Raw genomic sequence first — 570,000 nt, forward strand, 5'->3', positions numbered from 1 at the left:
TGACAGTCAGAAATATTATAATTCAGATCAGTACATTTACATATTTTTGTATCTATAAAAAGGAAGCTGACACACGCAAGACTTTATCAAAGGTGTGAGCGTCACAGCAGAGGCCTTTGTGTCAAAGTAGCTGAAGATAAAACACAGAAAAACATGAAGGTGATTTTCCTGGCCTGGGATTTTATAAAAATATTCTGCAGTACATCAAAAAACGAAAGAAAACCATTAATCAACATATGAACATTACCTCTGAAGTTACAGCGGTAAGCGTTTTGCATTTTGCATAATTTTAAAAAAGTTTACATTTGTTCAGTATTGAACGGCAGAAATTAGGTTTTCTTTTCGGAACAGCCAACAGGAGTCGTGAAGTTTCTTTAACAGGCAGATTTGCATCGTCGTTAATGTGAAATGTCACCCACTGCCTTTGTGATAATAATAATAATTTAGATTTTCATAGCATCTTTCAAGAAAGAAAATTAATAAACGGGGGTTTAATGGACAAATGTTACTCCGGTTGCATTCTACATGATGGAAGTAGTAACCTGTTTATAAAAAAGGACTTGATAACTACAATGTGCATCACAATTCTGACTTTTATTAGCTTAATGTTGTTCTTCTTGAAACTCTAATTATTGTTTGATTTCCATTGTGTGTGTGTGTGTGTGTGTGTGTGTGTCTGTACGGGTTCTTACTATACTGGTGGGGACCAGAATCCAGGCCTGCACAGGGTTGAAGACATTTTTCACATTTTTCACATTCAAAATGTGAACAAGCAGCTGGGAAAGCATTATGTCATTGGGATGTCCCCACGAGGATAGCAAACCAGACATCTGTGTGTGTGTGATCTTTGTGTGTGCCAGATATCTGTTTCACTCGCAACCTTCTGCACCTGCTTGTAACTTATCTGACCGTCCACTACCACAGACCAGGTGGCGTGTCAACTCTCACCTTCCATCTCCTCCCAGGTGTCATTCAGTCCTCCTTTCTCTCTTTTCAGTCGCAGCTCCCTTTTCACTCGTTGGACGCCTCTCGTTATGATCATAATCTGGGTCATATATTCATTTTTTGAGGTTCCTGTTATAGAAATTTCCTGGAGAAAACAACCTGTTTTAGTAAAGCAACCACAAAGTCATCTGAGGAGCAAGAACTCTCAAATAGTAATCATCTGTTCTCTTCAGCAGCATTTCATTTGAAATGTCAAAAGCACTGCTTGTTTTATTGTTCCCACTGTGAATATTTATATTTAGGCACAGTTGGTGTGGAGCACCTGCAAATTCATTGTACATGTACAATGACAATAAAGAGCTATTTTATTCTAACCTTGCAAAATAACACAGCATTTGTGATGTGACACAGGAGGAAATTCAGCTATTGCTAACAGGAAGTTCTTGCAAATTCAAGGTTAGAAAGACAGTGTTGTTAATCTTCATTTTAACTTCTGTTTTCAAGATGAATGTGAGGCACACAACAACAACCACACAGTCTGTCAGGAACGTGGTAGTGTTTACCATATTCTCTGGTTACGTTTATGTCACTCAGAGACACAATTGTTGCACCGACAGTCATCATACCAACTTACTCTAATAGCATATCTTCACTCAACTACTCATAATCAAGGCATAATTATATAATGAACTTTCTATTTTAATGTGTTTTATACATTTCTCATGAGGTGAGTGATATCTTGTAAATTTGCATTTAAGATACATTAGTATTGTATTAGATATACATTCACTGGCCACTTTGTACACTTTTACAGCCTTCAGAAAACCTTAATTCTTTGTAGCATCTCATATGGAAAAGAAATAGTAAAAACATATATGATTTACTCATGAAAGTGGCCACTTTCTCATTACTTTCATATATTTCTTTAGTAAGTATACAAAACATACAAGTTTCATTATATAATTTTTCAAGGGATCTTATATGTGTTTTCACTCTTGTATGCTTTTCATACAAGTTTCATGCAAGACAGATACAAACTTTATAAGATTTATATATATCTTTTCCATATGGGTGAGGTGCTGGGAATATTCCTCAGTGATTTTGGTCCATATTCAGATGATGGCATCATACAGATGCCACAGATGTGGTGAATGAACACCCATGATGGGAATTTCCCATTAAATCCCATCGCAAAGGTAATCTACTGGATTGAGATCTGATGACTGTGCAGGTCATGAGTACAGAGAACTCATCATGTTCAAGAAACCAGTTTGAGATGATGTGAGCTTTGAGACATGGAGTATTATCCTGCTTTAAGCAGCTTCATGGACACACTCTGGTCATAAAGAGATGGACACGGCCAGCAACAATATTCAGGTGCAAGCTGGCATTTAAACAATTCTCAGTTTGTTCTAAGCCACACCAATATATCACCAGCAGCAGCAGCCTGAGCTGTTCATGCCACACAGGGTGCTCTCACGGTGTTTAACTAAATTTGACTCGACCAACACGAGGATATCAGATCGTCCATATTTTCTTTGGTTTGGTTTTGGTCAGCACGTCCAGATTGTCGTCTCAGTTAACTGTTGGTCGTCCTGTGCTGCCTATTTAAACTTCAAGAGGTCACGATCAGTGCACGTTGCTATTATGTTATGTTGCAGCAATTCTGGAATATTGGGTCTGCAATCATTAACATCATAAAATCTGCAAAAGTAGAAACTTTTAATCACACATGATTGTGGTGTCAGTGTGTGTTTGTATCGCTGTTGTTGCTGTTCACCTTTGCACCCTGTTAAGTATCTTTTCCTTTGATGAGCACTATCATGAGGATTCATGAAATTGTGCTGATAAGTGAAATTTATTTAAAATTAATTTTATTATACAGACACAATATTTTGTATTATTGTTTGCTAGATCTGGATCCAAAAATACCAACACGGTTAAAAAAAAAGACTATATGGCACCAGTGCTGATAACTATATTGCAAGTGGGCACAATAGACTATTTCACTGAGTCCACATTTAGGCCTACACCTAATGTGCAGAACAGTTCAGATGATGTACTTTATTGTACTGCTTTATTTCACTGAGATGAGGCGTTACATCTACAGAGAACAGTATCAGGTGAAGCTATCTAGCAACATAAGATAGCAGAGACTGGCATCCTGTTGGTATCTCACAGACTGCCAGTGTTTGTGTGTGTATGGCACTAGCATTACAGTGAAAGCAGAGACTGCTTAATGAAAGTCATGACGAAATCTTATTGGGGATTTTCTTACCTGAAGGGGGAACACGGAGGGAATACAAGAAAGTTCACTCCTCTCTGTCGCCTTGTGTGTCTTTCACAAAACAAGCACACCTATGTATCTCCATCCACACAAGCACAACTTTCTATAAACACAGCAGTGCATATAAAACATGAGAAGAAACATTTAAAATCCCAGGATGTATTACGTCTTCATTACAGTAAATCGTATGTTTTCATACATATAAATACAGTGTAAAGGTCTTCGTGATGAAATAAACTCTGGCTTATTGTTTTCACGAGTGGGCTGTTATCATTTAAGGACAGTTTACCAGCTGAACAAGTGATTACCTGTATCAACAAAAACGAGCATCAACCCATACAGTTAGTTATCATTATGACCACAAAGCTGATTGTCAAACACACAAAGTAACACGTAGTGACAGAAAAAGAAGTGAATTGCTTGGATTCACATTTACGTGAAATTAGAATATGGGTCGATCTTCAGGTTATCTTTCCACTATTATTATTATTATTACTGCTACACAATATGATGCAAAATGTGAACCCTTGTGCTTATAAAATTAGCAAACATGTAAGTCTCAGTCATACAGAGCGATCGGTGCAAGGGGCAACATTTTCCCAGCAATCTGTGGTTGCCAGGGAGGTCAATGACCAGTCTAGACCTGCGTGACTTCAGGAATCGATTTCACAATGATAGCCAACAACGTCCACTTGCCAGGTGGTTGGAGAGTACACATTTTTCCCGGTGATTTCAGTTGAGTTACCAGACTGTTGCTGAGCTGTCTCTAGCCTGTGCAAGTGGTGCCTAATCCAGCAAAGCTCCATCTAAGGTGCAACATTTTTATTTAAAGTTGGCATGTACACCAAGCTACATATATACATTACTGACACTTACTGTCAATAATGTGAGAGTCTGTGTCTGTAGGCCTATTATAAGCCAGTCATCATCAATTTCTAATTAATGAAAGTATCCTATATTGCCAGGATAGTTCCCACCTGATAAAAGTGAACAAACAAGGGAACAAGTAAATCTAAGCAAAGCCCAATAAAGATCCTGATGCATGAGTACAGTTTAGCAATAAGCTAATTGTGTAAAAACCTTCAAAGATCACATTGTGTAGAAAACCAAGTAATTCTGATGGGCTCACTTGTTCTATAATCTCATTGTCATCATATGCTCAACCACCACACTCTAAAGTGTGTCCAAAGTTGGATGTTATGTATTTTGAGGCAAAAATCACATCCTTGGATCCAGATTATCTCAATTTTTCTTTCCAGAGTTTATTTTTATAAGCCACTTTTCAAAGCCACACCTCTATATTACGTTGCAGAAGCACAGTTTTTGAGTTATGGGATAGCAGTTCCCTTTATTTACCTTTATAAGCAATTATCTTTGGCTTCCTTCATCTCTCATTCATATTTTCTTTGGAAACAGGAATTCTCTATAACTGAAGTTTCTTTGTCTACAATAAGACAGTGAATGAAAGGAAAAAAGGATGAAATCCAAATTTGGGAGAACTGATGTGACCCCATGAAGAGTGTAGATCCATTACACTTCACATAACTTCTTTCAAGATTCAGATCCAGAATATTATGTTGGACACGCCTTTTTTTAAAAAATAACACACAAATGCATGAAAGGGACAAAATGGTTATAACCTTTATAACACCAGTCAAATATGAAACCAAAAATACTGAGCATATATGTGTGACAGACAGAGGTATTACAGTGGAATTATATATGGCATATTCAACAGTGTCCCAACATTGCATGATTTAAGGCACTCCATTACAATACAACAAATAAAAACAACAACTATATGAAGTGGAATCAGTCTGACTGTGAGTTGTGGAGAATCCGTACTTGGTCAACCCAGTGAGAATGAATGAATACTTCACAATTATGATTCACGTTTTCTGTAAATAAATAAATAAATAAATAAATAAATAAATAAATATGTGATGGCTCTAATCTAGACAATAAGCACAACACAAATTAGTCTTTGAAGACACTTAGAGGAAAGGAGTGACCTTTGTTTGTTCAGAACTGGCCAGCAATTCAATCAGTTTTGCAGAGTTGCAATTTTAATCGGAAAATATAGAAGATTTCAGTTAAGCCGTGAGATGAAAAGTGGGCCGTGTGAGGCAGACACTGTAAATATTATATATAAGCATCAGTTTTTGAGCAGGAGAGAATTTATTCCAATAGGATGAAATGTTGAATTATTACAGATTAATAAAATACATTAACAATGTGAACGTTAAGAATTTTCTTTACTGTAGATGAACTTTAAATGGTTTAATACTTTATGGCCCATTAAAATGCTGTTGGAAAGCTGCGTTAAACATCGTCGAGGACAAAATCACAACATGTTGTAAACATTAGGATTACTGGCCAATGAACAGAAGGTTTCCTTTAGAAGGATCTGTTAAACACACGAGAATGAAGAACGTTTCTCGGGTCTGTGCAACCTAAACACCTACCATGAAACATAATAACATTAATATGGGGAACTCATTTTCAAAATGTCATTTCCATATTGGACAAAAAGAGGTAAATGTGGTACAACCAGTTTATAATTAAAAAACATATTTTTCACAAGGTGCAGTGCAGATGTAATGACGCCAACTGGCCACTCTTAACAGTGACTATTTAATATTTACTGCTTAGTGGCAAAGTTTCCTATTGAACAGTGCTCTTCTGACGTCACTTCCCTTTGCCACTCTGCCAGAGCCCGTTGGCTTTATTGAGCGAGGTGTTGCTACCCTGTGTGGTATCCTTTATGGCTTTCTCAACAGCATCAGCCAAGGGCAACTTGTCCTCTGCTTCTGCCTCTCTATGGTAGAAATAGTTGAAGTTGGAAACAATGACGGGAACAGGCAAGGCAATAGTCAGCACACCTGCAATGGCACACAAGGTGCCCACCATCTTACCCCCCATGGTAATGGGACACATGTCTCCGTAGCCTACAGTGGTCATGGTAACAACAGCCCACCAGAAGCCATCGGGTATGCTGACAAACACCGTATTTGGCTCGTCTACCTCAGCAAAGTAGATAGCGCTGGAGAAAAGGATAACTCCAATAAAGAGGAAGAAGATGAGCAGCCCGAGCTCACGCATGCTGGCCTTCAGAGTCTGTCCCAGGATCTGGAGCCCTTTAGAGTGACGAGACAGTTTGAATATACGAAACACCCGCACCAAGCGGATGATACGTAGAATGGCCAAAGACATGTTCTGCCCTGAGCTTTCTGCTGGAGTTGTGGCCAATTCTGTAATCACAGTGACAAAATAAGGGATGATCGATATGATGTCAATAATGTTCATGAGGTTGTGGAAAAACTCTCTTTTGCTAGGGCAGACCAAAAATCGCACACACAGCTCAAAGAAAAACCAACCAATGCAGGCAGTTTCAATGATGAAGAAAGGATCAGAGAACGTTGTGGGCTTGACACCAGGCGGACCCGCAGAGCCCTGCGATTGGTTAAAAGGTTGCACTGCTGTGGGCACAACTGGGTCCATCTCATCTCTGAATTCTGGTAGTGTTTCCATGCAGAAAATAATAATGGATATGACAATGACGAGGACGGACACCAGCGCTACACCTCGTGCTGCATTGGAGCTCTCTGGGTACTCGAACAGCAGCCAGAATTGTCTGTACACATCGTTGCTAGGAAGAGGAATCTCAACGTCTTTTAAGAATCCTTCTTCTTCTCTGAACTGCTCCATAGCCTCGTTTCCAAGCTCATAGAACTGAATTTCATCTGCAAACACATCAAGGGGAACGTTAGCTGGTCGCCTAACTTTACCTCCTGACTGGTAGTAATATAAAATTCCATCAAAGCTCGGTCTGTTCCGATCAAAGAAGTACTCGTTCCTCATCGGATCAAAGTACTCCATCCTCTTCAAAGGGTCCCCTAGAAGTGTCTCAGGAAACTGGTCCAGTGTTTTAAGCTGCGTCTCAAAACGAAGACCGGCAATGTTGATGATGACTTTCTGATCTCCATCATCCAAGCCTCGTTTATCAACAAAGAGATCCTCACAGCACTCCTTAGCAAGCCGGTTGAAGATCATCTCACTTTCCTTGCTGCCCTCACTGCTTAGCAGCAGTTTAAAGTTTGAGATCATGCTAGCACAGCTGCTACGCCCCTTTCTAGTTGGAGTTGGCATCGTCGGGGACTGTGGTACTCTAAGTGTCTGCGGGATGGGTGAAGATGAGGTCGATTCCCAAATGTATGGGGGTATAGGGCTGCAGTGGGAAGGTGTAGATGTTAGGTCTGTGGCTCTTAGATGGTAGTTGCTGGTTGGGCTGCTGTGCTCTGGGGGCATGTCCACTGTGAGAGCTGTGGTCTCATCAGCATAGGTGTCCACCTCATCTCCAAGGTTGCCAGCAAGGTCATCCAGGCTCTCAAAGTCTACCAAGGCCACCTCCATGGCTTTGGTTCAGCCAGTGCAACACACAGACTGACAGATGGGAGGTTCACACACCAGAGTCAGCAGCACCAGCAGCGTAGCAGAGCATTCAGGCTACAGTGTGACTGACGTAAATACAAAAACTCCTTCGACTTGTTTTTTAAACATCCAGTTCCTGTAGAGTTAAAGAGGAGAGACAAAGATTATCAGTGTGTTTCTGTTAGCTGTGCAGAGCTCACCAAGACAAGCATCAGGTCATTAGAATAAACACAAATGCTAGTTTCTTGGAGAATTATTTGGAAACAGAAAGTGAGAGACATAGTTTAAACTGGGAACAAGCAACGCTATCTACCAGCAATACAGCTGGAACAAGGAGGAGAGAAAGAACAAAAACTAGTAAATTCTTTGCTGGTTCTTTCTTTTGCCTGCTGTGGCAGTGGCACTGCGATGTTATGTAACTTTGAAAACAGCAGACATTAAATAGGAGAGCAACAGTAGGGCCTGACCCTTACATGTTCACATATCTCTGATCAATCATTATCAAATTGTTGACATAAACTTTACTACTATTCCTTTAAATAAGTAATACTAGTTAGTAGGGATGCAACGATACCAGTTTTTTCAAACCGATACGATACCGATACTTGGATCTGAGTACTTGCCGATACTGAGTACAAAAACCGATACTTCTACCACACACACACACACACACAAATGCAATGAATTGGAAGACAGGTTTTATTTTATTCTCTGCCGATAAAAAATAAAATCTTAATAAAAATGACCACAAAAAAATTTCAAGTGAAAAATAAGCACTTCTGTTAAATTATAGTCTCCACATTGTAATTTTACAAAATATCACTGAACTATACACTGAACTTTCAGAATAATAAATAAACACTTCTGTTTATTTATTATATTTCATATCGCAATCCTATGTTTTCCACACTGGCATTGGCTGGTCATCCAGAGCGATAAAATGAGTCAGAGCCTCTGTTATTTAAACTGTCCGTGGATTTTCTCTTGACATTTTTCTTCGCTTTTCCAAAACCTGAGTTAAAGTTGGCTGTTCCACACTGCTGACATTTTGTTTAGCCTAGCTACAGCAGCCTCCAGTTTTTTTAGTCTCTCTCGTCTAACCCTGTGCCTGTTTAGCGTGGGATGTCCCCCTAGTGGCCAATCTAAAAAACTACAACAGAAATGACAAGCCACCCTCTGATTAATGAAATAAGTTGGTATCAGTTAACTTTTACAAGTATGAGAACACACACATTTTACAGTATCGGCCCCGATACCCGATACCAGTATCAGTATCGGTGCATCCCTACTAGTTAGCAATACATATTAACCAGTGCATATACTGGACACTGAAGTTATTTTAAAAAACAAACTGAAATGATCACAAAAATAGCTCCTGCTCAAAGAAAAGAGCTGCACAACCTGTCATGACCCCGAGGGTTGTAGGAAAGGAGGACAGTCTGAGGTAACTGGGACTCTGCATACATTAGTGCATAATTAACTGTGCAGTGATAGCATGAGCCTAGTTTCTACCAGACGCCAAGGCTCACATTTAAACTGCACTGTGCCATATATTTAGTCTTAGCTGTAAAAATAAGCACTGTTCCAGCTTTGCTCTTTGTATTTGTATTTGCCTGTGTGTGTTTTCATCAGCATTCACATAGAATGAAATAGTGAGGTTGTGTGAAAGGTGTATTTGTGCCTGTCGGTGTGTGTGCCTGTGTGGGGTTGTACTATATAGGTGTGCGTGTGTAAATGGTAAATGGCCTGCATTTGTAAAGCGCTTTTCTAGTCCTTAAGGACCCCAAAGCGCTTTACACTACATTCAGTCATTCACCCATTCACACACTGGCGATGGCAGCTACATTGTAGCCACAGCTGCCCTGGGGCGCACTGACAGAGGCGAGGCTGCCGGACACAGGCGCCACTGGGCCCCCTGACCACCACCAGTAGGCAAATATGGGGTTAGTATCTTGCCCAAGGATATTTGGCATGCAGCCAGGAGGCAGCCTGGGATCGAACCACCGACCTTCTGATTAGTGGCTGACCTGCTCTGCCACCTGAGCTACAGCCACCCTAACTAGTGTAACTGTGTGAATGGGTGCTAAAGCCTGCAGATGTTTAATTAAAGACTCCAGAGATGAGTCACCACCTAAAACCAGAGCCAGTGATACCAATCCTGCTGGGAGACAGAGAGAGAGCGAGAATAACGAGGATGATATGAAAATTATTGGGGAAACGGATGTGGGTGGATGGGATGAGGACAGCATTGCAAAAAAAGGGAATGTGTCAATGAGACAGACTGGGACTTGATAGGTGGGTGGATGGATAGTCAGGATGATGAGAGAGTCTGATCGATCAAAATCAGGCAGAAAAAAATGGGACACAGAAAACCATAATGGTGACTACTGTCTTTCACAGAATAAAATATGAAACAACGAGGCCTAAATAATTCTGTAGTATTGCAAAATGTTAAAATCATGTGCTGAATCATACGATATGAAAAACGCAAACTGGTAAATCATACAATGGAAGTCTCATTTCCTCCTGAGACCTCCTGACTGGAACAAGGTCAGTTTCCTCATTTGGGACTTTCTAATGATCTTGAAACAGAATCTGAAAATCAGGCTCAACTGTCAACTTAATACTCAGAAATCATTGACATAGACCTGCCAAACCAATTTATCAACAAACTAAATGTACTCATAGTGTTCATTTTCATTATTACAAACTAAATTATTAAATGACTGATTCACAAATTCTGCTTATTCCTAAACCAGAGTAGAATCTAAAGGAAGACATATGATATACAGTTAAATATGTTTCAACCACTCTCAAGTCAAATCTGCTTCCCGGATCCTTTAATGTTGAGGAATGAACAAAGTAATCAATAGCAACAATATTCCCAAACAGACTCACACAAAGCATATCAAGCAAGCAACAAACACTTTACCTTCCTTTGCAAGAGGTTTTTATACCATCGGCATCAAAGAACAAAAACAAGAGTAGGAGAAAAAGGGTCCTCCACAAGTCCAACAAGTCCAGCCGCTTTACCTACTTTTCACTTGGGATCAGAATGGTCAGCCTGTCATGGACTACTTATGGTAACCTTATGCTTGAGTAGAAACTAGAGCTGTGGCAAAGGGTACACACACACACACACACACACACACACACAAAAGCAAGCATGCTCACAGGCCACAGAAGTCAGCAGTGGAAAGCAAACTCATTCTCAAGATTGTTAATTTTGCGTGTGTGTGTGCTTGTGTGTGTGTGTGTTTGTGTGTGCATGCATAAGTTAGATTGTTTCTCAAACCATGCATATCATAAGATGTCTGTCAGGAATCTGAGTGAGGTACTCAAAGCTTTCTAGAGTGGAACATTGCAATTAGATCCTCAGATTTCTCCATGCTTGACTTGGGCCACACAGACACACACACACGTCTGTTGTTGCTATCCTCGTGGGGACATCTCATTGATATAACGCTTTCCCTATCCACTTACCCTAACCATCCAAATTGCATGCCAAACTCTAACCCTTTCCCTAAACCTAACCATAACCCAATTTAAGTAAGTTTTAAGTAAAATTTCAGATTGTGGTCCCCACTAAGATAGGAAAACCGGTACACACACACACACACACACAGGTCGTATCCATATCTGAGTTACTTACACTATCACAATCAATAATTGATTTTTAGCAACTCTCACATGTTCGACATCAGAGGAGTAGAAAGAGTGATGACAGAGTGACAAGAGAAACCAAAGCCTCCGTTCTCAACCAACACAGCCTTCCAGCTTCCCCTGCCAGCTCTGCAAAGCTCACTGCTTCAATACTAATGTAACTATTTTTCCACTCTAGCATTCTGTATTATATATCCCAGCATTCGTGAAAAAATAGGACATAAATACTTCAAATATACAGAACAGTGAAAACAAAATATCTTGTGTCCCTGACTATGACAGGACATCGTAAAACAAAGGTTTCATATGGGTCAATGTTAATGCATGGTGGGTAGCTATTTTTGCCATGCTATTAATATTCAGGATATCATATTGAGAAAAACTCATAAGTCCTTGTTACATATGATCCTTTAATGTTCACTGGAAAGCCCAGCACACAACAGAGAGAGAGAGACAGCACAGGGATCTACATCCAAGCTATGGCAATGTTGCAATGAGCAGCAACTTTAAGTAAGCTATCCCTCGTGACTTTATCACATGTGTGTAAACATGAACAGATGTCAAGGCCGATCTGGCTTAATTGCAACCCAATCCTTTGCTGGTCAGATGAAAAAACATGTAAATTTATGTCCAACATTTAACTTCATGAGCTGCGTTCATTTGGTGAAATGTTTCTGTTTTAATAAAGATGAGTGTACGCTATACGAGCCACAGTCACTGAACATGTGTGAGACACATGCAGTGTTTCCACAAAATATCAACTTACTCAGAAAAACTGAAGCAACATGTAACCTTTACACATGCACAGCGTGACAAGTCATGGAGGCTCTCTCAAACGTACTCGCCAACTCATTTCCAGCAAATTCACTGTTTTAACAGTGAATCCAGCTTTGTCTAAATCTAAACATCGGAATAAAATAATATGTAGTAAAAACTATTAAAACAAAATGAAAGATTTACACTTTGTCTGTTAAATTTGTTTTAATTCCACTTAATTCCTGTAAACTAATTGAAATGGATCTCCTCTAAATGATGCATTGTAGTCTTTGACACAAACTGCGCTTTACTGAAGAATATTTGTGATCACAAGAATAAATTTACAGCTGAGCACAGATGTTTGCTCACCAGTGTGCACTAATTCCTGTTAACTTCTCTTTGTGTGTAAAGAACTTAAAGCACTCTCTTCCTTTAAGGCCCAGTAAGTACAGTATGGTTGACCTTGCATGATGGGACCCTGTGTTATGCTCCTGGGATGAGGTCGGTGGGGTGGTCTCTGGCTGTGTGAAGGCATTAGATGATATTTTTGGATCATAGTTTTGACCCTATTAAGAAGATTAATGCAGGCTGAGCAGCTCAGTGCTATAAGCCGAGGGATCTTTTCCGTCAGATTAACACAGATAACAGTGAGTTCACACACACACACACACACACACACGCGCCCCTGGAGTCACCTATTCTAAATTCACATTTCCTTATCGCTCAGAAAACTGAATAAATTCTGTATGAATGGTGTCTTAAGAATCTCCAAAAATGTTGTGATTCTGTAAATAAAAACATGATGCAATCATTTTATTCACAATAGAAAAGATATCAATTTGTTAAATTGAGAAAATTTATATTTTCTCTTTAGCAACTACATCGGCTCCAGAATGCTACGACTAAGTTCCCTTTCTGTTACTTTCTGTTACTTTCTGTTACTTTCTGTTACTTTCTGTTACTTTCTGTTACTGCTGTACTTGGTTGTAGAGTTTTATTTCCAAAGGTGGCAAAAGTACGGATACTTGTGTTAAAAAAATACTCCACTTCTTTACTCAAGTAACTTTTACTCAAGTAAAAGAGATACTCAAATGGCTCAAAGTAAAAAAGTAAAAAGCAGCTCTTTAAAGAACATTTCTACCAGCTACTTTTTGTGCAAAAGAAACTGAACCTTGTGCTACATTAATTTAAAAATAAAAGATTGTTGTAGTGGTGCAGCACCCCCCACCCCCCGGAAAGTTCTAGTAATTTCTCTTGTGAGCTCCAGTGGATTTTCTTTATGTACAGACTGTGATCAGCTGAGCTGTGCAGTTGCTGCTTCTATGAGGTTTATTGATCTTCATGGATTTAAACAACTCAGTTCATCCACCTGTAAGTTGTTGTTACTTGATCTTGTCTGATTTCCACCTCTGTGCTGCACAGTGTACAGTCTATATTGTCTTTATAATAGAGAGCATAAAGTTAATGTAAAGGTGGAATTCAGTGAAGGAATCTAAGCAACATCAGCTAAAATTTCAATGAATCTCTTTACTGACCATGAACGCCAGAGCTTCTGTGCTAACATAGTAGCTTCTGTGCTAACATAGTAGCTTCTGTGCTAGCATAGTAGCTTCTGTGCTAGCATAGTGCGTTACCACAAACTAACCTGTTCCCACAGATACTTTGTGTGAGAAACTGCACAGCAACTGATATTTGTTGATCAGTTTGAAAAGTTGCATTTGCAATTACCTGCCACTTAAAAAATGTATTCCCTTTATGCTTCCTCCTCTTTTGTTAACTATATGCTGCCCACAACTTATGGACAACAAAAGCACCATTCAGCCCACTTTAAAACCTGAGTGCGTGTTATTATTCCTTTTATTTAGATTAAAATAAGTTTGATATCCCAAAAGCAAAACTTTTTCAGCATTCAGTCTATGAATAACATCACTCCTTTTGGCCAGTGCCCTATAGGTTTTTTGCACAATGACTGAAACCAGCACCACTGAATGACCAATGAGCTGTGAGGTCAGTTCCTTGATAATTAAATATGCAAATTGTCATGACTATTGTCCAACCACGTTTTGTCATAACAACCCTTCTTGTACTCTATTTTAATTGTACTATATTGTGCTGTTATCTTATACATGTTTTTGAACATTAAACATTGTATCAGCCTTTGTTAGAAAAACAATTCACACAAACTACACCAGTGTCCATTTGGTCAAACAGTTTTTATAACCTGAGCCAAATGCAGCCTTTCATTAGTGTAGTTAAAAATAGATGCTCAGTCTCTGTCTATACAGTATTTACTGTTCCTGAGGTCATGTGTATGCTGTGTGTACTTTAGCAGTATGCATTTGAACCTGAACCTTTGATGTAAGAAGGCGTGTCCAGTTCAATAAATGAACATGTCAGAAATATGAAGTCCCAAACAAACACACAGTAATATTACTAGAAAACTTTATTAATTAATGAAAAAAATAATTATATAATAAATTAATGAATAAATTAATAAATTGTGTAATAAATTGTGACTAAAGCATAAGAGTATTTTTGTTTTCTTTTATCTTAACTATTAAAACCTATTTTGCATCAGTTATTTATATTTAGTTGCTTATATTTAGCCACATAGACTGTGGTGGCTAAATGATGCTGATTATTATGATTATTATTTATTAAGTACATAATAATAATAATAATAATAGTGTTTACATCATAGTTATTTATAGTATAATGTTGTGCAATGTAGCAGTTCGTGGGTCTTATGTTGTGAGTTTATCATGTTGTGATAGATTTAAGAAGATTATCCAAAGAGAAACTATGGTTTGGTTATCAGCTACAGTTTAAGACCTGTCCATATGAGCTAGAGGATGTATAACATCTGGAGACAGTTGCATAACCCTCTGTGTAGAGGGTCATGTAACTGTGTGTGCACAGAGAAAAAGATGTGCATCCTCTAATGTAATCCTCAGTCATTGGGAAGTTGTAGACAATTAGACAAGTCTTACTTCCACACGTATCTTTAGCAGTGGATGCAGACTGCCCTTTAATCAACCACTTCAGTGTGAAATTCTGTTTGCACCTGACGTTTTTAATCTTGGGTAGAACAATATCACCAAATGTGAAATTGGTATTTGCATTATGGACATCAGGAAAAAAATGAGAGCAAAGGAGAAGAAAAAGTAATGAATTGAAAAAGAAAAATAGAATATCAAGTGTGTCATAAAAGCAAAGGAACAATTAACAACAAAAACAACAATAATAATAACAGTAATAATAATATTAAATTACAGAATTTAGAGCATTTAAAGCTTTTTATAGAAAAATCATCCAAACAAAATAAAAAATAATAATAATAGGCAATTATCTCCAAAGCATTTGTACATATTAATACACATACACAAATAAGTATTAATAGTGTGAAAACTTACTTTTAAAGGAATAGTACTGCATTTTTTATATATTCATTTTCAGAGGTTAGTATAAATAAATACATTTGTTACTGTAAGTAGAATTTTAAGGTATGTGTATTTTACTTGAGTATTTATTTTTCATTTATTTACGTTTTACGTTTACGCCCCACATTTCAACACAGATACTTACATTTTCAAAACAGGCTCGTTATTGTAGGTTCAACTGTATGATTGATAGAGCTTATACTCTGGAGTTACAGTGGGCCAGAACAAGTGCAGGTATGTTGTAGTCAGCTTCAAGCTAGCGCTACAGAAGAGGAACGTGCATAAAGGGAGAAATATTTCAACATGACAATTTTCTACAACATTTTTATGAGCTAAACACACAAACTCTTCGTGTGCACTTTGTCACGCAGTATGTTGTCAGCTAAAGGTCCAGCTGCTGTATTTCCAGGGAGAGCTAACTTCACTCAGAGATGGAGAAAGATGGGATGTACTTATTGCTCTAACTCGTTCTGTGGAGCACTTTGGCATACCTGTGGTTTTTTAAATGTGCTATATAAATAAAATTGTATTGTATTGTACATCTGATAAAAACACAGATTTAGGGATTACATGGAATGTCATAATTTTTAATATTGATCTGTCAATTAATCAGATTTCATTTACATTTATACTAATGATGCTTAGATTCGCTGGCTGAATTCAATAATCGTACCAGCTTTATATTTCTACTGCAAAGACAATGTATAGAATACTGTTAGTGTAGGAAACTGAACTCAGCGGTGAAACATCTGCTTGCGTCTTGTTGATTTGTGTAAATCCACAAAGAGCAGCAGGCCAGATGATCACAACCTGTCCACTAAGAAAATCTAATGAAACTCACATTAGAAATTATTGTGAGCTGTTGGTATTTTCCCCACACTGAGACAACAGACTTTAGTGTTCCTCCACCTGCTGAATCACACTTGAAACCCCAGACTGTTCTCATTTTCTGTTTAGGCAAAGTAACCCCTATTTATTGTTTCTCCTTTACTGCTTGTGTCCTAAATAACAGATTAAAGACAAGTACATTCATTAGAATTAATGAATAATTAATGAATAATTAATTTAATTAATAATTTTTAAAAAATGAATACATTTGTATTTTCAGATACTAATATTTTGTATTACATTAATATAGGAGAAGGTGTAGCTACCTGTGCATAAAACAGATTGTAGAATTGTCCTTCAGGGAGCAACTTTTGTACTTTTTTCTGTACTTTTTGCACCTTCGTTCATTTTGATTTGTTCTGTCTAAACATACTTTAAGACGTCTGGAGTAAAATTCAGATGTAGGTAACTTGACAGATGCTTACTTGGAGTGGATAATGGATAATAGGTACTGATTTGAAAACAACTGGACATGGATAACTTGAGTTTTTTGTGTAATATTACTAATTAGGCAGCTCATTATCTTTCTCTTGACAACAATTTTAAGATTTAACATTTTGGGTCGACCTTAAAGAAAGATAGAAATGTAACAGTGACAAATGCAGCTGAATTTTAAGCAAAGTTTAAAAAAAAAAAAGACATTTTATCTTTCACAACATGATGTCAATGCCAACAATGGCAGTAAAAACATATCTAGCTCTACATAGCATTATTATCAATTTGACCTTCAGATCCATCTATTGACCCTGAAGGAGAGGTCAGTGGTCAGATGGGACATTATATTTTTTAATCCTTATGCAGTAATTTCTATATGTTGACAATAAACACTGCATAGTTTTCAAGTTATGGGACTTTTTGTGTATTTTTAACCAATAAACCATTAAGTAGACCTTAAAGACACTGGTAGATGTTAGCCAAATTTTCATACATCCCAACAATGTTTTATCAGAATTCATTCAAAACTTTTAGAGCTACTGTGTTGCGTTTACAGACAGAATGAAGGCAGGCAGGCATGTGCTGCATGCCAACTGCTTTTGTAGAAGTAATATTACAATGATAAGAAGGAACACAAACTGTACATATTTGTTGTCTCGTCCATGTCAGGCTTTCCTAGCTCTCAAAAACACGAGTAAATATGGTCTAAGGTATGTGTGAGATATTAATTAATTCTTCTGTTTAAAAAAAACATTTTTTAATAGGGTCAACATATGCCAGTGTATTTGTGGAAAAGGGGTTTGGGTTTTATTTGTCCATACAAATTGGTTAAAACTCTTTACAGAGACATAATTCTAAACAACAAGCCATCATTTGAAAGAAACACACTGATCTGCAACACGACATCAAAATATTCCCATATTAAGATTTCCTACTCCATGTGTTTGCCTGGAGCAGGTTGATAATTTAAGTGCAGTCTCCGTGAGGCATTTATAAGACGTAAGCTGTTGATGCTGACATGGGTGTGTCTGCAGGCTGCAGGCCAGTCTCAGTGCACAACAGCTGGGACTAAAATCCTCCCTTGGCATTTAGACAAGACACACATATAACAACAGCAACAGCCAAAATGAATTCCTAGTAAATTAAAAACTTCCTGTGGAGCATCTTAATGCAAAATAGTAGGCACAGTATCTATGGAGGCAATTACACGAGTCTAACAGTGCACACTGTTGACATTCATTCAGATGAACAGATTCAAATGACAAAGATGTTTAACTGTGATATATCACAGATCATTTACAGTCTCAAACACTAAGAAGTATAACAGCAATTCACATTTTGTGGCCAATCTACACAATAAAATCAGCAGAATTAAATAATAGGAATCCGAGCATAACAAAGGAAACAACAAGCAACCACCAGCAACAATAAAAACAAACTTATACTATGTGGGGTTCTTCCTGCTAAAGCTATTTTAAGATGTCCCAAAGACAATACAGATCCTTTCTCAACCAATACAGAAAAGCGTGTGGCCCCTCTTCCATGAGCGATGTTGAGCCAAGGCTGCAAAAGCTCATAAAGACCCTTTCAAAAGTTAAATGTTTCTCAAGCTTATGTTTTAATGCCCCCCTGTTATCCTCATGACCTACCTACCTCCTGCCTTCCCCGTGGCCTGGCACTTTTCCTCCACTGTGTGGATTAAGCCTGTTTCAGTTACAGAAATATTGAATTATTTTTCAGAAGCTTTTTTTGTGGCAAATCCAGACAGAGAAAATATGGCCATCTGGTCTGACTCTATTACATACCACTAATCTCAGGTGGCATACAAACAAGCAACACACATCCACATGCAGGCTTAAACACATACGCACACATACAAAATGCACTGTGCATGTTTTCACCTGTATTTCTGAAATTACCATATGACACTGTACAATTTTTCATCCATGGAGACTCTTTTCAAGCAACGAGAGACTAAGTTCATGTATGCATTGTTTCTACAATCTCTTATATATGAGCTCAAGTGGAACATAATTCCACATAGTTTCCTTGAGGATTACTAAAGTATGTTGATTCTGATTAATCGAGTAAATAATATCATTTTGTTGACATTCAGAAGAAAGTGTTAAGGACACCTGTGCAGAGCTCATGGCTTTAGCTTTAGCCACTAGTTGAAAGTTTCAAAAACACAGATGCTAAATATGGGGAGACATAAATCAATATAATATTGATAATTAATAAAATTATTAATACAAGAGTGACTTTAATGGTGCTAAAAATCACATTCCTTGGCGGGGGGGGGGCATTAAATGGCCTGTATTTCTTTGTCTCCATCCAATGTAGCTGGGTCCCTAAGGACATTGGATGGGGACCAAGGACATCCCTAAGGACCAAGCTACATTGCAGCCACAGCCACCCTGGGGCGCACTGACAGAGGCGAGGCTGCCGGACACTGGCGCCAACGGGCCCTCTGACCACCACCAGTAGGCAACGGGTGAGGTGTCTTGCCCAAGGACACAACGACCGAGACTGTCCGAGCCGGGGCTCGAACCGGTAACCTTCCGATTACAAGACGAACTCCCAACTCTTGAGCCACGATCGTCCCGATCAATGCACCAATAAATGTAACTAATGGATCTAAATCATCTACAAATTCAAGTTATTTCTTACTTTTTGTTTTTAAGAAGCAGGCTTTTAGCTCTGTGGCTGCAAAAATAAAAGACTCTAAATAGCATCTCTAAATATGGGGAAACTATAATGTCACGTCATAGGACGTGAGTCGCTCAGTCTTGACGTAATGTGAGCCACTGTTTTAAAGTTTCTTCCGTTTCCCTCCTTAACCACAATAAAATAAAAACCAACCATTTTCCCAGTTGCAGCAGGACCATCGTTCAGCACTTTAACCGTGAAACAGATGGTAAGCTGAAGGAAGCTGTGCAACTTTAGGAAAGTTGCCTACCTTGATTGCCGTGACGATCGCGCAAACTTCCGGGCGTTGTTGGCGAAAGTTTGATGCGCCGGGCCGTGCAGTGCCGATGGCATGATGGATGTCAGCTGGACCGACTTAAAACCACAATGCGCTTTCTGTCAGCCCCCATGCTGACCGCGCCGACAGCACGTACGGCCGAGGTGCCCCGGCCAATTATCCAGGGGCCAGATGCGAGAGTGATATAACAACAGCATGATTCCGTTTAATTTGGGCAATTCCCTAAAAATCCTTGTTTTTCTGCGTCCTCCGACCAAATCTGTCTCTTTATCTCAGAAGGGGAGGAGAGAGGGAGAGAGAGGGGGAGAGAGCGAGACTGAGAGGCAGATTAAAGCCCCAACCTCTGCCCATCTATGTTCTGCTCTCTTGGCTGCAACATCACGACAACTTTCTATTTTCGTTTCTAATTACATTGCTGAAGGAAGAAGTCTGATTTTGTCGTCATATGTTATTGCTTTTAAAATGGATTCGATTTTTTGTGAAATCTTTGAAAAAGAGTAGGCTACTCCACAAATTAAGCAGTGTGTTAAATTACAATCTTAAGATAAATAATTCAAATTATGTTGTAGGCCAGTAATTAACGCACTGTTGAGAATAGTACAAGTCTTTTGACAGGTTCACTGACTGGCGATCATACCACTTGATGGCTAAATTACTTATAATACTTATACTTATTATACTTATAATTACTTATAATATTATAATACTGTTTCCTTTCTTGCCTGGCAGGTAAGGAAGGAAACAGAATGAGTCTGAGTAATTTAGGCATCCCTATAAAAGCAGCAGGCAGAGAGGGAACAAGGAAACCTGCTGGAGCTCAGTGCAGGGTTGGTTAGGATACAATAATAACATTTGCAGACAAACAACTCCAACATTTAGAGACATATGGCATGCAGCGGTTTCTTGGAGTATTAACCTCAAGTGGTCAAAGCCACTGTGAGTTTCTGCATGCTGTCTTTTCTGTAATACCATAATAGGCGCCCACATACACTCACTGGCGACTTTATCTGTACACTTTTTCAACTTGATGCTTTTAGGTGTGTTGACATGGTTAAGATCAAATGCTCAAACTGAGGTTGAGCATCAAAATAGGGAAGAAAAGTGACTGAGTATTTTAGAAAGTGCTGATCTGCTGGTTTAGGTTTTTCAGGTATTGGTAAATAAAAAAAGCGAGAGAATATTCAGTGAGCGACAATTCTCTGGGCAAAAATGCCTTGTTGATGTCGGAGGTCAGAGGAGAATAGACAGACTGCTCCAATAGGAAGGTAATGATAACACCAGTCCTGTTGCCAGTTCTGTGAGCTAAGGAGAGGAAACTGAGGCTATAATTCACACAAACCCACCAAAAATGAACAGTAAAAGCTTAGACAAAGGCTGCATGATTTGATTAGTCTCCATCTCTGCCTTAGATTTGAGATTGTAGATTTGAGATGGTAGAGTCAGAATTTGGTGTAAACAACATGAAAGAACACATTCAACCTGCCTTGTGTCTGCAGTTCAGGCTGACAATGGTGTTATAATGGTGTGTGGGATATTTTCTTGTCACACTTTGGGCCGGGGATTTCACCCTAGGAAAATTTCACTAGAAATTTTGGCATGAGGGTGCCATGAATATCAAATTTAGTGGCAAAATGAAAGCCACGTTTTTACACATATGCTGGTGTTACATGCTGTAATATGCAAGAAGGTCCTGAGTTCAATTCCCCCATCAGTTTGCATGCTCTCCCCGGGTACTCCGGGTACCTCCCACAGTCCAAAGACATGCAGTTAGTGGGGATAGGTTAATTGATCAATCTAAATTGCCCATAGGCGTGAATGTGAGTGTGAATGGTTGTCTGTCTTTGTGTGTTAGCCCTGCGATGGCTGGCGACCTGTCTAGGGTGTACATGACAGCTGGGATAGGCTCCAGCACCCCCCACCACCCTGAAAAGGATAAGTGGAAGTGAATGGAAAGTTAAAATACACCAAATGCAGTAAAATGGTAAATGGCCTGTATTTGTATTTGTAATCCCCAAAGCGCTTTACACATTCAGTCATCCCCCAATTAACACACACATTCACACACTGATGATGGCAGCTACATTGTAGCCACAGCCACCCAGTAAGTATACACATGTGACATATAATACATACACTCTTTTTTTATCAGAAATAATTAAATTGTTGCTTAAAGTTACACAAAATGCCAGAAATCTGCACTTTCATGAAACACTTTTCACCAAAAATTGAAAACTGTTTTTTTTCATGATTTATTGGGTCAAGTTACAGCTTTTACTGTAATAAACACAAACATGTTCACTCAATTATTTTCATAACTTGAAATGCAAGTTGTAGAAATTATATTGAATGTTAATTGAAGCTAGGCTCAAAGTGTTAATGCTAGCTTATTTTAATAAACAACATTGTCATATGCAAAACTAGTGTAGCACTAGAGATTATTTTAGGTGGCACATGCCACCCCATGCCACCCCTGTAGATCCGCCCCTGACTTTGGGCTCCTTAGTCCCAGCAGCTTTTTTGTTCAAACAACAAAGCCTCGAACAAGATAACATGCTATGTAACAAAGTTTAAATCATCTCAAACTGCCTTTTTGAGCATGGCAGAGAGTTCACTTTACTCAGATGACATCAACAGTCACCAGATCTCAACCCAATGAATGAAAGGCTTTATTGGCCACATGCAGGTTGCCCCGCAGTGGAATAGAACGACTTACACACACAACATAGACATCACATGGGAATACAGGTCGGAGATCGGCAGCGTTACTGAAAAACACTGAAAAAGTACACAACAATGGGAAAGTACAAGAGGAAAAAGAGACCTCTACTCATGCTGGGCACCTATGGGAGGACAGCATGGGAACAGGAAACAAAAAAAACTCCTCTGCACAGAGAGCACATAAATGTCCACAGTACAACATTGGAGCACGTGACAAGCCACAAGGTTGGGTAGGGGGTGAGGAGTAATCCGAAGGAAACACAGCAGCCATCCTGCACAGCGCTACCATTCCAGCATGGCACAAAGACCCGCCGTCTTCCCCCACAGGAAACAAGCATCGAAGGCGTTTGGAAAGGGAGGGGGATGAGTGCGTGCTTATCAGTGTAAGTGTATGTGCGTGTCCAGCTCAGCTGAGACAGTGTCCTCCGCCCTATCAGGCTAAGTAAACAGTCTGCCAGCCAAGCCAGGTGGCCAACCCAATAGATCACCTTTGAGACGTGATGTGCTTCCAGCACCTTGGTTCTGGCAAGCTGTACCTAAAAAGGTGGCCGGTGAGTATTCATATTTCCTGAGGTGTCTCTTCCTGCCAGTTCAAATTGTCTTGAGCGGACTGTTGTACTGAAATAACACTTAACAAATAAAATAAATCAGACATTGAATTAAATATGTGAGTAATTTTTTAAGGTGGAATTCCCACTTACTTACTCTGACTTCCTTTTATTTCCGGGAACCCTTTTTACAGACAATAAAAGGATAAAGCAGGTGTTACTAATTAAACCAATGAACATTCTGCTCCATTTAGATGCAGACCCCAGATTAATGTGAAGCACCTGGGTTTATGTGGGTTTTCATTGGAAAACAGTTCTACTGCACATTCACTGAAGCCCCATCTTGAATGAGCCACTCAGGTCAAAAAGATACTCCTGCTGATTGAATAAGATCTACTGACTGCAGAGCTGAATCCTAATGTCTAATCATCAGGGTTTAAGTAGATGTGGCTGGCACAGATACTTTCACAGGCTGACCTCTGGACCAGCGAGCAGCCTCAGGCTGGGGAGGGGAAGCCACTGTCTGGGATCAACACAGTCACATGAGGTTGATATCCCTGTAAGGATGAAGGCTGCCCCCTGTAGGCTACTAGTGGGACTGCTCTTTGGGAAACAGTCTACACATTTATTTGTATATAACAGCAGTTTAACCTGTTACGACACCATTCACACAGTATATTTATTCATGATGATGTCATTTTGATCACAGCAGCATAAATTTTGACACATTTCCCACCATACATGTGTCCGTTTGCTTCTCCCCTACACTAGTTTCTTATCTGTTTATTTAAGAAAAGAAATGAAAAGTTGTTTCAGAGTCATTTATGAATAAAATGTATGTTTGTAATAGATTGTATGCTTTTATTTTATTGTAATTTCCCCACTTTGAATGATTTTGTAATCTTTTTCAGTGTCTCCCAGACCTAGAGTGCAGAAGCCTAAAGTGATAAAGAAAACAGACAGCTGGGCTGCCTCCCCTTTGGATATAAACCATTGAAAACCACAGTTAATTAGGACATTTAAGGAAACAGTACAAATATGATAAACCCAAACAGAAACATTACAACCCCAAATTCGTCATTTAAGTTGCCAAAAATAGCTTCTCCTGATCCTTCCCCAAAGATAGACCCTGTCTATTTCCCCATAGGCATTGCTGAGTCAGTGGCCTATGCATTCTTTTGCTAAATGGACGTAGATTAGCAGACTGGCCACCGTTAGGTTATGTAACGATCTCATCTACATCTTTCTAAATCTGAAGTGAAGAGAGCAGAAATCCATTTTGACTATTCACTAAGTGTAATCTTGTCCTAATTTCAGTGTTATGTAGCCTACATTTTCAAATACTTAGGATATGCCCTCAGATTTATGCTGCATCATTCAGCAATGTATAATTTCCCTCACTACTCTGTTTGAAGACTGGACTTACTCCAACATATAAACATGTATCTCATAGTTTTCTTACTGCTATCCAGACAGCACAGGCACACATCCATCTGTCCATTTTCTTAACTTTTGTTTTTAGTTATTATTATTCAAAGCCATATGGGACTTGGAGGCTATCCCAATTATCATAAGGAAAGATGTAGGTTACCCCCTGGACAGGTTGCCTGTCGATCATGGGGCCATTTCTGGATAAGTCTGTTTTAACAATCTCAGTTCATACTCATGAGCATCGCGCTCTTCTTATGGGAATCCTACGCTACATGTCTCAGCAGGCCTGAGCTACTGGGCTTCTCTCTTTCATTCACACTTCTATTTCCCTCCCAAAGCTCTTACTATCAACTCTTATTTCATTCGTGTGACAAAAATAACTCAGACAAAGCAGGGCAAGCCAACTACCAAGACAACACTTATGAGATAATGGGATGTGATAGGAAAACAGGGAAAAAGAGGATTTCATGTCTGTTGTATCTAATATTATTAAAAGAGTTTATCATGGGATGAATAAGTTGCTGTTTGACACCCTTTTAAAAGGCTAACTGATATCTTCAATGTGCTATATCCTTAAACGATGAGGTTTAAAGTCCTTATTTTCTGTTTGAGGCAGATTAGTGATGGACAAATTACTCAGATATTAGTTGATTGATGCAAAAATGTGCATAAAGAACAAAGGAGCACTAACCTCACACATGACATCAGCAGGTCAAACCAAGTGGAGGGCTTTCTTTTTCCATAGAGATGCTTCCTTTTGTTTGTGTTAAGGTTTAAAGGGATTTTTTTTTAAATGTTTTTCCTTTCGTTAATACGCCATTTAGTTGTGTAAATGTGCATGTGAGAAGTGTGTAGAGGTTTTGTGTTTTTCGATCATCTGTGTAGAGTTTTAGATCCCTCAGTTGAGTGAGTGGTACTGGCTGGGCAATTGGAGGGAAATTGATGGCCCTATTTAAAGCCAGTCTCTACCAGATTCAGGGGAGAGAGGAGAGCTGAGCTGTGTTACCAGATCCATGTTATGTTGAGTTTTGTTAATTGAATTGAATTGAATTGAATTGAATTGAATTGAATTGAATTGAATTGAATTGAATTGAATTGAATTGAGTTGAGTTGGGGGGACGTTTTGTTAAGTTATACATTAAATTAAGTTCACTGTAAATAAATTGCTCACCTCTGGAAATCTGAAATGTCTGCGTAGTCTGCTTCTCTACCACCTTCCTTGACGTTTGTGTCTGACTACTTCACATGCATATCTGAAATTTTCTGTTTGCAGTGTTGTAAGAGTGGAATGGAACAAAAGATACAGACAGAAAATAATTTATTCACTGACACAAAGTTGAATCTGTGAGAAGGTTGAAAAAAGCTGCAGAAAGACAGAAAGAAAAGAACAAGAAAGAAAAAGAAGTCCAGAAAGGGGACAGGACATGATTGTTGAGCTTAGGAATTATTAATGGAAGTAGGATATATTAAGACTCTAATACTGTGCTGAATCTCAAATGTGAGCAATGACTGGGTGGAGGACAAGAGGAAGTAGATATAATTTGCTCCCCCGACTTACTGGCAGATACACAAAACCAAAAAAAGCAGGAAACATTTCTCAAATTGACATAAGTACTAAAAAAATATGTGTATGTATGTAAGTATCAGAAAAGACTAGTTTCTTAGTTTCTTGGTACTGCATTATTATTATTATTATTATTATTAGTAGTAGTAGTAGTAGTAGTAGTAGTAGTAGTCGTATTTCTGATCTTATTTTCTGCTGCTGGTGCTTTTTCCTTCTTAAAGCGATACAAGCTGCTCCAACCTCCTATTTTTCACATTAGTTTTGGGAAATGTTTGTCTTCTATGCATTAACCTAAAACAGAGAAAGTAATAAAATCATTCCATCAAATAAATAAAATAAAATATTGGTTCAGTTAACGCTGTCATGTCACCTTGTCGACACCAGGGGGCAGATGAAACTAACGCATGAAGGAGGCATAAGGTTAAGCAGCCCATTGGAGTCTGCCAGACACACTAATAGAAAGCCGCACAGCTGATGGATGAAAGGCTCTTCAGTCGGGTTCAGTTTATGTATCAAACCCAAGAATGTTGAAACTTTGAAACAATCTCACTGCCTGCAAATTTCACACTTGAGGAAACCATGAAAACAGCAGGATTTGCAGATGCCATGTTCTATTAGTCAAACAAGGTTAAAAAGGAAATTTATCATTTATCAATTTGTTGCCTGAAGTAGTGACCAGTCTCACTGTGTTCCTATTATGTGGAAATATGACATAATGGAACATGAAGCCCTGAGTGAACATGTCTTTCATCCCTGAATGCTCGATCATCATATCAGCGTTTTGTGTCCTGGATTAAATTAGTCGTAGATATCTGAGTGTGTTCTCAGTGGTTGTGTTTTATTGGTGTGTGGGTGGAAAAATGTGGATGGAGAACTGAAAGAAAGATCAAAACCACCACCTGAGGGATTACACACAGTATTAATGTAACAAGGTTTGTATGTGTGTGTCTATAAATAAAGATATAAAGATAAACTAAACAATGACCTTATAATCGAGCTCTGGCTGGAGAGGTAGTGGAGCAGTTTTTCGCTAAGAATTCAACACCACAGATGGACAGAAAGACAGACGGAGCTCAGTAAGACAGGAAGTTAGAACATTAGCAGTTGCGTCTTTGTTTCGCTGCAATCACGTGTCTCTGTTTTATTAATGGGTGTCAAAGCGAGTCAGCTGCAACAATTAAAGAGAATACTGAAGATTAACAGGTCACTGGAAGCAAAGGTGAAAGCTGGCTATAGATTTATGTCAGAGCTATAAATAACATCAGGTCATCTAAAGCACAGTCAACCATCCACCGTCTAATATCTGGCATATTAATTAACCTTTTTATAGGTTTATGTATTTATCTTTGTCTTCCTTACCCAACATGATTATGAAGTGTACACATAACACAGACTCTAGCTGTTTAAATCATAAACCTGTGAACAGAAAAAAGAAAACCTAGTGTTATTAAAATGGGGTCTTTCATCATCCATACAGGACTGATGAAAAAGGAAACTCCCCTCCTCCACACACATGAATGTAAAGATGCACTCAGGCTATTAACTCGGGCTGCGTGTTCGGGTATAAATCAGCTCACAGTACATCAGGGAAATATGTCCTGCCTCTTGGCCTAATAGATATTACCTCATACAGCATAAAAGCACTTATGTCAATCAAAACGACTAGCTATACGAAAACATATCGGTAATATTGTGAATGAATGTCACGACTTTCAAGGCCACTAAATCAAGAGTAATTAAAATTGCCCCAAAGCGTCACTAAAGACAAGAGACAATAACCCTGCAGGCAGGAGGAACCACTAGTGGGCAATATGACTGGAATATTGGTTATATGGGTGAGTTGATGTTTAATACAATCAGTGGGAAAACACCATCAGTTCCTCTCACTGCTGTCCTTGGCTGACTGAACCCAGCCTACTGAGACGTCCAGAGAGAAAATTAGACTGATATATGTCTGGGGCATCAAATCATCCACTGTGCATCATTTAGTGTTTCGAGCGCTGCAGAGAGGGAGACCGATGAACTCACGAGGAAAATGTGTAAGAAATAAAAGTCAAGAGGGCCAAATAATGAAGAGGGGAAGGCAGCAAAGTGAGCAAGGCGACGTGAGGAGAAACAAACCAGGTACAAGGGCTAAATGGTTCTGATCCAGAGAAATGTTTGTACTTGTCCCACTCTCTGATGAATTACAAGTCGAGGCCTTTTGCTCTCTCGCTCTCTCCTCCTTGCTGGTTTTATAAATAGGCCACTTTGCTTTCTCAGTAATCCACAGAGAGCACAAGATTCACTTAAGGAGAAAAACGGGACACGAAGCCATTTAGGTGGTGAGGGTTGATGCACCTTATGTAATGGACATGAGAGCAGATGCTCGATGTATACGCTCTGTCACAGGTTTTTCCTTTTTGTTTTGTTTTCTTCACACAGAATGATGTCACAGCTGATTTCACGATCGTTTCTGTGACAGCTGGTTAAAGGACACACGGTGTGAATCCACATGAGAAAAACACAACAGTAGCTGCATGTTAGCATAAATATATTCTTGATATTATCAATGAGAGCAGTGTAATTCATAATAACTTTATAATATGCATTTATTTAAATAAGGAAAGTATCTCTGAATAGATATTTTCTGTTTTTAGTTTATGTTCATAGGACATGTTAAGGACAGACATTCAAATCCAGATTTCTTTGGGTGTAATAATATACAGCTTGATTCTTAGTTCCTTCTTTTGCATACGATAGCAGATAAAACAATCAATATAGTGAGCACACAGCTGTAAGTATAGACAACAATACAGTCACTGAGCTGATTATCTTATATTTCATTCACACATGTTTTGCCTGTCAAACAGTTGAAGAAGAGCAGAGCGAGTGGTTTTCTGAGAGTAACTAGAGACAGGATTTATTTGACCAAAGTCTGCACGTGTTTGCATCAAACCTCTGAGACTCAAAGCAGCTAATTCTGACATTCAAATACAAAACAGAGTGAAAAACAACAGGATTTGATCATTTCTGACAAAACAAATTAGTTTCATGGATTTTCTCTTACGCAGGAACCTACACATGGCAGAGTCTGGTTCTAAAGCTTTAGGTACTTGACGACATAATTAAAGCAGCTCCAACTCTTAGATACATTTACATGGCTACAGTTGTGTAAACCCCAAAATCGGCAGGTTTAGGTCTGTTGTGGCAGCGAAGTCTGTCACAGAAATGCGTCTGCCACACATGTCATAAGATTACGTCTCACAGTAACACTGTGTACACTGTTTTAAAATGCCCAGTGTTTGTATGAATGTGTGTCTGTGTACAAGTCCACTCGTGTTGTGCAGTACAGCAAAGACGTGTTATCCATGACTTAGATCCTGATGTGCCGCGCTGTTGGTTTCTCTGAGTTTGTTGTGTGGACAAAGTGTCATTGCAGGTGTTGTATGCTTGTTGCGTCCAGCCTAAGCCTAAAGTGACACATATACGTAGGAGTTCCTGTACACAGGAGCAGCTCATAGTGATGCAAATACACATAAGAAAAATACAAGGGAGAAAATTGCGGCAGTGTTGTCTCACTTGAATGATCATACTTCCTTATATTTTAAGTCTTCAGTAACTTGCCTTTGCAGACACTGTAGCTTATCGCACTTGTGGACATCATCACAACGGAGTGTTTCCTTTCAGTTTGCTTTGTTTAATATACTATGTGCATGTGTTTAATATATGCAGCACATAGGCTGTAAACACCGTGCTAACACTGAGCACCAGTGTCTGAGTCTATTTCTCTCTCATAAGCTCTCTCACCCACAAAATATTACACACCGAGGTTGATGGACCTACATGTTAGAGATGGCAGCACTTAGACAGATCCTTGGAGCATTACAAATACACTTGGGTGAGCAAAACCTCTGACTGATCAGCTGTGAATCTCAGTGCAGCCACTGAGCTGGCAGCAGACGGTGTGCTTTCATGATACATAGATACCAGGTCGTGACTGCAACAGACTATAACAAATAGAAAAGTGAAGAGTTTAGGATGTTGTTAGCATCCACAGGGTGGATCATAGTTTGATGTCACTTTCATCTCCTATACAGGAGGTAGCTAAGCTGCCACATGAACACACTAGCCTCTTCTATGTATGTAATTAAGTAAGTTTTCCTTTGTTTATTGTCAAATATGATTTATATTAATGCATGCAACAATGATTACTTTTGAGGACATGCAGCTTTGCAAAATCAGAACTGCAAAAGTTTTGGTTAGTTAAATATGTCGGGCCAGGGGAAGGATTTCTGAAATGGGTGCAGAAATGGAAAAACAAAATTGATGTCTTTTACAAACCAGGATACAATTTAGCAGGTGGTGGCACTTAACAACTTTCAGAGGAAAACAAATGTTCCCTTTTCATGTCTGCCTTAGAGGATGGAGGCCATTAAAGGCTAACGCCGTGAAGCAGCTTGATTAGATCAGATTACTCTGTTTTAACCGCTAAAGACGTCGTAAGCAGACTTGCAGTAAACTCAAACGCTGGCACTAAAGCTGCAGCTTAAAAATGACATATATACATTTCAGTTGTTCATGAGACCTAAGCTGTGTTGATATATGCAACAGAATGTCAGCAATTTGCCCACAAAATCATTGTATCTATTCCTACACATGGAATGCTTTGAAGTCAAGAACAGCAACGTTTATTCTGGGCAGTGATGTCAAGCTGAACACGTTTAACTGCTAAAGTTACAGCAAAGAGGCTGGAAACTCACTCAGAACACTGAAAGACTATTTCATTCAACATTAAGGCCAAGAAAATATATGTAATAAGACCACGTTGATCATAAATTAATTATATTAAAAACACTCATTAGTAGAATACGTTAACACATTCACTCTGTTCAGTGTTCTGCTGTTCACCTGCTAATCTGCTCTAATTAGAGGCAAGAAAAGGCTTCGAGTGGAGAGAGTCATGCACCCTGCATAGACATCATTTTGAACTTCATCAAGAAGAAATGGCAGGAAAAGAAAGTGTTGTGCTATAGCAGTACAGAATTACAGCAAAGCACTTGTTTAGGCTGTTGGTATCTACCTGTCTCTGCTAGCTTGTACTAGACAAGATGTAGCAAGTGAACATGGCCACCAGCATATTGGTGCTGCGCTCTGGTTCTTTGTTTCTTAACTCGGTGTTCCCTTGAGAGAACAGCTGTGATCTGGTTGGTGTATCTGGACCTTGGCAGTTAGAGCAGCAGATTAAAGCTGCCCATGAATGGCCTGTTTTATAAGTTATGACACGTCTGTAATATTGTTGGAATATTGTTATCATGCATCCTTTGTGCAGCAATTAGAGAAAGAAGATAAAAAAAAATTAGTGGTCCTTTTATATTGTTATTATTGATTATTATGTTTAGGCTACAATTTTGCTACTGTTGGAGGCAGGATAACTACGTTCACAGGTAAGACTAACTCCATGCAAACACTAACAATGTCGTGAATACGACAGCTGACAGTTCTATAGTATGAACATGATACGGACCCTTTCTCCACGTTAACCTCACTGATCTGCTCTGTACTCCTGTACTGGGCCCCATACATTCATCAGTATGCAGACCTTTATTCCCACTACAGTTATTGTAGATCCCAGCAGAAGTAAATCATCCGAGCTCGCATTATACATCTGTGCGCATCTTGGTGATGTTTACATAGTTAGTGTTGGCCAGGGTGCAGTTTCCTGTTTTCCTGGCCTCTGATCTGAAGTCCTCCATACTGTGGTTCACTGCCTCTTGGATTTCCACATAGTCAGACTTACTGAGAGTGGATCCGCTGGCGCTCCGACCGCTCTTCTTCAGCTCGTCAGCTGAGCTGGCTTTAGGCACACTTGGGATATTCAGATACTGCGCCTGCTCCTCACCTTCTGTCTCTCGGTGGTAGAAGTAGTTGAAGTTTGATACAATGACAGGTACAGGCAGTGCAATAGTCAGCACACCGGCAATTGCACAGAGAGACCCCACGATCTTCCCCCCAATAGTTGTTGGGACCATGTCTCCGTAGCCTACGGTTGTCATGGAAACCACTGCCCACCAAAAGGCCTCGGGGATGCTGCTGAACTGAGAAGCTTGCTCGTCTGCTTCTGCAAAGTAGACCGCACTAGAGAAGAGGATGACACCAATGAACAGGAAGAAGATGAGGAGGCCCAGCTCACGCATGCTGGCCTTCAGTGTCTGCCCTAAGATCTGGAGTCCTTTGGAATGACGCGAGAGTTTGAAGATACGAAACACCCTAACTAGACGGATGACGCGGAGAATAGCCAAAGACATGGCTTGCTGGCCTGCCTGGCCATCCTCTGGCCGCTCTGCTAGTTCTGTGCCGAGGGTGATGAAGTACGGGATGATTGCTACAATATCAATGATGTTCATGATGTTGCCAAAAAATCCAGTTTTGCTGGGACAGGCGAAGAACCTAACTAGGAACTCAAAAGAGAACCAGATGATGCAAAGCGTCTCAACAATGAAGAAAGGATCTGTGAAATAAAAGCTTGCAGATGGCGTGGTGGTGTTGTATGAAGACTGGAGTGAGTTATACATCTCATCTTCGTTTCGGTTAAGTGGCAGTGTCTCCAGACAGAAACTGACAATAGAGATAAGAATCACCATGACAGAGATTATGGCAATGATGCGAGCTGGTCCGGAGCTCTCTGGATATTCAAACAGAAGCCACACTTGTCTCTGGAACTCGTTTTCTGGCAGAGGCCGCTCTTCTTCCCTTATAAAACCTTCATCCTCCCTGAAGATTTCCATAGCCTCTTCACCCAATTCATAAAACCGGATCTCCTCAGAAAAAATGTCGAGAGTCACGTTAACAGGCCGGCGCAGTCTCCCTCCAGACTGGTAATAATACAGAATAGCGTCAAAACTCGGTCGATTCCGGTCAAAGAAGTATTCATTCCGGAGCGGATCAAAATACCGCATCCTCTTTTTAGGATCACCTAGCAGCGTCTCTGGAAACTGGGAAAGTGTCTTCAGCTGTGTCTCAAAGCGCAAGCCTGAGATGTTGATGACAACCCTCTCGCAGCATTCATGATCCGGATCCGAGTCGTAACGGTCATGAGGCTGACCTGGATGTGCTGCTGCTTCATCCGCAGGGTCGCTGGTAGCGACCGTCATGATGGAAGAAGATGGGACCTGCAGCTTTCAGACCGGGCGGGGCCACGCTGGGCCACCAGTAGGTAAAGGCTCCACACACTTGTACAGTCAGGCAGATTTGCCTGCTAAAAGGAACAGACAGAAAGCAGAGGTAGCTTTAATATTCATGTGATCAGCACATGCTTCACGCTCTACTTTTTATGGGACTTTAAACGAATAACTTGTTCAGAAACTTGTATTCACTGGCAAACATTTATGATCCACTTATTTTGTTAATTTTTAAACCAAACATTTTTCAGCTGCTGTTATTTCCCAGAAATGCCAGAAATGTTATTTCAAAGCCTTGAAAGCAGAGCATTTGAACATAACAAGTTGGTGGGGGCTGAACCATTTGCACTGGCTCCATTGTGTCTGTGTATTAGGTTATGAGTTCTCCCTCATATGAGCACACTGCAGGATCAATATGCAGGCCAGTAATACAGCATCCACTCTCACAGGGTGCAATTACAACCAACAAATCTGATTATGAGCTCAGTGCTCTACAGTCTCTGAGATGAGTTTCCTCTATAGATCTGGTGTTACCAGCATTTCCTACCAATGCTGAAAAAAATCTTACTTAAATTAATAAACTTCGTAGTTTTTTCAGGAGAGAAGATTTTGGGAGATTTGTCAGTTCAAGTGTTTGACATAACACACTTCACATCTGTTCATTAGCAGCTGCACAAAAGCAACGGTGGTGGTGCACAAGATACAAAAACAAAACTTTTTTCAGCTTTTGATTTTTAAAATAAGGTCTGAAAAAATAAATCAATCTAAAGCCCCTACCTGCTATTCACAGGCACGTATTGGGCTTGTTTACAGTCCTCTGTCCTCTGCTGGTAAATCTTAAGCAGTCCAGGAGTGCCCGGTCCTGAGTCACTCCCCTCGGTCCAAGCAGCTCCTTCCTGTCGCTCATATATCATCCGAAGCTCTGGCGCTGCAGCAGGGCGGCAGTGGGAATGGGAGAGGGGACAAGGTGTGAGGATGCAGGAGTTACCTCCATCGCTTCAGTGACCAGCGGGCACATGCCGAGATGCAGCTACAGGCTGAAGCTGGTCGGGGACGACGGTGGGGGCAAGTGGTTTGCACTTAAACACACTTAAAATCCTGACATTAGTTAAATTTAACAAGACACTCGCCCAAAACAAAAACAACCACAGTCTTGTTGCCTGGCATCAGTGGACTTACTGAAGAAAAGATACTGTGAAAGAAATAACGCGGAATCACCTGTTTGATTCCTAAGTTGTTTAAAAAATGTTACTTTTTAATCAACATCAACGTAAATATCTCCATCTTTTTTTCCGGATGGGGAATATCCGTATGACTACACCAGTGAGGCACATCACTAAGAAACAGAATCACAACTCCATGAATGAAACCAACCCTCTGATGGCGAAATAAACTATTGCTAATAAATTTGAGTCCAAGCAGCCAAGTTCATGCATTTCAGACATTAAATGGAAATGTTGTAGTTGACTGCAAGCGCGAGTTAGTTTGGAGGGGCAGGTGCCAGACATGCTCAAGCCATTTGCAGCCCTATCCTGTGCGGATCATGGAAATCCACAACAGTCTCCATGCACTAAACAAAGCAGCACAGCATTATCTGTCCGAGTACAGCCAGCATGATTTCAGATAGGCTAATGGCATGCAGGAATTCACCGCGATTGTCTTGTTGTTGTGCAGACGCATGTAGCCTATTATTGTTTTGTTAAATCCAGTTTTTCTCTTCTCAAAAGGTCCTGAGGTCGTTCGTCTATGTCTTCATATGTGCCCTTCTTCCCCTATTTGACTAATCAGTCCAGCGGCTGTGTCATCTCATCACGTCTAACTGTTTTTGAGCTGCCGGCTCTTCCCGTGTTTCTCATATTTCACCATAATTCACCATAGTTGAGATGCGTGGGCTGCAGTTAGGCATTGCAGCGCATACTAAAAGCTTCTTGTGCGCCTCGCCCCATCCCTTTGCGCTCCCCACCCCCCGACACTCCTGTCCTCACTCTTCCACATTAAAGAGGAAGCATCGCACACTAGAGAGTGGAAGCGTTTCTAAGCAAAACACGCGCTGCTCAGAAGAGATTAAGGGGAAGAAGAAGAAGAAACCTTAGAGGCAGAGAATGTCCGAAAAAATTGAGCGATAAAATGTTGTTAATAACTTTGCTTCTGTTGTGTTTCTGTTGTGGATCCACATAACAAATTAGAATTGGGCTAAAGAGGCACAAAATAAATATAAAGAATCCAAACACCGTGAACAACAGTGAGGGAGATACACGTGTATACACGTTTAAACAGCTCATGCACAAAACAACAAAATCCAAAGTTAAGCAAAGGTGTTCAAAGTTATTTTTGACAGTCTTGAATAGTTTTGTCTCTCTAATGATTATAATAGAGTTCTTTATATGTATGACATAGAAACACCCCTGTCCTGATCGCTTTGTGTGTGTGTGTTTGTGTGTGTGTGTGTGTGTATTGACACAATTCGATGTTCAAGAGCAAGAAAAAAAAAGCTTAGATTAGAGAAAGATTGCATTTTTAAAAATTATTCTATTTGTTAAGGAAAAAACCTGCAAACCTGACTGGCCCTATTTAAAATAGTAATTGCCGACCTCGTTATCAACTGTGATTAAGCTCATTTGTTGAAAAGTTGAGTTCAAATTCACTTACCATATCCAGGCCTGATTACTGCCAGACCTGCACAATCGAGAAATCACTTACATACAACATGTCTGACAAAGTGAAAGAGGCTAAAAGATCTCAGATTGAATCACCACAATCACAATCTAAAGAAACTCAGGAACAGATGAGAAACAAAGTCACTGACATCGATCACTTTGGATGGGTTACAAAGCCATTTCCAAGGCTTTGAGGCTCCAGTAAACCACTGGTGAGAGCCATTACCCACAAATGGAGATATCCTGGAACCTTCCCAGGAGTGGCCAGCACACCAAAGTTACTCCAAGAGTAAATCAATGACCTGGAGGTCACCAAAGAACTGAGAACAACATCTAAAAAAAACTGCAGGCTTCACTTGCATGAGTTAAGGACAGCCTCATGTTTAAAAAATTGGACAGGAACGGGGCAAAAGTGGCATCCATGGGAGAGCTACATAAAACCACTGCTGTAGAAAAAGAACACCAAGGCTCGTTATGAACCCCAAGACTTTTGGTGAAATATTTTGTGAACTGACAAGACAAGAGTTGAACTTTTTGGAAGGTTTGAGTCCCAAAACCAACCCAGCATTTCATAAGAACAACATCATACCAACAGTCAGACATGGTGGTGGTAGTACGATGATCTGGGGCTCCTTTGCTGCTTCAGGACCTGGACGACTTGCTCTAAATGATGTAACCATGAATTCTGCTCTATCAGAAGATCCTGAAGGAGAATGTCCAGGCATCAGTTAATGCCACGAGGCTCAAGCTGACTTTATGACTGGTTTATACAGTTTGGATTTAAACAGCACAGCTCAGTTTGGCCAATGAAATAATAATTTTAATAACATCTGCAAACTGCATTTATCTAAATTTATTTGATGATCTGAAGCATGATGAAGCAAGTGTGATAAATACAAAACATAAGACATCAGGAAGGGAACAAATACTTTTTTACAGTACTGCACTGTATTTGCTGCTCTGGTGTTATCAGGTTCTGATAAATGCCCTGGAACTGCAGGAGCAAGCCCAGCTTCCAATATCCCGCGCTGGGTGTCAGTAGAACAATGATTCATCTTCCACCACCAGGTTGAAAGCAATTATCTCAACACAGTTTCCCTCACGGGATGAGGAAGAGTGCACTTAGAGCATGTTATAGAATATGGGATTCAGAAGGGGTGGGTCATAGTGACGTGAGGGTTATTTAATTCTTGCAGCTGTTTTGTGTTTTTGTTTTAAGATCCAACATCAGTTTTTCATGTTAGAATTCACTGTTCTAAACCATAAATACTTTTTTTTTATTTCTTTAACCAAATAAAAAAATCATCAGCAAACTGAAGTCTTATTGGAATCCCACTATTAACTACTGTTGTATATATATCTGTATACGTTACAACAGTCAGGGCAGGGATGAGTCATCTTTTATCTCAGGTTGGAAACCTACTACACAATGATTCAGGATTTTTTTAGGGCATACTGCAGATATTTAAAGCGCTGACGAAGCAGTCTGACACACTGAACACACTGAACTGTCAACTCTGTCAAAACTCAACACGGGCGATATACACACTAGGGCAGGGGTGTCAAACTCAAATACACAGTGGGCCAAAATTCAAAACTGGAACAAAGTCGCGGGCTAACATTAATATTTATTGAAAAAAAAATCTTCCTCCAGATATAAGAATGAATCTTTTCTTATGGACTCAAACAAGTTTGGCTGAAAAACTGAATATGGAACAAGAAAAGCTTAATACTAAACAATATATATATTAGCTGTATAATACCAGCAGGCCAGCTCTGATAGTAATTTGGTATGGCTTTGCCAGAGTTTGACACCTATGCACTAGGGGGGCTCTGCTTCTTCTCCCATCGCAGGACGACTTTATTCTCGCAAGCAACTTCAGACATGCATCAGCTGTAACATTCAGTCACTGCTGATCTCTGGAACTGTGGATGAGGGAGAGTTTATTAATGTGTTATTGCATGTGACTAATCTGCACATGTGTGGATGGAAACATCGTGTTCATATATATATATATATATATATATATATATATATATATATATATATATATATATATATATATATATATATATATATATATATATAAATATATATATATATATATATATATATATATATATATATATATACAAGAAACAAAAAATGCAGTGGTAACTAAAGTTTGTAAAGTTGGGTATTTCCTAACTGGCACAGAGCTGGACTTTGAATGCCCATACACATATAAAGTATAAACCGTTTTATATCAATGCCACACAGTTTACCCAGTTTGGCAGATCCCAAACCCCTTCCAAGACTTTAGATCCATCTCCAGTTCTCTTACCTTCAGGTTGTGCCAAGTCTGAACCTAACAGGAGCATTGATTCTGTTTTATGTTTAGCCAAGCAGGCCAGATAAAACCTGAAAGGGAAACGTTAGATTGCTTCCCAACTATTGACCCCACATGACTGCAATAACAATGCAAACATTATTTTTCACTGTATTAAATATGTAGCATGTTGTGATAGCCAGTGGATTTATTGGAGCTTATGGCACTCTGTTTTTAGTTTGTTTTTTCTTTCTTTCTTTCTTTGAAGATGGATTAGAGGAAGTAAATATGATGAATACAGTCTTAATACTCGGGATAACATCTAAGTGCAGAGGTTACGCAGAGCCCATTATTCCTGAAAGAGAAGGGCATACGAATATTTTGAAATGGCACGACTAGGATATGTGTGTGTCTGACACGCACACCTAAAATCTCCAGCCTCTCTCCTGCAGAAGAACATTTAGAGGTGACTGGGCGAGGTGAAGAGCGAGAACGAGTGAGGGAGAGAGGTTGTTTACCTAAGTTATGACAGATGACTGCAGGGAGGAGCTTTGTCCTGTGTGACCTCTGCTGGTGCTGCAGCAGGTGATGTCGTACTAATGCAACACTCACACATGCAGTGATGAGCTGTTGTTATCGGTACATTCCTTAACATACTGACTCCAGCCCACAAAAATCCAAGTGCAAACACACACATGTCTTTATACATGTATAAATGAATATGTTTCTGAATTTACACCTAATGAAACTGCACTTAATGTAAATGGAGACAAAAATAAATGAATCTTTGTTGCAGAACTCGGCTCCTGTATGACACACCAAGGATATCATCAGCTTATTCTGGCTACTCATCACTCTTTTCCCCCTCATTTTCTCCACCCACTCTTCACGTTCTCTGCATGCCCCCCCCTGGGCTCTCTCTCTATATTTAGAAAATGACCTTGCAAGTTCTATACCTGTCTGTTGAAAGCAACCGGTTTTCACGATGAGATATGTCCTTACCTTCAGAGCAGAGTGCTCCAGTATTGATTCTAGATGTGGTTTCACTTTCTGTTGTTTTCTCCACCTTAGAAAACAAGAGAAAATCAATGATCTTGCTGATCTGGAGGGTGTGGTTTAGCAGAGAGAGGAGCATACAAATGGCATGTATTCTGCATTAGATATGTGCTGCTGAATCTATAAGCAACATATTAAAAACATCACCTTTGCAGGCTCTTGGTGGCCCGACACGTCCACCGAACATTCATTTTCACTAAGGAATTTCTGAAACTGTGGGCAGCAGTTAAGTGCTCTCTGTCTGGACGATTCAGCTAAATGAACAGTTAATGTATACAAACCATAGTCTGTCAGCCACAAGCATCAAGCACCAGTCTGCCTGTAGTCTGTCTGTGTATATTTGTATTATATTACTAAGAGTTGTGGAAAAACAACTATTGGGAAAGACACCAGAGAAATGGTGGAAATTGTGTCAGGAAGAGTTTATATTTATGGATCAGAAGACAGTAGATTAGGGAGGATGGAAGAAAAGGCATCAGGAAATGCAGAAATGAGGGATGCAGAAAATGAAAACGAAGGGGAGGGATGGAAGAACGGAGGTGGAGAGGGCAGCAGATAAAGGTCACAGTGACAGTGATGAGTCATCCAGCAGAATGCAGGAGCGTCTTTGTGTCTTTGTGTTAAACTGTCAGCCTTTGTCTCTTTGTTTTGGCAGTAAAAGATTATTAATCTAAATCTTCTTGCATGTGTCAGACTGTGTATATTTGTATTTCTAAGATATTTTTTCTTTGCAGTTGTATACAGAACTGGACAGGAAGTCCTGTGTTCTCTGCTACGCCTGCGGCTGAAAGCTGGTACTGATCAGCCAATCAGCAGTGAGAAATAATCTGATTTTAGTGGAAGCACTAGCAACAGCATCATCATCCTTAGCAACCATCGTTTCCTGCAGTGCCAAGACTGTGGCTCCTCAAGCGAACATGGAAATATCACAACTGGGAGTCACTAGAGGAAAAAACAACAAGAGGCGTGTGAGCTGTGTCACACGACCAGGGCATAAAAGGCTTTGTTATACTTTATATTAAGAAAGTCGTGAGTTTATTGTGAAAGTTCTTTTATGAAGAATCTTGAAGCTGAAATCAGTCGACACCTTCCTTTATAACATTATTGTGTTCACTCTAATCTGGACTCTGATTTTAAGACAAAATCTAATTATGATTAAAATAATAATTAGCTGTTGGTACTGTTAGAAGATGTCAAGCAGCCAATAAATGGTTTAAAATTAACATAAAATTAAAAATTTAATCATCAACAAACTGATCTCGCGTTGGGTCTAAAGCGTAAGCATAAATTTTAGAGAATAACATTCAAATATACCAAAGTATGTAATGGGAATGATTGAAAAAGCTTACCCATGTGATGATAATTGATGAGTCCTGGCGTTCTGTGGACATAGAATTTTATTCTGTGGAGTTATTTGATTATATTTGTACAGCTTGGAACTTTCCGCTCATGTGTTAAACTCACGCTGTTTCTCAAAAACAACAGACGAAAATTGAAAATTCAAATTATGAAAATCAAATGAAGTGAGAAAGATGATGTGTGAAGGATTTACTTGTAATGAGGACTCTGTAGACTTTCTGGCTCACTGTTTACCTGCCTGGGCCTCAGCTTCTCTACTCCCGTCCCTGATAGCATTGGTTTGGCCCATAGTGTGCAGCTGTTTCAGTTGCTTCATATTTATTAAGCGAGGAGCATTTTGCAGCTAATGATCCAGACTTTCCCCTAAAGTGTTAGTAATTAGAAGCCAAAAAAAGACTCAAAAGGAAACAAATTATGGATTAAAATTTGCTCCAAAGTGCAGTGTCTCTTGTGATAATATTAACCTTAGAAAATTTAAGTAAATCTTGTGTCTACGACTTCTTTCCTCTGATCACAGGTGACCAGAAACATTCAAAGGGACAAACTCATCATCTCCCTTCAAGATCTGTTGGCATTTTGATTGTAAAGGTTTTATACGATGTGTGCTGGGATGATGTTGGCTCACAATATTGAAATTGTTTCAACTTAAACTTGCTGTTCACATCAAATCCCTGCATGGTGAGACCCAGCCTACACAGTGTACAATTCTAATAAACACACTGATACACAGAATTAGTCTTTGCTAGCCTCTACCTCTGTGCACAGTTACAGTAACACCAACAGCTCAAGAGATTCGCTCTGAAACACACCTGCAGAGGCTGAATCTGCCACCAGCAACCCTCCCTTGTTACTATGGAGAGTTGCTGTGCATTAGCCCTGTGGCTAGTGTGAGGTCTGATGACATCATTTTTGTGATCGACTGCCACATTGTGCCTTTCCCTCTGTTTGATACTGAAGGAATAGACAAGCAAAAGAATGGAAACAGACACAAATAGACTGTGGGGGGGGGGGGGGGGGGGGGGGGGGGGGGGGATTTGCTGCGCATGTAAGAGGAGACAACCAAAGATATGGTGGTTTGATTCTTTCAGCCACACTTTTGGGGGGAGATGGCAGAGTGGTTAGTGAACTGTTAGTGAGCTCGTCGCAGCAATAAAACACACTTTCTCATACACAGCCTGACGGCACGATTGCTGTAAACCTTTGTTACAATGTTAATATTTACCTCTTCGCCTGGGAGATGACATGAAGTTTTCCACTGCGCTCTAACACAGCTCAGTGCTCTTTAAGGTGCAACCAGACAGACCAGGGGGCATCCAAACGTAGAATTCAATTTAGGAATCACCAAATGTTTCTTTCTAAATCTGTCAGAGAGACGGCTCTTTTATTTTTAATATTGCCCTTCTAGTTCATTGATGGAGTACTCCGTCATAAGCTTCCTGTCTGGTCCTGCTGCTACAGAGAGTTTGTGTGTTTTCCTGTAACAAAGGACTCTGGGCCAGCACTGTTTTTCACTATTAAAAGACTGTCACGTTGCAAGGCTCTTCACGGGAAACACTTGTTAAACAGTGGCACATCCTGTGTGCCAACAGCATTTATGCACACAGCAGAATCCAGAAAACCCATGAAATGATTGAATATTGCAGTACTGAAGGATTAAACCATTTTATGTCATGTACTTAATTGCATTATATGTTGCACAGGTGAGGCAGTCACTAATTCTTTGCCCAGCTATAAAACATTTCATGTATTTTCATTCTATTAACGCTTAACTGCAAATTTAATAGGTTTCTTTTACTGAACAATTTAGAGAAAGGCGAAGGGATACTAAACACAGGTTGTTAGTCTCCCTTCTAGTTAACTTAACTGGAAATGTACTTTGGAAATGTATTGAATCCAGACATCCCTCAGGACGTAGCTGCAGGAAAGTTTGTCTATATTTCTACCTAAAAGCTTAAACAGACGAACAAAAAGTATAAAACTTGTTCACTGATTTATTGAGGAAAATGATCCAACATTATATATCAGTAAGTGGCACTAAAACTTTGCCTTGCAACTGTAAATGACAGTTTGGCTACTTTCAGACTCTCTCTACATGGGTCATGTTTAAGACAGCACAAAAATAACACAGAACAAACAACATTTTGCCCTTTCCCATAAATCAGAGTGCACTCTGGGAAGGAGAAAGCCGTCCAAAGGCATGTGTATGTGCTGCATGTGTCTGTGTCTGCATAAATGCCTTTGTATTTTCCTCCACGTACAGTATATGTCAGTGGAATAGCAGCGACCAGCACATGTACATATGCGTTTGTCTCACATATTACAAATACACAACACATAGAACTAACAAAGGCAAATGACTAACAGTCGTTGAATTTGTATCACAGTTTTATAGCAGTAAATTGTGGATGGCCTTGGTTTTTGCCACGTCTGTCTTAATGTTGGTCAGCTGTTGTCCACGATGAACATCTCTTCCCAGAAAGGTGAAGACAGAATGCAAAAATCTTTGTATATTCCAGTAACGAGAAAGTGCTCTGCAAAATTGCTGTCTTGTTTTCTGCATCTATCCTTCTGAAGTTTATATAGAAAGCATGTGGTGAAAAAATCCATTGCAGCTGAATTCTGTCTCAACAACGTCTGATCCTGTGATGGTTCCATTCACGGTGCTTTAGCCTCAGCGCAGAAGCAGCTACAAATCTGGATGTTGAGTGTCCATTATAAGCTTTTCAAAACTGCATGTTGTCGCATTTTGGAATGAGCTGTGGTTCGTTGGAGGGCGTGGCAGGGTGATTAATAGGCACAACTTGTTAATTCAGGTTCAAGGGCACCAGCATGAGCAAGAAGGCAGGGCGGGAGAAATTAATCCAGAGAGATTTCTGTCTCGATTGCTAACTTGGCCAATCTGGCCCAACAGGAAGACCGGAGTCGCATCGCCCCTAAATGGAAAAATAAGGTCACTGCAGGTTAATGGCTAATCTGAATGCCTTCAAAATGACTCAGCTTTTCTAAGTAATTAGCACCTGTATCAAATCAATTTAGTTTGTTTACCTAAATGAGAGGCAGTCTAACTGGTTTCGATGGGGGTTCCAGGAGGTCTGAGCAGAGAAAGAGTTCACCTAAGAGAGAAAAAGACAAAATGGGGAAGGAAACGTAAAACTATTAGTTTTGTGGTCTCTGCAAAAGCAAAGCTACTTCTCTTCCTTCTTTTGTCTCATTAGCAGTCGGGCCATAACTGTGTAACTCTGAATAACGTCTTAGTGAGGAGAGCGTTAAGGACAGGAAATGAAAGTCTGACAGACATGATTGTAACTCTCGAGTGACCTGAGTCGACTTGAAATTAGCAGAAGTGAACAAAAATTGAAAGGATGAGGTCACTGCAGTGTGCAATGTCTCTAACAAGGTTTTGTGTGGATTATCAGAGGCGCGGGAAATAAAGGCTTCCACACTGGCCAATCCAGTTTCCATTTCTGCTTATTCACCTTCTGATCTATTAGTGTTTTCCTTTGCTAGAGATTTGATGTAACATGAGAAATGAGCAGGCTTTCAACTGATGATCAATATGGAGCTCACCACTGAAAAAATATAAAACTGCCAGGGATCAAATTGAAAACTTAGAATCAATCAACGAAAAGGTTTAATCTGAGGCACCTCCCACTTTGCCTTTTAGGGTATTGCTCCAAATGAAGCTACCATGATTATCGCTAATCCCTAACTGGAAAGGTACACAAAAGATGTAATTTTGTGTAATCATTTAATTGTGTAGTCAATAGTTTAAGAATAATTCTATTTATTCTTAAAGTTTTATATCTGCCTCACTCTCGTCTCTGCTTTCAGTTAAGTGACCAGAGTCAGGGAGGACACTGGGCGTAAACAGACATAAATCTGGAGGATCATCAGTGCAACGGTATCAAAGATAGGACTGTGTTACATGAAAACGCACTTTTAAGACTTTTAAGACCAAGCAAACAACAGAAAACCCCCATTACAGATTCCATTTCTTACTTTTTAAATAATTACAATGTATCCAGTTATTACAAGTACAAGCCTTCTTTTTTTCTCTTGCTTTCTAATATCACATCCCCTTCATATCCATGAGAAATGACAAAGGTCACAAAGCAGGGCACCTGTTCAATTAGGAGATTACGGCCACCAGGGGGCAGCACAGTACACAGCCTGTATGAGCACGCTGTCGGGGTTCTTACCCATTTCTTAGACAGCGTCAGCTGAAGGTGAAAGACACGAGGATCACAAATCCTACACAAACACTGACGGAGGTCTAAACATTAAAACACATGCATGACATCACTACACTGCTCGATGAAGGACGAAAGCCAAAAACCTTCTTACAATACGCCGTTACAATAACTATATAGACTGACTGCCCTTTAACCTGAGTGCAGGTTCATTTGCGTCTCGTGATGATAACTTGTTAGATTGAAATGACCTGCCTGAACTTTCCACTCAGTAAATTGTAAATCTCCAACAAAGTGATCGTTCAGAATGAGACGAGCACCACAGTGCTTAAACTTACCGGTTGTTTTAGTGGGAGAACAGCAGCCTCTGCTGAACGCCGACAGCAGCGCACTCAGGGCAGCCAGACAATGCGCTCCCAGTCCATTCAAGATTTCCTCACATGTCTCTTCTTCGGCCTCTCTTTTTGGAGCTATCTGTGTCGAGCCTGTGCTGTTTTGAAGGGCCGTTGTAATTAACAACCTCCTTGGTGGGATTTGTTTTTGTGTCGTTGTTCTGGTCACTGGGGGGGCTTGCAGATTAGTGTTAGTGGGTGTGTTTGCACGGCGCCCCAACATCCTTCATACAGACCGAAGACAACCCATTAAGATAAAAATCTTCAATATTGCTTCCAAGCAATCTGGGAGGTTACTGTGGAAACAAAGGTGCCATGGTAACGGTGACTGGGGGGGTTACCGAGGTAACGACCGTCGCCATGGAGACTGCATCACAGTGGGCTATATTCGAGGCATCCGAAAAGAGACACGCTCCATCTTTGATCACTGTTTGTGTGCGCAAAAAAAAGCTCAGTGTTTCTTCGCTGCACGTGTGTCTTGCATCGATAATGAGAACTGGAGTCGGCTGGCCCCCGTGTTTACATGTCGCCGTTTAACCATTAAAATAGCCAAACAGGAGAATGCATACAAAGAAATTGTTGGGAATTCTTATATATATATTTTTTTTAAAGAGAATAGCATTTGGACTAGACTTTAACGCACAATAAAGGCATCGCACAAAACGCTCTAATTGAGATATTATATGCTGAACTGTGTTTTTCAGACGTCACATGTGTTTAAACACGCACACACAAACATATTTAAACGATTCTGGATATTATACATAGCCGATGATTGACGGATCACGACCCATAACGTTAATACAATGTGAGCGCCCTTCAAGTATTATACATCTGTGCACATCTGTCACAGTTACACAGCTTCTATGTCTACCTGTTGTGAAACATATACTCACTATTGCCCGACTCACAACAGGTCACCCCCCTCACTCAGAGAAGAATGGTGGGTCTAAAACTTTATAAGGAGCTCTTCGTCTTCTTACAAGCGCGAATGGAACCGCACAGAATTATGAATTCATACCACTGAAATGAAAAATCCCGATTCTTTGAATGGACAGCAAAGCAGCATCTCTGAACACACAGGTTTCCTTCTTTCGCTTCTTTTTTCTGTTTTTTTTTTCTTCTTTCTTTCTGATCCACAGCTGCTTCCACGCGCTCGTGCGCAACGGCAGAACCAGCTGTGTGTTGATTCGTCACCACGTCCTGTGTTCAGTGTTATGGCTCTAAAAGAATGGCTACACGTCGGTGAAAATCTTTTTGTTTATATTCACACAATTCTGCGAGTTGTTCTGAGCGCTAGTGGGGAAGTTGGGCTGCTGTTTGAACGTGCTGTTTATCCCGTGCTCTTCTATCACCATGTACTCGCTCTTGCTGAGTGAAGAAGAAGAGCGAGTCTTCCTCAGCTCCTCGGTGTCTGCTAAAGGCTGACAGCTGCCCACGTGCAAGTACTGTGCCTGCTCCTCGCCCTCCGTTTCTCTGTGGTAGAAATAATTAAAATTGGAGACGATGACAGGTACAGGCAGGGCAATAGTCAGCACGCCAGCAATTGCGCACAAAGACCCCACAATCTTTCCCCCAATTGTCACGGGGTGCATGTCTCCGTAGCCCACTGTGGTCATGGTGACAACAGCCCACCAGAATGCGTCTGGGATGCTGTTGAAACCCGATTCTGGGTCGTCTGCCTCAGCAAAGTAGACAGCACTGGAGAAGAGGATGACACCGATGAATAAGAAGAAGATGAGCAGGCCCAGCTCGCGCATACTGGCCTTTAGAGTCTGTCCTAAAATCTGAAGCCCCTTAGAGTGACGCGACAGTTTGAAGATACGAAACACCCGAACGAGCCTAATTACGCGCAGAATGGCTAAAGACATGGCCTGCTGCCCGTTCCCTTGTCTCTCTGCCAGCTCTGTGCCCAGTGTGATGAAATAGGGAACAATGGCCACAATGTCTATAATGTTCATGATATTTTTGGAGAACGTGGCCTTACTCGGGCATGCAAAGAAGCGCACTAGCAGCTCGAATGAGAACCAGATTATACACAACGTCTCCACGACAAAGAAGGGGTCCGAGAACGGGCTGATGAAATAGGGGAGTGTGCCATTTATCACAGGCGCAATGGTGATTGGATCCCTGTTCTCATCCCTGAACTCCGGCAATGTCTCCAAGCAGAAAATGACAATGGAGATGAGAATGACCAAGACGGAGACTATTGCGATTCCCCGGGCGGGACCAGAGCTCTCTGGGTACTCAAAAAGCAGCCACACCTGTCTTTGAAATTCATTCTCAGGCAACGGTCGCTCCTCCTCCTTTATGAAACCCTCATCCTCCCTGAACTTCTCCATAGCCTCCTCGCCCAGCTCGTAGAAGCGTATCTCCTCAGAAAAAATGTCAATGGGCACATTCACAGGTCTTCTTATGCGTCCGCCAGACTGGTAGTAATAGAGGATGGCATCAAAGCTGGGTCTGTTCCGATCGAAAAAGTATTCATTCCTGAGGGGATCAAAGTACCTCATCCTCTTCTTGGGGTCACCCAGCAGCGTCTCTGGAAACTGCGAGAGAGTCTTTAGCTGCGTTTCAAATCGTAGCCCTGAGATGTTGATGACCACCCTCTCGCAGCATTCGTGATCCGGTTCGTAACGGTCCAGAGAGTGGTGGCCCGGGAGAGCCGCTGACTCTTCCAGCATGTTGTCACAAGCCACAACAGTCATCACGTCGGCTTCTGTCTCGGTGTATCCGTGGTTCACCAGGTTGTCGCCCCGGGTTTTGGTTGCGCTTGGCGGGGGTGATTGAAGGAGGCTGAGGTGGTCGTCCATGCGCGGTTGAAGACGCATACAGGGGCGGCCGCCTCGCCCCCTCCGCGGACCCCGGTCAACCACAGCCGTCGCCACCACAGCCTTGTCTCCTCTACGTCTCTCTCACTTTCTTCTCTCGCTTCACTTTCACTCCCCACTGTTGCTCTTCCCGCCCACGAGGAAAGATCTGGGTTTATAAACAGCCCTTCCACCCGCCCACGACGCGCCAGCGCTGGGTAACTTCACCCTCCTCCTCCAATCGTTGGACGCTCCAACATACAGAAAAAGCAACAGACGGGCGTCACTCAGCACATCGCTTGGGCGTGCCCACCTTCTTCTACCCCTCTCCCCGTCTTCTAGACGCGCGCTGACACACACAGACTCACACACACACTTGGCGAGTACAAACAGTCTCCTTTTAAACAAGGTCATTGCCCACAGATGGGATATTTTCAAATAGGCTGCTCATGAATATATCACAGCTTCATTTCCACGCGAAAGTATCATAAAAGATGCACCAGCACCAGAAATAAATTAGGGTGTGTCCTGGTAAAGTATTGCACCTACTTCTGCAGGCGATAAAATTATTTAATTAGGCTCAAGGAAAATGGTTAACGATTGATATCCCGTCTGAAATCTGAAAGATAATTAATGCCGAGTCCCAACGGTACGTGTTAAAGTGATGATCAGCGAGCGCGGGGATGAGGAAGAGAGGAGGTAGTTCAGTCAGGTCGATGTGTGATGAATACATAACAGCAGCAGCATAAAATTAAATTAAATGTTTGGTGAAAAGCTTAAAAAGAAGCAAGTGCCAAAGAAATTAATAAGACATTAAGAGACACGCAGATCCCACCCCTCAGCTCATATGATACAAGGTCAGGTGACCTTAATAATGATGAATGTCAAAAGGACAGGTACAGTACACAGCACTGTCCTGGGATAGGTCTGGTTATATATTGTCTGAAATGTGATTTTTTTTCCCCACTGCTATAAAACTGACCACATATGGGAAACTTCTAGTGAGGGGATGTGTGTGACTGACAGGCTCATATGTTATCATTATCCAGTATGGCAGGAAAACGACAAGCAAATAGAAATTATAACATTTTTTATTACTTCAGACAGTGTTGTATAATTTCAGCGTACAGTGGAGTTTCCAGATGTCACTTGAATGGTTGCTGTCCGAGGTACTGAAAGGGGGGGGGGGGGTGACTATTCAAACTATTCATTTATATTATTGTGTGTTTGTTTTTAACTCAAGTGTGTCTGAGGCAGAACTTTAAACACATTTAAACTCACTCTTTGGTTGAATCAGCATCAAACAGTCCTTTGACACAGCTGCTAAAACTGATCATGAATTACTCAAAGTGCAGCTTCTCTTATCTATTTGTTCATGTTGTCATTTTGAACTACGTTGAGATAAACATTTACATTGGCTTCATTTGTTAATGTTTAACATTTAAAGGGGTACAGCCTACTACTGAGTCAGATATGTCAACCTTCACGTTACCACGCAAACATGTTATAAGTACCTTTAAATGCTAAACTAAACTGATAAATTAACTAAATAAACAACAAAGGTTTCATTTGGGCCACTGTAACATTTACCTCAAATAAAGTGACTACACCCAAAATACCTTACAGACAATTTCACTACAAAAGCTTTGAAAAGACACAAAATGACCATAAAATAACTGTCATATCTAACAAAGCAAAAGACCTTACAAAAAACACCATTATTATTATTATTATTGTTATTATTACTATTATTATTATTATTACTATTATTATTATTATTATTATTATTATTACTATTATTATTACTATTATTGTTATTATTATTATTATTATTGTTATTATTATTATTATTATTATTATTATTATTATTATTATTATGTGAAAACACAATCTAAAGGACACATACAGCAATCAGGCTCAACCATGCCATACACAACATAAACGATACATAAGTATCAATTTTATTCTACATATGGTCTCAATAAGTGTCAGAAGTAAATGAACCAATATTGACTTCATGTTTTTCTGATGTGCAGAAAACATTCAACCCCAGGTTATCAGATATTCTGCTGAATCAACTTAGCCCAGATTTTTTTCTTTGGCACACACTCGTTTTCATATCTTAGTGAGGACATCTGATTGACATATTGCTTTCCCTACCCTAACCCTAACCATCAAAAATAAATACTTAACCCTAACCCTCAAATTTTGAGCTTAAAAAATGCCTTTAAAATCATGGGACAGGCATTTTGTCCCCATAAGTGACTGTTGGGCCCCACAAATATACATCAGCCACATCAGTTTTTTGGTTCTCACAAAGATGTCTAAACACACACACACACACACACACACACACACACACACACTTACAGTAATATTTAGTGAAAAACATTAAGAAATTGTAGATTTTCCGAGCAGTTTCCCAGCAGGGCGACGTGATGATGGTTATCACTTTCATCTCCTGGCTCCGGTGTTTCTCTTTTGGATTTGCAGACTTTCCCTCTGCCTTTCCCTGCACTCCTGCTTCCTTTCACATTCCATACCTTGGCTCTCATTCAGTGCAGATAAACTAGGAAAGCTTCAAAAACACATTTTCATTATTTGGAGATTTGTCACGCTGCTTTTTGCTGTCCATTTTTAAATAAGGGTAATGAAGATGAATGTCCACTTAGGTTACACGTGGCCTGCTTATATATTTATAGCTGTTACCAAATATTTGCTTGACCATCTATAAGGTGCAGGTACAGCAGAGAAAGGCTTGGGATTGGAGAGAATTTCACTTTGTCATTGGAAAGATCAAAGACCGTGAAAAGGTTACAAGAAATGAGGACAGTCCCTGAAGCGGAGGACATTGTGCTGTTTCACACTTCTGCAAAGAGCTGCTCTGGATTTGGGATAAATGTAGAAATAAGAGAACACTTGTGCAAACATCACTGTGCACGTATGTGCCTGTATACTCGTGTACGTGCGTCTTTGTTATGTGGGTGTGGGTGGGTGTTGGTGGATGTGCTGAAAATAAAATATGATGAATGCATGAAAGCTGCCTGCTTTAGCAAACTGTCTCTGAGAACAGAAGAAACAGCAGATACACACAGTGTCATTAAGATTTTAAGAGCTCTCTTTGAACACCTTGGGAATGCTAAAGATGTTTTTGTGCCCCCACTCCCTGAACATCTTAGCCTCAGACAACATTTCAACAAGTGGAAGGAAGAAAGAAACCAAAGGGAGGAAAGAGACCTAATTGTAAGCTATGCAGCTGTGAAGGATGGTAGTGCTTGGTGCTCATGAACACCTGCTTCCTCCAGATTAAATGAGCATTAGATATGTGGACTAATCTGAAATCTGTAGAAACACACACCCAGATCCTCACATTTGCACTGAACTTTTCTGGAAGCATGGACTATTTTTACATCCATTTACATAACACTTATTTGAAACAGACCTACCTTAAATATAACGACTAATCATATAGTAAAAACAACCAATGGTGTCTTTTGTTACCACTCTGAGGGCCTAAGTGGATTTCAAATAAATAAACTGTGAAACTTGCAGAGACTAACCTTTCCATAGAAGAAGTGAGGTAGCAGGGAGAGAGACAGAGAGCACGGCAGTAAAACCTGACGCTCATAACTCCCCCTCCCTTCTCTCCGAGGCAGAAACCTTCTGCTTTCAGGTTCCTCTTCTGTGGAACCAGCTCTCAGTTTGGATTGGGGAGACAAACCCACTCTACTCTTAAGATTAAGTTTAAACTTTCCTTTTTGACAAAGCATACTCTTATAGGGCCAGATCAGGTGACCCTGAATCCTCCCTTAGTTACTTTGCAGTAGGCTTAGGCTGCCTGGGATTCCCATGATGCACTGAGTGCTTCTTATTCACTTACTTTGTGCTCATACACGACTCTGCATTTAATCATTAGGTATCATTCATCTTTGGCTGTACGTAACTGGCCTTAGCTCAGTTTCTACCTGTTAAAAGGGAGTTTTTTTTTCATCTGATTGTTTTCTCTGTATTACAGTAAAGTCTTTACCTTCAGTGTAAGGCAGCTTCAGGTGACTGATTTGTGATTATATAAATAAAACTGAATATATTTTAGACCTATACATTAGAAGAGGAAATTACTGTGACAGACACTTTTATTAGTGTAGATATTTAATCAATTAAGTATTTAAAGTTAATAAATTTAAAGTTAATAAATTTAAAGTTAATAAATTAAGGAAAAAACACATTTTTGCAGATTAAGCTGCCTAACAACTGATAACTCCTTGAGTCAGGTGACATTTATTTATTTTTATGCAATTATAGTCCAATAAAGACATTATAATGAACCATAACGTATTTCTGACTGGGGCCATTGCTTCACTATAAACACAACGACGTCTGTTTTGTTGATTATATTCTTAAAGTTAAAAGTAATATTTTTAATAGAAGAATGTTTCGGCATGGTAGTATAGACTCATGTAGTAACGGATCTGAGTTGTTGTTTTTATTTATTTCTCATTATTATTTTCTAGAAGCCCAACTTTAAATTGACTGATTTAATACAGACAAATTTCTGCAAATGTTAAATGTTATATTTTGACACGTATGCATGACAATAACTGAAATGTGTTTAATGAGCGTAATGCAAACCTATTAGATAGGATGTCGACTCTGTCTTCTTATTGAGGCCACATTGAAGCTGTCTCGTATTAAAAAGGCCAGTCAGTCCACAGAGAAAAAGCTCAGGGACCACCGAAGGGCTTTCTAATGTGGTTTCCACTCCCCATGTTAAATATAGGACCACCCCAACTCCCATATCAACCTACGAAATTAGGCTACCTTGCGAATTGCACTTGAATTCTTCGAACTGGACTGAAAGGCGAGGAAACAAGAGCAAAGAGCAAGTGAGAGAGAACTGGGTCGGTTTGCATGAAGAACAGGTTTGCTGCTTGAGGTCGTGGAAATCTTTCCCATGTTGCTGTCTGTGTGTTGATATCTGTGCATTCCTGTATTATCCTTCTGTGTTGCACATTTCAATGTTTTTTTTTCCTCGCTACCTAGCCTGACCTGTCTCCCCAATGTGATGTTTGTATTGTATGTACAGTCGGCAAGGTCTGTCATCTCGGTTGTGGGCAAAAGACCTGCAACTGACAAATGAAGGCTCATCTCATCATCTCATCTCATCATCTCATCTCATCTGGTTACATTTGAGTATTTGCTCTATTTGGTTCTTCTATAAGGCATGCACAGCAGCCACCTTTCATGCAGCTTCTGGGGAAAATAGTGAATTTAATATTTTACTTAAAATTAAATTAAAAAGTGTGACACGTCTCATATCTGGCAAGATTTTCATCTCTGATCTCATGATCATGATCTCATCTTGTGGTTTCTCTTATCCTCAGGAAATGTTTTTATTTGCCTGATTACCAACAACACCAGTGCCATTGTTGCTGCAGTGTTGTCTCCCTGGAACTGTAGAAAAAGTTTGGTTTTTAGATATAAATCTCAGGAGAGTTAGTCAAGCTACGCAGGATTTATGTACAAATTATACATTTTTATGACCTTTACTATTTTTCTCTTGTAAACATTTTTCAGATTACTACATTTTTAAATCAGCCTTGAATATCCTAATTAAAGCAACCATTGTGTTTTTAACCCTTTGAATCGACTAGTATCTACATTATAAATGAGAAACAGATTCTGTGGACATTTACAAGCAGTGCCTTCCCGTTACTCACCCAGTGACATGTCCACCACAATCCCACATCCTTTTCCTATACACATGCACATAAACTGTAAAAGCACTCCAGGGCACTGTAAATAGATGTTTACCAATGAAGAGGAGGCCCATATGGAAAAAGGACTTTTATGTGTGCACTAATTAATCAACTGTTCATATTTGCATAACGACAGATATCGGCGCTGAAGTGCAGCTGCACATGACGGAGACCAAGAGGAGATCGACAGGAGGAGGAACGAGGAGGCCAGGGCCATCTGTGGAACAAAGGCTGACTGGAAAGGAGCCACATCAGGTCCTGCTGTAACCCCAGCAACGGAGAGAGGGATGTGGGGGGGGGGAGGGTCGGTACAGAGGGAGGAGCACAGCTGAATCTCGGCTGGCTGTGACACTTTGTGTTGTTTTAAACCTGATGATTGCCTTCTCTCAGCGTGCAGAAACAAAGAGATAAACAAACATGGACACTGGGATAAAGGATGGATGTGGACTTCCACACATGACTGCACTCATTTCTTTTAAAAAGGAAACACACATGTTTAAACACACTTTGGTTCCATCTGAAAACTGACTTTCCTGCTAAATGAATCTGCTTTTTTGAGAGTTCAAACATGACTGGAGCATCATAAATATGAAGATGTAGCGGCAGGCGATGTGTATGCATAATAGATGCAGTCCTACCAGAGCATATCAGCTGTACCACTAAGAGAGAAGGGTTCCCTGCTTCACACGTCAGCCGTCAGTCCTATTTACACAAAATGAGGACAGAAAATGACAAAAAAACTTTGTAGGAAAAAGTACAGCAAGAATGAAGTTTAAACTAAACCGAGGGCTCTGGTGTGTTACCCATTTAAAGAGATCACAAAGGACTGAATTATAAAACCTTGTAATTATCTATTAATTAGTGTTTGTCTTTTTGTAGTACTGTTTTGTAGGAAGGTTCAGAGGAGGTTGGAGATTGTTACCATCATGGGCTCATCAGGATGAGAATAACAGTCAGAAATCACTTGCAGGGTTTTTCGTTCGCTCGCCTCAGCTGCCGCCCCATGTGGGAGTGAAGAAAGAGGGAGCTGTAGGTGAGTGCAGTCCTTATATAACCAGTGACAGGTGAGTGCAATTAAAGGAAAGCACCACACCCAATAAAAGGTGAGGAAAAGAAACAAGGTGAAGTGAATGTGCTGAAAGGTTAGGAAACACGTTTTTGTTAGCCTGGCTCTAAGAAAAGATAAACAGTTGATCCATAATTGTAACATGTGCCATTTATTTCATGGGAACAAGGAAAAAATGTGAGAAACGTGAGAAATGTGAGAAACGTCACTCCCACCCTCCTCCTCATCCACATGTTGACACTTCTTACATTAAACTTTTCACATCATCTGTGTCCACATGCCTGTCTCTTTTCATAAATAATCTGCTATCATCTCCACTTTCAGCTCATTATTTCCCCACTACAGTCTGGATGTGGTACGTTTTTACATTCTCTTTGATGTCACGTTTTACAATATTTTGTGTTTAGCCAGTTATTTGTATTATTTTCATTTACTGGTTCTGGTTTTTATACGTTCTTTTATATTTTATATTTCAGATATATATTTGTGTTTACACTTTATCGCTGTTTAACATATTCCTCTCTGGTCTCTCCACTGCTCAGGAAAGCCACAGAGTCCCTATTGGTCCAGATGGTGTCTGGTACATACAGTGAAACATGCAGTCTTCCACTTTACAGAGTAAAGGCCCTCTGTCACCACATGAAATATTTTTAGACAAATTAATAAAACATTGCTTGAAAATATTTTGATTATCAACAGTGGATTTTGTTGAGTGCATTTACAACGTACAGTCGTCTGGTTATGTGTTAAAACAGAAAAATGCACATATTTATTTAAGAAACGTGAGTAAAACTGAGTCTTTACCCAGTAAGAGAAATCTAGGGTTAGCATGAAGAGCAACTGAAACATTTAGCGAGAGCTTAAAGTTATGTCACATCAAAAGACTGAACATACTGCAAGCCGGAGCATCATACAGGGCTAACATTTGTTTTTCAATAAAAGTACTTTATTTATTAAATTTTTTATTGTTTTGGCGGTACTGCTACTTAACTGAATGTCACATACAGCTATGTAGCAGTATCTACATTAACACATGGACCAGTCAGACTCTAATGGTAAATTAAAATGATAAATGGCGACTGTAACAAAGCAGTATTTATCTGAACAAACCATGCAGACCATCTGATGGATGGAGAAGAAACATGGATAAAATCCACTGTACTGTGTTATTGGGATTAATAGATTACTCTGTGCGTCGACTTCTTTCAGATCCACTAATTTGGAGCAACCCCTGGTAGAATGAACAGGTTCTGTGTGTGCTCTTAAACAAGTAAATTGTTAGTAGATGACTTGCAGAACTGTCCACTCCCATCAGTCTATTTTTATTGTGGTCTTACAACAGCTTTCCCATCCATCCATTTTCTACTTCCTGTCAAGGGAGCAGCAGTCTGAGCAGAAAAGACCAGACTTCCTTCATTAACTATCAACCATCTCTTCCAGGGGCAGACCGAGTTGTTCTCTCCCCCAGGGAGTCCTGGGTGCGCCCAGGGGCTTCCTCCCGCTAGGACATGCCCAAAATACCTCACCTAGGAGGCATCCATGAGGCATCCTAGTCAGATGGCTGAACCACCTCAACTGGCCACTTAAGGCCAATTAAGCACAGCTGCTGACCTGAAAAAACTCTAATCTAAAAAATGTATAATGTTAATTATAATTATAATTATCATTGCATTTAAAATCTGATAACACCGACAAAAATGGTGCTGGTTCTGTATGTAGACCTAGACCAACATTAAACAGACAATAGAGGAAAATACTACAATTCACTGCATTTTGACTGATAGCGTACAAGTATGTCTGTGCCAACTTAATAATTCAGTGTGGAACAAATTATTTGTGTTTAATTATTTTTAATCAATGAAAGGAAAATGGAGAACTGGGCCACCCATCAGGCTGTTTCAATATTTCTATTCTGTGGCTTTTTCCCATTAAGTTTTACCATGGGAGGTCCAGTACTTTTTCAGAAAGAAGAAGTCATTTTGTAACAAAACTCACCTCCCAGTGTGCACATACACATACACACATACGCACATTATTAAGACATTTTCTGAAGTGAAAGAGTCTGAAATTCTGAGTCTAAAACACGGATTTGCGACAGGAAAATACAGAAAGTTTCAAACATGCCAGAAGTCATCTGAGCTCTAACAGCAGCGTGCTGCAGCAACTGTAGCATCCTGCTACACATGGATTGAAACACAATAGTCTCACAAATGTCAGCTGTTTATTATCATTATGTTTCTTTGACTGTTTGCAAACATCTCAGAGAGAGGAGATGCCAGCAGGCTTACACAGATTCAAACCAGTGACCTGCAGGTCACAAGGTGACCTCCAGTTTTCTCTTCACTCAAGTTGACCATCACCCAAACATCATGCGGGAACAGGCCCCGAGCCTCTGCAGGGTTACTTTACTTCTCTTTGGTTATCTCAATGTGGTATACCAAGATATATTTTCTTTACTAAACAATGAAACAGACCCCAAAAAGTAATATTTCTGGTAGTGTCCATTTATCAATGACACCTCATGTTGCTAGGCCATGTGGAACTTAACAGTACTGTTTTAGAAAGGCATCACGTGGCTGACTCACTACCCTTATGGGCAATCTGGTGCAATTTGGCCTGTAAGGCAGGGTTAGGAGAGGTGTGCTCACATGTTGGTGCAACACTCGACGCCCTTCTGGCTGCTGTAAATAAATCTCAATTGCTGCATCCAACAGCACAGCAACTATCTGGCATTACTGGAAGTCTAGCAGGTACTTCCCCAGGAAAAAGGAGGAAAACAGGAGGCAGGAAGTGAGGCAGGAAGTGACTGAAAATGTAAAGAAGGAATTGTTAGAAGCTCAGAAAACACTGGGAGAGGAAAAAAGTAAAATGCACAAAGCAAAGAAGGAAGTGAAATGTAAAGAATCTGTTTATTTATTTATTTATTTATATTTATACCTATATCTCTATGTTTATCTATTTATCTTAATATTTATCTCTGTTTCTACACTGTGTTTGTTGTACATTTGCTGCTATGGCAACTCAATTTCCCTTTGAGGTTAATAAAGTTTCTCTAATTCTGATTTAGAGCCACAGTTTAAAATCTGAATCTTAAAGATCAGCTCGTCACACGACCACTTTCCCTGTGCACATGACATTTAAGAATGAGAGAAAGGTGATGCTGGAAAAGGGCAATATACCTTTCCCTCAACACACACACACACACACACACACACACACACACACACACACACACACACACACACACACACACACACACACACACACACACACACACACACACACACACACACAACAAAGCACGTTGGAGCTCCTTGGCCTCTTTGTAACTCGTCTCCTATCCTGGTCAAGTTGACCAGTATGTCTTTGCCAATGGTATGAATGAGAACTTACTTCAGTTGTAATCACATAGTTCACTTCTGACTTCTTATATTAATATTTGTTAATGTAATTTTATTGTAAACTTCCGTTCCTGAATTATCAGGCAAACTGAAATGCATGCAAGAGTACAGAGGTCATGTAAGTTATTTTATCTGTGCACCAAACATAATAATTTATATGATATATAATAGAAAAATAATATTGGTCACCCATTTTCAGAGTCCCGTGTATAATTGGTCAAACTGTTACATTAAATACTAATATTGATATGATGATGATGCCTCATGCTGAGTATAATGCCGTTCTCTTCAGCTGCTGTTTTTCTTTTGTTTAGTCTTCAGCTCGTTAAACGCAGCTTAGTTGTTCTGAGAACAGGCAGCACAACCAGAACATTCAGCCTACTGACCTTTGAAAGCTCCTGGGCTGCTCTTGCATGATCTGTGCCCATATTCTCTATGATTTTTCATCCACCTTAACTGTATTACGCTGAAGCTTTACCTCAGAGTTTTTCCAGCTGCATCTGTTACACCATGAATAAAAACTAAGCACACACTGCTTCTTGCTTGTTTAAAAATGTTTGCAGAGTGGTGTGGAGGTAAGAGTGGATGTTCTAAATGGTCAAAATGAATCATTTTAAGAAAAAGAAGATAATTTTGAATGTGGTGACAGTAACATATGTTGAGACAGGGCCATGTTACCTGCCGTGTAGCATCTTCTGTTAACAACAGTCCATAAACGTCTGTAAACTGAGGAGACCAGCTGCTGGACTTAATGTTCCTGCTCCCTTTTCAGGCCTGGAATACTTTTTTTTTCCAAAAAAAGAATTCCACATTTAGGTTCATCTGACTGAAGTTTTCCACTTTGCCTCAGTCCATTATAAACGAGCTTTGACTCTAGAAGACGGCAGCATTTACAAATCCTGTTCACATATGGCCTCTTCTGTGCACGATCGAGCTGTAACCTGCGTTTGGATGGCACAATGACCCGTGTACACAGACAGTAAATTTTGGAAGTGATCCTGAACCCGTGCAGTTATTTCAATGCTTGGGTTTAATACAGCATCACCTGAGTGCCTGAAAATTACAGGTAACAAATATTGATTTTCAGCCCTTCTCCTGATTCCCACAATGGTTTGGCAATATTATGATGAGATATTCATCCAGTTTTTGCAACTTTGCATTTGTAAAAATCATTTTGAAACTGTTCCACAATTTGTAGCAGTTCTGTTACAGACGGGTGACCCTCTGGTCATCTTTATCCATTTATTGTATATTGCCAAACTCACAAGTCCATTCCTTTGGAGGGGTTTTAAGAATACACAGACCTGTTCATTTTGTTTATATTCCCACTACCCTGTAATGTGTTTATATTTGCAGCCTAAAGTCTGGCTTGCTTGCATTAACATCGACTTTGACTACGTGTTGTAAATTCAGGGAAACAGCTTCCAAATGTAAATGCAAAACTTGGAATCAGCTCAAGACCTTTTACCTCCTCTAACACTCACTGCTTTGGAGAGAGCGTGTTCATACATTTTCCATCGTTTGACAGGCTTCGGATGTTGGCGTGCTGAGCCTGGAGCAGATGACCATAAAAAGCAACTTATGACAACATGACAGAAGTAAAAACAAAAACATTGGAAAGCTTGCAGTTAGAGCAGCGTAATGCCTGAGCTCCATGTTTACAGGGATTCCTTTAGCATAAATATACCTCAGTATTCGAAACCACATTAAACATTCAATTAACATCCAACTTTGTAACGTTATAAAGGGTTTTCTCCTACTAGTAAAGGTAAAGATCCTATAATATTCAGGAAAACCCTCTTAAAATCAGTTGACTTATACCAGCAAGCACTTTGCAATGGTTGGAAGGACAATTCCCTTTTAACAAGAAGAAACCTCAGGAGGAACCTCAGGAGGAACCTCAGGAGGAACCTAAGGAGGAACCTAAGGAGGAACCTAAGGAGGAACACTCATCTGCCACAGCTGGTTGCAGGTGAGGGGAAAAGAAAAGAAAAGAAACAAAAAGAAAAAGAAAAGAAAAGAAAAGAAAAGAAAAGAAAGGCAGACTGGATGAAAACAGAGTAAAGAGAGAGAAGACAAAAATGTAATGACATGCTGCAGTGATATATAAACACATGGAAAGTATCAGGAGGAGAAACCGAGCTAAGTGCATCACATGAAGTCTTGCAGGAGTGTGAGCTTATAGTAGCACAATTAAGAGATGGTTCAAGGTCACCTGATCCAGCCCGAATTATAAGCTTCATCAAGAAGGAAAGTTCTGAGTCTAATCTTAAAAATAGAGAGGGCGTCTGTCTCCTGAATCCAAACTTGGAATTTGTTCCACAGGAGACTGAAAGTCTCGACTTCTACTTTTAGAAACTCTAGGAACCATAACTAAGCCTGCAGTTTGAAAGAAATGTGCTCTGTTAGGATTATATGGTATTATGAGATAAAATACGATGTGATGAAGATATGATTATTCAAGAGTTTGTATGTGAGAGGAGGACTTTCAGTTAAATGATTGATTTAACAGGGAACCAATAAAGAGAAGCTAATAAAAGAGAAATATGATTTATCTGAACTGACAGAGTGCGCCCCAGGGCAGCTGTGGCTACAATGTAGCTACAATGTAGCTGCCATCACCAGTGTGTGAATGTGTGTGTGAATGTGTGTGTGACTGAATGTAGTGTAAAGTGCTTTGGGGTCCTTACGGACTGAGTAAAGTGCTATACAAATACAGGCCATTTACCATTTTAGAATAACCTGATGAAGTACAATAGTTGACTAATTACTTCACAAAGTTTTTCAGCATTACTTTGAGCATATTTTAATTTTAGATATATACCCAGATAAATAAAAGAAGTTTGTTTGTTTAATGTGTTGACTGCAGTACAAAGATTTCTCACAGTGTTTCTGAAAGCCACGGTAATGTTGCCATGTTCTGTTGAACACCCTCTTCCTAAGACTTTAGTTTAGTAGTTCTGTTTGTATTTAGAGACAAAGAAAACTACAGGGCATCCGAACCCTTGTAGCATAAAGACAATTTATTTATTTATTTTTTGTGTCCCGTTTGGATCTTTAGCCGTCCGAATTGTTGTCTGAAGGCCAAAAAAGATGCCAAACAAATTTACTTTACTAAGTGGATCATCATGGCCTTGCCATATTGGTCCATGTGATTGACCTTTATTGTAATTATGTATTTGTTTTATTTTATTTTTAGTTGTTACAGACAGGGGGACAGGACAGGGAGAAAGAAAGAATGAAAGAAAGAGAGAGAGAGAAAGTGCAAATAAAGGAGAGAAGAGACGGTGAGAAAGGAGGGAAAGAAAAAAGAAAAGAAAAGCAAACAAACAAACAAACAATGAAGAAAAAAAAACACCTGGATCACCTGTTGAGAAAAGAAAAAAACAGAAGAGAAAACAAACAAAAAAGAGCAACATAATAAATACAACACCATCACAATAAACTAGCTAACAGTAGATAACAGTAGATACTAAATAGTAAATGTTATTGTGCAGCACGCAATATGACAACGCACAATGTGCTTTGAGGTAGCAGCCAAGAAAGGTGTAATTTGTGTCTGTGCACACGGGTGTGCACACCTGTGTGTACAAATATAAATAAAATATTATAATAGCACACCTGTATTATCTGCTAGGGAGTGTGGGGAGCCATAGCCCCGTCCCCCAGGGCATGAAGCAGGTATGGAGGAGATCCAGGCCCCAGACATCCAAAGGGCCCAGAGTACGATGACCCAAGGAGAACCACCAATGGGGCAACCATGCAAGCACCCAGGAGGAGAGCTCCCAGGCTCTCCTCCTGGGTGCTGAGGAGAGCCCCAGACGAGGGGTCACCCAGCAGCCACGGAGCAGAGGCCAGAGGGGGTTGCAGTGACGTGCCTGCAGGCTCTGCTGGCAGCCAGCTGTGCCAGAGAGGACCGAGCCCCAGGCCCAGAGGCCTGAGGGCGCCCCAGCCCCCGGAAGGGGCCCAGCCGGGCCACAGGCACCAGGCCCCACCAAGCGGCCACCAGGAGTGAGCCGGTACATACATGAGCGCCCAGCCCCAGACACCAAGAACCACCAATGCACCGATGTCTGAGGGCATCAGCCACCGGCAGGGAGTGTGGTGTGGAGATGGGCCTTGGTACCTCAGAGAGCCTGAGATGTTCCCAGAGAGGTGGAGTCTAAGACCTGACAGATAGACACAGATGAACAGGCGCATGCAGACACAAACGTGCATCCCCACCCCCATATACACATAAGCAAACATTCGGCACTCACCCAACGTGGAGACAGACAGAAATAGACACTGTACACACAATCATACTCCCCACACATGCTCTATATCCCAGGTCCAGACACTCGCCCCCAGAGGGGCAAACCATACCTAGACCCAGGAGATGTTACCCTGTTCCCTGGGGTGGAGGCAAGTAGACCGCCACCTTATCTGCGGTAGCAGGGAGGCCCCGCATCCCAGACCCCAATCTGATGGCCATCACCTTCTCCCAGCCCCCCAGCCCCGACGGTTAACAGAGAACGAGGTGAGTGAAGACCCCAAGAGACAATTCTGCAATTTAAGTTAAAGTGATTTCTGTCATGCTGGTGTCTACATAGCTATGAAAAATCATGCAGTGTTTTCTAATCATTCTGTAAATTGTGTTGGTTCCTCAGTGGAACCTCATGACTAAACTGTTTCGTAACCACACTGGAGACATAAATATGATTCACATTTCCTTTAATAACAAAAACTTTATCAGGACATGGACACAGTTGAGTCTACTATCACTCATAACTTTGATTAGTGCTGTTTCACCTGCTTCACACCATGACTCTGAATCCTGATTGGATCTCTTCACATAGATTATTCTATGCAAATGAGGGAGATTGGAAATCAGCCTAGATCAAGTAATGGTTCAATTACAGCCACAATAAAAGTCTGTGGTTTGTCTCCTGCTGATAAAGATAAACTGATCATATTTAAAATGTAGTTTTACATATTTAAAACATTTTAAAACAGTTTAGTAGTAATAGAGTCTAATATACACCTTGTTGACTTCAAGAAGACGGTTAACTCGGATAAATCAACAGGAGAGAATCTGAGTCTGAGAGGCAGAATAAATGTCTGCTGTTATTAGAGTTTTGGTACTTAACGATGCGTTTGTGGGACAACAGTAAAAAAACAAAACCCAATCCACTAAACTTGTATTTGTGAAGAAATGTATGAAGTTGTGACTAATTAAAGGGCTACAGTATGAAAAGAAATCTGGGCTTGTTCCTATTTTCGTTGGTCAGCAATGAATAGTAAGATGTTCGAGCTTTATGGAGGTTTTTTAAATAGAGCAATAAATAATTTCCCATGCCAACAAAGATCTCTTGGATGGATCATTTACAGCATTAACACATTTTCTCCCCAACTTACAAGTTATATCTGCTTTAGGGATCACATTTATGAGTCATACCAGAAAGTCAAAGTGCTCATATTTATTGCTCTTTTCAGAGGCACCACATTATCCAGCATTAGACAAATCAAATATTTAGGACTATTAACAAGATAATAATGTTTTGGCAACTTTCTGCATTATGTTAGAACATGTGGTTGAGTTACATAACAAAGAAGACAGCACTTTACATTTTGTTTTGCACTTTCAGAAAGCATTTCATTGTTTCATGTTGTTACAAAGTAGTCAGAAAACAGACAGACTGTTGTTAAATAATCAGTCTCTGTATGTCAAGACAAGACACAGATATGATTAAAATGGTTGTGGTGCCATTTAAATGAGAAAAAGTCATTGAGTTGATGCAGGCTGTTATTGTTTAACATCTTCTGTACATGAAGGGTTCAATCGCCCACTGCAGTGATTGCTCAGTTTAAATTGCAGTATTTAAACTGAGCAAAACTTCTAAGAAATTGGATAGAAACGCTTAACAAGGGCCAGATGGGTAATAGACAACAACAAATAAAACTGGTCTTTATGTTTACCAGTCAGGGTAAACATAAAGACCAGGCTCTTAGTGAAGGCTAAGAGTAAGGCTTTCAAATTAATTAAAACTCTCTGTAGTTTGTTGGTTTATTACTAAGCTAGTGTGAATAATTGCAGCCACTCCTCCTCAGCCTGTGCTTTGAGGTTAGTATGACTTCATTTAAACTGATGTTTTTATCCTGATGCTGCCAGATTTCTACGTAGCAAAATAAATCAATATTTTGATCAATTATTAAGTCATATACTAATAGAGACTTGGAGGTTAGTGACCTAATGTTTACAAGTCCACATTTAACTGTTTTGCTCTTTGGTACAATTAAACAGTTGTGTTGTTGTCTAAGAGCAGACACAGTCACCAGGGGTTTGGAGGGTTTTTGCACTTATTCTGTTGGAATAAATATTATAGTCTGTATAAAAATGAGTTGTGAACTGCCCGGGAAATGTGGCAGAGAGGACATTTACAGAATTGATGAGGATTTTTTTTTTATCTTGGCCAATTGCTCTTTGCTTGAATTGTAACACCAGTAAACGTGAGCGTGTGTCACTCTCCTGTTTGCCTCGGATCCAGCTGCACTGACAGAGAGACCAATGTGTGCCACAAAAACTGTCACACTTGATGTTTTATCAGCATGTAGTTGTCTTGTTTCACCTCCTTTGTTTTACTTATCAGTACAAGGTCACGCAGCATATATTGCTACCACAGTTTTTCAGTGAAACTAAATCATATTAGGATCATTTCTAGCCCCTTAATGTATAATTATGTGATTGTGCTGATCATAGTCTACCTATTACACAAGCTTCATAGGGGTTGTAAATATCAGTTTACATCTTGCTGAATTCACAAAGGGCAGTGCATATCAGATCGCTCAAAGCCTGCACACTGTGAGAAAAAAGAGTTCACAGAACTAGTTATTGAATGACTTATGTCTAAGTAGTTACTTTTTCCCAGGCTGCACTGCTGAATGCAATCTTAGGTTTGCCACAGATGCCAAACTCAACTTTAACCTCTTCATGAAAACTTTATTCTTGTCTACAGTAATTTTCTCAGTGTAATTTATGCTAAATACTTATGCAAATATTAAAGCTACATCTCAGATGATCTCAATATGCATAATGCAGTTTAAATGTATTAGATACTGAAAACAACAAAAGAGGAATCCTTTTATTTATTGCTTTCACAATTTACTATCTTCAAATTAGAACGATAACCCGAATAAATACAGAAGCCTTTCAAAATGATTAACATGCATCTTAGGATTGACTCAGAAGCCACTAAAGACATCCAAGCTCTGCTCTGGGGCACTGCACACAATGCATTTGCAATCGCATACACACATTTGCACAAATGCAGATGTACAGATGTCTTCCCTCTTGTGTGCATAGTGTTAAATGCTGCAGCCACAGATCATCGTCTCGTTTCCATCTTCATCCTTCACCACTGGCCTCTCTGAAAGGTGTTGCCTTGATAAATTATTCAGTTTTAGCATTTAGAAACCTCTGCCCTTTTGAACAGACAACATTTAAATGTGAGTCATATAAACTCTGCCCTCAGTATGTGGGACACCGTGTCCCCACTGCTACAGTTCTTTGATTTATAAATATATATGTATTAAAAAACAGAAGTGCAAAAATTATCTACAAACTGAAAGTTGACCAACAGAACTTTCACTTTTATATTGCATCAAATGCATATATATATTTATAAGTGCGTAAATTCATGCAAACATCAGATGTGTATAATCGGGCTCCTGAATTAGAGCCCAAAACAGTACAGAGATACCACTGAAGGAAAGAATATTAAAACAGGAAAAACATTTACCAGCTTGCAGCAGCCCAATCTGTGAGCAGTTTAATTGATATGGAATAACTGAGTTTTCCTGCCAAATATCAAATAATTTCCAGAAAGGAACATAAACATCTTCTTTTTTAGCAAGAGACCGAATCACAGTAAAAACAGAGGAACATCTAAGTTTAATAGGAAGTAAAGGTCTGGCACTAATTACAGTAAAGGAGGAATACTGAAGGAAATTGTTTATCAAATTGAACTATTAAAAGGGGGAAGTAATGATGTCTAATACCCACCTCACATTCTTTTCATCCAGCCTCATTTTTATTGCTTTTTTCTCCCTGCTGTGTTACAACAGGCATATCAACAGATTTCCTACCTGTTATTTTCAAAGACAAATAAAGCTTCTAAGAAAAATAAAATAAAAAGATTTTTTTTAATTCTCTTGTCACTGCTCTCTTAAAAAAAAACAATTTCATTTGGTACGTTGTGTTCCTTTGATTCTGTTCTCGTTAATTAGACGCACACGTCTTTCTGTTCCCTGTTGTGACAGTACAATGTGATGAAAGAAGTAACCCAGTTTCTTACTTCCATAATAAGCTTCTGATATGAATTTCTCAACCACATATACACACAGACGCACACATGACACAAAGTATGGCTACAAAAACAAAGCATAATAATGGCAACTTTAAATAATCGAGGGTTGAACACGTCTGTAAAACTAAAAAGTTTCAAAACTGTCTTGAATGGTGCTGAATGACGATGAGTTTAGGATTCTGATTTAGTGGCATCATTTAGAGATTACAAAGTCACTACATCTGTGTTTCTCAGTCACCTCTGTACTGGGACTCATTGCTATTTCTACAGAAGAGAAGAAGAGAAGAGAAGAGAAGAGAAGAGAAGAGAAGAAGAGAAGAAGAGAAGAAGAGAAGAGAAGACAAGAAGAGAAGACAAGAGAAGAGAAGAGAAGAGAAGAGAAGAGGAGAAGAAGAGAAGAGAAGAGGAGAGGAGAGAAGAGAAGAGAAGAAGAGAAGAGAAGAAGAGAAGAGGAGAGAAGAGAAGAAGAGAAGAAGAGAAGAGGAGAAGAGAAGAGAAGAAGAGAAGAAGAGAAGAGAAGAGGAGAAGAGAAGAAGAGAAGAAGAGAAGAGAAGAGAAGAGAAGAGAAGAGAAGAAGAGAAGAGAAGAGAAGAGAAGAAGAGAAGAAGAGAAGAAGAGAAGAGAAGAAGAGAAAAAGAGAAGAGAAGAGAAGAAGAGAAGAGGAGAAGAGAAGAAGAGAAGAAGAGAAGAGAAGAAGAGAAGAGAAGAAGAGAAGAAGAGAAGAGAAGAAGAGAAGAGAAGAAGAGAAGAAGAGAAGAGAAGAGAAGAAGAGAAGAGAAGAAGAGAAGAAGAGAAGAGAAGAGAAGAGAAGAGAAGAAGAGAAGAGAAGAGAAGAAGAGAAGAGAAGAGAAGAGAAGAAGAGAAGAGAAGAGAAGAGAAGAAGAGAAGAGAAGAGAAGAAGAGAAGAGAAGAGAAGAGGAGCTGTTGGAGGTGCTATATTAGGTACATGAGGTGTTGTGTTCGGTCTTCCTCTTCAGAGCAGGGCAAAGGGCTAATGGCACTGAGACTCTGAGAGGCATAAAAAAAGCAACCTAGAGACACACATGGACATTCACACAGACACACCACTCTCTGCAGAAGTCCCCAGCTACACACTTTGACAGATGACTTCCTCTGGCATCGAGCGGATGTGAGACAGTGTGAATTGAATTTGAGGAAAAAAAGAAACACACACAAACACGCACACAGACACACTCCTTTAGCGCACGTCACCACGAGGCCCACACACAGAATGACATTGGCACCGTTAAATCTCAATTACATTGCAGGTATGGTGGCCTCAATCTCTATAAGAGCCAGCATCATTTTGTCCTCCATTGTCCCTCGCCAACCTCTCTCTATTTTTAACTCTTTGTCTTTCAATTTACTCACAAGTTCACCGAGTCTTAGTCTGGATTCACTCTGTTCATTCAGTAACCGTGTATGTTTTTTCCAACATGTTCTTTGTTTTGTTTGCATTCATAAATCTTCAAATAGATATTTATCCAGAGATAAAACTAGGGTTTGAATTTTTGTTTTTAAGAGAAAAATCTGAGGCACGGCGAACTGAAGCTGCAGGAGTCGTGATTGTTCTTGAGGAAGTAATTTCAGACACATGTGGTGGAACAGGGGCTAAGACTTATTGTTGCCTGATTTCATTCACATAACTCTGCCACGGCTGCAGGGCTGCAGGGCTGAACACATGGGTTATAAGGTGGGGACGTATACCTGTAAGAAAAAAGCCCATGAGATTTACAACATCATGTGTCATGCCAACAGAAACAAATCTACATAAGACAGTCTGCAGTAGTGTCAAAAAGTGTTTGCCCCCTTCATGATTCCCTATTTTTGTGTGTTTGTCACACTTGAATGCTCTAAACTAATTAAAATATTACACAAAGATAACACAAGTAAAAAAAAATGCAGTTTCTAAATGAAGGTGTTTATCGCCCACTGTATGGTCCTCTATGAAACAGTGATCACCCCTTAAAGCTAATAACTGGTTGGGCCACCGTTAAGCCATTCAGTGAACTTGCTCGTGTGTTTTGGATCATTGTTCTGCTCCAAAACGGCTTCAGACCAACACGTTACCACAACCATATTTTACTGTTGGCATGATGATCCTTTTCTGTAGTGCTGTGTTACTTTTATGCCAGATGTAATGCTACAGACACCTTCCAAAATGTTCATCTTTTGTCTTGTCAGTCCATGGAGTAGTTTACCAAAAGTTTTGGGGGTCATCAAGATGGTTTCTGGAAAAACTGACAAAAGCCTTTACGAGCCTTTATGTATGAGCACCTTCGGTATTACAGGGATTCAATTCAATTCAATTCACTTCAATTTTATTTATATAGCGCCAAATCACAACAAAAGTCGCCTCAAGGCGCTTCATAGATACAGAGAAAAACCCAACAATCATATGACCCCCTATGACCAAGCACTTTGGCGACAGTGGGAAGGAAAAACTCCCTTTTAACAGGAAGAAACCTCCGGCAGAACCAGGCTCAGGGAGGGGCGGGGCCATCTGCTGTGATTGGTTGGGGTGAGAGAAGGAAGACAGGATAAAGACATGCTGTGGAAGAGAGACAGAGGTTAATAACAGATATGATTCAATGCAGAGAGGTCTGTTAACACATAGTGAGCGGGATGATACTTAGAAGAAAATCCTCGGGTCCAGAATCCACGGACATCGCCCAACTTTGTACTTCCTCCCCGAAGATGCAGTGCAAGGCCACCTGTTGGGCTTGCAGTATGTTTTGGTAATCCATTTGACCTGATTATGTTGTCTCTTCAGTTTTGCATTTAGCTGAATCTGAGAAGATCGTATAGACCTGTACACTTCAGGTCCTGCTTTTGGCAGGCACATTATCAGTAAACATCAGTGATCCAGTTCTACTAGCAACCATACAGGCCAGTGCCATAACTTTACCTTTAGTTTGACAGATTTGGGATGGAAATTTGGTACACGTCACCCCATAAGATCTATCTCACCATCATTCTGGTAGAAGTTAATCTTGGTTTCATTTCATTTCTTGTTCTTTCACCAATGTTCAAGCTCTTGTAAGATGTTTTTAACAGTCATCTGCCTTGTTGTAAACCCTTTTTTTGTCCATTTGTGAAGCCTCGTTCCTAAAGAGTTCTCGACTTGATCACATGTGAAATTATTTTTCTTAGCCAAAGGAGCTTGCAAAGAAGAGGCTTCTTCAGAACTGAAGAAGCTTCTCGGATGAAGGTGAAACGTCTTCAAGTAACTTAAAGAAGTCCAGACGCTTTTCTTTGCAAGCTCCTTTGACTACGATGACCTGGATGACTGAGAACCTTCACAGACATATTTTTCTTAGTCATGGAAATACTTCTGTCATCGTGCACTTTAGCTGACTTTTTTTTTTTTGAGCAAGCCAGTGCATTCTCTGTTTTTTTAAGAATGCAGCAGATTATTGATTTGGCTACTCCTGAAGTTTTGTCATAGACTAATTTGGGTTTTACAGCATAACGATGGCCTCCTACAACATCTCTTAGGTCATTAGGACCGTTTTTAAGCACAAATGTATTTTTAACATGTACAATTGACTCCAGATATTTCATCTTAGCTTAGTCTAACTTAAACTTGAAAAGATCAAATATAATTTTTCTCACAGGCTTACTTGACCAGACTGGCCACCAAAGGTACAACAGAAATACTATTGTCTCTATTAATGTAACCCTCAAACTAATCAAAGACTCATCATAACTTACCCAATACTAATTTGATCACACATCTGTGACAACCAAACCTAAGAAGGAAAGAATAAGAGCTGGAGAAATGAGAGCAGAAAGAGATTAAATGTGTGCTTTTGGGGGATGGTCATTCCATTAAACTGCTGACACTTCTCTGGCCTGTGATGGCCTTTCCCATAGCAACAATCCCCAATAGAGCTGCGTTAATAATGTAACAGACGAGAAAATAAAGCTGCCAATCAAAGAGCTTCAGTCCCCACAGCACTGAGTGAATTATTCACCACAGGCACTGATTAGTACAGGCCGAGAGAACAAGAGAACGAGACTGACAAAGGTGTAGTGAGTGTGACAGAGGTGATGTAACGGGAATGAGAGAATGAAAGGAAACACAGGAGAAGGAATGAAGGCATTAACTTGGTATGCAATCAAAAACGTTGAAAGCATAGTTGTTATGGTAAACAGGTCAAGTTAAATATGTCTTCTTAATAATTACAACCTCATTTTACAATTCTGCATCAACATGCTGCACTGACCTTTGATGTCTCTGTGTGTATTTTTCTGCTAAAGATGCTTTCGTTTTGTAAACTGAGGAGCTACTCCCATCTGTAGATCAGATTTCCTTTTGTTTCTGATGTGTTTCATGTTCAGAACAAATAAGTCATGCACATTCACAAAAAAGGGAGCGTTTGGAAACATGTTTTATCTTTTAACCGTGTGTATTTGTGTTCTTAAAGAAATCTAAAAGATGATCCAGCGCTTTTCCTTTGATTCAGTCACAGACTCCATGAGATTTTCCTTCCTGTTCACGTCTCTATTTGTGTTCCTCCTTTAGACATAACATCACTTCCTGCCTTTTTAATTTGCAGTGCTAGAAGCATACCGCTTCCTGGCAAACATTTAGTCATTAGCAAGCAATTAGTTACCTAAACACGTTGAGCTCATGTTTAAATTTAGCCTTTATATGAGCACTTCATGCTAACAAAAGCAATACAGGCACAGAAAGATGCTTCTGAATTAGAAGCTTGTGACGGGAAATGTGCCACATAATCTGTACACATGCATGCGTGCAAGACTGATGTCCAGGTACACAAATACTCGCAACATTTTCCATAGAGAGGTTGATTTATTCTCATCAGGTTCTTTTGCTGTCAAAATCAAGTCTTTAACATTTAAAATCTGTTTATTTGGGGTTATTTACAGGGTTTTGTGTTTATGCTTATTTACTTCAGATGTAATTCAGTTTGTGTTTATTCCTTTTTATCACTTGTTTAATAGAAGCCAGCCAGCTACCTTGTCCATTCTTGTTAGCTGTCATGTTTAAAATGTTCTTGTTAGAGTCAAACTGTATATCTAACAGCAGCATCTACATATGTTGCAGTGGTTAACCAACACCAGCCTTCCCTTCATGACCCAGTTTACTGTTTTTCCAGGACTGTGGGTAACCCTCCATGATGGAGCGCACTTGGATGAAACAATCTTTCCATTCACCAGTTGTGTGTGTGTGTGTGTGTGTGTGTGTGTACTTGTATTACTTATGTTATGAGGACATTGCATAGATTCTTTCCTTTTGAGGACAAAAACAGTTCCTTATTAATCTTAACATTTGTGGATGAAGACTTGCATGAATGTCAATGTACATTTAAGTTTAGGTTAAGGTTAGGATTCGAGTTTGATAAACACTTGCAATAAGCATACGTCCCCAGGAAATGAATATAAATCAATGCAAAGTTCTCTGAAGTCATGGAAACAGGACTGTGTGTGTTTTGCACATGTATGTGTGTTTGTTGAGAGTGGAAAGACGTTATTCCACCATGATTACACATGGTTACACATGGTGGAATAACGCTTCAGGCGACCAGATGGAGTCTCTCTGTGAGAGAGCCACATAATCAAATTCATCTCTCCACGCCACCACTTATCCACTATGTAAGGTTCAACATACTGCAGTGAAAGTGATTAAGCAGTGTTCTCTTAACAAGTAGTCTTATTAAACAGGATGCATGAAAATTCTGACCCTAAAATTTGATGAATAGGTAGACAAAATAGTTTCGTTTATGCTAGTGACCCGATGAAATACCACATTGTGCTTTCATATATTTATTAATATAAATGCAAAATATGCCTTGAACCATAACCTCAGTGTAATTGTGTTACATTTCAAGAATGCTTTTTACAGCATTTACTAATTATTTTTATCTTGAATATGTAAACTTGGTTATGGGAAGTTGTTCTTGTTGCATTGTTAGAAGCAACACCAGCAATAAAACAGAAATATAGTCCACAAAACAATACTGAGGTAAGACCTCCAATAACTGCTCCACATTTGAGAAGTATACTCAGCAAAGCTGTGTGGACAGTTTAAGGTATAACATCAACTTCACAATAAAACCTTCATAACTAAGAACAGCGTTTAAATTCAGATATAAACAAAATAATGAGTTTTTGATGAAGAAAAGTTACAAAACATGTGTATACAGACGAGATACATGTCCCAACTCTTGCACAGTTAGCAAGACATAAAGAGAGACTCTAACTAAGCTACTAGTGAAGTATAATCTATAATGATATAGAACTCTTTAAACCATAACACATACGAGGGTGAATAAATACGAGTGAAAACCATCTGCAAGTTATCAACAGGAATTCTAATAAATATATCTGGCAGATCACATGTGGCGTAGTACATTATGGCTAAACATGGTTTCAGAAGTGTGTGGTTCAGATGCAACATTGCACACTTAAAGGCCTTTGCTCTTTTCACACACTAGGAAGCAGTATGCACTCTGCAAAAAACATTTGTGTTGCTCTCTGCCCAACCCAATATCACGACTTTACTTACTGATTGTTTTAGTTACTGTTTCAATAACTACTTTAGTATGTCGATACACTGGTTACATCACAGCAGTGCAACTCTGGATTCTGCCAGTTGGGGCCTTTCTGGCTCGAGTTTGAATGTTCAGTTCAATTCAGTTTTATTTATACGGCACCAAATCACAACAACAGTCGCCTCAAGGTGCTTTATATTGTGAGGTAGACCCTACAATAATACATACAGAGAAAATGATCCCCTATGAGCAGCACTTTGGCGACAGTGGGAAGGAAAAACTCCCTTTTAACAGGAAGAAACCTCCAGCAGAACCAGGCTCAGGGAGGAAACTGCGACCGGTTGGGGTGAGAGAAGGAAGACCGGATGTTCTTCCCATAGTTTTTTTCTGGGCTCTCTGGTTGATCCCACCATCTAAAGGCATGCATGTTAAGTTAACATGGTGAGCGCAAATAGTTTTCTGTCTCTCTGTGATAGATTGGTGAACTGTCCAGGGTGTGCCCCCAGACCAAAGACAGTTGGAATAGGATCCAAATAAACCACAACCTTGTACAGTCAAGGTTATGTATAGTGGCTGACAGAGGTATACCCAGTATAGTCATGTATATGACCTGTGGGTGGTTTCCCAAAAGATCAGATTGTTCACTGGATTGTTATTCAGCCACTCACATCGTGCGTTTAGGTGGTGTTGTATAAAAATGTAATTCCTAAACATATAATGAAAAATTGTTTGTATAATTATACATCCAAACAGATCATATAAAACCATTTGAGCAATTACAGCACGGTTCAAAACAGACTCAGGCTCGAAAATAATTTGCTGACCGAGCAAAGTAATTGTGATCCTTGTGGTTTATGGAGTTGGATCAGGGGGTTTATAAAAAGTAGATCTCAGTCTGACACTGAGATGAATTGTTGCCAATTTTTTTGTTCCACCACTTTCCACAGAGATCAACATGACAACCACTGCTGCTCTCCAGTGGTGTGTACGGGGAATTGAAGAAGGCATAGTTTACCAAAAGCAAAGTTATCAGGAGTATAATGTTGTACAAATTCAGAATCCCAAAAGTAAAGACAAAATGTTATGTTAAATAAAATATTGTTTAACGTAACAAACTTTTGACATCGCCATCGGTGTGAAAAAATGTAAGGAGAGCAAAGTAAGTAGATCTAAAGAAAAACAACAACAAAAGAAAAGAGATGTAGAGAGAGAGACAGCCCGCCTTTTGTCCCCCACAACAAAAGAGCAGACAAAGAACCGTGGACACCTGATCACCAGAGCCTTGGACCAGAGAGGCAGTCTGCAGGAGGAAAAAGAGAGACGGACGAGGGCATGAGGTGCATTTGGGAACATGTGTGTGTCTGTGCAAATGTGTGTGTGTTATCTGGGGAGGGAGTGAAAGCCTGCAAACAGGTCCCCATTGTGCAGCAGGGAGTAATGAGGGAGGTAATGAGGGTTTGGGTTTCCAGAGCTGCCCATTACAAGTGCACCGTGTCTGGGCCCAAGGGAAGCAGGGGACTGAGAGAGGAGAAAGGGGTGGTGGGTATCAATGAAGATAGCGGAGCTCAATCAAGATAGCAGTGAATGGCTGTCAGTGTGAAACTACCACACAGAGATCAGAGAGTCAAAGTCGACTTTTAACTTCAGATTCAAAATCTACATCTGAAGTTATTAATTATTACTTATTATTACTTTACTTACATTACTTATATTTGATGGCCCCTCTAGGGACAAACAGCAGGCTAATGTTTTTATTGTCCCTGTAGAATTATTACTGACCATGTGGGGGCAGCAAAGAACACCAGTGCTACACTGTAACAATGTAGTCAGAATTATCAGGTTAAAAAAACTGCCATTAAAGATATACACATCCTCCTGTACCAGCAGAGCCCCGAGCCCTAACAACAGTCTTAGTACTTTACTTTCCAGTTTTTTAAATATTTTAATACTGTTAAACTAGGAAAATGTACTCATGATAAAGTGGCAAAATTAGCTATGCTTTTATATAACTCTTGTTCGTGCTATCTATCTATTAATATATGTTATTAAGACTTTCATTAATGTGGATTTTATGTGTTTGTAGCCTTCTATTGCAGCTGATTTAGATTTTGACCATACTACTTTTTTTTTTTAAATGTAGCCTTAACAACAGAGAAGTTTTGGAAGTAATTTTAACTGCAGAAGATAATTTCTTCCTGAAATGTATTTCCACAGATGTATAAAGCACTCAGCTGAAGAATTGGCACATGAATTGCCTTGTGGAACATGCATTTGAGCAAATATTTCTATCTGAACTTGAGTTAATCCATTCTCCAGTTCTCAGTTTAACTATGTCTGAACCTCAAACAGTCTGAAATTGACACTTATCCAGAGAAAGAAGCATTTTCACTGTGACACATATGACTTGCCCTGATTAAACGGAAAAAGATGAAAGGTTGTAACTGGTGAATAAGTAATACAAACACATGCATGTAAGACAAAGCTGTAACTTCCGCTCCCAATTTAATAGCTAAACAAGCCCCCATCATGCAAACACTACATTTTTCCTGTTATGTGACAGACTGAAAGGCAGCGATGGAAAAAAGGTCACATTAATAGCTAGGTGAGGAGCGATTTACTGCACATGTGTACTTTCTGTATGTATACACAGTAAGTTATAGATCTGTCATCTTTATGAAACAAGTGTGTAAGCAGCGGGCCTGCTACCGCGGAAATAATAAAAGATTCAACAGCAACAAGCACAGGTTGCTTAAAGAGGTTAAATTGATCTTTAGCAAAATCAGCCCAGCCGTGTGAACTCTGTACGGACTCTTTGTATTACAGCCTCATCTCTGTTCTTCTCTTTGTGAGAGCTTTACTGTTCCAGCTTTACAAGTGTTTCTTTAGAAACATGGCGCATCTGTGTGATCCGTGTGTGCTTTGTGTTTGCATCAGAGCTGTAAAGCCGTGGATGTCACCTTGTCATCCTCGTGCAGGGCTGTCTGACTGTGTAAACTCAGAGACTGACACGGTACTGGGGCAAGGCAAGCTCACAAGTGGAATGTAAGCATTTGGGAAATGTGAGAACTTGTCTGCGACTTGCACTCTGTGTGCAATCCAAAGCACTATTATGCTCTGTGGTTGTGTGGATGTGCGTGTGAGCGGCCTCAGACCTCAAGGTTTAGCTTTTGTTTGTTTGTTTGTTTGTCTCTCTTGTTGATCAAGTGAATTTAAGACAAGCGAGGTCACAGAAATTATCAGCTCACTACACTTTGGAGGTGCCAGTTTAAAGGAAAGTCTGTTATGCAAAGAGAAGGAAAAGCAACCACACAGGAAGGAAACAACACAAATGTGAGCAGCATGAGAGACGAGTGTGTAAAAGGTAACACCTTTAGGTTATTTGGCATCTCGCCATTATACTTCTAAGAAACATGTATGTGTATGTGCAAATCATTACACTGTGGGCTCAGAAGCTGTGGACACTTGCTTACCACATGAGGACACAAGTACCAATTCGAATGAATTTTAAATGACTTGGAGAGAAGCTCATCGAACTGCACATGTTTTATATTAGTGATGTCTGATGAGCACTTGTTGAATATTTTAGAGGCTTTAAAATTCTTCAATTTATTTTCTTTGTTCTTCCCGATGTCTGCATGGGTTCTCTCCGGGTGCTCCAGCTTGCTCCCACAGTGAAAATGATTTAGTTAACTGGTTAACTGGTGATTGACCATTTTGTCTCTCCTATACAAATGTGTAGAATAGACAAAGTAGTCAAATTTTCTCATTATTTCCCACAAACAACTTTCATGAATGAATGAATAACACATATTACCTGCAAACCTTGTTTTCACATAGTCAGCAATAACTAAAAGAAGAAAGTCTGATGTTTTTTATTAAATAAGGCTGCTAGGACAACACAGGACAACTTTTATTTCACAACAACTAAACACAACCAAAATAAGATCTCTTTGTATCTCTTCATCTTTCCATTGCTGTAACCTACAATGCAACATGCCACTTATGATTGACCACAAAACAATAACTGAATTGCATCGTAGACAAGCAGAACAGTCAGTTCAGCAGAAATTGAAAAAGTCCAGAACACTAAAACCTGAAAACAATTACTAAGGCCAGCCACGAGACGACAACAGAAACATGCATTCCAATATATGGTTATTTGGCCCTTTGGCCAGTATCCATACCACCCATATTCCTCTGATGGATTGCATTTATGTAACTCCAACCCAAAATAAACCAGTGTGGTTTGAGCTATTAGTCTGCTAGCTAGACAAAGGCTTTTGTTGGGTTTGTGATAGAAGCGATAATTTGAGCTGAAGAAATGCGTGTATTTATTTTAGGAAAACTCTCAGAATTCATTGGTTTGGGCTTTTTTAATTTAGTATTCCTCTTAACTTTAAAATGTATCATTAGCAATACACTCAAAATGTGTGTCTGCAAGATGAGATTTGTCGCAGCTCGCTAAAAAGAGTCCACAAGTATCCCTGTCACACCTCTGTCAGCCAATAAGTACCAAAGTTTATGCTGAAAGCACAGAGCAGCCACTGCAAAGCACCACATTGCAATTTCTCTTCTGCGCTTCCATTCTGTGACTCTCTTCTTCACACACACAATTTGGCCTCGCTTTCATTCATGCTACTCCTCCATTAAGGGTCCTGGTGGTGGCAGTGGGGCTGCCCTATCAAACGCCTGAGCCCTGTTTGATCTCATTCTAGATTTCAAAGAGGGACACCTGATCCCCGCCCTGGGTGAGGTTGGTGGGGTTGAAGGGGATGGGTGTGGGGAAGGATCATGGGCAGTGAGTTCAGTGTTTGCAAAAGATTGGTCTGGGCCGGTCCCCTCTTTCTGCCTTTCCCCCTTGTCTGCCTCTCTTTACCACGGATTCTGTTTCAATAGACAGGTAAAGACGGACAGGTAGGGAGGCCGGGGTGGAGTCAGGGATCATCTCATATGACGAATCCTCATCAATTGCCACTTGTGCTTGAAAATGTAGATTATAAACAACCACTACACAGTTTGTGAAAGACGAATGTGATTTTGTGTAAAGTGATTCCAGAATCCCAAACAGAAACCTGCAAACATATAATCGGATAATCAAGTAGCAGCTGTCAGATAATTGGATTAAAACATTCACCAGTACCACAGACAGCCAAGAGCTTCGATTTAGTGATTTGAATTGTCTTAAAGAAGGACACCAGTAATGATACCTTAAAGCAGTAATAATGTGTCCAGGAACACCAGCTACACATTGGTTTACTTTTTCTGACAATGAAAGGTTGACACTTTTGTCCTACATTTTGAACATTTAGTGTAAAATGAGACTTGCCTGTAAAATACTGCAGCTATTTCTTTAAACAGGGCATTTTACAAGCCTTTCTCTGTGCATATACAAGCAGTTCAATGTAAAATGTTTACAGTCTTAATAGAAACTGCTCACACAGCTTTTTGGCATATATTCTGTGTAAGAATGAACTGTTCTGGCCATTAAGCTTCTATAAATATTAAGTCTGGAAGGAAACTTGTTGTTTTCTAGTGAAACGTTTGCTTTCTCGGTCCTGCAAAAACACTTTTTTATTTTTGTGTTAAAAAGGCTCATTTTTTACTTATTTTTCATTGCGTGTATGAAGTGTTTTTAATGAAACTCTTGAGTTAGTGCAAAGTCTGATCGGGCGTGTTATAAACCTGGACCCAAGCGGCCTAGTGTGTTCTGCAGCCATAACAGGAATCTTCACTGTTTAAACAATCGCCTTCCAAGCAGGTGGATTTCCTGCCAGTGGATGCGGATGTTTTGAACTTAAAGTTTATGATTCTTAAAAGACGACCTTGGAGCTGATTGTTGACCAAAGGCAGGCAGATGTTCACATCATCTATCAAACATGTAAACAGATGATTACTTGTTTGTTCAGACACAAACAAACAGTGTGTGCAATCATACAGAATACACAGTATGTTATCCTTTACTATACACATCAGAGACGTTCTTACACTGTTTAGAAAGATTTGAGTCACAGAACGGAGAAACAGAATCATAGCTTCAAAGCTAAAAGGAAATTGTGAAATTCAAATCAAAATGTTTCCGCTGGAAAACGACAACTTATTTATGTTAGAAACACCATTAAATACATCTGTAGCTCCACCAAACCCCTAAATCATAACCAAGGCTTGTCTTTCCCTTCCTTATAAAGCACAAACCTGGTCACACAGTGCAACACTGAAGACCTGAACTTACAGGGCCACACATTACATCACAAATGGTCTGTTAAAGACTGAAGCAACTCCTCAAATGATTACAGGAACCCCCACATCATTAAACAACTTAAATGTACGCTCTCGAGTACACACACCATAGCTGAATTATTCTTGTTGATGTGCAAAGAGACTCAAGGGATCTGAGGTGCAATGACTTCTCCAGACCCTTAAATCACCCGTGCGTCAGTACATGTCAAGAGAAATCAAGCTGAAACCTCTGATGTAAGATTCTGCGTTCACATGTGTGCTGGTGTGAGTGCATGCATGTGCAAAATGTGATTCATGCAACTTGCCCCAGAGGTGTCTCTGGGGCAAGTTGCACCACAATGTCACAGAGTCAGAGATGCCAAACATGCACCTGTGTCTGGAAGAGTGTCTGTAATTTGACCCCAGCTGTCGCGTTAGGAGAGTACTGAGAACTATGTCCAGTGCTGGAAATAGTGAAAGAAACGTTTAGCAGCTAATTTTATCGATATTCTTGTGTGGCACAGGAATAATTGCATACTTGTAGTTTTTCAAAGAGCAGTTACTAACTAACAGTGTTGGTCAAGTTACTTGAAAAAAGTAATCAGTAACTAATTACTGATTACTTCCCCAAAAAGTAATCCCGTTACTTTACTTATTACTTATTTTCAAAAGTAATTAATTACTTAGTTACTTAGTTACTTTTTAAAAACACGATTTACAACCTGAATAGGTGATAAAGTGATAGATCTTTCAGCCCAATTCTACTTTTTCTACATAATCATCATACAAAATGTAATCAAAAAGTCTCTTTTTAAAACTTGTTTTATTAGTTTTAATCTTTTAACTTTATGCATCAAGCAAAAATTTAATTATATGCAACATTCTCTGACTGGAAGAAATTTGTTTAATATTTAAACCTATTTTCTGCACATTCCAGCAGATAATATATATATATATATATATAAATATATATATATATATATATATATAAATATATATATATATATATATATATATATATATATATATATATATATATATTTGTGTTTACACTAAGTCTTTCAAATAGATGCAAGTAAAACACAGCAGAAAATAAATAAAGTCAAAGACTAGCGGTCCTGTTGCTCTATTTTCACCTGTAAAGCAGGAGTGGGGTAGGCGGAGGGTTACCCTGGTGCAGGTGTGCAGCGGTCAGTGGAAGAATCCGCGAGTTTCTCTGTGAGTTTCCCATTACGTTGTAGCTACTCGGTGCTTGCTCTGAAGTTTAGGGTTTTTTTCGCTGTAAAAAGAAGTTTTCTTCCCACGCACAACGGACACTAATGTTTTTGTCACTTTTTCTGGAATCAAACTCAAAGTAAGGTCAGTACTTCCACGCTTTAAACGCTGCACGCTCATACTCTCTCTGCACTCGATATATGATCCATTGTTGATCTGCACACAGCTGTTGTCACGAACGTCGCACTCGCTTACGTCACTGTCATGAGACATTCTCGCAAAAAATCACGGTTTTAGTAACGCAGTAACGCAGCGTTCCTACGGGTAAGTAAGGGTAATCTAATTACCGTTTTTGCGATAGTAATCCCTTACTTTACTCGTTACTAGTTAAAAGTAATCGGATTACAGTAACGCGTTACAAGTAACGCTTTACGGCCCATCTCTGCTAACTAATGACACAGACTAAAAGTTATTGGAGGGGTTTATTCGTATATTTATTCATATAGCAGCAGTATTGGATCTGTGCTGATCTTTCCTTTTGTTTCTAATGAGGTGATTTAATGAAACATAGACTTTGTAATGGGAACCTTGTATTGTGCATTATTGCTCTTTTACATGCTTGAAGACTTGCAGTCGTCCCACTATGCGCACACACACACACACAGACACACACACATTATTGCATGTCTCAGTGAAAGGTTGGATAATTATATGTGATTAAGTAGTGAGAAATTTCACACTGCATCAATTAACCTGGACTCCCACCCAGCAATTACAGCATTTCCATTTCGACTAATTACATTAGCATCACAGTCATTTCCAATGAGCTCAGGCGTTGTGGTTTTAGTGGTAGGTCTCCACTGCAGAATTCCTGTATGGAGTTCCCACAAACTCATGAAGTTTTGTGCAGTTTCACTGGTTTAGATAAATAAAGACTTCTTATTATGACTAAGCAGCCAAATGCCTTAACTTTATGAGATTCTCTTCCATGTCATTAGCATTGCAGTATACTGTAGTGCATCACTATCAGTCAAGCCTGAAAGTGTTATAGTAAGAGTGTGGCAGCTTGCACATTAATTACAACGGTGTTGGACCTATTTGAACTATTTGAAGCGAAAGTTTACAAAGATATGATCATCTGTGGGACAAAGAGACCTGTCTCTCTGTGGGGTTTTATGGTCCTGCATATTTAAGCGTTGTAAACAGTTTATTCATCCAATTAAAGCTAATGATCCACGATGAACAAAGAGCAAGGTGGGGCAGCGTTTCCAAAGCTAACTCCATAATTTGTCATTATGGACAATGTTTATGTTCACTTTCGCCTCACGAGCCCTCACCGTCTCCCCTTCGTCTCCAGCCACATTCCTCCAGATGGGACGGGGTGTGTTGAGTCTGGTCTCCAAGCTCTTGTGCAACTTGAGCACATCACCTGGCATATCAAAAGCCAAGACTTGCTTTTTCATGTTATTGTGCACTGGAGTCAAACGGCCTATCTGGATAAATTATAAAGTCCCTGGTTAGACAAAAATCTGCAGTGACAAAATTTCATGTGATTTAGATTAGCTGGGAAAACTGCAACCACCCCCACGAAACACACACACACACACACCAGCCCTCAGCTCTGACCTGTGTTATGGTTTCCAAATTGAAACTCAAGCCCACAGAATGTCATACAGCAGTACAATGCAGTGCGCTGCCCATGCTGTGCTCAGCATATGTGGGCAGGATTGGTTTACTAAGGTCCAATGTTTTATTTAGCATGTGTCAAAGTGGTTGTGTGTGTGTGTGTGTGTGTGTGTGTGTGTGTGTGTGTGTGTGTGTGCTTGTCATTAGGGCATGTACCCCATGTTTAAAGGAGCGTCAGGGAATACTAATCAACAGTCTATTACAAATGTGATTGATGCATTTTGGCAGACTGCATCTTGCATCGCTTCTGTGTGTGTGTGTGTGTGTGTGTGTGTGTGTGTGTGCATGCACATGTCTCCATATGTGGATAATATTTTATTCAGCAGATGTCACTGCCCCTGGTCACACTCATCTGAACATGAAGACACTCAGATGCAACCTGAAGCCACAGGCTTGTAATAACCCTGAAAACATTAAAAATAAAGGGGAACATGACAATTACCACCTATTAGAGTCTGCCTTGCTCAGCTGCACACGGTGTACCCATGACATGTGGCTCTTCTCGCATGATTTATTTGTTCAGTAAATATCAAAATCGTTTTGATTAATTAAAAGCTTTTAAAACTGATTGTAGCTCCTCACAAAGACATAAATGAAATTAATTCAAGCTGTAGCCCTCCCGTAAAAGGCTTTTACAAGCATATTCTTCACCAGCATGTTAACCACCATAATCACAGCAGCAGCCCTCCAATGAGCCAGTTTGAGAGGAGAGAGGAAGTCATTTGTGCAAAGTAGTGATCTTTAGCCAAAACGATACTTAGAAAAGAATATCTGGGTTACATTAGCTCCCATCATCATTTATCTCTCCGTCAGCTTCTAAACTGGCTCTAATGGATGTCTTTCCCCAAGTTTTGCTCTCTTTTGGCTTTTTAGTCTTTTACTTTATCTTTACTTCTTTTTTTTTTCGGTTGCTCTTTTTGAACAAAAACCCTTCACTCAAATATCCACTTCCTTTGTTTTGGTTGCCTTAACTTTAACTCTCACAGTCCAATTTCTTTGAGCAAGCTTGAGATTTTTGCAGTCAGATTATGAAATTGCTGCTGGGAATCCATTCAACGCAGCCTCCCTAAGAGTCTTTTTCACATGTAAGCACTTTAAATTGCTCCATGTTTATTTCCTAACGGTAGTACTGTTTGACAGCACGTAAACTTTGGTCCAGGCAGAGTTTCTAACAGCTCACTTCCAAAGAAATGGTCCTTAGAGATGGACTGTAATCAAAAGGAGCCATGCGAGATTTTATGTTAATGGTGTGTTAGTTCACTTGAATTCCACTTAATGGACTAATTCTTTATATGCTGAGTTCTTTTACAAGACTTGCCTGGTATTCTGACATAGGTGGCCATGACAACTGCTACGTTGAAACCAATTAGTCTCACAGTCTGCTGGTACAGAGGGAGACTTCTGTATCGCCTGCCAGATGGCAGGAAGGTGGACAGGCTGTGTCTGGGGTGAGCATTATCTTTTAGTACTCACCAATGTTAATCATGCTACAGATGGGTGACGGCAACATACTTGGTGATTTTAATCCCCCACTGCAGAGCCTTCGAGCCCGTACACATCCCATACCTTGTTGTGATTTTTCCAGTTTTATACCGCTTGTGTTTTGCCCTCTTGAGTTTCTTCAAACAACTCTGTCACTCAGTCAGTCAGTCAGGGAACACGCCTGCTAAATCTGTGTTGGCATTGATCGATTATTTCATTTCATCTGTCTGGTTAAATGGTAACAGTCCTGATTGCAGTATTGTTACCCACTCAAGATGTATGACAGCATGTATTAGGCTGTTTAATTAATCGCCTCTGAGAACATTGCGATTGATTTTCCATGTCCACACCGCCACAGACGCAAGAATAGGCCTCCATTCTTGTGTGAGTGCGAGACGAAGCTATAAACACATGTTAATGTCCACGGACACCTGTGAATACTTCACTCTAGGCCCCTTGGCTCTCTTTCTCTATTCTCAAACACACACTCACACAGACGCACACACATTGATGTGTCTTTCCTGCAAGCTTCCCAAATAGCGTCTGCATCTGTCAGTGGGTGTATGTAGTGAAAGTTCCTGGTTTTCCCTGTTTTATTCTTTTTATTCTTTGTGAGTCATCTCCATATGTGTGCAGGCTCACACACATGCAGAATCCCTCCTGCAGACTAGCAATTGAGACCACCTGGTCACAATCAGTCAGGGCCAGGGGTTAAAATCATAGTGTCTTTAGTGTGGTGGAAAAGCGTCATGGGGAGATTGACAAAGCTGGAGGCAGGACTGAGTTGGATTTGACAAAGTGTGATGTAACCACACTTACAGAGCCTGAACACCTTCAAAATGCATTCATCTGTCTGTCGGATCTACCTCTGAAAATTGCCAGGCCCTCAACCGTGACGGATGTGGTTACTGTGTCATGCAGACTTCAGCACAAAAGATTTCTGCAAATACTCTAAAGCCACACATTTAAGCATTTTCAGAGGCATAGTTCCAATTACACAGCTCTGATGTGTTACAAAGGAAATTTAATGGCTCAAAGTCTGATAGACCGCACATGTCAAAGAACTAAATCCTTCCTGTGAGAGGTATTGAGCCATGAGCAAAGGTTAACTGGGCCCCATGCCGTTTGATGCCTACTTTTCAAACCTCTGACTTATTACATCAGAACTTTAGTGCAGGAAGTAATGCTAATGTCAAAGGCTGGGCTATCTGCTGACTTTACATACCGTTAAGTCAACGTAATCATCCACAGATGTCCACAAACTCACACAGATAGAAACATTTGGGGTTCTGTAAGAATTGTTTTTACCCGACGATTCTGAGAGTGCACCAACAGATTAACACTGACAGGAGCTGACGGAGAAGCAAAAGATGGCAACCGTGGGTTTGATCAAAACAGGCAAGCGATTTCCTGCCAACTCTGACCCATTACTGAAACTCAGCATTTGCTACATTGTATCAGTCCCCAGGTAAAATCTGGGGCAAGTCAAAGACAAAGAAAAACAAAGAAGGTCTTAAGTAACGTGTTTTCCTTTTTGCTGCAATGTGATACTTTGCTTGTAAGGTCGAACAAATGCTGTGGAAGTCCATACTCTACTGTAGAGAGTCATATGCTTCAGACAGTGTGTGTCCCTCACCACTACCATCCAGTATGGCAACTTTCTTGTCTCAGATTGTGTGTATGTAGGTACTCAAATGATATAATGTTTTTAAAGACTTTGAAAGTTTAGAGTCATGACTTTGTTTGGGTTTTCCCACTTCCCTTCAGCATTAAGTATTTTTTCAAATGTAGCTGGAAGTTGGCTTAAAATAAGATGCAATCAGCCCTCGTGTTTCATCCTGCACTTACATACTCCTCTGTGCAAGTCAGGGACTCAGCGTCATCTCTGTTGTGTAGAAATCAGTCAGCTGGTTTTAATGGCTGCCTTGTCTCTGTGCCATATCATTCTTTCCAGAAGTGTTTCTCTTTTTTTCTCACTCTCTCTCTCTGTCTATATTTCTTTTTCTTTCTCTTCTAACTCCTTTTTTCAGGCAAGATGTAAACCAGAGATGCTCCCGATGGCAACACACATACAAAAGTTGTTGCTACAATAAGCATCTCATAACAAACAAAGAAATAAATGTGTGAAGGCAGAGGCTGTTCGCTGTAGCCCTTCAACAAGGGTTCGACACTCTGCAGGCCTCCGTGTTGCAGCAGGAACATCTGACACTGTTAAAGTCAGTGGAGATAATGTGAACAGGACAAAGTGCCAGTTGGATATGAGATAAAGTACATTCACAATTTTCTTTCTGTTGGGAATGATACATTGCTTTCTCCATATATATATATATATATATATATATATATATATATATATATATATATATGAACTGTTTACAAATCAGTTTGATTCTAATACACAGCTGTTACTTTTTATCTTGCTGCTACTAAATTTGTGCATCTCTTTACAACTGATGTTGGTTCTGTTGGACTTATAGCCAAACATGTGACCCTTTTTCAAAACAATAAAAGAAATACTTCAGTAATTTCATTGCCCTTTGTGCATTGTGTTTATTACTTACAGGAACCACTTAAACGTGAATGACTATCCCACGAAGCACATAACGTCTGTGCCGATGTTGAGGTTGAGTTACTATGGTTTCTAAACAAACCTACTTTGCAATAATGTTACTTACACTTCATTGTGGAGTACGTAGGAGATAAGAGCTTTCACAAACTGACTGGTTGCAATCGTGGCATCATTTTACAGGACCATGCTCAAATTCAGTGAGCTCTTTAAAATAGTGTACCAAAGGAAATTATGTCTTAAAACATGTTAGTTGTTTGTATTTACATGCTGAGTGTTTTAAATCCATCTCTTTTCTGAAAGACATTAGGGATTAGACAAATCAAAGCTAGCTTGCACGAGGTAAAACAGAAATGTTAACTGTCCCCAACAATGTCACAGAAGTATTTTATCATACTTTTTTTTCCCTCTCTTCTAATTTCCTCCTTATACCTTTTGGGTTCCTCAGGTTTTTGGTCATCTAAACAATATTATCAGTTCTGTATCATTTGTCTATATTTATGCTCCAAAAAAGCCTCAGTGGGGTATCATATAAACACTCCTACCACCCATACATTATTTATCAAGTTACTTCCTAGTTACATCCCTACTTTTTTAGTCTGTACATATACATACGGACTTGGACATGGGCATCTTTAAATCACAGTAACAAAGCAGGTCGAACATGGCTCACCACACCAACACGACAGTGTTGGAGTCTTTGGTATTTGTATGAATAAATGTTTGTTTACAGTGAAATTCCTGTGCTGTCAAAGGCAGAAACACATTCCCTTGCAGGAGTGTTAGGCGTGAGGTCCGTGCCTTACATGTGGTTTGGTTTACTGTTATTGTTATGTTTTTTTCCAAACACAGAGTCTTGCATATGGAGATAAAAGCTGGTCCCAAGCTGTAAATCTTGTGCACATACACAACGGCTTCATTCTAAGATTACACGAATAACCATGAAGTGTTTCCCAGGTTCTCTTTTTATTCTCTGCTCTTCAGCCAACCTCAAGCAGCCGCTGCCTGCAATGATGAAATCATGGTGCACATATATCCCAAAACCATTCAGGCACTTTCATCCCATTTTCCCTGCATTGTTGTGAAGCTGGTATTCGAGAAACTTTGTGTTCACAGTGGAGATTTTTGTTTGTTTGATTGTTTTTGTTTTTAGATACCAGCTACTTCCCCCATGATGTCCTGCAACAGACCCTCTGCACTGTGCAGCGACACAAAAGCAACTGGATGACTGGGATACTGTACATCCATGAAGGGAAATGTAAAGCAGCTACAGTTACAGTTAATGTGTGATTCTGAGGCATTGTGTCTTACACATCCACCCACTTTTATGGAAAAATGCCACATTGGTTAAGATATCTTCTGGGATCTCTTTTCTTTGGGGGGAGTCATGGTTCATACCAAAGGCGTGATTATAATGGCGTCATTTTTAGTTTTTTAATGGTTTGAGAAGTGTAACGTTGTGCAGTGAATGATCTCAGGATTGCTGAATAAGCACTAAACAAAAGTGCCTTTCTATGTTCATCACAGTTTAGTTTTACCTTCTTTAGCACATCTGTCAAAGTCGGTACAGCCAAGTGTTAAAGCTTTAAAGTAGGTGTAGGATTGGCGACAGCGAGAAGTAAGGTTTGGCATGGCGTGGTCGAAGGATAATTGAAAAATTGGTCTTGTGCAGTCCCAGTGGGTTAGCAGTGAGTTAGACGCAGGTTTATGAATGGAGTGCAGGAGACATCTTTATGGCTCTGAGGCCCCCCCTCACTGTTAGACAACACTAAACACAAGGATATCTAAGTTCAGCAGACCGCTGGGAGCCAAGAACATGACGTGCATGGATTTAAATGTGGTGCACCCATGCTGTCTCTTCCCTAGTTTCCACATGCAGCTCCTCAGAATTTGACAAGAATACTTTTTGAAAAGGAAGCCGGTGCTTGGGGGATAAAGTGAGAGTGCATAGATAAAAACATATCCCAGAGTCGAGCATGTTTTCTATGGGAAAATCAATGGAAAAACACGGCACCAATTACAGTGAAAGTTAGACTTGGCCATAAACACAGGCTGGGAATGCTTACTGAAACATTTTGTGTAACACGGTAAGCAGCTCCACCTTCATCGCATAGACACAGGATATTGAAATCTCTTTGGGGTCCATAATGAAATGATTATGAAACAGCCCCCATGGTTGAAATGTTGGAACCCTGTGCTGAATCGAGGGTGAAGCCACCACATCTTTTACCAGTTAAGGCGGCTTAGAGAGCAGCCATCTTGCTCCAGTGACCTGCGTTGATTGGAGAAGTGTCTGGCACAGAGGCGGGCTGTGTTTGCCAAGCTCTAACCACCCAAGATCAGCACTGCACACACACACGCTCCTCATATCCACACTTTCCCATAATCACACATACGTAGACACAATGAAACGAGAATTTATTTTATTATTATTATTATTTTTTAATATACACAAGTTGTAGCTGGCTTCCGAAAAACATAACTGCTCAATTTTGGGAATTCATACCCAAAATGTCAGCTGTGGGTCAGAGTGAGTCTGGGTTGCTCATCATTTCCAGTCATTTAGGATCAATTAGTTGCTTCATTCCTTTCCGCTGATGCTTCCTTTGCTCTTCATGGGATTCAATGGGGTGAGAACTGTGGAATACTGTAATGGGAATGACTTGGGAGTTAATCAGTATTGTCTGCAGAGTTATACAGGCTGTGTGAAATATTCCACCAGTCAGTCCAACTGAGCTTCTGCTTGGACGATAGTTATATCTAAAATCAGACATGATCCCAAACCACAAAGCCGGGATGATTGCTGAAGGACATCTCGCTCGTAATCCTTCATCTTTTCCATTTCTTGTGTCACTCGTCGTTTCACCGTGGTTTTCTCTGCCACCCCGCCCTCAATAGTATTTAGCGCACAGAAACATTGCGAGTGTTTGACCGTGCCTTTTGCACCCAAGAGAGCCACATTAAACAGCTCAAATGAAAAGCAGGCAGATGTGCGCTTAAAGGGAACATCTGTCCGGACCTATCCTCATGTCAAATGAGGTATCAAGAACTATGAAACTCAAAACAGGTTTTTTTCATAAAGATTTGGAAAGAAAGCAGCAGAAAAACGTTTAGTTATCATTTGGCTTTGTTTACATGAGGAGGTGTCTCACTAGACAATTAAAACTCCATTTCCACTCGAAAGTTTCTTGCTTTTTGGCCTTTGGATGCTGTTTAACTTTTGGCTGGACGTGCAAACATGATCCCAAAGCCATCGTTTCAGAGATTTGAGCAGCAGTTTGGATTTTGAGTGATGGCTCAGGGGACAACGTTTCAACATTTTCTTCAAAGATTAGTTTTTAGAAATTGTTATGTCCTGAAAACATCACACTTGAGCACAGCTGGTGTTTAAAGGCTGATTTCCAATTATTACTTCTTAGCTCTTATTTAATTGTTTTCTAACTCACTGTGGTAACTGATGAAATCTGGGAACATGTTCGGATGTTGCAACAATGAAGTCCAGCAGGCCAAGAAAGGCAAGTGGCCAGATGATCAGAGGTTTAGCAAACAAGCCAAACAGAGAGATTGCAGACAATATTCCAGGATTTGTGTATCATTGCACAGGGAAATTGTCAAATATGTTAAACTAAGTAGGCTAAACTTTTTATGTTAATAATTTGACCATTCTAATTAGGTTTGGATGACCTGGTTCATGTATCCTATATCACTTGCAGATTCTTCTTGCCCTGTCAAACCTACAACGTGTTACATTCTCAGCAATTAACTTCTTAGTAATGTGGTTAACAAGGGTCGTGGCAGGACTGGAGCTTAATCCCAAGTCATGGGTATGAGGTGGAGTACAGGACAGGTCATCAACCCATCACAGTTCAGCCATCAAAAGCTTTAATGCTCACATGCACAGCTACACCTAGAATCACAACTTAATAACACGCATGTCTTTAGACTGCAGGAGGAACATGAGAAACAGGAAAGTGCTTCTAAAACATAAAGTGGTGTGCATAACCTAAAAGAGGCAGCTTTAGAGTCCAGCCTGATGTTGTTAACCAGCAAATTATTGGATTGCTTACAAAAAAAGGTTCAGTGAACCATCAATTTTATGAAATGCAATTTGGTAAGCAAAGTAGAAAAATTTCATCAGGAACCATTGCACTATATTTTATTCAATGCAAGGTCCAATTATATGAGAAATTCATAGACTGAAAATTACTCATCATGTTAATTCAGTGGCAGAGATGGAGGCCGTAAGAACCACAGTAGTTGTTAAGATCTTCAGACAGGAGCACGAGAACCTTTTTGTTTTGCTTGACTGGCACAAATAATATTCTGTAAGAATGTTTTAGATTGTTTTTGGCTTTAAGGCCACTCGATGTGGTTTATTAATTAACTAATTAATTCATCAGCAACAGTTTTGGCTGCGTCACGATTTGTGTTCAAGCCTTTACGATCCAAGATTTTCTCCAAGCTTTAACTTCTGTCAAAGCCAGCTGTGGAGTTGTGAAGGAAAAGACCCTGAACTCTACAAAACTTGTGTCATGATGCTCCACAGCACCAGACAAATTACATCTGCCTTCAGTCTGATCCAATACACGCTACATTTTCAGCAGCTGATGTTTTATGGTTTGGAGATTCCTGTGTCCCTTTGTGAAAAGCCTTCCCCATCCCTCGCTTACTTACTCCTTACTATTTCTTTTCCTGCTCCACTTCTTCTCATTCTGGACACCCTAATTGCTTTAGCAGATGCTAGCTTAAAATTGCAGATAGTGGCTACTGTGTGGCAGCAGATGTGCCCGTATTCTGGGATGTTTATAACTATAACTAAGCTCTGCAAGCCAGTACCAGCCCTGCTGTCCGTCAGACAGCAGCAGCGAGCCACCACACACGGAGGAGCTGACGAGTTTAAAGGACAATAGGAGTATTTGTGCACCATCAGCCGAGCTGATCCTGGGCGCCTGTTGTGTATTAGTGACCTTGCTTTTTGAAATCATGCAAGTGCCCGTGTCAAATTTAAATGTTTTCTCACCTTCCCATTCATTCAGTTTGGGATATTCATGCAGACACACAGTATGTGCATATAAACCTGATGTTTTAAAGTAACTGAATATCTGCCCACTTCAATGTGAAGCTCTACAAAATAGATTAAAATGACATTGTGTATTTGTGGACTTCAGAACGACCTTAATTCTTTCTGGCAGAGATTAGGCAAAGTACTGGAAACATTCCTCAAGGTCCATGGTGACAGATAGCATCACAGTTGGTGCAGATATGTGACCAGAATCTCCTGGTCCATCCCAAAGGTCCTGATTGAGATCTGGTGACTGTGGAGAACATTAGAGTGAACTCACTGTCGTGTTCAAGAAACTAGTTTGAGATGATTTGAGCTTTTTGGTATGGCACATTATCCTGCTGGAAGCACTTGTCCAAAGACAGGTACACTGTGTTCATAAAGGGATGAATATGGTCACCAACAATACTCTGGTAGACTGTGGAGTTAAAGAGGCCCAAAGTGTGCCAAGAACATATCACACATCATTACAACAGAAGCATCCTGAACTGTTGATAAAAAGTAGGATGTTTTCATGCTTCCATGTTGTTTACAACAAATCCATACCATCCAAATTTGCAGCAGAAATTAAGACTCATCAGACCAGGTAACGTTTTTCAGATCTTCTTGTCACGGTCTGGCTGGCAGACCGTGGGGGTGCAGGGAAGGAGGACCCAGGCGCGGTGCTCTGTGTGTAAACAGTGCGTTTATTTACAGTGTATGGAACTAAACAACAATAAATCCCGGTGTCGTGTCTTCTCCCAGTGTTTGTGCTCTCCGCTCCGGGTCTCAGCACTCCCCGTGCTGGCTGCTGGCTGGCGCTCCACACCTGGGGACACAATAGAAGCAGCCGCCAGGACACATACAACCGCATACACACACTAACTCAGCTCAACTGGGTGACTAACGTGGAGCCTCACGCAATGATCCCACGTCGGTGGGAGCTCCAAGACTCTCCTAAGCAGCTCCCCCGACGAGGCCTGATCAGCAGCAGGTGTGTGGCTTCGGGTGTGGCCAGTCCGCCAGCAGGGCCACGCCCACCAGGCCTGAAGGCGCCCTCAGAAACACATATACACACACACACGCGCAAACAGGGAGAAGGACAGCAACACCAAATATACATACAATAATAATATAATTCATAACCGCTCAGGGATCCTGGGTCTGACACTTCTATTGTCAAACTGTGGGAAGCTCTTTCTAATTGTAGCGGACTGGAGTGACACCAGGTGAGCTCTTCTGCTGCTGTGGCTCGTCTGCTTTAAGGCTTTTATAGATGTTCTTTTACATATCTCTGTTGTAATGAGCTGTTGCTTTCATTTTAGCAGGCTGCCAAATTCTTTGCTGACTTCTTGCATCAACAAAGCATTTCGCCCAGGGAACTCTATTTTCTATAAACCCGAGATGATTGTTTGGGAAAATCCCAGCAGATCAGCAGTTTCTGAAACACTCAGACCAACAAATCTGGTGCCAAGAACCGTGCCACATTCAAAGTCACTTATATCACCTTTCCTCTCCGTTATGTCTGCATGCCTAAATGCAAAAGAGTTGCTGCCACGTGATTGGCTGATTAGATATTTACATTTCACAGTGAAATACTAATGAAGTGCATTCATATTGTGATCAATACTATAAAATGTGTGATATGTCAAACTTTCTATCAGCGTGTTACCCCAAAGAAATTAAGGAAAGTAACTACAAAGATACACTCTTATCAAGAAAATGCTTTTTGATTGATTGATTGATTGATTGATTGATAAGAGTAGGAGGAGTCCTGAGCGTTGGTGGATGTGCTAAAGCTTTTGTTCAAACAGCTGATTCTGAAGGGTTTGTATACAGATTTCTCAGGTTATGACCCTGAACTTTATTCTGCTCATTGCTCTGAAGCATCTAAGAGATATTTGAAGTGCATGTTTCTAAAGCAGAAGCGTCACATGGAAGTAAATTCTCAATAATACTGATGCTGTTGTTTATATCAGTAATTCACTACATGCAGGGCCTTTCCAGTAAACTCTTTGCTTTAGTCAGATCTAAACACACGACAAAAATGGTCTCGAAGACTCACACAAACGTCACTACCTTCGATGTGCTGTGGCCCTCTGAGTAGTATATATCTTTGTATGTTGTGTACATGCCACAGTTCATCTCTGACCCTCGGTGGCGCCGGAAAATCTTGTAAATTCCTCTGTATTAAATGTCGTGTGATATTCTGGTATTTAGCTTTCTGCTCCCTGCGCCGACTCATATTGACATGATCTTTTATTTGAAGTACATGAAGAACAGCTCAGCACAAAGGAATGACCCTAAAAGCTCATAAACCTTTAGAATGAACAAACATTTTTCTGTTTTTGAGCGAGTGCTGAAAGCCTTTCTTGGTCTTCATGTGTAGCTCTGGTTTCAAAGGCTTCAAAGTCTCATCAGTTAATGCAACAAACCACTGCTCACCTTTACATCTATATGTCATCATCCTAGACGTATGTTAAACCTGCACTGCTTTTATTGACCAGCAGGGGCTAGCTTTATCAGTAGTTTCTAATATGACGTCACATGACATCTTACTGCTTGAGATTTGTCTGCAAAATTGAACGTGATGCAACATGTTGCTAGGGAAAACTGACAAACTATGTGTTCCTTGATATTGCTCTCATGTTAGGTGAAATCAGTTTCAGAGAAGGTGCTGCAACAATGGCTGTGTCCCAATTCAGGGTCTGCAGCCTTAAAGTACGCAGCCTCAACGAGCCTCAAGGGCCGCGTACTCAAAGACCGCTAAGGCCGGAAGTGTGAGGCTTGTGAAATGGGACGGTCTAGCCTCCGTCGCGCTGCCCAGGTTGCCTAGCAACCATGATACTAACAGCTGGAAATGTTTCATACAGCTTTGTTTGACAGAAATTAAGGAGAAAATCTTTTGTTCATTTGTTTGTTTCTACATGAGCTTTGATCATTCTCTGATTAAGCTCAGCTATTGAACGGCGTATATTTTAAAGTAAAGGCTTTAAAACCAAGTTAGTACAAACGTCACTAATGTCACATGACTTTGCCGACATGTGGCCAACAGGAATGTTTTAATGTTCTTCGTTATTAAACATTTGCACATAAATAAGTGACATAATATTCAGTACTTACTTAAAGTTTACTCTTCGGCGCCCCTCATCCGCCGTTTTTTTTTTCGGCAAAATTATCCACACCCCCGCCGCGCTATGCATTCTGGGATATGTTGGGCCATGAAGTCTACACCGCCACGTCCTTAAAATTCAGGGAAATGAAGGACGCATTTGAGGGCCGCATGTCGAGCAGCCTTCGAATTGGGACAGCCTTCGTCGCGTCGCGGTGACGTAATCGGCCTTAAAATGCGGCCTTTAAGGCTGCAGACCCTGATACAGCCTATGACTACTTGGTTACTGCTTTGGTTGTTCGCAGATTCCCACAGTGGCCTGTAGTTTATCATGTTTGTCTGAAAACACTTAACTATAAGTATAAGTTGAGAAAGGCCAAAGCACACTGGGAATGGAGAAGGCTCACCTTTAAACTTGGACCTCAGAGCTGAAGACAACATGTTTCAAAAGCCACAACTTTTAGTCTGAAGCTGTGTTTCAGCGCAGAGTTTCTTAGATAAGTTGTATTTGTAGTTAAGTTCTTCATTTTCATGCAAACTGTGGGTGACTGTAGCAATAACAAAGAGGCTTTAGCTAAATAGCTGAAGAAGATAAAAGTTTCTCTAGTAGAAATGGGGGTCAGTGACCGGTCTCCAGGCCTGTGTGACTGGGGCTTTAGTAATTATTTTCCCAGGGACTGCAATCAGCCTCCAACAACCACTCATTTTCCCTCACGATGGGTGGTTGCCAGATGGCCACTGACCAGTATCTAAGCCTATGTGACTGGGGACTTTTCACTTGATCCCACATTGTCACAAGTCCAAAACGTCCACTGAGTTAATGTCACGTGGTTAGCACATATTCAAATGTTTGCAAAACCTCAATAGATGTCTGATCGACTACAACTCTGTGGGAAAATAACTCGTCTACTTCTTTGATCGATGAACTCAGTAATACTTTCTTGATGAGGTCATCGTCATCAGAAGTGAGTTTATGATCAGTGGGTTTCACAATTTCATAGAGTGGAATTGTTTAGAGCAGCCCTGTGATTGACAAATCACTGCTGTTTTTATTGAAACATCATAAAATACTTTCTCAGCTGATTCCTTTGTGGTTACAGAAAGCCCTTACTGCATGTCATGTTGAATGCTTTGACCTGGAAAGATGTCTTGACACATATGAAGCTTTTCCAGTTCTGCTGCTGTCTGCACACATGAGAAAACAGCACCGTTACAGTTAGCGAGCCCACTGAGTTTACAGTGGGCGTGTCTCTCCCATAGACCAGCACTGTATTGAATGTTAGAGGTAGGAGGGTTGCATCTAAAGTTTTGTGGGGGTAGTTAATCGAGCTTTTCCTGAGAAGTATAATCTAGGTACACCGCTGGGTTTCTCCTGTGCATTCCAGTATAGTAATCCCACTCAGGTTCTTACATGGGTTTCATCCTTTACCTGCTCTTGTAAAGAACATTTACACACCCAAACTGTACAGTTTAGTTAATATTAGAATCACCAGGATCACGTTAGTCTCACAAGGACGTCACAAGTTAGTTATATTTGTTGGATATGAGCAGATTTCTTAATCTGTTTTCCTTCCTTGCAACAGATGACCCATCTTTATGTAACATGTTATCACTTCATGAAGCCCACATCATACAACGGACCTCCATCAATATGAAAGAGAGGAAACCCAGAAAAAATGAAGAGTCTCTGTGTACACATGGCACTTAAACTTAAACTATTTTTAATTTTAACAAAAGGAAACACATTTTCTCACCACACAGATGTTGTGTTTTGCGCTCGTATGAATGAATCCCTGTGTATTCGGTGTTTCTGAAGGTGTGCAGTTATGTACATGTAAACAATGTTTAACCTTTTAAAAGCTTCCTGTGTGGGACTTTTGAAACACGAGCGGCGTTCTTTGTCTACTTGCTACCTACTCTGCCCCTCATCCCCCCCATGTTTCCTCCCATCCTATAGTTTTCACCCCTTTACTCTTGTTATCTGAAGTCTTAAATTCGCTTTGACACCTCAGTGTTTCAGCAATAATCCCTGAACCGTGATCGAGCCATTTCCATATACAAACATTACATTTACATCTGTGATTGGGGACAGGAAGACCATAACCATGTGCTTCCATAACAAGATCTTTCCAACACTGCTTACATCAGCCTGAAATTCCTTCCACACTGTGCACACATTGTCCCTGAATCCAGGATATCTGGATCCACATTAGATTCTTAAAAGCATCGACAGCATGTCTCACATTTTTTCATATTTCAGTTTTATATGTATTTTATTTGATATGACACAAAATGTTTGACATCCAACCCCTGACGTCAGTTCTCATATGGGTGAAACCGGATCCCTGGTAAATATTTTACATAAATCTATGTTAAAATTGGGAGTTTAATCCTGCTAACAGACACAGAGAAGCAAACAAACAGAGAAATCAAATGCTTTGTGACCCATGCAGGGAAGTCCTATGTAGACATATAAGCTACAGGAAAACAGGGCTCAAGTAAATAAGGAATTTCTGTTTGTTTGTTTCTGCTTGTTTCCTCATCCCGTGGGTTGAACATATGCTAGAATTTAAAAGTGAGTTGCTAACTACTCATCAAGCATGAAACTGTGAACAGTGTGACACAAAGCAGAAATATTCACCTTCAAAGTAAAAGTAGAAAGGCTCAACTTTGAAGGTGAACAGACTCCATTTCCAGTTTCCACTTTCTCAAGTTTCACTGCTGCTCAGTGGTTGGTCAGATCTGTGTCACCCATACAAATAACCTGCAGCAATCTGCCAGTGAGCAAAGCAATCACAAGGAGGATTTTGGTGCGACTGGTTTCACCCAGTGTCAGACAGCAACCTTCAGGAACCACTCGCCAACTAATCTGTGGATAAATGTGTTTCCATAAGGAAAAGTTGTTTAAGCCAAGTAACCTTTAGCTACTGAAACTTATCTCAAGCAGGTTTTCTGCCTAATTTCTTTCCACTCTTCATACTTCATCTTTACTTTATGGCAAATAAAAGTTTCGAGTTTGTGGATTTAATTATTTAATGAATTAATTATGAATTACTCAAACCAAATGTAAACATTAATATATTTTTGATGAATGGATTAAGTAAGGCCAAGCATTGATTTATGACACTGAATAGAAAATGGGATGATGATGTCAAGTGCCAAATACCTGCTCGAGCTTGCTCATCTCTAGGTTTCGTAGTGTTGATGACGACGGTTATGGAGTGAAAGTGAATGACTAAAGCTCTTTGAGTAATTCTGAGAAAAAAGAAGTCAGGGAATGCCTTCTGATGAGTGCTGAACTAGGATGTGAGTCACAGCTGGTTTGACTCCCGGTGGATGCCGAGAGGATTTTTTGGTCTTGTGTGTCATATCTATGGAATTCATTTGAAAGGGCAACAAAGTGGTTCAGTGGTTGCGACCGTTGCATCATGGCAAAGGACTCCTGGGTTCAAACCCCGACGTCAATGAGCAGTTTGCACGTTAACCCTGCACTTCTGGACCTCTGGAAATTCCAGTCGTTAAAAAAAAAACATGCTACGTCAACCCTCCGTATCCAGGTCCAGGGCAGTTTTGTAAAAGATATTCCAGACTATATTTCCTGGTAATGCTTTAAAAAAAAAAGGAGTGTGTGTGTCTTTGATGGGATGATGGGAACAGTCTTCTTAGCAGAAATGGGTGAAAACTGGATTCTGTCAAAGAGAATGTTTAAGTTTCTTTGTGCTATTTTGGGTATTAAAGTGGAAAAATTGGTGGAAAGTTACCACGAAACAGACTTTGATATCTGAGTGAACAGGAGCCAAGTGATTTCCTGCTCATAGCTGGTTCGTTTTTTTCTTTTTCTGCATTTCTCAACATGAGTGATAACATCTCCTGTCAGACACACTGCACGCTGTATCTTAAGTCTGCTCTGCCATTTCTATTGTATGTGATATACGTGCATACCGAAAGGATTTAGAACCACAGTGTGTTTAGAGGCGGAGAGATAAACATATTTATGCTTTGTGAGCTGTGAAGCAAGAGACCCAGATATAGCAGCTCATATACAGGACATGATGCCCTCTGTGTTTGTGGGACATGCAGTCAGTATAGAAGTTTATAGAGACAGTCACAGAAATATCATATTCAAAAAATAGCTGATTTTCTAATATAGACAATGCAGTCAAATCTGAAATTAGTTGGTATGTTTGTGTTTCATTTACACTATATTTACACATTTTAAAAATTAATCTGGAACATCAATTTATATATATTTGTTTTCCTTGATTGGTAAATCCATTAAATCAATTCTCAGAAATGAATGTGAAAGTGCAAGAGTCCTGTGACAAGACGTGAGCAGTGGTGTCTCTACAGGGATGATGGCTCTCATCCTTTGACTTTGGCAAAGACCCAGAAGTGAAATTAACACAAGATGTTGGTAACGTGATTTTGCCAAAATCTCTGGGAATGGGTTTCAGTAGCAGTGAGCCATGTTGCAGAAACAATGGTGAGAGAGGCTAAAGGTTAATACACTTACTTATCCAGTATGCAGAACCACAGTAACACACACAGGCACACATAAACACACACGGGGACTTGGGGTTTAATGAAGTGCTTGGTTTCCATTGAGAGCAGATTAGGGTTGGAGGGCAAACTGTGGGAAAAACTGGAAAACTATTCAGTTCAGGAAAAACGTCATAATATTTTCATGCAAGCAGATGGACATTTTGGAGTTTTTTCTGTATGTTCAGGTATGCTTTGCTGTCACTCTGCATCCATCGTTGTGTGTATGGTGCATAGTATGCATTAGTTTGAGCCTGGCTGTTTGCGGGCCTGTGTTCTATGCAGACTGTCCTTGGGGGACAATGGCAGGATTCTGCATAGCGGAGCCGTGGGAGGAAGGGGACAGAAGAGTCAATGAGTGAAGAGGCTTCTGGATGCGTCAGCACAAGGCCATGATGAGGGTGTAGGAGGACGGGTCCTCTAACGCAACAATGCATCGAGGAACATCCATTCAGTTGCCTCACAGGACAACACGCAGGCGATATAACATTGGGTACACATCGCTAACAAAGGTGCAGGTGAAATGAAGCCATCCATCTCTTTGACATATGGATGACTGGGACAGGAAGTGTCAGTGGCTGATTATTTTGTGTAGATTTCCACTAGTCATCAAGAAATAGATCAAAAGGATGCTGGGAAATGTCCTCATTGCTCAGTCGGTTTAAGTATAAAAAAGCAGGAATAAAAATGGATGTCAGAGATCGTTTGCATTAGGATATGATGGATCTCATTACAGTTAGACGATAGATGATTGTTTATGCATCCACCGGGAACATTTTGCTCAGATGACATCTTTTCAAGATTGATGTGTAGCTCATCATTTTTTGCAATAGTGCAAAAGTTAAAACATGAATTATGTGATCAGAATAAAATTAATATATGTTCTTTGAAAAGGCAACAACACAAAACTAAGTATTCTTCTATTTTTTTCATTAAAATGCAATATTATGCTAATTGAGAAGTGCTGATTTATTTATAAATAAAATACTGCAGTGTAATGTAGTGAAATACTTTAAATGTTGACGTCTTTTTAAAGAGTAATCACACAATTATAACATCTATTATTACCTTTTCCGTTAAGTTTGACACAGTTACATACACCAACAATTTATCTGAGTAAATGTTACAAGTGCCACGGCCTTATTTATGACAAATCAATACAACAATATTCAAAACAGACATAAAATATCTCAGTGACTTCACTCATGGAGCTGTTAATGTTAAAGTTCAAATACTCAATTAACAAGGATTGTAATCTTTTCAGTTAAATTGCTTGTTTGTTACCAGTGTTTCTGTGGCCAAGTGAAAAAGAGACACCGTGAGACTGTTTCAATGTAACTAAAATGTAAAATGTAACAAAGCACTTCCCAACATCAGTTTACAGTCACAGATTCCAACAGTAATTAAACAGAAATCAGCTGTTTAAACATCATTGTGTGAAAATCCATTAAAATAGCATCAACAATCATTGCTCTGGCAAACGTGTGCTGGTGTGTGGATGACTAATAAATGCTTAACAACAGTATGGAAAAGTCGGAAGTATATTACATCATTCTTGCAACAACTGACATGAATGAAGATGTTTACGCCTACCTGTGTGGGCGTACACACGTCTGTAACTCAACGGTATCTTTGAGCGTGGAGAAACCTGCCCGACTGCTTCCTGCTGGTATTACTGGGAGCATGGCTGTTGATCAGCCTGTCATTAAGTGCTTGGATGAAAACGGTGAGAAAATTGGGTTTATACATGGATTTATTGTGGGTTCACTGCACTAGATTGATGTTGTAGCATATCAGAAAGAAATGTACTCATGTTTTGTTTTGTGTTTTTTCTGTTTAGTTGTTTTTTTGTTTTGTTTGGTTTGGTTTGGTTTGGTTTGGTTTGGTTGGTTTGGTTTGGTTTGGTTTGGTTTGGTTTTGTGAATAAAAATTAAGAAATTAAAATAGAAAAAATAGGGGAAAGAATATTTAAAAAGATGGAGGATGAAAGAACTTTTTTGACGTTCTGTCGAGCAACATGCGATCGTGTTAGTCGGAGGCTAAATGTGCTTCTCTAGCCAACAACAGAAGGTGGGGCAGGTTATTCGTAATACAGGAGGTTTGACAAGATCCACTTTTCTGATTGTCCATCTCCACCCGTTTCCATCTCATTAAGCTTTTTATTATTGTTATTAAGCCTGGTATAAGCTTAGTTTAAGCCTATGATTATTACCACCTTATTGTAGGAAATAATGGTGGATTTTAGTCTTTAAGCTTTATAAAGCTTTATAAAACAATGTCTATATATGTGTGTCCCCTTTAATAAGTATACAAGAGGAGAGAAATGTTGCCTCCTTTTGACTAGGTGGTGGCTTATCTTCATCAGATGTTATGATACCATGAGGTTGTTTGGTGGCATCATAACATCTGGTAGAAATAAGAAACCTCAAGAGCCGAGGATGCATCTGTGTGCCAAGTTTGGCTGCTAAACGCTTGAGTTCAGCTCCTGATTGACACAAACAAGCACATTGGCAGAGAATTTGGGTTTTATAGCAAAGCTGTGTAGACGCTGTAAGGAGTTTGCTCGCTCTGCATCACTTTGAAGTCACCTGTTGCCAAGGTGACCGTAATATATTTAATACCAGTTCATACATAAATCAGCTGGATTGTTCACTCTCATTGGTAGTCACTTCTGTTGTTCACCTGAAAGATGAGAAAAGTTTATCATCATGTCCTGTTACCAGCAGTTATGCCTTTACACCATTCACATTATTCCCTTTCTGCGATCTCCACTCACCAAAGTGCTTCCAGCCTTGAGGGAGCTCACCTACATTAGGCCCACTGTCTTTATCAAAACCAGACACACAAGTGGTTTGGTCCAAACAGCAACACAAAAGAATCATTTCACTGCTTACATTACAAAGTTTATATTTCCCTTCATGGAACAGCAAAGTCTTTTACCATCAGCCGAGCTTTGCGTTGGGTTCTGTTAAGAAAAACCCTTCAAGGATTTGCTGAGTGAGAGCATGAAAAAATAAACTCATGCTGTCTTCTTTAGGAAAGGCAAACAAATCTAACAATGGGCAAATTTTCCAAGTCGGATCACACAGGAGATCGCACTGATGTACTCACCGTTACAGCTGATGACCATTTTAAGGGCTTCGCCTCTCTTCGATATATCCAAGAGTAAAAAAAGAATCTCAATAAGGCTTACCTATGAAGAAGAAGAAAAACAACAGCCACGTGCCTCGTTATTGGACTTTTAAATTGTATGAAAGCATAATAGGTATACTTAAAATAGTTTAAATCATGTAAACCTAAGGTTTAAACTCTTATATGGAGGCACTGTTAGCAGCCATAGTCACCCCTCCTTAGCATTTTTCACACCAACCCCAGAGTGGGGCGTAGTTCAATCGTTTGCTGTCTGGAGTCTCCCCCTTTAGCGTCTCGATAACCACGGCTCAGGCAGTTTCGACAGTTACAAAAACCTTCACACATACACAACTTACAAAAAGCTCAAAAAGAGCTTTGCCACCTTTGGGGAAATGCCCACTTGGGCCTGAACTCAACAGTAGGGGGTCAAAATTCTTGAGCAGAGCGAGACCCTTCTCAAATTTTCACCTGTGTTTTTTCTTCTAGGCCCCATTTGCAACCAATATAGATTTCTCATTAACACTAAAATAGCACCGGCTTTTCTTCTGAAACTAAAGGAATTTCATTTTCCCAAGAGGAAGAAAAAGAAATAACACTGACACACAATCCTTCAGTTCCCTCGTTTCTCCTCTCCAGGTCTGTCAGGAGATGGGTAGGATGTCTTTCTGCTCAGTGCCAGGGGCTCTGACAATGATATGGTTCAGGTCAGAGAAGCTGTGAAAAAGAAAAATCACGTACAACCAGATAGAGGCCAAGAAGGGAAAACCATAAAATGGGAAAACAAATATGGATAAACTAGGAAAGACCAGAAATATCAAATAGACTGTTGTGATACAGGAGCCTGGAGGGGCCTGATGAATGCAGGGCGTGGCTGACGGGACCGTGTGTTGAGTTTTACGCTGCCGTATTTCGACTGAAAAGTAACAGACATGAATTCCTTGTTGCAACAGACCATCAAAGTTTTATAAGTATTAGTCCATGAATTTCACTGAGCTGTGCACATTTTCTGGGGTTGGACAGCAGAAGCGTGCGACTGTTTGCGCAGTCAGCTTTTAAAGACAGCGATTTTACAACATCCCTAAAAGAGTTAATGAGTTATTTACCCTAGCTGGCCTCCATAACTATGCTGCACTACTAATGATAGATTTTAGAGTCTGTGCAGCTAGAAGTAGCTTTAAATGACTCATATAGTGGAACAATAACGGCAATCAATGGCCCTCCTGACCTTACGTATGACTCCAACTCTCACATGAACTGTCTGAATGAGGCTTTTTCCACTGTTTTATACGCACATGGATGAATGAAGAAAAGAAAAAATGAATGACACTATTGAACATTTATTAAAAGTGCCACTTTTTTTCTGTCGCAGACGCACGTGGATCGGGTAGGCACTAGGACCTGCTGTGAGCCAAGCAGGGAGGAGAAGCTTTGGGACTAAACTTTTAGAGCAGTCCATTTCCCAAAGAGTGTGGGAGGGAGACAGACAGAAGTGGATGGCCCAAGACCTGGATTCACAGCTTTAAAAGTAGGAGCGGGATTTTGAGTTTGGGACAATTCTTCCCCAGGCCTGGAGAGAGTGAGGTGGAATATAGCAGACTTTCTGTGGAAGTTTTTACTCAGTGGGGAGAAAGAAAAAGGAGCATTAAAGGGTGGTGAGTCCTACCTTACTTTTTTTTTTTTTGCTTTGTTTTTCTTTTTATTAAACACTAAATATGTGGGACGTGTATCCACACATGGCACAGAAGCAGAGTCTATAACAGAAACTCTGAGAGCATGTTGTTAAATGTAAGTCGAGCCTCTAAATTGAGATTGAGAACAGCAGCAGCCACTTTTCTATAGAGAGGGGGGATTTCAGCTGCAACATACATGAGGCACTATTAAAAGTTTACCGAGATAATGTTGCTGATGATTGCATTTCTGCGTCATTTTAATGTTGTGAGCCGGGTACAGAGGTTTTTCAGGTATTTGCAGATGCAAAGATCAAACGGAGGAGGACGGGGTGTAGAAAGAAGGAGAGAATAGAGGTGAGGAGTAGAAAAAAAGGGGGTTCTTCAAACTTCAATGGGAACCCGTTTACTGTTCAGAAAACTCCTGGGACATCAGGTTACCTTTTCTTTTTCTCCCTCTCTTTCTCTCCCCCTCTTTTTTCTATCTGTCGTTCTCTCCACTCATGTTACACAATTCTCAAAAGACTTGCAGATTCTGATGAGCTCCAGTGTCCGATATGAAGCATGTCGAGGGTATCCTCACACCTGGGTGGGGCTTGTTGTTTATAAGGTGTGCTACTAATCATTTTTAAACTCTTTAAACTAAATTTTTTAAATTGTGCTGTGTGTGCGTGCATGTGTGTGTGTATGCAAGCAAGTGTGGGTGCTAAACACAGACCTCACGCCTGCCACTCCTACGAGGGAATTCCTTTCGGGGTTTGACAGGAGAGGAATGTCACAGTGAGCCAATGATTCCACAAACAAACATGAAACAAATCAACAGTGTCACTAAAGGCTTCACCTTTGTCACATACGTGTGGCTCTCTGTGAAAAACATACTTTCATTTGTTCTAATATAATGTGCCGAGGATGCTGTTTGGTTGTGGTCCATAAAATGACCAAATCTCAACATTGATATATCAATATAGATGTGATATAGATATCAATATAGATATCATATAGATAGGTGTCGTGTTTCGTCACCCACCAACTTACCTGTATTATCTGCTTCAGCAGCAGTGTGCTGTGTTTATGCACCTTTGTGTTAGATAAGAAAAGAAAAACAGCTGAGGTTACTGCAGATTGGAAAGAGTAAAGAAGTAAAGTTTCTTTAAAAACAGTAAAGTTATAAGTAAATGGAGGGGATGTGATTGGCTTCATCGCCTCTCTGTTGGCCCTCTGTTGGCAAAGTGCTGCAGCAACCTGACTATATATCCTACATGCTCTTCTTTATGGTTAACGCAGGAGGAGTCAGCCAAGGTTTAGTTAAAATGAATGTTTTGTAAGTTAAAAATAAAAATAAGATGGGCCGTATTCAAACTTCAGGTCTAAAATGTGTTTTCTCAAGCAAACAGGTTCTTTTTCTGAAAGGGAAATCACAGTAACTGTTATTACTGATTATATCTAGTGTGCCTTGTTGACTTAGCTGCCTGTCTGCCATCTACGTAGACCGACCTGGACACTTGCTAAATTTGTAAAAGTCCAATTTATGACATATCTCTCTTTTTTGCTTTTACCTTTTTTTTCTCTAATAATTAGAAAACAAAAGGTTTTCCTGTGTGTAACTTTGTTTCCAATGGAAACACAAATGGTTTTACCCTGTAAATCTTTCAAACCAAGCAATGCATCCAATGCCAATGCTAAAAACAACTTAAGCCATATGAACTAGCGTTCGTATATATGTATGGAGGGCAGATGGACAGTGCTGTTTTCCCCCGCAGACAAAGATGTCTGTGATTATTCATGACCCTCTCAGGTTTCCCTTTGAAGCTGAGTTACAGCTTTCCCTATGTTAGCACCAGTGTGTGCAGTTGTGTATGTGTGCATTAGTGTGTGTGTGTGTGGGAGAGCGTAATAGAGTAACTCTTCACAAACGAACAAGTATTAAACTACTTAAACAGTGAAGAGGAACATATTCATGTAAAGCAAAGAATGGCCATAAGGAAACATACCAGAGTGTTTTTATGTCACAGCTTTTTACCCAGAAAACAAAATAACCGTATTGACCTTTTTAAAGTTACAGACCAGCGTAATACATTTATCCCTTCTTGTTCTACATGCTGTATTTTTATCATGTTGTCAGTTTAAGACTCACACCACCGACAGCTTGTTGCTCTGCTTGCTATGTGGACAAGTGACATAATCTGAATCTGCAGTCACTCGGATTTTGACAAGAACAGGATCCACCCCTGAAACACATAAAGGAGGGAATGATGTGGGCTGTCTAGACTGAATGGTTGTATAGGACACCTGGGCAAGGGAGAGGCTGTGACAGCACACCTGTACTGGCAGTTTAACCTTTACTCTTTAACCCGAGGCCAGCGACAAACAGCTCTTAAAGTGACTCTGGGTTTGCAAACACCATAAAATAAACATATTTTAGTTTCAATGAACAATGAAAATTTGTCTTTATTATCTCTTTCATGGACAACTTTAGTTAAAATATCAGTTGCACTTTGATTCTTAATGTGACTAAACTGTGTGCCAAGCATTAGGATTATTCATGCAGTAATCTGCAGGCTAATATAGGATGGGAGTCATGTGACGTAATTTAGGGGACGTTTTAAAACCCGCAGCTTCATGCTACTCCAGTAAAAATACCAGATTACACTCAAGTACTACTTGCAGTACTAGAAAAAACGGCACGGTGCCAGTTGGCAACAGAATAATTAAAGGTTTCTTCACACTGAATGATAATGTCTTATCAGACATCAGACCACAAAAGCTGGAGGCAGAATAATCACAATCCTTAATAATCCTCAGTGGTTAATTGCCCAATTAGTGACAGGTAGAGATTTTCAAACACCTGCTTTTACACCTGCCCACAAGCGTTATCTGCACACCTGATCAGCCTCTGAAATGCTTTGCAAGACTTTTCCATGCTTCACGATTCTTCATGCATCCTTTAGAGTAACACTTTTCGTAGCATTACACAATAAAAGCTGCCAAAAACAATTTTAAACTTGGACCAAGAAATCAATTTGCTTACCTAAAGCAGTAATATTGTGCGTATTCTAAATCCTTATGTGCTACAGTGTGGTCAAAATATATCATTGGTGATGTGAAGATGGGATTTCTCGATATAAAGGGTTATTTGATTATTTTACCATTATTTTATTTAATTTAGTAAACTAGCAGTTTTAAGGTGTAGGTTTTGTTAAAACTGTTTAAGTCAAACTTTGACTTTAAAAAATTAATCTAATAACTAAAATTTATTAGGTGAAGGAATCTCGTTTCTTTCTCTATGAGTAATGGTTATGCTCGATAAAGCAGAAGGAAGCATCCCTCTTTCTCGATAATTCATGGGTCAGAATGTAAACCCAGGGCGCTGGTTATCTGTTGGGTCAATACACAGAGTCGGGTGAGAACATCTGGCGTAAAGTAAACTAGTTGAAGGGTCTGTCTGAAATCAGTGGGAAAGGTAAAAGGTCAGAGTTGGAGCTCGAGGTTATACCTCTGTGCTTGTGTAGGAAAAGCGGGATCTGGAGGCCACTGCAGGTCAGAATCCCGAAGGAGCTCTGAGCAGAACAGACAAAAAATATATATGTAAAATATGGGAAATGTAACATCAGCTTTCTGCTGTAATTCTTGTTGACATCTCTTTTACAAACATCTTCTCACAATGTTTGGAAGGAGACGTATTCAACAGAAATCTCAGCTAACATTGTTTGACATTTGTAACTTACTGGATTTGAACAGGGCTCTTGTCAAACGTGCAGGATTCTTTATATGGACCTGGTTTTCTGCCCCTTTGCGCTGCACACAAACACGCTTCTGTGATCGATGAAAACTGAATCCAGTTGCAATTCTGTGTTGGAGATCTGATTTTGACAGGTGCTGCATCAAAGGGTTATGTCTGTGTGCTCTGCATTTTTTTCCTGATCTTATTTCTATACGTGTGAATGTGTGCATAGTACTATATATGCCAACAAAAAATACATCTAAATGTACTGACATGCCTGCTCATTCCACATAAATGCCTCTGTGACTTTTAGCTATGGCTCACTCTGGTTTCATGCATGTGCACGCAGCACAAACACAGTAGCTGACATCGGCAGATTACGCCGGCCTTTCTTACAGCTATAATAACAGTGTTGTGGTCTTAATCTGTTGACTTTGTGCTTGTCTGATGTTGTGAATTGTTTCACTGCAACTCCTCGTTAGATGTGTGTGTACATTTGGATTAGCGTGATGACACTGTCTCACTCTCACTTTCCTTTGCCTTTAACCCAATTGGTAGTTTAACTATAGCTTGTCTGGACATGAAACTTGCTCTTGTTGCCATCAACAGAACAAAATACTTGGTCTCCTCAAATATTTAGATTCAGTACAAAAGCCTCATGAAAATAGCCTGAAATGTCCTTTTTTTTGTAACAATGTCCTTTTTTTGTAACAATGTTCCTTTTTTTGTAACAATGTTCCTTTTTTTTGTAACAATGTTTTTTAACCTACACAAACATCTCTTCTTATAAATTTTAAAGATATACAATTTTCTCACCTGGCTATCAGAAGCTATCACAGAGTGTAATAGTAACTAATACCAAGCCCAGCAGTGGGAGAATGGGGTTTGTCAATGAGTATTCACAAAGCGCATGTGTGTACATGTGTATGTATACATGTTTGTGTTGGATACCCTTCAAACACATAGACACGCCTTAGCCCCAAGGGTACAAGCGAAGCCTCTCATTATGCACTCATTTTGATTCTGCCGATTTCAGAATGCACAGAATGCATGAGGATGAGCCACTGGCTAGTCGTAACAGATTAGCCTCCTGCACAGCCAGCAGGAGTTAACAAGGTGTTGTTCTACATATAGTTGTTCCAGCCAGACAGGATCCTGCAAAATACCAATACATCAAGGACTTTACAAGCAATTTTCTCTCCTCCAAACTATCCATTTTGTCTGTCATCGAGTTTTGTTGCAGTTAAAACTCACGGATTAATGGTGAGTCCTCAGGACTTTTGGGGAGTATGACGCTGCAGGCAGCAATTTCTCTCTGCTAGATTCTCTTTTAAGCCTTGTATTAAGCTCCATAGTAAATATTCATTTATCTAAACTCCTGTTCCAAGTCACTTACATGCAAAAAAAACATACACGTACACACACATAGAGCTGTGCTGGAAAGTAGCCACTTACTCTTTCACCAGAGCTCTGCTCACACAGTGAACATGGCATGCTGCTAACAGACAGAGGATGGGCCTGGGAGGTCCCATGCAGACAGGTGTTAGACATCAGCCAGAGGGGAAAAGAGTGGGAGGGTCAGGAAAGGAGGGAGATATGAAAAGGGAGATAGGGAGAGTGAGAGACATAGAAGCAGAGAGAGAGAGTGATGACAGAACGATGTGGAGACCACACAGAATAGAAAATGGTTCGGTCAAATCTTTAGTAAGAGGTGTCAGAGTACAATCAAACAAACACCGGGAGGGACAAGAACAAGACTCTTTGTACAATCTTGAGCAGATTCAGTGCACTTCTGACAAGCCTGTCTATAAGAGTGCAACAACATGGACTGCAGTAATCAGATTTGTTTGGTTAACTAGAAACGAAGCTGGGTATCCTGGCTTTCATAAAGCTGGTAAAGTTCAGCCTCAAATTTGACTTTTTTTTGATGCATTAACAATATACAGCACTTATGCCTCCTTCAGACATCCACTATCAGTCTGACTTAATGTGAAAGTATCTGTTTCATGTATGATTGTGCATCATAAACACGTTTAAAAGTTGCAACCTTACTAGATAAGAATAAGAAACATTAGAAACATCCACAGATTCCTTTTAAAACCGGCCCAGTCTGAGTGCCTGCCATTACAGCAGACAGGAATGTGCTTTTTAACAATTTTAGCATTTTAGCACAAACACTAGAGCACACATGGATGCTAGTTCTCATGCTTCCAAAAATCACCTAGTTTCCCTAATTGCCCCACAATGTTACATAAATCACAGACTGAGATGTTAATACGATTATTAAAGATTGAATCAGGAACTAACAGCACTGTGTTTTTCATTTCAGGCAGTGAGTGAACTTTTATGAGCTGCTGTTCACTGGCTGTCTGTTCCACTGGACCAGGCGTACAGCAGTTATCGGTTAAGAATAAAACCATAGCTCCCAAATTTAAAAAAAAACAACCTAATGCATATTTACCAAACCCAGAGTGAGCGCTGCTTTCAAAATAGTGGGGCCAGTTTTTTCCTTATTATTACATTATTGCTGTCTTTTGAGGTGAGTTGGGTTGTGAACTTTCTGCCATTATAACCACAAAGTTTTTTATTAAGAGTCACCAGTCAACAACCCTCTGGCAACTTCTTGAGAATAACCTGTATTTCTTGACTGTTTGGCGTGTGGTTGCTGGGGGTTGCTGGGTGAAATTAGTCTCAAAGAGAGTGTTTTTGACTGCTTTGCTAACAGTTCACATGGAGGTTTTTGTTCCATATACCACTTTGGGAACAATTTCACCTGCAGACTACAAGCAACCTCCCACAAACGCTCTCCAGTGAGTCAGAAAATATACATTTAGGTGTATATGGGGCTTAGCAGCTGATTTCACAGTGACAGGAACCATTCACAAATGATGAGGGAATTTCCCTAGCAACTGGTGGTTGCCAAGCACTTGCCAACCAGTCTCTAGGCCTGTGTGACTGGGACCTAAATTGTTTCAATGTTGCCTTTTTATTAAAATCTATAAAATATAACATTAGGGTAATTAATATAGCTTATTAGCCTTATCTGTAACAGTCCTTACAAACTGGTAGAACTAAAGATGGTTAAAAAGTAAAAAGAACATTTATTTTCTCTAATCAAATTAGACAGATTCATCTGTTCATATGTTCTCTAATTACATTAAATCAATCACCTGTGAACCCCACAGAGGCAGGACTGTGAGTGCAGAATATTCCATTGGTTGTGAATGTAGCTTTGCATTCAGCATTGCTCTGGGTAAAGATTGCTGCCAATGCCAATTGTGTTATTTTCAGTTTGATAGTTACAATCTCTAGTGGATAATATTATTACAATGTAGTTCATCCTCCTGCTTCTACTGTGGCTAAACAACTTACTCAATAAATCAACATTAGGATAAACTGTTTGAAATAAAGATGGCGCCCACTGCAGCTAGACACCCTCCATGCATGTGAATCTTTTTTGCATATTTTGCTTCTTTAGCGTCATGGAGCAATATTGGTTAACACTTCGCCCTAGACCCCAAAAACAAAAGCAATTAATCAGTTAAATCTAAAAAGTATTATGAGAAAGAAGAGGAAGGTAAAACTATTCAGCCAGCCTTTCAGACTGTTTCCTCTGTATTTGTTGACTATGTTTTAAAATTAATTTGAAGTCATTTGAAGCTTCATGAAGGGATGTAACCAGAACTACTTTCCATGTATTAAAGTTTCTGTCAAACGTGAGAACTAGTTATGTTTCCTGTGGCGTATATGCTACCATTACCAAATTCAATTAAGAATATTTAGAGAAAATCTTGCGTGCATATCTTAATGTTTGACTTACGTGACCACGCCCGTGCTCATGGCGACAGACAGACCGCAACATAAACGGTGCGTAATGGAAAGTTTTAGTCTCTTAGCACATCTGTCTATTTACGCCCATGTTTCACTTTACGTTACACTGAAATTTACCTGGATGACTCACTCGGGGGTTGCTCAGCTGCTGATTTGTTTACAATACCATGAGGTGGCAAAATTACACACAGATACTGCTGTTAAAAATACTCTGCTAAAGGTATAAGCACTAACATTCAACTTCTTTACTCAAGTAGAAGTGTTAAAGTACAGGCTCTGGAGTGTAATCAAGCTCTGGAGGACATTGCTACCAGCTCACTGAATCTAATGTCATAATAGTATCATACAAAAATAATATTAATATAAAGGAATACACAATTTATTTAAACTTAAATACCAATTCTAATGAATATACTCACCTTGAACATAATGTTATGAAGGACACAAGTAAAGACAATCAAAGGAAATCTAATAAATGACTCTATGGATGATTTTACTTCTTCACCTAAAACAAAAAGTAAGTATAGCCAGGGGTTAAAGTGGGAGGTGATGTTGGTTGAAGTGGTAGAGCATGGGAAAATGAAAAACTTACACATTTTGTGTACATTTTGTGAGCAGCTGACCTGTGCTGGTGTTTTACGTTGTGATCGGCCAAATGAATTATTAAGATATTAGCAGATCTTATAAGAGCTACCGTCGCTGATTCTCCAGCTTTGACAGCATCGATCGAGTATAAAGGCAGAATTCAGTGAGTTAATCTAATCAAAAACATCACCTTAAATTTAATTTGATTTGTGCTACCTTGATGTAACATAACACTGTCCATGAACATCACAGCTGCTCCGCAGCAATATTTATGCAGCGCATTTTGTTATTTCCCACCTCTGACATCACAACACATCATAGTCGTCATAACCAGTGCCTTGAAATTTTTTTCCCCTTCTTGATTTCTTACTCTTTTTCATATTTGTCACATTTAAATGTTTCAATTCATCAACAGTAAAGATAAATGATGATTTCATTTATTGAAGGAAAAACAGCTACACCTACATGGCCCCATGTGAAAACATAATTGCCCCATAAAGCTAATAACTAGTTGTGCCACCCTTGGCAGCAAGAACAGCATTTAAGCATATGTGATAACTGGCTTTTACATCACGGTGGAGGAATTTTGGCCCACTTCTGTGCACAGTTGTTTTAATTCCATCACATTAGAGGGTTTTCAACTATACAGACGTGAATTTACTGGTGTGTTTCGAATCATTATCCTGCAGCATAAGAATAGAATAGAATAGAATAGAATTCAACTTTATTGCCATTGCACAATAAGCAAAGTGCACTTAAACTTTAGGGCATGAACTGATGGATGTTCTCCTTCAAGATTTACTGGAAGAGTTCATGGTTCCATCATTAATGGTCATTCAGGTCTACACCACCATGTCTGACGGTGTATGATGTTCTTTTTATGAAATGCTGCGTTAGTTTCACACCAGACCGAAATAGTGAGAAAAGTTCAAATTTTGAGTTTGCAGGTCCACAGAAAAGACGGACCTCCAAATATTTTTCTTTGTTCTTCTTATTCATAAATCATTAACACTAACTGTGAGTGCTGTTCACCACTGTTCCACATTTTCTCCAATTATAGATAATGGCGCTCACCGCGTTTCACTGGAGTGCCAAAGCCTTCGAAATGACTTTGTAACCTTTTCTCAGCTGCTCTTGAGTTTCTTTAGATCTTTGGATTTTAGTCTAGTTAACTCAAATATAGTGAACACATATGTAACAAAGCAAAAATCAGAAAAGGGACAAATACATCTTCACAACGGTGCATGTGTTTGTATTGATATTACAAATATTCATATTGGAAGATGGATCAAGTCAGAGAATTTTTTAATCCTAAACCACTGTTTGCCATTTTGATTAGATAATACACGTTCCCCAACATGACTAGTAACAACATGATGAAACTCTGCATGGACAACATGAATGGTGTTTAAGTTTTACTCTAACACAAGCCTGAAACCGCTGGTTTCTGTTAAAGCTGTTGAGAGAAGAGACAAAGTGATGAAACTCCAAGTTCTCCTTTCTTTTGAATGCTTTGTAACTCCCCATTGCCTTTACTTCCTCCCTCTGACCCCGTCCTTGAACTCTTCTTTGTCTCAGTGTCTGTTCCACTATAAACTTGTCCTTCCTTACTTTGCTTCTCACATGCTCCTTTATGTGTGTAATTCTCTAGATATCTTATTGCCCATATGCATCCCGCCCTCCAATATTGCTGCCTCTCCCTATCCCTTGATGTATCTGATTCCTTCCTCTCCATCCTCCTGTCTTCATCGCTGTCCGTGGCCAGACAGGCATTCTTGCCTCTGGCCCTCCTCACGTCTCTGTGCTGCTGTGGGATTTTTAGATGCTCACCAGGAAGGGGGAGTTATTACCAGAGCCGAGCCAAAAGATTAAACACTTGTCACGAGAAGATTGTTGAATGTCAAGGTCATAAAAACGAGGGTTCTGGAAAACATGTTAATCATTGTGTTCATCCTGACTTCAAGGCTTGGAGGATCAGCCTCCCACGTCCACTGGTCCAGTGCAGAGAGAGGGTGGGTTGATTGGGGATGGGCCCATTATGTGGAGAGAAAGGCTTTCACTAACAAAACTGTGATGCTCTGACATCTGACAACTGTGAGGTTTTGAGCGACTTCCAAAAAACTGTCATGTCTTGAACTCGGCTGGAATCGAACAACCTAAATTTTTAGTAAGATGATAGAATGAAGAAGTTGAGCAGTTTGGTCAGAAACAAACTTATAAAACTTGCTTTATACATCTCAGCGACAGCTGAGAGAGTGCGTGAGCCAAGATTTTAAATCTTATTGAACACATTCAAAGCTGTCTGGTACTTTTTATTGTGAGTTATTGTGAATTGTAATAAATAATACAATACAGTGATTCTCAGCGGCTGTGGTCTGAGAACACTTCGGCTTCATATTTTGCTCTCAGAAGAAGGTCCAGCAGAGTTTGGCGATTGCACATTAAGTTGACTCTAGCAATAAAAAACAACACAAACAAACACAACAGGGGAAGAGACAGACAGCAAGCCACACACACTGGCGCCACTGTGACTTAAGTGTTCGCTTAAGTGAAGATGATCATATATTACTAATTGCTAAATGAACTTAAGTGACGAGGCCACTCTCCCTCCCATCGATCACTGGTCCGTGCCCATATACGCCATCATCCATTTGATGAAACCACTTCCACTCTTTTTAGTTCGTCCCAGTAATCACTTCATGTTTCTCAGGGGTTTTTTCACTGTGTGCTGGTCCCCGTGATCGGCCATCAGCTCAAAGACCTCCTGGCAAACTTCTCGTTTCGGGCTGCTCCCTCTGAATACTACCATCAGCCACTAAACACAAAAACATCTGCATCTCATGACGTCTGGTGATGTCATATTTTCATATGAACTCAGCTTACAGGAGCAGGTACTGAAAAAGTTTCACCTAATGGAAACCGAGTGGAGTCGAGCCAGCCTAGAAGGTGGAGGAGGGCTGTTGGTGTTCTTGCTCTGTATCAGAGGCGAATCACTCATGTTGTTCTTTAATAAACAGTTTTGTTGCATCGCTGACATTAATCTGATATTTTCATTGACAGTGGAATAAATTTGTTTCATTTTGAAGCTTCGATTTGCTACGTTTGCTTCCAAATTACTGCTGAATGAAAGTATTGTTTATATTTTAGGTTCCTGTCACGAACACCACAATGATTCAGTCTTTCTATTATGATGAATCAGTGTTCGACTTACTGTAAGACATCATGTGACAACAGTGGAACGGTTGACGTCGCACTGCAGCCACGTCTTTGCTTTGTCTCAGGTTTACCCGTAAATAAAACATGACTGTGGAACAAATGTTGTCAAGAGATGAAATTGAATGTGCGGCTGCACGAAGTTTCGGCAACAAAGACTTTCAGGTCCAACAGTATGAGGCCTGGGATTCTGAACTGTTGTTCAGTATTGTGGTCGCCCTTAAACTCCCCGGTTTGTAACAATGTAACAATGCTTTGTTACATTGTGGAAAGCTGTGACTTAAAGTCAACATAAGTATGTTATTGCGTCTATATTCTGTCAGCTTTTATTTGTATGTATTCGTATTTGTATCCTCTTGACACAACACTTTGACATCTACTTCTCTTGAGTAGTTTAATAAAAGTGTAAAAGTGAAGCCATATGCGAACACAAAGCCCAGTTATTCCAGTTCCAAGAAAAGTTCATTCCACAGGAAATGCTAATAGAAATCCAGTTGTCCTTGTGTTTGGTGAATATAAAAAAGTCAATCACTTGAAGGCTTCTGAAGCAGAAGCCAATATATATATTATTTTATCCCATAACGAAACATTTATGTACGCTCTGACTTCGGTGAAAGTTGGAAAGAAGAAAGACGCTCTCCAGTCTGTGGGTTTTATCAGAAAATGGTTGCGTAATTTTCCCCAAAGACGAGGAGATAATGGTCTGATCCTGTGCTTTGCACCTGCAAAGATGCTCTACAGTGCTCAGATCTGCTTGCTGTTAGGCACAGAAACAGCCATGTACTCAGGAAGTGACCTCTGGATTTTAACTGTGAGAGCAAAGATGAACATTAGGTCAAATTCCAGCAGCAAAAAAAATAAAAAATGGAGAGACAGATAAATGAGAGACAGACGGAGAGAAACAGAAACCCAGAAAGCACGAAACAGCAGGATGAAGATGCTGGCTCGTTGCCAGTTTGTTCCCTTTAGTTTCAACGCCATGGCTCCTCTTCCCTGATATTCTCAAGATGCCCTCGGCAGACATACAGAAGCTTTTATTTCACAACAGCTGATGGCAAAAACAGCTGTGCAAAATAGAGCACATTCATAAAGAATCATTTAGGTGCTGTCCTGTGGATGGTTACTTATCAATTACCATTCCCTACTGCATAACGCCGATGTCATTTACAGTCCTCTAACACTGCAGGCAAATGTAACTGAAATGTTTGCAGAAAGCCCAAAGCTGTGGTTTATTTAAGATGTTTTTGAACTCCGGAGCCAAATGTTCAGCTGGTGTGATTGCCAGCATGCCTCTCTACGGCTGCCAGGACCATTTAACTGAACGCTCAGGCTTTTGATAGCTGCTCATTTGCAGAGAAATACATTTTAAAGTTGTATTTGCTGCTACCTGTGCATAGTTAAATCCTTATATTTTATTGTTGGACATATTAAACCGATCGAGTGAATTCAAGTTCATGTCGAGACCTCATACTTTGTTTTTCCACGCTGTAGCATTTGCCAGCTCCACATTTTGTACACCAAACGTTATTTTGTTCTCCATATCTCGCATCATTTGTCATCCCTGTGACGAGTAAAGTACTTTAGCAGGTTATGTGCGCCTGCAAGTTTGACACTACCTGTCTCGTTCTCTCAGTGTCCTGTGGCTAAAGCAGCAAAGTTTGGTGTTTGAAGTTTGTCTGATTTACAGCAGGTGCTGTTGTTGTCCATGTAAATGTCTTTTTAACATAAAGACCAGAGAGGAGCAAAGGTGCAGAACAGCACGCCACACAGGCTTAAAAAATGGCAACATCATAGTAAATATAATCTAATATAGTTTTGTTTTTGTTTCTGTTGGTGGTGGCGGTTAAAATATATATTTTTAAGTTAAACAATTAAATTCACTTGAGAAAAATGCCCCTAAAAATGGATTGAAATTTAGAAACCTTGATGGCTCTAAGGTTAAATGGCTTTATGCAGACAATTTGAATTACAAATTGGCAAAACGAATGCTTAGTTAAGACAACTTATAAGGTAAATAATAATAATTAAGAAGGTCTAAACTGGAGGACTGACGGTGCCAAAGAAAGCAGCAGTTTGGACTTGATAAAGTGAGGAACAGCAGCGAGGATCACATCTGGATCAAGAATCACCAGATACAACCTGACAAACCAGGAGAGTGACAGAAAAAAGTGTGACAAACTGGGAACAAGTAATAAACAATTAATAAATAAGATAATATGGTTACACTGGTAACCATATTACCATTTTAGCATTAAAAGTTTTAATGCTAAAACTTTTAGCATGATGATAATCTTAAATTAGCAGCAACTGAAATCAGGAAAAGCTCGAATGCCACAGAGAAAACAGAAAGAAGAAGTCAGCTGATCGAGGGTGAAATAACTCATAACGATGCTTTGGCTGAAATATGGAAGAAATCCACATTTTTAATGCGTAAAAGAGTCCAAACATTCTTTTAATTTTGGTGACTGCTGCATGTTTGCTGTGCCAAAAAACAGGAGTTTTAACGTGTTTCCAAGACGAGACTCAGCCATCCAAGAACCTTTGGGGTAATTTAATTGTTATTTTAACATAACATGCTGCATGACATCATTTTACGTGACAACAACTCGTGGCAGGTTGTTGTATTGGTTTCACATGGCAGCTAATCGAAACTGTGACACGTGATTTTCCTTCTGTAGCTGAAACATCGTGAATGGAAGCAGCGTGAGGATTATTTCAGAGCGTTATGTTATCGGCGAGTCGCTGTGAGGAGAAAAGTTCAAACTCTCGTACAACAGTGAGTTGTGACAAAAAGACTTTCATTTCAAACTTTCTCCAAAAAGCAAAACTTGTTTAGATTGAACACAAACTAATTTTTTAAACACTGATAACATTTTTAGAGGAAATAAATATATCTTCAACATTTGGATGTGTTAAAGGAGAGAGCACGTTGACCTGGCGCTCGTCCTGCCTGATATTTATTTCCAGTGGTTGACAGCAGGAGGAACTGAGCTCCACTGGGTTGATGAAAGACACAGAAAAGCTGTTTACCTTTCTCTGTTTTGCTTTTCTCTCCTCCTCCCTCTGTCTCTGCCGCTGTCAGTCTCTCTTTCTCACCCCCTCATAATCTATCGCCGCTGTCATCGCTCTGAGAGAGCGCCGTGTGTTTGTTTGACACGCTGCTCCTGCATATCTTTTAACAAGGACGTGTCACTAATAACTAATGTATCACACAGACAGGAAGACACCCTCGCTAACTGTAAACTAACCCCCGAGTGATGGCAGGCGATGCTCTCGTGCCTTGTTGTTTCACACGAGTGTGTAATGCTGTAAACTGCAGTCTGATCATTAGATCATCTTGTGGACTAGCAGACTAAAAGAAGTCAGTACCAGTAACTGCGTGGCTGGTTTCCACTGTCTTTGGCTACATATGTGGTCTCTACAGTCTTTTTTTCCTTCCTGTTGTCCAATGATTAGTTTTCTAGGTCACAACCCGGCAGCTGTGTGACTAATGTCATCTTTTCCACTTGCTTTCATCAACTTTGGCAGTCTGGTTCGAGCAGGTAGTGCCATGTGGTGCGTGGAAGCCCAGCATGTGAAAGTGATGGATGACTCAAGAGAAAATGGTCTTGATTTACAAAGCTGGCCAATCAGCGTGAAAAAAGGGAAGCTCCTTATATTGATGGATGAATCATAAAAGAATATTGAACAACGGTTTTGTTTATCCACCAGTGTATTAATACAGCATGTGTAGTGTCTGGAAATATGAACCATACAGAGTCTGTCCTTTCTCCGGTTTGTGGTTTAACGGTCTTGGGATGCCTCTGTCATTACTCGGCCACAGCACTGTCTCCTTCTAGCTTTGTGCTCTTCAAGGGACAACATTTTACTTTTTATCACTACTGCAATGCTCTTCCTTCTCCGGTGTTTGATAGTGTTGGTATCAGGGTGCTGGTACCTAAATCCTAAATCTAGGATTCTTCAGGCTCAATGTGGGCGATGTTTTTAAACTCCAGTGTAAAGCGCAGTAGTGCTTACACAGAATCGTAAAACAAACAGTTTAGGGAGGAGATGTAAATCCCGCTCAACGTTCAGGAGAAACACTCGCTTGTGTGTTTGTTTTTCTGTGTGTTTGTGCGAGAAGGTCAGAAGGACAGTCGGGCCGATTCTGATGCAGCGCTGGAGTGATTCTGTAAGTCCGAGGTGTTCTGCTCTGACCTGTGCGCTCGTGCTCTGCAGTGTTTACGCTCCACCAGCATTAAGCATGAGCCACATAGTTTTACCAGGAGGATCCTTCACCATAGGCCGTGCAAATAGTGAGCGGCACATCAGCCTGGATCAATCAGCTCGCTGCCTGTTTGGTCCATGTGTGCAGGGTGTGGGTGTTTAAGTGTGTGGTTGTGTTTATTGAAGCGAAAATACAAAACCAGTAGGTATGTTTTATAAAACTAGAGCTGTTTCCATCATCGTGATTACTTGATTGTTTTACTGATCAGCTGCCAAACTCACTTTTTGGCAGAGTTTGAATAAGTATTAACAGAAGACGTCGTAACAATAGCACGGCGTAAAAGTATTGGATGCTTGTTAAACGCTGCATTAAAAGATTTACACAAGTACAAGGCGTGGATTCTACTTTCAAAAGCTAACATTAACAAAAACAAGAGTATATGAAAAGCTTTGTCCAACAGCAGGAGAGCTGTAGCGTTAATATTTGAGTAAAGAGCAGCTCCATAAAACTGCACTGAATACAGTACTCGAGTACTGCATCTTTACCTTTTACAAACCCAACAGCAGGAAACATGTTTAAAGAACATTAAAAGGACTTTAACATTCTCAGCTTGTGGGAAAATACCTGAAGAGTGATTTAAACCTCTTTTAGCTGAGCTGATGTTTCTAATGGGAGCAGAGCCAGTGACATTTTGATCTTTTTCAGCTGTTTGAAAGGTGGACGCTGGTCTGTTCAGACGCAACACTGACCTCTGCTGGTTATAAGTGCTACACTGCAAGGATTACAGCAAAACTGTAAAATATCACAGGGAAAAATCATGTTTCTTTTTTGTTGTTGTTGTTTGTGATATATTATCATATATCACTAATTGCTTTTTCTAATTTCCTCGTTTCTATAATCTCCTTTCAAAAGGCTCCGCCTCCCACACCAAAGCAGTAAAACATGTTAAGTTAAATATTTACAACACTAATAAACTTGTGTTCCAGCACGAAGCAAGCAAAGTGAAACACCGACACAAGTTTAAAAAATAACAGTAATGCTGTCACACCAGCTTCCACTGACCTCTGTGACCTACGGGGTGTTTGTCTGGAAGGAAGTGGGTGTTTTCACACACAACTCGACGCCATGAAAACGATCCATAAAAACAGCATCATGTGCATGGACACATACAGACGCATGGCACTATTTTTAGTGCATAGGTTCACTATGTGACGAGTAACACTGGACGAGGTGTTAAATGCCTCACATTCCAGTGCACGGAAAACACAAGCTCTTAAAGTTAAACATGGCGAGTGTGTGTGCGTGGCGTGAGATGAGGTTAGGTAATGATAAACTGTGTATGTTGGTAAAAAAACGGGTGGCAGGTTTGCGAGGCTGTCTAAATAAACGAAAGCGCTCTGTTAAGCATGTTTACATTCCTGATTGCTCTCACTCTGAATGGCTTTTATTTAGGTCTGCCCATCGTGTCCCTTTGCACTTAAACACAATCTCCTTTTGAGTCGCAGGTTTGCCTTTAACATTACTTTTCCTTTGATTTGGTTTGATCTGAAAAACGATAGCTCCAGATGTATTTCTGAAAATGTCAGCGCGTATTATATCTGACTAAAATAACATTTGCACGAGTATTTAGTGTGTATTTGTGTGTCTTTTGCAGAGCTGTAGTTCACGGGGTCCAGATGGCAGGCATGAGGGGCCCGACCTGCATTGGAGTCTGGCTCTAGAGTCCACGGGGGCTCACACTTCAACTGGACACATTCCACAGGTACACTTAACACTCACCAAGAGTAACACGTCAAAACGAGACATAGTTGAGCAAAGAAGTTCTCAGTGAATCAGAGCAATAACAGAACGAATGCCCCCTTAATGACAACATCAATGATGCTGTACTGCTACCAGTAAAGGTAAAGTGTTACATTTTCCAAGTGGATTGCTCACTTAGAAACAATGTATCAATCCTTTCATACATTTTAAGTGCATTTCAATTAAAAAACGTGTGAAACTTTTCACTTTAGACAGTCATGTGACATCATCTCAATTGCGTGTTTGTGTTCGGTTTAGGACGTGTGCCCATGAGGTCGTCATCACTGGTCCTGCTCCTCCTGATCGGCGTCCAGGCTGTACTGAACATGGGAGGTGGATTGGCCCGGAGTGCCGGGGCACCCAACCACAAAGTAGGACAGCAGACGGCAGCCAATCACAGAGCAAGACAACAGCACACAGTAGCCAGGGACCATCTTACTGAAGAGCACACTTCCAAGCAGCATCATAGGACCAGCCACCACAGGACCAAGAGGCCTCATCGGGCAGCTTTAAATGCAAAGGGTAGGAGCCCTCTCGTTGGGCGCTCTGCGTTGGATTCCCTCCCTGACCCCTCCATCCCAGTGGTGGATCCCAAGCTCTTCTCCAAGAGACGTTACCGTTTCTCACCTCGTGTCGTCTTCAGTGAGGTTCCACCATCACATGACGCCCTAGAAGGCGAGGGCTATGAAATCGATGGAGTTAGAGGGGTGAGGGTGAGGCGCCGAGCAGGATCCCGCACCATGCACCGAGGAGAGTACTCGGTATGTGACAGCATGAATACCTGGGTGAGCAACCTGACAAAAGCCACAGACATGTACGGAAACGAAGTGGAAGTGCTGCCCAATGTTACAATCAACAACGTGGTGAAGAAACAGTACTTCTATGAGACCACCTGTCGATCCCCGACTCAAAGGGGTTCTGGGAACGCGAAGCCGGGGGGCTGGGGTGGAAAACAAGGCTCCAAATCAGGCAACTCGGGCTGTCTTGGCATCGACAGTCGCCACTGGAACTCCTACTGCACCAACTCACATATTTTTGTAAGTGCCCTCACCACCTTCAATGAACAGACAGCCTGGCGTTACATCCGCATCAACGCCGCCTGTGTGTGCGTCCTCAGCCGCAAGTCTTGGGGAGGAAGACGGGGGCACTGACTGAGGCCGACCCCCGACCAGCAGACTATGAACCGAGCACAAACATTTCTCATTAACAGCCACTGCAGCTTTATTGCCAATACTGTAATCCTTCCCCACACATCCAGACAAACACCCCCACTGACCAAAGCATCCAAACAACACACGGACTTAATGCAAACACACACGAACATCTGTCCAGCCCCTCGGCCCCCCGACCCTACCTCAGTCAAAGAAGTCCTGGTTGTTTTAAATTATGAGGACTGCATGTCATATTTATGGTTTATACAGTCAAATATAAAATTATATACAGTATGTGTACATATACAAAATGAATTCAAGCTTTTAATGTTGATGTTATTGTTGTTTTTGTGTTGTTCATGCTGTTATTTATTAAACACCTCAGTACTTGCCCGGTTTGTTGTGTCTGTTTGAGATGCTGAGCGTCACACATCTGTAGGTCTGTTTTTAACATCTTTAGCTCATCGCTTTACGATTTTAGTTTCATTGTCATCTTCTTCAAAATCCAAGCAGCCATCATAAACAGGTTCGATAAACTTGAGCGTTTAGCTGATGATAAATCCAAAAGCAGTGACCTTCAGGGAAACAAACAAGACACTAAACTTTATTTGATCTACTTATGTTTTCTTTCTTTATGATCTTTGCTTATATTAAATATTGTAAGCATATTCACGTATACCAGTTAAAGTCTGGAAGAGAAATCTCAACATGTGCAGTAACACAGGGTTTCTAACTGTCGTGTTTAAATGATTCCCACGTGCAAAAGCTAAAAGTCACAAGCCCAGACACTGAGTCACCTTAAATATTTTCCAAATATTGTTACCACACAATTATTATTATTATTCTATTTTCTTTTTTCTACTTTTTTTAATTCCCAAATTTCTGGTGACTCATGTCTGTGCATTAAGATATTCCAGGAGAGAGAACAGCACCCAAAAGCACAGGAGGCAGCAGAAAGACTTGTATGTGAACATGAAGGAATGTGATTCACTCCATGCAGGCACGAGAGACATGCTTTGCATTTTATACACACAGATTTATTAGCTGTGATGTTCCCAGTGTTCCCAGCAGTAGTGGTGGCTTCTCGTCAGCTTGGCTGGTGTAAACACTACAGGAAGTCTCTGTGCATTTGTACTTGGAAGGAATGAATATTGCATAGAGACAGATTCACAACTAGAGAAAAGATAGCAAACTGTATCTTAGCGAGGCACCGGGGCCACAATGAGTCACTACAACAGCTTGAATGTTTCTGATCTTAGAAAGTTTGGACACTGGTGGGAAAAACATGCACATTTTTTCACGAGATAAGCTAAATAAGCTAAATGCAACATCTAATACATTATTTCAATACCTTGTTTGGCCTTAATCAGATTATTAGGACTTGTACTGCAAGTCAACTAATGCTTCTATAGCATGATCTATTTCAAACGTTTTGATAGCGCTCAGCAAGTGTGGCTGTGGAAATGTGAAGCTTACAAAGCCATGAAAGACTCTTTAATCATATCAAGTCAAACATGAACACCTCCAAGGTAAAATATCAATCATCTGAAATGTCAGGAAATGGAAATCAAAGGGAAAAAGAACTAATATGAAACATGTCTGCTCGGCTGGGAGGCTGCACAAAAACCTCATTGTGACTATAAAGAAAGTCGTTTAAGGAAGTATCCTTGACTTGTTTACAGCAAAGGTGTAACCCTCCAAGCTCATCAAAAAATCAACTCAAAATGATAAAACAATTCAGCTTTGGAGGAATGTTTGGTCAAAGATATGAGATGCATTTGATTGTTAAACATAGACTAGAAATGTGCTTTTGATTATGTGACATAGGTGCTGATACAACAGGTCAATATTTCAAGCAGCCAAGAATCCACCACAACCTAAAGCACTTTATTTTGTCCTCACCGTTCTCTCCCACACGACAATGACTGTCCGGCTGCATTTTCAGTTTTCTATGGGGCACGATTAGTGTTGAAGCTGTTGACTAAGGGATACAATGTATTGATTATATTTGAGCTAAAGGCCCCTTGTGATGCATGAACTTCAGTCACCATGTTGCATATTCCTGTGTTGTTTCTTTTTTATTTAGGAAAATATATTTATCACATTCCCTCTACAAGACATGTAATCATAACAATAATTCATGGGCAACAGTGAGACTTTGTCATTTGACTTGATGTTGTGTTTTGATAAGATCTGTGACATGCTAATTAAATACACTAACCACAACACACACCTATCACTGAAATATGAGGTCTTACTGAGGGCAAAGTGCTACGGAGCCCCGCAAGGGACATGGGAGAAAAAATATTTAAGACGCACTTTTGCGAGATCCCATGCACTCGCGCATTCATGGCTAAAGCCTCTGTTTAGGTGAGGATCTGCTACCCTCTTGTGGTCACATAGAGAACTGTACTTAACAGTCAGATGAATAGCGGAGAACTTCTCTCACATAACTCTATTTCTTCCAAACAGCAGTTAATTCTGCACCTCTTTTCACATCCTTGCCAGGTACCTGGCTGCACTCTCACCTGCACTAACCCTGCGGGTTCACAGGTCGTACGCGGTGCTTTTGAGCTCTGATCGTGTTGCCAGGAAACCTCATCACAGCAAGGCTGTCTGATCAAAGGGGGCTTATGTTAAAATGGTGACCTCAAAATACCTTTCAGTTTGGAAAGAGCTGCTAACAGGCGGTGAGGTCTGCTAACCCTGACATATTTTCCTGCAGTTGCTGTGAAGTTATACAAGACACTTGAAGCTTAAATCAGTGTCTCAAAGGAGAAGCAAAAAGTCGCTTTGCGCATTATTTTCTTTGATGAATCTCCTTTATGTGCACTTTTCTGAAATAGACTGAGGTCATGGAGGTGAGCACGACTCAAAACAGCGACTCCATTACATTTCCATCACTGCACACATGCTATCAAAGAGTCTTTGAACGAAGCCCATTTATTCGCAGCATTTGGCAGCGTGCAAACTGAGTGAAGCCACAGAAAATTATTTTTGGTGTGACCAGTAGATGGCGCTACGCTGCCAGGGATAGACAGTCTGTTTAAACGTGCCTCCAAGTTTGGTGCTATGAGAGTGTTGAACGTATGTAACAGGGCGGCCCTTAGCGGCTGGAAACACAGTGAGATGGACCAAGGCAAGTGTAGTGGAACAAAAGTATTTATTTCCTATACAGCTCTCCTTACAACAATTACCTCGTCGAGCTTCTTCACAGCACAAAATCCACCTCTAATGACAACTGGCAGCCTTAAATATGTTCAGCTGTCACAGACTAACCCATTCTTCCACTCTCAGGTATATTATTAAATCCCAACCTTCCACCACAATATATCAATAAACATAAATAAATACATAAATACATTTCACATTTTCATATTAATAAATATTTCACACTTTAATTTTACACCAAACCCAATATTATAAAAACCCAGAAACCCAAGCACAACAAGATTCACCACACTCTCTTTACCAATGGTCTCTCCCAGAACCTTTAAATGGTGTCTGGACCCCCGGGGAAACATTTGCCCAAACACCTTGAAGAGGACACAGACAAGAAAGGTGAGTAATCATTATCTTACACTTATTTGCACCACTTTCATCCCTAGATTTCACACACACATTTGCATTAGTTTTCCTTACTGGTAAACCTTAATCACAATCATCATTCTTCTCTCCTGACAGACAACCACCACATTCCTTGATGAGGAGCAGCTGTGCAGGATCTGAAACAATGCTACCAACTGATTTTAAAATTCCCAATAAATATTTAAACTTCTTGTGTGCAAATCCATGCTTAAAGTGCAATGCTAAATAAAGTACTTGATAAGGTGCTGTTAATAAAGTGAAAGGTGTGCTCTCAAGTGCTATACAGATAATATATTATAAATAAATATAGTAAGGGAGTCCTCTTCCTTACAACGTCTCTTCATTAATATGAAATATAAAATAAATTACAATTTTGCGTGAGGCTGCATGGAGTTTACAGCTGGCAGGGTGAAGGCCTTCATCCAGACATGATGAAACAATGGGCAAACATCTGTTCTTAATGATCCCACACATTCAAGAAACAAAAGTATGACCTGCTTACAATAGAACGCCAATAACAGTGATGACAACATGCTTCCAAAAAGACTCGACTACACGTCGCCTTCCAAGTAAAGTCAAACCTATCAGTCATCTGGAAATACCAGAGCCATCGTAGATCAACTCAATGATCGACCCTTTAAGTATCTCGTTGAGCTATAAATGATCCAGCTGGTCATTTGTTATCTATTTTAGTGGAGGCTATGACCTGCACATACTTTTCATGTTCACATGTTTGGAACTGCATAGCAACTGAGCCACTAACAGCCAACAACAGCGAGCAAGCTGGGACTGAGTGGTCTTATCAGCCGTTCCACTTTTGGAGCTGCTCTGAAAAGTGTCCAGTGTGTGCTTTGTTGTGGTTTCTTCATCTTCCACAGTTCCTCTAATGGGTCTCAGAACACAAATAGGGGTTTTTAACTGATTCCGTTCTGAGACAGACGCACATGCGAATGACTGGAAACAGTTGCATGTTTTCTCTAAAATCTCTACCATGATTCTGCTTTCCCTTCAGCTTGGCAGACCACTTTGTTTCCAATATGAGGACATTTTTTGACCAGTGTCTGACTGCCACTGATAAAAAAAAGACATAAATCATTTTCTTTGGCTGGTCTCGCTGCTTCCAATAGCTGTATGGAAAATATGTTGAATATGGTGCTCTGCAGTTCTTACATGTCATCGAGCTGCTCTTTCCATGTCATTACCTGCACATATACGTCTGTTAATTACACAGTAATGGTTCTTTTGACCCGGTGATCCAGCTGCAATATAAAAATAAGAACACTAACAACCTGAACTGGTTACCTAACTTAGGAATTTCCATTATTATATATTATTTTGCTATAAATTATATTGTACGTAATATATTGTTTGAAAAGTGTCTTCACTTAATTATTTAAAGAGATTTTAGTGACATCAATATGTTGACATATTTTATGTGAGTAGGAAGAAAATGAACTTGTATGAACTCATCCCACCAGGATTAGATGAAGCACCACAGGCAGCTAAGGATAGAGACTGTCTGTTAGCCTCAGGCTAAGTTAGAAACAGTAACTTAGCAACGAATAAATAATAAACTTGTCAATATATTATCAGACAATTATTTTTATTTTATGTTTTTTACCCATCTCTTTCTACACCAGGCCTAAACTGGTACATTTCTGGGTTTACAGGAAGTGTTTGCCTCAGTGATTGCTGATAGGAAATGGCCCAACACTGTCGAACCTGTTGCTGAAATTTTGAGTAAATCTTGTTTTCTGTCGTGATTACAACAATAAACTGATGAAACATGCTTTTAATGGCTGCGGAGACATACTTCCTTTGTTTGCTTGCTTTTCCCCATACTTCATGTGTGCATAACAAAGCTTTTGATAAGCCTAAGGTGTTAAGAATAGGAATTAATGCAAACAACATAAAATTCATGTCATCAAAAACATGTTTTAAGAACTGTTGAATTTCTGAGTTTCAGAAAGCACAGCTAACTGCAAGAGAGGCAGGAATGTGCTTACACACCACTCTTTATCATTAGTTATTATTCACCTCTGGCTCTCTTCCACAGTGTATTCTTTCTCTTGTCTTCCTCCCATCACTCCCAACGGTCTTGGCAGATGGCTGACCCACCCCGAACATGACTCTGCCAGGAGGTTCTTCCTGTTAGAAAGGAGTTTTTCCTTCCCACTGTCACCAAGTGTTCCATCAAAGGGGATCGTTTGAATGTTGGGGTTTTCTCTCTGTCATTGTCTTTACCTTACAAATTAAATATAAGTGCCTTGAGGCAACTCCAGGTTTGACTTAAGGCTGAACATACATTTTGAGTAATTAACACCCATTTCTAATCACCAACCAGTTAATTGTTTTTATCTTTATCTGGGACTTTATTGTATATTTTACTTTCCACACTGAAGGTAGGCTGCCATTATGTTGCGATACATTTCAAACAAAAAACAGCAAATAAATATACAAAGCCAAAAAGAAACATAAAAACATTAAAAATTTTGATAAAAAATAGTCGCATAATTCCGTTTGTGGGAAACTGATGTCTCCGTTTACAGGCAAATAAAAAAACAACATGTCCCCATTGAGCAGTCTCGACCCCCCTTCTGCCACCCTCTGCATTATTGAAAGGGGCGGTCTGGAAAGAGTCTAAGCGGATCCTGCAGTGTGTGTGTGTGTGTGTGTGTGTGTGTGTGTGTGGTAGAGAGAGAGAGAGAGAGGCTACCGTGACAGCGTCTCTTGATGCTGAAGTGCTGTCGCAGTGGGCTGCACCGCTGTTTCCTCTTTGTTCCGTCCGGGTGACCGTCTGAGTGTTTTACGGAGATAAACAGAACAAAGTGTCATTGAGTCGCGATGGGGAAGGTGGAGGGAGGAATGAAATGCGTCAAGTACCTGCTGTTCGTCTTCAACTTCATATTCTGGGTAAGTGGATGTTTTCGGTTCCGGTGCTGATGAGATGCAAGTTGCGCGTAAATAAACGACGAGCAAGTGCAGCAGTGCGGAGAACCAACTCTCACTGCGCGCGGCAGACTTTCGCGTCCACGTGGTGTTTCAGCGGTGATGCAAAGGCGCTTTGCGGTTTTCACCCACGAATATCTGCTTTGTTTAGTTGCTCTCCAGCACGGCTTTAGGCTGTTCTGCGTGGCGCTGAAAGGGTGACAGCTAGAGGTTTTTTACTTTTGGCTCTCCGGTCTCAAATCAGATTTTCCACAGAGGAAAATCCCGCCCCCCTTCTTCTTCCCGGGGAAGCGTGTTTTTGAAAGGAAGGCTGAATGAAAAGGCAGAAAGGGGCAGAGATTGAGACACAGCAGCGTGGAAAACAGGCTGAGCTCTGCGCCCTGTGCTGTATTTCCTCATCAACACAAACTAACTGACTTGTAATCAAGAAAAGCTCCCACTTCTGTTTTCTTTACAAGCGGCACTCAGAGATAAACTCACGCTACTCCAGACAAACAGTCAGGTGGCTGCCAACGATGCATATACGTCGGTGTGTTATTTTGTCTTGTGCACACGTGAATAAACCACAGGTTTGGCTATTCATTCCTTACAGATTCTTTGTGTGTGAGTGTGAGTGTTGGGCTGCACTTTGCCTTTATTCATGCCGCTGTTCACACTCACCGCTCATGGGCAAGTTTCTTTGTGTGTGCGTATCTTTGCGCGTGTGAAAGAGACTTTTCCAACAAGCATCTGTGGAGTGGATCAGGCGCTGAGCGCCCTGTGAATGGATCTATTGTGACAGTGGGACAATGGCATAATTTCAGGCTGCTGCTCGAGCCCTGGCTGCTCCTGCCCGGCTAAGCAGCAAAGCTTGCATGAGTCCCACTTCTCCTACAGTTGACTGGTCCCACCACTGCCAAACTCCACTGTCCCTGGCTTGATGGCACCTGTGAGTGGACGCTTCCATGCCGAGGGTTAAAAATGAGAGATATGACAGAGTGAGACAGAGTTAGCCGTCTGATAGGCAAGAGTTAAAGATTTAGAGATGGAGGATGTACAGTGAGGCACACAGTGAATGTGACAGAAGAGAAAAGGGTCACTGGGAGATTGTGAGGGATAGTGTGTGCGCTCACATGGTGTAAGAGGGACAGTTGGCTTGAATTTGACCCAGATAAAGACAGAAAACAGATCAGTATGAGCGTGTTGGAGTGCTCTGTGGATGAACGCCGACTGCTCGTGTTACAAATGACAAAAAACAGAAACTATTCTTCATTTGCAGGTTTTAGTCTGCTTGATTACCCACCACTCGTAATCATTGCACGCCAATTCCCGCTGGGCCGCAGTCCTCTGTGTTGTTTGTGGAGTGAGTGATGAAGAGAACGATGAAGGCAAACAGGATTTCTTTGAAATCCCTTCCTGAGCCCCAGTTGACGGTTGAACACTAATACTCTGACTGACCGTTAAACAGAAAATAAATAGTTTTTTTACCTCAAGTATATAAAGAGTGATATGACTGTAGTTATACACATGAAACACACACAGACACACACTCCATCGCCCACCATTCGGGTGAGATTCCCGCAGAACCCTGTTAAAGAAAAGGCCACTGATTAAACGCAGGCCCAGCTGTTGTGTATATTTCACCATATTTCTTCTGTAAACAGACCATCAGCACCTCGCTGCCTCGTCTGCTCTGTGTTCTTTGCCCTATTTAGTAAAAAATTAAGCTACAAGGCAAACACTGTCTCAGAGTGCTGTGCACAAAAGGTGCAGTAGGCAGCGTTAGTTTACCAACAGAAAATAATGTCCTTGTTCTTGTGCAGAGATTATCATCTTAGAAAGGTCACACATGTGCTTGTGATTTTTTCTTCCACCGTTTCTCAATTTGTTACAAATGATGCATTTATCTGATGCACAAACTGCAACGTTTTTACTTATGAGTCAGCTAATGAGCTGGTGACACTGGTATCACATCGAGGGAAAGTTTTGTTCTCCTGTTTTTACATCTAAAGAGCATCCGATGCAATTTCTAAATAGAGTAGGATCTAAGTATGCTCCAGCTGCTTTTCACAGATCAAACATTTTAATCTGCATTCTGTAAATCGTGGTATAAATTAGTATAAAAATATATTTTTCCCACAATAAATTAGAAAGGAAGATTTACTTTCTTTCTAATTGAAAATGAAAGCGCCTGCTGGGGAGAGTACCACGTTTTTCACAGAAATGAAATGACCTTATCCACAGCAAGTGAAAGTCAAGATGTAAGAGTACAAAGAGAACTGAAACAGAACTGGAAAACCCTCCATGAATGTTTATACAGTATTTAATGCAACCAAACCAACCAACTAAAAGACAAACAAAACAGAGCACTGGGGTTAACTTTAAACACGCATGCAGCAGAACAGAGTAAGAGTAAGCTAAAGGGACATCACTTCAGGAAACATTCAAATGGAAGCTGGGATAGTTTACAACGCTTCAAGCCACCTTAATCTCAAACTGCTGACGTGATTAAGAAAATTGTTGGATGGGTGGAAAGTAACCTAAAGGACACAAGATCAAGAAAAACTAGTCTGCCGTGTTGACACGTTGAGCAATTAATTCCCTTGTAAATGTCAGAGTCCACGGGCTGTAGCATCACAGTCCAGCTTACATCATTCTTGTTTGACATCATGTTATTTGACATTGTTTGCTTTCCTGCTGCCACATCAGCTGGAGCAGGTTACTCATACGTTGACCAGTGTCTGGATACATTTAGACGTTGTTTTGAAGATTTCTGGTAAAAAGCCTAAAAAAACACTTTTTGTAGATGTGTTTCAGGACACTTCACCAGTCCCGCCTGTGGCTGAGTACAATAGCATTTACTCCACCCATAATTATGTCGCTCCTATTTACACTTTGCTGCTGCCCATCATTTTTAATGTGCCCTTGCTTCAGTTTTTTCCTAAACACGTAGTAGACAAAAGACTATTTTAAAAAGCTTAACCAATTACTGCTGGATTTATTGTTACTTTTATAAACTATTTTTGGTTTAATATACAGTAAAGCTCTTTTTTGTCTGAAAGTGGATAATGCCACAGACTGTCTCTGACCACAGCCCTGTGTCAGCTCAGCCCCTGTTTTCATGGAAACTCCCCTCACAAAAACACTTTGTAACGCACGTTTTAAAAAGCAGGCCTCAAACTGTAAAAGGACCTCAATAAAGCTGCAATACTACGATTTCCATCCGTTCCTGCAAATATCCAGACATAAAAGGCTTTGGTACTGAAGGGGGGACACGGGGAAAACTGGTGTTTTTGAGACTTTTGAGATTTTAATATCTGCCTCTGAACAAAATGTGCATGCAAGCAGAGGAGTCGTCTAATGACCCACTCCCTCCTCTTCTCTCTCCCATCCCTGTTCCCGTCTCTCTTTCATTGTGTCTGTCAGTTTCCATCCTATTGTGCACTAATGTAGTCACAGGGAGACAGTCAGTCTTTGTCCTTTGGTGAGATTGGGAGGGCGAGGCTGCGATGAGGTGGGGTTAAAGAAGGGGGGCTACATGGGGATAATCAGGGGGCGGTAGCAGAAAACAAGGGAGGGGTGTGGCGGGGGAGTTGGGGGGAGGGGGGGTAAACCAGGGGGAATGAAAGCAGAGAGGGTATTAATGGGACCTTTGGGATGGTCCGGCTCATGATGGGAATGCATTTAGCGTGGCAGCTACTGACTGCAGTGTTTTGAATGTGATTTTGAGAAAGGCTTTTAAATGCAACCGCAGCAGTGATGAGCACAAACCTCAGAACCACCTGCTCTTCAAAACAGCCGCAGCACATCTACAGCAGCCCGAGACGGCCTCGCTCTTCCACTGTGCGCATATCCACAAGCTTCAGCAGGAAGCAGTCATCGCTTCACATTTTGCACCATCGCACCAGGTGTGCTGACAAATACCACGTTAAACAGATCCAGAGCGCCTCTCCACGCTAATCCAGCCTGGTTCAGTACGTCTGCAGATCTACAGCCTTTACTTCGCTGTGCTTTATCACTTTGGACCTGCTAATCCCGAAACCCCAAGAGCTCAGCTGTCCCATACATCACCACGCATCACACTAAATCCTCGATTCGGGGGGAAACCGGCTTCCCAGCACCTGTCCCATTCTGATGCTTTACAGCTGAGCTGCTGGCTTCACTTTAAACCAACACTGTAAAATACTACCTGTGGAAAGAAGGAGGCACAGGAGTCAGCAGAATAAGGGGAACGATTAGATACACAAAGAAATAAAAGAAATGTTTCAGTCGTGGAAAAGCAAAGTAAACAAAAGCAGCATTAAGATGGAGCCGTTTGTTTTTGTCTGAATTTGGCAGCAGAGCTTCTTTCTCCAAATAAATCCACCTAACAGAGCTCGAGGACACACAAACAGACACACAAACATCGGTCTACCTAAAATCTAGAACTAGGATGCCAAGAAACCATGTGACTCCTAAATACTCACAATTTAGACAAGTCGTTTTATTTCTCTGTGCACACACACACACACACACGTATCTGTGCTGTTGTTTTGAAGCTCAACATGAAGGTTTTTAGACTGGATTATCCTCAGGGGGCCTCAGGGGGCTGAGCGATCATTAAAACCTCTCTACTGATCTGTAAGTGGAGCATCCACAGTGACGCCTGCTACTCACATCTCTGTAAAAAGGGAAAAATACATGGAGTTGAAGGTCTTTACAGCACTTACAGAACACGTTCTTGCTCCCTGAAAGGAAGAGGCTTGAGCATGATTTGGTTTAATACGTAGTAACAGAGGTTTAGATGAAGGAAAATATGAGCGACATGTAACCACATTTCCAAACAAACAGGAGAGCCTGTTTAAGCTCAAGGTGCCACAGTGCTGCACGCAGCCAAGCTGGTCATTTTCTCCCCACTGGGAAGCCAGCGGTCGTTAAAGGGTGTTTCCGTGTTACGTAAGATGGATTTGCTCTGCTCCAGGCTGAATGATGATGATCCACCCTTAATGTGGACGGACGTTTTCACACAGAAGTGTGACACGTTCGCCTGTCTCCTTTAAACTGAGTCTATAAAGAGGGTGCAGGGATTGTTGTGTTTTTCAGGAACACCGGGAGGAGGAAGGAGAAAGCCGGTTTGCAAATGGAAAAAAAAAGTGCTCGGAAAAAGCAGCGGTGTTGTGATCCTGGCTGAAAACAGTGACACTGGATCAAGAGAAAAGATCGTATTTGTATGAAAACATAGTTCAGTGTAAAATGTTTCCAAGATTCTGCTTATTTTTGCAACTCAGTGCATTAAATGCATCTGGTGTTTTTGAGGGTTTGGTTACTATTGAAGCAGCACATCAGCTATTTTTTTATCATTTATTTATACAGATAGTTTGTCTCCTCGTTCTTTCTCCCTCCAGCTGATGGGCTCCTTCGTCCTGGCCGTGGGACTGTGGCTCCGTTTCGACCCAGAAACTGTTTCTCTGCTCAGCGGCGAGAAGGCACCAGACACCTTCTTCATCGGTGAGCACCACAGCGCACCTTCATCTTTACAGCCAAGTGTGGCACGTTATAAACGTGTAACAATACGCTGAAGCACATCCAGCACAGTGCTGTTGATTTAACACACGTGTGGGTTAATTCACCACAGCTTCTGGTAAAAGCTCTGTAAAATGCTTGTTGTCAACTGAATGTGATGAATTGTGTTTTCGTCACCACTGGGAGTTGTTTTTCTAGTAAAGTCCGGTTTGGGTTTTAGAGAACGCAGCTGGGAAATCACTTTAAATGGGTCAAGGGAAGGCCTGCTGCTTCTGTTAACGATTAAGCTGAATATTAGAAATAGAGATGGAGAAGTGAGGCAGGAATTTTGCCAACTGAGTGCCCTTGTTTGATAAATGTGCATTAAAGCATCAAATGTTCTCTCACACTTTTTAATTTAGCAAACTTTCATGAGTGGGAATAACAGGAAGTGACTGTGGTGCAGTGTGAATACATTAGTGGACTCGCACGGGTGTGCACCACCTTTTAATCGGTCAATCTGCCCAGATGGAAACAAAGAGGAGGAGGGGAGAAATATATGGACAATTAAAGAGAGTTACATCATGCAAATGGAAAAGCTTTGAAGCAAAGATTGGACATAGCATAATAATAAAGTGCTGAATGTTGAAGGGGAGGAGAGGATTTCATGTGCTGAACGCATAGTTTGTGTCATACTTGAGATGTTGGTGGTTTCTTTTTAGGAAAACGATGCTTCTACTCTTCACTCCTATTTAGTTTTCCTCTCCCAGTCCAGCTAAGCTGCTCTGGAGGACGACATGGTGTAGTGGTAGACTACCTCTGGGAGAAATATTTGCTTACAGAATCCTAAAACACTGTTAAGGCATTTCAGCACTTCTGCCAGAGTGCCTGTGAGCTGAAGTCAGACGTCCACTTGATTTAACTGAGTGGGTGGCCCCTGTCGGGTCCTCTGAGCGTCTAGTGCCACACATGGGTTTGACAGCGAGCGCTGCGCCCACAGCTGAGCACCCTCAACAGTTGCTAAGGCTTGTTTCCATAGCATCAAACAAAACTTTCTTTTTAGTTGAAAATTATTTTTAAGATGGAAGATAAACTTGGGACACAGAGGAAAAAAGGAAAATCTGATTTTCTCTCTTTCTTTCTTTTCCAAACAACCGTTGTGTTTAGCTCGTGGCGCAGTGCGAGCAGCAACATCACTTGTCACCAGATGGAAGAAGTTAAAAGCTAATTAGCCATCCTTAACTGACAGCACATTTAACACCTCCTGCTGTCAAACTCTTTACAGGCAACTAAAGAAAAACCTGCAGGGTTACTGTGTTGCACTCTGAGAAACCAGACCTCTCAGTCTCACTCTGACCCCATATAACACGAGAGCAGCCTCCTTAAACCAGCCTCTGTGGAGCTGTTGCCTCACAACAGACCCCACTTACATGAGCTTATGGAGCGGATCTGTTGAGTTGCTCCCCACAGACCAGCCCATGATGTGTGTTTCCTAATGAGACACTGAACGGTTAGCCGAGGGCATGACACGAAGCATCCACCTCCCTCTAAGTCAGGCTTTTGCTGTTAAGGGTATTTACTGAGGACGCCATTAAAGGGCACAACAAGAAGGGCTACTCTTAAAAAGGGGTGTGGCCAAGCACCAATTTACAAAGCACACAGTCCAATCAGAAATGATAATGCCTCTGTTTGTTTTCCTTGGCACTACCGACTAACTCAGGTTACAACCCTAGACAATGCTGCCCCCTTTTGGTGACTCTGTAACATAACATAAGAACAAGATGTGGGGAAGCTGAGCATGTTGACATGAACACAAGACATTTTTTGTAACCATTCCTGTTCATGTTAACAGGAACCTTTTATGTTCCTCCAGGTGTGTACATACTGATTGGTGCCGGCGGGCTGGTGATGCTGGTCGGTTTCTTTGGCTGCTGTGGAGCCGTTAGAGAATCACAGTGCCTGCTGGGTTCAGTGAGTAAAGATGCACACGAATCATGAGCAAAACTCCAACTGGAATGCACTTTTGGCATTTTATACTTCCGAGTAGTAAACGCTTCATCCCTTTTTCCAGTTCTTTGCCTGTCTGCTGATCATCTTTGGGTCTGAGGTGGCAGCAGGAGTGTTTGGGTTCTTAAACAAAGATAAGGTCTGTGAAGGTTCTCAGTCATCCAGGTCATCGTAGTCAAAGGAGCTTGCAAAGAAAAGCGTCTGGACTTCTTTAAGTTGCTTGAAGACGTTTCATCTTCATCCGAGAAGCTTCTTCAGTTCTAAGGTCAAATGGTGGAGAGTCCCAGATTTAAACCTAGTGGGAGTTTCCCCCCACAGAGGGACAAAAGGACCCCCTGATGATCCTCTAATCGTCTGAGCCAAGGTGTGAAACTGGGTGTGGGTCCCAATCAGGCAGAGTTTCAGGTGACCTCATTGTGAAACCTGGCCCCACCTTATCATGTGATTTCCTGAGGTCAGATGGTCCAGGATGTGAGTGGGCGTTAAGGCGTCTGGGGAGGGAACTCAAAACTGGATTATAGATGGCAGAGAGTTGGTGTCGTAAACCACCGCCTCTGTTCAAAGATGGTCGTCACAGTGGACATAGATGCTTCTTTCACTCCTCTTTCAAACCATCTGTCCTCTCTGTCCAAAATGTGAACATTGGCATCCTCGAAAGAGTGACCTTTGACCTTTAGATGCAGATGGACAGCTGAGTTGTGTCCTGTGGAGGTGGCTCTTCTGTGTTGTGCCATGCGCTTGTGAAGTGGCTGAAGAAGCTTCTCGGATGAAGGTGAAACGTCTTCAAGTAACTTAAAGAAGTCCAGACGCTTTTCTTTGCAAGCTCCTTTGACCAAAGACAAGGTTCATTCATTTTTTCACTGTTTTTGAAAACTGCAAGCAGTACGAATAGTCCAGATTCACCTTTCTTGTCTTACACAGATAATTGAAGATGTCCAGAACTTCTACGCAAAAACCTACAATGAAAACAGCAACGGCACTTTGGTCCTCTCTTACCAGAAAGTGGTACATACAGAAAAAAACAATTATGATCAACTACATATATAAGGAATCTTTTTTTTTAATGCTCCCTATAACATCCGTCGTCTTCTCATATTTTTTCTCCCATTTTAAGCTGAGCTGTTGTGGAACTATAGAAAACCGATGCCCCGATGCTGAAAAGGACACCAGGGTAAGACTTCGAGCAGCTCGATACAATCAGCAGAAATTAAATTGGTTGATATCAAATGAATGAGTCTGGTGTCTTACGAAACATCTCCTCTGCAGGACTGCGAGACGGGCATCAAAGACTTCTTCAACAGTAAACTCTTCATCGTCGGATACGTGGGCATAGGAATCGCTGGTGTCATGGTGAGCAGGGAGAAGAGAAAAGTCAGGAATGCACATACGTACGCGATGACTGATAATAAGATGTTTTTGTTTGCTGCTCTACAGATCATTGGGATGATTTTCAGCATGGTGCTCTGCTGTGCCATTCGCAACAGCAGGGAGGTCATCTAAGACGGCTCCTCGGCCTCTGCTCTGACCTGCTTCTGTATCCCGTAAAGACTGTACAGCAATTCGTATTAAATGTCATCTCCTGTCTGTCAACCACCTGGGGAGCCAGGAAGTAGAACATGCTTAAAAAATTCCTTCCCACTACAGTGCTCATGCCCTCCCTCGTGCAATGATCTTTTGGTTTGTTCTGTCGCTTATTTATTTCCAGTCCAAAGCACCACCGTCGACCTTTCACAGCACTCTGGGAAGACTTTCACATATCAAGCGGGAACAGTACAAATTCTATTGCGGAGCAGACAACCTGTCAAATAGCTTTTCCTAATGGCCATTTTGGACACCACAGATGTTGAACCCACATACTATCACAGCAGTGTGGAAGCTTTTTCACACAGCCTTCACACTGACCCCTGCGCTGTGGGAAACTTAAGCCTGAGAAAGCAATCTGAGGTGAAAGCTGCTGAGTTTGCTTATCTGTGCACACACACACACACACACACAGACACGCAAATACAGCTATGTTGTGCTACGTGAGCCCACGATCTTAAAAAAGATTTCTGCATCTCAGAGACTGTTTTGATTGGTTGAATCGGTGTGGAGCGTTACTCATGCACGCTGTATTTTGATCCGGCAGGCGTCCATTGGGATGGGATGTCCCATCACAGTGTGAGCGGACACTCAAACCACACAGGTTACACTAAGTGACCAAAATCCAATGATCTTATTAAAGAAAGTTAATATTTAGGGAAATCCAAATATTTGATTTATTTTTAGAGTTAAGTGAACAGATTGAGGCCCAATAAACATACATTATAGCCAGTGGCCAGTTAGCTTAACTTAAGACAGTAAACATGTCGTCTCGTAGAAGAAGGAAACATGAAAAATGTGTTCACACTTTTTTTGTTTCCTTTGGAAGGATTCAGTTTTTTCCATGTGTTCAGTATTTACTCTCAAACACTTAAGTTGTGGATGTAACTTCCTGTTTAACAAATATGAAAGCAGCATTCATCCTGTCGTGAGCGTATTTCTCAGAACTCTCATATCTTTGCAGAACTAGGTTACTTTGCATCATAATGTACATATACCAGCATGTGTTGTCTAATTTAAGTACTACATTCCCAAGCTGGTGTGTGCTGATGAGTTCACCAAACTCCTCCAAATTCCTCTATTGAGCAGAAATGAGCATGCAGGCCACCCTAAGAGTTACACAAATGTGCTTTTGCAAATCCAGAAGAATATATATGAACTTCATTTAAAAGCATCTTGTGTGGTCCAATGAAAATAATCTGTTATGTAATAAAGCGTCCCATCAGACTCTGTATAGAAGACCCAGATCCAGCGGTCGTGTTTACAGGCTAAACTATCCAGTCAGCTGAGACAGGTGGTGGTTAAATGTGCTCATCTAAGCCAGGCCTCTGATGTCTCCTCAGTTTTCTCTCGGTGCCTTAAAATTACACCACCCTCAAAAAGAAGCAGCAGAATAGTCTCTATATTTGACTCAGTTCATTAACCTCAGCGTGTAGGAGGGAAGGATGGACGACTCCACCTGTTTCCACCTCCAGGTTAAATCAGGCCATTGTTTATTCTATAGGACGTTTCCCAGCAGGCAGGACAGTAGGATGTAAATATGTTTCTTTTTCTATTGTACATTATTTGTGCTAAATGTGATAGTTACTATTTAACATGCTGTGTTTAGACAGATGTTGGCAGCAGCTGTGCAGTGTAATAGTGACGGGATTGTTTGTAAAGGTCAAATCCACGCAGCTCGAACAGCGTCTTATTGATGTGCCTTTCTTTAAGCCAGTCGTGAGCTGAGCGTAGGGAATAAATGTAGCAGCAGCACGTTTGTAGACTTGGACTGCAGTTAGCTGTCAAATGTATTCGACGAGTAGCAGACGGGGCTCGACTCGCCATTTTATGGCGTGTTTCACAGTGTTGCGTTCAACTCGAGCTCAGCCAAGGAAGCTGACGTGGTGCGAGCAACGACTTTCCTGCCAAATATTTCAAAAGGCTTTTGGTACCAAGGAATTCTGTAACGAGGACTCAAAACAATCATTTTAATGCTGATTAAGTTCCAACAATCAAGCTGCGTCAGACATAAGTGCTGGTCAATATTACTATTCTTTGTTTTTGTTGTTTTTCCATTGCATTGTAACGTGGCACAAGCGATGAGACGTGATAACCACTTCAGGCTGCCAGTAGGCAGTGTTTACTCTGCAGACTGAAGTAGCACAGGACTATCACCAGACTGTCACTTCAGAGGCAGCTTCCTGCCACCAAAGCCACCAATCTGTTGCTGTCTTCCTCGTTTCTATTTGTTAGAGCAAATCTGGAGATGTAACACACTGTGCACCTCAAAACAACAACTCTGTACACAGTCAAGCCTTTCATAGACGATTGTGTGTTAATTTATTTTGATACCATTCCAGGCCTCTCAGGAAAATAGGTGTTTGAAGTTTAATAAAGCTTTTTGAAGGTTTTGTAGAGCTTCACGTGTCCTTCAATTGTTGCATCACAGACATTTGCACAAGTCCACACAGGGAGCTGGTCTTTATTGGCCTTTTGAAAAAGTGTTCAGTGGTAGATTTACAAATGTATGTGGATGATTAAAGCAGATACAAGTTTATATATAAACTCTAAAAGCATTGACGCTTCTTTTTGCACACACACTTTAAATGTTGCCAGATAGATTTAAAGTGTGAGATTGTTGTTTAATATCCTGGGATTGGTCCACACGTTCACGCAGGATGTCAGTGACACGCTTGCGGCACACTTCTAGCAATTTCCGTTAATGAAATCCATCTGCAGCCTTTTCCTGGATGCGCTCTAAATGTAAATATTTTACCTCACATCATGAGAAGTGCTGACAGCAGCAAAATAAAATGCAAATCATTTAGTAGTTTCTAAATGTAGCACTGAAGCATTGGTGATCCCCAGGAAAACCAGTGATCTCCAGTGATTAAGCAGGTTTCCAGATTTAGTTGCATGAGTTTCATGTCAGAGGTTCATGTTTCTGCACTTGATCTTTAAGGACAGCTGGATATTAAGTTAAAGGTATAGTTATGTGTGCAATCCAGCTGGCTCAAGGACTGGCCGGGTGAAATTACCTCAGCACTGCAGCACGAGCACTTTTACTGCCAAACTCTGAACCACGCTTGTGGTGCGTGTGTGAAGGAGCAGGGCAGCACCTTTCAGGCTTACATAAAAACAAAATATTAAATTATCTGAAGTTAATGTGCTGCCTGTTTCCCAGCGAGTGATTATAGACTGTAAAGTTCAACACTTCAAGCCACACACACTCAACACAAACAGAAATAAACGCTGCATTTACAGACATTTATTCAGCATTTATGTATTTACACGTATGATTCTAAAATGAACACGAAAAATAAACTTTTCCCACGTGGCTCAAATTAAAAACTGCTCTAATTTAGCTCCACTTTGCACAGTTTGAGAAAACTGAAAAAAACTGCATATTTACATTGGCAGAACAGTTTAAATGAGTTTAACCCATGAAAAGGTCGAGCAGGCAGAGAGTGCAGTCTATCATTACACCGTTTACTGCCTCTGAATGCCTAACATGTCATTTGTGTGTGTGAGCTAGAAATCAGACAGACACAACAGACTAAGAGAACACGGCTACATGTAGGTCATGTAGCGCCTTTTTTCTTCCACAACTTTGGTCCCAAATGCCAAATGAATCCATCAATAAAGTCTTTACCACAAAAATGTGGCTCTCTAAAGTCAGCTGCAGGTGGCCTCGTTGGGCTTTATTTGCAGAGTTAAAAAACACAAACAAAAAAATACACAAAGTTGTGTAGAAGAGATTCACAGTGCGCTCAAAACACAAACTCACTTTAGATCAATCACAGTTGTGTATGTGGTGCGAGAATGGGGAACAGGAGACCTCTTAACCAAACATTTCTTCTTCATCTTTTCCAAACCATCATCTCTAGACGACAGAATCTGGGACGAGGTTATGCCCTTTTTATTTATCCTCTTAAAACAGGACGGAAGTGAAGTAAAAATATTCTACCACTATTGTTTTATGCTAATAGGCACAGTTATGTCTCTTCATAACATTAAATACCATCACCTCATAGTTGCCGAGATAGAGCAGTTAGATGGGAAACCAGATTGTGATGGAGTAAAGCTGAGAAAGCAGTGAATAGTCTGGTGCCCCTGAAGAAAGATCCTCTGAAGCACAGACGGGTCAACTTCAACCTCAGTCTCTTAAAAAAAGAGATCTTCATGCTAAAGGCATGTTTAGACCATTTTAAAATGAATGGCATATCTGTGATCCATTTAGCATTTTACTGGAAACCTCCAATAATAAAGAAGGTACACAAAGAGCTGGCTCCATCGCTACGCTCAGGGCATAGCTGCTGTAATTTAATAAACCAGCAAAGGTTGGAAACAGCTTTTTTATGCAGAGCAGATGTTGTAGGGTGTGTACCCCAGCAGGAACTCTCCAACACCCACAAAGTACACAACCTGTGCAATGCCAAAGAGCGGGGCTATGACAAGGGCCCGGCAAGTAGCTCCCTTGAGGAACGCTCCAGGACCCTCTTTTCTCAGGATCTTCCTGCAATGAACAAGACAAGATTTATGGCATCGAGGCCGAGCCAAGCAGAAAGTTTGTTGGTGATGCTGAGAATCCAGAGCTATGATTTAAGCGATGTTTACCTGATACAGTCCACCACGCCGCTGTACGTTTCTTCATTAGTTCCTTTTCTGAGTGACTGGAGCCTTGTTTTGACAACTGCATGAGACAGAAAATTATAAATTATGCAAAATGATGTTTTTCCTCCTACTTCCTCGTGCACCAAATTAGTCTCTCACCATCACAAGGACTGACAGCCACAGCGGCGATGCATCCAGCCAAGCAGCCAGACAGAAAGGACCAATAGAAAGGGACGGATGGGTCGTCAGACGAATGCTGGCCAAGCTGGTGCACATGTGCAAAAAGAGGAAAGTACACAACAGAGAACGGGATGTCCCTGAAAAGATAAAATACAAACAAACATGTTTTACAGAAAGATGTAAAACTGGTTGATTGAGCATATGTGATATGGCAATATGCACATCTCACCTCATCAACGTGGCCCCAAGACCCCTGTACAGTCCTGTAACACCCTTGGTCCTCAGCAGCTCTCTGGTGATCTGTATGGCAGACGTTCGCATGGCTTGAGGCCCCGGGATGGTGTTATAGGAACGGCTAAGAACTGCGCTGGTCCTGCCCATCTTCAGCGTTGTTACAACAGTGGGCATCACTCTCTGCTGGGCAGCTGGCAGAAACAGGAAATCTAAGTGTTTGTTTTAGAGCTGAAACACCCAAACACCAGTTTTGTTTGGGGGGTGTTTGCAAATGATTTGCAGATGTAGATGGTTTTACCTATCCTGCCTGCATCCTGCAGCTGGATCTTGAGCATCTCCATGGGTGTGGTGACAATGACCTGGCACATGCCCGCACAGCATCCCGCCAACATCTCCTTGAACACTGTCAACTTACCACTAAGGACCAAAACACGTAGATTAGATAATAAATAAATAAATAAGAATGACACTGGATGTTAATATGTTCTTAATTAAGTGCTACTCACCCATCTTTGCTCAACGTGTGGCGAAAGAAATCATTAGCAGCTAGTTTGATGGCTTTCTCTGGGGTTACCAGGGTTAGGTTTACTGCAGCACCTGCAACAACAAACCTGCTTGTGACAAACTTCCTCCTAATGAAGCAAAAGTGCAGACTTGCTGAAACATTAACTCATCAGTCTAACGGCACATTTTCCAGTGCAGGAAAACAGGAGAATAAAAACTATCCTGACTGTAGGAAAGTGCAAAGCAAAACGGAAATGTTTAGCAACAGAACAAAGTTGCCACTAAGCTACTGTGACACACAACTGACTGCATTTTTCGCTGCCTTGCACTAAACCATTAATGGGCCAGTTTACTCAGCTTTGATCCAACACTGAGTGTGACTCAGCAACTGTGCGTCTTATTAAATGACTATTAAATTACCCAGTCTGGTTGTATTGGTTCCACTAATTTCAAATAAGGTCAGGCAATTAAAATATGTCATAGATCTCTTTGCTTTTACATATATCTGCTAATGTAAGTAATGTTGCAAAACTAGATAAAGGACTTTGGGGCAAACAATCACTTATAAAAATTGCAAGTATGGGCAAGTATTACCTCTGTACATGCCGAAGTAGCCTTCAGATTTAACTGTCTTCACCAGGCAGTCCATCCTGGTGAGAAACAAAGACAAACATGAGATTCACAGTGAAGGTTGTTATCATTCAGTGTAGCAGAATGGTGTCATTACAACATAAGTGTCACTGAAACATGATGATGACACAGCAACAAGAACTTGCATAGTAGAAACAATAATGTATTAATGTGCATTTTTAAGAAGAAGAATCACTGGATTGTGAAGATACAAATCATACTAGTGTTGTCTCAAACTATCAGTGAGTTTACATTTGCAGGTGCCGCTCTTACATGTTCTTGTAGATTTGCTGCCCGCTGCGCTGGTTCTGCAGGCGCGTCTTGGCCAAGTCGATTGGGAACACACAGGTGACTCCTACCATGCCTGCAATCCCTCCATTGATCAGTTTGGCTGGTAGACTGTACAAAGTCAAGTCGCACCAGACAAAAACATAACAATCATTCTTTTTCCCACCATTTCTGCAGTTACACAAAGAAGGGCGTCGACAGGCGAGAAAACCTGCTCAAACTCAGCTGAAGTAATATGAAAGCAGCTCATTATGCTTCTTGGTGTGTGACCCATACTAGTGTATCTCTCTGTAGAAGCTATAGAAAATAACTTGTTGACAGAGTAAAGCAAACAACTCACATATAACGGTGATAAAGTGCTTCACATCGACACAAGAGCAAAAAACAGGAGGCAAAGTCTGTGTTTATTGTATAAAACTATTGGATTGACAAAAAAACAACTAGAACATGCCTCGTTCCTATTATCTCATCGAACGTGGTGCACAGGTCCATACCTTATCTGTTGTTGCTGGGCCATGGTTCTTGACTTTGGTGAGTGCAGAGGGAGAGCAGGCGGAGAGTCCCTGAGAGACACTGAGCAAGGCAAGAGCAGAAATAATCTCAAGGTGATATATATAGAGGAACGTCCGGCCCTGCAGATACAAGGATACATTTGACTCTCCACCCACTGCATTAGCAGCCAAGTTAAAATCAGGGTCAGTTACGCACCAACATCAAAGCACAATCCTAATATCCAAATCAAGGCAAGCACACACCCATCTGCAGCGTGTAACTTCAGATGAATCCAGCTCCTTGTCTCAGGCGTCTTGATTGCAAACATGCACTCATACAATGGATAAAATCATAAATAAAAAAACAAACAGCGTCTGATAATAACGTGTGATCTGAATGAGAAAGTTAACCACATCTGCTCTGAATAATTTCAAAAGCTTTACAGTTTTTTGCTTTTTGGTTGTTTTTTTTAACCCGCCCTGCAACTTTTTCCCGGGTTGTTAAATTTATTTAGATGTGAAAGATCTAGTAAAACATCGGAGCTGTTTTCGAAAGAATCACGGTTACTTACAGAAAAGCGCTGGGACAGCACGCCTTAAAATAAAGGTAAAGACTTTAACGCTGCTTCACATCCACCGGTCATCGTTAATAAATTAATGAATGAGTAGGAAGAGGAAGGAGACGCGCTACAGCTAGGTGCGCCTCAGGCCTGACTTGGGAACCAATAAAAATTGATTCTCTAAAAACTGGGCGGGACAAACAGACCATGATGCAACATTTATAACCGTTTCTCTCAGCCGAGTAATCCTGATATCTCTGACGTGGTTCGTGCTGGCTCAGAGCAGGAATTTCCTGGAACCTGGAACCAGCAAGAACAATAGTTCTTGCTATTGTTAGGTATTGTACCGGGTCTGTTCATGGTCCATTTCATTTACGTCCCAAATGATCGCCACCCAACCCCCTAAGCGAAGCAAATCAGTAACCAAATCAGCCTTTTTTTAATTTAATTTGTTTTTATTTGTTTATTTCAATGTATTTATTGTAATTTCACACTTTTAGTCATACATGCTAAGACAAAAAATCACAACTGTATTGCATGCCCAACAGACTGTTTATTGCAATATCATAATAAACTAGAGAACAGAACATGCGATGCACTACAATAACATCAACACACAAACACGTAGTCGTTTTCATTAATAGCTGAATCACTTCCGTGCAAGCGCGCTGCTGCTCGTATTGGAATATTGTGAGATTTCCACAGCAGACTGGTTCTGGTTCCTCACACCGTCAAGTGTCGTGAAGCACTGATCATAAGGGACACGGCTGGTCCGGACGCAACGTTGTGTGCGTGTGTCACAGCGCCTACAGCTGCAGCAGTGGGCTGCGGGATAATACAGCTGTGGGTTGACATCCTTGGGACAACCAGGAATATGAGCAGCCCGGTACACCAAGGAAAGAGGAACACAGCTGCGCTGGATCAAGAAAGTCCGCCCAAATCGTCCCTTCAAATTAGTGTCCTGGAAATGAGGAAACGAGGCTGATGACAACAATATTCAATGAGGACAGAACAAGATGCCATTAAGATTTTTATATGATTAATATCCGCAGAATGTGTTACAGTTTGATATGTCATCATTACCTTCATCACATTTATTGTCTCAAATGTTCTCATAATGTCCGTCATACAGTTTGCTTACATCATAGAGTTTCCATGAAAAGTGTAACTGTGTGCAGAAGTTGTCACCTGCGTGTAACAGTAGCCACTGCAGATGGTAGTGTTGATGGCCACGCACTGGGTGCAGTCTTGCTTCTCAATCCATAAAGTGTAATTCTTCAGCATACAGGTATACACCGCACCAACCATCAGCACACACAACAGCAAGGCTTTCAATGCAAACAGAGGCATGCTAAATCTGTAAACACATATGAATGTACGGACAATTAAAGATACATGCAAGAAAACAAAATCAACAGATGCAATCAGAACACTATCAGAGCAACGTTTGCTTAGTTTCACGCAAACCTAAACTGAAGAGAAACAAACTGTGACGTATAACCTTAGTGATATCTTGAAACTCCAGAAGTGTCAGATCATTGCAGAATCTGTTACGATGAGACGAGTTTGGTTCCCTCCTGTTCCCCTGGAAGCATCTGAAACTATAAAGGATGCCCATCCGCTTTTATGGAAACCTTAATCCACCCTGAGTGCCCCAGTAGACTTTAGTATACATCATTATTCCAACAATCGTGTCAATATCACTGCAGGTTGAAAATGCTGCCACAACATCTGTGCAAACCACAAACAACAAGTTATGCAACTCCAGCCCGACCCTCAAACGGCTGAGCAGAACTGATCCATGTGACTGATTCCACACGTTTTAGGTCGTGAGACGCGAAAGAGTCAAAGAATATTCCTCAAACTCAGTCTCCGTTTAAACGTGAATTCAAACTTGTGTCAGTAAAACACATGTAAGCTCCTCATTTAGCAGAGTGAACGCTCACTCGTACTTAATGATGATGAGCAAACAAATCGTTTATAAAATGTGGAACTAGAGAAACAGATTCCTCTGTCTTTATGTTAAAAACAATTAAAGAAAAGTATAAAAGTTCCAAATAATAATCAAATGGAGACAAAATCAGAAATAATCTCATTTTACATCATCAGTGGAGATCATTTTACTTTCTGCTGTAAGTGTAACTGCTAATATTGGTCTGGCTGATGCTGGGTCAGCCTGTGTCCTACAAGTAAGGTAAAAAGGTTATAGCCTCTTTAGCTAAGCCTCCCATCTGTTCTTAATAGAGGTGGCCATGTGCCCTCAGATTTTTCCCACTAAATGTTGTAAATAAACACGTTCAGCCAACAGAGAGGCCTTTAACTCTGCAGGCATGTTAAAGAACTGCACATGTAGAAATTTCAAAATTCAAACTTCATTAATTTTATTCAAGACTCAACTTTACATAATAACCGAGATATAAAATTTAAATGAAAAATATGCAATTTTGTGTATAATTATAAATATCATAGAAACTCCCAAATGCAGCTTCTTTTTCTTATAGGTTAAATCTCTCAACAGTAAATGTATTTCTGACTTTGATTAAGCTTCCATTTCTCTGATGATAAACCATAAAATTCATCCTGAAATACATTAACTACGGTTTTATTAAATTATTCATCTTACACTCACCATGCAGTCTGACAATTAAAACGTCTTTATTCTTGCGACCTGATGTTGTCACTTTGTTTTCGCTCTACATTTAACACGACGGTCGCAGTTATATACTGCAGCCATCAGATAATTACAGCAAACTGGGTCGTGGGCAGTTCACCAATTATCTGTGCTGACGCACATCCCGCTTTTTGAGACCAGCGGATTATTATTTGTATGAGGTACGAGAGAAGAGAACAATCAAACTGATTCATATCTCTCTCCAGACATTACTGTGTCAGTTTAATACTGCACGGCAATATTAATTACATAAATATTTACATTTTTGACTACTTGCAATAATCCTTCCATAGTATGTGGAACTGGCACACAAAGCTACTATTTCATTTAGAAAAAAAAAAACAGGTTTGCACACTTTCAAGTAGCACGTTAAACAATTTAAAATATTTGATACTTACAGGTTACCCTGTAGGTTACAATGGGAATCTTAAACATGTTTTGAGATTTAGCCGATGCTGCTGGGCTGGTTTGCTGTTCTGTGGTTAACTGCAGTAGTCAGTCACACAGAAGGATCCAGAACTCATCTTGGAGTAGGCCAACTCAATAGACATCATTTCATTTGCCTCCCGTTCAACCCACTCTGTGAATGTGTTATCACCATGGCATCACCAGATGATGTTCTGGGTTCAACTCTGTGGCTCTGTGTTTCAAGATCGTGCGGGCAACACTTCGTGTTCCAATAAGGCTAAAAAGTGGGGCAGAAATATGAACTGGTTTTGTTTGGGGGCAAAACTGAAGCTGTGCACCAAAGACAGTAGGACACAATATGACCAAGGAGTTGTTTTCTGAAAGTTTAGGTAAGTGGTTACATGTTAAACAAAAAAGCAGCATTAAATAAAGATCCACAGTAAACTCTTTACATACAGGTGCATCATCCGTAAAGACACACGTGTTCCATTTGAAAATGCATTTATTTTTGTATGATAACTTGCACATGTCAGCAGTATTTGAGAATGCAGACGTTACGATGTGCAGCTGTGAGGGGTCATAAAAACAGGTTCTTGGCACTTCAGGTGTCTCACCAATGTCATATGCACAAACTGCATGTGAATACAGGCCAATGCAAGACCAAACAAGCGTATTAAGAAACATTAGCATCCATCGTTCTTAACATACAAATGCTTTCAGTGTCTAAATCCAGAAGCATTTCCTTTTTAACCTTGTGTTTACATCGCCCTCTCACAGACAGATGTGAATATTTTGAATATTTCCTACAACTCTGCATTTTTATGATTTGCATTCACAATGTTGTCTCATGCTTGTGCCACAGTCCAGAAACGTCTACTGTCATCAAGAGGACGTAAATGACCGTGAAGTCACATGATCCTTGATGGTTCAATATTTGTGCAAAACGTGGGGGGAGAGTAGTCTGAATTAGGTTGTGGAGACCTGCTCCAACTCATCCATCGCACTCAGTCGCCAGCCGCGAGCGCTTCCAAGTCATCAGAGAGGCGCATCCACCGCGCCGACCGGCTTCTCCTGCTACACCTGCTCTCATTGACCCATGCTTTCTGTTCACTCGCTCACCCGCTTCCAGGTGATGCCCTGCAAGGGCAACGATTGGCTCTTCTCTCAGACCTTCCCCAAGGTGATTGGTAGAGTGACAAGCACTCGGCACGTGACCTCTTCAATGAGCTTCCTCCCACGGACTAGCACGCGCTGCACACCAGGTATAACTGCGGTCAAAAAGGCGCGCGGAGTCTTCATCACGGTTTATTTGTTGCTTTAACGAGTATTTTGGGAGGGTTAGAATTTGAACTATCCCAGAGGGAAAACATAATTCACAAATATGTTTAGATTGTTTTTAATTTTATTTTAATTTAAATAAAAGAAAGTACTGAACGCCCCGTTGCATTCTGGGCCGTTCAGTACACGCCTTTCACTGCGATCAAGAAGACTTTTTAAAATGTATTTTATAGCGCAGAGAAAAAATTATATCTTTCTCCCCTTTCTTTTCCCCAGTCAAGTCTGTCCCGTGTTTAACAAGTGAAAATAAAATAAAATAAACAATAAAAGGTGAATCAAATAGACCATTAGGTTGGGATGGTCCATTTGGTAAAGTAAATCCGTTGGGCATCTTTCTTCGCCTTTAGACAATAATTCTGATGCAAAAGAACCAAACGGGACAGGCAAAAAAAATATATATAAGCAGGAATCCTCGACTGAAAACTTCCGCTAATGTGTGAGTACAACCTGTTGGTTGTTTTTAGTGTTGTTAGTGACTTTATAGGAAACCTTTGTCAAGATAAGGAATTTAACAAATAACATTTCAGCCACTGCTTTCAGAAGATCTACATCAAACTCATGTTTGCTGCATTATGAAGTTGTTTCAATCACGACTACATCGCTGACTATAGATCTGACTACAATAGAAGACGAGCAGCCAAACCCAGACGCGCATATAAAGCTGTGATTGTATCCAAACACTAGATGGCAGACAAACACAGTATCAGATCTGTCTTCTCAGCTGTGAGGGAACTCGTGTGTTCCTGCATCTTGTGATTTTATCAGCTTGTTTAACTCTCCCCCACAGGCAGCTGTAAGGTGAAGAGTATAATTCACACAAGCAGAAATGTTTTATGAAGCTCCCAGACCCCAAGGAGATATAATTAACTCAATGCTCAGAGGAACAGGTGTAAAATGAATATGGCCAGATCACAGATGGCATGCAGGGAAATTTGGTTCTGAGCCCACAGAAAAGGTATTTATTGTGTTTTCGTACGAAGGAAATGAGGCTGAGTCGCTGTTAAACGGCATAGCTTTCCTAAACACGTGCACAGAGAAAGCTCCGTAGGCGGCAGTGAACATCCTGCTTCCTCAGTCATATAATAAATGGTCAAGGCAAGGTCCTCTTCACACAGAGAGACAGCCACAAATAAAGAGTGGATGCACATCTTGATGGGGGGACAGTCCAGATTTCCAATGAATGAAATCAGAAAATACAGCATCACCAAGGACAACATGTAATAATCTGTTTTCTGGGGCTATAAACGATTCTTTTCTCACCAGCTGCTAACACCTTTGAATTTCCACCCAATATGGAAAAGAAAGGTGCCGTAACGCTGATTTTAGAACGATTTGTGTTTTCTGAGAATATCAAACAGCTCAATATGTTCTGTCATCTGAGGCTTTTGCTCCCTACACTCAGCCTAAGTTGGGTAACAGAGAGATTTTTAGTACTGGGGCCATTTTTGGAAGGAAGAAGAGAAATTTGACCCAAATCATCTCTGGTGTCCTTGAAGACTCTTATTAAGAACCTTGGGAATCTGGAGAACACCTCTAGACAGCTCCTCTCCACTTCTCCTCTACTCTCCTTTGTGATCTTCCCTGTCCTAACTTTTATTCCACCTTCCCTTTTTGTCTGTGTGCACCTTCACTTTCACTCACACAGACCCACAAGGCTCCCACAGGGGCTCAAAATCAATCTCACGGTGCTTAAAATAATCAACCTAGTTGAGGCAGAGGGCTTACCAGTAACATGTACAGTAGCTCACTTCCTCACTCCTTATTTTTACTTCCACCCCACCTCCCTGATTGTGAGTGACTGGCAGCCATCTCAGGATTTATTTAGCTTTCTTTTCATTTTAATATTTACCCAGGCTGCAATCGTTTCATTTGGAGTTCCGTTTTTTTGTCATATAGTTCATATAAATGATTGTATGTCTTTGCTCTGTACTACATCTCTTGTCGAGTGACAGCTGGGGAAGGCTCTTGCTCCTTACCATCATGAACTGGATTAGCACTGGTCTGATGACTGGATGGATAGATAGGTGGCTGGATGGGTGAAGTCATATATGGGCAGGAATTCTTATTTTTAGATCTGATTCCAAATGAGTACCAATTATTTTATTTTTCTTTTTTATAATCTTGTAATGTAACTGCTGTAATTTTCATCATAATTTAAATAAATATTTGCGGTCAACAGTTTACATGCACTCATCATGGGCATGAAAGTCGTGGTAATTTGGGGCTTTTAATGATTTATTTTTCTGGGATGAAAATAAATAATTAATTCATCTTTAATGACTGAAAGAATATTACTTGTGTGCTCAAGTTTGAATTTAGTTTGGATTTTCTCTCTTCCACACGAGGTCAAAAGTATATACACAACATTAAAACAGTATATTGAGTTTATGCATCCCACTAATATTTTTGGTAACCATCAACAAGCTTCTGTCATAGTTTGTCTGATACTTTTGGGGAAAAGCCCAATGTCACCTGCTTTATCTGTTGCAAAAGCAGTTTTGATGCATGTTTGACATAAATTTCCTGTTGGACACCCGCACCTCACCTCTGTCAGTGCGCCCCAGAGCAGCTGTGGCTACAATGTAGCTTCATCACCAGTGTGTGAATGGGTGGATGACTGGATGTGTAAAGCGCTTTGGGGTCCTTAGGGACTAGTAAAGCGCTATACAAATGCAGGCCATTTTACCCAATCATGTCAAACCATCCAGCTGTTTATTTGAGCTGAAGTTGAAGAATTTCACTTTTCCATGCATTTTCTGCGATGTACCAGTGCCACAGGCAACAAAACAGCCCCAGAGCATGACGCTACCACCATCATGCTTGACAGTTGGTGCACTGTTCTTAGGTTTGAAAGCCTCACCTTTCTTTCTTTGGCCCATTTGACCATAAAACCGTCTCCAGAGACATTTATCTTTATTGTGTCCAGGTGGGCAGCTCAAAATTTCAGTTGAGTTTGAGTTGAGCTGAAGCTTCTTTCTTGGTCAACACCCTCTCAATCTGTGACAATGTAAAACTCACCTCACTGTGGACATTGACACTGGTGTTCCAGCAATTTCCATATCATGGCAAACACTGAGCCTTGGTGGTTCCCGGGGTGTTACTGAACATCCTAACCAACCGCTCATCTTTCAGATCTTGTCAAAGTAGAGATGCATCTAAAAAAAACAACCTTATACTTAATATACGATTGTTTGGTCAGTCCAACGAGTGCTGTCATGCAAATCCTTTTTATGCTGCAAAGAGAAACTCGCAGTTTGCATCAATCAGTATCACTAATGATAATTAAATAGGCTTAAAAAGGCTCTGTAAATCCTTCAGCACCACCACTAAAAGACGTGACTGCATGTATGTATGTTATTATAGCCTCTGTGGATTAGAAATCCTAAATAAATTTAAGATTGTGCACCCAAGTGTTCTTTTTGAAAGTAATTAAAGATAAATGCTGTGCAGTCAAAAAAGAACAGATTAAAGAAACGAACGGCCCCAAATTACCAAGACATTCATGCTCATGATGAGGATGTAAACTTCTGACCACAACTGTGTGCGTATGTATGAATTTAAGTAATTCACACCATCAATGTGTGGGTGCAAGATGACACTTACTGTACATGTGTGTGAGAACCTGCCTTTTTACTGAGAAAACAAGGGAGATGAAGGTTGCCGGCGCCACCTAATTGGTGGCACCTGTCACAGTAAGTTTTGACCCCAGAGAAATATCATCGATCACCCGGGACAAAAATAGCATCTGGAGCCGAGCTTCCAGCCAACAATGAAACTTTCTGCTCCTCACTAGTTCTGGTAATTAACAAAATCATTCACACAGATGAATCTAGCTGACGATCTTCAAACAATACTTATTCATACCTGTTACAACCTTTAACTAATGAGCTCTTCTTCTGTTTAAGCTGCTACTTTGAGGGAAACATTTGAAAACTGCAGCATGGCCCAGGTCGGATCCAAGAGACACGTGCAGTGAAAACATTCATCCTTTGTTTTCCTTTTTCTTTTCTTGTCTCATATTATTGATTTTTAAAGATATGCAAATTTGTCCCAACACAGTAAGTCAGGAGGCAATGCCCGCCCTACATCACAACTCAAATATAGCTACACCAATTAAGGCCACTTCTTGTATGCTACACTGGGCATGTGGAAGAAATCATTCTCCATTACTGCATTATAAGTCTCTTGATGTCTGATTGTGCAGCAACTCAGTGGATGAAAAAGACAGATAACTTTGGGGAGGAGTAGCACGCTTAATTGGATTCTGCGTTGTTGTGAACAGGACTGCAGAGATGACAGAAATGCTTCAGAATCAGTCGTTAGTGGGCAAAATAAATAGATCAGGGTGTTAAGTTTAGCCCTAATTATTCTGTTTATCTTTTTTGTTTAGTCCCTTTATCTCCCTTCCTTGCTTCACTACAGCTGTCAGAGTAGGAGTAAAGTAATTGCAACCTGTCTCTGGTCTACACTGGCCATCAGCCCAACATAGAGAGCCAGAGGAGGGCCACAAAAAGAAAAGAAGTGGGAAAAAAAGATGTGTTAACAAATAAACTGAAGGGGGAGGGTGGGGTGAGGAGACAATGTAGAATCTATAACAGCGAGAAATGGAAAATATAAAGGAGAGTGACCAAGTGAACAATGCTGATGAAGATGAGAAGGAGAGGAGAGAGGGCAGGCGATGGAGGATGGAGGCTGAGCAGAACGGCAGAGGGAGAGAGGGAGGGTAAGCTTCCGACAAAAGGAAGTGGGAGATGTTCCAGTAAGGCACATGGTGTGTGTGTGTGTGTGTGTGTGTGTGTGTGTGTGTGTGTGTGTGTGTGTGTGTGTGTGTGTGTGTGTGTGTGTGCGTTGGTGTGCGTTGGTTTGAGCACCAACATGGTACAGGAGTGCAAGCAGTAGCTGGTCACAGCCCCTAATAGCATTATATTACTTGGTGCCAAATCTGAAAGGCTAGATTGCAGGCTGTTAGGGATTTAATTCTAAATTAAGCCTGTAAGGAGAATGTTTGCATGTAAATCCATGTACCAAACCATTACTCTGTGTGTGAACACAACAGCTAGAAACATGAAATTAGAGTCCTGAGAGAATGCTGAGCTTGGCTCATAAAGCTGTGCACGCATATGGACGTGTGCTCAGGTGAGGCTAATAATTACTGAGATGCTAAATGCACATTTTTCAACCTTTCATTCGAGCCTGTGAAGTTTATATCAGCTGTTAAGCCTCCAAACTGACACACATGCAAACATTCACGTTCAAAAACGATTGGAGTGCAGCTAAAGCGTGAGGAGTGGAACAAAGGGAAGCAGAATGTGACAAAGCGAGTGAAGAAAGGCCAGAGCGCTGAACTCTCCTTCTCCATGGCTGCTGGCCTTGAAGCCTGCTGACTCCGAATGGCACGTTTGGCAAAGGAATGTTTACTGTGAGTCCTCAGAGCTATGATGCATTTTAATCTAAATATAAGGAATTTGTTTTATTGTTTGCTTTGATTCGGCTCAGCTCTTCTCCCTTTTCAAACATGTTTTTGTCCAAAAGAGGCAGATCTTTAAAGTGATGGTTTGAATCAGTGTTGATGCACTTATCGAGGTGAAGGTCAGTGCTCATCATAATCCTATGACTCAAAATGATGGTTCGTAATAAAGCATCACATCAGACATCTGCACCAACAATTACAAATCCTACTCCTGTGCCCTCTTAACCATACGATATTTATTAGAACGCACAGCAGTGTCATTGAACAGCATCTTTTTGAGCCGACCTGCTTATTTTGTGATCACATATATTATTTGAACTTGTGGAAAATGTTCACTTATTCATACATCTCAGCACGAAGCCTACTTAAAAGATGGTGTGCTTGAAAAAAACCACAAGGTCACTTATTTATTCAACAAAATATCAAGCTGTAATTTTATCCTATTGAAAAAACATAATATCAAAGTCGGCATCATCGGCTACAGTGTCCCCTTTAGCAACAATAACTTTATTGAAACATATGCAAACATACAGTGGGGCAAAAAAGTATTTAGTCAGCCACCGATTGTGCAAGTTCCCCCACTTAAAATGATGACAGAGGTCAGTAATTTGCACCAGAGGTACACTTCAACTGTGAGAGACAGAATGTGAAAAAAAAATCCATGAATTCACATGGTAGGATTTGTAAAGAATTTATTCGTAAATCAGGGTGGAAAATAAGTATTTGGTCCCCTCAAACAAGGAAAATCCCTGGCTCTCACAGACCTGTAACGTCTTCTGTAAGAAGCTTTTCTGTCCCCCACTCGTTACCTGTATGAATGGCACCTGTTTGACCTCATCATCTGTATAAAAGACACCTGTCCACAGCCTCAACCAGTCAGACTCCAAACTCCGCCATGGCCGAGACCAAAGAGCTTTCGAAGGACACCAGGAAAAGAATTGTAGACCTGCACCAGACTGGGAAGAGTGAATCTACAATAGGCAAGCAGCTTGGTGTGAAAAAAATCAACTGTGGGAGCAATCATCAGAAAATGGAAGACATACAAGACCACTGATAATCTCCCTCGATCTGGGGCTCCACGCAAGATCTCATCCCGTGGGGTCAAAATGATCATGAGAACGGTGAGCAAAGATCCCAGAACCACACGGGGGGACCTGGTGAATGACCTGCAGAGAGCTGGGACCAAAGTAACAAAGGTCACCATCAGTAACACACTACAACGGCAGGGAATCAAATCCCGCAGTGCCAGACGTGTTCCGCTGCTGAAGCCAGTGCATGTCCAGGCCCGTCTGAAGTTTGCCAGAGAGCACATGGATGATACAGCAGAGGATTGGGAGAATGTCATGTGGTCAGATGAAACCAAAGTAGAACTTTTTGGTATAAACTCAACTCGTCGTGTTTGGAGGAAGAAGAATACTGAGTTGCATCCCAAGAACACCATACCTACTGTGAAGCATGGGGGTGGAAACATCATGCTATGGGGCTGTTTTTCTGCCAAGGGGACAGGACGACTGATCCGTGTTAAGGACAGAATGAATGGGGCCAAGTATCGTGAGATTTTGAGCCAAAACCTCCTTCCATCAGTGAGAACTTTGAAGATGAAACGAGGCTGGGTCTTCCAACATGACAATGATCCAAAACACACCGCCCGGGCAACAAAGGAGTGGCTCCGTAAGAAGCATTTGAAAGTCCTGGAGTGGCCTAGCCAGTCTCCAGACCTCAACCCCATAGAAAATCTGTGGCGGGAGTTGAAAGTCCGTGTTGCTCGGCGACAGCCCCAAAACATCACTGCTCTTGAGAAGATCTGCATGGAGGAATGGGCCAAAATACCAGCTACTGTGTGTGCAAACCTGGTAAAGACCTATAGTAAACGTTTGACCTCTGTTATTGCCAACAAAGGTTATGTTACAAAGTATTGAGTTGTATTTTTGTTATTGACCAAATACTTATTTTCCACCCTGATTTACGAATAAATTCTTTACAAATCCTACCATGTGAATTCATGGATTTTTTTTTCACATTCTGTCTCTCACAGTTGAAGTGTACCTCTGGTGCAAATTACTGACCTCTGTCATCATTTTAAGTGGGGGAACTTGCACAATCGGTGGCTGACTAAATACTTTTTTGCCCCACTGTACATGGAAATCCAGTATAAAGGGCAAAAAATGAATTCGTATGAATTTGAAAGGCAATAGCTGACATGACCTCCTTTATTCTTAAGCACAGACTGAATCCTCTTAGACAAACTTGTAATTTCTTGAAGTAGTCTTCAGAAAAAGTTCTCCAGGCTTCTTGAAGGATATTCAAAGCTCTTCTTTGGACGTTGGCTGCCTTTTGTTGTGTTGTCTGTGAAGATGATCCCACACTGCTTCAATGATGTTGAGGTCGTGGCTCTGAGGAGGCCGGTCCCCAGAGCTCGTACCTGTGATGGTGACTGATGAGTCTATTGTGTGTGTTTCTATCCAGGGAGGATTTCCCTGCAGTGGCCGTGTGTGTTTGAGGATGCCATGCTGACAAATGAAGCGTTTGGCACTCAGGTGCTTTCCAGTAGGTCAAAATGTGACAGTACTTTTCCTTAAACCAAAACCAACAGAAATGCACGGCCCCATCACGCCTCCATCGTCTTTTACTGACGGCTGCAGACACTCACTGTTGTAGCTCTCCTGACCTCGGTGATCTGAACCAGAAATTAGACATTTGGATGGATTCATCGCTCCATAAGAGATATCGCCCCTCTGTTTCAGCCCAGTTCTTGTGTGATTTGGCAAACCCCACCCTTTTCTGCCTGTTTCACCATTTGTTGAGGCTTCAATAACAGTGGATGGATCAACTGAAGATCCGGCTACAGAAAACCAGGAGAACTGTTGCTCAAGGCCACTTTAAAAATACACAAAGCAAACTGTAAAGAAACGAGAGGTGGCTCAAATATGTTGCACAGGGCTGTGTTTTGATGTAACAATATTCAGTCTTTGACATCACCTTGCTGGCTTCCTGTAGCACCCCTTGTGCAGAAGAGAGCGTCTGAAAGTAGCTTCTACCTCCTGCTTTAAATTCCTTCACTGCATCGCTATCATTCTATTACTCCCACCATTTTTCTTTTTGTAAGGTCCAATTCAACTTCAATTTTAAGCCAGTTGTCCTCACATTGTCTTCAAGCACTGTTTGATTTGATGTAGAACTCATAGTTGAGTCAATGACTGCAAGCTGCCCCTGAGGCAGCGAAGAAACCGAGAAACTTCCCACCACTGAGTTTGTGCAGCTCACTGATGTGACTGTATGCTTACATTTCTCCTGTTCCTTGAGATTTGACTGTATCTCTCTGTGTGTACGTGTGTGTGTGTGTGTGTGTGTGTGTGTACGTGTGTGTGTGTTACACAAACACACCTATACACTCCTTTGTATGTCTGTATTCACAGCAAATGGAAGCAGCAGCAGACTCAAGGTCTCTTGTGAAAAAAAAGACTGCAAACACCTGGACAAAAAAACCAAAAGCATAATGCCACACACAGGTGTGTGTGTGTGTGTGTGTGTGTGTGTGTGTGTGTGTGTGAAGGCTGCAGGAACAAAAAAGGAGATATCTGTTGCGTCTGCATCGAGCTCGACTTGCTAACTCTTTCTCCTTCACACACATGCAGTTCTTTCTTTTCCTTTTCCCCCTCAAACACACACATGCACAAACATGCACAAACACACACATGCACACACACATGCACACACACACATGCACACAAACACACACACATGCACACACACACACACGTGCACAAACACACATATACGAGCAGGCAGGCGACCTCACAGACGCATAGAAACACAGTATTTAGTTCCTGCGTCATTACAGTAGCCATCTGTCAGTATGCAGGCACACATACACGGACTTGGCTGTGTGTATGCATCCACTACTCACTCACTCACACACACACACACACACACACACACACTAGCCAGAGGAATACACTCACCCCAGGAATACCTCACCCTGCTGACCCTTTGTGCCCCGCACGCCCCGTTGCTTTGATTGATTTTCTATAAAGCTTCATATTCTTGGCTCAATCTGAGAGGTGAAAGGCTTTCTTTCCCTAGTTTTCTCATCCATTGTTCTGTTTTTCTCCTTTCCCTTGTCTTTCTCTCCATCCCTACCCACGTGAATCTGTTTGTTTGAGTCTGCCAAAGGCTGATGTCATTGTCCACCAGCGTACTTCCAGTGCGTGAGATGAAATGAATGTTAGATATAATCCCACGGTTTTAATCCCGGCCACTCCCAATCCGCTGCCTGCACACACCGGACAACCGGAGAAAAATCTTGTGATCAGCACAGTTTTGTTTAACCGTGAAAGCACGCAGCGTTTGGAGAGGAGTGCGGGACACACAGTTGGGCCTCGAGCAGCCTTTAAAAATGATCTCACATTATTCAAAGATGCCCACCTGCTGTGCTCATAGAGAGAGAGAGAGAGGGAGAGAGAGAGAGATGAAAGATTATTTATTTCTCATGGGTGGGAGACAGTGAGTGAGCGAGCGAGCGAGTGGGAGGGAGGGCGGCAGTCAGAAGCAAGCAAACTAATTCTCAGACAGTCGTGCCAGAGCAGGAGCTGCAGTTCACCTCGCTGACTCTGTTGGTTTAAAAGACATTTTAAGTGTTATTCAACCATTAATTTATTCCCAAGTAACAAGTAGGACGATACTTTCCATTTTGGACAGGGGGCTTCAAACGCGCACCCGCACTTCTTCCGAGCCGCGACAACTCAAGGTAAGGCTTCAAACTTCAAATGACAAACGCGAATTAATTTCATGTCTCCGTGTTGTATCCTGCGTGGCTGCTAGAAAGCAGTAATTAAATAAAAGATGAGATAAAAGAGACGTTTTTTCCTTTTCTCCTGGCGCGCGCGCTGCTTCTTCGGTTACCGCCGATGTGCGCGGTGCAGCCAGCGTGCGTAAAGCAGCTGCAGCGATAATCTCCAAAGTGGCAACCAGCAGGACTCATGAAGTGTTACTGGCTTCTTCTCGTGTCACAATGAAAACAGAAGGAACAGATTACATCTAACAAGTAACGACTTTTTTAAGAGTAATAACAAACGACCGTGTTGGACGTTTGTAACTTGCTGCATTAAGTTTTCGTCCTCATGCTACTGCACCTTAAGCAGTTCTACAACAAAAGTCTGGAAAATACGCTTAAGGAAAAGTGAAAGCGTTCAGAGCTGCAGCTCATCCTCTTCACGCACAGCAGCTGTGTTCGTTTTGAGTAAAATTAAGAGAAAAACAACCTAAAACCTTCACATATTCATCCGCACATCCTTTCTCTCTCTCTCTCTGCTAAACCGTATGCAGCTTTAGGTTTACCAGGTTTTTCTGTTTTTCTAATCGTGCATTTCCTACACTTACTAAGTCAGCATTATGAGTTTTACGCTGAATCAAGGCGGCTGATACGTTTAAAGTGGGCTTTTGAAATAAGTGATTATGCTCAAATGCTTTGAGTGACTGCAGAAATCTTCACATTTAATGCAGTGGCCAGTTACAGCCTACAGAGCACCTTTTTATAAAAGGGGCAGCAAATGCAAATGTACTGTTTGAATAATTTTATTCAAATATATTGAAACTGATAAAGAGTTTATTAAAGATGCAATGGATAGTACATCATTTTTAATTTTTTTTATGAGGCCACCCCCTGCTGGCCTCATTAGCTTCATTAATGTGAGCTCCTGCAGTTTGATCAAGTGGGCTGGCAGAGTGGAGAAAACATGAGAGAAATTCATGTATATGCTGCTACACTACTGCACCCCAGAGAGACAGAGAGTAAAAGCTGAGCTGAGAAAGCAAACACAGTGGCCAAGGGAAAAAATGTGGATGTTTACATATTCATCTCATTTGACTTGTAAGGGCTGCTGTGTTTCCCAACACAGTTTCTTTTACTCTGTAGATTTAGCTTTGATTTTATGTAACAAGGCAAAAATAACGTTTCCAGCACCACAGCTCACACAGTTCACACCTGCATGCTGAGCTGTCAGCTCCACAATGTGCACTGTCGGTATAGTTATATATATAGTTATAGTTATATATAGTTATAGTTATTTCTTTATTCATTCATCCTTCCAAGTCTTCATTTCGCTGCTCTTTCATTTGTGGCCACTGTCCCTTAAACCTGTAAATTTTTTAATGCATCTCTTGAGACCTCGTTTAGAGTTTGTAGAGAGAAGCTCCAGCCTAAAGCACAAAAGGTTTCACATCACTTGTGAGTTTTGTCTTTGTATTGTTCATCACGAAAAGGCAGCCGTGCTTGGATTGAGCTGGACAAGCCAAAAAGCTGACAAGCCAACACTTCACGTTCCCAACCAAACAAAGGTGGTTTCACTGATACACAGGATGTGTGTAATCAGGTGTATCTGTGTGCATTTGTTGTTTTTTGTCAGTCACCAACCTGCTTTTTTGATAATGGAAGCTGCGGCTCAGGTTGTGCCGTGCATCCTGCCTTTTAAAAGTCAGGTTTCATTTTGAAGCTTTTCATCCGGCTGACCGTCAGAAATGTTTGCAGAACCAAGTACGTATAAATCAGCTTACTGCAACATAAAAACTGATATAACATTCAGTCATGTGCAGTTTATGTGGCCTGTAACTGTCGGTGACACAGTTTAAATCTGAGTGCTGACCTGCTTTACCTCCACTGAGCCTTTTATAATTTGATCACGTTCGTTTGGCTGTGTGCCAGTGAGCTTCGTTTTTATCTTCAGAATATATGAAAACGAGTTTTTTTATGTTGTTTTTAAAATATTTTAATCAATGAGAAACTGATTATTTAAAATTGGTGCACTTTGCTGGTGGGTTATAAACAGTGTTACACAACACACACTGTATGTTTCACTTCCTCTGCTTTACCTTAAACCAGAAGAAAGGATTGCTTGAAATACCAACACTGGTGGTGCCCATCAGCCCAAGTGTTTCTTTATGAAGCAAAAGGTTAAAGGAAATGTGCAACTAAAAAGGAAAATCCTTAAATATAGAAAAGGTAAATGTTGTTTATTAATAAGGATGGAGGATGTTGGGGAGAGAGCGCCGCATATCCGGTTTTATCTGCCCCTGCAGGCAATTTTACAGCTTTATGATTTCATCAATAGCTGACCTAATAGGTAGATGCTGGTGTATTGTGGGCATCAATATCCCATTATAATGTAATGGTATGCCATAATAGCAGCTGATAACTGTGGATGCTGTAAACACCCTCTGATTCTGGTTGGTTCTGAATGTTTCCCTCTGAGTCTGCCGCTCAGAGTAGAGTCGCAGACTGTGGTGCAATCTGTAACGCCATGTCCACGACCACAGAGCTTTTCATCACAGCAGCCCTCACAGATTATATATGGTGGTTGCAGGAGATCCGTCAACATAACTTTAAGGACCCTTCGTGTTCTCTCTGTCACTATATTTGGTAGGCAGTAATGATCCTCTGGGACTTGTTGTCATCAAGAATTTGGCAGCGTTCGTGGCAAACACCGGGCTACCGGAAAGTTGAATAGATAGAAAAAAGTCTGACAGCAAATACAGAAGTGCCAAAAGTCAAATCAAAAACTAGTTTTTTCTTCCTGCACACATGCTACCTATGTTACATAAGCACGAGCTTCAGGATAAACTGCACACACAGCATATGCTTATGTTTTTTCTCCTTTACTGAGTTTGGTGCCAGAGGTTTCTAATGTCCTGCCATCCTGCTCTCTCATACTCCCGTGTCATCTGCTCTCTGAGTCTGCAGCTGCGCCTTCTGTCCCTTGCTGAACTCTAAATGTCTGTCTGTCTAGTTATATATATATAGCATTACTCACATATGATAACGGTGTCAAAAGTACATATTATAATTTATGGCTAATGCAGCAGAATACAGGACTGAAAAATGAACCAGAAAAAAGCTTTTGGCCATTATGGAAAGTTACCTCTGAAAATTTTATAACTTATCCTGGAGTTTTACTGGTCAGTGTGAAGTTCGAGGTCAGGCAGCCTTGATTGACGGGTTTGCAGACACAGAGCTCTAGGGTGAGAGAGACTCTGTGCAAGGAACAAGTTTTGTTGCACTTGGCTGAAGAAAAAGATGCCAATTTGCTAAATATTTTCTATTTAATAAAATATGCAGCAGCAAAAATAAAAAACTACTATAAAAGTGGTCTGTGGATACAGAAACATGGTATCAGTAGTAGCAGTTGTAGCCAGTAGCCTAGCTTACTTTAGCCTCAAACAGGTCACCAAGCTGGAGCGCTCTTCTGCATTTGTCGCCTTTTAGAACAGTTTCAATGGGATTAGCTGACATATGCATATAACATGCACAATGTTACTTCATGCTAATTAGCCCGTGCAATGTGCCCATGCGGTTTATAGATGTGGTTTGCTAACCAAGCTTGCCAGGTTCAACTAATAACCTAACACCTCACCTTTTTATCCAGATATGGTAACTTAAGCCTGCAGTTTCAGAATGGCCAATGTCTGATGCCATGGTGCAACCTGATATCACGGCAAAGCGTTTAATAGACACACCAGTCCACACATGTCCATTTCACACTTTGCCTCTCCCAAACATGAAATGTGCACACGTGCAGACGAGACATTTTATTTCAAGCCAACATGAAAATAATCACAGGAAAATGTTTAAACAGACATTATTAACACATTTACATATATTGACATATTAGCCGACTAGCTTGTTCATTTCTCACAATTACCATGGCATGTACTTAATATGTTTTTAGCTCACTACCAGCTTCGTGGCTTTGCATATATCATCTCTCCTTGCTGGAAATACATCTTCTCCATGTTTTGACAAAGTGTGAAATGGACATGGTGGACGGTGTTTCTGTTACACGTTTTGATACTGGGCTGCACGGTGGCTGCATATTCTGGTCTTACATTCATTCGTTAATGTACAGCTAACGCAGGTGATCCAAATGAAATGCTGATGTTTCATCAGATTCCCCTTGTGAGATTAATATTCTCGTTATTGTGCATGACAGTTAATAAACTGATGCTCAAATAGACCAGACCACAAATTTCACCTGAATTTAAGTTCAATTCATAAAAATGTAGTATATGCTGTACTAAAGTATATACAGTATTATATGATATAATATGGCGCTGTCTATTCTAAAATCACAGATGTCAACTGGATTGGAAGGCTGAACATTTCTCAAAATATTTGTCCTTAACAGAGAAAGGCTTAACATTAATATTCCAACCTGTTGTTAACAAGTGCTTACGCTCCAGGCTGACAAATAAAGCCATTGTAGAAGTGCCAAAATCAGCTATTTTAATGGCCACTCGAGAGTGACTCAAATGACCCGTATCTGTAATGCCAAACTTCCACGCAGCATTTTTACAGCCAGGTGCAAAAAATAGACTCATCTCTGTAGTTAATTTCCCCTTTAATAACAACTCCCTGTTGTTAATATTTTCTATAACCGATCCTGTGCAATGCTTAAAATGTGGTTTTGATTGACAGGTGTGCTGACACTGGCAGCTGTAGCTGAGCTGGACCTGTCAGCTGTGTTTGTGCTGCTGGCACCGTATGGAGGGTTTTTATTTAAAAGAATTATCTCATAAATAATATGGTCTGCTATGAGATAACGCCAGCCTTTTATTTGGACTCCAGTGTCTGTGAGGGAGATTCCAGTATTTTCTCAAAGCGTTTTCACATCTACAGGTTGTTTACTCTGGACCAAATCAGTCAACGAGTTTGTAAACTTATAGCTTATACCTTTGCACATCTATAGTACTTTGCACATCCCAGAATGCAAAGCATACGTGGCTATGGGATGTCCTTTATCTCAGACTTGCAGCATACACCTTGCAGTTAGTAGTCAAGGTCAGATCACATTCACACCATAAACTTAGTAATTCTGGAGTTTATTTGCAGTTGTTTTGGGCCACATCCTTGTGTGATCACTGTGTTCATATCTGCACAAATGAACCTCAGCAAGGAGGAAAACAAACCACAGTTTTAGAACTTTAATTATCAGCTAGAATATCTCTGCCTGTGTGACACACCATGCAGTTTATGGATGTCACGTCTGTATCTTATATGTAATGACTGTCAATTGATATGGCTGCTGTAAGTTGGAAAGGGAAGTGCTTAAAGTGGGAAGTGAGAAGCAGCTTCACCCAAACTTGCTGTCCGCCACATTGAATGGCAATGAGATGTTTTTCTTGAAATCTAATTCCTTCCTGGCCAATAAAAGGGGGCCGTTATAAACAGCAGAACCGGAGATGTCGTTCTCAAAGAAACAAGCAAACAAGTTGCTAACCTGCAAGTGGAAGAAGCTGAGGAACTTTCTCTCCTGCTTTCTCTTCTTTCGGCCGCTCCCTTCAGGGCTCACCAGAGCGGATCATATGCCTCCATCTTCATCCTCTTCTGTTACACCAACTCTCTGCATTTTCCCTTTTTCCTTCCTGCCTGGGAGTGCATTACTCAATATCCTCTGTCCAGTACCTTCTATCCCTCTGTGTATGTCCAAACCATCTCAGCCTTGCCTCAGCTCTGATATTCTCATGTTTAATGCCGTCCTTCATCCTCACTCCCAGTGGAGCTGAGAAACACATTGAATAGTTTTCAGTAGTCTGCTTGATCTTACTTAATAAATACTGAATAATAAAGTGCCTGCTGTATAGATTGTCATGCTGCGCATTTGTAAATCAAACCCTGCAAAAAAACAAAAAAAAAAGTGGATAAACTGCAGCCAAAACCAAATCCTTGGCCCAGCAATGTGTTCGCCAAATCTGAGCCAAATTCCTCTGGAAATATCTGAAATGTAGATTCAGAGATAATAAAAGAGTTTCAGCACATTTTACCGATCCAAACCTCCAAGGAAGGAACAGCTGTCTTTCCCACATAAACAGACGCACCTACACACACACCATAGATGTGTTTTCCTCTCTGCAGTGGTAAAAATCATCAGAAAAACAGAGACACAACATTTTAAACTCTGACTAAAAGAATCAATAAAATTCGACCAATGCGTCTGATACCTCCTGTCAACCTGTGCCAGCGTAACGCTGCAAAATCCTCCCTGACTCATCAGAACGAGATGCATCAGCTCTCGTAAATGTGACTCCAATTTACTGTAAGATGAGCCGCGTTGTGCTGATTCAGTCAAAGGTTTACTTACAGAGAGGGTTAAACAGAGGAAGTGTATCTTTCTTCCTGAAATGTTACACAATAACACTGTAAATATGCTTTCTCATTACTCTGGTGTTTTATGCATGCTGTTGTTTTATGGCTTATATATGACTTCATTTCATTTTAATAAAGTCTATTCATTTTACCCAAGGCGATAGCAGCACATCTAACTTACACTGCTTTCCTGTCAGTGTTTCAAAAGTTCGCTGAGAATTACCCTCAGTAAGAAAACAGCACGTTTGCTGACCTTTCAAAGATATCTGACTTCTGCACTAAAATATACCAACTTTAAAAGACAAGCGAGACCCTCTCAAGGCTGGATGTTTGCAGGCAGCTTAATCATACAGATAAAAGATGGTTTTTCTTCACTTTGTTGTGGGATACTTAATTAACCAGTATCCAAGGCCTTGTAATATATGGAGGGAAACGATGAATTAGTAATGAGTTACCCAGTCCCCGGTGCGCTCCAGTGTTGGAGGGAAAAGAGAGAGAGGGATTTGAAGTGACAGGAAAAAAGGGGACATGGAAAGAAAAAGATAGATTAGAGCGAAGGGTGATACAGACAGAGAGAGTACTTCATTAGAGCGGCTTTCATTACAGATCCTGTGTATATTGTCCTCTCTGTCTTCATCTGTCATTTTTCCATCTCCTCTTCCCCTCATTTGTTTTCATTTCGCGTTTCCTAATATTTCATTTCTCAGCTTCTCCTCGATCATCTTTCTCTCCAACCTCAGGCCTGCTCTCACTTTCCTCTGTCTTATATTTCCTCCACTTCTTCATATTTATCTATGTCATTACACGGATGTGAGAAGAACTGCACTGGTCTTTTGGGACGAAGTGGGGCGACAATGAAACTCGTGTAGTTTTCCCTCCACCAAACAGCCCTCTGGAGGCCAAGCAGCAATCTCTAACATACATCATGTGGCCCAATTTCGCCTTATCCGAGCCCACTCACCTGTTCATCGGGGTTTTACTCGTGCAAGTGAAGCCTGAACAGAGCTAAAACCGGGGCCCAACATTTTCTTTGAGTTCAGCAAAAAAAGAGTGAAAACTGGGCTAGAATCTGGGCCAGCGAACAGGCACAGATCAGAAAATGACACAAAGGGTGCAAATGGAAAACAAAAAGTTCCCCACCTCACCGTTGTAAAGATGAGACTATAAAGAAAGAAGTACAATCAAACTTGCCCATAAGTGTCATTTACTTCCTCGCCATCATAAGGAACACTATATTTGGGATTCATCACCAGCCCTGTCTGCATCACCCCTTATGTAACACCCCGAGCTGTCGTAACGACGGCTCCAACGAGCCACCGCATCATCAGGCCTTCAACTGTTGCTCCCCATCTGATCGTAATGATGGCTGCCAGTGCTACCACCCCTCACATTCTGCTAACTGTCCCCCTGAATAGCACTATAGCTCGAGCAGGCTAAGGACAGCTGCAGCACAGCACATTTTAATTGAAAACAATTATGTTAGGGACTTTGAACCAGAGGGAACGGTTCGCGTAGAGGGAGACAGATGCAGGCAATTAAGCATGCTGGGAAAATAAGGTAAATTTGAAGTGCTGATTTCATTACACCAGAGGGGACACACTGAGTCTCCACTTTCTCCACTGTGGCTGCATGGATGCATGTAATGTGTAGTGTTCAAGGCAGCTTCAAGAAGAACTACAAATACAGAAATTAGGAATCGCTTTTGGATCGTTCAGCAGCCGACAGACAACTACGGGTGCGGTGGGACGGTGGGGGAGTTCAGAACTGATCCAGATTTATTGGCTCAGCTGGCCATAAAAGAGGGTTTATCCTCACATTGCATTACGCAAGCCAAAGTCTCTGCTAGCTACAGGTGAAAGATGACTGCTCGGCAGTATCTCGCTCCGCCTCCCTCCTCTCCTTTCTCTATATTGCCCTCTCTTAGGATGGATGAGTTTAATACTGAGGTGGTTGGAAACAAAGGCAGATTTCCTCAGTGAAGTTCATTCTTTATATTCTGAATGACTCGTGGAATGAAAATCAAGCCTTCTCCTCATCCTCGTGTCACCCAACCATATCTCCTTCCTTTCCTTACCCTTTGGCTTTTACTTTTTCTCGGCTTCCCCTCTTTGTTGTCTGTGCTGCTGCTACGCTCTCTCACTCTGCTCCATCACAGAGGCTCCCCAGTGATTACTTTAATGCATCTAGCCTTCAGTAAGAGACACTCAGATTTTGAAAGGTATTGATGGTAACAGATATGCCTGGCCTTAAAATCTTCTACTCATTCCTTTCACATATTCAGTCACTTTAAGCAGGTGCATCAACATGATTTACAATCCAAGCTTGGAAGTATTTTTCTATCCTCCACAGGATAGAAAAATACTTATAAAATTGTTGTTTTTGTAATTATTATGTTGGAAAATCCAGTTTAAAGTGTGAAATCGAGCTAGAATTTGTTGCACATTGGTGCTTTGTGTGTGCCAATGATGCACAAACCAAGCTCATCAAAGAAAATGTCGTTTATATTAATGATACATTGGCAAGATCCTGCTTCCAGCTATTTATCTCCACTCTGTCCTCCATGGAGAGAAACACTGTTAGTGCTCTCGTTATGTACAAAGGAAAACAAGAGAAAAGTGTATATCGTCTAATGGCTGAATAATCGAACATATCAGTATGCATGCTGCATAATCCATTCACAAAATTGAAAACCCTCACAAATATTGACAAGTGGTCTCTTGCTTGCCTTTAAAGAGACATGGCACTGAGCGCAGAAACAAGTAGCTGCGGGGGAGCAGCAGATAACATTTGCAGTCTGGCTTATCAAAAACAGCAACAGCAAGAAAAATGGTGAGAAAGCAGCTAAATTGGAGAAAAGCTGGAGCATACTCTGCCTTTGCTCTGACCTGGTTCCAGTTAATCCGCCTACTTTACAAGATGAACATTACCTCCTCACTGTATTTATAGAGCCTGTGTGTGTCTGTGTGTGTTTAAGCTGTGGGTATGTGAATGTGGTTTTTGTTTAGGTGTGTCCATGAATGTAAAGTAAATGAATTCACTCTACATTCATGGAAAGTCTGTTTGATTTTGGGGCAGCAGGTCTGACAGGGGAAAGACCCACTGTGAAGTCACTGCTCGCTTCCTTAGTGCTGAGTCCTGCAGTCAAAGAACCACGTCAGGCTTTTTCTGTGGTTGTTAAATAATCCTCCAACTAATTTCTTTAATTAACAGAATTAAAGTTTCTGTTAAAATGCAATGTGAGAAACTAACACTGGCTGAAGACCCTTCCTGGGCCTTCTTATACAACAGCTCATTTGTTCTCCTTTCTCATAAAAAAGGTAGAACTTGGTGGAACAATCGAACTTGATTCTGAAGCAGCCTGACGGTCTTTCCAGGTAAAGCCAAGGAGATGGTTCAGTCAGCACGTGGTTCTTTCTTCCTTCTCATCCATGTCACATGTTTGCGTTGCAGATGTCAATAAAGGTGCAGTCATGGTGCTTATATACAATGTGGGAAGGTTACTTTTAAAATGTATTCCATTACAGATGACAGATTACATGCCCCAAAATGTATTCTGTAACATATTCCGTTACGTTACTCAATGAGAGTAACGTATTCTGAATACTTTGGATTACTTAATATATTATCATGCTGTTTACAACTACATGAATGTACTATTGCTGTGATTTATTACTGTTACTGAAGGTCCGCGGCTCCGAACCGTAGTAAAGGGACCTCTGGCTAATACGGTGGGTTCTGTGTCGGCTCGTAGCTGAAAACTAGCTTTACCTTGTTGTCTGGGTCAACTTTGCTAGCAGAGACAGAGAGAGGCGTTGAAAGGCTGCTCCAACAGAACTTATTGTTTCAGAGGAAAACACGAACACGGTGTACAGTCGAGTCTTAATAGCTTACTTACAGCTGGGCTCGTCAGGCTCTCTTCTTGGCTGCAGTGGTTATTATTATATTTACATGCTTCCAGCTCCCGTTTCTGCTCGATGACAGCTCGTACTTTTCCTTTTTCTCCCTCCCTCGCTCACAGACACATAACGTGTATGGCAGTCCATTCTCCCTGCAGCACGGACTACACTGCCCATGATGCTACATTCTTTAGAGCTATACCTGTAGCATTCTGCCTGTTAGCTTAGCACAACAACAACAAAAAGGCCTCTCTCACCCAGGAAACACGCAGAGAGAGAGCGTCACCCTGTAACCATGGCAACCGTAACGCTGCCGCCTGGAAAACAGAACGTAGCTGTCAAACAAAACCCAAACAGTCCTGACCCGCCACAATATGAAACAGGGAAGTACTGCCGTGTAATCCATTTATTTCAACAAAGTAACTGTATTCTAAATACCACCTTTTTAAACGGTAACTGTAACGGAATACAGTTACTCATATTTTGTATTTTAAATACGTAACGGCGGTACATGTATTCTGTTACTCCCCAACACTGTATATATATATAGTTATCTCTGATGAGGAGGATCAAGGGTATTTGTTTGGTAAAATATGGCAATGCACGAGTGCCAGCTAAAGACAGACTTGGTGTATTTCCCAGGAAAAAGAAGTTATAAGTTCATTTTCTAGCTATAAGCAAGAAAGTACAGGCGAGGAGGAAGAGATCCAGTGTATTCAGGGGTGAGGACAGGAAGTGCTATTCAATAAACGGAAAAGGTACATTCATGTTAGGCTATTATTATGTGTCTTATTCCCATGCAGTACCTCCCTCGAGCAGAATATATGATTCACACACCTGTCAAATTCCACTTTAACTTTTAGCTCCCATAATAACCACTGTTAGCCACAGAAGTTGTTAGTTTTTCTGTTAGCTTTAAACAAAAGGATCTGTAAAGAGGGAAGGAACGCTCTTAGACTTGATGGCTTGATTTCCATCATGTGTGTACTTTACATCTAGTTTTAAAGCCATGACACCTTACCTGACAAACTGAGCCTCTTCTCAAACCATCAGCTGGATAAAGGTGCTATCACAGTATTAGCAAAAGCCCTCACTGAAAGACAACTCACAAAACTGGATCGTAGTAAAAGGATCCAAATACTAGCAGTGTCGTCATCACAGGTAGGCTATTTTCATTCTTTGGTCCAAATGTTTTGCTTGCCGGCGAGTGCCAGGCTGTCACCGTGGCCTTCACGAGGTGTTATGATTTTATTTTCAGTTTGTTTGTACTGCTGCCTGTAAGAGTGAATTAATGTAATGGTAATCGTTGCCAATTTCAGCAAAATAATACAGTACCTAAGTCTTTATGCCACCACAATGTTTCTGGCTACGCTACAGCTGGCAAACCAAGCATGACGCTTTCAAAGCTCAGTTTTGGCAACTTAAAGCTCTTCGTTTAGATGGATCATGAAATTATTATTGTTCTGAAACAACATAAGTTACAGCTTACGCTGATGACAATTACATTCATTTTTTTGTCCAGACCAATTTATTGACTCTACCGTGCCAAGAGTTAGATTATTTGAATTGAATTCAGCTGTTTTCAGTCCCGTTGCCACATGTGTATGAAATTAAACACCAAGCCATGCAGGCTGCTTTTACAAACATGTTTGTTATAGGATGACTTGCTCTGAGAAGCTCACAGAGTTTGAGTTTGGTTTTGTAATACGATCCCACTTTTGCAGCCAGTCAGTTTGTGAAATGTCTTTTAGATACTTCGTGATCTGTAAGCAGTAAAAAAGTGGAAATGTTTAGGAACCACAGCAGCTCAGCAGGTGGCAGTTTGTGTGAGTCTGCAGGGCTGCCAACTGCAGTGTTACAAACCTCCTCTGGCATTAACATCAGCACAGAAACTGTGCACAGAGAGCGTCGTAGCATGGTTGCTCATGGCTAAGCAGCTCCTGTGTGTGTGTTTTTGTCCTTATAGTGCACATTGCACGTGTATCTTACTCAAATCCCAAAACAAGACATGTTGCTTTTATAACGCTTTCATAATTATATATAATATATTCACAAAAAAAGGGATGGCAGTGACCTTGACCTTTGAACACCAAAAATCATTTTGTTCATATCAATGTTTGTGTCCAAAATACTTTATTTACTAACTGCATCCATGAGAAGGAGACTTTCTGAGAGATGGATGGACTGACACTACAGAGCTTTCAGCCATGGCTGCTGCAATCACAGAGACTTGCCAATAAACCTGATCCAAAAAGCAATTCCTCTGACATATTCGACCAAACACATTTATAATTCCCAGTTTCCTAAAGCTGTGTGTTGAGACAAGAAACCTCAGTGTGTGAGCTGTGGTTGTGTTTGCACTTTTGTCTCCCTGTGAACACACACATTCATTATTATGTGACAACTGGAAGTTGTTTTCTCCACAAAAACTATCATCTAGCAGCAAATTTCTACATGAAATTACCTTCAGCGAGCTCGACAGGTATACTGGAGGCTATAAGGTGTGAGCAGGATACCCACTCACTGTTTAAAAATAGAGAAGGCCCTGACAGTCCTACACAAAGCTTCACAGCCGAGACCTCTGTTGAAATGGTCTCCAGCCTTATGACTCTTATCCAAAGCTTCAATCACTGCTCCCTTCTCCTCCTCCCCTTTCTTCCTCTCCTTTCTCTCTCTCGGGGAGGGGATTTTGCTTCTATAAGTCTTTTATCGCACTGAATATTTCACAAAAGTGTTTTTCTTTTTTCCTCCTTGCACACATACGCACGTTCCCGACTTTCTCACGGAAGAGTTCTCACTTTGATTCCCTCACACTTTTCACATCTGTCATCTTCCATGTTCGCCTCCATCCTTCATTCTTCCTTTTTCCTGTCATCTTCATCACAATCGTGTTTTATCCCCCGAATGCTCGTGTAGCACGAATATTTATTCTGTTTTCCCACTAGAGTTGTTTCCTTCTCGCTTCCTTTCGCACTCGATTAACCCTCTTTGCTTCTTCCTCCCTCATTTCAACAAACGTCTCCTTCACGTAACATCTTTTCTGACTATTCCAGGAATGCATTTGAATATATGGGCCTTAAAAGGATTTAGGTTGTGGTCAATACATTCTTCTGTTTGGCATCTATATCAGCTTCCTGCTTCATTTATTCATAACGTGTGCCTCCATGGATAAAGCGAATAGTGCATCTGGTTGAGTTAATTCAGTTCTACGCTGGAAATGAGCTGCAATATGTTTGGCTAAACTTGAATTATTAATTCCCCAGTTCAAAAGAATCCTTTTAAACAGGATTGGTTGCGTACGTCACTGCTACAGGAAACCAGCAGCCAGCTTCATTTGGTCTCCACACCGGGACCATTTTACTCTGGTAACTTGTACAGCACTTTACACCTTTGCACTTTGTTGAATGCACTTTAACTAGAACTTTAATTAGCACCGCACTTTAAGCATAGATTTGCACACCTATAACCATTTGCACACAACAAGTTCAATTATTTATTGGATATTTATTATTTTAATCATTAGCAGGTAGCCTTTTGTTCCAGGACCTGCAGAGCTGCTCCTCATTAAGAAGTGTGGTGGTTCCTCGTGAGGAGAAAAGAATCGTTACCGGGAGCAAATAAAGTCTGCTGTTTTCTCTCGGGGAAATATTTATGTGTAAAGAAGTTTCTTGTTGAGATGTGATTACTCACCTGTCTTTTTGGTATCCTGTCCAGGCTGTTCGACCAAATGAAACCTTTTAAAGGTTTCAGAGAGGCCATGAGTTAAGAGAGTGTGGGGAACGTCTGCACATGGGTTTTTGGTGTTTTTGGTGTAAGGTTAACAAATAAAATATGTAATTGTTAATAAATAGTAGTAAAATATATATGTTTATTTAAGAGAGTGCTTGTTGTATATAGATGGTATAATGTTGGAATTTGGTAAACTCACCTGTGAGTAAATAATGGTTTAGTCCTTTAATAGCTGGCTGCCATTTGTCATTAGACAGAATGTGGTTTGTGCTGCTGTTGGAAGGCTCGAGCTGTCATTAATAGTCCATGGAGTTGTGTCATATGTGGACAAATAACCCTCTATTGCCTCCGTTCAATTCAACTTTATTTATACAGCACCAAATCACAACAACAGTCACTTCAAGATGCTTTATATTGTAAGGTAGACTCTACAATAATACCTACAGAGAAAACCCAGCAATCATATGACCCCCTATGAGCAGCACTTTGGCAACAGTGGGAAGGAAAAACTCCCTTTAAACAGGAAGAAACCTCCGGCAGAACCAGGCTCAGGGAGGGGCGGGGCCATCTGCTGTGATTGGTTGGGATGAGAGAAGGAAGACAGGATAAAGACATGCTGTGGAAGAGAGACAGAGATTAATAACAGATATGATTCAATGCAGAGAGGTCTGTTAACACATAGTGAGTGAGAAAGGTGACTGAAGAAGAAATGCTCAATGCATCATGGGAATCCCCGAGCAGTCTACACCTATTGCAGCATGACTAAGTGAGGATTCAGGGTCACCTGAATCCTCAGCCTCAGCCTTCATCTACACTGTACATCTAACCACAAAAGACCGCCTTGTGACAGGTCTGCAGAATTACTCTATTTTACACCATTTGTGTTTGTTTGTCTCGTCAATTCAGGCCTCATTGTTTTGTGTGCTTGTTCTGTCTTGAAAATAAGAAATTAAAGCTTATGAATAATTTCAGTAAAGGCTCTTATCCAATACCAGAGTACAATCCCTTCTCAAAATTTTCCAAAATTAATTTGGAGGCATCTCAAGTAGATCGCTGTCATTCTGACCACAATAGCCCGCCTCCCATTTCCCTCTCTATCTTTTCTTTCCCATTCATCGTCATCCACTTCTGATTGTGGTGACAAGCGTACAAGTCAGACATTATTTTGAATACAATGTATATCCAGATTTTCAAATGAAATCCCATTAGAGGATGTGGTTAATATGTCATACAGATGCACAAAGCTAAGAATGTACATGAGCCTGCATTAGCCTCAAGCTAATTCTACCAGTCGTCACTTACTGTGAATCCTATGAACAAGTTGAAGCTTAAAAAGTACAATAAAAGTCTTCCAGCCTGAGAGACACCACTTTTTAAAAAATCTATTTCACTCTATTATATCCTTACATGACTTGGGAAGATATGCAGTAACAGAAGGAAAAATGTGCCAGGCATCAACACAATACAAAACAAAATGAATGTAAGACATTTACAGACAAATTCTGTAGAACTTTTTTATTATGTATGTGTGTGTGTGTGTGTGTGTGTGTGTGTGTGTGTGTGTGTGTGTGTGTATATATATATAGAGAGAGAGAGATATAGATATAGATATAGATATCTATATCTATATCTATATCTATCTATATCTATATCGATATCGATATCGATATCGATATAGATATAGATATCTATATCTATATCTATATCTATATCGATATAGATATATCGATATCTATATATCTATATCTCTATATATAGAGAGAGAGAGAGTAAGAGAGAGAGAGAGAGAGAGAGAGTAAGAGAGAGAGAGAGAGAGAGTAAGAGAGAGAGAGAGAGTAAGATAGATAGATAGATAGATAGATAGATAGATAGATAGATAGATAGATAGATAGATAGATAGATAGATAGATAGATAGATATGGCTGATGTGGTTTAACTATGAGTGCAATACAAGTACAAAAGTGCTGGTTCTCTGACCTGTGTCTGTGTGTGTGGGGAGGAGCCATCTGTGTGTAGTTACGTATCTGTCCTGAATATATGCCCAAGCTGGATCATGCCATATATCATCCTCATCATCCTCTCCCTTGCTGCCTGTTATTTCTCTTTTTTTCCCATCTTGATTATCTTTTTTTATCCCGTCGCTTAACCCCTGTCTCACCCACTCAAACCTTGAGACCAAGCAACACAAGTCTGCTTGTCCAACTCACACACAGACATGCACACGTGCAAGTGGTTGTGCATTTGCATTCAGATGGTACATAATAGATGCCTCTATTATAGCAAAAGTATGGTGTTTCTGCTTAAACCCATTTCTGATATAATATTTTCATATCATCACATCACAAATCGGCTATCACCATTTCCATTTGCAAAAAAAATTTAAAAAAATGTTTAAATGTAACAGCTGCATCCTTTGTCCTTTTAATTATAAATGCCCCTTGTTTAGAATTCAATTACGTAGCTATGCGTGTTTGTGTGAGGGATAAGCCTTCGGGATGCAGATTACTGCAGAAATGTTACGGCCACCTCGCACAAACTAAGAATCTGAAAACTCACAGACAACCCATGAGAAGATATTGAGAAGCCGAATTTGGCTGAGAGGAAAAGCTGAACAGATTGTTTCAGGTTAACATGCACTGGAATATTCAGAAATGTGAGGCGTAACCTACCATCAACTGTATTATTTAGCAAAAAATAAATAAATAAAAGGCTGTAATGAAAGTAAGCTCCCATCTACAGCCACAAGATGTTTTGTTCCTGTTTAATAACTGATGAAATGAAGTCAGCATAATAGAGCACTGCTGGGAACCTTTTTAAAAAAACATCTTGCAGTCGATCCAGGAGTTACAGCTCACGACAGGCTGTATTTTATATTCGCTGCTGAAGTTTTTATTGATCGACGTTTGGTTCAAAACAGTCAAGAAGGATCTTTGTATAACTGTATGAGACACACGGGCTATTTGATGGACAACAGCAAAGTGACCTTCTGTTCTTGGTCGTACAGGCACATTTACTTCAATCTATCACTATCTGGCATCATAGTCAGTAGACATGCAACACGTGATGTAAACAGAGGAGGAGAAAGCGAGGCGAGCGAGAAAAAGGAGTGAGCTGATGAAAATTAGCAGCAGCAAGAAATGTTTGTTTTTTCATTCGATTTTGTGCACATCTCTTTTACTGTGTCTTGGTTTGTTTACTGTATGTGTGCATTGTGTGTGGGTGTGTATGTGCCTGCAAAGCGAGGTGTGGATTGAGCCTCTCATTTGAAGTCCAGCTTTTTGGAGAGGCACTCTGTGCGGTGCGTCCAAAGGCCATGTTTGGTCACAAAAGGAATGAATTAATGCCGTCGTGATCAATGGAGATACCTACAAAAACATTAACGTCCGCATTGACACACACACACCGATGGATGCTTGGAAAGAAGGTTTTGCAGTTTAATTTATTCACCTGAGAATAATAACAAGTCCAGTGGCAAAGTACGTGCACATGTGTATTTCTTTTGTGTGTCTGAGTGCGTGTAGGTGGTGTTTGGGTAGGTACGTTTGTGTTGTCGAAGACTAAAGAGGGATTTGTGTGTGTGTGTGTGTGCACACACATCTGCACACATGTGTACGACAGCTCTCTCTCCACATAAGCATCTCTTGAGCATCTGAAAGTGGATTAAGTGTAACCAAAAGATAAAAGTTGCATCAGCTCGTGGCCCCAGAGGCAGCTGCGTTTTGAGGCGCTGACACATTGTGTATTTTTTAGAGGAAAACCACTCGACAGAAATTGTTACTCCTCCCTGGTGACCCAGTCACAAACACTCATGTACAGTACACACTTGCACACTGCCTAAAAGATCGTCACGTAAGCTTCCTGCACGTCTTCCTGTGAGTATTACAGCATCCCTTCATGATCCCAAACTCGTGAAACATATCCTCTCTCTGTCCTTTTGGCTTGATCGAGCATTTCATGTCGACACGGTGTGATCGGGGTGAGGCGCTGACAGGCGACGTTTAATTCTTGGTTCTGTGTTTGACACTGGAGCATTTTGCAAATGTTTCCTAGCAGGGAAGCATGAACATTAGTGTGTGATTCCACACTGGCATGCATTACTGAAACCCTTAATAAAACATTTTGGCTTCTTGTTGATTTTTCATTTCTGTAATTGCTGTTCTGAGGCTCAGACAAAGATACAGACACAGCACAATCAAGAGGAAGCGTTGCATAGTAGCTCCAATTAATAACACACTTGAAGAATGTGTCACACACTTTTATTGTTACATTGTAAGCTCTGATTAATGCTGGAAAACACAGAAGTGAACTTCAACCAGCCATTTGGTCTCAACAGAGACTCTGACTCTAATTTAGTTTTGTGTCGATGCGTTTTAGTGAGTGTACAAATGTAATAAACTGATGATAAAATGCTTGATGCCCCAAGAGTACTGCCGGCCGAGCTTTGGTAATGGTTGATGTTTTTCATTTGTACAGCTGTCCTATTGTAGAATCAGAAAATTTACTGACAAAATAAGAGCAGACAAATGGAGCCCACAGCTTCTAAACATTGCTTGTAATGCTCTTGTGTTAATGTCAGGCTGACAGAATTACAATTACAAATCAGTGTTGTCTGAAAGGTCCTTTTCCCTGTGCTCATTATAGTGTAAGGCTGGCAATTTCCAAGCACTAATCCCCACATGGCTGAGCATTTTTAGACATCTCGACTTCCTGGGAAAGAAATATGAGATTAGTGGGAAAACAAGGCCAAAATTCTCAGAAAAATAATTAAACATTTGACTTTGATTTGATACAACCAACACCTGCCCCTGGAAAGAAGGCTATTGCATTTCACTTCTGGTGATGAGTCAGATTGTAACCGATTATTTGGGAAAGTCAAGAATTTCAGTCCGTTATAATACCGATTAAATATACGCCGGTTTAAGCAGCCAAGAAATAGATCTACATTGAGGTGGCTCAGGCATATGACTAGGATGCCTCCTGGGCAGGAGGTTCATGGGCAGAACCAGGAGACACTGGAGAGGTTCATTCTTTCAGTTTGCTTGGGAACACCTCACCTCCGTGTTTCCCTGGAATGGCTGGTGGAGGTAATTCTGCCTTAGCAGAAAAAGATGGATGGATGGATAAAATGGTACTATAATGTACACCTATTACAACACACAGTTTAATGTTCACATATAACTTATACTCTACATCCTTATCAATGACACAAGACCTGAGGTGAACCCTTTAATGGTAAATGGTCTGTATTTATATAGCGCTTTTCTAGTCCCTAAGGACCCCAAAGCGCTTCACACATCCAGTCATCCACCCATTCACACACTGCTGATGGCAGCTACATTGTAGCCACAGCTACCCTGGGCCGCACTGGCGCCACCGGGCCCTCTGACCACCACCAGTAGGCAACGGGTGAAGAGTCTTGCCCAAGGACACAACAACCGAGACTGTCGGAGCCGGGGCTCGAACCGGCAACCGACCGATTACAAGACGAACTCCCAACTCTTGAGCCACGATCGCCCCAATAAAGGGGCGGGCAACTCCAGGCCTCAAGGGCCGGTGTCCTGCAGGTTTTAGAGCTTGAGGGCGATCGTGGCTCAAGAGTTGGGAGTTCGTCTTGTAATCAGAAGGTTGCCGGTTCGAGCCCCGGCTCCGACAGTCTCGGTTGTTGTGTCCTAGGGCGAGACTCTTCACCCTTTGCCTACTGGTGGTGGTCAGAGGGCCCGGTGGCGCCAGTGCGGCCCAGGGTGGCTGTGACTACAATGTAGCTGCCATCACCAGTGTGTGAATGGGTGGATGACTGGATGTGTAAAGCGCTTTGGGGTCCTTAGGGACTAGTAAAGCGCTGTACAAATACAGACCATTTACCAGGTGTTGTGTGTTGATGTGTCACCCTGGGTCAGCACACCTGAATCAAATGATTCGCTCATTACCAGGCCTCTGGAGAACTTCAAGGCTACGTCCACACGTACTCGGGTATTTTTGAAAACGCAGATTTTTCTATGCGTTTGCAGCTTTCGTCCACACGTAAACGGCGTTTTTTGTCACTGAAAACTGAGATTTTTAAGAACTCCGGCCAGGGTGGGTGGAGATTTTTGAAAACTCAGTTTTTGCGTTTATGTGTGGACAAGAAAAACGCAGAAAACGCCGAAAGCGCAGCGTCAAAGGTGTGCGCCTTTTTTGACGTCACACTGTGCGCCACATTATTGTTTCGGTGAAATGAATTTCTACAATACTGTTACTGTTAATTGTCTCTGCAGTGTTTAAATGCTTACATATACACACACAGTTACTGTCCCTCCACACATACGACTCCGTTCTGCTTCTATGCCCCAGCTTTGTTTACTATTTCCCACCGAGGCGTCTAGACTTCTGATTGGCCAACATTTCTGCACAGTTAGGAATATAGCGCCACCTGCTGCTTTGGCGTGTTCCTAGCAGCGTTTTCCTTCATTTCTGCCTTTACGTGTGGACGGGATTATTTTTTAAAACGAAAACGGAAAATCTCCGTTTTCAAAAATACCCGTGTGCGTGTGGACGTAGCCCAAGACATGGTGAGGAGGTCATTTAGCCATTTGAATCAGCTGTGTTGGATCAAGGACACGTCTAAAACCTGCAGGACACCGGCCCTGGAGGCCTGGAGTTGCCCACTTTGCTTTAATATTTTGAAATCAACTGCATCAAAACCACAGATGAATTTGTCATATCTGCATCTTTGCGAAACAGTATCCAAAGATTAAACACGTAGGATTTTTTGAATGTAGCATTTGTTTCGACCTCATTGCCGGTGGTCACAGCAAACAGCTGAGCAATCGATTAGGGTAACCAAAGTCAAGCAAAGTACAAGATGCACCATCAAGTTGTTTTCCTGCTAAACTAACAGTTGGTCTGTCAGCTGGTTATGTTTCAACAGCTATCGATGTCCATGAGATCTTTTACAGACATTTGCAGTTCAGAAAAACTGACTCATGCACATAATGTAAATGTTATAAAATCCGTAGAAAACACGTCACCACAGCGTTTATGCATTCAGCTCAAATCTAGACACATTACCTTTAAACTTTGTTTATTTCTGATCAACAGTGATTTTATTAACTCCAGCTCCCAGTTTTCTCGTTACCATCAGGCCTTCGGGTTTTCTTTAACAAGATTAGCAACGTTCTTGCATTGTAATAAGAAGAAGGCATTAAAACAGACAAGGCAACACAACATGAATAAAACCACAATTTGGAGTGAATGAATAGAGGGCGAGGGAGAGAGAATGGGAGGTGGGGGCTCAGGCTTTTGTTGATATAAATGTATTTTTTACAGTTGCTCTTTTATGAGAGAGAAGAAACTATAAACGTGTAAATGCACCAACATGTTTTATGCAATAGATTTGCATAATATATTCATGAAGTCTACTTTTTCACTTGCTTATGATCCTCTGCTCACCTCCCTTTTACTCTGTCTCGCTCTCGCTTACTGTCATGTGGAGCTCTGTTGTGATTTTCCATTCCGCTCTAGAGGAAGTGCTTGCTCCTCGTCTGTGTGTGATTTCGTATGCCACAGTATGTGTCCGACTCATGGACGAAGTCAGCTTTTGTCAGGAAGTTACACAAACACACACACACTCAGAAAAAGCTATCACTAACCATCATTCGGTCTGACAGTTGTATAGTTGTATAGTTGTATAGGCACAGTGTGTGTGTGTGTGTGTGTGTGTCTGTGTGTGTGTGTGTGTGTGTGTGTGTGTGTGTGCGTGTGTCTGTGTGTGTCTGTGCCTCTGTGTGTGTGTGTGTGTGTGTGTGTGTATGCCTGCAGGTCCTGCCTCAGGCTGCTCTGGTGTCAGAAAGAACAAGCCTGTCAGCCAGGTATTGCATCATTCTGTGTAAGCTACACACAGACACACACACACACACATACAGACACACACACAGAGGCACAGACACACACACACACACACACACTTTTGTCAAAAGGTACTCTGTGGCCTCTCCCTGAGGATGCACTTACTGTGCAAGACCTGCACAGATCCACTCATCCACTCTCTTAATGAGGGGACAGAAAACAGAGGACAGACAGGGGGGAGGGGGTTGAGGGGGGAGGGGGTTGAAGCTGACAGTATTACTGACAGAGTCGTAAAACGTTTAGAAACACACAATGTCATATATATATATATATATACATATATGTGTATATATATATTATACTATCAGAGGGAAGATATTTAGGAGAGAAAGAACATTTCGGCTCATCTGTTCTCATCTGTTCACATTTCAAGTGTCAGGTTAGAATCAGGTTCAGGTTTGAGGAAAGTCTGTGATAGTAAAGCTTAAGAGCAAGAGCCCAACAAATGCATTATGTCAGCAAATGTCTTTACAGAAATAGCAGGAAAAGCGACTGTGAGCAGCAACATGAATTTGGCTAAATTTCCTGTGTCTGCGTTTGGAAAGAGGTTCCTGCCTCCATCTCTCTCTGGGCCGATGTGATGAATTTTCATCAGTGTGTTTCCTTATTAAGCCTGTTTCTGCCTCGCAGTCACACAAACACATTAACTGTCTCTCTCCCTCACACACAGACATCGATACACACACACACACATAGACAGGCCTTAGATGAGAGCCACTCTATGAGAAATGAGGGAATTAGTGCTTATAACAAGCTTGAAGAAGACCCCTGACTGGGAGCGCCGTGGAAGAAACAAATGTAATAGATCTTGATGCGACACAGAATCATATCCATGCATAACAGCCATTATGTCACATTCAGACACACATAACTCTTCATATTATAAGTTTACTGTCCAAATGTGTGTGTGAGTGTGTGTGTGTGCGTGTACGTATGTGTGTGTGTCCATATTTCAAATGATACTCCATTCGTCTGCTATTCATGTTTGTGTACAAGTAAATGTACTACATTAGATTTTTATCAAGCACAGTAATGATCTGATAACTGGCCCTTCATCTGCTCCTCTTCCTCACACCTCTCATCCTCCTCTCCTGTGTACTCTGTCATGTCCTCACAACTCTTTTATTTGTCCCACTTTCATGTTGCAGCATCCTGATAAGGTCTGGGACCAGCCTCTGCTGTGTGCTCTGCTCAATATGGGGCACACACTTGTCTGCTCAGGCGATGAGCCTTGTAGGAATTGGTGGACTAATTTCTGCTTAATGGCATTAGATTCTTACTGGGAATGTGTTTTGTGGACCGAAATGACATAAATGGCGATATGAAAGGGCTTATTTCCTAATTGCACCTGATGCAATTCTTACATAATGTTGTGGACTTGATGTGAAGGATTTTTAAACGTCCAAGCGTTCCATGATGAAAAGTCCATTTCAGCCTTTTCTTCTCTCTGTGTTAAGTCAAGTAAACAACAGGAGCTCTTGACTGATCAATAAGGAACAGGCTGCAGCCGTCATGTCTTGTTATACATGGATGAAGAGGCACACGCTGATTTGCACACAAAAACAAGCACATGAATATCAAGGTGAGGGCAGAAAAAACAAAGATATGGTTATTATTTTTAATCGTGTTAAACGTATGAAACACGGAGCTAATGATTTGCTTAATAACCCTCTCAAGGCCTTTTAGGACGTCAGAAAATGACCTCCTGTCACATAATAGGTTTGTTTGTACACTTTAAATATATTTAATCGTCTTACTCACACACACCAGTTTGCTCCATGCTGTGGTCACACGCTCATCTACAAAGCAAAAGATCCCCAGTTTGGTCCTGAGGGAGACATGAATCCTTTTGGGGGCACCTGGTGCAAAAATCTGTCACATCAAATATGTGGTCTACCTTCAGCGGTGACCCCTGAACAGGATAGATTTCTTTTCTTTCTCCAGATTCTTCCTGCATATCAGTATCAGTATTAACCTCCGATGTCGCCTCTCCCTGTCCCGGCTGAAATGATCACCTTCACAGGTTTACTAAGTCAAGGATTTGGAAACATTAATGACACAGAAGCTTTCAGACAAGTGAAAGACTGCGAGAAGGAAGCAGGAGAGGCAGGGAAAGTGAAAACATGCTATTCCTGGGGAAGACGCGCCTGTGTTGATGCTGTGAGGTAGGCAGAGTGCATGTCTAACACTAACGAGGGGCCGATATATTCAGCGTGCTGCTCTGCCAAGGACAGAAGCTCTGAAAAATATACCGTCTCTGCGCATGGAGGCATATGCAAGCTGACACGCGAGGCCTGTCATGTTTCGTTCAAGTAAATCTGCTGCTCTCATCCTTCTCCGGAGGCAAACATCGACATACTTGTTAATATTTGTTCTTCACAAACACACACACATGCAGACACACACACTTTGGTGCCGTTTATCTTATTATACTGTGCGTCTCGAGTCACCTCTTAACAAAGGCAGTGCAGCATGACTTAATCGAATTGTGTGGATATCAGGATTTGCATTGTGGTGATGAAGATAATGACAATGTTGTCGACAGTGACGAGGACATACTGACACAACTAAGCACTTGACTGACAACACAAAAAGCAGCTTCACACAGCAGTGGGTGAAATATTTACATAACATCCATTTGCAATTATTCTCAGCTTTCTAAAACTGGAAGCACATCCAAAGGAAAAGTAGACATAGCGCCTTGTCGCACACAGCGCATGCCTACTGCGTCTCTTCGTTATGTTGTCCTGTTTGTGTTTAGCCCTGAGACAGCGCCGATTTGCCGATAAGAAAGAGACTGTTTCTTTTTTTCCAGAGAGGCCGACTGAGCCTGTGCCAAGTGGGACAGAATGGCTGAAGACATGAGTGGCGTTAAATAGCAGAATCATAACCTTGACGCCAAGAACCTCTGAAACACTTCCTGTGTGAGCCGATAAAAAGCTATTCTGTTTTTTTTAGCCTAAACACAGCACTTGTGAACAGACACCCACAAACGCAGAGCTGTGCACCGGCAATTTGATTTAGGGGTGCCGAAGATGAAGTGTGATGTCTCGGATAGCTCGGTGCGGCTTCACACCTAAGTGTGCGTGTGTGTGTTAATGGGTGTGCATTTTATAAGAATATAAGGAGCAAACTCTGCAGTTGTTCCTTTTTTGTTGCCTGAATTCTACATTATTAAGTAATGTCGATGGACTCTTATTTAAATTTTCAAAAGTTCAACTGAAGTGAGTTAAGATCCATGTAAATCATGTTATTCCCATTTGTGTTACAGTTTTGTTTAATTATAGGAGACTCAGTGCTTATTTGGACCACGTTTGACAGTGAGTCTCCTGAGCTCTGCGCTTGTTACGTTTTGTGGTCTAATTAGAGCCAGTATGAAGGGACAGTTAGTTCCTCATCCCTCAGAAAGACCGACTTATTTTGTAAGTACTGAAATCATACATTAGTTAATCGCTTCTTATTGAAATGAAAAATATAAAAAACATTTTCCCACCTGTAGGTGCTCAGTCATGTCTCCACTAGGGGTGGGGGGGAAATGGATACTGTGTAGCATGGTGATACTTTGTTTGCTAATAATGTATGGATACAGGGACAGCAGAAATCGATACTTTGTTACAAAAAGGTTTTTGTGCTCTGACTTCAGAGCATGTTGATCCTTTTTCTGAGCAAGAATCCTGACATTCCTTCACTGTCCAAATGTGTTTAATAAACATGACAGTTTACTTATTTTAATTTAAGACATGTTTTATTTTAATTAAGTTTAAAACTTTTTTATTTAATGTAAAATTATATTTTGTTTTAATTTCCTTTCAAATTCTTCAGTTGCTGAAGGGGCTGCATAGTTTTCATAAACTGCATAGTTCAGAATAGCTATAATTGTACCAGATGGTTGATTCAGTTAAGTTGGACTAGACTGTAATACAAACCGTTCAGTTTGTCAACAATCAAACTGAAATGAGAGAAAGACTGAGTGTGAGACTTTGATATTAGAGAAAATGATGATTGATAAAGTTTACCTTTATGTACAGAATCTGAATATCGCAAAATATTTTTAAAAATTGCAATAATATCGTATCGTGTGTTAAGTATTGTGATAATATCGTATCGTGCGTTAAGTATTGTGATAATATCGTATCGTGGGATGTATGGTGATTCCCACCTCTAGTCTCCACATAGCAAGTTTGAACCACAGCATGACTGAAAAATTCTGAAAATGTTAAAAGGAAACATTTTTGTGAGACTCCCACATCGTGCAGCAGTCAGACCTACTGATTCAAAGTCGAACCTGCTACTGAGAGATCAGTGATGGCATCACTTAGAAAGGCCGGAACGTTGCACTGCACTTCAATTCTTTCATTTCATCCCTGACATCGTGCTACCTGCAAATCTGTGGCACATATTCAGGCTGGTGGCTGTAAATGTTTCGTACAGAGAGGTTGCCCTGTCATGCCTTCAAGAGCTTTCTGACTCCGGGGACATCCTTTCGTACCAAACACAGTGAGTCTAACAAAGCCTGTTAACATATACACACATACAGCCACGTGTGCCCACACACAAAGAAACACACTCACCTGTGCAAACGTTTGCACACAGATAGCTGTGAAGCTGTGAGGTTGATAGGTACTCTCAATCTGCCTCTGCAGTGTTTCACACTTTGTTCTGTTCTCATGTACACTATTTTCTCCATCCACCTTTCCACTTAGTCACAGTGCACTTTTCACTTTGCTTTTCTGTTCCCATTATTTCTCACCTTTTCCCTCGTTCCATCTTTTCCAGTCCTTCCCTCTCATCTCCATTCTCCTCACATCCTCCATATATCTCCTCCTACTCCTCGTCAACTTCAAGGCTCGTACTGACTCAGTATTCTGCAGGTACGGTGTTTTCGTGGCAGTCTGAGAAACTATTGGCACAAGGAGAGAAAAGGTGAAATACACTGTAACTGAAAGAAAGCACCCTAGACTGATTACATCCCTCCAAATCGAAAGCACGGACAGTTATTTAGTGTTCTTTTTAAGGCCATCCGCATTTCAAACCCTCGGGAATTTGTACTTCACACAAAGAAGTGAAGTTTCAACTAAACCGACACCAACTGTTAAACAAACTGGAGGAAAAGTTTTTAAAAACGTTAATGCCGGTTTAAAGGCAGAAACAGATTTATTTTAATAGTGTGTATGGTGTCTGCAGATGGGGACAGAGCAAGAAAGCGATGGGCTGAAAACGTAGTATCTCAAAGTTCTCGGCAGACCCATTTCCTGACCCTTCTGAAGAATGATATTTGGGGCTTGGCGGCCTTTATTTCAGCGGGTACACTTTGTTCCCAGAGGGATGGATGTGCTCCGCTCATGCCAGCTTCACCTTCACCGTCCTGGACCTTGTCATGGGATTGTTGTTGCGCTTACATAATCTTCTGGCAGTACTATGCATTTTCACCACTAAATACCTCCCATCTCACCGGGGCGTTACACGCACACGAGGATGGACATATGGATGCATACGTACACACAGGCACGCACACTCCTGCTCAAACCTCTCTCTGTACTTGCGACTTACCCGCATCAGCCTTTATACTTGCTCAGGCTCACACACACACACATTGTATCCCAGCACTCTGGATTAGGGGTACAGATTAAAGATTACGGCCAGCACTGGGATTACACAGTACTTTCCTGCCCCTCCTCCATCACAGGACAGACCCACCTCTGGCCCTATCATCTACACTGGTGATGTCATGCACACAAAGAGAAGAGAGAGGATTTCATGTCACTGATATTCATTCCTTCATCCTAAATTAGCACCCACAAAATGCCAAATCTGCTAACGATTGTCTTTCTCTTCTGTTATCTGGCTATCCCTCCCTCTCTGTTACACAATAAACAATGAAGTCATCTTTACATTACTGGCTCTCTCAATGCAATTACTCACATTAATCAAAGCTCCTTCTCAAATGTCCCATTCCCTCCCTATTGCATCATTTCCTAACTCAATTGAAGAGACTCGTCGATAGAAACAATAGAAATCATATGACAAATGGAAATGGGTTCGATATTACGGCTCAGGTAACAGTGATGGAGGAGAAGCACCTTGAGGATGGATGAGTGAAGTTTCCAGGGAATCTGTCTCCTACAGTAGATGGTGTGCTTAAAAGATGTGGGTGAGGACTGCCTGAGGACGGTGGTGAGATGGTATATCGATTGCTGATTCACTATCTAGATCCTTCATATTCTACCTGGGCGTTTGGAACCTCCTGTGGGGTCACGAGCTATTTTAAGGTAGACGTGATAAGAAGATTTTATATATAAATATACAGTATTACATACAGTATGTGCAGTGTTAACAGTATGAGTTACTATCAGGTGAAAAGACCAGTATTATATACAGTATATGAGAGGCTTGAGATAAAAAGGAAGTATTAAAAGTCATTCTGTGTCATATTGAGACTGACAGACTGTGAACAGAAGAAATTATGTCATTAAAATCTAGCTGCGTCAGTGTTACTCGGTAGTCCAGCGATTGGTGAAGAAAGCAGCTGCTTCAGGGATGCAGGGACGCTGGCCTTTAGAAATAAAGTTTAACTTGAACTTGACAGACGTTGCACTGAATCTGCAGACTTTAGCAGAGTAAAGAGAAGCTTAGTGGGTAGCTTAGTGCCTGTTGACAAGGCTGGCATAACCCAGGCTGCCAAAGCATCGGCATTCACGGTCGTATCTGTGGCGCTCCATCACGCTGTGTATTTTAAAGACTAATAGTGATGACGCTCCTTCAGTCTCCTCTGACTTCAACAACTGGGAAGCTTTCACAGTGTTTCATCAGTAACTCTGTTCCTCTTTAACACGCTTGTTTTTGCCTCGCCGTTTCCTTTTATCTGTCTGTCACCTGAAGGTATCGTCAAAATAATTTATTTGACCCCGATAGTGAAGTGACTCAAAGACCTTTCTCTTCATTTTTCATTTTTGTTTCTTTTCAGGTGAATGCCGTCATGCCATTTGGGTGCCTTGCCCTGCGAGATGGGCGAACGTACGACACGATATCTGATGTCACAGACAAGTATGAGTTCGGACAAGTCCTGCGAGCGTAAGTGCCATAAAGCTTTAAGCACGGATTTCTTTCCCTCCTCTCCATTGTAAACATTTCACAGGCACAAGGTTTTTATTCACCTCATTAGTTATTTTCTGAACTGAACAGTTCTCACCACAGACTTGGTTTGGCATATCAGAAGGTTTCACTGCAGGAATGACAGAAGGTAACAGGCTGGTGTGTAACAGACAAATGTGACAAATTTGTCCGTTTTAGCCGATTGTCTCAATATTTTTGATTGTAAAAGTTGTTCGAAGTTTGTTGTTTATTCACTGGATCTATTATTTATTCAAAAAATATTCAGACATATCACATAAGACCTCTGAAAATCAGTTTGCTGCTCAACTGGAGCATTTTCTTCTGCGCAGAAACACGAACTCACACACACACGCAGGCATGCGAACCATACACACAAATACCAATCAGTGTAAAAGGCCATATGGCAACATCAGCATCTGGCCTCAGAGATTTCTGCTCATCTTTTATATAACACACACACGCGTGCACGTACACACACACAAACTTAAAAACACATTAAGTCAGAATTAAGTGCAAAGCTTTTGCTGTAGGCCTGTACATGTGCTTCTTAAAATTGTGTTTATCGCTTTTTCTTTTTCATTCTCATTGTGAAACATTGCAGTTTCATTTTCCATCTCGAAGCTTCCCTGAATGCCCCGAAGGCTCAAAGCCTAATGCCGCCCAGCTGATGGTGGCTGTAAGACCCATTTCAACCCTTCTATCCAAAGCTTCACCTCCTAATTAAATTATTTCACTGTGTTTCACCGAAGCAGCCAGTGTACTCTTTGTGCCCCTAATTTGAATATTATTCCGTCTCTCCTGGACCGCGCTCATGCAAAAAATATCAGAAACTTTCATCCTTCTTCCAGCATTTGCTCTTTCTGCTGTTCTCAGTCTGTCTGTCTTTCTGTCCTTTTTCTTATCGCGTAGGAAGGAGTTCTGCGAGCTGTGCCTGGCAAAGGACAGACAAACAGACAAGGTGTTTGTCTGCAAGAAATTCCTCAAGAAAGATGGCAGGAAAGTCCGCAAGGCTGCCAAGAACGAAATCATGATTCTGAAACTGTACGCAATCAGTTTGTGAACAGATGGATGTATGATTGAGCAACGGAGAAAGGCGGAGAGGAGGAGAAGGAGAGAATGTTTGGAAAGTGAAATAAATTGTGCAATAATTCTGGTTGATATGCTGAGATGTGAATTATGCTTTTTACTTTCTTTGAGCTATTCAGTCACCTGACAGACTCCTTACGTTTGCACGTAGCGTCCTGCAGTCTGTGACTTCTTCTGCCTCTTCCAGGGTAAACCATCCAAACATCCTGCAGCTGATAGACACGTTTGAGACTCGGAAGGAGTATTTCATCATCCAGGAGCTGTGAGCATTTCTTTGAACTTTTCCACCGATTGTCTTTCTCGCGTTAACATCATTGTCAGTATCTGTTTGAGTGTCGTTTTTTATGCGTGTGCCGTAACACAAATCCAGCAGCTCGAGGGTAGGAGTTGAGTCTCTCCTCTTATTACTGTGTGCTCTGTTGTTCCCCTCAGACACAGGGGAAGGTGTTAGATTTGATGAGATATTTGCTCTTAGTAACACTCAACATTACTCAGAGCTCCTGAAGCACTGCTCTGCTACGAGAGAGTCTCTGTGGAGAGCTTGGGATCGATACACAGGAACTCACCTAATCCACATCACTTGTGACTTGTGCATTTTGATATTTGCAGCTTTATTTGAAAGCAATAATAATGAGTGGAGCAGTGGACACATTATTTATGCCGTGTTACTGAAACAGAGAAAGACAAACTGCACTGAAAGCGATTGCAGTCGTTTGTGTGTACATCGGGCTATTTATGTGTAGCTCACACATTAGCCCAGGCACCAGACCTCCAGCTGGAAGCATTACATGATAATCATTGTCATCATTCATCTCAAAATGTAACTAAGTATGTTAGAGTAATGACTAATAGGATCGTTTTTAGATGCTCAGCAGTGCTGGCTCCAGCCTGGTGGAGAAGGTTGTTTATCCTCAGTAAATAAAAGGAAACTGTGAAAAGACTTAAAGTGGTTTACAGTGTTTCTAAATAGCATTTTACGTGTGTGTGTGTGTGTGTGTGTGTGTGTGTGTGTGTGCACGCAGTGCCACAGGAGGAGATGTTTTTGACTGGATTCTGGACCAAGGGAACTACACAGAGAGAGATGCTTCCAATGTCATCAGACAAGTCCTGGAGGCTGTGGCATACTTACACTCCCTCAACATAGTTCACAGGAACCTGAAGGTACATGCTGTGTGTGTGTGTGTGTGTGTGTGTGTGTGTGTGTGTGTGTGTGTGTGTGTGTGTGTGTGTGTGTGTGTCACAACCATAAAAAGACAAAAATAGATTAGTGACTAACTAACTTTGTCGAGTGAGCGCCGTCACACTCCAGAAAGCAATATTAAGTATTTAGTCAGCACAGAATCTTTGGAGACACATAAGAACGTACTTCTGCCATCCCGGTAATGACTGAACATTTGATAACATTTTTACCACGGGAGTAAACACTGTCTTTATGGCTCGAAACAATCTCTAGTGGCAGACACACATGCAGAGAGATTCATATCTTTAGCGGACATCATTAGGAATGAGCTCCAGCATCTCGTGGCTTCAGACTCCCTCTACTGGTAAAACATGACATTTTATTTTGCTTAAACTCAGGGCCAGAAATCAGATTATAAACCAATCAAACCAAATCAAAATCGAATAAAAGTGAAATTGAAATAAATGCAGGACTAGAAATTACTTCTTACAGGGAAACCAGTATGCTTACTTTACTTGTGTTAGTGTGTTTGGGTTTGGCTTCATTATTTATTTATTAACCTTTATTTAACCAGGAAGATCCCATTGAGATTAAAAACCTCTTTTTCAAGGGAGACCTGGCCAAGATAGGCAGCAGCAGGTGTGTCACAGTTACAGAAATGACTCAAACACAGGCAGCAACAACACACATGCAACAATAAGTGAAAGAATACAAATAAAATAAAATAAAATTCAATAAAATTCAAATAAAAATAAAAAAGTCAGTCAAAATGACAATCAATCTAATTGAAACAGTTGCATGTTATGGACTTGACCTCAAGGATTTGTAGTTTAGATTTAAAAGCACTTAATGAAATGAATTCATCAGGGTCCAGGAACACAATGATCATTTGTATTCCAGCTACATTGCTAAATCTGCTGGTTCATTACATCTTAATTCTGCTTGTCTTGCTAACAGGTTGACTTATCAGTGTCATTGTTCTGATTTAAGCATGCCTGATGTGAAAAAAACTAAATTGCCTTTTAATCTGGCCTAATCCCTCTAATGTGATCATAACACAAATAGAGCAGCGTTGCTGTGAACTTTGTTCATCTTAGTTAATGTCTTTGTGATGACTGCTCAGTGCTAGTGCTGTTAGCTACATTTGGCAGAGTCAACTACTTTACTTTGCTGGACCATCTTGAAACCTAGATTGGGATTAAGGGATCGGCTTTACGTTGTTTTCATTCTTTCTTATTTAATAAAACTGTGGCCAAAGCCAATACTTGATCCTGTGCAGACCATTTTAATTAGTGTCCCTCGTGGCTCAACACTAGAACCACTTTTGTCTTCTATATGCATGCTGCCTCGAGACAGATCCCTCACAGCCCCATCACAGCTATTTAGATGACACACAGTTTTTGTCTCTTTGCAATCAAAGGTCTACACACCTCTATAAGTGACAACAAATGATGGAAGGCTGCCAGTTTTGCCTTGATTAGCCTACTAATGACTTTTAAGTAAATGGCCTTGAGCTATATGACATCAAGGACTTATTAGCCCCTTATGTGTTGTTATTACCTTACTGGAACTGTTTTTGACATATCAGGGTAACATTTAATGCTACAGTTCCTACAAAATAAAAGTTAAGTAGATTAAAATCATCACCTTTTGGATTGTTAAGAATTTTCACCACTGTTTTGTCCGAAGGTCTTTTAGTTGTGAGATGTTTGAGGGCTCTCTTGCATGCACTGCATGTTTCACATCCCTCCCGTCTGAATAGATTTTTCTCCTGAAAAGCTTTCTTTGGTCTACACAAACACATTGTTCCTAAAGGCATCTACCTTCACTGGCAAACTAGTTTTGCTCCAGTTCTCATTTTCGACAGGAGAGATTTGTTTTCTGAGCTGCTGCTGTTACCTGCAGTCATAGTTTCTTGCATGCATGAAGTTTTGTAGTCTCACCTCTTTGAACTTGAATATACTGGAGTTTATGCAGCTCTTAAATTATTTTTAGATCCATTTTTGCAGAAATGTGAAAGCCAACAGTTTTCATGAGACTCACTAAGTTTATTACCTCTTTGTGCATGAATGTACATTTACCATCGTTCAATAGTCCAATAGTTCAGAGCATAAAGACTGACAGTTCCTTGGATTTGCACAAGTACAAGAGTTGTTTTGACAAATTTGATGGACGTTCACTTGGTCCTGATCTGAGCTCATCTGTTAAAATACCCACCATCCGATGTTTAAGCCAGTAGCCTGTTTCCTTGACTCCAGGTTGTCGTTCGTACGTGTGAAATTGTGTAGGAATGTTATTTCGTTTCTCATTCTCTTTAGCTGGAAAACCTGATGTACTACACAGAAAACAACCACAACAAAGTAGTTTTGCGAGATTTCTACCTGTCCAGATTTGAGAACGGACCAATCACGGAGCCATGTGGAACACCAGAATACCTGGGTAAGTAACTCTGGATATCACTTTACAGTGTGTGGCTTTGTTTTGGAACCAAATTTGCTTTTCAGTTTTTCTCCATCTATCATCCTGTTTTGTTTTCTTTGTTTTCTTCTGTTGTGTAAATATGAGTGAGGACTTGTGCTACAGTCCAACCCCAACAACCAGCCGGTACACCGACAGAAAACATGAGCAGAATTGCAAACAATCAAACTCTTCTATTCTATTCATCTCATTTCATGTGCGCCGTCTCGCCTCTCTGTGTCACTGAGATTTATGTGAGGGCAGCTTGAAGTACACGACTGGGCCTTGGCCTGATTCTCTCAACTGAAATGCCAGGACAGTTATTCATAATGCTGAACTGAGTAATTACACTAATAAATAAGGGAAGCGAATAGTGGCCCTGGTGGGAAAATGATGCAAAAAAATAAAAAGAGGGAATTAAAACTGGAGATAGCCTTCGGAGGTAAGTTCCTGTGCAGCTCAGAGGTATAAATATGGTGTGAAGGCTTGTAAATAAAATCCTTGGACATTTCTCTGCCTCTGACACACATTCTGTATCTGCTTCATTCATTGCTGTTTCTCAGCTCCTGAAGTGGTGGCTCGTCACCGATATGGCCGTCCTGTGGACTGCTGGGCTGTGGGTGTCATCATGTTCATACTGTGAGTCTCACTGCTCATTACAAACACTGTGATGTAACACTCCCTAGGCTTTAACAGGATTACTTTGTTTGATTGATATATATATATATATATATATATATATATATATATATATATATATATATATATATACAGTGTTGGGAATACATTTACTTTTAAAATGTATTCCATTACAGATTACAGATTACATGCCCCAAAATGTATTCTGTAACGTATTCCGTTACGTTACTCAATGAGAGTAACGTATTCTGAATACTTTGGATTACTTAATATATTATCATGCTGTTTACAACTACATGAATGTACTATTGCTGTGATTTATTACTGTTACTGAAGGTCCGCGGCTCCGAACCGTAGTAAAGGGACCTCTGGCTAATACGGTGGGTTCTGTGTCGGCTCGTAGCTGAAAACTAGCTTTACTTTGTTGTCTGGGTCAACTTTGCTAGCAGAGACAGAGAGAGGCGTTGAAAGGCTTCTCCAACAGAACTTATTGTTTCGGAGGAAAACACGAACACGGTGTACAGTCGAGTCTTAATAGCTTACTTACAGCTGGGCTCGTCAGGCTCTCTTCTTGGCTGCAGTGGTTATTATTATATTTACATGCTTCCAGCTCCCGTTTCTGCTCGATGACAGCTCGTACTTTTCCTTTTTCTCCCTCCCTCGCTCACAGACACATAACGTGTATGGCAGTCCATTCTCCCTGCAGCACGGACTACACTGCCCATGATGCTACATTCTTTAGAGCTATACCTGTAGCATTCTGCCTGTTAGCTTAGCACAACAACAACAACAGGCGCTCTCTCACCCAGGAAACACGCAGAGAGAGAGAGCGTCACCCTGTAACCATGGCAACTGTAACGCTGCCTGGAACAACAGAACGTAGCTGTCAAACAAAACCCAAACAGTCCTGACCCGCCACAATATGAAACAGGGAAGTACCGCCATGTAATCCATTTATTTCAACAAAGTAACTGTATTCTAAATACCACCTTTTTAAACGGTAACTGTAACGGAATACAGTTACTCATATTTTGTATTTTAAATACGTAACGGCGGTACATGTATTCCGTTACTCCCCAACACTGTATATATATATATATATATATATATATATATATATATTTATATATATATTTATATATATCTATATATAAGGTCTGTACATGGGATAGTTACACTTCTTCTTTCTCTTTCTGTGTGTGTGTTTTGTTGTTTTTTTGTCTTTTTGCAGCTTATCGGGTAACCCTCCCTTTTACGATGAAACCGAGGAAGAAAACACAGATCTGCATAATCGCATCATTTTCTGCCGGATTGTTGCTGGGGATTTTGAGTTTGATTCTCCTTATTGGGACGACATTTCACCTGCAGGTATAAAACTCCACCACATGGTGGCAGTGGATACTTCACTTTCTTTCTTAATAGACAGTTTATCAGTAAACTTAATTTAGAGCATCAGTAGGTAAAACATTTTGTGGCACTTTGTCATTTTTATCAAAATTGCCATTGTCAGAAAATATTTTGCAGAGCAAAACTGAAAACAGCACAGAATGTTTTAATGTTTTCGCCTTTTAAAGACTGCATATATGATTTCTTAAGATGCCTCGTTTGCCTGTTCCTTGCTCTCTCTCTTTCAGCTAAGGAGCTTGTCTGTCGCCTGATGGAAGTGGACCAGATGCTGAGAATCACAGCGCAAGATGCGCTTTTCCATGAGTGGTAATCATGTGTACATGCTGACAATAGCCACAGAAATCGTGGCACACAGCTACATTTACTTGTATGTTGTGTCTCAGGATTGCAGGGAACGGCGCATCAGAAAAGAACCTGAAGGACGGCGTGTGCGCCCAGTTTGAAAAGAACTTTGCAAAGGCCAAATGGCGGGTATGTATTCACTCCTGCTCTGTAAATGTGAGATTACATGAAGTTGGAAATAATAGCAGCTGAGGCATATTGGAGGAGAAACCAGGTGAAGACCAGGGTGTTAATGTGCTTTTAGCTCCTAACACAACTCAGCAGAGGTATGTTTAAAGTCTGTGAATGACATGGTGGAACTGATAAGGCGATCCAGGGATGAGACTGGTGAAGACACAGAAGGAAAATGGTGGCAATGCTAACCTAACAGCTTAAGTAACAGCAACAATCCTCTTCTCTCTTTCTCCATGTGGTTCCCAGGAATTAAAGGTATTGTTTTTCATTCTGAAGGACAGTGGAAGGGCAGAGCATGGGGAGAAGCTCACATTTAGTCCAGAATGACTCATGATAGCCAAATATGCTTTTAAATTAAAAATAGGTTTTTATCAGAAACTATCTCTATAAAAATCCGTTTGGAAAAAATGTTATATTAAATGTTAAACCCAAGTCAGCTTTGAGATGTATTGATCATGTCAGAGGCCGTTGAAAGTCTTCCCAAGCTCTGTTCCTGCCCACTGTCACTCTGCCTGTCCCAGAAGAGATCCATCCACTCTGCCCCACTTTTGTCATTGGATTACACCCAGATGTTCAAAGTGGCCTGCTCTACTCCTTTCCTTCTCCTCATCTGCACTGGTTTATGAATCCAGATCTATAAATGTGAGACAAGCAGCAGAGAAGCAAGTTTTTTTTTTCTTCACTACTTTTGTAGTATTTAAATGAGTGTAGATAAGGAGAGGGTTAAATGGAAAGGACATAAGGGCTCTTAGCCACTGTGAACTTATGAACTGCCGTGATTTCTACTGTAAGGCCCTCTGGCATTCCTCTTACGTGAATCCTGGCCCATTGTCCCATACTGTTGTTACATTTAAATCATTTTTGAAGCAATACAAAAAAATCTCAGTTAAGAGATGTTGTTCTCAGTAGCATTTTTGTGTCCTAGTGGCTTTTCACTTCCAGAGAATTCAAGGGAATTCGTTTCCCTGGTTTATTAGCAGTTATTAAGCTCACACATTCCCCCCCGACTCCTTCAGTGTTTGTAGAGCAGAAGGAATCAGATCGTGTAACATTTTTAAGAACTGGATTTATACGCATTTGCTTGATTACTTTTTCCAGTCAGCAAGCACTCAAGGAGTTTCTTGGGGAGGGTGAGACTTGAGATTGATTTAAACCAGGGCACAATATGTCATAGCCTTCTGGAAGTAAACAACTGGCACTAATCTTCCTTCATGTCACACAAATCATATCTCAGCTCTTAGTACAAAGTTGCAAAAATCATGGTGTGTTGACAGGCTTTTTTCTCAAATGCTTGTACTTGAAGCTTATTTTTAAGCTTTTCCATAACTATGTTATCAAAGTATTTTTTTTATCAGCAGGGGGGGGAAGAGGAAGTATATTTTAACGAAAATGAAATGTGCTGCAAATCGAATTCTTTTCATCCTAACCATCCGTCTCGTGTTTTTCTTCTACTTCTGTCTGTTTCGCAGAAAGCGATCCGTGTCACCACCTTCATGCAACGCCTGAAGAATTCAGAAGCATTGATTGATAGCTCTGCTGAGGTTCAGGGCAGTGAGGAGGCAGGGGATGGTGAAGGGGGTGCTTCGCAGGGAACAAGTGATGAGGGAGAGAAAGGGATGAGTGATGGTGGGGTAACATCAAGTAGCGTGTCTTTAGAAGTTACTATTGAGAGTATGCCCTCTGGTATGGAGCCAGAGTAAAGAGACAGTTAAGGCTGGAGAAAAACAAGAGGAGGTAAAGATGCATATAGGCCCATCTGTAGGAACTTCGCCTTCAGGTGTAGAGGACCTTTCCTGTCAACCAAATGCAGTCCCCAACTGTGCCCAGGAACAGCCTGACAAGGTTGGTGCAAAGAAAGGCGCAGGTGATGGAACCAGGAAAATGGCTGCAAATCTGGGCCAAAATAAAGTTGTTCCAGAATTCAAACAGACGCCTGCGGTGAGCCCTGAGGCCTCAAAGCTATTAGACAGCACTCCGGGCATTGATCGTGACAAAAAACACATATCGTCCTCCCCCGATCCCAGCAGCAAACGTAAAATGGCTGCAACACTTCATGCACCTTCACACACAGCATCCGCTGCAGCATCAGCCTCACCGCTGAAGAGACCAGTCACACAAAGCGAGCAAAAGGATGAGACTGACGGAAGTTGGTGTCAGACACAAGTACCTGAAGCGGTGGCAGAGAAGTCTGTGGTGGCGCCAGTTACTCCAGCAGTGGGGCCAGGTACAGGGGTGGATGGAGGACTAGAAGTTAGGCTCAGGGGCGATGAGAGTCCAGTAGATAGGCAGGACAGGAATGCCAGAAGAACAGATAGATACAGCGCTGAGTTTAGTTTACCAAGAGCAGCAGGTGCTACACCGGGACAGGCTTGCTATGCAGTTGGAAGCTCTGCTAGTTTGGGCCGTCATGCCACACCATACAATCCAGAGGTTGGGGCTATGGGGATGGGGATGGCTGGGAGCTATGGGAGCCCATACAGTTCCCTGTATACGAGTGGAGGAGGTGTAGGGAGGTATGGGACTGGGCTACAGCACAGTGGGGGGAGCAGCACTTCAAGCGATTGGCAAATGGACAGTGTGATCGAGCAGATAGAAAAGCAAATGGCTGCAGTGCTGGAGAAGATCGAGGGAGACATGCCATCGCTCCTAGAGCAAATCAGTGACTGTCCTGCTGAGCAACCTCGAGCTCGGAGCACACACGCCTCTCCCGCCACCTCTCGTGCACGCCCCTCACAGCGGTCCACATCTGCAACCACCGGCACCCCACCACCGCTTCCTACCTCTCCCAGACCTGTGCTGCCATCTCTTCCTCACATTAGCATTCCTCCTCCTGCCTATCCCCCACCATCTCCACCCACAGAAGCCTCGCCCCAGGCGCTGGGAGAGCAGGAAGACAGAGACGGACAGGCGGCTCCTGCTCATTCCAGCCAGTCACCAAGACCTGGGATAGGCAGGGGACTATGAGGCAGGTGTGCATGATGCAATACACAAAGGCAAAAATACCTGGAACACTGTATTCATAGTTAAACTTAAGGATTTATTGACTGTCTCACCCAGAAGGACTGCCTAATTGTGCGCAAAAAGAGAAGTTATTACACTGTTGTTTGGTTTGGCTGCATATACCAGATGACCCTACCCCCCTCTGACATTCAACACTTTCGTCACTGGAGTCTAGAGGGATTAGAGTACAATATATCTCTGTATGACAGCTTCACAGATCACAGATCTTAAAGGTTTGTTATGCTAAATCCAGATTGTGTGCCTAAATGTTTACCACACAACCACCTCATATGGAAATCCAAGCACTCAACAAATTTGCAAATTATGAAGCTGCACAAATACGAATGGCAAAATCCTCAACTAACAGTGAAAGAAAAGCTCTAAATAAAGTATTATCCCCTAAAAACTGTAAATAAACAGAATCAAACTAGGTTCCTAAGTCATATTTTTCTTCCATGGTGTGAACTTCCTCATATCCAAAGTGACATTTACTTTTTTTTTCTTTTTGTTCAAAGCAGATTGTCCCATGATTTTTTTTCAGTTACTATGTATTTATGTGGCTAGTTATTCTGTTGTGATGGTTGGTGTCACAAAGTTGTACAGAAATATGTGAAACTGATCTGATAAAGCCATTCCCCTGGTTGCAGGAAATTATAATTTGTTTTATTAAACGGTATATTTAAACTTAAACTGTCACTTAGACTTATGAGTTGTTCCACATCTGTCAGAGAGCTGGAATATACTGTATAAAGGCTTTGCAAAAACACAGTAACACTTACATTTTCTCTCCTTTTTCCCCAAACATTTCCAGATAGTTTGTTTTCATTTGCTACAGTTTTGTCAGCACATTCATTTGGTACCTTTAACTGGACAGTCCTGCCTATTTTATCCTTTTCATCATAAAACTGTTCTGACTTTTGTTCTGCTATTGGGTGTATGTAATACCAGATTCTGTGCTTTTCTCCTGAACAAGTCTAGATCTCCACTATTCTGTCCCTATGTAAAATGTGCACTGTTTGCAAGTCTTTCAATAAAAGTAAGTCAGTAAATACATGCATATATATTGAGTTGTTTAAAATCATTTGATCACTCTTCAAAAAAAAAAAAACATTTTAGAATTACAGTCGAGTTTTGTTTTGTTTACGTGCTTAATCAACATTTATCCAAAAGGCAGATTTCTGACAGGCGTTATCCTATATGCCTACAAGTCCCATAAGGGACTGCGTGAACTTCGGTTTAGTCCATGCTTGTAAGAGTACGGGGATGACAAAAGTATTCTTGTTTCTAAATATACAACTAAACCACAAAGCAGTGTAATATTCAGTACGCTTTATCTTCTAGATGGGATATGTGAGCGTTAACGATTAATTAAAAGACAGAGCAGACACAAACCAATCATATTCATTTTCAATTAACCCCAAGACCCAGAATGATGGTTGTGCCTGTAACGTGCACATGTTGCTGCTTTGCTTTGCTTTCAACTGAAATAGAGTGAGGGGAAACGGTTTGGGAACAGCCGGACAGGCAGCCGTCCAGCGGAAAAAACTCACACAGAGCCCGCCACCGTGACACACTTTTCACTTTGCAGTCAGTGGCGGTGTTGAATTGTCACCTTGGTTGTTGTTTTTCTTTGCTTAAGCAGAAGCCGATTTTTAATACTCCAGATCAGGCCGAGTAAATATCGGATGTGGTAAGTTCTGCACACTTGTGTAAGCTCTCGTCCTGGTTATGTTAGCCTCAGCTAGTTTGCTAATGTTAGCTAGTTAGCTAACATAGCGGCACAAGAAGGGGAAAAAGTCGCTGGGTGGCTAGATAGCTCGAAAGCTAGCCGCACACAAGCTAACAACTACGCAGTCTTTTGATGTGCGTTATCGGTAGTCGTTAATGTTAGTTGCAGACGGCTGAGCGAACCATTTAAGCTCCTTGCTCCGCTAACGGTAGCTAACAAGGCACTGACACGTAACTGTTAACGGCAAATTAGCATTTGCACGTTTTTATGTGCACGGGGTTGCTGTTTTAATTAATGTTAGGCGATAAATAACGTTAATGGTAGCTAGAAGGCTAGTTGCTTCAAACATTTGATGGATACTACGTTGAAAGACAGACACGAGCTAACTGGCATCACGAGCGTACATGCTGGCACTGTTTTTTTCCTCGTATATCCGTTTGTATATGTAGGGTTCCCGTTTCGATAGCACGTTTATCGGCGTTATCACAGTAACCCAACACTGGCTAGTCTCTCTGTTTAGCTTGTCAAGTTAAGCAGCCTATTATTCGGGCACCATTGATATTCGTATGCTTCAGTTCAAAGCATTTTCTAGTTGAAAGATGAAAATGGGGGATCACCTCGACATGTGTACCCGACTATATGCGGCCCACTCTTTTTTTTTTTTTCCTGGGCCTTTGTCATTTACTAGGCACCCCCTCCCCCAATACTCTTCTGCAAGGAATGCTCACCCCTAACCTCAGTGTGACTAAAAGGCCCAGACGCTCAGCATCACTAGCTAATACATACATACACTATCCGACTTGAGTAGTGATGATAATTGCTGAATTCATAAAATAGTCAAAACAATCGGTGTGTTAAGTGGAATGTAGCAAATTGTGCTCCAGTGAGAGTATATCTAATAGGCTTTAACTGTGAAATGTGTTCTTTCTGATGGTGCATTGTTGCAAGTTTGGTGTTCAGCTTTGTTTATGGAGTTCACATGAAGATGACTGGTCCTTGCTAATCTGCCTGTGAAACAAAGGTGTTGTTACTGATGAGTTACATTCAGCTCCGTTAAGGGGGAATCCTTTCATGCAATGGTCTCAGACATACCCGCAATTATTTTTCTCATTAAGTGATGTTTTTTTCGCTAGATTATTGTAGATCCTACTGTTCATTGTACAGTAAGATACTTGGCATGCATCCTCTCGTAGCGAGGGCGGGATCAACGCGCTTTAGCTTCTGCTTGAAGAGCCAATGAGCCGAGGACCTGGATGAGCAGCGTGCTTGCAGCCACCCTTTCCTGTTGAATATTTCAGCCCCTGCGTCACAGCTCCTCCGCCCCTTTCTCCCCATCTGCCATTTTGGTTTTGTTCCTGTCTGCAGTCGCAAAGCCAGCAGCGCAATTACATAGGAGAGACTATCGGCACAACGACATAGTGACTCGACAATATAGTGCAGACCACCCCAATCCCGCATCGCGTTTCTTTTCTCTGTACAAATCGTCGAATATACAATCAGCGTTTTTACTGACAGCTACACACAGCAGGAGAGGAGCGGGTTCGCATTGGGAAGGGACCGAGAAGGATTATTGGTAAGGAAAGGGAAATCAATGGAGCACGAGTGTAGTGGCTTGGCTTGAATTCGCGGTGTTTATGTTAAGTGACAAAGTTAAATTGTCTTTTTGTTAGATGCCTAGACATTTACCCATATCCATATAGGAGCTGTGGTAGACTACTGTCAAATCCGTCTCCAGTGCGAGGTCGGTTGGAGTGTAGCCACAGCTGCTAGCTTGTAAAATTGTGTTCCGCACTGAGGGTAACGCAGGCCTAGGCCGAGCTGCTAATGGATAAGCTGACAAGCTGGTGTTTTCTTCCCTCTAAGTTATTAATGTTTAGACTCTGTCCACTTGCCAAATCACTTAACCGATTAGTTGCTCGGAACCTACTTAGTTTTCTATCGGTGCTGTTATCTGACAGTTGATTCATATTTGTCCACACGTTGAGATCTTTAAATCGACTGCTACCCGCTAACGTTTTCTAGTAGGATTGGCAAACTACAGTAACAGCCGGGCGGCTTTGCTGTATCATGCCGGACGCCTTCATTTTCGGTTTTGACAAGCGCGACCGTTCAGCTAACGGTGATATGAAGGCTATTTTAGGCTGGTTGCAGTCGTATGAAAATTTGCCCAGGCCTCGTCATAATTTAAAGTCGTAGAGAGGGTTATAAACTGATACGTGTGCCTTGGGAAACGCACGGAAGTTGGCGCCGCATTGGATGCGGAAATTGTGCCCGACCTTTTTTTTTTTTTTTTTTTTTGTGCACCTAGAATGTATTTGAAAACCACTGCGGCCCTCCGAGTGCAGAGGTTTACCGCGACTACTGCGTTAATCAGAAATCTAAATACATAAGTAAATACATTGCTATTAAATGTTGCCGTTTAGAGCTTTCTTGTAACGTCGCCATCTACAACTTAGTTGCAGCACAGTATGGTCCTTGTGTCCGCACCTGCCAGCCATTGTGTGGTGTTGCTCAGTTTACCGCAGTGAACTTTTAATGATTCAGCTCTTTTCCGTGAAACATGTTGGGTGTGATAAATACCAGGAAAAAAACAATAGAAGTATCTAAACAAACCTGTGCTTTCTGTGTGTATGAAAGAACCGTAATGCTATTCATGTCTCTTCCCAGCCTCAGTTCGTTTTCTAGCAGATTTGTGTTTGGCCTGAAGCCAGCCCAGCTGCTCTCTAGGCTAAAAATCCTCTCTTCAAATGAGGGGGACTGGTTAGCCTTTGGTTTAGCTACTTTATTATAATGGAACCATAGCAATGAATTATAAAATTACTGAAGTTTATATGAATTGGAATCAGTTGGCTTCTGAGAACATTCAGGAAACCCAAGCTTGTTGATAGTGTGCTGTCTTTCTCTTTTTTCTTAATGATGTAAAATTGTCTTTCTTTTATTCTGGATTTATTACAAACTACCAAAAGTGTTATAGGGCAGTTGTTAACTGGTAACATTCGTGTGCTTGAATGACAACTTAATTTATGATGGTGGTTAATGCACAGATGTCCAGCTCGCCGCTGTCCAAGAAGCGTCGCTTGTCAGGAACAGAGACGAAGACGGGATCCCACTGCTCCTCCTCTAACTCTGTCAGAACTGATCTGTCCCACACACCTGCCAACGTGAGTGCAAACACCTTTACTCTATAGAGTGAGTAGAACTTGTAACGTAAACTGATTGCGCTTCCTGTTGTTTTCCCAGGGTATGGCTAAGAATGGCAATGATGCTGAGATCGATGAAGGCCTGTACTCAAGACAGCTGTAAGCTTCTTCTTTTTCCTTTTTGTGATGTTGGACTTTATCGTTATTGGGCTTGACATCTACCAATACATAATGTTGCCAATGGTTCTTTGTCATTATTTAGTTACGTGCTGGGCCATGAAGCTATGAAGCGCATGCAGAACTCCAATGTCCTCGTCTCTGGTATGAGAGGCCTTGGAGTTGAGATTGCCAAGAACGTGATCCTGGGAGGAGTTAGAAGTGTCACTATACATGACGAAGGAGTTGCAGAATGGAGAGACCTCTCTTCCCAGGTGTGTGAAAGCACAGATGTTTTAATTTAAAATTTTTGCAGTAGTTTATTTTTCCCGATTAAGTTACACAAGGGAATTGCAGCTTGTGGACTCACCTGTTGTCTGAGCACGATTCCAAAGTGCACTGTGGATTTATCTATTGAGTTATGTGTTGTTGTGTATTGCTAACATCCAGAAAGGGTACTAAAGCCACTCCCACCCTTGCTAACCATGAGCTGACCCAGATTTACCAGTGGGTGGCCTCTTCCCAGGTTCATGATCGTAGTACAGCCAGTCTATTAAAGGACATAATTTCAGCAGAGTAGATTGATTTTATTTGTCTGTTAAATCCTGTTATATCTCATCAAACTGCAAACATGTATGAACAGATTCCTTGGGTGGTAACTTGAGGCATTTTTCTGGTGTTGTTGCTACAGAAGTGTCATCGTGGTTAGACACAGATTTTAAGACTCTCTTGGGAACGTGGTCATTTTATACGAATGATGTTGCAATGTGACATTTTTTTCATTTAAAAAGATATACTGGTGTTGTGGCTTATATTATAAGACACAGACCTAATTTATTTACAGGGCAGCTTAAGTGTATTGCATTTGCATTGTACATTTGTGTTCAATTATGTGATTCGGTCCTAATAACAGAAATATGGAAAAAGAAATGGTTAACCTGTAGTTTAAGAAAGCTCTTATTGTTGATGTACTTTAGGAGCTCAAATAATGGTTTGAAGTTTTGAGACCAAATTTTACATTTAGTCTATATTTCATTTTACCTTAAATAAACTTGGTTTTCTCTGGGCTGACAGTCCAAACTGGTTTAGGGCAAATGAACCAGCCAAGACCACTTAACAATATGTTAGTCCACTTCCAAATGGAGTTGGGTGGGATTTCTTCTCTTTTCAGCAAATCGCTGCTTAGCTTTCATAAATATAACAGCATAACTACGAATAAAACTCATCTGCTCTTGATAACCATTTTAATGTTATGGACTTAAGCATGAGAATGCAGGGAGAGTATACTGTGATCAGTCAAGCTGTTTAAGTGGTAGTCTGTCATTTTTATCCTCTTTGACACATTCTGAAGTCCTTTCAAAAGAAAAGGCGGACCCACAGAAGAATGTGGCTAAACACACTGAGTCAATGTTATTCACTAGAATATTCCTTAATGTCATGTTTGGCTGTAGTATTGGCAGTTATTGTTTAATGACAGCATCAGTATTTCTGTATGGCTAGTTTTACCTTCGGGAGGAGGACCTGGGCAAGAACAGGGCAGAAGTGAGTCAGGCCCGCCTGGCTGAACTGAACAGCTATGTTCCTGTGACTGGTTACACTGGACCACTGACTGAAGACTACTTGACCAAGTTCCAGGTATAAATTTAGCATAAGAAAACTCCCCAGTCGTTTTACCATTTTGGAAAGAGTTTTTAATTTTGTCTTATTTTGAAATCTAGGCGGTAGTGCTGACTAACTCAACTCTGGATGAGCAGCAGAATCTAGGAGAGTTCTGCCACAGCAAGGGGATCAAGCTGATTGTTGCAGACACTCGTGGTCTGTTTGGGTAAGATTAAGACTGTTTAGTGTTCACATGTGTTCACCATCAGCGTCTAATGTTTTTGTGCTCTAATTTCTCTTTTGTAGTCAACTTTTCTGTGACTTTGGAGAAGAGATGATTGTGTATGACACCAATGGAGAGCAGCCATTAAGTGCTATGATTTCCATGATCACAAAGGTTAGTCTTGGTCCTTTTATCCCCCCTGACGATGCTGATTTTTCTTTTTTTAACTACTACCTGCTTTTTAGGAGTAAATTAAAGCTTCATGGCAGCTGTGCCTGAAAAGTTGCACATTTTGGTTTCCCCAGGACAATGCAGGGGTCGTGACATGTCTGGATGAAGCTCGTCATGGCTTCGAGAGTGGAGATTATGTTACGTTTACTGAGATTCAGGGTATGACTGAGCTCAATGGTTGCAAGCCGGTCGAAATTAAAGTTCTTGGTAAGAACACACTTTTTCTTTTTCTTGAATTGAATACATTTGGTCACTCTGTTATGAGTTTACAAGTTCATGCAATGTCCTGTATTTTACTAGGTCCATACACCTTCAGCATCTGTGACACAAGTGGCTTCACAGATTACATAAGAGGAGGAATAGTTTCCCAGGTTAAAATGCCCAAGAAGATCAGTTTTGTAAGTAGCTGCCACTTTGCACATGAAACTAGCATTATCTCATTTCCACAGATGGTGTCGTGTGAATTCTCATGATAATACCAATATGACCTTACCGTCTGGCATTGCTGTCACCAGTGGAAAAGCCCAGCTTCACTACCTTGCGTTTCTTTCCCTGTTCAGAAATCTGTCTCCTCATCGCTGGCCGAGCCCGAGTTCCTGATGACAGACTTTGCCAAGATGGAGTTTCCAGGACAGATGCACCTAGGCTTCCAGGCTATCCATGCCTTCCAGAAAAAACACGGCCATCTTCCAGCACCTTGGAGCCAGGTACATATCACTCGTGATGGTGGGAATATTCTGTTATTTGAGAAATCGGTTGCTTCAATTTACCTTTCCCTTTTTTTTTTTTTTTTTTCTTTTTTTTTTTAAAGTGGGATCTTCTTGGAAAGGGAACCACTTTGATTAAATGCTTGTGCTAAAAGCACAAGCATTTTAGCACAAAACTTACGCCGTGTCGCAAGTTTTGTGAGGTGCTTTTTTTGATATTTAATGGATCGGATTACATTTTTTATTTCTCTCTGATATCCGATCCAGTAATTTACATCAGTATCGGACCAATGCGTAATATCGGATCGGTCCATCTCTAATTTTTACATGCCCTTAATGCGATTTTTGGGAGCATTTCAAGTTGCTATACATCAATATGACCATTATATCCCAAATGTTAATAATATCTATGCATTAAGTCCATAGTAACTACATAAAGTGCAAAAAAACTGCAATAAAATACAAAAAAATTTAAATCGTTTTTGTTTTGTTTTTTACACATATTTCTAGTTAGAGAAATTTTCTGCATAAAAAGTGCAGAACAACAGCAAAAATAAAGTCTGTTTATAGTTAATATTTTGTAATTTACCGTGAACTGTGTGCACTCCAGGCGGATGGTGAAGAGCTCTTGGCATTGGCCAAAGACGTGAACTCTGCTCAGACTGGCTCGGCCAAAGTGGAACAGCTGAACGAATCTCTTATCAAAAAGATGTCGTATGTTGCTGCTGGTGACCTGGCCCCTGTCAATGCCTTCATTGGAGGGCTGGCTGCACAGGAAGTGATGAAGGTCAGTGGAAAGCTGTATGCAAATTGAAGATGAAAGCTTTACAGTATTAACTGTAGTTGTTCTTTATATTAAAGACAAATCTATTTTAATCAACAGGCACTGATAAGCCCGTTCTTATCAATGCTTGTGAAGAGTCATTTTACGTTGGGTATGATTAGACGTGTTTTCCTGTATTTCATGTGCTGTTTGATGTTTTAGGCATGCACGGGAAAATTTATGCCGATAATGCAATGGCTGTACTTTGATGCCCTGGAGTGCTTGGCTGAAGAGGAGGGATTCAGTCTCACAGAGGAAGAGTGTGCCCCTGTAGGTGTTCAAAGCATGTTCAAAATGCAAGTACTGAATGTAGTTGCAGTAAATGATGGTGCTAAATTTGTTACGTCTTTTTCTCCAAGAAAAACTGCCGATATGATGGACAGATCGCAGTGTTTGGCACCAAAATGCAGGATTTGCTTGCCAAACAGCGTTACTTCTTGGTGAGTGTCAGTGTAAAAGTTCTGCTACCGTCTTCAATTTCCTGTTACTAGGAAGTTTTTAAAAATACGTTTGCCAGAAAAATGTTGTGCAAAAGACAAAAACTTAAATACCTTTATCCCACTATAAAATACTACGAGCTAAAATCTGATGAAGAATATTTCTTGGTGCTGTTCTCAGGATGCTACGGGAAATAGATCTCATGAGATCTTTAGTGGTAGTGTTTATCTTTTTGCTCTTGTGCCTAAAATTGTCCAACAGAAAGTTCATTCTTGTTTGAATGCTCAGTTGAGTTTTTTGTTTATTTATAATTTGATTTATTTGCACGGTGACAAAGAACACTGTCAGGTCTTCATTCATGGGCAGTTATTTACTATTTGAGTGTGAGTGAGATGGTGGCAGCTGCATCTAAGCCAAAATATATCAGCTGTTAGTTCTTTGTCTCATAATTGGCACAATAGTGTATTGACACTGCCATGTTAATTGAGGGCCACCCTCTTTTCCCACTAACCATAAGCATTCCTCTGACATTGAGTGACACGTGTAAATGGAAGGTTCATGTATGACGAACCGTTATAGCTTTATTCACAAATTTCTAATCCTTCCAGGTTGGGGCTGGTGCCATTGGTTGTGAGCTGCTGAAAAACTTTGCCATGATTGGACTGGCTACTGGGGAGGGAGAGGTCATCGTGACCGACATGGACACCATAGAAAAATCGAACCTCAACAGGCAGTTCCTCTTCAGACCATGGGATGTTACGGTCTGTATCCTCTTAACTCGTTTGATGAACTCTATTGATCGATGTTTCCACACAGCACTCTTTATGGCTTTCCTGTAACACCGAAGTGCACTTATAGATTATGTTTTGTATGTTGATAGAGGCAATTTAAAATTCATTGTGTGTGTGTGTGTGTTCGTTCGTGTTCTTACAGTTTAAAAAGTCAAAGCAAATTTACCAGCTCCTAACAAACTGAGACTTGACAGCAGCTTTGTACCTGTAGTATCACTGGACTACTAAATGCTAGTAAGCACTATCAGTTAATCTGAGGTTATCTGATGCCCAAAAGAAACTGATAGGAGGAACCCTCACCTGACGTAAGCTGTTGGACACCAATATTTTTAAAGGAGTGCACATTTTGTTGTGTCCCTGGAAAAGAAAGCGTTGATGTGGACAGCAGTGACCTCTGTACAGAATGTCTCTGATCTTTGTTCTTGTGGTCACCTATGATAATGTTATTAGTGAGTTGACTGTTTAGTGTGTGTGTTAACAGAAAATGAAGAGTGACACGGCTGCTGCTGCAGTGAAACTGATGAACCCGGCAATCAAGATCACAGGTCACCAGAACAGAGTGGGCCCTGACACAGAAAGGATCTACGATGACGACTTCTTTGAAAGCCTCGATGGAGTTGCCAATGCACTGGACAACGTTGATGCACGTAAGAGATGATGAGACATTAAGAATAACTGCTTAATAACCAGGGGGAAATGGATTCAGTAAAAAATGTGCGTTTTCCTCTAATGTTCAGGGATGTATATGGATCGGAGGTGTGTGTACTATCGTAAACCCTTACTGGAATCAGGCACTCTGGGTACCAAAGGCAATGTCCAGGTTGTGATCCCTTTCCTCACCGAGTCCTACAGCTCCAGTCAAGATCCACCTGAGAAGTCCATCCCCATCTGCACCCTCAAAAACTTCCCAAATGCCATTGAACACACGCTGCAGGTTAGTATACACAGAGAGAGTCTCAGAGTGAGATTTGCCAGGCAGGATCAAATCTGACGCTTGGAGTCAGCGAAGCCCACAAAATAGTATTGAACAGCCGTACAGAAACCTTTGTGTCAATCGTTACTTAAAAGGCTCCACCTGGTGCACCAACTACACAATGCACAAGTGTAATAGATGAGTTAATCACTTCAGCACTAAATGCTTCAGAGAATTTTATTGCATTACCTGTTTCTTCATATACTTTTTATCTTCATATAGGTTTTTGTTTTTTAAATAGCACTGTGTGTGTGGTTAGTGTGTCACAGTGTGGAAATATTGTAGGTTTACCAAATATTTTGTACTTCTGTTATTGAACTGCTGTGGTTCCTTCTGTGCAGTGGGCCCGCGACGAGTTTGAGGGACTATTCAAACAACCCCCAGAAAATGCCATGCAGTACCTCACGTATGTCGCTTTTCCTTGTCATTCTATCACCTGTCAGCATTATACTGATTTATATGCTGGGCTCCTTTCATCATAGAAATTCTTCATTGATAAAATTACCTTTCATTAGTGGACAAATTTCCTTATAATTTAGTCTTTAGTGTTTGTGGATTGTTGGTAATTCAGTATTTATAAACTTGTATAACTTGCCTTTCAACTAAGAATCAATCTTGTAAATGTCACCGCCCCCTCTTGGTTCTCGTGGCGCCGTTGAGCTGTCTTCTTGTAACATCTAACCCAAACCTGATGCTCAAAATAATTTATAAAATCAGCCTGCAGAGTAAATGGTTAAAAAAAAAAAAAAAAAAAAGATGACGGCTCTTCACATCGTGGAAACGAGTCAATGAGGTTTATAATTTCCGTTCCTGCAGAGATCCCAAGTTCATGGAGCGTACTCTGAAGCTTCCAGGAGCTCAGCCTGCGGAGGTGCTGGAGGCTCTTTATAAGAGTATTGTCACAGATTGCCCCCAAAACTGGGCTGACTGCGTAGCTTGGGCTCGCAACCACTGGCAGTGTCAATACAGCAACAACATCCGCCAGCTACTGCACAACTTCCCACCAGATCAGGTACAAAGTGAAGGCGCTACGAGATGAATATCAGTTTGATCTGTTTCACCCGTCTTACCAGCTGTTTGCAGCTATAGTTGCATTGGTGGTATTCATTTCAGCAACAAGACAAGTGTCATTTTTCATACAGTATCAGAATATTTTAACTTATTCAACAGATTACATGAAAATGTAACTTCTGCAGTGGCCACACGTTGTGTCTGCAAACCTTCTGTTTTTGAGCTCGCAGGTCGGCTCAGTGACACCAAATGTAGCGAGAGATGCTGCTGTGTGTTACAGCATGTGTTAGCACAGAGTAGCATAGCAGCTGATAATCTGATTTTAGCTTATAGCATGAAGGTTGTCACAAACATGGTAAACCATACTCGGACCGTGATATTGGTTTTGAACATTTCTAAAATCGTTTGATGGCAGATAAATGATTTTAGTAAGTCACAAAAACATTGTCATGATTAAGAGACTTTTTATATAAAAGTAAACTACTTTACACTCTTGTGTAAAGACAGTTTGGGGCTTCCTGTGTACTTATTCATGCCAGTTTGTACATCTCATTTCCCCTGAAAAGCCATTTATAGATGGTGGGCATACATTAGAAACAGCAGAAATTACAAACGGCAGTTTGAGGTGCTGCGTATCTATTGCACGAAAGGCTGCCTAGTGGCTCCGTCAGCAGCACTGACGCTGAACCACAAAACCCTAGTTTGCATCTGTAGTTTCTCACCCCCTTCCTGTCATTTATCCACGGTTTCCTGTTTAATAAATATGCAATTGACACAAAAATGACAAAATGGACATGAAAAGTTTCCATTATAGCACTAACACATTTATCATCTGTCCTTTAGCTCACTAGTTCCGGTGCTCCCTTCTGGTCTGGTCCAAAGCGATGTCCTCACCCATTAGAATTCAGCACTAGCAATGTAAGTATGCCGCTGTCATTTAAAGGTTAATATTACCTGAGTCTAGTCCAGCCAGGCTCAAACTAGTGAATGTTCTTGTTTTCAGGAGCTGCATATGGACTATGTTGTGGCAGCAGCCAACCTGTTTGCTCAAACGTACGGCCTGCAGGGCAGCACCGATCGTGCAGGTGTGATCAAGATCTTGCAGGATGTCAAGGTGCCCCCTTTCACCCCACGTTCAGGAGTTAAAATCCACGTCTCTGATCAGGAACTGCAGAATAACAATTCCTCTATTGGTATGTTCACATGTGGTTGTGCAATAAAGCATATTTTGGGGGGGAAGTTACATCAGCTAAGAGTTGTTTGTGAATCATGACTGAGTCATGTGTCATTGTGGATGCTTTGACAGTAATGCAACCATTGATCTTGTGATTATGCAGATGATACCAAACTGGAAGAGCTGAAAGCCATGTTGCCTTCACCAGAGTCCTTCCAGTTCAAACTCACCTCCATTGACTTTGAAAAGGTAAGGCGTCTCCTTTTGTCAGCTTTAATGAAGATAAATAACATTTTAAATTTATTACAGTTGCCAGTAGCAAAGCTGGTCAGTGGCATTGAGGACTTTGTTCTTTTTATCTGAAACATTCAATAAAACACAGCATCTGGCTTTGCAGTGAGGCCAAACCTAGTCTGTTAATAATAATGAGAGTAAGAAAGTATTGTTTCCATAGCTTTCAACACTAACTCTGCTTAGATGCCTTTAAGTGGTGCACTGCCAAAACATTGTAACCCTCACGCTAGAATTTCAACCTAACCTTCGGTTGCGCCTATTAATATACTTTATACTGGTACTTTTGGTTTGTAATGGCCGTGGCCTGTATGTTAACAGGATGATGACACCAACTTTCACATGGACTTCATCGTGGCAGCCTCCAACCTGAGAGCAGAGAACTATGACATCCCTCCCACAGACAGGCACAAGGTAAGACAACGGACGTAGCTGCTGTCACACTGGTATTACTGGAAAATGTGCCTGCTAATGGTATTCGTTTTGTAATAGTAATGAAAAACATTTGAGAGTGCGAAAAACAAACAACTTCAACTCAACCTCAGAAATTTACTTTTATTTTTCTCTCTATGTATAAATAAAGTTTGGGATGTTTTTGTTGTTGTTGTTTTTTGTTGTTGTTGTTTTCCTTCATCACTGTCCTTTTAATCACCAAACAGAGCAAACTGATAGCTGGTAAGATCATCCCTGCTATCGCCACTACCACAGCAGCAGTTGTCGGCCTGGTGTGCTTGGAGCTCTTCAAGATTATCAAAGGACACAAGAAGCTGGAGTCCTACAAAAATGGCTTCATGAACTTGGCCCTGCCTTTCTTTGCCTTCTCTGAACCCATTGCTGCTCCGAAACACAAGGTAAGCAAATACGTTATCACTTGCTGAGATTTTAAAAAGATGTGCGCGATGTCTGCGTTGTAGAGAAATGTTTAACTCCAGTATAATAAACTCCTGTGATGATTCAGCCATGCTAATACTGATGCACCAGTCAGATGCTTTCTGCACTGCCTGGGTGTAAGTGAGTTCAGCTCGTCTTCTCACGCTGATGGCATCAGTGTGTGCTGAGGAGAAATTTTAATGTAATAACTGGTTATTTTATTGAGCTTATAATTAATATTTCTTAAATAAATGTGTATATACTTAAAATACATTGTTGCTGTTTTCACAGTACTATGAAATTGACTGGACGCTGTGGGATCGCTTTGAGGTCACAGGACTGCAGCCCAATGGGGAAGAAATGACACTCCGACAGTTTCTGGATTACTTTAAAGTATGTTGAGCTCCTGGTTTGTTTTTGTTTTTCTCCACACTGACATGTTCTTGGCATTCAATGAACCACTATCTGTTTCTGTTCTGTGTTAGAACGAGCATAAGTTGGAGATCACCATGCTTTCTCAGGGAGTGTCCATGTTGTATTCGTTTTTCATGCCTGCTGCCAAACTTAAAGAGAGACTGGACCTACCGTGAGTGCACGTGCAGACACCTGCTTCCTCGTTTGCATGCTGGAGTTTTAAAGTTTGTGTTCACTGGTTTTCTTTGTGTCCTGCAGTATGACGGAGATTGTGACAAAGGTGTCCAAAAAGAAGCTGGGCAAACACGTGAAAGCCCTGGTGTTTGAGCTATGCTGTAACGACCTTTCGGACGAGGACGTGGAAGTGCCCTATGTCAGATACACCATCCGCTGAGCTCCGCACTGAGCCCACCCGCAGGAGGGTGGGAGTTACAGGGGGGAGATGGGGATGGGGGTGTTCTAAGTGAGGAGCTAAAATGGGGATGGGGGTGCGTGGGTTGATCCAGGTCGGCTGTATTGGATCAATCAGTATTTTTTTAGGCCTGTGGTTTGTGTAAACCTGTGCCTGAGTGTACATAGCCCCAGTAAGCTGAATTAAGAATAACTGTATATGTTAAGAATCCAGTTGGTTCTTGGCTGTGGGAACAGGGGTGTCACTGGAGGAAGGGAGCACGTACACTGGACATCCTGATGTTTCTCAAAAGCAAAATTGATAAGCCTTAGTGGTCTCTTGGTACTCCATATCCAACCAGTGTCCCTAAAAACATCTCTTATTGGCCTTCAGCAGTAATGGAGGTTTTTGTTTTTTAATCGAATCTTCCCTCCACTGTACTTGCTCTCTCCCTCTTCCAGCCTCTGTCTCATAGACACAGTCCCACATTAGTTTCTTTTGTTTTGTTTTTTCTTAACATATGCACCTAATTAATATGTAAAAGGTCAGCCCAGGAGACACCAATAAGCCCAAGCCTTTCCTGACTGGATATCTGACCATCTCACACCACCTGAATACCCCTGCCAGTGTGAGGTACCCCTACACCCTCATTAAACCCACTCTGTGGCTTTGGGAGGGGTTCATGCACATGACATTGGTTTTCTCTTTCTCTTTATATTTTATGTGTTTTGTTATTTTCTATTTTATTTTTTGGGGTGGTTGGACAGAGTTTTGGCGCACACACGTGGTAGATCCTAAACTGTCTTTCTACTTTGTTAACTCCAAATGACTTAACTGTAAGAACAGAGCAACGAGATGTATCTTGAAATGGGAGCACTTAGTGTGATAGTGAATAAAGATGTAAAAACATACTGAAGATTGTGTGGTTATTTTTGTGACACACACACACACACACACACACACTGACCGTTTCCAACTGACTCAGTTTGACATGTGGTTAAATTTCAGCGTCATTCAACTATGTTAAAGTTAATGTTAAAGTGTCAGAGGTTTGTTTTTCCTGTCTGACCTGTTTCGTGTTAATGAGAAGTTTCATTATTAAACACATCCGGGAAATGCTGCCTGAATACCAAGATACCAAACGACAGTGAAGAGTAATCAGATTTCTTTTTTTCTTCCCCTTTTACTCCGGCGTTAAAGTAAATCATCTGTGATGATGTTTTGAATTTATAAATGTAGGCAAAGGATACATTTATTTATTTTTTACTAATCTCACACAGGAGGAACTATGTCGTTTGGTACTTTAAGTGCTCTTAGTTTAAATACACGTTTGATAAGTTTTGCGTAAGGTTTTGAACGCTCCTCCCTGACGAGCGGATACGTGAATGTGTGCAACTCTAAAGGATGTGGTCGACTGTGAGATGAGGAAGAAAGTGAGGAGGAAGGAGTACACTGAACTCTCAACACGCTTCCTGCAAACAACTCGCTGTAAACGACCCAAACAAAGACAGGACGGGTGTAAATTTGGATTATTTGACCGTTTGTGATTTTGAGAACGTGTCATGATTCGGTAAAGATGCACTGAAGAGAGAAACGATGGAAGTGGAGGAGACTGGTGACAAAAGGACTTCCTGGTACGATACCTTTTGCATTTATTTTGCTTCCACCTTCGGCTGCTCTGTTTTAAATTGGTGCTGAAAAATATGCGTGTTGATTAATCGTACTTCAGGTTCTAAGTGTAAATTTTCTGTTTGTCACCAGCACGATTACAAAACTCGTTACATATTTGTGCGACGTTGTGGAACAAAAACTCATTTTAATGTACTTTGCTAGAGCGCGGCGCATAAACAAGTCGTTTGAATGTAAACTGCCTACTTAAGTGTTATTTTGAATGTATCACACAATAAGATAATTCCCTGTACGAGTGTTTAATTTGTGCCCAGTAAGAGCGTTTCTTCTCTTCAGGTCCGGCGTGCCAGCAGAGGGACACTCGGTCCTCTGTGATCATGCAGGGGTAAGCTGCCGCTTTGGTTCTTGCACCTTTTTCCTGCATTAAAAACTAATGTTTAAAAAATTAATAATTGTCCTAAAAACAAGCCCAAGAAACTGACTTTCATACACTGCTGTGTTTAGAAGAAGAGAAAACAAGACCCTGAACCTGTGATCAGAATCTCAGAGGTGAGTCTGAGACGCATCGATGCTGCTTCATGTTCGTTTCTCTGTTTCTCTGTAACGAGCGGAAGTTAGTCAACCTTACCTTTGTGACCACAATGCTGAGTGCAGAACTGACTGATGTGAGCGTTCGGCTTTGCAAACATGGACGTTTCTGCGAGTCTATAAATCGAGTTTGTCTCATTTTCTTAAATTCCAGCTTATGTCGGTTTATTTTCACCTTTCAGGTATTTTTTATTTTTTTGCCAGCTGTACATCACAACATCCATGTAATCCGAGGCTTTTTATTCACGCTGTTAAAGCGTTGCTTGAAATTAATGCACAGCTGATGTGGTTAGTGTGGCACAAAGAAAGAGGCAGACATCTTGTTATTTCACTATAGAGGCACACTTTCAACCTTCTTCCTCTTTGAAAGACACACAGGAAATGAGAGATCTGCACCATGCAACATCTCGCCTCTCACCATCTTTGTCTTTCCACTTTCCTGAACTCTCGTGTACCTCGAGTTGAGTTTTAACTTTTTAACATGTTTCAGGACGAGGAGGGCGAGGATGAGTGTGAGATGACGTCCGACCTGAAGGAATCGGAGGTGAGGTGTTCTTCTGTTCAGTTAGGTTTGAATGAATGAACCGCAGCTTGTGGACTATTTTGTGCAGATCTTAAAAATGTTTTTTGCTCACTTCAGGAGCCCAGTAACAAGAGGGTGAAACCTGTGGCAAAGTCCAACAGCCTGACCGGCGTCTTAAACCCTGTGAAGACGCCTGCTCTGAAGCGCATCGGCCAGTCTATTTCGGTAACAAACACTCGCAGTCACACAAAGTGACCGGTGAATGAGTTTTGGGGTTTCTGTATAACGGTCAGCTGCTCCTCTGTTCACAGCGGTCTATTAGTTTTCGTACAGAAGCTCGACCTTTGCCCACAGCCCCCCTGCGTTCACGGACAAAGGCCTCCTCGTTTCCACGTCGCCGCAACAGCCAGTGTTGGAGTGACACCGTGGAAAGTCACGATCTGACTGCAAAGGAAATCAAACGGCAAGAGGTGCTAAACAAAAACCTGTTATTAAAATACCTCGTTACTGTAGCAGAATATGTTCGGGGGGCCTGTATATGGGTCAAGTTGTGTGGCTGTGGTTGCAGTGTGGGCGGAGTCACTTGTACCTACTCTTCGTTTCTGTGAAGCTGCTCTTCACGGGTATTATGAAAGAGGATGTGAGCTGGCACTGAAGGCTCAACTTCCTTTATTGAACAATCAGCTGTGAGAGCTGGTGTTGTCTATTTAACTGACTTCTTATGCAACTCAACACACTGTGTGTGTGTGTGTGTGTGTGTGTGTGTGTGTGCTGATATCTTTGTTATCACACCGGCAATAACGTGCGCATTCGTTAACTGTTTTAAACGCCCTGCAGGTCATATACGAGCTCACCCAGGGAGAGAGACAGCTCATAGAGGACCTCAGTTTGGTTAAGAAGGTATCTGCTCAACAAAGTCTTTAATCTGCTCACATGCAGGCTTTTAAATGCTAAACGCCCCGCGTCTATTCCCAGGTGTACTATGAGCCCATGCTGAAGTTGGACATAATGACAGAGAGTGAGCTTGGGCAGATCTTCGGGACTCTGGACTCACTCATCCCCCTCCATCAAGGTAACTTTGTTTTTGTGCAGCTTGTGCTGCTATCTCGAGCTGCACTCATGCATCAGCACACCGGCTCATTTCCTGAATGTGAAGCAATGAGGTGAAGTGTTGATAACGTGTAGGTTGTTGCAGTTCAGTGTGATTACATCACAATCTGAAACAGTTACAAGTAAACAGGAGCAGGTAAAGTAGTTTTACAGCACCATGTATTAACTGTTATCTGGGTATAATTTGAATTAAAGGCTCTTTATAAATAAATAAATAAAAACGTCTACGCTGCCCTGAAAAGAAACGTCATAAAATGGGAAGTTGTATTTATTTATTTATTTTTAGAAGTGCTGTATTTTTATGCACACTACTTGTTTTTGAGCTGTAGTAATAGTGAAATAATGTCGGCACAACTTGAGTATCCTGTTTTCTTTGAATTCATATCAGATCTGCTGACTCGTCTTGAGCGCCTGAGAGGATCAGAGAAAACGGTTGGAGAGGTGGGGCCGACTTTAATGAACTGGGTGAGTCTCTGAAGAAAGATCAACCTTCAGCTTCTCTGGTTTTCCTTCTTAATCTTAACATCATCTAAGCTCTGTCTTCATGTTTTCATCTTTCTTCCCCCTGACTTCACCTTCTCACTGCTGCGCACTCGTCCCATGTTTCTCTGCAGTTTCCTTGCCTCGAGGCGTACGTTACATACTGCTGTAACCAGGTGGGAGCCAAAGCTTTGCTGGACCAGAAGAAGCACGAGAAAAGAGTGGAGCACTTTCTGCGTCTGTGTCAGGAGTCCTCGTTCAGCAGGAAACTGGACCTGTGGAACTTCCTGGATCTCCCTCGGAGCCGTTTGGTCAAGTACCCTCTGCTGTTGAAGGAGATTCAGAAGTGCACTCCGCCAGACCACCCCGATGAAGACACGCTGCCGGACGCTGTGAGTTGGGCTCCTGCACAATCATTTACATCTGCAAGCATGTGAGAGAAATCACAGTTTAATCAGTGCCAGGTCTGCAGCTGCAAGATACTGATCTCCACGTTATCAGGATGGTTGTAAGGTGTTGCTTTTAAATATAAAGCCTCTTTTTTGTTGCATCACATGCTGTAAATCCAAATTAATAGGTTGCATATTCACACATTTCTATCAGTCTTCAAGTTAAAATACAGTATTTCCTTTTCTGCGTTGCACAGCAGCGCCTCCAGAGGGAAACAGGGCAATTATTAATGTTTACCAGTATATTCACTAATCTGGCTCATCACTTTCACATTTACAGTTTGCAAAAGCAAATAAACACATGACTCAGTTCAGCAGTTAGTTCTGCATTTAAGATGCCTGCAGACTCTTTAAGGTTTCCTTTGATGGTGTTTGATGGAGGATACTGTTGACTGAACAAATGATGACACCAAACCACTTAAAACTCATTTAAATATGTTCTAAATATTCATAGTCAGACTCTTTTGGCTCCAGCCCAGAATTGTAGCCCTACAAGAAGGCAACAGGAGGGAAAGGACCCTGTGTTGATGACATGTTAAAACGTCTTGGTTGTGTTCAGTTGGAGTTGATCCAGAGCATCGTGGCGGAGGTGAATAAGAAGACGGGGGAAGCAGAGTGTCAGTTCTACAGGCGCGGCCTTTCCTACCTCGAAGAGGGCCAGAGAGTGCCAGAGATCCAGCAGTCCCGCTTCCTGTACTGCCACGGAGAACTCAAGAACAATAAGGGCCAGGTAGATGTTGTTTATTGGTCTTCACACTAATTCAAATGAAGAGGCTAGAGTCGTTTAAGAAGGGCAGGAGATGTTGGCTATTCAGATTAAAGTGCTCGAAAGTTTGCTCCTCTGCCTCAGAAACTGTGTCAGCTGTTTGCACATTTCTCCTGATCACTTGTCTCTGTCAGCGGCTGCATGTGTTCCTGTTCGAGCTGGTGTTGGTGCTGACGAGACCAGGAGAGGACAAGGACGGTGGTCAGGTGTTTAATGTGTACCGGCAGCCTCTGCCCAACGCCCTGATAAACCTGGAGGAGATCCCAGACGGCGAGGCTGCTGGAGGGGGCACCTTCAGAGGAGCCTTCACAGGGGGAAACGATAAAGGTACGATCGCATAATCTGCAGACTTTGTTTCGTATTTGCTGGTGAATGCTGTGACACAAATACATGTCAGTAAGCCGTCGTCTGTTTTAGCTGAAGTGAAACTTTCCACTCTCCTTCTCTTCTTTCCATCTTCTAGTGAAGAATTGTTTCCGCGTGAGCAGCAGAGGGCGCGCCAAAGCTCACTCGTACAGCCTGCAGGCCAACGACTCCTTCAGCAAGCAGCAGTGGATCACCTGTCTGCGCCAAGCCATCGTCCAGTCACGTGACAGGACGGCCCACACCAGCCAGTCACAGCTGTCCCCTCACCACGATCCCGCCCTGTATCACATAGCCGAGCTCAGCCTCAGCTCGGACACAGAAATGGCGGACCACACCAGCCGCTGACTGCCAGACTGAGCAGCACGTGTACATTGACTGTCTGCGAATGATGAATGTGTTTAGATATTTTCAACGATATTAATGTTCTTGTTTTATTTTTTCTGTCTGCAACTGCAGTGATCGCTGTATGACGTGAGAACAGAACTGAATGTGAATTTACCAAAGAAAAAATTTGTTTTGGAGTTTGTATAATTAATAAACTGACACGTAAAAGATTGTTGAGGCACTCGTGGGAAAGTACACAAAGACCAGTCTAAGTATAGCCGACAAGATCTACAGAGAAAAGATTAGAGCTGATTATCCTCCCTCCCTCACACTCTCCCTCCTCTCACTGACACCGGTGACAGGACAGAGGTAGACTTTCAGCTCGAGCCAACAGCCACACGCTGAAACAGTAGACGTCCCCTTATGCATTTTTAACAGCTCAGCAGAAGATGGGAACAGTTGGGTTGGGACAGTTTGTCCACAGATAGAGTGACCGAGTGATCAGGTGAGTCCGCTCTGTTTGTTAGTCCTGCTACGTTTGACCGCCATCGTTTGCAAATTTACTTTGTTTGCAAATAAAGTGTTTGCTGGTTACCTCAAAGTCAGTAACGTTTGCGTTGCTTAGATCTCCGGAGATCCTCGTGTGTGTGACTGTGTGTTATTGATTACATAACCAAGTGTTTTAATGTGTTGAGCTGAATCCAGCTCGAGTGATGTTTCCAAAAATGCTTTTAAAATGTGTAAAAACGTGACGTGTTCGTGTGTGGATGCAAACTTTCTGTGCTCTCCTGCGCGCCGTAGTAACGAGACAGTTGTGTAATGGATCAACTTCTATTTAAGAGACGGGTGTAGCGTCAGAGACGTCATTGTTCTTTTTTTCTTCCCTTCAGCTGTAAATGACATTTTTCTGAAAAGGAAAAAGTTCTCCATCATACTTCACTCACCACAGAGGTGGATTACACGTGAGACAGATTAGGCCTGTGTGAGACCACCGCGTCCGGCTCACCTCTGAGTCTGAATGTCAAATAAATTAGGAAGAACAACTTTCCCCATCTCAGGCGCAAACCATCTGGCTAGGATTTCTTTGGGAAGACCACCTTTCTATCTCAGGACCCGTCCTGTTAGCGACTTTAGCCGCTTACTCGTATAAAGGATGCCTGGAGCCAGCAGCGTCAGTGGGGAGGGCTCTTGTGAAGCTCTGTGTCGGACCCTGGTGTCTCAGAACGGCCTCCAGAGAGAGACGACCGACATCTCCCAGTCTGTCCTCTACACATCGCTGATGGGCCTGCTGCTGGTCGCTGACAATGAGGTGTGGACAACAGGAGAAATATGGCTTTAATATATCCTCAAACATTCACGTTTTAAAAGCTCTTAAAGTGAAGTTTTACCTGAGAAAAATACAAACAGACAGAGAAAGGTGTGAAGTTGTTAAGGGAGAGTACACACCAACACATGTTTAAACACCTGTCAGCCCTCGTGGTCTCTAATAGGATGAACTCTCCAGGCTGACCTCCTTTTAGTCTCTGCTATGCTAATGAGATAAGAAAGCTAAATCTGTCCTGCCAAAGTTAAACACACACTGACATGGGGGGGTCGAGGCAGTCACATGGAGTACCAGCACATCCAGAGGTCACGTAGTAGGACACACGCTGAGTTTATAATAAATTAACAGTGTCTGTGTGGTCATCGACTTCCTTTTGTTTTTTAAATTTCAGAAGGAGCAGCTCACCTTAGGAAGAGGCAGGACTGGCCTCAGAAACATAGGAAACACCGTAAGTAACGATCACAGATGAAACTCTTAAAAGTGCTCTGAAATGAACATTATTTGACATCACTTTCCTTTTTTTCTTTTGTTTTGGACGCAGTGTTTTCTAAATGCAGTTGTCCAGTGTTTGTCTCACACATGTGGCCTACGAGGCTACTGCCTGCTCAGATCTTACAAGCACGAGAAGTTCTCCAACGAGGAAGCTAAACTCATGGAAGGTGCATTTCCTCTCCTTCCTGCTCTCTCTTCACTGTCTCTCCTCCCTGTTAGATTTTCACGTTTTCTTCTTGTTTCTGTTTTTCCTGCCATGCCAGCTTTCTCTAAGGTGCTGTCGGGCCTTTGGGATGTAAATGAAGGAGACAAAGTTGTAAATCCCAGACAGTTTTACAATGTGTTCACAGAAGCAGTGCCTTACTTCAATGGTTACAGGTGAGGATATGGATTTGTTTGTTTCCTCGAGGTTAACAACTTTTTTACCACTTATGTGTAAACTGTTAAACTTCTCTTGTTCCACTGATTTTTGATTCTTGTGAAGAACTAGTTGCTTGAAAAAGTGAATAATTGTTTTCTGTGTTCACCACAGTCAACAGGATGCTCAGGAGTTCCTCAGGTTCCTACTCGACAAGCTGCACACCGAAATAAATCGCAGACCATACGTGAGACGAGCCGGGAAGGAGCCTGAACAGAAATTTGCTAGGTTTCGGTGCGTATGTTAAAATGAATGAATCTGTCTGTCTGCATGTGAGCACATTCTGATCGTTTTCTTATCCTGCCTTAGAATATCTGAGGAGGCGGCTGTCATGTGGAAGAAGCACTTGGAGAGAGATGACAGCATAATTGTTGGTGAGGAGCCGGTCCACTCAAATTCATCCATTATTTTTATCCCCGTTAAAGCAGACGGCTGATGATTCTGGTGCCCCCTCCCTACAGATCTGTTCTCGGGCCAGCTGCGGAGCTCGCTGCACTGCTCCGTCTGCTCTCACTACTCCAACACGTTCGATGTGTTCTGCGATTTGTCACTGCCCATCCCCAAGAGGAGTTCCACTGGGGAGGTCACGCTCAGGGAGTGTCTGGACCTCTTCTCCCAGGAGGAGAAACTGGACAAGGAGAATTCGCCAGTAAGTTAAAGCGATGATTGTCGAATCTCAGCAACTGTCCGGATCAGCAGTAGTGTGATTAAAACATGTCGACACAGACGCTGTAAGCAAGGAGATGATTTAACAGTTTTGATCCATTTATAACCTACACATATCATTATCATTATCAATAATTATCATTACATTTTTGTCTTTATTCCATATACAGTAAAGATCATAACATATAGATGTGTGGAAGAAGTCAAATGGCTTGAACAGTAAAGCTACTTTCAGCTGCTCTCTTATTTACATGGGGTGATAACAGCAGGTAGCTCCAGATGTGGCAGATGTTTTTACACTTCCTGTCACGAGCCCAAAGGGATTTGTGTCCCCTCCCGGGATCAAACCGGGGAGTAAACTGCTAGACTCCAAACGACTAATACAGCGATCTCATCGATATGACAACATTTCAAAGAAATGCAATCATCTGGCACAGGAAGCAGAAAAAGAAACAAAAAAACATTTAATTTCATAAACATTGAGGCAGATGATGAGAATTCTCGAATTTCATCTGAGTTATTATTGGCACACTAAACAACATGGCATCAACAAGCATATGCTCCTTTGTACTTATATACACGCCGGACCCTGTGCACATGTGTAAGGCATGTTGTGTTGAGGTGTGTATATGTGTGTTTGTACATCCTTCAGATGTGCGAGAGGTGTAACAGGCGTACAGAGTGCACCAAGCGGCTGTCTATCCAGAGGTTTCCCCAGGTTATAGTGATCCGTATCCTTGGCAACAACTCTTCCACTTGTGATGCTTTTAGGCATGTGATTTTAATCTGCACAGATGTGTGACGCTAATAATACTTAACAGTCTCGATAAGATCTGAACCGTTTCACGACGTCGAGGTGGTCCATCAGTAAAAGCACTATATATGTGTCCTTCCCACTCACCCACCTGGACCTCGGACCATACGGACCCGTCGACTGCGGTAAGAGAACCGAGCCTGTCTGATCCATTCATGCTTGACTCAACCCGATGTGTTCCTCTGTGCTGTCGTTTCAACAAAAGGAGCTAAAGGTTGAAGCAATAAAATGTGGAAGAAAACTTGGGCTTTTAACTTTTTGACACAAGTGGGTAGAGCGCACTACAAAACCGTTTTAAGAGCTTGTTTTACATGATTTTATTTTGAGAAATGGCAGGTGAGAGAGAGGTAAAAAAATATATAAATATATATAAAAGTATATAAATATATATAAAAATATAAAATATATATATTATATATTTATATATATTTATATTTATATAAATATATAAAATATAAAAATATAAAAAATATATATTTTTTATATTTATGTTTATATAAATATATATAAAAATATAAATATAAAAAATATATAAATCATAGTTCACAGCTAAAAAAACGTTTTTAGCTGTGAACTATGAATCTATTGTTTTAAGCATAGGGAGGTTAACATGATGATTCACTGACTCAAACCATGCATTGTAATAGAAAATTAAGGAATATTGGGATATACGCAGTCATATCCTAATTTAATCGCTTGCAACAGAGATTATTCCATAAACTGCACATCTGGAATTCTGACACAATACAGTTCTGAACCCTGGATTAAGCAACTCATTGTATTTATGTTACTGTATAATTCTGGATCTATGTTTGTCCCCACAGGCTCAGTTCTGTATGATTTATATGCAATATGTAACCATGCTGGGACAGTAAACATGGGACATTACACAGCCTGCTGCTTAGATGAAAATGGCTGGTGCTTTTACAATGATTCCAGGTGAGATATCGTTTAGTTTTACATACAACATATACATATTTTGACAACTGTACATCAAAGGTGGTCTATATATTTGAGAAACCCTGCTTATTCTGTATTAAGATATGTTTGCATAAACCTGAAACTGTTCCCTTCATCTGCCCACTGACAGTGTGACTCCACTCACAGAGAACCAGCTTCAGACCAATCAAGCCTATGTGCTGTTCTACCAGCGCAGCAACAGCACCGCCACCGTCAGGAAATAGACTGGCTGAGCCAAGCAGCCAATCAGAGCAACTTTACCTCCAGTGTCCATAGAAACGAATAGACAGCAGTATTGTGCTCTGACATCTGCAAACTTCTCATACTCTCTGAGCTTACCCTCAAATGAACTGAGGAGGAGGAGAGCGGCCTTGCTCAGTCTAACAGGGCTTGAAGACGTGGTCCTCCCCCTAAAAACCGTAGAGATGCTTTTCAAGTGTCTCACTAAGACAGCTCAGACAGACCATAGCCTTAAGAGTCTCTGTGCCCTCAGGCATGAGCGAGTGACGTGCTTAGAATGATGCAGAGCTCTTAATGTAATACAATCACGACTCATGCTTCTTATGATATTGTGCAACTTTTTTTTGGGGACATACAAATATATGCAACAGACTTGTTCTCTTGGGTGAAATTACAGTTTGTGGATTTTTGTAAGTGAAAATACATAAATAAAAGCCCTGCAGAAATCTCTAAATAAAATCAACCTTTTTCAAATGTCAATCTACTTTTTGTTAAATGTAAAAAGTTATGCAGCGATCATGAAAATGTTCAGTGAATAATAACGCATTTTATTTCAGGTGCCTGTCAAAACACTCGAGGTCATCTCACACAGAAGAGTTAAAACTATAATAATAAACTGACCCATCAAGTTAATAAAACAAAATCTACAATATGCAAAATTGTTGAGATCAGAGGATTCATATTAGACGTGGAAGGAGTGAACCACCACCGCACTTTTAAAGAAGCGTGTCTGGTGGGATGGAATTCCAAAGGTGGTGAGCAGAGTGCTGAGGCCTCTGGACCCCATGGTAGTCAAACGGCGGGGAATGGACAGTAAGAAGGAGGGAAGAAGAAGAGTGTGAATTGAAAAAGTTCAGAGAGGTAAATAATCTTGAAATCAGTACGATTTTTAAGTGGAGCTGCTGAAGAGCAGGTGTGATGTGATTGATGGAAGGAGTTCTGGTGATGGTGTGAGCAGCAGAGTTCTAGACTTGCAAGAAAAAACAAAAAGAAAATCGTTACAGTAATTAATGTGGGACGTAACCAAGGTGGGAACAAGTACCGCAGTGTTATTAGGTGTGAGAAATGGACCAAGGTGATTGATGTTACAAAGATGAAAGGATTCTATACTCTTGGCCTGAGTCAACAGGGAGAAACTGAGCTGTCAATAGGGAGGGTAAAAAATTACATTTAGACATGATGGATTTGTTGCCAATGAGGAGAACCTCAGTTTTATTAATGTTCAATTTGAAAAAAGCTGTTGGAGATCCAGGATTTGATTTTTGATTTGAGTCAAATGCAGAAGGCTGTGGGTGGGAGTGTGATGGTAGGTTTGTTAGACAGGTAGAGTTGCATACAATCAGCATAACAATGGAAGCTGATATTAAATTTATGAAGGGGTCCCAGGACAGATTCTTGGGGGACACCAGTAGTAAATGGGATTTATACATTTTGTTATTAATAAACTGAGTGCTGCTGCAGATATAGGATTTAAAACCCAAGTTCAAATAGGATGAGAATGGTTAGTCAGCTGGGGAGACTAACCAGACTGGAGTGGTGCATATGTACAAATGCATTCATATATACACACCCATTTTGTGTGTATTCAAACTATAAACATACTGACCACCTATGGTGGTTATGGTCACCATAGGTTGACATTCCTATACAAATTAGTAGTCCAGTACCTTAACTTAATTAATGAATTCGCACAGTTCGGAGAGAGCAATGTCCTTCAAACAAAACACCCAATTTTGCTGAAAGTAATATGGATTTGCCCCAGATTTCAACAGATCCTTCTTTTGCTCATGCTCCACTTCCCCGTCAACTTTCATAAAATTCCGTTGGGTTTTTTTGCGTTATCTCGCTAACAAACAGATAAACAAACGGCCACTAATATATTATCACCCGGTCTTTACTTGCGAATGACGTAATAGTGCGCATGTGTACTAGCGGTGGGCGGAGTTTTCCAGTCGGTCAGGAAGAGGAGAAAGGCGTACAGAGAAACACCAAGGTAATCAAATTCTCCATATAATGTATAAACTTTAAGCCGATTCTTGTTTCAGGCGCATAAATATGGCTGTGATGGGATGAATATTGTAGTTATAATTTAAGAGAGAGGATTTTGAATGACAATAATAAAACTCATAGGAAACACCGCTAGCTTTCCTGCTAGCAAAGGCTGGTTTGACAGGCCCCAGACTGGAGTAGTCGGGCTTTTAGCAGGAATAGGAATGTAGCACGGAAATGTTTGAGTAATAGTTTCTACACCTCAGTGGCACCTCCGCCTGTTTGCCATCGGTTCCGGCTTTAAATGTACATAGTAACGTAAGCTAGGAACTATTTGCCAAACTGTACGGTTAACGAGACCTCTGTGCGTTACTAGCGATTTCTGATGTATTTTTGTGCTAGATGTCAGCAAAGGGAAACTGTAAGCGAAGCATCGGAAAATTTTAGTCCTGTTTAGGCTGCTTATTTATTAATGCACCTCAAAGTTGTGTTTCTCTTTAACTGCGGAGTATTGTCTTAGGATGTGCAACAATGTTTTCAACTCTTCCATAGATGGCTGCTATCAGAAAGAAGTTGGTGATCGTCGGTGATGGTGCGTGTGGGAAAACCTGTCTCCTCATCGTGTTCAGTAAGGACCAGTTCCCAGAGGTCTACGTACCCACGGTGTTTGAAAACTACGTGGCAGACATTGAAGTGGACGCGAAACAGGTGAGAGGGAATCATGGTTTGCAAATAACTTTGATTGATTGTAATGCTGTGGGTGCTTGTATGGCATTTAAATAAAAAGCAATTACCCTCTTTAATTAGTTGGTAATGGGCTGGTGCTTAGCACCTTTCTACTCAATTTGAGCATTTGAAGTGATTTCTGCCAGTCTAGTGACATTTACTCAGTCATACATATTTATCTAACATTCATTATCACACTTCAGTGGGTGCATCGGGCCAACTCATTCTTCAATATCTTGTCTCAGGATGCTTCAACACAACCAGTGATTTTTTATTATGTTGCATCGTGGCCATCAGACTAGCTGCTGCTATACTATATCTAGTCTGTCTAACTAATCAAATTATATTATTGTCATTTCTGCCTTTGCTTTTCTTCTTCCGTAGATTTATCCAGTCATTTAACTCTTGTTACTCTGTCTTTTCAGGTAGAGCTAGCACTTTGGGACACAGCGGGTCAGGAAGATTATGACAGGCTGAGGCCCCTGTCCTACCCAGACACAGATGTTATCCTCATGTGCTTCTCTGTGGACAGTCCTGACAGTTTAGGTACCATCTGAGCACCATTCATACTAGTAAGTATTGAACACCTTCATGTATGTAATTAATTGCTTTTTCATTCTCCTCACTGTAGAGAATATTCCAGAAAAGTGGACTCCTGAGGTGAAGCACTTTTGTCCAAATGTTCCCATCATCCTGGTAGGAAATAAAAAAGATCTGCGCAACGATGACCACACCAGACGAGAGCTAGCCAAAATGAAACAGGTAAATGTGGTGGTTGAGAAAATTCAGCTAAACAAACAAGTTAAGTCAATAAGATAATATTCAAATGTAAACTTTCTTTGTGACATGTGTCCCCAGGAACCAGTCAAATATGAAGATGGCAAAGAGATGGCAAACCGCATCAGTGCCTACGGCTACCAAGAGTGTTCTGCCAAAACCAAAGATGGTGTGAGGGAAGTCTTTGAGATGGCAACTAGAGCTGCGCTGCAGGCCAAGAAGCGTAACAGGAAGTCCACCTGCCTACTGTTATAGGCACTGGGAGCAGAGGGGGCTGTCCTTAAGCACAGATAGAGAGGACAGCTTCCACTGAAATTTGACAAGGGGGGGATATTTGGGGGTGGGGAATGGGGAAGAAAAGTTATGCAGATGCTCAATTTCCGATCACCCAGTTACCCCAGCAAAGTGGAGCAGATCTGAAATGATTCAAAAGACCACACACACCACGGTTTTTGGACTCTTAAGTTGTGTGCCACTTTTCTTGCATCAATTTAAATACAAAAGAAAAGAAATCGAATCCAGAAGTTAGCAGGGCAGGTTATGGGTATAATTTGAAGTTGACTAGTTCAAAACAGGGGAGCAAATGTGCCATGATGGAAATTAGGAGAGAAAAGGTCGATAGAAGGCCAAAGACACTGAGAACACAAGAGCAGTCAGAAAAGGACATGATTATAGCGTAGGTTTGAATTTAGGCCATCTCTAAGTAAATTTTACACAGTATCGCCTACATGTAGTGCCTTGAGAGTGATGGTTGTTGAGGGGTGGGGATTCATAACTTAGGGTATTATTTGTCATTTGTAAGAGTCCACACCTCACATTTGAAGGCTTTCTCCCCGTCACTGGCTTGGGTACTTCAGGCCCATTTTCTGACTCAGGCGATATGCAGGGGTATGCCTAAAGTTAGATTGTATGAGATATTTTCCCATACAGAATTACTTACCTGTACTTTAGAGTGTGTGTATGCATTTGTATGGTAGTTTGTTTTTCTCCAGTGCAGCTCTGCATGCAGTGAATGTGTGTATATTTGTGTGGTTGTGTATTAACATGTGTCTACGTACTGTATGCATGGAAAGGCCGTCTGTGTCACTGACCGTAACCCCTTTTTTCCATGCCAAAGTTACCCTCCCCCCCAATGGCCACATTTCATGGCTCAGGTGGGTAATGAAATTAACAGCTACTCAGAGTGACATAGAAACCTTCACTTTACTGGAAGACATCATACTATATAGCCAGAGGCACAATCAGGTTAAACACATGAGTTTTTAGGACCTTTTTTGATTGTGTTAATCAGTGGGTCAAATCATAAGTGGTGTAGCTGATAAGTTTAATATTCTTTCAGATAGATGGTAGGCTTATCTTATCACTATATTATCTGTTATGTACTGTATGTCTTACAAGGCCTTGTAAGGACATGGTAATGTTGTGTACTTCGAGTTTGCCTTTTACTCCATTCTCCCCATTCCCCTCTTTACTGATATTGTCATTATTGTACTATATAACTTTTTATTGTTGATGCCTAATTTACTTCATATATTTTAATCATTTTACTCGATCCTGTTGTTATGGTCAGCTTATGTCAGTTAAATGATGAATTGTAACCGCTGTCTCATTTAATTAATAGAAAGTCAAGGTCAGGGGCTGGGCTAGAGTATTTTGAGGGTGGGTTGCTAGAGGTTTTTTTTTTGTTTGTTTGTTGTTCTTTTGTTTTTTTTGTCTTTTTTTCTTTACTGTGATATGTATGGGTATTTCTGGATTTTTTTTCATAAAGCTGGTATTAGGGTTATCTGTTTTAAGGTATTTATGTGTTCTTTGATTTATTCATTTATTAATATTTACCATTTCCCTGTGTCTTTTTTAATTACTTTCCTGTTTTTTTTCCTAAAATAAAATTGCACATAACATGTCTATATATCTGATTGTTTTGGGGTTTTTTGTTCATATCAACTCAAATATATAAATACATTTGTAACAACGCAGTGCGTTTTTTTCCCCTTTTAAATCAATCATGGGCTGCAAGTTTAGGACTGACCCGTTCGTCTCGTCCAATCAGCGTCGACGTTAATGCACTCGCTTTCCAGCAACCAATCAAATTCCAGAGTAAGGGATTTGTCCCTCCCTCTCTGAAATGTCTCGCTGTGGCCATTTTACACTTGCTTGCCTGAAAATAAAACACACCATTTACCTGGGCTTCAGCGTGATCTTTACAGAACAATTGTAGGTTACATGAGTTACCGGTGAGTTTTCCCTCAAATTTCACACAAGACTGCACTTGTATTTCTAGCTGCTGACAGTCGTTGAGAGAGAATGTAGCCTCTTGGACTAGCTAACCAACCTCAAGCTAACATAGTTAGCTTGGCCGCTAACGCAGTTGACCGTCACACGTCATTGTTGTTGATTACTCCTTTTTGGATTGCGGGTTGATCCTGTGCTTTGCGCACTCAGTTTATTTATTTATTTATTTTTTATTAATAGTGCAGGGTTATTTTGCTGTTTGTTTATTTGTGGCTTTTAGTTAGTAGTCTGTGTAGCACAGAGAAGTCATTTTCATATGTCAAAGTTGAGAAGTCATTGGATTGTGCAAGGTTTTAAAAATTAAAATCAATTTAATTAATTAATTATTCACACTTTGCACAGCCTATGACTTTACGGTACCTGCTCACGAGGTTGTACAATTGTAGCGTGGCTCTATAACGTGTTTCATCTGAAGTGCTGTGTGTTTGTGTGCTGTATTTCTGTAAACAGAAGAACGACTCACTAGGGGCAGAGTAAGTGGATCAGCATGGACTATGAGAGGAGGTGAGTTTAATGTGACTTTGACATCTTTTTCGCGCATTTTATCACGCAAGTCTCTCACGCAGTTTTTGTGGTCAGCAGGGGTGGGCGAGGTGATCGCCTGGGTCGCTATGGTGGCACTCACAATGATCACAATTTCCGGGACATGGACTATCGTGGCTATGGCCAAGAGGATGAGGAGGCAGGCACAGGATTTGATGTCAGAGTGGAGGGTGATAGACAGTATGGCAGCGATGAGCAGTCACTGGGTATCCATGACTTCTCACCAGGTTGTCTGCAGGAGCATCCGGGGTTTCATCAGAGAGTAGATGGTAGAGGAGAAGCAGGGCGTGAGGGGAAAGGGCTACTGTGGTCCCCTCACACCTCACAACCTGAGCTAGCCCATCCTATACTCCAGCGAGAGGAGGAGGGATCCAGGCAGGAATTTGAGCAGTTACGGCCTGGCCTTCAGGAAAGGGGACGGGGGAAAGGTGGAACAGGCTTCCCGGAGAACAGTGGCCCACATTCAGGAAGCAGGGAAAGCAGCTGGGGTCGTGGTGCTTCCCATTCCGAGCAGATGGAATTCGGTACAGGCAGACAGCGAGAGGATGACAGGTTTTCTCGTCCTGGAGCAGGAAAGAGAAGGGTAAGTCAATATCAGTCCATCTTTATAATTACTACAATAACGTTTAATTGTTGTTTGGTTTTGGTTATTCATTTGTGGCGTGTGTGTAGACATTTCCAATGAGAATGGAGGAGCATGCTGGCCCAGAGCTGTCCCACAAAGAGTTGGATCAGAGAGACCAGGATTACCGTGCCGAGCTCGACCATAATCAGCGGCCCAGCAACATCATAATGCTTCGTATGTTGCCACCCAGTGCCACTGCCAACGAGGTGCGTGTTTGTCTCAACAATGGCCAGTTGATGCGCAGGTTGTTTGTGAAAAGTTTGAAGCTAGAATTCTTTGTCCATAGATTCGCGCACAACTTCAAGAGCAGGGGATCCAGCCGAGAGAGGTTCGCCTGATGAGGAATAAATCTTCAGGTGAGAAGTTGTCCATTGCCCCTCGTTTCTTTTGTGTTTCTTATGATGCTCTTTTTCTTTCTTTTGTTTTTCAAACTCATGCACTGCCAACACTTCCATTTCATTGCTTTTTCAGGTGACTTTTCCATACCTGCTTTGTCTTTTCTTTGATTAATAAGTGTCTTTTCCTCTATCCTTGGTGGCTATCTTCTGCTGTGACTGTGTGGTAGATAACTGTTGCAAAATACCCAATCATATTTCTCAACTCATACAGATCGAAGTTTTGCATAGCTTCCTGCTTTGATACTTTGGTCTACAGATGTCTGAAGTCTTGCTAGCATTTACACAGGAAAAAAGAAAATTAATGCACGCTTCACTGACTCCTTTTTCCTTTTCTTTTTTTTAAGAAGCATTCATACCATCATAAGTTGTAGTTTTTTAGTTCATGACTTTGTTTTTCCTTTCCATCTTGGTGCCCTTATTGTCTTTATCCTTTAACTTCTGCCTTATCCATATTGAAGTGGGGTGTGTCTGAGTAGGTGTTGTTCACAAACTAACAGCTTCAAAGAGGAATCAGCATCTGAAGCAGATTTTGCTATTGTCGCTATTTTAGATGCAAGCGTTGCTGCTACTTCTCAGCTACATATGTTTCAACCATACCACTCAGAAAAGCTTCTGGTTCTTTTTGTGTCATTTTTCTTTTCTTTTCCATTAAGGTCATTGTCTCACTGGCCTCCCACTTTGCTAACTCTCTGGTTGTCTGTAAGGTGTGCTTATCTTACACCGGCACACTTACATTCCCCCACACTGCTCTGTCTTTCATACATCACCGTTTTACTGTTTTTGGTCTGTCTGTTTGTGTGTGTGCGTGTTAGGAAAAGTACTCAAGTAATAAATGTTTAAATGCAGATCAATTTGTAATTTCAATAGTTACATATATATCAGGGGTGCAACGATACTCGTATGGATATTGAACCGTTCGATACAGTGCTTTCGGTTCTGTACGCATATGTATTGAACAATACAAAATTTTTAATTTATTTTATCAACTTTCCTTCTGACGGTGCTGTCTGTGTTGAGCGCTCAGTGGATCTGCGCTCGACAGTGCAGCCTAGGCGGAGTAGTCGAGCACAGATTCACTGAGCGCAGGGCAAGCTAGCGAGACAGAAGCTAAGCTCGTTGCAACATGGCAAATTGAACCTCCCCCACCCTCATTCAGATCTGGCGTTTGGAACTATTTTGGTTTTCATGTGACGTATGACCCTGAAGGTAAGCCCGTCATGGACAAAAGTAAAACAGTATGTTGGATGTGCCGCAATGCTCAATTACATGGGTGGGAGCTAGTGTGTTAGCACAGTTAGCTCGTTAGCGCAGTTAGCTCGTTAACGTGTTGGCCGTCCAGCCCCACGCACGGGGCGATCCGCGGTAGCTCCTTAACGGAGATTTGCCGTGTTGTGGCTTTAACGTCATTTCAGATTAACGCTGACAGCACTAGTGGGAACACAACGAATATGACTGCACATTTACTCCGACATCATCCTCGTGCAAAGACAAGTGGAAGCAGACAAAAACAACAAGCACGCATGCTACAAACTTTACCCGAGTCATTTAGACAGCCGTTAGCACATGATTCTCCTTATGGGGACCTGATATGTTTAATATGCTGCTGAGAATATAGCCCAGAAGAAGCGTATAGTATAGCTTTTATTTTGGAAAGAGACATTTCTCTGTAATAAACTCTCTTTTCCAAAGATGAGGGATTTCTCCATCAGATTTATTATTTTATTACTTTGTTTCAGCAATATTAAATTTAAAAACTGTACTTTTGAGTTAAAATATATATTTATAATTTTAATAAATGACAAATTAAAAAGGCATGAACATTTTTTTGTATCAAAAAAATATCGAACCGTGACACCAAAGTATCGAACCGAACCGTGAATTTTGTGTATCGTTGCACCCCTAATATCTATATTATCATTTATTGTAATGTCTGGACAGGATATGGAGCATTTAAGAGGCGACCTGCCGTCACAGAACTAGATTGTTCAGACTCTGATTCGCAGGGTAGGAGAGACATTGGTGTGCACGTGTGTGTTCTCTCGCTGCCTGTGTGCTTCATCATTAAAAACCAAAGAGCTCAGTTTCAAACTGATGAGTGGGTAGCTCTCTCTCTCTCTCTCTCTCTCTATCCCTCCCTCTTACCTTGACCCTACTGAGTTACTTGACATTACATCCTCCTGCCCATGCAGAGAATTTGACAGTGCCTCCAACTGACTATCATGTGTGGTATTTTTAAAGGAGAGAGGAAGCAATGATTTTTTTTTTTTTGACTGGTGCTGATACAGGGTCTCTCTCTCCTCTGTATATGCAGCACTAACCCCTCACTGCGTTGTTGTTGTTATGTTGTTGTTGTTGTTCGGTTGCCATGGCGCTGGGCGGTGTCCAGGTCAGAGCCGAGGATTCGCCTTCGTCGAGTTTAATGTCATACAGGAGGCCACCCGCTGGATGGAGACCAACCAGGTCACTCTCTCCTACACAGACACAAATACACATATATAAATGTATTCAGTGAGACACAAAAGCTAATCTCATACAGTCACGTCATACCATCCTGTGCTTAAAATGCATTCTAGTGTAACAATAAATATTAAGAATGATTAAATAACATCGGTCCTCAGGTAGGTAGAACTTGAAGGAAGATTCCTCTTTTCTTTCCACAATTAGACAATTCAAACCAATTTATGTTGCATAATTCTGACAACCAAGAGGCAGCTTGATAGTTTTCATAGACGAGACCTCCCAGTCAAACTGATCATCATTTGTCCATCATATTCTCCTCTTTTACTCAGTGACTGTCTCGCTTTCCTTCCTGAGTTCACAGTACCACCTTTGGGATAGTATGACAGTGTGAATATAATGTCTCACATGGTCTGTTGTATGTTGAATCAGAACCAATATATTGCTTCATTTTCTTGTTTTTGAGCTTCTCACATCTGCCATGATTACATCTTTAGGACAGAGCTATTGTCTCTTTGGGGGACAAAGGTGGTGACAATGGGATGGGTTGTGTGGACAACTTTGGAAAGGTTTCCCCTTAAGGGGGGAGGGATGACACAATTGAACAAAGCACATTGTGTCCTTTAAAAATGGGCACTCACAGACTACATATATACCATCTCACCGTCCGTCCGAATTTCCTAAAGCTGAAGGTCAATTCTCTGGTGTCCTCTTCCTTTCAGCCTCAGTTGTACTCTCTCTCTATTCCTCTCCCTCTCTCTGTTCCCTTTCATTCTCTCTCATCTCTTGTGAGATGAGGCCTTTCTATGGCATGTGTGGCCTAATTATCACTGATAATCATTCTTTGTTATTCCTCCCTCTCTTTCTTTTTCCTTCAGGGAGTGCTGTCGATTCTAGGGCAGAGGGTGTCGATGCACTACAGCGACCCCAAACCGCGTGCCAATGAGGACTGGCTCTGCAACAAGGTCCGGTGCTTGCTGTGAATTACCACGATGTACAATTTGAATGCGTGTTGTATAATATAAAGCCAGTCATTCATTTGGCTAATTTATGAAGATTGTTAACAAGCTTGTATAACAATTCAACAGTGTGGGGTACAAAACTTCAAAAGGAGAGAGAAGTGCTTTAAATGCAACGTTCCTAAATCGGGTAAGGTTCACTGAATGTTTCCCCTCTCCTCTCCTTTATAACATGAGATCTGCTTATTGAACAGTAATGCTAACATGTTGTATTTTGCCAGAGGCTGAGCTGAAGTTGCCCCAGGTACAGAAGGACTTGCCTGTTGGTCTTCAAAAGGAGGGAGCCCAAGGTTTGTTGCCCTTGCCAGCACCTTACCACTCTTCTGGTCCTCCTGTCACACCAGGCCAGGCTCCACAACAGGCAGATGTTGCTAATGACAGTAAGTCATCTCCTCTAATAACAATGAAAATAATAATGCTAATATTGGTGATGATGATAATCATCTCTATTAATAAAGCGTCTTTTAATTTAAGGCTTACAGATTGCTTTGACAGACCAAAACGGAGTACTGAGAGGGAAAACTTTAAAACATTAAAGAAAATATGTGGACTTTACTTAAAAACTGAAAACCTCGTGTTAAAAACACAACAAATATAATTGTCATCACAAATGACATCAGATAAAAACTGGTTCATAGATGGTCACAAATTCTGACCCTGGTCTTCAAAAAGTGAAGGGTTTTAATGCCAAAAGCACCTACGACTGCCTTCTCTCTGCCCAAGCATCTCAGGCTGCAAACTAGTTCCTCAGTGGTTAAAACTTCTGCTATAGAGCTTGGTGCCAGACCGCCACATGCTTTGACATGATGAATACACTTTAAAATCAGTTCTAAAAAGTGCAGGGAGCCAATGGAGAGAAGCCAGCATTTGGGTGATGTGATGCCATCTGCTCAGTAAAAAGCCAAGCTGCTGTAGTCTGAACCAGTTGGAGGTGAGAGAGTAACTTTCCATTAACTCCAGAGAGAAGGAACTTGAGCCTTAATAGCTATGACACTACAGCAGTTCTCATTTATAGGAAGCAAGACTGGGTGGACTTTTTAAAACCCACGAGAAAAGACTGAAGTTGCAGCCCCAATTTTCTGACAACAAGCTTCACACACACACACACACACACACACACACACACACACACACACACACACAAAAGATACAGGACTGAGCGAACTGTAAATGGTGTTTGGTTAAGGTTGTTTGTAGGACTGAGCAATAGGGGTGGGGGAAAAAATGGATACTGTGTAGTATGGTGATATTTTGTTTCTAATAATGTATGGATACAGGGACAGCAGAAATTGATATTTTGTTACAAAAAGGTTTTTGTGCTCTGACTTCAGAGCATGTTGATCCTTTTTCTGAGCAAGAATCCTGACATTCCTTCACTGTCCAAATGTGTTTAACTTGTTTTTGGCAGCAATAAACATGACAGTTTACTTAGTTTAATTTAAGACATGTTTTATTTTAATTAAGTTTCAAACTTTTTTATTTAATGTAAAATTATATTTTGTTTTCATTGACTTTCAAATTCTTCAGTTGCTGAAGGGGCTGCATAGTTTTCATAAACTGCATAGTTCAGAATAGCTATAATTGTACCAGATGGTTGATTCAGTTAAGTTGGACTAGACTGTAATACAAACCGTTCAGTTTGTCAACAATCAAACTGAAATGAGAGAAAGACTGAGTGTGAGACTTTGATATTAGAGAAAATGAATATTGATAAAGTTTACCTTTATGTACAGAATCTGAATATCGCAAAATATTTTAAAAATTGCAATAATATCGTATCGTGAGTTTCTGATTTTGAGATATAAAATAGAAAATTTTGTGCCATCCAACAACTGGCATCACTGAAACAGTTTGAGAGGGGTCAGGAGATCTCCTGGGAAATCTTTGTCATCAGTGTAGCAGTGAGAGCGGATATGAAGTCATGAAACGTCACCAAGTGGAAGCAAATAGGACCTACAATAGAACCCTGTGGTACGCCCACAGTGACCAAGAAGTTTGTTGTGAAACATATAAATGGAAATACTCATGTTCCTCATCATAGCAATATTTTCTTTTAAGAGACTTGGGGGATAATCTTATGTCTAAAATTGTTTTTAATGATTTCTTTTTTGCTATAGGATACCTACTTAGCTAAAGCTTGTAGGCTATTTGTGTGCATCAGTGTACTTGGGTCACAAATTGTTTCATTTTTACCCCTCAGCTGTTTTTGTCTTTTTGTCACCCTGAGATGTGGTTGGGTGGGTTGTGTGGACACCCATTTGAAATTCATGCCATGGCTGCATCTACTAAAAATCTCTGGACTAGTTTGAAGTTCACTGACCTTAAACTCAAAGTCAGAGGGTTTGGGTGACTGCAGTAACTCAAGTAGGAGGTTTCAAATTTAAACCATATGTGCATCTACTTGGGAGCTGAGGGGTAGCACTGGCAGCTGCCAGTATGTTTTTGTAAACGATAATGCATCTTAAATATACCTCATCCACTCTCTCAACAGCTTTGATCCTGAGGAACCTCGGCCCACATACATCAGTAGAAGCCATTTTGTCTGCTTTGGCTCCGTTTGCCACCCTCTCCCCTTCCAACGTTCGCCTAATCAAGGACAAACACACACACCTCAACAGGGGCTTCGCCTTTCTACAACTATCTACCATAGTGGTGAGACACAAGATCACACACACATATAAGCCAGGGTTGTTTTTGTTTTACTGACTTGTATCTGAAGTTTTTGCTTACTTATTTTATTTTTTAATGAGCTTTGTCTTAAATATGCGTTCACCCACCCAGTGGTCTGTGTGTGTTTAACAGGAGGCATCTCAGTTGCTCCAGATCTTGCAGGCTCTCCAGCCACCTCTATCTATTGATGGGAAGGTCATTGTAGTTGAATTTGCCAAAGGCTCCAAACGGTAAATGCTCACACACCCAAACTTAATTGCAAAGAACATACGGGGACTCCACGCTTTACTATATTATAATTGCACAGTGGACGTGGGTGGCTGTAGCTCAGCAGGTAGAGCAGCTCATCTACCAGTCGGAAGATCGGTGGGTTGATCCTGGCTGCTGAAGACTGCATGCCAAAATAGCTGAACTTTAAGTTGCTCTCCTGATACATCAATTGATGCGTGAATGTGTGTAAAGGTTAGAAAGCTTAGAGAAAAGTGTTTGCATGAACGGGTGAATGAATTAAATTCAGTTTTATTTATATAGCACCAAATCACAACAACCATTTCCTCGAGGCCTCGACGACATGTGTTTAACGTGCTTTGTGTGCTAGAGCGAGGTACTGTGTAAGAATCAGGCGTTTTACTGGAGTGTGAAATTAGACTAGTAAATGATCACATTACAAAGAAATGCAGGTTGATCATGTGATTATTAAAATTGTAAATAGCATTTTGTGAAGATAACTGTAAATGTATTATAAGAGCAATGATGGTTGAAATTAAGCTATTCGATGAAACAACCCTCCAAAAGCTTTTGATTAAAGCCGTCACTCTGTCTTGTCTGTGTTAGGGATGTATTTGTAACGGATGGCAGCAGAGTGAGTGCTGCTACAGTGGCCAGCACAGCTATAGCTGCTGCACAGTGGGCTGTCACTCAGGTAAAGTTTGACGTATTACAGCATATATACCACATCCTAATACAGATTGCATGATCATTGTGTTGTATTTATTCTTTTAAATTCTCAGACCTCTCAAAATGGACCAGGTGGAGGCCAGAGTGTTGATACGGGTGTGTATCAGCAGGGGGCAGCAGTGACATACAGTCAGGAGGGGCTCGAGTATGCAGGGCAAGATGGCACAACTTTCAAGCCCCAAGCAGATAACAGGGTTACTGCTTTGACAGGTGGAGTAGCTTCCCTGAATGGAGCCTACGCAGGAGCAGCAGCCCCAGGTTTGTATGACATGCCAACAAGGTTATAACACACATCCATATATCATGTAGTTGCATACAATTACATTAAGCTTCCTCTGAAGCCACTTATTTGCACTTGTTTGCCCATGTGCAGCTGTCATTTCATCTGAGGCAGCCAAACCTGCATCAGTGGTTGTGCAGCAGCCGCTCATTCATACACAGACTCCTCTGATCACCACAGCTGCCACCACACCGGGGACACAGGTACAACTCGATGCCTTTTCCTTCTTTATTCCATTTATTTATTCCATTATTCCATTCCTGTTTTTAAAATCTCTGTCACTTCACAGGTTGAAATAGTGGGAAAACCACAACCAGCTGCACCCAGCCAGCCTGCAATCCCAGGCACTGAACATGAGCTCCAGCAGTACCGTAAGGCTTTATGTATTTAGTGTTCCCTCTGGGGAATTTACATCTTCGCTAATAATTGCTGCTGACGACTGGCAAGCTTACCTTTCATTCAGGACAAATATTGAAAATCTGATGCAAATACCATGTGTCTCATTCTACAGCTGTGCCAGATGTCTCCACGTACCACTATGACGAAAGCTCTGGCTACTATTATGACCCATTCACAGGTCTCTACTATGACCCTAATTCACAGGTAAACAGCCCATGGTAACTCTGAAGCAATCTATGTTTTGTAGGACATTTGTGTGTGTGTGTGTGTGTGTGTGTGTGTGTGTGTGTGTGTGTGTGTGTTGCTTATGCCCCTTGGTATTTATCTGTTTTTGCATTTCCCTTTGTCTTTGCAGTACTACTACAACTCTCACACTCAGCAGTACATGTACTGGGATGGAGAGAAACATACCTACATTCCTGCTGCCAGTCAGTCAAACACAGAAGGAGCTCCTCCAGGTGATGGTGCAGCTCCTTCAGAGTCACTGTTTGCTACCTCGGGCAGCAAGGAGAAAAAAGACAAACCCAAGAATAAAACAGCTCAACAGGTGCTGATACGCAGAAGTCAGCTTTTGGACATTATCAGTTCTGCTTTAACAAATATATCTGCTAATGGCTAATTGAAGTTAATTTGCCACCCATTCAGTTTCACACTTAAAATATGTAGTTAAGTCATTTTTAACTGAGTTTCTTGTGGTTTGTTATAATAGATCGCCAAAGACATGGAGCGTTGGGCTAAAAGTCTCAACAGACAAAAGGAGAACATGCGTTCTGTGTCTTCATCTCCTGCCACCGGCTCAACAGCACCTCCTGGTTATACTCGGGCACCTGGACACAGTCGCCTAGATGATCACAGAGAGTCTGCGAGTGCTGATGCAGGCTATGCTGTTCTGGAGAAAAAGGTGTGTTTTATCTGTGAATGTCTGAACCCTCAGGGCTGAGGTTGTGATAGTGACTGTCTGAATCATAGACGCAGATATTAACAGATCACTGAATCATTGTTTTTCTGTCTTCCAGGGGGCGCTGTCTGAACGGCCTCAGATTTATTTGGATCAGATCCGCCAAAGTGCAGAAGTAAGGAAGTGGGAGAGAGAGATTTTGTAGGTGTTAGAGGTGTACGTTTTCTTTATTTTCTTTCTTCTTTTTATTGTTCCCTGAGCAGTCGCCTCCTCGGCAGCAGGGTCTGGTCCCAGCCTACAGTGGAGAAACTGACAGTGAAGAAGAAGGAGGCGAGAAGGATGAAAAGGAAGGAAGATTGACAGACTGGGTTAAACTGGCCTGTCTGCTGTGTAGGAGGCAGTTCCCAAGCAAGGAGGCCCTCATCAGGCACCAGCAGCTTTCTGAACTACATAAGGTGGTTTAAGTCAACTTCATCATAAAAACTCTACAAATGATAAGTAGCATCAGTGCTCTGTTGAGGAGCAACACCATACATTCTGCACTCGTGTGCACAAGTACTGAGGCGCACCAGCAGCTGCTGTTGTTGGTGATTAAAGGCACACATGTGAAATTGGAGAATTTGTGGGCAGATGCAGGTGCATACATGTGCTGATTATGCACTAAAGTAAGTTGAATTTGGTTTCTGGCTTCTAAAGCCTGAAAGCAGAGCCTATAAATGAAGATCTTATTTATTTTAATCTGTCCAGTGAAGCAAAGTCACCTTAATCTACGTTTTAACAGCCGTCCATTCAGATTCAGTTTTACAGGGTGTGTAAACTGCATGAGGGTAGTATGTTGCATATAAGACCTTTGTGCGCAATATGAGTGTAAAATCCAGTTTGGCATTCCTGTTGCAGCTGTGACTTGAATTTCACTTCTTTGTGCCCTCAGCAAAACCTGGAGCAGAGAAGAGCCCAGCAGGAAGCTGCAAGCAAAGAGGTTGGTCAGTCCTCCACATCTGCAGAATCATGTTAAAATTCGTGTTTTTTAAAATAATTTTATCTTTTCCTTTTGCAGAGACTAGCAGGTGGACTTGACGGTCCTGAACTTAAGAAGAGGAAGTTTAACCCCATGTAAGGAAGCAGCAGTGATGCCACTAACTAGACGCTGTATGGTTTTCAGGGTTACAGCTTGCTATTGACACTGCCATGGACTGGTTCCTTTTTTGCTTTAGTTTTATTTTAGTTACAGCTTTGTGTGGTGGTGATGTTGGTGCAACTGTATAACTTAACTATGATGTATGTGACACAACTTATACTTTTTGTTTTCTTCCTGTAGTGATGGGGTCACAGACACTAGTCTCGGTGCAAGAATGCTACAGGGAGGCGTGAAAAGAGGACTGCTGTTGCGCAATATGCAAGTGGAGTGACCATTAATCTTCCTGACCCACAAAGGACAAAGACGAAGCCCAGCACGCAACACTTCACCATTAACATCATATAGATAAATATATTTAAAATATTTTGATTTGACATTAGTTACCTCAACAATGGCAGTGCTCAGTGGTAATGATCTTATGAACTGATCCTGTAGCAGTAGATGTCAGGATATTGCACAGATTGCACCTTTTTGCTTGCTTCCTGAATGATGCAGTTTTGAGTTCTCACTTGCTTCAGAGCCTGTGTGTGATAAACAAGTTTTGTGGACGGGAAAACATTTGCTGTCTTTATGTCAGCAAATTGGGATTTTTAATATTACTGTCTATGCACCATAGATTTTTTTTTTTTAAATTAATGCTATATGCCTTGTCATTCAGTGAATGACTAATCTGGGCTTGAACTGTGTACATTTTAAAAAGAGCATTTTTATACAACAGTGAAAGCTAACAGACTCGTGGCCTCATGAATTGGACAGGATCATGCTAACACTAGTGTATAGGGTTAAAGTGTCTCAGTTTATCATATAGCAGGTATGGATTCACATTCGCTAACTTTTCAGAGAAGTATTTTTTATTTCTATATTTGTTCAGTAATGTGACCGTGTTTCATCAAGCTCATGTAAATGAATTCAAATACATTTTCACCAATATTGACTCGTGTACTGTGTGGGCTAGTCAGTAAACTGTAGCTAACATGTCAACATTTTGCATTGAAATTTCCAAAGCTGTTTATCCGCACAAAAAGAGGAATGTAATGTGTTGGCATCGGGTTTGTAAAGCAACACTGACATGGTGAAACTGTATAGCTGTTGCAAACTACTTTTGTGTTCCTTAAATTAACTGTGCTCCGGTTACTGCGGATGGTTTCTATGGTGATCAGCAACATTCAGTCGTCGGTTTGCTGAGAGCCATCGGACAAAAAACACTTGGATTACCTGTAATAATCAATAAATTTAGCTGGCTTTCCTTCATATTACGTTGGGAGGTAACATCCATAGTATGTCATTCAGTGTCTGCATGTGTTGGCAGTTCTAACATAAATGTACAACGCTAAACACTGTAAATAGATAGCTAGCTAAAATAAGCAAGTTAGCTGGTTGGAAATCCTGTTGCAGTTCTCTAATCCGCTCTTCAGCTGGTTTGTAACTAGTCAAATTATAAAGTTTACTAATCGGGATGTCTGACTTTGACGAAGACCCAGTATTATCGGATGTGGAAGGAGGAGAAGAACACCTTAAAGAAGCCGAAGATGAGAAGGTATGAAAGTAAATGGGGGGCATCTGCCGAGCATATTTACAGCTAACTCGTACATGTTAGCGGATATCTCTGTGCTGTTAATCTGGTATGAATCACGTGCCTCCCCCTGATTACCCAAACAAGGTAATGTCTGATAAAGTTGGAGCTCGTCTGTTTACTCGTGTGTGTGCACCATTTAACCCCCTACACAGGGTATTTTCTGGTCACTAGTTTCCAAAAGAGGCCCAGCTTGTTGTAAAGTACTCCTACAAGTGGTTTTGAAGCTCTTCCACGTTTAAATTCTAGTTGTTGACTAATTAGTGACAGTTTGAGCCTTGGGAGTGGCCCTCTGATGGCGGTTTCACTAACATGGATTAAGCCTAGTCTTAGAATAAAAACGTTTATCAATGAAGATCTTAATTTATTTATTTTTCTGACGGTAGGTTTATCCGGGAAACTGTTTTGGCAAAACGGTCAAATCAGTGGCTAGTAATTTGTTGGTCCATTACTATATACCTTGGTGAAGAGAAGACTTTTGAATGTTAATTCTGTGTGGCATTGGGTCAACACAGTGTTGGAAACATTCCTCACAGATTTTGGTTGATATATTGATATGACAGCATCACACAGTTGCTGCAAATTTGTCAGCTGCACATCCATGATTGTACACGCCAAGGTGCTTTATTGGACTCATCTTCAAGGGACCAGTCTGAAATTATATGAGCTTTGTGACATTGCACGCCATCTACACGAAAGCACCCAGTAGCAGATGAGTACATGAAGAGAGAGCTACTGTCAGCAATGACTGTTGATACAAGAGAGACTGAATCCATGCTTTCATGTTGTTTACACCAATTTCTGACCCTATCATTCAATGTTGTAGCAGAAATCAAGACTCAACATTTTCCAATGTTTTGTGTGAATTTAGATTCAGTTTCTTACTCGCAGGTGACAGGAGTGGAACTCAGTGTGGTCTGCTGCTGCTGCCCATCCTCTTCAAGGTTCAACATGTGATGCATTCAAAAATGCTCTTCTGTATATTTTGGTTGTCATGAGTGATTATTTGAGTTACCGTTGCCAACTCAAAGCAGTCTGGCCATTCTTCTCTGACCTCTGAGGTCAACAAGAAATTTTTGCTCACTGGATATTTTCTCTTTTTTGGACTACTCTCTGTAAACCCTAGAAATGTTTGTGTGGGAAAATCCTGGTAGATCAGCAGTTTCTAAAATACTCAAACCAGCCTGCCTGGCACCAAGAACCGTGCCACATTCAATGTCAGTTTTCTTCCCCAATCCTGTGCCCAGTTTCACTGGGTCGTTTCAGCCACTGACTGGGTTGTCTTAACTCTCTATGTATGCCTAAACACATTGAGTTGGTGCCATTTGATTGGCTGATTAGATACTTACCCTAATGAGCGGTTGAACAGGTGTACTGAACAAAGCGGCAAGCCTGACCTGTACCTTACGTGATAACTTGCTGTCATTGGTTTATCATTGTGCAATTTAAGCTGTCATTCATTTTGTGTTTTGAATAAAATAAAGTTGTAGTACTTTTGTCGATTCTGTGTTGAAGCCACAAGCCTTTCATTTATATCTCATTTTTGTACAGGTAGAAGTTCAACATTTAACCCAAGAAATCATAAGTCAAGGGCTGTCATTGCTTTGCCGAACAGGAAATGGATTAGCACACGCATTTGTCAAGCTGAACCTTCAGAAAAGGTAATTAGAGAAAGATGCCCGCAGGGCAAAACTGTTCTGTTAACTTGAACGAGTTTCTTCTGATTCAGACCAGTTTTCTTCACCCTTAGAGGACTGGAGGATATAGCTGCAATCAGCAGTTATATTCACATACGTTTTCTGGATTTATCCAACAACCACCTCACTGATCTTTCTCCTTTGTCATCTCTGACCCAGCTTCTTTGGCTCCAGGCAAGAAGAAATTCCTTATACATTTAGTTAAGGACATCTTTGTGGCTGTCAGTAAGAATCCCTTTAATTACGTTTATTTAATGTAATTCGTCTTTTGTAGGTCAACAATAATTCTGTGATGTGCTTCAAAGAGCAACCGTTTGCTCAACTGACCTACCTGCAGTGGCTGAGTATAGCAATGAATCAGCTAACTGATGTAGATGGCCTCGTTGGGCCTGCCTTGGAAAGCCTCAATCTTACAGGTTGGTTTATTGGTTTTACATCAGGTAAAGTGGAATGAATTTATTCAGCTAATCTGGCGATCTCTACGGCAAGGTCAGTCAAGTAAGAAACAGTTAATAGTTAATACTTATCCAAGCCGCAGAAGTTGTCTTGCAAGTATAATAAAATACGTTAAGCGAAAGATATTGTCACTGTTATTTGATATAAATAGTTGTTCCTGCAAAAAGATGGAAATTTACTATTCCACGTTATCACTGTTAAAAGCAATATTTGACTTAACTAAAGATGCCAACAAACCTTGTTCGCAGGTAACCATATTCAGAGGCTTAATGGTTTCCAGTACGGCAGTTTTGCAAATCTGGTAACTCTGGAGTTGAGGGGAAATCAATTGGAAACCACTGATGGCATCAACCTTCCACATCTCCAGCAATTGTATCTGGTACACAAAGTGTCTTGGTTTGGTTATTAACACAGACATGATTGATACCACTACACTAATCCCCATGTAATAAACCAGGTACCTGGTTGCTTGTGACTAGTCTTACTTTCTGTCCAGGCCCAAAATGCTATCAAACGTCTTGAGGGTTTGGAGAAGTTAGAGCGCCTCACCACACTTCACCTTCGAGACAATCAGCTAGAGTCGCTCGACGGCCTCAGTCCCAGCATGAAGTGTCTTCAGTACCTCAATGCCAGGTGCATGCAGTCACATGGAAAACTTCAGTCCTGTGAGAAACTAAGTAACTAGATGTAACTTGAAGTAATTGTGTATGACCTATTCAGTCTCTTACATTGTGGAGGAACTTTGGTTCACTTCTTTACAACATTGCTTCAGTTCGTTGGGGTTTGGGGGCATTTGTTTATGAACATCTCTCTTAAGGTTCTGTCAAAGCATTTCACTGAGACTGAAGTCTTGACTTTGACTGGGACATTGCAACATTTTCTTTTCCAGACATTCTGTTGTAGATTTGCTGCTGTGCTTGGGACTGTTGTCCTAAAATATGTTGGTGTTTCACCCAATGATTGCAAGGTGCCCAGGTCCTATGGCTGCAAAACAGGCCCAAATCATCATTCTCCACCACCATGATGGACAGTTGACCTGAGGTGTTTGTCCTAATAAGTTATGTTTGGTTTTCACCACAAATAGTGCTGTGCATTACAGGCAAACATTTTCACTTTTGTCATGTCTTTCCAAAGGACATTGTTTCACAAGTCTTCCGGTTTGTTCAATGCAGCTTTGCAAATCTAAGCCGTGTTGCCAAGTTTTGTTTTTTAGAAGGAACAGACTTTTTCTTGCCAACACTTCCAATGAAGCTGTACTTGATCATTCTTTTTTGTCACAAATTAATCAACTCAGGGAATCAAGTGCAATTTGAGTAGTAGCTCTTGGCTGCTACTTACCCTCTCAATCCCAATGGAAGCAGTTATGTTGTACTTAGTTTTTCACAGCCCTGCATAAAGTCCTATGGATAACTTTATTTTTCACATGACTGCAATGTGTTGTAACAATAAAGATCAGTCATAATAACGCTTCCAATAATCCAGTCAGTAAAAAACCAAACATGATATTAATCCCATAATTTATCTTCTTTCTCCCTTAGAGGCAATGCAATCACAGATGCTGCTCTACGATACATCGGCTTTCTGTCACAAAGCCTTCGCGTGTTGGTTCTCTCTGGGAACCCAGTCGCGGAAAATTCCGAATACCGGATAAATGTGCTGACAGTAGTGCCACAGCTGGAAAGACTCGACAAAAGTCCTGTCGTCCCCGAGGAGAGAGTTGAAGCCTGGGAAAGAATCAGGGTAACAAAAAACAAAATATTTTTTTATTTTTGGTTTTATTTTTCACCCTTTTGATTTAGTGACATTGTGTAATTTCAGGAACTTCAAGAAGAGGAAATGTATGCACAATAAGATGTGTAACTATGGCCAGAATGGGGAAGCGTTGGACTGACTTCATTTGTTTAAAATGGCAGACCTGCTGTCTGTTGATGAATAACCAAATACACCTCTGTATGAAGTACTCTATGTTTGATACATTAGCTCAATCATCCATGACTTTGCACAAATAGTGTTTTTCATTTCCATACACTCGTTGTTACAGCTGAGCTATTTTTAAACAATAAAGTTTTAGAAAATGTTTATTTCTGATGTGTCTAGATGCAAAAATGACAACTGATGCAAACTGAAGTGACTCTTGTAACTTGTGCCTTAGTACCCTGTGTTGTTCATAGACGGTGGTATTAGACAGACTCCGTGTGTTTCCCTGAGTAAGGATGAGAGAGCAAAATCTGCCGGCGGCTTCCTTGTTGGCAGCCATCCAGCTACAGTCTTAAGGGGACAGTGACTTTATGGGCCTGATTTCGGAATCAGATCCTGCGTTTGTTTGACTGGCATTTAAACAAACCATCATCATTCCATAAATATAACCAGGACGTTAACGTCCCACTTGAAGAAACATACATAGTAAGTTAAGAAAGCGGTAGCTGTTCGCACATCAGTGCAGCTCCACTTGTGGATACCTGTATTTTCCATAGAATAGGGGTCCACGTTTTTGTTACTGTTATTTTGGAAATGTACTGATTTTAATGAAGCAACATCAGATTTGTATCTTGAACACGCTGAGAGGGACTGACGAGGGCGGCTTGAACCGCCACTCTCCCTCCAATGGTTAGATTTGGTGGGCGTGGCTGTTCGAGGAAACAAAACCCGTCCTGTGCGACATCTCCCCCTCCTCTCCTGTACTTAACACCGGGCAGCTAGCAGCTCAGTGGCCCAGCGTTGACACGACGACACCGGGGAAGCAGCTTCGCACTGAATTAACCACGATTACCACCTGAAGCAGACGACCATACGTCCAGAAACCATGACTAGCTACCACAAACCCGATGAAAAGACTCTGCAAGGACTGAAGGACGTCGCTAACAAGCTCAGGATCAACTCCATCAAGGCAACATGCGCCTCTAACTCAGGGTAAGTTGTTCAGAGTTGCAAACATTAGCGGGAATATTAAATAAATCCTGCATACAATTAAAAACATATAGTATGTGCTATAAGGTTACTGGGGCGAAGGCGTGCACTACCTGTGGGCCTGGTTGCACGTGCTGCAGATTAAATTCACGCGGTTTCCGAGCCACGGCAAACCGCTAGCAGCAGGTTTGCTACCTAATGTTCTGCGACTGCTCTGCGAAACGTTTTTATAAGTTACGCTGTGACTTGAGGGTAGCCGAGCCTACAGCTATTGCTAAGGCTACCATATGCTAACAGTGTTTGTTTAGTTTTTTCTAAATTAATGACGGCCTTATTTACTGGTAGCTAGACTCTTAGGCACTCTAGCCTAGCATACATGCTTATAACACTTTAAGTCAAGTGGTTATTAACATCAACAGGCGTTTACTAGCTAACAGAAATCACATGATGATAGGAAAGGATGGATCTCTTGGTTGGTTTGAGGCTGAGTTTTGCTGCTGGCTCTTAGTCGGTCACATCGCCAGCTTGAGGATATCTGCGTAAAGTATGGTAAATCTGGGAAATGGCTGTTGGGAAGGGGGTTGTGGTAATACTTTATCATAAATATTGGCGTTCCCAGAATGCCAGAATTGTCTTTTTGAGCTATCGCTGATATCTTCCGCGTCACTGTCGGGAAGTAACCCAATAGGTTGATTCGAGTCCAAGCGGGAAGTAGGAGTTGACGAGGGTGTAGCTTATAGGGATTAGTGTGAGCGCCCTTTGCTCTGTTAATGTTCACTTTAGAGAGCAAATGGATCTATACAAGGGTTACAATATCCAAAACTCAAACCGTAGTTTGTGTTGGCGCTAATCAAGTCATCTACTACATTTCACATACATCACAACACTTTGTTTAGACTTGTGTGAGCAGACTAAAGCTTAGAGTCGCATGTCTTGCTTCATAACATCAAATCTGAGACAGAAAAGTGGATGTTGGAATCAAAGAGGCAGTAAAAACCCTCAGCTTTATTTATGTCAGTCACCTGGCCAGATGCTTTAGTTTGTGCTCGATTCTCTTACAATTATCCCTCAGCCAGTTGGCTGCATTGTGCAATTTTTTTTATTTCTTTTTCATAATCTCAAATGCAGCCTTGATGGACAGTTGACTAACCTGTTTCCTTTTGTTTCTTGACAAGGAAATGCAGGAGTTTATTCTAACTGTACTATGAGGGCTTTATAAAGATTATATCCCTTTTAAACAAAGGACTCCTTGAGGAGCATTGTTCCTCAACAGTCAAAGAAAGTTACACTTGTGCCTCTTTTCCTTGTGGTTTTTCTGACTGTCCTTCATTTCTCAGCAGGTTGTCTCTCAACAGAAGAACACGTGGTAAACGGAGCGTTGAGTTATTTTAATGATGTTTGTTCAGATTGGCTCATTTGTTCCAAGCATGGTTGATATGTGATTTAACCTGCACCGGGAAGCTGAGATGTGTTGGGCAATGTGGAGTTTCTAAATGGTTACAGTACTCGACGACTGTGTAGCAACTAACAGTTTCACAAGATCGTTTTTCCTCTGAAGTGTGGTAACCTGGCTGCCTTCCTGAGGCAGTGATGGGCTAAAAATATATAACAATTAACAATATATGACTTGTGCTAAAGAGCATCATCGTTTGGCATATTAAATGTTTGCTGTGTCTTGTAAAACTAAAACTGAGCGTTTGTTTTTGTGTTTTTTGTTCTATTTTAGTGCAGCAACACATGCATGTTTATGCACTTTGGCTGGAGTTTCTTTTCTTTCTAACTTGTTGGCATTTATACTGTCACAGCAGCTTTTCTGTTCTCTCTCTCCAGTCATCCCACATCATGTTGCAGTGCAGCGGAGCTCATGTCCGTGCTCTTTTTCCACGCCATGCGCTACAAAACGGATGATCCTCGCAATCAGTGTAACGACCGCTTTGTTCTCTCAAAGGTAGGTGCATATCCTTTAATTGAGATTAATTGCTCTGTATTTGGTCAGCAAACCTGAGCTCTGTTGACGCTCTCCTTCTTATTGCCAGGGTCATGCTGCACCTGTCCTGTACGCTGCCTGGGCAGAGGCAGGTTTTGTGAAAGAGTCTGAGCTGGTTAACCTGCGTAAGATTGATTCTGACTTGGAGGGACACCCCACCCCAGTGAGTCGGGAATCTTGAGACCCATTCTGTTTTTTATTTGGAAGAAAAAGACAAAATTGTGTGCAAGCCACTCTCTGTATGATGTAAAACTTTCCTTCTTTTCAAACACAGAAATTGGAATTTGTTGATGTAGCTACTGGATCTCTGGGACAGGGTCTTGGGGCTGCATGTGGGATGGCCTATACCGGCAAACACTTTGACAAATCCAGGTCAGTGTGTTTATGTATCAGTGTCAAATCATAAGACTATCAAACATTTCTTTAAAACTTGCACAGGCTTACCTGAAACATTCTTGCACAGTTGTCAGTGTGTGGTGTTAATCTAAAGTGGATGCTTTATACTCACATTTGCTCAAGACCACTTAAAAGCAGTCGTATTTAGTCTAACTAGGACGTTTCTGCAGTGGTGAAATCCTGTTACTGTTGTTGTTGTTGTGAAGCATAATCTGTTGCACTGCAGCAACAGAAAAATTCTCAAAGTAGATATTATGGAAGTTCTCATGTCTGTTATTAACTGGCTGTGTTGTAGTTACCGTGTGTACTGCATGCTGGGAGATGGCGAGTGCTCAGAGGGCTCAGTTTGGGAGGCCATGGCCTTTGGTTCCCACTACCAGCTGGACAACCTGGTGGCGATCCTGGATGTTAATCGGCTTGGTCAGAGTGAGCCCGCGCCTCTGAAGCACGACATGGAGATCTACCGCAAACGTTGTGAAGCCTTTGGGTCAGCACGTCATTTATTTTGTCTCATAACCTGCAGAAACAAACTGTCCAAACTTGACTGTATTATTTGTCTTTCCCTGTATCTGCTCTTTCATGGTCTACAGACATGTTCAGATGTTAATAACGTTCTATGTGTGCAGGTGGAACACGTATGTTGTGGATGGACATGATGTGGAGGAGCTGTGCAAAGCTTTCTGGCAGGCTCAGCAGGTCAAAGGCAAACCGACCTGCATTGTTGCCAAGACATTCAAGGGCAGAGGCCTCAAAGGTTGGTGTGAACAACTTTGTGCTTATTTACTGTATCTAGTTAGAACTGTTCTCTGAATTTTAAACATGACTTATTTGCCACTTAACTGTAGGTATTGAGGATTTGGAGAACTGGCATGGAAAGCCGATCCCCAAGGACCGGGTGGATGAAATCCTGAAAGATCTGCAGTCACAGATCCAGGTGCCCAACAAAACGCTCTGCCCTGATCTGCCCAATGAGGATACAGCGCCAGCTGACCTTAGCCCCATCTCACTGCCTTCACCTCCAGAATACAAGAAGGGAGACAAGGTAGCTTCAGAGTTGCTTGTTTGTCTAGTTTTTAGTTTTTGAGTTTGGGATCTTTTGGAGTAATGGGTCCAAAGTCACTCAACACTGAGTGGTCAGCAGTTTAAAGTTTACCGATACAGCTGTCAGCATGAATGTTATTTAGCATGAGTGGTGGCTTTGTTTCATCACTAATATGGCACAAAAACACCACCTGGAACACTTGTCCACACTTAAGGGTCTTTATATAATAAATTAAATATAATTTAACTTTCCTTTGCTTTTTGTCTGCTCAGCCACATGCAGACTCCTGCTAGGTTAAAGATACTGAGAAACTTTGCAGTGTTTACCTGCAGATACAGCAGAGACACGGACATCAGTATTGACTAGCAAACTTTTCTTATCTAGGGATGTAGTTGATTAGAAAACTAGTTTAAAGTTTACCACTCTGGTTAGTGGACACCAGAAACTAAAAGGTTAAACAAATTCTTCACAATTTAATGTAGAATTTGCTGAGACTTTACTGAGCTGTTGTAAACCAGAATTGTGAAATTAGAGCAGTTTGGCACTATTTTAACCTAGAAAGAAACTGGTGAATCTGGGCTGGGTCAGATTATTATGGCTTAACTAAAGAGTGCATATCCACAATAACCTGGAATAAGAGAAGACTGGTGCTGCTAACATGACCCCCACTCTGCAGTTATCTAGTAATGGCATCATGTGCAGTATTGTGCAACGTTAACCTCAAATACCTTTGAAGTGCACATGCAGTATTTGTACAGACGGTGTGTACAGGGCTTAAATGACTGTCAGAATCCCAGTGTGCTGTTTTATATTACACTGTGAAGTAGAGGTGGGAATCACCATACATCCCACGATATGATATTATCACAATACTTAACGCACGATACGATATTATTGCAATTTTTAAAATATTTTGCGATATTCAGATTCTGTACATAAAGGTAAACTTTATCAATCATCATTTTCTCTAATATCAAAGTCTCACACTCAGTCTTTCTCTCATTTCAGTTTGATTGTTGACAAACTGAACGGTTTGTATTACAGTCTAGTCCAACTTAACTGAATCAACCATCTGGTACAATTATAGCTATTCTGAACTATGCAGTTTATGAAAACTATGCAGCCCCTTCAGCAACTGAAGAATTTGAAAGTAAATTAAAACAAAATATAATTTTACATTAAATAAAAAAGTTTTAAACTTAATTAAAATAAAACATGTCTTAAATTAAAATAAGTAAACTGTCATGTTTATTAAACACATTTGGACAGTGAAGGAATGTCAGGATTCTTGCTCAGAAAAAGGATCAACATGCTCTGAAGTCAGAGCACAAAAACCTTCTTGTAACAAAATATCGATTTCTGCTGTCCCTGTATCCATACATTATTAGAAACAAAATATCACCATGCTACACAGTATCCATTTTTTCCCCACCCCTACTGTGAAGGATTGTGTTTGTTTTATATCCCCACACATGTCAGAGCTGGAAGATTAAGCACGTTTTAACTGTCATTATGATTTTGAATGATCGTGAAAACCGTTTACATTTTTGTTCCTATGTTATAAAGAGGCTGCACCAGTTTTTACAGCATTACAACTTTGTTCAGCTAGAAGTAAATCTTCCACACATGAACCTGTGAAACATCGGATGCAGTTTGCTTTTTGCAGCTTTTGCTAACTGCGGGGGTGATGCTGTCTGAAATGAACACGATTTCAAAACTGATGTGTGTGAATTATTGTGACTGCAGAATATTGTGCTGGACTGCTCATCATGTTGGTAAAGGTTCTTTTTCACATGAGTGTTAAAGTGGATACAGCTAAGCATAGCAATCAAGGCTGTTTGTTGCTTAACCTCTATTGTATTTTCTGTTAGATGGCAACGAGGCAGGCGTACGGTGTGGCGCTGAAAAAACTGGGCCAGGCAAGCCAGAGAGTGGTGGCACTCGACGGAGACACCAAAAACTCTACTTTCTCAGAGACCTTCAAGAAAGCCTTCCCTGATCGCTACATCGAGTGTTTCATCGCTGAACAGAATATGGTAAACTATCCTTCAGTGCTCAGGCTGATTTATGTGCCCTTCCCTCATTCGTGGTCTGTTTTAACCGTGCTGCTAACTATTAGTCAACCTATTAATCCTGTAACAGTTATGAAAGACGAGTACTTGGTTTGCTCTTCAATATTATAATCTGCTCCAACTGGGTCTAATCTGTTGCTAAACATTCACACATGATGATCTGTCCTCTCTGCTGCTTCTCATTTGTGCCCAGCTGACTTTGCACTTAGACCCTTACCAACCACATCCACTGTCATTTTAAACTAAACTGTTGCTGATGTCTCTCCTTACTACCGCAGGTGGGAGTGGCTATTGGCTGCGCCAGCCGTGACCGCACTGTTGCATTTGCCAGCACATTTGCAGCATTTTTCTCCAGGGCCTATGACCAGATTCGTATGGGAGCCATCTCTCAGACGAACGTCAACCTGGTAGGGTCTCACTGCGGCGTCTCCATCGGTAAGCTTTTCCTCTACTGGATTTCTATTGAGCGGTGCAGGTGTGAGTGTCTGTCTTCGACTCATTGTATTCTGGCTTCAGGTGAGGACGGTCCGTCCCAGATGGCGCTCGAGGACTTGGCCATGTTCCGCGCCATCCCAACATGTACCGTGTTTTACCCCAGTGACGCCGTGTCCACAGAGAGAGCTGTTGAACTGTCATCCAACACGAAGGTTGGTGGCCACCTGGTGGTAGCTTGTCCAAGGTGTCTTCATCCTGTTGGAGAGCAGCTCATATATTGTAATGCACTTTCCATTTCCAGGGTATATGTTTCATCCGTACAAGCAGACCAGCCACTGCAGTCATCTACTCCCCAGAGGAGAAGTTTGAAGTGGGTGTAGCCAAGGTAACTTTTTTAATCGTTATAAATCTAATGCAGTCAGTCTTCATACCAAAATGCCCACCCCCAAAAATGTTTATACATCTATAATATCTCTGTGGTCAGGTGGTTCGCCAGTCTGATGATGACCAGGTGACTGTCATTGGAGCTGGTGTCACTCTGCACGAGGCCCTTGCTGCTGCTGATACGCTGGCTGCTAAAGGTGACCCACACTGCCCTCTAGTTGACACGTGCTGCTATTGTTATGAGGACACACAGGGCCTCAACTGGCCAGTGAACCACTGTAGCCTCTATAAACCTGTAAATTAATTTCCTTATGCATTCTTATAGGAAAGAACATCCGTGTGATTGACCCGTTCACCATCAAGCCCCTGGATGCTGCTACCATTCTGGCCAGTGCTCGAGCAACACGGGGACAGATCATCACTGTGGAGGACCACTACAAGGAGGGTAGGTTAAGTTCATGAGTCTGTGCATACTGAGAGCACGTTTGAAAGGGCAGGGATCTTCTTATGGAGGCAACAACTATGGCTCCTAGATGTTAGATGGGTTTGGTTTTAAAAAACAACTTGAATAAAGGAGCATCATATCATTATTTGCTCTTTTCCTTTGGCTGTGTTGTCGTTTAAAAGAAATGCCAACATCACCTTTATGCATTCATTCCTTTGTCCAGGTGGTCTTGGTGAAGCAGTGCTGTCAGCAGTGGGAGGTGAGCCTGGTATTGTTGTGACGCGTCTGGCCGTGACCGGTGTTCCCCGCAGCGGAAAGCCTCAAGAGCTTCTGGACATCTTTGGCATCAGTGCTAAGTATATTGCTGAAGCTGTGACTCAGACCTTCGCAAACTAAGAACTGCACTTCATTCTTCATTTTCCCTTCTCGGTTTTTTTTTTCTAAATCACAACAAACTTGCAGCTACCAGGCACAACCATGGAAAACCTAACTTTCAGTTGCTACTTGAGCTGTGTTAACCCTGTATTAATATCAGAGACAAGTGCAGTGCGGTCATAGCCTGTAGTGCTGATGCTCCTCCCCTATGTGCACCTTTTAGTATCCCTGCCTCCAGATGGGTTCTGCTGTTTGCTGTTATACATGTTTCCAGAGTCTTGTAAGGTGCACAGTTAACAGCATCACTGAGTACTGTAAAGTGTTACGCTGATAGATGAAAAGCCCGTCATACATAATGTGTCCTCGTGATGGATGGGCTTCAACATCTGTGGCTCCAACCATCAGTACTTTCACATTCCTGGAAGCGTTCCTATTGTCCTCACTCAGCTGGTAGTCAAACCTCTTCTATAAGAAGCGCTGTTACTGCTCGTCATAATTTACTAGATTACTTTTGTAATTGCGTTCAGTAACTGCCTTCAGTGCTTGGCTATTCCGTTTTTAAACATCCAATAATGTTTCCGGACCACACGGGTGTCGCTCAACATTTCCAGCGCTTAAGGTCACAGAGATGCTGTCACTGCTGTAGTGTTGAATTAAAAATAATTCTCCCAAAGCTGTTTGTGTGCGTTTATTTATATCAGCGAGGCTGAAGTGTGGACCAGCAGTCGCAAATGTCAACAATGAAAGTTTCCACTGGTTAAAAATCACACACACACACACACACACACACACACACACACACACACACACACACACACACACACACACACACACACACACACACACACACACACAGAATCCATGAAAAATGAACTGGTGTAGTAATGAAGTTAAAGGATCAAAATGATGATTTATTCAGTGTGAAGGTGAAAATATGAATGGCTTCATTATAAATAAACTTAGTCTATGAATAACAGAAGTGGATTCTGAAGGGCTCACATGAAGTGATATCTGGACCCTAAAGAGGTTGCACAGTTAGTCCGACCCCTGCAGGGGGGGCACATCAATATGTGGGATTGCTGGAAGCTTTGCTGTGTTTTCTACCACAGAGTATGGAGCAGAATCCAGGAGACAAATTCATGTAACATCATTTTAAGCTTGACCAGTTCTGTGGTGTGTGAGTGGTCGTCCAGGAAGGCATTTCCACAGAGACACACCTACAGGCTCAGCAACAGCACCCTGACTGCCTTTAGTCATCAAGATGAAATCCTTAAACCTATTGTTGGACCTTACATTGGTGCAGTGGGTCCTGGGTTCCTTCATACTCTAAGCCTCCACACTTACCTCACCTAAATCCAACAGAACACATCTGGCATATTGTGTGTCATTTTCTTTTCCCCTAAACCAGACCTTCCCAAAGTGTGGGGCCTGCCTGGCCTGGGGGGGGGGGGGAATGAAAAGGGGAAAAACAAAAAAACCCAACGACGCTTGGACACTGCTAGCACAGGGCGCCCACACAAACACAAAGCAGGAGATGAAGCATCGCTGAATATGTTTCCAAACCAACTTCATTCTAAACCAAAGACTAGAAAATATGGTGAAGCAAATCTTCCCTTTGGCTTCACCTGCACAGGTGCTGAGGTAGGTCTTCCTGCAGGATTGGTTTCCCTGCGTGGGGAGCAGCGCTGGGCTGTTCAGATCACGGACAAACAGGATCCCACATTCTTGATTTTTAGTTCAAACACTTGTTGTAATGACTAACTACTCCTGACATGTTGGAGATGTTTGCTCTTTATACAGTAAAGTTACAGGATACAAATAACATCAGGCTGATCCTGCCACGATTTGTTCCCCAGTTCAAATCACAGACAAACAGGATCCAACAGCTGTTTATGTTTTTGAACCCATTTTGCACAGAGAGATTTTTTTGAAAAATGCATTGATAGCAATGTTGAATATTATTACACAGGAAAAAAACAACTACATGTAAAATAATCACACCGTGACCTCTGCCTTTGTAAACGGAGGGACAGTAACTGCGTGTAAAACCTGCAGATAGAGACAAAATACTGTTAATCTGACTGTCTGCTATTCTGCAGTTCATCCCATGTAAGCAATAACGTGGCCACAGCGTGACGTGAAAAGGGCACATACCTTTGATGTTGCGTGATGAACTCTGTATTCCTCTCCACACGTAAAGCAAAAAATGAGTTTTAAAAAATCTCCGTTTTCGGTGATTCGAAACAGCTGCGCGTTCAAAAATACCGTGTAGGTGCAGACGCAGCATAAAAGAGTTAGTAGTTTATTTTATTACTGCCTGTAATTTATTGCAGATTACTTGTATTTGCTTAACTGTTTACCAAATGTTTGAGGTGTGAAATAAACCGCAACTGAGCAAAATATGTGTGTGTGGTTGGAGGATGTGTTAGTGCGTGTGTGCGCGCGGGGCGGGGGGGATTTTTCTGTAAAACAAAGGGGGGCCCAGCGAAAAAAGTTTGGGAACCACTGCCCTAAACAATGCGCCGTTCTTTGTTCCTAACTCATTAGGTATTTATGAAATGGTAAATGGCCTGTATTTGTATTTGTACAGCGCTTTACTTCGTCCCTGTGGACCCCAAAGCTTTACACATTCAGTCATCCATCAATACACTGGTGCTACATTGTAGCCACAGCCACCCTGGGCCGTGCTGACAGAGGCGAGGATGCCGGACACTGGCCCACCGGGCCCTCTGACCACCACCAGTAGGCAATGGGTGAAGTGTCTTGCCCAAGGACACAACGACCGAGACTGTCCAAGCCGGGGCTGGAACCGGCAACCTTCCAATTACAAGATGAACTGCCAACTCTTGAGCCACGATCGACCTAATAAACATATGTGATTTGAAATGCCGTTCAGTTGTGAGCATAAAAGCTTCGTTATTTCAGTAACTGCCTCACTGTCACCTCAGATGCTTCATGACTGCAGATGTTTAGTTTATTACATTTAGCATTCGGCAAACTGGTGTCAGAGATGTTACAAACCTGAACGCGGTCGTGCTGACTTTAACATATTCCTTCAGAGTGAAAAGGAAACAGACTAACTTGGTCATCCGCAGGAAGGATAATAAAACACACGCTGTTTCTTAAACATGTAAGTCAGAGAAGTAAGCTTAGCGTTCATGCTGGGTGTCCTCAACTCCTCATCTCTTTGTTGCTGTGCAAATTCAGGGTGTTGTCACACTCAAGGAAGGGGTTGAATGTGGTCTGTAGATGACAGCGTGTTCCTGTCGAGATATAAAAATGAATCATCTTTGGAAACGTTGCTATTTACTTTGGAGGAGCACACGAGGGCCTGCGTGTTTCAGTGTTTGGTGTCAACTTGTCCAGAGTGCCATTTGGAACATGTCTGCATTCTGCTGCTGTCTCATCAGTTTCTCCTCAGGTGTGGAAAAACAACAAAACAGCACAATCTGCAGATTTGATTGCATATTACAGTAGTGTTGATTTAAGAAGATGTTTTGAAGCACATTCGACTGAATGTAATGTTTGTGGATGTGTAAATGTGGGGACCAAAAATTGGAAAGTTGCTCTACTTGTGGGGACAAAATGCCCCATGAGTTTGAAGACAGGGTTAGGATAAGTGTAAGCAGCCAGGGAAAGCAATATGTCAATTAGATGTCCACACGAAGATATGAAAACACGACTGTGTGTGTCTGCTGAGCAAATAAAGAGGTTTCACCCCACAGTGAACATCCCAGTTTGGCTCCACACTCAGTGAGGGGCAGACGGCGAGTGTGAGGATGTACACACTCCGCTGTCGATGTGCAGAAAGTAAAGACGTCCTCACTTTTTATTACTCAGGGTTCATGTTTGACTTCAGACGTAGATGCTGGCGGACGTTTGCCAAACAAGGTTGCCTCCGACGGGAACTGTGTACCAACCGTCTCCTCTTGGACAAGGTCGACTATCCTCACACTAACATTCTGATGCCCTCCAGAAAAAGCACAAAAGTGACAGCGGTTTACAAAAACGCATTTGTCAAATCACAACAGACTGTACGACTCAAATCTATCACCAGTGTGCAAAACTTACTGTGCTATCACCCCCCCACCGCCCTGTCAGCGTCTCCTCCAGGAGAGAAAAAGCTGTTCCACGTAACGTTCGCAGACAGTTATGAAGTGGAGACCAGGAGGAGCAGGGTGTGTCTGTGTATTTCACGCTACAACAATCGAGGCTCTTTATTAACACTGAGAGTTTATTTTTTCACCTCTCCGCCTGCTGGATGTCCCGTCCCGCTTTCTCTCTTTCTTCATTGTAACATTTCCTCTGAGCAGCGAGCTCGTGCAATATGTTTGACCACTGCTTCAAGGTGACTCAGAACAGAAGGGAAACCACAGCGTTCACTCTGCATTCACAAAGCTCTACTGAAGAACTGTCTGCTGCTCTTTGAGTAGACTTCTAACCATCTGCGCTTCCTGCTCTGATGCTTCTTCTTGGCTTCAGCTCTGAGGATTAGAAATTAAACCCTTTGGGCTTCTCTGCATTTGACAAAAGCTGGATTTGAGTATAAATATACAGCAATGCAAACGTGGACGTGGGTCGTGTTCATCTGTCTGAGTGGAATAGTGTCATCAGAACAAAACTTGGACTCTTGGCATGACGTGGATGCATTAATGCAAGTCTCCGCTGAGATATCTGAATTAGAAATAGCACCCGTTCCTTCACCAAGGATCGACGCAGGGGTGATGGTGTCGGGTGCACACACTGCTGGTAAGTTTTTAAAGTCTGCCCACTTTTGTCTGCACGCTCTCGGCTAATAAACACTTAATAACGGAGAATTTTAACCTATTTTGCACACAGAGGATTAAAAATCGAACGGTGTATTCCTTCATGACTGCATTTTTGGTTTGATTTATGTTTTCTGTTACCCCGGTGAAGAAGAGCGTGAGGATGAGCATCTCCAAGGAAATGCTGAGAAAGTGATCAAGCAGGAACAAACTGGCTCTGGAGACCTGGAGGCGATCAGACGAAGGAGAAGTGCCTGGGGGAAGAGGAAGCATGCAGCCACAGTGGAGTCCATCGCATATAGAATAGTATGACACACAATCATATTACACCATCTTTTAGGTCATGTCGCTGTCCTGTCTGGCAGCTTTTGCAATCAGATGTTATGATCTGAATTGTTGAGCCGAACACATTTTGCTTTTCCAAGATAAGCTCTAAAAATTCCCCAAAGGCTCCTCTTCTTCATGTGTTTCTTTTATCTGCCTATTTATTCATTTCTAGGAAAATAGGAGTGAATATATAACAAAAGGAGCACAAACAGAAAAGCGCGGTGTAAAACTGGTGCACCTGTCAGAAACAAAACAAAAAGCAGAAACACACAGCACCTGTAACACACAGTCCTTATGTGAGACGTGTCTCTGTTTCCTGTGATGGTCTCCTGCTACCTTCTGTAGGCGGGTTTGGGGCGACCCGTTGGCGGCTGGAGAAAGCGTGGAAAAGGAGGCGAGGACAGCAACGCTCTTATGGCTGCACTCAGGGAACTCCACACTGAGAAGAAAAGGCTGATGGATCTCAGGAAAACACGAGAGGAGGATGATGAGGACGATGACGATGAAGACGACGACGATGACGACGATGACGATGAAGACGATGACGATGACGATGATGATGATGAAGAGGAGGAGGAAGAAGAAGAGGTTATAGTTTGTAATATTAGTTATCTTTTCTTAACTTGTCTTATTTACTTACTGATTTGTCCGAATAATTAAATGTTGTTCTTTTCTTCCAAGGAGGAAGAAGAAGAAGAGGAAGAGGAAGAGGAGGAGGAGGAGGAAGAGGAAGAGGAGGAAGAGGAAGAAGAAGAGGAAGAAGAAGAAGAAGCAGAGGAAGAAACGACTGAGTCGCCCAGCAATCAAACAGAAACGGTTTCTAACTTTATAGAGTTGCTTGTTACATATTACATGATTTTCTTGGGCATTAATAAAGTTTTGTGATTCTATTAAGTGTCAGAGCACCGAGAGAGAGATCAGCTGCAGGGGCATCGGCATTACTCACCTGCCGAGCTTCCACAACCTTGAAGCCACGAAGGTGGATTTAGCAGGTGTGTGTATATGTACAGCTGTAGTCAAAGAACAGAAATTTCACAGATTAAAAAGAGAAAAAAGAGCAAACAGAGCTCAGGAAGCCCAGCCTTCATTAGTGAGCCATCCATGCCCAAATCTTTGATTTACTACTGGAATACATTACGACGTGGATTATTATGCTGCCAGCTGGTGAATCATTAAATTGAAAATTGAAGTGTCATGTGACTGACTTTATGTTCAGAGAACAACATCAGGATCATCACGGCGCGAGCTTTCTCAGGCCTGCTGAACCTGGACGTGCTGGACCTGAGTCACAACATACTGGATGATGACTCGTTCAGCCAAAACCCACTTTCTGTGAGTAACACTGTCACAATTACTCACAAGGGACATATTTGTATCCCTTTATTTATCTATTTATATAAAAAGTGAAAAAGTAAAGTAAAACCAGTAAAGGGTGGCGGTTACTTTGTGATACTGCACATTACTCTGACTTAAATTTACTGCTCTTGTACTGAGGTTTGTGTCCCAGTGAGTGATATGTAGTAATATATAGTAATATGTGTGTAATATGTGTGTAATAACAGTGTGAAAATCCACCACAAACCTGTCCAACACCGTTCGACTGCAGAGTTTCTCCCACTCGTCTTACAGCTGCAGTTGGAGACTTGCACTTCCTGTTCTGCCTGCACTCAATGAGTTTTCTAACTATATATTTTTAACTGCACTTCATGTCTGTTGGGTGTTTTCTAGAAAATATTTACTGTGATGAAATATCAAGTATTATTTATCCAGACTGGGAAAAACAAACAAGTGTTACTGACAGTGACTGAACTCTGTTAGAGAAGTCAGTGTTGCTTTTCTCGTTGTCTGCTGTGATAAAATAATTTACAGTTGACAACAACAACATTTAATATACTGCTTGTCTTGCCAGACTGTAGTTTACCTTCGTAATGAGACAAAGTTTGTATTCACTGTAAGTTCGAGCCACAAATAAGATTCTGGGAAGAACTATTTGGTGTGTTTAAACAGCACCAGCAGAGACAAACACACATGTCAACAAAAAGCCAAAAACTTTACGCCTCGAGGCCTGAAACTGAAGCCTGTTTGACTTTCCTGTGACGTGGACGTGTTGAACTGCTCTGACATTATCCTCAGTAGCTCCGCCTTCACTCTTACAGAGAGTCCTCCGCCTGTCAGTACTTTTCTGACTTACAGGCACATTTTATGGGTCACTTTGCATCTAATTAAAATAAAAAGCAGGATATGTCCTGTATCATTATGGTAATAAAAGAGCATTAACTAATCCGTCTAAGAATAACCTCTGGTTTAAACCAGAGGTTATTCTTAGACCACAGGCCACACCGAGGGAGCCTACCACACTCTGACCAATCATTACACACTGCCACTGCTATACTGTCATGGTATTGGCTGAAAGAACCTGTTGGAAAAAACCTGCAGCCAATGATGTGGCGAATATGAGGAAATTATTTTTAGAGGAATATTCTTCTTCAGTTCCTGCTCACATCCCTGTAATGACAGAGGATTGATGGACTGGCTGCAGGGATGCTGCAAAGTCCTGTCCACTGCTTTTATTCACTCATCAAAACCACAGCAGCTTTCACTGAAGAGCCACCCGCAGTGGCTTTGCTAAAAATATGAGAGGACAGATCCCATGAATGGAAGAGATGCACAAATGTGACATCTTTCATTTGGTGTGTTTCTGTGAGCTCTGTGATTAAATCCCGATTGGCAAGCAGGGATGGGAAATTACGGACTTGGAGACAAGTATCTATTTAGTGTATTTTATCATCCCAGTTTTGCTCAACACCTATTTATTTGTGCTGCGTTTCATTTCATGCAGAACCTGACCTCTCTGAGGAAGCTGGATCTGGATGACAACCACATCACCGTGATCCCGACGCTGCCTTCATCTCTGGAGGAGCTGAAAATCAAAAACAATAAGCTGAGTGGACTCACACCGCACTGCTTCAAAGGTACACATCGTGTGTGTGTGAACACAGTCATGTGTAAAGATTATAACAGGTGTAACATCAGAGGTATTATTCCCTAATAGGTTTGATGAATCTCCTGAAGCTAGAGCTGGGAGGAAATGCTCTTCACAAAGACAGTGTGTCCCCTGCAGCTTTTAGGCCGCTACAGAGACTTCTTGACCTGCAGCTGAGCAACAATCACTTCCGGTCGCTACCACCGAACCTTCCTCCCTCTCTTCAGGTGCACATGTACCACAGAGTCATTCTTTCTCTCACTGCTTGGAGTTAGACACTCTCTGACACTGTTTGCATATTCACTGATTGTTTTCAGTTTAAACTGTGTCACATGTCTGACTCCTGTATCACACCTCAGCATCTGTCTCTGTCTTCCTCCTTCTGTAGACGCTGCAAATGAATGAAAATCTAATTGAGGAGCTGACAGAGGAAGCGCTGAGGGGCTGCATTCATTTGAGAGTGCTTGAACTCAGGCACAACCGTCTGCATGAGCAAGACATCGCCACCCACGCATGGACGCGTCTTAAGTATGTCCATCCATCCAACCCAATGTTATGTAGTTCCTTCATCGGCCACCAGAGGGCAGCCTGGTGTTGCTTAGGAATCTGAAGACCGCAGCTGTCGTTTGTTAAAGTGGCCACTAAAAGATATAAAGTAACAAATTTCCATGAAACGAGTTTTTTTTTAAACAGGCAGTAATTTAGTATTACAGTAAAGTAAATCATCGATGTTTAAAGCTGACGCCTTAAAAATGAGTGAAACAATCCAGATTAAAAGGACAGCACATTTGGAGTGTTGGACATCAGTTTCACTACGTGTTTTCTCAGCAGACATTCAGACTGATTCACACAAAGCCAGACAGTTTTCTTCTTCTGCTTCTCTCTCAGCCTTCCTCACACAGACAAACACATGTATGCTCACATATCGCACACGTTTGACAGCTGACCTTGTGTACTTGGATGAGCAGGCGTGTGAGCGAGGGCAACTGTGTGCATCTGTGTGTGTGTATTTGTGTTTGTGTGTGTGCTGTTTAAATATAGTGAATTCCAGTGGGTTTTTCTTTTTTTTTTGCTCCTTAGGATCCTTGCGAACCAAAGTGGGAGCCTCAGGGAAAACTGAGGAAATAGAGAATGCAAAAGAGAGTTGCAGGAAAGTGAAGCTGTGGAGATTTTGTATATAGGGGACAAAGCAGAAGCGTTAACTTGAGAAGATGCAGTTTGGGAAAACTTTAGGAAGTGATGAACTCTTGTAATCTTCTAGATGCAAAACAGACTCCAGGACAGGAAGATGGAGTTCACTGGAGGAAATTCGAACAGACTACTGAGTCTTCATGAGGCTTGTTTCTGATGCCTGACACTTTGACCTCATTAGTCGTGAGAGCATCAACTTCCCATCGAGTCTGCAGGCTCAGTAGCTGGGCCTTCATTTTAAGGCTTCTGCAGGACTGCAGACAGTGGATGAACTCAGCTTGACCTAAACTCCGCTTATACAGCAGGAGACAATAAGTGAGGTCGCTAACAAGACCAGAAGCCTTCCAGCTGATTGTCTGCAGACCTTTAATAGTATATCATCATGTGGTCCTACTGAGGCATGTTAAGAAACAGAAAGTGCCTGAAAAAGCTGAGAAAACAAAGATCAAAAGTGGATTGCTTAATGTGAAAAGAACGGCAGTTGGCTGAGTGCTTCTGTTTCATGTCACAGTGTTGCTTTGCTTCTAGTTCGGTGATCGAGGTTTGAGTGAGGAGAACGAGGTAACAGGGAGCTGGGCTCTCAGGCAGACCGGGCTCACTTACCTCATTATGTATTTAAATAATGTGCAATGAAAACAGGACATTTCCAAAACCTGTGAAATGTCTCTGATGCCCCCCCCCCCCCCCCCATATGCATTACCTTCCCCTCATTAGTCTACACAATAATAGCTACAGTTAATCTTATTTGAAAAGAACTGAAATATCCAGTATACTAAAGTATTCAGACACATCCTTCTTTTAATGATCCTTGAGTACAATCTTTCATTGCTTATTGGATTCACTGGACTTAATCAAAAAAGCTCTGACACTTGATGTTGTATGTAAGAGTAAAAACCAGTGTGAGATGTTGAGAGAATTACCTGTTAAGTACAAAGACGTGATTACGTCAATGCAGGAGCTGAGGGAGAATACGAAAAACATATCTGTAGCAGTCTCGGTGTCCAGGAGCTCAACACCTTCAGACTGGATGTTTGCAGACACCGAGCCCAGCTGGGTAAACACGGATTACTCAGTTTGGGAGATTTGTAAGATTTAGAGATGGGTCAAGTTCTTAGAAGGACAAAAACTATAATGTAGGTATCCACAAAAAGGCAAATGGCTGCACAGTTTGCCGAAAGGCGCCTGAATGACTTGGATACCTGGTTTCCACTGATTCGTGCTTGGCTCAGTGCCTCTCTGGAGACAGCGCTGTGGTGCTGTTTGAGAACAAGCTTACATCTCAGCAGGTTTTTCTTTTCTGTGGGAAACAAATGTGCTGCTGCGTCAGCAGATCAGCTTTGAAGTTGCTGTGGTGGCCTCTCCTATACTGGTTTGGGCCCAGCAATTTTGTGATTCTGTCTCAGTCACTTTTTTGTCTTTGGTGGGCATGCTACCACGTCTGATGGGTTCTGTCATCGCCACGGTGGAAAAGAGAGCATGACGTGCAAAATCCTCTGAAACAAAGATTCATAATTCCCGGGGTCGTGTGCATGATTGAAACCAGGCACTAAGAAGCGATTAACACCATCACTACAGTCCAACGCAGTGGTGGCACTATCCTGTTGTGGGATGTCCTGGTACATGGACACTGATGGATGCTCAAAACCATTTTAATAGAGCTCAGCTTCTCAAACTGGGATAAGGATTACATTCAATAAGTCAGAAATCTAAAGCGCACCACTGAGAAGGCTGTTTTGGGAAAACTTGGTAAAAAACCAGAAGTGTACAAAAGTGGTGTTGTCCTCATAAACAAAAAGGATGTGTATCGGATCTACTTTGTGTGTTTCAGGATGAAAATCAAATGAACTTTTGCTCCAGTTAAAAGCATGAATGCATTACTCGTTTTTCACGAGGTGATGTAGCCGGAGTTATGTAACATTTAGCTAAGCGATGCATCGCAATACGTCTTCCAACAACGGTGCCTTCCTTTGTTTATCCCTGTACATGTTTGTTATGTAAGCGAAGCTGCGCTGGCACACAATTAATGCTGTTGCACAAGCAGTTAGAATCGACTCTTATCAGGCACAATGAGCAGCCTGTTCAAAAACACAGCTGTACAACTAAAACAGACACACACACCTGACACCTGCCTGTGTCGGTGCCTGATCTCAAACTGGAGCATTTTCTGATTTGCATCACGACGCCCAAATGTCTGTAGATGATCATATTTCATTGATAATGTCTTTCTGGTTGCAGACTGTAGTTTATGCTGCCAAACATTTTTGTGTAATAATGGATTTGTTTTATTGTGCGCTCTGTGGTTTGACTTAACACTCTTGTAAAAGGATCATCGACTTAAAACTACCCAGTAACAGCCACTCCAGCTCTATTAGATAATAAGTGACAGAAGAGTCTTTTTTAATGTGGTTTGTGCTGAAACAGATGGCTGTTATGGCGCATCAAATGTTATTTTTCTCCATTAATTTTTTATTATTTGTGTCATGTTGCACAGAGAAGCTGTCATGGGAGATCTGTGTATATTTATCGTCGCTGCAGGCTCAGACGGATTGCATGGAGGTGCAGGTTCAGTGATCATCACACCAAAGATGTGTGTGTCGCATCGTGACGAGTCTCAGCCTGATACGACTTGTATCAAAAGCCTTTTTCTTATTTGGCCCGGCGCAAATTGGTTTCGTAATGAGCTTATATAAACTGGGAAACAAACACGTGCACACACTCTATACGTGCACACACTCTGTACGTGCACACACTCTATACGTGCACACACTCTATACGTGCACACACTGGCTAACATATGACACTAACATCAAGTGAAGACTGCTGGGTTTCATTTAAGTGATCTTCAGTTCACATTTAAAGGTTTCCTGCGTGGTTGCAAACACGTAACATTTAGCAAGTGTAAAAACTCACTTTAGATTTATAGAACACAAAAAAGTCCAGCTGCAGTTATTTGTTCGAGTAATACGGTAAATGATTTCAAATATGCTTTCAATGGCAGCTGGCAGAGGCTCCAGCCCCCCAGGACCCCAGTTGGACAAGCGATTTAAAAAATGATTGGAGGGACTATTTTCAACAGATCTCACAAATACTTCCAGATATCAGCCAGTGTTGATACACCCAGTGCGCACAAAAGTGCACACGCAGCTTTAATAAATGTGCCGTCATCCATCGATCGGTGCAGTTTCAAGTCCAGCTGCAGACTTTCAAGTGTGCTCAGCATAATCACAGAGCCTGGCTTGGACACTTGTCCAAAAGGCTTCGACTATTCTGTGTAATCCCGACGCTGTGGTTTCATCGTGAATGGAGCCGTGTGTGTCTGTAAGTGCAGTACCTGCTGTAAGCAGACCATCACCTGAGTAGCTGCAGGACTGGACTTTGCACAAAACCGAGACAGACTTGATTTTTTTAATGAAAAAAAAAGAAAAGCAAAAACATTTGCTTTGGTGTGAATTGTGCGTGTGTGTTGCCTGGAGTAGCTTGTGTGTTGCGTGCTTGTGCATGACTATTTGATCATAGTTTGTGCATCTTTTTCTTTTTTGGGTGATTAGCAATTTCAAATCCATGCATTTGCATCCTCGCTGCACCTCCTTGATGCCATCTGTGTCTGCCAGCATATTTAGTTTCTGTGGATGCGCATAGTTCATGTCATGTTGTGCGAATGAGAGTGTTGTGTTTTTGTGTAGGTGCCAAGCCAACGGGTGGAGGTCTCTGAGAAGAGAGGACTGTGTGTCTCTCCTCTCATTAATACCATGTGGTATTTAAACACTGGTGGACTGCTGCTGAGCTCACTGGCAAAGTTTTTGAATACAAATCAGCTGCACACAACTGGTCTAAACTGGTACACAGAAACAAGCATAGTGAGGTGTTTTATGGTTTCAACTGGGAACAGAAATCGCTCTTTTTTTATTTATTTAATTTAATAGAAATTCACAGAAAAATCTTGCATTTAGCGCCTGGTGGTTTCTTTGTGTGCTGCTCTGCTTCCCCAAGTTTCTGAAAGTTGTTCTCAGAGATGATGGAGGTGGAAGACGTTCTAATGCAGATTAGATACACAGCTGTATATAACAGATTGATGTCACTCATTGGTTTCAAATTGCATTTTGAAACCTCGACCCTACTGCTGGGCCAGCTGTGTCCCTGCAGTACCAAAACTGCTCCGACGTGTTGGAGAGTCACACATCAGGCTTTATTGTTTGTCAGGTAATGTCATTAACGATGCTCTGACAGGCAGCAGGAGATCAAAGACAACAGAGAGGTCAATAGTGATCTGTGTTGGCACACGTGCCAATCAAAGAGACCAGTAATGAGTAATGTGTTATATAATCAGTGTTGGTCAAGTTACTTGAAAAAAGTAATCAGTAACTAATTACTGATTACTTCCCCAAAAAAGTAATCCCGTTACTTTACTGATTACTTATTTTCAAAATAATTAATTACTTAGTTACTTTTTAAAAACACGATTTACAACCTGAATAGGTGATAAAGTGATAGATCTTTCAGCCCAATTCTACTTTTTCTGCATAATCATCATACAAAATGTAATCAAATGGAAAAGTCTCTTTTTAAAACTTGTTTTATTAGTTTTAATCTTTTAACTTTATGCATCAAGCAAAAATTTAATTATATGCAAAATTCTCTGACTTGAAGAAATTTGTTTAATATTTAAACCTATTTTCTGCACATTCCAGCACATAAAATAAAATATTTTTTGTGTTTACACTCAGTCTTTCAAATAGATGCAAGTAAAACACAGCAGAAAATAAATAAAGTCAAAGACTAGCGGTCCTGTTGCTCTATTTTCACCTGTAAAGCAGGAGTGGGGTAGGCGGAGGGTTACCCTGGTGCAGGTGTGCAGCGGTCAGTGGAAGAATCCGCGAGTTTCTCTGTGAGTTTCCCATTACGTCGTAGCTACTCGGTGCTTGCTCGGAAGTTTAGGGGGTTTTTTTCGCTGTAAAAAGAAGTTTTCTTCCCACGCACAACGGACACTAATGTTTTTGTCTCTTTTTATGGAATCAAACTCAAAGTAAGGTCAGTACTTCCACGCTTTAAACGCTGCACGCTCATACTCTCTCTGCACTCGATATATGATCCATTGTTGATCTGCACACAGCTGTTGTCACGAACGTCACACTCGCTTACGTCACTGTCATGAGACATTCTCGCAAAAAAATCAGTAATGCAGTAACGCAGCGTTCCTACGGGAAAGTAACAGTAATCTAATTACCGTTTTTGCAATAATAATCCCTTACTTTACTCGTTACTTGAAAAAAGTAATCGGATTACAGTAACGCGTTACTGCCCATCTCTGTATATAATACTGATGAGGTCTGACTCACTTTTGGAGCCAGTGGTCCGGACAGGAACTGCAGGTTTTGGCACTTCCACATCCAGATTGCTGCTTTTCCTGTGTTTTTCTTTCAGTTGCACCACTGTAGTGTGACCCAGAAATACTTCTGAGCAAATATAAACTATGCTACTTAAAAAAAACATCTTTTTGTGTTGCAAACTAATGACGTGAACAGGGACTGGATATATACCATAAAAAGTTTTTATTGCCAGTAAATAAAAGTAACTCTTGGAAAAGACGAAATAACAAATAATGATTAAATCTGCTTTTATTTTATTGTTACCCTTCAAGCACCCTTACATGTGCTAATGCAGTATTTCATCATATGAAACACTGAAAGAGCTTATTTTGGTTCTTCTGTTACTGAATATTTGCAGTCGCACCTTACTAGCCGAGCCTGTTAGTGGGTCACAGCGTTTATTGTGTACATTTTATTCTAGAGCATTTCACCGTACACACAAAATGTGAATATTTTGCACAGCCCGGACAAATCTATAGGAAACATGTGTTGGTAGTAATCTTGAATTCTGTGCAAAGTCTTGAGCAAACCCTGGTTTCTTTATATTTAATAGGAAAAGAAGAAATATGTGCTGTGATTTATTGAAACAGGTGTAATGTTCAAAAGAAGGAGAGTTGTGTTTTATTGTAAGCTGTAAGCTTTCTATTGTAAGCTACTAGTAACTGTGAAGCAGACAGCATCAGTCAGACATGCGTTGGCCCAAATGTGTTCAGCATGCACAAGCCTTCACTTCTTGGGCCCCATTTCCCATCAATCTGTAGTCATTAACTGGCCACCTGAGTGTTTTCTGAGTCTTTTGTTCAGTGATGTCAGTGAATGGAGGAAGAACCGAAAATGAGGTTTTGTCTCCTGCTGCGAGCTGTGCTGTAAACTCAAAACAGCTGTGTAAGACCTTCTAATAAACACTGAATCACAGTGCTGCAGTGCACCCCGAAGACAGCTTTTATAAGTCAGAATTATTATTATTGTCTTTGTCTCAGACCTCAGAAATCTGGTCCCAGCTCTGTGGCTATTCTTTAGGTTTCCCATAAGCCAAACATTTTCTAAGCTCTATCAGCAATTCTGCCTCAAATTCTCCCCCAAACAGCCATCGTACCCCTCAGGCCCCGCTGTTTTATTGGCTGGAGCACGCTGCTATTCCACCACACAGGCTCGCCTCCCTTTCTCCCAACAGCGCGATGCAGGAGGCCAGAAATGATAAAACATGAGATGAAAGCTGCAGAGAAAAGTTTATGAGTCAGTGTAGATGTGGGTCTATTGACATGCTTAATCAGGAAACCTGCAAAACCTAAGACGCTTCATCATCAGATGCTTCTGCTGAGCAGCTAACCTCAGCATTATCACTAGCAGTGTTGGTCAAGTTACTTGAAAAAAGTAATCAGTTACTAATTACTGATTACTTCCCCCAAAAAGTAATCCCGTTACTTTACTGATTACTTTTCAAAAGTAATTAATCACTTAGTTACTTAGTTACTTTTTAAAAACACGATTTACACCCTGAATAGGTGATAAAGTGATAGATCTTTCAGCCCAATTCTACTTTTTCTACATAATCATCATACAAAATGTAATCAAATGGAAAAGTCTCTTTTTAAAACTTGTTTTATTAGTTTTAATCTTTTAACTTTATGCATCAAGCAAATATTAATTATCTGCAACATTCTCTGACTGGAAGAAATTAGTTTAACATTTAAACCTATTTTCTGCACATTCCAGCACATAAAATAAAATATTTTGTGTGTTTACACTCACTCCTTCAAATAGATGCAAGTAAAACACAGCAGAAAATAAATAAAGTCAAAGACTAGCGGTCCTGTTGCTCTATTTTCACCTGTAAAGCAGGAGTGGGGTAGGCGGAGGGTTACCCTGGTGCAGGTGTGCAGCGGTCAGTGGAAGAATCCGTGAGTTTCCCATTACGTCGTAGCTACTCGGTGCTTGTTTGGAAGTTTAGGGGTTTTTTCGCTGTAAAAAGAAGTTTTCTTCCCACGCACAACGGACACTAATGTTTTTGTCACTTTTTATGGAATCAAACTCAAAGTAAGGTCAGTACTTCCACGCTTTAAACGCTGCACGCTCATACTCTCTCTGCACTCGATATATGATCCATTGTTGATCTGCACACAGCTGTTGTCACGAACGTCGCACTCGCTTACGTCACTGTCATGAGACATTCTTGCAAAAAAATCACGGTTTTAGTAACGCATTAACGCAGCGTTCCTACGGGAAAGTAACGGTAATCTAATTACCGTTTTTGCAATAGTAATCCCTTACTTTACTCTTTACTTGAAAAAAGTAATCGGATTACACTGCCCATCTCTGATCACTAGTAGAAAGGTTGGGAGATCACTGAGATCTTCAGCATGATGCCATAAGTGCTGTGATATCACTGGAAACGTGGATCTACAGGTTGTCTCTGAGCAATCTCATCACTGATTGGACGTTTCTTTGCAAATATGACTGAGATTATTCTCTGCACTGTATTTCTTCAGGTCCTTGGAAGCCTTGGATCTATCTCACAACCTGTTCACGTCCGTTCCTCTAAACCTGCCGCGCCCTCTTCGTAATCTGAGCCTCCAGCACAACAGCATCAGTCACATCCCAGCCTTCACGTTCCGTCACCTGCGGCCGGGCCTGCGATCCCTGCGTCTGTCCCACAATGACCTGAGCAGCGACGCTATAGGACAGTTCTCTTTTGTTGGATCTTACCGCTCGCTGAGTGAGCTCCTATTGGACCACAATCGCCTTGGAGAGGTTCCTCGCTGCATCCGACAGTTTAAAAAGCTGCAGGTGCTGAGACTGAGCAACAATCAGATCAGGTAGAATTGGATTTTCCATGAATGTGATTTCTATAATGCTGGGATGAGCTTCCTGCTTAACACCATTAGCTCTGCTGGTGGAGCTTCCTGTGAAATGATTCTAAGGAGCTTAACAAAGAACACATTCAATTTCTTATCTTTACATTATATACGGCTTTAAGACTTTTGAATGTTTGGTTTCTGCGTTATTTTATAGTGAAAATTGTCTGCCTGAACTTCAGTGTGCATATGTTTCAATCCTAGGCTGGTGAGGCAGTGGAGCGTGTGCCACCCTCGCAATCCGGGCTCCTTGGCTTCAGTCCACCTCGAAAATAATCTGCTGGAAGTCGAGAAGATTCCCCCAAACGCTTTCTCCTGCCTCACTGACCCTCAGGGCCTTGTTCTGTATCCACAGCAGTGGTCTGACTGATAGGACAGACGTTTCTTCTCTCACGTTTGCAGCACCCTGTAATGATGCTGTGTTTGCAGAAAATAATGTTTCACCGTGTATTTTGCTTAGTAAGCTGCAGCTTTCATTATATCATCTCTAAAACCATTTTCCTTTCACATCTTTGATCATTTCAGTTTGTAATAAATGTTCTTGACATTGTGCTTAAAATAACTAATGTTGTAAAAGTTGCTTTTTATATTGTAACAGTTGCACTGCAATCAGAATGCACATAAAACACAAGTTTTGTCTTTTCATTAAGGGATGGGATACTTTGGGAAACTAAAGCAAAGAAAGGATTAACCTGTGTCTCTAGCCTGAGGTACTTACAGTAGCTTGAGCTCAACTATTTAATTAGTGGAAGAGGAACTAAAGCAGGATGTTTGGAAGGGCAGAGATGGCATTACATGACCGCTTCATGATCAAACTTTAGCGATCCCCGAAAGAAAGTGAGATCTCTGGCAACACCGTGTGAACCTAAGGGGACCATTAAGGAGAAAAATATCAACATCACACTAGTTTCCTACAACTAGAAACCCTCCAAAATAAACATCCACCATCTAAAAATGCTCAGGGTCACTCGGACTGTGAAAGCGGGGCCTCGTTTGGGGTCTCCGAACATGTAGATGATGACGTCAGTCATGGTGTTTCAATAATTGCAGTGCAAACATGTTTGTGTGTGCGTGAGAAGAAGGAGGCAGCTCGTTATTATTTGAGGTAGCAGCAGGAAAAGCTGAGGAACATGTTACAGCTGAGTGCAGCTCGGGTACAAACAACAGGCTGACTTTTAAGATACAAAACATCCATTGTACTTAGGAAGCCTCTGAGGTGATCGGTGGAACAGGAGAATATTCATGGCAGTTGAGTTCAATAAGACTTGGCTACAAGGAAGAGAAGAAAGGAGGTTTACAACACGGGGAGAAGATAAAGAAGCCGGGATCAGATCATGTTCAGAGTGCTTTTCTCAGCTGGCTGGAGCTCTGCTGCCCTTTACTGACAAACTCTGTGTTTCTGTCCCACTCATCACTTGCTCGTGCCAGCTTTTGTGCAGAATAATCCAATCCTGGAAGCGTGACATGCAAAAGCAGTCCTAAAGAGAACAAAGCAGAGGAAACTCTTTTTATGGGAGTGTTTTCATTCATCTAATCCCACGTTAATATCTCCATCTTCAAAGCGTAACGTGAAGCAGACATTTTAAGAGAACGCATGCAAGTGTGAGCAATCAAATGCTGCAGCAGTCTCTTTAATTAGTTAATCCACTCGTACTCAGACAAAACACATTTCACAGTATATCACTCAGAGTAATGTGTATAATTAAAACGATAAAACATTGAGTTGTGTTTAACGCATGAAGTCGTAATTTACGCAGAGTGCGCTCGCTGTGCTGACAAGCTGGCTTAAGGTATCAGGTTTCATCAGAGTGCGGCTCTGCAGCTCTAAATGAAGAACAGAAGGCCCCCTGCAGACGCTAGAGTCACAAACACACTCGAGGGAGGCGGGGAGCGATCGACACTTAACAGCAGAGCGAGTGTGTTTGTGTTATTAACGATGGAGCTGATGACAAAGTGAAGCAGGTTACAGACCCTCTGAGATGAGACAGACCCGTACATCCTTCTCTATCCTGGGCGTGTGAGCACACGCTGCATTTGTGCTCTCAGCCCTGTGCATGTGGTGCAGCCTCCAACCTCCATAATTGTACAGTCATTTTGTAAACAGCACATTACTGTCTAAGAAACTACACGTTCACGTTTATAGTGCAGTTCCTGTACTTACAGGCTAAGCCGGAGCTTTGCACAAAAATGGCCGAGCTGTGTCTCTTCCTCTTTTTAACCTTCCCATCTTTGCACAGATGGACTCATCAGGTTTGAATTGAAATCCTTAAACATGCCTCCACAGCCTGTCAGATGGAGTCTTTAGCAAATGTCACGGGCTCACCGCTTCACTTCCATGCATGACGCCGCATGTGACACGACTAAACTGTTAAATCAACGCGCTGTCATAGCCAACAGATGTCTGCATCCCGTCGAGCTCAGTCTGACTGGCCCTAGAGGGGGTCGAGCTTTTTGTCTCGAGCTCTCCATCCTACCCTGAGACAGCTTCCTGTGTTTGTTTTTTGATCGGGCGTTGGTGGATGAAGTGCTGGTTGATCAAATAAAAAGCTCCAACACTTACAGAGAAAAGCTGCTAAAAGATTCTCTTCCTGACTCGGACTGAGACAACAGAGAAAGAGATAACGCGAGGCAAGAAGAGAGGATGGATGCAGGGTCTAAAAGTGAGGACACTGTTTTTGCTAGAACCTTTATGAGTTCACTTCTTAAAAGAATTTGGTCACCTCAGTGCATTCTCTGCAGGTATAAGCATCACTGAGTAGGAAATAGTTTTTCATTTAGATAAATCACAGTGTAAAAGAACTAAACAACATATGAATAAATATTATCATCCAATGGTGCAGAGCCTCATGGCAGCAGCTATCTAAGAGCTAGTGGGCGTGTTAATCTCTGGAGACACGTTAGATGAACACTCGTATAGAGCAGAAAGAGTTTAATTTAGATGCCAAGCCCTGTAGCTACAGCCCAACACCATAATCAACCGAACCACAGCGAGAGAGACACACAGGCACACAGAAAATTAAAATGCGTGAAGCAGAGGGAAAGGGCAAATTTACAAACGGGAGAAAGAGAGGAAGCAGGGAAAGAAGGAATGTCATCTGCAAAGTCCTTTATCAAAACACTGTCCCCTGCCAAAAGCCCCTGCAGGGCACTGATCCGGCCCGCATGCCTTTCCACCACTGTGGATACGACACTGTTAGTGACGAGTAGATAACTGAACATCAGACGGGCAGTGTCAGCTTCTTCTTGACTTTATATGATGGCAAAAGTGGTTTTGTGCTGACAGGCCTGGAGCAGCAGAGCTCAGGGATTAATGTCTGTGTGGCAGTCCTCGTGTAAGGTCATAAGAGTTCCCAGATCGCGTGGCTCGCCAAACTCACTGCTCCCTCGGTTAGAAACAACACTTCCTCCTGCCAAAATGAAACTTAATAGAAAACTGTGAAAAGGCCCAAAATCATGTTTTATAATCCCAGAACCAAAATATAAACTTTGTCCACTGTTGTGCGACTAGCTGCTATCACTAATCAGACGGAAATGTTTCACAATAAAAGACGGGTTTATTTCACCAGCTGCACGTGCTTCAAAAATTACATGGAAAGCATCTGCAAGCATAAAGCACAGCTGTAGCTGCTGTACTTCCAGAGAAGGATTAAATGTCCTGGGAGTTTCCCCTTCTTTAGCAGATATTTATGCAATCTGCATAGGATACAGTACACAGATGTTTCTATTGTCAGTAAATAAGTATTGTCTTAAAAATCAACTATGATTTATCTTATTGTCACCTTCCAGTGTCCCTCAAAAATGGTGCTATCTCACTGTTTGGGCCACTCCGGGTCTTTGGGCCGGCTTCTTCTCCTGTGGTGCTACAGTATATTTACAGTTGCACTATAATGAAAATGAGTCTGTGTGTGAGTCTGTCAGAGAGCGACGTGCAAATTTTCTCCTACAGCAATTCAAAAATGGAATTTCCTGACCTGTTTTGTCACAACATACCTCTAGAATAATATCGTTGGTACTGTCCATCAGTTCATTTTATTCTTATCCAGTTCAGGGCTGCAGGAGCGCTGCAGCCTATCACAGCTACCATCGGGTGAGAGTCGGGGATCGACAGGTCGCCGGTCTGTGGGCTAACACAGAGAAGCACATAAACACCTACAGCCTGTTTAGAGTCACAGTTTTAGCCCAACCCCACTAACTGCATGTTTTGGGGTCTGGGAGGAACCAGAGTACCTGAACAGGACTTTAAATCTCCACACAGAAAGTCCACGTGATGGATTTGAACTCTGGACCTTCTTGCTGTGAGGCAACACTGTTCCACCATCCTGCCCTAATAGCCAGCTTGAAAACTGTATACATATAACACTGTGCAAAGTCTTGAGCAGCCATTTATATCGTGCTAGGTAAATGTGGAGATAGATGCACAGACATCTTGAAACAGGAGGAAATGTGAATGAACAAAACAGCATATAAGGCAAAAGCAGAGTTTGTACAGTTCTAACAAGATTATATTTGGCACGACCTCCTTTATCTTTGACACAACGCTTGTTGTGATTTGGAGCTTCTTTGGATGTTTGCTCCGTTTTGCTTCATTGCAGGTCTGGATGACTCCTCGCTGCTTCAGTAAGGTGCGGGCTCGGGGGTGTCAGTCCATGGCAGGTATGGTTTTACTGTACTGGCAAAGTGTTAGGACACCATCATGCTGAAAAAGGAAGCTGTTGCCAGTCAGAGAAAACGCTTCCATTTTGGATCTAATCTACGTTTCTGCTTTCATAATTTCATCAATTTTGACAAGATCCCCAACACTGCTGGCTGAAATACAGTCCATGACATACTATGTTTTATAGACATTTACTATTGTATCTCTTTCCTTCCCTATAATTAGATTTGAAGCAAAAAATAAATCAAATTTGGATTCATCACTCGATAAGACCCATTGTCACAGATTTTCAGTCCAGTTCTTGTGTAGTTTCATCATTTTTAAGGACACACTGCCAGTGTTGGAAAGGTTACTTTTAAAATGTATTCCATTACAGATTACAGATTACATGCCCCAAAATGTATTCTGTAACGTATTCCGTTACGTTACTCAATGAGAGTAACGTATTCTGAATACTTTGGATTACTTAATATATTATCATGCTGTTTACAACTACATGAATGTCCTATTGCTGTGATTTATTACTGTTACTGAAGGTCCGCGGCTCCGAACCGTAGTAAAGGGACCTCTGGCTAATACGGTGGGTTCTGTGTCGGCTCGTAGCTGAAAACTAGCTTTACTTTGTTGTCTGGGTCAACTTTGCTAGCAGAGACAGAGAGAGGCGTTGAAAGGCTGCTCCAACAGAACTTATTGTTTCAGAGGAAAACACGAACACGGTGTACAGTCGAGTCTTAATAGCTTACTTACAACTGGGCTCGTCAGGCTCTCTTCTTGGCTGCAGTGGTTATTATTATATTTACATGCTTCCAGCTCCCGTTTCTGCTCGATGACAGCTCGTACTTTTCCTTTTTCTCCCTCCCTCGCTCACAGACACATAACGTGTATGGCAGTCCATTCTCCCTGCAGCACGGACTACACTGCCCATGATGCTACATTCTTTAGAGCTATACCTGTAGCATTCTGCCTATTAGCTTAGCACAACAACAACAACAAGGCCTCTCTCACCCAGGAAACACGCAGAGAGAGAGCGGCACCCTGTAACCATGGCAACCGTGACGCTGCCGCCTGGAACAACAGAACGTAGCTGTCAAACAAAACCCAAACAGTCCTGACCCGCCACAATATGAAACAGGGAAGTACCGCAGTGTAATCCATTTATTTCAACAAAGTAACTGTATTCTAAATACCACCTTTTTAAACGGTAACTGTAACGGAATACAGTTACTCATATTTTGTATTTTAAATACGTAACGGCGGTACATGTATTCCGTTACTCCCCAACACTGCACACCACACTAAGATGTGCCAGGTTCTTGGCTAATAGCACTTTGTTGGTCTGAGTTATCCACATAGATTCAACTAAAGAAAAGGAAACAGATGAATAACAAAATGTCAGAGGATAAAGGATATGTTAGCTCTTTGCTTGTGTTGGCACAGAACTGGTTCATCCTTTAAGTTAGGTGCATTTATATGCTTAAATAATTTATAGGTCGGTGTTAAGTGGCCTAACAAACAAAAAATATTCCTCTGATAATGGTCAGTTTCAAGGACTTAACTAAAAAATTGTGAAAAATTCGCTTAAATACACTTAGGACGTCTTGTAGAGAAACTGCAGAAATATTACTCAAAGCCACTTGAAAGAAATACAAGAAACTTTGCCTCCTTGGATGCAAAATATAAAGAAATAAGGGTTGGCTCAAGACCTTTCCACAGAACTATAAAAAGACCATCTAATGGTGAAATCAAATCAATCACACCCATCAAAATGCACTTAAACATTCAGCTTTTGCATCACTGCCCCCTAATTATTCAAAGTTGTGGATGTTATCTGCTGCGGTTTCACTGCAGAAACGATTGCTTGTAATATCAAAGCTCTGCTACTTTCAGCCGTTACTGGCAGGCTGCTGAAATACAGCAAGGAAGTAGACCTACTCCCTCCTCTTCCTCCTCCTTCTTCTCCGAAGCTCAGAGCCTGGCTTGTTAACTTTATGGGCTCAACTCCCTCGGAACGCAGTCATTTCCTCGACTTGGACTGGAAGGCGCGCACACGGTGGCCTGACGCGGAACGCAGTTGCACACGGAGCTGCGGCTGGATGTCAGCGGATCATAGGGAAGCACCGTGATAATCCCTAAATGTGATGAAAATATAGGATATTTTATCACCTCCAAGATAAACTGACGCACAGAGGGAGAAAAGCAATCGTCAAACTACTTTTTGGAACTTGGAATAAAAATCTTATTTCTTTCCCAAAGGTAGGGGAGTTGGGTTATTTTAATATATGTACTTTTAAACTTGGCAGCTGACTCGGAAGCAACTTTAGTATAAATGTGTATTAATTAAAATGAAATAGTTGCCTTCACTTTAACAAAAAGTTTCCCAAATATTTTTTAAATTTTGATGTCAGCGTTTATATTTATAGCTGAAAACACAACACTGGTAGAAATGAATAGAAATAATTTTAATCATTCATTTATTTCCCTGTAAATATCTGATTATGAATATGTGTATTTGATGGCTTTGGGATTCAACCTGTTGCATCTTGTGGTCCATAGCGTTGACCTGTAGTTTTAGCTGTTACCCCAGGCGCCCACTAGATGGCGCAATGAATCTCCAAAGCTCATTCAAACTAATTACAAGGTAAGATGATAATTAAGCAAACCTCTTTCCACTTAGTTGGTTCTCTAAATAAGTGGGCTCTTATTCTATCATCAGGCTCTAAATGTAACATCGTGTAGAGCAGGTCTTTCAGGTCCATCCATGCATCCTCATTTTGAGAGAATAATTATAGTGAAACAGCCATTCGAGTCCTTCTTGTATACAGACCTGCTCTACCCTCAAATTCAGCTCTGGGTAGGCCGACAGTGTTTTGAGAAAACTGTGTGGAGAGAGTTTCTTTGGCAAAAAGATTATTATAGCTCGCTCTCGTCTTAGCTGTATTTTGTTTTTTAACATAATATTATGCAGACAAAATATGAAGTTCTTTGAAGAACAACCTTTTTCCTCCCTCAGTGACCCAGTTCTGTCTTGTAATGATCATTATATGTCCAGTGGTTAACTCCCCTGTATGAGACACTGAACTGAGTCTCCTTAAAGACAGAGGAAACTGTGTTAGTCTGACTTCAGCCCGTCAAAATGATGGTCTGAAGCTTCAGGAACAAACAGATTCAGGAACAAACAGATTCAGGAACAAACAGATTCAGGAACAGACAGATTCAGGAACGAACAGACAGATTCAGGAACAAACAGATTCAGGAACAAACAGATTCAGGAACAGACAGATTCAGGAACAGACAGATTCAGGAACAAACAGATTCAGGAACAGACAGATTCAGGAACAAACAGATTCAGGAACAAACAGATTCAGGAACAGACAGATTCAGGAACAAACAGATTCAGGAACAAACAGATTCAGGAACGAACAGACAGATTCAGGAACAAACAGATTCAGGAACAAACAGATTCAGGAACAGACAGATTCAGGAACAGACAGATTCAGGAACAAACAGATTCAGGAACAAACAGATTCAGGAACGAACAGACAGATTCAGGAACAAACAGATTCAGGAACGAACAGACAGATTCAGGAACAAGCAGATTCAGGAACGAACAGACAGATTCAGGAACAAGCAGATTCAGGAACAAACAGATTCAGGAACAAACAGATTCAGGAACGAACAGACAGATTCAGGAACAAACAGATTCAGGAACAGATTCAGGAACAAACAGATTCAGGAACAAACAGATTCAGGAACGAACAGACAGATTCAGGAACAAGCAGATTCAGGAACGAACAGACAGATTCAGGAACAGACAGATTCAGGAACAAACAGATTCAGGAACAAACAGATTCAGGAACGAACAGACAGATTCAGGAACAAGCAGATTCAGGAACGAACAGACAGATTCAGGAACAAGCAGATTCAGGAACGAACAGACAGATTCAGGAACAAGCAGATTCAGGAACAAACAGATTCAGGAACAAACAGATTCAGGAACGAACAGACAGATTCAGGAACAAGCAGATTCAGGAACGAACAGACAGATTCAGGAACAAACAGATTCAGGAACAAACAGATTCAGGAACAAACAGATTCAGGAACGAACAGACAGATTCAGGAACAAGCAGATTCAGGAACGAACAGACAGATTCAGGAACAAGCAGATTCAGGAACAGACAGATTCAGGAACGAACAGACAGATTTAGGAACAAACAGATTCAGGAACAAACAGATTCAGGAACAAACAGATGGAACAGATTCAGGAACAAACAGATTCAGGAACAGACAGATTCAGGAACAAACAGATTCAGGAACAAACAGATTCAGGAACAGACAGATTCAGGAACAAACAGATTCAGGAACAAACAGATTCAGGAACAAACAGATTCAGGAACAAACAGATTCAGGAACAGACAGATTCAGGAACAGACAGATTCAGGAACAAACAGATTCAGGAACAAACAGATTCAGGAACGAACAGACAGATTCAGGAACAAACAGATTCAGGAACGAACAGACAGATTCAGGAACAAGCAGATTCAGGAACGAACAGACAGATTCAGGAACAAGCAGATTCAGGAACAAACAGATTCAGGAACAAACAGATTCAGGAACGAACAGACAGATTCAGGAACAAACAGATTCAGGAACAGATTCAGGAACAAACAGATTCAGGAACAAACAGATTCAGGAACGAACAGACAGATTCAGGAACAAGCAGATTCAGGAACGAACAGACAGATTCAGGAACAGACAGATTCAGGAACAAACAGATTCAGGAACAAACAGATTCAGGAACGAACAGACAGATTCAGGAACAAGCAGATTCAGGAACGAACAGACAGATTCAGGAACAAGCAGATTCAGGAACAAACAGATTCAGGAACAAACAGATTCAGGAACGAACAGACAGATTCAGGAACAAGCAGATTCAGGAACGAACAGACAGATTCAGGAACAAACAGATTCAGGAACAAACAGATTCAGGAACAAACAGATTCAGGAACGAACAGACAGATTCAGGAACAAGCAGATTCAGGAACAGACAGATTCAGGAACGAACAGACAGATTTAGGAACAAACAGATTCAGGAACGAACAGATTCAGGAACAAACAGATGGAACAGATTCAGGAACAAACAGATTCAGGAACAAACAGACTGCTTGCCGCTCTACACTTGCTGTTGTCTGTCCTGTGATTCTCACTATCTCACTGTTTATCCGTCCACCTGCCCGTCTGGGCACTTATTATCTCCAAGACAACCTGAAGCTGCCAACATTTATTTTTTCTATCATACACTTGCCTAAATGCATCCTCAGGCCCATGCAGCTACACATTCTCTCTGCAGATGGTAGTTATCATTTTTTTCTCCAGTTAGAAGTTGTGCTTTTTTTGGCCGTGTTTTGACAATAAAATATGCCAATTGTTCCATTTTGGGTTGTCATAAAGCAACCATTGTTTACAGACTCTCTTCATACCACACTTATAACTGGCCCAAGTTTTGGAATAGTCCACATGCTCTGAGGCTCATGTGCCCACAGGCGTGGATCCTCAGGTCATACGTTCCTCTCCAGCTGACTGATTAGCCTCTTTTTTTGCTTTTTAGCTTTGCTCTGCTGTGCGTTTGGTTAAGCCTCATCTCTGCAGCACTGAGCTGCTCACCACCACATCCAAGCTTGGTGGCATCAGAGGAGCTGCCAAACGGTTCCTTTTTTTAGGGACGGCAGTCACCAAATTACAGCCGCTGGGGCAGTTAACTCCACCCGAATGCTTGTCCCAGACCCGCCTAACAGCCTGCCTGTCTGAAGAGTGCATGAATTGGGGACGCGTGTGAGTGTGTGAGTCTTTGTGTTAGTTTGACATCCTACTTGCAAACATTGTGGTAGGTTTACACTTGTGTAAAAATGTAAAACAGGTGTACAGTGTTACCCACGCTGCTTACAAGACCATGTGTCATATATTCATGAGTTAATAAACTCTGACACAAGCAGGTGACGTGTGTGCGAGTTTACTGCAGCTTCTGTCCAATTCAAGGGGAAAAACGTTCTCACTCAGTGACCAGAGTGCTGTTTATTCTCTGCAACGCCATCTTAAGCCATGTCAGATCTTTCAGCACAGTCAGCACTGTGATCACTTTGAGCCACCATGTGATCTTAATCGGCACCGAGCGTTGACGTGGCGGCTGCCAATCCTGTGGTGTTGCAGAGCCAGCTGGCACTTGCTGAGCTCTCTGCCCCACCTTAATTCTGCCAACTCAACTGCTAACAAAGCAGAGCTGAAACGTTGCAGAGGATGAAAACGAGGTGCGTTTTATGTCAGGTTCACTGTGCTTCGGCACGTCCATGTTTAATGGCAGCGACGTCACAGGGTGAGACCTCATGGGGGTCAACGTAGGAAAAAGATGAATGTTTCTTTCATCTGCAGAACAGAGTGACATCACTGGCATCTCAGAGAGCACTGAGTTTAAACATATATGTTTAGCTTGAAATACAAATGCCATCATTTTTATGAACTCTGGCTGTAATACAGTGCAGTGATGTGAGGCCCGATGAATAACCCCGGACTCGATGGATGCTTTTTACCATAACGACGTCCTGACGCAACCTCCCATCTTTTCGGGGTTGCGTCAGGAAGAACATCCGGCATAAAAAACCGCCAAATTAACCATGGAGAGATACCCAGCATGTGAATAAAGGAGCAGCCAGAAGCAGACTTTACTGTGTGTCTCAGATTCTACGTCTCTTGCTTCTCCCTCTTGTCCAATTTTCACATTTGAATTCAACAGTGAAGAATTGGAAGTTTCTGTTTTCTCCTGCCTGTTATGACAGCTTCAACCACATGTGGTTGTTTACACAGACACATTAAGTGTGAGTGTGTGGGTGTGACTGACAAACTGAGAGCGAGGCACCTTTAAGCTTGCAGGGAAATTCCTTCATTTTGTCTTTGGTCTGTTTTCTTTGGAGGTAGATGTTTGTGCTTGTGCTGTTTCAGCACCGAGCCCGAGGGATCAGTAGCAGCGCTGTATTCTCAAAAGCATGTGGATGCACATAGATTTAAAGGGGATTTCTTATGAAAAACATTCGACTGGTTGCAGCTGCAGATTCAGGCGCAGTTACAGACTCAGTGTTTTAGTTAAAAGCACTAAAAATAGATGTAAAGTCCAAACGGCGAAGATATCGACTGAGTGTCCACTTAATTTTTGCCAAGTAGTGCAGCAGAGATGCTTCGACTTGGAAAGTCCTTCTTTTGTTCCTGTGTTGCCCACAACCTTCTCCCCACTGCTCACACAACTCCCACTTTTTCTCTGTCTGTCTCATAATTATCATTCTGCTCTTTCCTTCTTTGTGTCGTCTGCACTCCCTCCAGCTACACACACACTGCAGACAGTAAAGTGAGACAGGAATAGCCATCCATCCATTAAACCACTCGCCCTTTGGATGAGAGGCGAGATGAAGAGCCAAGGCAACAACAATTAAGGCTGAAGGCTTTGGTTTGTTTCCGTCTCAGCCCGGATGTTTCACAGCTCACAGCTGGAGGAAAGAAATTCATACGTACAAACACCAGGGTTGGATAACAGTGGGTATTACCGACTCCTTAATTGTGGGACATAGTAAAGGCTTATCTTCACGACGTGTTTATATGTAATTCCTGGGTGATAATAAACCGTATCGGACTTGTTGCTGTCTCCCTTTTTGTCTTCTCTTTGATGCTCAGCACCTCTGTCTGCAAATCTTCTGTCACATCGCTTCTTTGGTCTGACTGAGAGAAAAAGGCTCCACAAATTAGAGCATGGGTGACACTTTTTCTGGATTTACAACGTATACTTCTTGTACCTCCCATAATGTTGCAAAGGGACAAACTGCAGAAATTGTAGGTGTTTAAATAAGTCTAGTGGTGTCTTCTGTATATCTTCCAGCTCGTTTGTGTGCTGCGTGTCACTGTGTGATGCTGACTATATATGCCCTAGCTGTGTCCTTTTGGCTGCATTCTTCTGACCAAGCCAAGGCCAGTGGTGCTTTTTCTTTTCTGGTATAATTTGGCAGCTATTTTTATTGCAGGGAGCAAACTACAGGGGCCAGATATTCGTGCTTCCTGGCCTGGTCCACATCCACGTCTTTCTTCTTTCCTTAAATAATACCATTATTTCTTCAAGTAGAGAAAATTCCATTTGCAATTGCAGTTATCAGAGAATTAATACATTATTTTCTTAAATAAGAGCTAACAACTCAATATGTACTCACGAGAGGCTCAAATGCTCAAAAAACACGCTCGCTTGCTTCCATCTGTTAGCTCCTCCCTCGGCTCCCCCTTGTTCTCCCCTTAGTTCTGATAATATTAGGAGCTGAGTCTTATCACGCTCTTGTTTCCAGTGAAAAACAGATCATGTTGCTACAAAACTCAAGGTCCATTTGCATACTAACCCTCTTTTCAGTCTTATGCAGGATTACGAAGCTGGAGATCAGAGGAGGAATTAACACGAAAAAATGAGAGCTTAAAAGGTCACTTCATAGGATTAGCCTCTGGGGTCATGTTTATGACCCTGTATGCTGCACGGCTCAAGTGACCGGCTAACAGTCTCGCTCTTTTTTCTCTAGGAATGACTTTGTGGGAGGAATGACTGTGCTGAAGTGTTAGTTAGGTCAGTGCACCCTGTGTAAAGTAGGCAAACACAAATGCACACACACACTGCTACATGTCTGATGACATGTAAGCAGTGTGTGTGTGTGTGCACATGCATACTATGACATCATGGAGTCTGTTTCCTGAGACACAGTCAAGCGTGCAAACCTGTGTGCACACATTTGCTCCTGCACACCCACTTTCTCCTGTAAATGAATGGTGGCTTTGTTGCTCATTTGCAGGAATAAACATTTCCACAATTTACTGTAGGTGATGTCCCTCGCGCTATCTGATTGGCTGGTTAGAAGAGACTTACTCTTATGAGACCTGTGGTGTGCACGAGGCAGACAGTGATGTTTTGGTGCGGTTGAAGTCACTTTTCTTCCCAGAGTCGAATGCTGGCAAGTGCTGGAGGGGACTGGGTGCATTTGCTCTCTATAGCCTTAGTTTCACTCGTCCTTCTAGGTGTGCAATAAAGAGCAGGACTGTAATTATGAATGAGCAGAGCATTTCATGCTATTTTAGATAAATACACCAGAGAGTATGTGCTGTGACAGAACAGGTATCCAGCCCTGCAGTTTTCCTTTCTCCTGCATTTTTACTTGCAGGAGACACAAAATGTCTCTAAACTGGATGAAATTTCTCCTTTGTTGCATTAACACTAAGGCTGCTCTCCTTCCTTTGTGTCTCTTCAGGTGCTTCGGTTAAAAATGTTGCCACATTGCTCCTTTCTGCTGTTGCTATGCGCGGTCCAGCTGCCCTCCCCTTCCTCTGCCTTGCCCTTTGAGCAGAAAGGCTTCTGGGATTTCGCCCTGGACAGCATGGACGCCGAGATGACCATGGAAATGATGAGGGATCCTGAAGAGGGTTCAGCTGACGAGCTGTTCCCTCACGAAATACCCACATGCCCCTTTGGCTGCCAGTGCCATCTCAGGGTCGTCCAGTGCTCTGATCTCGGTTAGTGAGTGTGTGGGGAGGAAATAGAGCATCAGCATGTGTTTCTGTAAAGCTTTGTCTTCATTTCACAGTGTGTGAGTGTGGCAGGAAGTTCAGAAAGGGAAACAAAATAGTTGTCTTACTGATCCAAACCTTGCATAACATTTATAAGCCCTTCTTTAGAGTGGGAGGGAGGGGGTTTCTCCACTGGGATAATGGTGGTATATTTTGACAGGGAAAGGCATGTCTTTGAGGGATTTGGTGTTCCAGACTTTGAGGGAAGCTACTGGGTGGGAGAGGAGGAGAGACTGTGTGAGCAGAACAGAGTAAAGACTATATGAAAAGATGTAAGGAGTAACCGAGAGTAAAAGAAAAAAGTGATAAAGTCCGAGAATTAGAGGTCGGCAGAGAAAAGACGAATTAAAAATTAACTGATACTTATACAACACTTTTTTATCCTCAGACTGACTCAAAACACTTTCTGCTCACATGCATCATACACTCACTTTTATCACTATCACTCACTATCTATCTACTTCTGTCTAATATTGATCTACACATTCATATTCCAGCGAACTGAGGGAAACTCAGGGTTCAGTATTTCGGGCACTTCAAGATGCACACTGAAGGAAATCGAACAGCTAACTTCTGATATGTAGGAGACCCGCTCGACCTCCTGAGCCACAGCGTTAAATTCATGTTTTACTTCCCTGCAGACTGGTGACCCCGGGCCCTTCTGGAGGCAGTAGCTACATTTAGTTCCAGGGAATATTTCTGTCTGATGTAGTTGCAGCAATTTGGACAATTTGACACTAATTTTGCTACAACTAACATTACTATTCAAACAATACTACCTCAGTGTCTCGTATGCTCACTGTTGGTGAAGTGCCTCTAAAAAAAGACTGTAAAATAGATGGAGTGGTGACAGTGAGTCACGCTTTTGGTTTGCAGATTGCAAGTTGCACACTTGTCATTTTGGGGATTACCATGTTGGTTTTTTGAAGCCAGACATGACAATATTCAGACAAGAGGGCAAACCTGGAAATTTGTCAGTTAAAGCTTTGTGAAACAAACTGCATTCATAATTCACTGTGATGTGAAATCGGGATGCTGACTTCATAAGTGTAAAAAACAGAAATCATCCACTTCACAGTTGCCAAGCTGGAAATTTTAGCTATAGATACCAAGAACAATGTAACAATGTTTAAACATAAGCATGTTTATTTCGGCTCTGATGGGCTCACAGTTTTTGGCACTTCTGCATTGCTTAATTTTTCATCTTGGTCACCTCATTACTCTTATTTAATCTTCAGCGTTGTTGTAACCAACTGGGCTGAAGAGGAGGAGTGCGAGGTGTAGTCACTTGCTAAAAAGAGTTTATTTTTATACTTAAGCAGTCTTATTCTTGGAAACTATTATGGAAATGCAGATAACCAAATGGTCTGAAGGAAAGAGCTTTTTCAGTTCCTCGAAAAAAAAAGGTTCTTGGAAATAAAAGATCTGCATATTTTGTGTGGAAATGCATGTGTGTGAAAAGCAGCCAGCTGTGAACGAGTGACCCTGTGTGACTGTCTTTGTACTTCGGAGACAGTCACACACGTGCATGAAGATCAAACTGCTGGGAAATATGAGTAAAACTTCACTTTAGATAGAAAACATGTTCAGAGTTAAAAAACCTATTTAGACACTTCGAACAATTGTTAGTTTTTGCTGGTTTAGATTAAAAAACCTGAAGTACTGAAAAGGAATTAATGTACAACTTCTGTATGTTATTAATAGGCAGTTATTAGAAGGTAAAGAAGTAAAAGTCTCAATTCCTAGTCGTTCTAAAATATGGCCAAAGACATTTTAAATTCTCTAAAATGGCAAATAAACAGCATAAATAAGCAGCTATGTGCTGTATGCACCTTGTTAGTTCGCTAGCTAGCTAGCTAGCTAGGTGATGTGAAAGACAATGAGGTGGAAGCTTGAGAATAGAATTAAACCATTTACAAGATGTTAACAATTCAATTCAATAAAACTTTATTGATCCTGTAGGAAATTAAATTAAATATTGAGTTTTTCTTTTATTACTTTAACACCTCGTGAGGATTATTTGCCATTATATTCACTATGAGGAGTAAACCACGTTGAGCTAGTATTAGCGGTTTGTTTAAAAATATATTTTTGCTTTTCCAGTTGATAAAAATAAAAGCAAAACTTTGCATTATGTTTTTACTGTCTGTCTGTGAGTTAATTTTAGTCGTTTCCATAAAAGCATCCAGTACAATTTAGTCACAATTTAGACGTTTAAAAAGAGACTAAAAGAAACTGAGTTATGTCTTAATTATGGATGTAAAGATTTTTCACATTATAGTAGCTATATAACTCTAATAAGACGCCTTGGTTTAGACATAATGGTTTTGTCGAATCATCATTTTACAACCTCTATATACTTACTGTCCCTGGTCTTTCAGCAGCGGGTAAATGTGGAAGCGTATAATTTCCGAGATGTCAAGTGCTTATTTAGAACAGATGTATTTTGGTGCTGGCGTCTGTCTCCTCTCAGTGTGGATCCCAGCATGATGTTGAGTATTTGTGTTGAGTTGAACTGGGGTTTTAGAGGGTGCTAGTTTTGTCAGTTTGCGGTGAAGCCTTTGAGATTTGTGGCAGATGCGGTTGAAGAGCGGTGGTTTGAGGTTTAGAGGGTTTAAGGATTCATTTAATCAGGGTCTCGGTGAAAGCTTTTTTCTCAGTATTCCCATCAAGTTTGTTAGTTTTGATGCCTGGCACTGGTTTCCAACTGGCAGGAGGCCTGCCAAAAGCTGCAGGTGTTGACTGCAAGGTAAATATTTCCTACCACATGAATCACCCTGGTAACATCCTGCACCCTTAGAGTCTCACAGCAGCTGTAATAACTTTATTGCACGTTTAAACAAAAAAGAAATCATAAATGCAGAGTGAGGTTTATGATTTAAAGAATATACTGAGGATAGAAACTCGATATTTTCCACACAGCTTTGCTCTCTAAAGGCAGAATCTTGCCACTGCACTTGATCTCTGTGCTGTGAGGTCGGAGCCGAATGTCAGAGGGAGCGACTAAGGCTTGGATCCTCTGTGGTGTCATGGAGGGTGTGGCACTGCACAACCAAAGCCATATATCTAAAATTACCTCTAGATGGACAGCTCTGGTTGAGTCCTGTGGGTCAGATGTGGTTGGTGGCAAACTCGCTCCCAGTGGGACAGCTGGCACTCTCTCACCAGCATGCCCAGTTGCATCATGTCCTCGGTCCAGATGAGGTCGGCCCTGGTTGGGATTCGTCCACTGTGGCCTGTCTGGAGTAAGCTACCACATCTGATACACTCGTCCACGTGGCTCTTTGATGTGGCCTCGTTAATGATCACTGGTAGCCGTGTTTATCCGTGTGCTGAGTCATTTTTCCAGAGCTCCCTGAACAAAATAGCAAAGGTGTATTTTCTAACGCCACTTTGGTGTTCACGTGTCGCAGTCTGTTCTGGGCCGTTTGAATTTATGGCTTGGTAACCAAAGATAATAGACGGTGCCCTTCAGTGATGAAATATTGTAGCAATCTGTGTTTTCACTTCATGAAATAGTGTAAAAATCAAACATTCAGCTCTTTCTTGGGACAGATATTTGTATAATATTGATTCACAGAACAAAAATAAGTCTCGAATGATTCATGAGTGAAGTTCAAAACAAGACTGTGAGGAGAGAAAGTGCTTAAGTGTAAAAGACCAATCAATGAGGTTAAAATGCTTCTTCTCAATTCAACACTTACCCACCACTCACACATCAACACACACACAGCTTTTATCCGTCTGTACATGTCGGGTTGTGCGAGTCTCTATTTGATGTGTGACTTTATAGTATTTAAATCACATCCTTTGTGACTTCTGTCAAATTGGAAACCAGATGGAAAACATCTGGTGTCCCCATCTGGTGGGAGGGGAGTTTATGCTTCTGTGTGCGACAGTGTGTATGCTTGTGCTTGTCAGCGACAAACCAATAATGGCAGCTATACACGCCGTGCTGACGTGTGTGTGTGACCTCCATGGTCGTGTCTGTGTCCACCTTTCATTAAAATAATAGACAAGGAGCACCGAGGTGCTCATTTGCTACCGTGTGGGAGTGTGATTGGGTTAATTCTTAGGCCTTTAAACCACACGCTGTCTATTTATTTTCCAAAGTCTGTGTCTGCTTAAAGTAGCCTTAGAAGTTCCCAGTTGAAAACAAACTGGCTTTTAGGGTGTTGGTTTGTAGTCCCCCATGGGAGCGTTTACCAGAGGATGATGCTCTTCTGTGTTGTCACTGGTTTTGTCTTCAGGTTTCACCGAGGTGCCGACGAATATCCCTCGAGACACCAAGTTCCTGGACCTGCAGAACAACCGCATCACTGAGATTAAAGAGAACGACTTCAAAGGCCTTACTAACCTATATGTAAGAGAAACACTGCACAACATGTTCCCCTTCACAATAAAGGCACCACGGCTGTAACATTTTTCACTGCCTGAATGGACCCACAGCGAAACAGCCTCCTCTGTCTCACACAACCTGGATTCACAACAATCAATCAAGAAATGATTACAGCTCTAATGATTCATTCTCAGGTTACTAAAACATGTAAGAGTTTATATTTTAACCTGTGGGACTGTTAAGTAGCTATCTACTCCTTTTTCATTAAAGGCATCAGCATTCACAAAAAATGTTTTGATTCTGTATTAAATTTCCTGTATTTTCACAGCAATTTGTTTCAGTTTCATTCTTAAGAATCGGCTCAGCTCTGCGACTCAGTCCTCTCAGCATGTGTTGGCTTCGGTAGTGAGAAATATAATTAAGACCCCCATTTCTCTGGGATTTAAAGGTTAATTTCCTTGCTTTCCGCTATGAGAGCTTTAATTGTATTAAAGTTGGAGCCTGAAGCCAGATGGGAGTATTCAAGCTCTCAGCAATGAGGCTTTGCTTACTGCTGACCCATATTCTGGAGCTCTGACCAAGAGAAATATTAAGTCTGGCAGTTTAGGAAACCCCTGACATGAAATTACACAATATCACCTCTATTGAGTTCTGCTTACATCAAACTGTCTCCATCTTTCAGCCAGTGTAGGTGGGAGTCTTCCAGCTGAAACACACTTATAGTAGGAGCAGCATAAATAATGATTTTCACATTTTGTGCTTCATTTTCTGACTTCCTGGTAGCTCACAGACCAAACGGGTGTTGAATTTGGCCTCTCTTTGGTTGTTGCTTCTTTTTAGGGCCTGTCTCTGAGGAATAATCTTATTTCCAAAGTCCACCCCAGAGCATTTGTTCCTTTGAAGCACATGCAGAAGCTCTACTTCTCCAAGAATTTGCTGACCACTATCCCCAAAAACCTGCCTGCCTCTCTGGTAGAGATAAGGATCCACGAGAACCGCATCAGGAAGGTCCCAGCTGGAGCGTTCGCAGGACTGAATAACATGAACTGCATAGGTGAGAATCCTAGAGTATATTCTGTGAGGCTTTGCTGCTGTGTGGCATTGGATTTTAAAGATTAAAGGGAAAGTATTTTATTTCATGCTATGATGTTTTTTTGTTTTTACAGAAATGGGAGCAAATCCCATCCAGAACAGCGGATTTGAACCTGGAGCTTTTAAGGGACTGAAAGTGAATTTTCTGCGTATATCAGAGGCCAAACTAACCGGAGTCCCAAAAGGTAAAAACTTAGCTTTGTGGCTAAAATGCTAAAGATCTTTCAACATTCTAGTATTTGGTAGATTTACAGTGTTTTCTTTAGTAAATATATACAGCAGCGTTTTTATGTGCCCTGTAGCACGTCGTGATAGACAACAAAAACATTTTAATGATTTCTGCATGTATGATCAAACCTGTATGATCAAAATAGTGACAAAGTGTATCTAATAAAATGTATCCATTTTAGATATTTAAATATAAAGCAAATGGTCAACATGACAAAAAATGAATGTTCAGCGAGACACAAATCTGTTGTCTCGCTGAAGTTCAGTCTTACATCTTATCTGCACTTCAGATCTCCCACAGAGTCTCCATGAGCTTCATCTGGACCACAATCAGATCCAGGCTGTGGAGCTGGAGGACCTGAGCCGCTACAAACACCTCTACAGGTCTCCTTCACACTTAAACACCAGACTCATTCCTGACCCCAGCTGAGTTCTTGCACCCTGATTCATTCCCGGTCAGCAGTGCCCCTTAGGGGTAATAATACAAACTACACTGACAGGCCACTTAAAGTAGCAGGGAGCTGACCCACACTGTAGCATGTGTGGTGTGGAAACGTAAATTCAATAAAATCATAATTCACGTCGGCAGTAATGACACCCGGTTACGCCAATCGGAGGTCACTAAAATCAATATTGAATCGGTGTGTAACTTTGCCAAAACAATGTCGGACTCTGTAGTTTTCTCTGGTCCCCTCCCCAATCAGACCAGGAGTGACATGTTTAGCCGCATGTTCTCCTTAAATTGCTGGCTGTCTGAGTGGTGTCCCAGAAACGATGTGGGCTTCATAGATAATTGGCAAACCTTCTGGAGGAAACCTGGTCTTGTTAGGAGAGATGGCATCCATCCCACTTTGGATGGAGCAGCTCTCATTTCTAGAAATATCGACAAATTTATTAAACCCCTCAAAACATGACTATCCAGAGTTGGGACCAGGAAGCAGAGTTGCAGTCTTACACGCCTCTCTGCAGCTTCTCTCCTCCTGCTACCCCCCCAAAAACCCATCTCCATAGAGACTGTGTCTGCTTCCAAAAAGACAAAAAACAAACTAAAAACCAGCAACAAACAACTTAAACAATCACAAAGAAAGAACAATACAGTATCCACATCTGAACCAAAGAGTAAAACAGTGAAATGTGGATTATTAAATATTAGGTCTCTCTCCTCCAAGTCTCTGTTAGTACATGACTTAATAATTGATCAACAAATTGATTTACTCTGCCTTACAGAAACCTGGTTGCAGCAGGATGATTATGTTAGTTTAAATGAATCAACACCCCCGAGTCATTCTAACTACCAGAAATCTCGAAGCACAGGTCGAGGGGGTGGTGTGGCAGCAATTTTTCACACCAGTCTATTAATTAATGAAAGACCAAGACAGACTTTTAATTCATTTGAAAGCCTGATGCTTAACATTGTCCACCCCAGCTGTGAAACTCAGAAACCAGTCTTACTTGTTATCATCTATCGTCCACCTGGGCCTTACACAGAGTTTCTGTCTGATTTCTCAGACTTTATATCTAATTTAGTTCTGAGCTCAGATAAAATAATTATTGTGGGTGATTTTAACATCCATGTAGATGCTAAAAATGACAGCCTCAACATGGCATTTAATCTGTTGTTAGATTCAATTGGTTTCTCTCAAAATGTAAAAGAACCCACCCACCACTTTAATCACACTCTAGATCTTGTTTTAACATATGGCATAGAAACTGAACATTTAACAGTGTTTCCTGAAAACCCTCTCCTGTCTGATCATTTCTTGATAACATTTACATTTACAATAATTGATTACGCAGCAGTGGAGAGTGGACTTTATCAAAGTAGATGTCTTTCTGAAAGCGCTGTAACTAAGTTTAAGAATATAATCCAGCCACTGTTATCATCGTCAATGCCCTGTACCAACACAGAGCAGAGCAGCTATCTGAACGCTACCCCAACAGAGGTCGATTATCTTGTTAATAATTTCACCTCCTCACTACGTACGACTCTGGATACTGTAGCTCCAGTGAAAACTAAGGTCTCTAATCAGAAGTACCTGACCCCGTGGTATAATTCTCAAACACGTACCCTAAAGCAGATGACTCGTAATCTGGAGAGGAAATGGCGTGTCACAAATTTAGAGGATCATCATTTAGCCTGGAGAAATAGTTTGTTGCTTTATAAGAAAGCCCTCCGCAAAGCCAGAACAGCTTACTACTCATCACTGATTGAAGAAAATAAGAACAACCCCAGGTTTCTCTTCAGCACTGTAGCCAGGCTGACAAAAAGTCAGAGCTCTTTTGAGCCAACCATCCCTTTAACGTTAACTAGTGATGACTTCATGAACTTCTTCACAAATAAAATTTTTATCATTAGAGAAAAAATTACCAATAATCATCCCACAGATGTAATATTATCTACAGCTACTCTTAGTTTCATTGATGTTAAGTTAGACTCTTTTTTTCCAATCGATCTTTCTGAGTTAACTTCAATAATTACTTCCTCCAAACCATCAACGTGTCTTTTAGACCCCATTCCTACAAAACTGCTCAAAGAAGTCCTGCCATTGATTAATTCTTCGATCTTATATATGATCAACCTATCTCTAATAATCGGCTATGTACCACAGGCCTTCAAGGTGGCTGCAGTTAAACCTTTACTCAAAAAGCCATCTCTAGACCCAGCAGTCTTAGCTAATTATAGGCCAATCTCCAACCTTCCTTTCATATCAAAAATCCCTGAAAGAGTAGTTGTCAAACAGCTAACAGATCATCTGCAGAGGAATGGTTTATTTGAAGAGTTTCAGTCAGGTTTCAGAGTTCATCACAGCACAGAAACAGCTTTATTGAAGGTTACAAATGATCTTCTTATGGCCTCTGACAGTGGACTCATCTCTGTGCTTGTCCTTCTTGACCTTAGTGCAGCATTCGATACTGTTGACCATAATATTCTATTAGAGCGATTAGAACATGCTGTAGGTATTACAGGTATTGCACTGCAGTGGTTTGTATCATATCTATCTAATAGACTCCAATTTGTGCATGTAAATGGAGAGTCCTCTTCACACACTGAGGTTAATTATGGAGTTCCACAGGGTTCGGTGCTAGGACCAATTCTGTTTACATTATACATGCTTCCCCTAGGCAGCATCATTAGAAGACATAGCATACATTTTCACTGCTATGCAGATGACACCCAGCTCTATCTGTCCATGAAGCCAGAGAACACACACCAATTAGTTAAACTGCAGGAATGTCTTAAAGACATAAAGACTTGGATGGCCACTAACTTTCTGCTTCTTAACTCAGATAAAACTGAGGTCATTGTACTCGGCGCTGAAAAGCTTAGAAATATGGTATCTAACCAGATTCTTACTCTGGATGGCATTACCTTGGCCTCCAGTAACACTGTGAGGAACCTTGGAGTCATTTTTGACCAGGATATGTCCTTCAACGCACATATTAAACAAATATGTAAGACTGCGTTCTTCCATTTGCGCAACATCTCTAAAATTAGAAATATCCTGTCTCAGAGTGACGCTGAAAAACTAGTTCATGCATTTATTACTTCCAGGCTAGACTACTGCAATTCATTATTATCAGGATGTCCTAAAAACTCACTGAAAAGCCTTCAGTTAATCCAAAATGCTGCAGCAAGAGTACTGACAGGGACTAGAAGGAGAGAGCATATTTCTCCTGTTTTGGCTTCCCTTCATTGGCTTCCTGTTAAATCCAGAATTGAATTCAAAATCCTGCTCCTCACATACAAGGTCTTAAATAATCAGGCCCCATCTTATCTTAATGACCTTGTAGTACCATATCACCCTATTAGAGCACTTCGCTCCCGCTCTGCAGGCCTACTTGTTGTTCCTAGAGTATTTAAAAGTAGAATGGGAGGGAGAGCCTTCAGTTTTCAGGCCCCTCTTCTGTGGAACCAGCTTCCAGTTTGGATTCAGGAGACAGACACTATCTCTACTTTTAAGATTAGGCTTAAAACCTTCCTTTTTGCTAAAGCATATAGTTAGGGCTGGACCAGGTGACCCTGAATCCTCCCTTAGTTATGCTGCAATAGATGTAGGCTGCCGGGGGATTCCCATGATGCATTGAGTCTTTCCTTTCCAGTCACCTTTCTCACTCACTATGTATTAACAGACCTCTCTGTATTGAATCGTATCTGTTATTAATCTTTGTCTCTCTTCCACAGCATGTCTTTATCCTGTCTTCCTTCTCTCACCCCAACCGGTCGCAGCAGATGGCCGCCCCTCCCTGAGCCTGGTTCTGCCGGAGGTTTCTTCCTGTTAAAAGGGAGTTTTTCCTTCCCACTGTCGCCAAAGTGCTTGCTCATAGGGGGTCATATGACTGTTGGGCTTTTCTCTGTATCTATGAAGCGCCTTGAGGCGACATTTGTTGTGATTTGGCGCTATATAAATAAAATTGAATTGAATTGAATTGAAACATCACAGGCTTTCTACAAAAACATGAAAGGTTTAAAAACATTAAAGGACAACTTTTGTCAGATGATTTGATTTTTATTTGCTGCACATGTTTGGACAACATATGAAAATGTCTTCTGTCAGAAAGAGCCATCATGTCATCATCTCTTTTCTGCAAACGTCTCCCTGCAGGATTCCTCTCGTGTTAAAGGAAAAGCATTATAGATTGTCTGAGTGATCACAGAGAGCACAAATCCAATCTGTATGGAGTTCAAACTGTAGGCTACTTATAAAAGAAATACAAAACAAATAGACGTAGCCACTGTGAGATCAACCACTGGTTCCTGTGATCCACATTTGCGGTTATCATTTGTAGATAATACAGTGGAGAGGTCCTGTTCACCTACTTTAACCCTTATAAGTGGCTCAAAACGACCTGAGGTTGTTTTCTGGGATTATCTTTGTAATGAAAAGTTGTAATTATTTCATATTTGACCAGTTCCTCAAAAAAACATGTTTTTAATATATTGAAATTTATACCTGACCTTTCCTACATTTGACAAAAAGACTTGCATCTTCTTTCTATGGAATTTCATGGGAACCTTCTTATCAACTGGGGCTGTCAGGGATATATTTTTAAACCACAAAGAGTGCAACGTCTCAAGGAGATTATTTAACTAACAGACAGCCTTCATTCATCCCCAGTGATTGTGTCACTGTAGACGACTAGCTTGTGCCGTTCGGGGCCTGACCAAAGTTCATAAGAATCTGGGGGAAACCACCGACCAGCAATTGTGCAGTAGATTCAGAAAGACAAGATGCAGCTTCACCACAGATAACTTTCCCCTGTGTGCCTTTTGTGTTGCTGGAGACACGATTGTGGGGACTCTACAATAGGACAAAGCAGACATCCTTCCTCTGATGAAGGCTACTGACTCCTGGGGCGTTTACAGCACTGAGTTTGGATTCAATGGCAGCCTTACAATGGTTAGCTATGTCAGCAAGAGATGAATGACTGTTGTACCCCTGAGCACAATGTATCACAACAACATGGTGGCTGGTACCAGAAAAGTGAAAAAAGCCACAATTTTTCATATTGTAAAACAAGACCAAAGCAGATGGAGATGCTGTGGACCAGATGGTTGGCGCCCACTCTGCACCTGCAAGTGTAAAACATAGAGGTGGCCCATGGTGCTGCGGTACAACTTGGCATTGCCACCCTCGATGCCGACACCTTCTTCACAGCTAAGCACCCTGAATTCAAGAATGGTATCACCAACGCACGATGGGTCTTCCTGGTGTGGCAATGAGAGAAGTCGACTGGAAGTTGCCTCCAACTGCAAACTCCAATCAATGAAGCAATGGTGTAGGGTGCCAAAAGCTAAACCTCGGCCACAGGAAAAAAGCAGACAGGGCCAACCAAAGACAACAATATTTCATATAACAAAGATCATAAAGTCAGCAGTCGGTGTGGAAATGCGATGTGTGCAACAATTACAGCCAGAAACAGCTGGTTTGTCAAAGCTGCAGTGACGGGACAATAAGAGAGGAATCGTCCGGACACGTGTGCATATATTCTCCTTCACACAAACAAATTGATCGTAACATTGTTGCTGTTCTGTAACTTTTTCTATTCTAATTTTCTAAACGTTTAAACATTAAATCATCATCTTGTGTGGAACAAAGTTTAGTACAAAATGTAACACAAATGATTGTTCTTAACCAAAACGACAAAAGTATAAACACAATGATTTTAACACGCATCATTTTTGACCCACCTACGGACGAGTGGAGGGTGAGGTCACTCGTGCATGTAAAGGTTAAATATTGGAGGTAAGGGCTGGCAGACAGTGATTGGCTGAAGCTCCTTGTTCCAGCAGAGCTGTCACTCAAACAGCACTGCCCTGACTATCAGCCACTCTCCAAAGGAAGCGGGCTAAAGGACGTTCACCATATAGATGTTATGAAGGGTTAAACTATTAAACTATGTTTTTATGCCACATTGCAAACATGCTTTTATTGCTGTTAGCGTGGACATTTACCCCAGCAGGAACCTCATTTTGTGCCACATATGCTTCATTTTTCAGCCCATTAAGTTGCTACACAGATGAGAACAAAGACTTTCTTCCTCTGCTCCTGTGGCATCGTGCCAGAGACAGGCTGACGTGGCCCTTTCCTCACCTGGCTTAATATAACTTTCTTAAAGTGATAATAATCTGGAATTATCCTGTTATTTTGGCTCACAATACATGAAACATTTGAGTGCAATGTGCCATGCGTTGCCCCATTTTCTGCCTGTTTAAAATGTTCCTTTCGCCTGGCATTTTCCAGGTTGGGTCTTGGGTTCAACCATATCCGCAACATAGAGAATGGCAGCCTTTCCTACCTGACCATGCTGAGAGAGCTGCATCTGGACAACAACCGCCTCACTCGTGTTCCCCAAGGCCTCCCAGAGATGAAATACCTGCAGGTGAATCTAATGTGTGCAACCAATTTTGATTTCCATTTGATATTGATTCTCACGGTGCTCTCTTCTACTGTCCCTCCTCGTGCTTCTTGTTTTAGGTGGTTTATCTCCATTCCAACAACATCAGCCAAGTGGGTGTGGATGACTTCTGTCCTCGTGGATTCGGGATGAAGAGGACGTTCTATAACGGCATCAGCCTGTTCTCTAACCCTGTCAAGTACTGGGAGGTGCAGCCAGCGGCATTTCGCTGCGTGAGCGACCGGTTCGCCATCCAGTTTGGCAACTACAAAAAATAAAAACCAGGCAGACGCTGGAAAAGAGGGAGGATGATTGATGAAGGGATGAAGAACGGATAATTTAAATAATGAAATAAAACTTGAGATATGGAGTGAGGGGAATTTATATCTGAGATTATTAATTTTATTATTATTGTTTTTGTAAAGAGGATAAGTGAGGAAGAGGGGGGGCAATAAACTGATGAAACAGAGGAAGTGAAAAATACAATCCCATAACTTGAAGGGAGTGGAAAGCAAAAGGCTTACAGGTCTGCACGTGAATTTTGCTTGTTTTGAATTCAAGGATTTGAAAGTTTTTTCTGTTTGATGAAGTCAAAAATGAGAAGAATGTTTCATTCTGATGAAAACCGAGTGCTTAAAACTCGTGAAACATTTTTTCACAATAGTTCTTGTTGTAATTGAGGTCATTCTTCTTATATTAACAGTCTGGTTACGATGATGAGAAACGAAATAGAAAAGGCAGCGCATTATAGAGTTTTATATATAAAAGGTGCTTTTTATAACTTTCTGTGTGTTGATTTGGTAAATACATTAAGTCCTCCCTGTTTCACTGAAGCCATTCGGCTCGTCACTCTGTGATTAAATTATTTATAAACCAACATTTGGGCTTTTCCCACCATCTACAGACAAAGCAGTTGCACTAAAATAAAAACTTCAGTTCAAGATAACAACAAGTGGACTCAACAACAACAACAAGTGACGGGTTTAAATTCTGCTAAATAAATGTGCCTATTGAACATATTTGACTGAACCACCATCCTGTGCCATTATTACACCATCTGAGCGATACCTTAATACAGTATTTCATACTGGAGCAGTACAGTAGTGGGAGTGTGCCCAAGATGGAGACAACACACAGTCCGCTTTGCTTTGAAACAGTGAGAGTAGTGTGTTCACTCTGTGCTACAATCAGTGGTAGTGTCATTGCATCGTTTTGCACAGTTTTTTCTGCTTTGCCTTTTCTGCTTGGAGGTTTACTACGAGGTCAGCCTTTGGTTTTGTTTTGCATTTGTAGACCTATGTGGAAATACTTTAATATGATGTCTTACGTCCTGTCTCTCTTCTGTAATCTGACAACCTACTGCTGCATGTGAATAAAGACATTTTTAGTCTGCTGCATTAAGTGCAAGAACAAGCGATCGCCCTGGGTTTGATGCTCTGTGAGAAATAAAGAAGAAATACCAAAAAAAACATTTGATGAATGAATCATGAACTTTGTAAAGAAAGAAGCTAAAGAGAGAAAATGATTCTACAGACAAAGGTGAGTCTGTAGTCTAGGTGAGGACTGTTTCATGCACAACAGATAACAGTGCTCTTTCAGAGCTGATGATCTCACCCACACAGAGAAAAGAGGGCGGTGACGCAGGAAATTCGCCCTAATCAATCAGTACTGGGTGGAAAACCTGTAAAATAAAGTCACCGTGACGGATACATTTAAATTTTCCTTATGATGGCACAGTCAACCTCTCGTCATCATTATTAGCATTTACTGCGCAGGGTCAGATCTTCACTGCTGGCACAATCACACTCTCCTTTAATTTTCAAATGTGCCGCTGTGCGCGTCACCGTGGCGCGCCTCTCCTCCGTGTTCCGATGAGGCAGAGCGCACTTGTCTGTGTGTTTTGTGTTGACACTAGAGGGGTATGCGGCGATGATCTTGCGTGTGAAAACGTCTGCAGCGGTTTCGGAGCAGCTACGGACACATTTCGCGTTGGACGAGAGAGGAAGAGGGCAAAGACGATCGAGCGGCATCAGCAGGAGAAAAACAGCATCTCATAGTCCATCGCGCCGCTGCAGCGACCGTAGCGGCCCGTCGATTCTCAGAGGAAGCCAGGAGCTGGATTTGACATGTCGCAGGGATGTGCTGGTGAGTCGGCTCGTGCATCGGGGTGCGCGGAAGCTTGCGCGAACCTGGGAATAGAAATCTTTGACGTAAACGAGAGCCTTTGCGGGTAACGGGAGAAGTCGCGCACACAGCAATGCTGCTGAATAAATGTCACTGACATATTTTCCCTTTAGTTATGTAAATACTGCAATACATGCTCACTGCATGGGCCTAAAGATGGATGCTCATAGGCTAATCACCTGCATGGGAGGTTGTCCCTGGTCGGCGCCTTTGCGTTCATCCACTTCCTTCTTCTTGTTTTTAAGTGAATGAACTGTGTCTCCCTCGGGAAACTTAGCATCATATTAAGTGATGAAGCCACTTGGAAAGCTGTCGCATCTGTTTGGCCTAAAGGGGCTGCGATGTTGGGTTAATTTGTTTTACCAGACTCGCTTCCATCCGTGCATCATGAAAATGTCAGCTGAGACGAAGCCATTCTAAATAAAGAAGCAAACATGACATTTGTTTGTAGCTGCTTGTCATTCCCTGGCCTATTTTAGCTGCAGGACTGCTGCTGCATTGTTATGCGTTCTTTTCTTTATCTCGCAGAGAGCCTGATGATGACAGGAGGAGGAGAAGGAGAGAAGTGGAGCGAGGCTTTGCTGGTCCCTGATAGGTTTTAATCAGACAAAAACAGGTGCCTGACATCTAGACTGTTGTAATGTAATAATGATACAAAAACAATCATGAGGTAACAGCTGTTCTTCTCTTCTTCTTTCAGCTGTTTTGTGTCAGAAGGTGATGGCAGTGCTGACTGAGCTTCACCACTACTATCACCCATTCCTAAAAATGGACGCCCACCTCCAGTGCACCTGAGTCCACATTTAGTGCTCCTTTCTTCCCCTCCCTCTCCTTCTGCCTTTCCTTGCTCATTCTCCACCTCTTCCACAACCCCCACCTCACTCAACTGCAATACTTTCCCCTCATCTCCTCCCATCTCTCCACTCTGTTTCCCTGAATAATGGCGTACTGTGGGCGCTCTCTGGACTCTCCATGCACGTTAGCCTTGCTGATAGGCTTCCAGTTTGCCTTTGTGCTCTATTTCTCCCTTGGGGGCTTCAGAGGCCTGGTGTCTGTCCTGGTGCACACCACAGAGCCCGAGTTTGATTACTCTCGACCACATGATGTATACACCAACCTCAGTCATCTGGGAGTACCGCCTCCCCCGCCTCGCAACTCTGGCACTGGACCCCCTGCCACCGGCCCACCACTAAGAGACTGCCAGATCCCTTCTCCATTGCTGGGTGAGAGAGAAGGGTGACAAATAAATGTTTGTGAGTGTAGCACACAGTGAAACGCACAATGACTGTTGCTATACTTTTGTATTCTTGAGCTGATAGAAACGAAGCCAGAAACATTCTGTCTCCTTTCCTTTGGCCAGTTGGACCCGTGTCCGTCCATCTTTCATCTCCTCTGTCTCTGGAGGAGATCAGACAAAGAAACCCACTAGTGTTGCCAGGTGGACGCTACCGGCCTCCAGACTGTGAACCACGCCACCACACAGCAATAGTGGTGCCGTACCGAAACCGCCAGAGCCACCTCCGTGCCCTCCTCTACCACCTCCACCCCTTCTTGCAGAGACAGCAGATACACTACAGCATCTACATAGTGCAGCAGGTCAGGTTATGTATAAGTGAGTGTGCAAGCTGTTTTATAGTGATTCCTCCAGTGTCTTGTTCAGCGTGATTGTCAGCGGCTGCATGTTTGCCTTACATGAGCAAAAGCATTATGCAGCGGCATTGTTGTTCCAGTGGGTCAGAGGTGCCTGATGATGTTAAGGTGTAACAGTAATGGTAGTGTAACAGTAATAGTAGTGTAACAGTAATGGTAGTGTAACAGTAATAGTAGTGTAACAGTAATAGTAGTGTAATAGTAATAGTAGTGTAACAGTAATGGTAGTGTAACAGTAATGGTAGTGTAACAGTAATGGTAGTGTAACAGTAATGGTAGTGTAACAGTAATAGTAGTGTAACAGTAATGGTAGTGTAACAGTAATAGTAGTGTAACAGTAATAGTAGTGTAACAGTAATGGTAGTGTAACAGTAATAGTAGTGTAACAGTAATAGTAGTGTAATAGTAATGGTAGTGTAACAGTAATAGTAGTGTAATAGTAATAGTAGTGTAACAGTAATGGTAGTGTAACAGTAATAGTAGTGTAACAGTAATGGTAGTGTAACAGTAATGGTAGTGTAACAGTAATAGTAGTGTAACAGTAATAGTAGTGTAACAGTAATGGTAGTGTAACAGTAATAGTAGTGTAACAGTAATAGTAGTGTAACAGTAATGGTAGTGTAACAGTAATAGTAGTGTAACAGTAATAGTAGTGTAATAGTAATAGTAGTGTAACAGTAATAGTAGTGTAATAGTAATAGTAGTGTAACAGTAATGGTAGTGTAACAGTAATGGTAGTGTAACAGTAATAGTAGTGTAACAGTAATAGTAGTGTAACAGTAATAGTAGTGTAACAGTAATGGTAGTGTAACAGTAATGGTAGTGTAATAGTAATGGTAGTGTAACAGTAATGGTAGTGTAATAGTAATAGTAGTGTAACAGTAATGGTAGTGTAACAGTAATAGTAGTGTAACAGTAATAGTAGTGTAATAGTAATGGTAGTGTAACAGTAATGGTAGTGTAACAGTAATAGTAGTGTAACAGTAATAGTAGTGTAACAGTAATGGTAGTGTAACAGTAATAGTAGTGTAACAGTAATGGTAGTGTAACAGTAATAGTAGTGTAACAGTAATAGTAGTGTAATAGTAATAGTAGTGTAATAGTAATAGTAGTGTAACAGTAATGGTAGTGTAACAGTAATGGTAGTGTAACAGTAATGGTAGTGTAACAGTAATAGTAGTGTAACAGTAATGGTAGTGTAACAGTAATGGTAGTGTAACAGTAATAGTAGTGTAACAGTAATAGTAGTGTAACAGTAATGGTAGTGTAACAGTAATGGTAGTGTAACAGTAATGGTAGTGTAACAGTAATAGTAGTGTAACAGTAATGGTAGTGTAACAGTAATAGTAGTGTAATAGTAATAGTAGTGTAACAGTAATAGTAGTGTAATAGTAATAGTAGTGTAACAGTAATGGTAGTGTAACAGTAATAGTAGTGTAACAGTAATAGTAGTGTAACAGTAATAGTAGTGTAACAGTAATAGTAGTGTAACAGTAATGGTAGTGTAACAGTAATAGTAGTGTAACAGTAATAGTAGTGTAACAGTAATGGTAGTGTAACAGTAATAGTAGTGTAACAGTAATAGTAGTGTAATAGTAATAGTAGTGTAACAGTAATAGTAGTGTAATAGTAATAGTAGTGTAACAGTAATGGTAGTGTAACAGTAATAGTAGTGTAACAGTAATGGTAGTGTAACAGTAATAGTAGTGTAACAGTAATAGTAGTGTAACAGTAATGGTAGTGTAACAGTAATGGTAGTGTAATAGTAATAGTAGTGTAACAGTAATGGTAGTGTAATAGTAATAGTAGTGTAACAGTAATGGTAGTGTAACAGTAATAGTAGTGTAACAGTAATAGTAGTGTAATAGTAATGGTAGTGTAACAGTAATAGTAGTGTAACAGTAATAGTAGTGTAACAGTAATAGTAGTGTAACAGTAATGGTAGTGTAACAGTAATAGTAGTGTAACGGTAATGGTAGTGTAACAGTAATGGTAGTGTAACAGTAATAGTAGTGTAACAGTAATAGTAGTGTAACAGTAATGGTAGTGTAATAGTAATAGTAGTGTAACAGTAATGGTAGTGTAACAGTAATGGTAGTGTAACAGTAATGGTAGTGTAACAGTAATGGTAGTGTAACAGTAATAGTAGTGTAACAGTAATGGTAGTGTAACAGTAATGGTAGTGTAACAGTAATAGTAGTGTAACAGTAATAGTAGTGTAACAGTAATGGTAGTGTAACAGTAATAGTAGTGTAATAGTAATGGTAGTGTAACAGTAATAGTAGTGTAATAGTAATGGTAGTGTAACAGTAATAGTAGTGTAACAGTAATAGTAGTGTAACAGTAATGGTAGTGTAACAGTAATAGTAGTGTAACAGTAATAGTAGTGTAATAGTAATGGTAGTGTAACAGTAATAGTAGTGTAACAGTAATGGTAGTGTAACAGTAATGGTAGTGTAACAGTAATAGTAGTGTAACAGTAATAGTAGTGTAACAGTAATGGTAGTGTAACAGTAATGGTAGTGTAACAGTAATAGTAGTGTAACAGTAATAGTAGTGTAACAGTAATAGTAGTGTAACAGTAATAGTAGTGTAACAGTAATGGTAGTGTAACAGTAATAGTAGTGTAACAGTAATAGTAGTGTAATAGTAATGGTAGTGTAACAGTAATAGTAGTGTAATAGTAATAGTAGTGTAACAGTAATAGTAGTGTAACAGTAATAGTAGTGTAACAGTAATAGTAGTGTAATAGTAATGGTAGTGTAACAGTAATAGTAGTGTAACAGTAATAGTAGTGTAATAGTAGTGTATGTGCTGCTACAAAGTATCGGTCTTGTGATATTGGAGTATTGGGCTAAGGTTTAATAGTCCTGCATTGACTGTATCTAACATATACCACTTTATTAGGGGCACTTGTTCAACTGCTTGTAAATGTAAACATCTAATGAACCAATCACTGTGCAGCAGCTCGATGCATTTAGACATTTAGACATTGTCGTGACAACCAACCCAGCTAAGCATCACGATGGGGAACAAAGGTGATTTCAGTGACTTAAAACGTGGCATCATTGCTGGGCTTGAGAGACAATGATCCACCGGGACTGTCACACACAACCATCTCTGGGGTTTACAGAGAACAGCAGAAATCAGCAGTTCTTTGGGTGAAAAGGCTTGTAGCCCCCCTTGGCTGTGCCCCTGCCCCATTGGTCATGGTCATTATTGCTGACCATACCTATCCATATCCATCCTTTTTGCAATTGCAGTTACCCATTTCCTCATGGCTGATTCGAATAGGATAACACAGCATGTGACAAAGCTATAATAATCTCAATCTAGATTCTTGAACATGAAATTGAGTTCAGTTTGCTCAAATGGCCTCCACAGTCACCAGGTCTCAGTTCAGTCGAGCACCTTTGTTTTGTGCTGGGATGGAAGCTATTCCAATAAATCTACAGCAACTGTGTGATGCTGTCCTTTCAGTATAGACCAAAATGTTGTTTTTAGCGCCTTGTTGAATCTGAGCATTGAAGAATTAAAGAAAGGAGGTGTACCTAATTAAAAAGTGTCCAACATTTGAATGTTGCTGTTTTTACAGCTCTTGTAGGACTTCTAACTAGTTTTATTGCAAATTATAGTCATTATTATTATAGTGTGGTTTCATTTAAAATGGTTGTGAGATATGTGTTTGTTAGATTTATCTGCCTGGACCGGTGCAATAGAGGTGAATTGTTTTTAGGTCACAGCTCTCGATCTAAGCAAACCTCAGATATTTCCATGGTAGATGGGATGTGATACTTTCTGTGTATTAAACATTACATTCCCATGCTACAGCTGAATTGAACCATAGTGGTGTAGTTGGAGATTCCTTTTTCCTTCAGGTAATAAGCAAATCTTTAAAATGAGGTGCTATTAATCAGTGTCAACAGATTTCCCTGTGCTCTGCTGCGATGTACCTCAAACATCCCCGTTGTTCAAACTGCTGCATTTATTTAAGTCTTCACATATTAATGTGTAAATACATGAATCTGCCTCATTTGATGTTTCAGTGGGGAAACAGCACTTTTAATCGAGCCAAGCTGTTAAACGTTGGGGTGCGGGAGGCACTCAGAGATGAAGACTGGAGCTGCATCTTCCTGCATGATGTCGACCTGCTGCCTGAAAACGACCACAACACCTACACCTGCCACAAACAGTTCCCCACACACCTGTCGGTGGCCATGGACAAGTTCCGATACAGGTAGAAGCACAGAATAAACGAGGGAGGGGCTGGTCTTTCATACATTTGCATTGCCCTGAGACATTATTTTCAAGATTGTGCATGTTGTGACCCTCCCAGGTTGCCATACTCACAGTATTTTGGTGGGGTATCTGCGGTGACCCCGGACCAGTACATGAAGATGAACGGCTTCCCTAACCAGTACTGGGGTTGGGGCGGGGAGGATGACGACATTGCTGCCAGGTAAAGAGGATAAATGAGGCAGACACGCTGCATGCTGGGATCAGAACTACATGCATAACATCAGTTTGCCTCTTCTTGTACTTTTTCACTCATTTTCTCATGTTTACAGCTTCAGCACCGAATGTTTTCTTTTGCTTTGACTTATATTTGATGTCCTAACATCATCTTTCATCTTCATGTCTCCTCCCATTGCTGTGGCTTTGCTCTCTGTATGTCTTGCAGTGGGCACGATGGGTATGTTCACATGCACTAGCTTGCAGACTTGGACTAGGCTGTGTGCTTCAGAGTTTTCAAACTCTTCTCATTTCTTTACTGTGGTCCCCTCTTTCCACTCTGTGGCTTTTCCAACATTTGCCAATCTGTGAGAACTGAATGCAACAATAAAATTTAATTAGGACAACACATCCAAGAATGTTTCACACCCTTTGGAAACACTGCCTTTTGTGCACGATGTTAAATTATATCATGCAGAGAACATTCGCAGCATCAGTTACACCCTGTTTTGGTTGATTTAGATAACTGGAGTTGTACAAAAGCAACAGATGGAAAAGAAAAAGGGAAGCGCAGTATATTCTTCCACCCATAAAGCATGGCAGTACGTTTTCACCCTCCTGATTTTTCCTTCTTTAAATGCAGGGGGCTAGATGTTCATGTAAAGTTTGTTTTTGTGAGATTAGCTTTGCAGTTTTATGCAGCACATGAGTCTGTTTTTGGCTTACTGTTGTGTGCTGCTGATCCAGAGTGCGTCTGTCTGGCATGAAGATTGTGCGCCCTCCAGTGGCCATTGGCCATTACAAGATGATCAAGCATAAAGGAGACAGAGGCAATGAGCAAAACCCACGCAGGTACGTGCTGGCACACTCACAGGCATGTACAATATTTGTAAAGACTTTCTTCATCTGATCTAATGGAATATCTGCCTCAGTAAAGGGGAAGATATTCAAACGACCTGATCACGTCACGAACTTTTCTTGTCTCCAACTGTTCTCATGTTGAGTTTTTACCATCATAGTTGTTGCTTTTTGTCTGTTGACACAGTGATTTGTACAGAGTTTGTCCTCTGCTTACTCAGTGCTCGTATCTTCAGACTGATTGTATCTAAAACGTAATTAGGTCTCATTCTCCATGTCATCAGCCTTTTATCAACTTTTATGGAGAGTCTTTGTCATTTTTGCAACATATACATCTTTGCTTCCTTGCAGAGAGCCAGATGAAACGTTTTATGCTGGGTGAACCTTCACACAATCTTTAATATGGCTTTCGTCATTCTAGGTTTGACCTTTTGAAGAGGACCAGGCTCAACTGGCACTCTGACGGCCTTAACTCTTTGACCTACGAGCTGCTTTCCAAAGAGCTTGAGCCGCTGTACACCAACCTGACCGTCAACATTGGAGAAGACCCCCATCTGGCCCTGGGCAGGGTCCCCATTCCTGTGAAAGCAACAACCCCTGCTCACCGACGTAGCACCAGCAAGACAGGAGACCCATTCAAACTGGGAAAGAGGCAAGAAGTGCCAGCAAATGTGACTGTGGCCAAGACAGAAGCTGGTCAGTCAAAGACAGCCAATCAAATAACACCGCAGAAGAAGAAGATGAAATGAGACTAGGTGCATGTGAACCTGTAGCTTCCCTTTTCAGTTTGATCTGAAAGACAAAAGCAGCGTAGATCTGTTCTGTCGTGGGACTTTTAAGTGCAGCAGCTTTTTGTGCTCAGTGTAGGTTCGGGGTCATTGGGGGTAATTACACCACGGATCAAATGAAGAAGACGGTGTTGTCAACAGGGTGAAGAACACTTCTGAGTCACCTCGTCTCGGCTCATCATCTGCTGGCTGTGGTGGCTGACACGTCTGTGGGCGTGCTCGTGGCAGAACCAGGAGACGGACGATGGGCGATTCAGTCATACGCAGAGGTTCAAAACAAACGGTGAGAAGGAGACAGCAGATATAAAAACCTCTGCACACAGACTCGTCTGTTGCAGGCAGACCTGTGGCTTCGTCCAGTCTGCTGCTGTCTGTCCACGCCACTCTGCAGTGGGTTTGTGTTTCTGTGCCTTCTCTCTTTTATGCGCATTTTATAGACTGCTATAGCTGCTTTTAGATGCCCACACAAGCTTAGTTTGACCTCTTCTGCCACACGGGGAGACGTAGAAGGCAGGGATGACGACGCTGACCCGGGATCAGAGGAAATTTGTTCAGAACTGCCATTTTATATTTGTGTGCACTGATCAAACGCAGACCAACTCGGTAGATATGGGACGATTCTAGAGTTTATATTTCTATAGAGAGACTTCTTTATTTGTTTACCGTTTGGTTTTACATGTCCTACCTTACGTCTGGTGCCTCGCTCTCTCTCTGACATTTAGTTCATAGACAATCAACTTACACGGAAGATCGCTCTGTATTCAACCACATAACAAAATGAGGAAGTCCTATCATGTCAGATAAACAGACTCGTCATGGTGTTCGTCGTCTAGTTTGACTATACTCTCAACACATGGACAGACCTGTGCTTCTGATGTTATCTGTGATTATTTTTCTTTAGATTAGTCAAGTATGGTTAAAAATAACAAACTCGCAGACGACACTTACAGCGTGTGACTTTCAGATGGTGTTTAATATCTGAAGTGGTCGTGGTTACACTGCAGCACTGTGGATAGATTTAGGTCAGCGTTTGATTAGAAGCCCTGACGTATTCGTGGGCAATATAAATGGATGTTTCTTTGCTGTATTGATTCCCTGAAATGAAGCTTCTGTGTCTTGATGGGTAGACGAGCCGGTAGGACAATGTGCTTTATGTAATCACGGTCGCAGGGCTGCCAAATCAGGACATGCATGTAGGTCATTTTTTGTTGATCACGTATAATCTGAAAGCATCAAATATTTTTTTCTCTGTTAATTTTTAATGTTTTATTTCCAGTGCTCGTCTCTGTTGACCTTATGTGAGGGCAGAGTTCATGAGGGGAGTTTACTGATGAAGGACGAGTCTGATTCATTCATGGGCGACTGGATTTCTTGCTGCTAATTGACGAGGAAAACTGTACAATTACAAATAGCTTAAAATGACATACTGTAACTCTACATAATGTATTACTGAAGCGAATTTGAATGTATTTAATTCATTGTGTAAGTAGTGAGTCACTGATAGTCATGTGCAGACCTCTGAAGGGATCTTGTGGTGCAGATGTGTGAAACACTCTCCGCTGCAGATCAGATGATCATTCCTTTACATCACATCACGTTTCTCACATTTACATCGTGCCTCTGAAATGAGCCACTGAACTGTTAAAGGTATGCTGCTGGATTTTATGTGAGCACCCTCAAGTGGCAAAGTCGGGCATAGCGCCAGCCGAGAGGGAAGCAAGGACTGACTGAATGAAACTGCAGAGTTGTGACATGAATGTTAATCATTCGCGGTCGCCATTCACAGTTTTAAACCAATCAAATCTTTGCATTTCGTAGTATCACGTGACTGATCCTGCTGGTTTCAGAGGGTAAAGTAACAGCTTTGTGCATCATAATCAAAGAATCTTTGTTTATTTTGAAATAATGTTTTAAGCAAAGAATGTTATATAAAGGCTGCATTGAGAGAACACTTAGAATAAATAGGATCTAATTTCTTAGCTTTATAAACATGGTTATATATCATAATATTATCCTCCATATATCATATTATCTGGGAGAAAATCCTGTATGTAACAGTGACACACTGGAAGCTTTTAAGGACATTATGTGGCATAATCTCAGCTGGATTAATCAGCGAACTATGTGCTTACCTGGAGACTGTTCTATATTTAATAAATAGGCTAGTTTTTATAAACATTTTCGCATACGTGTTGGAAATCTATATTGTTGGAAAGCAAAGTCAGTAAACAGCATTTAGATTTCATAGCAACAGTTTCTGTTTATTTGTTATTCACGAAGTTGTTGAAGTTTAAATGATGAGACTCACTCGGCCGGACAGACGAGACGTTTGCGCTCTCGTGACAAACGGCGAGAGCAGTGATGTCACCGCGAGGGACGCTGATGCCCGTCTGCAATGGAGGTTGCCTTATATACCGATGTTATCTTGAAGATGAAAGTGTGTGTGTGTGTATGTGTGCACGCCGTGTGTCAGTGTAGAACACAGTCAGCAAAAAACAAGCATATGATGGACAGTGTTGTGATAGCGAGCAAATATGTATTCCAATAAAAAACTAAATCAAATAACGATGTTGTCTATGATTATGATGGCTACACACATTTGATAACAAGTATACACACACACTGATGCAGCGTGCATGCCACACTATAAACACACTGCAGTGCTTATGGTGGAGCACTTACCCTCGTCGAACACTCAAAGCCTCTTAATGAATATCGCCTTTACCATCTGATTGATGGCGCTGCAGCTCACAGACTGCAGACATCAGATGCTCATGCATGGCTGATAGATTATAAGTCATATATCACCATCCACTCATGCTGTGGAGAGGTTTAAAAACCCACTAACCTGTTACATCACCCAGTGTATTGCAGGCCTCAGTGTTCCATGTAAGCATCAAAGCAGGATTAAAAAGTTGGATATGAGATCCTATAAATAGACAGTAACCCCCAGCTCTGTATGTTCGATCTGTTTCATAATCTAAAAAGCTGTGTGACTCACCAAGAACGGGCGAAAGCACAAAATCATGAGAAGGGCTGGACAAAAACATCACAGCCAATCCCGCTGCAGTAGCAGCAAAGAGGACTGTGGGGCTGAATCAACAGCCTGATGTTGTCAACGATTCCTTACTGTACAAGTTCTGCTGATAGTAATCAAATGCAGTAACCATAACAGGCTTTTGTGTTTTTAACCAATCAGAATTTATTAGCAACATTCCTGCTCACTTCCAACCGATATCAAACTGATCACAGACATTAGATCCTTTACATTGAAGGTTAAAGTTTGGTTAAAGGGAAACCAAAGTTGTAGTCATTTTATCTGAGGATTTTAATTTTATTTTAAATTATTGTCTATCAATTGTAATTGTATTTATGATGTCATTTGGTTTTATGAAAATGTATGTTTTATTGTAATATGTATTTATTTAGATTGTGAGCCCAACAAGGGACAATTGTTGAAAATTAGCAGTAGCTATAAACCTGTGTGCGGTACATCAGTCTCGTGTCTTGCACTTGAACTATTTTTAACTGCACTGTCCCTTTTAAATAAATAAATTCAAATTAAAGTCTGACTGAACAGACTCAGTAATGTAAGTAATGCTGCAACGTAGCAAAACCCGAACCCCCCAAGAGCTCAGCTTTCCATTTGCTAAAGAAAATGTTTTGGATTGTGTCGACTGTATTACTAAATATTTTTGTGGTTAAATCATTCTTTTGTATGTTGTGTGCTTTTGTGCTGTGAACCAGTCTTTAGCTTTACATTTGTGTATATTTTGCTTCAATGGACTCAGTTCCTATAATTTAACCTATTTTAAACTGCACTTTAAGGCACTTGGTACTAACAGTTTGTCCAAAACTAAAAGTTTGCATTTCTTTATTTGAGTCTATGAAAAATGCCAAAGATAACATAGTTGGATGTGTACATAATAATGTTGTTGCTTCATCGAGGTAATTTCTAAAGAGCTATCAGCTGGAATCTTGGCATATCTTAGCCTGGTGTGCAGTATGTCCTTAAACAGTTTAAGGAAACTAGACAAGTGGAGAACAAAAGAAGTGGTAAAAAAAGTCCCGACACAGGACTGAGAGATTTATTCAGCTGATCCATCTGTTGTTCATTGAAGGCTCATAACAGTGAAAGAGCAGCTGAGCAACTAGTAAGAATGGGCGACATTGAAGAAAAAGGCTGAGGTGTGCCAGAGACACAAGAACTGGACTCAGAATCAATGAGACATTGATGAATCCAGCTCTGAAAGTTTGGGTTTTATATCCTGGTCAGTATGTTCATAGGAGGTCAGGACAGACAACAGTGAGTGTCTACAGCCATTTGAAGAACACAGTGGAGGCTCGTCTGCATTTTAGTCAAATGTGTTGGGATCTCTCAGAATTGATGGAACTGTGAACACAGAAATGTACCATCAGATTTTAATCCACAATGCAATACCATTTGGATTGATAGTGGCTTTATTTTCACCATGACAACGATCCCAAATGCTGCCGGTGCAGAAAAACACACAGTGGAACACTAACAATCGTGGACTGGGCTCCCCACAATCTGGATCTCAACATTATGAAGCAGTGTGGGATCATCTTGACAGAGAAGAAAATAAAAGGCAGCCAACACCCAAAGAAAAGCTCTGAATGTCCTTCAAGAAGCCTGGAGATCCATCACTGAAGACTGCTTCAGGAAATTACAAAAAAGCGTAGGAGAGATCAGGCTGTGCTGAATAAAGATGGTCATAACAAATATTGACTTCCAAGCTCATTAAATGGTAGAAACCTGCCTTATAAACTGCATTTTCATTTATTTTTGTAAATGTTTCGATGAGTTGCTGCTGCGATTTCTCCATTTTCCAAGCTAAACTATCTGTATTGACCATCCTCGAGAGCGCAATGGCATTGAAGCTAATGTCACGAGACATCACTGGGTAATACTGTCTTCTGAAGTCATCACACCTGATTGTCTTTTGTGATGCTGTCATGCTCTGATGGCAGCAGTGACAGGCTAGTTTGCACTTTCCCTCCAGTAGACTGACACAGTGGCCTGCTGAAGTGACCGAGGCAGGCTGACGCACTGTCGGAGGCTGAGGCAGCCTTCGGTCAACTCCTGTTACTGTACGGGCTCATAGCTGACCTCTCACACATTCAGCAATATTTTAGCCTTAGCACAAACACACGTCACTCACAAAACCGTGCACAGCCACATATCTATCTATCTATCTATCTATCTATCTATCTGTGCGCAGACTTTATCTGCAAAGACGGTGAGCTACTGAACACTATTATTCTAGAGATCCAGGAGTGAACCAGTGATGTTTGCTTTATGAAAGAAAACTGCGGGTATCCACAATTTCGCTTGGCAGTCGTTCTTATGAATCATTACCACGCATCGATGTGAAAATCTACCACGATACTAGGTCACCACATTCAGTTATATAACCACTCTTAACGAAGATCATCCCATCGTGGGATATGGAAATGAAAGATAGGCCTTTGAGAAGACGTATCGAGATCCTGCAGCGTCTCACGCATGCGGGCTAGATAATGAGGAGGAAACGGAATCAGCCGTGGGGGTCTTCAGTGCTGGACCCTCGCTCTCTTACCCACGGCTGCTCAGCTGCTTCTGTCATCCATATTTGCAGCCTCAGTGGACAATTTGCTCAGCCTCGGGCCTTCTTCAGCGCTCACAACAACACATCAAATGAATTAATTCTGCTGCTGTGGCAGCGCACTGGCGATCTAGGTCATGCAGCTCTGTCTCTGTGTCCCCCCCCTCCCTTCGGCCACCTAAAGACATGTCCACATCCTGCTGTCCTCCTACACAACCTGACCTTGTCATTCTCAGGTGATTTTCCACAGAGACACGAGTGTGGCCGTTTAGTCTGCGCGTGTGCGCAGGCGCGCGTGTCAACGTGTGTGGCGTGTGAGTACGTCTGTGCCCACTGTGCCGTATTTATTTATTTGTTTGTTGGTAGCATAGGTATGATGAAATGTTTTTGAAAAAGCACTGAGCCACTGTGGCTCGCCTGCAGCCATGTGAGCATGAAAGAGGGGGGAGAAGGGGGAGAGCGCAGGAATGGATGCGGGAGGGTGAGCAAAGTGAGAGGCAGCAGAGGGAGGATGACAGAGAAGGGAGTAGGGTGAGAGGAGAGAAGGTGCAGCGAGGAGTGGGGGGACTGTGACGCACACCGATCGACTCTGCTCGCAGCTGATTGGCCGCGGTGCCTGCCAGTCAGAGGAGCTGGGTCTCGGGCGCTGCTTGGAGAGCAGATTATGAAGCGGAGCGCAACCAGCGGCAGTCTCCTCTTATTGTCTCAATGGCTGCACACGCATTCCTCCTCTGCTCCCTCGCCTTGCTGTCCGCTCTCAGCCGGCCTGGCCTCTCGTTCCACGACGAAGAAGGGCTGCCAGGACTTACCTATGACGAAGTGCCTGAGATACTGGACAGGAGGTAAATCCATCTCTACGGCTGTGAACAGAGGAGGGGTGTAGGGGAGGGGGAGGGGTACACGGAGATGCATGCAGGGATGCTGAGATGCTGATGTGTTCTCGTAGGGTCGTTTTTGTCGCCCCTCTCTTTCTCCTTTGCGACGCTTTTAAACATTTCACCTTGGCTTTGCCTCAAATGATGGGTTCGGGCAGTGTTGGTGCGCCAGAAAGAGCTGAGGTGCGAGGCTTTGTTTGCCTCAGTGTTGGGGACTGCATCAGACGCTGCTCATCGATCACGGATGGGGCTGTTGTCTCTGTACAGTAGTGCTGGTCTGGCAAGAGGAAGCTAAATAAGGTTGGGGCAGTGGGCCTGCAGGAGAGGTAGAGGAAGGAAGGAGAGGAGAGAGAAGAGAAGACAAGGAAGCAGGAAGGAAAGGTAAACAAGGATGGGACAGGGTGGAGAGGATGCATCAGGGATGGTCTGTTGGGGTCTGTTTACTGATGCAGTCATTGGGAGAGGAGGGGGAGAGAGAGAGGAAGAGTGGAGAGGAGAATTTAGCCAGCTATGTCTGCATAATGCACATGCAGTCCTGCAGGTCAAATCTGGATAAAATATTCAGGGCTCGAATGTACAGGCGTCCACAACAGTGTGACGGGACAGCAGCGAGCAAGCAGCCAGTTCCTGCTTACAGAGACATCACAGCAAAGACCTGTAATACGGTGCCAAATCCATGTAAGGCTCTTGAATCTATGCCACGCACGATGGTTCAACAATCCTCTATAGCACAAACGCTTCAGAGCCAAGCAGAGTACTCTTTAATCAGAGTTCAAATGATTTCCCTTGTTATTGCACTTTGAGTGTGGTAATACACTGTGGAGGGTGGGAGATTATTACTGCGATGCTTTCATTTATTGCACGAACAATCTTATCTGTACATGTTTGCAAGTCCGGGGCACAAATAACTTGGATTTAGAGCCTAATATAAGAATTCTCGCGGGATTTCTTTCATTCCAGCTCAATTTGGAGTCGTAAAACCCGACAGATAGCCTCTGACAGAGGAAGGCTGCGCAAACATCTCCAGGGGTTTGTGAGCCTATTGCCTGGATCAAACTTTGTATGTAACTCTGCAACGTAACAGCTCTGGTCCCCAGACACAGCCTCGGTCTCAGCGCTGACACACTCCGAAATGCTGTTATATAAAAGCAGCCTCGTAGTGGAGCATAACACTGGAGACGTAGAAGGAAGGTACAGTGAGATGGAAGGTTTCACAGGAAAGTAATGACAAGAAAAAAGGCAGGAAACTAGACATTGTGAGTGAAGTGATGTCTGGTGCAATATGGAAGTGGCAAAGTTTAATAGCCTAGAGCGTCGCAGCATTATAAAGCCCATAGACATATTTAATCTATCTATAGCTAAATATCTAAACTTTTAAGCATGTTATAATTAAATACATTTTAAATAATATTCAAAATTTTCCAGTAAACTTTTGGCAATTTAAATATATATATTTACATATATACTATAAATTTCTAGTAGGATTCAAATGAAGTTGTAATTTTGGAAATCACACACTGAGAGAGAAAACGCACGAGGTTCTGTGACTGCAGTTTAAAGTTCTTATGAAGAGTTTTAATGTTTCTGTTTGGACCTTTTTATGCTGCAAGACTGAGAAGTCTTGGAGACCTGAGACCTTCACAACATGCTCCTCTGACGTTGTGAATATAACATCAGAAGAGCATGTTGTAATGTTTAATGTTTAATGTTTTAATGTTTAATGTTTAATGTTTTAATCAAACTTAAGTAGGTTCAGTTATCCGTGGGATCCAGTTTTAAATTAGTAACGTCCCAATACATTTCTCAAACAGTTACACAAGTTACTTGGTAACAGTATCTTGAGTCTGTGACATCACACTTGCATTTCATCACTCCCACTGTACAGTGAAAAATAGCCTCCGACTGTTTATAATTCCCAGTGGTGTCTAGAATAGCACACGATGTCTTGCATGCTTTTCCATATTAAGGTAAATTTATTCTCAAGTTACAAAAACCTGTCAATATAAATAGTTTTATATAAAACTGTGTTTTTTGCAAAGAACACATAGCAAGTATACAACTCATCAAAGCTACAAGTTGCACCCACTCTCCCACACATGCTCGCTTCAGTCTGTTTATCAGTCATATGGCTGTAAAAAGTGTATCCATCACGTTCTGCAGTCAGCAGGTGCTGAAATGTGTTTTGGCGTCTTGACTTTAACACAGAGATTAGAGGTCAAAGTGCTAGATTTCCAGGAAATGACTGTTGAGTGATCCTATTTGGAGAAAGATTAAAGGGTTAAAAAGACCAGCAGCTAATTTTAGAATATTTCGCTAACTATTTAAAATCATAAAAATGTGTGCTGTGTTTACAAAATGAAAAAAATCAAGTCAAAAGTGAACAATCATGTGTTCTGGTCCCTGTCTGAATGCATTCATAGCGTTTCAGCACTGCTGCCCTGACCCTTAACCCTTTGATCTCAAAGGAGCAGGAAGATTTGCACAACTCTAGCACAACCAGAGCTACACAGAAATAGCAGCCAGACGCCAACCAACTCCTAAATCTTAATCTGCACTAATAAATCTATTAATAGGCCGACACCTGCACAGTCTGGGATTGAGACATGTTTTCCTGCCTTGCCAGGGATAATAATTTATTGTCTGATTAAGTAATTTTAAACAATTGAAAGTAGAGGATGTTTTGCATGCCTAAAAAAATATTATGGCTCTGACATTAATGTTAGCCAGCAATAGAAGTTCTTCCTGTACATGAAATGCTGCCAAATCTGGGTTTGAAGTTTCATGTAGGTATAATACAAGGAAACATGAGCAGCTAGAACACATCACTGGATGCACAGCTGAGCTACACAATGACAGCGATTGTAGGCTGAGAGATCTGAAATGAGTGGATAAATATATGTTAAAGAAATGTTACCTCTCATCATTTTGTTACATTTTGAATAAAAACATTCAGTTTAAAAATGGTGAGATGAATTAACCGCAGTATTTAAAGTAAAACTCATTGTACAAAGGCTGTCGAATGTAAAGGGTTGGATGAACTGATGGTGGTTTACAGAGCAGTGCAGCGCTCTGTGTTAGCAGAAGCTAACGGGACTTGTTTACAAGTTTGGGGATCAGGCACCACGCCTTTTCTCTGCTCAGCAGCTCACAGCAGAAGCCCAGACGAGCCGAGATAATCAGCTATCTGCACGCTCGAGCAAGAATGTCCAGTAAACATGTACCGATTGATCCCACGTGTAGGCTCGATAGAACCAGAGGCTGAAAATGCTAAAAGTGCTGAAAATATCTGTAATTTTAAGATTGTCATCATTATGTATTGAGGCTATCATCATGCTGTTAAAGTGGACACGAATAATGCACGGGAGCACGTTTGAACATTTGCAGGGGGGTTTATTTATTTTGTCATATGTGAGGGGACTGCGGTGACCCAAGGAGTGGCTCCGGCTTGGCTTTGATTATATAAAGGGTTTGTTCAGCACTCAGGCACCGTGTGACGGGCTGAGCCAATGATGGGGCTGCAGAAGTCCAGGTCTGCTGATATCTGCTGAACTGGCACAGGAACAATCGGCTGGGCTTTAGTTAGCACTTGCACACTTGCGCAGCCTCCTCTGGCAGCTATCAGCCAGCTGAGGCCCGGGAAGATGTGCAGGAAGACGTCCTTGTTTGCTTGTGGTTGATTTAGTTCATCTGAGTGTTAAAACCGGTGACTGTAACTGAAATGTTTTCATTAACTCGTATGAATATCAGAGAGAAAATATATATCAGATATTATTTGCTTTTTTGTAGCTATAATATCATATACGTCCCCAATATTAGTGCAGGCAGTCAGTGAGCAGCAGCCAAGTGTCTACCACGTAGTGAGGTTTCAGTTGCAGCTGCCTGCTGCCAAATGTAGTGCTTTTGGCAGCTGTTTCATACAGTCATGCTTACCCAGCATTCACCAGGCAAATATAAATATTTGGATTTACCATATACATAAACCCTGTTATTGTTTTTCATACAGTAGCTTAGCGAGCCAGTACGTGGGAGCAAGTCCTTTGGAATGTATACATAAGAATACAGACACATAGTGCAGGAAGACTTGATGTAAAAGTTGGCACAGGTGTGCCATAAATGAGGCTGACACCAGAGCGTGTACTCATTACAATTCAGCAGAAATCATCATGCCGATGCCGCTGAACTGATGATTATTATTATTATTCCTGCAAATGCTCACCTGATACCTGCAGCGATGTAGCAAGAAAGCTGAAATGTCAACAGTGTTGTTGCTGTGCACAGAAAGCCAGAGTCTCTATCCACGTGTTTCATTCCACAAGCTTATTACAGAATTTCATGTTTTGTTTTTTAATATTTTTTTTATCCATATACCCGAAATTTAGGGCTGCCACGATTAGTCGACTAGTCACGATTACGTTGACTATTAAAATCGTCGACGACTGATTTAATAGTCGACACGTCGTTTGAAGCTTTGTAAGATCCCAAAAGACGCAGGAATAAGTAGCAGGATTTAAGAGTGTAATAACGGACTGAAACAGAAGATGGCAGCACTGCATGTACAAGGATGCCAGCTGCCGTTAAACCCCGAAGAAGAAGAAGCTGTGTCCCAGAATTCATAGCGCAGCCCAGCTCAGTTTCCAACAATGGCGGCAGCTAGTTAGTTTTAATATTACTCTTATTATTCTTTCTGGGTCACAAAATAAACGTTTAACATATTTTCAGGCGAGAATGTAGCTGTGTAAACCTCAAATATCTGCTCAGTTTATCAAGACGCCACATATTTTCAAAAGCGCTCCGACGTTTTCGGAGACATCTGTTACCCACTAGCTCGATAGCTAGCCGGGGGCTAGGCTAACTAGAGCCGTGAGAACACCGGACTCCCGGCTAATTGTTTTCAAACCCACCGCAGTCTTTCACTACTCAGGTTAAACATGATATATAAGTCACTTAGATAACTTAAAAATGTTATTGTTTGGCTTTTTTTTTTGTATTTTATTTGTTCCTGAGTAAATCGGTTTGGCTGAGATTAAAGTTATAGTTTTTACACAGCTGAAGTGTGAGATGCTCGAGAATTTACTCCGGTGTCCTGTTATATTTTAGATAGCAAGGAGTTTATTAAACTTCACCGAAACAATCTGCAAATTTCATGGAAAAAAACATAACCTGTTGTATAAGTAACAGTGAGAAGGTCATATATCTCTAATAATGATTTGATATATTTTTATATAAAAATGAAAGGAGATATTTATTTCACACACATTTTCCTGCCATGTTTTGGATCGTCATGGCCAAAGTTGAAATCGCTTGGACGTCTGTACAGAAGTCACGATTTCAGAGGTCAGGTCTGATGCAGTCTCCTGTTGTGAACGCTGCAGCCTCTGACATCAGTCCTTAATCTCTTCATCTTGTTCTGGGCCTCGTCTCTCATAACTTGGGCCCCAGTGGACCTGGCCTGTACTTACCACTAATCCTAATCCATCTGACACTTCACTACACCATATTGCCCAGGTGGAAACGGCACCATATGGGCAAATAACTGCTCCAGTCTCCTGGCACTGATATGTCTGGCAGCTTCCTCCCAGACTGTAACCGTCTGATTCATTCGTCAGCTGTCTGCTTACCTGCACAGGATCCCACCTTCACCTTGGGCTCCTAATTAAAATTGTGTGAAATAAATCAGTATTTTTTAACTCTAAAATAAGTAAATAATAATAATAAATAAACTGTAAGAAAATAAACTCTCATGCCCCCTTATTATCACAGGATTTAATGGAGGTTGTTGCACTTTTGTCTGAAACATAATTGTGAGCAGTCCTTCACGGCAGATGTTTCAGTTGGCTTTTGTGCGTTTAAACGTAGTATAAATATTCATCCTCATTCTGTCTTTTAAGAAGAAATTTGCAGCGTTGATATTCAACTAAATAACAAAGATGATATCAATGACAGAAGTTCCCTCCATGCATTGTTTTTGTTGTACTGCAGTTCATAAAATGACTTGAAATGCTGAGAAACTGGCTAAAGTAATAGGGGATAGATGTTAATTGTAATACTCCAACAGATCTTGGGATTTAACTTTAATAAGCCCATTATAACTCTCTAGTGCAGAGCTTAGGAAGCCAGTCCAAATAATGGATGAGGGCATGTCACGATCAGACTGGACCACTGTAATAAACAGAAGTAGCTAGCGCCACGTCGTAAGCCAATTGTTGTATCACGTCTTTGATTAGACAGTTAAAAGGATCAGGATGAGCTTGAAGAAGTCCAGGCTGTGTGGAGTTTAAATAGACCAAGAGCAGCAGGGCAAGGACAAAGGTGTGGAAAAATCTGCTCCCAGCACACAGTGTGGGTCAGTCCCAAATCAAAGACACATTTATAGAAAAAGCCACACACCAGACCAACAACGATACAATGAGTAAATGTGTCGTTGTGCTCTGTGCACGCCCATATGGAAAGAAGTCTTTTAAATATGGCACATATACACGTATAAACAGATTAAAGAAGCATAAATATATTTCTGTACTGTGTATTGTGTATTTTGTTGTACAGTTATTTTATTTTCAACTTTAATTTATATATTTTATCTTATTCTTTCCCAGTTAAATTTACCCTTCATTCTAATTTGTGTTGTACAGTTATTTCATTTTTAATTTTAATTTTAATTTTTATATTTTATTTTATTTTATTCCTTCCTAGTTAAATTGACCCTTTTTAATTTTCATATTTATTTCCTATCTTATTCATAGCCTTTTCTTTTTTCTTTATGTCACGAGCAGTTGTCTAAGCATTTCACTGCATATCGTACTGTGTATGACTGTATGTGACAAATAAAATTTGAATTTAACTACCTAAAGACTATTTTAGAAGTCTGACCAGAAAGATTTTGTTATTCATTATTCAAAAACAAACTGAACTCGTGTTTTTACACCCGGCACACTAAACCTTTCAGAGAAGTTTGGAATTACTCAGCATCAAATGCAACAACTAAAAAACAACATTGTCTGTTCATGCAAGTAAATAACTGTATAAAGTGTATTTCACTATTTTTTCAGCTTTTATTTGTATAACAGTAAATTTAAAAATTCTTTGATAACAATAATAATTTGATTTTAGCATTAAAAACATGACTTTAGCTAATAAGCTTTTACATACTGGTGAATCAACTGTTACAGAGACTTAAAATGTGATTTTGTTAGTTACCATTAATGTTACTTTATGGCAGCGGTCTCCAACCTTTTTTGCACCAGGGACCGGTTTATGCCCGACAATATTTTCACGGACCGGCCTTTAAGGTGTCGCGGATAAATACAACAAAATAAAACTAGTACCGGTACTGAAAAAAAGAAGATTTATTCATAACACACGTGAAAAGACCCAGGAAAACCGAGTAAACGATAAAAACAATAAAATAACGCTGAAAACCGATAAAAACCCTGAAAACCAGACATTTCACACCTGAGCCTCAACTCTCGCGGCCCGGTACCAAACGACTCACGGACCGGTACCAGTCCGAGGTCCGGGGGTTGGGGACCGCTGTTCTAGAGCAGCTGTGGCATGAACCTGGCATTTGGTGGTATTTTGGTCTAAATGCTAAAACATAAACACATCAGTTAGATATATAAAACAGCTCGTTTTGTTGTGTTTCATGGAACATTTAGTTGCATGCAGAACATTAAAATGCACTTTTTTTTGCATAAGACTCAATTTTATGTAAACAGACCCTTTTTTTTATTGTTGTTGTGTTTGTAGAAAATGGATTTTTACAGCTGTTACAGATCGAGGCATTATTAACGAAAGAAAACTTCTGTGTTTCCCACAGCAAAGAGAACCCCAAACAAGCAACAAGAGTCACATCAAGTAAGTAACAGATCTGCTGTGACGCGAGGCCTGATTCAATCAAACCTGCCGTGGTCATTCTGACACTGATGTGCTGGGTAGACGTGACAAATGCATTTGCTTCCTCACACTGGAGACATTCAGCGTTATAAAGTGTGGATGCATATGATCCGTGCACACAGTCGTGCTGCTGTTTCTATGCTCTCTGACACAAAGGTGGAAAATTGATGAAAACATTCTTTTCAGTTACATAAACGTGTTTCTGGATCCAGATAATATTTGTAAACACTCAGCACCGTAACTGTGAAACAAACTGCCGATGAGTCAGTGTGATGACGCAAAACAGCTGGAAATAGATACGAGGCTGAGCAATGAGGTGCACACGAAGCCTCTTTGTGTCACCGTGTGCGTTTAATATCGTGCCATCGTTGCAGTATTGCAATCAGCCTTTTTTGTGTACCAACATATTCAACGATGCGGTAACGTGTGTGCGTGTTTTCAGGTCAAGATGGTGAGTACGGCTTAGAAAGCGAAGAGGTTTATTTGACGCCCGAAGATGAAAACCCACTCAGGAGAATACTGCAGGTACAGTCTCTCTGCTCTTGCCTGGCTCTCTCCACCATCAGCCGTTCGCTCGCACACACACACCGAAACACACACTAGGATGCTCGCAAACAGAACAGAGCATGCTCACTCAGCCGTACTGCATGACCTTGAATGTGGGAATATTGTAGTCTCATATTCACCAGAGGTAAAACATCTCTGCCACCCACACACAGGACTGCTGAAAACTCTGCAATAAACATGCTGTACACGCTGTTGCATCAGCGAATCAGTTAATACAGGTTAACTTTTATAAAGATTTTTATATTATTATAGTAACGACTGTAGTTTTGAAATGTTTTGGAAAAAGCCACACATACCCAGTTATTTAAGAGTAATATCACAGTGTGACTGCGTCTTTATATATATATTGTAAATTAGTGTCAAACAGCCTGCAGTGACATGTAGCCTTTGAGCACAGAGATTAAAGAGCCAGTTACTATTTTCACAACCAGCAGCTGCCACACAAATATCTGCAAATTCAGAAAGATCCTGTTTTCCACGCACAGCTCCTTCCTCATTTAGCATTCGAGTGGCGTTTGGACCGCTGAACTTTACACACGAGCGAAATTATAATCATGATGACAAGCTTGACAGAAAGGTGATTTTTCAATTGCCCTTTTGAAATCAAATATCACCGCATGCATAAAAAGGAGGCACGGCAGCTTGTGCACTAAGTCAAGCTCGCTCGGTGTGGAAATAAATCAGGAGGCGATTGTGTGCACGTGTCACGCTGACATATGCTGTGGAAGAGCAACGGTGACAGAAACGGCTGCACAGAGAAAGGATAACTTGGATTTATGGTCTCTGAAGCTGTTTCCCTGTAGAGCAGCTGGATCCACCAGGGTCTGCTGTTATGGAGGGAAAAGCAAAACTTTATACCGTTTACACTGTCGAATTGTTTGGCTCACATTATATAATTAAATAAAGTAATCACAGGTTACAGAATATTTTATGAGCCCCTTAAGCCCCGAGCCTAACTGATCTCCTTGCCCCTGTATCAGGGGGTGTTGGGGCTTAAGAGGTTAATTTGATTGGCTTCAACAAATAGAAATTCTTTTGATTTCTAGATGAACTTCTTTATTGAACGCACTGTCACAGCCACTTCCAGCCTTTGAAACAGGGAAAAGCACATATAGAAAAGCGTAGAAAGATGTAAAAGTGCAGCTACTTGTGCTTTTTCTGCAGATTTACTGTCATTTTTGAAATCGCTCCTGTGCTTAATGACTTTCTTCATATGTTGGCAGCCTTTTAACTGGCACCATCCTGGGATCTCTCACAGTAAGAGGAAGCTGCTCCAGTCTCTGATGGGGCCTTACGGCCCGCTGAGCGTGTCTTACAACGGGAAGACTTGCATTCTGTTTAAGGCAAAGCGACTCGCGATCCGCTACAGGAACCACACCTTTATCGATCTAACTGAAAGGGTCTTCAACCCAAACTCACCTGTGGACACTAAAGGCTCCATCTGCACCAAAGAGAAAGCTACGTAAGTCAGAGGACCCCTTACTGCGCAGCTGCTTTAACATTGTGCATGATGCATTATATTTCCTCTGTTTCTGTGTTAAATGTTTACGTTTCTTCTTTAAAGGCTTTCTTTAAAGTTTGGTGACGTGGAGGATTTGCGAGGTCTTGTAATAAGGTAAAAACACGCCGACTAACTTCCTACGTTTTGTTTATCACATTCAACATCATTGTTGTATTAGAACGTGCAGTTTAAGTGGTCGTGTGCAGACTGCACGTCTAACAAGCTGAACTGTGCCTCCACCAGGCTACAGATGTCCAACACTTTTTACGAGGCAGCTGGTCAAAACTGGTTCACACTAGACAGCGTCCACATCCACTACAACTGGACCCAAGAGGCTACATTCAATGCCAGCGAGGTCTACGCTCCCGCCACTTCCTCCTACCATTGCCAGCACGTCAGCAGCCTGCACAAATACGACACCCTGCTCGTGCCCAGCTCCCACACGGACACGTCTGCTAACTGGCACATCACGTTCACTGACTTCCAGGTATACTGTCGCACAAAGGGCACAGCCTTTGTTGTGTAACTCTTCTAATAATGTCTGCACATTTGCTATTATATATGTGTGCATGTGTGTGTGTTTGCCAGCTTTTTGCCTTCGTGCTACACCTGTTTGGCCACAGGTCAGTCAGTCTGTCCTTTTCCTGCCTGTTTGGCAGACCGTCAGCCTGTTTCTGTCTGCTCAGCCATCTGCTGAGGCTGTCTCAACCTGTCCATCTGCCCAGTAAGTTGTCCTCTTTAGTTCAGCCTAATCTCATCTCTCTGGCTTCTCTTTGCTCTTCCAGATCCAGGCCTTCAATGTTCAGTCAGACAAGTTTGCGTCGGCCAGTGACTGCGCGACTTTCCTGACACCGGCCATCCTCATGGGCTTGGTGACATCGTTGATTCTGCTCCTCGTCTTAGCCTACGCCCTGCATATGGTGGTTCACCTCAAGCACATCGACCGCTACGAGGAGCACAAAGCCACGGTCTACTTCCCCCGCAGTCCAGAGGCAGAGTTGCCAGACAAAAACAGTCTGTGAAGGAAAGCGAAGAGCCAGAAGATGGCAGGGGGGAGAGAAAGCTGAGGAGCAAGGCTGCGGGGAGCACAAGGGACTACAAGATCGAAAAAGTATCCTCCACTGAATATTTGTTTAACAAAATGACAACTTTGCCTGTTCATATGAAAACCTTCTAAGTCTTAACTGCTTTAAGTAAATGTAGACCGTGGTGGGATACTTTTTCTTCTTTCCTCACTGACCTGCATCTTGGCGTCCATATTTTGAACGAAGCCTGTGGATGTTCAAGCCTCTCCCAGAGATGGCTCATGACCCTGATGTCAAAGGTCAAGGTCTGTCCCGGGGCCCTGAAGGGCAACAGTGTATACAGCTCTTTACCCCAGTCGGCTATTAAACACCTTATCAGCCGACCAGCTGTAGCTAATACAGCTAACATCAGATGTATAAATGTATGTACTACACGGCCGACGAGCTTTTACGACAGAACTTTGTCTGACATTGTTGTAGGAACACTTCAAAGAGCCAGTTTTAGAGCAGAGATAGCCGTATTAGCTACATGCTGAAAAGTCCGCTTTGGCTAGTGCAGTGTTTCCTAATAATGAGGATTACAGAGAGGCTGGCTTAAGGTGCAGCTTAAAAGAATCAGATATGGCATGAAGTGGAAGGAGCTTGAAAAGCTGTGGACTGGTAAGCAAAGGGAAATTTCAGGAACCACTGGTCTAGCATGACTGGAGTGAATGTGCCGACACTACTGGCCCTTCAGAGCCTCTGGCATCTCTCACCCTGCCCCTGAACAAGACTGCTGCTTGGGACTTAACTGTGAAATGGCCTTTAAACAGACCAGCAAGATAAGGGGGTTTCTACCAACTAGCACAACATTGGTCAGTGCGAAAGCGCTAACCACAAACTCAAAGACTCTACAAGGAACTATGCTGCACAAGACGGCCCGTCGTAGGGCTTGGCAGGAACGCGGGTGATGAAACGACTCGTTGTTTGACCAGGGGAGGCCACGCCCTCCATCTGCACCACTGGATTTGACTGCCAAAGTGAAGCTACAACGAAGTTGCCATAAATTATGGTGAGAGACAGAATAATGTGAAAATAAAAGCTAACATACAGCTATGTACAAAACACAAAAGAGACACACAACATGTACAAAAGTGTCACTCTGCGGAGGTTTTTATATACATTGTAATCATGAATACTATTAGGTACAGGATGACTATGCTAATCCTCATAACCAAATACAAAGCTGTAGATACTTTAAGATCTCTATACGATCATAGCTGTTTACTATCTTCAAATACTGCACAAGTAACAAGCATAAGCGTCAGACATTGTGCTCGAGGATTGGTGAAAGTATCAATGCATATGATTTTTACGACAAAGGATTAACCTGTTACACTGTTTGTCTATTTGTTTTGCGCTGGGCTGGAGGATGTACGGTCCAGTTTCATTGAACTGTAAATTACAGTGCAAATTCCTACCATAGAAGGACAATGCTGTGGAATGCCGTCCATCCATCAGGACTCATAGATGCCATTATAATGCCAGATGCCACACTAGCAGCAGTAACAGCAGCAGTAAGTCATTACTTCTGATAAAAACACTCAGCATGACAGTAAATAGATATCTTAACATTCAATATGGCAGTTCTGTCAATCTGTAGCAGTGTGAAATGTGTTTTTGGTCATAAATGTATCCTACAAACTATGAAAAGGTTGGAGGCAGTTTGTCTGAGCACAGGCTGATGTAGACTGAACAATAAAAGATATTCAGAGGAAAAAAAGTCTGTTGTGTTTATATTAGAAGCAGTTTGCTGCACTTAAACACATCAATGCACATATTCAAAATATCCTCTTTTTGGTAACCTGCATAATATTGTTTCAAACACTTCGTTCATCTTGTTAACTGTTATTCAAATTTCAGATTTCCAGCTCAGTGTCCAGGTCGGGCGCCAGGCCCCCCCTCCTGTGTGCCATCTGCTCTCTCCTCTCACCTCTCTCTGATCTAAAATGTCTCACCTGCCGGCAGATATCCAATAAAACTCCTTCGTGGAAACATCCAAGGCAGTCGCAGCCATGAGTTAAATTGCAATCTCAAGCCAGGTCTCTTTTCTGCTTTTGAAAAGATGATCTCACAGGATAACTCTGTATCCACAGTTTGACATATTTTAACAGAGTTCACATTAAACTATTCATCCACATGGCACTGCAACAGGCTACAGTATGTGCCTCAGACTAGACGTGGCTATAATACGACTTGATGATGAATAATTATGAAATAATATGTTCAGCCCTTAACGTCACCCACAGCAGCTGAGATGCTACACTGACACCTAGTGGCAACACGTGATCCTATCAGCTAGCGCTTGGCAGTGGCAGCATCACAAATGGAGATTTCAAGCTGTGATGCAAGGGTTGGGTCAGTGCAGAAAGTTCTTGTTGAAACACGTTGTTGCTTCTTAAGTTTACGGAGATAAAAATTATAATTAAAAAAGTGTCACTGAAGCAAACAAACGACACATAACTGGGACATCAGACAGAACTGTCAGGTTTTTATACTCTGTAAAAGTAAGTAAGTAAGTAAAATTTATTTATATAGCGCTTTTCACAGATAAAAATCACAAAGTGCTTTACAACACAGGAAATGGGAATATAAAAACAATATAACAGTAAATAAAACAATGTAAAACAATAAAACAGCATAAGAAGAAATTAATCAAATGCTTTTCTAAATAAAAATGTCTTCAGCTGTTTCTTAAAAGAATCAATGGAGTCCGTGCAGCGAAGAGACAGTGGGAGAGAATTCCACAACCGTGGTGCCACCGTCTGAAAGGCCCGATCACCACGAGTTTTAAAACGAGTGCGCGGTACCACCAGCAGTCTCTGATCTAATGACCTTAAAGCCCGAGAAGATGTATGTGGTTTCAGCAGGTCAGATAAATATTGAGGAGCCTGACCATGTAGGGCCCTAAAGGTTAGAAGTAAAATTTTAAAATGAAACCTAAAATTTATGGGCAACCAGTGAAGGGAGGCCAAGACTGGAGTGATATGTGATCTTCTCTTGGTGCCTGTTAAGAGACGTGCTGCAGCATTCTGCACAGTCTGAAGACGATTTAAGGCTGATTTGTTAAAACAAGTAAAAAGGCCATTACAATAGTCTAAACGAGAAGAAATAAAAGCATGAATAATCATCTCAAGTTCAAGCTTTGATACCATTAGTCTGAGTTTAGAAATATTCCGTAAATGATAAAAACAGTTTCGGACCAGCTGCTTAGAATGTTGTTCGAGCGACATCGAGCTGTCAAACATGACACCGAGATTTCTAAGGCATGATTTTACAGAAGGGTCTAAGAAGCTGATATGCTGTCTAATTTCTGGGACCATGTGGTCTGGAGCAAGAATTAGAGTTTCTGTTTTATCAGAGTTTAGTTGGAGAAAATTGTCATATAACCATTTGTTGATTTCTGTCAGGCAATTACTTAAATTAGACAATTTATAAAATTGAGTCACATCTGAGTCACATCCAGATGCCAGCAAACACAAAACTGGACACGAGGGAAAACAGAACTTAAATTGTTTGTTAAATCGTCAGTCGTTTTTATTTTAAGGTCATTCTTTGAAGTTTGGTGTTTTAGACTTAAAGTTCATTTCATTCATTCTGGTTCAGAGGGACTGAAAGTGCGACAACATGACATTAAAGGGAAATAAACTGTTTCACAGGACTCAGCGTTCCTGTGAAAAACAACAAAAACACATACTGCCTCAATGCACTTAAGGAACTAATCATAAGAAATTGTGATCACATCTCTAAACTTTTTCTAAAAGTAAATTTTGGTCGTTTGCTGGTTGGAGGACTCAGATGTGCCACAATCTTCCCAGGAGTGAATGTCCCAGAAAATTCACCCCAAGGTCAGACCATGCAATTCCAAACAGCTACATCTCAGACTACGCAGGCCCCGGTTAGCATGTTACACTTAAATATTCATGACCATAAAATTATAAAAAGACTAAACAAGTTTGGCTATTAGCACAAGCTGCCTCTACCCTGCAAAAGGAACATGGACACATTGTTTGAGTTTGCTGCATCTGAACCACCTAAAACACTTCTGTTCTTTGGGCAGACGAGGTCAAAGTGCAGCTGTTTGGTCATAATACACAGCTCCACGTTAGGTGAAAATCAAACATAGCATATTGGCACAAACAAGCTGAAGCATGGTGATGCAGGGCTGAGGATTTGGACTCGTTTTGCAGCCACAGGACCTGGGCAGCCTTCAGTCACTGAGTTGACCATGATCATTGTATACCAAAGTATTCTTGAGTCAAATGTGGGGTAAAAAACGTACTTTTTACACATAAAATGCATCACTTCCTGTACAATAATGACAGAGTGAACACACTAATATGGGATTGTTTTTATGTGGAAAAATGTTGACATCTTGTGGTCAAATCCTCGGTACTGCATTTGAAAAAGAGCAGAATACTCTTTATAACGGGTCTTATGCTGATAAAGTCAAGAAAGCATCAGGTTACAATCTGAGCGAAATGTTAAAATAAACATTAACTCCAGAAGCGGGTGAGCAGTGAGCAGTGACTGCTGGCTGATTCATTTTAAAAAGCCAGTGTTACAGTGCACACTTCCTCATTTCTTCCTCATTTTGATTTCTCAGTAAATACATAATGCAATTTTTCAGCAATGATTAGCTATTCAAACCTGCCTGGCCCTATGCGACCTTTAACCTCTAACCTCTAAACCTAATCACTGCTTGTGCAAGCATTTGCAATAACTGGATGACTGACACTGAGTCTTTCACATTGCTGTGGAGAAATTTTGACTTACTCTTCTTTGCCAAATTAAATTGAGCCACAATGGAGGGTTTTTAAGATTGAATAAAATGTTTTTAAGATTGAATAAAATGTTTTTAAGATTGAATAAAATGTTTTTAAGATTGAATAAAATGTTTTTAAGATTGAATAAAATGTTTTTAAGATTGAATAAAATGTTTTTCAGGTTGACCAGCCTATTTCATTTCACAACAAACCATCTTGATCGGATTTAAGCTCCGACTTTGTCTAGGCCACTCCAAAACCTTCACTATGTATTTTAGAGCTACTCAGACTTGCTGGTGTGTTTTGGATCATTTCCTGCTGCATCACACACGTGTGTCGAGCTTCAAGGCTTGAACAGATGGTCGGATATTTTCCTGCAGGAGTTTCTGGTAGAGAGCAGAGTTCAAGGGTCTATCAATAACAGTGAGTCATCCAGGCCTTGAGGCACAACGCAGCCCTAGACCATCATGCTACCACCACCATGTTTGACTGTTGGAATGATTTCTGTTTAGGAAATTCAATGTTAGTTTTATGGGACTCAAACATTTCAAAAAGTTTAACTTTTGCCAGATCAGTGCACAGCAGAGATACTTAAGTACAGTTTTCATGTTTCGTGTACTTTCCTTGAGTCTTTATTTTCTGATTACTTTTTACTTTCACTCCCAACATTTTTAAACAAATATCTGAACTTTCTACTCCTTACAGCCTCAAAACAGGCTCCTTACTTATTCTTTTACAAGTTAGACTTTGGTCACTGCCAGCCTCCAAACATCAACATCTGAGCCTAAACAGTAACACATGGAAGGGAGTCGTGTTGGTCATAAAAAGAGATGCTGAGTGCCAAAGTCAGGGTTCAAAGTGGGAGCTTTTGTTGTTGTTGAACAACACTACGTGAACAACTGCAGGTGTCCATAAGTTGCGGTGCTGCTACTTCAGCATCTAGCTAACGCTACTGAAGAGGAGCAGAGGAGTGTCAGGTAAATGCAACGTTTCTATCAGCTCAACAAACATCAGCAAACACACAAACTGTTTGTGTGCAGCGTGTTGCTGAAGGTCCTGCTGCTGTTTTTCACTGGGAGAGAAAAGAAAGAGGGCGAACTTCACTCAGAGATGGAGAGGAAGAAGAGAGGTTATTTTTAAAGGACTGCTCAGTGGGATTTGATACATTACAAGCTTACACGTCCTCGTGTTTTTAAATCAGATGTTGGGTGTACAGTCGTTGGTCTGTACGTGACATTATTGTTTTCATGATGTGAAACATGCTGCAAGTCAAACTGAGGCAGACTAACTGCTATTTAAAGGCTGCATAAAAATACTCTGCAGGTTAGTTTGCTGTGATGGATTCAGCACTTTAGTTAGTAAAGAATAGTGTGTGACTGCTGTGGGTTCATGGTCAGGGTTACATCAAGTGTAGCAGAGATTCATATGGATTTCAGCTGATGACGCTTAAATCCCACCTTCATACGAACTTTACACAGTTCAACACCTACAAAGACAGCATCAACAGTGTGAGCAGTGATGGGAATAACAGCGTTACTAACGGTGTTTGTTTTTTCAGTAACGAGTAATCTAACTAATTACTATTTCTATCATTACAAGGCCGTTACCGTTTCTAACAAGAAAATGCGGTCGCGTTGCTATTTTTCTACAAACACACGGCTGAAGCTGTGTTCAGCTCACCGCATCTTAAATCAGTTGCACGGAAGTTTATATAACATATATATCAGATGACATATAAAAAACGTCTATGTTACATTTTACGCTGTCGTTTGTTTCGTGGTGTTGCAAAATAAACTGTTTACGGCAATATTTTTTCATGGTTTTGATGTCACTGTAGTGGCTATATTAATTTCTTAAAGTTCTCTCTTTCTCTTATATTTAATATAACCAGGACAAGCTCCTGTTTTTATGCGTTGCATTGCGTGCGTTAGCAACAACGATGGTAAAACCATCACGTGTCCGCTTGTTTATTTTCCACATAAACCTTTCACAATAAAGCTCAAGATCCTGTTGAGACTTTTCAAAATAAACGTGAAATATTTACCGATGAGAAGCAAAAAAGAGCCGTCAGGTGCTAAAAAATAAACCTGTAACGGCGGCTGTTACAACCTATGTCTAAAAATGTGTAGTTTCATGCATCAGTAAAAGACTCCAGATACACGATGCCAGCTGGAAACACTTCAGCTGCCCGAGATTCACAGAATTTACAGAAAATGTTACATTTTTTACATGTTTTATATCGGGATATGAGATTTTGGTCATATCGCACAGCCCTAACGGAAGTAGCTGTAAGTAATCTGGACGCTGCAGCTTTAAGCAGCTGCGCGCTCCCGCAGACGGTAATGATCACTTTTTGGCACAACACCTGGAGCTCAGGGGGCACAACAATGGCGTGAGTGCTGCTGTTTGACTGAGGAAGAATAAAGCAGTCGTGGTAAGCCAATCACATGACCACTTCAAGATGACAAAGCAACAAGGTGACATATACCAGTTTATAAACTGTGTTGATCGGCCAGTAAAACCAGAGTCGTGATAAACAAGATATATGCAGCGTTTTTTTCCTCAATAGTTTCGTCACGTTTACTGTCTAAGGACAGCGCAGCGAGACCTCTCTGCTTATGAGCAAAAAACCCCAAAACAAAACAAAAAACAACCCCTTTGTGTTGGTGGAAAAATGTACCATGTCGACCAATCAAAAAATGATATGGCGACATGACATTTGGTTGTTTAGGAAGAGGGGGAAGATTTAGGAGTGAGGGCGAGAGAGAGATAAAAAGACAGGAGAAAAAGAGAGAGAGAGAGTTTTGAGATGTGAGAGATTTGTGACGTTTAGCGTGTTTGGAGTGTGTAGTTGATGTGTTGTCTTGTGTAGTTAGTGTGTAGTGTTGTGGATAGTTTTGTGTTGTGTGTCAGAACAATGAGGCGGCTGCTGTCTTCAGGTAGAAACAACAGTGACACACCTGCTGCTGTCAGACCTGCAGGTATCAGCTGTGATGTTTCCTTTATAGTGGACAGGAATTATGTTTTTGGAGAGACACAAATAATTTGTAGCGTCTTATTGAAGAACAGCTGATTGTTCTGTAAACAGTTTGAAATGGTTATTTAAAAAATCAAGATAAAAGGTAAATGGATGCAAATAAGTTTGTTGTTTACAAAACTTTTGCATAAGATTTTAAAATTGACAATTTATATTTGCATTTAAAGTTATGAAAACATGACTGTAAATTCAGACACGTGAGGTTGTGCTGAACAGGATGAGACCAAACAAGTAAACAGTTTTTAAAGGTAAAGTGTGGAGGAAACATCAAAAAATGGCCGATTACACCCTGGACCCCAGAGGGTTAAACATTTTTTTAAAAGTAACTCAGTAGTTACTTTTCAAGTAATTAATTACTTTTAGAATCTTGTAACTCAGTTACTAACTCAGTTACTTTTTTGAAGAAGTAACTGGTAACTATAATTAATTACTTTTTCAAAGTAACTTGTCCAACACTGACTGTCAGTGGATGGAAATCAGCCAGGACACGTCTGCTTACATCTGGTTTAATTTAGTTGTGTAAATACACAAAGAGCAGCAGGTCAGCTGATCACAGCACACTGAGCATATGCGAGCGCTCAATAGAAATGATTGTGAGTTATGTTTCTTTCCCCACACGAAGCCATCACAGACACTTTTAGGGTTCCCCGACCTGCTGAATCACACTTTAACCCCCGACTGTACACATCTTCTTCTTTAAGGCAAAGCCATTAAATTTCTACAATTTGGGCAACAGAAAAAAGAAAACAAAGTTGAGGATAATAAGAATTAATTCTTATTGTTGAGTTGTGAACACCGGCCTTAACGTACGAGTGTGATGAACTCCTGAATGAGTCGACAAAGTGCTCTTGGAATAATTTTGGTAGGCTGTTGGGAAGGTTTAGCATTGTTCCAGATTTTCTACATGTTTGGATGATGGCTCTCACTGTGTTTCACTCGAGTCCCGAAGCCTTAGAAATGGCTTTGTAAGCCACTTTGTTTCTCAGCTGTTTCTCTAAAACGAGGCATGATGTGATATTTTTCTGAGATCTTTTCCTTACTTTGTCAGATTGGTTCTTGAGTGATTTCTTTATTCAACAAGTCCGGCAGTAATCAGACTTGGTTGGATGTGGCTAGTGAAATTAAACCCTTTCAAAATAATGTGCATAATCACAGTTAATACATGATTTGCCAAGAGGCGGCAGTTACCTCTTTAAACAGGACTAGTTATGTTTGAATATCTTTTTTCCCTCATTAAATGAAATCAGCATTTAAATACTGCATTTTGCATTTCTCAGGTTATCTTTGTCTAGTATTAAACTTTGTTTTATTATCTGAAACATGCAAGTATGATAAATATGCAGAAAATGTAAATAAATAAATAAATAAAGAAGTAGGGCACACACACTTTTCTACGGCACTGTAAGAAGATGAAAGTTTATCTGGACTTCTTCAGTGGAAAGGACACAACCTGAGGCATGTAATATTTCCTTTTCCGTTTTATTTGCAATAACTTCCTGTGTGAAATGTTTCTAAATAATGAAATATTCCAATAATTATTTCCCATATGGTCCCAGATTCTTGGACACCACTGCAGTGGGGTAACTGATTTCACGATGTGCTGCAGATATCATTTTTTACTGATGCACTGTAGCCAACAGACACATGAAATGAAGCTCTGTTATAGAAGAGGAAATCTGTGTGACTGCACTGAATATGTTGTTGTATGTCACATCCACTGGGGGTCAGTCTAGATATGCAGCAATGTGTCGCCACAGGAGCAGGAAGATGCTAAATTAGGACTATTTGCTACATATGAACAGAAGAATGGTGATAATGGCATTAGCAGCAATTACAATGGAAAGGACTGAAGCAGATTCATAACACAAGACACAATCAGAGCATCGCTGCAAAAATCAAACAGGGGCACGTTGATATTATTTTCTCAGGTATCTTGATTATCAGAAAGCTTAAATTGATACAGAAATTGAATTAACTGATGAACCATATTTTGGCTTCCCTGTCATTAGTGAAGTGCAGCTTCATATAACGTGCTGTAGATGTCAGTGTTGATTTGCATCTCAGGTTTTTTTGACTGTAACGCCTAATAAACGAGTTTTTGCCCAAACTATGATCCTCTATGAAATCCATTCTAAAGCAGAAATCCAAAGACTTCTTTAAAAGGCTGAGAGCACCATGTGGTCATGATAACTCGTTCTATAACCACCCCCATCAAGCTGCATGGCACTATCATGCACTACGAAATCTTTGTTTGCATTTAACACTTTAGCACTTGAGTTTAACAAACACAGCACACAATTATCCGAAGAAGAACGGCAAACATTTATCAGTCTAAAGGACACGGTGAAATATTCTGTGTGCTCAGAGCGAAGCGGAGACTTTCATTCGACCAAACTTCCCAGCATTTTGTGTTTTCCCTTCTTCTTTGAGACATGAGCAGAAGAGTAATGTTTAGTGTTTGTTGTTAATCTCACCCTGTACAGAACTCCAGAGCCAGGATCCTCAGAGTGTTCAAAGCTGGGGATTCGGACTTTGTGGCCGCAGCCTGTGCAGAGACAGATAGGCCTGCCTGTTTTATATGTAAAGCTGCCAGCCAGAAAGCACAGCCCACAGGGTGCTCCATGCAATTCCTTTGTTGCAGCCAAACGGTGGCAGGGTCCCACTGTCTAAGCTGCTTTTTATTCTGGTTGCACGAGAGATTGCAAGACACTGAAGATGGAAGGTGGGTAAAGTTTATATGAATCTCTGCTCATGTGCTTTTTACAAGACGTGTTGGGGGCAGACCTGGATGACAGCTTCCTGTTTAAAAAATGGTTGACTGTAGACAATCCAGTCTTCATTTTTCTCGGTATATTACTTGTTTGGTGTCCGCTGTGTTAGAAATAACATAGCTCAGCACCTCCGTGCCAGGATTATTCTGCTCTGTCAATCATTGATTTGGCCCAATGGGGCACTTTGATGTGCGTTAGCACTCGGTGAGTCGACTATTAATTGAACATCACAGTCAAGCCAATCACAGCTTCTGAGTTCCTCATCCGCTATCAGCACAGCCGTGGTGAATGGCCTCATTTTCGCCTCTTGGGCATGTTATCATTGCAAATGAGTTGGTTATCAACAAGACGGCGTAGACTATGAGGCTTAAACAAATAAACAGTCCACGGGTGGATCAGAGGAGCTCCGCTATGTGCTGCTCCACAGTAGCTAAGTCGTTTTATCTGAAGATATGCTCGGCTGTTCTTGTAAGAAACACATTTGGGTTGCAGAATGTGTGCTTTACAGATAGATTTTCTCTTATTATTAAAGGCTAAAAATAGGCTGCTGTGACAGCTGTGCCAAGTGCTGCATTTCAAAATGTGAAGAAACGCTGATAAACTGTGATGTAATGATTGAAACTATATACTGTTGAGTCACTCGGCTTTTTTCTTTTCTGTTTTTTTGCAGCTGAAGCGCATCGTGTTTCTGAAACAATGCAGAGAAAGCACACAGCAAAGGTGGTGGGCTATCCTATTGTGCTCTCAGAGTAATTTCCTGTAACACGGGGCATGGCTTTGCTTCTCTTGGCAAACAGTTCGCCTTTGAAGAATAATTTGAAATTATACATTTTAATAAGGTGCAGTGAGGCCGGGCCAATGAGACGCAGGAAAAAGATAAAAAGGAGATTGCATATCTGAAATAAGCTGATGATGGAAGGGATGGGACCAATAAAGGAGAGGGAGTGCGAGTAATGGGGCTGAGGAGGGAACTTGTAACAGCAAGGTGTTTTTCCTTTAATTGAAGTGGCGGGGGGATGTGGAATGGGACGCTGCGGGCGAATCAGCTGGGAACATGTTGTGAATGTAATGTAACACTTTGGCACCATTTTTAATATGCTACACAAAACAATGCAAATATCGCAGACAGCTCCTCTGCTGCTGTTATTGCTCCACATAATGAAGTTGCCTCTCCCATCAAGTCTCCTCTTTGAAGCAATCAGACAGCTGCTTGAGTCATTTCACACTGTTTGTTTGAAGACGGGAAAGTAAATTGACAAGTTTACACAGTGATACAGAAGTCAGACTGTCCACACAATTTGCGTGTTGGATTTATTTTTATTTTTCTTCAGTTTTTATTATTGCCATGGCCACGGGCATCATTCCTGTCGCTGCTTTCTGTCTCGCTCTTATATCTGACTCGTCTCTTATTTATGCCTTCTTTTTCAGTCTTCTATTTTTAGGCAGCCTGTCTTTAATTATGCATGTTTTCATAGTGCTTTTTAGTATTAGTGTTATTTAAGATGATATGCATATCTCTCTCACTCACTGCCTAGTCCCTACTTTCTTTGTGTTTACCAGGCTCACGTTGAGTCTGGAAACCAGTGTGAGAACTGTGTAAACTATGAAGTGTTTGATGAGATCAGGAGATAAAGCCACAGAAGGTAAAGGTGTTGGACTGGATGGATGGTCAAGCATGCATACCTGCATGCATACCTGCATGCATGCATGAACATGTGCCTGTGCTTCTTGTTTTCGCTGTGCAGCGCTGCTCTAAATATTTGTAATAACCTTCTGATTTTACTCTTTGTTTTCAAACAATGATTCATCAAAGTTATTAAAAGTATTCAGCTTCCATTGCTCTGTGATTACACTTTTAATGATATGAAAACTAGAGGCATATAGTGAGATGTTGATGGACATTAAATGTTCATGTCAAGATTTGTGCAAAATTATGGGGTTACGACTGTGCACTGGTCGGCAGCTGAGAAGTCAGCATGACTCCTGCATTTCCTCACAAACCTAAGGTGTGGAAAGTCATGCTGAGTTGTTACGCACTGATTTCTAACAAGACAGACTCTTAAATACCAAATTATATGACCTGTCAAATCTCCTTTCCTACACACTCCTGCTGCGCTCTCAATGCTTTCAATTTCAGACCTTTTGCACCTTTTTTTCAGGTTGAGCTCAGGACTCTGTCAAGTTCTTCCACACCAAACTCACTCATCCGTGTCTTCAGGGACGTTGCTTTGTGCACTGGTGTGCAGTCATGTTGGAACAGGAAGTTGCATGAAATTTCCCAAAATGTCTCGGCACGCTGAAGCATTAAGAATGACTTTCACTGGAACTAACTCTTGAGAAACAATGCCTCGCCATAATCCCCCCTGCACCAAACTTTACACTCGGCACACTGAGCTCAGACAATGTTCCCCTGGCAAACCTACACTTGTCTACATAGCAGGATGATTCATGACCCCAGAGTAAAAGTCTCCACTGCTCTAGAGTCCAGTGGTGGTTTGCTGCATCCGACTCTCTGCATTGTGTTGGATGATGTGAGGCTTGGCTGGCGCTGCTCAGCTGGAAACCCATTCTATGAAGTTCTTGATGCACTTTCCTTCAGGTAATCTGAACCTGGAGGTCTGTAACCATTGGTTCTGTATGAAGTTGGCGACATCTCTCCACTGTGAGCCTCAGCATCTTCTGTGATTCTCTACCACGTTGGCTGAGTTGCTGTCACCCCCAGTCACATTTTGTTCTAGTAGCACTGGTGACTGTGGAATATTTACTAAGGAGGAACTTTCTCACTTGGACTTGTTGCAAAGGTGGCATCCTACAGTGGTACCACACTGGACCTGACATAGGCTGTGTCCCAATTCAAGGTCTGCAGCCTTAAAGGCCGCATTTTAAGGCCGATTACGTCACAGCGACGCGACGAAGGCTGTCCCAATCCGAAGGCTGCTCGAAATGCGGCCCTCAAATGCGTCCTTCATTTCCCTGAATTTTAAGGATGTGGCGGTGTAGACTTCATGGCCCAACATATCCCAGAATGCATAGCGCGGCGGTGGGTGTGGATAATGAGGGGCACCCGAAGAGTAAACTTTAAGTAAGTACTGAATATTATGTCACTTATTTATGTGCAAATGTTTAATAACGAAGAACATTAAAACATTACTGTTGGCCACATGTCGGCAAAGTCATGTGACATTAGTGACGTTTGTACTAACTTGGTTTTAAAGCCTTTACTTTAAAATATACGCCGTTCAATAGCTGAGCTTAATCAGAGAATGATCAAAGCTCATGTAGAAACAAACAAACAAAAGAACAAAAGATTTTCTCCTTCATTTCTGTCAAACAAAGCTGTATGAAACATTTCCAGCTGTTAGTATCATGGTTGCTAGGCAACCTGACAGCGCAACGAAGGCTAGACCGTCCCATTTCACAAGCCTCGCACTTCCGGCCTTAGCGGTCTTTAAGTACGCGGCCCTTGAGGATCGTTGAGGCTGCAGACCCTGAATTGGGACACAGCCTCAGTTGTTGTGAAGCAGTCTGCATGCCCAGGTGCTCGATTTTATACACCTGTGGAAGTGATGGGAACACCTGAATTCAGTCATTTGGGTCGGGGGATGCTTTTGACAGTATACTGCATCTTCACTTTCTTAGCATGGTCTGAAAACAAAGGCACATGGACTCCCCCCCCCCCTCCATTGCCAAAATATATCAACACATTTCTGAATCACATAGAAGGCTTACAGGTCTTTCAGATTCAGCACAGTCATTTTATGTGACTACATACAACATCGCAGCTCTGTTGTCTATTATAAGTATCACAATATTCCATCAGCTCATTTCTTTCTCAAAAATAGCTCCATGTTCTGTTATCTCTGGCCAGAGGACATGACTGGTGTATAAAGGCCTTTAAACACAATTATCCTCACTAATATGCGTCACATTATGTGAGTTTCTTTTTTTCAATGACGAGTTCATCTTTGGTGTGATTTAAGAAAGCAGTTACTTCACCCTATTATCTTCCTCTGGCTTTTCACAAGATGTCTTCGACCCTTTATTTCACTTTTCTTCTCTTTCGCTGAACAAGCTGTTTCTTTCTTTAAGATTGACTGCTTGTCCGAAGAAAATGAAACAATGGCGACTGCTGCGTTTTCCTGCTGCACTTGAGCTTGTAGCAGAAAATGTTCAGTTAGGTCTTACAAAGTGCAAACATTAAACAAAAAACACATAATATTAATGAAGTGCCTGAATTATTAAGAATAACTGAACGGGAGTTTATTATTTGCTTCTTGAGGATTTGGGGATGAAGGCAGCTGCTCGCTGTATCCGGTTTATGCCTCAGGCCTCCTGTGCAGATATCCTCAGCTGAAAAATCCCATAATACACACTCTCCACTTATCCAAGGAGGAATTCCTGAACTTTTAACACAGAGGATCTACTTTAGATCTACGAGCTGTAATAAACTTATTTAAAGTGCAGATTTTAGCTTTCATATAATAAATATTGATCTGTTTCTGGATTCTGACAGAATATTACCCCAATAAATAAAACCTTTTATCACACTTTCTGAATGTTTCACAATTACATAGAAACAGCCACAGTAATTTTCCAAAGAGCAGATGCTAGTTTAGAAAATCAGGCTACCTTTCACCGGCACTGCAGGAAAGCTTTAAGAGTCCGTGCAATCACTGAACTTTTTATGTTTATAGCAGCTACTGTGATCCATCTAAAAACCTTCATCACATTTTTCCAGCATTGCGGGAAAGACCAGTGATCCTTCATGTTTCCTTCTCCGGTGGCACACAGGAACATGCCAGGCACACGCCAAGGCTTCCACCAGTTCTTGTTGTACATCCTTTGCAAGCTTGGTGCAATTTGTCCTCAGGCTCATGAATCTTGAGTGCAGTGGGTATTTTGATCTATGACAGTGCATATTCCAGGGGCAGCAGCCTCATCAAATGAAGTTGAATATTTCTGAGCCAGTGCTCACAGGGAAAGATCCTTTGGCATCTCATTATTAACTGCATTTAATCAAGGCATTCACAGAGCAAGGTGAACTCTGAGCCTTACAAAGAATTATTTAGACTCTTCTGACATTCCCAGTGGGACGACACCTGTCACTGTCTGTACTCATAAACTCACCGATGGGCCGCCTAATCTCTGCAAGCATCTGCATATGAATATGTATCATCTGGACTGAAAATGTTATGATTTACAATTGTAGTCCAAGTGCATTACTCACATTAGGGAAGGCTCCGGCCACACTGTCTACATAAAGTATGTGAAAAGTTATCTCACTGTGGTGAATATATTGGGAACAAGTTGGTTTGATAAGCTCGACAAGCAATTTTCCAGATATTCACATATTGTTTCATCAAGCTGCTATTCACTGCTTTCAAATGCATATCTGCTGCTAAAATACCACCTGAATGTTGTTTGAGGCGGGTGGGGGGGAGGGGGTGATGAGGGAGAGATTCAAATAAAATCCTGAGGATGTTGGGAGCATGATAAAAAGCGAATATGGATGTGGTCCAGCTGAAGCTCACTGAAATATCATCACATCCAGGTCAATCTGCCAGTGCTGCCACCTTTGCCTCTGATCTGTATTCTGCAGTTGTACACAGAAGTGACCTCGGTGACAATGAGCTGCCAGAGAATAACAGGTAACCCCGAGGTCAACCTGGGGACAAAAGAAAGGAAAACAGTTTTAAAGCTTTCATCCTTAAATTAGTTTTAGCCTCATTTATGTTTATATAATATTATCTGAATTGTTTATTACTTTTCTATCTATCGCTAACATCAGTATATTATTAACTAGATGAGTCTATCGAACACTGGATCTACAACTAGGGATGCACCGATACCGATACTGGTATCGGGTATCGGGGCCGATACTGTAAAATGTGTGTGTACTCATACTCGTAAAAGTTAACCGATACCAACTTATTTCATTAATCAGAGGGCGGCTTGTCATTTCTGTTGTAGTTTTTTAGATTGGCCACTAGGGGGCCAATTATTATTTTATTTATTATTTATTTTATAATAATTATTTTGTTTGTTTGTTTACAATATGGACACTCTGCAATAATTTAAAATTGTAATTTATTCGCAAACCTAATTTGTATTTATTTTATTCCAAACAGAAGTGTTTATTTATTATTCTGAAAGCTCGAGACAGTGCCAATAGTTCAGTGATATTTTGTTAAATTACAATGTGGAGACTCTGCAATAATTTAACAGAAGTGCTTATTTTTCACTTAAAATTTTTTTGTGGTCATTTTTATTAAGATTTTATTTTTTATCGGCAGGGAATAAAATAAAACCTGTCTTCCAATTCATTGCATTTGTGTGTGTGTGTGTGTGTGTGTGTGTGTGTGTGTGGTAGAAGTATCGTTTTTTGTACTCTGTATCGGCAAGTACTCAGATCCAAGTATCGGTATCGTATCGGTTTGAAAAAATTGGTATCGTTGCATCCCTATCTACAACCATAAATCTTAGAGGTAGATTATTATGTCAGTGGGAGTTTCCAGCTAGTATTTAAACACACTGATAGAGTGAGGTCAGCTGAGGACTGCAGAGGCCACGCAAACAGTGCTAAATCGTCCACATGTCCAACATAACCAAATATAGCAGAAATAGGACTGGAGATGTGACAGTGTTATTTTTTCTTTGCTGTAATGTCAGATCTGCTACCAGCACGGTACACGCTGCTCTGTAAAATCAGGTGTGATTACAGCCCGAGAACAGAGGAAGTTGGAGCACTGAGGCAAAACGAGGGATTTCATGGCTGGAAGAGAAGACTTAGTCATTAGACTTTTCTGTTCTCTCATGTAACCCATTATCCCTTCACTGTCTAGAAATATGTTATTACGTTTATTTTTTTATGTTCGCTAATAATTTCAGTTTTTCTCACTACATTAGCTTCATCCCCTGGCTACTGCATGCTCTTTATTGCTTTCAAGCTTGACTGTACTGTGTAAACGAATCCCTTGTTAATCCAGATTTTAGCGCCTCAACCATGCAGAAAAACACACGGGTTTGCCTCTAGCTGATATGCATGGGATTATATGGAAGCATGTTTTTCTCCCAGCTAGTAACTAGAACATATTTTAATTTCATAAATATTATCAGTGGAACAACGTCACTTCTGTCCTAACAAGCTGTGTCTTTTGTGTCATGGCTGGAAGCTGCTGCATCTCTGGGTTTGGGGGGACCTGGTCATTTATGGGGGTGATTTTGCGCAGCTTTAGTTGACAAAATCTATTGTACTCAACAGTGTAATTACAAAGCATTAAATAAGATGTGGAAACAAGAAAATAACAACTACTCAGAGAGAAAGAACCTTTGCTGTTTCATTTGTTTTCTGCTTGGCCATTCCTTCCAACTACTGCATCTCCTGTTCTTCAGATCAGTGTTTTTAAGTGAAACGGTCGTACTTAGTCGCTCAGTGATATTAAAACACACAATAACACACTCAAGAACTCTCTGGGAGACATTAGCCTTGTGGATAAAAACTTCCATTCACAGAGAAAAATCACTCCAACTTCCACAGCTGATATTTTCTTATTGTTCGGGTTTCGTGTGTTTCAGATGCTCTGTGTGATGGGTAATCTATTTACCTCGTGAAAAAGGATGGTTGGATTTCTTCTCCTTAGCAGTCTTTTCTTTGTGCTGTAGAGCTGCCACCATATCAATAGAAATGGGAGCAAAGTGATGAGAAACAGGAGTTAAACTCTAGTGTTTCTCTTTATTTTACTAAAAACGCAGAAAACTGGAGCCATTGTGTTTTTGCACTGTCAGGCTTTGCAGTTACTTTGTAGCTGAAATAAACAAAACTGCACATCCTTTAAAATAAGAACAGTGTGTTAAAAGTGAAATACGGCACACTGTAATCTAACTAATATATAAATAGAAAGAGAAATCCTCACATTTAGTTTCTATTCTGGATTGAAAACCAAAAGCAGTAAATTCTGCATTTCTAATAACCTGATGTGTTTTTGTCCGGCTCTCCGTACGTCGTAAATGTTCTTTCCCAGTTTCTAATGTAGGTTTTCTGTTACTGTGTTGTAATAAATTGGTCTGTTTCTTCATTATGACTGTTCATGAGAACATTTAAATACCATTATTCACACAATTTACACAAATGTGCAGCCTTACGTGTGAAACGTACAGTTTTATTTACCTGATACCTAAAGGCAGTCATCGTCCCATTACCTAGCCTGTTCCTCCGTGGTTATCCCTCCTTCATGCTCTTCAGTTTCCTGTTCAGGAACAGCAAACCTTCTGGTAATGACACGTATTAATGTGCCATCTTAGAGGAGTTAGACTATGACAATGTGACAATGATCCCAATCAAGTGCAACACCAGTGAAACAGATGAGGAGGGAAATGCTTCCACCTGTAAAACCATTTCTGTGTTGGGGATTGTTTCATTGTTGCCCCTCGAGTGCAGCTGTTGTTCATGTCATTAACACCAAAGCAGCTGGAACTGATAACAACCTCCTTAACTGATCAGATCAATATCCTGGTGATTTAACTGACATAGTGTTGTAATCTGATTAAAAACATGTTCCTTTATTTATTTGAGCAGTCATCAGTTGTTTGTTTTTTGAACACCAGTTGTTGTTGTGGAAGCACAAAGAGTTCCAATCAATGTTCAGGTTAATGTGTTGCATGAAAATAACAAAGTGTTGTGTTAAGTAACACATTGTTTGCATTAAACTAAATGTAAACTGCCAGAAACTGTTGATTCCATGCAAGCATCTGCACAGACCACATGCTGATACAAAGATACTGACTTTTATATTATCAATTGGTCATTATGTGGCACAGCATCACAGGTCATCTTGTGGAGTAATGCAAAAGTAATGTAATGAATTGTGTAACGAGTTACTCTCTCCAGAAAGTAATTAAGTAGGATAATGCATTGCTTTTTTGGAGTAGACATCAAAGTCCCGACTCCTGTGGGAAAAGTAATAAACATAACTGTTAAGTAAAAGTCATAAAATGATGTTTTTTCCCATTTATGCCATTTTAACACTTCATGTCTGTCAGTAGAATGAGCTATTAGAGTTTCTGCTTCACTAATTTACTTTTTATGTAGATTTGTCAGAATCGACCCAACGAGTCCCAAAGCTGACTGAATGTGACTTCCCTCTGTAACAAGTAGGGATGGGTATCGTTTAGGTTTTATCCGATACCGGTGCCAAACCGGTACTTTTGAAACGGTGCCGGTGCTTAAACGGTGCTCAAACCAGTGCTTAAAGAATGGAAAACACAAAAGTGGTCCAAAAACCTCTCATGTTCAGCTGTTTTTTTAGTAAAAAGATAACAATGTTAGCCTTTTCTGCAGCTATGGGGCATATATGGTATCACTCTTGGCTGGAAGCAGCTTAAACAATGGAAAAAACACAAACTTTGTCCAAAAACCTCTCATGTTTAACTGTTTTCCACTTTTTCTTTGGTCATTTTAGCCTTTTTGTCCAGGGTGAAGGGAGTATCTGCCATCAAACAAGAAGACAGCTGCATGTAGCTATGATGATGTTTGCTAGTTCACCTTACATGCATTAATGTAATAACGTGGTTAGCCTACTCAACGTAAATTACACACGAACAACATTAAGCTACTCACGCAGAGAAGAACGGCTGCTGCTGCATCATCATCCTCATCATTTCTGCTACACTGGCAGGGCTAGGGGCCAGGACTCTCCTCTTCGGGTTTTTGGGGGATGTTGCTAACTCCGGGTCGATAACAGGCACCACACCCGCAGTAGATGTGCTCGGTGTGAGGTCTCGCAGCAAGCTATCAAATACGGCGCATTTCTCGGCTTTAAAAAAAAAACGCTATGCGTCGCCAGGTGTTTCATCAGATTTGAGGTGTTACCTCCTTTGACAGCATCACAGTATCAGCTTAAAGCACTTGTTGCAGCTGCTGAGTTTGCATCTTTTGCTGTGAAGTACAGCCAGACTTTGACGCTTCGCCTTGGGCATTTTTAATCTGTAGCTCTGCTCTAAAAGAACGTACGTACCTGGACCCGCCTACTATCCTCGGAAACGTAAAATGATTGGCTAGAATCTAAAGTGTATCATTCCATACCAGTTGGTGGCGGTAATGCACCTTTCAGTTGTTTGCCAACCGCCAATACAAATGTAAGGAAGAAGAAAGTGTATCACAGCTCAGGGAAAAAAGCACCGAAAAAAAGCACCGAAATGTGCGCTGCTTTTCGGTCTGGTTACTACCGTTTATGTCAGAACCGGTGCCATCATGGCACCGGATACCGGTACCCATCCCTAGTAACAAGTATGGGTGTTTTGTATGCTTGACCCAAGCCTGCTGTTCACACTGGTGTTGGACCCATTTACGTCAAAGGTGAGTGTCACGGTCGACGCTGGCCAATCGTGTGGATGTGAGGAAGGAGGACCCAGGCGCAGAGCTCTGAATGCAAGCAGTGCGTTTATTTACAGCGAATGGAAAATAACAATAAATCCTCAGTGCGTTCCCGACTCCTGTGACATGTCCTCTTCCCAGTGTTAGTGTTCTTTGTCCCCACTGATCAGTGTCTGAGCACCCTGCACTCGCTGCCCTCTCATCTCCACACGTCTCCTGGGGAGACAACAAAGAGGCAGCCGTCAGACCACAAGGCAGCAGCGTAAACTGACTAACTAGCCAAGAGACTAATGTGAAGCCACGCAACGAGTCAGAGCTCCACCACACTCTTAAGTAGCTCCTCCTCCTAGGCTTGATCAGCTGCAGGTGTGTGTGCCAACCACCTGGCACGGCCACACCCACCAGGCCTGAAGGTGCCTGTAAACAGGTGCTCCCAGATACACCTGCATCCACCCACCCACACACACACACATATACCTGCAAGCTGGGAGAATGAGAGACAGGAAAACAAAAACACATATAATATAATACAAGTCCATAACTGCTCAGGGACCCTGGGTCGCTGCAGTGACTCTTTTGTAGGCCTGCAATCTTCTGAGCAACCCGTCTGCAGGGGTAGAAACAGGCTCAGGCAGTGTTGATGCTTCCTGTGTTTGCCAGAATCCTTCCTTCTATGTGAAATGTGATCCATCACAGAGGGTCCGTTGCCTGGGGGGTTCTCATCCTCTTTCACAACCCATATGCCCACACACTGCCAGAGCAGACTTATCTGGTCCTTCCCTTTTTCTACCAAGAGGCCAGACACCCCGATTTCCTGCTGTGTCTTTTTTTTTTTAACATACACACTTTCTTTTTTGTTCTCCCACTTTCATCAGCACTTCAGCAGTAACTCCTGCTTCAGTGAACTGGGCACAGCGCATGACTTGATCTGACATGAAAGCTAAAGGCTACAGCTATTATAGCCCTGTATCAGAGCCTGTGAATGAAGAAGAACGACAGGGGCAAGTCCCAAGTATGGCGCAATTCAACAACAACAACAACAACGGCATCCTCTGTAGCCTTTCCTGTGTGTGTGTGTGTGTGTGTGTTTCCGAGCGCGCACCAGAGTGCGGGAGAGAGAGAGAAAGTGAGAGAGAAGACCAGTCGCTTCATTCATTGGAGTGGGCGTGCTCTTGTGCGCTGCATCGTTTGATGATCTCCCCGCTTCCCCCCCAGAACCTCCACTCCGTGTTCTCCGTGGCTGAGGTCGGCCAATCTAAGCGACCGAGAGGACTTTCCGTGCCGGTGAACACGAGCTCCACTTTCCGTCGCTCGGCATCGCGGGGTGCACCTCGCCGGTCAGCGGGGCCACGCCGCAGCACTTTGGATAACTCACACAGCTGAGGATTCTGCCGTTCGCCAAAGCGCATCGCTCATCCGCGTCCCACGCCAGCCGAACAGCTGGACATGTTACCATGAATAATTTAGTCAGTCAGCACAGGTGACTTTTAAGCTCCCAATTTATTTTTATTTTAAAATTTGGATTCTCTGGAGGGAAAAATCTCTACGGTGGCAGCAGCTCAAAACTCGCTCTGAGCGCGCAGGGGCGTTATTTTTGCCCAAGATGCAGGTGGATCGGAGCGGCGTGCTTTTCAGTGCTGGGTCTACGTGGCTCCTCTTACTTTTCTCAACTCTAAGCATCAGGGTCACGGGGGTGGGAGGAACCCACCAAAGCATCCCTCCGTCTGTGTAAGTAGATGTCCTTTTACGCGAAAGTGCTGTTTCAGAGTGGTTTCAAAGCGAGACTTTATACAGAGACAAAGAAAAAACTGGCAGTGTGTCCTCATCGCTTCAGTCTTGTTATTTTATTTGATATATATATATATATATATATATATATATATATATATATATATATATATATATATATATATATCTCAAAAAAGAAACAACTTTATCTTCACTTTAATCTATTTATTTATTAACTTGTTTTTGTTTTCATTTCTGGCTTGGCTGTGCACTCTGCCTATTTTTTAATATCTGCAGGGTGAAGCTCTGGGCATCAGCGTTTGGTGGGGAGATGAAGTCCATCTCAGCAAAGTATTCTGGGTCGCAGCTGCTGCAGAAGGTGAGCTGGTTTATTAACAGAACTCAACTCTTCAGGCGTCCAAACAGAAGTACACCCTTGAAGCTTTAAATAATATTCAAATTTCCAGATGGTTTACCTCGGGTAGGGTTTTTTCTTTTCTGTGAACACTAAAAGAAAGACAAGGTTGTTAAAAGAGAGTTTTAAATATGTTTTTTATTATTTTAAAAAAAGATTTGCATTTTTGGGGACGTACAGAGTGAACATACCCAGGACACAAACTTCACTTTGTCCAAATCTGCATTGATGTGATTCTGCAGCAGACTGTTTATTTAAAAGCTTAAAAATACTTTCTTTTTGAATTGTTGGGTAGATGTGAAACATAACGCTTGTGAGGGAAACTGAGTGGTGTTGGGTAATTTTCGAGTTGAGAGAAATGTCACTTTTCTGCTCTTAAACGGCAGGATCTGTGCTTTTTAGCCACTTGAGAATCAGTAATGCACTTTGACTGTGTAAGCATGGATTTAAAAGCATATTCGGAACACACGCCATTTAAATAGGTGTCATTTCTCAAGCACTGCGTTCATGCACACACACACACACACACACACACACACACACACACACACACACACACACACACAGTTCACTGTCAGAAAAAAAGCATTAAAAAAAGCTGTATTTCTCACACATGTAACGCCCCCTTACCTCTTTTTATGCCTCTCTGCATCTCTTTTCGTCGCTCTTCCACTCTGCTTTGTGGCATTAATGCAAGATTTGAGTTATGATGGAATGCAAATTTCCCTAATGGAGGACCACTTTATGAAGCTTGAGTTAAAACTGGCTAATGGGTAATTAGTGGATAAAAGGCCAAGTTGAAACTAACCTCTCAGTGTGCAGTCAGACAAAACGCTGCACATGTGGCCACAATCTCAGGACTCTGCTGGGTGCAAAGAGCCGCTCTGCTGTAAGGCGTCACACAGGCCGGGGCGGAGGTCTGACGTGGAGCCGCGTGTGTCATTTACAGTTCCACGCCCAGCGTACGTGGCCACACGCTTCATATTCATGTGCGCAGCCACATACGTGGGCCTGCAGCATGGATTTCATCAGCGGCTGATAAGGCAGCTGAGTGGTGTTATCTTTTTGACAGGATAAAAACTCTTCCCCCTTTTCATCTTTTTTTTCTGCCTCCAAAAAGAAGATAACCCTCCTACAGAGTAATGACCTCTTTATGAAATGCAAATTAAGGCCTCTGGGTTAATTGAGCACAGAAAAGACTTGGCGACCACTTTGTCAGGAAAGTGCATTTTCCACACTAAACTGTTAGGATGCAATTGTGTCCACATGCACAGTCCCACAGGATGTGTAAATGCACACATACATACACACCTGTAAGTTTTGCTAACAAGTCACATCATCTATTATGCCGTGTTGTGTGTCCAGTCTAGTCCAATAGCCTTTGTCCAGGAATGCTGAGAAGGGAGCACACGCACCTCGAGGGCACATATGCTTTTAAATAAGCAGAAAGAATGAAGCATGTACGTGTTGTACACGGAGACGAGGATGGTACTGAAGAGAAAAGACCAAAACGTGCGTGCGTGTGTTTTTCCCTCAGGCAGAGGACAGATGGACTCAGCCTCTCTTCAGTTATCTCTCTGACCCTAGCGTAACCAAACTCCCTGGGAAATGACGATACTTCTGTACGAGTCGCACACATGCCGCCTTTTCGGTTCAGCACCATCTTCGCCATCAGACCAGCACAAAGAAAGAAATAGTTTCTAGTGGACAAACTGCAAATTTTAAAGTTTCCTAATTACTTTTTTGTACAGAATATAATCTAAACAGTACGCTAATCTTAACTACCGTTGCACAGAAGTACCAGAAAGAGGAAATAGTGCTCAGCAGCATTTACACTTTGTTTTTTAACAGTTCTGTGTTGCACCTATTGTGCTTCATGCTGCTTCTTTGTGTGTCAAATTAAAATGCTGCTAATTGAATTCGATACTTCCTTTGTGTTGACTCTGCTTTAATTTGATGCTTGATTTGACTTCCTATTTAATCTTCCTTAATAAGAGATATTCTACAGAAGTGCACAAGTGTTGTTAATCATAATTAATAGTACAAAGAAACAGTTAACTTAATTCTTAATTAACTGAGTAACAGCCCTAATTCAAATACGCTAGTTTACTAAATTAATATTGCCAGAAATAATTCATGTAGATCTTTTCAGTAAATTCAGTGAGAATAAAAACAGATTTCTAGAATAATTTTTAAATATGTTTATGACTTCAAATGGGCGACTTTTTAGTATGATTCTCAAAAGGTTTTGAGCTTCATCGATTCAAATGCATTTGAGAAATTTCACCTTTAGTGCAAAGACACTGATTTGTTGTGAGCACGTTTATCTTTTGTCCTTCTTCTGCAGCTCTGATCTGTCATCCCTTCCCACGCCATCGCTCCCTTCCTATATCCATCGGAAACAGCTCTTGTTTCAAGGTTATACCCGTCAGGACACGTGTGTGTGTGCTTGTGTGAAGCTATGATCAATAATGCCTTCGGTCTGTTACAAACCCAGTATCAGCGACTCATCTTCTCACATGCTAGCGGTGCATGTTCAGCACAGTGTAGCGGTACTCGCACACACAGATATAAAGGAAGGAGATTTCTGTTTGAGACACATTATCTCCCACTGATAGTTAGAATTAGCTCTGTGTGTTTTACCCTCTTCACTGCTATTTTGTTGAGATCTTTAATTTCATGTATCATTGAGCAACCTGTCTATAAGAGCCAGGCTGGCTGCGACGGCTGTGTGCGTGTTGTTGGCTGGACCAGTTTTCAGCTCGCTGATGTTATGGCTTTCTGGAATCAGAGAAGTGGGACATTATGTGAGGCTGAAATAACTTCAAGCTTTTTCGTAATGGAAGATACAAGAAAAATGATCAGGCAGCAGGATTGCCACTGTGGCTGTGTGAAGCTTCCTAATGCACGTCTGCGATCCTATTTTTAAAAGCTGAATCTGAGAGCGAGGAGGTACGTGCTTGCACCGTGTGCGTTAAGTTAGCATACCCAAAGTACGTTAAGCATGCTCAGTCGCACATGCACACACCATCTCTCACACAGACGCACATACACAGAGGAAAAGAGCAGAGGGTGACGTGAAGGTGTAATGATGTGTGACAAGACTACGCTGGAACCGATTCGCTTGGGTGGGGAGTGTGTGTGTCTGTGTGTGCACGTATAGTTTTTTATACAACGATGCCACATCATTTACTCTTACTGAAGGGCTTAATGGTTTAAGGCACTGACATGTCAGTTGACAAGAATCCTCAAGAATGAGTTGAATAACTCAGTGGCTCCTCAAAAAGGAAATAGTTAAGTTCTCCAGTCAAACATGATCCATGTGTCTCTGAAATCGAGAGGAAAAGTTAAGGAGGATAAAAAACAGCAAAAACATTTGTTTTTCTGGGATTATTTCAATTATCTTAATAGAATTCATTTAATTGATGGACGAATCTTCAAGAAAGATGAAATATGTGTGTTTATATGACAGTGACAGTGTTCATCTCGTAGTTTCCAGCCCAGCAGCACAAACTGTGCAAAGCTTTTGTATCGTCAATAAGAACGTTTGGAAATTAAAACTTTTCAGTTTGATATTTACAAAACAAATACGACATGTGATTAAATGCTATCAGTCAGTGAATCTGCTTTCTATACACTTGTATTACAATCTGGTACTGAGCGGTTTATTTGACACAAACTTTCAGAAATCGAACGAACACATGAATAAAAACACAAACGATCATTTATGTCATTCGGTGCTACATCAGGATCTTCTGATGTTTTACCAAAAAATTCTGGTTTTATGTCAAATTAAAATTTTAGTCACACTAACCAGTTTTAACAGCACGACTAATTGCCTTCTTTTGAAATGGAAATGATTCGATATATATGTATATGTAAATATATATTTTTAAACCCTCATTTCAAATTAATTACTTATTTGGAGGACAGCATGACTGACTATAACTCATTTAATTTTAATTTCATTTAGCATTTTTTATTTATTCTACGAATGTTGAAAAAAAAAGAAGAAGATAACATTTCTATGTTTACAGAGAAAACTGTCTCTTTGTTAGCAGCAGGTTTGTTGCTAAAGTGGGAATTTAATTCTTAATACATCCAACGGGTTTTCCAATAACCACAGTTCTCTTTATGGAATTTTATGGAGAGATTTAAATTCTGCAAATACACCCAAATTACACATCGGATAATAACAAGTATCTATAACTGTGACTGCGTTATTTATTAAGCTGCAGAAATTAAGGGCCATGGTCATTATCCTACATATGATATATACATACATAGATATGTGAATATTATCAGCTTGTTTTATAAACTTTGAAAAATGTCCTGAGGGGTTTGGGTTGACTAAAGCTTTTCTAAAATTGTGGCTCATGTGAGTTTTCACTTGACTGTCAAAAACAGAAGAAAAATATTGCTGTTACTTATTTTGAAGAGCACTTTTATTTTTGTCTCTTTTTGCCCTTTATTTGACTTTCTATGTCTGTGTGTGTGTGTGCGTGTGTGTGCGTGTGTGTGTGTGTGTGTGTGTGTGTGCGTGTGTGTGTGCGTGTGTGTGCGTGTGTGTGTGCGTGTCTGTGGTTGAAGTATGCATGATGGTGCCAGTCTGCTGCCATGGTGGGTGATGGCTGAGGCGTTGCAGTGTAACACTGTGTCAGTGAGGGGGAGACGGCTGCAGATTAGATTTAGCTTTGGGAAAATTGAATAGCTGTCAGGTTTGGTTCAGCATGGCTGGCAATGAGGTGAGAGAAGGGAGTGTGTAAGGGTGTGTACTGATGACTGTCCCGCTTTCCCTTACCTCCCCTAACCCTCCCATCTCTTCCCTCGCTTCCCTCTCCCAGCCTCACTTGTTCTCATTGACCAAAGCGTGATCTTGCTAAATTTGACTCCTCGCTGCTCCTAGATGGCAAGAGGTGAGAAAGTGATGCGTGTGTGTGTGTGTGTGTGTGTGTGTGTGCGCGTGTGTGTGTGTGACAGGTCTGAATACTCCTGTGAGGACCAGTTTGAGTTTCAGATCAGGGGATGGTTTTAGAAGAAGCGAGGACCTTTCCCCTCAGCTTTTCCTTTTCACACCCTTCAAACAGCTTTCTGAAGGAGACGGCTTGGTGTGATGGTTAAGACTAGAATTGGCTCAGGGCATGGACAGTATAAGAAATGTAGCTACAGTGACATCATCCACTGGTTTATCCTGTTATGAAGTCTTGTTGTCTCATTAGCTTGAGACTGATATGTCAGTCTTAATGGGAACTGCTCATCCTACACCTAACACCCTCCTCTGTCACACCAGCCCTTTATGTCCTCCTTCATTACATCTGTGAACCTCCTCTGGGCTTTGTCCTCTTTTCCCTACGCCTGGCAAATCCATATTCAATCCATTAATTTGTTCAATATATTCACTATACATCCTCCTTCTCACCTATGTCCAAATCATCTCCACCTTCTTCTCTAATTTTGTCTCCAAACTTCTCACCCTGAGCTAAAATAAATCGCCCGTTGGCACAGGAAAAAGCATGTATAGGTAAAGCTAGAAGGAACAACACAATCTAACAAGCGATATCTGATGTGGAATAAAGGGAATAGTGTCATAGCTACTAACTTTCTGGAGCCTATGTTAAAACAGCAACACAGTCATTAGTGTGAGATGCTGAAAGTGAAGCTAATGTCGAACTACTGAGTGGAATTTCAGTATTTTATTCTATCAGATAATTAGAAGATAACTGCGTCTGTGCAATGCATTCATCACACTGCAGATGCTCCTTTGTTGCCAAACTAGTATTAACTACATGCTCGACCTCCCATCTGAATATGGCAACTAGCTTAAAAAACGCTTTACAAGAAATCACGCTCACTTGGTCCATTTTTATGCAGATAAGGGTCTGGATTCATAAATCTGTTAGAATTACGTGTGAATAATAATACAGACAGACCCTCTTAAATTAATTTTATTTCCCTGCAGTCTGGCCGAAGCCTCAGCTGATTGTTGAGGTTAGGTTAAAGGACTAGCCTCTGTGAATGTCCTCACAAGGATAGATATGTAAACGTGTGTGTGTAAGCGAGAAAGAGGAAGAGCAGGAAGAGAAAGAGGAATGTCGTGTCACAGAGTTAATTACAGCGTTAGCAGACAGGAGTGAAGCCTGTGCTGCCATCCTTTCATGTCCTCGCTGGCCCGCTTTAGCCAACACAGCCACTCACTCATACTGTAATTAGTGCTTTGTTGGTGAGAAAAGCCTGAGAAAAGCCACCATGAATCAAACAGCCTTTCTTTACTGTAGAGAGCTCAGGAGCAAGGACTCAGGTCCCTTTGCTACCAGATTAAAGAACTTAAATTCTTAAAGAGCTGACATTGTATTTGTGAGCTTAGAAAAGTCAAGTGCCTTTTGATGGCTTGTTGTGTGGTTTACAGCAGCGGTCCCCAACCCCCGGGCCTCGGACCGGTACCGGTCCGTGAGTCGTTTGGTACCGGGCCACGAGAGTTGAGGCTCAGGTGTGAAATGTATAGTTTTCAGGGTTTTTATCGGTTTTCAGCGTTATTTTTAGAGGTGGGAATCACCATACATCCCACGATACGATATTATCACAATACTTAACGCACGATACGATATTATTGCAATTTTTAAAAATATTTTGCGATATTCGTAAACTTTATCAATCATCATTTTCTCTAATATCAAAGTCTCACACTCAGTCTTTCTCTCATTTCAGTTTGATTGTTGACAAACTGAACGGTTTGTATTACAGTCTAGTCCAACTTAACTGAATCAACCATCTGGTACAATTATAGCTATTCTGAACTATGCAGTTTATGAAAACTATGCAGCCCCTTCAGCAACTGAAGAATTTGAAAGTAAATGAAAACAAAATATAATTTTACATTAAATAAAAAAGTTTTAAACTTAATTAAAATAAAACATGTCTTAAATTAAAATAAGTAAACTGTCATGTTTATTGCTGCCAAAAACAAGTTAAACACATTTGGACAGTGAAGGAATGTCAGGATTCTTGCTCAGAAAAAGGATCAACATGCTCTGAAGTCAGAGCACAAAAACCTTTTTGTAACAAAGTATCGATTTCTGCTGTCCCTGTATCCATACATTATTAGAAACAAAATATCACCATGCTACACAGTATCCATTTTTCCCCACCCCTATTTATTTTGCTATCGTTTTTATCGTTTACTCGGTTTTCCTGGGTCTTTTCACGTGTGTTATGAATAAATTTTACAGTACTAGTTTTATTTTGTTGTATTTATCCGCGACACCTTAAAGTCCGGTCCATGAAAATATTGTCGGGCATAAACCGGTCCGTGGCGCAAAAAAGGTTGGAGACCGCTGGTTTACATCACTGAGTTTCCCCCAAATTCTCTCCAAGTTGATTTATAAAATATATCTGTATATATATTTGATTTAGTTGCTGATTTACAGAGAAGCTAATTTTTGTGTCCAGTTCCCGACATTTCCGCCAGAGATGGACAAACAAACATATACACACCTCGTGTTTGCTCGGTGCTGCTGGGATGATGAATGTGAACTTTGAAGATAAATATCCACTGTCATCTGTCATCGGCGGCTCAGCTCTGCCTCTGCTGCCCTGCAGATAAAGAGGATCTCACTGTGGCTGCACAGGACATTAATGAACACACACACACATGCAAGCAGGCACACACACACGGATTTTTGTAATTATGACAGATTGTTCACCTGGCGTGCACCAGACTTGACTGCATACAGAGAGTAAAGATTAGCCAACTTGGTAAAGGGGTGGAGCTAGTACTATTAAGCACATTAACGCGCGCAGCACCGTGTGAAGGACTGTCTGTGATTTGCAGCTGTCGACATCAATCACACAGCCTTTAGTCTGGATCCACCCTGCATGCTGTAGGTAAGGACTGCTCTTATAAAGAAATGCTGTCAATAGGAAAATGAACATCGTTGTCATTATAGCTGCGCCATCAATCACAAATCCCTCCATGTGTGTGTCTACATGTCCTAAACTGCTGCATGCTCAGGTCATTCTACTTTCTTTCACTCACGTTTGTGGCTTTCACCTTTCTGTCAACTCTTCCCTTTGTCAATATTTTCACCCATGCGTTTATGCACTTCTTTGCATCTCCCTCAGTTAATCTTCTCTCCTTCCCTCTCGCCTTTCTCTCCAAGTCTCTCGACTCCCTCCATCCCTCTGCTTTAATAATGGATAGGATGCAGCTACAGCACTACAGAATACACGGAGGCCGATCTTGGGACACCGCAGTGTGCGGAGCAAGTGTTAAGCCCACACCCGCAAAAATATTTCCGCTGGCTATAGCACAACGCCCTGCACTCGGTGCTCTTGCTGACAGCTTTTGTCCCAAGTCACCCTTTTGCTTCAGCTGTGCGAACGTGCACACACCCACACATTTAGTTTTACTGTACTTTCTGGAGTCCTTCAACACGCCCTGTTTGTGCAACACTTCTTATAGACTGTAAGAGCGCTGCCAACTCCGGCTCAGTGGGACAGCAGTGGCCCCTCCTCATCACGACCTTCACCTGCACTTGCAAGCAACTAACACATGCACACAACGCAGGGTGGAGGAGTACAGTTGTAACTGAATAGCAATGTAGCAACACACGAGTATTATTAACAGATCTGGTCTGATATGCAAACCTGTGCATATACTTGATTACATTTTTATAACTTCCCTGTGTGTTAGTGTAACAGAGCAGTAATAGTGACACACACATTCAATGACTACAGTAAATTAGCAGCGCCTAATGTGCGGATGGCATAGAGGCAATGCTGAGCAGCAAGCAGTGACGAACGATTACTTGCATAGGACACTGGGGATCAGTATCAATCAATCATGACCTGTATTGATTACATGGTGTTGTTTGGCATGGAACAAAGACAGAAGGCATCAGATTAATATAGAGCACAACTAAGTACCTCAGACTGCAGCACCACATCCATGAAGTGAGAATTTAAATCCCATTAAGTTAAGAACATGCAATCAGCTACGAGACCACTGAAAACCGGTGGGAGCGGGCACGCTCTGTTTTGTGTAACTATTTGAGCTAGCGCAATAATTTTTTTTGCATATGAAACCGGAGGAGTTGTACTTACATCTTATGCCATCAGCTTGTCCTCGGTCACAGTTTCCTTCCACATATAGTTTTGCAAAAACTGCATAAAAAGCACTTGCAGCAACAAAAACATAATATTCCAGAAACACGCTTTGCTGATCCGATCAGCTGTTCATAACAATTCCTACGTCCATCAGCGCGAACTATCGCATATCCGCCATGATCTGCCCGAAACCGGACGTGACGTCATTTTCGCGGAAATGTAGTTTTTTACCATCAGTGCCTCAATGAGCCTATACTGGTGTTTTTAAAAGTTATGTTTGACTTTATGACTTTCTGTGTGGTTTCTGGGATGCTTAGGACTCATATTGCACTGCTGGAAATAGTTTATTTTGATGCATATGCTGCTTTTTTGCAAATTTGCATTATAATATTTATTTTCGTTTTTCCTGCAGTGTATAAAAATTGGTGTATTTCAAAAATAAAACTATGAAGATACTCAAAATAAATTACCTGTGGTGGGAAACTATTTTGTGCAACTTTTTTGTATTTACAGTTTTGAGGGATAAGCCTCTTAAAATTCTCTAACTAGAAATATATGTTAAAAAAACAAAAACGATTTTCAATTTTTTTGTAGTTTATTCCACTTTTTTGCAATTTATGTAATTAATATGCACTTAATGCAGACATATTATTAAAATATAGGCTGTAATGGTTGTATTGATGTATAGCAACTTGAAATGCTCCCAAAAATGGCTCCACAGCATGTAAACATATAATATAAGCTCTGGCGGACTTGGTTCTGTGGTAGGTCTTAAAGGGTTAAAGAATTAGACCAGATGTTAGACACTGGATTAAATCCATGATGTCAATAATAATGATCACTTTCAGAATAAATGTGTGTTGAAATCAATACTGTGTGTGATATGTCTTTTTAATATGACAAAATGTTTTGTTGTGAATTTATTTGCCATTTCTGAAACTTTCTGAGGGCGATGACGACCATATCTTCTCTCTACTGTTATCTGTTTGCTTGTTTGCAAATAAAAGGTAATGCTGGGAACAAATAGCCAAATATACGGTCGAACACCTTCTTGATGCTGAGCTGATGGTGCAGTACTGTTAGATGTGCTCGGAGGAAAGTAAGACTTGTTTGTACACCAAGTGGCTATTTTGTAAACCTTATCAGAAGCTTTTAAATACTAGTTGTATTAATGTGGCTTAAATATGAAATAATCTAATTATTTCATATTTAAGCCACCTGAAATTTGCATGTCTTTAAAAAGTTAATATATAAAGTTAATATTTGCAGGCTATCAGAATCAAAACTTTGCAGGCATTTGGTAGATCATCGTTGTTTTGTTCTATCTTGATAAACAATTTTGTGTTACTGAACACAATTCCTGGTTCTTTGATAACAGGGTGAGGTGTATCACTGTGGGAATGGCCTCGGCGTGACCAACTACAGAAGCTCATATGACACCATATCTGTCCATGACAGACCATGCTCATCCTAACACAGCCAACCAGCCCCTCCTCATTCTAAGCACTGCTCAAGCAAGGAGGGAAGTGTTGGTGAGACACCTCACTCTGTTATCAAAGAACACTCTTTTTCTCACTACGGGAGATGTAGCTCACTCCAAGATTGTGCCAGCCCTCTGAAGCTACGCTCCGGCACTACTCAAGGATCTCAGATCCTGGACCCGAGGCACTAGATTCCAGCAATGCCTGAGCCAGGGATGACAGTGCAGCAACATCCAGCTTATTAAAACACACAAATGTCTGTAGCGTAGTCGAGCTTGCTGCCGGAAATTCGCAGCAATTGGACGGACACATCTCTGTGTAAAGCCCAGGATGGTGGGAAATGCTAGCAGCTCTGCTGTGGATCACCTGGATGATATATCCATCACCCAAAGGTTGGGTTGGGTCTCAAACATGCTTTAGTGAATCCAGGATCCATGTGCAAACAAGAGAGTTAATTGAATGAGTCTGTAATTCATTAACTCGCTTGGCTGTGGTTGGAGCCAACAGCGGAGCAGTTTTAAGAGAAACTTCAACCTGGTGTGAGGATGGTGTATCTCCCTGTGCGAGACAGAAGGCCCTGTGATTGGGAGTGGCCTTGGCTAGAAGCTGAATGACTCTGCTATCCAGTGTTTGGATGGCCACTGTGGAGCTATTAAAATTAGTGACAGCCCCTGATGCCTCACTCTGATTAATGCTGGAGAGATCGGGCTGAGCAGGGGGAAGCATAATGCAGTGTGTTTGACCATGGGTGGGCCAGCGGATCCACGAACCGCGGGCATCTGCGTCTAACAGGAAGAAAATCACTGGACAGTTTGTGTTTTAGAGATCTGCCTGGATACATCTCTGCCATATCTGCTCCACAACCTGCAGGTGCAGGTGCCAGAATACCTGGCACGTGAGTGGCTTAAAAGGTGAAGAGCCATGTGCTACGACAACTGTGGAGTTTTTTCACTAACACATGTTGCCCCCGGAGACATGGCAGGAAGTGCTTCAATGCCAAGAGCACTGTGCAGAGCTCCAGCACATTTATGTGAGCCATCGTGATTCCAGCCTAACCTGACAGGGATGCATCTGTGGCCAGAGTCACCAAAAGCTGGTGGATTCCTCCATGGCCGGAGAGTCACGAAACATAACGGTGTTATTTTTACACTGTGAAATTGGCGGTGAGGGCACACCCGTAGAGATGAAAATTCCTCATCATAAGCAGACCCGAATGCAAATCAAATATTGCTGAGGCCATGAGGCCGAGACAGAGTTTGAATGGCGTGTTATTTTCCACAGCTGAAAAAGGGAGAGACATTGACTGAAGGATACGATCTTCCATTCTGAAAGTGTGACACGATAAGAGATGGAGTCTTAACCCCAGGTACCGTGTACGCTATCTGGTCTCCAAGTAGCTCTTTTCCAGGTTCATTGTGAAACCAAGGCCTGTGAGCTGATTCTCGGCACCAGAGTCTCTGATCTGCTCTAGTTTTTCTTTTGAAATTGGTGGTGGTGGTGGTGGATGGGGTGGGTGGATGGGGGGGCTGCCCTTGGTAAACCGCCAGGTTACAGGAACGCACACTTTATTTCCTTTGTTACCCCAAAACACAATAAAGTGTCTGATGACCCTGGGCTGTACTTGGTGACACTGACAAAGTGCTTAGGAGAGCTTGGTGTGAATTGTCCAAGAGTCTCCCTCCCTGAACTCGAGGCGATGGGGACTGGGAGAGTGCTGCTGGTGAACTGGGGACTTCCGAGTGATTTGGTTACTCCTTCCAACACCTTCCTTCTCTTTGGGGGAGAAGAGAGGAGGGACACAGACTGTTGCCGGCATGCTAGGCTAACGTTTCTGTTTCTGTTTCTGGGTGTGATGGTTTGCTCTTTGCAGCAGCTGCTGCACAGGAAAGCTTGCAGCAAGGTCTACCTTGATCTGGCGGACCTCCTGTCTACATTCTGGCCCCACTCTGCCTACCCCTCACAGCTGCTGCTAGTAGGAGCCTCTTGCCATCAAACAGGTCGCATTCAGCCCTTATAGCATCCTGGGCTGTTGGCCTTGGAATATCAAGCCTGGTGGTAGCCAATTTATTCAACTTCGGCTCCACTTTGTGGCCTAGACTGTTGTGGAAGTCAGAGTTGTCGCCACCCAGCTTGCCCATGTTTTGGTCGAGGAGGTCCTCGAACAATGGGGAAGAGCGAGGACTCTTATTCCTTAATGTCCGTCCAGCTCGTGGTGGACGGGGGGGTTGGCATGTTTAGTGCCCTGTAACGTGTTAGCCCGAGTTACACAAACATCAGCTGCCTCGTTAACTTAAAGCAGGAACTGCTGGAACAGCTCACCTTGACATGATTGCTGTTCCACAGTGCGTAACTATAAGTGCACTTCTGTCGAAGCACAATCCAGACTGGAACTACAAAACTGCACTCGGCAATGTGCTCTTCTACAGGACGCCTGAGAACTGTTGAGCAGCTAACCAAGTTAGTCTGGATGTGCTGAGGAAGCTCAAAGTAAGAAGAAAGGGAGAATGAGTAAGGAGGGCCGGCTGTGTTAAAAAGAGGGGGTGGCGCCCTGATCATGGCCCGACAGGGTGTCATAGACAGACGTGGTGTCACTGGAGCTTCTGTAGTTGGTCACAACAATGTAGTGTACCCATAGTGAAACAGAGCGAAGTCATAAAAAAGGACTTATTTTTACAGACAAGATTAATTGTACTTTATTAGACCTTTCAAGTGTTCAGGTGACGTGTCTATATAAGGTCCCCAAGGTTTGCTGAACCAAAAAAAAGAACAATTATTAGCATGTTGTACTGCAGCTTGATGTTATGTCATATTTGAGCAAAAAAACTGAATATCATGCTATAAATAAAAGTAGCTGATGCTTGTACCAACACACAGTGAGTAATATCTTCACTTCATATTATAGGATATTTTTTATGTAGTATTTTTTAATTCAATTTTGAAAGCTCCATTTGTTAAAATGATTTTCTGTTATATTGAAAAAGATATATGACATATATATAAAATAGATGAATAATATAGATAGAATAAATATATAAAAAATAGATGGTGCTGCGCTGTTTCCACCCATTGTCCATGTGAGAAGTTCATGGGCTACAGTGTTGCCAGCTAAGCAAATAACAACAAGAACTGAAAAACACATGATGAATATGTTTTACAACAATGTTTGTGGCATTCTGGTTACATACTTAACAGTGTGGACATACTGACGTCATGCACGCCCACATGTAGCCCACAAAGCAGGCACCATCTCAATGCTAGCAAAAGCAGTTTACTCTGTGATGCGCATATATCTCATCCCAGTGCGCTCCTGGGAAATGATGTGGAACAAGATCTTCAGGACACGAACACAAGAAGGTCGCATTAGCCTGACAGTGATGTTTGCCAGTGCAACTGCAATCTGTCAAATCTTTCAAACCCAGGTAGCTGCATGTTTGAGAGGCTGGCAAAAGCTCGGGCACTGGATACCCTAAAGACTCTGTGCTATACTGTAAATATGGAGTGATTTGTAGATTTTGTATATATTGTTTAACCCAGTCATGTGAGCACAGTACAGCATCATTAGCTTATTTTTAACACTTACATCAAATTGTTCATTATGTTTATGTGTTCAGTTCAACTTCATGGTGTCTGCTGATAAATGTTCTGCGGTTCTCAGCAGTATTCTCGCCAGCCGTATGTGGTACATTTATCCCCCCCCCCCCGCCATTTCTTTGTGAGGGCTTCAAAGCAAACTCAAATGAAACTGCAGTCCAGAAAGTGTAATAAAGCTGCACTTGCAAGGATGAATATTGCCTTTATATATCCACCACAATGTTTTGCTCTCTCATTCCACTTTCACGCTAGCTGCTGCTGAAATCAATCCGAGACTGTGAAAATACATCGAGTGGAATTGGGAAGCAGCAGGCCACATTGTATGTGTTGCTAAGCATGAAAAATATTTTCCAGGACTTTGTTGAAACCAACTCAATTCAAGCATGTACAGATAGGTGGTGGACTATTAATCAGTTTTGTGTGATCAGATTAGACCTGCTTCTGGTGCCGTTGTGCTTCTGGTGAACTGTATCATGCTTCCAAAAAAAGAGTGAAGATTATGTATCCTTGTACTTATAAGGTTTAACGCAAAGGCTGCATTTTCTTCAAAAATGCATTAAATTGGGGGCAGATATGTTTTCACGCTGGCTTAGATTAGCCAGGAGCTTCTGTTTTTCTGTGTGTGTGTAGGTTGTGGGTACACCACAATGGTGTGGCATGTGAGGACAGTGAAAGATGTCGGTCATTAGAGAGAGCTCAGATTTGGCACCCACTACGCAGGGCAATGGTGCATACCTAACAGACGCAGTGCACCCTGGGACAAACTCCTGAGCATCTCTACCAGCTACGCCATAAGGCCTTATGTGTGTGTTTGTGTTGTGTACAGCTGTTCTTCTCAGTAGCCTCCAGGCAGCTTTTAGACACTGTATGAATGCAGCACACAGTCAGGAGGTGCTGCTGGATTGCTTGTGTTGAAGTAGCTGTATGTAAAAATAACACAAGACAACTTTCTGTGCACTTTATAGACGTCGAATCACTTAAAACAATATTAATCATCTACTTCTAAAAAGCTCATTTAAGGTTTAAAAAGAAAATTCTAACAAAAATTCAGGACAAAAAAATTGGGGGCCTGCGTTTGATGTGGTAGACTAAACAAAACAACAACAACAAAAATGAATATATTCTGTAAGTAATATTTTTTTACAGCAAAGCAATGTGTTTTTTGTGGTTTTTGTCAAAACAAATGTAGAGTCAGGTCTAGAAATATTTGCATATTGGCTACTTTGTGTCTGTCTTGCAACACAAACATTGCAGCATAGACACTCATCATATATTCAAGAGGTTTACAAAAAGTTTAAACAAAAATAACACGTTATTCATTCGGTCCTTTTCATTGCATTCATTTATTTATTTAGATAATCCTTCCATTTCCCCTTTTCTTATACTCAGGACACTGGGAAAGCACAACAAACCTGAAACAATGAACATATTGTAGTTCACTTAATTATTCCCTTCATCTCATTTTTAGTTATAACTAAAACATCTCCAGCAACCAATTTGGAATGAATAATAATAATTGCATTAATAATAATAGTGCAATAGTGCAGTTTATGCCTGTTGTCCCCGCAGTCTCAAGTCTGTCTGTCTAAAAACAGGAGTATCTGTTTAGACATAACAGAACATTTATAGCTACAAAATTGTAACATTGTAACAAAGCCCAACGCAAAACAGCCTTCAGTTGTAGTTTATTAGTTACAGTGTGTTACTGTGTGTCTATCTCCTCTTTAATGACCTAAGACATGACGATCTTTACTTTCTAACCCCCCAAAATAATAAAAATCTCCGTTTGGTTTGCCACTGCATTTTCAGCTTCTTGCTGGGTGCTGTGCCATGTGCTGAAAGTTGAGGAGCCAAACAGCCACTGTGCACGATGAAACTGTTTCCAGCTGCTTATCTGTTTCCTTTTAGGCTCTCTTCTCACTATATGACTGAGTGGTCTGTCAAGGCTGTGGTTGCATGCATGTGTTTTCACATTCCTCCCCTTTCGTTCAAAGTGTATTGATCGAATTTTGAGACATGTCCATGTAATGATTAATTCTCCATTCGCCTCCACTGATAGATTGGGTTACGGCAAGCGGGGTAGGGAAGGTGCGGTAGCCAGCCAAGAGGAGTTTATGATCCATGCCTTTTTAAAAGATCTTTAAAAAGATCTCTTTCACTAATGTGTGTTTGATTGGAATTTACAGTTTACTTACATTATCTGTGTAAGTGTGTGTGTGTGTTTTACAATCTCTGGCGAGTGTCTCTGTGCCACCAGACACAGGACTCAGACCAACATGCTTTTGAGGCAAGGAGGACAAGCGTGAAATTAGTTGTTCCACTTCATCTCCGGCCAGCGCTCTTCTTTTGAGGGAACAATTTGTCGGCTGGCATACAAGGGAGAATATAAGAGGAGGGGGCATAGCAATGGCTTGGCGTTTCCTGAGAGATCCTGTGATCCAGCAGTGATTTCCTGCTGTGGATTTCGGCTGGCGCCTCTGTCCCCTGCTTAAGTATACAGAGTGTTTCACAGGGAGCAGGATGCAACATCCGTCAAGCTGCGATTGTTTCAAACAGTTTCTCAACCCCTCTCTCTTCTTCATTTCTTCAGACAGACACACCCAATAGTGCCTCAGTGACATGATGGCAACAAACAGAATTAGCCACATCTATGTGACAGCCTGAGGTCCTTCCACTTCTCCTCTCCTCACCTCATCTCTACTTGTGTTCTCACCTCCTGTCTCCTCCTCTTCCCTGAGCCATGTTCACTGTAATTACAAACATGGCTTTGGGGAATCTGTGGCCCTTTATGTTAAATGATGACAGTGCAACACGTCTGTTCTGGTGAAATATCTTAGGAGAAAACATGCTCGCACTTTCCCATTAAAGAACACACACAACCACCTGAAAGCACAAACATGCCCAAAGTGCACTCCCTCCTAAGGACAATCAATTCCCAATTGCATTTCTCTGTCCTGGGATTTAATTTAACAATTTACCAAGGTCTACGTCCGGCAGGTTATTAAATCTCCTACGTTCCAAAATGCCCAAAAAGCAATGCAAATGTTTCATATCAGAGTTAAAATGTTATTTTTGAGGGATGACGTTGATATATTGGTAAATTCAGTCAAAACACCAAAAACTCTTACATATAAAATCTTTTTCATGGAGTGTATAAAGAGTTCATTATGCAGACGTGTGTCCACTCTTATAGACAGTGTTATATATTCTACTTTTAGCCACGCAGCAATGTACCATTAAATATTAAGAAGTCCAGGCTCGTGAACGTGAACGTCAGTGCTGCATGTTCTGAAATGCTTTTGAAAATGCATTTCCAGTAAGAAAGGAAAAGTGGTTGTTAGACCTCAAGGATGCACACTTTGAATTTTGCTGACTAACAGTGAATTTGAAAACGGTTTGTTTACAAGAAAACTCCAAAAAGCCCCAAAGATGAAGTTGCATTTTGCTGTACGAGCTGGTCTGGGTGGCACTCACCAGCAAAATACACCAGAAGAGTTTTTCTGCACCTGAATGGAGGCTGTAACCTGTTGATTTTGACTTTACTGCTGTGTGTTGAATGTTGTTACCAAGTCTTTACGGACGACAGAATGAAAGAAACAACAGGACGAGTGTTTAAAATGATAGTAATGGTGCCTGAGCTTCGTCTACCCTTTTTCAAACATCTACACAGTTTTTTAATTTGTTGTTTTAACCCCAGTTTTCTTCTTTTTGCTCATTTTAGTGGTTTAGTGCATTCGCTAGACTGCAAATTGGACTCGCTGGTCTCTCTGTCCTTCACACACACACACACACACAGACACACACACACACACACACAGACATGCTCAAACACACACACAAACACACACACAGACATACACACACATGCTCAAACAAACACACACACACTTGCTCAAACACAAGTATTCACAAGCGTCTCTGAGTCTCTTTTGTTCATCAAACCAGACTCCTCCACTTGTAGTGAGACGAGCATGCAGAGGCTAACAAAACACACAAGGATGCTTTTTATGAATGAAAAAAAAAATCAAATAATGCGCAGCCAAATATAGACGTGTAATTCAGAGTAGTATGTTTGCCTTTTTAACACATGCTTCCAAATTCTTCTTTCTTTTTCTCATATGAATTTTTCTTTGTTAACAGAAAATCATTATCTCAGTGTTTTGGGGCCCTGACATGAGTCATAACGTTAACATACAATCAGTAAAAATCACATGTTCTTGCTAAAGTTTGGTTCATATATTCATGTCTGTCCACAGATGTTTTGAGTGTAAGCATTCATTTTGGTGCACGTCTGTGTGTGTATGTGTGTAACAAAGGGGGGGGGGGCATCCAAACAGCTGTGAGATTACGAGCGAGTTGGCCAAGTTGAAGTGTGCTCTGGTGACGCGTAAAATGAGCTGGGATTTGGGGGATTGGGGTTCAGTATTACTGTGGAATGAAGTTTTCCCCTCATTAATCGCTTCACACTTTACCACAATGAAATGGCAATCACAGATACAAACACCAGTATTATGTCTGTCAACGCCTGCAGTCTTTCAATGATGACCTCCAAGTAGACAGAAGCTTTGTTAGTCTGACAGCCGCCCTTTTTTACACATTTATCAAGTTGTCTTTGTATGTAGTTGTTTGTGTCTACGTGCAGGTTGGCTCGTCTATTTTTTAGGCTACAGCCTTGATGGAGCAGAGTTTAGTACTAAACCTTTAGATACTTTATTGTGTCTGCTGAAGAGACAGAAAAGCAAAGCTGGGTGTGCAGAACAATGAGGTATAACTGTGGTAGGACAACAATAAAGACTGAAAAATGATTGTATGGAACATCTGTGTTGATTGCAAAAGGTTTGACATAACTTTGATTTCACTATTTTATTACATGTACTCTTAGGATTGTAACTAAGGTCATTATCTTTATTCACAAACTTTATTCTTTCCAGAAGCCTTGAAAACAGAAAACTTTGTGCTCAAAGCAAGTCACACCATAATATGCAATTATCACCAGCTGATGTGCATCAATCCTAGTGGACACGAGCAGGTCCTCCAGCATTCACTTGTTGTGTTAGAGCATAATGTGTTTTCAGATAACTGCAGTAATGCTGGGGGACGTAGTAGCAGCCCTGGAGTTTAACTTTTTTCTGTTGAGGTTGACCGTGGCTCAGGGGGTTGGGAAGCTATAACCGGAAGGTCGCTGGTTCGATCCCTGGTCTCTCTGTCCTGGTCGTTGTGTCCTTGGGCAAGACACTTCACCTGCCGCCTACTGGTGATGGTGCGATATAAATCCATTATTATTATTGAAGACATTACACTGAGCAAATACTCACCAACCCTGACTCCTCAGTTGTCTTTCCATTCATTGAACTGCTATCCTGCTTTAACTGATTTATTTCTGTTCTCCTGGGAAATGGTATTTCTGGATGTATGTCAGTTGGCTTCCTGCAATAATGATGTGAAGAGGATGGCTTCAGGCTAATTGGGCCCAGTCTGCTGTGGCCCAGCCTTACTGAACATAGTGCTGCAAACTGCCTGTGGTAAGCTGAACCCTGTTAGATTCTCACTGACCACACTAACATGATCATAAACGCTTTAGTGCAGGCCGTGGGCTCTCTGCGTCTGCCCTGCACCTCGATGAAGTGTGTATTATCTGTCACTTCTGGCCATTTTCATTGTTGTGGGTTTAGTGGAGCTGTAGATGGAAATATATGACTGTTAATGGAAAAGTCTTAGGATATGTATTTTTATTTCAGAGAGGAAGTCGGTGCAAAAGAAAGGAAAAGCAGGAGATGCTCAACGTACAGGAAAAAGAAGAATCTGTAGGAGAGGCACTAAAGCGAAAGGGAGGAAATTGGCAAAGAAACTTGTCGAGCCAGTTCAGGTGTGAGCTGCCACTGACCTGTCAGCTTTAACAGCCCACCAGAGTCTGCCAGGAACCAGGATTGGCTTAAAACCTTGAATCTCTGTCCCTCAGCCATACTGCAGTTGTCAGTCAGCCAGCGGGATTATTGCACTGATTTTCATACGGTTTCGGTCGCTGTGATTTGGATTCTGAGTCATCAGCCAGTCACTTTGATTGGACACAGACGGTGTTATTTGAGGCTACAATTAATTAGCTGTGCTGTTGAGTTAGAGACTAAGGTTTGCGTTAGGAAATGTAAAATGTGGCTGTTGTAATTGTCGGTAATTGTTAGTCCTGAAAAAAAGTCTAAACGGGCATTAAAATAATGTAATTAGGTACACCTTCATTGCTTTGTGGATTTGCTTGCTTCCTTTATTTATGTGCTTTTTGCTCTGCCACTGTGGCAGTCAAACAGAAGCTATTTTGGTTAGCTCCACCAGGACGTTTCAAGAGAATTTTGAAATTTGAAACTTTCTGGCTGTAGCGTGCAAATTAATTTGGCAGTGAAGGCACCGTTTCAGCAGCATTTCAAAGACTCGCAGACGATTCAGTGTGACGGTGAACAGAGTGTTGATGCTATGAAATGGAGATTAAGATGAAACACTGGCTGCTTCCCTTTATGAGCCTGATACATCCCAGAATTCTTGCTATCAGGAGCCTTCATTGTTCATGTTCTTCAAATCTCTCTCCTTCCTTAGTAATAGTAGAACCTTTTCTGCTCAAGTCAGACACTCAGATCCTGAAAAGGTACCTTCATGAATTTGACCCTCTTCTAAGTTTTTTTTCCACTATCCCTGCTACCATTAATCAGGTGGTTTTTCCAGCTGATTAAAATAATATAGACTTGTGTAATATATGTAATATAGACTTCCTCTTTGCACTCCTTGTGGCAAGTTGCTCGTAATGAGGAATGTAGGAAATTAGTGGATCTATACTTAATGTATAATCTGCACAAGTCACTATGTCTTCTATTTAGTTATTTTAACCTAGTGTAGGGCTGTGTGATATGACCACAATCTCATATCCCGATATAAGACATCTATCGTCCTGATAACGATATAAATCACAAAAATGTAACATTTCCTGTAAATTCTGTGAATCTCAGCTCGACTTGCGTGACGTGTTTCCAGCTGCGTCATGTAGCTGGAGTCGAGTGTTTTAACCGATGCATGAAACGATACATTTTTAGACATAAGTTGTAACGGCGCCGTTTTCTTTGTGAGTGTTTATTACACGGCGTGCTGCGGGGAAAAGCCTGTTCTAACGTTTGAGTCTAAGGTTTATTTTTTAGCACCTGGCGTCTTTTTTACTTCTCATCCGTAAATAATCTGCTCTTTCACGTGATTCAGTTTATTTTGAAAAGTCTCAACAGGATCTTGAGCTTTATTGTGAAAGGTTTATGTGGGACATAAAGAAGCGGACACGCAATGCTGTTGTTGCTAACGACAACTCATAAAAACAGGCGCTTGTCCGTCCGTAGTGTGGTTATATTAAATATAAGAGAAAGAGAGAACTTTAAGAAATTAATAATAACTACAGTGACATCAGAACATGAAAAATGTTGCCGTAAACAGTTTATTTTGCGACACCACGAAACAAACGATAGCATAAAATGAAACGATAGACGTTTTTATATCGTCGTCCGATAAATATCGTTATATGAACAGCCCTAACCTAGTGTTTGCTTTCTGTGTCCACTTGCAACAAATAGCATTTCACCCTCCCACAAATTTTCGCCTAAGTATTACCTTTCTGTGATTTTTCTGCTCACCCATCATCCTATTTCTATACTTGTTAACTTCAGCCTTAAATATCTTGCTGCCATCTCTTTATTTCTCTCTGGCTATTTCCCTTAATCTGATCTGCCCTTTTGTCCAAAGCCACCTTGTGGAAGCATGTCTGGCCTTTCCCTTCCCCTCACCGGCAATAACCAGTATTGTTAACACTTTCAAAGGGAATGCCCTCAAATGCTCTGTGGCTACCATCAAGGCTTCCAGCAGGTTCTTCTTTCAAGATGCTATGGCAGAAGCCACACCTATAATCTATCCGGCAATTTTGTTTTGTTTTTCCATTTTGTTGAAGCAAAGAAATCTGAACTGCAATCACAGATCTTTGTGAGTCTTATGACCGACTACCCTTTGATGGATAGGAGTCAGAAGGAGAGCACTTCAGTGTTTCCCACCTGCTTTGGCACTAGACACCATGATTTTGTTTTTCAACAGATCATTGCCCATTTGAAGAAGTATCCATCTGCAGCCTGGGAGAAAGTGCAGTGACAATCAGATCAGCCATTAATGCTCCTACTGGGAAATGTCACGCTGGAGTCTTGGTCACAGGCCCAGTGTATTCTGTCTCTGTGTACCTAACAACCAGGTACTTGAAAAGAAAAAGAAGAACTGTGCAGTGTTTTATGATACCTGGTACAACTCACATCTTATTTGGCAGACCCACCAGTGACTGTAACACTCAACAGCCCAAAGTCAAGAGTGCTGCAGCCCCCTTAAAAACAAAAATATCCCACTGTGTCCACGCAACCTCTAACCTGCCACCCAGTCATATCCAAAGTGTTAACGGGTGAACCACCTGCCACTGGAGACAAACGTCAATATCAGAGCTGTAAATTTAGAGTAATGAGTAGTAACACAAACTAACCACCTCCTATTCAACATATACATATGTAACTTAACATACCTGTGAGTAATTTTAAAATTCAGTTTCTATTATTATTATTGTGGCCCACACGCAGAATGGTGATCCATCAGGGGGTCCCTGCCCACATTTTGATGTTGCTGGTGACATGAGGTGTAACTAAAGGGCTTTGTTTGATGTGGATGTATGCCTTAAAATGTTTCGCCACAGTCAGGTAGAGTTATGTGAGCACCTTGTTGTGTTGCAAACATGTAGGTCCTGCAGGAATGTCCCCAAGTATGTATCAGTATTCCTGGTCTTTAGAAGGAGCTCAGAACTGACTGACCTTCTTGGAATTATCTTCCGAGACCCCGCAAATTTAAAAATCCTACGTTGCTTTGTTCTCAAGTTATCGCATTCAAAAGATTTTCGGAAAACTTGACCTCTGACCTTGGTTGAGGTCACTGAGATTTGAACTTGCCCAAGATTTTTAGTAGATACACTTACGGTATCAACGTGAAGCTCCTACATATCCTGCTTCTCAAGTTTTTGCCTTCACAAACTTCACCTGGTTAGCAAGGTGTTGACAACATCCGTCATCCTTTTATGGCTGAGGGGTAAAAGCTGCAAGCGCAATGTTTCTGTTAGCTATAAGCCACTGGATGCAGATGTGAGGGACTATTTTGCAAGAACTGGAAGATTCTGCTATTCATGGCCATCATCCAACCTCTTGTTGGGGTTCAGTAGCTGGGCCAGTGTTCAGGTCAAAGAATCGGTGCACTGCATTGTATCTACAGTTTATACACAATAAAATAACTCGTCTTAAGTCTTGTTCTCTGAAATCACATCATCACATTTTGGCTAATTTATCGACTTTACACCCTCGACTACAAAGAAATTCACCATTTTTGGTATGAAACAAGTGTTGCCCTCTGTTTTCAAGTGTCCTGCAGTTTTTCAGATGATTGCTTAAATCCAAAAGCTGCTGCTTCAGTGTGATGCTGTCTTCATTCCTCTCCTCCTACCGTGATCTCTCTTTCCCTCACTATGCTTCTCATGTGTGGTTGCTGTACAGGAGTAGCTAAAGCATGCATCTAAGCAGGTTGGCATAACATTAGAGAGGGCATGCTATTTGATATGGCGGTAATCTTCTGTTAAAACCCCCAAGAGTGAAACACAGCCGCCTGCAGCTTTGCACAGATTTCAAAAATGGCTTTTTTTCCTCCTTTTTCTCTGTACAGATATACACCCTAACTTAGATCAGCTCTGCATGTGTGTGTGTGACATGTATGGGTGTGGAATTACTGAGACTTAATGTCACTGTCCCCAGTTAAGGCGCTGGTTAAGCTAAGCATCCTAATATAGGTTTACAGCAGAATGATGTGATTTTGTGAAGTGCAGATACTGAGTGCAGTGGTGTGTTCGTCAGCACTTAATGTGTGGTCGCTCAAGTTTGAAGTTGGCAAACTATTACTTCAAACTATTACTTGGTACCTAGTCCTCCATCGTATATTGTAACTGTTTCTGTCTGTGTAATTTTACCCTTGCTCTTCCTGGCAACAGAGACCCTCCTTCATATATCTATATATATATATATCTTTTTATCTATATATACAATACCCAGAGTAATTTTGACTTGTGCACTTATATATGTATTTTAATAGGCTTTTAACTGCAAGCATACAGTACTGTTTAGTCAAGTCTTAAGTCACCCTTCATCTTTATAGTTTGAAGCCAGACTTTCTTGCAATTTAAAGTGGTCTTGAGAAGTTGTTCTGCAGGCTTTTTAAAGGTCTTTCAATTTCAGTATAATTATTGTACCAAACCATTTTCATTCTTCAGCCGAATCTTTGAAAAAAGCTGTAAATAATACATGAAAAAACACATGAACCCTATTATGGTAAAATCTGGTGTATCTTAACATGATGTGATGTGTGTCCTTAAAAAATTGAGTAAACTTAGAAAGTGGAGGATTACTGAAGTGGCAGGCCTAAACAAACTATCCCCATCAGATGAACAGTATCTGACAGTCATGTCCTTAAGAAATAGGAAAAAATGCTGCATAAAGCTGACACAGGACCTAAGAGATGCATCTGGCCCTTCGATTGATCTATTTACTGATTCCTAAAGCCTCATCAGATATAGTCTTAATGCAAGGATGGCTGTTAAGGAATCATTGACAGGGAAGGGAAACGAGAAGAAACAGGCGGAAGAACTGAAACGGCCTTGAAATGAGTGGCAAAGGTCTTATGATGAATCCAACTTTCACGTTCCTGGTTCAAATGATCATCACTATGTTCATGAGGAGGTCAGGAGAGAGTATCTGCAGCCATCTCTAAAACACAGTCATGGTTTGGGGCTGCATTTTAGCCAGTGATGATCTTATCTACATGACCAAGATATAGAAAGTCACACTGGAGCACTGTCAGCTGTGGACTGGCCTCCTCAGAGCCCCAATCTCAACATTAGTGAAGCAGTGTGGGATCATCATGAGGAGAACAGAACGAAAGGCAGCAAACATCTAAAGAGAAGCTTTTAATGTCCTTCAAGAAGCCTGGAAAACTGACCCGAAGACACTGACCTAAAAAAGACGTCTTGTCTAAGAGGTTGATAGGTTCATCGAGCACAAACTTACTGCTGGAACGCCAAGACAATTCTTCTACAACAGCAAAAGCATCAGACACCAGGCTGAACTCTTTGTGTTAGTCGTGCACGAGGGAGAGAACCGTGACGAGCGCCGTTCCTGCGGCTCGAACCTCAGTCGCTCTCAGTTAGCCCGTCGTAGCACTGCTCTTTGTTGTGGTCACATGAATATGCATCGGTTCATTAACATATGACGTCTCACATAGGCATACATGTGGACAAAGAGTACCGTCTGTGTATTTGTGTCTCATGACCTTAGGATGAGTGTGTATGCCAGAGTGCACACAGAGTCTTTGCAGACTGCTAAGGGTCACACATCACTACACAATCGATTATACACCTCTAAGAATATATGGTTAAATATTTCTAACATGACAATCCAACAATATAAACCAGAGATTTCAGGCTGTGTTGAAGAGTAAAGGTGTTCAAATGAAATGTTGACTTTAAAGCTTATTAGTATTGTTCTGTTTTTGCCTTTATATCATATATCCATGTATATTTGCACATTTCAATCAATCACTGGACCTAATTCCCATTTCTTAGCAAAATATAAAACAATGTAAGATTGCTTAAGACTTTGTGTGTTTGTACTGTACATATAAAATATACATTCTTCTTGTTAATGCTTTCAATACTCATAATGTATCATTGGAAGACTTTAAAGCCTTTACAACCTAAAAGATTGTGGGATTATCGTACTTTCCTTACCCTGCTAAGGTTGCAGCAAAACAGTGTTAAGTATCATATATGAGTTCATGTTGCATGTTACGCACATCCCTGAATCTGCTGACAGCATTTAGTGGAATGAATCACTGTAGACTCATGATTGTGTGGCCTAATGTCAGAAACACAGGAACATTGCATGATTGTGTGTTTTTCCTGTCAGAAATACAAGGAGTTTGAGCGCGCAGTTCGGGTGGAAGAGATCGATGGTCTGCGGCTGGTCAAGAGGCTGGCAGAGAGCATGGAGGAGATGTTTCACAAGAAAGCTCAGGCGATGAAGGTAAGTTTCATCCATCACACACAAACAACTTGAATAAACCCCAAATTATCTCAACAAATAACAATGATGTCAAAACTGCAAAGAGAGACTTTTTAGCTCCATATGTTCAAGTCTTTGTGATATGATATGTGAAGGAGTGACGATCCAAGAATAGGTGACAGGAAGAGGCAGACAGACTTCAGCCCCCTGAAACACTGAGTGCAAGTATAACCAGCCTTGCTCCTTCACACGTCCTCTGACTTTAACCTCCATCTGATCTATATGTATATGATATATATGCATTTCTTTCTTTAACTTGACACACATGAAGATCTTTTTGTGTTGATGTTTCTTGTGCAAAATCATGCTTTTATATCATTCGTAGCTTTGAATGTTTTATTTGACACTGTGAGCATCTATTTTTAAGTAAACACGTCCGTATATTGTTGGTGCATTAATCCAACATCGTTCTCATGTCTGTGGATGTTGGATGTTGTGTGTCAGTGCTGTAAGGCGCACTGCACAATGTGGCAGCGTGTCCACAGTGCGCTGCCTCTTTGGCTTCAGGTGACTGATCCTATCAGGACAACATGGTGCTTTAACAGAAATTGGATTTTTTCTGAGAATCTGGTCAGAGGGTACACGCCGAAAGGAAGTGAGTGAGTGAGAGGCGTGCAGATAGAATTAAGCCGTTTCCACGTCTTACGGTTTCCTGCTCAGGTTGCATAATGGTTGTTTTGCAGTGTTATAATCACCCTTAAAATGTTCAGATTTCCATATGTGGACATAGAAAAGATTATGTATTTCCAACTGCTGTGCGTCATCTGGCATTTAAAAATATCACTCCTACTCATATACAGCATTTGCTGGCATGAAGGCTTCTAATTGAATATTTCTGCTGTCATTAAATCCTGTCATGAAAAATGAAGGAATGAATCAGTTTTCTAATAATAATGAACATTGTTTTGTATTTCAACCAAATGCCATGTGCTCCACATGAAGATTAAGCTTACATAATTGTATTTTATGACGAACGCACACAGAGGTTTGTTGCCTTTTTACAAACGGCTTCGAAACTGAGAGATTAGATGTCTGTGTGCTTCCCTGGGATTCTGTAAAATCCACGGAGACACGAGGTTCAGCTAGTTAACAGCTTCTTGAAAGTCCCTGTCAGGATGCTGGATGCCTGACAATTGTACATCTCGGTAGGCTTTGTGTGTTTGTGTCTGTATGAAGTAAAAGTTGTGGGGATCGATGTGAAGATCACGGGGTGCCCGGTACGTTTTTAGACAGGGAAAAAGTTGTTGAGAGGAAGAGATAAAAATGTGAGAGAATCATTTGAAAGAAGCATTTGCGTTTGGGAAAATAAGGTTTACATTTCACGATTTCACTTCACCTCCTTTTGGTCTTGGCCTCGTGATGAGTTGTTTGTTTCAGCCGTATAAAGGACGCATCGATGAGTCCTTTTCTTCTTTCCCATCTTGCTCCATTTTCTCTTTATTACCAGAGCTCTCATCCGTCTGGCCTGGCGTGCACTCCCACAGCTGTCCTTAAGCCATCCCTCTCTCCTTTGTCTGTCTCTCCCTTCTCTGCTCCGCCTCTTCCCATGTCTCTGCTTTTTACTAAAGTATATGTGGCGCTTCAGCGATTCAATTTCCGTGCAGGTGCTCTGCCCTGTCCGTCAACATGGTTTTATCTCCTCGTCTCCACGTCGATTTCCCCTCTTTATCGCTCGCCGCCACCTGCTGAGAGACAACAGCGTCTGTTGCTGTGAAAGCGTGCACCTGTGAAAGCATGTGTATGACCATTGATTTCATTTGTCTTTAAATGCGCCTTAGAGAGATCTTTTTCCGGTATTTTAGTTCCTAATTTTCAAAATATATTTTTTTATTTAGGTACTGAAATATTATTTTAAATGTAACCTAAATGACTCAACATTTTCAAAGCCGGCATCGTGGCGAGTGAAAGTAGGAATATTCACTTGAATGTGAATATTTCTGTCATTACTGCGATCTTTCTTCTATGGCAGGTGAAACCTTTCATACAGTAATGTATGTAGACCTGTGTGTCCTTGAATTGCTGTTTTATTGGTGTCTGTTTTCTTTCTCCTCTCATATTTGCACTGATTTAACAAAACTTGGTGGGAGCAGTTTGTTCTTGTAGTTGCTTTGGCAGATTTAATTGCACTATTATACAGGAAACAAAAAGGGCAATCAAACAGTTCGATGTAGACTTTAAAGGACATTATGTACTGCATGTCTGCGTGTCTAGCTTTTGTATGTGCTGTAAATCCACAGACACTTGCGTGGTTTGCATATTAGCCCGCCATTGTTATTTTTAATTGCTGTTACCTTCATCAGTTCCTGTGGAAGTTGGATATTATCATCGTCTCGCAGACTCGTATTTCTGTCGCTCCAGAAAAAAACAATAAAACAAAAAATGCTTGTCTTCAGACTGAAAATGGTGGCAACAGCAGACGGTTAAAGAAACAGTGAACACGTTGTTATCAAAGTTGAAAGGCGTGGAGCTATTGTAATGCCCCCTTTGAAGTCAAGCATGGCTGTGTTTCATGTGACAAATGCACTTCAAAGCAGAGTGGATGCCTTGCTGCTAGGGCTGTTTCTCCTGTAATGGCATTCGGTCTCTGCTCTGTACCTGCTGATATCATTTACCTGTGGCAACTCTGCCTCTGAAGTCCTCAGCCTGATTAGTGCAGAGTACAGAAGGTTTGCAACATTGTAGGGTAAAAATAAAAAGCAAACATGGGATTGTAAGTGAAATTTCTCAGCCAGTAAAACCTCCTATGATATCTAATTTTCTTATTGCTGAAATGTACTTTGAATGTTAATGTTGAAGTTGGCATTTCTCATCCTCTGCGGGAAATAACTTGATTTAAAATGTTTTTCCCAACAGGTGAGACTTAATACTCACATTTTTTAAAAGAAATGTAATCGATTATTTAAATAAATAATGACAATGATATATGTTATATTCTAAGATAAGTAAAATCATTTGATCATCACCTAACACTTAATAACCAATTAATGTATATTTTATATTAACTGTATGGAAAATTGGTCTTAACTGATGCTAACACTTAAACACTTTCACTTGGGGTTCACACAGATGAACCTTTCATCATATGTCTGCCTAATTATTTGCTTAACAAATTATAATTTCCTCTTAATGGCAAAGAATATCTATCATCATTAGGGCTGCCACGATTAGTCGACTATCAAAATCGTCGACGAGTGATGTCATAGTGGACGCATCGTTTGAAGCTTTGTAAGATCCCAAAAGACGCAGGAATAAGTAGTAGGATTTAAGAGTGTAATAACGGACTGAAACAGAAGATGGCAGCACTGCATGTACAAGGATGGCAGCTGCCGTTAAACCCCGAAGAAGAAGAAACTGTCCGCATTCTCCTGTGGCCGCATTTGTAGGTCGATTACGTTACAGCGACACGACGAAGCCTGTCCAAATCCGAAGACTCCGACAAATGCAGTCGACAAATGCGTCCTTAATTTCCCCAGATTTGAAGGATGGGTCAGGTGTGTCCTTCGTGGCCCAACCTATCCCAGAATTCATAGCGCGGCCCAGCTCAGTGTAGACTAGTCACGATTACGTCGACTATCAAAATCGTCGACGACTGATTTAAACGTCGACGCGTCGTTTGAAGCTTTGTAAGATCACAAAAGACGCAGGAATAAGTAGTAGGATTTAAGAGTGTAATAACGGACTGAAACAGAAGATGGCAGCACTGCATGTACAAGGATGCCAGCTGCCGTTAAACCCCGAAGAAGAAGAAGAAGCTCTGTCCCAGAATTCATAGCGCAGCCCAGCTCAGTTTCCAACAATGGCGGCAGCTAGTTAGTTTTAATATTACTCTTATTATTCTTTCTGGGTCACAAAATAAACGTTTAACATATTTTTAGGCGAGATTGTAGCTGTGTAAACCTCAAATATCTGCTCAGTTTATCAAGACACCACATATTTTCAAAAGCGCTCCGACGTTTTCGGAGACGTCTGTTACCCACTAGCTCGATAGCTAGCCGGGGGCTAGGCTAACTAGAGCCCGTGAGAACACCGGACTCCCGGCTAATCGTTTTCAAACCCACCGCCGTCTTTCGCTACTCAGGTTAAACATGATATATAAGTCACTTAGATAACTTAAAAATTCTATTGTTTGGCTTTTTTTTAGTATTTTATTTGTTCCTGAGTAAATCGGTTTGGCTGGATTAAAGTTATAGTTTTTACACAGCTGAATAAAAGTCAAGCAGACAGCTGATTATCAGAAGTGTGAGATGCTCGAGAATTTACTCCGGTGTCCTGTTATATTTTAGATAGCAAGGAGTTTATTAAACTTCACCGAAACAATCTGCAAATTTCATTAAAATTTAATAAATATAAGAGCAGATGCTGCTGGTGCAATAAGCTGTAGGTTTCATGGATGATGATCTGATTAGTCAACTAATCGCAAAAATAATCGTTTGTGGCAGCCCTAATCATCATATGTACTCAAAGTGCAGCTGTAGATTTTGATGATGCACCAAGTTTGGGTTTGTTTTTTTTTTTGATTGATTTATTTATAAAATCCAAAATTTGCCCTTACATACTCATTTTCGTGTATTGTTGTAAACGTGTTGAAAAGTGTGCTGATGACCTGGTCTAAGCAATAGAATATTTAAAATTACTGACAAAACTAAAACTAAATAAGTTTAAATATTTAAGTGATGATCAGCTGAATGCTACGTCACATATGATTGTAAAATTACACCAAATGTTGATTGCCGTTAGAAGAAAAAGTCTAAATATGACATGTGTCAAAAACAAATTCTTGTTAGCATCAAACTCCTAATGAGCATGCTGCTGAAGCCTTCTTCCTGTTTCCTTCTTATTGGAGGATCTGTACGTTGCAATAGAAAATGCCCTGAGGTGACTGTTGTTGTGAATTGGTACTTTATAAATAATACTCAGTTTAATTGACCTGAGTTAAAAACAGCTGAAACTTTTTTGTTTTTACTGTTTTTTAATTATATATGTAGCTTAAATGATCACTACAGTTAACTGCACTTTTGCCATTGTTACGTTGTTTCATTCACTACTGATCTTCAGTCTAAGATTATTTTCAATCATGCGTTTCTGTTGAGAGTGATCACTGTTAATGGCGAGGCATGGCAGGCCAGTGCATGTCCTTCTCCTCCCTGTCACCAAAAAAATCATTAATGGATTTCATGTCTTGAACAGTGAAATGAGCGTGCATACAGTGAGCATGGCTAAGGTGAGTGCAAAAGAAGAAAAGAATGAGTCCAAAGTTTAGCCTAAGCAAGAAACTGAAACAGGAAACAAGGACCAGGGTGAGGTGGTGCAGGGATCGGGTAACAGGGCTGCACTTTAGATTCCCTTTCAGTCAGCAGAACTGCTGAGTATTGATTATTGGGACTTGATGTTTCAAAGCACGCCGTGTCCCTTCATCTCTGTCATCCCCTCTATTTTCCACTTTTCCTTTTATTTTGTTTCCCTTCTGTCTCTCCATCATGCTCCAGTCGCTTGACTTATAAAAACGGAGAAGAAGTGTCACAGGGCACTTTTTCCATTTTGTTGATTCTGCAATTCTTCCCTGGCTGGTTTGACAAAATTGCTGTCCCTAGTGCTATTGACGGGTTGTCCCACGCCAAGCTTTCTCACCTGAGCTCAGGACTATGGCAGAAACAAGACACGTAGGACTCGCAGGCCAAGGCTTAGCTAGCATTTCCTCTTATATCCAAGACAGAGCTATGTGTGCACGTTTTTAACTGCACTAGCTTAGCGTACTTTATTTGTATATATCACATGGACATATTTATAATTTTATCTATTCATGCCATTATATTAGAGAAGGGCTGATAAATAGATATAATTTTAGGTAAATTATAGGTTCTGATCCTGATATTTAACATTTTTACTGGGTAGCTGCTCTGCTGCTCTATGGACAGATCTCTGCAATAACGTCTAACTTCCAAAGATGGTTACAGGACAAATGGGAAGTTAAGTTGTTCTCCGAAGTACAAATGTGTGTTGAAGCAACAGCACACAGGACCTTAGGGAATGCTTTTTATGTGAGTCTATTTAGAGCTGTAGTTGATGTGGTCTCGTTCTTTGTTACCTCTGGAGAACATTCAGATTCAGGCCACTGCCCTCCCTTTTTGGTGGAGGGAACATCCCGAGGCAAGGCTTAATGTACTGCTTAAAAAAGTCAGAGACTTCCGTTACCAGTCAATAATGTATGTGACCACCCCATCCATCCTTCCTCCGCTTCTCTGACGGTGGCTCTTAGCATAGCTCAGCTATATGACAGCCTAACTTTCACAGCTTTAGTGTTGCATTCATAATGGATAGGCATTTGCTAAGGTCAGCGGCTTCATCCGTCAGGAAACCCAGAATACAGCGAGCATGGCGCAGGAACAACAATAAGCCAATCACGCTGACAGTTAAATGAGGGGGATCGTTTCTGAACTTTTGAAAGTGTAAACAAACTGAATCCTTTGTTAGGCAAATCATAATCACACGATGTCAGATAATGAAAGGGGGTAGATGAGTCAAAAATGTCAGGAAAGAAGAGGGGGCGGACGGAGGTGGGGGGATGGAAAGGGATGAAATCGGAACAGGATTTTTGTTTAATTCAGTGGGAAGACATCACTTATTTACGTTAGAGATCTGGGACCATTAGACAAGCAAGGTTTCGCTCAAGCTTAAAGACACTCGATCTAAATAGATCCTAATTAAAATGTAACATCAAAGCAAACTGTCAAATTACATTTAATAAAGCAGATTTCTTTCTTGCCATCGTTTTTGGAGGAATTTTATTTTTTCCTCTAGCAGGTTAGCGCTGTGCACGTAGCTTTTTACTCTGGCGACAGTGAAATGTGCTCGTATAAGGGCGTGTGTTTTCAAAGAGGCAAAAGGGCTGTTGCTGTGTCAGTTTAATTATTACTGTCATCTCATACCAAGCAAAGCCTCGACAGAACGGTTTGAAAAGAAAAGTCATTTCCTCTCTTTTTAAACGGCATCATACATTTTGGCAGGACCACCTATTGACAAAAAGACACGGCAGGCTCATTTGAATCTTTGCGAGACACACACGAACGCATGCAATCAGACAGCATGCTACCTTGTGTACGCCCACAGCAACGCAACACGCACACAAAGATAAACACGCCACCTGGAGTGTTCATCCTGGTGATATGGGGGAATTGAAATTCACAGGAGTAAGGAGTATCTACTTATCTCTAATGTGTTTTTCCAATTGAGAGACTCCCTGCTACTATGCAAGTTATTTTTCCCCCAGAGCTTTTAGTCCCATCTTATTGCTTGGTAAGTTAAACTGCATTAATAATATGTCAGAACTGATTACCAGAGGTAGAAAATAAGTGTTTAAATGTTCGGTAGAGTGCAGTAGAGCGGAAATTACAACAAGCCGTATATTCCTTTATGTATTCCCTGAGAAAATGTAAAGATTTGTAACACTTAATCCAATTATTTTTGTCTGAACCAGATTAATAGGCTCAATTCTGATTGGAGGGAAGTTCAGGTTACCTTATAACTCTATACATGGACACACACGCATGCAGTTCATGGACACATATAGTACATGCATACCTGCACATGTTTAAGGACTGACATTTGCAAAAGAAGCAGAATAGGTCAAGGAGCTAATACTTGAAGGTGTCAGCTGAGAAAACGATTAACACTCACATGCACGCACAAAAACAGACCATTACCCACTCACAAATGCTGACAAGTATGTTTGTATCGACAATGGCTTTTGCAAGCAGCAGCTGACATTTTGTTGGGAGTGTGAGGCTAAGTGATCAGACCTTTAGAGGATGCTATTCTATCATTCCTCTTTCATCCTCCCTTTATTTCCCCGTCCTTATCTCTGTTTGTTCCTCGAGCTCTCAGCAAATGTACCTGCCTGAGGTTTTTTTGTGTTGCTTCACACACACACACACACACACACACACACACACACACACACACACACACACACACACATAGAAAGAAGACATCCAGGTCCTTTCTGCCTTGCTTCTCTCTCTCAGCCTCTCAGAGATCATAAAGAAGGTTGAACATAATCTATAGCCAACATGAATGAAGCATAGAATGATATGCAACAGTATGCAATGGTCAGGTGTGTTGCTATGGTGAAGAAAATGATTGGTTGGACTCTAGATTACAGCGTTCACTTCCAAAAACGGTCTGCCTGCACACACGAGCAGCAGCGCAGCGCACTAGCACACGGCCTGGCTGGAATAAGCTGGCTGATTGCAGTAGTTTTACTGGTGAAGCCATTTGAATGGAAATGTGGAAGTCTATTACTAAAACTCACAGACGTCAGGACCAGCTGTGAGAGAGAGGAATTACTTGTGATAAGAACTTACAATGTGCATCAGTAGAAAGACGTACGAGGAAGCATTGCTGTGTGCGTCTGTGTGTTTGTGCGTCTGTGTGTTTGTGTGTTGAATAGAGATTCCTGAGAGTCGGTCCTGCTGCTCTCGGCCCGAAAAGCCAGTTTCTAGTCCTGCTTCTTTATACTGAGAGAATTATTCTAAAAGCTCCTCACAATATTTATTTTAATCAACAAAAACACCCAAAAACAAGGTTACTCCAAATTGTGCTCATTTTTAAAAAATGCGCACATGCATGAGAATCTTTGTCTTTCTTAAACTGTTCCTCCAGTACGTTGTACAATCAGCAGATCTGCTACACCTGTTTAAAAAGCTACTATATGCTATCAATTGGTACTTTTTTAGTTTCTTAAGAATTTTCCTTGGTAAGGGATCAAGGCTGTGAGGCTTGGCGCAGGTATGTCTTAAATCAGCGGTCCCCAACCCCGGGCCTCGGACCGGTACCGGTCCGTGAGTCGTTTGGTACCGGGCCGCGAGAGTTGAGGCTCAGGTGTGAAATGTATAGTTTTCAGGGTTTTTATCGGTTTTCAGTGTTATTTTGTTATCGTTTTGATCGTTAACTCTGTTTTCCTGGGTCTTTTCACGTGTGTTATGAATAAATCGTATTTTTTTTCGGTACCGGTACTAGTTTTATTTTGTTGTATTTATCCGCGACACCTTAAAGGCCGGTCCATGAAAATATTGTCGGGCATAAACCGGTCCGTGGCACAAAAAAGGTTGGAGACCGCTGTCTTAAATCATCATTACTAACAGCAGAGTCCCTTAAAGTTTTGTCTTCAGCTCTCAGCCATCGTTAGACTCCTTAGTGAGAATAACTGTTAAGACCTCTCAACAGTTCATTTTTAACACAGATGACTGGAGCTATCTAAACGTGGACACATTAAAAGAGTTCACTGGCACTACTGGACCGAAGCCCCTGGTGTAAGAGTTGGACAGGTCAGCACTTTAATTATACATGATTACATTATATTAGTTTCACCCGAGTGATTCAAGTGAGTGAGTATAATGTCACTTGGAGTTCTTGCCATACATTTATCATGCTAATGATCTGATAACCAGCAGTTACATAAATGTTTGTTATTCTGTCTGTTAAACTGTAACAAAAGCAAAGATAAACATGAGCAACCTTTGAGTAAAATCATGAATTTGGGCTCTGCAGGGCAAACACCTTGGACTTTGAACTGCTTTAAGGCTAATTCTCAAAAAATATAATCATCAACTCACATTTTGTGGACCCAGCTGAAGACAATTCAGAGACAGTTTTATGGATCCATTCAGGCACCTGAAGGGGAGAAACAGCAGCTGACTAAGGTTTTCTTATGGTTTAAACATTATATCTATAAACTATCTGTTAAGTGAATTTAATGCAAGACTTGGTTAAGTTTAGTTTAGTTAATAATGTTTGGTGTTGTGAAAGACATCAAAATAACACAACACGCCTACTTCACTTAACAATGTGTGGGGTTAAAATATTTGCTTGGCCTTTGGTCAAAGGGGAGAGTCCGTTTTTCAGTTCACATTTCCACACACAACATCCCATAATGAGAAAGAGAAAAAATGCTTAAAATCTTCAAAATGTATTTTTTTAAAGACATGTGCATTAGTATTTACAGCCTTTGCTCAGTAATTATTTGAAGCACCTTTGGCAGCAGTTACAGCCTCAGGTCTATAAGGCTGTAAGCTGGGCACGCCTGTCTTTGTGCAGCTTCTCCCATTTTTCTTTGTAAATTGGCTCTTGCTCCATCAAGTTGCAGCATTACTGGCAGATCTCTCCAGAGATGTTTAATTGGGTTAAGTCTGGGGATTATCTAGGCCCAGAGTGGTCCTGAAGCCACTCCATCTTTATCATGACTGCGTGCTTAGAGTCATTGAACCTTTGCCTAGTCGGACTTCCAGAGTGCATGATGCTGCCACCACCATGCTTCACTGTGGGGACAGCATTGACCAGCACTGACCAGGGAATTTTGTTTTTCATATCCTGAGAGTCCTTCAGGTGATGTTTACTGGAGTGGCTCCTACTGACTACTCTACAATACAGGCAAACTTGGTGGAGTAATGCAGCCATAGTTTTCCTTCTGGAAGGTTCTCCTTCCTCCACGAGCAATGCTGGAGCTCTGTCAGAGTGGCCTTTAGGGTATTGGTCACTTTTTTGATTAAGGCCTTTCTACCCTGATCACTCGGATTGGCCGAGAGTCCTGGTGGTTCCAAACTTCTTGGATTGACTACAAGAAAGCCTGAGACACATGCATCCTGGAAGCCTGGAACTGTACAGGATCATCAGGTTCATCAGGAATTTGATGGGGATATGGCAAACAGCACTACAGGCCAACTTCAAGCCAACAGCACAAGTCACCATCAAGTGCGGGATTTACCAAAGAGATGCTCTGTCCCCACTGCTGTTCTACATAGGCCTGAACCCTCTCAGTGAGAAGACAAGACTCACTGACAAGATACAGATACCGACTAAGGAATGGACCAATTGTCAGCCACCTCCTCCACATGCCAGGAGCGAACGAGACTTCACTGATCCACACTGCTAAGTGTCAACAGAAATGACATCGGGATGTCATTCAGGCTGGAGAAGTGTAGTCGGATGGTAACAAAGAGAGGGAAGGTAGTCAGAACTGAGGGGGTCGAGCTACCAGAAGGCAACGTTGCAGACATCGAGGACCGCTACAAGTGCCTGGGAATCCCACAGGCAAATGGGAACCATGACAAGGCTGCTAGGAAAGCTGCAACCACCAAATTCTGCAGAGAACAAGGCAACTCCTGAGAAGTCAGCTGAATGGGAAGAACAAGAGCCAGGCAATCAACACCTACGCCTTGCTGGCAATCAGATACCCACTGCTATAATAAGCTGGTCAAAGGAGGAGACAGAAGACAAAGAAAGCTCCTGACCATCCATGGAGAGTTTTACCCCAAATCCACCATCTTGAGACGGTATGATCAGAAAGAGGGAAGCCAAGGACTGTGAGTGTCAGAACCAGCGTCCACGATGAGAAAATAAACTGTCTTAAGTTAAATGTTTTGACTTTGTAAGCTCTGAGCACAAATGGACAAATTGGATAATGCAAAGATGACAATTTTATGCATTTAACAATTTTATGCTACCACAAAAACACAAGTTTGAAAAAAACCTGAAAGAATTAACATTTCTGTAGTGACTCTACTAGGGATGCACCGATACTAGGGATGCCGATACCAGTATCGGCCCCCGATACTGGTATCGGGGCCGATACTGTAAAATGTGTGTGTACTCATACTCGTAAAAGTTAACCGATACCAACTTATTTCATTAATCAGAGGGTGGCTTGTCATTTCTGTTGTAGTTTTTTAGATTGGCCACTAGGGGGCCAATTATTATTTTATTTATTATTTATTTGATAATTTTTTATATTTTATTATTTATTTAATAATAATTATTTTGTTTGTTTGTTTACAATATGGACACTCTGCAATAATTTAAAAGTTTAATTTATTCGCAAACCTAATTTGTATTTATTTTATTCCAAACAGAAGTGTTTATTTATTATTCTGAAAGCTCGAGACAGTGCCAATAGTTCAGTGATATTTTGTTAAATTACAATGTGGAGACTCTGCAATAATTTAACAGAAGTGCTTATTTTTCACTTGAAATTTTTTTGTGGTCATTTTTATTAAGATTTTATTTTTTATCGGCAGGGAATATAATAAAACCTGTCTTCCAATTCATTGTATTTGTGTGTGTGTGTTTGTGTCTGTGTGTGGTAGAAGTATCGGTTTTTGTACTCTGTATCGGCAAGTACTCAGATCCAAGTATCGGTATCGTATCGGTTTGAAAAAATTGGTATCGTTGCATCCCTAGACTCTACATTCAGTAGTGCTGAAACTGTTAATTAGATAGAAGGGGGCCTCTTGCTTTTTCTCTTTTATATAATAAACTCCATGTCTTAAAACTGTTAATTTTCCATGATTGTTTTTCATTTGCAAACAGTAGCATCAGCTTCTGAAGGATGATTATTCTCATTAGATAGGGTGAACGAAGGCACAGACATACCCTCACGCACATAGAGGCACGCACAGCAGACGGTAACAGCAAGAGGGTGATAATGGAGTGTATGTGTGTGTGTTCGTGTGTGTCATCACATGTTGTTGTTGTTGTTGAGTTTATGAGCGAAAAAGTGCATGTGTAAAACAGCGTGAACTGATGAAGGAGTTTGTTGTCATAGTGTCCAAAGAACCTCAGGCGGTCGTTACTTCTACGCTGAACCATTAAGGAAAATAGGCTCTTTTCACGAGATCGCCAAATGTCTGTGTGTGTGTGTTTGTGCGTTTCCTCAGGGGTTTAGTGTAGCCTAAGTGCTAAGGGTGCTTTTAAAGCTGGTCGTAAAGCTTTTTTCTGTATGAAGGTTTCTCCGCCTATTATTTTGACCCACTAATCAATTCACTTCTTTACTCAAGCTGTTCTATTTCTCTTATCTTCTCTACTCCTGCAGAGGCTGGTGGAGGCAGCAGAGGAAGCTCACCTTCAACACGAAGAGGATCCAGACCTACAGGTGTGTATCTCACAGTTCAACCAGCTAAATAATTCTGTCATTAATGATGAAAGTAATAAAGAAAAAGTATCAATTTGCATCATGTTTTATAAATAAGTGTTTACATTTGTTGTTTAGGTTTGTAATTTTTGTCTGCTGTTATTATAGAGAAATAATACTTTTGGTACTAATATTAATAACAGTAGCAAACCTTATTTCTACTCACAGCTTTGTGAATTGTGTAGTTAATGTCATGTAAAGAACAAAATATGATTTTTGCAGAGTTACAATTTATTTACATATTTCTTAATATTAAAATCTATGCATTGTTTTAATACAACTTACAGCTTTTATCCCAACTCTAATCCACATTATTATTCAACATCTTATTTACCATCTTTTGAAGGGGGTCCTGAGTCTTCTGGGTCCTCCAGTACCAGAGATGGGCAGTAACGTGTTACTTGTAATGTGTTGCTGTAATCCGATTACTTTTTTCGAGTAACGAGTAAAGTAAGGGATTACTATTGCAAAAACGGTAATTAGATTACCGTTACTTTCCCGTAGGAACGCTGCGTTACTGCGTTACTAAAACCGTGATTTTTTTGCGAGAATGTCTCATGACAGTGACGTAAGCGAGTGCGACGTTCGTGACGACAGCTGTGTGCAGATCAACAATGGATCATATATCGAGTGCAGAGAGAGTATGAGCGTGCAGCGTTTAAAGCGTGGAAGTACTGACCTTACTTTGAGTTTGATTCCATAAAAAGTGACAAAAACATTAGTGTCCGTTGTGCGTGGGAAGAAAACTTCTTTTTACAGCGAAAAAAACCCTAAACTTCCAAACAAGCACCGAGTAGCTACGACGTAATGGGAAACTCACAGAGAAACTGGCGGATTCTTCCACTGACCGCTGCACACCTGCACCAGGGTAACCCTCCGCCTACCCCACTCCTGCTTTACAGGTGAAAATAGAGCAACAGGACCGCTAGTCTTTGACTTTATTTATTTTCTGCTGTGTTTTACTTGCATCTATTTGAAAGACTGAGTGTAAACACACAAAATATTTTATTTTATGTGCTGGAATGTGCAGAAAATAGGTTTAAATGTTAAACTAATTTCTTCCAGTCAGAGAATGTTGCAGATAATTAAATTTTTGCTTGATGCATAAAGTTAAAAGATTAAAACTAATAAAACAAGTTTTAAAAAGAGACTTTTCCATTTGATTACATTTTGTATGATGATTATGCAGAAAAAGTAGAATTGGGCTGAAAGATCTATCACTTTATCACCTATTCAGGTTGTAAATCGTGTTTTTAAAAAGTAACTAAGTGATTAATTACTTTTGAAAATAAGTAATCAGTAAAGTAACTGGATTACTTTTTTGGGGAAGTAATCAGTAATTAGTTACTGATTACTTTTTTCAAGTAATTTGACCAACACTGTCCAGTACATACCCAGATCACTTCACCTAAAAGGCATCCTGGTCAGATGCCCAAACCACTTCAACTGGCTCCTTTTAAAGTTAAGGAGCAGCAGTTTTACTCGGAGCCCCTCCTAAATGACCAAAGCACACATACCCTTCAGGGGATCCCCATTTCCGCCACTCCCTCCATAATCTTTATTCTTTCGGTCACTACCAAGATCTTGTGACAACGAGGGATGGTAGGAATAGAGATTAATCTTGATCGATCTTGATTCACTTTCATGAACAGCTCTATTCACCACAACAGACTAGTGTAGCATCCACGTCCCTGTCGAGCCTCTCGATCTTCTGCTTTACTCTTCCTTCACTTGTGAGCAGTAACTGAGATACATAACCGCTTCCACCTGGGGAAACAGCTCGTTCTGAAACCAGAGCAGGAGTGGGCACTGCACCCTTTTAATGCCTCAGATTTGCTAATTCGAATCCAAACCACTTGGCTGCAAACAGCCCCAGTATGAGCTGGAGGTCATGGCTTGATGAAACCAACAGAATCACATTGTCTGCCAAAAAACAGAGACGAAATTCAAAGAGCATCAAATCCTCCCCCTCCATGCTCTGCCCCCGGCTGCACTTAGAAAAACTATCCATAAAAATTACGAACAGAATCTGTGACAAACAGCAGCCCCTGTGGAGACCAGCAACCACTGCACTGCAGGGAGTTATTGTACACAATTTGCCTCGTGCTTTTCCAAGGCATGCTGGGACGTGACAGGAGCAAGCAAAGGTGACACCTTTTCCACCCGACCACATCGACAGGTGGAATTTTCCTTCACTCCCAGGAGGATAATTGCGGCTCTAATGGGGGCTTGCAAAGTGCCCATATCAGCTGTAATGTTCGTGTGTAGCATGACGAGGGCATTCCCCTGCTGTCTCAGGTAGATGCTTTCAACATTCTGATAATACCCCTGAATAGGGCGAGGGGTAAGGGGAAACTCGAACTTGAACAAATCTGGAGCCAGTAAAGGTGATGCAGCTGCACCTACAGATGTATAATAACTCAACATTTAATTGCATGGGGGAGGAAACACGTCTAGTTTGTCAAATAGAAATGTAAAGCAAGCAATAACAGTCATGCTTTTATACCTGGATGTACTCTGTGGAAACACCTTCTGAGTCTGAAACATAAATCATGAATTATTTATGGTGTTATATCTCTGTCATATTCCCACTCAAACATTCAACACTTTCTAAATGACTCCCTGGGAGTTCCATCCTCACTTCTGCAGACTTGAGCAAATGCATTCAGCTAATCATTTCTGTATACACCCCCCCAAACCAAGCTTCTGCTCTCATGGTTCTGCCTCAAATCCATTTGAGCAGCTTTAATTTTTAGAGTGCAGCTTTGTGTATGTGTGTGTGTGTGTGTGTGTGTGTGTGTGTGTGTGTGTAGCTGAATATGTGGCGGGGCGAGTTTGTTCAAGCATCGAGCAGATCTCAGAAGTTTCTTGAAGTGGGAGGAGCAACAGCAGAAACTTGAGTTTTAAAGAGGAAATGTGAAACTAAGTCGACTTGGGAGTGTTTGCTGGAAAACTACTTATAAATTGCTTGGCAGCCGTGTTATGTGTGTTAGTGGCAGCGAGTACGTGTTTACTCCGTCAGGTTTTAAAGGTATTACAGTGAATATCCGGTGGTGTTCTGCTGTCAGTGGTTATTAAGGAGGATCAGTTGCTAAATTTAACCACTGACTGATGTCCAGCTCTGCCCCGTCATTTCTTTTTTTCCACAAACTGAAATTTCCCTCCTTTGATCTGCAAAGGAAAATGACACCATTTAACACTCTGACTTTAGAACAATGCTCACACCCGAGCGCACACATGCACTGACATACAGAAGACAAAAGAAATAAGAGAAACGCTCCGTTTAACATGGTTTTAATCATTTATTCATAAAACGAGCAAACAAAACTGTCTTCTTCAATATTGGGTTGAAAGTATTGTAGATAGTTCTGCATGTTTTTGTGATCATGTGCATTTGTATTTATGGAGTACTGGTCTGTTTGCTATGCAGCTTAATATGCAATAACATGGTGTGGGATCACAGTGGTGCTTTATGCTGATAATTACTTGGTGGTGATGAGATGAGCATCCTTTTGTTTTAGCTTTAATGCTTTTTAGCTTCAGACGTTGATACTGGCTAATAAAAACAGTAAATTGAGCATTTTGCATTTTCTGATATACAGTTACAGATACCTTCTACTGCCACACCTCTGTAACGTATCTGGAGACAAAGAGAAGACAAAGGGAGAGAAAAGGAAGCTGGTGAGAGGGACCGAAGAAAGGAAATATAAACCTGTAATCTGACCTAACTAAAGAATATTGTTGCCCACTATGACGTCGTCTTGTCACTGGTAGGAGCAAAGCAAAAATAGCATCAGTAGCACAACTGGAAATAGAGTACTCTACATTTTCCGTACTACGTTTTTTCAGATATTGCCTCAAACTGGCAGACGATGGCTACAAACTGAGACACAAACTGAGAAACCAGCTGCAGTACAGCTCAAACAGGACACCGTGCAAACCGAGCTGACTGAGAAGTCTGTTGTATTTTGGAAGGAATATATTCAACAGCTGCAGACACCAAAACCTGGAAGACAAAAAATAAAAGAAAACACAGAGTCTGAAAAAGGTTTTCTAGTTTCAACATGCAAAGAAAATACGTTGCTAACTGTGGTTTCTTCAGTAACAGCTCAGTTTCTTTTATACCTGCACAGCAAACTCAGTATCACTCGTGGTCAAGCTGTAACTTATAACTAATAATTCATTGATCACTATCAGCAGAGGATCAAAGACACATGTGATTACCTTGTTTATTTTATAAAAGAAATGTTTAAATGCCGTTTAATCTGAGCGTCGTATCTTATTCATCATCACCCTGTTCTTACAGGTATCACTGACATGACCTCAGTCCTAATATTTAGACAACTTTGTGTTGTACCAACAAATATATTGGTACATTTTAAATTTCACAGACAAAGACAGACTTTGCATCGTGTGACGACCTCATACGTATAATAATCATCTTTATCGGGCTCATCGTGGTAGTGCTAGATCATTGTCGTTGCTCAGCATGCTTGTTAGCGTGTTTGGTTTATCTGATGGCTCATCTACGGGTAACTGGGCTAATGTGTTACGTAATTAAATTAAATATTTCTTTTTATTGTAAATTGTGTTTAAATTGTCTGAGCAGTGAAATGATTGAGCTGAGGTGTGATCGTGAAATGCAGAAGCCGTTTACCTGCATGTAAACATGCATGTATATTATTGCAGCGCTGTACGTGTACACCTGTGTAGGTGTGCAGGGTTCATGTGTGCGCTGCTCTGATGGTGGCATTTCTAATGGCACGTTTTACTGCAGAACACGGTGAATAGATGGTAATTATTGCCAGCTGTGCTAAAAATACCGCATCCTGTAGGGTGAAACCTCCTCCATCACTATTCTGAGTTTATTATAAAATGTTTGTGTGGTTTATTGCTATTGGATACATATTTGCTGGCAGCGGTTTGATAGGAATTTCCTTATCTATCCTTTCCAGAGCTCTTCTGCTTCCATGTGAAATTGGCACGGTAATCTGCTGCGATTTTCCTCTCTCACTCTTTTACCCGCATTGCTCATGTACTGTAAATAGGAAAGCAGAGAGCAGCCGTGCACTCTCCAGCCAGCGAATCCTTCCTTGGAGGTTGGAAACAAACAGCCAATTGCTGAGCTCGATGTTGACTGAAAATGTGGCCCCAGTCAGGCGGGAGCAGTGAGAAAGAAATGCTTAATCTGTTTTTTGTTCTCATGCTCCCGTGTCTGGGGTATTATCGTAGACTGCAGAGAGGCAGCCACTTGCTTGTTGCTTAATAATATCAAAAATGTTTTGACCCGTGTCTCTGCCTGTGTCTCTGCCTGTGGACTGCCTGTGTCTCTGCCTGTGTCTCTGCCTGTGTCTCTGCCTGTGGACTGCCTGCTTCAGTGTCCTGTCACATGTAGGGCACATTATCATTAGTACTATTTAATCAAGACTAGGCTTTGAACACCCACTGTATATTACACAGTTACACACAACTGGTTGAGGCAGATGGGTAAACGACCCTGAGCCTGGTTCTGCTGGAGGTTTCTTCCTGTTAAAAGGGAGTTTTTCCTTCCCACTGTCACTTACAGGGGATTGTTTGATTGTTGGTTTTGTACCTTATAGTATGAAGTGCCTCGAGACTCTTTATGAATAAACATGAATTGAATTGAAGTGAAACTTGCACACAAAGTAGTCTGAAGTACTTTGTTAACAGTGTCACAGAAAATGGTTCAAAAAGGTTCCCCACAGAGGCAGAAACAGTGCTGATTGTTGAGTGAGGCAGTGGAGCTTTTATCTCCTCAGCAACAAGCACAGAGCATCGAGACACGTGCCAGTTAGACCCACGTTGCTTACAGCTAAACTTTGATAAAAGTGAAGCATGTAAGTTTGTACATTTTTCATTAATATGGATGAACGTTAGTTCTGTACCAAAACAGCATAATGTGAAACAACACTGTAGAATATGTTTAAGTGAGAATAAAGAAAAGACTTAAGTCACCTCAAACTATTTGCAAGCATCGGACTGTTTTCTGCAAAATGCAGCTCAAGTATCAAACTTGGGAGCAAAGTCTTCACTGTTGTTCGTCGTGCTTTGTCTACCAATAAACTTAAGTCGTACCTACAGGTACATTTTATATTTACCCACAAGCTAACGTTAAAACTAAGAAAACAAGTGGATTTAAATAAACAAACTTTGTTAATCACTTTTAACAACCATAGCTACAACTAAACTACAAACCTCTATATATTTTATTGCTACTCTATTTAATTTGTAAAATATGTATACACACACACACACACACACGTAGAAAAACATATTTAGTACACACACCCAGTAATGCATATACTATTATATATTGTACATATGTTTATTAGTCTCAGATTTAGCCGTTCTTATATTTTGCTTGTTTTATGTTATTGTATTTTTGCACAACTCTGTTGCTTGTGAAGCTCGCACACAAGAATTTCACTCGCATGTACTGTACCAGTGTACCTGCACATATGATGTGACAATAAAAGTGATTTGATCTGATTTAGCTGACTTTGTCCTCTATATTTCTACAAAAGGTCAGATAAACGCAGATCATTTCTATGTCACCTGACAAGGCGAGACAGAAACTCTCCATCTGTGAGAGACACACCTTGTTGTGAGGTGTGTTTGTGCATTATGCCCCATGTGGCTTCTATAGACTTCCACACATGTGTGACTCCAAGTTGTGAGCACACAGTTTAAGCTGCGTGAAGTAGGATTTCAAGTAAGGTATATAAACTCTTACTCGGCCTTTTCCTCCAAGTTATTTACTCAATCTGCTGTCTTGTTTACCCCTGATTACTTATATCCATGCCCCCGGTTGTTTTCGACTCACATTTCCACACTCTGGGACTCTTCTTCCTTTCCAAACTGTGGCAAAAAGAGCAGGGAGGTGAGCGGGGAAAAGAGGAGAGTCAAGATTACATTTAAACGTGAGCACCAGAGGGTGGGGCATCATGGTCAATCCTCCCCAAATCACATGTTGTGTCTTTTTGTCTCGAGGCTGTTGATCCACTGTCTGACTCTCTGCAGGAAAAATATTAAAATCAACAAAAGCCTTCAGATATATGGCTGCGTCGGTGCTCCTCTAGGAGGCAAATTAAACTTGTGTGTTTGCTTTTTAGTTTTTCTTTCATTGACAAGCAATATGTTGACCTGATCTTGATCTGTAACTAAAAATGAATACAGGCTGATAGAAATGTACTCAACTCTGTTTCCATTGTCTGGTGTGCAGCCAGTGTTAGAGAGACGGCCACAGAGACAAAATCAGCATTATGTGCTTCTATTTGTAAGACATTCCTGCAAAAGTTGCACATTTCACATTGTGAAATTTCCAGAGAAACACTGGAGCACATTTACTAAAATGCAGAAGCAAAAATGCAGGTGAGAACCACCAAAGAGACAAAACAGCACTGGAGACACAAAATCAGGAATTTCAAAATCACCTAAATCACCTTCTTCCCCATTCTGATTGGCAGTTCGAACTTGACCATGTCTACATATCTAAATGCATCGAGCTGCCGTCTGATTGGTTAATTACAGAAGGTGTTTGCATTAATGAGCAGTTGAACAGGTGTAGCTGTTGTGGTTGGTGAGCATTTGTTAAAAGGCTGATTTTCACTTCTCAGTCTCGTGGTTCTATATGTTCAAAGGTCGAGCCAAAGAATTAAAGGCAGAAAGTGATTGTTTTGGTAAATCCACTCATCGTGTGATTATATCAAACTCGGTGCCATAATAACATTTTAATGTGAGGTGGTACATATTACACAATAAATGTATCCTTTTTGGCATTTTGAAAAAGGGACCTGAAAAGGCTCCACTCTTTACCTTTTGCTAACCCTTTATTCATCCTCTCCCTCTTCGTCTGTCCCACACTGAGTGAGTGGGTGCTGATGCTACAATCTCTCAACGTGATGCAGCGCAGCGTTAAAGATCAGCTTGTTAACACCGTGATCTGGGACTGCATTAGCGCCCCTGGGCTCTCCTTTACTGTACTGCTGGAATGGCATAATTGACGTACTCAACACAGACACCCACACCTGGACACACATAGATGCAGACACACACACACACACACACACACACCATGGTTTGCCCTGGACTCCATTCAGACACCCACACTCGCTCTCGCACTATTGAAAATGTGCAGTTTTAATCAAAATTAAAGACATACTGTGAATATAAACGAGTTTGTTAGCAGATTAATTAGCTGTGTTATGTTTTTACTTTTTTTAAGCATTGTGTTTTCTGTACTTTGAACTGCTGTTGCCTCTGGTGACTTATCGTTCTCATTTCTGTTTTTCAGAACAATTAACACTTAACACATGCACAGCTTTAATTGTCTTTCAACTGAGTCGTCATTAAGTGTTGCTCTGTGTCTGCTAGCCACTTCTACAAGAAACCTTTGTTGTTTAAGTGTATATAGAGAGGTCACAATGTTTACAATGTCATTTAAAAAAGTAATAATTTTAATGTAATCAGAAATAATCATAAAGGATACACAGAAACACTTCTCATTGTTTCAAATTTGAGCATTTTTGTTGCTTTTCTTCCATCTGAGCTGCAACCAGATGACACCTTAATTGACTCGACTCTTTCGTGACAAAGTGACAGACAAGCTGCTTACTACAGCTGCATCCACACTGAAAGAGATTATCTCATCACGCATCACCTATTAGCTGATTGCTCGCAGATGTTGCACACTCTGGTTGCCTAGGTAACTCTTTAATATATTTATTACTAGGTCACATGTCATCCAAAACTATACTCTGCTCTCATTGTCACTGGCTTCAATCGCTCACCTGGAACTGGAGAAAACTTTACACTCGGGAGCTGGACGCTTGCTGTTGTCAGTGATTATGTTGCTAATGGTGACTTGAAGTTACAAATTACAATTAACCTTAAAAGGTATCTGATTAACCACCGCTGGGGCAACACTGATTAAAAGCATCAAATCACTGCAACTTTATCCTGATACAGAGATTTTCATGTGTGTGTAGTTGTAGTCTCAGTGATGGGTAGCAGATTTGAAAGCACGTTTCAGGAGGGAAAATGAGGCCAATAACTGGAATGGGCTAAGACGTATCAATATGTCTGAGTGGATGACTGTAAAAAAAGAAAGATCCAATTTACTGATGCAACAGAACGGTGAGGAGGCAAGCATGAGACAATGTGTTTCAAATCCACAGTGAACTGTTTGTTGAGTGGGGTGCAAAGAGAAAGCAGCACTTCAGTCTTCAGAGACATGCTGCACTCTCTGGTTTCCACCTTCATGACGAGCGATACGATCCCAGCAGTAACGCCTGCTAACATACAGTGTGTCAAACGTTACATAAGAAGCACTTAAAGGCAGTTGAAGTGCAAACAGTGCTGAGTGTTATGGACTTAACCTTCACAGTCCCTGAGCTCAAACATATTTGAACATTTATGGCCACTCGGTAACTGAAAACGCCAACCATTCCTCATATCGCTATAACAACAGGATAACACCGTTATTCAGTTTTTATTCCAGTTCAAATAAGGCAAAGTTATTCTGAAACCTCAAATCTTTTTATTCGATTACTCAAGGCAAGTTTATTTATACAGCACAGTTCAACAGCAGGGTGATTCAAAGAGCTTTACAGAGACATTAAAAAACAAAAACAAATAAAAAGCATCAGATAAAATCAGTAGTTAAAATGTAAGTTTTGAAATTTAAACTTAAAAGTAAAACCGTGTGGATTTGGTGCTTTATTCAAATGCAGCTGAGAACATGTGAGTCTTCAACCTGGACTTAAATAAACTGAGTGTTTCAGCTGATCTGAGGCTTTCTGGGAGTTTGTTCCAGATGTACGGAGCATAAAAGATGAAGCTTCTCCGTGTCTGGTTCTGACTCTGGGAACTGATCAACTAAAATAAAATAAAAAAACAACTTTGATGTGTTTATGTTTTAATCATAATAATAATGCTAATTTGTATTTTACAACAGGTGGACTTTTTTTTTTAATCCCACCTGTTGTACAGGCAGGGAATGAACAGGCAGATGGGATATCAGTCTGTGACAACCTGGAAGTGCAACAGTTTTCCCACAGATAGAGCTGATGATGCTAGCCAAGTCACATAAATGCAGAAGGGAGCCAATGGGAGCTGAACACCAGGAAGAGACAGAAGGTGGTGAGGAATGCACAACAAGCTAACAACGGGAAATAAGAAGCAGCCTGAGCAGGAACACAAAAGGGGAAAATTGAGTTGAGAGGCAGAAAAGCAAGTAAATGAGAGAGAAACGGTACAAAAGACAGAGCGTGAACAGAGCGAGGACACAATGGAGCTTTAGCTTCAGCACGAGCAGACACTTTAGCTTCTAGGTGCCAGATATTAGTGTGTGCATCTATGGCTGTGTAAATAAAACTCCCGTTTTGTTAGTGTTGGCCTTAAATGCTCAACATGAGTAGAGATCAAGTCTGCTGTGAAGTGGGTTTTACTGCTGATATGATCTCCTTCTCAATGTTTAACTCTCATAGCTTAACTTTGCTTTATTAACACAGAACTGTTAAATGATTTGATATTATAATAATGTTATAATTTTATATATTATATGATCTTTTACAGTGTTCACAGCAGGTTTGCTTTGCCTGGATCAACAATAAGTAATGCAAATTTAAAACATGTGAAAAATGATTTAAATGAAGACTTGATTGAATATTTAGCAGCCGCGAACGCAACAGTTGTAATTTTCATTAGTGCCATTCACACAGTCTTTGTGTGATGCTTCTGGAGCTCGACTCTGAGAGGTTTAAGTACAGTTGTGCTGTGGCGAGGAACTCAGACCTTCTTTACCAGAGGATACAGGTTCAGTTAGATCAAGTACAATCAAAAATAATAATAAAAACATTTCTAATGTGAGGGAGATTCTGAGTTCCAGTTCCAGTGGTATTGTAGACAAGATATATATTATAATACATTATTAGAATGACATATAGCTGTGAACACAGGCTAACGTATCATTCACAGCTCTGCACATATCTATTTTTAATATTTTCTATTTGTCCCTCTCAGCAGCTTCATCTCGTCTCCTTTCCTGATCTTTTTCTATAATTATCATTTATTCTGTTTCCCTGCATTTGTATTTGTTAACAGCCTGTTTGTTTCATAGTTACAGGCTTCAAGAAAACCCTTTAAAATATCCTCGCACTTCCTTAAAGGCAAAATGGTAAATGGCCTGCATTTGTATAGCGCTTTTCTAGTCCCTAAGGACCCCAAAGCGCTTCACACTACATTCAGTCATTCACACACTGGTGATGGCAGCTACATTGTAGCCACAGCCGCCCTGGGGCACACTGACAGAGGCGAGGCTGCCGGACACAGGCGCCACCGGGCCCTCTGACCACCACCAGTAGGCAAACATGGGGTTAGTATCTTGCCCAAAGATATTTGGCATGCAGCCAGGAGGCAGCCTGGGATCAAACCACCGACCTTCTGGTTAGTGGCTGACCTGCTCTGCCAGCTGAGCTACAGCCACCCAATCACTTCACATTTTGAAGTGATTCCCCAAAGCAAGACAGACATGAACATGCTGATGTCAGAGCTCATTTAATCATAAAGGTCAATGTGCTACGAATTCTTTTTACAAGTCAAGTCCCCGACGTGAGTTGCATACTAATGTACTTGTACTGTAACTAAATGCTTACGGATGCAATCTCACGCCGTGGCTGATGTTATAATGTTGTGTTTGCTTAATCTGCTCGCTGCTCCGCATGTTTGGGTCATTTCATCTTTTTTCTTCTCTTATGTTAAAATGCTTGGTCTGATCTTTTTGTGTTCATGCAGGAATGGAAATATTCAGGTAAAAGCCTAAAAATAAGGAGCAGAATATGCAACACTGATCTCACCTTGAAATGGCAGCGTTCCCCTTGATAAAAGGCTAATAAGTCTAATCAGGCCTGATTAATTACACCGATAGGCACTGTTGTTGCCAGCCTAATTGATGGCTTTATCTGTGTTTTGCTCTGTGCTGAAGGGATGATGGTGCTTCACAGAGACGCTAGAAAGGTTTAGCCCACATGAAGGTTATTGGTGCCAGAATAGAGACCTGGTTGATGGGGCAAAGGGTTCCTCGGTCCCAGGTAGAAAAGGGCCTACTGAGGTAAGTTGTAGGTCCATGGGCTAAGTGCTCGCCTCCATACTGACTGACTCTTCAGTCTGCTGTCTTTTCAGTTACAGCTCATGCCTCAGGAAGTCCAGAGAGTGTCTGTGCCCCTCTGAATGATAGCACATACTGAGGCTTTGTATTAGACTTGAGGGAACAGCTATTCATTTGTGTCAAGAGCCCTTTTCAGACCTTATTCTGTTTGATTACAAGAGGAATCATTGTGACTGTAAGCCATGTAATCACCACTGCACACCTGCCCAGGGGAGTGTTGCTGCTGCTGCTGAGAATAAACACAAAGTAAAAGATTTTTCAATTCAAGTAAGAAAGAAATTAAGCAGAGCTTAAAAGCATTTGTTATTCTAAGGACCCACATGTTTGTAATCGTTTGGAAGAAAACTTGTTTAAATTAAATGTAGGGCTGGTGGTTTGAATGTCAAAATCAATTTGGCATCACTTGGGAGTTTTTGGCCACACTTGTAACACGTTACTGTAATCCGATTACTTTTTTCAAGTAACGAGTGAAGTAAGGGATTACTATTGCAAAAATGGTAATTAGATTACTGTTACTTTCCCGTAGGAACGCTGCGTTACTGCGTTACTGAAACCGTGATTTTTTGCGAGAATGTCTCATGACAGTGACGTAAGCGAGTGCGACGTTCGTGACAACAGCTGTGTGCAGATCAACAATGGATCATATATCGAGTGCAGAGAGAGTATGAGCGTGCAGCGTTTAAAGCGTGGAAGTACTGACCTTACTTTGAGTTTGATTCCATAAAAAGTGACAAAAACATTAGTGTCCGTTGTGCGTGGGAAGAAAACTTCTTTTTACAGAGAAAAAAAACCCTAAACTTCCAAACAAGCACCGAGTAGCTACGACGTAATGGGAAACTCACAGAGAAACTCGCGGATTCTTCCACTGACCGCTGCACACCTGCACCAGGGTAACCCTCCGCCTACCCCACTCCTGCTTTATAGGTGAAAATAGAGCAACAGGACCGCTAGTCTTTGACTTTATTTATTTTCTGCTGTGTTTTACTTGCATCTATTTGAAAGACAACAAGTTTTAAAAAGAGACTTTTCCATTTGATTACATTTTGTATGATGATTATGCAGAAAAAGTAGAATTGGGCTGAAAGATCTATCACTTTATCACCTATTCAGGTTGTAAATCGTGTTTTTAAAAAGTAACTAAGTAATTAATTACTTTTGAAAAGTAATCAGTAAAGTAACGGGATTACTTTTTGGGGGAAGTAATCAGTAATTAGTTACTGATTACTTTTTTCAAGTAACTTGACCAACACTGCTTGTAAACAATCCTGAAAAGGATAAGAGGAAGAGGAGGGGTGACATTTTTTTATTTGGGGACAGTTTCACAACTAAACACTGTTTTTATATCAAAAATAGTGTGAAGTCATGATGAACATTTAAACTTTCAGCTTTCATGCTTTTTGCTCCTCTGTATATGTAAATATGTCTGTACAGTTTATTTCCATGTAAACACTGAGATGTTTTTCTTCACTTGCTGTGTTCATCTGCTTGTTGTCTTTTGTTCTGCTGTACCTGCAGCCTTTGCAGGCATCGCCCTGTAAGCATCTCAGACTTAAGAGCCTTTGGGATGCTGGGAGTCATGTGCTCTATATTTATCCAGCTTTATGATTTATTAATAGTCTCCCCAGTATGCGCAGTACTAAAAATACACCAGAGCCAGAACATCGAGCTAGAAAGGGAGCGTTCAGAGGTTTGAGGAGAGATCTGTCAACTCAGCAGCTTTCCACTGTAACAACAAGCACGTCTGGGATCATCCAGGGATTCAGGTTACCACAGCACGCACCTACTTCCTGATGCATCGGATTCTAGCCAGTGATTGGGCTGAATATCGACTCTGTGTGGCAGCTTCAGGGACTGTTTCGCTGTGTTGTGTTTGTTATGTTGTGTGTGCCTTGTTTTATGTCTGTTTCTCTCTTTCTGTCTCTTTCTAGTATGAATACTTTAATGCAGTGCTGATCAATGAGGTGGATGAGGAGGGGAACAGTGTAGAGCTGGGAGGGGAATTTATCCTGCAACCCAATGACCATTTTAACAACTTGTCAGTCAACCTCAACCTCAGCGTGGTGCAAGTGCCCACCAACATGTACAACAAAGGTACGTTCACGACCCCCGATGTAAAGTGCTTCAAAATGCATGTGCACAACACTGGCTTGGTTTAGCCCTTAAATGGGTGAGAAAAGATATGTGGACATCAAAATTGGCCTCCCCATGACTCAGGGTGTAGAACCACGTGGATTTCTCCCAGCCAATCAGATCAGGTTATGTGACAGTGACACAATTGTATCTGACCAATCAGTGATGGCCTGGAGCATTTCAGACATCAATGTTGAGGTTTTTCGCCCCTACCTACTCTCACACCTGTGGTCCTGACATCAGAACAAGCTGTGGATGTGGATGAAACCCATGTTTGTTATAGTTCAACAGTTAATCTACATGTTGAGATCACTTTTGTTGTTGTTGTGTCACAAAAAACGACTAAAACACTAAAAATGTGGAATCAGAAAGAAAGTTGGTGTGTGAGCTGATGCGCATGTCAGGAGGCAGATTTGAATTCATTAACTTTAACTGTTTGGATCATTCCTGCCACACACTGACTTAATTAGCAGTTAGATAATTAGACTTCCACTACCACAACTCGAGAAGTCACGGGCTTGTACGAGGCTCAGCGGACAGCGTGAATGTCATGTCAACTTAACCAAGCTAACAGAGGCAAAGAAATTACAGGGCGAGAGCGAGAAGGCGAGAGCGAGAAGTAAATGAGAAAGAAAGTAGGTTAAGTCAGACTGATGGAAGGTCTGAGCAACAGATTAATTGCAGCTAGGTGGAAAAAAGAGAGGAAGGAAGTGAGAGTGACAGGAGGTGAATGAATGAAATGAAATGAATGAAAGTGCTGGGAGCTGGGGTTGGCAGGCTCGTAGGCTGATACAGCGAGCAAAAGTAATTTTGATTTGATTCACAGGCAAATGAGTTACACACACGTTCATACAAGCTAACGCACACACAGCTTTAGAGATTTTACTTTTGCGAGATTTGTTCGCAGGTAGCAACAACTTCAGCATATTAGCTGGAACTTCAAGGAGCTTCTCAAGATTTCAAGCCTCACTTTTCTGTTAAAAGACATTTACGTCTCCTTAGAGTAAGAAAATGTATGTGTACAATTTTTTAAAGCATTTGCAACCATTTTTGCAATAAATTTTAATTTTGTGAAAATTGCATGTGCATGTCTTTAATGCAGGATTTGCACTTTTTATATTTAATGTTACAGGATGCTAGCTAGCTCTATATTTTATTTTATTTTAAGTACCACGATCTTACAGAAAGGGGGCTCGCAGGTGTTCAGACAGAAAATAGCCTGTGCTGGAAAACACAAGGTGCTACATCAGGGCAGGTCTGGGGCTACAGGTGCAGCTGAGAGGATGAAAAATGATCCAAGAAGGACAGTTTTAGTAACAAATCTAAGGTTTGAAGGCTCATCTGATGCTATTGCACTGTGCAGTGTTTCGGGTCATTGTAATGCAAGTTTTTAGAACTTTTTAAAAATCTATAGCAGGCAGTCTAACGATCTTACTAAAATCAGAAGGTAATCTTTCAATAATCTTCAGTAAATTAAATTGATAATGATTCTGAGCAAAGTTCTGGGATGAAAAAGCTGTTTTTCCCACACAGTCAATCACAGTCATCTCAACCTGTTCGTGATGCTGCTGAAAGCTGCTTGTAGCCTCTGTACTTCATAAACTGTTTGGCATCAGCTGTGATGAATCGCAGTTTAGGTCCATGCAGCAGAGAGCTCTCCCCCTCTCCAGAGATTAATCGCAAAAGGAGCTCGCCACTTTCAAACATCCATCGTTCAAAAACACGTCTCACAGTCATTTTTATGATGCTGAAGGACAGAAACGTGAAAGGAAGAAGTAAACCTCTGCACACATTAAAGGGGGTCACAACAGTCCACGTATGTAAAACCTGTATATTCATACACACACACAGCAAATGCTTTTCCAACTCTCTCCTTTCAGGGTTTCTTACTCGTGACATTTAGCTTTCCACCTTGATCAGTGGATGTAACCTGATAACATGAATGATGAAAATAACCTGAATCATGTGATTCAGGATAATAAAAGTAATATTTGTGCACATGAACATGTATATATAGTGTACATGCTGTAGTGGAGTGCATTAGCTGAGATGAATTTAAATGACAGCTAATGGAAGTAGAGCCCATACTTCCTTCCTCGTCATGAGCTGAGATTGTAATAGACACTCAAACTGCACCAGAAGTGACTATTGTTGTGTAAATATGGGCTGGATCAAATCCAGCCTCCTCTCAGCTCCACTTCATAGAGGTGGATGGGTGTTTACTATCACGAGAGGGCTTTAGTGTGCTAGCTTCCAGAAGAATAATTCAATCATGGCTTATTGGCATGACTGTTGACAGCAGAACAATGCTGGCAACGTAGACAATGATGGGGAATCTGTTATCTACTTTCTTTCTCTTTGTCCATTAGCTACTTGTCTGTCTGTCTCCCAGTAATTTTCTAGCTCTTTCTATCTGCCTTCCTGTCTTTTTTATTGCTGTGTAAAGGGTGTATTTTGTGTCTGTCCTGCCATACACTCGTGTCTGTCTGTCTGTCCGTGCTTTTCTGCTCCCATCTTCCTCGCCCCGCGAAGTAATAACCAGCTATAATAAGCTTGTCTGTCTGGTCTCTAACCAGTACATTCATAACGCTCTCAGCCTGCAAATTGAAAAGAAGGTTTAGTAATTGGATTTGCCATTTGGACAGAATTATAAGCAAATACTATTGCACATGCAGTGCATAGATGCACACGGTTATTGTGGAAGATGTGCAATGAATAAGCCCACATTTCCAGTTTTAGCAGCTTGATGCAATATTTAGCTTACTTGAAGTTCATAGCTGTCTCTGTTTGTCTGTCTGTTGGCACTAATGTCGTAACCCTTATGTTGTCTTAAATTGGTTGTTTTTGCTTTTGGGTTTTAAATTGCCAAGCTGAGTTTAATTGTAGCATATTTATAGAATAGATATCACTGAGCCTGTAACTGTCAGTATAAATTCAGGATGCAGTAACTACTGGTTTGTAAATTACTGCAAATATATTTAAAAAAAAAAGTTACTTTGAAAATATAAATGTTAAATAATAGCAGTAAGGTTTTACTCATCAACATAACATCAAATCATCTGGTCCCCAGCAACCTCAGAATAACTGCAAAACAGGACATATTTCACCATGTCATTATTTATTTAACAAATATTAAGACAAAGATTCAGGAGCAGTGTGCAAGTATACGCTCACTATGTCCATAGGAATCAAGAGGAGCAGCCAAGTGAGGCTAATCACATGCATTTGTGTGAGCACCTCTATAAAAGCAGAGGCTGTGGCAGGTTATAGATGAATCTAAATGTGTTGCACAAATGTAAACTTGTATTTTGAAATTTCAGAGCATTCAGGGTTGTGTTAACATAATGCCAAAAAGGAAAGACATCAGCACTGCTGATTGCTCCCCATCAGCCTGAAAAGGAAGAAGACCATTTCCAAAAAATATTAAATCCATCATCCAACTACGAGAAAGCTTATCCACAAGTGGGAAATGTTGAAGGCAGTTTTCCCAGGAGTGGAGGTCCAGGCAAATTCACCCCAAGGTCGTTCAACGTTCAGAAAAAGCGCCCCTCAGACTCGACAGGCATCAGTTAGCGTGTTAAACGTTGAAGTTAGAGACAGAATGGACAGAAAAAGAGCGAGTTGTTTTGAAGGGTTGCCAGGAGAAAGCCTCTCCTCTCTGAGAAGAACATTGCAGAGCTTAGATGGCCAGTGTGCATCTGAACAGACCACAAGACGTCTGCAACAATGTTCAGACAAGACAAGTGTCAAACACAGCAGGTCAACATTAACATCTACCAGCTGTAAAACAGGCGACAGAGACGTTAAGCTTTGGCCTTTTTTTGGGGCATTTTGCAGTCATTGAGTCAGCCATGAACTCCTGTGAATCAAGGTCAAGTCTACTAAAGTATAAACACTCTATACGAAAGTGTTGCTGCCTGTCTGACAATTAAAGCTGGGCTGAAGCTGGGTCACGCACCAGGACAGTCATCACAAGCGCCGCACATCTACAACAGACTGAACAAAGAAAAGAGGTGACGAGTAAAGTCAAGTATTCAGCGTCACTGAAACGCTCTAGTGGGACCTTAAAAGAGCTGTGCAAGAACAACTGCCTGCAAATCTTAATGAACTGAAGCAACGTTGTAAAGAAGAAAATTCCTCCACAACAATGTGAGAAAGACAGAAAACATTTGAGTTACGCCTGCTGAACATGGCTCCACAGATTATGGAGTTTACTTAAGTTACACACTGCTTCTACATTTGGACTCTTTGTTAAATAAATAATAGCATTTTGCTGTTCATCTGTGGTCGTACTCACCTTTCTTGTAAGACCTGCTGGGAGTTTTTTAATGTCCTGATACATAAAACTTGAAAAGAGGTGTACTTTCTTTTTACCATGACTATATATAATTATTATAAAATTCAGCAGTCTCCTCTATCCTGCCTCTTTTCCATCCTTTTAATATTGTTTCTCTTCTCTCATTTTTTGCCCTGTTTTTCTGCTCACTGCTGTTCTTGAATCTCTCTGAAATGAATAAAGCCTGGTAGCAGCCTGTGGACGTGCAGCGTGTGATATGATATGACTGAATGAGCAGGCACCACAGAATATACGCTCCAACCTCCTGGACTGCATATATATATATATATATATATATATATATTTAACCTTTTTTCCTCCCTTCAATGTTTGTCTGCCTCTCCATTTTTCTCACTCAGACTCTGCCATTGTCAATGGAGTGTTCTGGTCTGAGGCCTTGAACAAAGTGTTTGTGGATAACTTTGAGAGAGACCCATCGCTCATATGGCAGTACTTTGGCAGTGCCAAAGGCTTTTTCAGGCAGTACCCAGGTAAGTGTGTGTCTGTTGTAAGGATGGATGTGATCTGGGGATGTCTGTGTTTTTGTAATTAAGTCGTTGTCTTTATGAGGCAGAAATGGGAATCTCCAGTAACTGACAGCAGGAGACTGGAGGTTAGCAACGAGATAGAGGGAGTAGAAATGCAGAACAGTGGAAGTTTGTCGAGATTAGACTCTGTGTAAAGAAAATAAGAAAAAAAATTAAAACATTTGACACAGGTGAGGTGGCGTAAATGTTTTTATAGGAGAAGCATTATCAAAAAAGGGGGATAGATGTTATATTTAGCATTGAATATGATGAAATCCACAGAAAGTGTTTTACTTTTCTGTTTTCTTAACTTTTTACTTTTTTAACTGTAAATTTAAAAAAGAAAATTTTAAGAGTTCAGTGTTACCTGTTGAATTTCACACGGTTATCAGACCTCAGCTGTAAACATCTGACCTCAGTTCCCAAAGTCATTACTGCATTAATCAATTCTGTGCTTAAATTACCCATCAAATCATATTTTCTGTCAACTGGAAAAATCCCAAAACAAAACATGAAAATACCCTTTAACATAAGTTAAAGATGTTTTAATATAAAATAATTTCTACACAGCAGGATACTGTAAGGGCAAATGTATTTTTAAAGCAACGATAAATTCAACTGTGATAGAGGAAGAGTATGTTTTGGTACAAAGTCCCAAAGGTTGCTTAAAGAAATGACTTCTTGGCCCACCTTTATTTATCACTTAGCTTAGATGGGTAACTTTATTTTTCTTAGTACTCCAGTACTTTAGCATCTCTTTGTGCATCTATTTGATTTGTGGCATTCTTAAAGGAATCAAATGGAAGCCAGATGAGCATGGAGTTATTGCTTTTGACTGTCGAAACCGGAAATGGTACATCCAGGCTGCCACCTCTCCAAAGGACGTGGTGATCCTGGTGGATGTAAGTGGCAGCATGAAAGGCCTGAGACTGACTATCGCCAGGCAGACGGTTTCCTCCATACTGGACACTCTTGGAGATGACGATTTCTTTAACATCATCGCTGTAAGTCTGCACAGTCAAGAACATTGTTAGACTCGGATAGGTGCGCAAATGTATTCACAAAAACAAACAGAAAAACCCCCAAAGACCCACATCTTCTCCTTCTCAGATCAGAGGAAATGCTGGAACGAATCAACTTTCTCTCCTGTCATGCTCACAACCAATTAACAGTCAGCTGAATGGAGATTTAAAATGCAAAAGAGGCAGTTGTGATTGGATCCAGCCTCAGGCACCTAAAATATTGTTATCGTATTTCAGCGTGATGCAACTCTGCGAGTGTGTGCATGACCGTGCGTGTGTGTCTGATGTGATTTCACATCAAAACATTTCCACAGTCACTTTCAGCCGCTTTCCTCACTGAGCAAAGTTTTCATTATCATTTAATATCCTAATCATGTTGAAAACTCTTCTTTTGAAAAATAGAGAAAAAGAGGATTTGACAATCAGGCAGAAACACATTGTTTCCCCAGACTCTCTTTAAAAGGATATGTCATTTTGACTTATGTGTTTCCTCTTTTTGTTTGTTATTTATTACTGTGTCACTTTTACGCTGTTGCACACATTCTAAAATGGAAATAGTTTTATTTTGTCTAAAGTATTTGCAGAGGTGGAACAAATTATGTGTATGCTCATGCAGCGAGATTTGGATATGTGGGGCAAAATGTCGACACATCCAAAGAAGTGAAACTAAAAGAAACATATTCACACATATGCACATAAACTGAAAAGGGCAAAGTTACTTGCTTTGGAAGAATGCAGAATCACTGCCTTTCTTAGTCTAATGTTTTTAAGGCATTGAATGGTAGACAGGTATCGTGACGTAAGGGTTATTCTGTGCAGTTTTCACCCAGATGAGTAAACTTTTTAACATCTTCACTGCTTTTCTCATGGTACATTAAACAGCTCTTTTTTAATGCTGGGGTCAAAGAACATTAATACTTTGTACCTGTGTAATTCTCCAGTACAATGAGGAACTGCACTACGTGGAACCATGCCTGAATGGGACTCTGGTCCAAGCAGATGTCACCAATAAAGATGTAAGTATCGCCTAATGTTACAGACACATTTAGGTCTGAGTCCATAATTACACCAGCCTGGTTTGAGGATTTAAGTATAACACTTTCTAAATAGACTTTTTTCTTTAGGGCCAAAACAACTATTTCAGTCATTTCTTAGTTCAGCTGCTGGAAGTTACTCTTATAATTTGCTCAGTGCAATTTTAGAGTCAAGGGGACTTTAGTCTTGAGGTGACGTTTGTGTGTCCTAACGATAGGAAATATTCTGATATTCTATAATCTGAGCAAGAGATGGTAGCAATAGCAATTATCAATATCACTTATCTATTTGATTTCTTATTGAGCCTCTTATCGATTCTCATTGGGTTATTATTGCTCCGCTTTGAGAGTCACCACCATCTCTAACCAGCATTTTACAGACATTACATTCATGCAAATGAATCGTATAGTGTGTGCGCTAACGTTTGTGTATTGTGGAGAGAGCTTTCCCTTCTTTATTGTGATCAGTGTTGGGGTTCTTACTCAAAAAAAGTCATGTATTACTAATATCATCCTATTATTTAGGTATGAACAAAAAGCCGACAACACAAAACAAAGATGACAACCAGCACACTTTAAAATGATTCTAATGTCGAACCATGAAGAGGTAGAAACTGAGGCTCATCAGTTTATTACCTGTTGTTCAGGGTCGGCGTCTGTTTTCACTCAGCTTTAGCGCCTCTCTGGGTTCTTGGCTAGCTTAGTGTTAGCATGCTAGCTGTGGGTGCAAGTGCTTGCAAAGAGCTAAGTTATGTTAGCAGTATATTGCAGTTGTTTCTGTCCTGGATGCAGCTTGCAAACCAATTTGCTCTTGTTCTTTTGTGCAATAAAAATAAAAGTAATGTCCATATCCATGTTGTAGACTGCACCACTGTTTCCTCCTCGAGAACACAAACGGACAGCTCTTATAGCACAAGTGCAAGAGGAACTGATGGGCAGGCAGACTAACGATTCCAAGGATTTTAAATGCTGGTTACTTACAAGAACCATTCCTCGATTCCCAGTTGTAGCAAAAAGGAGCGTGGATTATGTTTGCATACGTAGTTTCAAATTTTCATGTCAACATGGTGCAGTTCCTGCTGTTATTGAGGCATGATTCCCCTCTTCATCTCTGATTTATGCAGCATAGACTGCATCAAAAATCTGGTCTCTCCTAAAACCGTTAAAGGTTCGTTTCAAAAATTCAGTTAACCTCTATTCTTACATTCTCAGTCTTCTGACACAGCTGTTTTCTAGCAAATACACTGACTGCCTCCATGCACTACATGAAAGTCGTGCAGAATTCTCTGTGGGTTTGTTTAAGTTAGTTTCTGTTTACTTTGTAGTGAGTGTACACTTATGCATATGGATTAGCACTGTGTGTTTAATTTCAGAATGTAGTTTAATGTTGCCTGAGTCGGCCAGCTGAGGGGAAAGCAGTCTGCAGCAGTAGATAAGGCTAATGTCTTCTGTTTCAGCTGAGGGCAAGAAGCAGTTGTCACGCTAGAGATTTAAACATACTGATCTGACGTCCGAAAATGTGTTTTTTCATGTTCGGCGTGAAAACCCACATCAAGTTTTCATGTGACACACATGGATATGACTACATTAATAGTATTTATTTGTCCATATGCATGTCAACAGGTATGTCAATGTGTGGAGGTCATTCATGTCTTGTTGTCATTCACATGTGCAGTAGTTTTACTCTAAAGATTTAAAGAGATGATCTCTAACGTCTTTGTACAAATAGAAACATGTTTGACTTACGCTGGAATCTGAAGCTCTGATTGTTTGTTATCTGAAACAGACTGAACTTAGGATTTAAATGACTCTCGTGAGCAGAAATGTTTTTTTCTTGTGTTTAGTAAGAGAAAACTTTCAAACTGTTGCTTTGAGCAGCGCCTGTTGATTTATTTCTGAAACAGACCTGTTTGACTCTCTTCTTTGTTCAACAACGCCCGTGTTTTGTGCAGGTATCGGATTTGCATCTGTCCTCACGTTGAGTTAAATAACTTATCATAGCAATCAAAAGCTTTGGCTTAGCAAGCTGCAATTTGAGATATTTTGGTTAATCATTAAAATGTCCTTGTACCCTGGCTTCTTTCATGTCACTGATACGATCGCTTTTAAGAATCAAAGGTGTCTGAAGGATTGAAGAAGTTTGATGTGCACATTTCTGAGCCTTTTGGTGCAGGACAAAAGGTTGGGAACATTAAGCATTGCATTCACACTGACACACACATTTTCAATCTGCCACTTTAGTACACTGCTGTGCCAGGAATTGAACGTGGCCCGCTGTGCTGAGAAAAATCACTTCAATCTTAGCTCACACACACACTTGCAAGCAATAGGTAAAGTTTGCTATGCTCCAGGGTACAGCCTTTTTTATCCACATCCATGGATAGCTTATCTTTTTGCCGATTGAAACAGCAGAAGTTGGTTTTGTGTACACATTTATCTGTACATTGCACTTGCACTATATGTGTGTGTGTGTGTGTGTGTGTGCTTGCTCCCAAGAGGGCAAAGCTCTGAAATGGCGTTATGTTTCTTACGACCCCCCCACTGTGTACCAAGAGACTTTGGTCCTCCCATGAGTAAGCAACAATAGACAGGAAAAGATGACGATAATAGGGGTGGGGTAAAATGGATACTGTGTGGTGATGTTTTGTTTCTAATAATGTATGGATACAGGGACAGCAGAAATCGATATTTTGTTACAAAAAGGTTTTTGTGCTCTGACTTCAGAGCATGTTGATCCTTTTTCTGAGCAAGAATCCTGACATTCCTTCACTGTCCAAATGTGTTTAACTTGTTTATGGCAGCAATAAACATGACAGTTTACTTATTTTAATTTAAGACATGTTTTATTTTAATTAAGTTTTTTACTTTTTTATTTAATGTAAAATTATATTTTGTTTTCATTTCCTTTCAAATTCTTCAGTTGCTGAAGGGGCTGCATAGTTTTCATAAACTGCATAGTTCAGAATAGCTATAATTGTACCAGATGGTTGATTCAGTTAAGTTGGACTAGACTGTAATACAAACCGTTCAGTTTGTCAACAATCAAACTGAAATGAGAGAAAGACTGAGTGTGAGACTTTGATATTAGAGAAAATGAATATTGATAAAGTTTACCTTTATGTACAGAATCTGAATATCGCAAAATATTTTTAAAAATTGCAATAATATCGTATCGTGCGTTAAGTATTGTGATAATATCGTATCGTGGGATGTATGGTGATTCCCACCTCTAGATGATAGTGGTAGAAAAAGGGAGCAGGGGGTGTAGCTTTAGTCTGTTTCTAAATCATGAAACCTGATTGCATTCATGGCTTATCATGCCTCTATTACCAGTGTTTAGACTGATATATGTAAAAGTCACCAGCATGGATGGAGTTGGTTTTATAAAGTTACTGGATTCAGCAAATCTCAGTAGGAAGAGTTCAAAATGCCAATTACAGGATCTAAATATCTATAAATAGATTATACTGGATAATGGGGAGTGTGTGTGTGTGTGTGTGTGTGTGTGTGTGTGTGTGTGTGTGTGTGTGTGTGTGTGTGTGTGTGTGTGTGTGTGTGTGTGCATGCGCCATGTATTTGTTACCCCAAGGCTGTTACAAATAATGAGATGTGCACATGAGACCTGTGCAGTTGCTGGAAACATTAAACTCACCATGATTTGCTGGAGGAATAATGCATCCTTTGTAACGCAATCATGGCTGTGAGCAGATGCGCACACACACAAACTCGTGTATACACACATACCCGGTGCAATAAATGACGTTGAGCTAAAAGCAGGGGAAGGAAACTGGTCATTATGGTTTTTTCAGTCATTGTGTGAGATTTCACTTCAGTGTAATGGGGGAGTTTGCCAGATAAACTGGCTCAGGACTGAAGAGCCCGTTAGACCATTGATGCAAACTCTTCACACATAAATGATGGCAAAGCAAATTCAGTAAAACTTTATCTAGGATAGGAACAGTGAAAAGTAATAACTCTGCTTTTGTAGTTATCTCTTGCCTCTGCCTTTGTGTTTTCTTCATAAAGACCTATAATTCTGTCACCTTTTGTGGTTGTGTCACTTTAGTTCTCTGCTTTTTCAGCGAGTTTGTAATGATGTAATGTTCTCAAACCTTTCCCAGCATTTCCGGGAACACCTCGACAAGCTGTTTGCTCAGGGCATCGGGATGTTGGATATAGCTCTGACTGAGGCTTTCAATCTTCTCAGTGACGTAAGTAACGCACTCATGCATGATCGCGGTCATACACGCACACAGACGCACACAGACGCACTCTTCAAACACGCACACACATCAGTTTTATGCATAAAATTAATTAGGGTTGTAATTAATCGCTAAATCAACTGATTCAATCTAAATATTTCAGCAGCATGTATCTTTTAAAGTGTAATGAAATGCTGCACAGTGACGCCTCGCTGTGATTTTGTCTCACAGTAGCCCTTCTACCTTCATGCATGCGTATTGAAGGCGTGCTATTATAATTCCATTAAGTCACTGTTACAACACAGTTAGCGTCCACGATCCAGCGGAGAGTCTTGTGATGATACATTATAAGCTCTGATGGGAAGGAAGTGGAAGTTTGTTAATGAATGAACTGGTTACATTTACATTTGCCTGGATGAGAGCTTTGTGTTCTTTGATCATCACGTAGTAACGCTCTGTTTTTCTCCTCCTTTGTCTCTCTCTCTCTGTCTGTCTCCCGATGTCTAGTTCAACGAGACTGGGAGGGGCAGCGAGTGTAGCCAGGCTATTATGTTGGTGACAGATGGGGCGGTGGATACATACGACGCCATCTTTGCCAAGTATAACTGGCCAGAGAGGAAGGTAGTGTATCAGAACACATCATATTATTCTGCAGATATGTTCCAAGACAGTCGGGGCAACTCATCTCAGTTTCCCATTATACTGGTCACAATGTCATGAGCATGTAACCATGTATACCAGTGTTTGATGAGAAGTGGAGAGAGGTGGGCTAATCCCTCATGTGGCTATGAAGGACTTCTTAAACGCACTGTTGAGACGAGCACACGTCTGTCTGACCCAACGTTAAAAGGAAGCCCTGAGATCTAATGTGCTTTCAAGTGCCCTGCACTGCCAGACATATCTGCTCGTCTGCCTTCATCCATATGAACTTGACTGGCATCCCATTCTTAATCCATACGGTTAAATATGATATATTATCCCATAACAGCTTCAGCTACAACAGCTTCAACTATTCTAGGAAGATTTTCCACAAGATTTCCTCGAGAGTTTTTGAGGTTTGCACTCAATTCATCCTAAAGATGTCAGGACTCTTCTTCAGTTCATTACACCAAACTCACAAATTGTTCCCACAAAGTTAGGAGCATGAAATTATTCAAAATGTTTTGGTTTGCTGAAGCACTAAGATTTACTTTGACTAAGAGGCTGAACCCTACATCATAATCCCGCCTCTGCCAAACGTTACACTTGGCTCAGTGAGGTCAGACAAGCACCGTCTCTGTAAGTGTCCAACCTCTGCACACTATGCACGTCAGCAGTTTGCATGGTCTACCACTTCATGGCTGAGTTGCTGTTGTTCCCTATTGTTTCTACTTTGTTATAATAACACTAACAGCTGATTGTGTAATATTTAGTGTAGAGGACATTTCACAACAACTTTTCGCACAACTTTTGACATCCTATCACGGTGCCGCACTGGAATTCACTGAACTCCTGAGAGCGACTTTCACAAATATTTGTAGAAGCAGTCTGGATACCTGCTTGATCTCATTTATCTGCAGCAATGGAAGTGACTGGAACACCTGAATCCAGTCATTTAGATGGATGAGTGAATGTAGTGTACATAGATCAACAGAAAGAATGAGAAGAGCACTGCAGGGTCAGGGCAATGACTTCTAATTATGCAAATTTATTTTGGAGATTATGTTTGGGAATTTCATGAGCAGGAAGCCTCCAAACATGCTCCTTCCGGTTGTCATCTACAGAGGTTCCTCCAGTTCTGCAAGCTCTTCATTCTCGTTTACGTGCCCTCCCTCCCTCCTTGTTCTCAGTTTTCTAACTTCTTCATTTCTATAGCGCACGGGGATCTGCCAGGCCTGCGAGCCATCGCCAGACCCCTCGAGGGCTTCCCCACACCGCAGCTCAATCCATGTCAAAGCATTTACCTACTAAAACGCTGTCACACCTAAAACGAGGACGTGAAATAACTCAATTAGAAATACAGTTGCTTGAGAAATGTTCAGTGTCTTGGTAAATCTGTCTAAAAAGACCACCAAGATCACAGTTTGTGTGGTTTCTGTTTGTGCAGTAAATCTTTTCGACAAGCAGAGGGCATTGAGTGGATCCAGTATGGGATCTTTTTGAAGTAACGGTGCATGGCCCTGTTGAAAAAGACAACACACTTTTGCTGCTGTCCTGCAGTGTTGCTGTGCTGCTTTCTGATCTGTCAGGAAATGCAACCGAAGTGCAGAAAAGATGGAGGAGGAGACAGAAAAGGTTATTCTAAGGTCTTTTTCTCTAAAGGAAAACGTTTGAAGCTCAACAGGTCAATGACAGAAGTATCAAATGCAATAGTACATATTCACTGTCACACACACTGTATACAGTACACATACTGTAAAAGTGAATATGACTTTAAAGGACACAAACAGTTCCTTCACTCAGGTAAGAGGCCTGTGAGATTAGGCAGTTGTTGGTGTTAAGACATATTTTAGTCATTTTTAACACTGACTCTGAGTAGATGTTTCTGTGTATCATTATGGATGCTTTTAGTTACCATTAGTGCCCCACTTGCACATTGTGTTTCTGCATGTCTGCTACAGTCTGTATTAAAACTGCCGAAAGCTCCCGACAGCTCAAGGCTGAACATCAGTGAGCAGAGGGGACAAGGCTGTGAGATAGTTCCATTTAGAAGAAGCCCCACTGATAATAGAAGTCTTCAGTCTCTGTCACTCTCTTCAGTCTGCCCCCCCACCCCCAATCTCCCACCTCCACCCACCACTGCTGTTTTTTTAATGGATTCCTTCCAACCCATCTCTGAGCTTCACCACCGTTGAGAATCGCACCAACTATACAAACGTGGATGCTAAAAACATGATGAATGTCTGTATTCAGACAGCATGTGTCACACATGAAGGGTTGATTACCATAAGAAAATAACAGCCGTGATAAAAAGTCTAAAACATTTCTTCCTGTTACAGCAGCGATTATTTTCAAAGTGATTTTCTCTTAATGTGCAAACGTTTTTTTCCTTCACATTTTTGAAGCAAAACATAACTTACTACAGACTTACTAAAACCAGCATCACACAAATGTTCACATAACCACACCTGTATGATGAGTGTAACCATACAAAACACCCACAGGCTCTTTACATACCCTCTCATGCACATGCTTATCTTCTCTCCTAGCAAATAAAACCTTTTAAACACAATGCAGCACTTCCTGTGACCGTACAGGGCTGTGAGATGGAAATCTCAGCGTTGTTTGAAGTGCCTTTCAAAAAATGAGGGAAAAAGCCGATGGCATTGATTAGAACAATCACGAGTCCCTTGACTTAAAACACTGACAATTTTCTGTGTGTAGTGTTGCCAGACTCCATCTATTACCTGAGACTGTAGCCTGCTGAGCTGTAAAATCCCCAGACAGCTAATTTGTGATCAAATTGTTTGGCAGGTTTCTGCCCTCGGGGACAGAAACCTGGGATGTGCCATCAGTGTATTATGTAAACGGGATACGGCGTTCCAAGCCGGAGCAGATTAATGCCAATTAAAGTTGAACACTGTGTACATGCGCTTAAAAAAGAGTTGACTGCCTGTCTGCACAAATTCCATTAATTTGTATTTGCTGATATTGCTCTAGGCTGATAGCACTATATTGCATCCAATGACATATTGTAATCATTTCAAGATTAGTTTTTGTTGTTTTTGTTTTTAATTAGTGCGTCACAGTATTGTGTCCTTTGCTCTTATTTCCTTTTCAATATACTGAGAAGTCAGGCGCAGTGAATCAGATGATTTGTTATTAGGAGATTTCCACTGGATGCAAAGGGCTGCACTGGATGTGGGAGCTTGTAGTGTGGCCGTAGACGTGACTGTGGAAACTCCTTGAGAGGGAGGTGAAACATGACGTCCCTGCCTATTGAAAGATGCTGCACAGAGAGCCACATGTATATCTGATATGCTGTCCTACACACAGCTTTTGAGTTGTCTTTGTGCACTGCCTATACCTTATCTGTCACCACCGTTTGGCAGTGCATCACAAGGCAACACCACCCTGCATTTGCCAACATTGTGCCTCATTTTCCTAGAGCATAACTGCCTGGAGAGTGGAGATTACTCAGCACTACAGCCAATCCTTAGGCTCTCTCGTGAGACTGGTGATACCACGAGCACTCATGTGTCAGTCTCAGTGTGTCTCAGCCTCACAATTTGAATTGTGAGACTACTCATTGCAAGTTGAAAACTAATACTAGACCGGAAAAACGAATTCCTTGGAGAAGCCTGTGAATCAATGTGTAAGACTTGCTGATGAAGCTTGTTAGATCCTGTATCTGAATGGAAATAGAAGAGCCGTGCCCACACAGACTGCAAACTGAAAAGCTTCTTTGACCAGATATCTTCTGCACAGACACATGTAGGCTCACTGAATAGTGTCCGTATACAAACCATTTCTGTTTGCCATGTCTGTGTTTGTTGCAAATTTGGATTCAGGTTAAATCATCAGGTTGATCTATATGTAAAATTAGCCAGTTTTTTGAAAGCAGCACTTTGTCTGGCAGGTCTTAGACTTTGTTAAGTAGTGAACAGAAACATCAAAACACTTTGCTTGCTTTACTTACTCTTTCAAAACATGTGTGAATGTTCTGGAGGACAGAATCAGTTATTAAGTTAAATGCTAAATATGTAAAATATTCATACATGTACTAACTGAAATTACATCCAGTGTTGGGGAGTAACGGAATACATGTACCGCCGTTACGTATTTAAAATACAAAATATGAGTAACTGTATTCCGTTACAGTTACCGTTTAAAAAGGTGGTATTTAGAATACAGTTACTTTGTTGAAATAAATGGATTACACGGCGGTACTTCCCTGTTTCATATTGTGGCGGGTCAGGACTGTTTGGGTTTTGTTTGACAGCTACGTTCTGTTGTTCCAGGCAGCGTTACGGTTGCCATGGTTACAGGGTGACGCTCTCTCTGCGTGTTTCCTGGGTGAGAGAGCGCCTGTTGTTGTTGTGCTAAGCTAACAGGCAGAATGCTACAGGTATAGCTCTAAAGAATGTAGCATCATGGGCAGTGTAGTCCGTGCTGCAGGGAGAATGGACTGCCATACACGTTATGTGTCTGTGAGCGAGGGAGGGAGAAAAAGGAAAAGTACGAGCTGTCATCGAGCAGAAACGGGAGCTGGAAGCATGTAAATATAATAATAACCACTGCAGCCAAGAAGAGAGCCTGACGAGCCCAGCTGTAAGTAAGCTATTAAGACTCGACTGTACACCGTGTTCGTGTTTTCCTCCAAAAACAATAAGTTCTGTTGGAGCAGCCTTTCATCGCCTCTCTCTGTCTCTGCTAGCAAAGTTGACCCAGACAACAAAGTAAAGCTAGTTTTCAGCTACGAGCCCGACACAGAACCCACCGTATTAGCCAGAGGTCCCTTTACTACGGTTCGGAGCCGCGGACCTTCAGTAACAGTAATAAATCACAGCAATAGTACATTCATGTAGTTGTAAACAGCATGATAATATATTAAGTAATCCAAAGTATTCAGAATACGTTACTCTCATTAACGTAACGGAATACGTTACAGAATACATTTTGGGGCATGTAATCTGTATTCTGTAATGGAATACACTTTAAAAGTAACCTTCCCAACACTGATTACATCCATATGATTATCTATGCATTCTGTATGTGTGTGCATGAATTTGCAGTATTTATATCCTGATGTGTCTGTTCTTTCGTGCATGTGCATTTTTCTCCTTGTATGTAAACTTTGTGCACTCAACTATCTTAACGATTGCATGTCGTGGCTCAAGTTCTACAATTTCTTCTTCTACCTCAGTTTTTCTTACTCAGCTGTAAACCTCGTCCATATTTAATAACCAGTCTGTTGCGGTTTGGCTTTCAGTGAAGTAAACACATAATCACACAAAGAAAAGCTTACATGACACCTCTTCATCAAAGTCTGACGCAGCGTTATTCTGATTATAACAGCTGTGTAGTGTTTTCCTAACAGTGTCAGTCAAATGGCTGAAGTTTGATGAATAGAGGATTATTGTGGTCTAATAATGAGCGGTGCTTAAAAAATGACAGTCAAACAACTGTGCTTATTCAGTGAAACATATTACTGTTATCAACAGACGACATTATCTGGAAAAAACAATTTGGAACTGTCCACGGTCAAGGTGGTAAATTTACGTATTAATTTTAAAGACTTTGTTAGTTAAAAACAATGTGATAGAGAATGCAGCGCATACATATTCCAGGAAAAGTCAATTGCATCTATACAGAAATGATATTTTTGCATTAATTTTTGCAATTTTCAGACTTTCTGAGTTCCAAAATTGTATCAAATACATGTTTAAAACTCTGAGAGGTCTACGCAGTCATGTGCATTCATATGCAGCACACACAGCATACACACACAAACAGAAACATGCTGTCGGGGTTAAGGAAGTCAGTGGAAAATGCATATGCAATAGGCACAGCAGCTGTGCCCCCAGAGGCTTGCATCTGGTCCAATCTGGCAACAAATCTCTTAACACTCTCATACTTGCACCTGCCAAATTCACCTGCTGCTGGAGCCAATGAGCCAGGAAAAAATGGGTTTGGCACATAAGAGTAAAGAAGATTCTCCGTGCTGAGCACATAAAGCTTTTTCAAATTAAAATTTGCGTTTTATCTTTTGTAATCACTGTAATTGCAGATTTTCAAAACACTCGCCTGCTTTTGCTCATCCTTAATTTTTAGGTTCTTGAATATATAAATAAAAATAGCTGGAACTGAAAATGTAAATTTAAAGGTAACACAGTAAATTTCAGGAAGCATCATCAACTAGGAGAAAGGACTCGGTAATCACTACATGAGTCTTTTGCCAGGCTTTGACAGTGTTATCTTCTGAATGGTACCACGGCGGCCCCTATCAAATATGATTAAAATGAATGATGGGAGGTATCTGCTTTTCTTTCCCCAGGTCCGTATATTTCCTTACCTGATTGGTCGAGAATCAGCCTTCGCAGAAAATCTCAAATGGATGGCGTGTGCTAACAAAGGTGGGCTCTTAAAACACGGTACTTTCTCTCCCCTTATAATCTGTGTTGGTGGTTGCAGCGTGTCGCTGTCAGCTGGATGAAAAGTTTTACATTATGCAGGATGTGTTTGGAGTGTGTGTCTGTGTGCATGCACACACTAGCATGGATGAGTGTGTCGGCGCTCATCAGCATAAGCAGGCGTATGCGACAGGAGGCGACGGGTTCCAGTTGCACAGGCCACATATGTCATATTACTTCTTCTTGGAGCTTAAAGTCCAGATTAATCATAGCGATGCAGCACTTTGGAGCAGCTTTCTGTGTGGTCATGGTTGTCTTAATGCGTAGAGCACTTTCCTTCAGGATCTATATTTAGCTGGAGGTGGCTGACAGAGACAGTCTGGCTCCATTTCCTCAGGCTCCAGCAGATAAGACAGGCCAGCCACAGGTCACACAAAGGGTGTTAAGTGTGTGTGTGTGTGTGTGAGCGTATATGTGTGATACAAGAACATCCACAGTGTTGCTTGGACGTGATATCAGAGAACCCATCCAGTGACTTTGAGGATATTAGTGATGATAAAACCTGAGACAAGAGAGACTCACAGACGTCTGAGTATTCTTGTTTGGCTGTGCGCTTGTGTGCACTTGTGTGCACTTGTGTGCACTTGTGTGCACTTGTGTGCGCTTGTGTGCACTTGTGTGCGCTTGTGTGCGCTTGTGTGCGCCTATGTGTGCATGCACCAGGGAATGCACATGTTGCCCCAAGTCTGTTGCAAACAATGAGATGTACACATGAGACCTGTTTGGTTGCTGAAAACATTGTGTTTGTTTAGACTTGTGTGTGTGTGTGTGTGTGTGTGTGTGTGTGTGTGTGTGTGTGTGTGTGTGTGTGTGTGTGTGTGTGTGATGCTATAGTATGGTAATGTGTATGACTGATGATGATTCAGGGGGATGACTGTGACATCCTCTCCATCCTGCAGAAATGATGCAGAACAGTCTTCTGTCAAAAACATGGCCCAGAATATTAGCAGGACTGCAAATGCTACGAGTGTCACAGTGCAAGTAAAGCTACTTTTGGCTGCTTCCTTATTCACGAGGAGTCGCCAGAGCGGGTGGCGCCGCATGTTTGATTTGGCAGATTTTTATGCTGGATGGCTCTGATGTAACCCCAGAGGAACTTGTTTGGGTTGAACTGGTGCAAGTATCGGTAAAATAATGTTAGATGTTTTCACTAACTCTCAGCATTTACCGCATATTTACTATCCATCCATCCACTCATCCTTTTCAGGGTCTGGCTGGAGCCTATCCCAGCTAGGGCGAGAGGCAGGGTACACCCTGGACAGGGCGCCAGTCTGTCTCAGGGCTAACACACAGGGACAGACAACCGTTCGCACTCACATTTACACCTATGCGCAATTTAGATTGTTCGATTAACCCCACAAAGTGCTGCATGTCTTTGGACTGTGGGAGGAAGCCGGAGTACCCGGGGAGAACCCACGCGAACACGGGGAGAACATGCAAACTCCACACAGAAAGACCTGATGGTGGAATTGAACTCAGGAGCTTCTTGCTAACCATCGTGCCACCGTGCTGCCCTGTATACTAGGAATACGTTTGGTTGGCGGTGAGTGTGTAAAGGTCAAAGGTTATTTATCCAGTTATGGTAGATACATTTTTGACTCCATAGGGCTGTTGCAGTGGTTGGTCAATCCCACTGGTTAATGTGTTGTCACATCCTAAGTACAATAAAAGTGACAACAAACCAATAACAACCATTTCACTTTACTTGTATATCAACAAATACATTTTCAACTTCTTATAAGAAAGAATGGCTAAAAGACCATTTTGAACACAACTAGTAACTCTTTTAGCGATCGACCTCTAATCGACCAGTTTATTAGTGGGCCAGTGTTATAGTAACTTATTGTTGATTTATAATGGCTGATCTGTGAAAAAGTAAGAAGTAAAGAAGATTTGGGAGAAACACTTTTCAATCCTGTTACGAGTGTTGATGTTGGACAGTTTGTTCACTAACTGTGCAGCTCCCCTGTTAACACACCAGCTGTTTGGATGACCACAAGCAAAATAACCGCTGATCTGAGCTAAGTCGGACGTAAATGAGTAAATAAACAACACATAGAAGATATTAGAGAAATCTGTTTATGTTTCATGTGTCTGATATATCAGGCAACATTTTTTAAAAGAAAAAAAAGACAAATACTCTTATTGTTACATAACTACCACACCTTCACCGTGCTCTCGTGTGCAGTTTGTTGCTTTGGACGCTCGATATTATTTAAACTCGTCCCCTTTCGCTCCCTCTACTCGTTGCATCTTCGCATTTCCTTCGACCTCATTCACACATGTTCTTACCTTCATACCTCCTCCTCCTCTCCGGGGTTACTTCCATCTGCTCCATATTCTCACTACAAATCGCCGTGTTGTCTACAAGTAACTTTAGTGTCGTTTCAGATGTTCTTTGCAATGATTTGCCAAAATGTGTATCAAAGCTAATCAACACCTCTTTATAAATAGTTTATTACACGTGCAGTTTAACATCTTAATTGTATTCAGATTTAAATGCTACATCAGTACTTGCCTTGTTGCAACCAGAGCAGGAGTAGTTTTCCTCTAGAGTCATTTGAGTTTTCTTAAATGTATTTCTGCAGGTAATCAGTAGCTCTCTTCACGACAACACAGACACAGGTCGGTTCTTTGAAACGGGCGTTTATTACTTGGGCCTTCTCTCCTCGGCTTCACCATCACCAGTACGCCGATACGCCAATACGCCGTGAGAACTGGTCACGAGCGAACAACTTTACAGTACACATATTAAGTCCAAACACAAATAAAAACATTTCTCAAATGACAAATACCTCGTTGGCTGCTTGTCCTGAAAAGAGGTCCTTAAGTCCTTGTGTTACTTTTTCTTTTAGCAAACTTTTAGCTTAAAATCGCTTCATGAGAGACATCTGCTCCCTCGCAGTCCATGCAAAGTCTCGTGTACTCTCGTTAAGGGTATTCTCACGAGACACTAGCTCTTACACTTTACACATGTACATTTCAAATAAAGACATTTCAACACAAACTATATATATTCATGAAATTATGTAACTTATTATAAATCAGTCATCTACATCATGAAATCTACACAGAACATTTTAACAGCATTTACATCAGGACTTTTTTAAAGGGCATTTTAACAGGAAGCAAGGCAACATTTCTAAGTCTTCTTTAAGTAGATTATTTACCGGCTGGGTTGATGCACACGTCTATCACAGATCTGTGTGTTGTGTAGACTTCAGGTCCTTTCTCCCTGTGGAGTAAAAGTTATCATCTTTCATTTCCTCCGACGCGCTCTCTCCTTCTAATAAGCAAAAAACAGTTTTGTTGTAAAATACTTTTACAGCTGTGCACCAACACAGCGCTTCCTTACACGATGATACATTTTTCACTTCCACCTCATCCATTATTTTCACGAATCAGGACACCTTACTGGATCTTATTTGCTACATGTGACCCAGACCAAGGTCGTGTAAAAATATATTGATGCCCTCACCCTGTCCACACCTTGCTGAGGCTGTGTTGTATGTACAACATGGGCACCATCCACTGAAAGTTGGGAGCCTTCATCTTTCTTCCCCTGGCACCCGGCCCTGACGCCTCAGCTCGAAGGACGCCCTCAGCCTTCGAGAGGGAGCGGTAATTCTCGACTCGCCGCTGTGATGAACGATGCCGTTAGACTAGACGGTGTCTTTGTGATGTGCGTCTGTATGTGTGTTCTCATTGCACCGTCTGGTGGAATAATAGCCAACTCCAAAAAGACCTGCAAAGGTTCACTTCCAGGTCAAGTTCAGAGTTAAGTCTGTTAATCTACTGATTACAGCAATTATGTGACATCAGCACTTTTTGTCAATAATAGATTTTATTTTTAGTTAATTATTCTATTTTGGGCTTTACCGTAGATATAGTTTTAAGATTAGCTTGTAATTAATGGTGCATATTATCAGATATTTGTGCTGGGTTGATGCACCATCTATCACAGATCTGTGTGTTGTGTCTAGACTTCAGGTCCTTTCTCCCTGTGGAGTAAAAGTTGTTGCGGGAACGATGACCCCAACATCTATTTCCTCCGACTATGATTTTCTACTTGAATGCCCGACGGTGATGGAGGCCGTTTGCTGTTTTTACAGCTGGGTGAAAATGTGGTGGGCTTTTTCTTTCCCTTATTCACGGCGCCTCTGTCTCTGACTGCAGTGCTGACGCTCTCGCTTTGTCTGAGCCTCCTCCTGAGACAGTATATTTCCTCCTTCACGTACACATTAGTATCATAACGATGCCATTATGGGAGATGGAATCGCTTGTAGTTTAACTGAGATATTTTTGCTCTTACATTTAGATACACATGCATATACAGATACATTAAAAACCCATGATGGGACTTGCTTGAATAGTTTGCGGAGGATACTTTAAAAGTTAGTCATACATTTAACCAAGTTTCCATCATGCAAACAGCAGGTCAGCAGCTCTGCATCCCACATGTAGTTAGTCTGCTTTGTTACCAAGATGATTAAAATAGCAGCGATGGCTTGGAACATGTTGCTGGCTCCATAAAGCTAAAATGTTTTTTCAGGCATCTGATCGACCCTCAAACAGCTTAGAGACACAGAGCATGTGTTTTTGGGCAGTTAGACTTCTGAGCTGTGCTGCCTCATTGTTGGCAGCATCTAATTTCAATAATTAATCTACTTTAATTAAGAATGAACAATTCTTCATTTCTGTTTATCTTTCTCCTCCACTTTTTGCTCAACAGGGTATTTCACTCAAATTTCCACACTGGCAGATGTGCAAGAGAACGTGATGGAGTATCTCCATGTTCTCAGTCGCCCCAAGGTGATTGACCGGGAGCACGACACAGTTTGGACTGAGGCCTACATCGATAGCACTGTGAGTTGAATACGCCTTCGCTTGCTACTTAACTCCAGTTCACGTGGTCCTTGATAGCCTCACATATCCACTGGGCTGTTTTAGGCTTAGAAAACTCTGTAATGAGCTGAATTATTGTACACATAAACCACAGGACCTTTTGTATAAGTTCGTATTGTGAAAACATGTATTTTGAAGGGGAATGAATTAAACAAGCCAAATGAAAGTGATCGAGGGTGAAAGACGAGCAGAGGGCTGACGATGTTTTCTGCATTTGCACCTTTGACTGTGAGTTAAACGAGTCTGTGTGTAGCAGATGGACCCATTAAGTAAACGAGCCTCCTGTGTGTGCTTGGAGCTTTGTAGGGTGAGCAGAACATTTGTGAGTTGCAGCATTTTCAACTCCACACAGTCTTAGGAGAATCCTTTTTGGGGCATTGCCCATAGTTGACCTTTCCCGCGTGAAAAAGTCTCACCTCAGATTTATTGATACTGGAAATACTGTGCTTGGTTTAGATGCCATCACACCAGAGCATGATGAGTCACAGTCACCAGGGCATTTATGTGGGCTCTTCTCACATGGATGCAACATTGTGCAATTGTACTGGGGAGCTGCTATAATAAAGTAAATTTAATGTCTGATCTGAACGCATGGGCCATTTATTGTTCCCACATGTGCCATCATTAGGTAGGTACAGAATAGTTCATTCTCTAAATCTCCTCTTCTATCACAACACTGGCCGACATACTGAGCAGGTGGTGAATATTGTGAATTACAGTCAAAATAATAATATTTACCAAAGTCAAAGGAGCTTGCAAAGAAAAGCGTCTGGACTTCTTTAAGTTGCTTGAAGACGTTTCACCTTCATCCGAGAAGCTTCTTCAGCTCTAAGGTCAAATGGTGGAGAGTCCCAGATATAAACCTGGTGGGAGTTTCCCCCCACAGAGGGACAAAAGGACCCCCTGATGATCCTCTAATCGCCTGAGCCAAGGTGTGGAACTGGGTGTGGGTCCCAATCAGCCAGAGTTTCAGGTGAGCTCATTGTGAAACCTGGCCCCACCTTATCATGTGATTTCCTGAGGTCAGATGTCCCAGGATGTGAGTGGGCGTTAAGGCGTCTGGGGAGGGAACTCAAAACTGGATTATAGATGGCAGAGAGTTGGTGTCGTAAACCACCGCCTCTGTTCAAAGATGGTCGCTCACAGTGGACATAGATGCTTCTTTCACTCCTCTTTCAAACCATCTGTCCTCTCTGTCCAAAATGTGAACATTGGCATCCTCGAAAGAGTGACCTTTGACCTTTAGAGGCAGATGGACTGCTGAGTCCTGTAGTATCCCCCCATCCTGTGTGGGGGGAAACTCCCACTAGGTTTATATCTGGGACTCTCCACCATTTGACCTTAGAACTGAAGAAGCCTCTCGGATGAAGGTGAAACGTCTTCAAGTAACTTAAAGACGTCCAGACGCTTTTCTTTGCAAGCTCCTTAGACTACGATGACCTGATGACTGAGAACCTTCACAGAAATATTTACCAAAATCGTGCATTCGTCTCCTGTACATCCTCTATAGTTGAGTGACACAAACATCCTGAAAAACCCTGAATGATAATAACAGAGTTGAAAGGACGAATCCTCACACAACATGCTGCATTATTGACCCACACTGGTCCTTCTTGGCTGAAGTCACTGTGTTAGACACGGAGAGAAAATAGCAGGAGTCAACAGTTTGTGTATAGATTAAGAGTGCGAGCGCTTTGGCCACGTGAAGAGGCAAAGGTAAGTGCCTCCACTAGAAATACCCACCACGCAATCAAAAACGACATAAAAATAGACTCTTTTCTCTCAGCTATCCTTTTAATATCCCTTATGTTTTACCCTTTTCTGTCTTTCTGTGCTCATTTGTTTCTCTTTGTCCTCATTTCCCCCCATTTATCACAGAAGTGCACACTCTCAGCACTGACCTAACACGTATAAGGAAATGCTTACCTTTTCTTACGGCACTTGAGTGTTGATTCCTCTCTGCTGCCCTTTTGACTATAACGTCGCCTCTCTTGAGACAGTCGCTGTTTTTAAGTTGTGTTCAATGTCAGGGGATTTTATGTGCCCACTGGCACTCCATTCAGTGAAAACTGCACTGAAAGGCTTTCTGACACTTATCCACAAATGTATTGACCCTGTCTCTCCTCCTCATCGTCATCCTCCTTCTCACCTCCTCTTCCTTCTTGATCTGTTCTCTTTAGCTCCCCCAAGCACAAAAGGTAACTCTGGTGTGAGGTCATTGGTGCATTGTGCTGTGGTGAGGCCTGCTGTGTGTCGTGTGCGTTTCTTGTGCATGTGCGTTTCGGTTTCTAATATCTGTGAAATGAACGATCATAGCGGCTCGTGGCATTTTCTTATGTGTCGTTGTCATATGTTGTTTGTCAACTTCCTGACTGAAGCCATGCCTCATGGTTGTCACGGGTGCCATTCACGCGCTCTTTGCACGTCTGATTTCGCATTCGCACACGTCTGTGCACAAACTCGCTCATCCTTCACTGGTGATGCTATGTTAGCCTTGCTTTGCCAGTGTCTCTGGGCTGGCATCGTGGTGATGTGTGTAAATGTGAGGCTTCGTTTTGTTTGTGTGATTTTTGGTGTGAAAACAAGACTGCCTGTGTTATTTGTTTTGGTAGAATTTTCCAGAATAAGCTGTTTTGTCATCTTCTGGGTGAAAATCCAATAGTCCATAATGATTGGCGGGACGATCTGTTCTGATGCCTTTTTATCATTTTCAGTGTTTTATTTGTCCGATGATTTATGAATCGTATGTGGGTCGAGATAAGCAGCTCTGTAATCACAACAGTGATGATGGCGAAACAAAAGAGCGCTCCCCGTCAGTGTGAGCTAGCAGCAGTAGCATCACACAGCTGGCTGACACAGTGCTGTTAGTGTGACACACCCGAGCTGATCGACCTCAAACAGCTCAGCAGAAACTGAAATAGATGTAATTTTATTAGGATTAGCGAGGAATCTGAACCAATCCTTTGCATATAATTGCCCCAGCACTGCTCTGGTGCCATGAACACACATACACAACACATACACAACACATACACAACACATACACAACACATACACAACACTCCAGTGACAGAAAGATGCAAACATGTGTGATAAGAAGTGAGCAAAACTCCTTGGATTGGCTCTGTTAGAAAATTGATGAGCTTTGTGTTCTAGGACTGAAGTCATCATCTTTCCTTCATGCTATCTTTCGCCGGTTTTCTCCCTCTCACTGCGAGCCAGCAGTCCGTCTTTCTTATCGTATCTTTCTTTTGTTTTCTGTTTTATTGTTTCACTTTGCTTCTTCGCCCCTATCTCTTTCCCTCCACCTGTGCTCTCCTCTCTGCCATCCTCCCTCTTGCTCTCCTATCCCTCGTTCCACCAGCTTCATTCATCATTCTCTGGCTCATTTGGCTTTGTTTCCCACTCTGCTGGATGAACTGACACTGGAGCTCGGGGACGATGCGAGGGAGGTGAGAGGAATGTGTCAGGGGGAGATATTTGAGGACAACGGTAGGGAGGGTTGGAGAAAGAATATACGAGATTAAAGAATCATAAACATTGTGGGAGTGACAGGAGGAATTTGCACTGAAGTTTAAAAAAACGAGACTGATACTTGGTTAAGTACGAAGACCAAAACATGGGGAATCTGTGAGCAGCTGATTGCCTTTTGGAGATGCTGAGATGTTCAAAATGTCTTGCTGGATGAACATGAACGCCGCTATTTCAAAGCAAAGCATTAATATTGATTGAGGTAATTAAGAGATAATCCCCAAACACCTGCGCAGTAAAAACATGTGCTGCATGTGTGCCAGCTCAGCTTCCCATGGGGTCTGTTTTAGTTTCCTCAAATTAGTCTGCAGAGGTGGCGTTGGCTCCCGCACGAACACACAAACCTGGTCTCCAAGGAAACAGGGGTCACCTCCTCTACCTCCATGCAATTTGTCACAGCAACCTAGATTATAAAGTGTACCATGAAACATAAAACACAGGCCAGCGTGTGTACGTTAGCCCTCTGATGGGTCTTCGTGTTTATGTGTGTGTGGGTATGTGCTGGTGCGGTGTCAAGTGTATTAATGCCCACTGGTGTTCTCGTTCATTATCTGACCCACAGCAGGGAAAGAACTTCCACAGCTCATTTCCTCATGCAGGTAAATTCGCAGAGATTTGGCCGATGTGTGAGTTCTGACTTAAGGAGGATCCCGTAAGGATTAGGGTTAGCACCACTTCCACTTTCACAGCAAGAAGGTCCTGAGTCAGCAACACCAGGCTGGGGCCGGCCTTCGATGTGGAACCCTCATGCTCTACCATAGGTCTTTGATTTCACACAGCATCTAAACACGTGCAGTTACTGGCCTGGTTGCTTCAAGCTGGCTGCCCTGTGCTGCTAATAATTAGGCTGGGTTATGCAAAGAGCAGAAATCCTCCGCGGGGCTGAATAAAGTGTATCTTACCTTCTCTAAAGGTCTTTCCTCCCTTGGGAACGGTAAATAAGGATTTTCTCTGATGGTGACTGTAAATGCACTGCCTCTTCTTTTTTACCCAAAAGTATGGCAATCCCTGGAAGTGCTGGGTAAGCGTGGGCATTTTTACCAATTTTAACAATCTGGATCTCTGCTCAAAGAGTTCACATGTTACAGAGTCTTCTATCGGGGTTCACAGGGATACAGCAGCCCATAGGACCAGTGATATACTGCACTGATTGAAGCGACCTGGGTTTGGATAAATCTCTTTCATTTATCCCGTTCTGTAGTAGCACGGCTGCCACGTGTTGCAGCTGCAGTATCGAGGCATGCTTCGTTCTCCCGTCTATGTCCAATATTGGACTCCAAATTACATTTAGCAGCTGTCCAAACTCGTGCCACTAATTCCTCTTTCCTTAGCATCTGAGGGATGTTGACAGATTTCCTTGTCATTACCTGTTATCTCTCGTGGTAAAAAAGAAAAGAAAAGTCTTGGGGTGGAGAAAGCACTTTTACAATGTGGGTATAAAAGATGCGTGCTGATATTTAGTCAGTCCAACAAATTTAAAAGATGATATTCCTTTGATTAGTGCCGCGTAAGTAGAACATGCTTCATGCTTTTTCCGCTCCGTGTTCCCAGAACTATTGTAGATTTTCATCTTGGATTCATTCTTTGCTTAATGATCCAATTACTGATGCTGAATGGAAGAAGTCACTGACATTTACACAGATTCAACATTTCTGGGTAGGCAAGGTTGGATCATATTTGTCAAGCCTTCCTCCAGTCTCCTAAGAAAACAGTGTCAAGCTTTCATCTGTAATGGATATCATCGTCAGATACAGACATCCGGTAGAAAGATAAATATCATAATTATCCCAGCAGTCTTTAGAGGGGGGAGACACCCAGATCCAGACTAGAAGCGCTGCCTTTGGATGAGCTTATTCTGCAAGAGATCAAAGGCAGACTGTGATTGCACATATTTTAGGGCAAATAATAAACATGAATAAAACATGTCGTGGACGTTTCGTTGGTCTCTGAAGAAGATGATCAGGTCCTCGGCTAAATTCCCATCAAACTCTATGTTCCACACGGATGTTTTGCAGCTTGAAAACACTGCTCAGTGTGACTAGGCAAGATGTTTCATATAAGATGCATGAAATGTGCTCTGTGGTGACATAAAATTTGTAACAAAAACAGTGAAGTTTCATCAACACCTTCCCTCTCTTCCCTCCCTTTGGCTCTTTCTGTTTCTCTGTTTCTGCCTCACAAATCAGTTGGAGGACGGTCAAGGTCCAGTTCTGATGACGACGGTGGCAATGCCAGTGTTCAGCACCAAGAACGAGACTGTAAGCTCACATACAGTGATACATGACTCATTCACCGTCACTGCCTCGTGATTCCAGAGCTCGATGTCTCAAATGAAATTACAGCTTAACTGAGAAACTGAAATTTCCTCATGAGTTCTTCCATCACGGGGAATTAGTCTTTGAGAGAATTGACACAAATGGTAAAATCATTGATATTTTTTTGTGTATTTGATGGATGCTAATATTACTTTGATTGCAGTTTGAAAATTGGGACAAAGCAGCGCATCGCACGTTGGATATTTTTATAAAAACATAAACGGAGGCACTGATGCGGCTGTAGAAGATTGTTGTGTAAGTAACCTTTTAAACTGAGCTAACCAATTTTTGTATATTTGTGTGCAGAGAAACCGGGGAATCCTTCTGGGGGTGGTTGGGACAGATGTGCCAGTCTCTGAGCTGCTCAAGACTATCCCCAAATATAAGGTACCACATCCTGCACGTGATTAGGGATCTGAACAGCCATTATTTACTGTTTTACACTATCACTGACTACTGAGGGTTCCCAATGCTTACACAAGCAGTTTTACACACTCGTGCACATTGGCACAGTCCTGAATACCCATGCACACAGCTTTAGCTCACGAAGATGTTTTACTGTATGGCTACAACTAGGGATGCACCGATACCGATACTGGTATCAGGTATCGGGGCCGATACTGTAAAATGTGTGTGTACTCATACTCGTAAAAGTTAACCGATACCATGAACCGATACCAACTTATTTCATTAATCAGAGGGTGGCTTGTCATTTCTGTTGTAGTTTTTAGATTGGCCACTAGGGGGACATCCCGTGCTGTGAGACTGGCGGCTCCAGATAAAAAGAGAAACTGGAGGCTGCTGTAGCTAGGCTAAACAAAATGTCAGCAGTGTGGAACAGCCAACTTTAACTCAGGTTTTGGAAAAGCGAAGAAAAATGTCAAGAGAAAATCCACGGGCAGTTAAAATAACAGAGGCTCGACTCATTTTATCGCTCTGGATGATCAGCCAATGCCGGTCGTGGAAAATCAGGGAGATAATGGTGCCAAAACTTTCTGAAGAGGTAAAGACAAGCAGTGTGTGCGCGATGTCAGTCCTCGGTTTAACAGCACAGTGGACTGATGATCCACGGGCAGATGAGGAGTTCGTCAATGCCAAATACTTTTGTTATTTTGTTTGTTTGTTTACAATATGGACACTCTGCAATAATTTAAAAGTTTATTTTATTCCAAACAGAAGTGTTTATTTATTATTCTGAAAGCTCGAGACAGCCAATAGTTCAGTGATATTTTGTTAAATTACAATGTGGAGACAGAAGTGCTTATTTTTCACTTGAAATTTTTGTGGTCATTTTTATTAAGATTTTATTTTTTATCGGCAGAGAATAAAATAAAATCTGTCTTCCAATTCATTGTATTTGTGTGTGTGTGTGTGTGTGTGTGTGTGTGTGTGGTAGAAGTATCGGTTTTTGTACTCTGTATCGGCAAGTACTCAGATCCAAGTATCGGTATCGTATCGGTTTGAAAAAATTGGTATCGTTGCATCCCTACTAACACAGCCACTGTCTGTTTCCACCAGATCCTAGCAAGCTGTTGCATAAATAGGAGAAACTGATTACATGATGTGCAACTTCTGTGCCAGTCACCCTCTCCTCTACACTGAACTCCACCTCTCCAGTCCCACCAGCGGTCCAAAACCCCACCTTATAAGACATCAAATACTCCGTCGGTCAGTCCAGAGTACAGTAACTGAATGCAAAGCCAAGTCGCAGATAAATTAGAGATGAACTGAGTCACAGCTCCTGGTTTGACAGGAAATTACACTCGGTTCATTAATGCATTCTGGTCGTGTCCCCCCACCCACATCCCTGCACTGATTTCTTTTGTAGATCTGAATCCTGGATGTGTGTAAGGTGTTGACATTTGAAAGCGTGTTATTTGCTCAGACATGACATGATGAACGATGCCGTCCTTTCCCGTTGTGCGGTTCTCGCTTTTACCACAAAAACAAAGACTGTGAAAGGCGCCTGATTAACCAGATTTACAATTAGCTTCTGATTTGTTGTGCATCATTTTGGTGTGTCTTTGTGTGTCTTTGTGTGTGCTTTTGCATATTCTACTAGCTGGGCATTCACGGCTACGCCTTTGCAATCACCAACAACGGTTACATCCTCACCCACCCGGATTTACGGCCACTCGTGAGTATTACCTGCAGGTTTCCTGAGTGTGACCCTTGTTACCATAACAATCCCTTTTAGGATGCACAGGTTGAAGTTGAAACTGTACTGATAGATGAATACACCCTCTCCAGTTCACATCAAGTCACTTACCAATTTTCTTTTTTTTGTTGTCACACTGAGATTGTGATTGACTTTAACAAAACGGTGTGTAATTGTGTGGCGCTCTGTGTGGTGTGAGTATGCTGGCTGCGTGGTGGTATGTAGATGAGGAGAGCATGTTCCAGGCCTCTGCTGTGAATAGACAGAGATACAGCTTCTGAATGGCTGTGATTAACTCTATTGTACTCACCCACTCCTCTCACAAGAGCTGGACGGAGCGAGTGTAGAAAGAGAGGGAGGCTGCAGGAAGCAAGGGACCTGCTGAGTGTGAGGATAGGTGCAGGTAGGCTGGTGTAACACTGGGGGAGAAGAGATGCTCCTATGGATGTGAGGGGAACAGATGAGATGAGTGAGGCAGACAGACAGATGGTTTAATAGAGGTCTAATTAAAGACGTTAATGACCAGTGTTTAACAGCTAATGAGGGCTGGGAGACTGTCCTCACTGACAGGTTCAAAAGTAGACACACGTACAGTAGTAACACAGACGCACGCATAAACACACATCAAATGCAATTAAAAGGTTCAGTACTTTGATCTGTTTCACCTTCATTTAAAGGGTCGGTGGTCAAGCCAGTGAGCGACCCAGCAGCGGTGTATTCCTGGACCGTTGCATCCTGACGCTTGATTAATAAAAGCTACATATACATAAACTGTTGTTCCACGGTTTCAGTCTTAAGAAGTTATCGGTGCTTTATTAGGCTGAAGCACCTGATTAAATAAAGGAATAGTGAAATTAAGACTCAATTATGCAGCTATTGGCCCGAGTGCCAGCAGGTATGATGACACCAGCTTTTTATAGGTGTACGTAAAATGAAGATTATTCTTAAATCAAAGTAGTTTCAAATCCAGCTTGTTGGACAAAATGCAGATGTTATGGTTTTGCCTCTGTGTGTCACCACAGTGACAAATCAAACAATCAAGACATGATTGAAATGAAACTTTCAGCTTTAACAAAAAAATGCTTGAGTGTTTAAACATTATGGGAATTTATACACAGACCTGCATTTTCAGAGGTAATCGGAGAACTGACTGACAGGCAGTCATGGCCATGTGAAGCCTGTTCCCTGTTTATTTCATAGCAAACAGACATGACATCTGAAGCTGATTCAAAGTGTTTGTATTTTATAGCTTTTTGCTGTAATTTTCACAAAGATGTGTCGATTCAAGAGAGGGAGGCTGAAGAAACCAAATCAACCTGTCAGAGAGACAGAACAGAGCAAAAGGCCTGAAAGACCACAGCAGTCAGCTAAAGTGAATGATGACAGAATTGTTTCCATGGTTTAGAAAGACAGCTTCACAACATCGAAAACTGACAGCAACGAGCAAGAGAAGTCTTCATGAATGGAAACATGGAGGATTTAAGAAAGATCCAAACACTGAGCCAGTGAAAATGTATAAAACAGCTGTAATTCCTAAACAGTTAATGCATTTTTTTAAATTCCTTGAATTAAAGTCTGCACATCAGCCAAGTGTTGATTGTGGTTGTGTACAGAGGCAACAACTACCAACACTGTCTTTGTCCAGCAAGTTATTAGTTATGAAGTTGACCGAGAAATAAAGCAAAACTCTACTAATAAAGTGGGTCATGGTGTTAAAGTCGTATTAACGTATCACAGGGCGATCGTGGCTCAAGAGTTGGGAGTTCGTCTTGTAATCGGAAGGTTACCGGTTCGAGCCCCGGCTTGGACAGTCTCAGTCGTTGTGTCCTTGGGAGAGACACTTCACCCGTTGCCTACTGGAGGTGGTCAGAGGGGCCGATGGCGCCAGTGTCCGGCAGCCTCGCCTCTGTCAGTGCGCCCCAGGGTGGCTGTGGCTACAACGTAGCTGCCATCACCAGTGTGTGAATGGGTGGGTGACTGGTTGTGTAAAGCGCTTTGGGGTCCTTAGGGACTAGAAAAGCACTTTACAAATACAGACCATTTGGTTTGGATGGTCAAGAACAAACAGAAAACGTATTCACTGTTTCAATAAATAACCCTTTTCTTATTGAAAAAGATCCTCTTCTTTTTTCATGCATGTAGTTTGTGAGACAAGCTGTTAGAAACTTACAGCTGCATCATATTCTGCACAATTCAAGCCGCCGCCCACTCCCGTCGTCTCTTTGTTGTATGTTAACCAGTGAAAACTATCTGGCCACTTACATCAAAGGACATTTACATTTTTGAAGCTTTGCTTTCTCTTGTGTCACTCCTGCTTTTTTCATTACAGTAGCTTTGAAAAAGGAGCTCCTGCTATTGTTGCACAGGTGCAAACATGATTATGTGGAGATAGTTTGTCAGCAGTTGCTTGTCTTTCTGTGGCTACTTCTCCTTACACTACAGCACAGTCCTAATTTTCAAAGCCAGAGACAAAAGGTCATTTGTCAGCATGACTGAGTAACCACAAGCACGAAACAGCAGCAGTAACCATGTAAAACTCTGTAATTTTTACTTTTGCTTCTGTCTCAGTTAAACAAAGATTGGCTGGTGGCTTCTGAGGTTTACTTTCATACTTAACTGTAAATTATGATAACAATATCAACCTACTCATCAAACTCTTTCTGTTGTCATTTCTGTTACAAAAGATTAATTCTTTGGTTCAGTAATAATTTATCATGTATCAGTTTCTTCTTTTGCTGTTATACACCTCAGTCTTTTCCCTCTTTCCCTTCTTAAGGAAAGAAAAGAGGTAAACTGGCTCCACGATTGCCTCCATCCCACTGAAACTATTTCTGATGATTCTTTATCTTCAGGTCCCGTGTTTGGTGTCCACTGGACTGTTTTTTAAGGACATGACTTTTAGATCCTGTTCATCTGATGTAGATAGTTTTCTTTGGCCTGTCACCTGCACACTTTTGTCTAGAACCACCAGGCAACACCATCCACACCAAGATATGCCAAGTTTTTGGCTAGTGGTGCTTTGAGAATCACCTTGTTGGTGCAAACATAGTATTTTATAGCTGTCAGACTCTGTTATCTTTTTATACATTCAACTAAATAAATGGGGATAAATGATGTGTTTGTGCATGTTAGTAACAAAGTAAAGATTCAATTTAAAATAGATTCTTTGCCAAGTTATACGTACACACAACACTGGTCCATCCTTTGAATTTAGTCCCTTCTTTGCTTGACTGGATCACAGTGCAGTTGCTACGTGGCTTAACAAACATGCAACATTGGACAACTATTGTTCAAGACTATTTAAAACCAAATACAAACATTTTCTTGGAAGTTGTGATGACAGTTTCATTATGTGAAATGCAATGGCTTGTTTTGATAACTGATAACAACAACAGAATTGCCGTAGTTTGGCATACTCTTTCTGTGATGTCATTTCCAGTATTTCTGATTGTGCGTGCATGTGTGTGTTGGGATGTTTGTCCAGTATGGAGACGGCAAGAAGAGGAGAAAACCGAACTATAGCAGCGTGGATCTGTCTGAGGTGGAATGGGAGGATAAGGAAGACACGGTGAGACACGAGTAAATCTGCATCATGACAGCAGTGCTCTGAAAATCAGTGTCATCAAACTGTGTGTGTGTGTGTGTGTGTGTGTGTGTGTGTGTGTGTGTGTGTGTGTGTGTGTGCGTGCGTGTGTGTGTGTGTGTGTGTGCGCTTTGTCTTTCTAGCTAAGAAATGCAATGGTCAACAGGAAGACGGGGACCTTCTCGATGGAGGTGAAGAAGAGTGTAGACAAAGGGGTGAGAAATGCAAAGTTCAGAAATGAAACACAAAAACACACAAACAACTTGTCAGATAGTCCTGAGCTGAGCGAGAGAGAATACTTCCCAGCAAGCATTGACTCTGCTGAGGGGTTGTTACAGCTGGCTCAGTGATGTACAGGACGGACTTAGGGATTTTGTTTCTGATTTGGTTTGCTGTGCATGCACTGGTGTGTGTCTCTGCGTGTGAGCCCCTTATCTCCACAAAGCACATGTTGCTGAATACGGGGAGACAGCAGCCCGTTGATTCTGCTTTACTTCCTGCCTGTCAGAGAGCGAGAAAGGTGTGTGTGGATGTGTGAATGTGTTAAATGTGTGTTCGCACACGGCATATTAAAGAGAGATTTGCATTAGGCTGATTATTAAGCATTTGGTATGTAAATACAGACACACACACACACACACACACACGTCTCTCTATAATTATATTTATATAGAGAGACAGAGACGCTCACCAGAGACTCTTTAAGAATGGACTGATGTCCATCTGCAGCTAAGGGCTGCCCAACAGAAGCTTTTACTACTTCCACCACTAGATGGCGCTAGACTGCAAGAAATGATATGAGACAGCACCGCCTGGCGTTTAACGCACGACTGTATTCACCTCTTTCAGAAACGTGTGCTGATTTTGCACAATGATTACTACTACACAGACATCACAGGGACTCCTTTCAGGTAAGAAGTCTGAAGACTTCCTTAAGCTACCGACTGAAGCTTCCTGTGGTTAATCTGTAAACAACAACAGATTTTTAGGAAATATGTTTGTTTGTTTTGTTTGTTTGTTTGTTTTAGTCTAGGGGTTGCTCTTTCCAGAGGCCATGGGAAGTTTTTCTTCAGGGGGAACGTGACAGTAGAGGAAGGTAGGAAATCAGCCTTTTGGCTTTCTGACTCATTTCTGTGTTGTTGTTGTTTTTGTTACTTTTATTTTTGTTGTCCTACTTTTCTCTCCCTCGCACTCTCTCGATCCCTCTTCTTCTTCCTCCTTTGTTTTTCTGTTTCTCATTAAACAAGCACTCAGCAGGTAGTTTAGTTTTTAAATGCTTCTCTGAGGAACTACATGAAATGCAGCATCACAGAGAGTTTTATAATAACACTCTTTTATTATTTTGTTGTATAAAAACACATAAGCACAATCAAAAAATGCACTTTCTAAAGTTATTTTAAGACAAAAATGTTTAATAAAAATATATTTGGATTTAATTTTCTAGGAATGGTCTAACAGTCTCTTTGCAGAGTGATTAGTCAGAACCAATAAAACCTTTTTTAAAAACAATAACAAGAAGAAAAACTTTTCCATCCTCGGTGATATTTGTGCAGAAAAAGCTGGATTCTGACATTAACTATGCCCGATCAAATCTCATGATTATTGTATTAAAGGATTAATATTACATGAAGGTTAAAATAACATTTATGACTGGATGAAGTTTACATTAGATAATCTGATTAAATCCGTAAACATTCATCATGTTTTATAAGCTGGTTATGTGTTGGGTATGTAAAGTCTTTAACTTCTCTTTGGCCCAACTTAACCAGCTCCTCTTCACACCTGTAGACAACTTTTGTCTAGTCTTTCTCTTCATGTAGTGATTTGTGTATTTAAAAAGCCACAACTTCACAGGAAGTTAAATATTCCCCTTTGCGGCTCCTTCGGTGTGTTGTGCGTCCTTCTCCTGACAGTGTTGTGTGTCTGCTCCTGCTTGTGTGTCTGTTTTCATGTCAGACCCCATGCATGTTAATATTCATGCGGTGGTGTGTGTGTCTGTCTGTGTGTTTCTCTAAACATGTCCATCACGCAGAGCGCTCGGAGCATGACTTGGCTCTTCCTGATCTAATCAGAGCTGTCACATCCATTCAAAAAACACATTTTTCATCCCGTGTGTGTTTAAGTGTGCGCAGTTGAGATGCCTAGCTCTATTATTATGACTTCATGTTGAGTGTTTTTGCGTATTTGTTTTGAACCAAATAGTTTTCAGGTTTTCTTTTTTGCAGGACTTCATGACTTGGAGCATCCTGATGTAGCCCTGGCAGACGAATGGTGAGAGTATTCCCGCCGCTGTTTTATCCCCGTCTCTTACTCAAAGGACATCTTTACTGGACTAAATCCTAAAACGCTGCCAAATCATAAAAATAAATCAGAGTTCGGTTTGATGTAAACTGAAGTACAACAGCTCTACAACAGTTTCTGCAGAACTTTGACTTGATTGTTTGTGTCACTTGATGACTTGTGGTCTGCAGGCTTGGGAACCAACATCTAAACACATTACAATAAATGCTTTTCAAACTAATGCTTGTAAATGAAAAGAAGGGTCTTCTTTCTACCTCCGGTTTTATTCATTGGAGATGCTTTGCCATCCAAAAGCAACTGAAAGCAACTGGATCATGTGACCAGAACTGAAGCGATCACAGTTTTAAGAAAGGAACTGATCTGCAGCTGGTTGTGACTCTAACACATGCTCATATTTTTCTCTCTGGTCATGTTACAGGACATACTGCAACACAGACGAGCACCCGGAGCACCGCTACCTGAGTCAGATCGAGGCAATTAAACTGTACCTCAGTGGGCACGAACCCCACTTATACTGTTAGTTATGCTCATTTACAGCCCCCATATTTTATATGTTATTAGCAGGTTAATGAACAAGATTCATGTGTGGAAATGTGCCTTTGTGCTGTCAGGTGACAAGGAGCTGATTCAGGAAGTTCTCTTTGATGCAGTGGTGACGGCTCCACTGGAAGCCTACTGGACCAGCCTCGTGCTTAATAAGTCAGAGTATGTCCCCTTATTTAAAAGAAAAGGAAACCGAAATTGTTATTTATATTGGATTTTAAAATGCCATAATATGGAGCACATATTTGCACAGCTAAAATGTTAATAATTTAGCACAGTTACTGGTGATTTCTTCGGCTTAAGATGAATTCACAACAGCCGGATGTTCGTTTGTCACATCAGGAATTCTGATAAAGGAGTGGAGATCGCTTACCTGGGCACGAGAACGGGCCTGTCCAGGATCAACCTGTTTGTGGTGCCAGATGAACTTACAAGCAAGTAGGTTTTCTGACTGCACGCATGTGTGTGCATGACCTGATGTTTGTGTTGAATTTAGTGTTGTTTACGATTCCAGTTTGTATATTTGGTGCGTTGTGTGCGTCATTCGTATCCTCTGTTTCTCGTCTGCTTTAAGAGACTTTCTGACAGCTGAAGACCGAGAGGGGGTGTTCAACGCCGACCACTTCCCCCTGTGGTACAAGCGAGCGGCAGAACAAGTTCCTGGTACCTTTGTTTACTCTCTGCCTTTTAACACAGGTTAGTCGTGACGTTCACTTGGATGATGATGATGTTGTCTGTGTGTTTAAGGAAACATCGGTACTGTTAAATCCTCTTTAGTGAGCTGACGACACTGGAACCCACCAGTTAAAACACACAGTTTTCTAAAGAAGCTCATATTTTGTAAACTCATTGAATACACTAACGTGTTTTTAAAAGGACCCTTTGAAATGTTCTCTGTCCCTCTTTCACCCATTTCTGGCTGTTTTCTCTGGCCGTGCGTCTCCCCTTCCTCTCTTATTAATTCTGGGCTGTGTTCTTGTGGACACGACTGATTGCTGTGGCTTGAAATAAGATACATTAGGAAGAAGTTCAGCCCTTTCCATAGTGACTTGCCCAGAACACAAATACAGACGCACACAGAGTCACAAAAAGAGCCACATACACACAAGCTGCTCACGCATATTCAGTGTTTCTCTAAGAAAAGGCTTTCTCCTCCAGAGGCAGAAGCTCTCATCCTCGCTCAGCCTCAGGGTTTCCATTAGTGCCAGCTAATACAAGTGATCTGAAAGCCTCTTATTTACTGGCCGGACTCGCCTTGGATGCACTCTTCCTCTCAGGACTGTGGTGGTTAGCTGCAGCCATAAATAGGGCTCTGTGGTATTTATGATCAGCGTTCCTCTCTCCCTGTGGTCAGATCAGAATAATATAAGGAATTATGATATGACTGATATGTGAACTCTGCTTTGTTATGTGTATTTGTGTGTGCTTTTGTGCGCGTTTCAGGGTCAGAGAACAAGAGTGTTGTGTTAGCCAGCACTGCTATTCAGCTTTTGGATGAGAGGAAATCACCAATAGCTGCAGGTAAGAACTCGAGTGTCTCCCTGTATTGTTGTTTTACACCCACTCACCTGTACGCACGTCCACGTCAACACAACCTTACACGGCTTCATTTTCCCAGTTTACACTTGTCTCCCCACATCGCTCGTCCACTTTGAGGTGAAACACTCCCTGTCAGTGTGTTTACTCCTGCATTTTACAGTAGATTGTTACATCCTTTAGTAATTATGCTTAATTACTGCATATCAATGGAGCACTGCTTTAAATTAAAGCTGAAAGTCTGCATTTAAGTGCCTTTTGTGCATTTTTTTCTTACGCCTCTGTGTCTGGTTAAAGCATATTGCAGCCTAGATGATTTCTTTGTGGCCTGCCTCATCTCACATCCTGGTGACTCAGAAGCCCCACAATGTAACGCCCATACAGTGCAGCTCGGTGCAGTCAGAAAGTTCATGGTATGAAGCGTGGCTCTTGTTGAGTTACCGTTATCTCAGTTACAGAGGAAAGAATAAATGGAAGCATACATGTGGTTTCTCTGTCACTAGGTTGTATTTTAGGACATTTGTTTGTGATCTAAATCTCCCCAAAGCCACAGGAAGAGTCAGTGTTACAGTGATCCTGCATGGGTCAGTTGAGTTATGAAAGTTTTGTGATGTTTATTCGTAGTAATTGGTGTAGATTCTGTATCTCTCACTGTGTTTAACATTTAGAGTTTTAAATCAATGTTCTAGTCACATATAGTGAGGCACACTTGTGAAGTATAGCCATCCTTTCCACTGGCGAAAATATACACAAAGGACCAAAGACAAAGGATGTGTGTCCACGCTCTCGTCAACACTCGACGACCAGCTTCATGCCAGTGGAGAGAAAACGGTTTGATGTGGAGAGAAACACGAGGGAATCTTTTGGGCTGACAGTGATAAAATAAGAGAGCAAATAAAAGGGCAGTGAGAGAGGAAATTATTTCACGGTGCCTGGATGCGCTGACATGAAAGCAGTGCATTGTGGGTATTCTTGGCCAGGGGGAAACCAGTGGAGCAGAAGGACAGAGATGGGAGAGTCTGTGCGCTGCCACGCGCACGCAGACACACATGCATGCACACATGCAGACACACAAGCATGCACACATGCAGACAAACATGCATGCACACAAGCAGACACACAAGCATGCACACAAGCATGCACACACACAGACACACACGCATGCACGCAGCGTGTGCTTCAGGTTTCCAGCAGAGCGCTACACGAGCAGCCCACAGTTTACACCAGCCCACAGTGTTATTTGACCCTGATGACTTGATCACTGTAGTTTTAAGATAACAACCTTCTCTCAAATCCTACTCAGCAGCATGCAAATGACTAGTCAGCATCAAGACTTTGTGAAGACCTTATTGCTGGAGTGGGTGCTGATGACCACGTTTGTCAGAGCAGCAGGGGGTGTCTGTACGGAGGATTTTATATAAGAGAGTCAGATGGGAGGAGAGATGTAGGCTAGAATGCAAATTTAGCGTGGGGCGGTTAGGGCCAGTTTCCACTGCACTGCGCTCCACTGAGCTGTGGACTTGTGAATACGCGAACACGCTAACTTAACAGGACAGGCTGATGACATCACACACCACTGGCCCTGCAGACATCACTGAGTCACAATTTTAATATGTGCATACATCGGCACACATTTGTATTCCAGTGCGCTTGTGTGTGGATCAGAGTTTGTGGTCACATCCCAGCACACGTGCAGCGAGGCTCCAATCCTGATATACACAAAACCATAAAAGTCACGGCATTTCAACCAAAAGCATTTCTGCACGTTCGTCTGTCACTGCGCTACGTAAACTTTCCAAAAATCGATAATAATCGTTTTTTCTAATAGACACAGGAACAATATATGTTCAGTGTGATCTAAAATAATTCTGTTTCTTCTCGAGACATTTTGCTTTTAATAAAATAAAATAAAAATATAATGTCAAATGTGCCGATGTTTCCCTCAGAAGTCACAAATTGTTATAGATGTGCCGTCGTTTCAGCGGATCATTGAGCTGACGGGCACAAACATCCACACAGATAACCCTCATTTCACTGTAACTGTAACTACTGTCTGTGGCCTGAGGGGCTTACACTGTGTGTTACAGAACAGTGCATTGAGTTGTGTTAGTTTTCTTCTGATTTAGACATTAAAATAATGTTTTTATATGTACAAATAATATTTCACGAGTTGATTTCTCTCCAGCATGAGCAAATTCCCCCAAATTTCCCCAAATTTCCCCAAATTTCCCCTCCTTAAACAATATTTTAAGGACAGGATACCTTATCAAATTAACTGCAGTATACTGATCAGGTGAAACGCTTCCCTTTATTATATATAATACATATTGTAGGACATGACTACCATTATGAAATCAGCATAAAATCACAAACACGACTGTTCTCAAAACCTGTAGTTCTAAAACTTGTGTGTGTCTGTGTGTGATTGTGTGATTGTGTGCAGCGTGACGATAACTCAGACTCATAAAGTGAAGAGAAAAACAACAAGGCTGAATCCGAGTTGTTGTTTTCGTTTGTTTCATTATTGCTTCAGCGAATTTCTCATTTTTAACAAACGGAAAAATAAATGAAGAAAACAGCTTCCTCCTCAAATGTCACATTATTAGGCACAGACGCATCTGTAATATGTGCGCACAGCGGAGCACGCATTCACACGCTCAGATAAAAACACATACACTCACATACACTCACATCAATGATGCGACTGACAGCAGCTGCCTACTATGAGTTATCAAAATTACGAATAACAACCAAACGACAACCAAACTCTAAAGTCCATTTTAAATACAAGAGCTTCACTATGATACCTACAAGTACACAGTTATAAATATATCAGTGATATGCTTTTCTTAGACAAACGAATGTTGGGATCTTTGGCCTTCAAACCCGCATACAGTAGAAACTGCTCAGTGCATAGATACCTGTGAGTTTAGCTACCCGAGTCTCAGAGAGGAGGTCAACATACTCGCAAATAAATACTCTCGCGCTCTTCTTCTGTTGCTCAGACACACATGCACAAGCACACGCGTCGCACATCCGCAGACAATTAGGTTAAAGGGTCGAGGTTTTAAGTCTCGGGGTAGTTGTCGTCTCCTAGGCGATGGCGTTCTCCAGTGGTTCCTTCTCATCTGCCGTGGCGTGATCTGCGCCCTGCGCTGCCGCGAGTTCCTCATTCTTCTTTAACTCCCGCTGATATTTGGCCATGATAGCGGCGTAGGCGCATCCGTACACCGCGGCGGCCAGCATCATCAGACACACGATCCCACACACTACGCCGGTGATGATCACCGTGGCGATAGCGTGCCGCAGGTTGACGGGCCGTGGCTTCTGCTTGGTTTCGCACTCTGCCATGCCACCTCCGCCTCCGCCACCAAATCCCTCCCCCATCGCCATGGGGACGTGGAGAGCGTGGCTGGAGGGATGAGCGTGGTTGCCATGGGTGTGGCTTTGTAGTAGTCTCTCAGACTCAAGGTGGTGAATGTTGGCAAATAGGTAATGGTAGCTCGTAGTCATGCAGACGTGGAAGAGCTGGTAAGGGATCTTCTGCAGGTCTCTGTCCTTCATTTCTTCCGGTTGGGAGCAAAGCACTTCATCCACCGCTCCACCTGGGGTCAGAGTTCAATAGTTAGACATGACCGAGGTGAAAAGGTTGTGTCAGTTGTTCATAAGTTAATGTTAATTAAGTATCTTTGCAGCAGCTTACAGAGAAACCCTCAATCATCAGCTACGCTTACACGAGCTCATTTATATTTGGATTAGGATATATTACTGTAAACAGCCACATTAGCAAGTGTTATGTGATTAAAAGAAGTTGGATCACTAGAGCTGAGTAACACGGGTCTTTGTCAACGGCCTCCTGTATGTACCATAAATCACTTCAGGAGATTTTGGGTTATTTAGACCAAAATACTCAATTTTGCTCTACAAGGGCCTGATATCCTCTTACGAGGACTTTATGCTGCTACTGTTCTATCAGAATTAAACGAATATCCTCATATGTGGCTCTGATTTTTCTTAAAAACAAAAATAAGGTTAAAAAAAATCTGGTAATTCTTTGTTTACATTCATCGAGTCCCAATCAGCCCAAATATCAAAGAGAAATTAAAGATGCTGCTGTGCCGAGTTCGGGTCTGAGGAGGTTAATATTCATCGCTCTGTAAAGCACGCTCTGTCACACACTGTGACTCTGCTTGCGTGATTAACCACTGGTTTTCTGTTAGCATGCATTATTGTTGTTCTGTTTTGTAGTAATTAGAATTTTCAGCCTTTAAGATGAGAGCTGTGTCGGGGTGACTCGGGCATGTAGGCGTGCCAGCCAGCTCCATGCACGCCCGGCTCTCATCATAGTGGTAATTTTGTTATCTAATGCGTGCTGGATTTAGTTTTGCGTGGAAAATAATGTGTTTCACAGTAACAAAGAACTCTTAATCCTCACTGTGTGAAGAGCGCAGTTATAAGAGCTGCAGCACACAGTGTTCAGTGGATTCTCAACCGGACTGATTTAATGTTTTAAAAACTAAAACAAACAATTAACTATCATTAACTCGTTCATGACATTTGATGAGCTCCCCTGTAATCATGAGTGCCCCCAGTATATATTAATAACAACGAGGTTTGACGACTATTAGAAGAGTTTCCAGGTTTTTCAAAGGGTAACTGCATTGGCTGAGGTGCAAAATCAGGCATTTTCCTCTATAATTAGTCTGAGATACAAACTGCTCAAAGATCAGAGCACAACAAAGCAAAGCTCAGCTTGTCTGCAAGCTTCTTTGCAGCCTCCTTTCATGCTTTGTCTGATCTGTTGTCATTGATGCTTCGTCTGATCTATGCAGGCGTCTTGCTGCTAAGTTGTGCTGTATACAGATATACATTATTGCAGCTGGAAATCTCTGTGTTAACAGTTAACGCTGATAGTCTCTTCAATGAAAAAGTATCAGCAGGATATTCATTTGGAGACATTTTTATGCTGAAATCCCAAATTTTCAGTTCTTCTTTTTAAGAATATTCACTTGTTGTATCCTGACCTCTGGCTTGCTGTAGATTTATTCCCATGCTTCCCCACATTTTCTTGTACTGCTGTGATTAAATATTACAATCAGCACTTTGCCCAGCAGGAAAGGCATCGTTATGGATGAACCTTGGAAATGTTCTAGAAGTTTCCCAGTCGCTGCCTGGAGCTGATAGTGGTCTGACCTTTAAAGAGGTAGGTCTCCAGCCAGAGTTTGAGGCCTATAAGTTGGCAGTCACACCTCCAGGGGTTGCTGCGTAGTGCAAGGCTGTCCAGGTGTGTCAGGGCCTCCAACAGGGAACGATCTAATCGTGTCAGCCTGTTGTGTGCTAGCCCCAGGTGGCTGAGGTTCCTCAAACTGTCCCCCATGGCTCCAGGCAAACCCCACAGGCTGGTGAAAGGGAAACGGAACAAAACAAAATAGGAGTCATGCCAAATCAAATCAGGGAACGTAACTTTTTTCTAGCATCAAGGTCTAACCTGTTGTGTGAGAGGTCAAGGTGTGAAAGCGAGCGGATAGGTCCGAGCAACCGCTTGTCGAGCTCCCTCAGGTTGTTGTGAGCCAGGCTGAGTCGCTGCAGCATCCTCAGCCCAAGCAGAGCAGTTGGTGAAATCGTTGTTATCGAGTTATTCGATATATCGAGAATGCGAACGAGGGGTATTTCCCTGAAAGCCATTGATCCAAGCCCCCTGATGCGGTTATCTTGAAGGTATAATTCCTGGGTGTCTGGATGCAGCCGTCGCGGGATGTCATACAGTCCTCGACCCCGGCAGTCTACTACTTTGGTGTTGCTGTTGCAGCTACACTCCTTCGGACAGGCGTGTGACAGAGACAGGAGTGAGAGGACAGCACACACCAGTATCGCTGTGGGAACAAAGGGACACATTAGTGGGATATTTGCAGCTGCGTGTCAGAGATGAAGGTGCGCTGTAACCCTTCATTCTACAGCTTTCAAAAGTGTTCAATAACATCCTGCAGTACTGTTACATAATTGCAATTGATTGACACCACAGTGTTACAGTCTAGTCTCCATGTAAACAAAACAGCGTTCGATGATTTGCAGTTTATTTTGTCACTATATTATCTGTAGTATAGAATAACAGAAATAACATTTTAATCTGGGAAAAACAAAATACAGGATTGTGTCATTTTTGATGAATATGTAACTTTTTCTTTGTTTTTTTTGTATAATAAACAAGAAAGTAAACTTCTGCTAATATGCCGACTCCCACCTCCCACCCCCTTAGACAGTGGCCTTTGGCGACTTTGCCAAAGCCTCGTAACCCCTCACCCACACACAAATCCATACGCAGCACATATTAGGTGTCTGATTCCCTTTGAGATAACTTCACGTCCATTCCTTCTGGAACATTACAGCAGTATTTATAGCTTTGGCTTGACTAGCTCGAGGCTCAATGAAATGAAGCTCTGACCCTGTAAATGTAGCTAGCTCACAAGTCGCAAACATATCTGCTGAATAGATGGATTTGCTGCATCGCATCTGTTTTCATGGGAATAGAAGCTCCATGTTCCTCTGATCAATTCCAAATATTTTTTATTTATTTACCCCGCAGGAGCTCTTAGTCTCATAAAAACCCTATAATCATGTTAGGCAACACTCTGCAGCCAACAACACAATAAATAACCAACCACAAAGGAACGTTAGCATGAATTAGCAAAACATAATAATTTAAAACATTCTGCAGTTTATCTCACCGCTACGTTCTTTAAATAAACCACATTTTAATGCCGTCTTCTATTTTCTAACATGCAGTTAAAAGCATGAAAGCATCATTTTATCTTTGTTTAGCTGGTGGACTTCTCCGATTACGTTGTACAAGTGTGGAGATAACCAGGCGCAGGTGCTCTAATGTCAGGTGTTTGTTGGTACGACGGCTCTTGGCGGTGTTGCCTTTGCAGCTTTTATTTGACTTGCCCCAAACAAAGCGCATCATAACATGTAGCGTCAACGTAGCGTTGAGATTTAATGCAGTGCAACGACCTGTGATGATTGCATCCTCGTTACTGAAACGACCGTCCATATGCAAGAATGAATTCAGTCACATGTGATCACAAACAGTCCTACTTCCAGTGAACACGCACGAGCACAGCAGCGGCTCTTTGACAGCGTTTGTGCAATGAGATCAAGCAAACACAGAGGCACTTTGCTCTGATGTGTCCCTGCAGCACAAAGCACCTACAAAGAAGTTTTTCATGACAAACACAACCTACAGCAAGCATCACTTTAACTTGTGCTGGTATAAAAGCATTTAACTGTTTTTATTCAAAAGCTTTCATAAGCAACCCTTTTCCAATAGTCAGCGAGCAGTTTACATAATGTTCTAGTTTAACAGCCTTTCCATCTACACACACACAGACACACAAATGCTCTTTATGCTGTTTCCACTGATGGAGCACCTACCTCTCATTTCTGCCAGTCGTCTTTGGGCCACTTGCATTTACTGGTGTTTCAGTTGAAGATCCATTAGCCGTCAGTAAGGCTGAGATGAGCTCGTCCTGGTAATCATCTGTGTAGGCTGATATGGTCAGCAGGTGAGGAGAGATGTAAGATCAGCAGCAGAAACCCGTGTTGCTCTTAAACCCCAGCACTGGCAGCAGGGGCATGAAACCCCATCAGATCGGGTGAATTGGAGCACAGAGCTCAGTGGCAGCCAGCAGCCAGTCGGGGAATCACTGGAGTTACAGCTCTGCCTCTCTCTCCCTGGTTGCGCTCTCTCTCTCTCCTCTCTAGCTCTTTATCTCTCTCTCCCTGTTGCTCTCCTATCATCTCTCAACCTCTTTTTCTGCCTCCGTCTGTAATTTTCTGCATCCTAATCTTCTACATTTCCTCTTGCTCGTTCACGTTGAGTTTCATCTCTTCAAACCAAATCAACACTTCTGTCTCTCTCCTGTGTCTTTCTCTCTGTCGCTCCCTCGCTCTCCCTGTCCCCAGTTGCATTTGTGAGTGTGATGGTGTGTCATCTCTCAGTGGACAGCTGTGCCTCTTAAATCACAGCACAAACACATTCACTGACATTCACGTTACCTCCTATTTGCTCTGGCAAGAACCGAACTAGACAGAATTAGATCTGGATGCAGCCTCTGCACAAATATTCAGACACTTCAGCACGCAGCGAGCGTTGTCAGAGGATGCCCATCGCTGTGGCATGGTTGGATGGTATTATGCATGAGCCGTGGGCAGAAGGGCTGGCAGAACACGCCCCCAGCACAGCAACACAGGATGCACGAATGCACCCACACGCATGTACACACACATTAGGAGATGTAGCTGTTGCAATATATTCACATGGATTTTTTTCTTTTTAACATGCGTGTGTATGTGCGTGTAAATGCATCGACGGTTAAGCTCGTAGGAACACATGGGTGGCTTGAAGGAGAAGCAAAAAATGAACAAAGGAAGGGATTGGAGAGATTATCATTTTTTATGATAAACATGATTAAGCTTACATGCAGCCTCAGTCCTGCAGTACCCTCTGTGGTCTTTGCTCTCCTGTCCATCCATGTTTACATCCCTTCTTCCCTCCGAAGGGCCTGACAATTATTTTAGTTCTGTCCTGTTAAACCTGAGGTCAGTTTGTGTCACCAGTTTATATTAAATTCATCATTATTGTTCTAAAGGTTTGCTGAGTTAACCTGGAGCGACTGCTGCAGGCAAACATAAATGCATGTACTTGCACACAAACACACATAAAGACAAATCGACACATCGCACACTGGAGCGGTTCTGTACGCCTACACAGGCAAATACATCCTCAAATGTTTGATGACACCTTTGTATTTGCTAAGAGCCCATATGGTTGATATGCCCAGACAGTCGGCTGTGTTTGTAACGTGTAAACGTCTCCTCGAGTTACCTGAAAAAAAAACAGAGGAAAAAACATGTCCTCCTCTGACTAGGACGCCACATATTATCACCATGTGACCTCCTGTGATGCTTCAGTGCATGTGGAAATAACCTTAAGGGGAAGCTACATAGATGCTATCTGTGCATGATCTCATTCACAAACTGTTTGCATTTTTATTCTGTAGCCATTAAAGGCAGATGGCGTGGACGCCCAAGTCTGTCAATCAGATGAGTTGAGGCAACGCAGAAGCTTCAAATTGATCGATAAGGTCGAGCTACTCATCATGGATGAGTTTGAATCTCAGTGACCTTGACCTCAAGGTCAGAGGTCATGTTTTCTGAAAATCTTGCGAATGTGAGGATTTTCAAAATGCTATCATATGTGCTGATTTCAAATCTCATGAGGTCAGAGGTTCTTGTGAATGTGATAACTTGAGAATAAGGCGATGCAGGATTTTGATACCACAGAGGCGTCTGCTGGGAGGCTGAAACTAGCTGTTTCCAGTATTTCTATATTACTGAACAGCAGTGAATCAAGTCTAATGCAACAGGAAGACAGGAGGGAGAGGTCAGCCTGTCTGCATCCTCCTGTTCTGTTCATCCTGTTGACATGATCCACCCGTGTGCTGTGGAGCTGCTGCTGCATGAATGCACAAACAAATGTGAAAATCACTCCTCTCTCTCTTCTCTGTGCATGCGTGCATGCTTGTTCTGCCGCTGCAATGTGACTCGATGCATGTGCACGCTCAACAAATTATGGTTATGCACAAGAGCACTAACATTCAGATGCAGTCCTGCACTGGTGGACATATACATTTACACAATCCTTATTAGACTCTCCAAATACCTGTGGACTTTAAGTCGATGTCATCTCTCCCTGCCTGGGATTGCACTCATACAAGATTGGTGATCGGATGGATTTAGAGTGGATTTTATGTCTCTTCACGTTTGGACTCATAAACCCAGCTCAGGGCATAAATACCCCCAAGTTCTTAAATCATACTTTAGGAAATTAAATGTTCCCCCATAGTACAGAAAATTCCTGAGCATTAGTGAGACAGATTTGGGCTTTTGTTCTGAGCCAGCTTCCACGCAGCAGCCAAATCAGTGCACTTTTAACCCCTAATAGCATCTCGCACAGAGCAAACTCATTCATACTGGATTTATATTGACTTGATTTTCTTTCTGAGGTAACAGACATGCCATCATATTAATGTCTCTATATTAGAAAATAATCATTTTAACTGGCATATACATTCACTCATCTTTTTGTGTTATAAACACACCTTTACCTCCTTTTTCACCATTTCCTTTGTTTTATTACTTTTTTAGAGAAGATGATCTTTTTATTGTGTTGATGATGCGGACTCTTCCTGGTCTTGCATCACGTGTGTTTCCAGTGCTGCTGCCCAGCATCTTAAATTAGACTCTTCTCCTGGGTTTTCCATGTGGGTGTAGAAACGGTGGGCCGCTGAAAGGATCTGGCAAAGCTCATGATGGGATAAGCTGCACCTGTTCCTCTGGGCAAGAGCTAAAACAGGATGCAGCAGCACCCCGCTGCACTTAAATATTCACACAAACACATAATTATCCTGAAAGAAATGCAAAGCAAATGTTATCATCTATGAAGGCTTCATGCTTTAAATTAGCATTTTATATTTATATGTATTATCTTGATCCCATCGACACGCTACTCTGTGTGTTTCTGTGCATAATCAGACAGAAACACAGACGTGTGTCTTTCCATCAGGCTGAAACTAATTCAGTTTCTCTTTAATGCACCAGGAGAGGAGGAGGAGTGAGAATAGTGACTAAATGTGCGTCTGGTGAACTGCAGCGGTGGTTTTGGCTGCGCATGTTTAACTTCTGCTTCATTTGGAATAAAATCTGTTACACACTCAGTGTTTGAATGCTGCCTTCTTTAGTATGTACAAATATCCACACTACTTGGACTCAAAACCATCTACACTGGCCAATCTTTCATGCTGTAGTTTAATATCCAGTTTGTTAAATCTATTCAGATGCTCCTTCTTTTTGATTTAGTTTGCTACCTGATTGCACTGCTCTTGGATAAAGCTCTGTGACGTGCTTCTAAAGATTTACAGACCACCTAAAGTATGACAAACCCCCACTGAGAGGAAGCTCGTCCTCCTGAGTCTTAATAGCAGGAGGTAGAGAGAGGGGGGGACGAGTAGGAGAAGAAGTTAAAGCCTGTGGTAAATGTGTCAGTCTTTCCGTAGTCAACTGAAAAAGCTGACGCATTTAATGTCAGCCGGTGTCTTTTTCCAGGCAAGGAATTCTGGTCAGATCTGTGCGTTTAAGGACCTGCTGCGCTGTGGCTGTGAGAGCAGCTCAGTGTAGCAGCTCTGGAAGTGCACGTCAGGAGAGCAGCAGGGAAGCAGACTGAGGAGTGGATTTCATGTGGCCACAGAGAAAGAAGTCTGGTTCAGAATGATGTGAAATGTGTGGTTAGTGGCATCTGCACACATGGTAGACTTACACATCCAGCCTTGCAGAAAAACAAGCTGATGCATGTTGCTGCGGGGCGCGCTCGCCCTTGTAGCCTGGTTTGTCTGTTTTTGTCATTGGAGGTTAATGAATGATGCGTTCTGATGCTGCGTGTATATTAAGATTCTCTTGTGCCAGCGGGATAACTTTGTGTATAACAGAGATCACATGACCTGCTGCTGTCTGCGTCTCTTACAGCTGTGGGCATCCAGATGAAACTGGAGTTTTTTCAGAAGAAATTCTGGACGGCAAGCCGACAGGTACAAATGCATAACACAGAATAACATCGTGCAAGCTCAATATAAAACCTGTAACTAATGTTGTTTATGTTTGTTTATGTTTGAATGTAGAAAAAATATTTCACATTTGATGAAATGTCCATAATAACAGTTTGAAACTTCACACAAAAGGTCGTCGGTCTGTCCAATTAAATTTACTCTCCATTAGTTTTCCTATGCTGTAAGTCTTTAAAGGTTTTCAGTTGCCAAAGGGGATTTATGTTAGATATTATTTTATTTTATTTTCGAACATGCAAATATAATTGAAATAACAACAGAAAAAAAAATTAAAAATCATCAAGTTTTCATGTAGATATCTTTGCCTACAGAATGCGTGTGCTCGAAAAGGAGTAGGATGACGTTTACACTTTTCTTGTTTCTACCCCCTTATTTCAAATTTCATTGCTTACAAATCCATATCCAGGATTCAACATTATTTGATCATATATGGTTAACTCTAACACAGTCTAACACATTGAACATGCACAAATAAAAACCATTTTCAGCCAGAAACAACCAGAACAACAACAACAAACTACATTTTTACATAAACTAAGCACCCTCTCTATAACAGCCGCTCAGTCTCTGAGCTTGTTTTATATCTATGTGACAAACACCTTAATAAACACTTAAGGTTGGGTTACTCAGCCAGCCTGAATATTTGTCGTGACACATGCAAACATCACTTTTCCTTTTACAGTGTGCAGCGTTAGATGGGAAGTGCTCCATCAGCTGTGATGATGAGGTCAGTTTGTTTTCATTTTCACAGTCGACCCTTCGTGAATCTTACGACTCTCTAACACATATTTCTGTTTTACAGAATATTAACTGCTACTTAATCGACAACAATGGCTTCATTCTGGTAGCAGAGGACTATACTTTGGTGAGACATGGATGAAAGAGCGTGCACAGCCTCTTTTTGTCACAGTTATACTTTTCATTTGGATTTCACTGCAAACAGAAAATTGAATCCATCGTGCACCTGGTCATCTCCACCCTGGGTGTGCGTCCCTGTTTGAAAAACTGTTGCTCAAAAAAATTAAGGGAACACATCATAACAGCACGTCGGTGATACTTCAGGGCTATCGGTCTGTGAAGAAGGATTAACGACTGTGTATCAGTTTTTAAAGGTTTTTACAGGCAGCAGCCGTGGATCATTGCTCCCATAATTCCTCTTAACGTGTCCTTGTCACTGTTCGTAGCATGAGACCAATAGTTAGTCCAGATTCTCCAGGATGGCTCGTCCATATGTGCTGTCACACAGGTTTTGCTGGCTCCCAGCACTCCCAGTTGTGTGGGGGGATATCAGGAGATGGGCCATTACACAATAAGAGCTCGACATCAACCCAGCAGCACGACCGTTATCTGCTCCTCCGTGCGAGGAGGAACAGCAGCAGCTCTAAAAAATGACCTCCAGCAGGCCACTCGTGTGTTTCTGACCAGTTTCATTTGCACCAAAGCAGCTGAAATTAATTCATACTTTATGTTTCTTAACTGTATCGATATCACTGGCATTCAACTAACTTTGTAATATATCGTAATGATCAGTTTTTTGAGCGGTGTAATTTTCTTTCTGCGTCTCACACAGAATATCGTCCCTTTGACTGCTCGCAGTGAGACATGCTGCTGCTCCACCCTCTGCTTAGCTGTCACCAGACATGCTGTCACTCTGACTCTGCCTCATGCAGAAACCAGTCCGCTGGCTGTCGCTGCCCTTGCCTTACCCTGCATGTTCTTTTCATGCGTATCTCACTTGCAGGCTTCTGTGCTTTATTGTAACTTAATTTGGATGTGGCAGAGCTTTCAGGCTACCAAATGTCACCATTTTTTAATAACAGTGTTACATGGTGACAATGTATTTGACTAATAAGGTAACAATGTGGATTATAAAATGTTGCATTGAATGTGTGAACAGCTTATTTTGTTACTAGGCAGATGTTATATAGGCTGAGTCACATTTTCTGCCCCACAGAGTCGAGAAAATTAGAATAAGGAAGAATGATGGTGAGAATATAAAACAGTACTCTTTAGCAAGCAAATGCATATGTGTAGACCAAGGAATCCAATAATTTCAGGTCTGAGAAACATTCAGTAGTAAAAGAGGATAAAACACATAAAATAAGAAAATATGTTAGATGCAGTTTTTCTGAAATCCCGGGCAGAAGGTTTTGCAGGGAGCGAGTGCGTAGCGTTCAAAGATGCTAGCTCAGGGCGTAAATCTCTTCCGTGTTACGAGACATATACACCAGCCTGTGTTCACCGATACACAGATTCATGACAGAGTTGGCTGCATAAAGAACATGTGACTCCAGCAAAAGTGCCGCCTGGCAGTTTGTCAGTGTCAGAGGAAAGCTGCTCCTCACCACGGACTAATCCATACCAGCATTTTCTCTTTACTGATGATTTCACGTTTAGGATTTGTGACAATTAACACACAGAGACAACTGGAAAGAAAGATAATGTGATGTTAAAGGTAAGACACACCTTTAAGCGTGGTGGTGGGAATATTTATTGCTTTTGTTTTTTCCATAAGTCTCTTTGTGGAGAATGATCAAATCAAATTTAAATTTTATTTGTCACATACAGTCATACACAGTACGATATGCAGTGAAATGCTTAGACAACGGCTCGTGACCTAAAGAAAAAAGAAAAGGCTATGAATAAGATAGGAAATAAATATGAAAATTAAAAAGGGTCAATTTAACTAGGAAGGAATAAAATAAAATATATAAATTAAAGTTGAAAATAAAAATAACTGTACATCAAAATACACAATACACAGTATAGAAATATATAAGAATGTATGAAGAAATATAAATATATATATACACAATAACAGCAGCTGTACAAGTATTAACTGGAAATGAAGAACATAATGTCCAGTGTTGTGCATCCACATTATTTAGTCTTTGTTTTGTAACGCAGCAGGATTATGAGGCTTGAAAACCTCGACTTGTCATTTGATTTGCACTACAGTTACCTGACTTCAGTCCCTGTGACAATTCATAAAGGTGACATGGATTAGTTTTCTGTGCGTCTTTTCTGATATTTTAAAAGAACTGACGAACTAAAATCATTTCCAGGTCAGTCGGTAAAGAAGATACGTTTAGTTCCAGGGTTTGGGTGCAAAAAGGGATCCAGCTACTACTCATTTTTTTACAATTTACATTTAAATGAACATAAAGACTTTATTCTGACTTCTTTTTGTTCTCAGACCGGGAATTTCTTTGGTGAAGCAGAAGGGGCTGTGATGAATAAGCTTCTGCAGATGGGCTCTTTCAAGAGGTAAGTATTTCAAAGTGCATATGTGTGTGTGTGTCTGTGTGTGTGTGTGTGTGTGTGTGTGTGAGGGTGCACTTGAACATGCCAGCTCAAGTGCACGCATGAGTGTGAGTGTTTGCATGTGTGTAAATGTATGTACATCATATCAGGGAGGCTGCAGGATGAGAGCACGTCTCCTCATGCTGACAGCTCTTAACTTGGCCAATCACGTTGAGCTTTTCTGTGCTGAACTCCGACCCCTCACTCAGCAAAGTTCTCCATTAGGGGATTACAGCAAATCTTTCCCCGAAACAAAAGAATTAGGACAAAACCTGAAGTCACACACACACACACACGTATTAGACTTGTTGCAATGCTGTGTGTCCTGGAAAACGCCGAGAGCAGTGGGTGGCAACATTCTGCAATTAATTTGGAAATCTAATCCAAGAGGATACCTTTCCTAATTTCACAGAGTAGGAATGCCAAACAGACACACACTGAAACTGCGCCGTGGCGTCATGTGTGCAATCTGAACTTACACATCTCGTCACACAGAAGCTTATGGCCACGTTTACGTCTCCACCACAACACTGCAGCCGGGCCGTTCTTCAGGACGTGGGCGAAGAGATTTGTGCTGAGCTGTCTCAGTGTATAAAAATCACGGGTGACAAATTATCACACGAGGAGACAACCACGCCTGTGTGTCAGAGGGATGAACATCAAAAGCTGACAGCAAATAGTTTACAGATCCACCCATAAAAACAAACAGGCCTACAAGTGCTTTCACTGAATACTTAATGTCACTGGCGAGGGATTGTTTAGAATCGAGGTCGACGTCTGATGAAGGAATAATGTGACTCGTGTTGGTGAAGTATTAGCGTGATGAGTAACAGAGCCCTCAGATCTTCACACTAATGAATCCAGTGTGATCTGTCCTAACCCAGCGCCATCTGTAAACTATTAATGTGCCTTTTCTTTTTTGTTAATGACATTTTAAAGTGGACGACTTAAAGATGAAACCAACTGCCAGCCTGAATTTATCGGTCGGCACGGAGACGCTGCATGAAGATAAATGGAATTATTTTTAGTTCCCTTTACATCCTCTCCATCTTTCCAAGCAGGAGAAAGAGAAATCCATAAACAGTGATGTTGAGAAAATGAAGAGTATTCGTACACACCCACACTGACACAAAGTAATCACACAAACTCAGATTTTTGCACTGGTCTGAATTTGCTGCTAACGCTATTATGTGGCCTGGCTTAGTGCTAATTGGTTCCTGGCGGTGTGCTGGAGCTGTGTGTCACCCGTGCTGTGACTGAGGCCGGTTTGAACATCGCCCAGGGACTGGGCCCGCTCAGACATCACACACATACTTGGACGTTCACACACAAAGCACTGTCAAGTATACAGGAACTTGTCCAAAGGCTATAAGAACAGTGTCCAGTGTGTGCGTGTTTGTGCAAGTTAGAAACGCCTTCAATAACCTCACCCAGACAGACCTAGATCTCACACCCTCAGGGTCTGCTAAGCCTCTAAATCCTCTGTGATCCCCCCAATATCCCCAAATCATCTACACACACACACACACCTTCCTACATCACTTTGAGGAACCTCTCAGGAAGCTCTCGGCTTTCACATGCTTTCCTTTTCCCATTCTTGCCACATCCATCCGATATATTATTGGTAGGCAAAGGAGCAGTTATAGCAGAGGTGGGATCTTTTCTTCCTGCTCCCACACAGCAGAAGGCCCCACAGGCACGTAATACTAAAGAGTGTGTGAATCAAGACTTATATCACCCTATCAGGGCTGCGTTGTCCTAAAATGATTTAGCTGATCTCTATTTCTGATATTCTGGTTCATTCTCTGTTTTGTTTTTCTGTCTTTGTGTCTGCAGGGTGACTCTATATGACTACCAGGCGCTATGCTGGGTCTATTCAGAGAGTAGCGACAGTGGACGCACGCTGTTGGACGTGAGCCCTGCAAATGTTTTGAAGCTCTTTGTTTGTAATCCATGCAGAGCTGGGCCTACATGTGTCTGATATCTGTGTCTTCTCTGTAGCCCTACTTCGCTTTCTTCTCAGCTGTGAAGTGGATTCTGACTGAGCTTGTCATGTAAGACTTTGTGTGCATGTCTGTTTCTAATAACATACGTTTGCTGCATGTATGTCCTTCTTAGATTAAACGTGTGTTTGTGAGTATGAACTGTATGTTTGTTTACGAGTGTCTCCACACGCACGTTGACATGATCCTCGCTGATCATGAGCAGTAATGGCTACCTGATGTTTCCTGTGGTGCCACGTTGTGGCTTTGGAGTCTTCCTGGGTGGTCTGTTGTTGCCACAGTGCATCATGGGAGGATTGATCTGTCAGTGTTCATTCTACAGTCTGTCATAGTGAAGACGTGTTTTTGTGTTTACACTTTTGTTCTTCTGCTGAAACGATGTCACTGCGTAGAAATGAGCACAAACCACATTAAACTCTATAATGTGCATGAATATTGTGATCTGTTCATTTTCAGTTCATGCTGATGTGCTGTTCTCTAAAATATAGTCTTTTTATAGAGTTCAGGTTAAATTGTAATTGAAACTGAACATGAAAAGAGGTTGTCTGTAGATATTTATTTACTTTCACTTTTAAAGTTATAATTTGCAAAATTACACAATTTAACGCTCTCTACTTTGCAGAGAAACATTTAGTATGCAGTACATATTATATTACACATATATTACACAGACATGTTATATAAGCATGTGTTGGATATGATTATCGCTGATGTCATCTCCCTCTTTAGCTTCCTGGTTGAGTTCAACTTGTACAGCTGGTGGTACTCTGACCTCACCGCTAAAGGTACGAACGATCTCTCTGGGATGTGCTTGATCTCCGGCTGTCTATCTAAACAGCACTCACACATGCACATGCTCTCTACCGCTGTCTCAGTTAGAACAATGTTGCACAAACTGCAGTGGTTGTAATGATATATTTTTTTTAAAGTTCTTAATAAAAACACTCAAATCTATTATAAACAAATCTGCTGCATTTTAAAAGAATTCATACAAGAAGCTTTAAAATAATTTAGTCATTAAAAGGTTATTATTATTATTATTATTATTATTATTATTATTATTGTTATTATTATTAACAATTATAATCAAAAGCTAGAAAAATAATTTACTAATCAGCTGACGAGTTGAATTACTGAGTGGCTCAGAATTTTATTTTAAATTTATAATTTTATAATTTTATTTTAAATTTGTTGCATATATTTAAACTAATATTGTCACTTAAGCCTGATTGAAGTGCATTTGTGATTTTTGATTTGTTTTGAATTTTAAATGTTAAAAAAAAAGGATTTGATAATCGAGCAGCTGTTTTAACAGCAACATATTTTCAGCAACATATCAGAGAAAAATCAAACTAAGTGTAGCAAGGAAAACTGAGTTAAACTACCTCAGACTGTGTAAAATAGCTTCACGTGTAGATTTTCTATTTTAATTTTTAGTCTGATCTTTCCTGCAAAACAGAGAAAAGAGTCGCAGTTAAAAATGTTTCTAAGTTTTCACTGAAAATCCTCCTTTTTTTCTTCCGTTGCTCTTTTCGAAAGAAAAAAACGTGACGCACTGCTTTATACTGATGTTTGAGTTCACAGGGGACAACACTGCATACAGAGTAAACATCCAACGTCCTCACCACTGGCCTCGCGTCTTCATCTTCACCATCTCCCCTTCATTTCCTTTTGGTCTGAGTCAGCGTGACCACTGGAAAAACAGAATAAAGCGGCGCAATCCAAAAGCTAAAAGCAAGAGAAGAGAAAAAAGCAAAACAGACCATTACCTCGAGTGACCTCAGAGTTTTTGTATACATGTCTGTGTACACACAATCTTCTTTGTGCGTCCAGAGGGTTTTTATGTGATCTTATGATCTGTAAGGTCTTATTGGTGATGGTGGCGTTTGGTAACACAAGACAAAGGTCTCTCACGTGTCACCCAGTCGATCACGTCCTTTTCTCTGGTTGTATTTCATCTCTTTTTTGCTCCGTCGTACTCGCTTCCATGCAATCACACACATTCTCGTATGATCATTGCCAGGCTATGAATGCTGTGATTCCTCGTGCTTTATGGAGTGTCGGATACCGTTCGCCTGTTTGAAATGAAAGCCTCACTAAGCAGCATCATATTGGAGCGTTAATTCTGCCAAAACTAATATGAAAATATTCAGTGTGTGAAACAGGGGGGAGAAAGAACCACAGAATGCTTTCCTTGCACACTTTAATCCTGAATGAAGTGAAGCTGCTCACCAAGCAGTCGAGACAATTTCACAGCTGGCTGGCCTCAGGTCTTAGCGCTTTCTATATCTTTGCACAATAAAGACGCAGGCCTGTGACACACGGCTGAAACACCATCGTTTAGCAGCCGTAACCCAATCTACACAAGCTCTCGAGCTGAACTAATCCCAGACGTTTATACATGTAGGCTGCGTTCCTCACATGCATATAGTTTATTTACAGTGCACTCTTTCTCACACACACACAATGAGTCGCGCTGCACTCCTGATTCTTAATAATCAAACCACAGCATCCAAATCACACACAATCACCCACGTTTACAAGCCTCTCTGCACAGATATGCAACGCGCTGCGACTCAGCTTTTAAACCGTTTCATGTTAAAAGAAAACACTACGTTTGGATGATGTCGACCCTTTTTTAAAAAAGGTTTAATGACATTTCAAACCGACCGTTCTGCAGGGTCACTTCAAACCTCTGGGTGGCAGGAAAGTTCAAGCAATGCTGCGAGGATGCCTGGCCTAGATTTACATCGGAAATATTTGCAGCAGGACAGGAGACAGCTCTGGTGCAGAAACGCTGTTTTCTTTCAAATGTGAATATTTACATGGACGCAGTGTGTTTAGCTGTGTTTGCGTAACTCGTTGCGTGGCTGTTATTTGATTTTGAAACGGGTGGTTCAAAGTTTCATCTCTGGCTGAATGTCTCGCTCATTCTCGCCGCCTTCTCTCTTTTCCCACCTCGCAGCTCAGAGGACGGGTCGGACCATGCAGGTACCGTGTGACACAGAGTACCCGGCCTTCATCTCCGAGAGGACCATCAAAGAGAACACCGGCAACATCGACTGCGACGGCTGCATCAAGTATGGGATGCACAGACACATAAACATCAACGATAAGAGCCGCTGGTTATCAGCTGAATGATCCTGTTAGCTCTCATCGTGGCGACATATTTTTGTCTTTGTAATCCTGAATAACGAGAAGCACATTTAAATCATTTGTTGTCTGCTGAAAACGCTTTTATCCAGAGTAATCCATCAGACACACACAGTGAGCGTTTTGAAATACGAGGCATTTAGAGATGAGGGAGAGAGGTGGAAAAAAGGCTTCCTTTAAAAATGGGAAAATGAGTGTGGTCCCCATTAACAATTTGGGCTTTTCTGTCAGGCAATTGTGGGGTGTTCTCTGGATCCCTGCAATGGGCCTTCATTGCTCCCAGCTGTGGAGCTGCCAGGGAGCTCAGAGCGCTGTGTGTGCGTCTCAGTGTGTTTGTGTGTCCGCTGTCGGTGCAGAGGGTCAGCGGGGTATCCTCCGCTTTCAGAGCCAGGACTGTGGTGTGGCTGGAGATACAGCGAGACCCTCACATAGAGACCCCCACGCCCAGCCACACATGCTCCAGAGAAGAGGGTATAATCTGCAATGATGATGGGATTAGCAGGAACAAGCTGTGTGCTCAGCAACATGCCGCCTTCAAATACATCTTTTTAAAACATGATGAATCTGACAAAGTAAAAAGGAGTTTTTATTTCTTATATGGAAGTTTATAGCTCATATTTGTATTAGAGGTTATTGGCGATAAACATCTGTTTCAGGTTACAGCCTGACTGAAGCCTTTCTCTCATATTTTCATTGGGACACGTGTGTGTGCTTTATGCTCGAGGAAATATATCCTAAGCTCTCGCCTGCTAAACCTCTCTTTACTCTATTTTGACTCTTTGTGTGGATGTGTGTGTCGATCTCGTACGTGTGCGCCCCGATTAGTGTGACACAACGTAAGAAACATCAAGCCCTGGCGAGTGCTCTGGTAACTTAAGTGCCCCAATGAGATGATTTAACCTTTATTAATGCATCTGCAGCTTTTCTAGATGGTAACGTGAGATTCAGGACAAAGAGAGCGTCTCCAGCCGGAGAAGGTCTTCAGTGGGACCATTAGTGACAATAATCCTGGTTGTATATCTTCCAAAGACACATTTTCTCAACCATGAGGGACGATTCACGTCACCAGAAACAGAAAGAAAAGAAAGAAGCTGAAGCTTGCAGTGAGGAGCAGCTTCAGGTGTTCAGTTACAGTAAGACGTTGCTTAATCTGCTGGGATAGCACTTATTTCTTCTTAGGTTTTCTTTTGGGCGTTTTTAATTCAGCATGAAAAATGGATTTTAATTCTGCAAAAGCATTTAAAATAATTTTAAGGAAATTTTAAAGTAATAATAATATAATAATAATAGTTGCATTTTTCTTTATAAATAATCTTCCTTTCCAACTTTAGTGCCAGTATCCCCCCCCCCCCCCCCGTCAGATGCATGCAGTGGACTCATGTGTAAAAGGAGAATATTGGAATCTCGGTGCTCGTTTTCCCCTAAAGTAACAGGAGACGTGGAAATAAAACGACAGCATTCCTCTTAAAACTCATCTGTTTGTTGAGATTTTCTTGGAGCGATTTCGACTCGATTAGTACGAGTTAAACTGCACACAGTAATTACTGGTCAGATTTTTCAACTGTGATGACAGATATTTCTGAAAACCACGCTGGACGTGCATTCATGGTTATGCGCTGCAGTTATTAAAACCTTAGAAAAACATTAACATTCTCGGCTGGACAGAAAAAAAACATTTATCCGAACCTGTGCAGCGAAGGATTTTTCCATGAAATGTACGAGACTGCGTCCAGCTTGGAAACTATAGTGAAGCGTTACGAAATGTATTGTGAATTAGCATTATCTGTTTTTATATATATCGTTTTTTTGGCCTTTTTTCAGTGATGCTTTGAAGACTGACAGGAAAGAGGAAGGAAAGGGCGGCAAAGGGCCACAGATCAGCCACCTGGGCTGGCCACTCTCAGCCACGCAGCACATGCTCATCCAACTAAGCTCGACCCATGAATTAGCATTATGTTATCATAAGTAACAAGGTATCATTTAGCCGGGACAGTCGTTCATCCTTTCAGCTGTAGAAAGATGTGTTATGTTTTGTCAAAAGTAAAAAGAAGTCAGTCTTTCTCCGACTGCACATGTCGTAATCCTTTCCTTCTCAGCTTTATATATCAAACTCCAGCGTTTTGTCTCCCACGTGAGGCTCCACGTTGTTTAAAAGGTCGTCCGTTATTTTTCTCAGAGAAACATGTTGGATGTCCTTGTCTGTCTCCCCGCCAGCCAAAAAGTAGAGGCCACAGCGCTATGAGGCAACATTAACAACAAATTGTCTGTTACGCTATCTGTGTTTGTGATATGCATTGCTGTCTGTCACTTGTGTGTCTGCGCACATTATACACATCAGTGTGTGTGTGTGCAGTGTGATGCTCCCTTTCCCAGCTCTGGGTATGTTCAAGGCCAGCAGATGTGCTGTCAGGATGTGTTTAAGTCTTTTCTCCAAAAACACTTGCTCTGCTTTCCATCAGCGGGCAGCGTGGACCGGACCGGCGCTGTGCAGGGGCGAGCAGATTATTAAACATCAGCAGATCCTAATTCACCCTGATTGGAACTGGTTTGGCGTGTTTGCTGAGTTGGTTTGGTTTGGTTTGGCCGGTCGTGCTGGGATAAGTGTATTAAGTGCAGCGATTGGCGCTCCTCAGGGACTGAAGGCTGTTTGTGGTCAGATTAAATTGGTCCTGGTATTGAATAAGTAAAGATGGAGATATTCCTGCACGTATTGGGTCTGTTTTGATCTCTCTCCCTCTCTGTCTTTGTTCACGCTCTCCTTCACAATAGTGAAGTGCGTTTGTGTATACAGTGTTTTTACATCTGTGTGTGTTCACTCAGTCACACGTGCGTGTTTTCATATGTGTCTGATAAATGCTTCAGAGCGAATTCGATAAATCACCCAGCTGCAGCAAAGAGAGCACGGCAGAGAAGCAGGAGATCAAGAAAGAAAGGGTGATAGAAAGAAGAGATCATCTTTACGACCTCTCTTCTTAATAAAGCTTATCCACGGCCATAAATCACCGGCCAGGAGGCCGAGGCAAGGCCTGATCTCTCCGACCAGTAAAACACAGCCATGGGAAGCTGTAAGCACAAAAGTGTGGTTCCCATTTGTCTCCCTTTGGAGTGTTTTATATTCGGCAACACTTCATTGGTGCTTGCCTTGGACAGGGTACAACGAAGCCTTAAGAAAAGGAAAGGAAGAGAGCGAGGAAGAGGGGCGGATGGAGTGAGTTAGACAAGTATGTGTGTAAACTATGTGTGTGTGTGCTGGTGTGAGTCTGTCTGTGTCGCTGTGTGTTTATTGACAGCTGGCGGTGAGATACTTCATGCTCTTGACATGCATCCAGTGGAGTCTCTTCAGTCCTTCTCTGCCAGGGGAGCAAGTGAAGACTCATAACACAAATCCCGTGACACACATGGAAATTTGCATCACACCCATGCTGCTTGACTGCCGGCCAAACCTCACTCTCAACTGTCTCTTGTTCCCTCTTCCTTTTCCATCTTTCTTTCTTCTTCTATCTGGCTGCTCGTGCTGTGATTGGCAGGTCCTTTGTGATTCAGCAGATCCCCAGCAGTAATCTCTTCATGGTGGTGGTGGACAACAAGTGTGACTGCAGCATGTTTGAGCCAATCACCATGGACCCCATCGAAATCATGTATATCCTTCGCTGAGGTGTGAGGGAGACGGTCGTGAGTATATGTATACGAATGATATTAAAGCAGGACACATAACAGCGACAGGGTCACGTGAAGCAGTTACAGTTACTAAAAGTGTGTCAATTCATCAAACGGCTTCAAATGTAACCAACTCTCCCAGGACTCATCACCTCGCGTCAAACTTTATTGGGATTGAATAACTACACGAGTACGAGAGGATTGATTATTCTTTGGTTTTCAAACCCTGCTGAGATAAATATACATGTTGTCTTCTTTTCTTTTTACTCGACGTTTCTCCTCCATAACTTTCACAATTAGATTTTTTATAGTTAATTTCCATTGATTATGAATTCAAAACATTTTAAAGTAAGAAGTTTGTTTACACTCTACCTCTTGGGGGTATCTAATTGCTGTATGGGACAAGAACCAAAGCTGAGGCAATGAGACTTTCTTTTGGCTGTGTGAGTTTGGACTTTGTCACATGCCACGCTGTGATTGGATCTTGATCAACAGCAGACACAGCCAGCTCGGAAAGGCTGGAGACTGCAGGAACTTAATTTGTCACCACATAACTGGCTGAATTCTCCTACAATGTGCATTTCTTTGAAATTTTATGCACTACAGTCACGCTGTGTATACATGTCCACCAGTGTTTATTTTGTTGTGGGGCGCTCACTGTAGCATGCTGTTTTGTTGCTGTGCAACAAAGGAAACCTCATCAAACATCGCTCAGAATTGGCTCTTGTTTCACTTTTACTCTGCACACACGCACACACACACACACACACACACACACACACACACACACACACACACACACACACACATTCCTTTTGAATTCAAACCAGAAATATAGCAGCAGTAATGCTGAGTGTACATGTTCTCTAGTATTGCCTTAACTCCAGCTGCACATAATGAATCTCTGAAGTGCGAACGATTGAAGATGCAAAAGGACAGGAGGCGCCCAGACACCTGCCACCCTTTTCACCCAGAGGTACAAATACTGCAACGTACAATAACTCACTATAAGTCCTGTTTCGTACACCTCTGATTCAAACTTATCTGTTCCCATAATGCCCCTCCCTCTCTCTCTCTAGGAAAACTCCATGGAGTGTGGGGGAGCTGTGAATCTTACCCAGTCTCTCGCTACGACGCTGCTCTGCCTACTTGTGGCGTTGCTCCCCAGGTGACCAGAGCTGACCATGCCTCTCCACTGAGAACTTTACTTGGCTTGGATTGGCTCGGCATGCAAAAGAGTCGCAATGATGCCACCGAAAAAAACAAAAAACAAAACACACTCCTGCCCCATATACAGTTGTGCCCAATTTCAACTCACCACCTACACAGTCCCTAGCCCTGACGTGCCATCCTGCACGGTGAATATCTGAAAGGATTAATAATGGATACAGCTGCTAAGTAGTAATAATTAAGGTGCTTTAGCAATATCATGTGACCTGCACAGAGGTTTTTGAGGAGACAAAGTTTAGAATCACATAGTAATAATGCTGACAATGCACTCAGTAGCTTAACAACTGCACACATGGTTGAGTAATACCCACAGACACTAGCACCACAAAGGTCAGTCCTTTCAGGTAGCAGTAATGGGCTGGGTCTGTAGCTGGGCTTGGAACTGGGTATTAAAGCCACGTAACACCCACACGGATAAAGACAGATACACATGGCCAACTTTGACTTTTTATGAAGATAAAAAAAGAAAACACAGATAATACTGATGATGATTATATGTGGCTGGGTTGTAATGAAATGTCTGTCTGTTAATATTTCTTTTTCCACAATGAGAAAATAAAGAGTTCTAGTGTATGTATATAAAAATATATTGTAACAAAAGAGTCTTATTTATGATTTGCAAGTGGTACCCATAAACTGTGACTATGAGATGTCTGAGTCCTCTGATGTGAGTGGTTGTTAATATTTGAGCTTTGCCTTATTAAACAACATTGGTCCTGTTTATGTACTTTTGAAATAAAATGATGTTAAAAAAATTTATGTGGTTGTCAAAAGCTGTTGTCGAAAGGAGCTTGGCGTGGCAGATATTCGCTAAAACACTAGATGAAATATGAATCATTACTTTTCTTATATTGCGCTGTTGTTTTTGGCAGATTTGACTGATTAATGCAGAGTCTGCTCTTGGTCTGGGGAAATATTTGGCTGCTTTGTGACCTCCCCATAAACAGAGATGCAGCAACCATGTGTGTGTGTGTGTGTGTGTGTGTGTAATTGCATGTTCATCTGGTGTTTCACTGTTTCATTCACGTACCCCCTCTGCCTCAGAGGCTCATCCTCCCGTTCAGAGAAACAATAAAGACCACGACACTGCAGTAGATGACCAACCACAACAACCATCTGTATCTGCTTAGAAATAGAGCAGGGAATTGCACAGGAACAGACACTTTTCTGACACACACACATGTACGCATACATGCAATAACACAATTTTTAGAGCAGTGCAAAGAGAGACACATATGCATGTGTTATGCTGTAGTTGAAATAAAAAGCAACAAAGACGTTTTCAGTGCCGGTCAGAGGAAGCTCTGCTGTGGCCTCCATATCAACACCGAGGTCCCTGTGGTCAACAACGGGACGTGCTTCATCTCCCTCTCGTTCCCCGCCTCTCAACGAGCCTGTTCTGTGAAGCTCCAGTGGCGAGGTAATGCTCAGCGTCCTAGTGGTCGAATCTATTCTCTGTTTAATTGAACTCGTCCCTTCAGCAGAACTTTGTGACTTTAATCATTCCCAGTTCTCTTCCTCTCTCCCTGACTTGCTTGTGGGTCATTTATCACTGCATAATGGGATTGGAGCTGTTTTGGGTCAACATGCATCCAACCCAGTCTGTGATTCCTTCCTGTTTGCCAGATGAGTTATGGGAAACTGTGTGTACAAAAGGCAGACTTGGGAAAGCTTTCTTCTTCCTGGGGTGTTGCCACAATGGCAGCCCTGTTGCCCCCTTCCTTGTTCCTGTGAGTGATAAATGTTCATCGGTGTTTCTGTAAGCTATTTGCCCTCACGCTGATGGATACATGAGCCATTCAGATGCTAAAAATGCCTGCAAATGCTTCCACTCTGTTTTCTGGATTTCCCACAGCACGCAGCTGCTTATGCACACAGGTGACAGTGACAAAAACACTTTAATAAAGTAGGAAGAAACAGGGGGAGTGGAAAGAAACTAACTTTAACTGTGACAAACTTAATTTGAAGAAGAGGCTTTGAAAAAGCCATCCCCATCTGTCAGAGAAGAAACACTCAAAGAAGAGCTAAGTGACAAACAGTGGGGGTATTTTCATCCACATTCCTTCCCAGTGATCCACTGCTGTTTGAGGTGGGGAGGAACCCCAGAGAGGAGTCACTGGGACACAATGCCCTAAAGGGGCCCTGAAGTTCAAACATATCCATCAGCACTCATGCTACTCCAACTCTGTTCACCATTATGCACAAGACAAATCTCCTTTGCTAATATATCAGAAGACCAGCGATGGCTGAATCGCACATTCAGGCATCTCTGCATACATGCACGATGAACATAATATGCACGGGCGGTCACGCAAAGGGCAAACTTTCGGTGTTGCCTCCAATGGCGTGGATACCAGCGGTGGTTTGCGTCGAGGACCGCAGATATGTTTAAATGGAAATGATTCTGAGCAGCTGAACCTCAGCAGGACCACACACAGGCTCGCTGACCACAACACAGCAGAGCTGAGACAAGCTGGGAAAACACACACACACGATTCTGTCCACATTCCACAGGGTGACGAGCAGCATCGGCACTGCAGCCCACGGTCTGCGTGCAAGGTTGTACATGCATAGAGTGGGGTTACTACAGCAAATGTCTTAATTTAGAGAAGCAATGATAGGAAAGCAAGATGGCCTGACTGCGCTTAAATGGTTTATTACATCGACTGAGCTTTTGTAGCTTGACTTTCATCAACGGCGTGTTTAGTTTCGCCATCATGTCCTCAGCTCTGCCCTTGTTTACCTCCTCGTTCACTCTCCTTCACCTTTTCCCTGCTGCCCGTGGTCGTGATAATGAGCAGACCTGTCGACTCACATGTACCCGCGCACTCACACATCGGAAAAAGCCGAAGCAGACCCCAAAGACAAATTTGTTCCTGTGGGTGTCAGGAGACGCGCTGCTGCCAAGGTTGGAGCAGCGAGCAGAAAACATGCGCTCGTAACACACACACATAGTTGCCTACCCCCTGCTGTGACAGGAAGAAAAGCCTTCAGTACTTAGAGACCTCTTGGTGAGCTAGAGGACCTGACAGCCAGCTGTACTAATACACTTTGTATATTCGTGTGTGTCTGTGTGCAAGAAAGCAAGAAAATGGGAGAAAGCTAGTGTGAGAAGCTGAGAAACTATATCTCACTGTTTTTGAGCTCTGGTTAGGATTAGCATGCAGCATACATTTAGTGAGTGTCCGTAATTCACAGGATTGAAGGTCATCAATTATCTCTCAGACAGTCAGCTTACTTTATCAACCACACGCTGAAAAACAAAACCAGAACAAATCAGGCGTATATTTAGCCCTCCTGTGTTTGTGCAAACAAGCTGAGTGAGAGTTTTCAGCATTAGCATATTCAGCGCAGTCTTTGTAGCTACAAGCCGACCTCTGCCAACTCATCTAGTCCACGAAAATCCTCATTGGCTTACACATGGCAAACTGAGCATGGCCTGGAGGGGCATACTTATTGGCTCCCTGAAACAGGAAGTGGCTAAATGGGCCCCCCGCTTTTGCCTCTGCTACTCAAATGCACCCAGTCTGTTCTCAGTGTGCAGGCCAGCTTAACAGAATGGACAGTCAGGCGTGTGGAAGAGGAGAGGGGGGGGGGGGGGGTAAGCAGGGAAAGGAGGAAAGCTAGATTGGAGGTCAGGGAGGCAATGGAGGGAAAAGGCGGTCTGATTGCAGCGGGGTAGGTGGTCGAACAATACCATCGCCCAAAGCAAGCAACGCCATTGGCTCCCAGCCTTGGTTTGTCCCCAGGTCTCTACATTGTGTTGGGAACCGCTGTGAGTGTTGTGAGCACTTCAGCATTTCCTCGAATCACAGTTCATCAGTATCAGCATATTTGTCTTGGATGAAGGACCGATCAATGAGTTAGGGACGATTGGGGGTTTGGCTCCCCCCACAGCGTGGTATGAATCCCGCTGCGCCGATGAAGGCTGAATGTTGATGTGATAATTGATGTAGTGTTTTTTTGGTACGTGGCGTCTCTGGGCACGGTGCGGTTACATTACAAACTTTTATAGAGGTTCGTGTATGCGTGTGTGTGTCCATCTGTCATGTTTGATTTGTATCTTTATCCCGAGCTAGAGAGCTGCTCCGGCTAACCCTCTGTGAACTCAGACAGAGCTAAATGCTCGCTCTTACACATGTGCAAGTGTTTGCATTTGTTTGTGCGTGCATGTGTTGCATGCACGTGCTATGCTTGTTTTGCTTTTCTCATGTGGTGCATGTTAAATAGCCACACATAGACACACACGTCAACATGTACTATATGTTGTTTATGTCCTGTATAGTTTTTCTATTCTTGTATACATGAGCCTGTGACGCGTACATACGTGCGTGCACATACGTGCATGCGAATTTGTGTTGTGTGTAAGGTTGGCCTAGGGATTTCAACGCCCTTATTTCACATAGCAGAGCAGTGAAAAAAAGGCTAAGGTTACAACCACAGGCCCTGACAAAAACAATCTCTGCAGCCATGTGACATTTGTATGCCCCGGTGTCCCTCACACACCCCATTTCTCACTCCTTTCTAACCCTTCCCTCACCCATCATTACCCTCTTGACCCTAGAACTATCCAAAGACTCGCCATGGACGCCAGTTGCAGTACTCTAAGTCCGCTGTTCGCTCTTACTCTAACCACCATCGCCTCCATTCACTGTATCTGCACATGTCAGGGTGCACATGAACACCTTTATGCTTATGTGCACAGCGTGCACTTCCATGTGCTGCATGTATTCAGTCCTCCTGTTCTCTCTCACCCTAACTGTCTGCAGCGTTTAAAGCGTATGACATCACAGCAAGTAATGCTGGGTGCTGATGTGTGTTTTGTGGTCGAGCCGAGCCGGGATGTGACGCCGTCTGTTTGTTTTTCAAGAGCCGGAGTTGGAAGAGAGTCCCGGGGAGCAAGCTGATTAGAGCTGTCATTTATGTAACCATTGCAGGTCCATGTTGCAATTAAAAATAATCAGAGCTGCTATATACTTGAGACATGATCTCGTCATAGCCCGGAGGCTTTATGTGCATGTGATTGCATGTCTATGGGTGCGTGTGTGTGTGTTTGTGATTTAATATTGCTTGCTTGCGAGTGTATAAAGAGTATTATTAATGAGCTGTGTAATAGAAAATCCTGCAGTGTGTCATTACTTGGAAAGGAAAAGGAACTAACACACAATTTGATTTGTCAGGCCAAGAAGTTGAGTTTAAAGGAGACAACGGCCAAAGAGAGGAAGTCACGAGGAAGCTACGGATAAGAGTGTGTGTTTCCAAACTGGTCGTTAACCTCGGCCTCTTTCAGTGTAGAAATTCAGACTAATCTTTGTGAAAGGCCAGCATCATTTATAAAACGTGTGAGAGAAATCACAAATCAGCATCTGCTACTGTGTGCTTGCAGACTCCTTCTCCCTCCTCCCTTTCTGAAAGCGTCCTCCACTTAAACTTGTGAACTTTATTTCCACCTCATTCACTCGATGTTATTTCATTCTCTCCTGAATAGGCTTTCATTCTGTTCTCGCTCACTGCAACCTATTTCCACAGCTGGGTGTGAATTCCTGCACTGCTCTGTTAATCTTGTACATTAACCCAACTCACGGCACAACAGTCCTGTGTACAAGAATAAATGTTTATCGCAAACATGGGCCGACACAAAAACACTGTATATATATTGTAGCATCATGAAATTTAAATGTGTTATTGCAAGTTGTTCCACGCAATATTTGATTGAATTTTACTTAAAAATGTTGAACTGACTCAATGAAAAGCCAAAACACTGAAAACTTGCATTTTAGTTATTTGTGTTAAATGTGATATTTCAATGAAATGTTGTTTCTTTCAGTTTTATTGAGTCAGTTCTACAATTTAGAGTAAAACACACTGTAAAAAAAACAAATCCTAAAAAACAGTAATACTCCAGCAGCTGGGCACCAAAATAATAACAGAAAATAACAGACAATATGGTTATTTTCAGTAATGACACTACAGTTTGTTGCCCTAATTTTACATGGGATTTTGCCTTTTTCAACTGCTTTTAAACATTAAATTAGGAACAGTTTAATGTGATTAAACAATGAAATTACCTATAAACAAGGTCAATGAATGTGGCAATATGAATAATAATACTTAAATGTACAGAAATATACAGTTAACAGTTGGTTTAAATAATAATAATGGATTGCATTTATATAGCACGTTTCGAGACCCTCAAAGCGCTTTACAATGCCATTATTCATTCACTCTCACATTCACACACTGGTGGAGCAGCTACAGTTGTAGCCACAGCTGCCCTGGGGCAGACTGGCAGAAGCTGCCATATCGCACCATCGGCCCCTCTGGCCATCACCAGTAGGTGAAGAGTCTTGCCCAAGGACACAACGACCAAGACTGTCCGAGCCGGGGCTCGAACCGGCAACCTTTTGATTACAAGACAAACTCCCAACTCTTGAGCCACGATCGCCCTAAATAACATTATTTGATGTAAAAAAGTTTATAAGAATAATTTTATATATTTTTCCATAGCATTACATTTGAATTTAACAGTTCAATCTTTCAAATAACGGACAAATATTTGTGAAATTATGATGCATTTGTGAATTTATTTTAACAATCTAAATATGCACATGTACAGACAGATACATTTAAAAAACAAGAAAATTATGTTTTATTACATTTACAGTGATTTTATGTTATTTTACATTTGAAATGTAAAATCAGTCTAGTTATGTAAATTTAATGATATTCTAGAAGAACAGAACAAAACTGTAAAATACACAGTAAAATACTTTTATATCATGATTTCTTATAGTGCACAGTCAGTTTTGAACAACATCCCACAACTTTTTTTACTTAAAAAACTCGTTTTCAGCGTTGTTATCAAACATCACATAAGTATATTTTTCCACTTGCTGTGACTTTGAACTGCAGCTCTGCTGAGATTCCAGCTTCAGTTTGAATAGAGAAAGTCTGTCCTGTTTCAGAACAGACTTTAACTATAATCTCAGGTGGTTCAAAGCAGTCAAACATAAGATAATCTAGACATCTTTAGATTTAGTTCTTTATCTAAGGAAACACTTGCGGATGGTTTTGAAGAGTTCCTTTATACGCTTCAGTTCCTTCTGCTTTATCTCAGATTTCCATTTTAATCAATGGGGCTGCCCTCACTGTAACTATAATCACTGTTCTCGGCACTGAACAACAGTGGAAAAATATTGCAGGTAATTAAAGCTCTGATTAACAGATCTGAATGCATGTAGTAAGAAAAAATGTAAACAAATCAAAATGTGTTTTAGATTCCTCACATTAGCCACCTTTGTTGTGCAGTCTTGGCGTCCTCTCAGCTGTGAGGTAGTCACCTGGAGTTCTTCTCCAACAGTCGAGAGTTCCCACATATGCTGAGCACTTTTTGGCTGCTTTTCCTTAACCCTGCGGTCCAACTCATTCCACCTCTGTTAAGTTTAGGTCAACACCTGTTAATTGAAAACAATCCCAGGTGACCACCCCGTGACGATGGTAAAGATAAAGATATTGTCTGTAAAGCTGTCATCAAAGCAAAAAGTCGCTGCTTTGGGGAATCTAAATGATGTAAAAAGAGTTTGCTTTGTTCAAACCTTTCTCTCGTTCTTTTAACTTTCACCTGAATTTTACATTATAGATACAAATCCAATAACTGCTTATGAGCAACCATTTGGCAAAAGAGAGGGAAAAATGTTTAACAGGAGGAAACCTCAGACAGAACCAGACTCAAAGTGAGTGGCCATGTAGACGCGAGGAAAAGAAAGGACAGAGAGACAACAAACAATATAACACTCAGCACGTTCGTGTGACCATGTAACCGCCGACCAGTAACCAGGAACATGCAGCTGCCAAGACAGAGATGCTTGTAGAAAGGGGAGGACGCTCCCTGCAGAATGAAAGAACTATAGGATGTAGAAGACACAATAATAATGGCATATATTATGTCACGGCATGGGAGTGCCTCCCGGCTCTGAGACCTGGAGCTGTTTATCTGAGAAAATAATTGCAGAGCATTCAAACCAGCCTTACCAGCCAAATGCTTCGTGATTGTACTGATGGAGGAGAAATGGGCCTGATCCTAATAAACTAAGTATTTATGGAGTGAGGGTAACAAGCTGAGTCAGAAGAGTAATTTTGGCCAGAATCTGTTTATATCCTTTTTTTTAACAGCCTCCCTGGTGTAAACAGTGTGTGTGGTTTTCAAACACTAAATGCCTGCTGCATTAAAACACCAGATCTCTGCTACTTCTAAGAGTCTACTTTGCTTTGAAAGCATAAACGCATAAATGCAGCTTGATAGGAAACAGTGAAATGTTAAGTTGTTAAAGGGAAATATCACCCAAAGAAAAGACTGGCTGATACAGAGAGAAGAAGGACGTAAGTAAGTGAGAGCACGTGCATGATGGGAAAGTTTTATTTTGTTGAAATAAATTCTGATCTTTAAATGTGCATGATCGAAGGGTGGCTGGAATAAAGCAGAGCTTTGGTGTCTCTGTACATGAGACCTCTCGAATGTTTCTAAATTCAGCATTGCGGGAAAATTTGTCAAGATGGAACTGCTGACAAATTTGAGTGCCTCATACATCCTGTTAAAGTTTGAATATTTATTCCCACATGGAATAAATTCATTGTGAGTGATAAGGTCCTGTTTTAAAGCACCATTTAAACACACTGAGTAAATCAGAATTAGAGTGCATTGCCAATTTCTCGATACGTATTTCAGGGCAGGATGTCAAATCACAAAAAGTCCAACCCTGTGACTTAGAAATGATGTTTATATACTACTAATTTGTGTTGAGTGCCGAGGGGTTACAGGGTATGCGCGTTGCATTATGAGCATGAATGAGACAATTATTTTGGAGCATTGAGTATTTCCCAGATGTGTCCTCCACAGTTTAAATGTAAATTACACCCTTGGGTTAAAGTCAGTTGAAGGTGAAAGCACATGTAAATTGCTTAGGTGCAGGTCTGCAGTTGCTCTTTTCCTCTTTTTTGCTCCCTGAGATCATGACCAACATTTTTAGCTGTATTTTCTTGTTAGACTTGGGGAACCTCTTGCCAAAACCGTGTCTCTTTTCTATGGTATTTACAAAAGTACTGGGTATTTAAATCAGGTACATGTCATGTGTTTGTACATTTCTAGCTACATATCTTTTGGCAGTTAGATATTGCATGTGTCTTGTCTCATACAGCTATTTACAACCATAAAACCTCCTCTAAGTACCAAGAAAAACCCGAGAAGCTTCTTTCAGCAATCACTTAGTTCATAAGGGGTCCCAGCAGTATCTGCATATTTCCTATGGGAGATTGTTACACTAGACACCCCTCCTGATATGTGTCCCCACCAGTGTTGGGAAGGTTACTTTTAAAATGTATTCCAGTACAGATTACAGATTACATGCCCCAAAATGTATTCTGTAACGTATTCCGTTACGTTACTCAATGAGAGTAACGTATTCTGAATACTTTGGATTACTTAATATATTATCATGCTGTTTACAACTACATGAATGTACTATTGCTGTGATTTATTACTGTTACTGAAGGTCCGCGGCTCCGAACCGTAGTAAAGGGACCTCTGGCTAATACGGTGGGTTCTGTGTCGGCTCGTAGCTGAAAACTAGCTTTACTTTGTTGTCTGGGTCACTTTGCTAGCAGAGACAGAGAGAGGCGTTGAAAGGCTGCTCCAACAGAACTTATTGTTTCAGAGGAAAACACGAACACGGTGTACAGTCGAGTCTTAATAGCTTACTTACAGCTGGGCTCGTCAGGCTCTCTTCTTGGCTGCAGTGGTTATTATTATATTTACATGCTTCCAGCTCCCGTTTCTGCTCGATGACAGCTCGTACTTTTCCTTTTTCTCCCTCCCTCGCTCACAGACACATAACGTGTATGGCAGTCCATTCTCCCTGCAGCACGGACTACACTGCCCATGATGCTACATTCTTTAGAGCTATACCTGTAGCATTCTGCCTGTTAGCTTAGCACAACAACAACAACAGGCGCTCTCTCACCCAGGAAACACGCAGAGAGAGAGCGTCACCCTGTAACCATGGCAACCGTAACGCTGCCTGGAACAACAGAACGTAGCTGTCAAACAAAACCCAAACAGTCCTGACCCGCCACAATATGAAACAGGGAAGTACCGCCGTGTAATCCATTTATTTCAACAAAGTAACTGTATTCTAAATACCACCTCTTTAAACGGTAACTGTAACGGAATACAGTTACTCATATTTTGTATTTTAAATACTAACGGCGGTACATGTATTCCGTTACTCCCCAACACTGGTCCCCACCCGGAACCCAACTGGGTGTCTTTGATGTGGCATGCAAATGTGTTAACCACTACAGTGTGGAGCACTCAAACTTAAAACCTCTCGGTACAAAGGAAGATATGTTCATCTATTCAGACCACTGAACCAAACAGCTTTAGAAGGTGTATCCAGATCAAGGTTCAGGAAGCTTGATTGGAGGCTGGTTGATGATGTGTCATTGAAGTATCCTCTGTATATCAGTGTTTAGGCCATTTCTGAGTTCTTATTCCTGAATGCGTGAGTGCAATTATTGCCTGATGTGGTAAGTCAGAGGAAATATTATTAGCTAAAACAGTTCCTAACATGATTGGCCGACTCACAGAGCAGAGAGCCATGACTTTTGAATTAATAAGAATGGACGTCAAGTATAAATATCGTTCGAAACATGTTTATACGAACCTTAAATCCGAAAGCATTTGCAGCATAATGGTTTCCAATAGCGCGCAGAGAGAATCAAAGCTGGATGGTGCACTCGGCTGGTGTGGATGAGGGTGTCAGCTGAACCATGTTTTCATAACATGAACCGTGTTCCTAGATAAAATTCACCAGTTTATTTTTGTAAATGTTCAGTGAATACCCACGTTCCCTATTCATTTCCCAGCTAAGCACAGAAGATAAACAGTAAAGCTGTTAAACAGCTGAGCGGACCTTTTTTTTTCCATATTCATAACTTGTTATAAGGACCTGGAGGGCAGATACGCACCTTAAACTTGGCAGATGGTGTCACTTTGGATCGAGGACTTCCCTCCTGCTTTCTCTGTGCACTCCCTGTGGTTCGCTGTCTCCCCCCCTTTTTTTCGTTGGGGGGGAATTCACCTCCATAATTTATTTCATGCAGGAAAAAGACATTGTGGGCTCATAAATCAAGAACACTTTATATAAAAAGCAATGAAAGCCGCCTGCATATGGGATGTTTTAGCTCACATTCTTAGCAATTCGACATGTAATAAAAGAAATATGGAATTTTCACCTCAGGTCTCTATCAATAAAACAAATGTGAGCACTGAATATAGCTCTCTGTTCGTGAGCTCACACTGCACCGCGGCATTCGCACAGCTTGATTTGTTAGACACAGGAGTGGATGTCTGCGCTAGAAGGCAAACAGAGTCCATGTAGAGTTCTTTAAGTGTGATCTACACCCGTGGAAAGATCATTCTTATCTCAGCAGATATATGGTTTAAGACCCTTTCGTGACCGAGTTTCCCGAAGCATTTAAAAGAAAAGGTTTTGTCCACCGACAGGTTTATGCTTCAGGCCAAACCGCAGATCTGTTGCTATGGACATTAACAGCACACTCATGTTTTTGAGTTTTATAACTCAGAAAGTGCAGTTTTCACACAGGAATGCCAACAACGTTTGTCAGCCTTTCTTTGAGATCCACCCAAAATATCTCAATGTGTGTGTATCCGTCACAAAGTATACCTGCAGTGTTTTAAAGCTTATCTGAGCATCACAGGGTGGCTTCATGTTATTTTGCCCTGTCAGAGTCATTGTTCTACGAATGACGTGTAGCTGTTAGTCTGTTAAGCCAACACTTCACTGTCATCTGTGCTCTGCTGTTTGTGGGTTTAAACAGTCAGGTTGAGGATGCTGCGCCTCCCTTGAGGAGAGATCATGTTACTCTGGGATACCGCTGAAAGCTTCTGTCTTATGCTTCCTTTTCATTTGATGCTGTTGCATTGCCACTCTCTACAATTCAAGCTGAACCGGAGCCACAAAGAGCTAAACACACAATTTTCAAGCCGTACTTGAAAGTGTCACCCTTTCTTTGTCGGTTCACAGATGTGGGTTTGCCTCGACTACATCACAGTCTCATCTGCATTGAATCATATCTGTTATTAACCTCTGTCTCTCTTCCACAGCATGTCTTTATCCTGTCTTCCTTCTCTCACACCAACCAATCACAGCAGATGGCCCCGCCCCTCCCTGAGCCTGGTTCTGCTGGAGGTTTCTTCCTGTTAAAAGGGAGTTTTTCCTTCCCACTGTCGCCAAAGTGCTGCTCATAGGGGGTCATATGATTGTTGGGTTTTTCTCTGTATCTATGAAGCGCCTTGAGGGGACTTTTGTTGTGATTTGGCGCTATATAAATAAAATTGAAGTGAATTGAATCTTAAAACATGCTTAAAGATGGAAGTCATATCTGTGTACTTCAGAGTGTGTTGTGTCTGAGATGCTCTCCTGAAGCCCAGTGCGGTCAGAGGAACAGCCATATATTACGATCATGCAGAAAACAACCGCGTCCTCCTCCTTCTCCGTACCCTCCCTCACCTATTGCTCCAGTCATCACTCCTTCTCTGAGTCAAATAGCAGATGATGTGACGCGTTACATGTTGTGCCGTCTGACTTTTACATCAGAGACACATTTGATGACGGTTATACTCAGGGAGATGCATGTCTGCTTGCTGAGTTCTGTAGAATTGTGCCAAAACAGTAAAAGAAGTGAGTGAGCTGGTGGCTGCAGTAGGTTAAGTTAATACAGCGTCTCCCTCGAGCTGCAGTGCAGGGGGACAGGTCTAAAAGGAATGTCAGTCTCTTAAAACCCTTCGGGTGAGGACTTAGGAACCACGGTCTGACTGAAAACACCTGCACCTTATAAGGGCCAGTGTACAGAGAGCTTCCTGATCCAACATACACATTCATGAATGTTCGCTTTCACACAAATACACATCCATAGGCTGAACACACACGCACACATAAAGTAAGACATTTGTGCTCACACACAGAGCAATGCAAAAATCCTCATAAATGCTGCGAGTACAGCTTGTGTCATCTTTTCCACGACTACCCAACGCTCCTTCATAGGTAACATTTTTTGTATCTTTTCCTGCAGTATTGAAGTGAAATGAAATACTATCCACACATTATAGGAGTGGACAGGACCCAAAAATGCTCTACACTCCCAAATAAACTTCCACTCAACTTCATTTCAGACTTTAAGGAGGAAAAAAACTCTTCTGCAGACAGTGAGTTATTTGTGCAGGTCTGTAACATGTCTGCAGACTTGCATTGGACTGTTGCTGGGATGGGTGACTGGTTTTACTGGTGCGCCATGGGAGAGAGAGACGTGAGTGGAACAGCACGATGAGGACAGTGGAAACAGTTTTCCTTGGCAGTTATGTATTTGTTGCCTCCTCATGAAGTGTAGCTTGCTAAACATCCCGTTGATTGTCTTCAGCTTGACATTTCAGCGCCAAAGCGAGTCCGGTTCCTGTAGGGTCAGTCTGTAACACCTGGTATATTTTAGTTCCCCTCAATATGGTTTTTAGTTATATTTCAAACCATTTCCAGAACGCGTGTTTTGGGCACTTGCCATCTAATGCAGACCCATCCAAGCAGTATAAAAAGAAGTGGCGCAGCAGGATGCCTTTATAATTTAATTGCGTCTCATTAACCTAGCCTCGGGCTGGTGGCAGAGTGCACCATGCATCAGGTTAACACACTGCCTTAGTTAGTGTTAGCTTGTTTTCCTAGGCAGAGGGCACGCTGCAGTGCTCCAACAATCATTAAGAACCACAGGACGAGTGATGAGCTAAAAGCTAAGCTGGAATCAGCTAAAAACACACAGATGGTGACAGTTTGAACACCGTGGTACCTGATATAGCCGCTTATGAAAGGAGTGCACACACAAGACTTTCATCCTGGAGAAGAGCATGATGAAATCGATGCCGTGTATTGTTTGTGGGCAGAGCGCCGTTCTCACTTTCATTTCTGGCCGTCTTCTATATAAACAGGAAGCCATATTTCTCCGCACTGATATCCAAAAGAAAGTTTGTGAGAGCCACGGGGAGAAGAAATAGAGAATTTGTGTGACAGTGAAGTGCATGAAGTGTAAGAGTGAAGGCTGAGGGCAAAAATGAGACAGTGAGGAAATATTGGCACCAGATATTTGCCCGTTTTGCTGAATATGTTTTCTTCATGTTTGAGCTTTTGAGTCAGAGAGAGTTTCCTTATCCTATCGTCTGTAACTTTAACTTTCAAAGCCAATCTGGAACAATTTCAGGTGTTTTCTTTTATGTCCTTTTCTTCATAGTCCAGAGGTGTCGTGTTGATAAATGTACACATTATTAATCAACAACAGATTATTAGCGGCACATCGAGTTTGTGCCTTAGCTTGTGCGTTAGCGGATAATGTGCTGTGTCACATGCATTTTAGAGTTTGAGTTCAAATGTCGAACATGGTTTCTGTGCCGATGTGTTTTCATCTTGTTTGCTGTGAAATTAGCTCCCACTTTGGCTTTTGTGCAGCTGTGGAAAATGGATTCCAATTCCAAGTAAAGGAATGTATTTCCTATAACTGAGATAACTGGTCTGTCTCCAAGCTCTAAACTGAAGTCAGACTATATGAAGTCAAAGTATATGAGCTCTGGATTCAAAGGCACGTGATTATTCACTGTGTCAGTGGTGAAATATGTCTTCCATCTAGGATGAGGGCTCAGGGGAGCCTCGCATATAATGATGTGCGCTGTTGTGTGGTGTGTGTTTGCACAAATCTTTCTGCATTTGTCTGTGAGACCCTGAGGAACCAAATTTCTGGGTGTAAGAAGACCTAAAGCTGATCTGCCTCATTCTGCCTGACGCTACAGCCAATCAAAACGTTTCCCTGAAAGCCCGAGTACTGTGTGCATGCACGCACACGAAAGCACACACATCACCAGCCGAGTGCCAGAACCCATTCATCAGGCCCTCATAGCCGGGCCCTGTCAGCCTCCAGCCCCAGGCCTGTAGGCCTCAAGCCAGGGGCTCGAGTTCCGGGCTCCCCGCCAGTCTGTCATGGCGCTGGGCCACGGGCCAGCCTTCCATCAGCTTTGATGTGCGTTGGATAACCGAATGGCTGAAGAAGGGTGGCCTCTCAGAACAGGAGTTACACAGCACGCTGAGCGGGTCAGTGAGCCGCCACATTCAGATGTGTGTGCACATGCATGCACGTGCACGCTCTGGGTTCACATCTTTTTTAGTTTCCATTGCATGTGCTCCTCGTTATAAATTAAACCAACGCTTGCAACATTTTGTATTCTGATATGATTAAGTGGGCTTAATTGTTTGATTTGGAGACTTTGTAGACATGTATCTAATTAACATCACAATAAATACACTTTTTTCATTACTCCATATTCAGACCCATAATTTTTCAGATTTCCATCTCACTGGAGTCTGAAATATAGTATTTAATGGCGCTGGGAGCATGAGAGATCGATTACATTGAAGGGAAGCAAGAAACCAGCGCACTAATGCAAGATCAACCTCACTCTCTTTCATAACACGTACGTGCACGTACATGTGAGCAGAAACAGTGACACCTGCATCCACATGGCACAAAAATCCAACTAAGACTTGCACAACACTTGTGTTAGTTTAGCGCTCAACTTACAAAACATTCATGTTTCAAAAACAAACACTGATAAGGACGTTTGTGCTGATTGACCTTCAATCCAAAAACAAGCTAACCGCTGTCTGACCTTTGAACAGTTTAAGGAGGAAATCACCAAAACAGAATCACTTCATATCTCTGTCCGCTTTTCTTTGTGGTCCCTCTCTGTCTACGTCTGTCCTGTTATCTGCTATTATCTCCAACTTTCTTTAAACTTTTTTAGCTGTTTATCAAAAGGGATGCTTCTCATTTAGCCCTCTGTCAGTTAAACAGATGATGAGAACGACGATCTTTCTCTGAGGTCAGCGAGGCTACAGAGGCTACTGGATCCACTGAGCACAATTAATTTCTCATGAAGTCAGTTCCTCTTTAGTTCATCTGAAAAACAAACTATCGTCAGACTCGAGAAATTCAAAATCTCCCTTACAGTGTTTATTAGTTTTATAATTACTGCTAAAATGTAGAAGCAGCGTTTTAGAAATGCTTTGGTCCGAACACACAAATAAACACGACACACAATATGTGGGACTGAGGTGACCTTTCCAAGCCCCCCACCTCCAGGAGGAGTCAGAGCCAATAGGAAACGTGAATGTTCCACAAGCAGAAACCTTACAGAAGGATATTCACCTTTAAAAGGTGTTAGGTTTATGGGAGCTAGTGAGACTTTACCTGTATATCCAACTATTCCATTTTTCCATCTGTGCTGTGTTGATTCATTAACCACAAAGACCTCAGTGTAAAAGCCCCTTTAAACACCTTATTTCATTAAGTGCTTTTTAATGAGGGCACTAACTAGCCCAGGTGTCAGTCATCAGGAGAAGAGATGGCCAAAGCTGCTGGAAAATATGTCTTTCTGCGGTCTGTAACATTTTTCTGTGATGGTAAAACTTATGATGAGTGCATGTGTCGATTCTGGTTCTTGCAAGTGCATCCTGTGTGACCTGTGGGGGGAGTTTCTGCAGCGCTGTTCCTTAATAAATGAACTGGCAGCAACATGTTTCTCTGTGTTTCGTAATGCCACGGCTGGGCCTCCGTTCTCATTTGCGGTAATAACACGGTCCATTTACTGTACTTATTCTCAACACAGCAAATTAATAAGTTTGTGTCGCTCTCAGATAGATTTCACAAATCTGGAAGCAAACGCTCCTCCTCAGTCAAGTCTTCATCCTTGGCACTCTGCTTCAGTCAATGTGGCGTATCAGGTTTTGCCCGACTGCATGCTTTAAAGTATATCCATGACTGCACACCTGTACTTTATGATTGCACCACTTTATAACATCTATAATCTATTTTAATGGTCTTTTCTCATATAACACAATCAGCTCCTTGCCCCTGATAGAGCGATTAATTAAGTTAATTATTTATTAATAACATTATTATTCTAATCTTGATGTCAACATTTGGGTGGCTTTTTGTTGTGGTGTGGGAGAGTGTGCATTACTGCTGGTGGCCAAGGACCCACCAGGTCCCTCTGACACTCAACACTTCTATGATACGCTTCATTAATAAGAGCGTTAAAGAAAATGACTTCATCTGCAGAAACAGAAGTTCATCAGTCATCGTCTGTGAGCTTCCTTTCTTATTTCCTCTACTTTTACTCCGTAATTCAGCAATATGTCGCTTTTTTCTGTCCTTGTCATTGTCAGAGATGGGCAGTACTTGTAATGCATTACTGTAATCCGATTACTTTTTCAAGTAACGAGTAATTAAGGGATACTTTCATGTAGGAACGCTGCGTTACTGCGTTACTAAAACCCCTAAACTTCCGAGCAAGCTCCGAGTAGCTACGACGTAATGGGAAACTCACAGAGAAACTCGCGGATTCTTCCACTGACCGCTGCACACCTGCACCAGGGTAACCCTCCGCCTACCCCACTCCTGCTTTACAGGTGAAAATAGAGCAACAGGACCGCTAGTCTTTGACTTTATTTATTTTCTGCTGTGTTTTACTTGCATCTATTTGAAAGACTGAGTGTAAACACACAAAATATTTTATTTTATGTGCTGGAATGTGCAGAAAATAGGTTTAAATGTTAAACTAATTTCTTCCAGTCAGAGAATGTTGCAGATAATTTAATTTTTGCTTGATGCATAAAGTTAAAAGAACTTAGTTAAAACTAATAAAAGAAGTTTTAAAAAGAGACTTTTCCATTTGATTACATTTTGTATGATGATTATGCAGAAAAAGTTGGGCTGAAAGATCTATCACTTTATCACCTATTCAGGTTGTAAATCGTGTTTTTAAAAAGTAACTAAGTAACTAAGTAATTAATTACTTTTGAAAAGTAATCAGTAAAGTAATGGGATTACTCTTTTGGGGAAGTAATCAGTAATTAGTAACTGATTACTTTTTTCAAGTAACTTGACCAACACTGGTCATTGTTGCCTTTAAAATAAGGTCTAAGGTGAAACTCATAAATCTGTTGAAGCTCCTCAAAGTAAGGTCAGTAAAATCACATCTCTGAGCATTTCTGTTCTGATTGTGTAGATCAGTACAGAAATGCTCATCTTGTAGCCTCCACGCCTACCTTCTAAAGAGTATTCCTGCGTTCATGTTCGGTTTCTTGCAGTTGGTTTTGCGTCTTTCTTGGGTGTTTAGCAGATCCCCAGAGTCTTAGATGTCAATGTAAAGTTATCAATACACAGACGGTGAAGATGGAAAAGGAAGCTCAATAACAGCTGTGCTCTGCTTTGACCAAAACTGGGCAGAGCTGCGCTGATGTCTGAGCAACCCCAGGGGCCCACTTTAGTGTAATCCACAAAGGCTTAGCAGGCTGACAGCATCACTCAGCTACTGGCTCTGACCTGGCACTCAGCTCCCTGTGGGGCAGACACATCCACACATGTAAGAAAGAGAAGATCCCATGGAAAACCATAAACAAGGAAGCCTGTCTTAGACGTGCTTGTAAACATGTCTCATTGTGTAACGTCCTGCACATACTCGGAGAGGAAGCCATGACCCAAAGATGCGATGACAGTGAAAGTGCACGTGACCTCTGAAGCTGTGATATAAAGAACCCAACACATGAGAGCAGCTGATCAAATGTCTCCTTTCTCATGAACGTTCTGTAAAATCAACACAGATTAATAATAATAAAAAGGTCATTTAATACAGAATAACTGTAACCTGTTACTGTCACATGAAGTTAAACGTGTTTCCACATCTGTGAGCAATAAAGCAAGATTACCTGCAGTGTGCTTGAATACTACACAACACGCACGCACGCACACACACACACACACACACACACACACACACACACACACACAAGCAGCTATTCTGCTGTGTTTACCTTTCCAATCATAATGACCTGCTGGGACGTCCTCTATTAATTCTGCTTTGCATCTGTATTTACAGTGTGAGCTATAACAGTGGTGAATATCACACATCAGTGCTAAACGAGTAGCCATGGTAACCAGGTCGACCCAATAAGACGAGCTCAACTCTGAGATTAAGGTTATTAGAGGGAGAAAAATGATATTGAGCTAATAATAATTCATTATCTCCCTTTCTTGTTTTCTCTCTCAGTCACATACACACAGAAACCTCGGCCGTGGACATTGACAAATTGTGACCTCTATGTATAACCTTCCTATTTTCAGCCAGTTCTGCCCCATTGAAACAACTTGCGGTGCGAGTGGTTTCTTGGGGGGGACACTAGGATAGAACTGGCAGCGAGGGGAGAGCCGCTGCTGTGGGGCCGACTCGCCTCTCTGATCCAGTCCAGACAGTTTGCGACGTCACAGTGTGGTGCCCTGCCCTCTTTCTCTAAAACACACAACCACAATCTCAAATAGCTCTAAATGCAGCTCTGCGGAGTGCTCTTATTTTGGCCTGCTTGTTGTTTTACACCAAAAACCGGGAAATGGAACAAGCTTCACTTTCTTTGGAGAGATGAGCTTTGCCAGATGGCTGCGCTGACAGCAGGTTTTTTTAGGCTTGTAGTAATGAGAAGTTTTTTTTGTGCATCTCTAAGTTTTTTCTGCAGTGACAGTTTGATGTGAGCCACGATTTGATGTCGTCACATGAATAGAGGTTAATACGTAGCCCACTACCTAATTCACCCGGCTATGATGCAGCATGGTGAAAAAAGGGGGTTTGTGGGGGGGGAGACCAGAGCTGAAACTGAGGTTTTGTTTCACAGATGGTAAAATGTGGTGTAAATATATTACATCAATATGCGCAGCCTGGTATACTGCAGTCATAGAAGAACATTTGTTCAGCCTTTTCCACTGCAGGAACAGAATCAACAAAGTAGTCTATGAATGCACAAAGATGCGGTCAGCAGATCTGGCTTCAGCGCGGGGGAGTTTGTCTTATATCGACCAGCTGCTTTGTTTTAAGAAAACACAACTTGTCATGTAATCGTCGTGAAGAACCTCCGAGGAATTTTAATGCAGCGGAAGAAGAAACGAGCGAAACCACTCGATGAGCTGGAGAACCTCAGTTTTTATCCAGCCTGGTCTATTCATCATCGTAATTATCACCTTTGCATGAATACAAAAACACACACGCATGCACGCAACTGCAACAGAGCATTAAACGCACTACAAATGCTTGAGTTATGCGCACATTTCAACATTTCTAAAATATGAAACCGTCGATGTTTCTTTTGAGGGAAAAATCTGTAAACATGTTTGTTTATTTTCTGCAAGATTAAAGGGAGGAAAATATGAGAGCAATGTGAGATGTACTTAAGACACGCTATTGTGAGGGTTTGCATCAGCTAAATATGCCATGTGACGCTACAAAGAGCTCCTGCAATGAGTGCTTAATTGTGTGTGCAAAACCCAAATCACACCTTATCACCCTGTGACCACAACGGGGGGGGGGGGGGGGGGGGGATGACTGTGTTGTTCTGCATTGAACTGATATGTAAATATTTATGTAGTCACCCGCATTAACTGTCATTCTACCAGAAAAGGGGGCAGGTAGAGAGGGGGCTGCCAAAATCACACGTCTAAGCTTTTTGTTTGAACATTTGGAAGATCTGCTCCTCTTCGTCTGAGCGTATCTGTTGTACCTGCGCAGGCAGCTGCACACCTGCATTTCTGTTTACACTCCTGCTGGTGTGTAAACAGACGTCAGCCGTCAGGTATGACGTCAGCCGCTCGTGCTGCAGAAGCCTCGTCCAGGATGACCTGGCCTTCATGTACATATGAAATCCAGAGTTGAAGGGTGATTTCATAGCCTTGTAAACCATCTGTTGACAGACGTTTCAAAAATGTAAAACTTCCCTGCTTGGCTTGATTTCCTTTGAGCCTTTTTTTTCCTTTTAGATTTTACAGTCTCGCTCTTCAGATGCTAACCTTCTATCTTTCCCTCTTGCCTTTGACCTTTGACACCCATCGTGAACTCAATGTGAGCACTTTGCATGATTTAGCAGTGTTTGCTCAGATGGGTGCACATGCAACTGTGCAGGCATACACACACCGCGCTAACTGACGAGGTCACATATGGGATGTGCTCCTAAACTCTGTATCATTTTACAAGTGTAAATATTAGTCAATGTCAGGAGCGTTTACACAGTAATGGTAGTCTTTCAGCTCTACTTTACTTGGAGCACTTTTTCTCTCCTCCTCTCCCTTGAGCCTCTTTTCTCGCAACCTTCGTCCTATCACTCCCCTCTTGTTCGATGCTCATGTAATCCCCCATTTCTCATTACCCAATCTGCTCTCCTGTTTTCCGTGTCTGCTTTTGAGCACCAGTAGTCTCTGACAAGACCCAGTCTTATTCCAGACATCCCAATTTCCCCACATTGAAATCCCCCTCGTCTTATTCTCCGGACAAAATGTGATTAATCTTTCCATTAACTGATCCACTGTCACTGGATTGTTGAGGAATACTTATAATACAACCTCAACCATCCTCCAGGGAGACACCTAATCTTCAGGCCATCTTCCAGACCTCTCAAACAAAATGCTTTTGTGCACCACATGCCTGAAACAGCTGTCATCCAATGTGGGTTTGATTGTCATGAAATCTGCCCATGGGTGAGAAGAGCGAATAGCAGAAAGTTAATGTTTCAAAAAAGCAACAACAACTTGAAACTGGACAGTTTAAAAGACATCATTTCACAAAAGGCACATTCATCAGCTCCTTTGTTAGATACACCTGTTCAGCTGCTCGTTATGCAAATATCTAATCAGCTAATCACATGGAAGCTAGTTAATGCATTTAAGCATGCAGCCATAGATAGGTCTGCTGAAGTTCAAAGTGGCAATGTTGGGAAGGTTACTTTTAACATGTATTCCAGTACAGATTACAGAATACATGCCCCAAAAGGGATTTTGTAACGTATTCTGTTACGTTACTCAATGAGAGTAACGTATTCTGAATACTAGGGGTGGGGGAAAAATGGATACTGTGTAGCATGGTGATGTTTTGTTTCTAATAATGTATGGATACAGGGACAGCAGAAATCCATATTTTGTTACAAAAAGGTTTTTGTGCTCTGACTTCAGAGCATGTTGATCCTTTTTCTGAGCAAGAATCCTGACATTCCTTCACTGTCCAAATGTGTTTCACTTGTTTATGGCAGCAATAAACATGACAGTTTACTTAGTTTAATTTAAGACATGTTTTATTTTAATTAAGTTTAAAACTTTTTTATTTAATGTAAAATTATATTTTGTTTTAATTTACTTTCAAATTCTTCAGTTGCTGACGGGGCTGCATAGTTTTCATAAACTGCATAGTTCAGAATAGCTATAATTGTACCAGATGGTTGATTCAGTTAAGTTGGACTAGACTGTAATACAAACCGTTCAGTTTGTCAACAATCAAACTGAAATGAGAGAAAGACTGAGTGTGAGACTTTGATATTAGAGAAAATGATGATTGATAAAGTTTACCTTTATGTACAGAATCTGAATATCGCAAAATATTTTTAAAAATTGCAATAATATCGTATCGTGCGTTAAGTATTGTGATAATATCGTATCGTGGGATGTATGGTGACTCCCACCTCTACTGAATACTTTGGATTACTTAATATATTATCATGCTGTTTACAACTACATGAATGTACTATTGCTGTGATTTATTACTGTTACTGAAGGTCCGCGGCTCCGAACCGTAGTAAAGGGACCTCTGGCTAATATGTCGGGTTCGTGTCGGGCTCGTAGCTGAAAACTAGCTTTACTTTGTTGTCTGGGTCAACTTTGCTAGCAGAGACAGAGAGAGGCGTTGAAAGGCTGCTCCAACAGAACTTATTGTTTCAGAGGAAAACACGAACACGGTGTACAGTCGAGTCTTAATAGCTTACTTACAGCTGGGCTCGTCAGGCTCTCTTCTTGGCTGCAGTGGTTATTATTATATTTACATGCTTCCAGCTCCCGTTTCTGCTCGATGACAGCTCGTACTTTTCCTTTTTCTCCCTCCCTCGCTCACAGACACATAACGTGTATGGCAGTCCATTCTCCCTGCAGCACGGACTACACTGCCCATGATGCTACATTCTTTAGAGCTATACCTGTAGCATTCTGCCTGTTAGCTTAGCACAACAACAACAACAGGCCTCTCTCACCCAGGAAACACAGAGAGAGCGTCACCCTGTAACCATGGCAACCGTAACGCTGCCTGGAACAACAGAACGTAGCTGTCAAACAAAACCCAAACAGTCCTGACCCGCCACAATATGAAACAGGGAAGTACCGCCGTGTAATCCATTTATTTCAACAAAGTAACTGTATTCTAAATACCACCTTTTTAAACGGTAACTGTAACGGAATACAGTTACTCATATTTTGTATTTCAAATACTAACGGCGGTACATGTATTCCGTTACTCCCCAACACTGCAAAGTGGGCATCAGAAAGGTGATTTAAGTGACTTTGAACGTGGCGTGGTTGTTGGGGCTGGATGGGCGGCTGTGAGTATTTCAGAAACTGCTGATCTGCTGGGATTTTCCCACAGATCCATCTACAGAGAACTTACAGAGAAAATATCCAGGGAGCGGCAGTTCTCTGGGTGAAAATGCCAGAGGAGCATGGCCAGATGACTCATGCAGTAAGACCTCGAAGCAGATGAAGTACAGTAGCAGAAGACCACACCAGGTGTCACGTCGGTCATCTAGGAACAAGAAAGTGAGTGTACAGTTCACACTCACCAGAATGGGACAATAAAAGATTCAAATGCTGCATCATTCATAGGGTAGGTTGAGAATCTGATGTAAACTACATGAATGAGTGGATCAGTGCTGGTCATGGTGTAATGTGTGCATCCTAGTACTTTGGGCCCACCAGTACCAACTAGCGTTTAAATGTCACAGCCTACCTGAGTATTGTTGACCATCTCCATCCCTTTACAAATACATCGTGTCCATCTTCTGAAAGTTGCTCCCAGCAGGATAACAAAGCTCAAACTATTGCAAACTGATTTCTAAAAAAAGGCAATGAGTTTGTGGTACTCAAAAAGTCACCGTTACATCTCAAAGCAATAGAGCCTCTGGGATGGTGGAAGGGAGACTCAAATCTGCAGTAACTGTGTGATGCCAGCTTATCAATATTGATCAATCTCTGAGGAAGGGTCCCAACACTTTGTTAACTTGTGCAAAAATGAGGTCGTTCTGAAGGCAAAAGGTGTCCAACCCAGATACAGAAATATGTACTTTAAGTGTCCAGTGGGTGTCTCAATACGTTTTTGGCATATGCATTTAGTAATGTACAGGGTGGGCCATTGATATGGATACACCGTGCCACAAACAGGACTTTAACATCACCATGGTGTATCCATATAAATGGCCGACCCTGTATATGCAAGAAGGAGAATCTTTATTTGAAGGAAGAAACTCACGGAGGCACAGACAACATGATTAAAGACTGAGTGAAATACTTCCTCGTTGGTTTTACACTCGGTATTTATTGAAACAAAGAGCATTGAGCCAATTTGTAAAAAATAACAAAATATTTGCTATAGCACATTAAGTTTAACAAACCTCAAATTCATAGAGAAGCTTATAAATATACATAGTTGGATTGGTAGAAATAGTTTGTCTAGCGAGAATCATCACAGGGACAGTGAGAAGTTAACTGAGTGGTAGTGGAAATGTGTGGCAGCATCGTAACCTGAACACCGGTGATACAATGTGTGAGAGTAACGCATGAGTTGTTTCCACGACGATAAGGTGCATTTCCCTTTTGCAAAAACAGTGAGGAGCCGCATTAGTGAGAATTACAGTTAAAAGGTGAACTTTGGGATGCCTGCCTCATTATTGGTCTATAGTGAAGCTTTTCTGCTGAAAGCTAAAATCTGTTTTAGGAAAATAAATACAGTTTACTGATTGGTTTGTTGGATAGACGTACTATATACACAGTGTGGAATATTTCTCCACTGTAACCACAACATTGCCCATATATATTTAAACCGTGTTAAGTATTGTAGAATAATGTTAAATGGATAATTTGAAGTAATATGGAAAGATTGTAGGCTATAATATTGATATAACGATAACAGCTGAACAGACACGTACAGACATGTTTAAGCCTCTGTATCAAAGTGCATAATGATGGAGGGCTTGTTGCAGCACCTGGGGAACTCTAAGGCATCTGGGACAGCTTAGTCAAAATGGCCCAATCCCCAAAATAGCCCTCTTCTTGTGCCCATTGTACTCCAAGGACTCGTACAAACCGACAGTGTTCCTTACTGTACAGGTGAAGGGGGACAAGCAGACTTCAGCACCGATGTGAAGGCTGGTCTGGGAATAAGACTACAGCACATCCTCTTTATAGTCTCTCTCCAAACAACAAAATAGGACCTTTTGTCAATTATGCCACAAAATTAAACCTTACTCATCTATGAAAATGAAAGGCACAGTCCAATTTAAAACGCTGTGACCCATTTCCTCTACAGAGACCAGAGAAATGGCCTTTTCTGTGGTTAAAAAAACAGTTAAAAGGAACCAGGGTATATAATTTCCAGCCAGTTTTAGGCACTTGAAAGATTTAAAAGTTTTCTGCTGATGAGCGGGCCAAAATAAAACATTACAATCTGAAAATAAATATTTCACAATACTCTCAGTTTCTGAGGACATATGATTTTTTTAAGTCTTTTTGCAATGGCATAATTGTTTAACTCTATAAATATAATTTATATAGTTTCTTTCTTCCATTCTCTCTGTGTTCAGCTCCTCTGCTCATGAATACACACAGATTTATGCCCATTATCTGCAAGCCAACACACACAGGCAACACTCTTCTTCTCACTTGCAGACAAATTGGTCTACGACTTTGGTGCAGCGCTTGCACTTGACGTAGCAGCACCAGTGGAACTTGCAGTGGCACCGCTCCACTATCTGGGCCTTGTACTGGTCGTAACCTCTGCCGCAGCACATCAGCTCACACCCATCCATGCCCTCTGAGGTCTTGTTGCAAAGCCGCCCCACTGTGCCCAAAGAGCCTGTGCTTTGGTTCTTCAGGCAGTAGTCTGGACTTTGCTCGATGTACACCAGGTCATGGTTCGTGGGAGGGTTGAACCTACTGTGCATCTGCACCAGCTTTCCTCTCGAGTTGAGTTTCATGGCTACGGCGCTGTCATACTTTTCCTTCAGCGCATCGCCCACCTTGCGGAAGTCGGCCAGCTGCAGCCAGCAGGTCTTCAGGCTGCAGGAACCTGATACTCCGTGGCACTTGCAGGACACGTGGGCAAGGTCTGACACAATCTTGAGAAAAAGAAGATCGGAGAGAAACAAAAACAGGTTGCATAATTATTATTCTTCAGAAAACGGAAAAAGAAACTTGACCACATGCTTCGTGCTGTAAATTCACCCTGCCTGTATAAATATTTGAATAATGTGCTGCTCTTGATCTCATGAGGCATCACTTTGCTAAAAGGACAAAGTGCAGGGCGCTCCAGGGTGCAGTGATGTCCACTCGTTTGTCCTCCTTGAAAGAGTACAGCCTGGCAATCTGGCATTACGATTCCTTTGAGGTGGTTTCAAGATGTTTTAAAAGGAAAAGAAACTCCAGAGCTGTCTGCAGCGACTCCATCTTTTCATAGATCAAAGCCTCAGGAGAGCAGATGGAGCTGTTACACAGACGATCAGACCTGTCTGATTGACCTGGACTGGACTATCTCACTTAAAAACAAACCTTTCAAGCTCTGGTTGGTCTAATTTTGAAGCTTGAGGTATATTCACACGTCTCTCTGCTTGTTTTTAAATAAATAATAAAAGATTACGTGTGCACGTGTGTGTGACTCGGCCATCTTACCCTCCGTCCTGCCTCATTATTGTGAATATTCATCAGCAGCCGTGCATTCTCGTGTGAGCCTTTGGGGAAGCTCTTCTCCCTCTCACGGGCATCCACGAACTCCCTGGAGAACCTGTAGCCGTAGTTGAGGTTGTCTCCGCAGCCGCCCCAGAGCCAGTCTCGGGGAAGATCTTTGGGGCGAGCAGCACGACTGCACCCGCAGCTGGAAAGCTCACCCTCTCTGCAGGCCCGGCTCACAGCGTTCACCACGCCGGCGGCACTTATGGCATACGTGAATGCCGTCTCTCGACTGCCTGCAGATACAAATACCACATGACGTTTGAAACAAGACAAGAGTAGAGGTCCAAGTTTTGTTTTAAGCTGCCCAATTTTAAAAACGCTGCAACCCACGAGACAAGAAAAGTGATCTCCATCCTCTCCTTTCATTTCTGTAGGTTAAGCATGCACGTGTCTCCTGTAGCCAGTGGATCTCCCCATCGTTCGCTTTAAGTGTGTGTGTGTGTGTGTGTGTGTGCGTGCGTGTATGGCACTTTGAGATGTGATGTCATTTGACAGCATTCACCGTACACTTAAGATTACAGAGCACCTCAGCCAAGCGCTGCAGGGTCGTCATCAACAACATGTTGAACAGTGTAATCTGGTTTGCTGTTATTGGGCTTCAGCCAGAGAGAAGACGGCGCCCTCCAGTGACAGACATCCTTCTTAACAAGTCTCTGCCATGTCACCCAAATTGAACGTGACAACGGTTCTTTTAGTTTATCTGTCATGACTGAGTGACTCTGGAGCCGCTGCACATTAATCCCAACTGTTTCCACCCTCAACATTTCCTCTATAGAGCGAAGACTTCGGGTGACTTTAAAAAAAGGCAGAAAATTGCACATAAGCAGTTTTTGTCGCTGTACGAAGCCACAAGAGAAAATCAACTAAAGAAGAAACAGACTGCCAAACTATGAAGCCGTGTGTTGACACTGAAGACGAGGACTGCTACACAATAAAACGCACAGCTCATATACGAGCTCGGTCAAACCTTTAGAGACTATAATGACAATAACATATGGACGGCGTGAGACGAGGGAAACGAAGGCGAGTGAAGAGATAAGTCAGGAAAGAGACGGAAAAGAAACAAAACAAGTAATATAAGAAAAGAAACATTTAATTTTCCAAAAAGGAAGAAAAGACGAATAAAGAAACCTCCTGGAGAGGCTAACAGAGATCCAGGTGGGAAAAACTGCTAGAAGCATTAGTGATCAGAGCGTGGTGGGGGGGTTATTAGGTTAGTACTACTTTTAATCCAGCCTGAGAATACTGGCCTAACGGTGGGCCTGCAGACAGACAAACCGTCGTCTCCCACACTGCTGCCGCCCGTCTAATGTCCCCCACCCTCGAGCTAGCCGAGCCATGCAAGGAAAGAGTCTGAACCCAGCCACGCCAGCACCCCCGGAGCCATGCTTTAAATCACCAGCAGTGTCCTGAGCCAGCAGACAGTAAGACAGGCTTTCATATGGACGGCTATGGAGGGGAGGACATGTTTACATGGCCCAAGGTGGACTGAGATGGGATCACTGTTGGGGAGGAAGTGGGAGGGAGAGGAGGAATGGGAGGAGAACGGCTGCTTATGAAGAATCATTTGTGGAAAGGGAGTAAGGAGCAGAGACACGGCAGGCAGCTACACACAGAAGTGCAGCGCGCTAAATGGTCACGCAACACGAACGAAAGGGTGCGACATCCACATGTCTGTTCAACCCGCTTCAGCTCTGAGGACTCGAACTCCACCCACTACAGTTCAAGTAAACTAATGTTTGTACACAAAATGTTTACATTTAAAATGTCCCAGTTAGAAAATCTGCAAACACAGGAAGTGCTTCTCTGAACCGTCACCACAGAAACTACTGACCATGTGTCCTGTAGATAATCCAGAGAAAAGGTAACATTACATTTAAAATAAATTTATTTCATTACATTTCCTTAGTGTGACCACACACATCCAGTGTCTGCAACTGATTTGTCTGAACTAAACACTAAAGACAAACTGAAAATAAATGTGAAAAATAGCCAAAACTGGAAGATCTGACCCATTCAGATGTTCCCAGCAGCATCCTGAGCTGCTCCAACATCCAAGTAAAACTGGAACATTGTGTGTTTAATGATAGGACCCCAGAACAGGACTGGAAAGCTCTGGAACTTTCTATAAGAGACAAACAGACAACGTAATCTCTGACGTGGTGATATACGGGTCCACATACTCGCAGCACTCCTCTTACTTGTAAATACAGAGTCGGCTACAGTCCAGAGTTTGTGTGTCTGCGTGTGTGTGTGCGTCTTTGTGTATTAGACTGTCTCCCCTTCATCAGGGGGGAAGCAGATTCTCCGACTCCCTCCTGCTCCGTATCAGGGGGCTGGTTTAGCAGGCCAAAGCCACATGTGATTTATCGAGCAACCTCACCCACCAACTATTCCCTCCACACAGCTGCTGAGCATCAGCAGCCGCATACGTTTCACACACTTTTCACAAACATAAAAAAGGGTCAGTGACTCAGAAAGAAGAAAAAGACATAAAATATAAAAATCTAAGTAACCCTGTTATATCTGGTACATACAGGAAATGTGCTTATCAGCATGCTGGTGAGTACAGTTACTGTCTTTGTTAGTTTCCTGTGTCTTTGTGTCTGCATGCATGCATGCATACAGCCTTTGTCTCTTACCTATTTGCATGACCCGCCCAAAGACGGAGGAGTTGTCCACCGTGCTGCAGTTCCAGCGCCGATGTCTGAACTGGTACTGGCACTCTCTGATGCCCGTCTTGGCACCTTCACCGATGTACTGCATGTGGTCCTGGTAGAGCTGGCACAGCTTCTTCTGGCCCTGCGACAGGCCCACCAGCTGGCTGCACAGAGGCTGGGCGCCGATGATGTAGGCCTCTGGGATTAGTAAAGGGTTCATGGCCAGAGACCTGCATGAAGGGGACACACAGTGTTTTCAGTCGTGTGTCATTGAAACAAAGTGTTGTTGGGCCAACACTGCAATCAGCAGCTGATTCCCCTTGATTGGGTTCATTGATGATGAAACTATGTTAATCAGTGAAATGGAGGTGCAGTTAGTTACTGGGTGGAGTGAAACCCTGCACACTCTGAATGTCAGAGGACAGTCGATGTGAAAGTCAGTTAGAGCCAAGAATATACAGCGAGTGAAGCTTAGACAGAGGAAGAGCAGTCAGGAGATGAAGATGAAAGGAAAGAAACACAGATGCATGAAGGAAATAAAGGGCTACGTTTTAAAAACACACCACTGTTGTCAGAAAGCTCATGCTCCTGCATCACCAGTGGCCGACTGCTGCGACCACTGTAATTACTTTGGAGTTGAACTATTTTTTTATATTATTTTTTTAATTAATAAAAGACACAAAGCTGCTATAAGGAAAGAGTTGCTGCTACTAGATCGCCTACGCTGGCTAAAACTGTGAGTTTAAGGTTCTTTATGTGCCTGTAAAGCCACGCATCGGTTGGCTCCCGGGTGTATTTAAGCAGTTCTCTGCCCCTATGCTGCGAGGTCTCTGAAATCCTCTGGGCAACTGCTTTAACTGCTGCATGATCGAGGTTAGTGGGAGATGTTTGTGGCGGGAGCTCCAATGAACTGGAACAGCCTTCCTCTCACAATCAAATGCTGCCCGCCTTGCAGAAAAAACAACAACATGTACATATTTTAAATGACCCTTGGACATTTTTAGTCACCTTAGTATTTTTATATTAATTTAAAAAAATAATCTCCCAACTTCTGATATTATTCCACAATGTTGTTGTTATATAGTTTGTGCTTTTTGCACATATTTTTGATGTTACTTGTCCAGTGAAGGTGTGCAGCTCTTTGCCCAAATTCATTTATTTTAAAACATTTTTTCCAAACTGAATTATAAGGATTTCCATGTGTTTCAAAATGTGCATTTTTTCCATCTTAACTTTAAGTTATGTAAAGGTTTTAAAAGAAACGTGTAGCTTTACTACAAAAATATATATAAAAACACAGATATGATTAATTCTCATAGGATTTTCTCGAGTGCATTTCCTCATGTCTACTCGACCCAGAGTAAAATTCAGCTTCTTATAGCACCGGATCATTTCAGCTAAAATAATTGTTCTGTTCAATTTTGTGGAAGAGAAACACAAAAACAGAGCGAGAGAGCGAGGAAGAGGGAAACACCAGCATGAGCATCTGGTTCCAGGCCACAGGACAATTAGAGCGGCCCATCTCAGAGCCCCCAGAGAGACACAATTAGCCCCCAGTGTAACCTGATAGACTGAGGAAACTCAGCGGCGAGGAAACACAGAGGGAATACGCAGAAACACACACAGATGTACACAAACAGGCACACAGGAGAAAGGGGGAAGAAAAATAAATCATGCACACTAGTGCAGTCTGATGCTCTGTCTCACAAACATGCAATGAGCGCGCTCACAACTCCAAATCACTCACACCTGTGCGTCCTCTCGAACAGGAAACTGACAGACACACACTGTGTGAACATCCTTCCAGGGTCTGCTGTGTAGTAATGTGTGAGTCCTCAGCTGCAGGACTAATTTGAGCTGTTTGAACTGTAATGTAGCATCCTTCTTAGCTTAATTAGTTTGTATCTGTATAAAATCTTTACAATTATTTGTTTACATTGTTGTTTTTCTATAACTCGACCAGCAGAGTCAATATTTGCTCTGATTTGCTTCACTGGAAAATAAAAATATTTTCTAAGAAGTTTTGGGTTAAATGTTCTTGAACAGCAGCTCTGATTGGCTACAATAAATATTCACCAAGTGTATAAACACAGAGCTACTGGATGTCAAGTGTTGTGATTATCAGAAGTGCTAGGTGTGTTGAAAATACAGACTTCTGCTTTAACGGAAGCAGGACACACACACACACACACACACACACACACACACACACAGACAGTATTTGCAAATATTTGGACGCAGACTCGGAAACCACAGCATTCTATGTTTTTTTGCAATGTTCATAATTTTGGTTTGGCAAAAGAAAGTAAGAGAGAAAGTTTTCTTGCAAAGCTAATGGTACACAGAGTCTGACATATAGGTCACACATATACAGGCCTCAACAAATAAACACTTAAATAAACCGTCAGTATCACCTATATGTAACTGTTTGCAGTCTTTTTAGGCACCGCTGTCCTATTTACACATTAGTATGACAGAAAAGAGAAAGAATGACAAGTAAACACACTTCAAAGGCGCACACTGAACACATTAAGACTCACAGAGTTGCTGGCATATGGAAAGAAAATTATTGCATACCACCATGAGTTGGCCTCCACCACCACCTGCATGAGGAGCGTGAGGAGTGTGAGGGCAAAGACACAGTGTCTGGAGTCCAACACGCTGCCAAAGGGCCAGCAAATCGGCCGACGCACACAGCCCAGCCCCAGGTTCATACTGCCAGTGATCTGAAGGAGAACAGAGAACAGGATACTCGTCAGTCTGCCTGCTTGACTCGATGGTAGTTTCTCATGCACAACTTTGGCATATTATGGAAAGAAAAGGGCAGAGAAAATATTCTTTCAGCTGGGTTGCTGTATATTTTACATCTCATTTACATGCGTGTGTGATGAAATCCCTGCAGCCATCACTGCTCCCACAGCAGAGCAGTCATTTGGCAACATATCAGAGTGTGAATCACACGAGACCGACACACAGCCAGAGAAGACACAATGACTGAAACCCCGCAAGACACATTCCAGACGTTTCACTTTAAGGCACAGACAGACTGAGAAGTGCGAGTTAGACAATTTAATTTAAACTTAACAAATATTAACGCATTTTAACGAAAAGCACCATGGGTTTTTTTTTTAAGGCCAATAAAAATAAAACAGAACTGTAGCTCCAAGTTCCGCTTTTAAATACATTTCTGGGAGACCCACCTGTGTTTTCTTTTGCTGAGAATGTTTTGTTTATTTGAAAAACTATAATAAAACTGTTTTTAAAACAATTTTAATTCGTTTTTTTAAATCGTGGGTAATTAAATTAATTATAAGAAAAAAACGCGGAATTTGTTTTAAAAAGATGGAACAATTAAAAAGTAAAACTAATAACTACGAAAAGTGGCGATTAAGCGTGTAGTCTGACAGAGGCCTAACGGACATCTCTTTATGTAATTAGCCTATATTAAGATTCATTTTTCTACTTATTAATTGAAAATGGATCTGACAGCAGCCAGGTGGCGGAGGGATGACGACCGGATACTTCGCAGCTTTTGCGCAAAGAAAACCGCACAGAGTTTAAAGAAAGAAAAGAAAGAAAAATGTAAATTATCTGCGCACAACAGCACCGCTTTGTTGCCATTTTGGCAGAAAATTAGGTCAAATAATTACTCCTACATTTGCGAGTTAAAACGATGTGCCAGCCTTCATCGTGTTCGTGTGTGATTTGGGATCGAGAGCAAGTCTAATTTGTCACGCTGCATTATTTTCCAGGGTTGAGTCGCGGAGACCTGGGCCTGCCGAAGACTCATTAAAAACAAGGCCAAGTTCACCATCACTCACCCAGCGCGCGCACACTCGCGCACAACACACACGAGCACGTGCTTTAAGTTTGCGTGCTGCCTCGTAATAGTCGGTGAAGTTATGTTCTTCGCAGTTCCTCCACATAAATTAAAAGCAATAATCCGCAGAGGGCGGCGGTTTTACACTGACTTTAAACCACTAATTGGAGCAGTTACGCCTGAAAGGAAGCGGATTTTTTTTTAATATTTGAAAACATTTTTGTAATTTATTGATAATCAATTAAATATCATTTTTGACAAAACAGTTTGCCAGGAGTAGCTGAAGAGCGGCGGTGACTCACAGGGTTCATTTGGCAGATTGAGTCACGGAGCTACACGGTCGGTGCGCGCATTGATCTGACAATTCACATCAGAGTTTATCCACTCAGAACAAAGAAGAGTATAAATCTTACATTTTGTTTTCATCGACGGCACAAACTAACTTTATTAATGGGAATATGATTTTTTATAAGCTACGCATGCGTTTAGTGACCCCTGGAAACGATCTGACCCGAGCGGCGTATTCATAGGACGTGACCGGATGACTGGTGGCTATACCGCAGAGTTTTGTCAGTCAAAGTGGTATCTAGCTAAATGAACAAATTTCAGCTAGAATGATAAAGCAGCAGGCAGTCCTTCAGTCAAAGTTAATTTCGGGGGTATTTTAAAGAGCCATATGGCACTAAGACCGAGAGAGCAGCATAGGAGGGGCAGAAAAAAAGTCTGCCTTTTAGGACTAGAGCTGGGAATACCTCAAACCCGGGCCTGGATATCACCCCGTTCTGGTCTCGTGTTGTTAAAACGCTTGGAAAAACTATTTAAAATATCATTAAACAGATTAATTGTGTTTTAAAAGGTTTAGCAACAATAAACTGTGAAAAATGAAGGAAAGCCAGTGTGTGCTCAAAGTCAAGTTGATTTATGCTTCATTTAAGGACCGGTCTATTTAAAAACCAAAAACAACATATTTACAGACTGACGTGCATCTTAAAGTCGACATCATGTATGCTGACTGTGAATAAAACGAGTTACACGAGGCTTTTTTGGTGTGGATGCGCGTGCTGGTGGAGAATGAGAAAGAAAAATGTACGAGGTAAAAAAAAGAAATACATCTATTTTTAAACATAAACACTCATTAATGGCTGAAATATTGTGTGCAGCTAAAGATGAAGAGCGTTTTTTTCCTGTCTGCCCGATGTTTACACAACACCAGGAGAGGGAGCCAGGTACAAGGAGTTGGAGAGCAGCAGAGAACACTGCCTGCTCACTTAACTGAACACTGTTCGTTAAAAGCTTTTAAGCAGAAATCATATGCATTTCTAACAAATACTGTGCTTTTAATTTAATGTTTGCACAATAGCGAAGTGCCAAACGGCTGTCAGGCAATAGGAGGGGGGGAGGGCGCATGTTTCACACATCACATCTGTCAAGCACTTTTGTCCACATCCAGAGCCTGTACAAGTTCAAAAACATCCCACTGAAACACAAATTTTCCACTCTTTGAGGTAAACTGTGGCTGGGGTGGAAAACTGAGTCAACTAGGAGACGTAGACTACTCACCGGGGAGCACAGCCCGTTAGAAGTCGTAATCCACTCTCTGCAGACGATAGCAAACCAATAATCACAGAGCAGGCCAGGTGGATTTAAGATTTCCTTTTCCGCTGCACTCAAGGCGAGTACCGTAGTTTCTTTTTTTTCGTTTTCCCCGGAATCTCTTGGAAATGCCTGGTTGGGATGAACAAAGTGCAGCTCAGGGAGTCAAAGCTGAGAGTTCTTCAGGTTTAGTGTTTGACGCACACCTCGAAAAAAAATCAGTGCAAGCGCTCCGTGCGCTTAACAGCTTAAAGTCTGGTAGTAAGCAGCGGGATGGATGAAGAATCTGGTGACAGTGTGTGGAAATAGTCCTTTCCTTTCACGATTCAGTGCGTGACTTTGCGGTACCTATTAACAAATACAACCACCTACGGCAACCCAAAGCGCCACTGGCGGAAACCTAACTGTTGATTCGCTTCTAATTAAAAGCAGCATGAAACTCGTCTGTCCGAGTGGAAAACTGTCCCAGAATCCAGCTAAACTACACCACAAGAAGAAAAAAGACGTGTAAAAATGTTCAGACAATTAATTCCAGCAGATCGCACGCTCACGCCACGGCGCGTTTTACCTGCGGAAAGATCCACACGGTGATCCTCGCCACAAACGACTCGTCAATTTACCTTCCATTCTGTGCAAAAAACCGAAAACGACTCAAGACAATCCCCCAACTCGGATTAAAAGTCTCCACTCTCAAAAGAAGCAAGTCATTCATCCGCCTCACCGAAAAAGATAAATAAAAACATTAATTGATCGGCTCCAGACTTTATGCTCCAAAAACTTTCCGCGCGGACTATCTCCAAACAGTGCGGCTCGAGGAGCGCGCACGGTGCCAGGGGGAGGAAAAGAGCACCGCGTGTGAACAACAGCGGCTTTTCTGAAGCTCCAAGTGCGTCGTCCTCCCACACCGTCTGTGTTGAAGTGCAAAAAACTATCCCTCCCTCTTTTCTCTTCTCTCTCTCTCTCTCACCTGCTCCCCGGTCGCCTCCTCTCTCAAACTAGCACATTGCTGCATTGATGCGCGGAGCAAAACCTTCACATGGCGCATGCGCTTCACATTTCTCCTCAAATCCCTCTTTTCTTCTTCCAGTCACCAACTTTCAACAACCGAGGAATTTCAACGTAGTTGGAATTGAGGAGAGAGAGAGGGGGGGGGGGGGAGAGAGAGAGAGGTGAGGAGGGGAGAGAGAGAAGGGCGGAACAGGCTGTTACAAAACAAGCGTCTCTATTACCTAAAACAAACGTATAAAGCACCCGAGGCTATTACCCTATCCATACCAGAGCCGCGTTTGGATTTTCACTGGCAGCAGATCGAGTTACCGCTCAGTAAAATCAAGACAAGCAGGTCCATATCATGTGCTTATACAGGCTGCTCTCATCACCTAAGTGCCCGTGAGCATTACAGTCATTAGAAATAGCTCCCAGGCATAATAATTATTATTTTATGTTATCTCAAAACATGCTGCAGGAATCTGTCAGCTCATAGTTCGATATTTTTCACGGAGTACAGTCTGAGGGTAAAGTGTTCAATCCTTTTAATGTGTCACACTGTCGATTACTCAGTGTGTGCACAATGAGGCCATTCAAGGGTGAAAGACGTGTAGTTTTCTATTGCGATGGACAGAAGCTGGTTTGAGGAAACAGAGACAGGATAACAGTGAAAGAAGTAAAACAATGCTAAAATTAATGCAAGCAGACAGTCACCTGTATGTCTGGCTGTGGACCAAAATAAAGACTCGCTTTTAACTGATGGAGGAGATGATTACACTGATGTAGTTGCCTTAATTAAGCGTCATCAATCTCGCAGGTCTGCTGCCTTTCCTTTACATCATGTGATGGAAAATGCCTGATTTGGCTCCCAGCTAGCTTTTTTGTGACGTCTTTTACAGCACTTGGACAAAATCCAAGTGTAAACTGTGTTTTCTTTCAAATGAGCTACTTAGTATGATGCAAAGCTACATTTTTACATGTTTTATACGTGGTGGTGCCGTGGTTACCACTGTTCCCTGCTAGATGAAGGTTGTGTTTGAATCCTCTCTGTGCAGTGATGGACTTCAGAGCTGTTTGGACCAGTGAGAGCTGCCATCCAGTCCCATAGTCACCACATATGATCTAACAGTAGCCATCGAGTGTTAACACCACACACCATGTGTGTAACTGAAAGCTGAATCTTATTATATATTGAGACTTAATATTAACAATGCTTTTGGCTGTTTTCACACAGTGTAGGACTGTAATCCTGTTGTGTCGTCACAGCTGTGGCAGCGTTGAGGCAGTTTGGGCTCACAGCGTTACCATGTTGAATGCTGCAGACTTCTGACTGTGTCAGAGAACACTTTAAAACATCATTAGCCACCCCCACCACTACCCAGCACCACCATGCCTCACTACCCCTACCCCCCCACAAGTCCCCCAGGATAAAAAAGGGCAACATCTGGCTGAGTTTATGAGGGAGAGAGAGAGAGAGAGAGAGAATTGGTCGACCATGAAAACCGAAAAAAAGGAAAAAAATCTTTCTCGTGCAGTGCAAGAAACTATTGTTGATGCCATTAGTGGGTGGGGGGGGGGGGCAACTTTAAACTTGTGAAAAACACTCATATTTATCAACAACCCCAGCATCCGTGCTCACGCTGTGGCCTCGCTGATGCAGTGCACACAGTTCGCACAGTTCTTGTGAAACCAATATTTTATTCAAACAACAGAAACAGGCTGATCACTGCAAACCACTGTGGAGGAAGTCAAGGGCGACCGCTGTCACCCCAAACGTTCACATCATCACAACGAACACACACACGCACACACACACTACAAAAACTGTACATATTAGGTAACAACCAAATGAAAACACCACTATGCTGCTAAATCAAACTGCAGTTGTACATCGTCATCACATCAGGTCAAGCTCCAGTACAGTGAAAAAAGTATTAATGCAAGACACTTGATTATAATCAGATTCGTCAGTCAGATTCACAGATCAATAGACGGTAACAGAACACACCACTCGCTGAAATCAGAACAATAAGTCACGTGAATCTGTGATATTTAAAAAAGAAGAAGAAAAGTGGCACTCAAATAGTTTCAGCTGCAGAAAATCAAACAGAACATGAAAGTGGTTCATTAAACAGTGAAGGGAGGCGAGACGAACACAAGGAGAAATGTATACAGACTTATAATAAGTTGGCTGCTTTGAGGTCAGCTGTGTTTCCCTCCCAGGACTAAGGAGCCTGTTCTTGGAAAAGAAGGAAGCTAATCATCAACATTTTGTGCTGATCTCTCTGCAGGAAACGGGAGATGGGTAAGGGTGGTTTTACAAAGCACTCAGCTGCAGTGTCGTTTCAGTAATGCATCTCAGCAGATATCTCCTTTGGCACAATACATCGAGAAGGTCTCTGTGGATCATGGATTACAAGGTCCGTGTTGTCATATTTACACGAGTCTGATATTTAGCTGCAAACGTGAATACTGTTCATGCTACCATGAAAGAGTCTGGAGCTGGCAGGAGTTCCTCTGGCTGAGCTCGGCCGCACTCATAGTCAACAGTTGTTGATGAGAAGCCAGCACTCTGTAGCACCACAGTACTGTAAAACAAATCCAGCTTCCAACTGAAGAAAGCTGGAGAAATGAAGGCAGTGGAGCGCTTGCCACACTGATGCCAGATGTTCTGATGAGGTGCACACACAGTGTTCCCAGGTCTTCTGTGGGCCACTGCATACCAGCTGCTAGAATAACTCATTTCTGCCCATTTGAAAACTTCACCAGAATCCCAGTGCAATGGTGGGTGCTCGAGTGTGCATTTATATCTGTGTTTAATCAGGTCTGGTGGTCTCGATGGTGAAGGATATATGAGCCGGTGCATCTGTGTTCTTGCAGCTGATGCCTGGTATCTGATTCCACGAGCTGTGAGAAGAAACATTGAGAACAAAGTGAGTAAAACATGTAAAATCAAAGAATACAACAAACAAAAGCTAAACTCTCTGTGTCACATCGGTGTGTGAAAATGCATTTTCTAGTTGGTGACGTTAGGTTGTTTTTAATTTCCACGGTGATCTCCAAAGAGGTTACATCACATTGCTGGACAAACAGACGCAGACAATAGAGTCCAGTGTGGACATTTGTGTTTTTATGCTATAGCTTGACCAGTTTCTTCCTGTGACTGTCTGGCAAGTCTCCAGAGCTCCTTAAGAATTCCCTAAATGCAGTTGGCAGCAACTCAAACATCAAGAGCTCATTAATAAAAAGAAAAAAACTATTGGAATGTGTCTGTTAGTCGGCCGCACAGCAGTCAGTAACAACTCACTTCTTTCCTGAGGGCTGTGAAACAATGATGTATGTCTGGGACGCTGGGGGCGCCTCATTGGCTGAGCAAACAGGCCCGAAAATAACTACCAATCACTGAAGACATTATCATCAGTCATCAGGGGCATAGTGAAGGAACAAGACAAACTTAGATATGTGCACAGGTAAATACATAAAGATCCCAAAACACTTAAACAATTAATGGTAATGAACTGTCGCGTCCTGGGTTGGTGTTTGCTGCGTACGAAGAGAAAAGTCAAATTACAAGTAATTGTTCCAGATTTGCTGGGCGGCTCTGCTTCACTGTGATTGGCTGCTCAGCTAAAAAAAAAAGGACCATCCATTACAGGCAGAAGTAAATAAACAGGAACAGCAATTAAAGTGAAATCATTTGTTATGCAATGCAGGGTGTGTATGTGAGCATGTGCACACGTCACTGTTCCTGGATGTAAGTTTTACCAAATAAATATGTTTTTGTCTTTGCCTCGGTGGGTTCGAGGCCGTTCTCAGGTTTCTTTGCACTTAAATTAATGATTTGGAGGCCCAAGAATCAACAAATATGGCCCCCGGCAGGGCATAACGGCGAGCACGACCTGCCCGTGGATGTGTTTGAAGACTGCTCCTCTTTCTTCTCTGTCAGCACCTCACTACCTCCAGACAACAGACGCATTCACTACACAAACTCACATGTGACGCCTGCGTTCGTGCTGTTAATGAGGACGTGTGTTGCTATGTGGTCGTGAATGTGTGTACGCTTATCGACCTGTGATTGTTTCACATGTCAGCGTGTTGTGACAGAGTGTTAAAATCATATGAAACTTTTTGTTCCTTATTTGAAGTGTTGCCTTTGTGGCCACGACTTTTTCATTTCTTTCTTTGCAGCTTTATGAATGTGATAAAGCAAAGCACATTATGTCAGACAGGACCACGCGTGGGATAATTGAGTGAGCTCAGATGGCTCTGACAGGGCGCTTAAAGCCTTTTGTGCCAAAAGGTCAAAGTTTTTTTTTTTACAGCTAAATCCACCAAAGAAAAGTCACCTGCGTGTTCACTGCATTTCAGCTTAGTGAGGTAGTAACTGTCACCGAGTCTATAGTTGCTCTTATGACTTTATACGCCCCTTAAATGACTCGTTCCAGCAGATGTTCTTCCATTGAATGATGTGTAACAGAAACAACTTGCAGATATTTCCTTATGCAGTAATGCAAAGAGAAAAAAGGACGATGAGCTGAGAATTTGATGTTTGCCAGAAAGTGGCAAAGACATGTGGAGGAAGAGAAAATGGTTTTGTGTAACGGAAAAATGAAAACGGTAAAAGTGTTGGAATGTGACAAACTGCAGAATAACTGCAAACACTGACCCGAATCTTCAAAGCACAACTACTGATAACCAAAACGTTAACAACTCATCCAACACATCCGATTCGCTCCCATTATTACTAAAAGGAAAAAATGAAAGTACTAATCCATAGAGGTGGGGAAAAATGGATACTGTGTAGCATGGTGATACTTTGTTTGCTAATAATGTATGGATACAGGAACAGCAGAAATCGATACTTTGTTACAAAAAGGTTTTTGTGCTCTGACTTCAGAGCATGTTGATCCTTTTTCTGAGCAAGAATCCTGACATTCCTTCACTGTCCAAATGTGTTTAACTTGTTTATGGCAGCAATAAACATGACAGTTTACTTATTTTAATTTAAGACATGTTTTATTTTAATGAAGTTTAAAACTTTTTTATTTAATGTAAAATTATATTTTGTTTTAATTTACTTTCAAATTCTTCAGTTGCTGAAGGGGCTGCATAGTTTTCATAAACTGCATAGTTCAGAATAGCTATAATTGTACCAGATGGTTGATTCAGTTAAGTTGGACTAGACTGTAATACAAACCGTTCAGTTTGTCAACAATCAAACTGAAATGAGAGAAAGACTGAGTGTGAGACTTTGATATTAGAGAAAATGATGATTGATAAAGTTTACCTTTATGTACAGAATCTGAATATCGCAAAATATTTTAAAAATTGCAATAATATTGTATCGTGCGTTAAGTATTGTGATAATATCGTATCGTGGGATGTATGGTGATTCCCACCTCTAGTAATACTAAATATAAATTTGCTTTATACGTTTAACTGGGAAGGTCTCAAACTCCAAACAGCCATTCCTTATCCCGATGTAACTTCCATCCCTACCCCTCCTCTCCTGGCTTCCTTGACGATGGGTACGTGTGTGTAAATGATTGGTACCAAAATTAGCAACATCTGATGTTTATTTCAGGTTAAGGAGGTAAGTAAATAAATAAATAAATGAATGACTAAACACACCGCCTGTTTTTATAGAAACGTTGTGTAGAAATGATTCAGGAAGTGGATGTTCTGCTTTGTTATCTACTCGTCCGTCATGAGGGTTGGATATGAAACCCCAGAGTCTGAATGCGGCTGAACTCCTTCTTGTCTTTAAGTGCTACTTATATAAACTTGTTGTTAAATGGATCCTTGCAGAGGTTTGGGACCACCAGTGTTAGAGTGCTGCTCTTTCACTTGGAATTAGCCCTGTGGTTGGTGCTCTATCACACTAAGAAAAAAGAGAAACACACTAAATTCAATTACCAGCACAAAGACCCCCCCCCCCCCCCCCCCCCCCAGCTCAGTCTATAGAGAGGGGAGACATAAAGCAAGTCAGTTGGTTGTGTGATGATGAAGCTATTTAGGGTGAAATACAAGCATAGAAACATCTTCCTGTCTTAATAGTCATGACTTTGTTTTTTGACATAATATGTGAGCATTCATATCCTACCATGTTTTGAAACTGCTGCCAGGAAATCTCTTATCATATATCAGAGCCTTACACTAGTGGTGACTAGATATGCTCCATGATGGTGAAAACAAACAAAGAAGAAAAAGAAAGAAAGTTTAGTTCCCAGGAAATGCTTAAGGTGCAAAACGTGAAACTGTGAAGTGAGTCTGAAAGCACGAATCTGATGTCACACAATGCTGTGAACTAAAAGCATGAATCTGATGTCACACAACGCTGTGAACTAAAAGCATGAATCTGATGTCACACAACGCTGTGAACTAAAAGCATGAATCTGATGTCACACAACGCTGTGAACTAAAAGCATGAATCTGATGTCACACAACGCTGTGAACTAAAAGCATGAATCTGATGTCACACAATGCTGTGAACTAAAAGCATGAATCTGATGTCACACAACGCTGTGAACTAAAAGCATGAATCTGATGTCACACAACGCTGTGAACTAAAAGCATGAATCTGATGTCACACAATGCTGTGAACTAAAAGCATGAATCTGATGTCACACAACGCTGTGAACTAAAAGCATGAATCTGATGTCACACAACACTGTGAACTAAAAGCATGAATCTGATGTCACACAACACTGTGAACTAAAAGCATGAATCTGATGTCACACAATGCTGTGAACTAAAAGCACGAATCTGATGTCACACAACGCTGTGAACTAAAAGCATGAATCTGATGTCACACAATGCTGTGAACTAAAAGCATGAATCTGATGTCACACAATGCTGTGAACTAAAAGCACGAATCTGATGTCACACAACGCTGTGAACTAAAAGCACGAATCTGATGTCACACAACGCTGTGAACTAAAAGCATGAATCTGATGTCACACAACGCTGTGAACTAAAAGCATGAATCTGATGTCACACAATGCTGTGAACTAAAAGCATGAATCTGATGTCACACAACGCTGTGAACTAAAAGCATGAATCTGATGTCACACAACGCTGTGAACTAAAAGCACGAATCTGATGTCACACAACGCTGTGAACTAAAAGCATGAATCTGATGTCACACAACGCTGTGAACTAAAAGCATGAATCTGATGTCACACAACACTGTGAACTAAAAGCATGAATCTGATGTCACACAACGCTGTGAACTAAAAGCATGAATCTGATGTCACACAATGCTGTGAACTAAAAGCACGAATCTGATGTCACACAATGCTGTGAACTAAAAGCACGAATCTGATGTCACACAACGCTGTGAACTAAAAGCATGAATCTGATGTCACACAACACTGTGAACTAAAAGCATGAATCTGATGTCACACAACGCTGTGAACTAAAAGCATGAATCTGATGTCACACAATGCTGTGAACTAAAAGCATGAATCTGATGTCACACAACGCTGTGAACTAAAAGCATGAATCTGATGTCACACAACGCTGTGAACTAAAAGCATGAATCTGATGTCACACAATGCTGTGAACTAAAAGCATGAATCTGATGTCACACAACGCTGTGAACTAAAAGCATGAATCTGATGTCACACAATGCTGTGAACTAAAAGCACGAATCTGATGTCACACAACGCTGTGAACTAAAAGCATGAATCTGATGTCACACAATGCTGTGAACTAAAAGCACGAATCTGATGTCACACAACGCTGTGAACTAAAAGCATGAATCTGATGTCACACAACGCTGTGAACTAAAAGCATGAATCTGATGTCACACAACGCTGTGAACTAAAAGCATGAATCTGATGTCACACAACGCTGTGAACTAAAAGCATGAATCTGATGTCACACAACGCTGTGAACTAAAAGCATGAATCTGATGTCACACAACGCTGTGAACTAAAAGCATGAATCTGATGTCACACAACGCTGTGAACTAAAAGCATGAATCTGATGTCACACAACACTGTGAACTAAAAGCATGAATCTGATGTCACACAACACTGTGAACTAAAAGCATGAATCTGATGTCACACAACACTGTGAACTAAAAGCATGAATCTGATGTCACACAACGCTGTGAACTAAAAGCATGAATCTGATGTCACACAATGCTGTGAACTAAAAGCACGAATCTGATGTCACACAACGCTGTGAACTAAAAGCATGAATCTGATGTCACACAACGCTGTGAACTAAAAGCATGAATCTGATGTCACACAATGCTGTGAACTAAAAGCACGAATCTGATGTCACACAACGCTGTGAACTAAAAGCATGAATCTGATGTCACACAATGCTGTGAACTAAAAGCACGAATCTGATGTCACACAACGCTGTGAACTAAAAGCATGAATCTGATGTCACACAACGCTGTGAACTAAAAGCATGAATCTGATGTCACACAATGCTGTGAACTAAAAGCACGAATCTGATGTCACACAATGCTGTGAACTAAAAGCACGAATCTGATGTCACACAACGCTGTGAACTAAAAGCATGAATCTGATGTCACACAACGCTGTGAACTAAAAGCATGAATCTGATGTCACACAACACTGTGAACTAAAAGCATGAATCTGATGTCACACAACGCTGTGAACTAAAAGCATGAATCTGATGTCACACAACGCTGTGAACTAAAAGCATGAATCTGATGTCACACAACGCTGTGAACTAAAAGCATGAATCTGATGTCCCACAACGCTGTGAACTAAAAGCATGAATCTGATGTCACACAACGCTGTGAACTAAAAGCATGAATCTGATGTCACACAACGCTGTGAACTAAAAGCATGAATCTGATGTCACACAACGCTGTGAACTAAAAGCATGAATCTGATGTCACACAACGCTGTGAACTAAAAGCATGAATCTGATGTCACACAACGCTGTGAACTAAAAGCATGAATCTGATGTCACACAACACTGTGAACTAAAAGCATGAATCTGATGTCACACAACGCTGTGAACTAAAAGCATGAATCTGATGTCACACAACACTGTGAACTAAAAGCATGAATCTGATGTCACACAACACTGTGAACTAAAAGCACGAATCTGATGTCACACAACGCTGTGAACTAAAAGCATGAATCTGATGTCACACAACGCTGTGAACTAAAAGCATGAATCTGATGTCACACAACGCTGTGAACTAAAAGCATGAATCTGATGTCACACAACGCTGTGAACTAAAAGCATGAATCTGATGTCACACAACGCTGTGAACTAAAAGCATGAATCTGATGTCACACAACGCTGTGAACTAAAAGCATGAATCTGATGTCACACAACGCTGTGAACTAAAAGCATGAATCTGATGTCACACAACACTGTGAACTAAAAGCATGAATCTGATGTCACACAACGCTGTGAACTAAAAGCATGAATCTGATGTCACACAACGCTGTGAACTAAAAGCATGAATCTGATGTCCCACAACGCTGTGAACTAAAAGCAGTAAAAAAGGAGGAAAAAATAAAGCAAGCGAGATCACATGGCCATGCCATCATCCTAGGATCGTAGCCTTTTCAAACCCTTTAAATGTGGTCAGGAAGAGAAAGTATCTCCTCTCAACAATTGCTTCAAGAGCTTGCTCCTTCTCCCCTCGACCCCCCCTCTTTCTTTCTTTCTTTTCTCTGCCTGACTTTTACAACTTCCTCCTGGTTGGGGCTGCAGCTCTAACCCAAACAAAACTCCATTTTTTAGTTATTGGCCCTCATGGCATGTAATGGAGAATCAAGCTAATTATCCCTACAGCTGTTTTCACTTGCTTTTTATGTAAGCAATACCTGGCTGATGCAGAGAGCAACAGTGAGGCCCTTCTTAGCGCTCCAGGCCTCCAGGCCGGCTGGAATTAGAGAGCAAAATGCCAGGTTTCCCTCCCCCGATACTGCCTGCGTGTACCCCTGAACCCATCTCCCAGCACACATCCCAGTCTCACTCAGCCAGACACAGTCCCCCACACATCCAAAGCTTCTGCGTCCACTCCCTATTACATCTCTCTCTCGCTTTGATGTTTAACAAAGCTGCTCTTCAACAGCTCAGATGGATCTGTGTGACAAGTGTTCATTTTCTTCCACTGATGGTTTCTGGCAATTAACGGAGGAGGAGAGCCAGGGTGTGGCCTGGGTTAAATTGGAACCATCTCCTGCTGTCACAGGACTGAGAGACAGGGTGGGTGAAAAAAAAAGAAGATGGAGGGAAAGAGAGAGACACGAGTAAATGCAGCGAGTGAGAGAGAGGGGGGTAAAGAGTAAAAGAAAACAATCCCTCACAGGCTAATTACATAATTTCCTTCATCTGAGCAAACACATGCTGGGTGAGAGCAAGTGTGAGCAAGCCCCACAGATGCCAGGCCAAGAGGTGCAGAGCAGACCCACTAACAGTCTCTCTGGCAATGGATGCTTGTGCCACAAAGATCTCAGAGGCGTCTGCGGCGTTTGTAGCTTTTGTGGGAGTCGTATCCACAACCGTAGTATCGATCCTCCCTTCCCGGCAATCTCAGGGCAAAGTGACTCAGTGCAGATAAACAACTGCTGGTGTTCTGTTTCCTTCATAACAGTCCATTCCTCACTGCAGCCAGAAATCTGTTCAGTACAAACACCACTAGGTGGAGTTGACTGTTGTTGAAAAAAATATATCTCATGTATCAAACTCATTAAAGTCCCACGGAGAGGCAGCGTGCATCTGTAAGCGAGCCGGACACCGAGTACGCCTCACATGCTTTCTCTGAACTTGCCTCTCGCTCAAACGCCGCTTCGCTTGCTTCGGCTGTTTGCGTCTTTTCAAATTGACATCAGGTTGAAATAAGCAGAGAGAGAGAAGCATAGTAGTAGTATTAGTAACTACTAGTAATAGTAGCAATTTCAGCTTCTATTATTTCAGCAGAAAGTACAGTTAAAACTGTGCCAGCTCCAGAACGTAAACGAGCAGTCCTCCCCTCCAACTCGCTCCCTCCCTTTATGTTTTTCTGTCTCTAATCCGGTGAGGAATGATGGAAGGCTCTCTGTGGATGGAGCTGAGTTCCCTGGTCCAGCCGCGGTGTGCCAGTGTGCTAATGATACGGGAGACTCTGCAGTAGCTAATGCGCAGGTTGTTTTGACACATTCACACACACACAAGTATGCAGGCAAAAAGCAGCACATGCTGCAAAAGGGTTACCGGTGGGACTAAAATATTCATCAATCATTTAAAAGCCCTACAGTAAAAAAGAAACCATAAAACAGCGCATTATGTTCATGCAAGTTCAAACAACAGGTTTGTGCAACAACAGTGAAAACTGGATCTCTCAGCTCCGAGTCTGTTTGATCTCGAACTAATCTCTGAGCTTTCCCCTCATGATTCACCCTCCTTCACCCTCCTTCACCCTCCTTCCCTCCTTCACCCTCCTTCCCTCTCCTTCACCCTCCTTCCCTCTCCTTCACTCTCCTTCCCTCTCCTTCCCTGTCCTTCCCTCCTTCACCCTCCTTCCCTCTCCTTCCCTCCTTCCCTCTCCTTCCCTCCTTCCCTCTCCTTCCCTCTCCTTCCCTCCTTCTCTCTCCTTCCCTCTCCTTCCCTCCTTCCCTCCTTCTCTCTCCTTCCCTCTCCTTCCCTCCTTCCCTCTCCTTCCCTCCTTCTCTCTCCTTCCCTCTCCTTCCCTCTCCTTCCCTCCTTCCCTCTCCTTCCCTCTCCTTCCCTCCTTCTCTCTCCTTCTCTCTCCTTCCCTCCTTCCCTCTCCTTCCCTCCTTCCCTCTCCTTCCCTCCTTCCCTCTCCTTCCCTCCTTCACCCTCCTTCCCTCTCCTTCACTCTCCTTCCCTCTCCTTCCCTCCTTCACCCTCCTTCCCTCTCCTTCACCCTCCTTCCCTCTCCTTCCCTCCTTCACCCTCCTTCCCTCTCCTTCCCTCTCCTTCACTCTCCTTCCCTCTCCTTCCCTCCTTCACCCTCCTTCCCTCTCCTTCTCTCCTTCCCTCTCCTTCTCTCCTTCCCTCTCCTTCCCTCTCCTTCCCTCCTTCCCTCTCCTCCCCTCTCCTTCCCTCCTTCACCCTCCTTCCCTCTCCTTCACCCTCCTTCCCTCTCCTTCACTCTCCTTCCCTCTCCTTCTCTCCTTCCCTCTCCTTCCCTCTCCTTCTCTCCTTCCCTCTCCTTCTCTCCTTCCCTCTCCTTCCCTCTCCTTCCCTCTCCTTCTCTCCTTCCCTCTCCTTCCCTCTCCTTCCCTCCTTCACCCTCCTTCCCTCTCCTTCCCTCTCCTTCCCTCTCCTTCACTCTCCTTCCCTCTCCTTCCCTCCTTCACCCTCCTTCCCTCTCCTTCCCTCCTTCACCCTCCTTCCCTCTCCTTCACTCTCCTTCCCTCTCCTTCCCTCCTTCACCCTCCTTCCCTCTCCTTCACCCTCCTTCCCTCTCCTTCCCTCCTTCACCCTCCTTCCCTCTCCTTCACCCTCCTTCCCTCTCCTTCACTCTCCTTCCCTCTCCTTCTCTCCTTCCCTCTCCTTCCCTCTCCTTCTCTCCTTCCCTCTCCTTCTCTCCTTCCCTCTCCTTCCCTCTCCTTCCCTCTCCTTCTCTCCTTCCCTCTCCTTCCCTCTCCTTCCCTCCTTCCCTCTCCTTCCCTCTCCTTCCCTCCTTCCCTCTCCTTCCCTCCTTCTCTCTCCTTCCCTCTCCTTCCCTCTCCTTCCCTCTCCTTCCCTCCTTCTCTCTCCTTCTCTCTCCTTCCCTCCTTCCCTCTCCTTCCCTCCTTCCCTCTCAGCACAGTGTGAGTGGCAGTGTTTATGTTAGTGTGAGAAGTGTGTGAGCTCTACTGTGGGCCAGCTGCATGGTTGTCAAACTCTGTGTATGCAGCCCACTACTGTACCTGCTTTCATACTGAGGCTAGTGCGCTACAGCTACTTGCGTCTCATAACAACCCCTCGACCCGGAGCTTGACCTTGACATGCAGCGGTGGCGGGCCATCAGAACCAGGCCTAAGAGGCCTGAACATGCCTGCATCTTGAAAGCAGCACAGGCCCAGCCAGGCAGGGGAGACAAGTGAAACCTGAGCCCACATTAAAGAACCTCCATCAGGTAGGAGATCAGGAGAGGCCTCCATGATCTCAGTGTTTGCGGGGGTCTGGGCCTCTGAAGCCCTATCTCACCTCCATCTGGAAAGAGAATCTGAGGGTAGCCTGATGGTCCGATAAGAGGCCACGCCGACTGACACGGTAACAGCCTCTCACCCCCATTTGCAAAAAAACCAAAGTGGATGCAAGTCTGGTTGTAGCGCTCACTCATGCTGGTGTGTAGAGAGCTTGGTGTGGGGGTCTGGGGAGGAGGAGGGTGGGGTGGCGGGAGGTGCATGGTGGCATTGAGGTAAATTGAAAATGCAGTTTACAGAGACAAGTCTGGAGTTTAATGGTTTGTTTCTTTTAGTCTGTGGAAAATGAAGACACACACAGGTTTGCCTTCAATTAGGGCTGCGTAGCTACGGCTGTATCAGTCGTCAGTAACTATGCATGTGTGTGTGGATCTGAGGCTACTGGAGGTCCCACGTACCGGGTTTAAACATGTGGATCGGGCTTTTCAGGCTCCGAGGCTGTGGGACTCCCTGCCGCTGTCTTTACGCTGTCTGGACTCTGCTGACTCCTTTAAAAAGCAGCTGAAGACATTTTTATATTTTAACTTGTCTAATCTTATTGTGAAGCACTTTTTATCTGTGATATGTGCTATATAAATACATTTTACTTACTTACAGTTGCATTTTTAGTTCAACCCACTCAAATGCAACCAGAACAAACACGCATGACTTTATGTGGTAATTATCGTATTTTATAAGGCAGGAGAGAGAAAGTGAGCTGGTGTCAAGACCTTTGCCTGCAAGATGCAAAAGAAGGAAGAGAAACAGTGAAAGCTCTACTCTGCACACAAAGCAACACTAGTGTGCTATTTCCCTTCTTTGCATTTGTGATGACACACGGTACAGGAATGATGCTGGGTTTATTTACGTAGTTTTCTAGGGTGCTGCTAATGCTCCGCCCTCCTCTTGATGTCTTCTCAAGATGACATCAGCTCCACTGACCCATCAGTTTTCACTCCTGACCCAACTAGTTGCTTCCTCTCTTTAACTGCCCGTAGAGTCACTGTTTCTCCACATGTTCTTTACGGCCCACAGTTCAGTCCAGTTTCTGCTCTTAACTCGCCCTCACACCAGGTAGAAGACGATAGATGAGAATATCTCACCACCACACGAAATATTTTATACATTTTCACCATGAATAATAAATGGCGGATTATCACTCTCCATCTGTGACAAAGCAAAAAGGTTTTGAACATTTCCACCTAATTCTAACATCTGTAGATGTGTGGCTGGACAGAGAGACAAAATGAGGATTTAATGTTTTGGTCAGTTTGGTCTGATCTCAGATCTACGTATGATCACTGACATCAGTTCAATAAATAAACACGATCCCTGAGATCACAGTCTGCTCTTGGGGAATACCAGGCTTACCTTAATGCAGGGCTGCGTATCTGCACCTGCATGTAGATCTGGGTTTGTGTGTCTGTGTACATAAATCAGCAGCTGTGTGTGGAACAGTTGTGTAAACAAAATCCGATCATGTCGTCTATTCAGGAGCTATTTGAGGCAGACAAGTTCACATGGACGTGATTCGTGTTGAACGAGTGTTTGAACCTTTTGAAAACTGCTCATTTTCCCCGTGTGGGCGAGCGCTGATTCTGATTGGTGGTTCACTCTCTGTTTAACATGCGTGTGCATTTTTCTCACAAACCACGGTTTCGCCTGCTTCACTCGTGAACATTCAAATGGAAAAAGTGCAAAAACAAGTTTAAAGCAGAGCGACAAAGTCGAGGTTGATGTCAAGTGGACTGAGAGCATTCGTGCTAGCACAGCTGCACTGTAGCACTTAATACCAGGTTAAGTCCAGTCTCAGGAAGAACCAATCATGACTGTTCCTGAGGTCAGTGTAGCCCCAGGACACTACAGACACATAGGATATAAACTGGGGATAAACAAGGAGGCTTTCCCAAAGCTTGGTGGTCTGCTAACAATCTCCACAGCATGACCTCGGTGTCAGTGTGGAGGGAAGAGTGAAGGTAATAAAAATAAGATGATTTTTCAAGCTGCTAATTCTGAGCACATTTAATAATAATATTTGATAGAGATCATAATAACACATTAATCTCAATTGATATGATACTACTTCCTGTCTAGAATGATCCCAGGATTAAATATGAATATCAGCAGGGGAGTGGTTTTAGTTTTAGTTGTGTTTGTGTGTGTAGGTGCAGTTAGACTAAACAAAGGGGTCTCACAGCCAGAGAGGACAATGTTGGAAAAGGAGCAAAGCTTGATGGGAAAAAGGTGAGGGAGACGGTTTTGGTCAGGAATACTTTGCAGCCGGAGAGTGGAGTAAAAAGGTGGAGTAAGTAAGACAGAGAGAGGGCGTGAGTGAAACAGACTATAGGGGCAGCTGGCAGGAGACAAACACATTAAGGTGATAAACGCTTATCTGAGCCAGTTATGATCCCTCAGACTCTTTCAACTATCAAATGCCTGCAAACCCCCGAAACACTTTTAGGGGGTTTTACACTAAGACTTAAAAACCGCAGATGCTACTTTTCCAGCCATCTTGAACCTTTAACGACCTTTTGGAGCGCTCTGTGCGACGATGTGGGAGCCCTGCCAGGGAAACGTAAAGGGAGATGCAGCAGATCATAAATAAGCATCGTAGAACGTGACAGGTTTGGCTCCGTGCACAGATAGAGAGTAAATAATCCTCATTTGTTCTGACATAACGACTCATAGCTTCATGATATTTACTGCTGAAAACACCCTGTACCCATTAAAGAAGCGCTGATAGAGCCGTCGACGCTGACAGTGCTAAACGTTTAGCCGTGCTGTGGGATTCATGCGACAGGTTCTAATGCACTGGCTAGAAAATACTTATTTTTGTTTTATTAGCCAAGAAAGACATGGAGGGGAACTGCGACTGTAATGTATGTAAACCTGTTCTCACTGTGAAACTCTGTGATGTGGGAATATTGATGTGCCGGCGATGTTAGGGATCACTTTTCTTTTTGGCTCCTCCAACTTACGACGTGATTTCCCAAATATCTTATTGATATCGGGAAAATAAAAGTTGCTGATAGTTCACACTAAATGAAAAAAGTGATTTAGTAAAGTGTGTGCAGAGTTCCCATAACTCTTCGAATTCGCTGTATGAAATAAATGCGGCTTTGTGTAGTTGTGTGTGTGTGAAGTCGGTCCATTTTGCCTGGTTGTGCTGGGAATAGTATCGGCTTAAAGCTGAAAGAATTCGGGCCTCCCAAGCAAGGTCATGTGCTGATGTTTAGTAGGAGCTTTCTCAGGTCACAGACTGTGACTTTCAACCATCACTCACTTCACCCCACATCTTTGAGTAGTTCTGTTTAAACGGCATATCTGACATATCTCCGCCGGCCGGCTGTAATGACAGGTGACAGCTGTCTCACTCCACTTACCTTGTTAAAGGAAAAGTCAACCCAAATACTAGCTAGACTTTGACATTGGATAGTAGATTTGGTGTCCTGTGGCATAACTCAAGGTGGGGCAACTTGGAAAATATTTGTAACATAAACTTAGATGTCAGGATGAAAAAAGAAAAGAAAGCAAAGCAAAAAAACAGAGATGTGAGGAGTTGGTTTTGGACTGCCTCTTGCTCTTTATTTCCCTCAGCCCGAAACACTTGGGGCTAAAAATATAAGTTGATATTAAAGCAGTTGGACACTCAAAACCTTGAAAGATAGGTTCCCATTCCCCCCCAGATTCCAAATACTCAAGTCCATATAAACACTGAAACAAATTTTGCAAACTGTAATCATTCATCCTGTTTTTTCTGGCTGATGTAAGTGATTCTTCCCCATTTCGTGGTGAAGGGAATTCCACATTTGGCTGAAGACAATATGAGGATTTAATAGTCTAAGTTATAATAATGAAGCGGGTCTGTGCCATGCATCTGTAACTCAAATTCACTCTGTGTTTATCCAGACGCTGCTATAAGCTACTGTGAAGCGACAGTGAAAACAGAGGACTGTGTATTTATGTAGAGGTGGGAATCACCATACATCCCGCGATACGATATTATCACAATACTTAACGCACGATACAATATTATTGCAATTTTTTAAAATATTTTGCGATATTCAGATTCTGTACATAAAGGTAAACTTTATCAATCATCATTTTCTCTAATATCAAAGTCTCACACTCAGTCTTTCTCTCATTTCAGTTTGATTGTTGACAAACTGAACGGTTTGTATTACAGTCTAGTCCAACTTAACTGAATCAACCATCTGGTACAATTATAGCTATTCTGAACTATGCAGTTTATGAAAACTATGCAGCCCCTTCAGCAACTGAAGAATTTGAAAGTAAATTAAAACAAAATATAATTTTACATTAAATAAAAAAGTTTTAAACGTAATTAAAATAAAACATGTCTTAAATTAAAATAAGTAAACTGTCATGTTTATTGCTGCCAAAAACAAGTGAAACACATTTGGACAGTGAAGGAATGTCAGGATTCTTGCTCAGAAAAAGGATCAACATGCTCTGAAGTCAGAGCACAAAAACCTTTTTGTAACAAAGTATCGATTTCTGCTGTCCCTGTATTCATACATTATTAGAAACAAAATATCACCATGCTACACAGTATCCATTAGCTTTCTGCTATCTTAACCACTGCTCCTCACATTAGTTTTCATCCAAACTTCCAAATGAAATTCTGCACAGAACAAGGTCTGTGGATGTTGTCCCATCAGCAACCCCCCTTGGGCTGAAAAATTAAAGAAGCAAACTCTGCAATCGACTCTTCCAGTGGGTACTTTCGCCCTATGACAGCTGGGATAAGCTCCAGTCTCCAAGCAACCCTGAATTGGATAAGCAGGAAAAATGGATTGATTGATGTTTAATATAAGCTCCTGAATATTTAAATGTATATCTACACTTTAAGAATGTGTATCTTGAGTAAGAATAGCTATCTAGGATGACGTTTGCATGCTTACACATGCCAGCTGAGTTGTAAATGTGCCCGGTGGTGGTTAAGTAAACAGGCTTGCTCCCTGAGGCGCCTGGTGCTGTATGTCTTGGCATCATTGCTGCTACACACTGAAAGGTCTGCATCATAATTCTGATTTCTACTCTTCTGGTCACCATCTCTTTTACTTTATTTGGATCCTCCATATTTGAGGTTACCACAATAAATTAGCATGAGGTGCATTACAGATATGTTTGACTGCTATTACACATATTTGTAATGTTTCTGTTATGTGCACAGTGTTTTTCAGACATAATTACATTGTGTGTCTCTCCACCTGGGCTCTGACACATGTTCAGCAGCTCAGCCAGACACGCCTAACCACCTGTGTGAAATAACACACTAAAGTCAGACTCTCAGAGTCTCTGAGCGAGCGAGAGGGTGTGAAAGACTTAATGCTTCCCCCGTCTCTGTTGTTGGGCTTACAAAGAGTCATTTTCAAGTGCAATGTGTCATTTGTCACATTCATGAAAACTGTTTCTTCCTACAAGTGTGGGAACAGTGCTGGAGGACAATGAGCTGCATTCAAGCCCAGATTAATTCCACATCAGCTTCTTTACAGCTTTTCTTTAGGAACAGGTGAGCTTTGCTTCAGCGACACTGACACTTTTTTCTTTCTTTCTTTTTTCATCTCTGATTATTTTGACACTGAACGACACAGTTTGACCTTTGTTAAAAACCTTTGTTTCCAAGGTTTCGACACTTTTGAACTTTTCTCCAGTTAATTATAAAAAAAGATGAAACATCCTAGTTCATGTTGGTTCACACCATAGATATTGAATTCCTGGAGTTGTGCTGCACTACAGCACAGTGTGACATGTCCCATGACAATGAAAGTTGTATAAATAACAAACACAAAATGATATTTTGCTTTTTAGATGTTGTCACGTTTGGAGTCGGTTTAAACTGCTGCAGGTTTTAACGTAGCTCAAGTTGTTTCTCTCTCTTGTACTTAAGAGGAGTAGAGTCTTAAAAATGCTGGAGGGTAAACTTTTGCACTAAATATTTCCCAGAAAATTCACTTCAGTTTAACATTTATGTACACTTGTACACAAGTACAGTCATTGCACATGTAAAAAGCAGCAAATAACACAGACGGTTCAAGAGCGAGAGAACAAGAGAGACAGAAACATGGCGTGATGTTTAAAGGTGTAATAACAGTGGTTAAGGCTTGCTCTTTCATTGAGTAAATCTGGCCTGGGCTATTTCACACTGCAGGAATCTCCTGTTGACTACATCAAAGGCTCGCGCAGTGACGGGCTTGTAGAGAGCAGAAGGAACAGGTGACAGCTACACACATAAAGGCATTTTACACATTCACATGCAAACCCTCTACTGCCAACAACACGCTCACATATTTGAATGAACACACAGTGAGATCAAAAATGTAGTGAGTGACAGCTCCTTTTGTGTCCAGAGGAGCCTCGGGGAAGTCTATTTGAAGAACCAGGAGAAGACCATAGATCTATCATCTGTGCTTCAACAACACTCGATTCATGCACTCAAATATACACTTCAGGTATGCAAGAGGTATGACAAAGTACATTCAGACATTACAAGTATGAACGTGACATGTACCATATGAGTAACACTGATGAGACTAACACATGTACAGTGAAGCTGAGAATGGTATAGGAAGCATGCAGATGAAGCCTCGTGATAGATCTAATATAGAGTGGCCCACATCCACAGGGCTGAACATACGGCTATGTCATCACGGCCCTGCTCTCTCCATACCTTCCATCACTTTTCACTCCCTCCTATAAACAGGAGGAATTCTGTAATTCCCACACACAAGGACACACAAACACACTTGGAAGAAAAACACACAGTTGTGTGTGCACGGTTATACTCATTTACTTGCAGCAGAATCTAGGCACACACAAAAGCACACACACGTACACACACACACACACACACACACAAAAGCACACACACATACACACATACACACAATAACATTTTCACAAAGAGAAATTAATCCCGGGTGGTCTCAGGAGCAACATTGTTTCCATTTGAGAAGCTCTGGTTTTGAAATCACCCAATCCACTTAATATCAGGTTCAGAATCTATTAGTACATATATACATATATATACACACATGTGACCATTCAGTATTTTTATATGAGATAAAATAAAGGGAAATAAGTGTGCATGGTTCAGCACAGAGGCCGAACATGTGACTCCTGGTATTCGCCCAACATTACACTGAACCGTCTCCCTTTTTCATTCAGTCCCCGTCCATATGGATGTTTAACATGGGAAGGTCCCACCTTAAACAGGCCATTATGGCCAATAGCTTTGACTGTTTTCATAGAATATGAGAAGATTACACAGCACTGTGACGGCCAATTACGTCCTTCAGTAAAACATAGCTCTGTACCAACAACTCTAATGATGATGACTTAAACGTTTTCACCAATAGACCCCTTTCAGCTGCCCGGGCAATCACACACACACACACACACACACACACACACACTTGGAGATGTGGGCTGAGTCAAATTGAATCCTTGTGTTACGCATATAGAGCATCCCGCTATATCACAAAAGGCTGCTGTGTGCCAACTTTGCAATCAGATCAAGGATTGCTCGTGTTAGAGTTGTGAAGAAAAAGAAATACAGACGGAGACAGACTAATGTTGCTATATTGGCCAGTCTCCAGTATTCTCAGTTAGTCACTGTAATGAATATCAAGTAGGGAGTGCAGGTCCATCCTATCTAAAGCTAGAACGAGGTTTCTGTGCCATCTCTTCAGAACGTGTCTTAAACATGAAAAAGCTTTGGTGGAGCTCGTTTCTTTAAGCGCTGCAGGGGTCAAAAACATAAGCCACCACTCATTAAGTCACTCGTGTCATGCAAGCTCAACAAAAAGTTGTATTTTTGTATCGTTCTGTAGCTGAGCTATAAAGTCAAACCTATACATGCATTTTTCTTCTTGCTGCGCTACTTTAACGCTCTCTTTACTGGCCAGTGCATAAAGGCCACGCTGAACTAATGTTGCTGCCAGAGGCATAAAAAGAATGAATTTTTCAAATCCCTGTTTTGGCTACCACATAGGAACATAATTGACAGCAAATTTAAGCTTGCAGTTTATAAGGTCCTACATAGCCCTGCTGTTCCATAATACCTGTCTGACTTCACTCAGTATGAAGTGCTAAGTGTTCTGGCTCCGTCCTTCTGAGACTAACAGTTCTGAGAGTCAAAGCAAACGCTGCTGGAGCAGGATTCAGCTCTTTCGCTTCCAGCTGCTGGACCTTGCCAGATGTATTAGATGTTTTCCAACCTTACCTGTGTTTGAAAGAAACTCTTTTTCCCATCATATCACACCGATCTACTTAAATGACACATGCTGTGTCTGCACAGGTATCTGCTGTAGTTGTGTGTTGTTTTATTGGAATCTACTCAGGAATGAAGTTTGCTGAACTTTCCTCGCACATCTTCTCAACATCCTTTCTCCATCACCGTACCCACTCAAACCTACGTCACCTCTGACCCAGCTCCAATTCACTACTGTCATTATGCAATTAACACCAATTAAGTCATTTGGCTGTAAGAATGTGTGTATCTGCATGTATGTGCATGCTTGTGTGCATAAGTGTGTTAAGTATGTGAATGTGTATGTGCACATGATAGGGCAATTAGAGCAGCACAAGGGAGCCTTTTGGAAGCGGAGAGCACTGCAATCAACCAATCAGCCTTCAGATGGCTTTGACATGAAAAGAGAGCATGGCCTCTGCTAACCCTGGGGGTCAGCCCCAATTTACTCTATTTACCCACTCAGGAATGACTCTCTGTGTGTGAAGGAGACACAGACGGGGCGGGAGAGGGAATGATGAATAGGTATGGAAATGTCTAAGTGACTAGAAGCGAGATAGAAAGGGGGAGAAGGGGAGAGAGGGGAGCAGTAGAGGATGAGAAGCCCGGGGGGGGGGGGGTTGTTGTGCAGGTGAATTTTAAGAGAGTGGGAGGGTGTTTGAGGTGTGGTGGCTGAGTGGAGGGAAGGGGATGTGGGGAGAGGCCTTCGGTGTTTGCAGAGCTAAAAGGCCAGCAGTTGGAGGCTATTTGCTAACAATTTCCCCTTGGAAAGTGGCTCCACACACACACACACACACACACACACACACACGCATGCACACACACACACACACACACACGCACACACACACACACACACTTTTTAAAGACCACATATGAGGAGTGACAACTTTACACCCAACTGTCTGCAGGATGGTCCATGAAGTAAAAACCTTTCTGAGAATCAAATGACAAAAGTACTAATTATACATGAACAGACTGTTGAAGCAATTCTTTTACGTAACTCTGTATAATTTTGGAAACTGTTCAAGGTCCATGGTCCAAGGCATGGTCCCACCCCCACCCCCGACAAATGTGGGAGGGAAACTCAAATTCAGATTTTTCAGCTAATAAGTTATTAATGTTACCAAGATTGTTAATGACAGTAACAATCACTGTAACTGCGTTGTCATATAAATGTAGGTCTTTGAAAAGTACAGAGACGTAGTGTAATATCGGCTGTACTTTGAGTTAAATGAATGGACGCTGGTGTCGGCTGCTTAGAGCAAACTGTGTCGTAGTTTTGACCTGAAGGGTCGTTACAATATGGTAGTCGTCCACACACAAGCTTCTGTGTGTGTTTTCACATGGATACAAGTTTGTATTGATTAGATAATTACAGTGTTGTGTTTATTGTGTTCACACCCACACAGATAAACACACACAACTAACTAACCCACCGATCACTCACACAGCTGTGAGGCCAAATCTGAGCTGCAGGGCGGTGAGTAAAGCACAAGAGCAGCAGGCAGCAAACAGCTCCTGGCTGCAAACTGAGGGCAGAAAACCAGAAACAGAGAAACGTAAAGAGAAGTAAACACAGATGCTCTCGGTGCTCCGGCTGAACAATATCACATATCTGACGAGACGCACACAGGTTATTCTATATGTAGTGTATGTGTGTCTGTATGTAGGTGTGTGAGTGTATCAGAGGAAAACTGTGCTGCTCCAGGGCTCTCAGATGTGGACTGTAATCAGGAACACATGACTCTGCTACAGGAAGTCCTCCAGCGAAGGACAGGAAGCAGGAATACAGGGACCACATCATTAGTCTCGCTAGTCTCAAAGCCCACAGCCAATAGGAGCCTTGGACATGGAGGGCATGGGCGTAGTTGCTGGTGTGTCCACAATTATGTGCATGTTCTATATGTTTCTATCTGTGCGAGCGCTGCCTGCAGGCTGCTATTAATGACTTATTTGTTTACTGAGTGTAATGAGTCCAGGTTGTGCGTGTTTAGCAGAGTCAGAGCAGAACTGTAGCGAGGTTGGGCACGCCGCCAAAATACCGGCATTAAATAAGTACGACCCACACATGTGCACACACAGACACACACAGACACACACAGGCACACAGACACACACAGACACACACAGACACACACAGGCACACAGACACACACAGGCGCACACAGACACACAGACACACACAGGCGCACAGTCGCTACAGACAAATGAGAAACAAATGGTGCCATTGTGCGCTCTATACCTTGTCTCCAGGTCTCTCGGCCTCACGATGGCAGAGTGAAAATGCAGTTTCAAAAATGGTTCGCCCAAGTACGCACTACCACACACACGCACACTCACAAGCACACTCACAAGCACACTCACAAGCACACACACCTCCTCAAACCCAGCAACAGCCCTGCTGCCACATTCTCACCGCCCCTTCCTTCTCTGCTCTGCATCCCATCAGGACTAAAGAGACTAATTTCTGTCGATGGCTTACAGGTGGCCAGTGCAAGGTGAACCACATCCACTCTGCTGGCTGACACACACACACACACACACACACACACACACCAATGCAAAATTCATGCCTTTAAACCAGCCCTTTTATAAACCCAATGCCAAACATCAAAGAGAGAAACACACCTTAACACACCTCAAAGGCAGCGGAGACACACAGTCATGCATGTGTTCAAACACACACGCACACACACACACACGTGCTAACACATCCAAACATATGCACACTCGTAAACTTTAAAGCATGAAGAATCGGTGTAAGGGTCAAGCCTGCGCCTGGTCCTATCTCATGTTTCTAAACAGGGAAAAATCTTTTCAGTGCTTTAAGAATCGTAACTATTGGAAGCATTTACGTTACGTCTCTAAAAACAAATCTCAAAACGAAGCTATGAATCTGATCTTTTATCCTGAAGAGTTGCCATTTGGAAACTGTGCAGCTGTCAGCAGCTATCCACAGAGTACGGGCTGAAAGTTACAAATGGCAGCAACATTATGTGGAATGAGGTTCGCCGCAGGTCTAACGTTAGTGTGATTTAGCCTTTAGAATTTGTCCTGAAATTTCATCACAATTCAGCAAGTCGCCTTCAACATGCCACTTCAGCCAGACATACTCACATGTGCACATTATTTTAATGCTGTATCCTTCTGTTCTTTTTTCTCTGACATTCAGTGCCTTTCATACAAGTTTGACATTCTTGGATATCCGTCTGTATCTCAGTCATCTCTCAGTCAAGGTTAGGAAGTGTGCTGCCAAATTACGAGACCGGGCTGAGAGACTGAGCTCTGACTTTTTCTTACTTGCAGAGAGCAGAGGTGTGCGTGCGTGCACTCCTACACATGTAGATTGGATTGCAGCTCTTTGAAGCCATGCCCTTGCCTTCATTAAACACAGTCCTAGAACCTGGAACGGTTTTCTGGGAACGTGTCAATAGCTCACACGCGCAAAAAATACACATACGGCAGTGCCAGTAAAAAATGACCAGCTCCCTTTGAAGTCTGTGTCACTGTGCAAAATGATAAGATGAAAGGTGATCATCCTCTTCAAAAAGGTCTGCCTTAAAGAGCAAACTGTGCCAACAAGCCTGCGCCTCAGACAGGGAGCCTCGACATGTGCCAAGCCAACTGCTACATGCCACACTTATCAGCCACTATCTGATTGGACAGCAGTCGTAAGGTCCCACTTGAAAAATATAGATTAAAAATGGACAAGATCTTCTGACAAGAGAAGGGTATTTGAAGTCCTTTGGTGCAAATGATTCCAGGCAGACGGTTAAATGCTGAGAGAACGTGAGATAGAAATATTTAGGAAAGATATAATTCTGTGTGTGTGTGTGTGCGTGTGTGTGTGTGTGTGCACGCTAGGGGTGGGGGAAAAATGGATACTGTGTAGCATCGTGATGTTTTGTTTCTAATAATGTATGGATACAGGGACAGCAGAAATCGATATTTTGTTACAAAAAGGTTTTTGTGCTCTGACTTCAGAGCATGTTGATCCTTTTTCTGAGCAAGAATCCTGACATTCCTTCACTGTCCAAATGTGTTTCACTTGTTTATAGCAGCAATAAACATGACAGTTTACTTATTTTAATTTAAGACATGTTTTATTTTAATTAAGTTTAAAACTTTTTTATTCAATGTAAAATTATATTTTGTTTTAATTTACTTTCAAATTCTTCAGTTGCTGAAGGGGCTGCATAGTTTTCATAAACTGCATAGTTCAGAATAGCTATAATTGTACCAGATGGTTGATTCAGTTAAGTTGGACTAGACTGTAATACAAACCGTTCAGTTTGTCAACAATCAAACTGAAATGAGAGAAAGACTGAGTGTGAGACTTTGATATTAGAGAAAATGATGATTGATAAAGTTTACCTTTATGTACAGAATCTGAATATCGCAAAATATTTTAAAAAATTGCAATAATATCGTATCGTGGGATGTATGGTGATTCCCACCTCTAGTGCACGCGGTAAAGACATGTTTATTTATTTTAGATTTTTTATTATTTCTCATATAATGATTCTGCCAGAGTAAAACACACTTATGCAGATATACGTACAGGACACCAAAGCATTTTTAAAGTTGTGAGAATCAGAAATTCGAACACTTTGAACAACAAACAGTGAAAGCAGAGTATAGATGCTGAAATATGAAAACGGTAAAAACTAATTTGCAGTGAAAAATCAACCACAAGAGAAGTTAGCTCGTTTTTTAAAAACATTTTTATTGTTTCTGCTGTTCTCCAACAGTTTGGGATGAGTTTGAAAACTGGGCCACAGGCCAACACCAAACTGGATTCAACCTCGAGCTGAGCATCTGTCCAACAACTATACCTCACAACCTTTAGCCAGGCTTAGGCAAAGCAAAAGAATGTAAATGTGGGTTAAAGAACAGACAAAAGATACGGGCAATAAAAACGAGACGTGGGAGGGAAAAGGAAATATAGAGTGAAAGTAATCCTGGTCCCTCCTGTAGAGGCCTGCTCACACGCATTTAAACTGGGGCTTATCCCAGCACTTTGATACGCCTCTCTATAATTACCTGTGTACATTTCTGTGTGAATGTTTGGAGGGTATGTGCGTCTGTGTCTGTGTAAATGTGCGATGTTGTCTTGTCTGTCAATCTCGGTCATTATGCTTAATCCCAAGAATGACACTCTCAATCCTCTCTGTCAAGCCGGGCCTTTGCAGCAGCACTCAAGCGAGGAGCGGGTTTAGCACTTGTTCACTCTCTCCACGCACACACACACACACACAGACACACACACAGACACACACACACACACACACACAGACACACACACTGACTCGTCAGGTAACACCAAAGCAGGTCGCAAAGAGAAGAAAGCATTTTTGCTTGGCAAGAAAAGCAAACAACTATCCCACATCTGTGTGTGTGTGTGTGTGTGTGTGTGTGTGTGTGTGTGTGTAAGAATGTGAGAGAGAAAGGGGAGGACACACACACACACACACACACACACACACACACACACACACACACACACACACACACACACACACACACTCACACTTTAGACATAAAGAAAAAGGAAATCCAGCAACACTTCCTGTGTTTGGATATTTAAAACTGACACAAAGAGATCATAAAAAATGATTCTGATCACTGAACAGCAACTCTATTTAAACTCTATTCAAACTCTATTTAAACTCTATTCAAACTCTATTTAAACTCTATTCAAACTCTATTTAAACTCACAGAAATATCTACAGCTCTTCATTCTTCCTTTGACTCCCCTTTTTCCTCTCCTCATTCTTCTTTCCACCAAACGGGAATCCGAGAAATGTCCACAAAACATCTTTCACCAGTTGTTAATACTGTTTCTGCTTTGCCATGATAAAGTCACGGTATGTTGCCTCATTCCACCCACACAGACACACACACACAGACACACAACAAAAGCAGACCTCATGCACGCAGGCATCCAAACATCGACTCACTTATTCTGCAGCATAAGGCTCAGCACACACAAACGGAGCTGAGCCCATCTGAACTGAAACTGTAGATTCTTTACTAATTGCTGCTTTATACAGAACGCACAACAGCGAGCCTACACTGTCTCCCTCTGACATCAGAGCATCACACGATAATGTGTGAGTGTATAAAGTGGCAGCACAGTGAGCCAGAGCTGACACAACAACTGACATCACTGATAACAGTTCTGGCTTATGATCCCAGGGTGTGTGTGTGTGTGTGTGTGTGTGTGTGTGTGTGTGTGTGTGTGTAGAATGGACTCACCAACTGGCAGTTACAGCTCAGACCTGGCAACCCCTCAGCTCATCTGGCACTTGCTGACCGTTGCTACTGAGGGGAAATGTGTGTGTGTGTTCCACTACATGATCAGTGAACAGCGTCTATCAGTATGAAAGATCACAGACAGCATTTAACGTTGTCTCCTGGGATTGACTGAAACCGTAACAACTCCAGTTTCTTCGTCTATGTAAATTCTCACATATGTAAGTATTTGCTGTGTATTTGGTCTTAATGTGTACTGTGATGTGTGCCCACATTTCTATTGGCCAGGTGAATGTAAGTTTGGGACAATTGCGCTTGGCTTTGCTCAAGCCGATGGAAAAGCATTAACTAATCAAACTGTTTATCAATGGGAAAGTATAATTTCAAGGACACTCCGTCCTAAAAAAATAGAAAAAAATAGAATAGAATAGAATAGAAAAGCTCCTTATTGTCATTGTACATGTACAAAACTATGGATTATAAATCAGTAGGCAAAATGTAGCTTATAACCGGCTTTTGTTGATGTCATCATTGTCAGCTGTCTAGAGACGGGAATCTGTCTGATCTGTTGACAACAAGTAACTCCAACAATATTGTGAATAAATAAGCGTGTTTATGCACACGTTTGTGTGTTAGAGCCCCGACTTCAGGTTATGAGACGAGGCTTGAGGTGAAGAGGAGCCGTGGTGGAGGTGCAGAACGACATCATCAGAACGAAATGATAAAAATGACAAATGTTAAATGTTAAATAGCTGAAGAGGTATGTTTTACTTTTTAAATCAGAAGTAATAATAAACATAAAATGCAGATAGGTGGACTGACAGTGTCATCTTACCCACTGTATTCGAGATAGAGGGGCAAGATTTCACAAATCCTCATCTTATGCATAGTTAATTGATTAATTCTAAGTTTATAAGAATGTATTAAATTCTTGGGAGACATCACTACGTACTAATTAATGTGTATTTATGAGAACAGCATTATTTTTCTTCTATTAAATAACCTCAAAGAATTACTTACTATAGCTTTAAAACAAGAGGCTTAAGTATTAAGTAAAGAAAGTAAAGATTTCTCTTATTCACAAACCACAAAACCTGTGTTATAATTAAGGTGTGACAGAATTATTATTTAGTCTCGTTTTCTTTATACAAGCATTTCTGAATCTGTGGCCCTGAGAAAATGAAAAATCTTTGTGTCAGTGGAACATTTATGACATTTCTCTCCACAGAGCAGAAGACATGTTGAAAAGCTGGGATGTTTACCGCTGTGATTTATCACATGTCCTTTTCAGAAACTGCACTTTAAAACCTGGAAGCTGTGGTCCTTCTCATTTTACATTAAACTGCAGGTCGGCCACCTCATCATCCAGGCCTTAAGGAAACTATGCAGTTGTATCAATGCTGGCTGTGATGTAGCGCTGCTCCCTAAAATGAGCGATCACTGTAAAACAAGCAGAAATAGCTTTAAAGTTTAGCTAGCTTTATTCATATTAAAAAAGGGGTTTGGTGATACTAGTTTGTGTACGTAGGCCATCTGTTCAGAACCTTTTAGCTAGCAATGCTGATTTTCTTTTCTTTTTTAAATAAAACAGTGGATGAAACCAAAACCAAGTGTGACTGAGGAGATAATGTTCCTGTTTGTGGGACTCGTTGAAAAGTCCCAGAAAACATTTATATTAAAAAATTGTTGTCAGATTAAGTAACGTTAACCTGATTTTACCTAACTCTCATCTCCTGCACGTGAAGCATATCTCCAGCAAACCGCCAAAGTCTGCTTTCAGGTCACAACAGGTCACAACGCCATCCAAAAACTGGACCGCTGACAGATCGCAGTTCATGCTGTCTGCATGTGCAACAAAGGTCCGGCAGATCGTTTCTTAGAATTAAGAAATTAAATGCGTGTGTTTTGTTTTTGAGAAAATAAACACTTTCATCCCATCGTAGATCCGGGGATGGAGCCGGTGGGGTGTGAACACAATTAGCTCAATATGATAAGAACGGGGCTTGAAGTTTGAGTTTCTTTCTCTTGTTCTTTTGTTTTTTGTTATAATCAATTGAGAAACAGAAAACAATCCTTGAACACGAACTTTCTCTTGTTTGAAGTTTGACAAGGACGTCCAGAAAGTGTTTCACAGCTAAATTGAAACGGTGTTGTTGAAAGGCACCAGCTTAACTGACATTTTGGAGCTATTTTTCAAACAGACATCAAGAAAAGACCGACAGCTGATGGTCATTCGCTGCAGAGATATTTGGTGGGTGCGCCACTCCACTCAGCGCTGCACACAGAAGCACAGAAGCAGGAGAAGCGATTTAGCTTTGACAAGTTATCCCATCCTACGTTGACACTCCTGCCTTCACTGTGAAAACCTGGGTGCCTCAATCAGTGAGATCGCCATTAGTGAAGTCTCACCATGAAAATGCCAAGCAATGTTGTTGCCTTGTTTTCTCTGTGATATCTTCCAGGGTATAAAAAAGCACACGGGCAAATCTTGACTTTTGTTAGAGCAGCTTTAAACAGCCAACGTAAAACAGGACGAAAGAAACAAGACGGGAGCAACGGAAACTGGAAGAGCAGAAACAGAAAGGCATTCATTGGTGGATGGCTCGTCTCCAAGCTCAAATAGACGGGCTTGTCTTTTTGTACGAATGTGTCAAATGAAAAGGAATTATTCCTTTGAACATGAGCAGAAACACCCACAGATACACGCACACATATATGGCGTACAACAACATACACACAAACAAATTATGGCTAAGCCTAGTTATTACCTAAGCAAACTGGGTTCGCCTGAATGGAATGCCTGCTGTGAAACACTTCCAGACAAAGACTTGCATTACAGGGGAAACACGCACACAGCTCTGACATGCACACACTTTACACAGACGAATAACGATGTAATTAGAAGGCAAACAATGCAAACAATGCAAACACATGTTTGCATCTTGCTTTCTGTCCTGTTATTCAGTTCTTTTGTGTTGCAACGCAGAAGGTTGTTTTCAGTCCTGCTAAACACATGGTATCTTTTTAAACCAGCGGGTGGTTCAAGCTGGCCAAGGGTGAACATATTCATATGTTTTTGTATAGTTTGTGTGTGTGTGTGATAACTTAGACTGTTGGGAAGCAACATTAATATAAAGCAATAAATATTAAAATTACTGTCTTAAGTGAACAATTATGCTTTTGTTTTGCATCACCCAAACATAGTGCATCTGCATCTGCATGTGTGTGTGTGTGTGTGCACATGTTGTTAATGTTGTTAATGGCAGTAGAGAAGCTTTGTTGATTAGAATGAGGAGCTATGATGTACAGCTCAGAGTGTGCGGTGTCACATTTGAATGCAACTAATCAAAATAACTTCAAACTCAGGCTTCAGCCAAAAATCCTTCTAATGAAAGATTCTCAAACATAATATAGATCATTTCTGTGACTCACCTGCTTGTTGAATAGTTGGCCTGCACAGGCATCGTTCGTTGAGATAAAACCAGAAAGAGAAGAAGAGAGAAACGGAGAGCTAGAGGGGGGGTTACAGAGAAAGAATGTGCCTGAGAGAGCAAGGCTGAGGAATTAAATTGAGATGCAGAAAAGAAAGACAGATTGCATCCATGCTGGTATGCCATCTTTACGATCTGTCTGTGAGAAAGCTAGTGAAATTGAACTCAGGTGTGGTGTGATGCCGAAAAAGCCATTTTCCCATTAGGTGCATGAATCTCACATAAACAAATTACAAAAATACTTTCTCTATAAAAGAAAGGGTGAGCTTTCTGTAACTGTGCAGTGAAATCTGAGCAGGGCTTTGTTTATGTGTGTGACAGAGTGTTTACACTGTCCTCTGCTCCCATCCCTTCAGATGGGGAGAACACCAGGCCTCCAACAGCTCTGTTTCTGTCACACTACCTGTCTGTTTGTGGGTTTTTTGTTATGGAGAACATGTGCTGGTTCTTTATGTGTGTGTGTGTGTGTGTAACTGCGAGATGCCAATTCACTGTCCTCATTACAACTAGCTTAACCGCTCAAGAGTGATGAGTTCAAGGATGGAGGGAAAGGTTGGGAGCCAAGAAAGAGGGAAAAAACCAATGATTGATGGTCGTGATCTTACACTGCTGACTGCACATGGTCGTGACTCGTTCGAGTAACGTCACTCCGTACAAACATCACAGGCTGTTCTTTGTCCTTTAGGTAACCTGTAATTTATCCAGTAAGGAACACCTTGCCACATATCACCAAGCATACCTGTTAGCTGACTAAAGCCACAGTCGCACCAAAACAATTGCCAAACATTTCAATTACTTCCTCTTGCGGTCGATCCCACCTCAGCAAACAGCCGCAGCAGCAAAACAAGTCTCGTTAACATCCATCTATCTTCAGCGTATTTATTTTGGCCTTTCTGTGTTTCCATAGCTGCTCGGTGAGTGTAAACTAGCGGCATCTGCATGCCTGTAGACAAGTACAGAGTGAATAAAATGTTTGATATGGATCATTCTAAGCGTCTGGTATGCTAATGTTAGCTGGCTAGCTAACACACTATTTCCTGTCCCACCTGCTGTTCACGACAGCAAGCGAGTCAGTTTTGCATCGCCAGTTTTGATCTGGCTTTTGAATGCTCGCACTCAGCAGTAACACTAGAGCTCTGGCAGAAGCCTCCCCAGCCAGCTTCTCCCAGCAAGGGCGGGGATTGAGTCCAGGAGCTTTCAAAGTCACTCATATAAGGGGACAAGTGCAACATATAAATGTGTCCGAATCAACCTAAACATTAGTTCGATCAAATGGTCCAACTTCAGCAACCTAACCTGATCCATGATCCCAACACCTCGAGAGAGTAAAGAACAAAATGTGATGCTGATCAGCAATAGGAGGACCAGTGAAGCTAACCCCACGGCTGCAGAGTTGGAGCCTTGCTGCAGGTCACTCCAGGAGAGGATATTAGAGTAAAGCATAGGTACAGTAGTACCTGTTGATGATGGTTTTATATTTTATCCTGCCATGCTCTACTGTGCTTGCACTGAGAAAGAATGACTACAAAAATCTCTCTCCCTCTATCAAACAGTACAGTTCATATTTAGCATTACAGTCTGGTGATATAAGTGGTTTTTAAAAAGTGGGCTGACTGTCTATTTTAGGTCTTCATGTCACCAACGTATAGCATCACTAAAATAGCAGTCCTCTTTTTTCATCCACGCAGCCAATCCAAGGTCCTTTTTTTCATTTTTTGGGGCGATCGTGGTTCAAGAGTTGGGAGTTCGCCTTGTAATCAGAAGGTTGCCGGTTCGAGCCCCGGCTCTGACAGTCTCGGTCGCTGTGTCCTTGGGCAAGACACTTCACACGTTGCCTACTGGTGGTGGTCAGAGGGGCCGGTGGCGCCAGTGTCCGGCAGCCTCGCCTCTGTCAGTGCGCCCCAGGGAGGCTGTGGCTACAATGTAGCTGCCATCACCAGTGTGTGGATGGGTGTGTAAAGCGCTTTGGGGTCCTTAGGGACTAGAAAGTAAAGTGGTATATAAATACAGGCCATTTACCATTTTTCATGAAATCAATCAAATTAAACCTTCGGGCCTGAAAAGTCAAAGACTCACGCAGATCTGAAACTGTTAACATTCGTCTCAGCTCTCTGTGTATATTGTGAAAGAAAAAAACACACACAAGGTGAATCAGGCTGGATCTGCATCTCTCCGTCTCTATCAGACCCTCTCTAGGTCAGCAGTGCATCTGTGAACATGTATCAGTAGCAGGAGTTTCAAACTACCCCGTCACATCTGTCATATATGATCGTTCTTACTCATTTTATTTATGAGGCCCAGTTTAACTGACCACTTATCACATAAAGTTACTGTAGGCAGTGATCCACGCATTGAGTATCAGTCCATCAGCAGAAACACAGACGAGCCCACTGCTGGTTCTGTTTTAGCCAAACACATTCACATCAAACACTCAGCTGGCGGCGATCTACAGAAAAGGGGGTGACGGAGATGCACTGATTCAAAGCAACCCCCGAAATGGAAGCCTTGGGACAAACAACCAATCAGAAAAGCATTGCTGTCTAGTCCAATCAGAATGCATTCCAGTGAGAATCCACTCCAGACCTAACCAACAAACCCCGGAGGAAAGCGCAGAAACAAAAGTCACACACAATGTGACCTAGATACAGAGCACAGCATCTTAACTAAGGGCCTGACCACGTCTAGCCTCACCGATCCTGGAACTGAGGGAGTCTGTGTTCAATCTACCCTGAGTACTAACAGTACCACATATATGTGAGTGTGTGCCTGTAGGTAGAGGGAACTGTGTGTGTGTGTGTGCACACATGACACAAATGAGGGGGTGTCCAGGCTTAGCCCCTGTTTCAGAGATGAAAGCAGTGAGGATTGCTGAGATGTCTCAGCAATAAGCAGAGACATCTCCATAGGTCTGGAGCAATAAGAGGACAACATGCTAAACAACAAAGCATGAAGGCATTTGAGTATGTGTGAGTCCACAGGCACACAAACCAGTTTTTTTTGTGTGTGTGTGCGTGTTGTGTCTCAGCCAGAGTGTGTGCAGGATTGCATGAGAGTGTGTGGTTGTATAGATCCCTTCTTGGCAGTGGCAGTGTAAACTGAGGAGGGTCTTACACGGGCTTTAATCCTGTGCTGAATGTCATCGTACAAGTGTGGCTTTTCCACAGGGCCAGATAAGAGAGAGGGAACCAGAGGGAGAGCAAGTTCAGCTGCACATGTGTAAGTTATATGTACGTGTGCATGTGGGTGTAAGTGCGTACATGTATGGGAAAGACAGCCATGTAAAGGATCCTGACCCACTGGTTGGATGTCAAGGATAATAGCAGTGACATACAGTAAGCTGCGAGGGACACAGAGAGCATTAATCTGCTCGTCTGAGCCGATCTGGTGACAGAGAAAGCGTCCACTCTGACATCCAGCTCTAGGGTTTCACTGAAAGACATAACCTGGTTGAAAACACACTGCACAGCCCAACAAGCTGATCTGTGTTGGACTAACTTGCCTCTGAGCCAGGAGTTTATACGCGTTTTTTCATTGTGGGGCTCAGATGAGAAGTTTATTCTGCAGCTCTGAGACTCAGGGGCTGTAAAACAGTCTGCTGCCCGTGTCACATCGGTACCTGCAGCAGGAGACCGAGAGCCATTCTGGGATTTGAAGCTCAAGATCAACAAACATTATGCAGAGTTGAAAAGGTCACTGACATGAAGAGTCAGTGCCTCTTTTTTCATGCAAAATAATTAATTATCATTAAAAAATGCTGCAGTGTTACAATCATCAAGACAGCTGATCTATTTAATAAATGAGGACAATGTTCGGGAAATGTTTTCAGCTAGTGTGAGAAATGAAATGCAGCCTGCTGCTATAGACGGCTAATTAGTGGTCAGCCCTAATGTTGAGTGGCAGTGCAAAGGTTGTTATTACAGTAGTTCAGTGATAGCCCAGATATGGAGCCTGACTTTCAGTGAGAGGAAACAGGTAAATTCCTGTTAGTTTTCCTCTTCAATTCTACAAGCGGTGTCTGATAGCAGCTCTGGCATGTCTATAATAGGGAAAGAAAATAGTGACATTCCTTCTTCTATTACTTATTAAAATACATTTAGTGTTTTTTCTCAGCCACAGGGTTTCCATGGGTGTCAATCTTGATCATAAATGTTTGCTTTCTATTAGGCAATTTAAACGTATCTGTTTCTGAACGCATGCGTGTGCAAGATCCTGTACTCGAGCTGAGGTATCCAACGTGCTATGTTTCAGGGTGTTACATCCTTTCGGTAAGTAGCCATATATAGTAAAGTCAGCAGGTGTGAATCCCCCCAGTTTGGGGCAACCCCCACCACACGCTGCCTCTGAATATAGCCTCTGCCTCGGAGCAGCAGCCACATCTATGATTGGCAGCCTAGGGCTGGGTCTGTATGTTAAAAACACAGTTTGGGGAACAGAGGCCTTACCCTGGACCCGAGGCTATGTGGTATTTTTAGAGCTTTCAGTGTGGCTGCATGTCTTTGTGTGTCTGTTAGAGACGGGGAACTCAGGGGAGCAAAGCAAGTCTGAAGAAAATAACTGTTTAAAAGGAAAAGAGTGTGATTCCCATTTTTTCTGTTTGCAAACCCCAGTGCCTCCCCTCCATCAGTGCTTCTTTGTGCACGTTCACACTTTCTCTTTGGGGTGTAATCCAGCTTGAACACAGGATCTCACCTTTGAGGTACCTGCACAGTTATTTTGCTGTGTGTCTCACACACAGGCACGCACACGCACAAACCCACAGATGCTCAAAGTGCCTCCCCAGGTGCAGGTTTCTCCTGAGGGAAAGGATTTTGTGTGCTGCCATCACAATGAGCTGAAATACCCTTTTAATCCTGCCAGGATCTCTCACTCTCTTTCCCCTCGTTCTCTCGTTTACACACAAAACCTGCTGCACAGTTAAAACCTATTCAGGTATCAATATCAGGTAATACCACTCCTGCAACACAGTATTTAAATATGTATTTCCAATATTCTAGATCTAAAGAAAATTTAAAACGTGAATGCGTCCTGAGCAAATCCATTTGAAGAAGTGACAGCGATAATAAATAATGAAACAGAGAGAAGAAAAAGGAGGAAGACAAAGGAGAAAACAGCGACAGTTGAAGGTGGACTGATTTATGACTCGTACAGAGAGCGAGGAGAAGCTTACAGACTGAATCATACCTGCATGTTCAGACAGAGGCAAAGATGAGGGAGTTCAGTATTCAAGCTTACTTTCTCACTCGCTCTGCAAACTGTAAATGTCAGTAATATAAGAAAGTAACAATATTATTCAAAACCAGTGAGACGTCCATCCGATCAGGAGAAGCCACGTCTGAATGCTACGTCTGTATTAGCTGGATAATCATTAGGACAAGGATGAAAACAGAAAACCAACAAAACGAGCTTCTTATAAAGATGTTGAGAGCAGCACTGAAAATATTTACTTAATTGGTACGTCAACAAGACTATAAATGATAAGCATCTAATAGGTTATGACTACGGCCCCCTAGAGCCCCACATGATCCTATGATGCAACACGTTTCTGATTCATCCCATCATCAGTGGCCAAAAGACAAATATAATTTGGTCTGCACTGTGTGGCTTGTCCCAACAGGACAGTGAGGGGGGGCTTAGTGAAGGGAGGTGTGTGTCTAATACAACTAATTAGCAGAAAAGTCTCCATGTTTTGGCTCCTGAGGTTGGGCCACGCAGGGCTGTGCAGATTGATTCTGACGAGCTGCTCACACATGTACGTTTTCACTGCACGGATCAGCACTGATGAACAGGGATTTACTCCCAATTACAGAATTTAAAAAGAAAAATATTAGTTGTTCCTGCAAACGCAGGTTTGCATGAACCATTGTGCACGTGGCCATGTCTCTGCCTGTGTGATGAGCGTGTCGCGGGGGAAGAGGGAGCTTACTAAGACAAACCGCCTGATGATCCCACATCAGGTGTTTAATTGTCTTCTCCTTCAAAGCGCACACACACACACACACACACACACACACACACACACACACACACACACACACACACAAATACACGAATAAACTTGTCTGCTTCACTATTTATTCTTTCCTTCTTTTCTCTCTTCTGAGCTGCTGCAGCTGCAGAGGTGTCTCTGGGTTACATCTGTCTACAGCTTCACACGCTGACAGTGACGAAGCATCGCTGTCGCTGCTCTTCACCTAAATTTTGGATTTTGCATTTCAAAAGCAAGTATGTTCGATTTTTATAGTATAACTTGAGTAAAAATGTGGCCCTGAGTACGGTTTAGCTTCCTTCTTAAGCTTTTCAAGATACGCTCTTCAGATTTGCCACAAAGACCAGCAGCAACTCGCACTGCCAAAAGACGTTTGGAACATAACCGAGTTGTTGTTTCTTCTTTGTAATTGAACTACAACATGCAGCACACTCAGACGTGCTCAGGTGTTGCTGAGCTATCGACTTCCCTCCACTCCTGCTCAACCTGGTGGAACCACCTTTGACTTCACAGACTGATTATGCTGACAGCTAGCTGAAGGATGGCCTCGGTCAGACGCCTCTACTGACCCCTACGCCGTGGTTCACTGACTACCAAAGACACACGGCGCAGCACAGCTTTGAACAAAGACATATCATTAACCCAAACACATGCAGATTCTGTGCACACGCTGTAGACCACAACTTTAATAACAAAAGGTAGACAAAATATTGGAATGATAGGAAACGACTTCCTATAAGAAACACAATAAACAACATGGTTCTTGAGTTCAATGACTCAGTGTAGTTTCTGTTTCTGACGGGACTCTAGTGGCACCACCCACTCTAGTGGCACCACCCACTCTAGTGGCACCACCCAAACTATAACTGCTTCAACAATATTTTATTTTCACACATAAATTAAGGGTGTGATTTATAAAGCGCCGTCTCACTGTTTAGAAAATCCAGTGTATTCATTAATGAACATTTACTGACTCATGTTGATATAAAGGAGATGATATTTCTCCAGGCAGTTTGTCAGCTTGTAGTAATGAATGTGTGGGGTAATAGTTGTTTGCTAGTTCTAACCTGGCACACAGGAAATAGTGGCAGGGCTGCGTCAGCTGGAAGCTACTTGCATTATTCCCTTTACCAGGTACACCTTGTTGGTTTTGGGTCCCCAGCTGGTACCAGCAAGCCTTCGAAACGGCTTTAATTCTCCGTGGCGTAGATTCAACAAACTGCTGCAAACATTCTGCAGAATCGTCAGCTGCACATCCAGGATGCAAGTTTCTCATCCCACTACATCTCAGAGGAGCTCTGTTGGACTGGCATGTGGTGACTGTAGGGGCCGTTCGAGTACAGTGAACTCATTGTCATGTTCAAGAAACCAAATTTAAACTCTCTGAGCTTTGTGGAGTAAAGCATTATCAATACTACTGATAGCAGCCATCGGTAGATGGGAAAACTTTGGTCATAAATCAATGAACATGGGCAACAATACTCGTTTAAACAATGCTCAATCGGTACTGAGGTTGATACCGTTGAGGCTGGCAATGGATTCTGTCGATATATTCTTTTAGTTCTGCAGCAGAAACTCATCAGACCTGGCAACAACCTTCGGTCGTCCAGTTTCGATGAGCCTTTGTGAACTGCAGCCTTAGTTTCCTGCTCTTAGCTTGCAACAGTGCATCTGCTGTAGCTGCTGTAGCTGCTTCAAGATTCTCTGTGCTGTGTGTTCAGAGATGCTGTTCTGCATACCTTGGTTCTAATGAGTGCTTATTTAAGTTACTGTTGCCTTCCTAACAGCTCCAAGCAGTCTGCCTATCAGTCTGACCTCTGGCACCAACGAGGCATTTTCGCCCTGAACTGCTGCTAACTGGATATTTTCTCGTTTTCAAACTCTCTTTTGTAAACCGTACAGAAAATGTGGGGAAATCCCAGCAGAATAGTGTCTGATCTGCCGGGATTTCTGAAATTCTCAGGCCAGTCTGTCTGGCACCAACAATCGTGCCACATTCAGAGTCACGAAAATCACTTTTCTCCCCCAGTTTGAACTTCAGCCAGTCGTCTTGACCATGTTTACATGTGTTTCTGCGATGTGACAGATCAGAAACCTGCGTTTCTGAGCAGCTGGAAAGAGGAGCCTGTTGAATTGGCTGGGAGTTTAAATGATGTAGTGATGAGCTAGTTAAGGTATTTTGTTTACAGTTAGAAATCTATAAACAACGTGAGACTGAAATCATCACATTATATTTTTATATGATGTTAGTTTCTACTTAGGAACTTTTGGTCTCAGGTTTGTTATGCAGATAAAGAAAACTGTGATTATGGGCTGTAAAGCTGCATTTACAGAAGCCGTCTTTATGGTGCACAGCACTTATGGTCTGTAAAAGCTCGATTTCATGGATATGCACATACAACTTTAGATGTATTTTTTACCTGGAGCTCATTTATAATCAGTAGGCTGTTGCAAGAAAAGAAGAAAAACACAGAATAATGATGTCTACAAGAAAACCTACAGGGCAACTTTGTTTGATGGCCATAAACAGGATAAAAGAGATTTTATCTCTTAAAAGTATGCAATGGGCTGAGATATCTGGTGTTTATGTTTAACAGAACAGATCCCAGTTAAAATCTATGTATGTTTAAGGAGATCAACACCTTCAAGGGGAGTAATCTCTGGAAAGCATCACTCCCAGTCTTCTGGTTATGACTCAAAACTGCAGACAGAAAGCTCTGAGCAGCTCTGCCACTCTGAGTGAGTGTACATACCAGGAGTTCATATATTACTACATACTGTATTCTGCTGACATTTTAAATGTGAATTCCTCCTTTTGGGGACGTAAAAGGCCCCCTATCCACTTTTACTATATAGAAAGCAAAAAACTCAAACAAACTTTGTTCAAGGTTACAGTAGGTTAAGATTAGGATTCAGCTTTGTGTTTATTTCTTAAAGAAACTGGACGCTAACATATCAGCTATGCTTTGTCAAGGCAAAACATGAACTGAGAGACCCTCAGTAGAAGAAGTGGTTTGATCCACAGCTTCTCCAGTGTGTCTGTCAAAGTGTCCTCAGGCAAGATACTGAAGCCCAAAATACTCCCGATGCAACCATCAGAGTGTGACACAGAAAGTCTAAAGGGATACGACTGTGTGGATGGGAATGTGGTTTGCACACGGAGTCCTCGGTTAGAGTAGAGCTATACGATTATCAGTGCTTTTATGCAGGACTGAGATATAGTAAGCTCTGCAGTGCACCGGAGGAAGATGAGGAGATGAACATTTTACCTGCTCACATGGCCCCCAAAGCTGCTGTGCTTTAATCTGGCTTGGATTTCAGCTCCACTCTGCCCTTTAATTATTTCCATGTCCACTCCATTTGTTAAGTAAAATCCATTCAATAGGCTGACAGAGGATTAAGAGGACTGTGATGTTTCTGACAATGTCGTTTATGTTGTGCATTCTTCTAAACTTCATCTCGACTTGCTAGCTAACCACGACCATGTGTCATTTCCTAATGATCCCAGATTGGCTGGATCCAAAAAACAAACAAACCAACAAAGAGAAAAATACTTCCAGGTTTAAACAGTTTGGATTTTGGGCTTTTTGTCTTTGTTCTCCCTCGTGCTCTGAGATGTACTTTTAATTTGCCAATGATCAACAGGTTAGCAATCCTGCTGCACAAAGACACTCTTGGGATGCTCGCAAACATACAAACACAGTATCCTCTGCGAACACAGAGTGGGCAAATGAAAGCCATCTTCTTGACTTGTTTTAAGCTGAACAAAGTGCGTGCACACACATGCATGTGAGCAAACACAAATACATACATGTACACAACACATTTCTGTCCTCGCTTGGAAAGCCTCTGAGCTTCTTTTTGCTTCATTCAGTACAAATAGCTTCATGGTGGGATAAAAGCATAATGTTTCCAGAAACCCCCCACACTGTGCTTTTGGCCTCATGTTCTCCCTCACTTTTTCCTCTGACCCCCTTCTCGTCTGCTCTCACTCCAAAAGGACATTCTTATTTCATTAGAGGTGGGGTCTCGGAGGCCAGCGGGTAAACAAAACCTCTGTAATCAACAGCAGGACATACACAACCTCAACAAGCCAATCAGAGTCTGTAAGACAGAACCATGGCTAACCAATACAAATCCACACCTGGATGTTTAGACCTCAAAGTCGCCAACTCAAACTCAGCACTTAGGTTCTTGTGGCATGCAGCCGAGCACCGGGACTCAAGGTTATCCATAAGAAACACCAATCAAATCTAGCATACACACAAGCGCCCAGACACACAGATCCCTGGCTATTTGTCTATCGGCGCTGTCATCTCTGTTTGCTCATATTAGGGAGGGCTCACTCAGGGACAGGATATGGGGATTAGGTCTGGCCTTATTGCGCTGTAGCTACATACCACTGAATAGCTCCCATCTGTTCTCCCATAGAGGATGGCTAATACACGTTAGCTGCGCTCGTGCTTTGCACTGCCAGAATAACAGCAGCGGATAGATGAGCAGCACTGATATCGCTAGCCACAACACCACTCTGCACCAAAGGCTAATGTGCCCGGCTTATTCTATTAGATTAGGATAAGAAGAACTAATACACAAGTATACGCAGAAGATCATGATATCTGATTGGAGATACCAAACCAGTAGGCTAATCACGGGTCCAATTCCAGATTCACCTTAAGGAAAATGTGTTAGAGCAGGGCAAAGTTAAACCCTGAGAAAGGTGGAGAGATGGAAAAAAGATGGAGAGATGGAAAGAGAGGGAGAAAGGGGGCAGTGTGGTCTGTTTCATTACGGTGAATCCTGACACTGCTGCATTCTCAGCACACATGGACTGGATTATAGGCTATGTGGGCTGCTCCGCCACTGTATAGCTCACCAACACTCACTTCAACACACACACACGAGCACATGCGAACGTGCACACAAACAACGTGGCTGAACACACAAACGCTTTGCACTGCAGAAAGGCAAACCATTTGCTCACGCTATAGGACTCTTAATCCCAAAAGCAGCGCTGGGGCAAAGTGCACAACTTCTAAGTTGTTGAGGTTAGAGGCAGAGTCTGCTTGTGATGGTCCACCTGTGGATTACTGGGGGAAAGGAATGAGATGCACTGGAAACTATGAGTATACTGTGCAGCCTGCTTTTCGCTCCCATTGCCACATAAATACATAAGGGCCCTTTTGCTTTTTTCCCCACCTTTGTTGTCCCTCATATGTACATTTATATGTCTCTTTTAAACCACACACACACGTATTAGCTCGAAGCAAACCATTACCTCCCTGCGCAGACCTCTTTCTGCACGTCTGTGTTCAAAGGGACCCTAAGCCCATGGGGGGGGGGGCTTCGATATAAAACTCCCCAAACAGGAATTATGCTTTATGACTTGACATTCTTCATTTTATGCTTTTTTAGCTTTCAGCCTTGAAAAAAACCCTTTCATGACTGCTCTGTGTTGTATTATAATTAGCTACCCCACACACTGGCACACAATAGGGTGGGGTAGTGCGGTAAAACTTTACTATGACTGAAAAAGTGGGGTGTGCAGAGACAGACTCATCCATCTCTGGTTTTTCTCACTGTGTCGTTTTTATCACCTATGGGCCCTGGTATGTTCGCTTTAGGCTGCTGGGTGTATATAGGTCCAATAACACAGTTTCCTATAGAGCCCAGAGTGCATGCGCCACACGCACAATCAGCAACACTTCTCTGAAGAGCAGCCTAAAAACTCTAAACATAAAGCTGAATGAAACAACGCTCTTTAGTCAACTGAAATCCCCGAGCAGTGGAAAAGCCGGGCTCTGTTACACGCTCCTCGGTCAGAGTTGGGTAATGCTGTGGTTATTGTGGTATCATCAGTGTTCCTGTCTAATGGTTACTCAAGCCTACTGAAGAAGCGCATTGTGTATACGATCATTAAAGTGGAACACATGTACAGTACGACACTCTGGCTAATGTTAGCTTCAAAACTAGCCTACGGTGTAGCAACAGCTGTGTGGAAACTCACTGTGAGAAACGGGTGTGGGTGGTCATGTTGGTGGTCATCATGCCCATATTCCCTCTTCATCATCCTGTGAGTAAACATTAAAAACATGCATCATCATCTCATCACTTCATTGCACAAATTCTGGTTTATTGAGTCTCATTAACTGACTTCCCTGTCCAGCCTTAAACCCCTTTGACTTAAAATCCAAACGATCCTGCTCATGCTCTCGTTCAGAAAAGCTGTGCATGACATCACCATTCATCAGTGTGATTGTTAGAAACCAATAACTAAACATAAGGTGTTTCCTTTAGACTGAAGCTGTGCAGACAAGAGCCCTGCTAACCAGAAGGCTAATTCACTTAGACACTTACAGTATGATAGTTAGCATGACCTGGCAGCTCACTATAGCCAAACCCTTGCCTGCACAATGCTAAAATAGGCTTCAGTAAAGCAGAGTCTATGCTAACGTGACACTCCAGCAAAAAAAGAAATCTTGGCTGCACTCCACGGTGGCTTTGGTTGAACTGAGTAGTTGTGACAAGCTCGGTAAACTCAGTAGGCTACATCTCAGCAGCTAAGCTATAGATATAATGGCCTTTCAATGGAACATGCTACGTGCTAAAAGCTAACGTGCAGTGAATGGCTGTGACAGGCCCCGTAAACAGAGCCAGACCTATAACCACTCATTCTGCCAGGTTAAACACGCACACACAGACACACAAACAGGCCAAATACCATGTGCTACTTCTCATAAAGTTGAAGCAGCCAGCATGTTAGGACTTAGAATAAAGAACAACAATCTAAAAGAAAAGGTTGTATAATTCTGTCTCTGATAAACACTTTATGGCTGCTTTCAATTTCCTTCCGAGGCTTTTGCCAAGCATCTGGCAGCGGTGCTGGCATGCCTAAATGAGAGCAACATGAACGCAACATGCCCGTCAAACTGCACAGACTCCCTGCTGAGACACAAACCCAGGGTGCTAAATCCACATCCTGTGCATGTCACCTCAGAGTATTTTTCACTTGTCCTCTCACTAACTCCGTTACTAATTAAGCAGGGCTGGGCGTACAGTTAGAGGAGGTTTGAACTTGATAACTGTGGCAATGAGATTTGAATGAGATGTGGTTTTGGCTCCTTGGAAAACTTGAAAGTGTATTCTCGTGTTTGTGTATCCAACATGCCGGCGCATGGATGTGTGCTCACGCGACTTAAATTTGCAGCGCGCCTGTGTGTGTGTGTGAGCACGTGCAAACGCAAACGCAAAAAAAAAGTGCATGTGTGGTCACTGGGATGTTATTCATGGCACTAGCTGTATCTTGGAAAGGCATTGTGGTCTCTAGGGTGAGCACGGAGAGCCTCTTCATCATCATTATCATTATCATCATCAATCATCCTTCAAGTGGAGTTCCTGGACCCGGCAACGGCCTGAACCACTGACCTAGCCACACTTGTTTATTATAACTGAAACGGGAATGACGGAGGAAAAGAAGGGACAGTAAGGAAATGGAGGAAATGGAGAAAGAGAGATGTCACTAGATGTTACAGAAGGAAAGAAATTGGTGGAGTGGATAAATCATGAGCAGAGGCAGAACAATACCAACCAGAGGTGAGACAGAGAGAGGCAGACAAAATGTTTTTTGGGGAAAAAAGCGTAACTAAACATGTCAGTTAAGCTGCAAGGAGGCAAAAGACACGTGAAGACCAGTGTTTGGAGATAAACACCATGACCTCAGGGAAGTAAATTGCTAAAGTTTCCCATAAGGTCAAAGTTCAGAAATGAGGAAAAAACAACGAGGTGGCATATCTGACCTCTGTCAGCAGGGTCTGCTGGTCATTTTAAACTGTGTGTTTGACACAAGGGTACAAAACAATCCTAAATGCAGAGCAGGAAGGTGAAGATGTAGTGTTGACTGACACGTTCATGTTTCTCTTTTGTGGCAACCAGAGCAAAAAACTAAACACGATTGATCTTTTTTTTCAATTAAAGTTATAAAAAGGAAAGGAAAGCAACCCTAACAAGCTATTATCCTTCATCCTTTTTCAAACATGGTGAAGAGAAAACACTTGGAGCAGATGTGCAACAATAACAAATAGCATATAAACAGGGAAATGAACTCTGTAAAACATCTGCAGCTGGACGGTCTGCACACTGGCTAAATCGTTATCAGCATCTAAGTAACGTCAGCGTTTTCAAAACTGGAAATATCTTTCAAATATAAAACGCGCCCCGTGATTTCCTTCTGCCGGTGCCCTGACCTGTCACGACACTGAAACCCGAGGGCGTCTGATATTTTCCTTGAGTCATGACCGAGGAGTTAGCATCTGAGTTTCAGAGACATTTCTCCACTGCGTCCTTTGTCTCGTGGGCTGCGACTGGCCCGACATGCTGCCACTTTTAGTTTAAAGTGAGTTTTTACAAAGTTTACACAACGCGTGATCTGTTTGACGTCAGACTCTGTAAAACCATTCAAATGTGTTTGAATAGCAAAGCTCGCAAGAACAGACATTTCCAAGGAAACGGCAACGACTAGTTTCCAAACTTCAGAGAATGATTTTTCATCGTTACCGCAGAGGAAACTGCTATCACACATTTCTTTTCTCTAATCCAAGGTCTAATCTGTTCTCTGTGAACATTTTCCTTTTCTTATTCTTGCACGTTTAATCTTCGGCTTTCGTTTCCCCCAAACGCCGCACAGTAAGGATGAGCCATCGCAGCTCTCTTGTATAGACATAAAAATTCACCCTTAACAGTGAGCATAATCCAGCCAATCGCCACAGATTTATGACTGATTTTGTTATTCTGTACATTCTTAACAAGATTTCCCAGAAACCCTAATAATACTTTTTTCTCAAGCTGTTTTCAGTCCAACTTGCAAAAGTTGAAGTATCACTTGCAGAGAGGTACTGTTTCATATGTCAAACACTATAAACACTGTTGCAGTAAAACTGCGCCGGGTAGTCATACTGAGGCAAAGATATTTATAAGTACAAAGTGACGTGGAGTAATGTGTGACAGTAAAAACAAAACCCCTGCTGTTCACAGCTCAGGAGAAAGTCTACTGTGGCTGCAAGTGATACAGAGAAACAATGTGGTGTAATAGTGGGATAATATTTTACCAAGGCGAATTTAAAATATAACATAACATAGAGAACACAAGCAAGGTGCTAAAGTCGTGCTTGTTCAGTGGAGCATAGTCTGCATTCCTATAGACTTCAAATATAGATTCAGACTGAACACTGCAACTGTGTATATAATATATAACTGTGATGTATTTTAGATTCATAGGCGCTAACAGCAAAAATGTATTGAATCCTTACATACTGCTCAGGTATGTGTGGGGTAATGATGGATACAGCTGTGTGCTTTGAAGCATGTGCGTGAGTTTAGTTGCTGAGTGCAGGGGATGCCCGCTGCATGCTTGATCCCATTTTAGAAAGAGGTTTGAGAAATATGTACGGTATATAAAGATGCAATAATGCATATCGAATAGAACAAACAAAATTCGACTCAGTGGAAATCCCCAGTATTCGTCTTAACCCTCCCACAATCTACCAGCGAGTGTGGAATCCCCCCAATCAGTGGCTGAAAAGAGCTGTGATGAGTTTAAATTACATGCAGAATACAAGAAGTTTTATCAGTCGGTGCTGTGGCATCATCTCTTTCTTTGAAGATTCTCCTGTTAGTGGTTTCGTGTGCTTACATGACATCAACAGGCTCAGGTGTGCAGCTCTGCATGCGAACGCATACCTACAGGCAAGCGCACGCTTATGCACATTTACACTGTTTTCAGGGAAATACACATCAACTTTGGGCTACTAACAGAATCAGTTTGTTATCCGTTAACGGTGTTCAGACAACCAAATTAAGTCCTGAGGCAAGGCTGGATGTGAGCGTGATTGAGAGATGAATGACACATAAACTGATCTCACATAGAAATATCAAAAGCACTCGTGTGTCCCCTTCAGGCCTGTTTTTCTAAATGATATAAATGATTTTGGCAAGAACAAATGGACTTGAGAGAGAAAAGACCGAGGCAAATAGAGAAGGGAAATTTCCTGCTGTCAGTTCTAACCACAACTGACTCGTGGTGAAATGACAAATATGAAATTTAAATTGCTTTTAAAATGATGAAGGCGAGAGCCTGCGTCACGCCTGTGTAAACAGCTCTGAGCTGCGTGCGTGTTCGTGCCGACCTGCTCCACAGGGGGTCGGTGGTTGGCGTGGAGAGGCGCTCGTGGCAAGCTCCGGTGATGGACGTTTGCTGGGTGCATGTGGTGCGAATGATGAGGGTGATGCTGGGGATGGATGTAATCTTCCTCATAGTTATCAGCAATCATCTTCATTCTGCTTTGAGTCTGCGAACAAAAACCCAAAACACAGAGATAAACAACAACGAAAACACGTATAATTAGAACAACCACAGGCTATTTTTCTGCAGCAGCGCTCATTTGTTCTTTGAAAATATTCTCTGGGTCATAAACTGATTAGGTCGAGGATGTTTTGGGTGGAGGTGGGGGTGTTGAAAGCCGTCGAAGATGTTACAAACGTTGCCGCTAACGACATTTGACAGGTCGTAAATTGAGTGAGTCGGAAAAAAGTCATAAGTCTGTCAAACGTCATCCCTGATGTAGATTATCATTTAATTGGATTACACAGATCCGAGTAAGAACAGTTAGTTAGTGTTTTGTGTTTTGCCCAAGGCCACAGCCGTCACGAAGCAACCTCATGCTACATGTCACTGATTAAAATTACACTCAAATATGCATCTCTGCATGTCTGTAAACGGGTATGACTGAGTGCCCTTTGTTTGAGTTTATGCATCTGTGTGTGTTTGTGTGGGAGAGGCTGTCATGCTGCCAGCATCACTGCTGTGGACACAGATAACAGCCCAGCCTGACTAACATTAACAGTCTGCAGTGAGGCCGGCTGATAGACACAGATATACTGACAGGCTCAGCTTTATTCCCTTAACTGCACATATTTCCTCTGAGGGCAGACGTGACTGCAGAGGTGGGATGAAGTTTCCCGTCCACGATGTTACAGCCCCCTTTGTTTAAATGAGAGGCCGTCATGGCAGGCAGAGGCAAAAAAAGCTGGAGTCAGCTGTGCCGATAGGAGGGAGATGGTGTTGCAGTAGTTAGAGGCCTGGGGACATTGCTGCTGAGATAAGAAGCTGAGGCCTAATGACTGAGGAAACGAGCCAGTCAGGATCACAGGAGCGGATGTGGCTGGCATTAAAGAGGTTAGCAATTACTCTAAATCGCAGAAGAGCCGCTCAGATAAGGCGAGAACCTCTGACACTGTGGTGAGAGAGGCAACAAGGGTACAGATGAAAAGTTAGGGGGGGGGAGGGCTCAAATAGACACCAGACCAGTGGTTAGAGGTGTTAAAGGCAAGATTGAGGTGCACAGCCCTCCATGACCTCAGGTGTTGACATTAGCAGGTGTGACTGGGCAGGACGGGTCTCAGTTCAACAGAGCTGACAGCTGTCATTGAGGCTAGGACAATGATCAGCTGCTGCACTGATACGGCCGCCGCAATACTTAATAACACGGTTTAAAATCTGTGTGGCTTATTCTAAAGATGCAGCGAAAGGTCACATAGAAATGTCACTGCTGCTAATTTAATGGGAACCATGTTCCTCTTCATCTAATAACAACCATATTTGGTAGAAGCTAGAAGTCTAAGTGTGTGTGTGTGTGTGTGTGTGTGTGTGTGTGTGTGTGTGTGTGTGTGTGTGTGTGTGAGAGAGAGCACATATTTAATATTTAATGACCTGAGACACAAACACCAACGAATGACGTGATGAATGACTTTTGGAAGAATCTGGTTGTGTGGTCAGGACAGCCCACATGTGGCCATATAAGTTTATCCAACAGAGACACACACACACACACACACACACAGACACACACACACACACACACACACTCTTCGTACTGAAGCGTTCCTGCATGCAAGTGCAAAGAAGGTGTTCACACATAAAATGCCTGAGAGGTTGACTGTGTGTTTTAATTAGTGTTAATTAGTAGCTGTGGCAGGTAAACAGCACAGTAATGGCCTCCAGGTTTGCTCGCAGATCAGTCTCGAGCAGGCGCAGGTGGCACTACTGGGGGATAGAGTTAGACACCTCTAACCAAAACAGACGTGGGCTGTACCTGTGCAGTGTGTGTGTTTGTGTTAACGTGCGCTGCAGTGACGGCTGCTGTGCTTGCAGCTGCACCCAAACCTCAATCCAAGCCCTCCGTAAATCACAGCCCTGCCCTGATTAGAGAAAGGCTGTGTTAACACATATGGACACAAGAGGCTGACAAGAAAGGACTTAAATAAACAGGCAGCTGGCGAAAGGCTGCACCATTTTCACAACATTTACACACGCTGCTTTTTATCTGCATCTGGGTGTATTTGCATATGTGTAAAAACAGAGCAGGGACCCAGCTCCAGGCAGCCACATATTCTCACACAAGCCTTAATGAGAGGATGGATGCTCAAGTGCAAAAGAGAAAAGGAGAGGTTGTCAGCTTCACAGCACCGCTGATGTGTGGCCATTCATCACCTGGCTGCAGAGTATTCCCACATGGGGACACATTTGTCCAGACTCTCCTCACAAATCTAAGCGCTACACTCTTCGTGTGTGTCTCTGTGTTTGCAAATGTGCTGAAGAAGGTCTTTGCCTTTGCAAGTCCAATGAAAGAAAAGTTTGTCTGCGAGCACGTGCCTCACACACACACACACATGCACACATATGTACTCGATCTTGAACAAGAGGGATATGAGGAGGTCAGACGGGGCAAAGCTATCTGTAAATCTATCTGCTGTGTCAAGATCAATTTTCTCCTAAGAGACTTCGAGTCCCATAATTCTTTGGCATTTCCTGGTCGGTTTCCTTCCGACACTTGCAGTTAAGGACCTGGGGACAGCACCCTATCCTGATGTGTGTCAACGGGTCAGTGGACAGACAGCTTGTGTGTGATGTTAAAGAACACAACCTGCAGAGAGCTCACTTTGCAAAATGGAACGAAGCACAGTGATGCAGGAACTACTTACCTTACGACCTCCCTACCATAATAAATGACAAGGTGTTCATTTTCAGAGCTGTGGCACTGTGTCTGTAGGGCTGCAGCTCCAATATTTACAATTTACATGCGCATGCATTTTTAAAGACTTAAAGACTAGTTGCATGCACGAAAAAGAAGAAAGCATGCTCGTCATCAGCTTTCCCTCACTCTTCCTCTTCACTTGCACCCTTTGTTCTTGCCCTGGGCCTACAGACCACACCGTTGCAATTAGAGCTCATCGCATCATCAGGTGTACTGTAACTGCTAGTTACCCAACGGGAAAGCATGACGAATCCAATGGCGATTAACAGATAATAGGCTTTCCTTGAAATTCCTCAAATGGAGTTGCCCCCCCCGAACCTCTTTCCCGTTTACGAGGCACAAACATAGATTTGCGCTTAAATGCACAAGCAGCCACTGCATCTGTTGACTTTTAAATGCACCATCTTTCCCAGAAGCCCCTGTGACTCAGGAGATCGTATATATGGACGCCCTGCTGTTAGCTCATTACGATTAACATTCATGTTGGATCAGTCACTGATGTGGTCTGACTAGACCTTAATGATCCACATGCTTCTCTCAGGCCGTGTCACACTGCGAGGTAGGATGGAAATAGGTGAATGTGTACACGCGTGTTCTGGGATTTATCTGTGTTTCACCGCAAGATGTCAGACAGAAAAGTCTGCTGCTGATTCACTGGTGATACAAACATACGTGTGCGACTGCAACACGACTGTTGAGGGAACAGCTCTGCGTTTGTGTTTACATGCCTGGATCTGGACTCACAGCTTCTGCTTGAGTAACTTTTTGATGACTAAATGCAATAAGTGTGGTTAGAGGCGTGGGGCTTTCCGTTAACTACCAGCAATTATTCACGTCTATCTGTTCCTATTTTAAAACTCCTCCCATGAGGTATCTTTAATGTAAACGATCATGATCTGCAGCAGCCCTGCTTTGATTAGCAACGCCAGAATCTGTTGTAAAATGTGACCAAAAGGCAAAACAAACAGCTTTGTAGATAAATATGGTGGATTTACCTGCTGCTTGAGCTGGTGCATGAGCCTGTCCTTCTCCCTCTTCAGAGCCATCACTTCCTCCTGGGCTTTCTTGCGTTTGGAGGAGGATAATTCGAGCAGGGCGATGTTGGCATCCTTTTCACTGATGGCTGCAAGCAAAGCCTGCTGCCTGACAGGGTGAGAAAAAGAAAAGGACCGTACTGACTGATGGGTAAAGTGTTAACAGCAAGTCACGTCACGCTTTTAATATTTAGAAAACAGACAGGTGTCGACTGCAGACAGCCCCACCGCAGCTGCACAGAGATGTCACAGGAAGCTCACTAATGCTCCCTGAACTCAGACAGCGACTCCACAGAGAAGAAGCAGACATCTTTGAAGTGGTCGGCTAAGTGTAGTATTTGTGGTACCTTACTGTGACTCACGAGCATGCAATAGTGTAACAGGACCTAATGGAGCAGGCTGAGCAGGATATGACATCTTTCTTATGTCACCCCTGTTCCCACAGTGTCTGTGTGTGTTTGCATGTTTGTGACTGTGCACAGAGGGGGTGGCTTCAAATGACTGTGCACAGGTGCAGGGGGGCGAGGAGGACATACCAGCAAACTTCATCATGCACACAACCAGATGTACTAATTTAATCCCACAGAGCTTGATGTTGTGTAAAGTCTGTGTGTTAGGGGAAGATCAGCGATGACTCTTCATCACAGTCATCAGCAGGATGTGTTTGCTCTAAATTTGTGACTAACAGATTCTGTTTTCAGACTTTGGTAAGCATATACATTACACAGTTAACCAGGCATGGACAAACCTCTGCTTTGGCTCTTTATGTTGTTTCCTTTGACGAAAATAAAGAATCTCTAAACACACTTCAGCTCATTTTATGATTTTCTTTGTCTTCATCTTTTGAGAAGTTTGTCTGAATGATCATCACACCAAACTAGTTCACCGGTTCATACCTTCAGTGTAGACACTTCAGTTATTTTAAGCTGAATACTCCAGACTGTTAAATTTGAAATGAAGAGGGTATTAAAGCAGCATGTCGAGGTCATCTGTGGGTTTGTGTGAGGTGAAAGGAAGAGAGAGGAGGGTGCGTTAAAAATACACTTCGCTCTTTATTAAAAATTGACCTGCATTAGGGTGTTTTTATTCCATGATTTAAGTCCCTGCAGAAATAACTAAATTACGAAAAATAAACACGCTGAACTCAGAATAAAGTCCCGCTGGCCTGGGACTCCACATTTGATGTTTTTAGTACAATTATCTGCAGGCCGCATCTGGATTCTCCCATTCAGGGCCATTAATAGCTCTTTGTGTACTGGTGTGTACTTGTGTCGTGCGCATGTGTTTGCGTGTGCATGCATGTGGGTTCTGACATGGACTGGAGCAGCTAATCACACCATTAATCACAGCGCAGGACCAAAGTGACACTTTTCGTCTCCCCACACCTCCAGTGTTTTTCCTTTTAATGCTCACTGTAATGGGAACACACACACACACACACACACACACACACACACACACACACACACACACACACACACACACACACACACACACAGACTGCAGGCTTATTTTTCTTGAGCTGCCGTTCTTAGTCTAAATCAGCTAAAGAATTAAATAAATAAATAAATAAAAAGTCCACATAGAAAACTCTGTTTATAAATCCGTCCTGATACTGTTCACCATCACAAAGCTGAACAAACGTGATGACTTCTGGATTTTAAAGAATGGCACAACAGCAGTGCCCGTTTCAAATAGAGAGGAGGTGATGAACAGAGTCATATATGGGCAAGGAATGCAGCACAACATGTCACTGATCATAAACACTGTGTCAGATTAACGGCCGAAGCCTACACGCAGGATGGCCATCTTTACACCACATTGCCAGACATGGAAGCACAAAAATATTGAACCGCATCCAAGCAGCCTCACAGCGAACGCTCGGATCTCTTTTAAGATAAAGTTCACACAGACGGAGCTGCAGAATTTTATCTTCACGGGTCAAAATGCTGCAGTAAATACAGCATGAATGCTTGAATGCAAAAGTATTCCTTTAATGCACAGCATTAAGAACGGGACTTTCTACAGTTTAAACAGCTGAAACAGCGGGCAAAGCCAGGATGGCACAAGAGGAGAGTGCTTTTAAACGTTCAGGGAATCAACCCCACTTTGAATGTATCAGGAAATGCAGAGAGCCACTTTCTGAGCCCTTCATGAAGGACATTTACATCGTCTCTGCTGAATAAACTTGTGTTTCCTAATAATAAAAAAGACAAATCCAAATCTGAGGCCATGGTTCTCAGCCGGAAAAGGGTGGAGTGCCCACTCCGGGTCGGCGATGAGTTCCTGCCCCAAGTGGAGGAGTTCAAGTATCTCGGGGTCTTGTTCGCGAGTGATGGGAGAAGGGAGCCGGAGATCGACAGACGGATTGGTGCGGCGGCTGCAGTAATGTGGACGCTGCACCGGTCCGTCGTGGAGAAGAGGGAGCTGAGCGTAAAAGCGAAGCTCTCAATTTACCGGTCGATCTACGTCCCTACCCTCACCTGTGGCCACGAGCTGTGGGGAGTGACCGAAAGAACGAGATCGCGGATACAAGCGGCAGAAATGAGCTTCCTCCGAAGGGTGGCTGGCCTCTCCCTTAGAGATAGGGTGAGAAGTTCGGCCATCCGGGAGGGGCTCAGAGTAGAGCCGCTGCTGCTCCACATCGAAAGGAGCCAGCTGAGGTGGTTCGGGCATCTGACAAGGATGCCTCCTGGGCGCCTCCTGGGTGAGGTGTTCTGGGCATGTCCCACCGGGAGGAGGCCCCGGGGCAGACCCAGGACACACTGGAGAGATTATATCTCTCGGCTGGCCTGGGAACGCCTTGGTGTTCCCCCGGATAAGCTGGAGGAGGTGGCTGGGGAGAGGGAGGTCTGGGCCTCTTTGCTTAGGCTGCTGCCCCCGCGACCCGGCCTCGGATAAAGCGGATGAAGATGGATGGATGGACAATTATAATATAACAAGGATGAATTTTCCTCCATCTAAAGAAATGTCCTATAATTCTCTTCAGTCCTATTTAAATTCATCATTCATTATGTCAATGCAGCAATGAAACTCAAATATATAATATAATATTATATTACTTATTATACTCAAATATAATAATATATTACAGCGTGAGTCAGATTACAGCTGAAGCGTGGTATATGCTGCTGTCACCTTCATTACACCTGCGTTCGCCTACGTCAGTCCCAAGAGAAGCTGATCGAACCCGAGAACAAAACGAACCCTGTGAGCCAGAGTGGTGCCACGGTTCAATGCAAGCTAAATCGCTTCCAGTCTCTAAACGAACAAAGCGCGTTACAGTGAAGTCTCCTTGTTGGTGCTCGCTAAGTGGTGCTGTGGGATCTGCTGAGCGATGTCTTCCTAAAACAATAAAAAAGAGGCATTATTGTGATTAGTCTGCCTGTAAACCTCGTCTCCTACATCCTCAGCCGGTGATTGTGTGTGTCTGTGTGTGTCTGTGTGTGTGTGTGCTGATTAGTATTACTAACAGTCTTTGAACCTGAATCACACTGGAGTATTTAATCACATCTAATTTAAGTGGCCGTTTGGCCTCCGTTGTTGAACAGACTTGTAATGTGCATTAATCTAGAAGACAGGAGTCATCTGTCAGGCCCCCCCCCACACACACACACAGATGCTCTATCTGCTGATCGTGAGTGGGTGAACCCTCTTTCTCTCCTCCTCTCTGGTTTTACTCCCTCTTAACTTTGACTTGGCCTGTCCCAGACAAACAAAGGATTATCTTCATCCCCCCCCAATTGAAAGGGTGACAATGAAATGGTTTTTCATGACAAACTTGTGATTAGTCTTCATAAAAGTCAAACCCCAGCACTGGAAGGTCATGAGGTATGCTAATAAAAGGACGTATAAATCCGACTGCTGGAGCTCTGGTGTCAAAAAGCTGCTCTGCGAGGTGACTGCAGTTTAGCTGACGTGATAAACACGACGCTCAGACAAACAACTGCGCAGCCTTAAAGAGAGATAAAGACAGCTCAACTATAGTTCTGTGAGGAAAACGCGAGGTTCTGCAGAACAGCTGAACTGACATTTTATTTATAAGGGGTGAAATTCTCAGCTCGGCTACAACATGTGATTCCAATTGAAGCTTCATGGTCTCTGGGACATATTGAGACATTTGAATCTACAGACGTGGGAGATGGATGGCTGAAGTACATGACTGTGTGATGTGAAGTGTGTGTGTGTTGGGGGGGAGACAATATGGAAAGAAAGAAGTTGAGATGTGAGGCACGAGGAGACAGAAGAGGTGATGAAGATATCTTCGAGGTGGAGCTGCTGCTCAGAGCGCTTTACAAAGGCACGCGGTGCACCGTCAGGTCAGGCAGATTTCTGCGAGACAAAAGGGTTAAGATGGGGTTAAAAGTGAGCATGAATCTGGGTACGTTCGCACATGAAAGAGTGAGGTTTTGATGTGAAGAGATACTGTGGGATGTGTCAATGTGGAGAAAAACAAACAATAAAAAAGATGGCAAGAGATGAAGGTAGCAGGAGAAAGGGAGTGTTTGACAAGACTGAGTGCCACCTGTGTTGCATGAGCGAGAGGAAAGAGGGAAGAAAAGAAGGGGAGAGGAGAGGAGGAAGGGAAGAAAGGAGCAAAGGTAAAGATTTAGGAGTCCCAGCATACCCTAAATCAGCTCAGTGCACTGCATGTTGTTATTCCTAGGTGTCACGGTTGAGGGATATGTGTTTATAATTTGTGTTATGACTTACTTGAAATTATGAGCGTGGAGAGTCAGCCGGACAGAAACAGATGCGTCTGCGCGATGCCCGAGGGAACCATCAATACTGTCTACCCCTCAGCGCAGTGTGTGCATGTGCTGCATATTCATGTGTGCATGTGTTTGCCTGTCCATAAACGTGCTTTCATCTCCATGTGTGCATGTATGATGTGTTTTGTTTGCAGGAACACGGGGAGTCCTCTAATATCTGCTCCCAAACCATCTATTATGACGTCTTCCCGTTTGTGATCCTGCCTTTCCACCACTTAACTGTCCGGCTCTGCAGAAACATTCCTAGGGCATTTTATGGTGGTTTCTTGATTGTGGGTGTGTAAAGGTGCAGTCTGGGGGCCCCTGTCTAGGCAGTTCTAGAAGCCTGTGGTGAGAGCAAGCAGAGGACATGAGAATGGGGCATGGTTGAGTGACACTATTATTTATGGTCTTGGAGTCATGTGTTATTTACAGCTAAGGTAGGAAAAATGTCCAACATAAAGCACACACTCAGCCTACATTTGGTGAGCTTTCTGCAAAGCCAGTAGAGAGGATAAAGCCGTGTCTTAACTTTAAATGTGGGTAAAATTTATTTTTATGAGGTCCTACTTTTGGCTGCATTGGTTTGGATTAGCTCCATGCTAACCTGTAGCAGCTAACCTGCAGCCACATGCAAGATCCACATATTATCCGCTTCCTTTTGTTTGCTTTAAGCCTTTATTTATCTTAATCTACAGGGAGGATTTATCCAAACCCACCACAAATAAAACTTGCATGACTGCCTTGTTTGTTCCTTTGGAGCAGTTGCTGTATGTATGTAGGTCATTACATGTAAATTGTGAGCTTCAGATTTCACATGCTAACCTTGAGCGGCGCTTCCCAAGAAAAAAACATGACAGCAGATGGTTCTCCCAGAACTAGACCAGGTTATGTGTGTTTTCACTTCACTAATAAAATATACAACGCACTTACTCTGCTAACCCCCACTCCCACACTAGTGCTCTGACTGGTGGGTGGTGGTGGGAGTCTAATTGAAAGAGTATGTATCAGTTTTACAGCAACAAGAGGGAAAATACGAGGGGACAAAAATCAACAAATCTGCCAAAACTAGCCAAATGTTTAGAGTCGGAGCAGGGACGAGGAGAGATGGCTGACTGCTCCCAGAGATGAGCAGGACCAGACGGCCACCGCTGCATTCCAGAAGGAAAGAGGGGGGAGATAGAGAGACCCAGACGAGAGACCAGGTGGCTGCGTGACTGCAGACAAAGAGATGAAAAGTGCATTCGGTCGACGCAAGAATGTAAATGAACATTAAAGCCAAGTTGAGGCGGCCGTATGTTTTCAGTGCTGTTTGTTTGTTTATCTCTCTTACAGACAGAAATAAGTATCAAGGTGTGTTTGGTAAAACTCAATGGAGGGTGATATAATAACAATATCAGTGCAGAAAGTGTGAACCTCCACTCAGGTTGATTGCTTAGAATAACAACTGAACAAGGGTCTCGTTCAGAATCAGAGCTCAAGCACAAATCTGTGAGTAAACCCTGAATACAAACCTTTCACGCACAAATGTGCATGAAATTATTTGTGCTACAAACAAATCTATCACAATCCTGCTTTTGCATTTACAAAGCTACAGCTAGTATTTACTAAAAGAGGCAAAGTGTCAGTTTTGTAACTCTAAGGTATTTTTGTGGGTGGCCTTATTTTAGATTGTATTTGTAGGACTTTTAACTTAGCTGAGTGTCAGAGGAAGGAGGAGACAGTCACAGCATTTTTAACAGATATTTCCTTTATATTGAAAATTCTCATTAAGCTGCCTCCAGCATCTGAAGTACAACAGTTTCTCTAACACCTGCAGCTACAGTGCATTGTTTCTCTCAGCAGACTGCCCCCATTCTCACCCCTCCTTGTTCCTGACCAGTATATGCATGACTGAAATGAACTGACTGAATCACTGTTTAGATATTAACGCATCATTACCTGCAGAACATTCATCTTCTGTCGGTGCATTTTGCCATTTTGCCAATGTGTTAATTTGACAGACGTAGTGATCCTACCGTCTCAATGCTCAAGAATATGGATGTTTTTACATAATTGCCTTGAATTTCTTGTCCATCCCCACAGATCAGGTATTTCTTGTCCCAGTTATCATCTTTTTCTTATGATGAGTTTTTCTGTCTTTCTTATCTTTACTGTCAGAAATCTTCTTTGTTGTTCTTTAGCCAGAGTGAGTGTTTCAGGGTAAACGATATGCTATACCCTCTGTTTTTGGTTTTGTTTGTTTTTTCTCAACCATCATCACTTTGGAGAGGTATGTCTTCTCTGGCATCCAACACCGACACCACATTTTCAGACCTTTTTTTTCTTAGTGTTGCAGTTTCCTCTCTTGCAACATCCACTTCCCTCCCTTCACCCCGAGCTAAACGTGTTTCTTTTTATAGAGAAACGGGGGCGTGGCAGTATGCAGCTAGTATGCAGAATGCACGAGCATGCTGCTTTATTTGGTGTGATTGATCAGAACGATTCACTAACACCCACATGGTGCTAAGAACAACACTGGTCAGCGGTAATAATTTTGCATGTGCAGTTATGTTTTGCACAGGATAAGAATATAGCATGCACACACATACACATATTGGTGAATGAGGCCTAAGGAGAACAGCCAGCCTCACTAATGCTATCAGATGCCAGCCAATACCTCAAAAACACTTCAAAAGTTAATTAGGGTTTGATGGGTTTTCTACTTGGTGGTTATTGTTTCCAGAAAATAGCCAGATGCAGCGAGCTTGGATTGTACCCACCATCTTATTGTAACAATAAAGTTTGTACAACTCTTAGACGTGTCTGCTCACAGCCAACAGTCAACTCTATAGAGGGCAATGAACAGAGCAGACAAACATATCCTGAATCTTGCACTTTAAAAGCACACAGACGAGCATCAATCTGCACTTTTTAAAGCAAATGAATGTATTGAATAAAACATTGAACTATTATTTTATAAATACAACCACAAAACAACTAATTGCATTATATCTGCTCTGTTATTCCAGCCTTGTTTTCTCCCCGTGTGGTGATCAGCTCCCAGGTAAATTAGCAAAGTTGTTAAAACATCTTTTCTGGATGTGTGTCCATGTGAGCTTGGCCAAGTACGTTTGTGTGCAGGCATAGATTTCCCAGAGTAACCTCATTGTGTGCGTGTGATAAAGACACAAACCATATCAGATAAGCTTTAACCAATCAGAAGAGCTGTCTGACACGAGGGCCTGAAACCTCCTAACAGCAGAGCTTTCCATTCGCTTAAAGGGAGGTTTGTCTTTACTGTCGTTCAGCTGACTGACTGACAGTGTCTCCCCAAGGCGCACGAAACAAGACAGGAGGCTGTACTGTACCACACACGTGTAGAGCTGCTCTGTCTCGCACACAAGTACAGGCACAGACACAGACACACACACAGCAGCTGGATCCTTTAAAGCTGTCATCTGACAGAGAGGTGAGGGTGAGAGTAGCAGCTTCAGTCACACAGTGTAAGAAGACACACACATCCACACCTCTGAGGGAGGAGAAGTGTGCATATGCAGTAATAGAAAGTGTATAAATAGTTACATGTTCAGACACGCCGTTCTTCAGCATCATCATATGAAACTGTTTGATTTTTTCATCTGCAACAATAAAAGCCACCTCGGTTTCCTTAATACAAAATATTAATCATTCATTAAAAATGATTCCTTTGACATTCTCACATTTCTTCTAAAGTGTGTGCAACCCTCTGCAACCACAATCATTGATCTGCTGCAGAGTTAGAGCTAATCCACTGATAATGAACCACTTTCCCTTTCTCTCTGCACCACATCGACTCTGTCTTTAAAGTCAGCTCCAAAGAAACACCTTCTGCATTGCGTCATTTAAATGCTGTCTTTGTGGCCTTGTATGTTCCACTGCATTATAATAACCCTCTGTCCAACAGATCATCACAGGCCTTTGAACAGGAAATGTCTTTTTCTCCTTCTCAGGCCTCGCTCCATCACTCCTCTCCTCCCTTTCTCTTCCTAATCAAAGAGAGGAGCGACTCTTTACAGCAGAGAATTACCTCGGCCATGGACTCAGCCTCTCCATCATTCGGTATCTCCCTCTATCATTCTCTATTCTGCTGTGGCGTGCCCTATACTCACTCCAAAGTGGGGCTAAATATTAAGTTCAAGGAGGTTACGCAAACACGTTGAAACAGCCATCCTTGGCCTAAATATTACCCTCAAACCTTCAATTACCCGCCTTTCCCCTCTCCCCTCATCCCCCTCGCCTTTCCTGTCCTCGCCATGGGTTCTCTCACTCCGGTCATCTAACTTCAGCCTGGAAATACAGTGCGCACTCATGACGCGGGGCCAAAAGGCCTTAAAATGTCAGGGGCAGGGAGTCCAACATTGTGGTGCACTACAACACATACACACATACAAAGCTTCACCCAAAATACACATGTACACACAAACCGATGAGAGACGGGTCCACAAAGCAGCGAGAGCGAGAACCCCTGGTGTATTTTCTCTGAGCTCCAAATGCAGGCCTGGCAGTGGACCACAGCTGAACCACAGCCGACATGCGGTGATGGGAGGCCACCACACTCACTTCCCTTAAAGAAGCAATAGACACGCACACGCACAAACAGGGGATCACAAAAAGACACAGGCGGTAAATCACACACACACATGTTCAGCGTTTTTCTGGACGGGACTGTCATGACGATGGTCCGTGTTTAAAAAGCAGTTTGAGGTGAAGGGACAGATCTGTATGGGCTGTTTCCCACAATGCTTTGCCAGACAATTACACAACCCAATTAATGCGGTTACTACAGCACAGCGAGGACTTCACTGAGCAAACTGTGTATGTACGTGTGCGCGATACAGACGATGTGTGTACTCTGCTTTGGCCGGTATGACTCTCAGAATTATAGCTTTCGTTGGAGCTCACGCTCGTCTATTTCCCGTCACTGCGTAAAGGACACACAAGGTCACACTAACATTCACCCCACACTCCATCAGCCAATCGGAGCTATTTCCAATCACACATGAGCTCAGGGATTATAAAAGCTGCATAACTAGACCGTGCTCTCTGCTGAAACTGCTCCTTTCAAAGAATTAACAGTAAATAAATGCTGTGACACAGTTGTGTTTTACCAAACCGGTTATCAAATTTAATTACATAGAAGTAATGAGTTGTACTCATATACATCCAGTGTTGGGAAGGTTACTTTTAAAGTGTATCCCATTACAGATTACAGATTACATGCCCCAAAATGTATTCTGTAACGTATTCCGTTACATTACTCAATGAGAGTAACGTATTCTGAATACTTTGGTTACTTAATATATTATCATGCTGTTTACAACTACATGAATGTACTATTGCTGTGATTTATTACTGTTACTGAAGGTCCGCGGCTCCGAACCGTAGTAAAGGGACCTCTGGCTAATACGGTGGGTTCGTGTCGGCTCGTAGCTGAAAACTAGCTTTACTTTGTTGTCTGGGTCACTTTGCTAGCAGAGACAGAGAGAGGCGTTGAAAGGCTGCTCCAACAGAACTTATTGTTTCAGAGGAAAACACGAACACGGTGTACAGTCGAGTCTTAATAGCTTACTTACAGCTGGGCTCGTCAGGCTCTCTTCTTGGCTGCAGTGGTTATTATTATATTTACATGCTTCCAGCTCCCGTTTCTGCTCGATGACAGCTCGTACTTTTCCTTTTTCTCCCTCCCTCGCTCACAGACACATAACGTGTATGGCAGTCCATTCTCCCTGCAGCACGGACTACACTGCCCATGATGCTACATTCTTTAGAGCTATACCTGTAGCATTCTGCCTGTTAGCTTAGCACGACAACAACAACAGGCGCTCTCTCACCCAGGAAACACGCAGAGAGAGAGCGTCACCCTGTAACCATGGCAACCGTAACGCTGCCGCCTGGAACAACAGAACGTAGCTGTCAAACAAAACCCAAACAGTCCTGACCCGCCACAATATGAAACAGGGAAGAAAAAAAAAAAGGAAAAAAAAAAAAAGGAAAAAAAAAGAAAAAAAAAAAAAAAAAAGGAAAAAAAAAAAAAAAAAAAAAAAAAAAAGAAACAGGGAAGTACTGCCGTGTAATCCATTTATTTCAACAAAGTAACTGTATTCTAAATACCACCTTTTTAAACGGTAACTGTAACGGAATACAGTTACTCATATTTTGTATTTTAAATACGTAACAGCGGTACATGTATTCCGTTACTCCCCAACACTGGATACATCATAAAATATGGGTCCAGACAGAAAGTCTATGAAATACACAAATGCACACACACAGGGGTCGAGGTGGGGGTGTTGATTAAAGAGCTGTGCCAGGTCTGGACACGTCTGCTGTATATTTAGACAGATCCGTGAGGATCGTGGATCAAAGGGAAACATGATTACTACCTGGCCTTCTGATTTTAAAAAGTCACCATTATTTCCCAGTCAGTAAAAACAGGAATACATATTTCAGCATGTTCGCTCCGTGGCTCTCACGCACGCACACAGGCATGCACATGCGAAAGCAGCACTCAGACAAACTCGTGGGACATTTGCAGACACAATGAGTTGCACCGGTGCACAGTGGACACGGAGGTAGACACAAGAACACACCTACACACAGTCTCACACATGCAACCACGCCGCTCTGTAATCTGGGTAATTTGTACTTTGACGCTGGTGTAGACAGATGATGGCCTCTGGAACATTTAGTCTGTTGTGTCACTGGATGTGCAGGTTCGCCGGTTGGTGTGAATTCCCAATAGACACGCCCCCCACCCGCTACCTGAAAGTATAGCTGTTGTGAATAAGGTTCGTGTGAGAAGACACTGGCACAGCAAGACTGAGTGTGGGTTTGCAAACTTTATGAGGGTATGAAAATTAAAGCTGCAGGTGCCGACACACAGGCGCATAAATGCACATGCAAGCATGAAACAGCAAAAAGCGCCTTTTGATAATTGCAGCAGAGACGGGGACTTTCTCCTAACCTTGAGCTGCTCCCATCGAGACCAGTTTCCCTTCGTCTGCTTCTCTCATGCATTAGATTATAAATGAATCCACATATTCATAGATAAACACACACAACGTCATAAATGCTCTGCTGGCCCTCCACCACACCTGTGCATAAATTCCAGCATACATCTGTTTTTTAATAAAGAGACCTGTGGCAGTGTGCAGTTACATGCTGCTGACAGACTCACTGATTTCCAGAGAGATAACATACACATCCAACTCAGCTCCCTCGGCACATTACATCACAGTTATTTTAATAATGGCTTCAACTGAGTCCTTTTCCTGGCTATGATTACATATCGGAGATTGTGTGTCTGCACGAATTTTCTTTCTTTTTTTACTCCTTTACTATTAAATTATCACTTTGTGGTCATCTCGATGTAATTTTAAGAGTCTGAGGAGTTTAAGTTCATTATAATGTTCTAAACATACGTTGGGCACCTTATGAGGAGGCAGCTAGCACTGTGTTGTTCTGTGTAGATATGTGATGTTGCTCCATTAACACTGGAAAGTTGTGGCTGAGAGTGGGATCTTTTTTTGGTTTGTGGTCTCTCACCCTCACCCACTACTTAGCTGCTCTTTGTCATTCTGACAGTGTGTTCAGGTATAACGCAGCCCAAAGAGCTTTCTACAACAATCTGTGTCACGTGTGGATGTCTTCGCTTTCCCTCTGTGAACACTAAATCTGACTGTTTGACACGGCAGAGAAAATGCAGGTGTGTTTTTGTGTTTCCTGGATCTTGAAGAAAAACACGCAGATATACTAGAGAAGAACGGTATTACAGATGGAAAAGAGCTCAGAAAAGGTTTAAAACATTACTTAAAAATAAAAAAATAAAAAATAAAGGTCATTTTAGAGATATACAGTGATGATTAGGGATGGGTACCGGTTCTGACATAAACGGTAGTAACCAGACCGAAAAGCAGCGCACATTTCGGTGCTTTATTTCCTGAGCTGTGATACACTTTAGATTCTAGCCAATCATTTTACGTTTCCGAGGATAGTAGGCGGGTCCAGGTACGTACGTTCTTTTAGAGCAGAGCTACAGATTAAAAATGTCCAAGACCAAGCGGTCAAAGTCTGGCTGTACTTCACAGCAACAGATGCAAACTCAGCAGCTGCAACAAGTGCTTTAAGCTGATACTGTGATGCTGTCAAAGGAGGTAACACCTCAAATCTGATGAAACACCTGGCGACGCATAGCGTTTTTTAAAAGCCGAGAAATGCGCCGTATTTGATAGCTTGCTGCGAGACCTCACACCGAGCACATCTACTGCGGGTGTGGTGCCTGTTATCGACCCGGAGTTAGCAACATCCCCCAAAAACCCGAAGAGGAGAGTCCTGGCCCCTAGCCCTGCCAGTGTAGCAGAAATGATGAGGATGATGATGCAGCAGCAGCCGTTCTTCTCTGCGTGAGTAGCTTAATGTTGTTCGTGTGTAATTTACGTTGAGTAGGCTAACCATGTTATTACATTAATGCATGTAAGGTGAACTAGCAAACACCATCATAGCTACATGCAGCTGTCTTCTTGTTTGATGGCAGATACTCCCTTCACCCTGGACAAAAAGGCTAAAATGACCAAAGAAAAAGTGGAAAACAGTTAAACATGAGAGGTTTTTGGACAAAGTTTGTGTTTTTTCCATTGTTTAAGCTGCTTCCAGCCAAGAGTGATACCATATATGCCCCATAGCTGCAGAAAAGGCTAACATTGTTATCTTTTTACAAAAAAACAGCTGAACATGAGAGGTTTTTGAGTGTGTGTTCTCCATTCTTTAAGCGCCGTTTAAGCACCGGCACCGTTTCAAAAGTACCGGTTTGGCACTGGTATCGGATAAAACCTAAACGATACCCATCCCTAGTGATGATATAGCATTAACAAACAGCTTTCTTTTTCTTTTGTCTGAAAAAGGCCTGCAGACCACCTCGGTGCTACAGATCTGCTGCATGGGTGCAGACACGTGAGCAAACATTGTGACATCTCTCTGCGTCACAGAACAGCAACACTG

The 570,000-nt window shown here is 41.7% G+C and overlaps 23 protein-coding genes, 1 long non-coding RNA gene and 2 other non-coding genes across 35 annotated transcripts in view; 16 read left to right on the forward strand and 10 right to left on the reverse strand.

Moving 5' to 3' along the window:
- Positions 1–2,467: 2,467 nt before the first annotated feature.
- kcna10a (potassium voltage-gated channel, shaker-related subfamily, member 10a) lies at positions 2,468–20,162 on the reverse strand. Of its 2 annotated transcripts, none has more exons than XM_085145909.1 (2): positions 19,805–20,162; positions 2,468–7,799 (listed from the first exon to the last, which is right to left on the reverse strand). In XM_085145909.1, exon 2 carries the CDS (start codon positions 7,643–7,645, stop codon positions 5,921–5,923), a length of 1,725 nt encoding a protein of 574 aa, XP_085002035.1. In that variant the 5' UTR covers positions 7,646–7,799; positions 19,805–20,162; the 3' UTR covers positions 2,468–5,920. The 2 variants fall into 2 exon arrangements, with proteins under 2 accessions (XP_085002035.1, XP_085002036.1); XM_085145910.1 differs by having other exon boundaries at positions 19,708–20,162.
- Positions 20,163–29,850: 9,688 nt separating this feature from the next.
- Positions 29,851–37,225, reverse strand: kcna2b (potassium voltage-gated channel, shaker-related subfamily, member 2b). 2 transcript variants are annotated; one of them, XM_085145913.1, is made up of 3 exons: positions 34,903–37,225; positions 34,030–34,180; positions 29,851–33,329 (listed from the first exon to the last, which is right to left on the reverse strand). In XM_085145913.1, the coding sequence occupies exon 3, from the start codon at positions 33,223–33,225 to the stop codon at positions 31,732–31,734; it is 1,494 nt and encodes a 497-aa protein (XP_085002039.1). In that variant the 5' UTR covers positions 33,226–33,329; positions 34,030–34,180; positions 34,903–37,225; the 3' UTR covers positions 29,851–31,731. The 2 variants fall into 2 exon arrangements, with proteins under 2 accessions (XP_085002039.1, XP_085002038.1); XM_085145912.1 differs by having other exon boundaries at positions 34,030–37,225.
- A 5,381-nt stretch (positions 37,226–42,606) lies between these two features.
- Positions 42,607–48,374, reverse strand: LOC146495480 (potassium voltage-gated channel subfamily A member 3). The gene is made up of 3 exons (XM_085145911.1): positions 45,162–48,374; positions 43,679–43,746; positions 42,607–43,566 (listed from the first exon to the last, which is right to left on the reverse strand). Exon 1 carries the CDS (start codon positions 48,044–48,046, stop codon positions 46,451–46,453), a length of 1,596 nt encoding a protein of 531 aa, XP_085002037.1. The 5' UTR covers positions 48,047–48,374; the 3' UTR covers positions 42,607–43,566; positions 43,679–43,746; positions 45,162–46,450.
- Positions 48,375–101,569: 53,195 nt separating this feature from the next.
- ngfa (nerve growth factor a (beta polypeptide)) lies at positions 101,570–122,278 on the forward strand. Its single transcript, XM_085145798.1, has 3 exons — positions 101,570–103,755; positions 120,982–121,089; positions 121,386–122,278. Exon 3 carries the CDS (start codon positions 121,397–121,399, stop codon positions 122,276–122,278), a length of 882 nt encoding a protein of 293 aa, XP_085001924.1. The 5' UTR covers positions 101,570–103,755; positions 120,982–121,089; positions 121,386–121,396.
- Positions 117,690–133,605, reverse strand: LOC146495482 (uncharacterized). The gene is made up of 2 exons (XR_014871520.1): positions 128,750–133,605; positions 117,690–128,663 (listed from the first exon to the last, which is right to left on the reverse strand). It is a non-coding gene; the product is annotated as an uncharacterized LOC146495482 (long non-coding RNA).
- LOC146495483 (tetraspanin-2-like) lies at positions 128,638–140,262 on the forward strand. The gene is made up of 8 exons (XM_085145800.1): positions 128,638–128,779; positions 134,179–134,281; positions 136,149–136,246; positions 136,347–136,421; positions 137,204–137,287; positions 137,397–137,453; positions 137,549–137,632; positions 137,717–140,262. Exons 1-8 carry the CDS (start codon positions 128,711–128,713, stop codon positions 137,780–137,782), a joined length of 636 nt encoding a protein of 211 aa, XP_085001926.1. The 5' UTR covers positions 128,638–128,710; the 3' UTR covers positions 137,783–140,262.
- A 1,872-nt stretch (positions 140,263–142,134) lies between these two features.
- Positions 142,135–145,501, reverse strand: LOC146495484 (mitochondrial glutamate carrier 1-like). Of its 2 annotated transcripts, none has more exons than XM_085145796.1 (10): positions 145,359–145,501; positions 144,790–144,868; positions 144,281–144,406; positions 143,972–144,027; positions 143,380–143,470; positions 143,172–143,290; positions 142,869–143,064; positions 142,619–142,776; positions 142,463–142,538; positions 142,135–142,361 (listed from the first exon to the last, which is right to left on the reverse strand). In XM_085145796.1, exons 2-10 carry the CDS (start codon positions 144,810–144,812, stop codon positions 142,202–142,204), a joined length of 1,005 nt encoding a protein of 334 aa, XP_085001922.1. In that variant the 5' UTR covers positions 144,813–144,868; positions 145,359–145,501; the 3' UTR covers positions 142,135–142,201. The 2 variants fall into 2 exon arrangements, with proteins under 2 accessions (XP_085001922.1, XP_085001923.1); XM_085145797.1 differs by having other exon boundaries at positions 144,790–144,927; positions 145,359–145,491.
- A 164-nt stretch (positions 145,502–145,665) lies between these two features.
- LOC146495485 (follitropin subunit beta-like) lies at positions 145,666–147,341 on the reverse strand. 2 transcript variants are annotated; one of them, XM_085145801.1, is made up of 3 exons: positions 146,848–147,341; positions 146,535–146,703; positions 145,666–146,307 (listed from the first exon to the last, which is right to left on the reverse strand). In XM_085145801.1, the coding sequence occupies exons 2-3, from the start codon at positions 146,694–146,696 to the stop codon at positions 145,996–145,998; spliced, it is 474 nt and encodes a 157-aa protein (XP_085001927.1). In that variant the 5' UTR covers positions 146,697–146,703; positions 146,848–147,341; the 3' UTR covers positions 145,666–145,995. The 2 variants fall into 2 exon arrangements, with proteins under 2 accessions (XP_085001927.1, XP_085001928.1); XM_085145802.1 differs by having other exon boundaries at positions 146,535–147,341.
- Positions 147,342–149,370: 2,029 nt separating this feature from the next.
- On the reverse strand, positions 149,371–149,663 carry LOC146495486 (Nuclear RNase P). Its single transcript, XR_014871742.1, has one exon.
- A 9,867-nt stretch (positions 149,664–159,530) lies between these two features.
- On the forward strand, positions 159,531–200,331 carry camkvl (CaM kinase-like vesicle-associated, like). The gene is given in 12 exon segments (XM_085144987.1): positions 159,531–159,980; positions 188,841–188,947; positions 189,899–190,030; positions 190,263–190,337; positions 191,098–191,236; positions 193,574–193,694; positions 194,276–194,351; positions 195,583–195,719; positions 195,986–196,064; positions 196,142–196,229; positions 197,744–197,962; positions 197,964–200,331. Coding segments are annotated over 11 exon segments (2,436 nt in total). The 5' UTR covers positions 159,531–159,980; positions 188,841–188,852; the 3' UTR covers positions 199,239–200,331.
- A 415-nt stretch (positions 200,332–200,746) lies between these two features.
- On the forward strand, positions 200,747–215,146 carry uba1 (ubiquitin-like modifier activating enzyme 1). Of its 2 annotated transcripts, none has more exons than XM_085144984.1 (26): positions 200,747–200,964; positions 204,048–204,164; positions 204,244–204,302; positions 204,406–204,574; positions 205,800–205,934; positions 206,018–206,124; positions 206,205–206,295; positions 206,427–206,559; positions 206,653–206,750; positions 206,913–207,059; positions 207,670–207,846; positions 208,045–208,152; positions 208,242–208,322; positions 208,929–209,081; positions 209,593–209,758; positions 209,849–210,045; positions 210,426–210,490; positions 210,901–211,096; positions 211,939–212,013; positions 212,099–212,288; positions 212,433–212,518; positions 212,882–212,974; positions 213,220–213,411; positions 213,722–213,823; positions 213,916–214,016; positions 214,103–215,146. In XM_085144984.1, exons 2-26 carry the CDS (start codon positions 204,048–204,050, stop codon positions 214,236–214,238), a joined length of 3,174 nt encoding a protein of 1,057 aa, XP_085001110.1. In that variant the 5' UTR covers positions 200,747–200,964; the 3' UTR covers positions 214,239–215,146. The 2 variants fall into 2 exon arrangements, with proteins under 2 accessions (XP_085001110.1, XP_085001111.1); XM_085144985.1 differs by lacking the exon at positions 200,747–200,964 and adding an exon at positions 201,813–202,576.
- On the forward strand, positions 213,502–213,623 carry LOC146495489 (small nucleolar RNA U6-53/MBII-28). Its single transcript, XR_014871749.1, has one exon. It is a non-coding gene; the product is annotated as a small nucleolar RNA U6-53/MBII-28 (small nucleolar RNA).
- A 130-nt stretch (positions 215,147–215,276) lies between the features above and the next one.
- On the forward strand, positions 215,277–220,701 carry arhgef3l (Rho guanine nucleotide exchange factor (GEF) 3, like). Of its 2 annotated transcripts, none has more exons than XM_085144989.1 (13): positions 215,277–215,869; positions 216,201–216,249; positions 216,369–216,413; positions 216,943–216,996; positions 217,093–217,200; positions 217,287–217,445; positions 217,813–217,875; positions 217,951–218,047; positions 218,474–218,550; positions 218,700–218,957; positions 219,574–219,744; positions 219,915–220,107; positions 220,244–220,701. In XM_085144989.1, the coding sequence occupies exons 1-13, from the start codon at positions 215,832–215,834 to the stop codon at positions 220,489–220,491; spliced, it is 1,560 nt and encodes a 519-aa protein (XP_085001115.1). In that variant the 5' UTR covers positions 215,277–215,831; the 3' UTR covers positions 220,492–220,701. The 2 variants fall into 2 exon arrangements, with proteins under 2 accessions (XP_085001115.1, XP_085001117.1); XM_085144991.1 differs by having other exon boundaries at positions 216,372–216,413.
- On the forward strand, positions 220,544–225,858 carry usp21 (ubiquitin specific peptidase 21). Of its 2 annotated transcripts, XM_085144993.1 has the most exons (11): positions 220,791–221,779; positions 222,186–222,242; positions 222,336–222,453; positions 222,550–222,664; positions 222,819–222,938; positions 223,014–223,078; positions 223,166–223,353; positions 224,023–224,101; positions 224,202–224,309; positions 225,009–225,123; positions 225,275–225,858. In XM_085144993.1, exons 1-11 carry the CDS (start codon positions 221,624–221,626, stop codon positions 225,366–225,368), a joined length of 1,215 nt encoding a protein of 404 aa, XP_085001119.1. In that variant the 5' UTR covers positions 220,791–221,623; the 3' UTR covers positions 225,369–225,858. The 2 variants fall into 2 exon arrangements, with proteins under 2 accessions (XP_085001118.1, XP_085001119.1); XM_085144992.1 differs by having other exon boundaries at positions 220,544–221,779; positions 222,336–222,664.
- A 1,395-nt stretch (positions 225,859–227,253) lies between these two features.
- On the forward strand, positions 227,254–229,493 carry LOC146495492 (rho-related GTP-binding protein RhoA-C-like). The gene is made up of 5 exons (XM_085144995.1): positions 227,254–227,377; positions 227,926–228,081; positions 228,525–228,645; positions 228,731–228,861; positions 228,958–229,493. The coding sequence occupies exons 1-5, from the start codon at positions 227,306–227,308 to the stop codon at positions 229,129–229,131; spliced, it is 654 nt and encodes a 217-aa protein (XP_085001121.1). The 5' UTR covers positions 227,254–227,305; the 3' UTR covers positions 229,132–229,493.
- Positions 229,494–230,894: 1,401 nt separating this feature from the next.
- Positions 230,895–243,740, forward strand: rbm10 (RNA binding motif protein 10). The gene is made up of 23 exons (XM_085144986.1): positions 230,895–231,110; positions 231,619–231,672; positions 231,751–232,294; positions 232,384–232,542; positions 232,623–232,692; positions 235,121–235,194; positions 236,070–236,156; positions 236,280–236,340; positions 236,432–236,590; positions 238,702–238,862; positions 239,013–239,110; positions 239,715–239,802; positions 239,891–240,095; positions 240,211–240,320; positions 240,407–240,488; positions 240,629–240,720; positions 240,872–241,063; positions 241,226–241,417; positions 241,533–241,589; positions 241,678–241,869; positions 242,346–242,393; positions 242,472–242,527; positions 242,733–243,740. The coding sequence occupies exons 2-23, from the start codon at positions 231,656–231,658 to the stop codon at positions 242,821–242,823; spliced, it is 2,835 nt and encodes a 944-aa protein (XP_085001112.1). The 5' UTR covers positions 230,895–231,110; positions 231,619–231,655; the 3' UTR covers positions 242,824–243,740.
- A 130-nt stretch (positions 243,741–243,870) lies between these two features.
- Positions 243,871–248,357, forward strand: lrrc23 (leucine rich repeat containing 23). Its single transcript, XM_085144994.1, has 8 exons — positions 243,871–244,089; positions 245,677–245,786; positions 245,876–245,996; positions 246,097–246,238; positions 246,527–246,657; positions 246,775–246,911; positions 247,817–248,018; positions 248,097–248,357. The coding sequence occupies exons 1-8, from the start codon at positions 244,009–244,011 to the stop codon at positions 248,127–248,129; spliced, it is 957 nt and encodes a 318-aa protein (XP_085001120.1). The 5' UTR covers positions 243,871–244,008; the 3' UTR covers positions 248,130–248,357.
- A 577-nt stretch (positions 248,358–248,934) lies between these two features.
- Positions 248,935–256,994, forward strand: tktb (transketolase b). Its single transcript, XM_085144988.1, has 14 exons — positions 248,935–249,188; positions 251,016–251,133; positions 251,222–251,335; positions 251,447–251,544; positions 251,864–252,055; positions 252,195–252,322; positions 252,414–252,610; positions 254,482–254,646; positions 254,961–255,117; positions 255,199–255,329; positions 255,419–255,502; positions 255,602–255,698; positions 255,827–255,946; positions 256,170–256,994. Exons 1-14 carry the CDS (start codon positions 249,082–249,084, stop codon positions 256,340–256,342), a joined length of 1,881 nt encoding a protein of 626 aa, XP_085001114.1. The 5' UTR covers positions 248,935–249,081; the 3' UTR covers positions 256,343–256,994.
- Positions 256,995–257,767: 773 nt separating this feature from the next.
- On the forward strand, positions 257,768–277,883 carry LOC146495496 (extracellular matrix protein 2). Its single transcript, XM_085144996.1, has 11 exons — positions 257,768–261,070; positions 261,239–261,393; positions 261,760–262,002; positions 262,099–262,230; positions 262,310–262,406; positions 262,631–262,746; positions 264,254–264,386; positions 264,467–264,624; positions 264,786–264,925; positions 273,444–273,770; positions 274,014–277,883. The coding sequence occupies exons 1-11, from the start codon at positions 260,881–260,883 to the stop codon at positions 274,177–274,179; spliced, it is 1,857 nt and encodes a 618-aa protein (XP_085001122.1). The 5' UTR covers positions 257,768–260,880; the 3' UTR covers positions 274,180–277,883.
- Positions 277,884–280,454: 2,571 nt separating this feature from the next.
- On the forward strand, positions 280,455–302,118 carry bgnb (biglycan b). Its single transcript, XM_085145705.1, has 8 exons — positions 280,455–280,716; positions 287,778–288,039; positions 292,344–292,456; positions 293,273–293,486; positions 293,599–293,709; positions 294,043–294,136; positions 300,496–300,634; positions 300,730–302,118. Exons 2-8 carry the CDS (start codon positions 287,793–287,795, stop codon positions 300,925–300,927), a joined length of 1,116 nt encoding a protein of 371 aa, XP_085001831.1. The 5' UTR covers positions 280,455–280,716; positions 287,778–287,792; the 3' UTR covers positions 300,928–302,118.
- A 110-nt stretch (positions 302,119–302,228) lies between these two features.
- b4galt3 (UDP-Gal:betaGlcNAc beta 1,4- galactosyltransferase, polypeptide 3) lies at positions 302,229–313,146 on the forward strand. Its single transcript, XM_085145704.1, has 8 exons — positions 302,229–302,794; positions 303,362–303,449; positions 303,534–304,056; positions 304,194–304,429; positions 308,530–308,720; positions 308,820–308,942; positions 309,683–309,787; positions 310,215–313,146. The coding sequence occupies exons 3-8, from the start codon at positions 303,774–303,776 to the stop codon at positions 310,540–310,542; spliced, it is 1,266 nt and encodes a 421-aa protein (XP_085001830.1). The 5' UTR covers positions 302,229–302,794; positions 303,362–303,449; positions 303,534–303,773; the 3' UTR covers positions 310,543–313,146.
- A 3,642-nt stretch (positions 313,147–316,788) lies between these two features.
- atp6ap1lb (ATPase H+ transporting accessory protein 1 like b) lies at positions 316,789–329,807 on the forward strand. The gene is made up of 7 exons (XM_085145706.1): positions 316,789–317,029; positions 324,876–324,913; positions 325,395–325,477; positions 326,743–326,981; positions 327,084–327,134; positions 327,264–327,507; positions 327,806–329,807. The coding sequence occupies exons 1-7, from the start codon at positions 316,896–316,898 to the stop codon at positions 328,040–328,042; spliced, it is 1,026 nt and encodes a 341-aa protein (XP_085001832.1). The 5' UTR covers positions 316,789–316,895; the 3' UTR covers positions 328,043–329,807.
- A 19,968-nt stretch (positions 329,808–349,775) lies between these two features.
- Positions 349,776–469,368, forward strand: cacna2d3a (calcium channel, voltage-dependent, alpha 2/delta subunit 3a). Of its 2 annotated transcripts, XM_085146167.1 has the most exons (37): positions 349,776–350,758; positions 351,056–351,137; positions 377,395–377,511; positions 390,413–390,472; positions 404,627–404,789; positions 409,524–409,655; positions 410,484–410,695; positions 411,655–411,729; positions 415,869–415,958; positions 416,457–416,570; positions 422,926–423,004; positions 427,794–427,927; positions 430,147–430,164; positions 433,684–433,755; positions 434,119–434,199; positions 435,875–435,949; positions 439,455–439,538; positions 439,697–439,768; positions 440,403–440,464; positions 440,582–440,649; positions 441,779–441,824; positions 442,273–442,370; positions 442,466–442,559; positions 442,740–442,835; positions 442,972–443,093; positions 443,841–443,918; positions 455,514–455,575; positions 456,294–456,338; positions 456,414–456,476; positions 458,808–458,878; positions 460,751–460,826; positions 460,916–460,968; positions 461,647–461,702; positions 463,883–463,997; positions 467,598–467,710; positions 468,621–468,703; positions 468,807–469,368. In XM_085146167.1, exons 1-37 carry the CDS (start codon positions 350,634–350,636, stop codon positions 468,897–468,899), a joined length of 3,279 nt encoding a protein of 1,092 aa, XP_085002293.1. In that variant the 5' UTR covers positions 349,776–350,633; the 3' UTR covers positions 468,900–469,368. The 2 variants fall into 2 exon arrangements, with proteins under 2 accessions (XP_085002293.1, XP_085002294.1); XM_085146168.1 differs by lacking the exon at positions 430,147–430,164 and having other exon boundaries at positions 349,777–350,758.
- On the reverse strand, positions 446,223–452,109 carry lrtm1 (leucine rich repeat transmembrane protein 1). Its single transcript, XM_085146190.1, has 4 exons — positions 451,365–452,109; positions 449,422–449,806; positions 449,127–449,332; positions 446,223–447,538 (listed from the first exon to the last, which is right to left on the reverse strand). Exons 1-4 carry the CDS (start codon positions 451,399–451,401, stop codon positions 447,027–447,029), a joined length of 1,140 nt encoding a protein of 379 aa, XP_085002316.1. The 5' UTR covers positions 451,402–452,109; the 3' UTR covers positions 446,223–447,026.
- A 24,119-nt stretch (positions 469,369–493,487) lies between the features above and the next one.
- On the reverse strand, positions 493,488–504,911 carry wnt5a (wingless-type MMTV integration site family, member 5a). Its single transcript, XM_085146191.1, has 5 exons — positions 503,956–504,911; positions 501,153–501,301; positions 498,558–498,805; positions 495,856–496,148; positions 493,488–495,305 (listed from the first exon to the last, which is right to left on the reverse strand). The coding sequence occupies exons 2-5, from the start codon at positions 501,287–501,289 to the stop codon at positions 494,847–494,849; spliced, it is 1,137 nt and encodes a 378-aa protein (XP_085002317.1). The 5' UTR covers positions 501,290–501,301; positions 503,956–504,911; the 3' UTR covers positions 493,488–494,846.
- LOC146495503 (ERC protein 2-like) overlaps positions 504,107–570,000 on the reverse strand; it is a 162,466-nt gene continuing 96,572 nt past the window's right edge. For both annotated transcript variants that reach the window (XM_085146166.1, XM_085146165.1), the window contains 4 exons: positions 556,193–556,340; positions 552,291–552,452; positions 548,117–548,180; positions 504,107–507,882 (listed from right to left, as the gene is read on the reverse strand). In XM_085146166.1, coding sequence (XP_085002292.1) covers positions 548,154–548,180; positions 552,291–552,452; positions 556,193–556,340 — 337 coding nt within the window. In that variant the 3' untranslated portion in view covers positions 504,107–507,882; positions 548,117–548,153. The remainder of the gene's footprint in view (positions 507,883–548,116; positions 548,181–552,290; positions 552,453–556,192; positions 556,341–570,000) is intronic.

The sequence above is a fragment of the Neolamprologus multifasciatus genome, chromosome 20, assembly GCF_963576455.1.
Source record: "Neolamprologus multifasciatus chromosome 20, fNeoMul1.2, whole genome shotgun sequence".
NCBI lineage: Eukaryota > Metazoa > Chordata > Actinopteri > Cichliformes > Cichlidae > Neolamprologus > Neolamprologus multifasciatus.

Bases quoted from the DNA above. Each gene is read 5' to 3' on its own strand.
- bgnb (XM_085145705.1), top strand. From the start codon at position 287,793: ATGTTGCCACATTGCTCCTTTCTGCTGTTGCTATGCGCGGTCCAGCTG. The intron at 288,040-292,343 runs GTTAGTGAGTGT...TTTTGTCTTCAG, and splicing joins CGTCCAGTGCTCTGATCTCG to GTTTCACCGAGGTGCCGACG. The intron at 300,635-300,729 runs GTGAATCTAATG...TTCTTGTTTTAG, and splicing joins CAGAGATGAAATACCTGCAG to GTGGTTTATCTCCATTCCAA.
- LOC146495496 (XM_085144996.1), top strand. From the start codon at position 260,881: ATGCAAACGTGGACGTGGGTCGTGTTCATCTGTCTGAGTGGAATAGTG. The intron at 261,394-261,759 runs GTATGACACACA...TACCTTCTGTAG, and splicing joins AGTCCATCGCATATAGAATA to GCGGGTTTGGGGCGACCCGT. The intron at 264,926-273,443 runs GTATGTCCATCC...GTATTTCTTCAG, and splicing joins CACGCATGGACGCGTCTTAA to GTCCTTGGAAGCCTTGGATC.
- tktb (XM_085144988.1), top strand. From the start codon at position 249,082: ATGACTAGCTACCACAAACCCGATGAAAAGACTCTGCAAGGACTGAAG. The intron at 255,118-255,198 runs GTAAGCTTTTCC...TTCTGGCTTCAG, and splicing joins TCACTGCGGCGTCTCCATCG to GTGAGGACGGTCCGTCCCAG. The intron at 255,503-255,601 runs GTAACTTTTTTA...CTCTGTGGTCAG, and splicing joins TTGAAGTGGGTGTAGCCAAG to GTGGTTCGCCAGTCTGATGA.
- uba1 (XM_085144984.1), top strand. From the start codon at position 204,048: ATGTCCAGCTCGCCGCTGTCCAAGAAGCGTCGCTTGTCAGGAACAGAG. The intron at 206,751-206,912 runs GTAAGTAGCTGC...TTCCCTGTTCAG, and splicing joins TGCCCAAGAAGATCAGTTTT to AAATCTGTCTCCTCATCGCT. The intron at 209,082-209,592 runs GTCTGTATCCTC...GTGTGTTAACAG, and splicing joins TCAGACCATGGGATGTTACG to AAAATGAAGAGTGACACGGC.
- rbm10 (XM_085144986.1), top strand. The intron at 236,341-236,431 runs GTAAGGTTCACT...GTATTTTGCCAG, and splicing joins ATGCAACGTTCCTAAATCGG to AGGCTGAGCTGAAGTTGCCC. The intron at 238,863-239,012 runs GTGAGACACAAG...TGTGTTTAACAG, and splicing joins TACAACTATCTACCATAGTG to GAGGCATCTCAGTTGCTCCA.
- atp6ap1lb (XM_085145706.1), top strand. From the start codon at position 316,896: ATGGCTGCACACGCATTCCTCCTCTGCTCCCTCGCCTTGCTGTCCGCT. The intron at 325,478-326,742 runs GTACAGTCTCTC...ATATGTTGGCAG, and splicing joins CACTCAGGAGAATACTGCAG to CCTTTTAACTGGCACCATCC. The intron at 327,135-327,263 runs GTAAAAACACGC...TGCCTCCACCAG, and splicing joins TTGCGAGGTCTTGTAATAAG to GCTACAGATGTCCAACACTT.
- ngfa (XM_085145798.1), top strand. From the start codon at position 121,397: ATGAGGTCGTCATCACTGGTCCTGCTCCTCCTGATCGGCGTCCAGGCT.
- lrrc23 (XM_085144994.1), top strand. From the start codon at position 244,009: ATGTCTGACTTTGACGAAGACCCAGTATTATCGGATGTGGAAGGAGGA. The intron at 246,658-246,774 runs GTACACAAAGTG...CTTTCTGTCCAG, and splicing joins ATCTCCAGCAATTGTATCTG to GCCCAAAATGCTATCAAACG. The intron at 246,912-247,816 runs GTGCATGCAGTC...TTTCTCCCTTAG, and splicing joins CTTCAGTACCTCAATGCCAG to AGGCAATGCAATCACAGATG.
- LOC146495483 (XM_085145800.1), top strand. From the start codon at position 128,711: ATGGGGAAGGTGGAGGGAGGAATGAAATGCGTCAAGTACCTGCTGTTC. The intron at 137,454-137,548 runs GTAAGACTTCGA...TCTCCTCTGCAG, and splicing joins ATGCTGAAAAGGACACCAGG to GACTGCGAGACGGGCATCAA. The intron at 137,633-137,716 runs GTGAGCAGGGAG...GCTGCTCTACAG, and splicing joins TAGGAATCGCTGGTGTCATG to ATCATTGGGATGATTTTCAG.
- LOC146495484 (XM_085145796.1), bottom strand. From the start codon at position 144,812: ATGGCCCAGCAACAACAGATAAG. The intron at 142,777-142,868 runs GTGAGATGTGCA...TTATCTTTTCAG, and splicing joins CTTGGGGCCACGTTGATGAG to GGACATCCCGTTCTCTGTTG. The intron at 142,362-142,462 runs GTAAACATCGCT...TGTTCATTGCAG, and splicing joins GGCGTGGTGGACTGTATCAG to GAAGATCCTGAGAAAAGAGG.
- LOC146495480 (XM_085145911.1), bottom strand. From the start codon at position 48,046: ATGCGTCTTCAACCGCGCATGGACGACCACCTCAGCCTCCTTCAATCA.
- usp21 (XM_085144992.1), top strand. From the start codon at position 221,624: ATGCCTGGAGCCAGCAGCGTCAGTGGGGAGGGCTCTTGTGAAGCTCTG. The intron at 224,310-225,008 runs GTAAGAGAACCG...TTGTCCCCACAG, and splicing joins ATACGGACCCGTCGACTGCG to GCTCAGTTCTGTATGATTTA. The intron at 225,124-225,274 runs GTGAGATATCGT...GCCCACTGACAG, and splicing joins TGCTTTTACAATGATTCCAG to TGTGACTCCACTCACAGAGA.
- arhgef3l (XM_085144989.1), top strand. From the start codon at position 215,832: ATGGAAGTGGAGGAGACTGGTGACAAAAGGACTTCCTG. The intron at 216,997-217,092 runs GTGAGGTGTTCT...TGCTCACTTCAG, and splicing joins CCGACCTGAAGGAATCGGAG to GAGCCCAGTAACAAGAGGGT. The intron at 217,876-217,950 runs GTATCTGCTCAA...GTCTATTCCCAG, and splicing joins ACCTCAGTTTGGTTAAGAAG to GTGTACTATGAGCCCATGCT.
- cacna2d3a (XM_085146167.1), top strand. From the start codon at position 350,634: ATGCAGGTGGATCGGAGCGGCGTGCTTTTCAGTGCTGGGTCTACGTGG. The intron at 435,950-439,454 runs GTGAGTATTACC...ATGTTTGTCCAG, and splicing joins ACCCGGATTTACGGCCACTC to TATGGAGACGGCAAGAAGAG. The intron at 455,576-456,293 runs GTACAAATGCAT...TTCCTTTTACAG, and splicing joins TCTGGACGGCAAGCCGACAG to TGTGCAGCGTTAGATGGGAA.
- LOC146495485 (XM_085145801.1), bottom strand. From the start codon at position 146,696: ATGCCTCTGTTTGCATTGAAAGCCTTGCTGTTGTGTGTGCTGATGGTT. The intron at 146,308-146,534 runs GTGACAACTTCT...CCTCATTTCCAG, and splicing joins GTGGCTACTGTTACACGCAG to GACACTAATTTGAAGGGACG.
- lrtm1 (XM_085146190.1), bottom strand. From the start codon at position 451,401: ATGCAAGTGGCCCAAAGACGACTGGCAGAAATGAGAG. The intron at 449,807-451,364 runs GTAGGTGCTCCA...TTGTTCCCACAG, and splicing joins ACGACTGGCAGAAATGAGAG to CGATACTGGTGTGTGCTGTC. The intron at 447,539-449,126 runs GTCAGACCACTA...CTCTGACCCCAG, and splicing joins GGAGACCTACCTCTTTAAAG to GTGGAGCGGTGGATGAAGTG.
- wnt5a (XM_085146191.1), bottom strand. From the start codon at position 501,289: ATGAACCTGGGGCTGGGCTGTGTGCGTCGGCCGATTTGCTGGCCCTTT. The intron at 498,806-501,152 runs GTATGCAATAAT...CCCTTCATGCAG, and splicing joins GTGGAGGCCAACTCATGGTG to GTCTCTGGCCATGAACCCTT. The intron at 496,149-498,557 runs GTAAGAGACAAA...TTGTATCTGCAG, and splicing joins TGGGCGGGTCATGCAAATAG to GCAGTCGAGAGACGGCATTC.
- kcna2b (XM_085145913.1), bottom strand. From the start codon at position 33,225: ATGACGGTCGCTACCAGCGACCCTGCGGATGAAGCAGCAGCACATCCA.
- LOC146495492 (XM_085144995.1), top strand. From the start codon at position 227,306: ATGTGTACTAGCGGTGGGCGGAGTTTTCCAGTCGGTCAGGAAGAGGAG. The intron at 227,378-227,925 runs GTAATCAAATTC...ACTCTTCCATAG, and splicing joins GCGTACAGAGAAACACCAAG to ATGGCTGCTATCAGAAAGAA. The intron at 228,082-228,524 runs GTGAGAGGGAAT...CTGTCTTTTCAG, and splicing joins TTGAAGTGGACGCGAAACAG to GTAGAGCTAGCACTTTGGGA.
- kcna10a (XM_085145909.1), bottom strand. From the start codon at position 7,645: ATGGAGGTGGCCTTGGTAGACTTTGAGAGCCTGGATGACCTTGCTGGC.
- b4galt3 (XM_085145704.1), top strand. From the start codon at position 303,774: ATGGCGTACTGTGGGCGCTCTCTGGACTCTCCATGCACGTTAGCCTTG. The intron at 304,057-304,193 runs GTGAGAGAGAAG...TCCTTTGGCCAG, and splicing joins GATCCCTTCTCCATTGCTGG to TTGGACCCGTGTCCGTCCAT. The intron at 308,943-309,682 runs GTAAAGAGGATA...CTGCTGATCCAG, and splicing joins GATGACGACATTGCTGCCAG to AGTGCGTCTGTCTGGCATGA.